This window comes from Oreochromis niloticus, linkage group LG5 (assembly GCF_001858045.2).
Source record: "Oreochromis niloticus isolate F11D_XX linkage group LG5, O_niloticus_UMD_NMBU, whole genome shotgun sequence".
NCBI lineage: Eukaryota > Metazoa > Chordata > Actinopteri > Cichliformes > Cichlidae > Oreochromis > Oreochromis niloticus.
This window is the reverse complement of record NC_031970.2, coordinates 13,338,129-13,844,153: the sequence shown is the minus strand read 5'-3', so window position 1 is coordinate 13,844,153 and position 506,025 is coordinate 13,338,129. Positions and strand designations below refer to the sequence as shown.

Genomic DNA, 506,025 nt, shown 5'->3' with positions numbered 1-506,025 from the left:
GCTTCTGTAAGGCAAGGATGAACAGGATTATCAATCCACAAAATCTGACAGATGAAAGATAAAAAGATCAAACTCAAACTGGCAAGAATTTACAAACCATGAGAGATTGTGGGTCAAAAGTCAATTAATAGAGTTTTATTCACATTCAAGTTCATGTAAGTAAGTAAGTAAGTAAGAAAGACTGACCAGATTTGATGGACTTTTGCCAGCAATGTCTATAGATGCTGTCTCAGAACTTTGGTTTGGTTTTCCTATGGATCACTTACATGTAGGCCTATGTATGAAACTATTTTTAATTACCACTCTAGCAGAAGTAATGTTAAACAAATGTCATATTTCGACCTGTCACTCTTGCTAAACCTTCGTTATCTCTTTCTTCATCTTTTTTCACCTATTCTGACAGCAAGGCTTGCTTTCTTTCAGCAAGGAGAGTTTCCACAGTTTCACAGTCCAGCAGCGTGTAACTCAGACTACACTTGTTACGGCCTGAAAAGGCCACTACTTACTGACTGGGATAAATTGTTGTACAATCAATGTGTCTGAAGAATGAGGTGATTTTTGAGTGCGCCTGAAACACAACGCTCAAAGTGAAAAGGACACTGTGGATTAAGCTGAGGGTTGTTTGGTAGAAGAGTGCGACCTCTTGTGGTTAGTCAGTAGTGATGCAGTGCAATTTGTCTATCTGCAATACTGTGTAATGTAAGTGAAGTCACTGATCCATGTATTACCTGCTACACAAAGTGCTGACTTCATCAAATTAACAGAATGCACATGCGCACTCTCTAAAACAACTTCTCCTTGCCGCAGTGTTGACTCTTAACACATTTCCTATACATTCTCACCTACAGCTCAATCTCTCTCTGTTTCTCTAACTCTTAGATAACAATAGCCCAGCAGAGGATATGCCTTCACTTCCCTAATGACAGACTTTACAGAAAGGGCAGTTTTAAAGTGGGCACCTTTGCTGAGCAGTGCTTAAATGCCAACACACTCCCTGCTTTCACTAACATACATAGATGATGTTATCTATATTTAAAAGGAAAATTGAATAGGTGGGAATGTAAAACCAATAAGAACAGCAATTTGTCTAATAATCCAATGTGTACAAAGAAATAACCTGCTGACATAATATAGAAAATAAGGCATATAACAACAGTGAAGTTGATAATGTGCAGGTCAGCAGAACTTTTGACATTAACACAACTGCAGCAGATATGCGGTGTGGGCAAAATGTACAAAGCAGGATTAGGTTGGTTTGGTTGGTTTGTGCAAATCACAGCTGCCATACTGTGATAAGATGGAACAGTCCCGAAATGAAAACAATAAAAATATTCTTTATTTTGGCAAAGCCTATCTACATGGATTGCAGGTTCTGAAAGTACTTTAAATCAGATTCTCAAACTCTACCTATCATTATGGAAATCTGAAATAAATTGATTTACACATAAGCAGGTTTTCTTTCCAGGGTTTTAATTTGCCTTTGCAAAGGGATCAAACTACAATTTAGAGTGCCGCAGCAGTCTGCGTGGGTTTAGACAAAGAATAATAACATGCACAGAATAATTTATTGACTCAAGTTATCTACCTGGCGTGGTCACAGAGCAGAGTCAGAACATACTGTGCAAACGATAACTTGTACAGTTGAGCATATCTTGTATTAAAAGATTATATGGAGACAAAACATGATATTATGGAAGTTTCTTTTCAGTTAGGTCACCTTGGCACAGAGAAGAGCATAATCTTACCATTTTCCATTACACTCCTCCTTTTTTGATCATTCATTGATCACACAAGTGCATTTACACATATGGCACAAACAACAGACATAAAAATCTAGACAGGTTCATTCTAGTTCATTGCTGTGTGTCATACAGAAAGCATGTTGCTGTTTTTACGTGGAATAGGCACCGTAAGAATGTAACAATGCTTATGAGAAACAAAGTAGAGACAAAACATCAATTAAATAGTATAGGAGTACTCTACTCCTTACTGGATTATAAGTAGGGACCCAGTCAGGAGTAGAGTATAATTCAGGCTATCACTCGGAATCAGGTGTGACTCACTGGAACCAACCGAGCTAAGAGAGAACCATCAATCAAGCTCAGATGAGATCCTCATTCTGCATCTTGTCTTTCATAGTTAGTGGTGTCTGCTTTTTGCCAGACTTAGGTATGCATATATAAGACATATCAAGACATTAATCATTTAGTTCATACATAATGCACACAGGTAAATCAGTCTATCACACCTTGCTGCTCTGTCGCGATAAAGTCGTACCTAAACACAGGTCACTTCTCACACACAACGACCAGATTTTGATACATCAAAAATGTTAAAGTGTGTGTGTGTGTTAGCTGCACATTTATGTTCTCGTTCAAACAAACTTGTTATAGTAAAGCAAAGAGTTTGTAGTACTGTTTCTCAAAGTCCCCATCTTCTCCCATAGAGATATAAGAATAAGGGTACAATTGCTCTCAATGTGTGTGTGTGTGTGTGCATTTTGTAATTAGTTTGTCTAGCTATTTCTCCTTTAACTTTGTTGTTTTCAGTTAGTCTGTAAATGCTTCGTTTTTGCGTTTTTTTTAATGATTATGCTAGGGAGGGCACACACAGGCAAAATTTAAAGAAACTCAGTATAGGTATGTGGCACGGGTGTGGTCTCTGGCCCGCTGCAGAGGAGGGGTGGCACGGTGAGCTCCGGGGCGGTGCGGAGGCGGGGTGACTGATTGTGACTCTTCTTATGTTTCAGTGTTGAGACAGTTGAGGAAGGAGAGCGGAGTGACCACTGAGCGGGAGTGTCTGTGTCCCATGTGTTTAGGCTGAAAGCACAGCTATAATAAAATAAGTGTGTGTCACCATACCCACGGTGTGTGTGTGTGTGCGTGTGTTGGGGTCCGACGTCACAAGGTATTACAATTAAAATACAGAACCTTTGGAAAGCGGCTGTCTCATAGTCTTGTAGACATCCAAACTCTCAGTAAACATGTGCTTCAAACTCTGATCATGTAAGCTGTGACAACAGATTTTTTTTTTTTTTTACCAAACAAACATATATTAAAACTATGAATATATCCTCTTTAAATTATTTAGTTTAGTTCTAGTAAAATCTAACTACCCTAGTGTGTGTGGTAGACCTTTTTTTTGCCTCCAAAATAGGTCACTTATCTTTTCAGCTGTGGGTCTACATTGATAAGGTAATAATAGCTGACTGAGTGAGAGAGAGAGAGAGAGAGAGAGAGAGAGGCTCAGACCCTTCAGGTTTAACTACATTGAGGTCCTCAGGGGTCAAAATAATCTGATACCCCAGCACAATAAATCATAGCTTATTAAAAATGCCTGACAGCAAGTAAAAGGCAAAGTGCATATTTAAATTTAGATTTCCTCTAATTCATTATTACATGCAAGAGATAAAGTAAAATTTTCTCATACCGTGTGTCCTGACGGCCGGACAGAGTGAAAACTGACCTGTGGAGGAGTTAGAGAGACCGAATTTGTCTTTCAGGTATAGGGAATAGCTTATGTTACAGGTGTGAACATAGGCTGTATGCTATCATCTGTGTGTGCTGTGGGTGTGATGCTATCAACTTCTAGAGTCACCTGAGGCAGAGTAGGTTCGCGTTTGTCCTGTGCGTCCCCCCAGCTTTGCCATCCTTGTAATCAGCAGTGTTGTCTGTGTTGGAGCAGTCTTTAGCTCAGCTGTTTGGGTCAAATCTTTCTGTTTTCTAGCCGCCTCTTCCCCAGTCAGGAGCTTGATGCTTGGTTAGGGCTGCCATATGGAGTTCTTTTTTTGTTTTGTTTTCATTTTCATTTTCTCCTTTTCCTTCTGCTAGACTTTGAGGTTAATCTTAACATGAACGACATGATGCCTGACCTCCTCTAGTTGGCCTCTTTCCAAGAAATACAACTAATCTTTGTGGCCATCTCCCCTCAGAGATTATGAAGAACTGTTTCTCACGTGGGTTTCTGAGGTAGTAATCTCATTGCTCAGGTCTACAGGGCGATCAGTCGTAATGTCTGTAGTGAACACTGCACTCAGTTGAGTATAACATTTTTGAAGAGACTCATCATCCATTTTTTTGCATGGAGTCAATTGGAGCCCTCCACTTCAACCATATGAGGGACAGCTGAAAGGTCTCCACATCACTGTTGGGTGTGATGGGCTATGGTACAAAAGGCGAAGGTAGGTCAGGGAGGTTTCTGATAAATCAGCTTGTTGATGTAAAACTCCCTGCGGTGGATTATCAGTCAGTAGAAGAATCTACCAGTGTGGCCCCGTGCTATCTCTGTTGGTAGTGGTGGAGGTCAAGCAGGTGTAGCCACTGGAAGGGTTTGACACACTGAGGCTCTAAGGATAAAAACAAGAATTGTTGTGAGTGGATTTATCTGTTTTATCATTTTCCTTTTATTATTATTATTTATTTTTATTATCATGTTATTATTATTATTATTATTATTTAATTATTTAAAGCGCTATATAAATACAGGCCATTTACCATTTACCATTATTTTTCACCTCGTCAGGCCAGGACGCCGCAGTATATTTAAACCTACAGGCCAGTGGACACTCTTTCAAGGATGAGGATGTACACATTCTGGACAGGAAGGAATGGTGGTTTCGCAGAGTCAAGGAGGCCATTTACGCGAAAAGGGAAAGACTATCTTTGAATCGAGGAGGGGGCCTAAGGGTACATCTTTCGCCATCTTACAATGCTGTGATTGCAGCCATTCCCCAGCTCTCTGTGAATGGTACTCATGGCCATTGATCAGAGGTCTTTGATCAATGAGCTTTGATCAGTGGTTGTTGATCAATGGTCATGCATGATCAAGGAACTGACCTCCCAGCCCATTGTTCCTTCTGTGGGCTGGTTTCAGTCATTATGCAAATGTACTGTTTATAAGATTGGGAAAACCTGCAGTCAGCTGAGACTGAAGAAGTCACTTGGATGAGTGACGAAACGTTTCTCCCACTGAAAACGCTACGTCCAGATTAACAGAATCGAACTTTGGGGATATTCATTTGCTTTTTTTTTTTCTGCAATTGCATTGTGGATTACACTTCCACATGCTTTCGGGTGACTTTGCATTTAATTATACTCATCTCTGTTATTCTGCAATCTATTTGGTCTTAGCTGACTCATGCATGGTCAGCGTTTCTCCTTGTTAAAACCCCCACGCCCAGTATTTAACTGTACCTGTGTAGAGGAGGAGTCTGACGGTGCCGTCTCATCGCGCTATCTCTGTCTTTTTAATGGGAACGCGTCAGAAAGGAGGAGGCTACTCGGGATGACGTTGCTCTTTGCAGGCGAGTGCCACACGTGACTGACTTGATAGTCGGAACACCTCAGAATACAGACCAAGGAAAGTGGGAGGACTGCGAGGACGACCTCCTGGAGCACAGCATCAGCACCCGGAGGAAAGCATCATTTCTGGGATTGCTTCTTTGTAATTTTGCTCATTTTAATGAACGCTTTAGCCTTTTTGTCAGCTGTTTGTTATTTTAACAGGCAAAACAGCAACAAACTTTTGTAATCTTTCATTTCCAGCCTGCAATCCAGCTGAGATCCATTGCCCCCTCCAGCGGTTTTGTGTTAGGAATTGTGCGCGGTGTTTTGAATGCCTCGAACAGCTGCAGCAGTGTTCGCGGTGCTGATCGCCTGCCTCTGGTGCTCACCCGCTCTGTGTGCTGTAGGAAGAACCCGCCAGCAGCTCAATTACCGACCAATTATCGGTAAGATTTGGTCACATGAACGGTAGTATTTAGTATGTACTGATCCCCGTAGAAGTCGGCTATACACGTGGATAGTTGAAGGCTCTTATGTAATTCTCGTCTGGAACGTTCGAGAAAAGGTGTGTTACACGGATTGGGGGGTGAGTGAGGAATGTCTTCCCTGTGGATTGGTTTACGCGCTGTTATATTGAGATATTATTATGTTTTCGATCATAGACTTTTGGTTGTCTTCTCAAGATGTCTGCTTTGTGTTTATTGCCATGGTACAATATTTGGGGAAAAATCAGTGCAAGTCACATTTTCATTATATGTTGTTCATTCTTAAGTTTAATGGTGTTGATGCTATCAATAACCATAAGAAAATTGATTATATTTAACCAATTGCTTTTAACCCCACTTGGGACGTATTTTTGACCTGTCCTTTAATTGAGGCTATGTTTCGGATCAACAAGTTTTAATGTTGCACTTTGCCAGAGAACCTAATTTTGTTGTAATGCACCCAACCTGTTTCATTGCTAAATTCAATTCAACTCAGATTTCAATTTGAGGAAGTAGCTGGTTAGACACAAGATTTTAAGTCTAACAATAACTTCAGCTTTGGCTACATTTGAAAGAATAAAATCATATCACGATTCACAGATAAATTTGAGCGATGTTCAGATAAAGAAGATAAACAACAACTGGCGTTCACAGGGGCATTTGAATATCTGTGCCCTTAGAAACAAAAAGAAATGAATTTGAGGTCTCAATGAACTGTCGACTGCTGCTTCCACTGCTTTCACTTCCACCCCTTAGCTTCTCTCTTTTCTTCTTTTAATTTATAGTTTAATAGTATTGTTGTGCTTACTCATTAGATTATCTCACTTCATTAGTAATTGAAGTGATTGTTTTTGATAAAGGCCTTATTAATCTAATTTTACAATACTCGGTGTGTTCTTTTAAAAAGGATAGCCCAAAATAAAACATCATATTATACAAAATTTGTTACTTTGTTCACTTTCAACTATGTACACAGAAAAGAAATTAGGATAAGTGACTCCTTGGTGGGTTGTATTATTTTAATTTTTTAGGCATTTTTAGTATGACAGTCCTGTCTAAATCCATCCTTTTAGTGAACTTTTTAACTTTAACCATGGTTAAACAACATTTTCACTTTTGTTTCTGCTTAACTGTTTGTGTTCTGCTTCCTCATTATATCTGTTATATCATGTGTCTTATGTTCTTGCTAGGTGTGTTGGCACAGGAAAACCTTCCATGGGACCAGTTTGCTCGTGGATCTTCTTACATAGCTGCCTCCTATGTCAAATACCTAGAGGCTGCTGGGGCCAGGGTTGTACCTATTCGGTAAGAAAGTTAGATGAGTTCAAGGAAATTATCCTTAATAATACTTGTTTGCACCAAGACCAACCTGTGGTCATCAGGTCCCTCCATGACCTCTCTGTGTTTGCTGTGTATTTCTTATATGCATTTACTCTGTCTCTTTCAGCACCCCTTGAAGCACTCTTACAATTCACATATGATTTGCATACAAAACGAAAATTCATTACTTGACCACACAACTTCTTGTTTTACACAGTAGTCATTTAATTGTATATGTTTTCTAATAAGTGCTTTTTTTTTGACTAATTGTCTGTACAAAACAAATGTTTTGGGTATTTAAGAAATTGGCTCTGACTCAATTCATTGCAATAATCTCAGTACTGTTTGAGCCACATGCCACTTAATGCACATTATATGTTTAGTAATTCATCATACTTCTTTTCTTTTTACTGATTTACTGATAATGATATTCCACCTTGTTTGGATTATAACACATCATGAAAGTTCATGATTTAGCTGTTAATCAAAATTTAAATGGTGGTATCTTTGGAATGCAAATGACATTATGCCAAACAACAAGATTCCTTTAAATGGCCTGGTAGAAGTAATACAAAATAGTAATTCTTGTGTCTATGGTATTAAGTGGCACGTGTGCTAGCAAGCAATGCTATATATATATATATATATATATATATATATATATATATATATATATATATATATATATATGTATAATTTTTTTTTTTTTTTAACTAAATATTGGCAGTTAGGCTTTCATTTCTTTCTCTTTGTAGCATTTAAGGTTTTAGGCACATTGTTATAATAAAACAATAGTATCAGTATGCTCCATCCTGACGTCATCTAATTGTAGCTGCTTTCAGTTGTTGCTTGTTTGTGGCTCTCTCTGCCTTGAGTTTGTCTGCAGTAACTTAAAGGTATGCTCTGTTGGGCTGACAGGTGACTGGCCAGGTCAGTGAAGAGTATCCCAGTTTTTTTGCTTCATGATACATCTGGGTTGCTTTCGCAGTATCTTGCATATCTGTTTAAAGAATTGTATTGCAGAACATGGCCAAACTTTTTTAGATGTTTTCTCACCTGGCCTTTTTGTTCTTCAGTATAACCAGTGGTTTGCACCATGTTTTAAACACTCTGTACTTACATTTATGAAAGCATCTCTTGGTTGTAGACTATACACCAATCAGACATAACATTATGACCACTAACATAAGTAAATAACACTGATTATCTCTTCATTATGGCACCTGCTAGGGCAGTGATTCCCGAAGTGGGGGGCGTGGTATGGATTAAAAAAAAAAAAGAAAAAAGAATGCTTGGACCCTGCTAGCGTAATGCACAGGTGAAGCACCGCCAAATATGCTTCCAAACCAACAACAAGCCAAAGACTAGAAAATATGATGAAGCATATCTTGCCTTTGGCTTCACCTGCACAACGGTGGTGCCAAGGTAGGTATCCCCAACAGAATTTGTTTCACGGACAAACAGTATCCCACATTCTTGATTTTTAGTTCACAAACACATCTTATAATGACTAACTACTCCTGAAATATTGGAGATGTTAGCTCTTTATACAGTAAAGTTACAGTGGGATACAAATAATATCAAGCTGATCCTGCAACAAATTGTTCCCCATGTACAAATCACGGACAAACAGTATCCCACAGTTGTTTATGTTTTTAAACCCATTTTGCACAGAGAGGCATGTTGAATATTCTTACACAGTTAAAAAAAACAAAAAACAAATACATGTAAAATAATTACACCATAAAGATGGTTTTGTTTTCTGTTATTTAAGGGTGCGTCCACACGTACATGGGTATTTTTGAAGACAGAGATTTTCCATTTTAGTAAAAAAAAAATAAAAAAATCCCGTCCACACGTGCAGTTTCGAAAAAATATTTCCGTCCACATGTAAACGCAAAAAACGAAGTCAAATGCTGTCAAGAACATGCCAAATCCTAACCATGAAGAAATGTTGGCCAATCGGAAGTCTAGAAGCCTGGGAGAAAAAGCGTAAACAGGGTTTTGTACTTCTGAAAAGTTTTTGTGTTTTTTCTGGAAAGGCAGCTAATTTTGTGTTACTTTTCAAGTGCCTTTATCATTTCAAATGTCAATAACTAAAGACAGTATTTTGGATTTTGTCTCACTGGCTCTCTTGGCCAGAGTTTATTCAATAAAGAAATAAACTGAAAACTTTACATTAGTCTGATTCGTAATCATAACTCTCAGCGCTCTGAGATATGGCTTGTGTAGACTCACAACTTAGGAATAGAAAAAATGCATACATCATACATAAATTTATTTAAAAAAATTTTTATTCAAAACCGACGATGACATCGGGATTTGGGTTGTGAGAGCGTCTGTGTTGAATGTAGAAGCCATGTCCGAAGTTCACTCTGACAGCTCTGTCTTTCTGAATGGAGGGACAGTAACTGCGTGCGTATATGCGAGCATGTAAAAACTACAGATAGTAACAGCAACAGTATTTTTGTCTTTATCTGCCATTGTAGAAATTCATCTCACGTAAACAATAATGTGGCGCGCAGCGTGACATCAAAAAAGGCGCACACCTTTGACGTTGCGTGACTAAATCTCCGTTTTCCTCGTCCACAGATAAATGCAAAAACGGACTTTTTGAAAACTGCACCCTGGCAGGAGTTTTTAAGAATCTCAGTTTTCAGTGATCCAAAATGCCGTTTACGTGTCGATGAAAGGCCCAAAAGCATATAAAACAAGCTGGCAGAGGCAGTGTGATGCTTTGGGGGTGATATCCTTGGGTCCATGTGGATGCTACTTGGGCACATACCAACTACCTAAGCATTGCTAACATTGCATTGTTTAAGTTATTTACTGTACAGCACTTTGGTCCTGTGCTGGGTATTTTAAAGTGCTTTATAAATAAATTTGGATTGTTACAGACCATGTAGACCCTTTGATGGAAACTGTATTCCCTGGTAGCTAGTAACTTTTTCACCAAGATAATGCGCACTGTCACGAAACAAAAATGGTTCAGGAATGGTTTGAGGAGCACAACAATGACTTTGAGATACTGACCAGGTCTTCAAATTCCCCGCATCTAAATTCAATAAAGCAGCTGTGGGACAAACTAGACAAATCCAATCCAGGGAGCCCCAACCTCCAACTTACAGGACTTAACAGGACTTGTTACTAACATCTTGGTGCCAGATATCATAACACACCTTCAGGAGTTGAGTCCATGCTTTGTTGAGTCTAGGCTCTTTTGACAGCAAAAGGGGGGGGGCCTTAACACAATTACACAGGTGGTCTTAACTTTATGCCTGATCAGGATATATAAATATAGCTATAATTCCTAAGCAATTAATGCCTTACTTTTTGTTAACATCTTAAATAAAAGCCAAAAATCTGTGCTGTGTTTTTATCTTGAGTATTTAATTTAATCTATCATCATGGTATGTACAGGCAAAATTCTAGAAAACAAAATATGTAATTCTTCTAATGTTTATGGAGTGAATTGGGATTGGAGATTCTTCTGTAAGGTTTCTTTATTTTTCAGGTTTGCTTTTTATTTGTATTTATTTGTTTTGTTTTTTTTATCTATAATTTTAAACCTGACTAAATGAATTGTCTGATAAGAGTAGTGTTCCTCAAATGTGATTAATAACTAATTTGATTTTCCTTCATAGGCAAGGAGTTTACTTCTTACATTTGCTTGTTTTTTTGTTTTGTTTTTTTTAACAGAATCAATCGCACAGAAGAAGAGTACGCCAAGATATTTAACTCAATAAATGGGTAAGTTGACTGTTGTCTTTCATACTGAATGCATTTTGTTGTAGTTCGAATAAGGTGTTATCGTAGGTCTTAAACAGATATTATCTTTATTTACACTTAATTTGTACTGCAAGCTTTCTTTATGTTATATTGCAGCAACATAGGTTATTGGATTGGCTCATAAGCTTCAGAGGGTGGTCAAGGCTTAGGTTGTAGACTGGTTGATTACCTTGTAACCAAGGTTCTCTGAGTGGAGAGAATATCTTTCTGACTCCAGGCCATTTAGAAAGATATTCCACTCAAGGTTAACCAAAGAAGCTACAGGCACATAGTGCTTTAATAGCTACAGTGTCAATTCATGTTATTAGACCACCACCTGTGCTGTGCCTTAACAAGTAGCCACATCAGCTGCGCTGTGGGGATCATTCCCTTGTTACACACATCATATGTAGGGTGGAGAGTCTAAGCATGATAGAGAACAGGTTGTTGGCAAACCTGACAGTCACTGAACCTCATGTTAGTTTTCATGATAATGACTCATTTCCTATTGGCATGTGATTTGGTGAATGAAAGGTATATTCTAATGAAATAGACAGAAATATGAAGCTTAGCTGTATGTTCAAAAGGCATGATATAACTGCACACAATTTAAGTGTTAAAAAATTTTCCTCACTGCTGCACATCAGTTGCATCCATCCAGTTTTGTTAGAAGTTATTCAGACCTTTGTTCTAGTATCTATGATGTCTGGCTTTAACATTTCTATATGCTCACTGGTATTTGGTTGTAATTTTACACATGAGATATTAAGAGTTACATTTGAAGGCATTGTACTTATTGCTTTTACACAAATTTGAAAAGGTAGTCACAATTCCATTGAAGGACCTCCTAGCTTATTTGTCTAAATTGTGGCTCCTCAGGTTGTTGTTGCCAGGTGGAGATGTAGATCTTCAGACGTCACAGTTCAGTCGAGCTGCCAAGATCTTTTACAACTTGGCTCTGAAGGTATGGGTTTTGATTTGTTTAACTGTTTATCGGGACTGACTACCCTGATATTTTTTTTATATGCCTAAATCTTTAGAGCTATCTAAAGATTTAGGCTTAAAAATAATGGCCATTGCCTTCATTTATTGGTACCTTGTCTTTATTCACACCTTGGTCCTGCAGGCCAATGATGCTGGAGACTACTTTCCTATTTGGGGAACCTGCCAGGGCTTCCAGCAGCTCACTGTCCTGACTGCCAACAAAAACCTCCTCACGCTTACTGATACCAAGGCTGTGGCTCTACCTCTGACACTCACATCAGGTTTTTCTGTTACTTTCTGTTATTCCATTTGGTTGTTTTGTCAGATTAGATACAAGTTGGCTTACATTCTTTCAGAGTCATTCAAATTAGCACATTTTTATATATTTATTCCATGAAAATATACTCCATGTCATTCTCTGTGACACAAATCTGTATCCATCCGCTAGTGGCCCCATCTAGCCGATTATTCCGGAATTTTCCCAAAGATTTGCTGCGGTCTTTGGCTAATGAAAACATCACTGCAAACTTCCACAGTTGGAGTCTCTCCATGCAGGTATTTTCTGCTTCTCTCTTTTTTTTTTTTTTCTTCCCGTCATAGGTGAAGTTTTTTTGTTTTATTGTTTTTTTTTCTGAAACTTTTAAAATGTTTATTATATACTAATCTGTTAATGGAAGTAGAACAGGTTGCAAGGGATCTGTTTTTTTTTTTTTGTTGTTGTTTTTTTTTTTTTTAATACAGTCTCATAAGTACCATCGTACTTAAACCAAGAAACACCTGAAACACCTTTGAAAACTGTTCAAACTGTCCAAAAGCATACCATCTTACATGAATTAACCGGGGAAATTGGATATTACTACAAGTTTCTGGTCAAGTACTTATGGGTGGAAAATAAACATAAGCATAAACTATGTTGAGTTTTCTACTTTAGCATACTAACATGACAGTGCACCTCAGCAACAAAGGAGCTGAAATTTAAGCTTTTTTCCATGAATGTGTGGCGATAAGAAATCATCATCTTCCGCATAGTACATATAATTTATATAAATGGAGACTGAACATGTGCTCTAATTGCTCTTCTTTTGACCAAATAAATTATTGACTTGTATCTCAAATTTTGGTGATGTTAGAAATAAATTGCAAACACGCACATGAAACATCTGCAGAAGGTCCAGAATGAGGCTCCACATTTGTCTTTCAACAAGTCTAAAAGTGGACCGATATTGTTGCTCCCGTCAGCCACCACATGGACAAGTTCTTGTTTACAGATGATTTATTCAGCGTTCAGTGACAGGATCACTCAGCATCGTCATCATCGTGAGAACTAACCAAACAAAAGTGATAGGTTTGTAGCTTGAACCTATTCGCTGGAACGTTGAAGGCAATGTGATTACACAGCAAGCAAGACTCGAGTAGGCAACATTCTTAATGTTTCACGTGCACGGGAGAGAACTGGACAGGCGCCGTTCCTTCGCTTGACCCCAGTTGCTCTCGTCCGCTCCCCCGTAACACTGCTCTTTTATTGTGGTTACATGAATATGCATAGGTTCATTAACATATGACATAGGTATGCATGTGAACAAAGAATACCTTGTGTGTGTGTGTGTGTGTGTGTGTGTGTGTATGTGTGTATCTGTGTGTGGGGGTCAAACTGTGACCCCAGGAAGACTCCCCAGAGCCGTCCATCTAAACAAAAGGCACTTAGCCTAAAACAGATATACGTATGTTTGCTATACCATATATCAGCAAGAGAAGATACGACCTCTCCTAGGAGGTGTGTGATCTATGCCAGAACACTCTGAAGAGGAGTGAACGCACTCCCCTCTTCATGCTACACAGAGTTGTTACAGACCTCCTGGGATGAGACATTCTTTCAATCTACAAATGATTATATACTTCTAAGCATATATGAGTAAATATTTCTAAGCATAAATGACAATCACAATACAAATCTAACATTTCCCCCCTTTTGGCAATTATGCTAGAAAAGTACCCAGTTATGATCACCTCATGTCTGACAGTGTCAATGCAAACATTTTTATACTCAGCATATGTAAACGTATACAGTCTGACAAATATATTAGCAGTTATCCAAGTTCTCATTGATCTCATACAATGGTAAACTGCATCCTACAAGCAAACAAATGAATTGTTAATGGTCATAAGAGAAATTAACATTTTCAAAAACACTCCAGCTTGGTGGTGCTCCTCAGCAAGACATGTAAATCACACGTCTCTCTGCAGAGTGGTTTAAGTTCTGCAGGGCGTCATAAATGTCTCTTCCAGTTGTTTCCATCACTGTTCATAGGACCAGAGTCCAAATGTATGTAGAATAGACATTCAAACATACATTGAGTTTGTTGTTTGTCAACATGGGTCTCAGCTATCGTGAAAGCTGCAGACCTCTTCAGTACTCTAGTTTTATGGCCTCTGCCAACCCCCATCACCTCACTTCAGGCCTCTGTCCTGTGGGGGATATTTATGACTCCTCCATTGTCCATCCTCTGCAGGAAAACCCTCTGTGGAACGGGTACTGGATCCAGTTATCTTACTGCTGTTATGATCCCAGCAGTCTTCAGTGTGCCATCATATGCACAGTATAGTGACACAGCATTAGGTGATGTTCATAGGAAACTGCTATCATCACCACCATAGCTTCTGGTTCCTGTGCTTTTCACAGAATCATGATGCCATCCTTGAACTCCCCCTGCTCTGTCGGTGGAGCTTGGCACGCTCCCCTCATCCTTCAAGTGCCCATCTGTCGTCCACAATCTCCTCTGTTGGCCTCTGGAAAGCCCCCTTGGCACAGCTCTCATTCCAACGCAGCTTCGTGGTCCTTGCTGTGGCTGTGGAATCTGATCTCCCAATGGGCCCCAAACAGCTCGACCTTTGACCTCAACCACTGCCTGGACGCGGTTATGCCTGGAATGGGTTGCTTCTCACTGGGCCTCAGAAGATTTCTCAGGAGATTCCTTTCAGCAATACTCTGACTGCTGCACCTGTATTTCCTTGCTAGGAGGAAAAAACTCCTCCTTGGAATGCATGTCAATCATCATCAAACCACATTCTTTAGTTCAGTGAGCTTCATTTATGGACCATCAAAGCCTCATCTGAACATGGATGCACCACTTTGCATAGGTTTAATACCCGTTGACTAACTGTTAATCACACAAAAATCATAGAAACATTGTTTAGAAAACATAGAAAACATAGTTTCATGTAACTCTGTAATTCTGGACCCCTCCTCTTGACGCATGGACACTCCCATGAGTCAACTCATCAAAACCAGATTCCTGTCTAAAAGAAAAAGGTTAGCTAGATCATGTCCCAGGCAACATCAGGGCATCTCCCCCTCTGGAGCAGCACCACCCCGGACCTATAACCCTGCAATAAAAGATGTTAGTGTGTTTTGCATAATAAGTTTGCTTCACATCTGGCTCCGCCTGGGGCCATCATACACACCATCATGGCCGGGAAAACAAGATCTGGTAGTGAAATCAAACTCCACACCTATAAACAATTGTATCATTAGAGTAATAAAGCACTCAGCATCAGCAGGACAAGTATCATGTGCAGGTTTTCTCAAATCAGTAAACTACAATTATTACCATAATTTGCCTCAGACATGGATCATCCCATGTACTCAGTTAACATTAATGTAATCGGTGACTTCCCTTAAGCAAAGTCACTCCATGTATTTAACACTAGGAGCTCAGTAGTGGCCAGCTAATGAGCCCCATATCAAACTATTCCACAAACACTGCATCTCTTAGTTGCTTTCTCATGTTACTTGTCCGTCTCTGCTGAATCCTCTACATGCACTCTTACGGTGCGCACACACCGAACGCGATAGAGGCGGCCAGAGCGTCAGGTGTACATGTAAAGTCAATGGAAAGAGCGCGATGACACGCGATTGCGCATCCGGCGAACATGCGGAAGCAGATTTGCGTCGCGAAAACGCCAAAACCCGTGAAACGCGCGTCAGTGTACCGCATGGGGCGCGTTTGACTCGCGAAGAAAACCACGCGTGTCAGATTGTGTGTTGCATTTTGTGCACACGCCCGTACCGCGCCAACCGCTGGAGTTGGAAAATATGAATTCCGGCGTCAAATCGCGCCCCGACAACCAATCAGAAGGCCGGTGACGTGGCTGTAACCAGGTCACAGGGGCAGATCAAACCAAAGCCCTTCATTCTTCATTCAGTATGGAGGAAAAACTCATCACTGCCGTGGCTAATCACCCAGAGCTGTATGATGCCAGCTGCTACTTCTACCGAGACAGGAATAAAAAGGACCGAGCTTGGAGGCACAGAAGTGAGGAGATCGGGCAACCTGGTAAGTTCATTCATTCTCCTTTTTAATTTTCAGACTGACCCGATAAAGCCGTGCAAAAGCTAGCAAGCCCGCCTACTGTCCCGCTATTTTCCCACTGATGTACAAATACCTTTCCGCTAACAAGATAATGTGTTTATTCAGAGGACATCTGCAGCACAACACATCTGGCACAACTTCCTCCCACATTTCCGGTCCACGCGCGTGGAAAGATGCAATTTTGAGGCGCGATGGGTTTTTCTTGGACACGCGTTGAGGTGCGAATGTACACACGTCAAATTAGGGGCGTTTAGGGCGTTTTCGCTCGCCTCTATCGCGTTCGGTGTGAACGCAGCCTTAGAAAAACAAACATCAGCAACACACATGGACAATCCTGGTGATCAGGCACAAGTTGACAGGTTCCAGAGGTGCTATAAAAAGACCATAAAGTTAGCCATCCATAGCTGTGGAAAGAAGTGACACTAGTTTCAACACAGGGAATGTTTCACATGTTATTCACATCGTCAAAGTAACCTTCACATTTTCCCAACAACACAGTGTAACAGCATCACCAACTCATAACCTGTAAACACAGTTTTCTTCACACATGAATCCAGAAATCCTGTAGTAGGAAAACATCAACCAGCCATCCTGGTATAAATCACATGATCAAATCACATGAAGAACTGTAATGCTGTAGAAATGTTAGCGCTGCGCAGGTGTATACACACTTTCTCACAGTCACCTCCGTGAGCAACACAAGGTAGTGAATAACACCCCTGATAGATTCACAGACACAGAAAGTGGCATTTAAAAGGTTAAATCATCACGCAACCTCGAATGTTGCTGCCATCTTTCCGCTCCTGTAAAAAGAAACACACATAGATCCATCTGCACCTTTGTCAGGTGGGGGTTAACTTCGCACAGTGATGTCAGTCAGTCTGTCAGCTTCTGTCCGCTTTTACCAGTCAGTCAGTTTTATTTTCTCTCACTCATTCATTCATCCATTCATTCATTCTTTCTTTGCTGACAGTGGAAATTATTGTCGCATTTTCATTTCCACTTCTCAGCAAAATGACGTCATTTCAAAAAGAAAAAGAATTTTTGATCGGATTATCTCGCTTAATCCTTTTTTTGGCAGGGACCTATTTTCTAATTGTCCCAAATAAGTGACTTTCTCCTGAGCCCATTTTAATGTGGAGAAACTCACTTGCAACAATTTTCTCGACGACATGTCGTATAGCGCTTCCGTTCTAATCGTGCAGATCTGCTCAAACAGAGATCATCAAACAAAACTTTCAGTGCACTGTGAAAGTATCAAAATAAAAAGGCCTCGTTAAGTCATGACACATGCTCCTCATCTCAGGAGGGTAAATCATACCATTAGCATGATTTATCATACCATCATACTAATTGGCAGGCTCAACTTCACAACAAAAGAAAAATCATCAGCTAGATTAACTCCAAACCAACCATCAGCCGCACAACACACAACATAACCCTCATGTCTCATTAGCTATGAATTTTAATCCCCAGGACTGTACTTTTTACTCATTTAGGCCACAGATCCATCTTATTCATCTTTTCTCTTTCCCTGTCATCATAAAACATGTGACATGTTGTCATGCATTTCGCAAAAGACGTTTGTTCTCATGTATTCAGAGTTGTGTATCTGGGTGCAGGATTCACTCGCACATCACAGCAGGAAACTCAGTGTTTTAGAGTCTCCATTCCAACACATCCCATTCACTCGTACTAGAATTCAGTCACCTTTCATTAATCTAAGAACCATCAACTAGTTTGCCTATCAGCTATTAACCCACTAAGTTGACAGGACAACAGAAATGCATGTTCAAAATATTATCACAAAAATGGAATTTCCCTCATACAGTAAATTACTTGTGCTGCATCAATCAGGCAGAAAGCATCTCCCAATTTACTATATTAACAACTAAATTTATTGTGTGATCACTGGTTGGTCAAACCAGAATCTTTTCTTTTCCCACAAAAGTTAAACTGTTGTCCTGCAACCTAGAGAGTTAACTGTCAGCATTGGATAAATTCAGCATTTGATAACAAGTGTCTGTTAAATTTACACTATTTTAACACTGATGAGAGATAACAAGCTGATTTTCATTGCATGTGTGTTCATTATTAGGCAGGTTTAATCGATGTCTGTGGAGCTGCATCTCCAGCAGGGCATGTTCTTAAAGCTGCCTTTCCTACACACTTCTCTGCTATTAATTGGTCATCATTTTTTTTCTAACTAATGTGCTATGAGTCCACTGGTCTTTGCATCACTTCTCATCACACTAAGTGACTTGGACAAGATGATAAACAGACTCACATGCTTAAGATGGTGTCTAATCTTCATGAGCTCTCTTGTTTGTGTTAGTAGGGTCAATGCATGTCAGACTCCTTCACAATTTTCCACTTAAGCAGTCAGTTTTCTTTTCCCCAGGTTTGCTAACCCAAATTTTGATTTCCCACATTAAACAACAGCATTCCTCTGTGTCCTTACTTACTCTCACTCTGTTGTCCTCTCCCACTTCAACAGTCCAACAGCCGGCAGTTCTTCTTCAGCTTTGTCCTGTGTTCCACTGTCTCTTCTTGCCATTTTCTCCAAAGGCGGCAAATGTCAAACTCCAACAGTCTCCTCAGTTCTCCTCAAACGTTCTTTTCACAAGCACAGTGAATTTGCAGCTTGCTGGAAACACAGTGTCATTCATCCAATCAGTCAGGATGATGGTTTGCTCTTCTTCTCCACTGCTGTTTGTCCACACTGCTGCTGCTTGCTGGGTCTGTTTGCTCAGGACTTGCTGCTGTCTCTTTATCTGCCATGTTATTGCTCTTGGGGCTGCATTCCTTGTCTTCAGGGAGGAGTGAGAGCTCACTTGTGAGGATGAGGGACACATGGAGCTGTAAATAAATTAGCCAGAAATTGCAGAAATTGGCCTGAATGTTTCCAATGATGTTAAACTATAACTTTCTTCCGACTGCTGCATATGGAAAACTGATCCGGGTCTGCTCTTCACCTGCAAGTGACACACTGAGACATTTTGATCATTCTTATCACTGCTTAAAACAACACACAGAGCTCTCCTTTCTTAAAAGCAGAAAATGAGATTGTAGTTGTTCTTGGCTAATAAACACAAAACCTTTTTCCTATTATTTTCCATCTACAATGTAGATTTTGTCTCTGTTTTACTCGTTTTTTACTCTACACTTTTTTTCCTTTACACTAGCTGGTGACCTGCAGAATCACCGCTCTCACAATTTCTGACAATTACATTTACACAACGCACACACACACTGCGACGTCAGGCACATTCACACTCACTTTTTTTCCATCTGCATAAATAAAACATATGGCTGATGATATGTGCCATGGTGATCCATAAGTATGATCACAAGTTTATTTATTTTTCAACCCAACAAAACAAATAAACAAAAACATGATGCTGATGCTATGAACACTCTACACACATGAATCAAGATCCAGGAAAACTGCTGCGCATCTGAAAGAAGAAGCTGAACTCACAGATACGCTACATACTCGAGTTATCATAGTTCTCTTCCCCTTTCTTTGATGAGTTCTCAGCCAGCTCCTGATCTGATAATGTGTAGCTTGCTCATCAGCTCAGAAGAGACAGCAACGCAACCTCACACAGTGGTTGCGTGCTTTGCCCACAGTGGCAAAGACTTACACTTTCATATCCAACTCAGCTTCTCCATCATGTAGTTTTCAGCTGTTTCACACAGGGTTCAGCATAATAGTTGTTTTCATAGGTGTGCTCTATATCTCAACAATGGCTCATAATAGGATGACAGTTTTCAAACAGGTCAAGTGCCTCTATGCACTTCATTAGTTAAAATATTTGCCTATTTTACTTCATCTCATATGTCATTGTACTGAATTTGAGCAACCTTAAGCTTAATGCAGATTACTGTTAACAACTGGTTAAAGTAATGGTCTGGAGCACAGGCTGTTGTTGATCAGGGCAATCTAAAGAATCATCTAAACATTTTGTGTCAGCACGGGGTGGGGGAAAGCCATTCACCAGAGCATAGCTTAACTGCTGCTGATGTGGGCTGGCCTTCTCCACACGCTCTTCGAGGCTGCCGTTTTCCTGAAAACTTTTAACATTTGAGATTCTCCCGTGACTAGTTTACGCTCATGACAGTTATGAGAATATAAATACCTCGCACTGTTGGGAGTAAATTCTTGCAAAAATGTGTTGTCTCCCTGTGAGGCAGTCTTACTTGCTCGGGAACCCATGATAACAACAACCGTGTCACAGACCATGCCTGCTCCGCAGCATTCACACAACAACAACACAAAATAGGCCTATTGTCCAGCACAGTCTGGACTCCGCGGAACTTCTCAACGCCTCACAAAGTGGCGGAGAACTCAACGCCTCACAAAGTGGCGGAGGACTCACTACAGTACCTCACAAAGTGGTCTGTACCTATCGCTAGCGAACTTCTCAATGCCTCACAAAGTGGCGGAGAACAACACAACCACACGGTTATAGAGTCGGGCTCTTTGAACTTACTCGGCGTTGCTTAGCGTGTAATATCAGCCTCGGATCCCGCCGATCGTCATTCGTCGAGGAGAGAAAACGGACAGCTCATCCACCGGCCCGATGACAAATTCTCACGTCTCGCTGACGTTAGGGTTCTCTCCTCTGTGAATGCCGACTCCAGGGATCCGGCGTCGAAGGACCAATTAATGATAGGTTTGTAGCTTGAACCTATTCGCTGGAACGTTGAAGGCAATGTGATTACACAGCAAGCAAGACTCGAGTAGGCAACATTCTTAATGTTTCACGTGCACGGGAGAGAACTGGACAGGCGCCGTTCCTTCGCTTGACCCCAGTTGCTCTCGTCCGCTCCCCCGTAACACTGCTCTTTTATTGTGGTTACATGAATATGCATAGGTTCATTAACATATAACATAGGTATGCATGTGAACAAAGAATACCTTGTGTGTGTGTGTGTGTGTGTGTGTGTGTATGTGTGTATCTGTGTGTGGGGGTCAAACTGTGACCCCAGGAAGACTCCCCAGAGCCGTCCATCTAAACAAAAGGCACTTAGCCTAAAACAGATATACGTATGTTTGCTATACCATATATCAGCAAGAGAAGATACGACCTCTCCTAGGAGGTGTGTGATCTATGCCAGAACACTCTGAAGAGGAGTGAACGCACTCCCCTCTTCATGCTACACAGAGTTGTTACAGACCTCCTGGGATGAGACATTCTTTCAATCTACAAATGATTATATACTTCTAAGCATATATGAGTAAATATTTCTAAGCATAAATGACAATCACAATACAAATCTAACAAAAAGCAATTACATTCAGCAACATCACCGTTTCTTAAACATAAAAGATAATACTACTTCGATTTTAACACATATTTAGTGCTATTAAATAACTTAACTCTATTATTGTAAACATGTTGCATGATGGTTATCACAGTAAACCCAAACAAAACAAAGGTGTAGAAACAAAAGCCTGTTTATGGCAGTTTCATCGAAACTCAAATTAACAAAGACACCCTGAACACACCTCATTGCCTTCTGTAGCCAAACTTACCTCCTCTCAAAGGTAAGTAAACAAACTGGGTCTAACTTAACCCCATAACTTACATGAGTTCCTTAAACCTTAAGTCCAGCTTGAAGGCAGTACGTGCTACAGCTGCAGAACCTGCTCTTGTGTCACCACAACTCAGTCCATGCTGCGCATTACTTCCGCTACTCTGAATTTCAAAACAAAATCCCACGATTAAAGGAAAATTACAAATATATCTAATAAACACAAGGAAGAACATTAAAATACTTCACTGTCAGTTAAAGATATAAATGTAGACTTTAGTAAGACCACACTGGTGGAAATTCACATGTTACATCAGCACAAGGGTCAGGAAGAAAATTGACTTAGAGATTTATAAGAAAGATAAGTAAGAAAGAAGTGAGCCAATTTAAAATTAAAAAAAAAAAATACTATACAAGAGGAATTTGTACTACGGACAAATGGTTGCTGTATACAGTAAAATACACTAGAAGACAAATCAGTTTTTTTTACATGTTCAAACAGTAGATTGCGAATAATAAAATATAAAAAAAATATTTTATTTTATTATGAAATGCATCTAATTAAATATATAATTGGTGTTTTTGAACCACTTAGGGTGGCTGTACCTCAGGTGGTAGAGCAGGTCACCTACTACTAACCTCCACGTATGCTCCAGTTTGCATGCCAAATATCCTTGGGCAAGATACTAACTCCAAGTTGCTCTCTGATGCATTCACTTAAGTGTGAATGCATGTGAATGTTAGATAGAAAGCACTTGCATAGAAAGAGTATTTTAAAAAAATGCTTGTGTGAATGGGTGAATGAGGCAAGTTGCGTACAGCGCTTTGAGTGCTCAGAGTAGAAAAGCACTATATAAGAACCAGTCCATTTATCATTTACCATTCCATTTACAGAATTACAGTCGAAATGCCAAACTCAGGAGGTTTTACAAGATCCTGTCCACTAACAGTGATGGAAAGAAAGAATTCATCTCTACCATGGAAGGTAACATTTATTAACTACCCTGTAGTTTCCATGCCATGCATTACATAATGGATTCTATTCTGCTGTTTTAAACACACATACACACACAAAAAATTATCTGAGGTCAGCATGAAATTTGGCATAACTATCCACCAGATGGCAGCACCACTGTACAACTAGAAACCTTGGATCAGTCCAACAGGAAAAACTCTGATGACAGTCACTCATATTGTTCTTGTTTTTAATATAATTGATCACTCCATAATTCAGTGGTTTCCAAAGTGGGGGGCGTAGAGCTGCGGGGTGGGGAGGGGTGGGCAAGACATTCTTGTAAAACAAAGGGGGGCCTAGCTAGCAAAAAAAAGTTTGGGAACCACTGCCGTAATTTGTTTTTAGGGAAGCAACATTGGAATTAAATTTGCTGTGACATATTTTTGTATTGATGAACCTATTTTTTAAAAGTTTGTGCTGATGACAATGATTTGAAATAACAATATTAATAATGTCTCTTGTTTTCAGCCAACCATTACCCATTTTATGCTGTGCAATGGCATCCAGAGAAAAGTCCTTTTGAGTGGGTCGATAAGCCAGGAATGGTTCATTCTGTCTCTGCTGTAAGGGCCAGCTTCTACACTGCCAGCTTCTTTGTTTCTGAAGGTAACACAAAGTCTGTCCAACCCAAGTCAAGTCTATAGATATTACGACAATCACGTATTTTGTTTTTAATCATTTGGCCTCTACACATCACTATAGTAGAATTTAAATGAAATAATCAGGATTTGATTCAATTCAATTTTATTTAAAGTATACAGCACAAAATTACAACAAGAGTTTCCTCAAGGAACTTGCTGTAATATTGTAAGGTAAAGACAATAATGGAGAGAAACCCAACAATCAGACAACTCCCCTATGAGCAAGCACTTTGGCAACAGCGGGAAGGAAAAACTCCCCTTTTAGCAGAAAGAAACCACTGGCAGAAATAGGCTCAGTCATCTGCCACAACAATGGGGGTGAGGGGAGGGAGACAAGACAAAAAAACATGCTTTGGAAGAAAGCCAGAGAATAATAATAACTAATAAATAAATGCAGAGTGGTGTATAAACACGTGGTGAATGAAAAGGGGGTGAGAGAAGGAGAAATGCTCAGTGCATCATGGGAAGCCTAGGTCTTATTGCAGCACAACTAAGGGTAGCTTCAGGGTCACCTCATCCAGCGCTAACTATAAGCTTTGTCAAAAAAGAAAGTTTTAACCCTAATCTTAAAAGTAAAAATTCAAGCTGGGAGCTGGTTGAGACAGAAGAGGGGCCTGAAAGCTGAAGGCTGTACCTCCCATTCTGCTTTTAAATATCCTAGGAACCATAAGTAAACCTGCAGACTGAGAGGGACATGCTTTACTGGGGGGATATTGTAGTATAAGGTCTTTACGATAAGAAGGGGCATGATTATACAAGACCTTGTATGTGAGAAGAAGGATTTTAAATGCAATTCTTGGTTTAACAGGGAGCCAGTGAAGAGAAGCCAATATAAGAGAAATATGTTCTCTTTCTAGTCCCTGTCAGTACTCTCGCTGCAGCATTTTGATTAACTGAAGGCTTTTCAGGGAGTTTTCAGGACATCCTGATAATAAAGAATTACAGTAGTATTGCGCAAATGGAAGAAAGCAGTCCTACATATTTTATAATGTTTGCATTGAAGGACGTATCCTGTTTAAAAATGACTCCAAAATTCCTCACAGTGTTACTGGAGGCCAAGGTAATCCCAAGATAACACTGAAGCACAGACATTTGGCTTTAATTTGAGAGCATCCCCAAACATGTTTACGATTTACGGCCACTTTTCTGCACTGCTCAAAAAAATTAAAGAAACTTTGAAAACATGTCAGATCTCAATAGGGGAAAAAAATATGTTTGATATCTATACTGATATGGATTGGGTAGTGTATTAGGAATTAAAGGATCTCACATTGTTTGATGGAAATTAAAATTATCAACTTATAAACTGCTGAATTCAAACACAGAAAATCAAAGTGAAAAATTATGCGGCATGCTAGTCCGAAATTTCATTGCAGCAACTCAAAATGGTAGTCGGTAGTTTGATGCTGATTTTAAAAAGTGTTCCTTTAAAAAAAAATTTTTGAGCAGTATATTTTGTTTTATACCTCTCAAAATTAGAACTTTTAATCATTTGTTTTTCTAGATTCCTTCACTGAAATTGGATTTGATCATATTGTATGTATAAAAATATATTTTTAAGAAAGTACATTCAACAAACACCGTTATTGCCTAGAAACAGAAGTAGTTCTGATGCAGAGCAAAACACTGAAATTTTAAACTCGGTGATTAAATTTGAGGTGTTTGTTGTGGTAAGACATTTTGGAATTGGTGAATTAATGCAGCAAATGGTTAATTTATGTTTAAGTCATTGCTGATGCATAACAGTCATTCAGCACTTTTTTTTTAAAGAGAGTAACTTTGTTGCTGTATTATTAAACTCCTCCACTACTTTGTGTTGTCTTTTCTTTCCTCCTTTTTCTCCTCCAGCTATGAAAAACTACCATCATTACCCCAGTCCTGATGAGGAGGACAAAGCTCTCATTTACAACTTTTCTCCCGTTTACAGAGGCTTTGATGCTGTCTTTGTGCAGAATTATTACTTTGATTGATGACCAGTGCTGAAGATGACCCATACCTGGTCACAGCCTAGTCCAAGTTTGTCAAATCTTGGTTCATTTTCTGGTTTAAACTTGATAGAGTTTCAACGTACAGTGGCCTAAGAAATCAAGTCCCAGATAAAACGCAGATTAAAATGTAGTGATAAATGTTAGCAGAAAATATGTCAGAATGCAAATAAAGTCCCAAATAATTAATTTAATATGGAAAATTGCTAAGAGAAAACAGAAAAACAGAAAAATAAAAAGGAAAGGCTCAATAAGTGTATTTTTTTTTTTCTTCTCCTGCAGTATTTTCAAGACATGTTGTTAGCACTGGTTTTAATCCAAATAAACCTTGCAGTTTTTTGGCGGAGGGATGAGTTACTAGTCGGATCATTTTTACTCCAGAATGTGTTTAAACCACCCATAGGATCCTTAACGTATACCGTTAACCTTTTTTTTTTGTTTGATTTTCATTTATTTACTACTTTTACCTTATTTTTTGACAGCATTGCTTGGGGGTTAGGGTATATTAAAATTACTTCTGCAGTTTAAGAGACCATTTTTGGTATATAGGTAATTGTCTTATCTGAATCATTTGCATAAACCAAGTCTGGGACCATAAATTCCTAACGTCCAATGTATTTTTCTTTCTTTCCAATGTATTTCTTTGAGCTTAAAGCACTTAAAAACGAGTAGATACCTTAACAGAGCAAGTGATGCAAATTTCTTTACTCAAGAGATTTTGGACCAACTTTAAGTATATATTTTATAACCAAAGACTAAAGAGATGAAATGGGCATGATCAATAAACACTGACTCACCAATTTGTCATGTTGATGTTTATTATTAGCACAGTATTATTGACAGTTATGAACAAACTGTTGTTACAATAATACTTTTGAATTTTTTTTTGTAGAAATGAGAACATTTATTACCTGTACTCGCTTATATTTTAGCGGCTTTAATTTACAGCAACCCAATGTGTAGTTCATATTTTTATTCATGTCATCCACCATTAAATATGTCATCAAAATTATATTTTAACTACCATCTCATTTTGAAGTACAGTGGTCCCTCGTTTATCGCGGGAGTTATGTTATAAAAATAACCCGCAATAGGTGAAATCCGCGAAGTAGCTAACTTTATTTTTTACAATTATTATAGATGTTTTAAGGCTGTGAAACCCCTGACTACACACTTTATACACTTTTCTCAGACAGGCATGAACATTTTCACACTTTTCTCAAAGTTCAAACCTTCGTAGAAAAATGAGTCCAGTATTATAGAATGAAACCAAAGGCACCCGCGGTTGACTTTGACGGTACCAAACGTTTCGTCAACAGTGTTGTGTTTGTTGGGGAGAAAACTTACAAACATACTGTACAGCACTTCAGAGTCACACTGCTAGCGATCGAAGATTTGTGTACATTTGACAAGCTGAACGCATTCTGTACTGTACAGGAAACACGGGACCAGATTGATTGACAATGGTCTACAGCCAGGATGCAGTACACAATGTGCTGTAAAAAAAACAAGAAGCATGCACCGCGAAAGGTGAACCACGTTATAGCAAGGGACCACTGTATTCAGTTTTTTTTTAAGAGCATCTTTATTCTTAAAAAAAACAAAAAAACATGGTATCAGTATCTGTTGTAAGTTCACCTCTACTTGGTTGTATTCTTTTGGACACAGGTGTGCATCCAAGTGTTTTATTTTTTACTAAGAAATGGTATATTTTGTAAAACATATTGACTGAGAATGATGCTTCTCTGATTATTTGCAGGTTGTTTTTGTCAGGTTTAATATTTCTATTGACATTAACTGGGGTTAAATTGTGCTAGTAGGAATATACAATCAAAGTATAATCAAACAGATGGTACATTAATTTTGGATTTTAAAATTGATGAACTCTTAAAAGTTATAGTATGATTTCGTAACTTTCCCATCAAATTTCCTAAAACTAGTATATGAAATTAAAAAGGCTCATTCTTGTCCAAATGTTGTTTACTATTTAGCTAGTCATCTCAGTTCCTTTTGATACATGTATTGAATGTATGATTGGCGGAGGTTGCTGTCTTGTTTGTATGTTGTACCATGTGTCAGATGATTAGACAATAAAGGGAGTTAAATAAACTTCAGTCTATCCAAGAGTCATTGTTTCTCACCCCTTTCTTTCATGAGAAAACAATGTTTAAAAACCAGTACTGTAATGTGATTTTTTTTTTTTTTTTTTTTTTTTCCCCAGTGTTAAAAAAACAAATTCTACCACCCATATGCACTCACAGAACACTGTATCAGGTAGGTGGGTCAACAAAGAAGCCTGTCGCTGGAAACCTTCCTCAGAAATTTTGATTCATGTCGAGCAGTTGCTCTAGATTTGTTGTCTGGATATTCATGATGCCAGTCTTCCATCCCACTGTCAGAAAAGGGGTATACCATTGTCATAAAGGGAAGGATGTGGCCAACAACAATGCTCACGTAGGTTGTGACATTTAAACAATTCTCAAATAGTACTAAGGAGCTCAAGTCTTGTAAGAAAATATTCCCCACATTCAGACCACCATAACAGCAAAATGTACACAATACAAGGCAGAATGAATCTATGCTAATATGTTGTGCACACCAAAATTGGACCTTACGTTTCAAATTTCACAGTTCAAACCCAGACTTATTAGACCAGGTAATGATTTCTAATCTTACTCCAGCTTTGGATGAACCAGTTCAAATTGTTTCTGTTCTTTGCTGACAGGAGTGGAACCTGATGTAGTCTGCTGCTCCTGTAGCCCATCCACTTCAATGTACTTTTTCGTGTTTGTGGGGCAGTATTTCCTCACTGGATCAAGATATTTACATTGTGTTGTTGCAGAGAATCCACCTGGCCGCTGTCACACTCAATGAACACATTTCCTAAATATGATGTTTGCTGAAGAGATTATGTCTTTATTTTAATTGAAAACCCTTCATAAATCCTGTTGGCAACAGCCAGTATAAACAAAAATATTAGACATGTTTAAAAAAAAAAGAAAGAAAAAAAGCATAAAACCATGGGCAATCACTTTTTGGCAGACAATCTTTTTTTTGGACTCATAACTGAGCTGTGTAAAGGAATGAGATTTAAAAAGAGGAGGCTACCTTAATACCTTAATAATTTCAATTAAAACACTTTATGTGGTGCTTAATTTAAAGGCAATACAAGGCTGTTCATTCTCAATCTAAAAACAAATTCCTAGCATTTCTGTTTATATAATTCTATTCAGTGTTTTGAATTTGTTGATGGACCATTGCAGTGTTTATGGTGCGTATCTGTCTCTGGTGCATTGCAGACAACATCATTTATTGGATATTGGATGTGTGTATATACCTCTTACTGTAGAAATGAGTAATACATCTTATTGTTTTTATAATGTAATATAACCAAGTAATATAATGTTCAAGAAAAGGTGCAATGGGTTCAAGGTGGGGACAGAATTACATCAGGGATCTGCTCTGATACATTTTTTTTTTCTGTCTTATGTATAGTTGTCTCTTATGTATATTTCCCTCATGTAAAAACCCTTCACAATTTCATTGTTAAAACATTGCACAGTTTTGCACATTATTAATGTTGCCTGATGAAGTCATAGTATTGGTTTGAGGCATACTGCGTTCCTAAATGCATGGCGCAACATAAAATAGCAATCTTGACAGGACAAGATTCAGCTGTACATCTCCACCTAAAGGATAAAGGTCATTCTTTCAGTGATGCCAACCTTCCCATTCTGGACTGAAGAGACTGATCGTTTGAAAAAGGAGTAAACGAGACCATCTATGCCCACTGTGAACAACCAACTTTGAACAGAGGGCATGGCCTACAACAACAACTGTCTGTCACATGCAATGCAGACCCCTTCCCAGCTGCCTCAACCTCCTCTCACATCTTGTATCAGGTGACCTCAATAATTTGTCAATCGCTAGCCAGTGAGCATCCGTGATTCATTCCCCCTTTTGACTCTAATGTTCCTCTTGTCCTCCTGTACCAACCTACTGTTTTCTATCTATTTGTCTTCCTTGGTTTTCTCTCTGGCTGTGTGAGTGGATTAACTATGCTTGCCTGTTTCACATGTGGGTTTGCTGCAGGAGGCCCCGCCCTCCTGACTTACACACTTGGAAGCTGTTAGCAGTTGACTCATCTATGTGCAATTGGCATTTCCTGTCTGTTGTTTAACACTGAAGGAATATCTCATATAATGCCAGACGACTGAACTGTGATAGTGTGGTTAGCCTCTTCTTGCTCTGTGGTTTTGCCTTGTTCTTTGGATCAGTATTAGAACTTGTACCCACCTTTTTCCCCTCTGTGCAGATGCTTCTAGTCTAGTGAAGAAAAATCTCTGGAAAAAAGATCTGTAGATTTCTCATCCTGCCCCTCATTCCCAAACACTCCACACCCGTTTAATCAACATGTTTTCCTTCATTTCCTACAGTAAACCTGTTGAACTTTTAATGTGTGCCCAGCATTTGAGTCCAGCCTTGAGTCTTTGCCTTGGCATAATGGGAAACATAGTTTTAAAAAATTACAGTCATGTTATTTTCAATAAAACTTAAAATTAGTGACAGTAGATTATTGTTTTTTGAAGTACAACTAAGGAGGATTTCAATATATGCAGCAGTGGACTTCAAGAAATCTCTAAGCAAGGGCAAGCCTAAATTAAATATAGATTAAATGTCATTGGTGAATGGTGATTGTCCTAGTGCAAATTTCCTAAGATTGCAGCCAAAAATGCTACTTTAAACTCTGTCATGAAAGAAACAAACAAATAAAATATTGATATAGGTTGTGGATGTGTGCATAAAGTTTAGGTTCTTTAAATACAATATGTTTCTAATTAATTAAAGTTGAATTTTGTTTTCAGATGTACATGCTTTTTTTTTAAATATTTGCCATCTTCATTTATTCTCTGGTGTTATCAGTGTTGTTTCTGTTTGGCATCCTGTGTGACTAAGTCTCCACTAGATGGCATTACAAGACCATTAAATACAGGCTTCTTTTCATGCATGAACAGTGGAGAAGCAACAATCTATGAGTGCAGAGTTGATATTCAGTATGTTGAATATTCTGGTAAAAATTAGACCTACATTAAACTTTAGAATGTTTTAGGACAAGAGTAATACTGAAGGACAGATCAAAAACAACAGGTCACCAAACTTGGGTGAAAGGTTCAGAAAGTGTAAACTGGAATATAATCTAATACACTAGAAAAACAACTAAATAGACATTGTGATACAATTTTTGGCATTTTTGTCCTACAATCTAACAGACAACAAACCAAAAGATGTTTCTATTATTAAATGTAGCTTAACTACATGAACAGATATGAACATGGACACCACATGAAAGACAGGTGTAATAATCTCTATATCATGTCACAAGGTAATGATCATGATCTCCATGACTGCAGAGCAACTCTCTTCTATATTCTGTTGGGTTGCCTGAAATTGTCCTTTGTTAACTGCTGTTTTATATATTATACATACAGTAACCTTGGCCATTGATCCTTTGATACAGTCTGTGCATTTGTGAGTGTCTGCACATCTAGAGATCTGTCTGGGCATAAAAACTGCCTACTGTCTAGGCCAAGTCTATATACTTACATATCTGAATAGTAAGCAATCACTCTCAGAAATATACACACACACGCACACATACACACAGATTGTTTGTTAGATTTTCATGGGATCATTTTCTTTAATCTTATGCACTGAAACTTTCAAGGCCTTCTGAGAAATAAGCAGATATTTTTTTCTAAGATGTCTTGTGCAGAGAGTGGAGTTAGTGGAAAGTAGGATGGATTAGAGAGGCAAGGAAACAAAGAGGAGCAAAATAGAATTCAAAGAGAGGGTTAGCAAGGGGAAGGGAAAAGAGGTGCAGGAAAGGAAAGTTGGAAGAGGTAATAAAAGAAGAATTAGGCACCCAGCTAACTGGTCGATGTCAGATACACATGAGGGGTTTTTTTTTTGGCTGTATTTGTGTATTACTATTGCCTTCAAATGTATACTGTACTCTTGTGTGTTAAATATTTAAATCATTTAAATCATTTTGATGAATATTCCACATTTCTAAACGCACTTAAGGCAAAAGATGGATTGGATCATTTGCACTGAATGTTTCATTCATTATGGTTTTGGACTCAGAAATGATCTTTGAGAATTAATTATTCTGTTAACTAAATAACAAGACATTACATCAGCATAGAGCATAAAACCTAAAGGTTGTCTCACCAAAAGTTTTCTCCTCTGGAAAGTCATGTGCCAGGTTGTGTGCGTAAAGTAAATAATAGCACCCCAGTGGTTCCATATTTCATTTTACTATAATGATTGGGTGGGGCAATCTGAAGGAAAGTTACATGCACCATCACACATACTTTATTATTATTAACATCCAGTGTTGGGTAAGTTGCTTTAAATTTGTAACTTAGTTACATTACTAGTTACTTCTCTAAAAAAGTAACTCAGTTACTTCAAGTTACTCGTTACTTTCAAAGTAACTAGTTACTAGGGAAAGTAACTTTGGTTTTACTCAGAATTCTCTTGTTAATGTGTTGCTTCCGTAACTGGATACCCAGCCAGACTGCCAGTCTTCTAGCTTGCTTACTTGCCACAAGTGCACTGTGCCACCTACCAATAGAAAGGAAAAAATAATGTGCACATTTCCACGAGAGAAATCCCACGCCTGGACCGTCGTTGACCGCCGCCATGATTCTAGCCTGCTTTTTACATCCAACACAAAAACTGCAGTCGTGGTGCTTTTGATTGTACTCAGAACTTGGAAATTCTGCCTTCTGAATAGGAAGATGTAGGTAACACCAGACTGCAGATGAGCTGCATACAGGGCTGGACTGGGACAAAAAAATCGTCCCGGGCATTTTGACTAGAGACCGGCCCACCATTATAGGAAAAATCATAAAGCCTTTGAATGAAAATAAACACTGTTGTGACAGGGATGTACACTGTTCTGATGGTATATATGTATCGATCTATCAATTGTTTGTTGTAAGACTCAGATAATTATTTTTTTAAAAGCGAGACATTTTAAATGAGAATAATAAAGAAAACTATTTCCTTGTCCCCCCCTTTCCCTGTTAATGCCCTACATGGACCCCTGGCAAAAATTTGCTAGATCCGCCCCTGCACAGTTACCAGCTGTCAGCTACGTAGAAAAGGATCCTGGTGTTATTTGTCTCTCAGAAACAGCTCATAACTTCCCTTCAACTCATTCCTGTCACCTAAAAGGTAAACCTGTTTCTACATCACCTGTTCAGCTCTGATGATTCAGTAAGGACATCTCCTGATTTCATCTGCATGTTTCCCTCTCACCAGATAACCAAACCGATATCATGACCAGCAGCTTTACAGCTGTGGCTCCAACAAACATCAGCTGATACTAGAAATTAATATTAAATAAATTCTAACAACAGCTGATCAAGCTTAAACGTGCTGCTGTTGTTTAGCGCGACATCCGCTGGTTTCCTCTTTCTGGCGCAAAGTGGGCGATAAATAAACAAGAGAGAAAAGCCGATCAGCTGATCATTGATCAGTTTCGTGATTGAAGTAGAAACAGGAGAGGAGAGAATGAGAGAAGAAGAGGCAGCTGTGCAGCTTCAGCTTTGTGTCTTTTTCATTGTAGCTGAAGTCCGGGACAAACTGTGTTCCTTTTCACCTCAGTACGAAACGCGTAATATTTTCTCTGAATACAAGACAATTCTGTTTTTTACAGGATGGTTGGCAACTCTAATAATTAACCGTATGAACAAAATAAAGTTCAACATCAGTAACATAGCACCCACCCAGCTGTATAGAAACTCCGTCATGCTAGCTAGCACGCAGTACGAAAATGTCAGCATACCGAAAATAAACTCCACCTAAACTTTTTTATATCTGACTCAGATAGACTGCAGGTCATAACTTCTTACCTGAAGTTCAGTTCACCTGACACACGGACCGGCGGCCGCTTCGGGTCTCTCCTCTTGCCTCCCTTTTCCTTCATCCACCTGCTGGCCTCCACCACTTGCTAATGTTATTGAATCTGTGGAAGCTCCGCGATATCCACCACACGAAGTAACGAGCCTATCTAAATCCCAGTAACGAGTAACGCGTTCCTGGTTTTGGCATAATAACTAGTTACCGTGCTCGTTACCACAATAATAACGTAGTTACTGTAACGCGTTACTTAATAACGCGTTAGTCCCAACACTGGTTGTGACAGGGATGTACACTGTTCTGATGGTATATATGTATCAATCTATCAATTGTTTGTTGTAAGACTCAGATAATTATTTTTTTTAAAGCGAGACATTTTAAATGAGAATAAGAAAGAAAAGTATTTCCTTGTCCCCCCCCTTTCCCTGTTAATGCCCTACATGGACCCCTGGCAACACTTTGCTAGACCCGCCCCTGCACAGTTACCAGCTGTCAGCTACTTAGAAAAGGATCCTGGTGTTATTTGTCTCTCAGAAACAGCTCATAACTTCCCTTCAACTCATCCATGTCACCTAAAAGGTAAACCTGTTTCTCCATCACCTGTTCAGCTCTGATGATTCAGTAAGGACATCTCCTGGTTTCATCTGCATGTTTCCCTCTCACCAGATAACCAAACCGATATCATGACCAGCAGCTTTACAGCTGTGGCTCCAACAAACATCAGCTGATACTAGCAATTAATATTAAATAAATTCTAACAACAGCTGATCAAGCTTAAACGTGCTGCTGTTGTTTAACGCGACATCCGCTGGTTTCCTCTTTCTGGCGCAAAGTGGGCGATAAATAAACAAGAGAGAAAAGCCGATCAGCTGATCATTGATCAGTTTCGTGATTGAAGTAGAAACAGGAGAGGAGAGAATGAGAGTAGAAGAGGCAGCTGTGCAGCTTCAGCTTTGTGTCTTTTTCATTGTAGCTGAAGTCCGGGACAAACTGTGTTCCTTTTCACCTCAGTACGAAACGCGTAATATTTTCTCTGAATACCAGACGATTCTGTTTTTTAGGGGACGGTTGGAAACTCTAATAATTAACCGTATGAACAAAATAAAGTTCAACATCAGTAACATAGCACCCACCCAGCTGTATAGAAACTCCGTCATGCTAGCTAGCACGCAGTACGAAAATGTCAGCATAACGAAAATAAACTCCACCTAAACTTGGTTTATATCTGACCCAGATAGACTGCAGGTCATAACTTCTTACCTGAAGTTCAGTTCACCTGACACGCGGACCGGTGGCCGCTTCGGGTCTCTCCTCTTGCCTCCCTTTTCTTTCATCCACCTGCTGGCCTCCACCACTTGCTAATGTTATTGAATCTGTGGAAGCTCCGCGATATCCACCACACGAAGTAACGAGCCTATCTAAATCCCAGTAACGAGTAACGCGTTCCTGGTTTTGGCATAACAACTAGTTACCGTGCTCGTTACCACAATAATAACGTAGTTACTGTAACGCGTTACTTAATAACGCGTTAGTTCCAACACTGTTAACATCCATCCATCCATTCATTCGTGGAGCCTATCCCAGCTGTCTTAGGGTGAGAGGCAGGGTACATCCATAGACACAGACAGCCAACAGCACTCACATTCACTCCCACATTTACACCTATGGGCAATTTAGAGTTTCCAATTAGGAAACAGTGCTAATCACTGTGCCTCTGTATTAAAAAAAAAATATTATAAATCCAAGTTATCTTTGCTTTTCCTATATATTATGTTCATTTCATCATCACCCAGGAAATGTGATGCTATGAATGTGTGATGTTCAGTGAATGTACCCATATGTAACTTAAGGGTCCCCAGCATTTATATCTAGGATGGAATTTTGTTTGAATCATCACTAAATATCCAATAAAGCATTTGAAAAAGTGCCCCAAGCCTGGGGTGCTAATAATAATACATCCATCTTTTTCTGCTTATCCGGGGCCGGGTCGCAGGGGCAGCAGCCTAAGCAGAGTAGCCCAGACCTCTCTCTCCCTGCCCACCTCCTCCAGCTTGTCTGGGGGAACACCAAGGCGTTCCCAGGCCAGCCAAGAGATATAATCTCTCGGCATGTCCTGGGTATGCCCTGGGGCCTCCTCCTGGTGGGACATGTCCGGAACACCTCGCCCAGGAGGCATCCTTGTCAGATGGCCGAACCACCTCAACTGACTCCTTTCGATGTGGAGGAGCAGCAGCTCTACTCTGAGCCCCTCCCGGATGGCTGAACTTCCCACCCTATCTCTAAGAGAGAGGACATCCACCCTTTTTAGGAAGCTCATTTCTGCCGCTTGTATCCGCGATCTTGTTTTTTCGGTCATTACCCACAGCTCATGACCATTGGTGAGGGTAGGGACGTAGATCGATGGGTAAATTGAGAGCTTGGCCTTTACACTCAGCTCTCTCTTCACCACGACAGAGCGGTACAGCGTCCGTATCACTGCAGCCGCAGCACCAATCCGTCTCTTGATCTCCCTTCTCCCGTCACTTGTGAATAAGACCCCGAGATACTTAAACTCCTCCACTTGGGGCAGGAACTTGTCCCTGACCCTGGGTGGGCACTCCACCCTTAATAATAATTATAATAATTATAATTATAATAGTGAACATAAAGATGCCACTCTTATACTGGTATGTTTTAACTTAGTTCATATGTTGTGTTTCTGTAGCTGCTCACCAGGTAAACTTCTTGCTGCATTTCAGCCACAGTGACGACCAGATTACCTTTGTAATATACCATCTGTGTTCATGCGTTTTCAAGTAGCTCTTAGTGCTTTAACACACAAAGATGGCACTTTTTGTGTCATTTTTACTTTAACATATTTAAAAAACCTGGCTTTGTTTTGGGAGTGAGCACCCTTCTTTGTGCATATGTAAAGACTGAAGCTATGAGAGAAATAGCAAGGCAATAAATGAAAGGATGTACTGGGTAAAAGGTTAGTTGTAACGCATCTTGTGGATGCACAGCAAATGTTGGCAGGCTAAAAATGTGCCCTATACGAGATTTACCAGTTGGATGTGCATCAGCTGAGTCATCATCTCATGCTTCCTAGCATTTAGATCACCTAATCTCTGAGGATTGCGAACTGATCTTGAATTGGCCTGAACTAATGTTTAACTTTGTCTCTGTGCTGAGAAGAAGAAAAAAACAACATATTTTGTGATTGCCTATGAACTTGGGAAATCATTTTCAGTGCTGAATATAAATGAATGCGTAAACAGAAGCTTCTATTTTTTATGCATTGATTTGTTTACACTGGAATATGTGATGTTACTCCTAAAAAGGTTGGGTTCTTATTCTTTTTTCCGGTCATCCACACTCTGACTGATAACAAGCAAAGACAAGTATAATATATACTACTTCCAGATAGGAAAGTTCAAAATGTAAATGCACATAGAATTTTGATTATAATTTAGATGTGTGATCATGATATTTGGATGTCTGGCTTACATTGTATTTGGATCTCAGCTAGGTGAAAGAAACAGACACAAAGAGGAGAGTTTTCACCTTGCATTCACCTTTTCATGAAGAAATTCACTTTACTCACATCCAAACAGATTACATACATACTTAACAATGCAGAAAGTCTATCACTGGCTTATCTGATATTAGCTTGTGTTATCTTATCTTGTTAACCCTTCTGTCATATTTAGTCTTTGCATGTTTTGTCTAAGGTCACTGATCTGTTTGACTTCCAGGAACTGCTATGGAATGTTTAGATTCAGTTTCCTGCATTAGCTCATTCATCCCCAGTGAAATTTCATGATTAAATTTGTATATATAATCACATTGCCTCTAGAGCTTTGTTCATACTCATTTCTCACCAAACCAATCAATGCCTTTTCTTTCCTGTCTGCAGTTGGATGTTATAGAGGTATTTACAAGGTAATAAATATTTAAATGATCTGGGGGAGGGGGGCACATGGCAAAAGAGTTAATCCTCAAAGGCTAATGATGCAAAGTCTAATTTGAGGATGAGTGTTTTCTACCTCCCTTCCTCTGCTATTTCATCAAATACACACGCTTTCCACACAAACGCAATAGTATTGTGTCAGATGAATGATGCTGAGGGCTTTTAATTAAATAGTGGATTGGAGTAAGGACTGCAACCATTTTCACATGTTGTTCAATGGGACTAATTAATTACGCAAATCTTTTCTCTAATCAGTTCCTAAAATTACTGAGTTGCTCTCTGCATTACTATAGAACAAGGGCACACTCAGAGGTTGGGGAGTTTATAAAATGTTTCAGAGAGTGTGTTGTGATGCTACTACTGAAGATAAGCAGGGTAATATTCTTTAGATGTGCTTTATGATTTGCTATGTATCTTCACTTAGCCCCAAACTTAACTCTTAAATCAACAACATAAACAGTGCATACATAAAAAGAGTAATGCCTATCATCATCAATCATGGCAGCATTTCAAGATCAACAACATTCATTCATTTTCAACCTTCATTTAGCAGGAGACAAGAATGTCAGATTTGTCTGAATGCACACAAGCTTGCACACACACACACACACACACACACACACAGATCCTTCACAAAGACACCTGCAGTGAAAAGCTGCAATAGTTTGGATTCCTACCTTGTAATTATCTATGCAACATGTCATCTTTTCAAGTTGGCCTTTATTATACACCCTCCGCATCCCATCAGTTATCTTCGTACATTTATGGAATGCTTACCTTGCACCTTAAAATTATATTAATAGGTATATTAAAAGTATTTCTTTTATTGTTATATGATCTGAATGTACACCATTTAGACATGCCGCACACTAAAATTAATTAGAATATCCATTTAGTGATGTAAAACTATTGTGCTAACTTTTGGGATGGTGCTATAGTTTGTTCTTGCCCTCTTCAGTTAACTCTATATTTCGTAGAGTTTTAGGCAATCTACTTCAGGCAGTGAACTTCCTTACAGACACTTTTGCATTACACATAAATTATATACAAGAGGGTTCCCATAACTAACTAGCAGGAGTGAGACAGATTGAACAACTGCTGTACTTTAAGTCACTTGATGTAGCTCTTATTAAGGTTGCAAAAGACCAATATACATCTTGTGCAAATTCTTGAACCAACCCTTATTTCTTTATTTTTTGGTAGGTAAATGGGAAATTAAATTGTGGTCAGAACGTGACATACACTCATCACGGGCATGAATGTTAAGGTAATTGATGGCTTTTAATTTGAACTCTAAATACATCACTGTGGAATGTACTGGTATCACTGACCAGCCTCACAGCATGATGCTACTACTACCACAATGCTTGACAGTTGGCACAGTGCTCCTAGGTTTGAAAGCCTCACCTTTACTCTTCCAAACATGCCTTTTGTCATTGTGGCTAGTCTCAGTTTGAAGGTGTCAGAAACTTCTGTAGTCCATGGTAATGTGAAACTCCCTTCGCTGTTGACAGTGACACTGGTGTTCCAGCAGTTTCCCTTAGTCTTTGTGGGTCCTGGGTTGTTCCTCAAAATCCTAACCAATTTCCTCTCATGTGAGGGTGAGTTTGGGTCTTCTTCTAGATATTGTAAAAGTTATGATACAGCAAAATAACTTTAAGTTAGAAAGAAATAAGTTTTCTTGTGAGTTCTTTAAGAAGTCTGCAGTAATACTTCTTTAGATGTCTTTAAGATATTCCAAAGTTTTTCTTTAAATGTTGGCTTTTTTTTCCCAAAGTACCTCAATAATGTTAAGGTCTGAGCTCTGGGTAGACCAATCCATGACTGATAGCGTTTCATTGTGTATTTTTCTATCCACATGTGCTTTGATTTTATCGGCAGTGTGTTTGAGATAACTGGCATGGTGAAACATGAATCAATTGCTAATTAGATGCTTTCCAAGCATTAGCCTTTTATTGTGCATCAAAATCTAACTTCACCTTTTAGCATTCGCTATTCCATCAATTTTGTTCCTTAACACCACCTGTTCCCAATGAATTTCAATATCCTTAGGTTTAGGCAATATTGCTCTGTTTCCATTCCTTAAGAATGACTTCTTGACACCCCTCTACACTGAAATCATTTGTCATGATTTTTTGGTGAATGCACTGTTCTGGACGGGCTTGACCTGGGAGATGTGGAACGTGTGCATGGATGCTGGAAGCTTGATTCTGACTGCTGAATGGCTGATGACAGCCTCAACCTTGTAAGGGCAGATGAAATGGGGAGCTAGCTTACAAGAGAGGGCCTTTCAGAGGAATGTCCTTAGCTGCTAGCCATGCATTTTGTCCAGGTTCAAAGTTGGGAGCAGCTGTTCAGAAGGCAATCTGCATAGTGGCGCTGCTAATCAATGGTCCAGAGGAGGATGTTGCGGTTCTCCTCATTCCAGGGTGGCAGATGAACTTGGCGGTGTGAGCCCAGTGAATGACGGCAGAGTGAGCAGAGATAGGAACGTATTTAGTGGGTCGGTATCTGGGTCTGGCACGTTCTATAATTAATTAAGCCTCTTGGTGGTTCTCAGGTAGGTTAAATTTTTGTGATGTGTCCAAATGATAAAAGGATGCTCAGCTCCTTCTAACCAGTGATGCCACTCTTCTAAGGCTAGTTTTACTGCTAATAGTTCTTGATCTCCAATATCATAATTTTGTTCAGCAGGAGTGAGGCAGCAAAAGAAGAAAGCAGTCCTACCAAGTAGAAGAGTTTGGTGACATTGTCGGGGAAAGAGCAAGGTGAGCAACTGAACTCAAGAGACAGAAACATACCAGACACTCACTTGGATCATAACAGTATGTTTGTTGTGTGGTACACTACAAGAAAAAAGTCTGCCTATAAGTCAGTTTAATCTAAAAAAGATGCAGACAGTTGAAGATAAAAGATATCAGCTGGAGAAACCAGAGGCCTTTAGTGAGAGAGGGTTGGGAAAGGTAAGGAAATGAATAGTTCATTTGCAAAAAAATGGAGAAGGTATGGCAGAATTAAAAAATATAAAGTGATATGGATACAGAGAACAAAAGACTTTGAAAGACAAAGGAAAAGAGGAAGGCATGGTGAGAGAAAACAAAAGGACGTTTATTAAATTGGATCGCTACGTGAAAGCACCCAAAGGTTTACTGACCACACAATGTGCTCTTATCCCAGGGCATAGCACAGTGCAGTTTTGTCAGATGCCACCTGTGTCTCCCCATTACAGAAAATGGTGCTTTCACGCATCAGCCATGGCAGCATGGAAATTTTACTCAGCATAAACGCTTCTGAAGGTCTCTAAGGTCTTATTGTATTTTTACCGTCAAGCTGTTTATGGTCTTTACAAATCATTCATCATTAGGGCAAATATCATCAATATTATTGATGATATAAATATATAAATATGATGATATAAATATCATCAATATTATTGATGATATTTTCATCAGTATTTTGTGTCAATATGAAAATACAGAAATATCAGAAATTATACATAACCAAAGACAAAACTCACTTTAAACTTTCCCGCTCACAGAATAATATTAGTCATCTGACAGAGACTTTACTGCTGAAAACAAAAAGGTTAAGCATTTAAAAGTTGTATCAACAGACTTTTACATTTTTAGTCTAATAAATCTTGAAAATTGCTTCACCACTTATAGTAGCACCACATGAATTTGTGGTTTACTTGAGAGAAATAAATAATGAATCTGTCCACTGAATGGAAAACGATGTTCCCCCTGTTTGGCTTTGCTTTGATTGTATGCTTTCAAAGTTTATTTTGTAAAACTGCAGGAATAAACATCCCAATGATTATATTTTTAGAATAACTCTAAGTAATGGTCTAGTGTGGAGTCTGAAGTTATTTTTTAATGGTTGCTTGTCATATTTCCAAAAGCAGTACAAAAAGAGAGAAAAAAAATTCAGGTGCATAATGTTTATGTGGTAGATCATTATCCATTCAATGTAAAACAGATTAACAGCTAAAGTATGAAGTAAGCCATGAGTTATAAAATAGCTTGGTCACGTACAAGTACTTAGTCTTATCAAGTACAAGATCAAAGAACAGTGTGAAACACTGAAGAACTGGATTTGAACAGAGAAATTAACCCCACAAAAAGCAGCTTTAGAGTCACTGAAACACAAGGAGATTGAAACTTTAAAACTGATTGAAAATGAACTAGTAAATGACTCAAAGAGGGGAGAGAAGTTGGTGTTTAAAATTACAAAAGCAAATAAGCAAGAGGTAGAACACTGCAGATTTCTTATGAGGTGTTATTGAGGCGAATCACGTATACACTACACAGACTGGCACGTCCAATCAGTACAACAGGCAATGAATTTGTTTGCAGTATCTTCTTGATTCTTTGGAAAAGTGTCACTTAACTTCTCATATTTCAATACTGACTGGAGAAACCAACAAACAAACAAACAAACAAAAATGGGAAGGGTAAGTGACGAGAGGGATCACTGGTAATTGAAAGATAAAATGTAGTCATGCATAAGGCGAAGAACATAGAAGCTCTCCTTTTTCGTTTAGGTGATCAGCACATGGGAGCAATAGAGATGGTGAAAAAGACTAAGAAAAGAGAGCTTAGTAGAAGAGAGAAATAAAGAAAGAGAATGAAGAGGAAATGGAGAAAAGTGTGAGTGATTTGCTCAAATTCCACTTTTCTACTGCTCATCTTTCTTCATAATAGAACTGTCAAATCAAAGTAGAGCTTAACGACAACCTGCTTCCCTGCCTCTTACTTTTAACTCTTCTTTCTGCTACTCTCACTTCTCTCTCATATTCTGATTCTGCTTTTTCTGTTCTTTTTAAAATCAAAACATTTATTTGTTCAACTAAGTCTCTGAGCACTTTATTTTAAAGAAAATATCGCTAAAAAAATCTCTCTTACACTTCACATTATCTCATCTTGTTGCCTTTTCATCTACAGCTCTTCTTTTTTGCTGAATCCCTACTCTCCTTCTGGCTTCCTGTTTTGCCCTCTGTATATAGTATTATTGAACTCCTTTCTTCCTCCTCTGCTCATTTATTTTTATCTGTTCCACCTCCCCTTACTCTGTAATCCCGCTTAATTTACACCCTCTTTAGTGCATGGAAATTTTTCTTAAAACCTTTGTACTTAAACAGCAGTGGCTGCCTGGACTATGAATATTTGATATAGGCTATATCCTACTTTCATGCTGAAAATGAACTTAAACAGACTTCAACCTGCATATAAAATAAACATTTTAGTAAAGTAATGTTTAGAAAGTAATAACATTACAATAGTCTAGTCAACTGTCATAAACAAGATGTGACAAGTGATAATAATAATAAGTGCACTGCATTAAAACATTGACAGCAGGTGGGATATCCGGTCTTTAAGTGATGACGTATGAATCCTGCTTCCGGGTTAAAACTACTCTGCGTTTATCAAGGCTGTTGTGTTTTTAACATGTTTTAATGCTTTGTATCTTGTTCTATTTAACATGAAGAAGCCCCTAAAAAAGGCAGTGATCACTGTCGGCCTCTTTCGGTTTGTATTACCACTGTTTATTTTAAAGCTCAGTTTTTAAAACCTTACGATGTAACTACAGACCATCCCATGCAGCAGTATATTAATGACTAACCTCATATTGTTCATGGATTATCTCAATAGTTCTCCTGATTGAAGTTTGGTCTGTTTACATCATAGTGAACATGCGATTGCATTTGTCCCTAACCATTGGGAACCCTTGCGTTAACTTTTATTGAGTAGAAAAAAGTTTTTATCGTACAGCTTCACTGTGCTATTGTGTTTATATTATGCTAACCTTAGTTGTGTAGTTAGCTACAGCTAGCCACCACGTAGCACATCATTATATACCAGCTAGCCCAACTAACCCTACAAACGTCACTGTTGTTTAGTTTCCTGTCTGCATTTATATTGGAAGTGATAACAGAGCTGTACGTTTTAATTTTTCAGAAATCCCTCAATCAGAACATGGTACAGTTTATCTTAAAAAAAATTTGGAGACTTCCCGCGTACCACTAGAGGGAGCCCATGTACCGCAGTTTGAGAACCACTGGTCTAGAACACTCTACAGTTTGAAATTAAAGGTCAGTTTGAAGTTTGATTTCAAACTTTTGAGGTCAGCAAAAACTAAATATATATCCTGTACCTAAACCGTGAACAGATCATAGTGCCATGTTTTTCCAAAACTGATTGACAACACACCCAGCACTAACATGTTAGGTGTTCAGTTTTTGTACGCTTGTACACTCTCACACTGGTTGTTCAAAGGATTTAAACTATGACTTGTCAGTTTTTTCTTTTTTAACTGCCCTAATAGTCCTGTCAAGATAATGAGAGTAGGAGGAATTGCATCTTCCTATCAACGTTCCCCGCTCCTGGTTTTCAATTCCTCCCTTTGAGAGTGTATGGATAAAAACATTATGAATAATAGTCTCTCTCTGAATCATTCTTTCTGTTGCTTGCTCTCTCCAATACACTTTGCTGCAGGTTCTTGCAGGGAGAATGATTCGTTTCAGTTTCTTTCTCCATTTGTCTTCACTGTGGGCTGGCAAAAGAAAAATGTTGTAAAGGAATGTTCTCAATTTTTCTCCTCTTGCTGTCTTCCATGCTTGTCCTTTATTTCTTTTTTTCATTCATACATGTCTCGAGGAATCCTTAAGAAGACAAATAGTATTTGTTTGTTTGGTCAAATTTCCATCCTGCACATTTTGTAAGGTCTTTGGTAAAAGTCATTATCATAAAGACTTGAAGATACCACCCATGCATTTTTTGCTGCTTATCCAGGTTTGTGTCATGGTTCTTGAACACTGAAACCGCTTGAAGATGATACACTAAAATCCTAAAAGGCATCCCATAAAATTTCATATCTCAAATGTAATACAATCCACACTATTTTGCCTCATTAGCAAGTAGCCGATATATAATAATTCAGCCCTAAATCAACCTGCCAGAAGTTAGCCTACGTGTTTGGTTCCACTGGTCCTATAACCTTTTAAACTTCTATTTCAGTCCCCTCGTTTGCAGGGCTAGTGACTCACTCGAGTGCTTACTGTCTCAGTTTCTTTCCACAATAATAATGCACAAAAAAAATGAGGAAAAGGAATATTTTTTTCTGCATTCGGGGCACCTCTCTGTGCATGATATTGTGTTGGAACTGCAAAATCAAAAGCTGCGGTGTGCATACTCAGCTGCTGTATTTATGTGTGTGCTCCAGTTTTGACATATAAATACCATCCCAGAGAGTAGCCTGAGGATGAGAACTGAATCCAGGTTACTCATTCATATTGGAGGATTGTGAAATTGTGGGGAAGAAAAAAAAAAAAGAGCAGAGAGAGGAATGTGCTGAAAACAGGAAGAAGGTGAACAGGAGGAAAAGCAGTCAACAAGGTGGTTTAGAGGAAAAGAAGGCCAAGAAGAAAGAAAATTTGATATGGGGATACAGAATGAAAAATCAAAGGGAAGTGGAAAGCTGGAGAGAAATTTTTAGATGCAGAGATGAGGTTATGGAAAATTTTCAAGGAAGGAGCAGGACTAATGTGTGATAATGTGAGGAATCAGTTTTGCATTTATTCACAATGTCTAAAACACTTCCATTATGTTAAGTCTCCCCCCCCCTTGTTATAATTTGAACAGGATTCAGATGCATGATTCATACTTTATATTTGCTGACTGTCGGAGACAGATTGTGTCTTTTCATTAGAATTACATGGTTATGCATAATGGAGAATATGCAAATATCATGATGAAGTAAAAATTGCATTTTAATCTGGACAGGTGTTTGTACTAATGAAGCAGAAAGGGCAAAATAAGCTTTTTTGAAGTGTTTTTTTCACACAAGTGATGCATTCATTACATGTCTTTTATGCAAAACATTAAGAGTTCCTTTCACTGAAACTAAGAGGGCGAGTCCAACTCCTGAAAAACACTCCCTTATGATAATCCCCCCTCCACCAAACTCTGCACTTGTTACAATGTAATCAGACAAGTACCATAGTACCATTCCACTGGCAACTGCCAACCCAAACCCTTGCCCCCAAACCCCCCTAACCCTTCCATCAGATTGCCAGACTGAAAAGCGTGATTCGTCAAGCCAGAGATCACATCTCCACTGCTCCAGTGGCGGCTTGCATCCAACACGTTACATTGCGCTTGGGAAGCAGTCATAGAAATCCATTCCATGACGCTCCCTACACACTGTTCTTGAGCTAATCTGAAGGCCACATGAAGTTTAGAGTTCTTTAGTGATTGACTCTGCATCCGGTGACTCCTCTCTGTGTAGTACCCAATTGCTTCTGCTTTGTTGTAATGCCACTAACAGTTGAATGCTGAATATTTTGCAATGAGAAAATTTCATGACTGAACTTGGTGCACAGGTGGGATCATATCACAGACCATGCTGGACCATACTGAGCATGCTTAGGTGTTGGCATTTATACACCTGTAGCCATGGAAATGACTGGAACACCTGAATTCAATGATTTGTATGGTGAGTGAATACATTTTTTATTTGAAGAGTCTACATGTTGTCTATGGATGGCAAAGTAATCCTATCCACAGTAACTATCTACTTAGACAGCATGTTTAAGTAGATGTTTCTAAGGTGTTTACACACACACACACACACACACACACAGAGAGAGAGAGAGGGAGGGAGAGAGAGAGAGAGAGAGAGAGATAATTAAATATCAGTTGTTATCAAAGTTGCTGTAATGGTAGGTCTGTCTTGTAAATATTTTTCTCACCAGCTAATTACATTAAGCAATGTAATTACTAAATGTAGTTGCATTAGGTAATTACATTAATTAATGTAATGTAATGTTAATAACTAACCTTAATGTACTCAAATTACATTAAGTGATTACTAGTCTCTAATCTAATGGAATGCAGGGGTCAACAGAGCTCTGACTCTTTGTTAGCCTGGCTGCAGTGCATAAAAGAGTGGTTCTTTTTATTTTACCACATCAATAACAAATTGTAAGGTGTGAGATGGCTTTTGAAGGCCTATATTAGGAAAAATACCATTATGTCACCAGTCTCCTAGTTGTAAATTAGCTGCACCAGGGTATCAAACTTCTCTGAAGTTGTCGCTGTCTTTTTCAGAGGAAAGGTATCAAGCATCATACACAGTGAGACTGCAGTACTGTTTATTAGGTAGCTGCTCTGCATTCTCCTGGCACACGGCATTGAAAAAAGTAACACATGAAGAATCCATCCATTTTCTTTTTCTTATTGGAGGGGCTAGAGCCTACACCAGCTATTCCAGGCAGGGCACACTTGAACAGATCACCTGGACAGGTCTTGGAGCACACACAGTCTCTCTGGGGTTGAAGCTGCAGGGAAGGTACAGAGAGACATATAAGAAAAGAAGACTGCAACCCTGCTACATTTAACTTTGGTTGCTGAAGCCTTAATATCACATTTTAATGCAATGCTGGAGTTTTTTCTCCTTTGTAGGTGTGTTGTTGAATGGGGAAGACTGATTTGAAACGTGAACAGGTTGATGGCCTACAAATAGCATCTCTCTGTCCCTGCTTTAATTTCATTAATTTCATTTCATGCAATTTGTGTTTTATTGGGCTTCTGTCTTGTTGTAAGTTTATTTGTCCTGCAGTATTTTCATACTGATTCCTTCTTCTGGCACCTGTGTCTTTTAGCACATTTCCCTGTCTGCGTTTTTCATGTTAACGTGACATCTTGTTTTTGTGGGGTTTCTTTTTTTCATGTTTTATTTTAAGGTTAGTTTCTTTCATCCCCTGTGTTTGTTGTACTTCCTGTCTGCATTCCCCTGATTACCCAATTGTTTTCACCTGTTCTTAATTAATTAAATCCACATTTTGTTCCACACCTACTTGTCTTCTGTAGTCAGTTCCAAAAGCTTTTATAGTCTTGTCTCCCATGTCTCAAGCTATCTGTTGATGTTCCCTGATGTGTGGCCCTGATTTCATTTTGTGTTCTTCTTGTTTGGTTTCTTTGTTTTATTTTGGAACAAATTATCCTTTTGATTTGATTCCACTGTTTCTGCATCATGCATTTAGTCCTCTCAACTCCGTACCAAGTGACAGTAGTTGACTGTACATTTACCTCTGCATGTACCAATTTAACCGCATTGCATAGCAGGTTGATTTTGGTAGCATCTTATCCAACCTTGTTCATTTTCTTTGGAGTGAAAGCTTTAGTGTGGCTAAAAGTGAGCCATAGCATCTATCCCCTCCTCAGCAGGCCATAAGTGCTATAGATTTGGATGTTGCCTGCATGTGCTTCTTCCGAATATAAAGTGCAGCTCCTTAGTAGCAGACAGACAGTTTTTAACAATCGCCCTAGTACAAAGTAAGGGTTAGAGTATAAATCTTCTTATCTGAAAAGTAACTAAATAACATTATCTGTTACAACAACAACAAAAGAAACGGAGTACTCAAATGCATTGATTGGGTTTAATATAAAAACAAACAACAAAAACACACAAACTGTCACAATCAGCAGGGATGACTGTGTGTAGAGTGAAAAGTGGACCCAAATGCAGACGAAACAAAACGTGAAACGTGACTTGAATAACCAAAAACGAGCCGTTTATTGAGGCTGGCAAAATAACTGCAAAAGAAAGGCAAAAGGCAAGACTAACAATAAACTAAACTGGGTGAGCTAAATTAAATAAAAACCTACAACAGAAACATGGACCTGACATGAGAAAACTTGACACAAACTCTTGGCCTGGAAACAAAGCAGACGATCTGACAATGACACACTGAAAACAGTGGACTTAAATTCACAGGAGGTGATTAGGGGAAGTGGGAACACATGGGGGAACAGCTGACTGACATGAGCCTAATGACAGGACAGGGGAAGTGAAACTAAATACAATGAACAAAGAACACACGACTCCTTCAAAATAAAACAGGAAACACTGAAACTAGACATGACAACACAAGCTTAACAGACCTAACACGTGATGAACGATACAAGAACCCAAACACAGAAACAATAAATAATGACTGCCTTTAACCTCAACTAAAAGCTAAATAGGAATGACACATGAACTAATCACAAATCTAAAATGAGACAAATACAAAATGTACTCAGAGCGCTGGGTCAGAGACCCAGCCTGTGACACAAACTGTTAGAAATTTTTTTAGATTAGAATTTTGTAGTCAGTAAGGTTTGATGTCTTCACTATAACTAAATCTGCAACAACAGCAGGACATTAGTAACTGGACAGCATATAGAATAAAGTGTACCATGCACATATGTTAGACAACAAAAAGGAAAGTGGGAAAGAAACCATAAAAATGAAAAAAAAAACATAAATAGTGAGATAGTAACAGACAAGAATACAAAATAATACATTCACTGCACAATCTCAAACACAGCAGGAATCATTTTATCCAGCATTCCTTATTTACCCTGCTGTCTAAACTGATTCCACAGCTCTGTTATTTGTCAACTATTTAACAGTCCTGATACTCAGCATGTGTTTGTGCGAAATAAAGATGGATTGAAATGTAAATTATATCAGTGGCTTATTCAGCCAAACTGTCTGATGACACATGGCTAATGACTTGTAAACTTCTTAGTTTTGATAGCTTAAGAGTATGCATGTGTACTGTGCCGCCATTTTATGCATGCAAGCGTGCGCACACACACACACGCACGTGCGCACGCACACACACACATGCCCAAACATTAAAATTAAGCTTAACGTATCTATGAATCAAATATTTAAATAAATTACATTAATAAAGAAGTTATACAAAGTCATAAAAAGTGGTATCACTGCATACAGCTACAGAGATCAACAGCACACTGTTAATGATGACATTAACCTTGTCACTAAACCTGCCTTTCCATAATGCAGCATTGCTGGTAATGACCTGTTAATTACCCTTTTCTGTGTATGTGTCATAGATCTATCTAGCTCTTTCATCTGTCAGCTTTTTAAGTTTGAGGTACCGCAAGAGAATAATTCCATTGTCGGAAAAGTTGATTCTACTGTATTTTGCCTAAATGTTTTATTTTATAGAGAATTTAGAGACAAACTGAAGACATTATTCTTCACCGCCTACACCAAGCCCATTTACACATTTTACAAGATACAGAGTGATTAAAATTGAGTTTAGTAAAAGCATCAATCCATATAAGAGATTTCTTTTAATACTGAAAGTGGAGTTTGAATTTATTTTTAAATTTTATTATTTATTTATTTTTTTTAAAAAAGGTTATTTTGCGGGACTTTTAAGGAATGAGCCCCTTAATAAGGGTTATCATCTAAATCAACCTTCCTTTTTTTCCCCCTTTCTCTTCCCCTCCTCCTGACAATCCTTGTCTTCACAGATCATTAAAGGAATGGATTAAAGCATGGGCTGTGTCCTGATTCGAGATATTGAGAACCAAACCAAAATACCAGAGGCCCAGAAGGATGCAATCAAACAGATGAGTTTATTGAACACACACGTGGGAAGAAGCACACAGCATCACATCTGCGGGGTTCTTCTCCCAAAATACACAGAGAAAGGTTTTTATAACGTCGGGGTTTGACGCCCCCCTTGCGTTCTATAACATATTTTTGTATTTCTAAGAACATCATTTGCATCTTGTACAGACAATAATCAATTTTTAGAGCTAAAGTCAGACACAGAAGTTCCTCTTTCTAGCATCTTCTTTCCAAATATGGTGGTGATCTCAGACCCTGGAGATCCCCGTAGACTTGTCCTCCTGTTGACCCATCTCCTATCATCTGTTGCTAAGCAAACTCAAATGCAACAGGTTGCACAAGAAGCTGAATACGTTCAGGCCTTCACTCAAGCCTATTTCTAGATTATATGTACTATATGTGTTTTGTAAGCGTGTATGCAGTTTTAACCGTATGCAATGTGTGTATACAATTATTATGGCTGCTCCTGTAATAAAAGGTTAATGTGAGGCCAACAGGTTTTAATGAACATCTTAATGCAGTATCAATGCTGTAGATTATATAACATAGATTGGGCTATGTATTTGACTTTCCAGTAGAATGATAGGTCGATTGACCAAACAATGTAATAATAGTGGAAGACTGGAGTTGGATTTCAAGTCCTAAATTGACTGAAAAAAGTCGCTTTCCAGATGCAGAACTTTCATGTCATCAGATTAATATCTATGTAGATAGTAAATTACAGACGATAAGTTTCAGTAAAAGGACTAGACGTTACAATCCCTGATAATGCATTGCTTTAAATGGAGAAAATCTTGAGGGATGGCTGTTATGAGGAAAGGCAGCCCACAAACTTTACCAGCGGCACGCATCGTTGTGTGCCTCAACTTTCGGTCTTTTACCCAAGCTAATCTGCCATTATTTCTTCCTTGGTTAGGTTTAGGAATTAGAGATCTGATCTCATATTAAAATTTGGGACACATCGTCAGTAGTGGACCTTGGATTCATTGGGTGTTTCGGCCATTATCACTAGACACCCTCATCCAAGGAGGCCCTGCCAGGGTTGATCAGGCCAAGGAGTGTGTCACTGGTTTATGGTAAATTGTTATTTCCCTTCTTTCTTCTGTTTAGTTTTCTACAGTTTATTTTCTTCTATCTATTCACTGCAACTGAGAAATAATATTTAACTCTTTAACATTTATGGAGCCTCACTTCTTCAAAGGGATAGAAAAGGTGATAGAGAGAAGTAAGACAAAAGGGACAAGATAGGAGAGAGCAGAGAGGAGAGCCGGAAGGGGGGCACCCGATCTGGCTTCCTACACCTCCCCACCGGATCGGGCTGTATGCTCTACCTCCCCACTACCTCCCAGAAAAGGGAAGAAGAGCAGAGGGGAGAAGAGCTGAACATTTTTCTTTTCTTTTCTTTCATTCCTCCTTTTGGTTTCACTACCATGAGGTTAACTGCACAGTCCCCAGGAGGCCCTGAGACAGCTGTATCAGTCAACCAGCAAAATTTCTAATGTTATGTTTTACCCTTTTGACGCCCCCTGCTGAGGCAGCCCCACAACGGGTTGATCAATCCTGGGCTTGTGTCTCGCGGTTAGCTGACTGCCTTAGCTGCCCAAGTGATGTCAGCCCTTTTTAGCCATAGCCAGTGACTGGTCCTCTCAGCAGTGTTACCTAATTCTCTTATAGCCTGCCGTTGCGCCCGTCCTCTGATCCCAATCTCTCTAATCAGTTTTGCTGTTGTACTGGCAACAAAGCCCCTGCACCCCACTTCCACCGGGCGCACCTTGATCTTCCAGCCTCTGTCCTCTGCCTCAGCTGCCAAATTGGCATACCGCAGCTTCTTACGCTCAAATGCTTCCTCCATTGCTTCCTCCCATGGTACCGTCAGCTCAATGACGTAGGCAAGTTTTTGGGAGTTAGACCAAAGGACGAGGTCTGGTCGCAGAGTAGTTGTTACGATCTCTGTGGGGAAAATTTGCCCTTGATCCAAGTCCACTTGCATCTGCCAATCCCTGGCAACCTTCAGCGGGCCCAGGTCCTAGGATGAGGGGCTTGTCCTTGGCTTGGGCCCTGAGCTAGAATATAATATTGGGTGTGGCTGGCTAAATTCTAGACTGGGAACTGCTACCGGCTGGAACTGACTGAGTTCCAATCTGGAGACTATGGGAGGATCTGTACAACAATGAACTTCGATCGGGGTGCTGATACCCTGAGGACTGTGGGGATTCTCCTGCCTCTGGGCTTCAATTGACTGATTTGACATACGTCTTAAAAAGTCATTATATAAGACATTATATAAGGAAAATATGATTCTTCAGGCTATGCCAACCTCTTCCACTGCTCCGTGGTCTAGTTCTAACACTCACAGGCCCATTGTTGGTGCTTTTGGTGGTAGATAGGGATCAGCATGGGCACCCTGACGATGACTATGCAGATAATCAGTATTATTTACGTCACCTGGAATTATGCCTGATCAGTACCCCCTCCCTTAAACCTCCCTTAATTCTGTGTCTGCCCCCAATTAGTGCAGTTCCAATTCTTTTTGCAAAGCGAGCTAGGGCATTGGTTTGGCTCAGTGGGATGAGCAGGTGAACATATGCCATATGGCCGGTGTACTGTCTGTCTTTCTCTCTCCCTCCACTTTTCTGTCTCTACACTGTCACTCTTGAAAAAAGGCCCCCCAAAAAGCAAGATATAGTGTCAATACCCCATCTATTTACAACGCACCAACAGACATTTGCCTAACGTGTGTATGCACTGTAGTATAGTACTAACAACGCAGGACACACCCCATCCAGTAGCGCAGTATGAAAGCTTTTGACATGTGGGTTCAAAACATGTTGGCTTCAAGCTGGGCATTTACATGACCTCACATATCCATTGTAACGCACACACATCCACACACACAATAAAAAGTTATTTTCTGTCTGACACAGCATGTTCTATTTACACAGATGCATGTATTCCCACACAGAGCTTTCATATAAAACATAAACACACAATTACTGACAGGCCTCCTGTTGTTGCTTAAATTTGTTATGTTTCCTCTCTGAACTGCAGGTCTAGAATGAACACACAAGCACACAGCAGTAGGGACAGCTTTTCATATTTGTCAGCAGTTAATACTTTGTAATTAGCTCAAGCAAAAACTGAGTTTAATTGTGTTATAATATAATAGAATGATGTTTGTGCTAGGTTTTTCATTTTGGGCATAGAGTGTGATCTCACATAAAACTGAAGCTGATATCAAGTACCCAAACATTATTGAGATATTTTAAAATGAAGTTTTTTAGTATTGTTTACATGGACAGAATCACTGAGTCACAGGTCAAACAATGATAGGTAAAGTTTATTAGGTTTGAAGCTTAATAGTTTTAAACAAGATAAGATGTATATATATCAGGAAGATGGCCACAACCGATCATGTGCTCAGCAAATAGCTCAGGCACCAGAAACCTGAGAAGGAAGAGGAGTAAGGATGGGAACCATCAGAGCCAGGAGCCAAATTCTACTAGTGGCTGAAGCTGGACAAAGCTGGACTGCAAGACAGCACAGAGACACTAATCATGGCAGCACAGGAATAAGCTCGATTGTTACTGTAGACTGCACTGCATAGCAATAAGCTTATGGTCTTTTCCCTAGGAGTAACTACAACTAACAAATAACAGTAAGTACATTTGTAATGTTTTACAACTGTAATTACAATTAAAATCGTAAAATATATTAAAAACATGTTTGTTCTTGCAACATGCCTCAACAGTCACGCTATGGATGAACACCTACCTCAGTTTCTTTGAAACAGCATGTGCTATAAAACTTCAAGGTAAATGACTGACTCAGCCTTGTGACCATGTCTGAAGGGAAATGTGTGTATCTCTATTAGTGTATATGTGTGTACCTTTTTGATGGACCTGAATGTAGTATGGCAGGTGTTCCTGCCAGAGGTGCTGGAAAAGAAGGGCAGATCAGAACAGCTTTCACAGAAACACCCTGAAACCTGCTTGGATATTGCAAGGCTTTGTAAGGTTTCGGGCATTTGTGTGTCTGTTGTGTCATTCATGTCCATTATCTATGCTTAGGTGTGACAAGGACAAATTCTCTTTTTCACATTCTTTCAGAGAATCTTAATTCTATTTAGACAAGAGAATAACAAAAGTTTTTTTTTCTATAAATACAATTTTGCTTCCCATCAGCTTTGTTTTTAAACATATAGTTAATGCAAATAATATTCGTATTTAATTTGTAGGCGTGCATAATATCTACTAAAGATCCAGATTGTTTAAGGTTTTAAAATATTTAAGAAGTTTTAAATATAATTTCCCTTTGTTTTTCAGAAAGTGATTCCATGTGAATCCCACTCTTTTAGTCTGATTGGTTTGCATTTTTTTTTCAGGTAAAGACTGCTGTGTTAGTTCATTTCTAAAGAATTGGAGTACATACACAACACTATTACTGTTCCAATACTATACATTCTACTGTGTATTCACCCACTGATCAAAACACATGCCTGCTGCCACATTATCTTAGTTCCCTTTTCTAATCCTTCAAAACCTTGTCAGTTCTGGGCACTGAACCCAAATGTGATATTGTATGACCCTTTAATAATCTCAAAGTGCGATGTAGGTGTACCAAAAGGAATTATGTTACACCAAATATGAATGAGTAGGAGGTTAATTGTATATATCCTCTTCTGTGTGTCACAGTGTTAGGAATGACAGAGTTAGAGAATGAAACACACAAGGAGGTCCAGATTATGCTGGCTCCTTTAAGAGTGTACTGAAAAGAAAATGCATCTAGCATTAAATATGTAAAGCAAAGGAGCTGAGCTGAAATCTTTCAAGAGCTTTAGGGAGCTTGTAGACAGCCACCTATTTAGATTAGAAGAGGAAATGTACTTAGCACAAAAAAGTAGGAAAGATAAGGAAATTTATGTTTGGTCAATTATCTATTTGTTGTAACGATGCATCTTGGCAATAAATCTTATACTGTGGGAGAGACTGTTTATTTCTTCTTAAGTGGTGCCACATTTGTAATGAAAATGTATTTGTTGGTTGAGTAGCAAAGTTGAGCATGTAGGTTGCACTAATCTTCTCTGCCAAGGCCAAACAGCTTCTGCTGTTGACTCTTATTTTCAGCTTCTGCAGCTGATTACCAGCACCTGCACTGACATGGACAGACAATCTGGAACAGACTGGACACAGCCAATCTCAGTCTCATAGGGCTGAAAGGATGCCCATCATATCTGCCCTTCACTGGCAGGCCCACTTGCACTGGTGTTGGCAACATGTGCACTGGAACTTGAACATGTGGAGGAATGTTATGTGTTATACTTGTGTACTGAAAAGCCATGCGACAGGCAGGATTAGGACCCAGAATTCACGACTTGGGAAGCAAAGCTGACCTTAAAATGAAGCTTTTGTCGCTGGCAACTTACAGGTTAAGGAAAATAAACATTCCATACCTCACCAGCGGGGGTGAGAGGGAGATTTTTTTAGCAAGCTGTATGCCAGGAGTGAGCGAGACATTGACTCACTGATCCACCAGGATCTATATTGAGGACACTGAGACACTGTCATTCGGACTAGATATGTGTGGTCAAATGATGACATTTTGTGTGTAAAAACCTCACAAATAAGATTTAAGCCATCAATACATATGCTCAACCGGCTGAAATAATAAGACGTTTGTTGTAAAACAAAACTTGTTTTTAGTGCTTGTGTAACGTGTGTCTGGTGGAGTGACCACTGGAGATTATAGATGTTAATTAAATAAATAGTCCACTAACACCATTATACCACTGCTCTCTGACAAAAAAGTTAATGCATTAATAATGCATGATGTTCGATAATGTATCGATAAGGCCAAACAGGCTCTTGCAGTTCACACATGTGACTGTGTTTGTTGTGCTGCCCATCTGCTGCTCCATTTGAAATTCTGCTTGTTCTGAACCAAAGTCTTTCCATTGTCATGCAGACTGGTGTCACAATACACAAATGCATTGATTTAGTCCAGGGACACACATGCTACCACATTTGCCATTCATTTTGATACAAATTCACTCACTTTGTCACTATTTTGAACTCATCTCATCTCAGAACACAGAGAGACAGAAGTAAATGTTTTTACAGAACTTACACGACACACACGGTGATTGTGTTCACGAGTATTGTGTTTTATTGACAGTTCTGCATTCAAGAGAAACAGTCCGTTCCAGTCCAGCTCTCTCTCTGCCCGCTCGACTCTGCCTTCACTATATAAAGAAACGGAAAGAGACATCGTCATCAGTCAATCGCAACCACCTGTGGCTCACCTGCCTCCCGGTACCGCCCCATTGAGCTCAGTGCACCACTCCTCCCCTGCAGCTGAGCCAGGGACCACACCTCCACCACATTTACCTTTACATGTGTCCCCAAGTTCAATATAACAACAACAAACACAATGGAAGCCCATTTTACAGAAGCCACTTCTACGATCTAGATATCCCTTAATAATTTCTGTAAGATAATATGTTGCCATTTATGTTTAGTGATATAAATAACCTAAACATTGCTTATTAAGCCAAATTGTTTTGGCATAATAAGCCTCTGTCTTTTCACTTTTAGACAAATGGACTGACCATGAGCTCTTAAATAACATTACAAAATACAGGAAGGACTGAAGTCAGTCAATAAATACAAATTTGGTGAAACTGTGTAAATATATGTCGATTACAACACCTATTTATCAAAAACAAACAGTGCTGTGGTCTGCACAACCAAAAATTTGGTGTTGGGGTTTCTTTTAGCAAAATGGGAAAAGTGAATAACCAGTGCATGATAATTATGTAGTGCTGTTAGGTAGTTAAGTACTACCTAGAATGCTTTTGTTCTCCAGTGACTATATATGGATGTATATGAAAAATTGTATTGGTCGAGTGACTCAGCCATTATAATATACAAACACAGCATTTCTTTAATTTCCTTCTTCTGTCATCATCCACCCATTTTCCAACCCAGTATCACAGCAAAGCATGTATTACACTATTCCACTGTGTGCATTTAAGTTCATTACCAGCAGGGGGAGATAATAATAAAAAAAGCTATAGTCGGCAGTGAATAAAAAATGTATGAAGTATATGCCAGGGTCCTTAATTTTCGGAATCTATTAAACTAGGTGGCTAATATGTATATACATGTAAATGTGTCCATAATGTCTGTTTAAACGCTTTTCTGTGATTATTTTCCTGCTGGCTTAAAATAAAATGTCTCCCTCTCCTTTAACTGCAACTTCTGCATGGTTGGAGCGCCGTGTCCAATACACGCTTTGCTGTGATATCGGGTTGCCTCCTCAGCTACTATAAACTATCTTCAGTTATGTAATCAATCACCCCATTATATATTGTTTATACTACCCTGCTTCCCTTTATTGCACATTGTCTGTTTTGTTTTCTCGGTTTTCCCTTGTTTCCTCATTACATTCCTTCTCTGTGGCTTTTTCCCTTTTTTGAGAGTTTTGCCTCCAGCTTCATTTCATTTCTTTCTTTTTTTCCCCACAAAGACAGACTTCCAGTAAATAACCTCTCATCTTATGCTATAGTTTAGGGATTTGAATTTTTTACTGTCTGTATCCCATGTTCTTCCAGGTAAACCCCTGTACATGTTGGTAGAGATGCTGTTACTTATATCTCTGTAGATTGTAGTAATTGTTTGCCTTTATCCATGCACACACACACACACACACACACACACACACACACACACACATGCACGTAAACTTTCACCAATAACACCTGTTAGAGCAGTTTAAGCTTTCCATCTGTGCCTTTTTCCTTCTTTTCCTCTTGTGCCTGAGTCTTGCAGTGTAGACATCATCCAGGCAGTCTGGAGGCTGCAAAGGTTGGTGCCCACCTGGCTCGGTGCCTTGTGACTATTTAATACATACATTGTCTGACAGAACCTTGGCTGGCAATGTGCATGTGTTTTTATGTCCATGCCAGCCTGAAAGCCTAGGCAGGTTGGAGAAAGACCTCTGACAGTGACTGGACACTTCTCATCAATTTGTACAATACACACACACTCATATGGCCTTGTGGGTTTCATGTTTTTGTTGGAGATTATGTATCTGAATTTCAGGAGCGGGACCACGCCTCCAAACACGCTCCTTCCGGTTGTCATAGGTTCCCCCCAGTTCTGCAAACTGTTCATTCTCATTTACATGCCCCACCCTCCCTGCCTCCTTGTTCTCAGTTCTTTAACTTCTTCACTCCTATTTAGTACATGGGGATCTGCCAGGCCTGGGAGCCGTCACCAGTCCCCTTCGAGGCCTTCCCCAAACCGCAGCTCAATTCATGTCCAAGCATTCACCTTTACCTACTAAAACGCTGTCAAACCTAAAATGAGGACGTGGGCCCAGCTAGTGAATTACTCCTGCAAACACTTGTAAATTGTGCCAAATGCTTATTTTCCCACAAAGTCTAAGCTTATGTGGGTATTTGCGTGGTAGAAAGACAAATTTATGTCTAATATATTTGTGAGGCCTATGACCAGTGTACATGTGTGGTGATGCACATCCATTAACAATGGTGGGTACAGGGCATAAAGCTGTGTTTCTGTTGAGAACTCAGCAAAAATAATTAATTACCATTTAGGGTCTGAGGGCCCAGAAATTTCTAATTAAAAAAACAAACATAGAATAATCACACTTTACAATATCTAGTTTAATGGAAACTGTCATTTTACAAGCCCATTAACAATACAATGAATACCATCTAATTTTCTACTTGAGTCTTTTTTTTAATTTTCCCTTTCCAACTTGCTTTTATCTCTCAGCCCCTTTCAGCCCAAGGCTACAACAGTATGTAAGCAACCCTGATTGAATAACCAAAGGGTGGAAACTTTTACAAAATGCTATTTTTCATGTAAATTTGTTGTGTGTATGGCTGAACATTAATGACCTATATCTGTAGACTCAATATGTTTGTCACTCAAACCCTGTGATTAGTCAAGAAACAAGTAAAAAGAAAAGTTTATAGTTGGTTAATTTCCTTAGAGTCTTGAATATAATAACAAATAGATTCCAGTGACAAACTCTTCTGTTTCATTGTTCAGCAACATGTTTAAATCCTAAAGCAATAATGGACAGTGGTGCTTGTCTGTATATCTGTGTGTTTTAACAGTGGTTGTCGTTATGCTTACCAGCTATAATGTGTATGCTCAGTATCTTATTTTAGCATGTTTAGAGGTACATACTTGCAACTTACTGATATGTTTTCATAAGGACAAAGTGCAGTTTTGGCCTGAAAGTTAGAGTATTTCTAAAGTGACAGTGGATCCTTAGAAGGGCACTGAAGCTCACATATATTCCATCTGATCTAAACTAGAAGCTGATCATCAAGTTCAGCATGACTCATTCTCTTGAGCTCATGACCCAAAATACCTTTGCAATCCCACCTAATATTGAATGTTTAACAAAGCATGGGAGTTCTATTTATGGTTATGATAGTATCACAAAAAATATATGGAGTTTAAACCAGGATCCAACAATAGGTTGTCCCATTCTTCATCCTGGAGTGTGCTTACATGGAAAACAAGAGAGAGACAGAACAGCAAGACAAAGAAAGTAGCTATCAGTGATAACAATTGCAATGTGACACTCATAAGGAACTGGGGTGGGCGTGGATTGCAAAGCAGATTGCAAATGTGGAGCAATTTCAGTCAATCTGAACAAATTAAAGTGCATATCCTATGTTACATTTGCCATATGTTGGCAGTGACACCAGCTCAGGATTTCAGGATTAGAGACTGACGTCAATTTTTGCTCGGAAAACATGGAAATAGGTAAATTCCAAAAATTGGAATTATAATAACCTTGAATATCTGTATTTAGTATGACTGCCTTTATTCTTCAACAGCCTGAACTCTCTTAGGGAAGCTTTCTTCTTTCAATTTATTTAAGTAATCTTTGAGAATAGTTCTTCAAGCTTCTTGAAGAACATTTAAAAGGTCTTCTTTGGACACTGGCTGCTGTTTATTCCATTATCTGTCAAGATAACTATTCAATGATGTTGAGACTATGACTAATAGTGTTCCATTTTATGTTTTTCTATCCAGATATACACTGGAAGTTTGTATAATCTGACTGTACTTTTCTGTTTTCATTAATTAGTTCATCAATTTAGACATGATCCCCAACACTGGTAAAACTAGCCCCCAACCATGACAGAGTCTGCACTGTGTTTTAGAGATGGTACTGATAATGAAAAGATAGAATTTACGGGGAGGTGGAGCTTGATTATGTGCGATAGGACCCGAAAGATGGTGAACCATGCCTGGGCAGGGCGAAGCCAGAGGAAACTCTGGTGGAGGCCCGTAGCGGTCCTGACGTGCAAATCGGTTGTCCGACCTGGGTATAGGGGCGAAAGACCGATTAGTCTTTCGCCCTATACCCTATACCCAGGCGATTGTTGCTCAAGAGTTGGGAGTTCGCCTTGTAATCGGAAGATTGCCGGTTCGAGCCCCAGCTTGGACAGTCTCGGTCGTTGTGTTCTTGGGCAAGACACTTCACCCGTTGCCTACTGGTGGTGGTCAGAGGGCCCGGTGGCGCCAGTGTCCCGCAGCCTCGCCTCTGTCAGTGCGCCCCAGGGTGGCTGTGGCTACAATGTAGCTTGCCATCACCAGTGTGTGAATGTGTGAATGGGTGGATGACTGGTTGTGTAAAGCGCTTTGGGGTCCTTAGGGACTAGTAAAAGCGCTATACAAATACAGGCCAATTACCATTTTACTTTTCTTTTGCTAAATTGCTTTACTCAGATATCCTGCATTTAAAAGTTCTTTGTGGACATTCCCCTTTTAACCCTTTATAAAACCATGTGCATTATTATAAGATCATAGGTTACTCACAGGTTACTCTCAAAAAGTAACAGATCCTTGTAGCCTAGACAGACAGATTCAGACAGGAATACAAACTTAAAACCTAAATTATGCGCATGCTTTGAAATGTTTTCCAGAGAAAACATCATGCAACCTGGGACATTGCCCCTCAAAAGAACATATATAATCAACTTGTCAATATAAACATAAACATACAGAAAATGCAAATATCAACATACTTGAATTTTACAGCAACACACAAACACAGGCACACACATTGTGAGTGGTAGGGTGCCTCATTATTCCTGGTTATTAAAGTGTAAAAGATTTTCATTAGTGCTGACAAGCCAGCTGGCTGAGGACATAGCTGACTGACAAGAGGTCAGACAGGAAGAGGAGAATGGATGATACAGGGAGAAGGGGAGTAGAGGGAGAAGAACAAACACAAAGAGGTACGTTTGTTTATGAAGTACTTATAGAAGAACAAACATAGTATGTAAATCAGGGGACAATGAGTATAAAAGCAAGAAATTAGGAGAAAAAAAACTTGGAAAAAAGTACTATGTTGTTAAGCAGACAAGGTGGAGAGGGGGTGGGGTGGCTGAACTATGAAGACATTTAATTTAAAAAGAGAGAGAATGAGGAGAAAGAGATTGTATTGAAAGGCATGTAATTTTGAAAAGGATGGGGATGCAGAGAAGGATACATCCATAAAAACTCATGAGATAGAGTGAATGATGAAAAGAGAGAGAAAAGGTGATAAAAGTGAGACAGAACAGAAAAAAATTCAAGCTTGCTTAAACTATAATTTACCGAAGAGTCTTTTAAAGTCTTTTAATAAGCCAGACTCCAAAAGTCATCACAAATTGAACACCATAGAAGTCTTGAACCATAATTTTGGCCATGTGCTAAGACCTGAAAGATTCAGTCAAACCACTTTTTGACTTTTTAAAAACCAATCTTTTTTTAAAAAACAAACAAACAATAGGACATTAACAATATGAAATGACCCACTGCACTAAGTGAGAGACAAGGTATAAAACATTACATTAACACACAGAATGAATGAATGGTTGGACTGACTGATGACAGCACAGTATGTGTTTTTAAAACTCATTATTATATTGAGAATGAATAAAAAAAAATTTAAACCTTTTCTGTTATTGTCATTTTTCTCCATTTGTGGTACTTGGATATAGTGTGATGACAGCTCAATACAGACCGTGAGCTGCTCTTCATTTCTTCTTATTTAGTTAAATAATTTAAATAATTTCTATTCCCATTTCTTTTATCTAACAATCATTATCCAAAAAAGTGACATGGCAGTGCCTTATCACATTCTATTCAGTATTTTCAATACTTTCCATGCTGCACCACACAATGAATGTAATGAATTTAATGAGTTTATAAGAAATATATCAGTCCCAAAGTATTCAGAGATTACATTAATTATAATGGATGTAATTTACCTTGCAACAAATAAGTCACGCCTTGTCTAAAATTAATATTGACTCTGAGTTTTTCTTTCTGGTCGTCTAACATTAATGTATTAAGTATAGTACATTTAAAAATGAAATGAACAAAATGCGTCTTTGTTACTGGCATTCAGGGTTGACACTTTTCAGCTTGCCAAGACACACTAAGAGACAGTGTGTGTATACACATGTGTATCATTGGGTATGACAGTATGTCCTTCCAGATCCAGACAGAACAGTCAAACTAAAGTCACCTCCTCATCAGCTTTCAGACAGCCTTGTGCGTGTGTATGTGTGTGTTTGCTTGAACATTTGTAATAGGTTTTGTGTAAGTTTATGTGAGTATGTGTTTCCTGCATCATATACTGAATGACATTATGTGCACTGCAGTGCACAAGCTCACACATCTGAGGTTGCAGTGGGAGTTGCAAAAAGCTGCAATCAATGTTAAAGTGGAAAACATAATCAAGAAAAGGGAAAATTAAAGCAAATATTATAAACCCAGTTTGCAGCTGCTGTGGCATCCACACAAATATTGACTTGCAGAAATCTTTTCTGGGACTTTGAATCCAGGCAGAAGAGGACATACCGTAATGTAAATTTAACCACGCAAGTTCTCAAGGGATTTGTCTCTCTCTCGTCTCCAATACAGTTTTTGGCCTAAGCTTGTTTCTCTGTTTTGATCTGTGGAATTACTTTATCTATATTTAACGGCCAGTGTTTCTCTGCTATGTTCTGGGTGCTCCAGCTTCCTCCTACAGTTCAAAGACATTTAGGTTAGGTTAACTGGTGTGAATATGAGTCTGAATGGTTATGCATGTTAGTTCTGTGAAAGACTGGTGACATATCCAGGGTGTGGGCTGTGTCTTGTCCCATGACAGCTGGGCTCCCACCATGACCATGTGTTATGTCTGATAAATTTTGTTGGTTTTCTGGTTAGTTTGCTTTTCACAGTTTTTATAATGGTCTAGTTTTAATTACTATTGTTAGACTAAGTTTTATTATTGTTTGTTTCTGTGATTATGCTAACATTCCGAGTTCTGTTTTCTGTTGAATTATAATTATGGGTTAGTTTTGGAGTTTGATTAAACCCAACATTGAAAGTCCACAATCCAGTGAGCTCCTTGTAGTGCTCTTAGTGCCAGTTCCAAACCCTGATAAATGGGGAGGGTTGCATCAGGGAGGGCATATTGCATTGAAAATTTTCCTAATCAAACATGCAGATAACCAGTAAGATTTCTCTAATAACTGGGTGAGGGCTCAGGTTAACATCAACATTGTCCAACAGGGTGGTAGTGGAAACTGTGCTACTGTTAGCCAAAGACAAAGGAAGAGAAGAGGGGGAAGTCGTGTTTAGAGACAGAAACAGAGAAGCAAAAGTAGGAGTGTGGAGGTGAGAGTATGGACTTATAGTGTAGGAACTATGACTGGTAAATTAAGAAAGATGACTGAAATGATGGAGAAAAGGAAAGTAGAAGACGAGGTGGAAGAGAAGCAAGTCTGGAGCTGGAAATTGAATGGGGTGATGTTTAATGTTGTCACTGCTTATACACCAGAAGTTGGATGTCAGAAGAGAAAGATGAATTATGGAGTAAGTTGGATGAAGAAGAGAATGGTGGAAGTTACAGAACTTAGAAGGCTAGGGCAGGGAAGGTAGGGAAGTTACTAGATGACTGAGAAAGTACAACTGAAGAAGTGAAGGAAACTATCAAGAAGGTATTTGGTGAATCCTTTGGAAAGAGGATTGAAGGCTAGGTCACTTGGTGGTGGAATGAGCAAGTACAGAAAAGTATTTAAAGGAAGATGGTGACAAAGAAAAATGCAATAGCAAGGGAGATGAAGACAGTAGATAGGACTACTGGAAAGTTAGGAAGGAACAGGAAGGAAGGGAAGTTACAAAGGAAGAGGAAAGAAAAGGGTTATGATGAGTTGTATTTGAGGCACTAAGGACTGACAAAAAGACTTGCTTTAATTGGCTAGACAGAGAGGTCAAGCTTGAAAGGATGTGCAGCAGGTTATGGTGATTGTGGAGAAAGCGAACTATTAATAGAGAAAAATATAAACACAAGTGAAAACAACATGTTGAGAAGGTGGAAGCAGTACTTTGAAGAGCAGGTGAATAACAAAAATATGAGAGATCAGAATCAGAATACTTTATAATACTTTATAATTACACATACTAGAATCCCCCCCCCACACACACACACACACACACACACACACACAGGTCCTTCACTTGTGCTCATCTATTATATAAAACAAATATCTCTCATTGAGCAGTGTAGAGGTATGGGGTAGAGACACTGAGACTGAACACTCTAATTAGCACAGTGAATGGTAAGCTTGTTTTTGGAAGAAGAAGGCAGTGGAACACTGAGAGTTTTGACATATTCAGCTGGGGGACAAAACAAAGACAGAAAAATTACTTGGAAGAAAAAAAAACGCAAGGAGAAACCAAAGTTCAGTTTATAATCTTTGGATGTTTTTCAATAATTGCTTCCAATATATTACAGACATTAGAGCATGGAATAGGCATTGAAGGTACTATGCTGCAGTGGTTTAAATCATATCTATCTACATGACAACAATTTATTCATACTGTGTAAATGTGGAGTATTCCTCATATTCTAATGTTAATTATGGAGTTCCACAGGGTTCTGTACTAGAACTTATTCTGTTTACATTATATTTCCCTTTCCAACCAGACTGGATTCGGGAGATAGACACCCACTCTACTTTTAATATTATACATGGAGCTTCTTCACTCGTCTTTTTTCACTCACTATGTTATCATACACTACTCTGCATTTAGTCATTTGTTATTTTTACTCTCCGGCTCTCTTCCACAGTGTGCTTTTTGTCCTGTCTTCCTCCCTTCTGCTGGAGGTTTCATCCTATTATAATTAAGTTTTTCGTTCCCACTGTCACCAAGTCCTTGCTTATAGGGGCTCGTTTGATTGCCGGGGTTTTCTGTATTATCCTAGGATCTATTTGTTACATATAAATATAAAGAACCTTGAAGTGGCTTTTGTTGTGTTTTGGCACTACATAAATAAACTGTACTAAAATTGAGTTGAATTGAAATCCTGTACTGTCAGATAGAAAAATCAGATATAAGTTGAAACTTGGAAAAAAGTAAATAAACAACGAAAAAAGTGAAAATTCACAAAACTTAGATTTCTGAGGTGGACTGTACAATTTGTGTGAGTACGTGCTTCTCTGTGTGTAATTGTACAGCTTGTGGGAATCACATATAATGAATGGGGTCAGCTGTAAGTGTGTGCATGTTGTTCTCATAGTACGATGGCTGAGAGCTGTTATGATTTACAGAGAGACAGAGAGGTTAGAGGTCACAGTATACTGCTGCTCTGACCCTGAGAAACACTGCCAGCAAGAATTGCTGTTGGCACACACAGACACACAGATGAAGATGTGTGTTGTGTGAGTAACATCTGTAAAAACATGAGTAAAGAAAAACTTCTCCACCAGATTTGTTTCTATAACTCTGGAATTGCATGCCGGGTGGAAAAGATGTTAGGCTTCTGTGCACAAGTGTGTATGAGTATGTGTAACTTTGCTTACTGTGTATTTGTGTTATATGGACATTATTAGCTTAGTAAAAAGGCAGAAGACAGCAGAGGTTATGACCCTCACCTTTACCACTTTCAGCAATATAATTAATTCAGGATGAGAAGAGTTATTCCTATGTTTACTTGTGTTGCTGATGTTGTACGGCCATAATCACATTATGGCAACTTTTTTCCCTTTAAATAAATTTTGTTGTTTAGGGAAGGCATATGAAGCAATTTAATGTTGCATTTTAATTTAAACTAAGGTCATTTGTATTTGCTCTTCATTTTACTCTCTCCAGAAGTATTTGCTAAGATGCTAAGGTAAATTTTCTTTGTCCTCCTGAAGCAACCGCAGAATGTTAAATGGACACCTAAATTTTAGGTGGGATCAACTGTTGTAAACAAAAAAATCTTGCAACTGTTTAAATATTGGTTCGGTAGACAATGTACACAAAATTGTTGTGCTGACACATTTTGATAACTGAGTAATATTTTGTGGAAACATTTGTCAGGTCAAGCTGAGGCAATAAAAAGTCTTTTCAGTTCAATGTCTAACAAAACTGTAAAAAAGAATTGATAGTTGCCTCAGCTGTCTCATTAAAAAGAAACCACTCCACCTGGCAGACACTGACATTCTTGCTAAACAGTACAAAATGAGCAAAAACATTTTACCCCGATTCAAATTCAAAGCGACCCTTTCTTTTGATATTCAACTTAAAAAGAAAATAATTAAGCTGCAATCAGCACATTCTAACAACGAATAAATAGACAGAAGAATATGATCGCATAACCGGTCCCACAGAACAAGTATAAAACTGCACAAGGGTGAGCGTGGCAAAGTGGGGTCTGTGGCTTGGCTGCAGGGGAGGGGTGGTGCAGTGGTTCAGGCAGTTGTGTCAGGGGGTTGGTTAACTCAGCTGGTGCTTGTTGTCTAATCATGCCTCCCCTATTTCAGTAGCACGCTGGGACCTGGAGTGCTATGGAAGCAGAGCGGGTAGATATGATGGACTGAAAGAGTGAATATATGTGTGAACCCCATTGTGAATAAAGGGAATCTCACATTGTCAACAAAAACTTTGTGTGTGGGATATGTTGTGTCAGGTTCCTCGGAACAGTCAGCATGTTACAGTGAGTTAATGTTTTGCAATGACACTTATCGCATTAACCAAATTAATCAAGAAATCACCAGAAAACACTGTCTATGTGTAGCTCAGGAAATTACAAGAAAATCAAAGTATGCTCAGCTTAACCCTCCACAACCTGATTTCATTTTTATAATCTTTTAGGGTATAATCCTTTAGTGTGTGTTTTTTTTAGGGTATCATTAGGGTATATAGCTTTACACACTTCTCATTCTGTTTAATTAACATAAACATAATTAGACATACTATATAGACTGTGTACTTTTATATTTTCTACTTGCCTGAGAATCTTTTTAAGCCTTTTTGGGACTCCATGATTAAGTGTGTGCAGTTGCCTCACCCACCAGTGAAAGCAATGGCTTTCTTTAATATTCCACACTGCAACAGCAGTAGTCTCTCTGCTGTTGTCTCAGTGTTAAAAGATGTAACACGGTTGTATGATGATGTTTTTTATATAACAGTTTAGGGACATAGAATAGTCTCTTGAGGTTAGTAGAGATTAAAACACTGTTCTTTTGTGGGAGGGGGCGGGTTTGCCCTGCTCTGCATGAGATGTTTGCCTGCTGTGTTTTAATTGGCTGTCATTTGTTTTTAACTTATCAAAACAAATAAGCATTATTTTTTATATTCTTTGTATAGTTTCATCACTTGTATGGAAGTGTTTTTCCAATAAAAGTTGTGTTTTGGTGTGTTTTACTCATTTTTGTTGCGATGTTACTAGGGTACACAGAAACATGGCATTACGTTCTCTTTATTAGCTTGCATGGTTGCATGGTTCCTCTTCTACCCCAATTTTTTCTTTTCTACCAATTTTTCATCCTCTTGCCAGGTTTTCAGCATGATTTTATATTGGTTGATTGATTTATCCCAGCTGTCTTATTTTAGCACTGTTGCCGCACAGCAAAAGGTCCTGAGTTCAATTCCACCATCAGGCCGGGGTCTTTCTGTGTGGAGTTTGCATGTTCTCCCCGTGTTTGCGTGGGTTCCCTCTGGGTACTCCGGCTTCCTCCCACTGTCCAAAGACATGCAGTTTGTGGGGATAGGTTAATTGATTAATCCAAATTGCCCATAGGTGTGAATGCAGGAGTGAATGTGAGCACGAGTGGTTGTCTGTCCCTGTGTGTTAGCCCAGTGACAGACTGGTGACCTGTCCAGGGTGCACCCCGCCTCTCGCCCTATGACAGCTGGGATAGGCTCCAGCGCCCCCGCGACCCTGAAAAGGATAAGCGGAAGCGGATGGATGGATGATTGATTTATTGATTCACAGTTTTCACATTCCTTTGATTTACAAAAAAGAAACAAGAAAATAAAATAGTCATCACGCCAGTCCACAAGTCTGCCAGCTGTGTCAGAACCTTTTTTTTCCCTCAGCCGATCACATCACCACCAACTCAGCTTAATGCATAATATTTCTTTGTTGTTGGAATGACCATTTATAGATATTGTTAGCAATCTTAAAACAAGGCTTTTGTTAAAAGAACAATTGCTACAGTGTTCTGTTAATATCATAGAACTGCCTATCTCACATTCTGGAAGACATGTCTATGCAGTTTCATATTTAATAATTTTTGCATCATATTTTATATTGTTATATCACACACGGCTACTCAAATAAGGAAGGCATGATTAGATGATGGAGGTCAGGTGTGTGGGTCAGCCTCACCTAACACCACACCCTGAACCCACTGCTCCCCTGCAGCTGAGCCGCAAATCACACCCCTTGCACCCAAGGAGAGGAAATCAGCCACAACCATCTGCGCATCGGGCCTATGGAACACCTTGACCTTAAAAGGCTGGAGAGTCAGATACCAATGGGTGATCTAGGTGTTGGCATCCTTCATATGTTGGAGTCACTGCAGTGGGGCGTGATCTGAGAGTGAAAGGGTGGCCCTCGAGGTAATGGTTGGCCAGGCACTCCTTTTCCACAATACTTGCACTGCAAGATATTGTCTGAAAACCTGTTACTAGTGTTGATGCAAACCCTACCAGAAAAAGGCTGATGGGTGCTGACCCATCAAAACACCAAGACTTCTCAATAATGGTCCCAGGACTTTAGTGACTTAGCCACTTTTGCCTGTGCTTGTGCACACATGTACACGTGTATCTGTTTTCTTTATAGTTGATGTAGAAATTAGGCATTAGGTCATCTTAAGGATTGTACTCCTCTCTTACTGTTCTCTGTCTGTTGTTGTTGTTGTTGTTGTTGTTGTTGTTGTTTTCTCTCTCTCGCTCTCTTTGCATGCACACATGCATGTGTGTATGTACTGCCACCAGTTAGTTGTTTCTGCACTCTGGGGGATCAGAATGAGACATGGGCATAAGGAGCTAACATTTTCCCACAGGGCTGCTCATGCCAACACTCCTTCATATGTATGAGATTTGCTCTAAGCCAAGTGTGTATTAGTGAGTGTTCATGCATGTGTATATCTGTGTAGAGTATTAACATATTTCCACCTCTAGATTGCACTTTTTTTTAAAGTATGGCTTTATATGTCTCTTGATTAAAAATCTTATGGTAATTTATATGCATACTTACATAGATCTATCTATCTGTCTAGGCTGGTGTTTTCAGTTGCTCTTACTGATTAATCCTCCTTCAAGTTGCAGCTGGGATAGGCTTAATTTGAATCAGCTGACAACAAAAATATAACCAAAAATATAACATCTTGGTAAGTTAGCAGATTACAATTAACCCACTTTACCATGTCATTGTGTTTACAATCTGAATTCCCAAAAGGTAGGTAACCTTACAATAAAATATAGAAAGCATATCAAGTTTTTACCTTAAGGGAGTGTATCATTCATCCGTCAGTACACTCTGGAGAGCTAGCCAGCCTGTTGCAGGGCTGACACAGAGATAAAGAAAATAATTCAGACTCACACTTACGGGCAATTTAGAATCATTAATTAATCCAGTGGTTCCCAAAGTGGGAGGCACAGAGCCATTGCAGGGGGAGTGCTGCATGAATGTAAAAAAAAAAAAAAAAAAGAATGCTTGGACACTGCTAGCATAATGGAGAGGTTTTTTTCATGGGGCTCCCACACAAACGCAAAGCAGAGGTTGAAGCATCGCCAGATATGCTTCCAAGCCAAAGACTAGAACATATGATGACGCATATCTTGCCTTTGTCTTCACCTGCACAACAGCTGTCATACCAATTTTCCATTGTAACCCTCAAACTGAATGGAAATGTAACGACACTCATTTTTCACTTTTTCACAAAACTAAAACATCACTACTTCCACATCTAATTGTCTGTAATGGAGGCGGAGTAAACTGGATCCGAACTCCACCGAATGCTCGCAACGCAGGGGGAACAAATTTTGTTGGGGATACCTATCTTGATAGAACACTGATCCTGCCACAATTTGTTCCCCCGGTTCAAATCACGGACAAACAGTATCCCACAGTTGTTTATGTTTTTAAACCCATTATGCACAGAGAGACATTTTTGAAAAATGTATTGATAGCAGTGTTGAATATTCTTACACAGTAAAAAACAAAAAAACAACCCCCCTCCCAAAAAACCCCCCAACTATAGGTAAAATAATTAAAGATGGTTTGTTTTTCTGTCTTTTTTAAAGAGGTAGTGGTTTATTTAATTGCAACCTGTAATATATTCCAGTTTTATTTGTTTAATTGTTTGCAAAAGGTTTGAGGTGTGGAAAAAACTGCAATGGAGTTTGAAAACAAAATATGGGTGTGTATGGTTGGAGGGTGTGTTTGTGCGGGAGGGGGTACATGATTTTCTTGTAAAACAAAGGGGGGCCTAGCAAAAAAAAGTTTGGAAACCACTGAATTAATCTTACCCCACTAACTGCATCTCTTTGGACTGAAGAAGCCAGAGTTCATGAAGAGAAAATACAGAAAATTATATAGAATTGTATAGATTCAAATCCATTCTTGCCGCTACCTTTTTGCTCTAAGGCAGCAGCACTAACCACCATATCACCGTGTTGGTCTGAATGTATTATTTTAAGAAAAAAAACAGAAAAAAGGTCATTTTGAATTTGATGGCAGCAGAAAAAAGTATCAAATAAAGTTGGGACAAGGCCATGTTTACCATTATGTAGCGTCCCTTTTTAACAACAGTTCAATAAGAAGAGCTCATTAGAAGGAAATGAAGGAGAGTAACATGGGAGAGGTGGAAATGGGGAGGAGGTGGGTTGCACAAAGGTGTCTGCAAGGGAGAATAACAGATGTGCTGTGAGATTTGAAGTGCACAAAGTTGAGGCAGAAAAGCAGGCAGAAAAATGACTGGACTAGACAAGTGATGTCAGCAATGAGCTTGACAGTGTGGGAAAGTGGAAGTACTGTAATGGACTAGATTAGCCACCTGGGAAGAAGGCAAATTTGTGATTACAGATTTTCCTTATTGAACTTACACATAAACTTCATTTTATAAATGTCTGGGGACGATCAGTTGCTGGACTTTTTAGAAGAGAAATATCTTGTTTTTGTTTTATATAGGGTTCTAGCTCCACAACAGTCTTGGTTCTTTGTCATATTTTTAGTTTTATGATATGCCGAGTGTTTTGAATTGGTGAAAGGCTATACCATGGGCAAGCCAGTTCAGCACCCACTTTCATCTACTCTGAAGACATGCTGTTCTAATAGATGCAATATGTAGTTTAGCACTGTCTTGCTGACACGTGTGTATGAATGTTTTTTCCACTTTTTCTTTTCTTTTACAAATTTAAACAACAAGAATATGCAATATATGTAGCTTTCAATTAATAGACTGTTTCACACAAGTGATAGTATTCCTGCTGTCACTGTTGTCTACAGTGAGGATTAAAAATCTGCTGCAGAGAGAGAAAAAAATAGATGTCAGAGATGGGGGACTGATTCCAGCTGTGTAATTACAACAAATGAATTTGTAACATTCATGAGTATCAAGGGAGAGTGTTGCAGCTCAACAAAATCAGCTGAATCAAAAAATAATGTCTGCCAAAGATAAGCTGTCAAACAATAAGACTGAGAAATTTTTTTTAGAGATTTTAGTACCTGTGTACAAGTAGCAAGAGGGATCTGTCTGCATCTTGGAAATGCTGCAACATGGAGGCACTTTATTTTTACATGACATGCACTATCCATAGAGCTACATGTAAAGAGTATGCAGGTTGACCTTAATATAACATTAACACTCTTTGCAGTCCATTGTGAACATTTCTAAAACAATAAATTAAATAAATTTTGTGAATCTTCTGCTGCTTGCATATGTTGTTTTAGGGGGGTCCTTTTATTTATATTTGAATTAGTAAGTGCGAAGCACAACCCATATTGACACAGTAGCCACGCTTATGTGTTGTGCCAGACTGAAATAAACCAAAATTATCCTTAAGCTCATAATAACATTGAATTATAAGCTGAAATATACTCAATGTGTTTGTCTTCTTGGATTTCACAAGCAGTAATGGAAATGAGCTCTGCAAAAATCTGCTTTGCAGCTTTACAACATGAGGCAATTTGGCATTTTGAAATAAGTACCCGCCTGTACAACGTGCAACAGTTCCTGCTCCCAATTTAACTCTTATAATTACATGCCTTTGGAATTTGGATTGCACAGTGGCTGCATGGTGTGTGCTTTTGGAAGCAATATTGGATATGTTGTTGGTTTGGGGGCCAGAAAGAGTGCAGAAAATGTAGGCTGGTTCTGGCTGCGAGTGGAATCCACTGTGGTTTACCTCTATCTCCCCTCATGCAGGGCTCTGTCTTTCTCAGCCTCACTGTGTTTTGTTTTCTTTAGGGGATTTGGAGGTCTCTAACTCTGCCATCCAAATCCATTGTATTTGCCATACACTCTCCTTCAGTCCTCCTGTATCTCCTCTGCTTCTTCTCATGCCTCCCTACTCTTCATTTCTCCTCAGACTTTCTCTATTTCCTTCTTCTTTTCTTCTCCCCAGATCTCATCTCTGCCAATTTTTCTTATCCTTTGTCTATCTTGTTTGTTTTTTTCTCCTACCCAGCATCACTATTCTTAATTTACCTGATCACATCTCCCACATGGTTATTCTTGTCTCATTTTTTTTCCTCTTCTGATTTTCTCACTGTCTGTTTTTCTACTTTTTTTTTCCTCATCATTACCTCTTCTACCTGATCTTAACTTTTATTATCATCTCCTTATTTATTTAATTTTCTTTGTCTTAGCATTTTTTCATCTCAAAACGATCCTCCATAGTCAGTGTTCTACTATTTTTCCATGTCCTCTAAATTATTGTCCAGTCTGCATTCATCATCCTACTAATATTTGCTTAATTTCTTGTTTCCTCTATCTTTTACACCCTCCCAATTTCAGCATTTTCTTGTGCCAGGGAATAAAATGGTGCTGTTCTGTCAGAATAGGGATCGGAACTGATAAGAGTCTAATGATTCAGATTCCATGAGTAGTATCACTTATCAATTCAATTTCTTGTTCATTCTCATTGGGTCCGCTTTGAGAGCCACCGCCATCGCTAAGCAGCATATCAAAGACAACATGCGTTTAAATGAATTTACTCCGCTTTAACACCACTCTGGGTTCTTCGCTAACTTAGTGTTAGCATGTGTCATGGTTAAGTTAGCATGCATCACTATTACACAGATGTTATTTATGTTATCTCAAAAAAAAATTGATAACAATACCCACAAGAATCAAAGCAACACAATTTATAAGCAACACACACCTCATATCACCTGGTTTTGTTCAACAGAGTTAGAAGGTAAAGATTTTGAGGCATATTCACCACAGAGAGGGTGCGACATTTTAGTGAGGGGTGCTTGCCCTTTTCTTACTGCTCAGGGCTCACAAAGCTGTGTCAAGGTATGTTGATCTTCAATGTTTCTGGACATATTTACAATCGTTGTTGAAACTCTCTAGAAAAGTGTGTCTCTCCATGTCAAAGTGTTATTATGACAGTCAGTAGAGGAAGAGAATTCAAACACAAGATACACATAAAAGACCATAATTCAGCCTTTGCTACTAAAAACTGGTGATAGTCATACACAGTGATGATAAACAGTTCCAATGAGAAGCAGGCCAAAGTCAAGGTCCATAAAACACCCCGATGGTCACATACAAAGAAATAAACATGCAAGGGATAAAAACAAGAAAAACATGAGCAAAACAAAGAAGACTAGAAATATAAGAAAGGCCTGGGTGACTTTACTGTCGGAGGAACAGTGCAACATGACAAGTGGAAGTGAACAAGTGGAGTCATTTTCAGTGAGAGTGATGGTTTAAATGGAAACAAGTGACACTAATATTGGTGGAGCAATCATGAAGGAGAGAAAACTAATAAAGAAAAAGAAGTAAAAATGCCAACAGTGTAAACTGACTAAAAAAAATAAAACAGGAAGAAAGATCTTGAATAATCAGGCCCCATCTTATCTTAAAGACCTCACAGTACTATAAGACCCTAATAGAGTACTTCACTCTCAGGCTTCCTTGTGGTTTCTAGGGTAGTTAAAATAGAATGGCCTTAAATAGAAAAGCCTTCAGCTTTCAGGGCCCTCTTCTGTGGAACCAGCTCCCAGTTTGGAGCCATCTCTACTTTTAAAATTGGGCCTAAAACTTTCCTTTTTGACCACCCTTATAGTTAGGACTGGATCAGGTGACCCTGAACCCTCCCTTAGTCACACTGCAATAGGCCTTGGCTGCTGGACGCTTCCCATGAGGACTCCCATGAATGTTTCTTCTGCACTCACCTTTTTTTCCATTCTCTGCACTCTCTCTTTAATCATTAGTTAATATTAATCTCTGACTCTGTGTCTTTTGTTCTGTCTTCTTCCCCTCTCCCCCAACCAGTAGCAGCAGATGGCCACCCCTCCCTGACCCTGGTTCTGCTGGAGCTTTCTTCCTGTTAAAATAGAGTTTTTCCTTCCCACTGTCACCAAGTGCCTGCTCACAGAGGAAGTGTAATTGTTGGGTTTTTCTTTGTACTGTTGTAGAGGCTTTACGTTACAATATAAGGTACTTTCAGTTGATTTTGTGATTTGGTGCTATATATACTGAATTTAATTGAATTAAATTGAATAGACTTACTGGGAGCCCAACATCATGGCAGTCTTGGCTTCTCCATGAAGTAAAATTGTTGCAACCCTTTCTCATAAATGCTAATTCTTTATATTCTATGACAATTTTTCATCAGTCACTTTTGCTGGGCACAAATGTTCTGCTGTGATGCAATGATTAGGTTTAGAAACCAGAAAATTACTTGGTTAGTTTTTGGGTTAATTGTTAAATGGTTAGCCTATGGAAAATATAGCACTTTTGGTTTGAATATGCCGCTTGACAACATTAAATCAGCATGAGGAAAAGTACCCAGCAAATTTCACTGTGATACCAAAGAGTTCTCCACAAGCCATCATACATAATAATTAATCTCGTCTGCCAGCATTTCTCTTTATTTCCATCTCCAGAATCAGAGGCAGGTTTGGTCTCTTTAAATAAACTTTTAATATTTCTTTTTAAGAGTGTTACGTCCCTGAGCCTTGGGAGTGAGAATGCCTTTTTATATTTATGCAAATCCAAGTGTGCTAGGACTTGTGGGTGATTGGTTACTGGGAGACCCATGCCAGCCCTCTTCTATGCAGATTGAAGTGTGCCAGACCACGCAGACGACTGGCTGCCTGGAGATCCCATGACACTCCAAGAGGAAATGACTGGCTGATTGTGTGCACCTGTGGGTATAAAAGGCTGAAGATCCTTCACACTAAGGGGACTGCTGCTCAGAAGTGAACATCCAGTGGCCTCCTCGTCTGCCTCTTTTGAACTTTGTTTGTTAAACCTGGTTTACTCAGTTTTCTCGTGGGGGCTTATGTATGTTACTCCCCTCCTGTCACCTAGCAGAGGGGGTCATAACAAAGAGTATTAATACATGAAATTTAAGATAATCCAAAAATTGGACTTTGCTTTCTTTTGTCTGCTGCTGATAATTTTGTGAAGAAAATGGGCAAATTTGCAACTGGGCTGTTGCAGTTAAAATAGGAAAAGGGATCCTAAGATGATTGAGAAGAATGGGCAGCTAGAATTGGAAAGCATCATCCATTTATTATAAGTGTCCAGTATAGCTCTTGGCTTGAGTTTTCTTCTCCAACCACTCGTTCATATATGCTTGACATCGCGAGGAGTGACTTTATCAAAATCAGTGGTCTACACTAAAACAGCTCTTCAAAAATGTAAAGCATTCAAAGAGTTTGTGTTTTTTCTTTTGTTTTGTTTTTGTTTTTATTTTATTTGTGCATTTAATGAGAAAGAAGTATGTAATCAAACAGTAGTGAAGAAAAAAGAAGAGATGCTGTGAGGTTGGTGGTTGTGTGTCGGTTTTGAGGAGGAGGCCTGCTGCTTCTTTCCTGCAATGCAAAACAGCTTTTTGGGATTAGCTCCTGTGGTCTCCCGTGGCAGAAAATCTGCGGAGGAAAGGGGATGGATTGGGATAAGAAGAAATGAGAGGAAGTATGGGAGGAAAAAAGGAAGCTAGAAAAGAGAACTAAAAATCAGGAAGGAATTTGAAATGGCAGCGTCAGTGGGAGATGATGGGGTTGAGAAGAGAACGGTTTAAAGAAATGGAAGGAAAAGAACTGAAGGGTTGGAGAAGAAACTGAAAGGAAAGGCGATGCAGGAAGGTTGAAGAAACCTCTCCGGACCTCTTTAAAGATGTTAATAAAAACATTACAATGATTGGGGAAATTATTTAAAACCTATACATTAAAAAAATGTTTTACTTTTGTATCGGTTTGTCTTTTGTGCTTTGTATTTAGTTTTACTTTACTTGTCCTGTTTTCTGTGATTAGTTTCAGCTGTGTTCCTCTGGTGTTCTTTTCTGTGCTGTACCATCTGAAGTTGTCCCATCGTGTTCCTATTAAAGTCCCTGTCATATTTTCTGTTTAGATACTCGGACTTTGTGATCTGCTGCTGTTGGGGCAACTGCTGCACCTAAATAAAGTTTAACTTTTTCTACATCAATCCTGTACTCAGAGTCTGTGTTTGAGTATGCATCCACACACATTAAGACAACATTGTTGGATTATTTGTCCACCCTGTTATTCACAAAGTAAATAGCTTTGTGAATGACTATGTTTGTTTATAGACTTCAGCATCTACAGTAGATTATATATCATTAAAATAATTATTGCAAAATCTCTGCAGGGCAGGGACAAGGTTGAAAAATAAGACGAAATGGCCCAAGGATCACATCCATTCAAACTAGGGGTACGCAATAATAACAGACATCTAGTAAAAATCACTGCATGGGCTCAGGGACACTTTTTAACATCTGGAAATATGAGTGAACGCTCGACAACAAGAAATAAAACAACAAAGACTAAAGTCCAGATATTTCATCCATTGAAAAATCCTATACTTTATGAAACAAAAACTACAATAAAGAAGACAACATATTTTTGCACAGCTGAAAATGATCTCAAGTAATGAGTAATCTCAAGTAACTGGAAACTTTTGCTTTCTGAGCTATAGAAGCTGGGATTATCACTTCTAAACACTTATAGAGGGTTGGAAACTGCTATGTTATATCAGTATCTCCTTCATGTAATCATTTTGTTATATTATTCATTTTAAGAATAGTTAGTTAGCAATGCACTCCAAGATTGCAATCCTAGAGTTAGTCTACTAGTTTTCACATCACATCATTCAATGTGCTGTTTCTCACTGCTTTTCTTGTGCGTGGGTACATAATCCAAATTCAAAGTATGTCTGCTACTACATACAGGGACAAATTATTTTTTGCTCAAAGTCCTGCCCATAATTGAATTCTTAGGGATTATAACATAAATCATATTTCACTGCTTAAAAAAGCAACTGCATGTGTGCTAAAGGTTTGGACATTCATAACTGAATCAAAATTAAAACATTTTCTAACTACAGTACGTATTTCACCCCCAAAAAAGTCTCTTCATTATATGCCAGTTTCTCCTTTGTTTTCTGGTGGCAGCAGTCTCAAAATTCTAATCATTTTGGATAGAATGCAGACACGTGGGAAAGGAGGTGTAAGAGCATTTCATTGCAAGGTGTAATTTTTTTTTAATCTCTATTTCACATACCCACCGTCCTTACATGTCCCACTCTATCCAGTTCTGCATGCAGCTCTGCGATATGCTTCTGCCATCAGGTTTCTGATGAGATTAGGCACCGATTTCTAGTGAGGATGGAATCTTTGCAGATGACAAGTCTCCTGAGCAGAGGTACGCTTCACATCCCGAAAGACTGAGTTTGTGCATACACACACCACTGCGATGGCTGGCAGTGACACTGGATCAGATTCCAGCCATGGCATGTCTTAAAGACTCATGTAACTCAATGTTTCATTTAGCATTCCATGTATGTTATGAATGGAGTATAATAATAAACAGATAAAATTTTAAGGTAATAATAATAATAATAATAATAATAATAATAATAATAATAATAATAATAATAATAATAATAATAATAAGAAGGAGAAGGAGAAGGCATGGATACTTTTAAATAAATAGTAACAGTAGCTGGGAAAAAGGTGGCTATATTATTGTAAACTAGGAATAACTTAAAACTGTACAACAGCTGCGACTGATCCAGCCATCTTTAGCCGCATAAACATTGTTAGGTGTAATTTACAGCTGAATCTCGATGATTTCAGCACATCTCTGCTCTGGTTCTAGAATTAGGTCTATAACCTCGAAAATGTGGAACTGAGCATATGCATTAGAAGAAAGTGTATGGGTGCCTGTGTCTGTGAGTGTGTATGAAGCTTTTCTGATTTTCTCCATTAAATATTAAATATCACAGTTAATATTTGATAGTGAGACCTACCTCTGGAGTTTCTGGATGAGTTCACAGTTGAAGTTCCCTTTTTTTTTCCACGTCTGTTCTTGTTTTCTTGTGATTAATACTATTAAAGTATTCTTCTTAATCAGCTTATTACATCTTGCTTTCCCTTTTACCAATATTTTCTCCATATTTTAAAAACTTTGTCGGAGCTATCTCAGTCTAACATTGAAGCATCTCTTCAAAATTCAGATTCAGGTTTGGAATAAAATTTGGTACAGACATCATTGGTTCTTAGACAATAATGACTGATTTAACCTAGCATTCCTACAGGGAATGCTAGGTTAAATCTGGAACTAGTCTCCTGGAGAGGGGCTGGACTCTGTCTCAGTCTGGAGTTGCCCCTGGTGAGAGGCGGCGGGCTGGGGTGGGTATTTTAATATCCCCCGGCTTGCTGCCGGTACGTTGGGGTTTTTCCCGGTGGATGAGAGGGTTTGTTCCCTGCGCCTCAGGGTCGGGGAACGGGTCCTGACTGTCATCTGTGCTTATGCGCCGAGTGGCAGTTCAGAGTACCCAGCCTTCTTAGAGTCCCTGGGGGGGTGCTGGAAGGTGCCCCACCTGGAGACTCTGTTGTCCTACTGGGAGACTTCAATGCTCACGTGGGTAACGACAGCGAGACCTGGAGGGGCGTGATTGGGAGGAGCGGCCTCCCTGATCTGAACCCGAGTGGTGTTTTGTTATTGGACTTCTGTGCAAATCACAGTTTGGCCATAACGAACACCTTGTTCGAACATAAGAGTGTCCATAAGTGCACGTGGCACCAGGATGCTCTAGGCCGCAGGTCGATGATCGATTTTGTAATCGTATCACCAGACCTGCGACCATATGTTCTGGACACTCGGGTAAAGAGAGGGGCTGAGCTGTCAACTGATCACCACCTGGTGGTGAGTTGGATCAGGTGGCGGGGGAGGACGCTGGACAGACCCGGTGCACCTAAACGCGTAGTGAGGGTGTGCTGGGAACGTCTAGCAGAGGCCCCAGTCCGCGAGATCTTCAACGCACACCTCCGGCAGAGCTTCAACAACATTCCGAGGGAGACTGGGGATATTGAGTCCGAATGGACCATGTTCAGCGTCTCCATTGCCGAAGCTGCTGCATTGAGCTGCGGCCGCAAGGTGGTTGGTGCCTGCCGTGGTGGTAATCCCCGAACCAAATGGTGGACACCAGAGGTGAAGGGCTTGGTTAGCCTGTGGGACTCCAGAGGCAGCTGACAGGTATCGACAGGCCAAGCGGAATGCGGCTCGGGCAGTGGCTGAAGCAAAAACTCGGGTGTGGGAGGAGTTCGGAGAGACCATGGAAAAAGACTTTCGGACTGCCTCGAAGAGATTCTGGCAAACCGTCAGGCGTCTCAGGAGGGGAAAGCGGTGCTCTACCTGCACTGTGTATAGTGCTGGCGGTGCGCTGCTGACGTCGACTGAGAAAATTGTCAGACGGTGGAAGGAATACTTCGAGGACCTCCTTAATCCCACTGACACGTCTTCCGAGGAGGAAGCAGAGTCTGGGGATGAGGGGAATGACCCGCCAATTTCTGGGGTCGAGGTCACTGAGGCAGTTAAACAACTCCTCGGTGGCAGAGCCCCTGGTGTTGATGAGGTCCGCCCCGAGTTCCTGAAGGCTCTGGATGTTGTAGGGCTGTCCTGGTTGACACGCCTCTACAATGTTGCGTGGAGATCAGGGGCAGTACCCCTGGACTGGCAGACCGGGGTGGTGGTCCCCATCTTTAAGAAGGGAGACCGGAGGGTGTGTTCCAACTACAGGGGGATCACACTCCTCAGCCTCCCTGGGAAAGTCTATGCCAGGGTGCTGGAAAGGAGAGTTCGTCCGTTAGTCGAACCTCGGATACAGGAGGAACAATGCGGTTTTCGTCCTGGTCGCGGAACACTGGACCAGCTCTTTATCCTCTCGAGGATACTTGAGGGTGCATGGGAGTTTGCCCAACCAGTCTACATGTGTTTTGTGGACTTGGAGAAGGCATTCGACCGTGTCCCTCGGGGTGTCCTGTGGGAGGTGTTGCGGGAGTATGGGGTGTCTGGCCCACTGCTACGGGCCATTCGATCCCTATACAACCGTTGTAAGAGTTTGGTTCGCATTGCCGGCAATAAGTCGGACTCGTTTCCGGTGGGTGATGGGCTCCGCCAGGGCTGCCCTTTATCACCGATTCTGTTCATAATTTTTATGAACAGGATTTCTAGGCGCAGCCAAGTGGCGGAGGGCTTTCACTTCGGTGGCCTCAGAATCTCATCTCTGCTTTTTGCGGATGATGTGGTTCTGATGGCTTCATCGGGTGGGGGCCTCCAGCTCGCACTGGAACGGTTCGCAGCCGAGTGTGAAGCAGCGGGAATGAGGATCAGCACCTCCAAATCTGAGGCCATGGTTCTCAGCCGGAAAAGGGTGGAATGCCCACTCCGGGTCGGGGATGAGTTCCTGCCCCAAGTGGAGGAGTTTAAGTATCTCGGGGTCTTGTTCGCGAGTGATGGGAGAAGGGAGCCGGAGATCGACAGACGGATTGGTGCTGCGGCTGCAGTGATGCGGACGCTGCACCGGTCCGTCGTGGTGAAGAGGGAGCTGAGTGTAAAAGCGAAGCTCTCAATTTACCGGTCGATCTACGTCCCGACCCTCACCTATGGCCACGAGCTGTGGGTAGTGACCGAAAGAACGAGATCGCGGATACAAGCGGCAGAAATGAGCTTCCTCCGAAGGGTGGCTGGCCTCTCCCTTAGAGATAGGGTGAGAAGTTCGGCCATCCGGGAGGGGCTCAGAGTAGAGCCGCTGCTCCTCCACATCGAAAGGAGCCAGTTGAGGTGCTTCGGGCATCTGACAAGGATGCCCCCTGGGCGCCTCCTGGGTGAGGTGTTCCGGGCATGTCCCACCGGGAGGAGGCCCCGGGGCAGACCCAGGACGCGCTGGAGAGATTATATCTCTCGGCTGGCCTGGGAACGCCTTGGTGTTCCCCCGGATGAGCTGGAGGAGGTGGCTGGGGAGAGGGAGGTCTGGGCTTCTCTGCTTAGGCTGCTGCCCCCGCGACCCGACTTCGGATAAAGCGGATGAGGATGGATGGATGGATGGATTCCTACAGGGTTTATCTTTATCTAACTATTTATGTGCTGCCATCCATCCATCAATCCATCCATCTATCCTGCACAGACTGGAAAAGTCAGGGATCAAACCACAAACCTTCCGATTAGTAAATGGCCTGTTCTACCTCCTGAGCTACAGCTACCCCACTGACAAAGCAAAGTATGCCTAGAAAAGGACCCAGGATCCTTTTGCTGTAATGCAGCATTGCTAACCAGTGCAATGCCATACAACCCTGGATGCAATTCCATTAATACAAACATTCATGACTCCGTTAGGAAGATTTAGAACTCTGGTGCTTGTGGCACTGTTAACAGGCCAAAATTTTTTCTTTTTCTCTTACTCGTCCACTTTTGCTATTTTTCTTTTCTTTCTTCTATTCCTTGTTTCAATTATCTGATTTGCTTTTGTTTTTCCCTTCAATATTTAATCTTTATCTCCTCTTTCATCCATTTGTGCCTTTTCCAATTTTCTGCTTTTCTTTCATCATTACGCCAGTTTCCCTTTCTTTTTTGCTCCATTTTTTGCAGGCAATTTCTATTATTCTCTTGCTTCTTTATTACATCCCTTTCATTTGTCAAATGTATTTCCTCTTTATTTTATTCCCTTCTTCTATGTATGTTTGTAATTTAGTCCATCTTCATGAATGTGTGCACTTTTTATTGGCTGTTGGTTTTCAGTGTAACAGTAACAATTTTTCTTATATTTTTTATGTTGCTGTGTATTAGCATTTAGTGATTCTGCTTTTATTTCCAATTATATGGACAACATGTCACTTATCTTCGAATGTGGTATATGTTGTTGTTTGTAAGGAGGTCGAGCTATCTAAGTATGATCTGTGATAAATTAAAATTTAAGGCTTTATATCCACTTCAGGATGCAGAATGGAATAAGAAAATGATCATGAACATGAATAGATGTTCTTGGTTACAACTGCCACTTGCAGTTGATGCTAATATTTCTTTTCTAATCACCTTTGATAACCAGAATGCCAAAACTCCATTGGCATACTCAGAACAATAGCCAAGGCACATTCCAACTTTCTTTCTCTCCTCAACTTGATTCATGAAAATAGATTGCAAACACATGTACAGGGACAGGTACACAGGCAACTGCCTCTTCCCTTTTTACTACTTCTGTTTGTGTTCTGTTTATGAGTGGTAATAAGACGCATCAAGCTTCTGTGTCAGATGAGAGACATGACAGCTGACATGAGCAAGCTGGCATGACACAAAGGCAACAGGAGTTGCAGAAAGAAACATGCTACCTCTCCTCTATACTTCCCGATCCCCTCTCTCATGTGTGACCCAGTTGGAACTGATGTGTAAGGGCTTCACAACAATGAAAACCAAAGAGACAAGAAGAGAAGTAGGTGGAGGAGGTAGGGTTATCAAAGTAGGGAACAGGGGCATGTAGGTGGGGGTCACCAAAGTAATCAAAAGTCTAATCTTGCACTGTCTTGCTCTAGATTTTGATCTTTAATTCAGAGTTTTCTGTTCTTTTCATAACAAAAAACGTACACCTCAGGCTGCTTACTGCCTGCTTTTCCTTCTGTATCCGTATTGTTGTTTGTGCGGTGGTGGTGTTTTTTTGTTTTTTTCTATCAAAGCACACAAAGTGAGAAAGAATTTAAAAAGAAACCCTTGCAGAAGCGGCTTGTAATATTCGCCTCTGCCTCCTGGATTTCTCCTCTCCTCTCTCTGTTGTTTTATTGCAGTTTATTGCTTGTCTAATTTGTCTCCATATTTAGATGAAGTTAAAACATTTCACACAAAAACCTGCGCTGACAACCCATTATAGTAAAGCACCCCACTCCATTTGTAAATGGGTATGAACACCATCATCCAGGCTCAAAATTGTTGGACTGTTGGATTGAAAATATTTCTAATAAGATACCAAAATAGCTAGAATAAATTCCCTGAGGGATGGACTGCAAAGCAAAACTAATGGATTTGGGAGGTATATCTAGGTGAAGGTCAAAGTTTCAGTGTCATAAAGGTACATCTCGTTTAGCAACTTATACAACATAGCAGCTTATGATGAATATACAACCTGGTTTGGACCTGTAGTTTTGGTTCAAAATTAGATGTCCTAATATAGATCATCTGCTGAAGCAATACATTATATTGATCAATACCACCAATTGCTGCTCCATGTAAAGTTACAGCCACACAAATGGTATAAGCCATTGTACAGACAATTTACATTTATACACCTGGTGCAGAATTGTAGAAAATGTTTTAATGCTTTTATTCCTGGTCCTAATCTGATACTAAACTGTGTTCTAAACAGATGTGCTCCTCAGAGAACATTTCAAACTGGACAAGGCTGGCTGACCCATTTCATGCCGAAAAAGAATCAAATGATGTATAAAATTCACCTTTTTAAACAGAAAGCCTTGGTTAACAAAGACATTTCTTAACCACCCATTATCTCTGAATGGGGTTTTAGGTTTTGCAAAACCAGCTGAAGCAAATGTATATTTTAAAAATTGTTTTAAATCATCACACATCACATCAGAGCTACAATTTCTATTAAAAAAGAAAAAAAAATTAACAATGCTACAAACTGCTGAAAATGATGGCTCGTTCACAAAATAGCATCAAAATTTCAGAAACGAATTAATAAACAACAACAAAAAGTTTGCTGCTGGAAAGGCAATACATAAAATAATTAAAACAAAGGAGCAACACGTGTCTCTCCTATAGGGTCTCTCTATTTTTGTAGGGTCTACCTCACAATGTAATGCGCCTTGATGCGACTGTTGCTGTGATTTGGTGCTGTATAAATACAACTGAATTGAATTGAACTGAATGGTACTCAAAGACTGCTGATAAGAGAATTCTATAAAGCCAAAGATGGCGGCTGACCTTCCCTGGCACTCAAACACCTGGCCACATTGTTAGTTACATGTTTTTAGTACTGTTTCAGATCCCCTTTTGCCTTCAGAACTCTCTTAACAGTTTATTGAATAATTAAAACAAAGTTCTCTGGAATTTTGGTCTATATTGACTTGGTAGCATTACACAGTTGCTGTAGATTTGTCAGCTGTACATCCATGACATGAATCTTCATTTCCACCACATACCAAAAGTGCTCAGGTTGGATCGAGTCCTATCGTGAAATCCTTTTCATCCTAAAGAAACAGGTTTGGGATGATTTGAGGTTCATGCCATTTATCCTGCTAGAAGCAGCCATCAAAAGATGAGTGCATTATAGTCATAAAGCGATAGGCATGGACAGTAAAAAGACTTAGGGTGTTGGATTTAAACATTTACTTATGGTAGTAAGATGCATAGTGTGCCAAGAACAATATCTCCCACCAGCAGCATGAAGCACTAACACAAGGCAGGAGGAATCCATGTTTTCATGTTGCTTACGCCAACTTTTGACCCCGAGTGTGACGGCAGAAATTGAGACTCATCCAACTATGCAATGTTTTTTTAATCTTCTGTTGTACTGGTTTCTGCTCTTTATCTCCAGTTTCTTGTTTTTAGCTAACAGGAGTGCTACCTGCTGCTGTAGATCATCTGCTTCAAGGTTCAAGGTTAGTGCGTACAGAGATTGTCAAAGCCAGGAGACTGGTAAGTGGGAGTGGTACCAAGTGCAGACACAACATAGAGCTGCAATAAGATCTCACAAGTTTTTACAGAATAAACAATGGCAAGATATGAATATGTGGTGGGGGAATCTCTGACACGGGACACCGAAAACAGAGGGTGGGTAGAATCTGGTCAGGGAAGTGTAGAGCTGGGCGATAAAACGATAACGATATGTATTGCGAAATAACTTTTTCTCGATAGAAAAATTAAACTATTGCGATAGACCTCATCTCTCTTGTCCTCTTAAAAAAAAAAAAAGAACAGCCAATCCAAATTAAGTAGCGCAGAGCCGAACCAATCACAGCCGCAGCATCACGTCACATGACTTGTTACGTACAGCACAAGCGCCAAGGCGCACATGTGTATTTGTTTTTGCAGCCGGGCCGCCCAGGTAATGAAGGAAATGAGTTTGCCGACTAGAGAAAAATCAACCGAGAGCGTGAGCGAAGGTTACCGAAGAAAAAACAGATGATGGTTCCAATGCTGGAGAGATTGTCAAACGGAAGGGCCACAGAAGTTCCGTAGTGTGAAGGTATTTCGGCTATTTCAAGTCTGACAAAAAACAGTGTAGCGCGCACTGTAAATTGTGCCGAAAGCAAGTCTGGATATACAATAAAGCGGTGCATGCTCAATCTCTGACTGAAAGCGCTAATTCGTCATTCGGCTTTTGTCAGACTAAAGTAACTGTTAAAACTGTTTGAAAAGCTAAGCTATACAACAAGGAGAGATTGATGCTACGTCCACACGTACCCGGGTATTTTTGAAAACGCAGATTTTTCTATGCGTTTGCACCTTTCGTCCACACCTAAACGGCGTTTTCAGTCACTGAAAACGGAAATTTCTAAAAACGCCTGCCAGGGTGGATATTTTCGAAAACTCCGTTTTTGCATTTACGTGTGGACAAGAAAAACGGAGAAAACGCAGCGTCAAAGGTGTGCGCCTTTTTTGACGTCACACTGTGCGCCACATTATTGTTTCGGTGAAATGAATTTCTACAATACTGTTACTGTTAATTGTACTCTCTGCAGTGTTTAAATGCTTACATATACACACATAGCTACTGTCCCTCCACACATACAACTCGGTTCTGTTTCTATGCCCCATCTTTGTTTACTATTTCCTACCGAGGCTTCTAGACTTCTGATTGGCCAACATTTCTACACGGTTAGGAATATATCGCCACCTGTTGCTTTGGCATGTTCCTAGCAGCGTTTTCCTTCATTTCTGCGTTTACGTGTGGACGGGATTATTTTTTAAAAAGAAAACGGAAAATCTCCGTTTTCAAAAATACCCGTGTACGTGTGGACGTAGCCTGAGAATTTCCTTTTAGTTCTCAGTTTATTTGATATTGAAAAAAGTTAGTCAATTTTGTCTGTTCTTCTGTAAAACGACCTAAGATTTATTTTTAGAATTAAAATTTTGTTTCTAAGTGGAATTGACAATTTAGTAGTCTGTTTTGTTTGTTCTATTTTGAAACTTAAACGCTTTAGCGGCTGCCTTTTGTGTAGTTTACAATATTTGCCTTTATCTGAAACTGAAGTCTCATGTTCCTTAAGTACATCTACCCTGTTGACCTTATTATGGGAAATAAATATTTTAATTAAAACAAGCTGCTAATTGTTTCACATTTTACTTGTGAGCAACGGCACATTTAAATCTTACAAATATAGTTATTTGGCTTATATCGTGATATATATCGTTATCGCCTGAAATGAAAAAAACATATCATGATATGAAAAAATCTTATATCGCCCAGCTCTAGGGAAGTGGGAGTGACACTGGTCTAAAGTACCATCCTGGTGATTGCCAGAGATGAAAAACAGGTGGTGAGGTCTAGGTGTGGCACCAGGGCTCTGCCCCAATTGGGCGGATGCGGAGAAGCTGAGCCAGCATAGAAAAACACTGGATCGTCACCCAAATCATGACAGAGATGCTTTTCTGCATACCTTGGTTGTAAAAAGTGTTTTTTTTTAGTTACACTATACTAGCTTTAAGCAGTCTGGCCATTCTCATCTGACCTTTGGCATCATCAAGGTATGTTCATGAGAGAACTGCTGCCCTTTTTTTCCTTTGGTGTGCGAAAATCTCAGTAGATCTTTAGTAGATTCTGGATTATTCAGACCAGTCAGTCCAGCAACCATGACACATTCAAAGTCACTTAAATTACCACAACAAGTATGTCTATTTTCACCCTTGGTTAACTAAAGGGAAATGTGAATTAGCCCTTTTTTTCTTTGTCATTTTTTTCATTTGTTTAATGCTCAGGTGAAATACGCCGAAGGCAATGATTATGTTTGGATTTTGGAATGAACTGTTAATTAGGTAAGTAGAAGTACGTATATCATTCAAGGAAGAAACAGCTTTCTAAACCTTCCTTTTTTCTTTCTTTAGATTTAAATAGGCTTTTACTCTGGAAGCTGAAGCCAATGATTCTAGCAAGAAATGATCATATGAAAGACCAAATCCCAGAAAAGTAAGGTTCAATTAACTTACTTTTATTTTATTTGTTCTTTTATTTTTATGTATAATTATTTTTGATAAAAAGTCAAAACAAGTAGAAATGACTTGACAAGGAGACCAAATTCCTAAAAAATGAAAAGTCATCATTATAGTGCATCAGATTTACAATACTCTTCTTTGACTCAAAACACATCACAGAATTTCTTTCTCAGATTGATTTCCCTTTCACTTTTTTCTGTGTGCATACAGGTTGCTGTGTTTACCATTACCAATAGGGGCCAGCATTGTTACATCAAGCTATAAGTTTTCTCCGCTGGCATCTGCTAAGTGTTGAAAGCCAGCACAGAGCGGCTGGATGGCACACACTCAGCTACAGCTCAGACTGATAAGGGAATACACCAGACTCAGTCCGGTACTTTCTGTTGGAGTACACACAAACTGGTTTTGACTGGAGTGGATGGAGGAGAAGGTTGTGTGAAAGGAGGAAAGAGAGAGGGTTCAGGCATCTAATAGGGAAGAAAACTAGAGATGGGGGAGGAAAAACATCGGGAAGTGATGCTAAAGTGGAAATGATGAGAGGAAAGACATATATACATAGGGTAGGTGAAATTAAGAAATGGGGCAATACAATATAGGATAATGTTGGAGATGTAAGACAAAATAGGGATTCAGAGAAAGAGAAGAACTTAAAAACAGAAACTTTGAGAAATAATGAAGGAAAATTAGAGATCATAAATCTTTAAAGATGATGAGGTTAACCTTTTCTCCTTGTTTCTCTCCTCCCTCCTTTGTTTTCAGCTCCATTTCTTCCCTTGCTTTCTCTTTTCCCACATTCCCTTTATCTCATCCTCTCCTCTTCCCCTTTTCTTCACACGTTTTCATTGACTTTCTTCCTCTTTTTTCGTGCCTTTTCAATCTTCCTCTTTTCGCCTTCCTGCAAACCCACTCTCTCAGTGCGCTGGAGGTAGACAGTAATGAGAGGAGTGACAGATTGCAGCAAGTTATCTGCTTCCTAATGCTACTTACATGGGGACAGCTTGCCATGTTCCCTCGATGAAGAGATGGAAAAATAGGGAGACAGAGAGGAGGGAGAAGGAGAGCTTACCATTCTTCCTCCAACTTCCTTGGATTTCGTTCTTTCTTTTCTGTTTGCATGTCTTTTTCCAAACTTTCTTCCTGGTCATTCTTCTTTTTTGTACCAGGAATTGAGAGATGCATTAAAAGATTGATAGGTATCATTTTGCGGAACCTAGAAAGTATCATACAAGTTGTATAGATTGAATTAATGCTGCTGTTCCATCATTCATCTTACTTAGTGGCACATAGAAATTGGTCAGTTTAAAACTTTGTTTGTTGTATATTTGCTACTATGACAATTCAGTTTCCCTCTGGGATTAATAAAGTTTCTCTGATTCTGATTAAAAGTATTTCTGAACAGCTAACACTGGCACATGACACTGGTGGAAAAGACACAGCTATGGCTGTTTTTTTTCTAAGAATACTGAGAAAAGCTGACATCCCCTACAGGTGCTCCTGAACTATTCCTTCTGTACTAAAGAGAGAGTTTTAATATATTGTATTTATGTTTGGTATTTCAGCTGGACAGTAGCTAATCAGAAAACTCTACAGTGGGTTGTGTCAAGAGCCCAGAAGATCACTAGGTTGCAACTTTGAACCCTACAAGACGTTTATAGCAGTCACTGCCTCAGGAAAGCCTCCAAATGCAAGGACACTACATACCCATGCCACAATCTATTTGAACTTCTGCCATCCAGCAAATTCTACAGAGCTTTTCATGCACTGACTGAATCACTGGCTCAGAGATAGTTTCATCCCAAAACCCATAAACACATTTAATCCGTCCATCAAGCAGAACTTTTCAGACTCACAATTACCTCAAGACAAATTTAAACTACGACTGTAATTGGCTAACTTGAACTATTTGCTCGATGCACATCATGCTTTGTATTTATATTTTCCTTAGTGACTGTAGAATGAATAAGACAGCACAGATGTCTGTATGGGATGTTAGCATAGACCAAGGACTGAGAGTCAGACTTAACTATAGTAACTGGGCAACTCAAAATATGAGTTCAACACTTGAATTAAAGCAAAGAGCAGGCACTTCTGTTGTATTAAAAGGGTTTCATTTCCAATTTGTTGTGAGTTGACGTCAGTCCATTTAATTACGCTTATCCATTTCAGGGTCACAGGGGAGCTGGATCCTGTCCCAGCTATGGCACTGTTTGGACAAGTTGCCAGTCTGTCACACGGCTGACACTGACACAGACAACCATGCTCACATTAACACCTACAGACAATTTAGAATCACCACTTAACCTATGTACCCTGCAGGATCAAGCCAGAGTACCCAGAATGAACCTATGTAGGCATGGGGAGAACATGCAAATTTCTTATAATGACATAATGAGCGAAAACTGGAATAAATGATGCTACCCAAACATTACTGGACTATCTCTATTTAAATATAGAGGAAAGGAAGGAAAATCACAATGATTTATAAAGCAAAATGTACATTAAGGCGTAACCTTTTATGGTGTGGATTTTCTGTAATGTGGAAATAAGAAATGATGACTTAGAGGTGGTGATTTTTCTTTCAAATCCAAAATGAATATATGGAACATTTTAAGTAAATATCTTCTCGGTTCTGTGAAGATCAGCTTATGCCTTCGCAATGCTTAATGTGCTGAATGTGTTATCTTTTAATTCCACAACAGTTCATTCATTTCACATTTGAGAACTTATTTCCACTGCCTGAATCTGCTGCAGATGTAACAGAGTGTGGTGAATGTAGATTTACTCGGCTTACTATAAACATGCACTATATGATAATGCAGGCAGAAACTCCTGGTGGACTTTCTGCATCCCAAGAAGAACATCAGTAGAGAAGAAGGAAATTGTGGCAGTTTTTTTTTTTGTTTGTTTATTTGTTTTTTTATTGTTGAATGGATACGTATATAAAAGTCTTAATCTTTGAATTATATATATATATTATCAACTGATACTCTACCGTTCATCCTGTTCTCAAATCTCATGTGTGCCATGCTATTTAAGGTGCTTCAGCCCTCATACAGTGGCTGCTGCCTTTGCAAGCTGTTTTGCAAACCCACCTCCAACCAAGCTCTTCAATTCCATGCTTTTTCTGACTTACTCAATGCCATGATCATTGTCAGTGGTGCCTACTCTGTTCTGCGAGGAGGTCCTGCTTCTGCACTTAGTGACTTCTGTCTTTCCACATACTGTATGTATATGTCAGCTCATATCACCACACCAAGGATTGTTGGTTACTTAACAATCCTGTAGTGATTTCAAGCAAACTGTTAGCCCATCCACTGGGTGTTTTCCTTTGCTACATGAACACAATACTTCTCGCTTCTTTACTTTTGATTGTTATAATTTATGAATGTCGTGGACGTAAAATCAAGTAGTCAAAAACTCAACGTACATGTAATGTAAAGACCATTCGTTTGAAAAGCAAATAAGATGATATGGACTGAAACATGCTAGATATTAGCTGCTTGTTAGCTCTTGCATCCCATATAAATGAAGTCTTGTGTCTCAGCATGTTATCTTATTACACAAGAATTGGACTGATATAAAAAATAGAAAAGAAAGAAAAGCAGCAAGAGCCATAATTCAAAGTAAAGTTATAGGTTAACTATACTACATGAAATCTTTGATTGACAGATGATTTCTGATAAATATATTGCAATGAAACCAGAGTAAAACAGTAATGAGCACTTAGCAGCACACGTGGAAGCCAGAAAAAAACGCCTGCCCAACCCCCCCAAAGAGAAAGAACGACAGGAATAAAAAGGATCATGAGGATTATCACTTTGAGGTTACCAGTGCAGGATCCAGATTTAGTCTCTCTCTGGAGCCAGGCTCATTAAAACATGCCAGTATTGCTGTCATATGAGAAAATACCTGATATAAAGCTCAGCCTGTGACCCATTTTGTTGTATAGCAGGAATGTACACTAATGGACACAGTGTTTGACATTTTACACGCTGGCAGTTCTGCAATATTTTGTTTTTGCATTAATGCAAACACTGCCACTGGAAAACAACTTAATCTCACATGCTGTTTATAAGCGCAAACACAAAACATGTATTGTCACACAATTATTCTCATGCTCAGCCTTTCAGATGATGCACAGCCTTTCTCAGTCACACACACACACACACACACACACACTCCCACAAACGTCTTACAGTCACCCTGCCTGTTTGGTACGGCACTGCACTGTGGTGGAAGCTGTCACCAACTAGTCTCACTGGACAATTCATTGTCACACAAAAGTGTGACTGGTTGACAGATCGACAGACAGACTTATGAAAAGCCTGCAAGACATGCTGCAAGAAAGAGAAGGAGTGGCAGAGAGAGAGTGAGGCAGAGAGAGGAGTGGGAGAGAGTGGGAGCCAGGGAGAGAAAAAGGAGAGAGACAGAAATGGAGACAGGAATGATTTAAAGTTATTAATAGAGAGGACAAAACAAAGGCAAGTGAAAAAAGTTCAAATGAGCATCGTTTGAGTAAAATTGCGCTATTTCTTCAGAAATACACCTGCTTGTGTTAATTACAGAAGTCATTAAAATCAGCCATTAAAAATACTCATTTTTGAGTGCATTGAAGAAGTAATTACATCAAATGGATGTTGACAACACTGGGACATTCATTAAGGTCTTCAAATGAATGATCCATAAAAATTAAAAATGATACCAGTCACTGTCACTATTAGCTTGACACTCTCTCCTTTCTCTTGTGCTTCAATCTTTTTTTTCCCAGAAAGCTTCTACAGTTATACACGGTGAATTTAAATGCTTTTTTGAATCCATTAGGCAGTGAAAACATACAGGAGGACACGGGGTTATGGACACTTTGATTGCATACTGCTGCGTATATTGATAAAAATATTAATAATTACACAATTTCAAAACGTGTTTAACCATGTGTTAATAACGAAATGCTAATTAGGTATCATGCAGCCAAAATAAGGCACCCCAACTATCCAACAGAGCTCTTTCTGAGTCCAGAAAGTTTATTCTTTGAATGAAAAAATATCTAAATATCTCATTAAAGTTTTGGGGCACATTAAAGTTTTGTAACATATCTAATATAAGTGATTCAATAAAAATAAATGCCATTAAGTAGAAAACATGCCATGCCCCGTTTAGGTCCTGGCTTGGTTCACTCTCCAGAAAAACTTGCAGACAAGATTCAATAACCAACTCCATTTGGTCATATTATTTTAATTTAGTAACTCCACTGCTGAATAAAATGAAAACAAACAAACAGACCAAAAAAACCATCATCAGAAGCATAAGAAGGACAAGTTCATGCTGGCCTCAAAACATTTACACACAAAATGTTATATGGACCTACATCCAAGAGAAAATAAAAGCTAAGGTCTGCACACATAAAAAAAGACCACTGTAACAAGCCTTGCCACAGTGGATGCTGCTGTTAAATCCATTTGTTTGGCAAGAGCACATAACTTGAAAGGTGTTTGAAACTGGTTTTGTTTGGGGTTTTTTTTTTTTAAAAACATATTTTAACAAATATTGTCATGTAAATTTACCAGCAACTGGTTGTGTATCTCTAAGCGTCTGTTATATGTGTTTGGTGGGGTGCAAAAACTATTAATGACACCCATACACACATGTTCCACAGCTTCTCTTTCTCTCTCTCTCTTTTACACACAGACACACACACACACATACACACATAAGATGCACAGCCACAGGGCATGAGTGGGTGTCTGGTTTAAATAAGCTGTCATAAATTTATCTGATTGAGCGACTGCCTGTCATACATGGCTGTGATTAGCTGACAGGTACTAGTTAGATATTCCTTGCTGTCCAGAGGGGGTAGTCCATCCCAGAATCATTACATGAATTCCAATCTGCTCAGCATACTGCTTATGTATGAAAGTTTGTGGATATTCCTTAAATGGAACTGGGGCATTTCACCAGTCACTGGAAACAAGTAATTTATAGCTTACACTGCATGCAGTAATAGCAAATTGACCATCAGTGAGGTATCACAATGTTGACTCATCTATCATTAAGTTCAAATTGATCAGGAGAGACACAATCAATCACTGCCTAATCAGTTTAACTTTTAGTACTGCAACATGACAGGGTCAAATACCACCCCACACGGACGTGTGCACTCATACATACATGCGCTTAGCATAAAAGGGTCATCTGGGCATAGCTGAGTGACACATTACAGCGGAGACCACAGCAGTAGTAATATATTGGATGCCAGTGTCTGTGTGTGTGTGTCTGAATTATGATTAGTTAGTGCATGTGGTGAGAGCAAAATAGAGGTATGTGTGTGTGTTGGTCTGTCTCTGCATATTATAGATTGCTGTAGAGTGCAGGGAACTAAAATGTGCGCGTGTGTGTGTAATTACTAATGTGAATTTCTGACTTATGGTTCTCATGTGTGAGCACGTAATAACTAATGCTTGCAGGCTAGATGGGCGCAGAGCAGAGCAATGATTATGGAGTCATTCCTCAGCTCAAGGTTGGCAGAGTGGACATACACAAACACACATACACCAGAAAGAGATAAATGATTACTCGGCTGTGATTGTCCTGCCACACCCAAAAAATTCTCATCGTTTACTACAACTGAAAAACGTTGCAAATACCTGTTTGTATTCCTGAACTTGAAATGGTTCAAAACAGTTTACTCATTGGTTTTGTTGTTATTTTCATCTAAAAGAAAAACTGCTCCATCTGCACAATAGTGATATCTGTGCTGGATGTTCTTGTCAGTTTCGCGTCGGTATGTGGTTACAGTAAAGCAGGAGCTTCGTTAGCGAACAGAATTTGGGGAATTTCTTGGGTTTTCTGAAAAACAGATTTATCTGTTTTTCATACATTATAGGGCAAATATGTGTAGGCTATGTATATATACTATGTATTGAAAGCTAGGTTGTGATGTGAAGCACGCAGCCTGAAACTAGCTACTAACCTTAGTAGCTAGGTCTTGAAGTCTTTAAAAATGAAAGTTTCTTAGTTTGACCCTTTTGATATAGTGAAATGTATATTTGATAGTCCTATAGGATGTGTCACTGCATGTACACTTATTTAATCATGACCTATATTTCCTGTGTACCTGTAATACACTACTAAGTTCTAAACAATAATAGTTACTACTTTCTTATTTGTTCTTCCTGTTCTTCTTTATTATTTCCTGTATGCTGTTTTGTGACATTTTATGTTTCTCTCACACACACACACACACACACACACACACACACACACACACACACACACACAAACAAACACTCGGCTCTGTAAAGTTAGTAAAGGTCATCAGGATCCTCTGAGGATTGTGGTTAAGTCTGTGTTTATCCTATTTGCACCCAAGCATAGAGGACAGTGGAGAAATAGTTTTTCTTCTAGTTCTCATTACCAAGGGTGTCTGTATGTGTGAGTGTGCATGTGAGTGCGTAATTAAAAATGAATTATAAAAAACAAAATTTGACACTTTAAAAAAAAAATAAATTCTGTACTTTCTTACTGTCAGTGCGCCCCAGGGTGGCTGTGGCTACAATGTAGCTTGCCATCACCAGTGTGTGAATGTGTGTGTGAATGTGTGTGTGAATGGGTGGATGACTGGATATGTAAAGCGCTTTGGGGTCCTTAGGGACTAATAAAGCGCTATATAAATACAGGCCATTTACCATTTTACTTCATAATGAGCCTTTTAAAATCTACTGCATAATCTGAAAAAAGTAATTTTCAATGAAAGTGGTAAATATATTACTCATCCAAAGTTATGTTTGTGATTTACTCCATATTTAAATTTGTGTCAGAAATTGCATCATCTGATTGTCCTGTGTATTTAGTTTCCAGCATAATATCCATTAAATGAACATACGGTGATCCCGGTAAAATGAGTTGGATCATGAAATCTCTTGAACTTTGTTGAATTTCTTGAATGTTTTGTTGAATTCTGCACAATGACTATTTGTGGAATTCTGTGAGTTGTTCTTTTGTCAGCAGTTCATGTTCATCAAATATTAAGTACAACTGTGTGTTTGTATTTTTCCGGTCATCTGATGAAAAGATGACAGTGTAAGGCTTGATTTTGTGTCTGTGTTTGTAGGTGTGTGTGTGTTACGGATATAGGCAGACAATTACTTTTGTCATTTTTCAGACTGCATATATCAAATCGTGTGCAGTGACCTTAGCTGTCACCTGTTCTCACACAGAAACAGACACACACATGCATGAGCACAGACACACATGCATGCATTATAAATTACTCACTATATTCGGGTTCGTGTTAGTGTAGTGACCTAAGTCAGTATCGATGTATCCTATCATTTGTGGGTGTGAGTAAGCAAGCGTAAATTATATTAGATGTTTAAATATTCATTGGTCTTTCCTCAAAGACTCACAGTTGGAACGGAGCTGGTCATCAAACTATAGCACACTGGGTCACACAAATAGTCTATGTGCACTCTAATCCACAAAATAATTTTAAACTATTCATGAAAAAATTCTGTGTGTTCCAGCACATTTTGTTCTATTAACTGTTGTATGTGTGAATGTCGTAACTGCAGCTTATTGGAAGAAGTACTGCACTAGAAATTAACAGGACATATACAGCTGATCATCATGTTGATCACAACAGCTGTTGTGAATAGAAGAGTGGGGGTGGCTGTAGCTCAGGAGGTAGATCTACTAATTGTTTGTGGTTTGATCCCTGGCTGCTCAAGTCTGCATTCCGAAAATCACTGGGCAAAAAACCCAACTCTAAATTGCTCTGTGATGCCTCCAGTCTGACATCACTTATACAAGAAAAGTGTTTGGTGAATGAGGGCTCAGGTTGAGCTGAAAAGTGTTATATAAGAACCAGTCCATTTAGCATTTGCTAAGAGTAGTTTGATGTGCAGCAATTTCAAAAATTTCAAGCTTAATGATTTCCTGTAGCAATTTTTCTTGTCTTCTTTGCAGCAATGTTGCATATTAATGTTTGTTTTTTATGTCTTTTATAGATTTTATGATGATCATCACCTGATAACAATTCTGATGGAGTAGGCTGCACTCATAAGGATTATTTTGTGTGGAAGTAGACTCATCTGATGAAAGACTTTATGAGAGCGTGCACAGAGCCTGAAGTAGAAAGCCCGGCTGAACAGAGAAACTTGCTAACTGCCGTCATGCTTCAGTGATGTTATTTTTTCGGTCACTACCCACAGCTTGTGACCATAGGTGAGGGTAGTAATGTAGATCAACCAGGAAATCGACAGCTATGCTTTCATGCTCAAATCTCTCTTCACCACAGCAGATCAATCAGCGTCTGCATCACTGCCAATGCTGCACCAATAAATCTGTCAATCTCTCACGTCACTGGTGAACAAAACTCCAAGATACTTGAATTCCTCCGCTTGGGGCAGTAACTCTTGCCCAAGCTGAAGTGGGCACTCTACCCCTTTATGGCCACGAAGCACGATTTCAGACTTGGAGATGCTCTAATCCCAGCCTGATATGGTCCCTTCTGTCCTTCAAAGCTGACCATTTTTATCTTTTTGTGCCCTGCTCATCTCTCTTTTTTATTCTTTCTGACTCCCCCTGTGTTTGTAAGTCCTTGGTGGCACACATACAGCCAATTAATTGATTACTCAACAGCTACTATAATATAAAGGGCTTTCGTCTCATTAAAAACCAGATCATCCCATCAATATTCTGGTAAGGTTGCTAGTGATTTTCAGGTATGATATTATGTGTGTTTTTGAAACACAATGTGCCATTTCACACTTGGTTTTAACCTGCCTCTCCAAGCTGTTGGGTTTATCCAACAGAACAGAACTTAACCCAGACCCCACTATCTCTTGGCCTCGGTGCCCACACCTAGAAATTCTGTTCATAACCATATTGATGGGGTAGATTAATTGAGAAAGGGCAACCCTTGTAGATTCTGAATATCTGACCAGGAATTAATTTGACTTAATTTGAACCAAGCTCTCGCTAGAGTTGGACAGCTACTAGAACAAAGCACTATCTCAGGCTCAGAGAAGTGATACTCCATCTACATCTAACCAGTTGACTGCCCCTAGAGCCCATCATGCAGATGGTGCGCTCATAGGAAGATTGACACATGAACTTTTTTTTAGGCTTGGCCCAGTTTTTTAAGACCCTGTCCTGGGCAGATTAACTTGTCCCCGAGTCCCTGAATCTTGTGCTCAAGATTCATCTGAATCATTCTTAGTCTGGAACATTTCCCAGGACCAATTGCCCTTGTGAGACCCTGTCAGGGGGTGAATTGCCCAGTTACATGGGTCACAAAACCCTTTCACCACTTTGAGGTGGTGATCCAAAAAGGGTCTTCATACATGGCACATACATAATGCTAGGATCCCAAGTATTGCCATCAATACTAGTTTTAACACAAACCAAGTTAAACGTAAATATATTATGTAAGTAGGTATATAATGTATTTTTCCCTGAGTGCCCCATATATGAATGTAGTGTCTTTAAAATGAAAACAAGAGATACTTTTAATCCCATTCTTTTTCAAATATGCATGAATAACTTTTCCCTTCAAACCTAATTGATTGCTTGAATCTGCCGAAAGCTTGTTTAAGGTCACATCTGTTTGCATGTTTCAGATGCACCGTTTGTCAAAATAAACCCAACCAAAGAGAAAAACGATAGTTATTAAGAGACAGCTATTATCACATCCAAGGCCCTAGAGAGATGCAACATGCCACTTAAAGGACAAAACAGAATAATTCTCCACAAATTATAGGCTGTAAGGCAGCACAATTACAACGTCTCCTGGAAGAAATGTGGTGCATTTACGTCTAGATAATGTTTGTGAAAGGAGCAGGTTTGGGTTTTTTCCTTAACTCTAGAGAGTATCACATGAGAAAGAAAGGAGACAAGTTTAAACTTATTCAGATTTAAGAGTTAAAACAAAGAGAAGTTGCTTGTCACATAGTGATGTAAAAATAAGATGACAAGAGATGAAGGAGAAACTAGAATGTCAACAGGGGTAATTCTTGTTTCCCTACTTAAGAATTAAGTTAAAACTTTCAGGGAGTTGTGTGAAGAACACTTACCACTGGACGCTAACTTGATAATATGGAGATGTAGAATATTTGTGATTACATTCCCAGCAGGGTACCCACAGTGGGATCTGGCTGTGCTAATCAGCATAAATTTTTAAACAGAGAGCAGGTATACAAGGCAGATGAAAACAGTTTCATGAGTTTAGCTGCATCACTCCATATAGGCATGACTGATCATCTTAACAAGAGGTGAGATGACATAGCCGAAAGTTACAGAATTACACTTCTTTCAAGGCCTTTATAGATCTAAGCATCTCCTTCATGCATGCACTTTTTACTGATTTGGATTTATACATTAAATTATCTAAATCTCCCTGGCATTTATTTGGTTTTAACTACTGTCCACTGAATTGAATAACTGGTACTTTGGGTCTTATATATATATATACATATACATATATATATATATATATATATATATATATATATATATATATATATATATATATATATATATATATATATATATATATGTACAACCCAAATCTAAATCCAAAATATAAGATATAAGATACTGCTGTTTGAATAGACAGCTGACACTGCAACACTTATCCCAAGCTGTTAAAGCCTTTGTCAGTATGTTACATCCTTTGATGGCGCACACTGAGGGGGGTTCGTCAATGCGTTGTGCCACACCCCAGTGGCTTTCTTTAACAAACTTAAGTTTTTATTTTCATTCATTTACTTCAATTTATTTATTTATATTTTAGCAGGGATTTGAGGAATTCTATTAACCTTTTGGAGCTTTGTACTTTCTTAAATGTGTTCTTAGAGCTGTTGACCAAAGTTTTGATAAGCTATTTTCAAGCCTTTTGAGCATTTATCAATATGTCAAGCCATTTTGAAGAATTTGCATGTTGATGAGGTCTTTGTGTTTTGATTTAAAAATCTTTTTTATCTTTGGGCTACAATTTGCATTGGACTTTGCCTTTTCTAAAGAGAACATCTGAAAATGTCACCTTAAATAGACATAAACACGGAGACCAAGATATGTCCTTCAGTGTGCATATTTAACAAATGTAGTACTGCTATCTTGGATTTGAACATATCTCTAGAGTTAGAATGTCCTGCACCCAAGAAAGTCCTGACTTAGATGAGATGCTGAAAAACTAGTTCATGCATTTAAAACTTCTAGACTGACTATTGTAATTAATCATTATCAGGCTGTCCTAAAAAAACTCCCTGAAAAGCCTTTAGTTGATCTAAACTGCCACAGCAAAGGTATTGACAGGGACTAGAAAGAGAGAGTTTTATATTGACTTCTCTTCATTGGTTCCCTGTTAAATCAAGAATTTAATTTAAAATCCTTCTCCTCACATACAAACTCTTGAATAATGAGGACCCATCTTGTCTTAAAGACCTGAAAGTACCATATTACCCCAATGGAGTACTTCACTCTCAGACTGCAGGCTTATTTGTGGTTCCTAGGGTATCTAAAAGTAGAATGGGAGACAAAGTCTTCAGCTTTGAGGCCCCTCTTCAGCTCCCAATTTGGATTCGGGAGACAGACACACTCACTACTTTTAAGATTTGGCTTAAAGCTTCTTTTTTTTTCTTTCTTTTTTTTTTTGATAAAGCATATAGTTAGGGCTGGATCAACCTTCAATCCTGCCTTAGTTACTCTGCAATAGATTTTGACTGCTGGGAGTTTTCTATGAGTATTTCAAGAGTATTTCTTTTTTACTCACCTCCTTTCAATCTCTGTGTGCTTATACACCACTCTGGATTTAATCAGTTATTATTAATCTCTACAGTGTGTCTTTTGTTCTGTCTTCCTCACATATGTACACATATGTACTAAAGTGCTAGTAAGATATTGCAGGGTAATTTGGGATTTATATTGATTTTGACCCTTTTAGTCTTTTTGTTCCTGAAGATTATGTCAGTTTGTGACAAAACGCTTGAGCAAACTCAACTAACCAGTACCACTAACTCACCATGTTATTGTCTACTGTTTTTGTTTGTGCTGGCTTGCATGTTTCAGAAGTAACTGACCTGGTTTACCATAGTAAAAATGTTCACCATAGTCTCATAGCTACCAGTCATCACCGGCACAGCACGAGCTCTTCCTGGTATACTTTGTTTCCTCCAATCCCATTGGAGCATTACAGCTGAATGCCTCCTGCTTTGCCTGTGTGGTTATCAAGCAAAAGCCATATTGACAGGGCAAATATCAAACAATGTGGTTCTCTTGGCCTATTTACTCACTGGCAACAATAGGGGGCTCTTTCAAAACTTTTTATCCTTGTGTCAAGTCCATCTGTCTTCCAAAGCTTATCTGTCAACACAGTGTAAATGTAAGCAACATCTCATCTTTCTTTTACATTTTGGAACGCTTTAAATGTGACTGATATGCTGGTAAGATTGTGATTGATGGCTGACTGGCATACATATGTAATGTAGCAGAGATATAATAATAATACAAATTTGAGCTGTTTAGGAGCACATTTTTATCGTGGCTCAAGAGTTGGCAGTTCGTCTTGTAATCAGAAGGTTGCCGGTTCGAGCCCCAGCTCCGACAGTCTCGGTCGTTGTGTCCTTGGGCAAGACACTTCACCCGTTGCCTACTGGTGGTGGTCAGAGGGCCCAGTGGCGTCAGTGTCCGGCAGCCTCGCCTCTGTCAGTGCGCCCCAGGGTGGCTGTGGCTACAATTTAGCTTGCCATCACCAGTGTGTGAATGTGTGTGTGAACGGGTGGATGACTGAATGTGTAAAGCGCTTTGGGGTCCTTAGGGACTAGTAAAGTGCTATACAAATACAGGCCATTTTCCTGTAATGACTGAAAATTATTTCATGAACAGTACAAACTTTAAATAGTGGAGAGGTCAACCATCAATAGTTGCAGATGTCTGACAACTCTTACTTAACATTTATGGTAAAAAAAGCAAAGTAAATAAATACATTGAATAACATGGATTCTGCAGTACTCGGAAGTACTGTATACACGGAGGTCAAATTTATTGTGGTCACCTTACTTATTTAAATGCATATTTAATTCAAGTAAATGCCAAACCTTGTGGCTTTTGCCTACTTCTCCTTTAATTTAGTAGTGCTATTCTAGCTTCTGATTGGTTAAGTTAATCACATGTCTGATTAAATCCAGGAAATGGTATTGTAGAACTCATGAATATATGAACATCCATGTCTGTTCATGATCATCCTGTTCTTCTCCTTCTTCTTCAGAAAGGCCCAGCAATCTTACACCTTTCTACATAAAGTCTTTCCACCATTAGAGAAGCATCAGAGAGTCACTAAAAGCAACAAAAGAGGTCAGCTCGGTAGCAGGTAGGTCAAAGTAAGAAAATTGTTTGGGGCTTGAAGGTAATACACTAAAGTAGAGTTAGTTTCCGACCTGCAAGCAAGACTTAAATTAACCTCTTGTTTCAAAATGAAATTACTGCTTTCTGGTTTTCAAACTTTATAACTAATGACTGCTCTACGTTTTTGTAGCATATCATGAAATGGCTCAATAGTAAATTTGACCTTCGTTATGTTTTGATAAATTAGTTTTAGGCAAAACAGAATCCAAATGAATTATTTCACTGTTAAGACATGTCATGTTATACACTGGTGAATTTGGATGATTTAGGAAAAGGATTCCAAATGAATCTAACTGGCTAGGACTGAATATTTGTTTATTGGTATCAACTCTGTTTCATATTTAATGATCAATTCAAATGAGTGAGGTGGAGAGGCATGTGTTAATTTCTTTATTCCTCATCCTCTCTTAAATACACTGAGGGCTGTACTGAACAAATGCATATTTCCTACTAGAAAGTTGCTTGTGTCAGATTTTGTTGTTGTTCTCAGTTTCTCAGTACAATTTAAGGGGAAAAAGAAGCCGGTTATATTGCCCATTATTGCTAATTGCAGTAGTATATAAGGTCATTTATTTCAGCTATATTTCAAGTTTAGACATATGTTCTGTGGGGACTAGATTTTAACGTTAACTTGAGGAAAGCTTTAATTGGTCATCTCTTAATACTTGTTTTGATAAAGCTAATAAATAGGCATGTTTTGTTACTTATTTATCCTAGTAAAATAATATTGACCCCCCCAATGTCACTTTTAAATCTTCTGAAGTCCAAGAGCTCCCCCCACCTTCTTTGAAAACTGGTCTTTTTGTTTAGTAGGTTTTCCTCAGTCACTTTTTTCCAGTATGCACCATTTCAGTTACCTCCATTAATTTCCCAGGAGATTTATCACCCAAGTGGCAGACAAAATTGCCCAGTAAACAGTGAGCCATATAGTGGAACAATTTAAACACAATTTTGTGTAATTATATTTTGTCAAGCATAAGTTTAAGTTAATGTTCATTTTGCCAGTTTTACTGCCTTATAATGTTTCAAGTTGACTTAGTAAAGGAGTTGTTCCGGTAATTGTGACTTCTTTTATTCTTCAGGGTTAAATGGTTTGACCCTGGAGCTTATAACTTTGTGCAGTTGCCTAACCTTGTTTAAAAGGAATTCTAACACTAACAGTGATCTCCTGCATTACTATTAGTACATGTATTATTATTCTTATAATTATTATTGTTACATGCAATCAGATCATTTGCATTCTGAAGTGTCAGTAGATGGTTTCTATGTCATATATATAAAGCAAACGTAGATGTTTCACTTCATTTCTTATACTGAAGAGTGCATTTAGCAGTAAATGTACATTTTATTACACTGACATTTTTAAAACTTGTTAAATAATGGCAGGGTCAGGACCACTGCCATATTGCTGATGTGCTTGTGTAGCCTCAGTAGTGCCCTGTAATGAGAGAGCTGGTCTGTTACTGTTGACTGATAGACTGCCAAATAGCATCTGTCTTCTCTATCACTCAATCAGTTACACTCTCTTAAATACGCACATACACACTAGGAAAGATTTAAACATAGACAGAGATATCTGTTGTTGACACAAGCAGAATTAAAGCCTCTGCAGCACTCATCAGCTTTGGAGAATTTGGGCCTGATGCCAGTGTGCCATCCTACCATCACTAGAAAATCAAAGATAAATATTTGATGTCTGAAAGACTTTTGTGTGTGTGTGTGTGTGTGTGTGTGAGTGGGGGTGGGGGTATTTGAGTCTTTTACTGTGTCTTTTTTTCTCTCACTAAAATGCAAAACTTTGTATTGATCCACTCATCATTTTATGCAGCAGTGTGTTACTGTACTGACAGTCTCCAAGGGTATGGCAGTGACAACTTCACAGTGTCACCTTGGTGATGGTTGCTTAATGATGAAGGAGGGTGGTAAGTGGAGTGGACGTGTGATACTGACACAGCAGGGAATAAAGCACAGGATGCCAGTGTCCTGCCAGCTGTTTTCCAACCTTCTAATCCCAGGTGAAAAACTCCTATCGCTTATAATTACATCCTGCAGAAGTCAAGTACAAGTATTTTTGCAGCAGTTAAATTTTATTAGTTTTTGGGGCAAAATGTTAAAAAAAAGATGTTCAAACTAGCTAAAAGTTTTGTGTTCATATGTTTGTTTTGTATAACCGTCCTATAGTTTATGTGATCATTTGTTAAAGTGTTCCCATGGGATGAGCCTAGAGACTTTATTCATGTTAGTATAGTGGACTTAGAGTTATATGAACCTGTAATAACAAATTACAATAGGCAAAGTATAAATAAGACTAAGCTGAATTAAAAAAAAGTAATCACACTAGACTAAACTGTAGTCTATTCTATACTAGCTTTTATGGCCAGAATCAAAGTCATGGCTGCCCATTCATGACAGGTATTTAAAATCTCTGCCAAGACATAAACATATGGATCCAATAATCTGACTTGCATCAACAATTCTAACTAAAAAACCATTTAGTGTCATTTTTTTTTTTTAAAAATACATTTTTTAAACTTAGCCATAAGCCACTGAACTGTTCTTAAATAATTGTTAGTAACCATCTGAGAGTTTCTTTTTTTCTTTTTTATGGGCTTGCTATACCAAATACTACCCATCTTTTTTTTTTCCAATAAAATATGTGTTTTTAAGTGCAATCAGTATTTTAACACATCCTTCAGTCTTCAGTAGTCCTTCAGAAGTTTTTATCAGTCCAGTTGCTTGGATAAGTCCCTCTGTCTGCCTTTCCAACTGTATTTTTCTTTCATCCATCCATCTCCTACCTGCAGTGACTTTTCTGTTGCAGTGCGCCGACTGTGTTGTTGCTAATCACTCTCTTTCAGCTTCGCCTCCAGCAACGATTAATGGGTTTCATTTTCGCTCATTTGGAGCCAACACCTGTGACCAATGAGAGAAAAGCAAGGAGTAATTATACCCATATTTGAAATGAATATGCGTGTTGTGTGTATGTGTACGAGAGGGGGAGAGAAAACACAGCAAAGTCATAATAAATCTAACTTTACTTGATCCCTGTTTGTGTGTGTGTTGTTTGTGTACGACTCCCACCTGAGGTTGAAGTCATTACACTGTTGCAGCAAGTGAGCTTGGTGTGTGTGAAATACAGAGAGATGGCAAGCAAGGGATGTGGGATGAGAGGGGGGGAAAAAAGAATCATGCTCCTGTGCCCGGTGGTACACCTCATCACTCAGATGTATCATATGAGCTCTGCATGTGTGTGTGTAATTACTCTGATACATCACCTGAACTAGATGTGAACTCTGTCAGGAGCTACCTCTCAGCCCCAGCAGAACCTTTATGCTCTGCATGTGTGTGTCTCCATGTGTGCACATGCAAGTTGACTAACTTATGCAGGAGAGATATGCACATGCGTGTGCAAGACTGGGCCTGCACAAAACTATGGAGCATTTTGTGCATTTGTTTAAGCAGTATGCATAAGTCCTCTGATGTAAGCTGTGTATCTTCTTTGTGAAGCGCTTTGTGTCTCTCGTTTGTAAAAACCACTATATAATTACATTTTGGTTGCCTGTTTGTATATTTTTCTGAATTTGTATTAACTTATCCAAAATTCTATTTTGGCATTTTAAAAAAATGCTTTCAGGGTTTACTAAAAGGGTCAATTCTGAAAGATATCTACTAAAAACTAAAAGATATTTACAACGGTTCTGTACTTTTTTTGTTTTATGAGAATTGCTTTCAAAGCTTGAAATGTTGGGAGGAGAGTTTTAAAGTGAATCCTACAAATATCGTGCACTGAAGTTTGCAGCAGACAAATGACTGCAAATTGTGTCAAATTTTAACACTGAAAAAAATATGATAGTTTCTGCTGGGAGCTTTTATTTATGTGGAATGCCAGTAGGAGATGTTATCAGAACTGGTGTGAAACTGGCATAGCTGGATGGCTCAAAGTTGTAAACTTAACACAAATTTCTAATGGCAAGGTCATCACATTTCTGGCTATCAGTAATACTTGTATTTAGATGACTTTCAACTAAGAACATACGAACACATTTTTTATGTATTGATTTAACAGGCATATGGCATTGTCTCAATAAATCTGTCCCATATCTGTCTCTGTAAGTACTCTTTAAACTCCAGCAATTACACTGGATTTACTCTATGTCAGTGGTACATTTGTCTTTAACACTGTATTTGCTCCCACACCTTTAATTTCTTGGTGATGACCCACCATGTTATTTCTCTTTCCCCTTTTCTGTTTTTTTTCTTGCTCCTTGTTGCTCTTTTTTCCTTTCTGGTTTTGGTCCATCTTTTCTGAACTAGTTTCTTTTGTGAAAAATATCTACATTATTAAAAAAATATTTATCTTCTCTTTTTTAACCTTTATCTGCCCTCTTTCCTTCTTGGCCTGTCTTCCTCTATCTCTTTGATCATTTGATTTTCTGGGCTTGGCTCTCAGTTCAGCTTTTTTTTTTTTTTTGTACAACCTTGTAATAAATATTTCATTCATGTTCTTTGATCAGACTGGGTAGAATCTAATTGGCAGGTGGAATTCGGGCATCTTGTACGGAGGCTGTATTTACACTGCTGCTGTTTCCAAACAATTACCTTTAACAGGAACATGCTGATGTAAATGAAGTTCAGTATTTTATAGACCTAGAATCAATTCACTCGCTTTACAGTATCCAATTTAATTTATTCACCTTCATGTCACTGAACCATGTTGTCACATCAGTGATCTTGCTTAGTGTTCAAGGCTACTTTTGATTTATGACTGTATTCTCATGAAGCTTATATAAGTTCAATAAGGAAGATCTATAATCACTCACCTGCCTGCTTTCCTGGGTGTTTAGCTATCTATTTTGTATATCACTACCACCTTCCTCATCTTTACTCTAGCACAATCATCTTCTTGCCCGCCTTCTTTGAGTCAGTCAGCCTCCACCATGATTTGATTTAAATCTCAGTCCTCTGTATCATTCTCCCTTTCAGACTCTCATTCATGCAATGGTATCTTCATTCTTTATGTTTCCCGTGCTAACGCTTACCTGTGTGATCATGTCTGACACTGCATGTGACATGCTCAACGCTGTCCCCGTCCAAGTTCAGCGAGAGTCGTTTGGCTCCTCTCCTGAGTGCCACTTTAAGAGACGGAGATTGCGCATCCCATCCAATCAGATCTCCACTCTGCACCTTTCCTCTGTATCCAACATCAAACCAGCCCTGAGAACAGAGGAATTACAAGAGCTCGAAGCTGCATCAGACATGACTTAGTACAAGAGAGGCAAGAAGAGGCTAGTCTGTCCATCTCCTCGAAACCCCATTCTTGCCATTTCTGCGCATCCCAAAACAAACATTCACAAGAACCAGGAAATCTGCCAACCAGAATTCCTCCCCTTGGAAAAGCGTAAAATCTCCATGGAATCTGGAATCCCAAGCCCATCTACCAGCAACAAAGATGTGAAAGTCTCTTGCCTGCAAGAGCTGGAAAATGCAAAATGCACGCAATTGACTGTTTTAGCCTACGCTCTAAGCTTCTTCAAGCTAAATACATTATTTTTAATTCATTTTCTGCTGCCTTCCCTAAAATGCAACAAGAAGGTCACTGCTAATGCCAGCTTAGCATGTCCTCAAGTACTCCGATCCATGCCTATTCAGAGACCTACCAAATGGTCAATTTCTGGTTGGCTTTGGCATTTTTTTGAGACATCATCTGCTCAGTTTACCCAGAGCAGAGCTAAAAGAGCACTGATATGGAATCTCAATCTCAAATACAGCAAAATTCTGTTTTATCAATATCACAAAGCTATCTCCAATAAATCTGTCCTCTACATTTCTCAGTTCAGCACTTGCATAAATTGGTCTGTTCTATAAAGCTAGAAGCCATTCATTCGGTTAGTAGGCAGACAGGAATTTATCTCTTGTTCCACCTGGAGCACCACTGGGCACCCTGCTTATTTATGCCCCAGACTTTGAATTTCAGGCTCAGTTGAGCCTGGGTGTTCTCCCTCTCTAAATCTGATCAGGCTTATCACCATGGATGGCAGATATTTTTGTTATAACGATAAGCTGATTTGAAATAACTTAAATGAATGAATGCAAAGCTTCCTTCACATATGCAGCACATGCAGAGAGGCACATCCAAAGTCTGTTTGTCCTCAGTTTCGGCCTAGGCCATGTGCACAGGAGTGGAACCAAGCTGGTTCCAAAAACTCTTTCATCCTTCCAACACCACATTGGTAAATCTCAGTGATCTCCATCATTCTCACTTTCAGACCACCACCTTAATTTTCAATTTAGTTCAGTTTTATTTATAGAGTGCCAAATCACAACAGCAGTTGCCTCAAGATGGTTTATATTGTAAAGTAAAAACCCTACAATAATAAAAAGACACTACAATAATCCACCTAATCCAAGTCACTCAGGGCTCTATCCAAGCCTCAATCTTCATTTTTACCACTTTTATCTCCAACCCTAACACCACTAGGATTCTGTTCTGCCATGACAGGTCATCAGAGTCTAATCACCAAATACATTGATTAATATATCGATCAATATATCAATAAATCAATAAATCGTGTTCATTTCTTCCAAATTATATCTCTTTTTTGAAATAAAGTAAGGACAACATGCTCATTCAAAAGTTAGGGGAAAAAAACTTCAATTATATTGTCTTGTTGAGATGTTGTGGCTCACTTTGGAATCAGGTATTAGTTAAGTAAGCAGCAAACCATCAAATATTCTCTGTCCTTACTATCTCAGGAATGATGTGCTAAAGTTTTCCGCAAAGTGAAAATACACCCTTTAGAAAATTTAGGTAAAATGTTATTTTGCAAAGTGTGGCATCTTGGCCTTCATAATAATGATGTAAACAAATGTAACATGGAAATAATGATTATTCCTAGTCATAGTTTTAATAAACTGACATTTACAAAATAAACTGTTCAGATACATAGTATAAAAATTTAAATCAGGGCCAGAGAAGTATAACACAGAAATGGTCATCTTTAAGGTCAAAAATCTGTTAAATCTCTGGTTACCAAAACTTTGAATCCACCCACCCCCCCTCCTGCATATATAATCTAATATATATGCATCCACAGCATACTACATATTGGTTTATTCACTCTAGTTCTTCCACAAGCTCTTTGCAGTGAAGTCTTTGTAGTGAAGACGAAGCCTTTCTGTTTCCAGCAGAGACGCAGGTAAGAATCTCTGAGGATTTAAATAAAGAGGAGTTGAATCAAAATCAGCTGTTGCCTCTGGGTTGTATAGCCGCAGGCTCAGTCCTGGGGGGATTTGGAGTGTGTGTTTCCTTCTGGAACCCGTCATGTTGGATGATTGAACTTGTATATGTGTGCTGTGTTGCTCTCATGAGACTGAATGTGCAAGTGTACAGCTCCACAGGTAAAGGTGTGGATGTTAGTGAGGCTGAGGAAATAACTAGGAAATTTACTTTAAAATAACGGCTGATGTTGTTTTAGCGGGTTTTTTTCAGTGAACCCAGTAAATGATAAACATCCGGTTAACATTTAACAATATTCAAATCACAGATCTTTTTCTTTTTTTTCTTTTTTTTAGCTTTATTAAAGTTTAATAAAGAAAGAAAACCTTAGGGACTTGCTGAGGAAACATAGGAGGAAACATTGGCCTGACTACTTGAACATGCTGGAGTGTAGCCCAGGATTTACATATATAAATATCAGAAAAAATGTGACTTGCTTCATTCCGTGTTGTTAGAAATATTTTTTTTAAATGGGCAAAAACGACACTTTTTAGTACACTGTTTTTGTTGAAGACCATACAGGAGGTCACAGTAGAAGTTACGCCTCTTTTTTTAAAAAAATATATTTTTAACAACAGTAATTATTCCAGAAATTTTGTTGGCAAATATGTATTTGTATCTTTTTTTAAATAATTATTTTAGCATAGTTACCTGTGCTTTTGAAGAGTAAAAACTAAAAGTTCTTTTAAAATTGATGCGTACAGTGAAATTAAGAAATGGCCTGTGTCTTCAGTGTTGTATGTGTCATCTGTGTCATTTTGGGTCTCACAGATTATCACAGGATGAAGTAATGTTGCACTTGAAAAATGCAAAAATAACATTAATTAATTAATTTAAAAACACTATGAAATTCAATACAACTTTCTAATTTAAAAACTTTACCTGGAAAGTTTTAAAGTCCAGTTTCAGTCTGTCAGCATAGACTATGAAAGTTTAAAAGGAGTGCATGTGTTGGTGTGGGGTGGAGTGTGTTTTTTGTGTGTGTAGAGACTCGAAAAGGATTTAAAGATAGATACTGAAGTTATGGATTGTCCCCTGCAGTGCAATATTCTATACCACACACACGCACACACACACACACACACACATTAGGTAGCAGCTATCCCCCACCGAGCTATATCTTCTTCTGTATCTGACATTCTATGGCTGGATGGGCAGAAAGCTACACACCCACCCACACACACACTACACTCACACACAGTTGACTTGGGTCTTTCGCAGTGTCATCATCTTCACTGTGAAAACGTGCAATCCTTCTCTCTCTCTTCTCTGTATCACACATTCGCCCCCAAAGATCAATTTCTGGAAATAAATGGTAAAACTAAATGGAAGGATGGCAATCTGGCAGAGAATCTGGACCAAATGCTGTAGTCAGAGAAAAAAGGTTCCCGGAAACTTTTGAAAACAGCACTTTCCTGCCCCTTTCCTTTGTGAGGAAATAGGTTGACTGCCACCATAGGGCCAATCTAATCCTAAGTGCTCTCTAAAATAGCTTTTTACAGGACCTGCTGTCTTGAATTTCCAAGTAGATGTGGAACAAATCCTCTAGCTTTGCCTGAAGGGCCTTTTCAGGGCTTTCACTGAAGGCAAAGATGACACTTTGTTCATTAAGTTTCACCTCAGCACAATTCGTATGAACTTTGCAGACATGCAGTTGTTGTTGTATTTGTACTATGTCATTGTAAAGTGAGTGATATTTTTGCATAGGTTCTGTTTTGAACTGTCAGTAGGAGTTTAAAGTAGTTTCTTTTGTTATTTGTTTCATAATAAATTAGTTCAAATCTTATACATACCAGATCCCATGCACATAGTTTCTAAAATTACAGAATTTTCTGCTGGGTTTATAACCTTTTTTGTTTGTTCTCCCTCCTTCTTTTTCATCTTGTACCTCTTCTTCTTAGTCTTCCTTGTCTTCTCATTTTATAGAAAGCTTGGTAGCTAGTCTTATGAACTGCCCAATCCTGATGTTTTGATTCCCTAAAACTGCATTTTTCTGAGGCCAGTTAACAAGACCTAACTGGCTGATAACATGACATGACTTTAAAAACTATTTAATACTTTATGCTCACAAAAATGAAGTATTGTCTTGTGAAAATTTCAAGCTATGTGTAAAACTGACGTATATTACCTGGCCCTGCAGTCGGAAAACCAAGTAGTCACATTTCTTTCTAGAGTTCTTTCTATTACAGTTTTAATATACAATGCTGTCCTTGCCCATTAGCTATGATGAATGTCTTGGATTCCTAGTTATGGCAGAGAAAGAGAAGAAACGAGAGCATTCACCTCAAATTACTGTCATCCAGATAAATCGCTTACGGCACGCCAACGAAACTGGCGCAGTGCCCTTTTAACAAGCTTAAATCAATTAAGACAAAATGATCAATTTACCTCAGTAATTAGCCCATGCATTAGTGGTTATTACCAAGAAACACATTTATTCATCAGTTTTTCTGCTCTCCTTCTCAACCTCCATCACTTTCCTTATCAAGACCATACTTGACGCTAAACGGGAAGTGTGCAATCAGCTAAATTGAATTTAATTGATTAAATAATTAGACAGCTTTAAATGAGTCAATTAATGAGTCAATTATAGAAGAACAGGCAGGTGGGGGGGTTGGAGATATCCCATGGGTTTTGGGGGTTTATTAATAATAACTGGGATTTTAACATCTTGGCACCGGGGAAACGTAATCCCTCATTGTCTGTAACCCAGAAAAGCTTCACTCCAAGGAGACTCAGTCACTCAGAAAACTCAAACACACTTCAAAACTTCAAATACAGTAGTACAGTGGAAAAGTATGAATGGCTTTATTTCTGACTTTGCAAACATGCACAGTTTTGTGGAATATTTCTCATATTGACATATTGCCAGCATAAACCTTTATAACCACAGCTCAGGGTTGTCTAATGTTTTTGGTGCCCTTTGGGGAGAGCCCTCAGATGCACGGGTAATTTTGCCATCAGAGATTTTGATCAACTCTAAGGTGAGTTGTAATTGACCTAGTTACAGCAGTTTTAAGAAAATCAAATGTGTTTTTTGTGTCTAGGATGAAGATCTAAACAGAGGAGACTTTTAGTAATATTAGAAGAAAAGAAAAATGTCGTCACCTGTGATGGAGTTCAGGACTCAAACATCAAGTCTTTGTCCAAGAGACGCCATGGTCATTTTCAAGAACTGACATGACCTTTAATGTTAGAAGTCTCTCATCCATCTTCTTGACTGTCTCAAATATTGGCAATATATCTTCTTGCTTTTTTACTCTAACTTTCAACCTAACTTTATAAAAAAAACCAGCCCTTATTTCTTTACTGCAATAGAAAAAGGTTAATAATACACTGACAAGAAATATTTAGGGGTCCTTGAAGCTTTATTTCTGCCTTGGATAGCATGAGCTATGGTATGAATAAAAAGAAAACCACAAGATGTTCATAATATGAATATAGAAATGGTCTTTAATAAGAGCTGTTGGCAGCAAAGCATTTGCTGCTCCATACTTTTAAGTCTTACAAGACTGTAACCATTCAATGGAGCTGGTAACTGCATGCATTAAGTTTAGATTAATTCCAAATCATGTTCCAAAAGAGATGATTTATATATCTACCACTGATTTGACGTGACACAATGTATTCATCCCACTGTGTTATACCTTGATTTGTTCCAAAATTTTATAATTCAGGGCAGTAAAAGGGAACACGGGTAGATAAGAATCTATGCAGCTGTATTTAGCAATGCTGCCTGGACGAAACAGTTCTTTTAAAAACAAAACACACACACAAAAAACATGAACAACATGAAAAATTGGTTTCAAAACTTGTTTCCATCCCATTGATTCTTTGACTCTTTTTCTCAGAAAACTCATACTCTTTCTGCTCTCAGATTGATTACAGTCTCCAGTAATGAGACAGCCGGGTTTAGAGATTTTCTCATCACAAAATGACAAGGTAAAAAATATGAAGGACACCCTCAATCAGTCACTCGTATGGACTGTGTCAGTTTGAATAACTGCTTAGCAATTGGGTAAATATGAGTGCCTGGCTATGGTAATGGTAACTGATTGATATTTGAAGTAGCAATGAAACAGTCCTGGTGCCATGCAAACTAATGTGTACAACTTGAGTCAAGTAAACAAAATAAAAAAATACTTTGTTATACAAAGGGTTTATCAGTGTGAATTACAGTTGGAGAACATAGTGAGTAATACATATGGCTCACATTAAAAGCCATATCAAATCCTAACGTGGCATTCTACTGGGACCCCATTATTTCAGGTACCAAAAACCGCTGCTTGAAAGCATGGCTAAAAATGTTATAGCATGCAAGCAATTCACATTTAGTCTTATTGGTCATATCCTCACAATAGAATAGAGGGAAACCCAACAAATGTTATAAGAAACTTCAGAAACCAGTCGTTTTATCTGCCATCCAGGGATTGTTTTTTCTCTCATTCTTATTAACCTGATCTCTCCTCTCCGATTAATCCCCGGTGCTGATGAATTGTAGAGGCTAACCTGCATGCAAATAAAGCTAGAGAAGGTGGAGTATGGTCCCTCATTCTCAGCGTCAGCATTCTCCCCCATCACCACCTTTTATTGTATCCTATTGTTGCATCAGTGAATGGCTAGATTTCTTATTTCATGTCTATTTGTAATAATTTTGGTGTGGCTGTTTGGAGACCTTATTAAAAACGTTTTTGTTTTAATAAGGTCCCTTTGTTCCTGTTAGGCAATTTTGTCTTCCCACTCTCATTAAGTGATCGTGCATAGGAGATCGTTTGATTGTTGGGGTTTTCTCTTTCTTATTGTACGGTTTTTAACTTACCGTATAAAGTGTCTTGAAGTTCTTATAAATTAAAATAAAAGTGTGGTCAGTATTTTACCACTTTGTGATTATCATAAGGCTACCGTAAAAAAAGTCTCTTAAAAAAAAACATCTTAGGAACAAAGATTAATGGTAATAATTTTACATTAAAATGGTTTACGTGAACTGATCACAGCTAGCTACAGAATGCAAAAAACACAACCATTATGATTTTATGTCCAAAAAATATTTCTAGCATTACATTAAATCGACTTAATGCAAAATAAATTAATGAAATATACAGATACATAAATCCCTAAGTGTGCAGAAGGGAATATGATGCAATATCAATTTGTACTAGAAGACAAAAAAATGTGGTATCTCATCTGCCCTTAGTCCAATAGAAGAAAACGTTTCCCATGTGCTAATATCCAGTGTTATCACGATCAATATAAATTCTGTTTTATATTTTATTGACACAGTTTTAAGGCAAACATATTCACTTAAAAGTAGTTCAGTCCATTTAAAAAACAAACATGACATACTTATTTTCACCCACAAATAGTTTATCTTTTTCAACTAAAACAGCTATTGATGAGCTTGTGCCATTTACATAATGTATTTAAAATGAAATGGAAAGCTTCTGGATCAGCAGTCAGACATCAATCTTAAAGACTGACTTGGGGAATAAATTATCTTTGTAATGCTTTCCCCATTTACAGTCATGTCATGCTTTCTTCTCTAATGGAAAAGTTGAATGGGGAAAATAGCATTGAGAGAGTTAAGTGAGACTTTTTGAAACCTTTTTCTATTATTAATAGAAAAAACATTGGAAATGAATTTATCAAAGGCAATTAGAGTAAAAATGGTATAGAAAAGTTCCATGTTCAGGTATTTTAAAGTTCTGACAAACACAGGAAACAGCTTTGTCAGACAGTAAAGTGCAATTTGGAGTAAAAGTAAGCCTACAACATAAATTACAATGGCTTTTAGGCTGCAAAGATGCAAAAGGAGACACAAATATTAACCCACAGATACAGAGAGAAATTAAAAATCCATGTCATCAAAGAATGTTGACATTTTTTTAGGGTTAATATGTAGAGAATATATCTAAATGAGGAATAAAACAGACATCTTTTGAAGTGTAATCATCAATCTACAAAATGATCTATTCATCATTTCTGACTGTGCAGGGTCTGCTATGCTATCTGATTTTGTTAAGCTTCAGTGTATCAGTCAGTCGGTGTCGAGTTACCTGATTCAGATGAGACAAGGTATACTTTATTTATCCTTTATTTGAGAAATTGATTTGTTATACCAGTTAATATAATTTTTATTAAAAACATTATCAGCATTATTGGTAATAATAATACAAAGAAGAAGATTTTGAAATCAACAAAGCAAGTTTAAAATGACAAAAAATAAGAGATGGCAATCTGCGGTGTTGCTGTTGATGTATTGTAGATAGATATCATATATTATCTATATCTATGATATCTAGATGTCAAAGATTTCCTGTATTTGTCCAAATGACATGTAGTTGAAAAAATCTTTTAAAGAACATTCTGTGGGCCTTCCATGCATTGGTTTTTTTAAGACTTTCTTTTTCCTTCTTAACTATATGATGAAAACAAAAACAAAATTTTAATTAATCTTTAAGTCTTTTTTTACTCTGTAATCCCAAAGTGAACTTTTAGTATTCACTGATTCCAAATTCAGACTTGTGGATAAATATGCAGTGACATTCAAAAACCAGCTTATTTTAAAGCACACTGGTTGAACAGATGTTTGTTATATACTCCTTTGCATTTGGATGTTCTCACTAGGTGGGAATAATACACCACTTCACTGTCCATCTCCTTCTCAAGATACAGACAAATATACCGGACGTCCTCCACCGTGGGATACCCTGTCTTTTTCTCTCCCGTCCCCTCAGCCACTCTCCCTCAAATGAAATTTGCTAGTTTATTTGGTCACAAACCAGAGTATCCTGCATCTCATGCTTAAGGGTGTGTGTGTCTGTGTGTGTATGTATGTGCGTACGCACAATTCTCATAACCTTGAACCTGCCCGTTGCCACAAGCACCTCTTGGGAAGTTCAAATTCTTGGCCCAGTCTAATGCAGACTGTCATTGGCTCAGCCAAGATTGCTGTGCAAATGAACAAACTCTGATTGGTTCACACAGTGTTGAGGGACACTGGAGGTGCCAGAGGAAATAAGAGGACAAGGAGAATGAAGGAGAAATAAAAAAGAAAACATTACAAAAACAGAAGGGGAGATGGAGAGAAAAGGGCATGTGATTTAGAAAGTAATAAGCTCGAAAAAGATTTGAAGAGACAGGGAACTGTAGAAAAGAGGGGAGCCAGAAATGAGAGGGATAAATGTGGACACTTAAAAAGTTGTAAGTTGAAGTATAATCCTTCAATCGAGATTAGAAGCCACCCATAGGAAAGTAGTTGTCCTTTTTTTTTTTTCTTCTTTTTTTGTTTACCAAACAGCAAGGCCATTACACACCACTGGTTTGCTTTACCAAATTTTTCTTTTTCCCCCTGTTTTTTTGTCCTGTCCTGTGTAGCTGTTTTTGCAATCAGAACTATGATCTGAATGGAGTGTTGTGCCAAACACTTTTTGCTTTTCCAAGATCAGCTCTATAAATTCTGTATAGGTTCCACTTGTTCATGTGTTTTATCTGTTTATTTATTCATTTCTATTTGTGTTTTGGTTTTTTTCAGTTACACACTGCAGACATTATATGCAGTATAGTATGACAATGTCTAAGCTGTCAGGCAGGGAAAACGGGGATAGCAGAAAATATAATAAAAGGATAGAGCATAAATAGAAAATGTGCAATGTATCACCAACTGCTGCACCTTTAAGAAAAACCAAACATACAGCACCTGGAACAATCTTGCTGTGGTGTGTGTGTGTGTGTGTGTGTGTGTGTGTGTGTGTGTGTGTGTGTGAGAGAGAGAGGGAGAGAGAGAGAGAGAGAGAGAGAGAGTGAGTATCTGTGTATGTGTCTTTGTCACAACACGTACTTGATGATGGTGGGAAGCGCAATAACACCCCCCGGAGCCAAAGACAGACCCAGATGGCCACCCAGGTGGCCATCTGCAGATACCCAAGAGTACCGAAGACCTAAGGCCACACATCTGAGTGACATCTGTGCATCCATCCCAGGAGGAGAACAAGGAAGGCCTCAGATGGGACACCCAAGGCCACAGGGCAGGATTCCTAGAGAACCAGAGGCAATGGGCAGCCATTCCAACTTCCACATATTTTTCTTTTTTTTGAAAATTTGTCCTCAAAAAAAACATCCTGTGAGGAAAAAATTAAGTTGATGTCAAGCAATGATGAGCTGGTTCTGATGGTTCCAAACAAGAAAAGGAAAAAAACTGAGACTTTAGGTTCATCCAATTCTCAAGAGAAGGCAGCAACAGGGAGAATTTTGTGGCTTGATCCAGAAGTTTTAAGATGTATATCGACATATTTCAGGATTTGAGTGGTATAGTTTGAGCTCTTGTTAGCAGAGTTGGCAGAACATCCGAAGAGGCAGAGAAATCATTTCAGAAAGCTGAATGACCTGGAGGAGTGTCCAGCTATGTGTCCGGGGTAAAATACTATTATTTTACTTTTACCATATCCTTGTATATTCAGTACGGGTGCCTATTTTAAGCTACGAGCACATTTGTTGCCAAATGCAGTACTGTGATTGGTCATATCTGTTTATTTGGATCAGAAAAATCTAACTCGTAAAAATATTTTTAACACAGAAAATATTTGCATGGATTTTACGTGTCTGGTGTGTAAAGGGCTTTACTGTTAACTATCTGAATCAGCTTTATTGACTAAGTATGTGTACAGAAACAAGAAATCAGGCTTCAGCTAAGATCAGATGTATTGTCGGAGGTCCCAAAACATAATTTAACCATATCCACAATGTTTGCCCAACAATAACCAAGACATCCTAATTAATTTTCATTGATATTTGTTAATGACAAAGTGGCAGTTTTGGGAGATAAGAGTTTCTTAGATTATTTTTTTGTTTTCAAGTATAGTGAATCTAGTAATTTTGTGGCTGCCCACAAGATCAAACCTAGAGTTGACTCCTGGAACCCAACATGTGTGGCATAAACACGGATTTATTGGAAGAACGAGATAGTGTTCCATCCAGCTCATTTATTGAAGGCTGCTCACTAGGTGCATATTGGCAAGACAGAAAGATGGCATGGGGAAAAGTGTGGTTTAGGGTAGATGACGAGGACTGAGAAATGAAGTGAAGCACAGGTAAGAAAAGAGTTTTATTAGCCCTTACAATCCAACTCTCTTTCCTGACATTCTCCTCTCTTTCACTTTTAGTTCTTCCCTGTCTTTCAGTTTTGATCTATTCCATTTTCCTCCTTTGTGACTCCTGTTTCGCATTTACCTCATCTTACTATTTTGGTATTTCTCTGTCTCTTCACATCTCTTCCGCTCTATGAAAGTTAGCCTCAATAACAAAAACTGTCAGCAAAGACTTCAACTCTGCAGTGTAACAGGGATGCCCCAAACACCCTCCGCACACACCCCTCGACCTTCACAGACACACATGCACCACATACAGAGAAAAAGCACATTTTTCCCATATTGGCTCCTCTTCATTTGAACCCTGTTAAATCCACAATGAAATCTGAAATCCTTCTCCTCATATACAAGGCCTTGAATAATTTGACATCATAGTATCATATCACCCCAACAGAGCACTTCACTCCCAAGCTGGTGGTCTACTTATAGTTCCTGGGATATTTAAAAGTACAATGGATGGCAGGGCCTTCAGCTTTTAGGCCTAAAAACTTATAGTTAGGGCTGGATTAGGAGACCCTGAATCTTCCCTTAGTTGCGCAGAAAAAGGTCTAGGGTTCTGAGAGCTTCCCATGATGCACTCAGTGACATTTCTTTACACTGACTATGTATGTATTGTCCCGCTCTCTTCCACAGTGTGTATTTGTCCTGTCTACCTCCCTTCACCCCCAGTCTATTGTAGCAGATAGCTGTCCCTCCCTGAGCCTGGTTCTGCTGAAGATTTCTTCTTGTTGTCTACTTCCACTTTTGCCAAGTACTTGCTTATAGAGGGTCGTCTGAATGTTGGGGTTTTCTCTGTTTTATTGTAGGGTGTTTATCTTACAGTAAAAGCGCCATGAGGCATGTGTTCTTGTGTCCTCATGAATTAAACAGAATCTGTGGTCAGTATTTTACCACTTTGTGGTACAGTATAAAATGCCTCGAGCTGACTGTTGTGATATAAATAAAACTGAATTGATTTGAATATTCATTAAAAAAATCACAGAACCCACCACTTTTCAGCTGGCACATACAAAAAATGCTAAAAGTGATAACCTCAGTCAGTCATTTCAAATTCAGCTTTGCGAATGGAGAAAATACAAGGCACAATGAGACTGACAGAAAAAGAAAGCTAGGAGCTGATGGAGAAGAAACTGGAAAGGCAAATGACCACAGCGCCAAGGTAAGCATATGGAGTATGTCCCTGTGATCGTATCCAAACAATGTAAGTCTAATTGCAACAGACAGATATGTTCTTTACTGTTGATCCTATGAGCTCAATTTTTAGGAACAACACTAGCAACTGTAGCATATTTATAGTGTCAAAATAGGTCTCGGATGAGTCAGCTAATGGGGAGCATGAAATGAACAGGAAAAAATGCAATGTTAAAAGTTGAGAAATAAGGGGGGAATAGAGAGAAAGCAGGCTACAGAAAGTAAGAACAGAAAAATGATGGTTGTTGTAAAACATCAAAGGAGCCAAAAGAGAGAAGAATCCAACAAATCCTGAAATGTTTTTAGTCTCCAAAATGCAAAATTATTGAGGAAAAATGGAAAATAGAATAGATCTGATGTCTGCACTAACTTTGTTTTTAATCCCTGATCGATCAATCGATCGATTGATCTATCCATCTCCCTCCATTGTTACCTCTTTCTACTTCTGTCTAATTACAAACAGTCCATTTAGGCCACTGATTGTCCTTTCAGTGCCATGTTCCACCAGATTGTTTCTTACCATTGTTGTGTCCATTATTATCTACCCACAAGGCAACACTCCAGTGTGAGCAAGGGCCACTTAGCACCTTTTAATGCAAAGTGTTTACCAATGTGTAGGAATGAGCCTAGATCGATAGCACATTGCTGTTTCTCTAAACATCTTTTAACACCAGACTCAGTGCGCTGCTTTCAGGCCCATAATTGTTTCTCTCTGTTTTGTAAAAAAAAAAAAAAATCAATCCAGCAATGATTGGATCCCCTTACCCACCTCAACCCAACTCTGTCCTTCCTTGAAGTCCCATTATGCTTTGGCTGATACATATCTTTTCCTTTTAGTTGTCTAGCGTATTTTTTTAAACTCAACTGATTGATTGACAAATTCAGGAACAAGTGAGTTCACCAGTCAAACTATTTTAAATTTCAAATGTATCTGACAATAAATTGCAATAAAAACAAATTTTAGTATGACTTTCTAGTAGGCCATGTTTAGCCTTGTGAAATATTGTCATCCTTTTTTCAGCTCAACAGTCACAGTTTTATGGATATGCCAAAACATACTAGTCCAAATATACAGTAAAACACAGAATTGCTGTAAGAAATATAAATCAATCTAAATTATGTTGAGGGATCTTAGAACAAACCAATTTCAGTTTTTTTCTTAGTAAATCACGACCCTGAAGTGATGAGCACTTATTAAGTAAGGCCATAGTGCTAAACTAATACATCATTAGAAGTCCTCTACTTGGCAAATTGCAAACAAACAAACAAACAAGTAAAACACTTTCAATCACTGATGATTTTTACTGGCTTACTTTTTGTATGTATATGCATTTGACCATATTGGTCAAATGCATATACATCTGGGCATTTCCCTGCACAACCACTGTAAGAGCTTGGTCCACACTGCTGGCAATAAGTCACACTTATTCTTGGTGGGTGTTGGACTCTGCCAGGGCTGCACTTTGTCACAAAGTCTTTCCATAATATTTATAGACAGAATTCCATACTACTTTCACCTACAAGCTTTGGATAGTGACCAAAAGAATGGGATACAAGCAGTGGAAATTAGCTTTCTCTGTAGGGAGGCTGATCTGTCCTTCATATTGAAAGAAGCCATATTTAAAGAAGCCAGTTAGGTGGTTTGACCATCTGACAAGGATGCCTCTTGGGTAAGGTTTTCTGGGCATTTCACACTGGGAAGAGGCTCTAGGGAAGATTCATGACACAATGGAGAGATTCCATCTCACGGCTGGCCTAGGAATACCTTGGTGTTCCCCTGGATAAGCTGGAGGAGGTGGCTGAGGAGAGGGCTGTCTGGGCTCCTCTGTGAGACTACTACTGTTGCAAATCAGATAAGCGGACAAAAATGGATGGTTGGGTGGATTTTCTGAAAAAGGTCTTTGTTTTATATTATTTGCATTGCTCTAATGTTGCAACCTTTCTTGTACTTGTATGCTTAAGTATCTCTAATCGTTTCTCATACCAAGTGAACATGCACACAGCCACACTTCCTGAGTTTCTGTCCTCTGCTTATGCTGCCTCTTCTATAGTCTTCATTTCTCACTTCACACTTCTCAGCATTGTCCTCCAAGACTTCTCTTTGAATTCCTTAGATCAAATAAAGTCTTTGTAACATCTATCTAGCTCTGTATCTGTTTTTTGCTGCCTTCGTTCCAGCATCTAAGTAAGGGTCTTAGGATGTGTAAGGGGGTCATGATTTAGAGGAGTGATGAAAGAATCTGGCACAAATCTAATGAATACAGAAACTGAATGTCTCTTCTCTTGTGATTATTAGGTCATTTTGGGTGTGAGAGGGGGAAGGTATAAAATCTTCAAATAAGTTTTGCTATGACTGAAATATGTATTTACTATCCTGATTCTAAAATGGTTCCCAAGGCAAGAAAAAAATAATAAGTACTACAACACTCTTGAAGCACATTAAGAATAATCCTTCATTATCTCACCAATTTCCTCTGTTCTTGGTTCAAAATTTAAAAATACTTCCTCACAGACTGTTGAATTATAGATACCAATATAATTTAACTGCAACTCCTTCATTTGTCATTTTGCGTGTGTGTGTGTTTTAACTCATTACTTCCTTTCTGAAGACAGAAAAATGATTGACAATATGCTCAGTTTCCTCTCTCAACCCCAACTTCAGATTTCATTCCATGAGTCAGAAAACCAATTATTTATTTCCTCTCTCTAGTGTGGAGAATGTAGAGGATTTTCTGTCTTCCTACCAACATGACCTTCTTTCACTCCACGATTGTCTCTGCAAGCTCTGAACACAGCCATTGTGGGCCTTTCAGGGGAGTTTTAATACAAAGCTCTGGAATAATGCTTGTAAAATAAGTATTTTCTAGGTGTATGAATCATTTCTGAGGATGGAAGACCTAGGAGTGGACCAAGTACTGCAGTGTAATTGAAGGATACCCTTGAGGACTTTTATAAAAAATGAAAACCAAGGCTCCTTTGGCTGGTGGAATTGTGATTTCTCAGGACTTGAAGTATGTCCTTTAAAAAAAGAGCATGTAATTTCTAGTTAATGCCATAAGCCCAGGCCTTACAAGGTGACAGGTCTGAATTTCCATTTTGCATGCTTTAATTTATTCATTAGTGTAAAAAAAAAAGCTTACTCTTACGTACACAAAAAAAGGAAGTTCATGTGTTACGTAAACATGCTGACTTGAAATTTACAACGATTACATGAACTTTGGACTTTGATGCAAAAATTAGTAGGCTTTAAGGTTTCCCCATTATTTCAGTTTGCTGTGGAGCCAAACACTCCAAATTATGCTGGATCTGACCTAATTTATACAAGAATATATTAGATTATATTAAGAAAATATGTATCAATTCTAATATGCTTTTAAGGTTGTTATCTTTCATTTAAAAATGACAGCTATCAAAGCTAAAAGAGAAATAATCTGATTGTTTATTGCTTGCATATGTGAGAATTGTCTAGCCTCTCTTGCGATAACAAGCTTGTGCTACATAATTATGTCTGTGTAAGTTCTCGGTCATCCAGGTTATGGTGGTTTAAGGAGCGTGAAAGGAAAGTGACTGGAGTGACTTTAAGTTTTTTAAAGACGTCTCCCTATGACTGCTATGCTTTTTGGGGGTTTATTTCTTTTGTTTGTTTTTTTTGTTGTTTTTTGTGGGGTGTGACAGAAGTGGTATATCTGGATGTAGGCTAAACAGAATGACTAGTACATAGGTGTGAATTTGGCTGGTCACCGTAAAAGGTGCTCACAATTTTCTCAGCTGTGAAGCTGTAAAGTCCCATTTGAGAACTTTGTGTTTTGCACGTTGTTTCCTTTTTTTTTCACTCGCTCATTAATTTCACTTTCACTTGGTTTTTACCTTTGATTGAAGTTTGTACTTTTGATTGTAGATTGTGTTTTGGATTAAATTATACCCTTTCACAACATTATGACTTTTAAAACTACCAAAAATTTTCTGGGGTCTTTGATGTGAGAAAGATGAAGGCTCATATGCTGATGTGAGTGCAAGTTAACTTTGTTTCCTTTTTCCCCCTCAGATGTAAAAGGCTGATGGGGTATGTCATCACTCCAACAAGCAGATCCAAGTTTATGAATGCAATAGCTTGAAATGAGGCAACGTAGGAGCTTCAAATTGACACCATAGGTGCAGCTACTAAAAATCTTAGAGTTCAAATTTTGGTTTACCTCGACCTGATGGTCAAGGTCAGAGGTCAAGTTTTCTGAATCACTTGTGAATCCGAGAATTTGAGGATGAAGCAACATAGCACTTTTAAAATGATACCATAGGTGCATCTACTACAAATCTCAGATGAGTTCAAATCTCAATGACATTGACCTCAAGGTCAGAGGCCTTTTAAAAAAAACAAAAAAACATTGTGAATTCGATAACTTGAGAACAAGGTGATGTTGGATTTTGAAAGTGATTGCCAGGATTTTTTTCTTCTTGTTGTTGATGTTTTTATTGTTACTAAAAGTATGAGGAAATATGTCTGTGAAGGTTCTCATCATCCAGGTCATCGTAGTTCCAAGCTGCTTAGACTATGAGGAAATAATAGTTTTGTACCATGTATGCAATATAAAAAATTCCTGTAAATAGTCTTATCGCTGATCGGTTTTTTCCCCTATAGAACTCGTGTCTATCCCTTCCTTCCTCGCATTATTTGTTCACCCTCCCACCCTACTCCTCCTCCTGGCTGATTGCTGGGCATTAACAATTTAAATTGTTTGCCTTTTTAGTCACGCCAATTGTAATATTGCTCTCGGAGAGGGAGAGTAGTTAATGAGTTTCTACTTTGGGGTCCTCCCGCTGAGACAACACAGGAATAGATCTTTTCCCTTTTCCCTGTTACTTTCTCTTCTTTCCTCACTTGCTGCATGACAATTGCCCTTTCGTTCTTTTTATGTGCAAAAAAATATCACAATGTCAGTTTTCAGCATGTATGTGTATGCCTTTGTCTGAATTTCATTGTGGATGTTTGCCTTTGAATCCCCCTGTGAGCATGTGTAAAACCATTTTTCCCACTGTGTGCGTGTACGTATGTGTGTGTTTATATGTGTGTGCATCTGTACATGCACGTGTGTGTGTGTAGGTGTGTGCTGTGTGCATGTCCACCCTGAGGACTTTTTGCAAGTGTGGAATGGGTTCTTAATGCTTAATGAGAAAGCAGTGAGGTAGAAAACTACATATGCTTACTAATATCTCTCTTTCTCTCTCTCTCTCTCTCTCTCTCTGTTTCTGTCTCTCAAATTCAAATATAAAGGTGCTCTACTGGCATGATCATTTCTAAAAACAATATTGCCAAAGTAAGATTTAAGAAAATCAGTAAAGTTATTACAATAAATGCACAGAACTTTTTGAAATCAGTTGACTCACAGCCTTATAGAGTATTAATAAATATGTCCATCAAGGATTCATCAGGCAAGTTGTAATAAAGTTTTTACCAAACTGACAAACACTAAAAATAAGAGTACTTCCTCTGTTTTCTAAAATCATTTTAATTAATTTATTTTATTCTTATTTTACTTAACTAAAATATTTTTTTCATATCTAGTTTTAGTTCTAAGTTTAGTTTTAGTTAACCATAATAACCTTGCCTAGGACTCATTTTAATTTTGAGATAATTTTTAGACCAATGAAATTTGGTATTGCAGAACTGAAACTTTCAAAATAAATGCATCTCCATTTCAGCTTCACCTGTCAACACTGATAACATCCCTGGCTCAGCTGCAGTGTGCTCAAGGGGCAGTGCCAGGGAGGTTGGTGGGACAGGTGCACAGAATTAACTAATGAGGTTTCTCCCTTGTACATTGTGAAGTCGGAGCCCAGAGGATGGTGTGTGTGCTGGAGTCCAGCTGAAAAGCTGCGGGACGCACGTGCCTAACCTGAAAGAACAGCAAACAGTTTTCACCAAATAAAAACTGACAAATAAACACAGAACAGTGTGTCGAATCGTCTTCCTTTTCTACAACACCATGGTTTTTATTGCTAGGACCACTATACTTGAAATAGTTGCCATTTCTGTTTTCTGTATGTAAATAAGACAACAATAGTGTTACAAATTATAATGTCGTTTAAAGAAAAAGGATGTGAAATTGACCGAATGGTGGAATGCGAACAAGAGACAAAAGATGAAGAGATATGAGGGTTTAAAAATGGTGAGAAAGTAGCAGGGAGAAAGAAGAGATTAAAAGAGACAGCCAAAAGAACAGCACAGATAATACAGGGAATATATCAGTCATAAAAGAACAGAGAGGATAAAAGACAAGATGAACATGTCTCAGTCGTCTTGTCAGTGATTTGCACTGTCAGTCAAAGTCGACTCAAAACCCAGGCCTTTGAAAACGTTAGAAACAGATCAAGGTTCCTAACTAGCTAACACTCACTGCTTTTTATCCTGGATGTAATAGAATGTCCTTTTCAATTGTGTGTTGTTTTTTTTCCTATTTCTCTGTCAACTATAGTTATAGTTCTATTTAAGGTGACTGTCTGCAGAAAACAGCTTTAAAAAAGGAGGCATCCATATTGCAAACAAGGGCCTCATAAATATTTGGTTATCATTTGTCATAAGAGTTGTGTTTTAACCTTTTTGATTCTAATTTTACATTTCTAATTACAATTCCACTAGCTTTTAACAGTTACAAATGTGCTTTCCTATGTATCATCAAATGATTGTAATTTTAATTAATAAGGGAAATTTTATTTTTATCATATATCCCTCCATCCATTCGCTTCAGGGTGGCGGGGGGTGCTGGAGCCTATCCCAGCTGTCATAGGGCAAGAGGCAGGATACACCCTGGACAGGTCGCCAGTATGTCGCAGGGATAACACATAGAGACACAGACAACCATTCGCTCTCACATTGACACCTATGGGCAATTTGGATTAATCAATTAACCTATCCTTACTAACTGCATGTCTCTGGACTGTGGAAGGAAGCCGGAGTGCCCGGGGAGAACCCACGCAAACACGTGGAGAACATGCAAACTCCACGCAGAAAGACCCCGGCCTGATGGTGGAATTAAACTCAGGACCTTCTTGCTGTGCAGCAACAGTGCTAACCACTGTGCCACAAGATTAATTTTGTGCAATAATAGCCAATTTGTTCAAGATATATGCAGTGCCACAAAAAAAGCATAAGTCCTCTTCCTGATTTCTTAGGGTTTTTTTGTTTTGTTTTGTTTTGTTTTTTACATACAGTATCTGTCATATTCACATGCATCCATGTCATAGACAAAGATAGGGGATGCCATTTTTGGCAAGTAATCATTTAAAAACTACATTTGACATGTTCACAAATTATCTTTATATAATATTAAAATTTGCTGAACATTCTTAAACACTTCTTCTCCTATTGATCTGTCTGAGTTAACTAATAATTACTTCTTCTAAACCATCAACATTTTTTTAGACCTCGTTCCTACAAGACTGCTCAAAGAAGTCCTACCATTAATGAATGATTCATTCTTAAATGTGACTAACCTATCTCCATTAATCGGTTGCGTACCACAGGCCTTCAAGCTGGCAGCACTTAAACTGTTACTTAAATAGCCATTCCTTGACCCAGCTTGTCTTGGCTAATTATAAGCCAATCTCCAACCTTCCTTTTGTCTCAGAAATTTTTGAAAGAGTGGTTGTACACCAGATAACTTCCCATCACAGTACAGAAACAGTTTTAGTAACAGTTATAAATGATTTTCTTATGGCCTCTGACAGTGGACTCATCTCTGTGCTTGTCTTGCTAGACCTAAGTGCAACATGTCATACCGTTGACCACAATATTTTATTACAGGAATTAGAGCATACCATAGGAATTGAAGGCACTTTGCTGCATTGGTTTGAATCATATCTATCTAGCAGAGTATAATTTGTTCATCTAAATGGAGAGTCCTCTTCATACACTAACGTTAATTGTGGAGTTCCACAGGGATCAGTGCTAGGACCAATTCTGTTTACATTAAACATGCTTCCACTAGGCAGTATCATTAGAAGGCATAGCATACATTTTCACACTGCAAATGACACACAGCTTTATCTACCCATGAAGCCAATAACACACACCAATTAGATAAACTGCAGGAATGTCTTAAAGACTAATTTTCGGCGTCTAAATTCAGATAAAACTGAAACTATTTTTTCCAGCCCTAAAAATCTTAGAAATATGGTATCTAACTAGATGCTCCAGTAACACTTTGAGGAAATTTGAAGTCGTTTTTGACTAGGATATGTCCTTCAGTCTCCAAATTAAACAAATATCTAGGACTTCTTTTTTCCATTTGTGCAATATCTCTTAAATTAGAAACATCCTGTCTCAGAGTGATGCTGAAAAACTAGTTCATGCATTTATTACTTCTAGGCTGGACTACTGCAATTCACTATTGTCAGTATGTCCTGAAAAAGTCCCTGAAAAGCCTTCAGTTGAGCCACAATGCTGCAGCAAGAATACGGACAGGGACTAAAAAGAGAAAGCATATTTCTCTTATATTGGCTTCTCTTCATTGGCCTCACTTCCTGCTCAATCTAGAATAAAATTTAAAATCCTTCCCATTACATACAAGATCTTGACTAATCAGGCTCCATCCTATCTTAAAGACCTCATAGTAGCTTATCAGCCCAATAAAGCACTTCATTCTCGGACTGCAGGTTAACTTTTAGTTTCTAGAGTATTTAAAATTAGAAGTAGAGGCAGAGCCTTCAGCTTTCAGGCCCCTCTTCTGTGGAACCAGCTTCCAGTTTGGAAACAGCTTCCCGTATTTCTTCTTCTCTCGCTTTTTTCACTCATTATGTGTTTATACACCTCTCTCCATTTAATCATTTGTTATTTTGAATCTCTGGCTCTCTGCTACAGTGTGCTTTTGTCCTGTCTATCTCCCCTCATCCCCAACTGGTTGCAGCTGATGGTCGCCCTTCCCTGAGCTTGCTTGTGCCAGAGGTTTTTTTCCTGTTAAAAGGGAGGGGTTTTTTCTTCCCATTTTTGCCAAAGCACTGGTTTGAAGGTGTCACGGTGCTGGGGTTTTCTTTGTTTTATTGTATTATTGTAGGGTTACTTTACAATATTAAGCGCTTTTAGGCAACTGTTGTTGTGATTTGGTGCTATATAAATAAATCTATTTTAACCGAAGCATAGTGGCAAGGTGGTTAGTACTGTTGCCGCACAGCAAGAAGGTCCTGAGTTCAATTCCACCATCAGGCCGGGGTCTTTCTATTCGGAGTTTGCACGTTCTCCCCGGGTACTCCGGCTTCCTCCCACCGTCCAAAGACATGCAGTTTGTGAGGATAGGTTAATTGATTAATCCAAATTGCCCATAAGTGTGAATGTGAGCACGAATTGTTGTCTGTCTCTGTGTGTTAGCCCTGCGACAGACTGGTGACCTGTCCAGGGTGTACCCCGCCTCTCACCCTATGACAGCTGGGATAGGCTCCAGCACCCCCCCGCGACCCTGAGAAGGGGATGGATGGATATTTTAATTGAAGTAAACAATTAAAGGTAACAATGAGCAAAAAAAAAAAAAAATCATGAAAGGAGCATTTATTTTCACACCACTATATTTTCAAAGCAGGTTACAAAATTTGAGTTTGGTCACTTTTCTGTAAGAGTCACTAAAGCCATGTTTCTACATCAAAACCTAGTAATTTACATTATGCTTTCCAAATGGACCAAATCTCAACTGTATGTACCCTAATTAACACCAGTAACATCTATGTAATATTTTATTTCACCATTTACACATTTAATTGCGTTACTACTTCCACTTAATAATTCCATCCCAATTACAAGGCATATGTGTGCGAATGGGAAGGGTAATGCTGTAAATGGCATGAGCTCTTTTCGTCTTATTGGAAGTGGAGCACAACTACAAACTTTATTAGGAAGAAGAGGTACATATAGATATGTTTAATTTGCTTTTTCACATGTGTTTTTGGTATATATACCTAGGAACAGATGGGAACAGAGTGGTAAAACCTAGAGTTTATGCTGTTATTGTCTCCAAACCACCTAAATGAAGCAAAACGAAGAGATTCTGTGACTAAGAGAAATCGAGGTAAATATAAAGATAAATGGAGTTTGTGTATGAATTAGATAGTTAGAAAGAGATAAAGTGTGTGTGTGTGTGGGTGTGTGTGTGGTAAGTGAAAGATAGCTCACAGGGCAGATTTTCTGTGATTCGTCTCACTGATTGTTCACATCTGTCTGCATCTAATTGGTGGAACGTACATTTTTATCCTGACAAGAGAAGCTCGCCATTTTCTCTTTTCTTCCCTACATTCTGCATTAGTCACACTATATTGAGTGGTTGTGTTCAACCTGAATGAAGGGGAGGCCTATTGGTAGATATGATCACACCTTCATACATATAAAGACTCTTAGATCACACACGAAAAATTTGAGATGGATATTCAGGTTTCTTCTAATTAATGCATTTCTTGTTTACACTGTATCCGTTTCATACAGATGCATCACAGCACACGTTAGTTTTGTTTTAAGAGGTAACAAAGCAAACAGGATTCTGTGAAATTGTTGTCACTTTATATCTTTGAGATTTCTGTAACAGAAAAAAGGGATTGATTGATTGATCAGCTGTGAAGCCATCTGTTATTTCCTCTTTTCCATAGCTCTGCCAATCCATATTCTTGTCATCTCTCTTTTTAATATTATTTATAATAATTTTAACATTAGTTCTAGTTGGCTAAAGAAACTTAAGTAATACTTTTTGGCAGCTGAGAGATAACATCTCTCCAGTGAGTGCTTGGTCTACCCTGGGTAGGACAGTAGGACAGACCTGGAACACCTTACAGGAGGCACCCAGGAGCCATCGTTGTCAGATCTATGAACCACCTGCCAGTGTGAAGTAACCGCTCTACTCTAAGCCCCTCTTGAATGACTGATCTCCTAACAATACCTCTAAGCCAGGAACCCTTCAAAGACAGCTGTTTTCTTTTGCTTTTATCCACAATCCTATCCTTTTGGTCACTACCTAAAGCTCATGACCATTGATGAGGTAAATTTATACTCCACTCTTTCTTCAGCACATCAGATCGATACAGTCTCCACATCACTGTAGTTGTGGGTCCAATCTGTCTATCTCCCACTTCCCTCTCTCCTCACTTATGAGCAAGACCTCGAGATACTTAAACTCCTCCACTCCAGGTAGCATAGTGGCTCTCTCTGGCTGAGGCCCATGACCTCAAAATTGGAGATGCTAATTCCCACAATGCACCCTCAACAGGCTCAGTGTCCCCAGCCTCTCTGGGAATGCTGTAGACGTTCTGCCAGAAGTGAGAGTCGAAGATCCCACCTACTGGGGCCTCTGCTAGGTATTCCCAGCACAGGCTCACAATATGTTTGGTATTGGTATGTAGGCATGCCAGGCCAGTCCAGCATCTTACCCCACACCACCTGATCCAAGTAACCACCAGGTGGTAATCAGTTGACAGCTCAGCTCCTCTCTTCGGCCCTAATGTCTAAGACAAATGGCCTCAGAATGATGAACTGATCATCGACCTGCGACCTAGAGTGTCCTAGTGCAACATGCACTTATGAACAAACTTATGCTCAAACATGGTGTCCATTATGGACAAACTGTGATTTGCAAAGAAGTCCAATCACTAACATCTCTCAGGTTCAAATCAGACAGGCCATTCCTCCCAATTGCGCCATTACAGATTTCACTGTTATTGATCATGTGAGCACTGAAGCTCCCCGTAGGACAAAGGAGTTGTCCCCCCTCAGCCAGCCACCTCTGACTGAGGGGCAGAGTCCAGCTCCTCTCCAGGACAAAGATATACCATGGAAGGGAGCCAGAGATTAAAAATGTATCATTATTATTATTATTATTGTTATTTATAATAATAATAATAATAATAATAATAATAATTCAATGCGAAGTGGTCTATAAACTCACAGAGAATGGAAAAAAATGAATGAAGAGAGCTTTGAATCAGGTTGAAGTTTCTCTATGCATTAGTTATTAGAAACTTTGCGTTGAATTTAAAAAAAAAAAACATTCTACAGATTGTGACCCCTGGAGTAAAATTATAGATTCGTTGCATTTTTGTGCATCTCTAACACACAGAGATCTTTTATCTGTCCCCTAGCCGTTATTCTGTGATCTTCTCCCATCCATTTTCTTGTCTTCTAATTCTTTTTTCAATTCAACTCCCAAGTTTTTCTTTTCTTTTTTTCTTCCTAAACCGTCTCTAATAGCATGCCCTTCACTGCCTGACCACAATGGTCTCAGCATTTGGATTACTGTAATGGGGGTTCGCCTCACCCTTATATGATCAGCCATCTGGGGCTTTCTGCCTTTTAGCATTGAGTTAGTATCTTCCCAATAGGATTGACTGAGAAAGCTAAGCTGCAAAAGCACTAATCTCCCAGCACTTGCTATTGTTAGTGTCCCCAATGGCATCTGCACTAAAAGGGGGCTAATTGATGTTGCCGCCTGCTTATTGTAGGCCTTGAGAGGAAGTGGGTGATTATTGACCACTCATATGTAGAGGGAAGTGGGGTGAAGTGAAACTGCTCTGAGCTGGAGGTCATTATTTTGGGCCTTCAAATCACTGGCACATGGTAGAAAGTACAGAATTGAGACTGCTTTGATTTAGACATTTGTTTCTGTGTGGTTTTAAAAGATTTACTGCATTATTCACCTGAATTTGTGAAGCCATTTTGGAAGGTCCAAACCATTATTGTACCAGACTTTTCCACCCTTACATTATGCTTCGCTGGAGTGCTGGATACTGCCAATTATGTTAATGATATTGGGATTAGTTGTTGACTTTTTTTTAAATCCCTACCGTGGGTCATTCCTCATAGTGTAAACATTTAAGTTACATGCTTTGGTGTCTGGTTATTAATGTGCAATTATTATAATCCAATTTTAATTTCAGTAATGATTTGTATTTGTAACAATTGTGAAAATTTAATTTGTATTTTATTTATTTAGATTAGACACTCAGAACAGGAGCTTAAACCCAACAGAGCCCTCATCAACCCAGCCCCTCCAACAATAATGTTCAATCTGAGAGAGCCAAGCCTGAAAGAGATAGAGGACGTAATTAAGGCAACACGCTCAACCTCTGCTCTGCTCCGCTGGCACCTCTGGAAAAGATGACAGGGCCAAGGGGGGAAATTGCTGACCAGTGGAGGTGTGATGAGGGAGTGCGGATCCCAAAAGAAGAAAATTCAAAGATCACTTACCAATCAAAGAAAAAAACAAACTGATCATTACCTCATGAAAACAGCTGAAATATGTTTGCCATTTTTATGACATAGTCTGTTGTTATTATGGTTCAACTATTTTTCAAGCAGGTTATCACCTACAAAATCCATTTTCACACCTATACAGGAGTAACAGCAGTGTGGAACAGCGAGTTTAAAAGCAAAGAGAATGAAGGAATGCTTTCTTATCTGTTAGCCTGCAGCACTGCCAGGCCAACTGATAACTCAACATGGACCCGCAAATAAACACATACCCACAGACATTTTTGTACTTACAAACGCACACCCATGACTTAATACCAATTGCAGATCAATGGCTTTCAAACAGGCAATCTGATGGTACAATTATCAAAGAAACAAAATAATTATTTTCACCCTGCATCAGCCAATAATGTGTGTGAATCTTTATTCTGTGTGAGTGTATGCATTAGCCCGAGCCCCATTAACGAGGTTATTATTTTTTATTTTGCAAGGTGACTTTTATGTGGTCATTTTTAAAGCAGTGAAAAACCCAGAACTTAAACCAACAAATATAACAATATATTAACAACAAAAACTAGCTGAATAACAAGGCTTGGACACTGTGTGGTATGAATACCTCTTAAAATATTAATGGGAACTGAAAAAAGAAGTCCTAAAAAATTTGTGAGATCTGCACCTGTTTGTTTGTTTGTAGGGGAGACCGGGGATAGTTGTAACATTTTTGACATTTCTGTCTGTAAATTGGAGCTCTTTTAAGGTAGTGGATTCAAAATTTAATCCAAAGTATTTACATGTCTCTGCTATTAAATAGTGCAGCTATTTTCTCTGCTGCACAGTTACCCATTGTATGGTATGGTCTCAAACACAAAGAGTGAAATGTTACAATTAACCCCATAGTCTGGGTTAGTTGTAACATATCCTGGGGTGAAATGTAACACAATGAAATAAGGGTACTGACAAAACATTAACATGTAATCTTTTTTATTCAACACATGAATGCACTTAGAGCCATTAATGTAGCTTTGTGTGTGTGACAGACTGCAGAAATCTAGCTTTTGAACATATTCCAACCCCCCCAAAAAGACAAATGATGGAATTTTCTGCAACTTAATATTTCATTAATTTTGGTTGGTCTTCCTTGAGTTTGGCCTCATTGGCTCAGTGGGCATTATAACCTACAACTCTTGCACCAACTTTTGAACATAACAATGAAGCTGAAAAAATGTAGTTGTGCACCAGCATCGCAATTCCATTACTTTTTATCATGGCTTACCTTGGTGTGGTTTGCAAAGTGCTTCGGGAAGATGAGGAAATCTGTTTCTTGCACCCATCCTTATTTATTTCCACTACCAATACTTCCTACTGGTCCATCTCTGACACAGTGGTCTGCATAATGTATGTGTGGGAACACAAACAGTGGTTGTGTTGCCAATGGCATTAACCACATATACAAAGGCGACCAGTGAACCTCTCTCTGCTGATATCGTTGCCCCAACTTGTTTAATATAAGTTAAAGTAATAGTGTGGTAAGTTGTAACATCTGCATTATTGTTACAACTAACCCAGACTGTTGCTGTTACAACTGACCCAGACTCCTATAGCCATGAACTAGCTAACATTACAGCCAACGGCTAAAACATTAGCACTAAAGACCTACACAGAATATATCCCCATAGACATACAAATAACATAATTTAAGTTTGATGAGTTTAACTGCAAAGCAGATAATGCTATTAGAAATTGAAATAAAGTAGAAAAACTCACTTTTTGGCATACAAATTACTTTTTTGTGTGTTAAATTGTCTGTGTTTGACAAAATGTGCTGATTTTTCACATGTGATAGCAGAACTGAATTGTGCATGTACAGGATGAGTCACATCATTTGAAACTTAGCCCTGATTGGAGAAATTGGAAATGTTACAACTGGCTCACGTTACAACTATCCCCGGTCTCCCCTACTATTTTTGTTAATTATAAACCAGAGATTCTGACTTTATTACATACTATATATTATACAGAAAGTGAGATCAGAGATCAGAATAACAACTTAGTGTCAATTTCTACTTCATAAACAATATATATATATATATATATATATATAGCAAGTTGTTCCTGTCACATTATAGCATTGTGAAAATACCACTGAGATGATCAGGAGAGGGCAACCAAGAGTCACCTGCGCAATACATTTTGCATATGCATCTCTTGGTAAAAAGCAAAGAGTGTGACTAATGCTTTTGAGTTTGGGATTAACTTTTCCACCCAGAATATCATTCTCTTTAAACCTCCTGACACAATATGCTTTCTAGCACACAAACGCATACTCACATGCATGCAACCAGTATGCAAATAGCTGACTTCTAAAATAGCAAATGTTGACTGAGATGAAAGGTTTGGCTTTTCTCCCTCTAAGAGGATCCAAGCCAAAATGAATAAATGCCAACAATTTCTGTTTGAGTGTGCACGCATGTGTGTGAATGAAAATTGGGCTTCTTTGTACCTTCACTATTCCTTGGCATGTCTTCAAACATTAGTGTGTAATCTAGGTCTATGTCATTGGCATAACAAAGAAAAATGTGCACTGGTAACATGTATTATTCTTTAAATCTGCTTCTTTTTACCTGTTAATGAAGTGCACAGAAAATATACTTTTTACAGGTATTTACCATCAGTTCTTCTCATTTCTGTCTTTTTGCAACCTAAGCCTTAATTTGTTTTCTTGCCTGGTGTTGATTTTTAAGAATTAAGGCTAGATTTTTAAAGGGTTTGGCAAGATTTTGTTCTTTTTTTTCTCTATTAACAACCATTTACTAATTATTCATTTACTAAAATTTCATCTTTCTGGGCATAATCAAACTCATCAGAATTCCCAAGATTAACATTAATATGGTCGGATATGGTCTTTAAAGAAAAAAATCACACTGTGTGAAATCTTAGTCATCAGGTATGGCCGTCAGTCATTAAGGGACGACTTATTACATTCACTTGAGCATTGCACATACATTGCATCATGTCTGATTGAAGCATTAAAATAGAAAGGAAATGCTCAATGGTTTATGCATAGATCCCTCCTCAGTCTGCTCAGCTGGTGAGAAACAAAGTGTGTCTTTGTTGTACGCTTGTGCCTTACTTCCTAAAAGCTAATCCTTTGCGGTTTCTGAGTGACAAGATCACTTTCTTATGTCAGGCCTATAGGTTCTGTATAACACTTATCAGTTCACTTTTCTAACCATATTTAAAGATGTGGATAAACAGTGAGCAGAGTTCCTTGTTTTATGTCACAGCATCAGAAAATCTTGTGATTTCAGTCTGTTTGTGTGTCTTTTTAGAAGCACTGTGCATCTCAACATTTGTTGGCCACTTACGAAACACATCTGTTGCTGTATCCATTTAGTTCCTAAATGTGTCCACTTTATGATAATATCACTTACAGTTAACTGTGGAATATCTACAGTAAAGATTTTTCAAGAACTCACGTGTTGCAGTGGTGGCAATGTGTTAGAGTAGTACACTCGAATTCAGTGATTTCTTTAGAATTACACTTTCCTTCACAAATGTTTGTACAGGCAGACTGCAGGTGGTTGATTTTATATACCTGTGGCCATGGGAATGAAAACACCAAATATTAACAGCTATAGCCCAATGCTTATGTCAATATGATGTAGAAAATGGGGTTCTGGGACCAACAATCACTGGGGAATTGAATAAAAGCTGCATCTTTAACAATGCTTGTTGGACAGGCGAGACCAAAATTTCTAGCCATAATGCACAGAGCCAGAAGTGAAAAACAAATACAAGAAATCTACACAAACAACTCATATCAACTATGAAACATGATAGTGGAGTGTTGATGATTTGGGTTTGATTTGAATAGTCTTCACAGGTTAGGTGACACCATTTTATAACCCTGTGCCCTTAGGTGGTTGCATGTCGGGTTATTAATCCAGCAAAACTTGTGCATTCCGCATATATTTTTATCCATTGCTGAATACAGTAAAATAATTATACTGTTAATGCCATGCTAGTACTGTTGCTTTTCTCCATTAACTTATTGACAACTTCAGTTGCTCCAATACACAAACACTCACTACTGCAAGTCCTCCCTCTCTTTCTGCCAGTCTACTTTATGTCTCTTTATCTTACCCAGCCCCCTCACTTGTTTTTCTTCCCTGATATCCCTCCTGTCTCACAAGAATAAAATGAGTAGAACCGAGGTGAAGAGAAAGAGCAATGGTATAATAAAATCAAAGGACACTCATTACTGAAGGTCTCCTGAAGGGGTGAGATAGGTATGTGTTTTTTCTACAAGCTATCCATTTCACTCAGGGTGTGATGTATTATGCTAAATTACAGCAAACCAGTAGTGTTTGCTAATGTCCCACTTTGCCCAAGAGATTAGGCCTATTTATTTTGGCAGACTTTAAAAGGCAGTTTTGCCCTGTCACTGGTGAACAAATTTGTCACTAAAGAGTAATAATCATTATTGTATATGGAGGACAGTATTTAAATATATAGTTTAATTGAGGGCCATTTGGACTATACAGAATAATTAAGGGCCCTTAATGTCACACAGGTTCATTATAATATCTTTTTATTTATTTCTGTGTATATGCAGCATTGTTGCAGACCCCTCATAACTCTCCTATGTATTGTTTATTCCTCTCCTGTTCAGCACAGCAAGGCACTTTACATTCTTATAATGATGTATGCTATATACATTTTACATTTACATTGGGTTAGTTATCATTCTGTCTACTGTCTGTCAGCTACTGGTACTATTAAAGTATTATTGTACTATTGTTTAAACTATATTGTGTTATGTCTATTGTAAATACAAACACTGAGTCTGTTTTTTTGCACTTTAGACTGTTAATTTTGCACTAAGGGTGTAACACAAAAACACTACGACAACCTGACTGCATGCTGCATCTCTGAATTTTGAATCTTCTGATATATGCAATAATGCTTGTTACGAAACACAAATGAGATGGTTTTAGTACTAAGCTACTCGCACACAAATAAGGGAAATGAGCCACTCTGGATTTAAGAACCAGTATTAGAGTGAGCAAAAAGATTCAGGGTCACACACATAAACAAAGCCACAGTCATAATCACAAATACTCTATTTGAAATATACTTCAATATCAAAGTAACTAAAAAGTTCTAAAAGAAAATTACAACAACTGTGTTTAAAATCATCGGTATTAATGTACATATGCAAATAAACTGATATGATATACTTTTTCTGCTTTTTTTTAAAGTAGAGAAATAAATGAAGCTAAATCTTTCAGAGTAGCTTAAAGACAACCACACAGTCCTGCTCATACACACACACACACACACACACACACAAACCCAACAGTACATAAATAATGATGCTTACTCCCGCCAGCCCCAACAGATGACTTTAAATACAGCTTAACACAAAAGGAATGTTTTTGGGTCAGATGTCCCTTAGAGTGGTGGACGGAGGCTTCAGTGACACAATATCCCTCTAACGACATCACAGAATGGATACTAGAAACACACTTTACAGCTTAGAGCGGCCTTTTTAACTGCTTAGACTAAGCTCCTTTGTGGCATTCCAAAGGAACAGTATGGAGTAAAAAAAGGAGGGGGAGATTACACCATCCTTTTTAGATGATAGCCAGACAATAGCCACACGCTTAAAAGATTAGATGGTCATAAGGTTTTTGACGCACTTTAAACAATGCTACGTGGAGGATTTTCACTTTCTCTATCTCTTTTTGCCCCCTTTCTCTCCTCAGTTTACTCTTTCTTTGTTTGTATATTTATCCACTTTGCAGTTTACTTTGTCTTTCTCTTAATACTCAGTTGATCCCATGCCTGGGTTTTAAAGTGAATTCCAGTGCAATGAGCTCAGCTAAAATTATTCAGGAGGTTGTGGTTGTAAATGTCACTGCATACCCTTATGGGGATTCTGCTGGTGTTTTTTTGTTTTGTTTTGTTTTATTTAGTTTTTTTCAAATGACACACGAGACAATCCCTGCTATTGTTTACCCCACCCCCACCTACTCCCACATGTTGTGCTGAAAAGGCTTGAATACAAACTGTGCATAAGGAGATGAAGGTCAAGACTGAAGTGATGAGTCATCATGTTTTTAAGATACTTATTGTTGTTGACAGAGATGCCTCATGGCTCTTGTTTGTACATCATTTAAATGGAGATCATTGGACAGAATGAATGCAATCCAACTGTTTTTGTATTATTAAATATTAAATATTACATGCACAGTATTTAAACGGCAAGCTAACGGTACTGTGAAATTCAACATACTGGGCTTGATCATATCTGGATTTCTTCACTAGAATGTGATTATGAGTGAAAATGATGATACCTGTATAGTAAATATATGTTATTCACTGAGAGAGAGTAGAATCAAAACAAAATGAATTGCCAACAGAATGCATCAACTTCTTCTAGTTTTCCGACTGGACATACTTTAAGGTTTTATCCATCTCTACTTGTTGTAATGTCTGTGAAGGTTCTCAGTCATCCAGGTCATCGTAGTCTAAGGAGCTTGAAAAGAAAAGCGTCTGGACTTCTTTAAGTTACTTGACGACGTTTCGCCTCTCATCCAAGAAGCTTCTTCAGTTCTAGGGTCAAATGGTGGAGAGTCCCAGATTTCAGCTCTGTGGGAGTGTCCCCCCAAGAGGGACAATGGACCCCCTAGTGAAGGTGTGAAGACGGGTGTAGGTCACAATCAGCCAAGGTTTCGGGTGAGCGCAGACACCAGCTAGGGAGGAAAAGACAAACGCAACAACATTGTCATCTCCTATGTAGCTGGTGTCCTTTCTGTGTCCTTGTTTGGCTTTTTAAAAGTGGTCGTTTGGGAAATGGTGTTTGTTGGTCTCATGTTACCTAGTAAGTAGTGCACTACACTTCAAGTAAAAAATTTTTCACTTAAACTCTGCCTGGCTTTTGGAAAAGAGCCACAAATTGTAATTTTCATTGAAAAGAAGAAAACCAGGCCAGTGCTTTGAAGACAGGCTCCCAGTGGGCCTGTACCCACAAACACTTTGGTTTGCTGCCATGTTTATTTATGGCCATTTGCAAAGAAAATAGAGGGTTTTTTCTCAGATCTTTATTTTTTTTAATCTTTGTAATTCTTTAAAACCTGCAATGTCATGTCCTAAAAATCTACTGTGCCTTTACTCGTGATAGTATAAAGTGACTTTATGTAACACAAAACACTATACACTTTAGATTATTTAAATTCCCCCTAGAACTTAAATCAGATTTAATTTTAGGTTTTGCCATCTTTAAATTTTGTGCTGTCAATAAGCAAGGCTTGCCTTCGTAGGCGCATCTTGGAGTTACAGTTCACATATAGTACATGAAAATGAAGCCCAGCCATTACTACTAGTGCCAGTCCCAAGCCCATAAAAATTGGGAGGGTTGTTTCAGGAAGAGTATCCAGTGTAAAACGGTAAAGTCTTGGTCAAATCAAACATAGGGATCATAAAGAATGGGATTTCCATGTGGGAAGTCAAGTAATAACAACTACCTCCAGTGTTGCTGGCCAACAGGGTGCTAGTAGAAATTGTGCGACTCCTGCAACTTGCTGCCTATAGCATATATATAGATTGCTAGAGATAGAGATAAATCATATTTATCTAGAGATAAAAGTGAAGGTAATAACCAGACCTGGATTAATGGCATGTCAAATGGGCACTTTGAGGGAGCTCGTCTGCCTTTGTTCTAATGGTGTCAATAGAGTAATGAAAGGAAACTAATAATGAGCTTTTTCTTTTAAGATAAACCAGTGTCCCAAAGGATAGCTCCACTGAGGTATTAATATGGCTAGTGACTATAAGTCTTTATGAAACATCTATACATATCCATCATTTAATTTTTCATGAATAGGCAGTGTTGGGAAGGTTACTTTTAAAATGTATTCCACTACAGATTACACAATACATGCCCCAAAATGTATTTTGTAACGTATTCCGTTACGTTACTCAATGAGAGTAACATATTCTGAATACTTTGGATTACTTAATATATTATCATGCTTTTTACAACTACATAAATATTCTATTGCTGTGTGATTTATTACTATTACTGAAGGCGACTCATCACTCGCCTCTGTCAGTGCGCCCCAGGGTGGCTGTGGCTACAATGTAGCTTGCCATCACCAGTGTGTGAACGTGTGGAAGACTGAACGTGTAAAGCTCTTTGGGGTCCTTAGGGACTAAATAAAGCGCTATACAAATACAGGCCATTTACCATTTTACCATTTACCATACAAATACCAAGTAGACTGCCATACCATAACGGGTATGGCAGTCCATTCTTCCTGCAGCATGGACCACACTGCCCATGAGGCTACCTTCTTTAGGGCTATGCCTGTAACACTCTGCCTATTGCCTTCATATTAAATAATTTTTTGAAAAATAATTTTTAAAGATATTTCTTCACGTCATTATGCGGGCCGCAAGTAGAGGTGACATGGGCTGTGAGACTGAGAAACAGGCATTAGAGCCTCTTCATGCATGTTTTGTTTGGGTTGCCACCGGTGTGGAATTACCAAAAATAGAGAGGGGACAGGCTAACATATGAAACAGGAAAATGCTAATGGAATACAGTTACTCATATTTTGTATTTTAAATACGTAATGCCAGTGCATGTTTTCCGTTACTCCCCAACACTGTGAATAGGTTACAGTAAAAAAAATAAATAAATAAATAATTTAATCACCATGAAGAAGAACGTACATTATTAAAAGAAAAGAAAATGCTATGAACATTACTAGGTTCTTGCTTTAAAATACCAAGCAGTGGTATATGCACTCTTTCAGTTAAACAACTGAAAATGTAATGAAATCTTATTTGCTAAAAAGCTAGCAAATGCTTTTATCTAAAGTTGAAGCAATTCAATTCTATCTCAGAAAAATCTGTTAAAAGACCCACCCAGGCTTAAACAGTCTTACAGATTGTCAGTACAGAGTTTGTGACTCAACAGTGACTAAACAAAAACAAAAATTATACAAAAGCATTCTGAAGTAGTGAAAGAAGATTAAACTTCTACTTTTGTTTTCCTTTGTGTGCATTTGTATTTCAGTGCTTTCTCTATTAAAAAAAAAAAAAAAAAAAAAAGGAAATTTCTCATTATGATATTGAATGTGTTTTTAATAAAGCAGACATTATTACAAAAGTTTTCAAAAGGAAAAAAATAATATAAACAAACAGATCATTGGTGTTGCATCTTTAAAAAAAGTAAAAATGAAATCACTGAGCCTCATAAAAGCTCAATGGCATTTTATCCAAACATTCAAATTTCTTTTGACTAATTTGCTGTTTGCCGTAAAACCTCGTTCTTTTCGTAGTTAAACCTCAAACATTTTCTTTCTTATTTATTCTGACAGTCATATACATTTCAAAATTGCTATTTGTTCCACTTAAGTCTTTACTGACTTTGAGGCTGTACATGTATAAACATTTACCTTCTTGTTGTCAGTAGACAAGATGTTGACTGTGATTGGTTCTAAATTCTTCTCTTGTGGCAGGGATTATTGGTTTATTGTAACAGATACATTATAACAATTAACATTCTAACATTTTAACAACTGACAATTAATCTCACTTCTTTATCTGCGAAGTGTAATGTTAACCTCAATTATGTTTACAAACAGGATATTTGCTAATGTTGTCACACATTTGACATACTGGTGAAAATTAGTTCTCTGTATTGCATTAATCAAACAAGATAAGTGGAAACATGGAAATGTAGTTAGGTGGAGCAAGAATTAATGGAATGAAGGAGAGATTAATGGAATACTGTAATTTAAGGGTAAGAAGTGAAACGTAAAATAGTTTGATATAAACCAAAAAAGTAAATGATACATAAGATTGTTGAAATGGAAGGACAAAATGAGGTATGAGGTAATCATTACTGATGTGTAATATAGACACAATAGATGGTAAAAGATTTCATTCATTCATTTCTGAAAATAGCAGTTTTAGAAATAAAATTATGGAATCTAAATACATGCAGATAAAAGTCATTTGCCTTCATGAAAGTCTCGTTTAATACAAACAGCTGTCCAAAATGCCTTTAGCGTCATTAGCGCTAGCGTTCTTTCTCGTCACAGTTACTGTTTTACTTCAAATATCTTCTTATTTCTTAATTTGTTTCTGGGTTTTTTGTGCTTTTATCTACTTTCTCGTGTTTGTCCCAGAATTACTTTTTTCAGTACATTAAATACATATTTTATTCAAAATATTTTTTCAGATTGCTGACAAATAAATTCACTAAAAAACTTTAGTAGAACTTGGACTTGTGGGTGTAGAATGTTTTTTTTTTTTCTTTTTAATTGTTTTTATGTTAAAAACTCACACTAGGACACAAACTTAAAATGATTACATTTGATTATATAGCACATTTGAGGTTTGCCAGGTGGTGCAGCATTTCACAATTCCCTCTGTAAATGCAGCAGGTCTCATTCTGATTTCTCAAGCTCTGATCAATGGCAATATTGCTGACATACTCTGTAAGACAAAGAAACATACTCTGTAAGACAAAGAAATGAAGGATCTGATGATAAATAGGTCCCCAGAAGAAATGTGTTTTAGTAGATGATAAGCCAGGTGGGGATCGCAGAGAATGAATACAATTTAGAGTGAGAAATTAGGGAGGAAAGAGAAGAAAAGAAGCAATAACAAATCGGTAATTTCAAACAGCTGGTGGATGCTTGGTTCAAACACTGGGAACATTCATGTATAAGATGCACTCTGCATTCTCATACATGCACACAAAGAATAAACTGTATACATACTGCATATTGTGTGAATGTGAGCGTGAATGAATAATGTCATTGTAAAGCGCTTTGGGTGCCTTGAAAAGCGCTATATAAATCCAATGCATTATTATTATTATATTGTAAAGAACTCTGTAGAAACAAAAGAATTATTTAAAAGATAAACCAATAATTTAAAGAAAATGGAAACTACAAACATACACACCTGCACAAAACGTGCTGTATGGATACATATACACATTCCTACTAATGCACATACACACTCACTTGCCAGCGCATCCCTGCAGACTTCCTCTTCTCCTCTTCAGTTGAGTTGACAGCCTTTAGATAAATCACTCTTTAGAGCAGCGTGCGAGCGAGTTGGCTGTTCTACCAATTATTTTAATGAGAACATAAGCTCGCCCAATTCATCTGAGCTCTGTTCAAAGTACCCCCCTCAGGGAAGACAAAATCCTGCTGCTTAAAGAGTTTTGTTGGCTCTTTTGTTTTGCCTCCGAAAATCAGTTATGAAACAAAAAACGGTTTTGTTTACATGTCTGATTTACTGGGATGAAATTTGTGGTGTTGCTGCTTAAAGAAAAAGACATTCTGCATACAGGAGCTGCTGCCACGCAGCTTGTTGGGTATATTAAGGAGCTATCATAAAAACTGTTATAGATGTTACGTAAAGATTCATGACTGAAAATTACGGTAGAATTTTAGGAAGCCTGGAATTTAAAAAGAAGACAGCACTGGACCTCATTTACCAACAGTGTGTACAAATGTTTGACACACAAATCAGTGTTTGATTAATATTTTCATACCTGATTTTATTTGTACTACTTTAAAACTGAATCTCAGACTATGAAAATCCAAGCTGAATACTACTACTTATTATTAGGTTAAAGCTAAAGTCTTTAACCCTTTTTATTTAAGCATATTGCTATAGACCTTATCTGAACTGATATTGTCTTGTCTTATTTTTATCATTCATGCTAAAAGGGCCTCCATGCTTGCTGGATTTTGTCACTGCTTTCTTCTCTGTCTTCTTTCACATGAACTTTGATGTCCTAACTTCTCCAGACATTTTTTAAGGGTACCAAAGTAACTGGGAACACAATATTCAGGAAACCAGTAGTTTAGGCTCTAGCATTGCTTTCTCTACTTCACCTTGAGGTAAATGTTTTTCCTTTTTTTAAAGAAATGTGGATACTGCATGCAAATTGCAGGCAGCAAACACAAGCTTGTGTAGTCTGATTCAATAACATGTAAACTGCAGTAAAAACAAAATTGGCTAGTATGCATGTGTCATTAATCTGACTTGTGATTTTATATGCAAACTGTTTTTTGTGCAGGGTAAGAACATTTCTACGGACATGTTAGTGAATGAGGCCCTGTGACTGTCTCTCCTATGAAGATTTTTGGATCAAGATATAATGCGGTTTAAATACTAGATTTCTCAGTTATCTGTCACTAGCTGTGGCTGCACACAATGCTAATGCTCCAATCAAAGCTAGACGGATCATATCTGGTGACACAGCTTAGAAGATGAAAATATGGTTGCATGCATGCTGTATTATATATAAAACAGAGACATCACATTTGGAGCAGTGCTGCCCAGAAATCAATGTAAGAAAACAAAGCTACTTATGCTAGCACTGCTTACATTGCTCTCTTGTGATTCGTTAATAGTATACAAGTACGTAAACATTTATGACTGAAATTTAATTAATAATAAGGGGTAAGGAGCAGATACTGGACGTGTGTTTAAATAAACCTTTTTTTTATTTTTACCTTTTGTAAAATTTTACATTTGTTACTGATGGACAGTGTTAAAAAAGAAATATCTATTTAATTTCAAGGTAACATGGCCCAGTTCTAACACTGACATCTTAATATGAAATAAGCTTTTTATTTTGAGGTTATTAAAAATGAAATATTATATGGTATGCCAAAAACTTGGCACTTTTAAAGGAATACATCAATAAGCAACTTATTACCATTTTATTATTATTATTATTTTTTTACATGTTTCAGCATAATATATTTGAAGTTCTTCCTTTTTAGCCAAAAGATCCTACATAATTGGGTTTTACAAGCATTGACAACCCTAAAAAATCACCCTCACATGGGAATAGAGACAGGCATGTGCACAAAAAAGTCCTGCCTGTCTCCAAGTATCTTGAGGAGAAGCAAAGATCAAACCAAAGCAGAAGCAGAAGGGAGGAAAAGCTTAGTATAAAACAGAGAAATAATGGATTCCTTGAATACCTCCTGCTTTCTGCTCCTCCCAGAAAAGAAATGAATCAATATGAAAAGAGGAAAAACAGAAGGGCCACAAAAGAAAGCATGGAAGCAATGATAGTGATACTCAGAAAAATAATTACAAAGGAACTCATGCAGGAAAGATGAGATATAAAAAAAAAAAAGACAGAAAAGAGCTGCCAAACAAACAAGATGAGAAAATTAAGAATGTTAGAAAGGAAAAGGAGCCTGTCTTGAGAAGAGGCAAAGACAAAGAAAGGGTGGAATAAAGTTTAAAAGATGGAGTTTTCTGTCCTGCTGCTCATGAAGAGAGAATCAAGAACAGGGGAACTAGTATCACATGGTTCATTAAATTCAAGATATTTTAAAGAGTATTAAGTAGTCTTTGACCTTTACAGGAACAGCAACAAAGGGAAGACAGAGAGGACCAAGAGAGCAAATCTCCTAACTCCTCTCATTATCTTTTCTCTGTTTATCTCCTTCCTTATGTCCCTTTTAGCTATCTTTTCTTCTGTTATTTCTCTCCACATCTCCCAACCTGTATAAATGTGTCTCCACCCTTGCCTCATCCTCATCTTCTCCCTAGTTTGTCTTTTTCTATTCTTCCCTTCTATTTTTCTTTGTTCCCTTCTTTCTTCATCGTCACCCTTTTGATCTCTTTTGTTATCCTTTGTTGTCATCCTTTGCCTCCCTCTTCTCTCCTCATTTCCTTTTCACCCTTTTGCTATGACATTAACCTTCTTTATCCTGTTCCCTTTTCATCTGCTTCTTTCCTTCCGCTTTCCCTCACACTCCTCCTCATTTGTCTCCTCTTTTTACTTCAGTCTTTCGAGTCTACCTCTTCTCTATTTATCCCCACCTTGCTTCACATTCTCTTTAGCTTTTATAATCTGGACTCTTACAATGACAGTATGCAGATTCCCAAGGCCTTGCAGGCTTCATGCTGAATTAGCTAGCTAACTACACACAAAGAAGCATGTATAAATTAATGAACACACGGACACGGACACACACACACACACACACACACACACACACACACACTTGTGCACTCAGATGTGATGCCAGCTAACTAGGGAAATGCATCTGCTGCTAACGAGGAGCAAAGCGCTGACAACACCTTGTAGTTTAATGAAGTCTGCTAATCGTAAATGAAGGCTAGAAATACTCATGCGCAGGTTTGGTTTTATTATGAATTCTTTTGATTAGTGATTGTAATTGAAGGGTCATGGTGGGTAACACTCAGTGTGATGGAGTGGGACAGAAAGAGAGGCAGAAGAGAATATATATATATATATATATATATATATCGGTGAACCCGTGCAAATTGTATATAGCCTAGAGAGAACCCAGTGTGGTCTTTTGCATTCAGATGTGCTTTTCTTTATACCTTGGTTGATTTTTTTTAATAACATTTTTTATTACTATCAGTGGCAGTTGTTACATTACATTGCTTTTCAGGAATCTCTGTTTCTATTGAAATTCTATCTGAACATCTGAACATTTTTCTTTGTATACACAGGTGTGTGTGTGTGTGTGTGTGTGTGTGTGTGTGTGTGTGTGTGTGTGTGTGTGTGTCCACATGTTTGAGAAAGAGAGAGATGCTATAGGTGGTTTAAAACCACTATCTCTTTACTGCAGCTGGATAGAACACAGATTGGACCAGACCTATAAATACTCTCTCTGAGACAGGCGTGCACACACACACACCATAAATACACTTTGTCGCTGAGCTTAAGCTCAGTCTGCTCTGCCAAACCTGATTAAACAGGAAATAAATCACAGCACACGCACGCGCGCGCGCGCACACACACACACACACACACACACACACACACACACACACACACACACACACACACACACACACACACTTTATAGTGCATGCATGTAAATATACAGATTTGTGTACCTGAAAGCATACACACAAATAGAAAATGATCACAGGAGCCAGGCCTTTGCCGTGGCTGTTAGATATTTGGTGGAAATAATTTGAACATTGGCAGCTGAACTTGACACATGAACTTATAGATCAAACTTATTTTTAAGTAAATGTCAGTGCTATTTAGAAAGCATGTACATCAATAATTCAGTAACTGAAAATTAACCTAATGATAGTAAATTGATATCAATGTGGCAAAAATGCCGTAATGATAAATGAGTGAGATAACAATGTTTATAGAATTCATTTTCATTTATACCAAAAATTTAACAAACAAGCGTAAAATCCACAGTTTTTTAGGTAAACTAACAGCAGCACTAATTGTTTCCTTACTATTTAATCCTAATGCACAAAAACTGTGTAATAGGGATGCATGCCACCATCAGTTATGCTATAATAGTACTCATTTAATGCAATTTTAATGCAGTAAGAAGGATTTATGAATATCATTGACTAATGCATTGGAAAATATGAGGGGTGTAGAACAGGAGATGAGTGCTAAAAGAATAAGTACTGAAAGGACACTGGAGTTGTATTTTCATTGAGTAAATATGAGATAAAATGAATAGATTCATAAAGACATTGTGAGAGAAAAATGTTCCGTGATATAGTATTGAAAAAGTTTCTCAGTCATAAATGACAATGCATTTAGAGATAATTGTAATCACTTCCAGTTTGTTTCCATGAGTGACCTTTTTAACTTTCCAACTTATGAGAAATAAACAATGGGACTGAACTTAGATGACTCAGTTGTGGTTTGGGGTGTATGTTCTCTTAAATCAACACAATGTTTACTGGTGGGACTGTCTTAACCTCATTAGCCGCTGCCTGGCTGATTAGCATTAGGCTCTAGGGTACAAGGAAACAGCAATTACTGATCATTATCACTATTTATTTAAATAATGAAGCAACAAGGGCTTTGTATTGGCAAACAAAAGGTCAGAAATTAGCAGAGAAGTGGCTGTATGTTTTGCTCTCTTTCTCCTGTGTGAGCACTGTTATATGTTTCCACTGAATCAAGTATTTCATTGGTTAACCTCACAGTAAGAAACTGTTGTTGGAGATGTAATTTAATGGAAAGGCAGAGAGATGGAATATCATTTCAATTTTCAAATCATCAGTTAACTATATTTATTTGTACATGTGTACACATTTTTTCTTTCTGCTCCTGCTATTCCAGCTGGCATGAAAACAGTATAATTTGATATGTTAAATTCAGTTTTATTTATATATTACTAATTCGCAGCAACATTCACCTCACCACTCTCCTCATTAGCAAGAACCTCGGCAGTGATGGAAATGAAGAACTTTCTTTAAATGGCAAGAGACCTCTGACATAATCAGGCTCAAACTACTGTGACCAGTTGGAGAATGAGGAGAAGAGAAGATAAAAACAGCAAACATAGAGAGATGAAGGACAAAATGCAAACTATGCAAGACAGAAAACAAAAATACTGACATATAGCGGTATATGAACAGACAGGGGTAGAAAAGAAGCGCTCAGTGCATCATATGAAGTCCCTCAGCAGTCTGCTTATCTAGCCTGAACTATAAGCTTTATTACAAAAAAGGACAATTTTAGGCCTCATTTTAAAAGAGGGTGTCTGTTTCCTGAACCCACACTGGGAAATGGTTCTACAGGAAAGAAGCCTGATAGCTGAAGGCTATAAGGAGGCTTGCATTCTACACTATAGGAACAACAAGTAAGCCTGGCGACTGAGACTGAAGTGCTCTATTAAGATAATACAGTTAGTTCCACTGACAAATTTGGACAGTTACACCTTTTTTTGTGGTAATTCTGCATCTGTATATCAGTGGTGTATTTGAAATCAAACAAGATGCTATTGAAGTGCTGTTTCAGCTTTAATTTAAGGGGGTTAACAAAAGTACTGCATTGACTGTTTTGGAATTTCAGACATTTTTATAGATGATACCTCATCTGCAGAGACTCAAAAGTAATTGTATAAAGTAACCATTCTAAATATGAGGGCAATTTTTAATACAATGAAAAGGGTTTTAGTGAAAATCATTTGTCTGATGTCTTCATTCTCTTTGGGTTGAGACCAAAAAAAATATAATAAAGAAAATCCTATTTTCTTTTTCTTGAGAAAGTCATGGGTTGCTTCAGCACAATGGGTCATTTTCCCTTAAGGTGTACTGTGAATTACAACAGGTGATATGGTATCTTTTGGATAATCAGCTGTTCCTTTCCTGCTCTATACTTTTCTGTTCTCATCATTCTGATAGAGATTAATCTTAGTTCATATGTCTATTTTTTTTTCTAAAACTGGGAAGACTTCTCACTGCCAAAGTCCATAATCAAGAGACGGCATAGCGGTTATACTTAACAAAAAGAAGGCCAGATTAAACAATTATATATTTATCTCTTTAAGAGTGATTTGAGCAGGTCAGATGTTGTAAAGGTGCTTTTCTTAAAAAGGGAATGAATTCTGTAGTCAACCACCTTGGTGTTGCTGAAGTAACCTATGCATTTATCCTATGTGAGAATGGGACAGATTGTTAACTTCGTGACTCCTAAAGTTCCCATTATTTCTTGCTCTGGTTTTTTGGATCAGATGCAAGGTTTTCAGCTTTCAGACTTAAAGAAAATGTAGAATATTATTACTTCTATAGTTAAATATATCTACTATATTATCAAAATGTATTTGCTATAAGTTGAAAATGACAAGTGGTGGAGGAATTTTTCAAACCATTACTTTAGGAAAAGAAGCAATAAAATACCATGAAAACATCTCACTAGACATAAAGCTGTACAGGAATGATTGTTCTGCAGAAAAAATATTCTCCATTAGTGTCAAACGGATTGTTATTACTGCTGCACATGTTTAAGACTGAGCCCATCTTAAATACTTTATATTCTATTTAATGTCAAGCATCATATTCGATAAACCCTATGTTTGCATTTGCTGAGGACCACATATTTCTTATCTCATGTCCTCTTGTTTCTAATATGAAAGCTAACATTTTAATCTATGTGTATTTTTAGATTTGACAGGGCAAGAACTGCTTGCTTTGCTTGTCCTAATGGAAAGCCACTATTGTATATGCAATCCAGCACTGCAAGGACTGCACAGATCTGTATGTAATGGACAAAAAAGAACAACTTCACTGGTACAAGGTCTTAAGAGAGTCAGCTCCTCAGGTCAAGAATCAACTATACAGCCACATCTAAAGGACAAGACACACTTCTTTGTGTGCATCAATATGATCCGATTTTGGACAGAGATGGCACTATAATGTTAAACAGTGTTGGCCATCTTTAAAACAGGAGAGATGGCCTAATAACGTACCACACGCAAAATTCAGTCTTGGCATTTATCCTGTATTACTACTATTATATGTTAATTCCTTGACAGAATAGGTGCACCAGATGTGTTCTTATGCATATTGGATTATCACAAAACTACTCTAACAAGTAACATTTTACAGTGTTGAAAACGATACTATTGTCACTGTATTATGTATTATTATTATGTATTATCTCTTTATCGGAAAAATATACTCAGACTCCCAGAAAAGGATAATGACTATATATGATATATGTTTTGATAGTAATCACTATAAGAAAACAGTGATTGTAGAATTAATCCTTAGAAAAACAAAGTAAGCTCTAATTGACAAAATAATTGTAAAAAATAAATAAATAAATAAAACAAAATAAATAAACACATAAAACCCACTATTAGGAGCAGTAATTTCCATTAAAAAAATAAAACATACTAACTGTAAATTTGTCAGAATTAGTCCTGTAAACACATTAAACACATGCCAAATCCTCAGCTTAACGCATTTAGAATGGAGACATGTCTCTAATATTTTTCAGAGATGAAGCTTCACTTTTGTTTGCATGTGTCACTGACTGGTGCTTTGGTATACGATTGCTTCTGCTGGTGGTGTTGTGGGGAATCACAGTGTTTCAGTGTGATAAGGGAACAGCAGCAGCTGAATACTGAAAACAGAGTGATTGAAAATGGTGGTAATTACTGTCTTGTCTTTGGCTTGAAAAGATATCTGTTATCTGTCACGCACAATTGTCTTTATGTTATGTGTTAGTGTGAGAGCATCAGTGTAAAGCCACCATGTGTTCATGTAGATGAGTTCATCTGATGAGAATGAGTTTGCATACAGTATATGTGTATTTTTGTTGTGTGTTTAAAGCATATATGTACTGTGCACTCACATGAGATAGAAATTCAATCTTTGACGTGCGGATCTTTCTGTTTCTGTTTCATCTCAGACACAAACACTAATCTCTTTTAAAATTTAGACCAGATCATACACTTAGATATGTCAAGCAACTTGTTGCTATTGTGTACCAGTATTTAAATTAGTCAAGTCAAGTCATCTTTATTTATATAGCACATTTAAAAGACATCAAGTGTCGGCCAAAGTGCTGAACAAAGGGAAATTAAGTTCTGAATTTTGGTCTGTGCAGATATGAACCTAGGTCTGCATTCAAATATTCTGTTCTTGGGAAGCAGAGGACAATATATAGTCCTTACTCAAACTTCGCGCGGTAGCAGTCAGCATTAGTTTTCTTTCATCTTGTGATTTTATTTTTTTATGTTTGAATCATTAATGACTTCAATTCCTGTCCATGGTTTAATGATAAACATACATCAACAAACGAGAGGAGAATTACCTAAAAACAGAACTGTTTGTAGCCATTAGGAAGAGGAACAATACTAAAAAAAAAAAAAAATAGATAAAGAAAACACTTTTTTTAAATTAAAGGAACAATAAACTGATGAGAAATATTTAGAATTCCATTTGATGATGACATTCATTATAAATATTAACAATTTAAGTTAAATATCTGTGTTCATATACAGACACACTAAGGGTTACAGCAAAAATAGTATGGTCAATAGTTAAGCATAGAGTCCTGGAAGCTGACCTGGAAGAGAAGAAGAAAAATATCTGTGACTGAGAAAGCTAAGCATGAAAGATGAAGATGAGCAGAAGAACAGACACACTGGGCAGAGAAACACTGAAAAATGGAATCACGGACAGATTAATATAAACGTAGAATAAATTAAAAAGATGCCAACTGCTTTTAGCATCATGTGGTGATGGTTTACTCCCAAACCATCACTTTGACACCAGGGAATTTCTCAACGTTCTCGCCATGACATTTGAAGACTTTAAAAATGCAACATTTTACAACTTCAACCTAAAGCGCTCTATCTGGGAGATCTGGACAAAAGAGACTTTTGAAAAAGGAATGTTATAGCTCCTTTTGTCAATGGCACCCCAGAGGTACTAAGTCAAGTGTAAGTACCATTAGTGTATTTGTTCCACTGGAACCTGTTTTTGTTCCTATTTGGTTTGTTGTATACATAGAAAGAGTCAGTATTGCCATCCAATATTGTACTGTTCATTTTGTGGAAAAATACAGTTTTTCGTTTCCGTTACAAAAAAGTCTGCTTTTGATACATGTTTAATCTTTCTCATCATATATTAGCATGTTTTTAATTATGGTAGAATCAAATGTAGTGTGTGCTGTATAACTGGTCACCTACTCATAGCCCAAACTTTCCATATCCTGATCTTTGATAGTTATAAAATTGAAATTAAAATCCAAAACCTTTTACTGAAGGTTAAAAAAAATCTGCAAAAGCAAATATTTTAGATAATTAAAGATAGTGCTTTCTGTGACTATTAACATAACTCTGTCAGAAGTTTTTTGTCCACTAATTAGCACGGTATTTTAAATGGTCAATGAAATCCCAATAATTTTCCATTACCTATTGAATTTTAAAACCTCTGACCTCAGCTATTACTGGCCTAACGTGGTTTGCACACAGGTGACATTGTTTAACTAATTACATGTCCCTGAAAACAACTGGCTCAGATGTGCCTTAATTCTACCTTCATTCTTTATAATATCTTTATAAATAAACCTAAAAAAAATATTAACTCATTTCTTTCCATTCTTTGGGGGAAAGAAAAAGGGGAAAAAATCCAATAGATCGGCACTATTTAAACCCATCTAACAAAATACGTTAATTAATAAAATCATTTAGTTACAATTAAGTGGACTTTATTGAATTATGTATGTAATCTAAGTATATATGTCCATTTGTTTCAAAAATATATGTGTGTTTCAAAAATGCAGAAGTTAGCTTGTTTGGGTGCAAGTTCATATTATATCGAGGTTTTACAGTTACTGATTAATTTCTAGAATGTATTTATTTATTTATTGAGGAATGTTGATAAAAACTCCCTCTCTCCAACTATTATAGCTTCTGATAATTATCCATCTGCCAAAGGCCATACCTCATTTTGATCATACAGCTACCGTTTCACTTAATTATTTGTGTATATTGATCACTGCAGTGTTTGGCCTTCCCAACACTGAGTGCCAGGAAAAACCTTACATTGTTTAAGCAATCAAGCAAATTACATGTTGTGTTATTCAAAACAAACAAACAAACTCATTAGAAAATAAAAACATAAGAAGCTTCATCATTAAGTAAGAAGCCTAAAGTGCAATGACAGAGTATTTGGTTTAGTTAAAGAATATCAGATAAGGCCTTTGCGCATACTGAGAGCAAATGTCACATGCTAAGTGTTGTCATGGAAAAATAACAATGCACAGTCTTTATTTTGTGAGATGACAATAACTATATTTAAATGCACAAAATACAGTCCCGATCAAAAGTTGAAGACCACTTGAAAAATGGCAAAAAAATCCCATTTTGCATGGTTGGATCTTACCAAGGTTCCAAGTAGAGCTTTAGCATACAACAAGAAGAAATGGGAGTGAGACAAAAGATTTCTATGAGCATGCAATTTATTGAAAAAGTGCTTACATTGAAACAGGTTGCTTTATAGCTGATCAAAAGTTTAGGACCACACCTCCAAAAAAAAACCGTAAACCCCACCAAAACAGAAATCAAAGTTTCGAACATGAACTCAGTAATGAAAAAGAGTGATGTTATTCTCCTGGAAGAAGTCCCTTGTCCTGTGGGTATTGTCCTGTTGAAAAACCCTGTCTTTACCACACAGACGAGGGCCCTCAGTCATGAGGGATGCACTCTGCAACATCTGGACATAGCCAGCGGGCGTTTGACGGCCCTGCACCTCGTAAAGCTCCATTGTTCCACTGAAGGAAAAAGCACCCCAGACCATTATGGCGCCCTCCACTGTGATGTGTAGAACACATCTCAGGTGGGATCTGCTTGTCATGCCAGTAACGTTGGAAACCATCAGGACCATCAATTTTACATTTTTTCTCAGCAGAGAATAAAACTGAATTCCACCTTTCAGCGTCCCATGTTTGCTGCTCTCTTGCAAAGGCCAAACGGTCAGTTCTGTGGCGTTCAAGGAAACGAGGCCTTTGAAGACGTTTTTTGTTTTTGAAGCCCTTCAGTCTCAGATGCCATCTTATTGTTATGGGGCTGCAGCAGGCACCAGTAAGGGCCTTAATTTGGGTCGGGGATCGTCCAGTGTCTTGGCAGACAGCCAACTGGATCCTCCGGCTCAGTGCTGGTGAAATTTTGGGGGGTCTTCCACTTGACTGTTTTGTTCCATAACCCACAGGATCATTTAAGAAATTCCAAATGACTGTCTTACTGTGTCCCACCTCAGCAGCGATGGTGCGCTGCGAGGCACCCTGCTTATGCAGTTCAGCAACCTGACTATGTTCAAAAAGGGAAAGTTTTTTTGCTTTTGCTATCAGAATGTCATGACTGTGTGACTACCTGATGGAAAATGACAATGAATCCACATTTTTGCACAGATTTGGCCTTCTAAAGCCATGTGATCCTAATCTGTTGATCAGCTGTAAAACAGCTTGTTTCAGTTTAATCGTTGTTTTCAATAAATTGCATGCTCTAAAAAATGTTTTGTCTCATTCCCATTTCTTTTTTTTGCAAGTTGAAGCTCTACTTGGAACCTTGTTAAGATCCAACCATGGGTTATGGTGTTGTTTTTTGGGGTTTTTGCCATTTTTCAAGTGGTCTTAAACTTTTAATCGGGACTGTATATTGTTTCTTATTATAAAAACAACAATTATCCTAACAAGCTTTAAGTTTTATAATATTCCACTTTACATGTAGTTTTTCATCTTCCTGCTTTTGACAAGGTTTGCACTGCTTGTGCCATTTTGTTTCTTTTAATCAAAGATGGGGTATTGTTTTTTTTTGTTTTTTTAGTTTCCACTTGTGGTGGGTGTTTTCTAGACCTGTAAACAATCTGTCCCTTCCATTTCTTCGAGTCCTTTCTTGAAATGTTTGCATTTTGAGATTTACTCATCGTACATGTGTTTTTACTCATAATAATAAAAACAGGTAATTTTTAGGCTTGTTCTCAAGTCCATGAGGCCTTAAACCAAGTTCACAAGTGTTCTGTCAAAGACATTTTGAACGCATTCCACTATGCATTTGAAGTCAGACAGACATGCAGATCATGTACATATTGGGTCCGTCGGTCTATGACCAATTCTGGACATCAATATAATGTCAACATTGTTGTTATCAACATGATACATATCAATGCAGATTATTTAAAAAACTGTTATTATGTGCTTGCCTATTGATATATTGAGTACATGTGGTTTCTTTTTTTAGTTTACATTTTCCAGTTTTTCTCGAACTAGTTTATTTATTTATTTTAATCAACTTATTTGTTTGCAACCAAGGTAAAACTGTCATTTATTAAAATGTGTTGAAATATTAAAGACACTGAAATCAATGTTAAAATGTAAAATAATAATGGTTGAAGTATTTTTAAAAAATGAATTTCTTTTAAAGGTAGTAAAGTTTAAAAAGTAGTAAGTTTAAAAAGCATTTGCATTTTATATGGTTCATTTTTACAAGTATCCTGTTTTACTGTGAAGAGCTTTTTAAGAGGAAGTGAATGTGGTTGTGATCGTTAGCCTTCTGTGAGAGAAGTTTTGGAAGGGCACAGAGATTTGTGAAAGTGTGTATGTATGAAGTGGACTATCTCAGCCAGAGATGCATACAAAAGTGTAAGTAAAGCTACAGAAAAATGATCTATTGGCTTATAGAAAACATGTCCTCCATTCTATGGAAACATGTGACTACAGAGCATATAAAAGCAATTTTACCATATTCTGACAAATCTGTAAGTGTGAATGTAAACCATTCAATGGGAAAACACTGAAACACCCTGGTTAACATGGAGCATTAACACCTAGATAAAATCTCATTGTGGTCTGGGCTGTTTTTCATGGTCTGAACATGGAGTCTTAGTTCTAGTTAAAGGGGAATCTTAAAGTGCAATGGGATACTTTTAATAATCACATGCTTCAAAATTGTGAGGTGGCAGGTCATCACCAGATAAGGGCCTGTTTTTAATGTCATTTTTTGTGTCATTTTTAGTGCTTTAGATACTGAAAGATATTGTTTAATTTAGTCCCTCAACCCATCCTTCATAGCACTCACACAGGAGAGCTGAAGCTATACAGTAGGAGCAAATTAAAAAATATTTTTGAGCCTCAATACAATTGAAATGTGTGCGCAGAAGTGGAGTAGCCCCATATGAGAGTGGCGTTGGTAATGTTTTCTACATTGACTGTAAGTCTCCAGTGAGTGTAGTCTGCCCACATCAGAGCACAGAGTTTGGTTATGTGTTTACTCTGAAAATCTCATCTCCTCTGAATCAATACTCCATTTACCACAAGCTCACACTGTGCTCCTCTGTCCTTTCGCTCTCCCATTTCTCTACATTCCTTCTCACCTGCTTGAAAGTGCTGTTGTTTTTGTGTCTCTTCTTCCTCTTTTGCATCTGTTCACAGTTCTTCTTTTTCCTCTTTTCTTTTACCCCTCTTTTTCTCTTTTGCCTCCTATCTCCCTTTCTATCTATTCTATTTCTTTAAATCGTTAGTCCTTAGTTCCTATTCTACAGTGCTGGGTGATGTTATTTTTGAAAGTAACTTGAACTATTACAGTGATAACTACCATAAAAAGTTACTTGTTAGAGTACTTTTGTGATACCAAAAATTAAAGGTCCTTGCATTTCCTTGTCCAGATGGCATGTGGCCTACTGTAGCATCTCTTGGACTGCATAAGGAGCAACAATATCCATTCATTTTCTTTCACTTATCCCATTCAGGGTCACAGTTGGGCTAGAGCCAATCCCATCTGTCACAGGGCAAGAGGTGCGGTATGCCATGAACAGGCCAGCAATCTATTGCAGGGCTAACGCAGAGAGATAGACAACCATTCAGACTCATAGCAAATTTAGAATCGCTAATAAACTGAAGGTGCCTGTCTTTGGGAGGAAGTCAGAGTACATTGAGAGAACCCACACAGACATGGGGAAAAGATGCAAACTCCAGACAGATTGACCCCCAGCCAGCAGATTTAAGCTAATGACCTTTCTGCTGTGACACAATGGTGCTGACTACGACACCACCATGCTGCCATTAATGACTTTAACGGAACTAAAGGCTAACTGTTGTGCAAAGTCACTTACCTTACCTTGACCAAAATCAGTGTAATAAAATTCATTACAATTCCAAGCAACAGTATCTCAGGGATGTTCATTCCATTGGTAAACACCTTACTGAGATCATAGGGAACTGTTGTATTTCATGTTTTTATTTATTTTAACAGTCCAGAGGGGAAAAAAAACCTCTGTTAACTGTAAAAAAAAAAAAATTCAAAAATAAAAAAAACTTCTACCAGGATTGGGGAGGATGATCAGTCGACAGAACATAACGGGTGAGAGAGAAGAAAAAGTTAATGATATGCATTATTGGCAAAAAAAAAAAAAAAAAAAAAAACGGATTAAGAGTTAAAAGTATCTACTTTACACACCAATTAAATGCTCAAGCCAGAACCTGGTGTCTCAGGCCAGGAGTCTGATAGCTGAAGCCTCTGATTACCATTCTACTTTTGGAAACTCCAGAAACCACAAGTAAGCCAGGAGTCTGAAAGCAAAGTGCTTCTTACATTTCGAGATTACTGCCATTCTACTCCTCAATGGGCTTCATTGTCATTGTTGTGGAGTTGTTCATAGCTCGCAGGTACTTCTTCAAATCTGAAGTAGCTCTCTTTGCAGCTGAAAGACAATGATAATTACTATGATTATGATTATGTTCTTGTCCTTTTCAGCCACAAATTCAACATAATGTGAATACTTGCAGCATGTAAAGGCTGCCCTCTCTCGATTCTCTCTATGTGATCGGTACTTCCTAAAAAGATTATTATTCCTTCCCATTCTGCTTTTCTCTTTTCATTTTTATTGTCTTCTATTGATCTTTTATTTCCTACTTTTTCCTTTTTCTTTTACTTATTATTCAATTTGTTATCAAATCAAATTAAAATATTTTTTATCTTGTTAAATTCAACACCCCTTTTTCATCCCTTTTTCTCTTCATCTTTCATCTGCATTTCTCTACCTCTACTCTACTCTCCTTTCCTCTCCTCTCCTTTCCTCTTCTCTCCTTTCCTCTTCTCTTCTCTCCTCCCCTCTCTAAAACCAATTTCCCAATAGGTCACATGGGGTCTCTTTGTGTGTGTGCATGTGTTTATGCAAGTAAAGCCGCAGCTGTATTAAACACTTAGCCCTTTTCCACTCCTGAGCTGAGACAATTTATCCATCGCTCAGGGCGAGAGGAGTGAAATGGCTAAATCACATTGTGCCATTAATTTAATTAGCTTGTAATTGACATTTTAAATGCTTCACATTTAAATTAGCTGGCCTGGCATCGCATGGAAGTCACAGCAACTGAGGAATTGATTAAATCTCTGCAAAGCAGCGCAGAAGAAAACCCCAGCTCTGGCAGGAAAAGAGATGACATACTATAAGAGAGAATACTGGAGTATGGGCTATAAGTAAGAAAAAAGACATCAAGGGAAAAATACACTTAGAAAATGAGATTATCAGGAATAATGTGCAGAAGAACTGTGACTGTAAGAGATATTGGAAGGTAGGACTAAAAAAGAGAAGTCAGTGTATCAGATGGAGAAAAGCCTTTACCTACCAGAAATGACACCGGCCAAAGGTCTGTCGACAGCTCATTCATCACAGTGACACCTGCCTCTTTTAACTGTTGTTGGTGTGCACACCAGCACATCAAAAACCAACTGGTTCTTAAGAAAGAAATTCACCTAAAAATGAGTCTTAAGTTGTTTCTAAGATGAAACATTGACTGAGAGAGTAATTTCCATCAAGGGTTAAACAATAATATATTGCATCCACTGGGTTAACTGGAATTCTTTAGGTAATAAAAGTCCTCTTTTCTAACAGTAATGATAATGTTGCTGGAAAAGCAATTTATCAAGCTTACAACACATCCAAATACCTATCATCTCGTGTTATTCAGCACATTCAGTACTAGGTGACTGTCTAGATATTTTATCTTGTGCATGGTATGTGTTATGCACATCAAACAGTGAATGTGTTGCTATTCCCAGTAAATATTGTGTCTGAAGCTTTTTGTGTGTGTGCTTGAATTAAAAATGACAAAATGAAATTTATCAATTATGAAAGCGTAGTATTAATTGTTTATTGTCTGTGCACGTGATCAGTCTGCTGCAGCTGATCCCTGTAGATGGTGAATATAGGCATACTTGTATAGCCTGTATAATTGTAAATTGCTGCTGTTGTTACATTTCTTGTCTGAGCTGACTGCCTGGAGTTGCTGATATGACAATATTGGTGATGTAACTCTGTTATTGAATAATATATGGCTTAGCAAGTGCTGTGCAACAAAGCTGAGCTATATTGAACTGTATCCATGACAGCTGCAAGTAATCTGAATAGAACAATTCCACAGTTAAATCACTGTAACCAACACTATTCATTGCATTTTACACATTTACATGTCGTAAACAATGATGCAATTTATTGGCAAGTATAATCTTTTAGTTGGAAGAGTAAAAACAAAGCTTCCTTAGCATGCTAAAATAGTAGGCTAACTTTGAGCTTATTTTTTGATATGTGTTTGCAACATGTTATGACATTCGCTCATGTGCTTTTTTTTAGCATTAGCAGTATTCACATGGTAATTATGTGTAATAGTAAATAATGCACTTTGTGAGAGCTGTTAATTTTTTTCTAATGTTCTAATTCCACCAGGATACATATGAATCAGATCTATTCTATCAAGTCAGCAATTTTATCTGTAAGGCTAATTCATTACCAGCATTTGTTTGCCCTTTGTGTACAAAAACAGGTGTATGTGTTGAAATTATGAAATGTAATGTTCAATAATAGTTAACATTAGTGGCATTAGTACCTTTTTCCAAGTTTAAATGAGTACATTAAATAAATAAATAAATAAATAACTGACACTTGTCTAATGCCCAGTAGTGAATACTGTGACTGAATAAGCTTTGGTGGTATAAGATGATAAGCTCCTCTCTGTCTGTACCTCCTCAGAATATATTCAGTAAACCAGAAAAATGATTAGCACAGCTCTGATCAGATTCTAATCAATGTGTATTTGTGTGTGAGTGAGTGAGAGAAAGAGGAAAATATGCAAAAGTGTTGCATTAACAACATTCTCACCACTGTTTGTAATATTTGTGGGTGAGAACAAAAGTTTATAAAGTATGTGAATGATAGACAGGATTTCAATTAGGACACAGTGAGAGTCATGAACTGATATGACTGGACATCAAGCAACAATAGCTAGAAGATGGAGAGAGCAGTCCATGTGGCTGTGTGTCTGCATTGCATATTTAAGTGTGTGTAGAAGAGTGCAGAAAGCCAGAATGACTGGCAATGTCAGCACTTTTCATCTATTTTTTAAAGGAGCTCTTCACATCCCAGCACACACTCACACATACACATTCACACTTACAGGCAGGTATCTGGCTGGTGCCTGATCTCTCTTCCATGGTCTTTTAATATTCTTTCAGCTGCAGTTTTTCAAAGGGGTCCATCACAAAGACAATCTGTTTGATCTGCACACTGTCATCTGCAGACAGTAGAGGGACAGAGATCTAGACCAATCAGCCACAAGAATAAAACCAACTGCTTTGGTCCTGAGCCATCATGACTTGGTGTTTGGTACAGGCCGTGTTGGCGTCATTACTACAGAAAAGTACTGTATTACACATTACTCATTAATTTTCTTAAAAGTAATGCAAAATGTTGCATTACTTTTTCATAACTCTGCAAAATTACCTGAAACACACTGTCTCATAATGACCAGTTTATATAGACTAATAGGATACAGCTATGCACAACACAAATCTTTATCCTAATTAGGACAGACATAGAATCTTTCTTTTAGTGTTTATGTATGAACACGAACCTAACAGCGAAATGCAAAGACGAAAAGCAGCCCAAAGAGATTTCAAAGCAATCACCACAGTCATTCTGTAGAAACATGAACATGTAGAATTTACCTACAGGTAGATTTGTAAGTTGGTTCAACATTTCGGCTCTTCCTCTTCCTCAAGCTGTTTTTCATATATGTGAAGGTATTTAAAATAATTTCTGAACTACAATAAAACATTACAGAAGAAGATAGGATAATATGTGATGTTATTTCATGTCATTATAAAGTGCAAGAAAGAAAAAGTCTTTTAACCAGTTATGTGACATGTCTTCAACAGTTATATATACACTGGTCATTTTGGTCCACCTTTTGCTCCCAAAACAGCCATGACCCATGAAGGCATGGACTCCTCTAGACCCCTCAAGCTGAGCACCAAGCTGTTACCAACAGATTTTTTAAGTCCTGTAAGCTGTGAGGTGAGGCTTCCATTTTTCTACAACACATTCCACAAATGCTTGATTGGATTGAGCATCGCAAAGAACAACATGCTGAAATCAAAGAGTCAAAATGATTTTTGAACTTTTTAAATCAAACTTATTTATGTTTACATGTGTCGAGTGTGTGTGATTGACAATGTATTGGCTTCTCTTCATTGGCTTCTTATTAAATCCAGAATTGAATTCAAAATCCTGCTCCTCACATACAAGGTCTTAAATAATCAGGCCCCATCTTATCTTAGTGACCTTGTAGTGCCATATCACCCTATTAGAACACTTCGCTCTCGCACTGCAGGCTTACTTGTTGTTCCTAGAGTATTTAAAAGTAGAATGGGAGGGAGAGCCTTCAGTTTTCAGGCAGTTTTCAGGCCCCTCTTCTGTGGAACCAGCTTCCAGTTTGGATTCGGGAGACAGACACTATCTCTACTTTTAAGATTAGGCTTAAAACTTTCCTTTTTGCTAAAGCATATAGTTAGGTCTGGACCAGGTGACCCTGAATCCTCCCTTAGTTATGCTGCAATAGACATAGGCTGCCGGGGAATTCCCATGATGCATTGAGTTTTTCCTTTTCAGTCACCTTTCTCACTCACTATGTGTTAACAGACCTCTCTGCATTAAATCATACTTGTTATTAATCTCTGTCTCTCTTCACAGCATGTCTTTCATCCTGTCTTCTTTCTCTCACCCCAACCAGTCGCAGCAGATGGCCCCGCCCCTTCCTGAGCCTGGTTCTGCCGGAGGTTTCTTCCTGTTAAAAGGGAGTTTTTCCTTTCCACTGTCGCCAAAGTGCTTGCTCATAGGGGGTCATATGATTGTTGGGTTGTTCTCTGTATCTATTATTAAAGGATATGCTGTACAATATGAAGCACCTTGAGGTGACTGCTGTTGTGATTTGGCGCTATATAAATAAAATTGAATTGAATTGAATTGAATTGAGATTTGGGAAGTTTGGAGGTCAAGTTAACACCTCAAATTCATTGTTGTCCTCTTCAAACCATTCCTGAATAAGTTTTGCTTTGTGGCAGGACACATTATCCTGAAGAAAGAGGCCACAGACATCAGAATACAGTTTCCATGAAATTGTGTACATAGTCTGCAACAATGCTAATAACATCCACATGGATGTTACTTTGACAGGACGCAAAGTTTCCCAGCAGAACATTGCCCAAATTATTACACTGCCTATATTGGTGTGGCTTCTTCCTATAGTGCATACTGGTGTCGGTTACCCAGATAACCGACACCTATGTCCCCAGTCATCCATGTAGTGTAAAATAAAATGTGACTCATCAGGCCACAGTACCTCCTTTCACTGCTCCATGGACCATAGCCTCACCTGCGTATGTTGGCGCTTTCGTTTATCGACAGGGGTCAGCATTAGCAGTCTGACTGGTACAGCTGTGCATCCCTATATGCAACAAACTGATGCAATGTGTACTCTGACACCTTTCTATCAAAACCAATATCAACATCTTCGGCAATTTGAGCTATAGGCACCATAGGGCAAGAGCTGGAGTACACCCTGGGCAGGTCACTGGTCTGTCACAGACCTAATGCAACCAGTGACAGATTATTACACACACGCACACACATATATATGTATATGTATATGTATATATACAGGGAGTGCAGAATTATTAGGCAAATGAGTATTTTGTCCACATCATCCTCTTCATGCATGTTGTCTTACTCCAAGCTGTATAGGCTCGAAAGCCCACTACCAATTAAGCATATTAGGTGATGTGCATCTCTGTAATGAGAAGGGGTGTGGTCTAATGACATCAACACCCTATATCAGGTGTGCATAATTATTAGGCAACTTCCTTTCCTTTGGCAAAATGGGTCAAAAGAAGGACTTGACAGGCTCAGAAAAGTCAAAAATAGTGAGATATCTTGCAGAGGGATGCAGCAGTCTTAAAATTGCAAAGCTTCTGAAGCGTGATCATCGAACAATCAAGCGTTTCATTCAAAATAGTCAACAGGGTCGCAAGAAGCGTGTGGAAAAACCAAGGCGCAAAATAACTGCCCATGAACTGAGAAAAGTCAAGCGTGCAGCTGCCAAGATGCCACTTGCCACCAGTTTGGCCATATTTCAGAGCTGCAACATCACTGGAGTGCCCAAAAGCACAAGGTGTGCAATACTCAGAGACATGGCCAAGGTAAGAAAGGCTGAAAGACGACCACCACTGAACAAGACACACAAGCTGAAACGTCAAGACTGGGCCAAGAAATATCTCAAGACTGATTTTTCTAAGGTTTTATGGACTGATGAAATGAGAGTGAGTCTTGATGGGCCAGATGGATGGGCCTGTGGCTGGATTGGTAAAGGGCAGAGAGCTCCAGTCCGACTCAGACGCCAGCAAGGTGGAGGTGGAGTACTGGTTTGGGCTGGTATCATCAAAGATGAGCTTGTGGGCCTTTTCGGGTTGAGGATGGAGTCAAGCTCAACTCCCAGTCCTACTGCCAGTTTCTGGAAGACACCTTCTTCAAGCAGTGGTACAGGAAGAAGTCTGCATCCTTCAAGAAAAACATGATTTTCATGCAGGACAATGCTCCATCACACGCGTCCAAGTACTCCACAGCGTGGCTGGCAAGAAAGGGTATAAAAGAAGAAAAACTAATGACATGGCCTCCTTGTTCACCTGATCTGAACCCCATTGAGAACCTGTGGTCCATCATCAAATGTGAGATTTACAAGGAGGGAAAACAGTACACCTCTCTGAACAGTGTCTGGGAGGCTGTGGTTGCTGCTGCACGCAATGTTGATGGTGAACAGATCAAAACACTGACAGAATCCATGGATGGCAGGCTTTTGAGTGTCCTTGCAAAGAAAGGTGGCTATATTGGTCGCTGATTTGTTTTTGTTTTGTTTTTGAATATCAGAAATGTATATTTGTGAATGTGGAGATGTTATATTGGTTTCACTGGTAAAAATAAATAATTGACATGGGTATATATTTGTTTTTTGTTAAGTTGCCTCATAATTATGCACAGTAATAGTCACCTGCACACACAGATATCCCCCTAAAATAGCTAAAACTAAAAACTACTTCCAAAAACATTCAGCTTTGATATTAATGAGTTTTTTGGGTTCATTGAGAACATGGTTGTTGTTCAATAATAAAATTATTCCTCAAAAATACAACTTGCCTAATAATTCTGCACTCCCTGTATGTGTATGTATATATATATACATACATATGTATATAATGGAGGGAGAGGCAACCTATCTTTTACCTTCTTAAACTTTTGTTTTTACTCTAGAATTCATTTTATTTCTTTTTTCACATTACTCCCTCTTGCTGTATTCATTTCCCCTTTGCCTCAGTGAAGATCTGAAAGGCCACTGACCCTCATCATCAAATGCATTACAATCGCGGACACACGGGTGTGTGTGTGTGTGTGTGTGTGTGTGTGTGTGTATTGCTAACCATGTCTTGCCCCTGAATCCATAGGCATCCATAGGATACTCCCTCCATTCCTGTACACCTGAAGTTATCAAGCTCATCTGTTTGTCATCTGCTGATCAACCCACCACTACTTATGCTGAGAGAGATCCTACAGTCCACCTGAGCACTGAACAAACTGCATTAGTGAAACCAGCCTCATTTTGCAAGTTTGCCTCCGTTTTCCTTGGCAGCTCCTTACCTGTTCTTTCCTCTGTGCAAAAGTCTGAATTTTTTCTGTTGTGAAAGATTCTGTTTTGGACCCTTGAGTGATTGGGGCTTGGATCTCTTGGATTCACTAATGAAATTTCCCAGCCTCAAGATTTTGTAAATAGCTCCTTGTCTTACTTGCACTGTAAATAAACTCACAGAATTTGGTCCTACATTTGAGTCCTGCCTGTACTATTGGTTATGACACTTAGCCTTCAACCCAAAATCTGAAGCATATGCATTTCTTAGTAAAAAACTTGTATATAAGATCAAATAAGATTAATAACAGTAATAATGTGGGGAAAACAGTGGTTAGGATTATCCATGATGGATAACAGTTTTTTTCAGTCATGACCTCTCAATCCCACCTTCAAAATTGTCCAGTTTGCAGCCAATCACAGGGCCTGTCTTCCTGTTCAGTTTATTCATTCTGGTGTCACCAGCTCTGATGCTGTTCCCCCAGTACACCACAGCAAAGTATACTACACTCGCAAAAACAGACTGATAGAAAATCTCCAGCATTTTGTGGCACACATTAAAGGAAACAGAGCCTACTCATCCCCTATATCTAGCCTGTTGTTCGTCCCTTTCAGCCTGTTATCAATCCACCTAAAACATCCTGTCCTAGGATCAATATGGGCACTGACTGTAGGTTGATTAATATTATTGCTATATATGCAGAACCACCTATGACCAGTAAATAAATAGTACATAAATAAAAAGAGCATGATGATCAAAGTTGGCAGAGACTGTTGCCTGTGGAAGTATTCTACAAAACAGGCTGTTTTTGGTGAGGTCTCTCTGTATCTGAGAGACCTCAGTATGTTCTCCTTGTAATGCTCTCTTGCAGATAACATATTTTTCCAGAAACTTACATTGTTATATTATTTGTTACTTTTGCTTAGTTTTTGTGAGCAAGATACCGACTACTCCTACAATACAGCTCAAGAAGTCATCCAACAAAAGGATAAAAAAAGTGTGTAATAATCTTGGTTATAATAACATTTTTAAATTTCCTTTTTAATGGAAAAGACAGATATTCCTGAGTGAAGAATAATCTCACGTCTCTAGTGTCCTTCACTATGTCAGTAAGTATTTAGACTGTATCTGGTTTTAACAGCTAGATTCACCAAATTGCTCGCTCATTTTCATAGTAGTCACACCGTCAAATGCCTGTGGATTACATTTCTGATGTGGCCATTTTTAGCTTTGACAGAAAGAACTAGAGTAAATGTTTTTACACAAAAATATAGGCAATCAGATAATCCATTAGTGCTGGTAAGGTGGCAGCATTTTTAGTCACGGTCACAGTAAATATGGAGTCAATAATCCCCCAACTGTCTCTAGAGACAAGGTTATTAAAGAGGCAACACATATAAACATGCTAAGTTTGCATTGCACACAATCTTCTGGAACTTATACCAAAAAAAGTGTTATTGTTTGGAAAACTGTTGAATGGAAATTTAACTATTAGGATAATTGCTGTTTCAATCACTCTGAAGTTAAAAAAATATATTGTAGGAAGCTAAAACAAATCGGTGTTTATTAGTTTGTATAACTGTACTTCCAAAATTATGCTTTTTTGTTTGGCTCATAAGGATGTGACGCTAAATTTTTTAACAAGTCACAGTTAAATTGAAAGCCTGTACCAATCAATGCGGGAGCAGAAAACGGCTGTTGTTAAAAACTGAAAATATAATCATTTTTATATTAATTTAAACAACAACTGCTGAAATTAAACAAGTTCCTGAGAAAATTAGGGGTTTTTTTGCTACTACTGAGTCAGTTCATTGATCTACAAGTTCTTGCCAGTGCACCAGTATGTGCAAAAGATGTTTATGGGACGATATTTATACCTTACTTTAAAAAAATCATAGTTTGTGATTTTTAAAGTAACAAAGAGTGTTACTTTATAAATAAATATTTTGTCCGTGCAATTTATATCACTATAAGTCAGTTACATAGAGCAAACACTGCATGCTTAAGTTACAATATGAAGATGTCTATATAGACATCGGATGAACTGTGTAAAAAGTCTAGTTCTGTAAAGACAAACTCAGAACAAATAGGTACACATCCTGCATTTTTAATAAGGATATTTTGGTTTGACAGCTTATCAGACTCCAGTAAACCATTAAAAAAAACAACTTTAGAATAATAAAAATGTGGGTTGCATAAAGTGTTCTACTTGATTGTGCTTTTTCAAGAACTTGATTATATGATGATGCTGTGTTGCAAAAAAAAAAAAAAAAAAGATCTTTTGGGTCCAAAAACTTATGGACCTAACTATACATGTTTGTGTATTTGCATTTTACCTTTCCAGCGCATGCAGGCACAGGCTAGTGTACGTGCATCAGGTTTTGTATCTTGTTATATTTGTTGTTTCAGTTAAAACCTGTATCTGTGTGTGTATATGTGAATTTGTGTGGGTGCAAACTTGTCTGAGTGTTGGTTGATTGCAGTCAGATGGAAAAACAACTGGAAAGGCCTCCTTAACAGACTGAGCCATATAATCAGAGGTTACAAAGTGAGCTGTGTTCAGAATATCAATATTTTTTCAACACTGCTCGTTACCATATAGATAAGACCGACACATAATGCCTCCATCACTATATTTTTGTCCAACATTAAAATGCAATCAGCAGCCCACACCCTCTTGACAGAAAGCTCTTCAGCTGAGCAGTTCCAGGTTATTGACTGGAAGCAGCATTTAAGAGGTTAAAAGTGTAATCAAAAGGCGAACAATTCTCGAAATATCACTTACACCAAGCAATACATTTCCTGCATGGGGCAGAGCTTCAACAAAAAGTGTTCCATCTCTGCAAAGCCCAACTTACCAAGCAGTGACAGTTGTAATGGCAGAAAATTGTTAAAATGCATAATTCTTAAGAGATTATCTATATTATTTTACAAAACTGAACAGTACTGAGCTGAGTACTCTGCTATCCTGGTTGTTAGGTTCTCTACAAAAAAGGCTTTCCCACAGGGTTTTTCACTTCGCCAACTCAGGGATCCAATATGCTTCTAGTGAGTCTTTACAGATGCAAATGCAATGGGTTTTTTGCATTTATTAACTTTTTTCTCTGTTTTTCTTATCCTGTGTCAGAATGCATCTTGTGCAAACATAAACTTTAAAAACATGAGACAACTGAGACAAAAACAATCGTGCACTGTCCTACTATCCTATCATTTCTTTCTAATTGGACCTGTATGTTTGAACTTCCCATTTGTTCATCATTATGTAGAAGTCAATTTTCAAAAACTCAAGCTTCCAAAATCCAAATAAAGTGGGCAATCTGGGTGATATCAGAAGTGTGATAAAAAGTCAGCACAATAGTATGCTGCTGCTAATTTTAAACCTTTCACACTTTGGAAATACCTGAGAACTTGCTAATCCTACGGGGTATTCAGCGGTCTATTCAGTGGTCTCATTTTTCTTTCAATGAGAGCTGTATAGACGAACCTCACCAAGGACAGCAGCGGTCTACCATATTGTCATTCCCCAGACATGTGTCTGAGAGTACTCACATCAGTATATGGAGGAACTAATGTGTGTAGTTCCATGCTGCAGGAAGAGAAAGTGTTGCACAAAAGAGCCAAATGTGAGGAAAAGACAATAACACTGCATCTGTGTATGGGCATGTGTGACCTACCACCAAGCAACCGAAGGGTGGCTAGCATCCGAAAATCAGCACAAAGTCAAAAGTAAATTCTGTGTGTGTGTGTAGGTGTGTGTGTGTAGGTGTGTGTGTGAGACAGAGCTCACCATTGTAGAACTGAGTTATCATTGGTGTAGTGACATATGTGCATATGTGCAGGGTTATACATATATTAGCATATTTGTGTACTCCTTGTGTGTTGTGATTCATGCAGTAGGATCAGGGGTCATGTTCCCACCCAGTGTGATGCTGCTGAGGAAATGTGTGTGGGTGTGTGTGCATTAGTATGGGCCACAAAGCACAAGGCAGGGGACCAGAAGGTGATAAGTCAGCCTTATACCTAGAATTATAATGATGCTGCTCTGCTCCAGTTCCCTGCTGGACACCCTCCATCCCTCTACAGCTGCATCTTTACTGTAAAACACAAAACCTTAATACACACACCCATAAAACTATTGTAGTTGGCCCATCCTCTTACTGAAGTTGTAGTTTTTTCTGGACTTCTACTAAATCTTTCATAGGAGGGATTTTATTCGAAAAGTTTTGCCACGTCAGCATTGACCACTTTCAAAAGGTAGTCAGTGCTGACTGACACTGCAATGGTCACTTGGAAAGCCACTCAATAAAAGTGGACAGTGGTATGCCACTCCTGGATTGTAGTATTTGGCCAGCACTTTGTTTGTACAGAGGATCCAAGGTTATGTGTGTATTTGTGTTATTCTGCAAGCCTGCTAATCTAATGGGGGGGTACTGAAAAATCTTCTTTTTAATAAATGTCAGTCATCGCCAGTTAAAGTTAACCTTCTTGTGTTAGCCAAAAAATATATTTAAAGTTATGATTGCAACATTCTATTTTACTGAATGTGAAAAATGTTTTTAAATAACTTTAGTTTTCTTTTTTTAAAGTAAATTTAAATTTTAACAAATTCAGCTAGATTCATTATAAAAGTAGCAGGAAATGATTGTAGTCGAGACACCGGTTTCAATCAGCATCTCTGTATCTTTGTGCACTGGTTGATTGGATCCCCATTAGCCGCTTTCTGAATAGACACTATTCTGAATACATCTCAAATTTTTAATAGTTTCTTTAATGAAATAGATGATTTAGATTAATGGTGTTATTGTCCTGTGCTTATCTATCTAAAGGTTAGCTGACTACTTAGATGGCAATGACAATAAATAAAACGCAAAGGAACTATTTCATAGCTTTTTGAGTCTGTGTATGTTGAAGTAGTTGATGTTACATACAGCAGTTTTCCAGTGTTTTCCACCACCTAAAGTGCTTTACACTCCACTCCACTATACAAACACACATTCCTCACACAGGCCTAATGAAAGTTGCGGTTAAATTAGATCATGAGAGTTATACAATTAGGGCCATCTTTAACACTTGCAGGGCCCTAACTTCAAGGAAGTGCAATAAAGGGAGTCACCTTAGGTGGATTTATACTAAAAAGACTCCAATATTAGAAGGAAATCCCCAACAATTAGACGATCCTCTACAAGCAAGTACTTGGTGACAGTGGTGAGGAAGAACTTTATTTTAACAAAGAGAAGTCTCCAGCTGAACCAGCCTCAGGGAAGAACAGACATCTATCAATCAAGTTGGGGCTGAGGGAAAAGAGGAAAGACTAAAAAAAGGAAAGCGCAGGGAGACAAGTAGTGCAGGAGTATGGATGGGTAGACAGCAGAAGGAATATTGAAGATCAGACTAAAACCTTATTCCTGCAAATTACGCCTGTTTGGTAAAGACTTATTTCTTCTTTCTGCTCCTGAAACCACACCCCATTTCAAGCATCCACCATCTCACTTTTCTCTCTTTCCTTTGTCTTATCTGTGCTTAAGTTTCTACTTCTGACTCTTGTCCTCTCACGCTCACTTGCCTCGTCCACTAAGGTCTACCTGGTTTTGTACCTCATGTTTACTTCAGACTTTTTTTTGCTTTTTTTATCATTTGTTTCTTATCTTCTTTCCACAACACTCCTCTTTTCCTGCTTTTGTCACCTCTTTTCTCTTTTTTTCCCCATACTAACAACTTCTTTTCTACCTCTCCTGGCCGTCTACTTAAAAAAGAGAAATAATCTCCTTGGCATTTTGGTGAACTGATGCTTTCTGATGACCTAGCAGTGGCACCATGTTCCTCCCCAGGCAAAGAGCTAAATTACAGCAACCTTCACATGGAGCAAAGAGCATTGGAGAGAAAATTGTCTCTCTTTGAAAATTGTATCTCTATTTAGTCCTACAATAACACAGCAAGAAAGCCCAAGGGAAGAATCCCTCTATTCCACCTAAACATGGTTTTATAAAAGGGGGTCTTTTTGCGGTCCTATTGTTCCTCCTCGTGTACCTCCTCTACCCTCCTTCTTGAATTCATTTTCCTCTCCTTTGCTCTTGATTTTGTATAACTCTCTCTGCTCATTCTGTGAATATTCCATTTTTTTCTCACCTTGTTCATCACATCTATCATGCTATCTTTGACTGATGATGTCTCATTTGGTTGACTTTTTCTTTCCTCATCTAATCTCTGATGGATTTTTTTTTTTTTTTTTTTTTTTTTACAAACGCTGTCTTGTCCTCCTTTCCTTCTCCTACATTTATGTACCATGAAATGTGTTGCACTTTCTTTTTCTCCCATTTTGACTTTGGCAAACAAAAGTAAACTCCTGTTATTTAATACAGCTATTATAACAGCTATAACAGATCCCACCCATGGCTTCTCAAAAAGAAGCTGTAGGGCATCTGAAAAGATGGGATAATTATTCTGAAGCCAGATTGCTGTAGTCCTGGTATGCTTACACAGAGTACATTTCCTTTATCACTTACATGTAAAATATAATACTTCACAAGTACACAACAAATGAAATTATTATACTGACTAAAAGTTGCATGACTTCAAAAATGAAATGCATCCACATACAAACTAATTTACGAGCATACAAGATACATTGTGGATAATGCGACATAGAGAAAGACAGAATGAGGGCAGGCTGATCTGACTGGAGAGGGAATAATTTCACCATATACTCATCTCAGTCTTCATGATTATGGCCATCGGTAGAAATGGCAAATAATGGCGGCAATGTGCTGTGAAATGAACACCATTATGTGTGCGTATGTGCTTGTGTGAATGTGAGAAAGTGTTAGAGCAGGAGTGAGAGACACAGGGTTGCACTGGTCTGGGCAATAGAGAGTAAGACAGTCCACAGAAGTTAGAGAGAGAGAGAAACAAGAGATAGAAGATGATGAGCCCACTGAGACAGAACAGCATGTGTGAAAGCATTCGCGTTTGTGTGAGGGGGGCACAGAGGGAGAAAGTAAGCAGAGATATGATTGCTGGCAATCAGCCTCAACAATTTGATCAGGTCTTCCAAGTGTCAAGCTAACACATTACAGCCAGGAGACCCACATGTCGATTGATGCACAAACACTCATAGTGTTTTCATCACTTTCAGTGGACATATCCTAACCTTAAACCAGCTCTTGATGATATCATTTAAGGTTTTAAGGGTTTATATCATGGAGACTTAGTTGCTACCACACACACATGCAGATTACACAGTCTACTTTAGTAAATGGACACACAGTACAATTAGAAAACAAAAGGGCTTTTGCGTTTTACAAATTCAGTAGCAGGTTTGGGTACAGGAAGAGTGGTGTTTTTACAATATTACGGGGATACTGAAAAACATTAATTTTCTCTTGGGAATGCAGTTTTTAAATGTGTTTATAAATCACAGACAAAATTAATTGCATTACATGTTGTTTTTCACATTGCTTAGCTTATTTTTACTTTACTGGCTACCTATAAATGACCAAGGATATTCATTAGCTGAAGCTCAGGGTTTATACAGTGCACTTACAATACCAAAAGTCAGCAAGAGTCAAGAGACCCCAAGATACAGTGTGCTGTTCCCAAATTATGGTATGTGCTGAAGATGCAGCGGTTAACCTCTTGGGAAAAGTAGCATCAAGGTGTTGACTTAGTAAAAGTGGTCAGTGCTGATGCTGTAATGGTCAGCCTGTCAGTAAACCAATCCATCGCTGCTCCAGAACTCCAGAGCAGTCTACTATTTTTGTCAGACAGTAACCCTGTGCAGTTTGGGATTGGGCTTCGTTAGATGGTACCTCTCTGTTAAAACTTTGTTTGTACTGACCACATAAGGTTATGTGACTGTTTGTGTCATTTTGAATGCACGCAAGTCTGCAGTAGAAGGCAATAAAAAAATCTTTTTGCACACTGCGTATGAGAAGTTGGGTCAGGAAAAGTTACATTAAGTTAAATAATAATTGTATAGTTGCTTTATTTTGTTTTACTGAATGATTTTCTTGACCAGTTATGACCATCATGACCAGTTAAGTCACATTAAGTTTATTTCTTAAAAACAACAGCGGTTGACCAAAATACTGTATAGCTAACCAAATAACATGAAACATAAGATAAAATGACAGTTTAAGAATGGAAACACACATTGGGAGAACCTGAGTAAAAACAAAACAAACAAGGAGTGCTCTGAACTCATTCTGATTTAAAGGTCATAGAGAAAGAAAATGGGTTTTCAAATGGGTTTTAAAAGTGTCTCTGTTGGGGAGGTCCTGATGTGAAGTGACAGTTTGTTCCACAGTTTCAAAGCAGCAATTGCAAAGGCCCAATCCCCTCTGTGCTTTAATCAGGACTTTGGGACAGCTAGGAGCATTTGCTCAACAGACCTGGGCAATCTATAGGGAACGTTGAAACATAAAAGATCAGAGGTAAGAAGGTCCCAACCCACACAATACCTTAAAAACAAACAACGTTTAAATTTTAAAGTCAATTCAAAAACTGAGTGGCAACCAGTATAGAGATGCTAATATAGGGGATATGTGGTTTTGTTCACATTTGCCAGTGAATAATTATACCTGAGCATATGGACCAGTTGCAGGCTAGGGAATGAACAAGGCGTGATCAAATGAAGGAAGCCAGAGATAAACAAAGCTAGTTTTAATGACAGAATTAAACTGTTAAAGTTTAACTTCTTATGCACTAAAATCTAAAATAATGTATTTATATTAATTCATTAATATATGTTGTTTTAGTCAGTGTTAATAAAGAACGCATTATGTGCTTTATTTTTCTTAACATTAAAAATGCCACAGTGTTCTCATTGTCCTTCAGTAAGCAAGAAAAAAAACCTTAAAATTACCAAATGGGAAAGTCAACATTATTGTTATGCGAGTGTTATGATGTGATTTTGAAGTGTATTTTCTCTTCTCTTTTTTATTCTTCCTCCAAAACTGGTCAGTCGGGGTTCTATTGTAAGGCCACCTTTCTGAAGTTTATATTAGTATCAGTTGCACTTATTTTGGCCTTGATCCCTTATTATGTATAATCTGGATGTTATGTTCACTTAATGAGCCCTATCTGAATTTGTGTTTATCTCAACTGAATGAAGAATTTCTGCTGTCTTGCCCATGTCAGTCTTGAAAATATCATTTTTAGTTGTTTTTAAGCCTACTCTGTTATTGAATCAGTAGCTAATCGCTAAGTTAGCTTTTGCTAACATAGTTAGCCCAAAAGCCTACCAAGCCTGATTGATCAGATACCACAATTCAGAAGTAACACACCATTAGCCACTTTTACCAAGCAGTTTACCAAGTGCCTGACTGTTGCAGCATCTGCACTGACCACTTTTACCAAGTGGCTGACCGATGCAACACTGGCAAATACCACTATTTACAAATGGCTTACCATTGGTCACTTTGACTGAGGGGGTTACCAAGCGGGCCCTGTGACAGACTGGCGACCTGTCCAGGGTGTACCCCGCCTCTTGCCCTATGACAGCTGGGATCGGCTCCAGCGCCCCCCGCGACCCTGAAAAGGATAAGCGGAAGCGAATGGATGGATGGATGGGTTACCAAGCGGTTTCCAGCACTGGCAATAGCAACAATTCTTGGAGCGGTTTATTATTGGCCACTTTTGGATCTTGGCAGTGCTCCAAAAGTATTGAGTCATCTCTCGTGGCTTTACATGTTACTTCCAAGGAGTCTTGTTTTGTAATTTTTTTTAAAGTCGCCTTGAACAGTACTCCTCTAGGCTTCCTGAAGTCTTTCCAAGTTTTATTGGCTGTTGTTTCGTTCATCTTTAGCATTGTATTTGTACCTGAACAGTTTCAAAAGAATTTTTTTAGTTTGTTGGTTTGATAAGCCTCTTAACAATATTCAAATATATTCAAATTCAAACATAAAAAGGCACCTAATTCAAGGGATGAACCAGTGTTGTTTCCACAGACAAGTTAGCAAAGAACCCATTTTAAATTGTATCTTTAAGTGCTTTGTTATTAGCAGCCTGTTGCAAAAACACAAAAGTATTTTTGCACCAAGATGATTCCCAAACAGCTATTAACCAAAAATAGGAATTGCTTCCTTCGCTATTATCTTCTTAATAAATAAACACACAAAACAGTTTAAATAAAACCAAAACACAAAAAAATGAAAACAAAGGGAACAAAAAGGTAGTGACTTATCAAAAAAGTAACACCTTAAACATCCACATATTAAAAATTTAATTGATGCATTCTGGATTAAACTCATCTGAATTTGGAGATAAATATTGCAAAACTTCCTCCAGTCTCACCCATCTCCACTGGGAATTGCAAATTGTGTTTTATTAAACTGGCATATCTCTCAATCAGTTTGTCTATTTACGGTTGTAGACAAAGTTGTTCTGTTCTGACAGTGAGAGACCCTTTTTTCTTTGCCTTTCTGCATTGGTCCAGTCTCTAGTTTATTTTGTAATTGCCTCTCCCTGTCTGTCATTTGAAGAAAGGAGGTTGTTACACTGCAACCACTCAGTGTTTTCTACTTGTTTTCTGTCTTTTTTCATATCTTTGTCCCCAGCTAGCCTTCTGTGAAGGAAACTGTTTTTTGATGTTGTCAAATTGGCATCACTGCTCACACTTTTATCTCTCTCTTTTTGTCTAAAACGTCTTAAGTCCTTACGATTTATTCATATTTTTTGTCCAGAGAAAATTGTTGATTTTGGAAGCAAAATTAGCATCACCTGTTTTGATCAAGAAGGCTTGTTGCAGGCTATCGATACATGTATCTGTGTCTCCTATAAACTACATCAAACAACTAAGTTTGGTATTTGCTTTTTCAATATCCTACAATTCATTAACATGACAACAATGACATTTGTTGCTGATTGTTTTTAATTGGAAACCAAAAGATTATTGACTTAAAAGTCTGCACATCAACTGTTTCTACAGGTGACCTGGAGATTTTATATTTTTTAGAACTGAACAAGAACAACACAGTTCAAAAGTATGCTGGGATGCAGGAAGGTATTCATTAAGGGTGCAGCTTTGATGTAGGCAAAGTAGTTGCAGTTTGTGCTATGTATAGTCAAGAGCCTGAGGCAAAAAACTTCTGTTCAAAACTGTGCATCCAAAAATATCCATACAGATTATTTTTTCTCAAAACTGTATGGATATATGGTCCTATGTTTGAAATCTCAGTTATTTTGAAATCATATGTACATGCATGTGCATTATTTCCCCTCCTAGCTTCAGTGATGAGTAGAGAGATAAGATCAAACTGTATGTAAAATGTTGTTGCATTATTCAACAAGCAATAAAAACAAAGAAAAAAGTTTTAAAAAGCTTAAATCTAAATGCACAGTTAGCTATTGCATATCCAAATTAACTCTTGATGTGTTAATCATGTCAGAATCTACCTCTCTTGCAGCGTGTCATCCTGCCACGTATTCATTATTTTTACACACAGATCTCCATTAAATATGGAGGCACTCAGCCAAAGAAAATAAGCTTCTGCAAATTTCTTTTCTTTATTGTCTGTCTCATTCCCATGCCTCTCTCAAATCCAGCTTCATCAGAAAGAGTTGCTGTCTAGAGTGAAGATTTCAAACAAGTGCAGAGCATTAGATTAGGATTGTCTGATAAAAAATTCTCTCTAAAGTGATAGCAGCGCTGTGCATCTCTTTTCTCTTGCTGCTTTTGAAACAAGTCAGTGTCGTTTTGTCTGGCATTCTTCAAGTCGTTTAAGGAGACAAAATGCTCCGTGGTGCATTAACAGGCCCTCTGATGTTTGGTTCCCTATAAGGCACTCATTGCTCTACACTCAGTATACACTTTCTGCCTTCTTTTCTTTTCTTTTGTGTGTGTGTGTGTTTATATGAGTGAGTGAAGTCATTTTTAATGAATTGCGATAGAACAGTTTATAGTATAGTTCATTTAGCACACAGGCAGAAATAGTCATTTCTGCTTGTGTGCTAAACGACAGTTCAGAGTAGTCAACCTTCTTGGAGGCACGGGGTGGAGTGCTGGAGAGTGCTCCATCTGGGGAGTCCATTAGGGACTTTAATACTCATGTGGGCAATGTCCCTGTAAAATGCGGCGGTTACAACCACGACAGGCACCAACCACCTTGAGCAATGGAGCTGCTGAACATGGTCCATTTGGACTCAATGTCCCCAGTCTCCCTTGGAATGCTGTTGACGCTCTGCCAGAGATGTGTGTTGAAGATCTGGTGGACTGGGGCCTCTGCCCCATTAGGTGCACCAGGTCTGTTCAGCGTCCTCCCCCGCCACCTAAACCAACTCACCACCAGGTGGTGATCAGTTGACAGCTCAGCCCCTCTCTTTACGCTAGTGTCCAGAATTTATGGCTGCAGGTGTGGTGATGTAATTACAAAATTGATCATCGACCTGCGGCCTAGAGCGTCCTGTTGCCATGTGCACTTATGGACACTCTTATGTTCGAACATGGTGTTCGTTATGGCCAGACTGCGGTTTGCACAGAAGCCCAACAACAAAACACCTCTCATGTTCAGATCCAGGAGGCCGTTCCTCCCAGTCACGCCCCTCCAGGTCTCACTGTCGTTGCCCACATGAGCATTGAAGTCTCCCAGTAGGACAACAGTCCCCAGGCGGAGCACCCTCCAGCACCCCACCCAGGGACTCTAAGAAGGCTGGGTACTCTGAACCGCCACTCGGCGCATAAGCGCAGACGACAGTCAGGACCTGTTCCCCAACCCACAGGCGCAGGGAACAAACCCTCTCATCCACTGGGAGAAACCCCAACGTACAGGCAGCAAGCCAAGGGGATACTAGGATCCTAGTATCCTGGTATAATTAAAACCATTGGTCTCCTATATCTCTTAAGTGAATCATAAGTGACTAATGACATGCCCATCACTTCATGCAAACTTCTTTACACTATCAAACTGAAAGCACACTGTATGTCTATTAATGAAGAGTTAGAGAAATAAGAAATGGAAATAAGGAACTGAGCTTTGACATCTTGAAGGACAGTTCTGTTCCCCTGAGCGAACTCCTGACAATAGTGCAGCAAATGAATAATTTGAAAGCTGTACTGTAAAGAAAATCTTTCATATAAGGGAATGATTCTGTTGTCCAGAAATATAGACAATTTTGCTGGTTAAGTCGGCATACTGTAGTGACAAAGAGTTTTGCTGCAAAACCATTTTCAGCCAGGCTGTATTTTACTTATCATATAAATGTTGTTTTAATCTGTCTTGTCTTAATGCAGTTTCTTTCTTTCCAATTGTTCTCTTTCTTTCATAACTTCTACCTACTCACAGACCCGTTCTGATGCTTGAAAACACACACAGATAGACACACATAGTCTTCCTAAGCCAAAATTACCACAGAAAGATTCCTCTATAGGCTAATATGCTCTGTTAAGCTTGGCAAGCCTAAGTAAGCACTCTGAAATTAGTGTTCAAGTCAGTCACACACATATACACCACACAGTGGCTTCACTGTCAGTTCTCTGACACTGAATAACTCTGGCTCTATGTGCTCTGTGATACTGAGCGCCTTAATAGGAGTCAATGAACTCTGCCCAAAGCCCTGTCAGGGAGCTCCATTTTCAGACGTTTTGCCTGAATAATAATCATTATTGCTGTCAGACTCTAACAATGCAGATAACTAGAGACTAGATACAATTTGACTGATTTCAGTGAAAATGATAGCACAACCACTATTCACTACACCCGCAGTTACACTACAACTCAATTAGTGCTAGTATACTTACTATAGTTACTTCCTCAAACTCTGTAAACTCACATAAACTTTGTTTATGTCTCAGTCAGCTTTGCTCGTATTACACATATTAAGGTTTTTTTTCTGAAGCCTGTTAAGTTTAATGTGATTCTTGAGGAGTCAAATAAAAACTACAAATTCAATTTATTAAATTATTAAATTTAATTATTAAACACCATGTTGATATTGTATACCATGATTAAATGGCAAGTTAAAAATAAGAACGAAAAACTCTGTCATTGTATCATTTTTTTTCTTGTTTAAAAGTGCCATAAAAGAGAGATGCTAAAATTTGCAATCAAAATTGAGACAGGGATTCTGTGTGGTCTCCTGAAATGAACTGTGTTTTGCATGGTGAATAACAAAAATTTAGCATGCAGCGCAGTCAGTCTGACGTGTGTTTTCATACTGAATCAAAATCTGCACTGTTTTTTTAATGCAAAACAGGATTAGGAGTTATCTTGCAGCTAAAGTGTGTTTATTTTACCAGGAGAAATATTCTAGATAAAGTATTATCACTAGAGCTACTTTATATGACCAGTTTTGTACATGCACAGCTCTCCTTAGCAGGGTTTCAAGAACTTTTACTGCATTTCAACACTTTCAATAAGAGCTCTAACGTAGACTGAGAGCAGAGTCAGGAAGTCAAAATCTACATAATGTGACTTTCAAAAAAGCAAAAGATCAAATACAAACATTCCTGAAAAAATGGTTGAAATCTGGTAAAAATGCATTTGAGAGCCCCTGTAGTAATAGCAATACCATGTTACTACACTAGTTGATGAATACTACAAATGAGTGAAACCCTGTTGATTAGCCTGTACTAGCCATTGTGCCTTAAGGCAACTATTGCTATGAACTTGCCCTATAGAAATTGAATTTAATGTTTACCCAAACCCAAAACTATAGGCCAATTGTATTTTATTTTCAGGTACTTCTACAATCCCTCTACAAAAATATGTAACCTGTGCAAAATATTGTAGTAGTTCTTTTCTTGTGCAAGGAAATATTTCTGTGGGCCTATAACTTCGGGATAATGCTTAGAGATACAAATAACATAAATAACGTGAAATTGCAGTCCGTTGTAACTACTACTAAGAGTAGCCCCTGCATAGAGCATGCAAGACACAGGACACATGACACCCACTTGCTTGCTGTCCATTTTCTATAAACAGTAATAGGAAATTGGTAGGGTGAAGACTGTCATATCATAATCATGTGAACTTTTGCATTTTGGTAAATGGTAAATGGCCTGTATTTATATAGCGCTTTTATGGTCCCTAAGGACCCCAAAGCGCTTTACATATCCAGTCATTCACCCATTCACACACACATTCATACACTGGTGATGGCAAGCTACGTTGTAGCCACAGCCACCCTGGGGTGCACTGACAGAGGCGAGGCTGCCGGACACTGGCGCCACCGGGCCCTCTGACCACCACCAGTAGGCAACGGGTGAAGTGTCTTGCCCAAGGACACAACGACCGAGACGGTCCGAGCCGGGGCTCGAACCGGTAACCTTCCAATTACAAGGCGAACTCCCAACTCTTGAGCCACGATCGCCCCATTTTCCTATGCAGTTTCCACATGTAATGTGTAAATCAGTTGTGCAGTCAATTTGTGAAAACTGCTTATGTATCCTTTTTCTATAGAAGCAACAATAAAAAAGGACAACTGTATTACCCTGGATACTTGTCTATCCCCCCTCCTTTTGCACTGTCTTTGTTTGTTCATTATAGAAAGTTTTCTTGCTTTTCTCTTATTCTGTTGTTTTAATTGTGCTATATAAAAAAATCACTTTGACCTTGACCTTTAGACTTGTCAACAGATACATTTTTCTATGAATTTACATTACAAAATATATGATCTTTCAACTACTGACCTTTAAACCAATGTGCCATTGGCTTGAATTAGAACTAGGACTGTCCTTGTGTATTTAAGATTAAAGTATGTGAAACTATTAGTTGATGTGTGCATGTGCATTCATCGAACACAATTTTAAAGTGATGCATTCTGACAGATAAGAAAATGAAGAAAGAGTCTTAAGGAAATAATTGCAAAGAGGAGTGATCCTCTGGACCCTCAGTCTCAAAGCAAGGATGGAGGAGGGCAATGAACCATTAGGTTGAGATTAGAAAATGATCACATTTAATTGATTATTTGCAGACTCACCTGCTGGCTCTTATTATATTTATGAAACTAGCTGAGCTGGCTGGCAGCAGTTATCCCCTTCTTTGTAAATGGTACTGGCACCTCATGCCTGATGCTCAAAAACTTGTTCAAGCATTTATTACTTCTAGGTTGAACTACTGTAATTCATTATTATCGGGTTATCCTAAAAACTCTTGGAAAGTTTTCATTTGATCCAGAATGCTGCAGGAAGAATACTAACAGGGACTTGAAAGTCAGACCATATCTCCCCCATATTTGCATCTCCTTATTGGCTCTTGTCCAGATGTCTACAGTAACACTAGACTAATAGATCTTTACGTAAATGTATATACAATTACTAACTGTAAAGTGTTTACTCCACTTTTTGCTATATATTTTGCTATATTTGTTACCAGTGTTGGTCAAGTTACTTGAAAATAGTAATTAGTTACTAATTACTGATTACTTCTCCAAGAAAGTAATCCCGTTACTTTACTGATTACTTATTTTCAAAAGTAATTAGTTGCTTATTACTTAGTTACTTTTTAAAAACATGATACACAACCTGAATACCTAATAAGCAATAGACCTTTCAGCCCATGTCAGAGGGGGGTCCGGGGGTTTCTCTGTGAATTTCACATTCCTGTGGCAGCGTGCCAGGTGCTGGCTAAGATTTGAAATTAAATTTTTCACTGTCAAAAGAAGTTTTCTTCCTACGCAGAGTTAGCGGACACTAATTGTTAGGTCTAATTGTTGAATGTTGCTATTGTGTTTCTTAAATTTGTACAGTCTTAGTTCAAGCAGTATTATCAAAGCCATTCCTTTGATCCTGAACACCTCTAACCACTTTGTGTTGGGGGAGGTTTTATTGTAGATACATTGTATCTGAAAGATCTGTTTCTTGTGTTGTAAGCTTCCTGCTTTTATGACCCTTTTGGTCATCAGGAGGTCACACAAACGCACCCCCAAAACACACACACACACACACACACACACACACACACATTCTTACTTACATACAGAAGTTCACACATATACATACAAAGCCTTGTCTTAGAACCATGTGGGCGTTGCTTTGCTGTGTGAACTGTCTCTCAATAAAAGGCAGCAGGAGGAGGCCATTGTCGGGGTCATTTTCGTGCTGGACACAGACAGGCCTCCCTTGCGCAAGTAATCGATCGATCGCTGACTGTCTTGTTTTCTTTCATGATGAATAAGTCTCTAGAACTTTTGGGAACACCGACCCAACACTAATGTTTTTGTCACTTTTTACGGAATCAAACTCTATGTCAGTACTTCTAAGCTTTAAATGCTGCATGGTCGTACTCTCTCCCACACTCCATAATATCTGTTGTTGATCTACACACATCTGTTGCTGCCACGGATGTCACACGCTCATGAGACACTCTCACAAACAAAATCACAGTTTAGTAACTCAGCAACTACGTGCTTAAGGGAAAGTAACAGTAATCTAATTACTTTTTTGCAAAAGTAATCCCTTATTTTACAGTAACACGTTAATGTTACTGTAATCGGTACATGTAATTGTACATGTAATTGATTTTCATCTTGATTTTGATTGATTGCAAATAACATAGAAATGCAACAGTCCCTTCTCCAGACAGCTGATTCCTTTTTAAAGAATCAAGTGGTGAGGTTTTACACACTGTAAGTCTTAATTACAGCCTGCATAAACATATGTTGTTTTATGGGGGAGAACCTTTTTGCACACATGTGAAGTACTTGAACATATATCATGACGTTGTAAGTGAAAATTCTCTGCAATGCTATTTTTTCAACAGGTTAATCAATGAGAATAATAGCATCTGCTTAAAAAAACCTTGAAGGAACACTTTGTCAATATTATTGACATATTGAGACTACAGCATTTCAGAAATGTGCACGCATACACACACACACACACACACACACACACAAAGCAAACCTGGAGGTCATTTTGAGTTCATTTCTGTTTTAATTAATTGGCATGATGGAGGGTACAAAAAGAGATACCCTTGACCACTATGTCTTTTTGTAAATTTTGTTCTTTTTTCAGTTCCAGTGTCATTAGAGTGTGTAGTCAAAGCATCAGACGCTGGTTTGCTATTTAATTATTGTTATTCCGTTAACAAGCTCATTGTTTTTTCTGGATGGCTAGTGGCAACAAAAAGGCAAAGTGTGTGTGTGTGTGTGTGTGTGTCTGTGTGTCTGTGTGTACATGTTTACACAACTTTGTGTAGAAAATTGGCATGCCACTATACTTGACCAACAGTCACTTAAGCGGCTAGGGGAAAGCATTATGTCACATGAATGTGTGTGTGTGTGTGGGGGGGGGTGCGTGTGTTTAAACATATAATTACTGTTATTTACATATGATCATGATAAACAAAGTATTTTTGCTTTGAAAAAGAAAAGGAATTAAATGACATCAGCATTTATATCATGGTCCCAGTATTTAGAGTTTTATTCTGGACTTGTTTATTTCTTGGAAAGCTATTAGATAATTTAGGTTATAGTTCCCAAAGATGTTATGTTCTAGTGCCTCTGAGTTTCTTATTTATTGGTCTTGATTTCTTGTTTTATTTTAGTTCTTCTTTCGTGTCCAGTGTGTCGTCATCTCATCTCTTTGTTTCTGTCTTCAGTGCCTTTGTGTGTTTATCTTAGTTTCATCTCCGTGTGTCATCCTTTTCTCTTCCTGTCTCCATGTCTGTTGTTCCCCAGTCCCAGTGTCAAGTTCACATGTCTTATTCTGTGTTGCAGTGTGTGTTACTTCCTGCTTTATTTTGTTATGATCAGTTTTGCTTCATCTGTCTTGTTAGTCAGATTTAGTTCACCTGTGTTTTGTACTGTGTTCCATCCCCCTGGTTACCTCATGTGTGTACTTAACCCCTTAGTTTCCTTCTTCCCTTGTTGTGATCTCCCCTCATGTTCTGTCAATGTTAATTTTTAGTCAGTTTGTTCCAGCTCTGCTCTGCCTTATATTTTGTTAAAATCTGCGTTTTGCCAGCCAATAAAACTGTGTTTTGCATTCATGTTTGTCTGTGGAGTCCCACATTGGAACTACTCCCTGCCTGTTACACAACTTTCCCATGACAATTGAAGTAAATGTTAGAAATGTGTTTTTTTTAAATGTGGGGTTTTTTTACTCAAGTTCAGTTGATTTCCTTTCGCAATCAGTGTTATGGTAAACATGACTGAATAGAACTTATCTTAGTGAAGTAGTAATTTCCTGTATAATTTTACTATGTCTCTGTTCAATAATCAAGTACAGTGCTCTACTACTCTACTACATAATCCTCTCTAATCCCCCATTACTCTCTTTTCCATAGCTGCCCTTACCTCCTTTCTTTTTAACTGCCTTTGTAATTTTTAGAGGCTAGTCAGCAGAAACATTGCCTCCACTTCAAATTCATTACATCCAATTATGTGCTGTGTCCTTCATTAAATTTCAGAGGGGAATGGAACTCAACTGCTGTCTTGAGTAGCAAATAATTCTATTTTATTATATTATATTTCATTTTATTTGATCTTCTTCACAGATCATTTTTATTGTCCCTTGTTAATGTTTTGTTTTGGTAAATTTAAGTTTTGTTTGTTTGTTTTTTATTTGTCAAACATTACAAATGCATAAATTCAACCTTTTTATTATTATTATCATTATTATTATTATTATTATTGTTGTTGTTGTTGTTGCTGTTGTTAATGACAGCAGATATAAAATAGACTATTCAGAATGACATCCATCCTCTACTATTTGCTTCTGTCCAAGCAAAACTGACAGCTAAGCAGAGGTGTTCAAATGTCCCTCTTCGCTGAAATATCTTATAGCTCATCTTCCGAGGTCATTCACAAGCCAGATATCACACATGATCTCTGCAATGTGTGCTAAGTCTGATTTAGTTATGCTGTGGGCATAAGTAGCTGGTAATTCCTCGAACACCTCACCTGGTAGGTGACCAGAAGGCATCCCAGATGAATAAAACTTACTCTGTTTTCCTAAAAATCTAAACCTAAAATTTGAAAGTGAGTTCATATATCCGTCAAAGGAAGCTCATGGAATATACCCTAGATCTTATTCTTTTGATCAAAACCCACAGCTCATGACCTGAGGTGACAGTAGAAATACAGGGAGACCAGTAAATTGACAGTTTTGCCTTTAGGCTCAACTCCCTGTTCTTCATAACAGACTGGACTTCGACTATTGCAGATGCAGCCTTGAACTCCATGTCAGTCTACTGCGTCTGCCTCCTCGTAGTCATGACAAGACCCGGAGGCTTTAAGCCCATTTTTGAGGTAAGAACGATAGTAGCAAAGTTTTAGTTGCTAATCACTTCCAATTTGTTCTGGCTTCAAACCATCCCAGTATAAGATGGAAGTTACAAGGTTAAGGCGTTAGGATCATACACAACAGCAAAGACATGATCCTGAACCCACTGACCTAGAAACCCTCATTGTGTTAGTCACCCAAAAGTTCAGTCAAATTACCTGTCCTCATTCACTGTAGCTGTCTTCTATGGTCTTTATGGCCTTTTGACATAACTGAGCTGGCCAGTGCATTCTTTCTTTATAAAGAATCAGATTGTGAATATGGACACTGCTAAAGTTTTTTGCTGTTGCTCTGATAAGGTTATCATTTATTTATTTATTCTTTTTTTTTTTCAGCCTAATAATGGCTTATTTGGGCAGCATATTTAAAATAACAAAGAAAACAAAACACTTTACTTAAGCTTTGGTTATTGTGTATGCTTCATTTGGCATGAAATAACGTGGGTACAGGACTCGCACTGCCATGAAACTGCTTGCCAGTGTATTCTCTGTTTAGTTTTGAGTCTCTGAAAACGGTATTATGTATAAAGATGGCTCTAATTCATAAACACATATTTAACAATTTTTATAAAGACCTTGAATTCAAGATGAAAGTCAACTCATCAATCACATATTGACAGCATTACAATGTTGTAGGTACATAGTAACAATCCATGTGCAATTCAGTCAACAGCCTCGAAAATAAGAGGGTGTCTGTGAGGAGCATAAGATGAGAGGAGCTCAGTTTTAAATTTAAGATTAGGCGGTACGTTATGCTTTAAAATTCCGTAAAAATATTGTTAAATGATGTATGAAAATAACACTCCCTGCAGCAAGCAATGTAGGAGGATACAGCGTGAAGAAAACACATGAAATTTAACCAATAGGTAATACACTAAGTAAACAGCATTACCCCTAAATATTTACCATAGTTTGCATTTGTGTGATGAATATTTAAAAAAATAATCAGTCTATTTGTAAATCTTGGGGCTGCATTAAAAGAAAAGTTACAAGCTATTTTAATATGAAGTGATTGTGCCAGCTGGTAGATAAAAATGATAAAAAATGCCTTCAATCTCAACATGTTTGAGAGTATTTTAAAAGCATGTACTTTTCCTTAAAACATGAGCCTACTTAGTAGATTTGAACAGTTAAATCAGTGTTTCAGCTTAACCTTTTCCCTTCATTTTGTAAGCATACTCTGTCTGCCAAATGTAGTGATCAGCAGCATAATATAAATCTACAAATGAAAACCAGCATTTTAAAGGTTGAACCTTTACAGACGTATTGTGACAGTCTCAGAATTGACCTATTTTGTTTCACAGAAAAAAAAAAGATTTCCCATATGTCTTGATTTTGGGTTAGGTTTCACAGAAATACAGAAATCCAGCAGAAGTGAATGAGAGTGGAGCTGATAGATTGCACCTTAAGTCACGCATGACTTAGCATCTCCTTAGCTTCCCACTAGCAAAGAGAATGGAACAATGGCTGGATTTATACAGAGGAAAAAAATGGTAAATGAGCCAACTGTTTGTGCTGGGATCACAGCTTTTGGGGAAAATGACACTTATACAAAAAGTACTAACACAGTATAGCTACCCCACATTTTCTACAACAGTATGCCATATTGATAAGGTCACATGTTATAGTGGAGAGAAGTATGGTATGTGTGGTGCTGGAGATGTATGAAGACAGTGAGACAGTTGTGAAGTGTGCAGTAGGAGTGACATATGGGTTTACACTGGGGGTTTTATTACATCAGGGATAGGCTCTGAACTACTTCTTCTTTGCAATGGTGATGGACAGATTGACAGATGAGGTCGGACAGGTGTGTCAGTCCACTATCTGCAGACAACATTGTTATGTATAGATGTGGTGGAAGAGGATCTGAAGAGGTGGAGGTATGCACTGGAGACAAGGGGAAACTAAAATAAATGGAATCAAGACAGAATATGTGTCTACAGCTGGAAAGAAGGATAGCAGCAAGATTGAAAGAGAAGGTGGTGGTGAGACGTGCTATGATAGTTTGGAGAAAGAAATTCTAAAAATTAGTATATCAGAGGGACGGCTCAGGTTTTGGAGACACAGTTATAGAAGCAACTGGTATGGACATGTGCAGAGGACAGGTAGTGGCTATATTGTACAAAGGATGTTGAATATGGAGCTACCTGCCAGGAAGAAAAGAGAAAGACCTCAGAGAAGGTTCATGGATGTAATGAAGTAGGGTGTACAGAGGGTTGGTGTGACAGATAAGCATACCAAGGAAAGGCTGAGATGGAGGCAAATGATCTGCTGTGGCGACCCCTATAGAAAGAAACACAAAAAGGAAAAAATTGAGAAGGTCAAATATTTGACTTTACCAAGTTCTTTGACATTTTGAGCAGTCAAGTTATGAGTAAGTAAATTCAGAATTGTCAAAACAAGGATTATTGTAGCTTTTAAATTTTATTTTGGACTGGACTCCACTACACTCTGAAGTTGTGATGTGGTATTTGACACCAAGATACAACAGACATCATATCATGAGGCAACAGATCCTTTAAGTCCTGTAAGTTGAGAGGTGGGGCCTTCACGGATTGGACTTTCATCGCATCTGTGCGATATGTTATGTTCATTCAGCACACCACTGGCTCTGTAGTGGTGGAAAAGTTGGAATGGAAGAAATTAATTCTGTGGACATGTTCAATTCAATACAATTTTATTTTATTTAAACAGCGCCAAATCACAACAACAGTCACCTCAAGGCACTTTATATTGTAAGGTTGACCCTACAATAATACATACAGAGAAAAACCCAACAATCATCTATCCCCCTATGAACATGCACTTTGGCGACAGTGGGAAGGAAAAACTCCCTTTTAACAGGAAGAAACCTCCGGCAGAACCAGGCTCAAACATGTGTGTTTTATACACATGACAAGTTAAAATCAGGAGTATCTAAAACTAACTGATTGTAATCTGTGTGCCACGCAGTCACAATTCTGGCTAAGTTGTAGAAGATCAATACTTATTTCACTCAGTGACATGTAAATCAATTTATAATATTTATGTAATGTGTTTTTCAAGATTTTTGATATGCTGTCTCTCATTAAAATTAACCACAATAAAAAATAGGGGGAAAAGGCATCAGGGCAAACCCAGGAATGACTGGAGAGATTATATTTCTTGGCTGGCTTAGGAAGGTCTCTTTGACCCCCAGGATGAGCTGAAGGAGGTGGCTGGGGTGAGGGAAGTCTGGGCTTCTCTGCTAAAACTGCTGTCCCCGCGACCTGTACCCAGATAAGGATGGATGGATGGATGGATGGATGGATGGATGGATGGATGGATGGATGGAGATGCGAGTGTCAAATTCCCAATTGGCTGTTCAGTCATGTAGTGTCTCTCGTTCACCAGTACACTTACTGGAGTAGAAAGACACATGTTTTGCATTTGTGCTTGAGCATAATGAGAAAAGGGAGGGAGCAGTATGCTACTTTGGAGTTTGTTGAGACATTTTACAAACTTTTTATTGGATGAGCTCCTGCCAGCATAGTTTTTGTGTCACTGCACTGTTTAAAAAAGAACAAAAGTTATGTTCAGAAAAATTGTCAAAGTGCTTGCCATGTGCCAAACAAGTCTAAACCTATCGAGGAAAAAATATTTGCACTGAAATTTGTGTTGGAATGAATAAGACTCTAGCATTCAACACAGAAATAATTTAAGCATGTTAAAAGCCTAAAGGGTATCTTACCACAGCTGTCACTAGTTGTATTACATACACAGAATAAATACAGCAGTGTTGACCATGGTAAACAAAGGGGATACATGCACGCGCACACACACACACACACACACAGAATGGAAGAACAGTATATTACTGTACCAACATACTGTGCCAACAAGACCCCTCCTTCTTCCCCCAGATAATGACATTTCTGTGAGAGCAAATGAAATGGGCCAATTTTCAAACTCATTATGAAGTCTGTTCTGAAAAGGAGTTTAAAAAATATGAATCAGAAGAGAGACTAAGGGTGTAAGGAACATGAGATTAATAACAGACATTAACACTGATTATGTATCGATGTTTGTGTGTTTGTGAGAGACTGCATGTGCATTTTGTGCTTTGCCTCTCCCTTTAGGTGTGCATGTGCTTTGTGTTTGTTTCTCTTCCTGGGTGTGTGTAGATGCATGCAGACTTATGTGTGCGTTATGTATGCTTTGAGCGTACCTTTTTTATGTGTGTGTGTGCATACATCACCTCAGCCCAAAGCCAAGCTGACAGACAGCTTCCCTCTGAGGAGCCCCTTAGTGTTTCTGATTGATCGTCATAATGCCAAGGTACAGGCCCTGTCCTTGGTGCCTATGCTAATCGCAAGCTCATGCATATTTATGAGCTCCTTGGGAATCAACTAGCTAAATAAAGGATGAGGCTGTTGGCTTGGAGCTCCGTTCATCACTGAATCTGATTGATTAGAAAGAGGGGGGAAAAAATCAGCCTGTAAAGACCTGTGGTTTTCCTTTCTTTTCCCTCAGCCTCAGTTCTGAGGTCACAGTGGGAGTTTGTGGCATGTATGAGATGAACAGTGGAGACCTCAAGGTCAGATCTTTTATACATGTTATAGGGTGACTTTTACATTTACTCATATATTTTATTTCTTGTTTTTTGCTCTTTTTTCTGTTTTGTCAATTACTCATAGGCAGGTTTTTGGGGGGTTTTGTCAAAAAAAGATTTAAACACAAATTTCTGCTTTTGACTATACACAAGGTTTTATGCATCCAGTCCCTGTTTGTGGATATTGGCTGTGTTTTATAATTTATTAGAAATAAGCATCACAATATGGACTTTAAAGGGAGCAATTTAAAAATTGGTATGTTTAACATCCCTAATTCTTTTGACAGTTGTGAAACAGCTACTTGCCAAATTGACTGATGACCTAGGAAGAGAGAGAAAATGATCAAGTGAAGTGAAGTCCCTCAGACATTAAGAATGTCTCTGAATGCTTTACCGTAATTATTTTATACATCAAAATTAAAGGCTGTGAAGACAGAGACGACATCACACTCAACATTTTGGTCCCTTTATTTCATGTTAACCACATTTCAAACAACTAAACAACCAATGGTAATGGCATCACCAGATCTAAACAGCACTTTGCTAGACAAATAATCATCAGAATAATAATTATACAAAAGAAATGTACAAATTCAAGACAAAAATAATCTAAAAGAACATTAAAAAAAATATAATACATATGAAGGGCCATGAATCAAGTCAATAAAATAAAGCATCAGTGAACAAAAGGATCAAGATATCCAGCATTCACATTGTCTTCAATACAGCACTCTTACTTTTTTGATAGGTCCATTAACGAGCCTGACTGGACTCCAGCGAAAAACAAGAATAAAAATAAATCAACGCAAGCACAGATTGAATAGTTTGCTACAACATTTAACTACAAGTATGTCAGCTCTTGCCATAAGCACTGAAATGTTTCCTAACAAAAGAAAAGTTCATCAGAAGCTGAACTTTATATGAAATCATTCTAAAATATCGAATGCATCTAAAAATGTTCGTACTTTCTCGCATGGGAAAAAAGTAAATCAGGTAATTGGTGACAATTATTTTATTTTTTTTTATTATTTTTAATGCATTGGGATTTAAGATAATTCACTTCAGTAGTTGATTTTTTGAGTGTTTGAAAATTAAGCCATCAGTCTGGTCCTCTTTATTAGAATGACAGTGTTTTAGAGATAGGTAAAAACAGATCTGAAAATAGTATCACCTTTAGATTCAACAAATGTCAGAGGCTGTCCATATAAATACAGGTTGTGTATCTATAACATGAGATTTTGGTTTAGTCTTTTGGGATAAGGGGAAAATGGGACAGCATAGAAGAGTCTGACCAGATGAGTAGGAGATAATGGGAAGCTGAGGTCAATGCCATGCATAATTCTCATTAATTTCCACACTCCCACACGTTCTTTAAGGTGCAGAGGCATCTAAACTATTAGCCATGTTAACTGCCTTTCAACCTGGGGTCAAACACTAACTGAAATCATTTCCTGTTAGTGATCTTCTCAAATGTATTTTTAATATCTGTATATTTCAGTGGGCTTGACGTAAAGCACTCGTTAATTATAAAAGAAATGTAAATGTGGCCTGTCTCTTTGTTTTGTGATGTTCTTTTTAAATCATAGGTTATGGGGGAAACATGGGCCCAATCCCTTAGCTTGGATATTTATTGTAGATAGAATTATACATAGAATTACTGAACTGTTTAACAGTCTGCTCTAAGTATCAAGGAATCTTAAATCCTTTCTTAATCTCAGCAGGTTTAACTAATTTCTTATCATTTGAATCATTATATTTTAGATCCAAATAGTGGCCCTATATCAATGACTACTCGCAACACTGTAGACCAGGTTAAAATCAAATCATCGACACTAAAGAGGATTAATTCGTCGGTAAGCTACACTCAGTTATTGAACAATTTCACATTAGAGCAAATTGCTATAAAATGACCATATACTGATTTCAGTTAAGAACCGCAGGCTGTTCAGTGTCAGGAATTTCAAGTCTAAATGTTCCAAAATGGACAAACATGCAAAAGTGCAAGTTATAGTTTATGTAGTTTTTAGAGGGGAACATTTTTATTTCTTTTTGGGGAATTTGGGGACTCATTTTCAATAAATTATAGTAGTGCTGTTATCATATTAGAGACAAAGTATTATCTGGTTGTTTCATATTCTGTACCAAAAGTGTCACAATAAATAAATAATAAAAAAAGTGAAATTTTATAAAAGTTATTCTGAATGCGGTGGCATTAGCTAAATGTGCAATATGCGAACAATATGTCGACTTTTTTGACATTTCTGTGGAGACGGTCTGTGGTATGGTAACACAGTGACGTTAACTTAGCTTTTTAGAGTTATAGTGTTTTGAAATCACATTAATTTGTAATGTACCAGTTGCTGATGTTTGCCTGTTTGTTTGTTTGTTTGATTGTGGTTGTCTTATCCTATTTACAGTAAGGGTGGATGCACACTATAAGATTTCAATTTTGTCTTTTTTTTAATTCTCCAAAAGCATTTATGAAACCACCACTGTCCCAATGAAAAAAGCTGGAACAGAGACACGACTTGGCCTTAAAATCTAAGGCATGTTTCTTTTTTTCCTTTTTTCTGCTGTTATTTTTTTTCACAATGTCCCTGACTCCACTTATTGTAGGTTATATATTTTTTTGTTCTTGTGTTTTTCTGACATTTGAACTCGGTGAAAGTAAAACCATAAAAAAAGTTACAACCATGCTAACATATTTTCTTTCCAGGCCAATTACAGAATTACAAGTATAATAAAAATGAACTTTTACTTGGTAAAAGGGAATCAGCATGTATTTTGAAGAAAAAAAAGTTCACTAAGCTAAGTGAGTCATGGTCAAAAAAACGTACATTTCCATTCCCTTTGAGAGTTACCAAAAAAATCTTCCAGTGGGCATCCAGCCTTCAGAGGGAGACAACATTCAAGGCGTAGAATATATCTAAAAAGGAAATACTGTACAATAGTCACATCACAGCCCAGCAGAGAGGACAAAGAAATAGAGGAGGAAAAGTGGTGCGTCTTTTAAACATTTGTTTTTTGTTTTTTTACCATATTTTTTTTTCTTTGTACAAGCATATAAAGTCCCCAGTCTTGCTGAAGCAAACAGACATTAAAATCACCAGTGTGCATGTTTGTTGCCTTTTCCGTCTTCTGTACAGGTTGTTGTGTGTGTTGTTGCAGGCACGCATATAGATAAACACTTCCTCAAATATGCAAGCATGCCCTCTCTTCACACGCAGCCACGTGCATATGCACTCAAATACAAACACACACACATGTGCGCGCACACACCCACACACACAGGCACGCTCAGTCAGTCGGATTCAGGTCAACACAAAGCAGTATTGCCCTCCGTGTTTCCCAGTGTTGCGTTGAGAATGACAGGCATCGACAAATGGCCGATCGGGAATAGAGATGTTTAGCCCACACCCAATCAGAAGGAGTTGAGCGCTTCCAGAGCCACTTCATAGCAGAATTTATACTGTTCCTGTGTAGAAATAAAACAACAAGCAAAGCTAAGTCAGAAAATTCTTGAAATTTCGCTTTGTTTCCCTCAAACTCTCAATATAAATGTATAGCTGCACTCTCAGCTTGGCTTCAAGCATTTAAACTTCAAACATGTATAATAAAACCAAACTCTACGCTCAAAACTATTTACTAAATATTTACTTATTTATTTTAAAAAAAATGTACTGGAGCACTGTAATAAAAAACAAAAAATTATTTTTCTTGACATATAATTCACAACATAATATGCAACCGACGATGACGAGTATAGAACACAGTAACACAATTTCCATATATTTACCAATGAAAATGAGTCATAATTCATGAACTGAGAATCATAACATTATCAGCATAACAGGTAATATTGGCCTCAGCCAGACAGCAAAGGATTGGATTGGCTGGACTGCAGTATGTGGGTGAACTAATCCAATGCCACATCTTTATGAATAATTCTGTCATCATTCTCTAGCTGTGATGACAACTTTCAAATGTGAAGAAAAAAAAAAAAACTGTGTGAAGAAATGGTCCAGATGGTTTCATGCTTTAGGATGTTTGGCAAAGAATTAAGAACAGTGAAACACTTTTAATCTTTGTTTGACAAGAAACAAAGAGTCAAATAAATCTATACTTATTTGAATTCTTTACATTATTTGTTGTTAATTTCACTGAATGGTAAAGCACTTTGTACAAAGCTGTTCTGCTTAGTACCAAGATTAAGTAGCTGTTGATAACAAACTAAAAACATTTGAACATTTTTGGTACTAAATACATAGATGCTATTTTTAAACAGTAATCCAAGGGAATAGATGGGGTAATCGGGCAATAAAAAAACGAAAGAAATCATAAAAACATTGCAAATTTCATAGCTCTAAATAAGACTTCTGTACAACTAAAGAAATGTTTTTTTCTTCCTGCTCAAGTTGTGCGACTGGTTCATTCTCCTCATACATTAGATATGTTTTGGAGGAGCTAGTTCATGTGTGTGCCATAGGCAACTCTCTGACATATCTCTGAATATTATGCTACTCCAGAACACCATGATAATGGTATCACCTCAAAGACATCTCAGTTTTACTTTTTTCTCCTTTAGGAATTTAAAGCCAGTTTTTAAAAAGTTTAGGGTCACCAGCACTTTTTACCCACATCTTTGTTTTATGGTGATGAAAAACACCCAAAAAACATAGCCAATCACAATTAAATCTTCACTTATACCACTAAAGGACTAAAGCTTTGGCAAATACTGAACATTGACTGTTATAATCCATTTACCTTGCATCTGTGAGCAGGTGTGCTTTAGTTCATGGGTGTGAGTAACAAATTGAGAAATTCTTTACAAAGGAGATGAGAAAAGCACTGAAACAGCTGTGACCTGTCTTTATGTGAATACAAATTTTTGGTAGTGTGGGAATACTTGCATGTTTGCTACCACAGAGACAAAAACAGAGTAAAGCTCTAATTCTAAATTAATTTATGTAAATCTGTTAATGCTATTTACTCGTTTCTGCCTTTTAATAACCTGTGTTTTTACCTTAGTTGAATTCTGCTCTAAACTAAAAATTTCAAGAAACTACATTTTGATCCAATATCATAAAAGCAAAACATTTCAGTGGCATCATCGCCCCATAAAATATACAAAAAAATATGTATGTATTGTGATTTCTTACCATAGTCTCCACCATGTTGGTCTTGTTGTTCCTCAGGGTTTTAACAGTGTGGAAAACATCCACAATATTCTGCTGCTGGATCATCTCATTAATGCTGCAGATGGCACAGAAAGTTCCAGAACGTCCACCACCAGTTCTGCAAAGGAGGAGGAACAAAGGAGTAGGACCAGGAAATGAAGAGAGAAAGGGAGACAGAGGCTCTTCAGTATTAAACATCATCACCATTTTGGAAACATAGCTGGAGGTCAAGAAAATCATAGTGAGGTCAAAAAGAAAACAGAGATGAAGGAAAGATACAGGTGTAGAGAGAATATTAGAAAGGCTTTGTGTGGTTTCTAAATCCATCTGTCTATTCTCCTAACTGCTTATCCAACCAAGTTGCAGGACAGTCATTGGATAATGTCCTGAAATTGTATGAGCCCTAAACACTTGTTGGAAATTTAATAAAGCTTATAAAACAGGCTATAAAGGTTAAATTAGTTTGCTTGTTGTGATGCCATTTAAAGTGTGACGTATTTAACGAATGGTTTCTGTTTAGTAAACTGCAACATTTTAAGGGGATATAAGGAAAAATTATTAGGTTTGGTGATATATGGTGTTATATTCCTTCTTGTAGCCTGTATAGATGACAGAATGTGGAAAAAAAAAAAAAAATTACAAAGCTAAACAATATTTTAATTAGCTCTCAGAAAAACAAGTCACTGTAGAGAGCAAATAGGATCCTGAAAGCCAAATTGGAGATATTAGATGTCACTTTTAATGCTAAAGAAACAAGTATGACAATGTGAGTTGAGAAAAAAGGCTTTAAGGGACAGAGAGTGACAGCAATTGACAGAGCGAGAATTCAGTACAAAGAAACCTGCCACTGTATGCAGAAAGACACCTACTAATGGATTTTAGAAATTTGAATAAATGTGTTCAACCTTAAATCAAAACAATAATAAAAGCCTTTATGAACATTTTATACAGATGGCAAAGTGCCATCTGTATAAAGTGATCCAGCAACACAAACATATTTATGTATACTATATATATTGTGTGTTTACTGGCTATATGCCCCAATCAGCAGTCAGTGCTCTGCCAGTGAAAAGTCAGACCACCCACCATGAAAACAGCTCCAGACTTTCCCATCTCACTTGGTTCCAGCTGAATTCCTTCAGTATTGAGACTGAATAAAACATTTAGGTACTGCGAGGTGGAGTGACAGCCATCAGAAAAATCATCCACTGTCTACCTATTCTGCATTAGGAATGCCAAGGCTGCTACAGCTTGCAGTCCACTTGGAATACCTTTGTTAGTGATAGTGACTGAATTTTTTATAGAAAGTCTATAATCTAAGCTTTTTAGAAGCACGTCAGAAGGTTAAAAATAATTATGGAAAGTTTTTGTTGCTCTCTCAGAACCACTTATACAATAATATCAGAGTACAAGCTTGAAATTCTTGCTTTTCATACATACACCCATTGGTTTGAATTTCACTTCTTGATTTCATGTTAGATTATAATTTCAGACGGTTGCTTCAGTGTCAGAAACTAATTTCTAGGGTAATGGTGAAAAAATGAAAGCAAATACATTTTACATTAGTCCTGTCAAATACATCTTAGGGCTAAAATACATGAATATTATGAAGTACTGAACAACAACCAGAAATTAAAACTTTTCAGACTTGTCAGGACTCAAGTAGCAGTAATGGTCAAGGAAAGTGAGTAACCTTTACATCTTGCATAGAAACATACCAGATATGAAAAGTGCTTCATATCCGATGTCAAACAAAATTAAAAATTCAATTTAAAAGCCACTTCAACTGCAGTCACCTTATATTGTGTTAGCTAGATTACAGGAGCCTTGTGTGAATATAGTTGATTTAAAAAGAATATTTGCTGTAATTTGTTTCTAAACCCATGCTGGTGTTCAGATCAGTAAATGAATAAAACACTATTTTGGTTCATCACTCTTGGTGATACTGCACTAAATTTGATATGATAGATGAGAAGGGGGTGTCATAATAATAATAATGATAATAATAACAACAATAATAATAATAATAATGATAATAATAATAGTATTGACTATAACTATGATGGTCCAACTCCCTAAGGTGTTAAGCCATCATCAGTGATGACCCTAACCACAACTCTAGCCCTAGGCAATTAGAAAATTTTACTTTTACTTTAATTAAATTGCCCAGTCTGGCCAATCAGGGGGCAAGGAAAATACTCATTTTGACTAACAAACATCAACAAGCATTACTTTTTCCCATAGATGTCCTAATTTTTCATATTTCCAAACTATAAGGTTAAAATTGTAGCGTCACAACAGGCAAACTATATCTTCATGAGGTTTAAAACAAACTGCCAGGTTGGCCCATCTATGTAAGTAAGTATTAATTGAAGGGATGAAAATATTAGGAAGAAAGTGACCTAGCTGTGCATCCAGTTTCTCTGAAGTGATGGGTTACTATAGTGGGTGGGTTGGCACTTCTTTTAAAGGTATTTAAAAATGGCTGATATTTGCTTGTTCGCCTTTGTGTATGGTATGTGATTTGAGCTTTGAACAAATCATTTTAATATATTGGAGTTCAATTTCAAATTGTTTGGATGCCATCTCCTGTTTATCAGTTAATTTTAGCGTTTACATCATCCACAGTTTCAGGTGAAATATTTAAAGTGGCCAAAACCAAAATCCAAAACATTACAACTAAATCTACTGCGAAAAGGATCCGACAGTCAGTGGTTGGTGGTTAAGTGGTTTGCAGGAGATAAATTCATATGTGATTTAAATGAATTGTGACATACTTGAAACCACATTACTCTAGACATGAACTGCTGCATGCTGAATATTAGTAATTTGTTAGAAAGAGGCACCTTATCTTTATTACTTTGCTTTATCTAAAATATATATCTATATAACTCGAGATAAATACAGCAAACGCAGATTGCTGAATTAAATGTGCTACTCCTCACTACTTTCTAAAAGCTCCTCCCAGTGTGACTTGTTGAAAATAAGACATGTGCTCAGCATTAAAGACGCATCAAATTCCAACTTTCAAGACAAGCGAAGAGCAGAAAAATAATCAATTCACCATCTACTGATGGATCCATCATGTTTCTACTTATCGCTAGTATTACTGAGTCTGTGAAATCAATAGCTGGGGTTGATTAGCCAGTGTAGCTGTCTTCAGCCAGAAGCAGAGACAGCTTACATCTCTGTCACTCACATTTACTGGGTTTGAGCATAACTAAAGAATTTAGCCCCAAAATGGTCTTGCTATCTTAATTTATCTGCTAGTGTTTTAATTTCACAGAAATTAAATGGATTGTAGATTTAAATAGAATGTGTTTTAAAATACCAGTTTGAGCTTTTAGTTTATAGTGATTGACAGAGTTTACTCAAATAAATATCATATCTATATCTATAGGAGACAGGTTTATTTGAAATGAAGGTCAAAGCTTGTTAGGATAATACTAACATATATGACACCAGTTATTAAACTTTTATTCTCCATATAAGGCCTAATAGTTGAATTGCACATTGTTCTGTAGCAGTGTAGACTATTACAAGCTTCAGCCTTAAACCATTTAGGCTTTCAGGCAGAAAAAACATGACATTCATAGCCATGTACTGAGAGCTTTACAAAATATTTGACAGTGACAGATTATTTTACGATGGACATCTCTAAATTTAGTTCAGAACTAGGATATGAATGTTATTCTTTTTTACTTCTGCCTCTTTTTATGTTACATGAAGAAAGAAAAGGCTAATAAGCAAAAAACAGTTAAAAAAAACGAAAGCAAAAAAACCCCAAATCAATACCTCATTGGTCCAATGAGCTGTTACACAGGGAGCTGATTGGATGAGCACCACAGATAGGCAGTGTTGGGAGTGTGTGTACACACGTTACTGTTAGCAGTTCTCTCTTCTATAGATTTTACAGCTTCTGTTTCCTTCCCTCATTATCAGCTTCATTTGCTCTGCTCAAATAGGGGGAATTCGTATCGAGCTGAGCTATGTTTTTATACTTGTATACCAACACACATTCATGTATGTAGTATAATAAACATTGTGTAGTGTTATTTAAAATATATTTGGTAAAAACAGAAGTAGTAGTAGCACCATACCAAACATTAAAGATAATAAACCTGAACATAGCATGCACAAGCAGGCATGTGGGTGATCTATACTGCATCAGCACAGCCACACAACACAATAGAGATGAATGATGACCTCTTTAAAACTTGACACATTCCAGGCTTTTTAAGCCATGAGCCTCATTTATATTTAACGAAAATAATTCATAACAAGTCTCACAGCATTCATGAACTGACATTTCAGACGTTTTGACATCACTAGTGAATATATATGGCTTTCCAGCACAAGATTAATGCTGAGTCTGAGGCATGTGTATATTTGACAGATAAGTGGAACAACATAAAGCATGAAATGGTACTCAACATGTACAAAAACTACAAAAAGTGTGTTTTTGTGTGTGAATATCTGTCTTAAAAGTGTGTATGTGTTCTTTTATAGAAGTGCACAGCTTACTTTATAATCATCTTCCCTCTCTGTCTGTCACAAACACACACTCTAAGGGAAGATTTGTCTTGCCATTTATGTTGATCTGTTATCTCACTGAGCAGTGACTGTTCCAGTCTACTGTTTCATCACGTTTTCTAGTATTTGTGTCTGCATGTGTCTGTGTGACTATACTTACAGGCAGTGTACCACAGTCCTCCCGTCTCCTCCGTCATATTGTTCCTGCCACTTAGCCAATCTCCTGACCAACTGCAGGATGGAGCGCTTGGAGAGAGGTGTGTCCCTGTAGGCTGGCCAGCCAATAAACTGGAAGTGCTGCACCAGGCGGTAACCATCTTGTGGCTAAGAAGAGAAATGTGAAAATTAGGGTTTTGATCACTGCTGACATAGCTGTTATCACAACAATCAACATCATGCTGTAATTCCATGGAGCCATTTCAATTTCATGCACAGCGATATTGCTAAAGCTACCGTTTTTCAGAATTAAGACCAAAATTGAACAATGAAACCCACTGGCTCCCTTTAGAAAATATATCTGCATCTAACAGGTCTGTTTGTGCTTAAATGATATTGGATTGGCTGGGAGTTGGTTTTTCAGTTGTGGTCTCATTTGGTAATATTATCCATCCATCCATTTTCTTAGCCACTTTTTTGGTTACAGACTATGAGGAGGCTAGAGCCTATCCCACTGGGCAAAGGGCAAAAAGCAGCATACCCTGCACAGGTTGCCAGTCATAATACCAATACAGAGAGATGGACACAAAAAGAGTCGTTGGATCCAAACCCAGGACCTTCTTCCAGTGAGACACTGCCATCATCATGCCACCCAAGTAAGTATTTTGCTAAACTGATACATAAAACACATTTTGTATGTAATCAGGCTTTTGTGCTCCAATTAGTTCCTGGTTTTGAACAAATGTCTTTTCAAAAGAAATAGGCTTGGATTCAACAAAGACCTTAGCTTGTTATGTTTAATTCAATTTCATGGCAGACATGGCATATTTTCAGTCGTCTAGCCCAAGGCAAGTGGCATGCACCAAGTAAAATACCAAAACCCACCATCACTGTCAGACTGATTTACTGCTGTTTGTCACAAATGCATATGCACATTGACATTTACACACAAACCAAACAAATTCAGCAGAATCATTTCTTATACCACTTTTCCTTCCTTGTCTTTTCAGTACACCTGCCATGTACTTTCTCCCCTTCCATCTCTCCTTTACTCTACACCCTTACCATCTTTCTCTAAATTACCCAGTCTCTTATACCAATTAACACTAATCTAAAATATTTTCTGTACCCTGCATTTATGTGTCTTCATTCTGTTTTCTGTTCCCCCTATTTCTTTGTATTGTCATGTATTTCTTGCAAACATTTTCCTCCTTCCACTTTTTCACTGTTCTCATTTGATGGCTAAGCGATTGGCGATAGAGACTCGGCTAGGCTGGAGCTGCTTTCGCAGTGTGAGATGTGCTGTTATGGCAATGATATGAGCCATTTCACACTAGACTGCTGATGTGTTTGAGAGAAAGAGAGAGAGAATATAGATAGCAGGGTAGCGGGGAGTTCTCCAAGTGCTATACATAGGAACATGCAGATGATAAGGCACCACTAGAGTTGAGCGGTCATGGATGAGTGAAAAAATGAGATGAAAAGAGGGTAACAAGAAGAGGCAAGAGGATAGGAAGGAAAAGAAAAGGAGAAATAGAAATGAAAGGGAACAGAGATGCATAGAGGTTGGAGAAGACAAGAAAAGGAAGAGGAGGACAAAAAGGTAGAGTTAAAAAAAAACAACTGTCATTGTTGTACCACATTTAACATCACTATCATTTTTTCTATGTAGTCACCAAACCAGGACTCAGGTAGCCTCGCTGCAAAAGAGATGCCATAAATTGGTTTTCTGCATATCCTTTTGCCAACTGCCTACTGCGTAGAAAAGGTCGCATGCAATGAAAAAATGCCTTTCCTGTATTGTTATGGTGTGTTCCACGGTATACTGTTTCACTATCTATTGCTTTTACTTGAACTTTAAACACACTTTGTATTCCTAGTAAGTGTCAGGAAAGTAGTGCTTCATTTGTCAAATAATAGAGTCCCTTGAAATCCACAACACATATTTTATTAAGAAGAGGCTTTAAAACACTAAGGCACTCCATGACTTTGAATTTAGCAATGCATCACAAAATCTAGCCATGAACTCGTAATTTGAAAACTGTCAAGGAGGAGAAGTGAAGACAAAAAAAGAGGGATTATCAAAGTGTGTTCCAGGACACCGACTAAAGACAAACTGAAGATGTTTAGATGTTCTACATGCAAAACATCTAATCTTGCAATTTTTTAAACTTAACTATAAAATAAAAGAAGTACTGTATTAAATATGTAAACGTTTAGTACCCTAGCCATGTTGCAGATCCTGAAGATTCGGTTGATGATATCTTCATCGATGTCTGCGGATATGAACTCCACTTGAATAGGGCCGTAGCAACATGAATTTTTTTCTGGCCAGTACTGCATACATAACTTTAGAAAACAAACACAAAGGTTGGAAGAAAAAGACAAAATGCAGAAGAGTAAGAATGGGTCCACCAGTTAGAACAAGTACATTCAGATGAAATGTCTTTCCAGTAAGTGGGATAGGTTTTATTTCCTGGCCAGATCCATGAGCTAAGAATCCTTGCTGTAGCCCATGTTACAAATCAGTTACAAATGGCAATAAATAGAAATAAATGGGAGAGACAAGTAATAGACTAAATAAAAAGTCAACTCTGATACATTCATCAGGCTTTCTGATAGTACAGTCAGTTTCAGGTCCTGATGTCTAGTCTCTTTTTGTTAGTTAGACAGAAATAAGTACAGAATATGTTTGTAGATTTGTGTGTGTGTACCTGTACCTGTGCTGCATCCATTTCATTGAGCATTACAATGGAGGAGCAGTTGTAGTCAAACACCAACCTCCAGAAGTCACCCATGGTGTTGGGCAAAGGATGCTGAGTAACTATGAAGGCCGCTGGCTGTTTGTGGCTCTAGAAAGGTGAAACGAATAACAATCAAAAAGCACAATACAAACTGTGATAAGCTTACACATACATAATCAGACATTTAAACAAAAACTTACATCCATTAATGCAGCATTAATGTAATTGGAGCTCTCTCCATCCACAGAAATCAGAAAAGGAAGGCATCGGTCTGCTGGTAGAACATCCATACTGCGGTTCTTGTCGTGGTTTCTGGGTAGCAAACCCACACTGCAGTCCTCTGGACGAACTCTAGGGGTCACTATGTTTAGAGTCTGATGGGCAGAAAAGCAATGATTTGAACCTTCAACCTAACTTGAACCCACACATTCACATTATCAGCTAGGGACACAGTGTTGTTCAAATGCACGTGTGGTGAGAATGTGCGTGCTCACCTGGAACTCATCTTTGATCTGGCTGGAATTGGTCTGTGGATCCAACCTGCTGATGTTGTAGTAAATGGCTCTGAACTCACACACTGGTATGGCCGTGTTTCCACACAGACATGCTTCCAAGATGGCATCGTGAACAAACACATACTGCTCCTGCACCACAAGCAAAATGAGTTCTGGAGTCAAAATTTCTTTCACTGAAATACAAAACTCTGGCTTATGCAAGCAAACAGTGCTGAACCTGCCTGTAGCCCTTGGACTGGACCACAGTGCCTCACAGTAGCTATAAGCAATGACACCTCTGGAATAGATGATGCAGTCGGGCAAAGCTGCATTAAGTCTTTTCAATCTGACAACAAACTCAAACATTCCAATGTGAACACAACTCTTGTTTGCTTTGTGTATGAACATTATGTGCTTTTGTGGGAGCCTGAAAGTGATTTAAAAGGGCACAGTGCTTTGCTAGTGGTGCCTCTGTGGTCTGGCTCAAGTATGTTCTTTGTGTTCCAAATCACTAGCTTGCGCTAAATGCATCAGCTACCATGAGCTACAGCAGCCACCGTGCATGCTAATTTACCTCTATCTCTCTTTCTGTCCCCCTATCGTTGCATTTTTATCTGGGGTTGGCTCCGTTTTTATTTCTCTGTTGCTCGTTTCCTCTCACACTTGTGTTTGTCTGCTGCCTCTCGCTTTTTCAATTTGCTTCTCGCTTTATCTCTCGGTCTCTCTCTGTTGAATGTTAATTGTTGCCCTTGGAGCAGAGAAGAGGCTTTAAAAGCATCACTGAAATGACCTCTCCTGGCCATTACCTATGCCAGTGACATGCACAGACACATTTGCGCGCAAAAACACATGTATACACACATGCACGTCATATACTCACTGAAACATTTACGCACACTCTTCTATCCCCTGTGCCTTTTAAAAGATTAATTGCTTTGTGTTGTGTGGAGCAGGATTATAATAGCATCAAGCAGCTTCAACACTGACACAAATTGCTCCCACACATATTCAAAAGACAGGGCAGGATGCATTTAACTTGGTATCAAGAGGCATAAAAACACACGTGAATGTGCACAGACAGACACACATACACAAAACTAGCTTTTATACCACTGCTGTTATTTGAAAACACTCAACGTTATGCCCTAGGTAACTTTTCTGAACCTGGCACTTCTAAAACCCATTCAAAAGTCAATTTCATACTCTGAGCTTGAGCTGTCAGTCTGAAAATTAGGCTGTTTTTCTTTATTCCTGGAAAAGTTGACTTTTTGGATATGCAAGGTTTTCATCAGTAACACAAATGGAATGCAGAGGCGGAACGGATTAGGTCGGCTTAAGGTAGCTTTAGAAAAGAAATGAACGTTGCGGTTTCAAAATGGAATACCCAACATTTGAAAATGCAGACTCTTTAAAACGTTTGATAGTACTAAATTAGAACAAATTACGACACCATGTAAAGGATAGTAACCCAAGTACTCAGCTAGCAAAGACAGAGGCCAGATTTATGCTTGGCCACTTCAAACCTGAACTTGTTGTATAGTTGTGACTACACCAGCACCAGACAATATACCAAATCTCTCCCGTGTCATCTGTTATAGAAATAGTAAATTAAGACAATCCATTTGGCTCTCATATAAATAACATCAAATTTACATGGTAGTACATTTTGCAATAAAAAAGTACACACATGATGGACGTTCGTGTTACATCTCATCTCTGATATTCCTTACCAGCTATTGCATACACATATTGACACAAAACTCTCCTAAAACTGTCTGTGTCTGAATTTGTGTTTGTTTGATCTGAGTTTGGGTGCATACCATATCTCTGTGAGTTTTTGTACAAGTTTTCATCTGATTTTCATGTAATGTTTAATGTTTAATGTTCAATATATAATAGTCTAACTGCCTTAAATCATAGATGACTGCTAGAGTTCCTAGGATGCTCCATACTGTTTTACTTTTTGCAATGCTACATCTCAAACTTACAACTGCAGACAAAAGGACGTATGGTACTGGAAGGGAATAAACCTTAATGTTGTTTTTTTTCTTCAGTGCAATGTATCTAGATGCTTTGTTAATGTAGAAAATGTATCCAGTATGTGCTAATCAAAATTTGATGGAAAGCCTCTGTAGAACTCAAGTCAGTAATAATTACAGTAAGTAGTGGTGATTTATTTTTACATGAACCAAAAATCTCCACATTTATTTGAAAATCTCAAAATTCATATTGTATAATTTTTCCTGATTGTCTAACCCAGCAGCCTGCCGTACCTGAACACCCACTTGTTTTGAACAACTAGACTCAACATCATCGGTGTTTAGTTATTATTTTGCCTATGCCCCAAAAGGTTGATTCTGTTCATCTGGACGTAGCATCTTCAATCTCGTCACTCATCCAAGTGACTTCTTCAGTCTCAGCTGACTGCAGGTTTCCTCAACCTTACAAACTGTACATTTGCACAATAACTGAAACCAGCCCACTGAATGAACAGTGGGCTGTGAGGTCAGTTGCTTGATCATTAATATGCAAATTGTCATGGCCATTGATATTTTGCCTATGATTTATATCTATTCTCCATGATTACACTTACCTCTGTCTGAACCATGTTGACTCGTTGTGACCTTAGTTCTCGGATGCAGTTGAAAATGTCCACCACGCCTTCATTCTCTGCCATGTCTAACATGATGTCCACTGCAATGAAACAGCCTGTTCTCCCTGCACCGGCACTGGAGACAATCATAAACAAACATGATACTCTCAATCTAACAAAATTGCAATAATGAACAACTTATTTTTTTTATTTTTAACCTTTATTTATACAGATAGTCCCACTGAGACCCAATGTCTCATTTACAAGAGAGACCTGTTCATATCCTTCAGTAAGACCAATCACTTTTAAGCCTTCAACACTGGGTAATGCAACTAACATATAGACTAATTTTTAATAATTATTAGTGTTTTTCTTTTTCTTTTCTTTTTTTAAACGATGCAGTCAGATCTCTGGGTAGCCATATTGCATATGTATTTGTAGGAGCTTTCCTTTCACGGCACAAAAATTGGTGTAGGGCTGTTACACACAGATTTATGCAGTGGAAAAGATGAATCCTGCACTCTGTCTGAGCTGTCTGGAGTCATCCAGAGAACGTCTTCCCAGTTTTACTGAGCACCCCCTGAGTGAGGTCAGAATCTGACTGAAGATTTTGCCCTTGTATCAGCGCATTTCATTTTGTCTTCCTGTTTCTCTCCCTGGTCTAAATATCTCTTTTGTTTTGGCAGTGAAATGTATGCTAAAACCTAAAGTTTTCCTATACTGTTAAAGTTATAAAGTGTTTCTGTGCTGTACGTTTGCGTAGTTAGCAGTCTCCCAGGCATCTCATTAGGATTAGTCTTGATAGGTTGCTTTGATCATTTTTTAAAAGAAATGAGTGCATCTGTGTTTATAAATTGCTGCACTGGTATTAATTCACCCGCACAACTTTCCACTCCCGTCAAAGTTTTTTTTTTTTTTTTATTGCAGCATTATGCTGATTTTCTTTTCTCAGTAAATCTGGCCCTAAGAACACTGACAAACTGGGGGGGTGAAAAGTGAAAAAAATCCTTCTGCCTACAAGTATCTTATAGTTTAGTAAATACAACTGTTATCGAGTAAATTATAAAGACAAATGAAAAAGTATGGCATGGTGGATTCATTTCTTTGCTAGATACAGTGATTTCCCCGAGTCTAAGCTAAGCCACACCTGGGGTTTGTTCCAGCAGGTATAACACACTCAGAAACTAACCTTAAATTCTGAGTTCTCTTACCTCAAGATGGAAATTAGCATCAGCCAGGTAAAAAAAGCATATTTACATGTAGTAGTACAGGATGATATTAGTATTAGAAAGATCCATTTTCTTCCACTAATCCAATAGCGGAATAGGCTGGAGCCTATGCCTTTAATAATTGTATATAAGTGCCTATAATTGTAATAAATTGTTGTTTTAAACTCTTTCCAGAAGAAAAGTAAAATAAATAGTAAAATAAATAAAAAATACTCTAAGTTGTTTCCAATGAATGAGTACTCTGGGCTATTGTGTTCTTATCAGATCATTAAATGCTCACTGGCATGGCTGATAAAATTAAAATTAGGTATACTATATCTTATTACTATATTTTAGAAATACACTGTGAAACCTCTGAGTTTTGTAACTCAGAAAAACCTATTAACTTTGCAATCTCAGCAATGTTAATCGAGTTTAGTATGAAGGTAGAGCCTTTCTCTATTGCTCTCTTTCACTTCCTAACTGACAAGCATAAGTATGTGGAGACTTTAGTAGCCCATGTCAGGTGTTGAGGCGACACATTCTGAACAGCAATGCCTGGAGGGAAGATATGGACAGACAAGCAAACCAACAGATGGATGGACTGAAAGAGCGAAGGAAAGAGGGATGGAAAGGAAATGGTTGGAAGAGTTTAGCGACTGGGGGAGATATCAAGGGAGGAAAGGAGGCACGGATGGAGGGATGTAGCGGAAACTGAGAGAATGAGGTGTGGAGGGAGGGGAAAAACCCATCTTTCAATTTACAATTCGGCTGACAGTTTTCAGAGACAGCTAAAAGAGAGAGAGCGAGAGAGCGCGAGAGAAGAAACAGAAAAGAAAGAGAGAGAGAGAGAGATAAGATGTGAGGGACGGAAAGATAGAAAGTTGAAGAGAGAAGAGGAGGGGGCGCCTCGGCAGATTACCTGTCAACCTCTGTGATTAATGTTGAGACCAGAATACTGCTGGGCCTCTATGTGTGTGTGCTTGTGCGTGTTTGAAAGCCTCATGACACAGGCCAATAGCATCAGAGTGCCCCCGGAAATTGGAAGTGACTGCCATAACTTCCTGCCTGTCTGTCCACATACTTTTACTATGGCTGTCTTTTTATGTGTCTGCTCGCCTCATTTGTCCGTCCAGTTTTTTTTCCATTCTCTGTTTGTGTGTCCAATTTTGTTCTTTGAGTGTGTGTATCTTTTGAATTTTCCATTATTAATAATCCCAAGTGGGTTTTTTTTTGTTGTAACACACATCTTTCCCAAACCTTAGACAAGCCGATTTATAGTATTTGCTGAAAAGATGGCATCTTGAGAATATACAGATAAAACAATATTCATGCATCATTTTACTGTCTAATGGCTAATTTGGCAAGGGACTGTCAAGTAACCAGGTTTGCTGTTTGTTAGTGGGAAGCTCCAAAGACTTATCCAAATGGTTAGTTTTAGTTAACTGAACAAAAGCATCTTTCATTCCAGCAAAAAAAATAAAAAAATAAATCTGTATTGTATTCCACATACAATTTCTGGTTAAGTTATACCCATTCATCTCTGAATCACAATGGTGACTGTATGGGTGGCATGGTGGTGCAGTCCCAACCCCAGCTGGGGACTTTCTGTGTAGAGTCTGCATCTTGTGAGTTTCCTCCTGGTACTCCAGCTTCCTCCCACAGTCCAAAGACACGCATGTTTAGGTCAACTGGTCATTCTATGTGTGATAGCTAAAGTGCATAGAAGAAATCACTGTACGGATGCATGATTAAATGTGGCTTGTAGTCTAAAGCACTCTGCGAGGTCTGTGAGATTAGAAAAAGTGCTATATAGTATGATGGTCCTTTGATTCCATTAAGCACTAACCATGGCACAAATTTATTCCCACAAAGTTTTATTCCCTTTGTGGGAATAAAACTCTAAAGCTATGTGTTGTATCAAGGTGGGCCATGAAATGAATAATTAAATTTAAATGCTTGAGACAAGATGAGGAATCTACTCAAAACCTTTTTTTCATAGCTTGTCAGAATGCTGACCTTTTAATGCTCGTGCCAGCTGAGCACCTGGCTCCAGAAGTGAACTGTTACATCCCATAAAGAACAGAACATTGAGGTTAAATATAGTATCACCATGGGGATCCTAATACTATCACTTTTCCCCCCTCCTACTTTCATGGCGGTGTATGGGTGAAAGAAGATAGGAGATGAAATTCTTTTTTAACTTGAAACTTTTTACTTACTTTCTAAAAGTTAGCACTATTGATCTAAGCTATGGAGAAAAAAGGGTGACGTGTTTGAGAGATTACAACAGTAATCATACCTTGTCCAATTCTCTTAATTGACAAGGAAAAGGGGAACCTATGAAAAAGGTGTTTTTTTTTTAAAAAGAGTACTGGAAGATAAGCCAGTGGAAAGAACTGCTTCTTAGATTTAGGTTTAAATAAAGTCTTATATTTTTGGACTTCTAACTATCCAAACTGATTATTTAGTCAGAAGCCTTTTAAAATGACTCATAAGACCACAAAAATAACTCATGGATATTTTCAGATCTGCCAAATCACAATTAGGCCTATGCTGTAAAACAATCCAAGGTTTGTAAAGATGATTTTGTAACAGAAATACCAGTAGTCATTTGATCACTACTGTTTACCCAGAGCCTTTCCCTGTGATAAGCAAGAAATGTGAGCTATGCATCTGAATGGCTGTTTGTTTGTCCTTGTCTTGCCCGTGCAGCCACTGACCAGCAGCGCCAGGGAATTAAGTTTATCTTCAGTACAAAACCTCTGTGTCCTCTATGTAAGTACGCTTACCTGCAGTGTACCACTATGGGTCCGGCATCTGGAGGGTTGAGGAACTTGACCTGTCGTATGAAGCCAAGCAGTCCTGTGGCGTAACACGGAACGCCGTGGTCGGGCCAGCTGGTGAAATGAAACTGACGGAGTTCACGGATCTCATGATGGCCCTTCTGAAAAACATGCACAGAGGGAGATGTTATGCTAAGTAGCATATTTCATAATGGCAGTTTCACGAAAAGAGTCTGTCTCTTCATGAAAAGTGTTGGCCATTTTGCCTCTTGATGATGACAAATGGCTGAATCTTACAAACTGTTTCATTGCTCTTTTGGGGAAGACTGACAAGAAGACATATCATGGTTCAGGACCCTAATTTACAGCAGGGATTTCAGGAATATGGGGGCCTTGATGCCTCTTCAGATGAAAAATAAATCAATCTCATCGTGGATGTCAAGATGGTACTTTGGGCCACTTCGGGGAATGAGAGGCAGGAAGACTTATTGTGGCTCATTTGCCTAATTTACAGGGGAGATTTGAGGAAACTGAAGGCCATCTCGCTCTACAAAAAGATTAATTGATTTCACAAATCTCATGATGGCCCTTTTGGGAAAGACTTGCAGGAAGAAATGCCACGGTTCAGTTCAGCTGCCCAATTTACAAGGAGATTTTCGAATATCTAGCAATTATCCGACTGCTTGTTATTGGATGAAGTGCTCAGAGATAACAGAAAACATTTAAATATGGAATGCATTTTAATTAAACAACATTTGTTTCTGAGAAAAGTTTTGCTGCATGACAGAACAAATAAGTATATGTATACTTATATGTAGCAAATGTATAAACAAGATACTGTTGGTTATAAAAAGGATTAAGATAAAACATAATTTGGAAAATCCACTTCTTATAGATAAAGAGAAACAGTCTGCTATATAAAAGTGTAGATTACAAAATAACGAAGTGACAAAACGTGTGTATGACAGGATCCTGACATTTTCATGATGTGCTTTCCAGAAACACAGAAGCTACAGAATATCTCCTCATCTTACAACTGGAGTATTAGGATGCTAACAATGACATATGATACTTAATAGATAGCAGTGAAGTCTCACATTACATTGCTTCCTTGAAACATGGACATACAGTCTCAGGACTGTGGTGTGCAGTAGGTTCATGCTTATCAGATAAAGAAACAGAATTACTTCAAGTCTGGATCCCCAGACAGGCTGCATTTGAGGGCTGGAAGTCAAAAAAAATCTGTTATGACTCTATATATTGTCTCCAATATTGAGTTACGACAGAAAACTGTATTCTCATTACTCTGTATGAAACTACGTATTAAGCAAAAAGTAAGGCCACATCTACGGAAGCCAATCTTATCCGAACAATTCAGGATAGCATTATACACTGTTTTCTTTTCCGCCCATTTCTTTTGAAATGTTATCATCTGATGACAACTCGAGCAAAGAACACATTGGAATCCTACAGTCAGGGGTTATTGGAAATGAAACCTTTGTGTCATTGTTACAGCGCCAACACAGCGAATCTTTCATCAATATGAATTCAAGTGAAAAGACTTTTTTTTTTTTTTTTTTTAGGAATATGATTCCAGGGAATCACACACCTTATACTAAAGCTTCAGGACTCCCCTGAAGGCATAATGTATTCTGACAGTGTATAACTTTGAAAGTGTGTGCCACCTGCATGAGGCAATCAGAAGGCTAAGAGGGATCTTGCCTCAAGTTTCCTATTTTGAGTTCTGACCTGCATATCCTGGTGGTTCAACTGAATCTCTCCTCACTGGATATAGAAATGTATTTTTTAAATCCTTTCTTCAGCTTCCATCAGTTCATTTTCTTTCTATAATACTGCACTCTTCTGCTCTAATAATTCAAACCGATCGATTCTATTATATTATTCCAAACTAAACGGGGCTCAGTCACGTCCTCCCCAGTTCAGTTACTCTCTAAGAATAGAGTTGAAATGAAACTGCGTCTTCCATTCTGGCTCTGTAATATACAAGGTTGTATTGAATTATTTGTTGTGACAGACTATCTGATAATAACCCGAGAAGCACGGGTAACATAGGAAGTGGGGGTGGTGTTAAGAAACTGAGACTGAGTGGGAAAGAGCAGAGGTTCAGGAAGAGAGTAGGGAGTGGTGGGGTGAGGAAGGAGTGAGGACAAATATGATGAAAAAAGAAGGAAGGAAAAGATCGAGGAGAGAAACATGGACACGCGATGTATGTGACAGAGACGTGAAGTGAAAAAGAAGGAAAAAACTGAAGACCACAAAGCGATTTGATAACTGGACTTTCCATTGATTTGCACTCCTGTGATGTTAAAATTACTTCTCTAAATCAATAGACAACAGTCCAACAGAGCAAGAGACACAGAGATGGGTACAAGAAAAAAAACAAAACAAAAACCCCCCCCAAAAAACCACTGGTATTGAAATGTTGGAAATTGGTGATGAGGAACCCAGAACACTTTAAAAGCTCTCCCTACTCCTCTAACCCTAACTTGCAATAGAAACATAAAAAATAAATGTTATAATGGATTGAAATTATCCCTCATTTTCAAATGCATTTAAATCCAGTCTTCGTTTCACTGGTACTCATGTTACTTGTCTTAGCAGAAGATGTGAAGATGACTCATTTATACTTTGCAAATCCTCTGCTCTGTAAGAAAGACATATATAAATCTATTTATTTGACATCAACAATCATTACATATCTTTTATTGTTAGAATTTGTTTCGGTGTCTGGAACAGCCTGTAATCACCGTATAAGGGGGAGTTGATCCTGACACTGGAATTTGTTGTGCAGAGGAAGGAATCCACAACAATCCCTTATGCTGTCATGTCCTCCTTATAATCACTTAAATATGAGTCCAGCACTTCAAACCCTCCATAGAAAATAAAAAATAGACTGTATGTTTAGCCTCAAAAGTTGAGGTTACATGTCATGGCGACATACCAGCACTGTGGAAATGTCTTGATTCACCCATCATTTCTTTATATTTTGCTAGTATATAAGGAAAAACAGATTTAATAGAATTCTAACAAGTTTGAAAGTCAGTATTCGGTATGTCCACCTTTTTCTGAACTCTCTTAGGCAAGCTTCTAATAATTTCTTGACGTAGTCTTCAGGAATAGTTTTCCAGTCTTCTTAAAGGCCATTCCAAAGCTCTTCTTTGGATGTTGGCTGCCGTTTGTTCCCTTCTCTGTCAAGATGATTCTGCACTGATTCAATAATGTTGAGGTCTGAGAAGGCTAGTCCATGACTGATAATGTTTCATTATCTGTTCTTCTGTCCTGGTAAGCATTGACTACATTCACTGTGTGTTTGGGGTGGTTATCATGCTGAAATATGAAGCTGGTGCCAATCAGATGCTTTCCATATACTCTACTGCATAGAGTGATGGTATTGTATTCTAAATTAAAATCTGATACTTTACCAGATAACTCAGTTTTGATAAAATCTCCAACACAACTGGCTGAAACGCAGTCCCATACCCTGACGGAGCCTCCACTGTGTTTTACAGACGGTCGTAGACATTCACTGCAGTACTTCATCTTCCTTACATACTGATGATGATTTAAAGTAAAACTTTCAACGTTAAATTCATCCCTTCACCACTGATTTTGAGTCCAGTTCTTGTGCAATACCCCTTTCTCCCCATTTCCCTGAATGGCTTTTTTCTCTGGTGAACAGAAAATGAATCTACTAAAAGCTCCTGTATTTTTCCTATTTTCTTGTTTCTTAAGGACATGACTTTCAGATGCTTTTCATCTACTGAAGATTGTTTTTAGGACTTCCTGTTTGTCCTCTGCTTGTATGGGTTCCTCAAATTTTCAGCTAACAGGTCTTTGGAAATCACCTTGTTGGTGCAAAAATACTATTTTTTTGCCTGTCAAGTTGTGTCTTCTTGGAATTTTTCAACTCAAGAAATGCTGTTGTAACAGGCTTGTAGTAAGAAAAATATGTGTAGACACAACACTGGCCTGAGAAAAGTCTTTAAAAATAACAAGGCCTAATTCCCTGAAAGCAAAATTCAAGAAATGAGGAGTGAATTTTGTACAGTACTGTAACAACAAAATATCGGTGAGAAAAAAGTTGGAATTAAATTAATTACAAATACTGTGTTGTTTTTCATGAAAAAAACTTGGAAAGGGATTAATGTTATACAGGATGGCAAATGATCAAAACCTACCATAACTGATAGGGAAGAAATAAGAATGTATTTAATTTAGTTGGCAGATTTGGAGTGCTGATACTAAACTGTTTTTCTCAGCTAAGCTATGCAGAAGCTGGAAAAAAAATTCTGGGCAAAATATTGATTGTCGGGAGCCACTTGAGAAGCATCTTCTCATTCATTTGAGGAAGCGCACTTTGTTGTACTACTCCAACATTTCTGGACTGTGTTTAATCTCGCAGACCAGTACAAGCCCTTACTACTACTAACTGCTGTTTTCACTCTGAATGGCTTCTACACAGATGTCAACTGCCTACAATTCATTACACTGGACTATAGTTCCAGTTGAAAAATGACTCATATGTCCTGTCTGATATGTGCTGGTCCTCAAAGCAATTTTTTGTTAGACTTTAGTCTTGTGTGCACTCGTGAGTCCTGTTGAGTTTGCCCTCTGCTGTGGCCTGCAGTTTACTGCGATCTCCTGACATGAGTGTCATTAATCTTATTTTGGATGTTAGCACATTGGCAAACAAGCCCTTGTTGCCTTGAAAAAATTGATAAAAATAAACAAATAAACAAAATAAAATATCCACTTGTATACATACAATACTATCTGAAGTACTCTTTCATTCCAGCTGCAGCTGTGACTACCTCTGGAAACTTTCTTGCTAACGTCAAGGCTGCACGGTTAAAAACAGAGACAGTGAAACTACTTTACAGTCCGCTTCATTTATAGCGAAATTTTCAACTTCACATAAAACATCAACACTTGAAATGAATGCTGCTTAAGCTGCTGAGAAGAAAGTTTTATACTCACATATGCTACTTCTTTCTTTCACAGCTGCTATCATTCTGACATTCAAAGATCAGCTACCTTTTGTCATCCTGCATCTTTAGCTCTTTTTCTCTCCCACTCACACGCACACATTTTCTTTTAGTCTTACTTAGTCACCCTCTATTCCTCAGTGCTCAGTTAATCTCTTTGGATGTGCCATTAATAAACCTTTTCATTAAGCTCTTATTCTCATTATTCACTGCAACTGAGGCTATTTAGTTGTTACACAGAACCCACATACCCTCTGTCTTGCTTTCTCTTTGTTTTTCACACTCACACACAGTGAAAAAACCCCACTGAATTTTAAAGATGGAGAATTTGAATTAGCAAGTGTCTGATGTGTGTTTGTAAGTATTTATGCATACTGTCAAACGACAGGCGTTTAGAGATCAGCTTTCCTTTGAATTTTAACACGCACGCGCACGCACTCAGAGGTGGTATGGATTAATGGCTTGCTAAATGAGCTGACAGCAAACACTTCAAGACTTGTCTTTATAAGCTGATTTTGCACGACTGAGGGGGGAAGGAAATAGAGGATAGAGGAAAAACGACACTGAGGTATAAAAAGAAGAAAAACGAATGGAAAAAAACACAAGAGTAGTCAGGAACATGTATTATAATTTGTAATAACTGTAGAAGATAGGTGTCTATTCTAAAAAATAAATAGTATTAAAATTGTAATGGAACTAACGATCAACCTCTGCCCCTTGACTCCCAAGTAAAATATTTATATAAGCAAGATTTGAGTGTTGTAAATACTTTCTATACTCAAACAAGCAAAAAGCGGTAGAAAGTAAAATGAAGGAGAAAAGGAAAAACAATGGAACTGGCAAACAGAGACGGAGAATAAAAAAACAAGACTGAAAGTCGCTTGAAAGATAAAGGATTTTGGATCACAGCCTCTGTCTTGTTGTAATGTGCATTTCTGCAGTTTTTGCATTCAGTGTGCAGAGCCCTGGAGAACAACATCACAACAATGAAACTACATTCGTCGATCATCTATTCTCCTCTCAAATCCCTCCTGCCTGATTACAAGTGCCAAGATTATGCTTTCAAGATTCCTCTTAAACAGTGAGAAGTGAACAAGTAACAGAGCTCACTCGCCTTAAATCCCCAATCACATATTGGCTGTAATGGTAATCTAGGTCTGGGCTTTACAAAATATGGAAGCAATACAAGCTACAATGGGGTGTAAATACGCTGCTAGAGAGCATGAGTGGGTTCAAATCCCATCACAGGCCTTGTGGGACAGAGCAAATTGGTGTGACATCATGACTCAATGTTAAAATCCTGGATAAATACTATGACAAAGACATCAACAGCTTCATCCCTTTTTCAGAGCAGGAAAGTTAAATCTTCATATTTCCAATTAAAGCTGCTGGTAGAACTGGTATTTGAAGTCCTGAATGTGGAATAATTCTCACTTTTTTAACAACTATTGTTTTCATTTTCATTACATTCTCAGTGGAATTGACCATGACATATTTGACTCCTGGATTACAGAATAAAGAATTAAAAATATACTCTTGCCATTAAATATAAAGTTTACTTGTTTACCTTTTGAACAGTGAATGTCCGTATGACATATTCCGCCAGTGGTTCAGTCTCTATGAGGGTCACCTTGATGTCTCCGTACACCTCCGTCTCATCAGGCCAGTAACGAACACACTTCACCTGGAAAAGATCGTTTTCATTGTCACTGTGTTTTAAAATATGCTTTACCTGGTGTTCATTATCACCCCGTGAGCATCAAGAGGCAGAGATGATACTGATTAGAAATCACTAGATGGCATCGCAAAGTAATTCAGAAGTGTGACTGGAGAAAACCTAGAGCTCCAGATAAAACAACATCACATATAACTAGATCACACATATATATATATAGACACACACACACACACAGATATACATATACTGTATTTACTTCTAATACACACATTTTTGGAGCTGCTTGGATGATAAACTCACCCTTCCCACTTCCACAAGGTTTGTAACCATGACGATTGAGGCTGAGTTTTCCTGCCACACCATTCTCCAGAAATCCCTCACCGTCTCTTGCATGGGCCCTGACACACACACACACACACACACACACACACACACAAGGTGTAAACATTTTGATACACATAAACAAGCACACAGACATAGGTGTGTAAATAAGCATATGTTCATTCCAATGCCACGTAAAAATGTCAGCACTGGTAGTACAGACCTTCACAAACACACCCATACAGACACACACATGTATTTGAACACCATCAATCCCAGATAGTAGTTTGGGGGTTTGAGGTAATGGGGTCTTAAATTTGTCAGGGGGGTTTTATACGGCAGTTTAGATTTAGGAGGTTGTGGTAATAGCCTTCCAGTCCGAGAGGACGACATTTACCAGGTGGCTCCTACACGCATACACACACACATACACAAATAGGATCACATGCACACATTCATATCTACACAAATGTGGAAGCACGCATTAGTGCTTCTCACACACACTTATCACGTCAGTTTAATTACCTTGTGTGGCGATGTAATGTCTGGGTCTATGGTACCCCTGCGAGACAGAAAAAAGGAAGCAATAAAAAAACATATCTCCACACTTTTGTCATATCCATTTTTCTCCTTATATTCTTTATTTTTCCTATCCAACATCCAAATTTCCTCTATTTTTAGCACATTGTTTTCCAAGAATTCTCATTCCTACTCGCTATTTTTTCCAGGTATAAATCAGTCTTCACTTCTCCCTCTATTTCGGCTGTTTTCCTTTTCACTCCCCCAAAGTTAGATAGTGTTAAATTTTGCATTTTTAAGCAAAATATACTAAAAACTTTCTCCCTTATTCTTTCATTCAGTTTTTCCCAATTGTGTTGCCTTTTCTTCACTTCATTTCTCCTCGTTGTTAGTCATCTTCTCATTCATTCATCATCTCTCTCTCCTTCTTTGTCTTGTCTTCACGTTCAGTTTTTTCCATGTTTTATCCTTCATTGTTTTCCAGCCACTAAATTTTCCCTCTGCTGGATAAAAAGACACCAGTCTCCAACCAGCGATTATTTCTCTCTCTTGTCCCATCACGATTCCCTATAAGATGGATAACCTTGTTGAGATAAAAGCATTTATCACTTTCACTTTGCCATTAGAATCACTTTGTGAGCATGACGTTATCTTCACGGGGGGGATGTGTTTTAATTTTTCAATTCTTTTCTTTTCTTCTTAAGAAAAATTCTAGTCCGCGGAGACTGATTTTGTACCAGATTTATTAAGACTACCATTACAACAGTAAGCTGTGAGCAGGAGATTAAATCAATAACTGAAGCACAATACCTGCAGGGGAGAGACGGAGGGAGTAAAAATGGATGGATGGATAAGGAAAGGTAATAAGAGGGACACACAGTGGGAGGTGATGGAATGACTGATGTAATTAAAGGAGGAAAGGGTAAACAAGGGGGGGGGGGGGGGGGGGTATGTTTTCCCCCTTTTTATTTTTTTATGTGCCCGTTGGCGAAGGAATGGAGTCCAAAGGGGGAAAAGAAACAACACTGATGGTTTTATCTGCTGTGGTAACCTTAACTGAGGACCTGATTCACTGGTACAAATTTCAAGCAATATTGTTTGTGTGCAGATGCAGGTGTCTGCGTCTGGTTTAAAACTAAGAATATGACATCATCCATACTATTGACTGACTGACTGACATCCATACTATTTGATATCCAAGGCATCCACACAGGAAGAGACTATTACAACCTGTGAGCACGCAATGTCAATGAAACTCACATAAAATAACTATTTGTGAGGCAAAGGGGGTGGTTTCCAAGTTAGACGTCTCTCAAGTTTCAACCAAGCGATAGAAGCAGCTACCAACAGGAAAAAATACTACAGCTGGCATATGATGAAGTTGTAAATACATTAGAGGGTTTCCTACACAATCATCACAAGACGTACTCATAAAGACTGTATACGCAGTATGAAGGTGTCACCACAGTGTATTTATGTGTATTTTTTTCTCATCTCTTTTGAAGGGTGAATAATTTATTTCCAAATTTGGTTAAGGACTAGGGAATGAGTCTCAGTGTTTGGATCATCACTACAATGTATGTGTGCATGTGTGTGTGTTTGAGTGTAGTTGTGTAAACACTCACGTCAATATAATTGGCATTGATGTAGTCAGAGTGGGGGTCTCCATCCAGCAACTGCAGTCGGACTCTGGTGTGATCGTCTGTGGGATCAGATAGCACAAAAATACAACAGGCCTAAAGTTACATTTACCCACAGATCGGAACAACTAACTGACTGGAGGGGGAACTAACTAACCAGGCCCAAGGTTATGAGTCCAAACAACAAATGTAAGTGCACTTTTCCTGTTGCTGTTGCCTGTTCTTTGTAATTGTTGATGGATCAAGTTCTGTCTCCTATTAATAGTCAGCGTTGGCTTCTTTTACCTGAGTAGTTAACCTTTAGTTAATCTTGACTAAGCAAGATAGCTAAGTGAAATTGTGTCATCCAGAAACACCAAACATCCTCAGTTCCCTTGGTATAGTTTTATTTAGACACTTCATTTCAAATGGTTTTTTCCCCCACTTTAGTTCATTTGGTCTCAGAGCAGTTCCATTCAGATGATCTGAATGGGTATGACAGAAGCAAACACATAAAAGTATTAAAGTAACATTTTGTGCATAACTCCCCAGTGCAGATTTATGACAAATATCATTTGCATAAGTCAGGATGATGGGACAAATTCTGTTTCCATTACTTGCTGCCTCTGTCAGCAAATGCTGTTGCATTTACTACCAAATGACAAGCAACACAGATTTATTTGTCTCACAGGCCTTTTCGGGTACTATGCAATGATTCCTTTTAGTTGTAAAAGCTGTTGAACAAATTGTTCAAATGAAATGTCTACTGGACCATTTGCAAACAGTGACATGTGATCACCGAATGAGAAAAAAAGATGGCTTTGGACTTCTCTTCTGCTTTGAAATAGTTGCTGGAATAGCAAAATCAACAGAAATTGTGGACATAATCCAGAGCTAATAGTTCAAAGTGCAAGCTGCAACAGTACTTCTTCATAGTAATGTGACCCAGCAGGCACCATTTGTCAATAAAAGCTGCAATCCATCCTCCTTTTCTATAACCGCTTGGATTTTATCCACGATTTGCATGACTGTCTGAAGATCGCTAATGGTAACAGTGGGATGCAGAGTCATTTCTTTGGCAATTTCTCACATGTAATATGTGTAAGATACATCTTAGTTGGTCTCGCTGGGATGAGTCTTCAGTGATGTTTCTGAAGTCATGAGGTGTTTTGGGTTTTTCAACATCAGACGCCCTCGCACAGATCAATTTCCAACTTACATCCCACCCATGGATTAGTCCATGGGTGGCTGCTGATAGGACATTTTTATTTCCAATTCCTTACTATTAGCGTATCTGTTTTTGTGTCCCATGAGACTTATATCTCCTCTTCTCCATCAGTCATGGTTGTTAGAATGGAACTCCTTGTCTATGTTGTTTGTTCTTCCTGCTTCTTCAGCATGTCAGCATCTCCTGTTTTCTGCAGGTAGGTCCATTTTTTTTGACAATGACAGTACGTGTCCAGAGATGGCACCGTTTTAAAAACAGTTAAAAGAAATCCAAGTAGAGAAGTATTCACATATTCAAATAACACAAGCACATATACAAGCACAAGTTGTTACATCTCAAGGAGTTTATGGGTCTGGTGTGTTGAACCTTTACAGTGAAGGTTCAACACACCAGACCCATAAGTCCCAAAAACCTTGATAGTAAATTGATGATCACGAGACTATTTTTACAATGTATAACAATTTTAATATATCTTTTAATCTCAGAAAATATCTGTAATAATCATAACAGCAGAACCTCTCACCTCACTCACTGTTCACCCTCATTATCCAAGTCCATGTCACCATGATGAAATTGGTTTGTTTTTTTTTCTTTTTGAGTGTCAATTATTTTGTTCTTGGCTGATAATAGCTATCTATAGCATTGGGACACATATGAGTGATTAAGTGTAATGGGAGGCATTGATTTTTTCTTTTTAAACTTAGTTGTAACATAGCAACAGCAGGTAATTGCAGATGATGGGGACAAATAAGAATAATTGCACTGCTTCTTGAAAGTTTTTAATTTTTAGAAAAAAAATGGTAAATGTGAGATATTACAAAGAAAACAAGGAGACAAGAGCAGAAGAGAGGTAAAAGTTCTGTCACGTGTAGTTGGCAAGTATAAGATAAAGATAAATAACATGTGGAATGTTGTTACCGTTCAGTTTATGAAATGGCATCTCATTTCTGTCATCCTGGTCATCATCCTAGTCTAATATGACGCACATGTTTGGTTGCTGACCAGCCTAGACTTCGGAACCGTGGCAGCAATACGTGGGATGGAACAATGTAACAACGTAGCAACTGAAACCATGAATTAAACTTCTAGTATTTCTGCAGGATTTATTTTTTACCCATTTTGAATTAAGTTGGTAATTGAAATTGTTAATTGTTAAATTGCTTCAGAAACAGAGCTTTTATGTTAGCAGATCTACTGTGTGGTTGATGACTCATGGCTTCAATGGAAACCATTTTCTCTGTGTTTATAGAGTTGCATGGGAGCAATCATTATGTTAAAAAGGCGTTAACATTTTTTTTGTTTTGATGACTATCTTAGAATTGATGTGTGAATTTTCCATTCATGGCTGGCACAAAATGAGGCCTGCAGCGGAGTAAACATACTCAGAAGTAGGATAAAATTGCAGAGACCGTTGACTTGGGAACATTTTTTAACAAGCAAAATCATTTGGAATATACAACATGTATTTGGATTTTCTGTAATAAGGATGTTGCCAAGCAGCTGAACAATATCCTGGAAAGCATAACAGTGTACTATTTATTTAGATGACATTAAAGCTGATATGATTTTTTTAACTACTTTTTAAATTAAGAAGTGAACAAACGCCATTTGTTGATAAAGATCATAAAATGGGTCCAAATCTTCAGTGAGAGCTAGGACTTGTGGCTAATTTGCCCATTTCTAGTGGTTCTGACAAAAGAAAAAAATAGGAAAATAAAGATCCGTACATTTTTCTTAAATTCCTATTCAATTACAATTCGAATGAGCCAAACCCATCTCTGATTCAGCAAGTGACCAATCTATTGCAGGGCTAACAGAGAGAGATCAGTGTGTCCATGTCCAGCAAGTTTGAGCTTACACCATCAAAGTTTTTAATATTTTATTGTTTCATTAATCATTGCTGTAAAAAATTCTTTACAGTCTCCAAAATGTAAAAATGTGCAGTCTGCATGCTGAATTTTAGAAAAACGTGAATATTTTAGCAACTAAAATGTGTCATAGCTCGCATCTATCACCTAGCACCTTATTCTGAAAATTTGACATCACATGGACAGTCATTTTATATCATTTTTAAATGCAACAAAAACATTCGGTAATTTTAATGGTGATTCAAAGTTCAAGTACCAAAAAAACATCACAAATAGCCCATTGCAGAATGATCACACAGCCTATTAAGTATGTGATTCATACTTAATAGGCTGAGCTAGCTTTATTATAAGGCTCAGATATGCAGATGAGCTATGGTGCTCCAAGCACATTTTTTTTGGTAAAACATTTCTCAAAAATTGTGCTTTTAATAGCCAGACCATGGTGTAGATGTATTTAGCTGAAGTTGTTAGCTCTCAAATGGAATCAGTTGCTGGCCAACCTTTACACCTGTGATTAGCTGTTTATCTATGAGCTTAGTGCAGTCTCAGTAATGTTGAGAAGCTGAAACTTTGGAATTTAAACTTTCATGTAGACTCTCGCAGACATTTGTTTCAGTGCAGACAAGTAAATATGAAAATAAATGTAAATATGAAAGCAAATACATCTTTGATTGTACATGCTTTTGCTGATTTGTTTTTTATTTTGTATTTTTTTTGCAGAAATTAGTGACGATTTAACGAGAAGAATGTGGGCTCGGCATACGTAAACATGCTTTAGACTGAGCCTGTTCATTGATTATATTGTACATTAGACTGTTTTAGATTAGTTTAGATTTATATGTACTATTTAGCCTGCGTGTATAACATGGTGACTGAACAACAGAAACTAAATAAACTAAATAAAGTGACATCTTGTGTAAAGATCTACAAAATGCTGCACTCGGGGTTATCCCGGAATTCTGTTGCATCCCTTGGCCAAACTACAATAACAATAACAATTACAGAACTAAGAGTTTCATGATCACTTAATATGAAAAGACGACCGCGTAGAAAGGTCATGACCGTCAGTAGAGATTACCCCAGGACTGCATTAAAACGGCCACTGCATGTATGACAAGCCTCAACTGCAGACTATTCATCCACACAGTCAGGTAATGTCACTGAGTTAAAGCACAGAATAGGGTACAAATTCTTAGAATAACAATATATAACACCTTGATTATCACTTTTACGATCACCTTGAGGAGAATTATTTGTATGACTGCTATCAGAGTAATTTTGCAGCTCTGGCTGGGCAGCAACAATGATGGCAGCATGACTCCACTCTGCTGGTACAAGATTCTGTCATCAGCTATCAGCGCACTCACACTCACGCTCTCAACTCTCTCACTCTCTCAGTCACTCACTCAAACACACACACACACACACACACGCACACACACAAATACACAGCATGTAAAAACAAACACAACAGGAGGTAGTCTGCCAGCCGTCTGCTCGTTCCCTCTCTGTCTTTTTCTTACTTGTCTTCTCCCTCTTTTACTCCGTTTCTCATCTGCCTCTTCGATTTCTATTCCTCCTTTTCTCTGCTGATCCTGTCCATTTCTGTCTACCACCTCCTCTCCTCACTTCTCCCCCTCCATGGTCTTCTTTCAGCTACCTGTCTCTCCTCCCCCCCTCTCTCTCTCTCTCGTTCCCCATGCCATCTTGCTCCTTCAGACAGCAGTAATTACGCAGGGCTAGTGTCAGAGGCTGTCATAACACAGGAGCCACTGATATGAGGCTGGAGGAAAGAAGGGAGGGGCCCTTCCCACTAGCCTGCACGGGGAGGGGAGCTTCTAATTGGGCTCAAATAGCAGGAGGTACTGGCTTGAAAACACTACAGATGTGGACATGGGGCACGGGCTTGAAAAGGCTGATGGGGTGTGTATCATTGAGTGTATGAGTGAGTGAGTGGGAGAAAGAGAATTGTAGACATCTTTTTGTTAGTATGATGCATACATGCAGGAGCAACTGATTCTGAAAGCAAAAGAAAGTCTTTTGTTAGAACCAAGACAACCTCAAATACACACTTCAATGATTACATTTGCAGTCACAGATTTTACAGATATTTGTAGTTTTTTTCCTTTTCATTCATGTGCATGTAAAAGGTTTGCACAATTATAAAACCCAACAACTAGGCGAAGGAAGTCATTTTTACCCAACAACAACACATTTTATTAGATGAAATGCCCTGTTTGTAATTTAGGCTTCAGTTCTTTACCAAATCTACATTCATTTCTATTACGCGAGCATAATAACCAACTAGTGGCTAATTTGCTATTGTTCTCAAATAAGAATGCCTCTTGCACATGGCTAAACTTCTGTGGGTAAAATCCAGATTTTGTAAGCAATCGACACTTCTAAGGCAGCACTTCTAGCATCAGATCAGACTGTGCTTTTCTGAAGAAGGAGGCAAAAGTTTTTCTGACAGAAGGATGATGGTGTTTATGTACACTACGAGCATGACAAAAGCATTAGATGCGCAAAATAAAATAATGAAATTGTGAAAAATATGTGAACTTTAACTGTAAAACTAAAACCTCATGTTCATGCAACTCAGGCAATAAGAACCTAATACTAAATCCAGTATTATACAAAGTCTTAACTCCAATATAAAAATGTGTAGTTGATCAAGTTTTTCTAACTTACATCTAGATATGGATGGAGACATAAAATATAGAGAAGATATGTGCACTCAGCCTCATGTTGGTGTCTGTAGCACTGGAGTAACAACAAAGTCATCAGACACTGTGGTGTCCAAGGGCAAAGTGTCACGAACCCATTACTCATTAATGAGCTCCACTCTTCTGCTGAGTCGCCCTATCTTCATAACCTTGCAACTCCCCTTTCTACTTTCCTCTCTTCTCATCTCCTCTCTACTCTCTGCTTTTAGTTTGGTTCCATTTTCTGTCTCATTTTTTCTCTTTTATTTTCAAAATCTTGCCATTATTCCAGCAGCCACTGCCAAAGTTTTGTTTGGGAGGGCTTGTTAACTTGTAAGGAAAAGGGTAAACAATATAGACTTCTTGTTTTTTTTATCTCTAGCAAATTTACCAGGGCAGGAGAGAGCTGTAATTTGGAGACATCAGATCAGATTGTATGCACTGAGAGCGTGCACATGGGGGCTGTACACAAATAAAATGAGCAGGAGCCACCAGCCCTAATGACTGCTATTGTACCACAGCAAACACAAGCAGCTGTTTTTTGCTCTCTTCTATAAATCAAAGGTCAAGATACATTTTTTTATTACTTACCACCAAAAGTAAGACCCATGAAATATACTGCAAATATCAGCAGGGGATAATCTATGAAGTCATTATTTTCCAGTTTCATGAATATATTGCCCTTTTATTGCTTTAAAAGGCCAGTGACCACCCTAAATTGTTCAGGCTTGATGAGGCAAAAAAATTATTCAGGTTATATAAGGCCACCCACCACTGAAAACAGTACCTCTGCTGTGCATGGTCTAACCTGAAGCACATTTGGAAACTAGAATAAACACATATCAAGATCACACATCATCGCTTATGAATATATTTAAACTTTCAAAGTTCTTTTGTCTTTTAAAACAGCAGCTCTCACAGACGACCCTGAGAATATTGCATTCTACAAAAGAATGGAACATTTTCTTCTGATATTTGTATCCAGTAAGTGAGTTTTTTTGGTTTCTTTTACCTTCACTAACTCTGAAACAAGTCATCACACATAATTTGATCATGATATAATTTGGTTCAAAATTACAATTTAATTAAATGCCAATCAAAACGCACAATCTTGGACTGAATAGCCATGTGATTAATTTGGGAAAATTAATTCAGTTAAAACAGATGAGACTCTTCTTTCTTGTGGGTTTGTTTTTGTTTTAAAGACAGGAGGACAAAGTAATTACTGAGTTATTCATATTGAACAAAACTTTAAAGATATTACATTACGGTCATTTGAGCATATGAGTTAGTAAAACCCTCTATACTGGCTCTTTAATATTCCAGTGTCTCTCCAGCTGCTTGAAGAGAGCTAAAAAATATAAAAGATCTTGCTCTTTGAGAATAAAGAGCGTTACGCTTCAGTATGCCCATTAGGTTATATTTTTCAATGCTGGAGAGATAAAGTGGCACTATTACAGACGAGAAGCATGATGGGAAACTTCTGCTACATTCCATAAACCCTTTAGAAATAATATCCCCTTTCCCTTTGATTCTTCTACTTCCTGTGATGATGATAGCGGTCAAGGGATCATGAGTATATGGAGCACAATGTAATTGCTTTACCTGTTTGACACTCAAATACTTAAAAGGGAATTAAAGAGAACCCTTAAGGTTATTTAGTGATATTACATTTTCATAAAAAGCAAAAGCAAATCAAACAAATGGTTTAAAACAAAGTCTAACACTTTAACACGACAAGTTACTTGTTAATTACACTGCTGAAAACAGGGAAACCTGTTAGGAATTATGTCCTCTTCAACAGATTGAACTGAGAAAAATACAAACATGCTCACAGTAGCAAGTTGAAACTGCTGAACAAGATGTTTTACTCTTCTATCCTCTCCTTCCTTCCCTTCCCTCTCCTCTCTTCTCTTCCTCCTGCTCTTCTCGCCTCTCTTTTCAGTAGCTACTAAGCAGGGATTGTGTCTGTCACAGATATACTTAATCAGTTAACTCCCTATGGAGCTCAACTCACTCACGGAATACACTCCGCTGTCAGACCGGCTCAAGGCATTAGGGAATTTAATAGCATGTGTGATTGAGTCTAAGTGTGTATATGGGTTAGAGAGAGACTGAGCAGCTTCTAAGTGTGTGAACATCCGTCTTCCCTTTCTTCCTTAAATGTTCTATGTTCTGGTAATTTTTTTGGGATGTATCCTGACAGGTTTGTGTATGAGCTTTTTAAAAGCAAATTTCAATAGGCTTTTTTGTGCTTAAATTATGTATTTGTTCCACTGTCAGCAACTTATGCATGTGTGTACCTCAGCATGGATGGAAGAGTGTGTGAGTGTGTTGGGGGGTATTATAGTGTGTAATAGCCTATTAAGACCAGAGCTCCCTGCAGCTGATGTGTCAAACAACACAGAATGCTGTCGACTTACACAAATACACACAAACACAAGCCTCGAGATGCTGTTTCCAGCTGTTTAAAGGCTGTCAGGTGCAAAAAAGATAGAGGAGAGAAAGATGGAGGAAGGAAAATCAGCTTTAAAGTTGGACATGGTTCAATAAAGAGTGATATAACAGATGATACATCAGATGTGGAAGAAATATATCTTGCAACCATGTTGTCCATGGGAAACATAAAAAGTGCACCAGTCAATAACAGTTTAGCTAGTTCATTAAATAAGCTAGCAAGAAATCAAACATGTATATGTATTTAAATTTAGAGAATTCAGTCTTTGGCAATTTCTTAAGTTCTGCATCTCTGCTATTAAAAATAAATAAATACATTTTAAAATTTAAGAACCATACCTGAAGATTTGATTCTCCAACTTCCCTTCAAGGCTGCTTTAAGATTGGCTGGTATGTTTAAACTGCTCCCCGAGAGTCATGTTTTCTGCAATGCATGCTGGATGTGTATACACACAATCACACACAATCACACACACACTCTTTTGCAAGTCTTCCTTCACTACATGCATGAATCTTCTCTGCAATCGCCCTCTTTTCCTCATGCCTGGCACAGCTCTATGTCCAGTATATTCACTCTCTCTCCTCTGCATATATGCAAACAAGTCTCTCAAACATCATCTTGAAACCACTGAAACTGAATTGTGCCAATGATCCGGTTCATCCTGGTCACTTCCAATGAAAATCTAACTTCTGCAACTTTGCCATCTCAAGCTCACCATCCATCAGGTCTCACTACCATCTTCTAAACCAGGGGTCCCCAATCCCAGTCCACGAGGGTCGGTGTCCCTGCAGGTTTTAGATCTCACCCCGGGTCAACACACCTGAATCACATGATTAGTTCATTACCAGGCCTCTGGAGAACTTCAAGACATGTTGAGAAGGTAATTTATCCATTTAAATCAGCTGTGATGGATCAAGGACACATCTAAAACCTGCAGGGACACCGGCCCTCGTGGACTGGGATTGGGGACCCCTGCTCTAAACTTTCCCTTTTACTCTCATTGCTATCTTTCCATCACAAATCACCCCTGACACTCACTTCCACCCACTCCACCACCCCTGGCTCTTTTCATCACCTCTCTTTGGGTACTGTTCATCCCTTTGGACAATTGACCTAATTTAAACTCACCTTCACTACCTCTGCTCCTTGCATTTCTAACTTTCTCCTTCTCATTCCCACCCATTTATTCTGTGTTGCTTATACTTTCATTCCTCTTCTCTCCAATGCATACCTCCATCTCTTCAGGCTTCCACCTTCTCCTTACTCTCGTTATAGATTACAGTGTCATCTGCGAATATTGTAGTCCACAGAGACTCCAGCCTGACCTCATCTGTCACCTTGTCCATCATCATGGCAAACAATAAGGGGATCTGATCAGAGCTGGTCCCTAATGTAATCCCATTCACACCTTAACCCATCTGTCATTCTGATTGATACCTGTAGTGCTTTCTCACTTTCTCAAGCCGTACTGCTGCTCACTAACTGTCACCTCTACCTACCTACAACTCTTTCCCATAGCTTCATGGTATGGCTAATCAACTACATCCCACTATAGTTACTGCAGCTCTGCACATGAGCCTTGTTCTTGAAAATTGCCACCAGTACACTATTTTTCCATTCCTCAGGCATCCTCTCTTGAGTAAGAGATTGTGTTAGAAAATCTGGTCACAAAGCCAAATGCAGTCCCCCCTAGACATCTCTATACCTCCACAGCAATGTCATCTGGATCAACCACCGTTCCAGTCTTCATTCTTTTCTCAACTGCTCTCACGTTCTCCGTACTAATGCACCGCACTCCCTGAATCACTAACTTTCCTCCTTCTTTCTTCTCTTATTTTCTTCATTCATCAGATGCTCAAAGTACTACATCCATCTTCTCAGCATGCTCTCTTCACTTGTTAGCACATTTCCATTTCTGTCCTTAATCACTCTTATCTAGTGCACATCTCTCTGCCTTGCCAACTTTACAAGTCTGTTTGTCCTTCCTTGATATCTAGCCCTTACAAGACACTCTAAGTCTTTTCCTTTGTGACCTCTCTCTTTGCTGAAAGCCTAGTTTACATTTACTCAGTCTAGTTTTTTAATCTCCCCGACTATCCCACATTTTCTTTTCTAACATGTTCCTTTGAATACTTTCCTATATGGCCTCATTTCAACACCCGGTCTCCTTCTACTCTTCCCTTTGTCCAGGTGATACTCCGAACTTTTACTCAGCAGTACAGCTGTACTTTCCTAGTCATCTGGTAACTAACTCTTCCCTACCACCCAGAGCCTGTCTCAACTCCTCCCTGAAACACCCTTTTTCACCCAGTTCCCTCCTCTTCAAGTACTTGTTCACCACAGCCACTTCCATTATTGGCACAAAGTCTGTCCTTCTGCATTTCTATCTGTAACACCATGTCTACCTATAATATATGTAAAAAATCCCCCAAAATTGTATTTCATAATAAACTCTTGCAAACAAAGGAAAAAAATCCATCTTTTTGAAAACAGTATAGATGTTAATAATTATTGTATGTTTAACAGGGGTTATCCACAGTTTTGTTAAGACTGTCCCACCCATTAAAGAGGACATGGGGTACATCCGGACGGCTGCACATAAGTGGTCCGCAGGTGCGCATTCGCTGTCAAAATAAAAGACACGCACCAGATAAGATCCAAGAATACGTGCTTCTTTTGCAGTGGAGGAACACCAAAGTAATTGCTTACGGAGCTTGCTTCTTCTACATCTTTAAGAGTTCTGAACAAATGTCTGTCCTCCTCCAGAACATCTTATGTACGCAAACGCGTGTTCCAACTTCTTATCTGGTGCGCGTCTTTTATTTTGACAGCGAATGTGTACCTGCAGACCACTTATGTGCAGCCCTGGCTATATACATATATATGCTACAATCATTATAGTAAGATCTGTAAACCCAAAAATTAGCTGGATTTCCCCTTACATGAAATACTGCATAGGTCCAGTGTGACACAGCTGATGTCTTATTGAAGCCCATGTTGCTTTGAGAGTATCCATCAACATTTTTGACTCAGATATTAATGTTATTCTTGTCAATACTCTACAGATTGTCTGTTGGGTTCAGTTTAGGCAAGCTGGCTAGTTAGTCAAGCAGCATGATCAGCAAACAATCTGGTAGTAGCTTTGGCACAACAGCTACATAAAGCTTGACACCATATTGAAACATGCCGCCACCTAGATGGCGCCACTGATTTTGGGCTTAATAAAACCAGGTGGACCAACTCCCACCAACACCAGCACATGACATGGCACCCCAAATCATCACCAAGATTAAAACTGTAACTTCATAGTAGATTTCAAACACCTTTGATTCTGTGGCACCTCACTCATGCTCTAAACTTTAGGACATTGATTCCAAAAGAAAGGCAAAGTTCACCTTAATCTAAAAAGAGGACTTTGGACAGCTGAACATTTAATTATCTTTCTTCTTTCCAGGGAAGACACTTCTGATGTTGTCTCTGGTTCAGGTGTGACTTAATATTAGGAATGCAGACATCCTGAAGACATCAGTGTATCGCAGCTCTTGATGCACTGACACCAGCCTCTGTCCAATCCTTGTTTAATTCTCTCAGGTTCTTTAAAAAACAACTTTTCCTATAATTCTCTCAAGGCAGTGATCATCCCTGATGCTTCTATGGTTTTTCCTGCCACACTTTTCCATTCCAGTTCCAGTTCATTCCAGTTTAATATGCTTTGATACAACACTCATGCCACCCATTTAAACAATGACCCTCTGTGGAGCGTGCCAATGATCACCATCTGAACAGCTGTCAAGTCAGAGTCTTCCCCATGATTATGGTTACGTGTGCTGAAGGAAACCAAGAGATAAATGCTATTTACAATTTTTGCTTAGCAAATTTACTAAAACTTGAAATGAAATATTTGATCAGTTGTGGAACTGTTTTTATGATTTTCTATACACCATAAACAATCAACAATAAAGGTTTGAAATATTTCACTTTACAAGAAATAAATATAGAATATATGAAAGTCTACCAAGTTTAACAATTTTGTGAGATGCACTGGTATGGTTGTCTAGACAGCAGCACATCTCATTAAATCTTATTCATTCATCAACAATCAATTATCACACACTGTCAATGATCACAGCTCATCATTGTTAGCTATCAACGAGTATCAAACTGTCAACCCCCTGACGTTTTGGAATGATGAAATATAATCACTCATAATCCTCCACCTTCTAATTAAAAATACAATCATTGGTGAAACCATTACTTCAGCATCTCTTTCCACTACCTGATGATTTTGGGGGATAAACAGCAATCATTAAAAATCAGCATCAAATTTCTACATGTTTTGTGATTACCATGTCATTGTTACCCCCCACTGCGTCTGAAGAGGAACAATGATTAACAGCAATCACCTTCAACAGTGTCAATAATACTGCCGCTGGCATTAAAAATCAGACTAATTATTAGCGTTATTTGTGCGCATCCCTCCTGGTGGGAGCTGCAAAAGAAACCATTTCATCCTTTGGTAGCTCCGGGAGTCTTCTAGGATAAGCTGAAGCTGGTTTTAAGTAGCACATTAATACCAGTGGTTAACACTGGCTATTGTAAAGAACTTTGTAAAGGACCGCACTTAGTGAATTTATCTAAAGTTGTTAAGGTCTACCATTCTAACATCTGTTTCTAAATATGACTTTTTTTTAAAACATCACAGGTTACTTTTGAAATAAGAATCCGTTTGCAAAATGCTCGTCATGAGAAAAGAAAGAGTTTCTGAAAAACACAAATCAAATTCATCTTACTGTACGTCTGTGGGTGGAATAATACTGCAGCAGTACTGCACTGCTACAAGCAATCAAGCACAAACTAGACTGCTGTGATCTGTACAAACCTGAGTAATATATATGTGTGCGTGCATGCGTGTGCGTGTGTATAGACTGTAGGTGTAGGACTCTCTCTCATTTGTTCAGAGCGTGTGTTTATTTGTATAACTGTGTGTGTGTGTGTGAGTATTTGTGACAGCTTGGAGGATGCTAATATTTGTTGTGGTTCTTTGGTCAAACACTTCAGAGGAGTTGTTGGCGTTCTGAGTTCAGAGCAGCTCAACAGACGTGTTGCGAATCTGAGCCAGAGAGGATAAGAGAGGAAGAGGGGAGACACACTGTGTACAGCTGCAGATAAAACTAACACACAGTCACTCTCTCTCACACACATACACAGCTGTGCTTGTTTTTAAAACCTTCCTTGCCTGTTCACTTTTTTTTCTCCGCGCAGAACCCCGTACACACAATGCCCTTATCTTCTCTTGCATTTATTTTTCCCTTTCATACACACACACACACACACACACACACATTTACGTCACCTCTGCTGTAATGAGAAGCAACATGATGCAGGAGGGGATCCTGATTATGCCAGTGATGCTTGGAGGTGTAAAACCAGGTGAAGGGTGTCTGTGCATAGTAACAGTGTCTTGGAAAAGGCTACCAGCCTGTGTAATGATTCTTATTCACCTTACGGACGATACATTAGTGAACGGAAGGAGTCAGAAAGAGATTCAAAACACAAGAAGAAGAAGTAGTGAGGTTAGGTTAAACGAAACGAAAGAAAATGTGAGAAAGGCTGAGGTAGGATAGAATGACTGATGCAACACGAATAGATTAAGTTTAGACAAGTAGTTAGCGACAGAGGGGTGATTCAGTTACATTTCAGAAGTAAAGAGAAGACAGAAAGAGGAAAAAAAGACCAAAATGTGGGGAAAAAATAGAAAAAGGAATCCCGATAAAGGAAGATAAAAGGAAAAGCAAGAAAAGAAAATGACAGACTATGGAGTGGCACATTCTCACTACGGCAATTTAAAATATTTAAGCATTTTGTCTACACTGAGGAAACAGAGTCACGAAGCTTTTAGATGTAACTTGAGTCAATTTTTGCAGTTAAGGGGCTAAACTGTGCCTTTTTGTCTTTTTCACAATAAACATAAAATGGAGATAATGAGATTCAGGAAAAAAACGTGACTGTAGCTGAGAAGAGAAAGAGCTGGGAAAATAAAGTTTGCTGGTACAAAAAAATGAGAAGGATACAACACAGAAATCTGCTTCCAACAGAACACATATCACTAATGAGTTACATAAAAAAGTAAATGTTTTATTTTCAGCGTTCCTCTTGGGGGAAATGAAGTGCAGAAGGAGCTGAACAAAGAGAGTATAGATGTGTGTGTACATCTATATTTGTATATTACAAACTGTTAGAGAGTTTTTACTCAGTATTACACACTGAACAAACTCTCTATAAAGTTAAATGACTTATTACAGCAACAGTTTTTGTTTTGTTCAATTTCGTTTTTTGCGTTAAAAATAGTTTTCATTTTTGAGGTTTATAATGCAGAATTCCCAGTGATGCAAAAAGCAATATGAAGAAATCAATAAGCAAATCAATGATCATTATGTGTAGGTTAGACAGATGGTTTCTGAAATATATTAAAGAAACACCACGCTGACTTCTGACTTCGTTATTGATTCGATGCAGTTGGTGAGAAAATAAATTTTCTCAGCAGTCAGGTAAAATACTGAGAGGCTATCTTGCAAAATATAAACTGAATCCACAGATACCCGACTCTATATTTCTCTGAGTTTATAGCAATGGTGGCATTTCTAATACTCTAACTCAACTCTTGTGGAAATACCAATACATTTCCCTCCTGGGACTGCCTAACTTAACTAATCTGTTTAATGTACAACACTATTTTTTTTTTAGTCAGGCAGTGAGATTAATTTTACATTATGAAGCAGTGTGAAAACCTAGACAGACCAAGATTTATAAACAGTAACATTTGTAGCAAAATCAATTCATTAAAATGTACTAAAATTACCTTTAAATGTAATCCAGGGAATACACAAGCACAAACTGCCTGGCAAAATGCCATAAAAAGGAGAAATAAACAATCCAAATATGACGCAGGAGTGTGCATGAAGACTAATAATAGCAGTCAAAAGGAAATCTATCATGGCCTTTGCCGTACAACAGACTTGAGAATGCATCACCTCCTGCTTTCCTTTTTTTTTCCTCTTAGAGAACACAAAGACCTCAAAACGAAGGAAGGATGCTCAATGATATTACGCATTCCTTAGACTCTTACCATAAGCTCCACTATCACAGCTAAATGCCTAATCCTATCTGTAAACTAGCCTTAACCCTAAAACCACATTCTGATCATTAAATAGCCTATAAAGGTTTGTCTGTAAGTTAAGGCCATACAAAAAGCTTAGAAAATCTAACTCTTAATTTTAAGGTCTGTTAATGAAGCTGTGCAAGGCTACACAGCATAATGCACAAGTACACACAACTCCTTTTTGCACATATGCATTTTAGTTTAAAGAAATGCCTCTGTTGAATTATGAATGACCATATGGGTAGAACTGAGAGCTAAGAGGGAAAAGAAAGGAAAAAGAAGCAAAGCGGAGGAGAAGGATGCGAAGGAGGGAGGAGGAAATAGAAGCAGACAGATGCCTATAATGAGGAAACACTACTGCGCCTTGCCTCAACCCATAAACTGTCAGTGTTGATCAGAGAGGATGAACAGATGGATAGAATCACGGGAAAAGAGAGGAAGAAAGGAAAGGTGAAAAAAGATGAAATGAGAAAAACATGACTGGATTGAAGAGAGAAGGGAGGGAAAAAGGGAAGTGAATTTAAATTGGAGATAAAAATATGGTTAAAATTTCCAAAAAAGAGAGAAAGGGTGAGGTGAGAGGAGACGACATGTCGAGAAAAGTGCAGTGGGAGGTGATAGACGGAGGGAAAGGAGTAAAGAAAAAGTAAAACGAAGAACAAGGAGGTGAAAAGAGGTTGATTGGTGAGAAAAGGAAAGAAAGGAAAAAATGAGATTGTAGAAGACAGATGAAAAGGGATTGGGAAGAGAGAAAAAGGAATTGCAAAAACCGAGTGGTGAGGAAAGGAAGTTGTGAGTACAAGTGGGGAGAGGAGGGAAAGTGTTGAGTAGATGGGAGGACAGGAGGCTGGTAGATTAACATTTATTTAGTGTGCTGAAGGGATTTCAAACATGGCATCAACCGTTTGTGTTGGCAGATGGCCGGGGGAAGAGTGTGTTAACACTTCAACTCGAATCAGCCCTTTCCAAACTGTTCCAGAGAGAGAACGAGAGAGGAAAAGAGAGGTGGTAAAAGTACGCATTAGTGTGTGTATGTGGAAAGGAGAGAGAGTGCTGCTGAGAAGTCACACATGGGGAAACGTCCTCACAAGGATAGAACAATTATCACAGCTGCCTCAGAAGAGATTTAAAGGGTTAGAACTAGAATGTTGGCTTAAATCTCACAAAGCCAGACCACAAACTTGGTCACAAACAGTGATCTTTGAAGGTTCAATGGGCATTTGTTTGGGTTAGAGATGCTGTCACCGTGCTGACACCGAAACGACCTCTGAGACAATGAGATCAGATGTTAACCGATAAACATAGATGTCACTTGAACTGCTAATTTGGTGAGTCTTAACATAAACCCTTTTCACCTTCCTGCTGCCACTTATAGGGCTTCACTGAAAACTGATTGCTGATTGAGTCTGGAGTGGTGAATGGGATGCAGCGCTGCACAACTCTGCCTACAAGCTGTCTTGTGGTCTCAGCATCATGTGTAAACTATGTTTAGGTTTGATTGAATTTGAGTCCATTCAAAGTCCAACAAGGAGAACTATATGTGTTTATGAGCTTTGTTAAACTTGTGAGCTTCAAAGCAAAATGCAAATAATTGGTTTCAGAAGGCAAGTCAAAGTTTAAAATGACAAAAGTTAAATGACGGAAGAATCTTTTACTCGTTTTTAAAGTTTGACCGTTAGCCAGTTATTCTGTCTCTCAACACATTCCTTGTTCTCATAAAGATACAAAAAAAGTCATTTCCCCTACGGCCTTTTGAAACATTTTCCCAAGAAAATGAGCCTTTGTATAATCACAGAAAGCAAGATGGACAGTTTCCATTACTAGGTCCTTGTAATTAAAGGATTTATACTAATAGCAAATTTATCATAATTCCTGTTGGCTATCAAGTCCTTGACAGGCTATTTCATTTCAGCACAGTGTTTCATTTTAAAGCCTTCAGGTTACAACAGTGTCTTTGCCTTGACATCTAAACCCCTGTAATGAGATATGTACGCGCACACTGATCTGAGTGGCCAACACACACACACACACACACACACACACACACACACACACACACACAATTTAGATTTACAAAAGCAATCTTCTGGATCATACTGGCCATGTGGGTCAGGCAAAGCCACACATGCTAAAACATGTAGATACACACCCATAAGGAGCTCATTAAAACTTTAGCCAAACAATATGCTTCTCTTGTTCAAACCTAATAAAGGCCTGAGGTTGCCATGTACAATTTAACCAGCACGCACACAAATACACCTCTACAGAACATCCAATCAGACAAACATCATTCATGCACACACATTCACATGCTAACTCTAATGACCAAACACAATCACATTTACGTTACATATCATATGGTCCCCACTCTGAATATCATTACAGCGCTCTGTCTACGCTCCAAAATGAATGTTAAGAAAAAAAACCCTTCTCTCTGAATAAAATAGGGGCTGGTGGCTTTGATCATCAAGGATTGAAATAAATCCCTCTGCAAATTCAGAGTTATTTTTTACATGTGTATCAGACTTACCAAAGACGGGGATATGAGTTTTAGTCGACTTTGATATTGTGTTATTAAAAAAGGGGGGGCTGGCGATATGCCAAAAGATGGTTTTCTTTCTGCATAAACTTAAAATCAAAATTCAAAATTATTTTTTTCTTTTAAAGATTATACGCCTTTCCCCAATAATTTAGCATATATGAGCAAGAGCATCCAACAAAAGAAAAGCACCAATAGTGAGTTTATTATCCTTTCGCTTTATTATTGCAATGATAACAAGATAGCAGCACTTGCAATGGTTTCATGTTGTGTTATTTGGAAATTCTGAACAAAACAAAATGACACAAGTAAAATAAGGGACATGCTTACAATATCATATATTTTAAAATGGTGAAAGTGCCAGTGCAACACTGCCTTCTTCCAAGAGATTGATCTTAATAGTGTTAAAAAGGCATAAATGTTGCAAGGCTAGCAAGTGTTTTCATTTATAATCAAGCTATGTTGCATCCACACACTGACAAAGGTGACCAAAAATATAAAAAATAAAAAAGCTATCATAGATGTTGAGTTTAAAAAAGACATGCTAAGAATCCAAGAAGATTATTCTGCCTGACCAGAGAAACTCTAAGTATGTGACTGATAAATCTGATATTGGCTTACACAAAAAAGCTTTTTTTTCCAAGTCTTTTTTTTGGCGAAGCAGATGTTGGAAAAAAAAAAATTTAAGTTGAAGTCCTATATTAACATGCAGTCTTAAGTTTTTTGTTTTTGTCTTTATTCCCCCATTAATTTAAATGGTTCTGCTTTCAGAAATCACTGTTTCAGTATAATTACAGTAGCATATCATAAGTAGCATTTCTTAAAAGTGGTCTGGTCAGTGTGTTGACCCAAGTGGACCCAAGGCCAGTTCAAAACCAAGTCACCAGATAACTCCATCCATTATCACCCATGGGTATGCCATCCATTCCATCGATGACATACCCAAAGTTTGGTGGAGTGAGGAATACTTGTTCATAGGTCTGATTGTCTGATTGTTGAGGTTTCTTTATATTATTGTGGGGTCTTTACTTTACAATATAAAGCTCCGTGAGATGACTGTTGTTGTGATTTGACGCTATGAAAATATAACTGAATTGACTTAAAAAAAGTTAAAGGACACTTTAAGGGCATATGTAGCCCCATAAATATGGACTTGAGTTCTGCGTCTAAAGGAGGCTGTCCTCCTTCATACTGCAGCATATTTTTGTACCAGTTTGTCTTCCTAATAATTTTAAATATGATGAAAACGTGCTATTGATGTTATTCACACGGTTTTGATGATGATGCATTTCAGCTATAAACAGAACCTCACAGCAGCCATAGAGGGAAGAGAATTTTGTGGCAATGCTTTAATACATCAAGCACACTCAATGCCATTAGTTTCACAGAGACAACTATTTGTTCAGATGTTTTGTTTCTATTTTTGTTTAATGCATGCATATGAGCCAATCCAAAAGTGATCACAGGAGACCAGTTCCCAAAGTGGGAACTACAGGGGACCCATAGAAGCCTGGCTCCTCTGCAAGTTACCCCTGAAAATATGACTTATGAAGTTCTGTGAATTATAAATATTAACAATAGTCTCCTTCATCACCATGTATTTATATTTACTTGTATATTATGTATATAGTAAATATAAATATATATATAGTATTGTAAAACTTTCTGTCACAAGTCACTGTGGTGCTGTGTGTACAGCAGTGTGTACTTTTTATCTGATTTCATAGAATTTATAGAATTCATATTATTACTCAGGGCTTAATTTATAAATCAGGTGCTCTTATACCACAGAGAGAGTTCTGGTGGGCTAGGAGAGAGAAAAATTGATGGAATGAAAAACAAACAAAGCAAGACATACGCTGGCTTATTAATCAAATCGAGCCAAAACGCTATCATGCAGAATTTATTATTATTATTATTATTATACACTTACAAGTGCGCAAGTAGCAGAGATCTGCTCTGAAATTCACTGGAGTACACGTCTATGAGTGTGAGCAAGGTGTGTGAGGTGGAGCCGCAAGGTTGAATGTTTGATATTAGTATTTTACCAAATGGTTCATAAATGAAATCCTGTGGTTACAAATGAAACACAGCACACCAAACTAATGTGAAGCTTCAGGCTGGACAGTTAACGGAGAAACGTATTTGTACTGTAGAAAAATCCAACTGAAGAGACGGTTACATATTTAAGCCAATATTCAAACCAAATTAGTCACTCAAAACAAACACCACAGTAAAAATGATTAAAATAAATAAATTAAAATAAGCAGTATCAAATAAAGACTAAAATAAACCACACTAAACCTCATAAGGCGAGATTACAGTTCAAACTTTACTAAATGCGTAACACAGCCACATTCAGCAAAAAGTACTGCAGGAGTATTCATTCCTGTCATTGCAGTACTCACAAGCGATGATGTTGCCATAGCGATTCTTGTTGCGGTTCTCATCCTTCTTGGCTGTTTCCCAGGGTGCTGTCTGTCCCTCTGCCAGGGCCTAAACATACACATGTCCACATGCATGTGCAGACAGATAGACACACACACACACACACACACACACACACACACACACAAATAGTTTCATATTGAAGTATGAACACACAGAAATATGCAAGCACATATGGTCTGATGCCTAGAGCTTGTATACTGACACATGGGCTGGCAGAAGTTGAAACAGTAAAATGAATATGAATATATTTAATATAAAACAATCAACAGTCCGTGGCTTAAACATAACTACACTCTCACAGAAAAAAAAGGATAAAGGCAGTGATTATTATGTGTCAACCTGGATGTACGAAAGTTAGACTTTCCAGTCAGTAAACATACCACAGAACTTCTGGTTAGATATTTTCTAATGGCATAATACCAGATTTATCAGTCCCAACTGGATCACTACTTTGGCCAGGTAACTGTTCTGCCAAATTTCAGCTAAATATGAGATATCTAATCAACAGACCAACAGACAGGGTTGAAAACATAACCTCATTCCAGCTTTATTGGCTGAGGTAATCTGCTTAAATTCCTACACTGAATTAAAAAAAGCAACTACCAGCAAGGTGCAACTTTACAGAAGAGGGATTTTTTTTATTTGTTTTTGGATTTTTTGGGGGTCTTTTTTTAATATTTGAAATCAAAATGCACAGGTAAATAGAATAAAAGCTGAAAAAAAGACAAAAACTTTGAGTTCATTGTTCTGCTGCTTTGGTCTGAAAGACATTATCCTTTCAGCCCTTTGCTGGAGGAGAGAAGACAGATTGTTCTTACTCCCTGCTGTGATGCTGGCCTATGTGACAAACCTTGCAAACATGGCAAGGACAAAATGTGTATGTGTGTGTGGGTGTGCTTGTCATTGCATTCGTGCATTCTCATTACTCATTTGTCTATGCACACTTTTGATGAAATATTTGTATGTGTGAATGTGTACTATGATTTATTGAAAATGTGTGTGTGTCTCTGTGTGCGCGTGCACATGTATAAGATCACTCTCAAGCTTGTGTAAAGCAACCAAACCCCAACTCCCAAAGGCTGCCATATGGACACTGAACTATTTTAGAATAATCCGTACTGGTCATTCATATGGGCACACAAACGCACACAAACACACATTCTCACTACAGGGACAAGAGGACAGTCCTTTTTTAGTCCATTAACAGCTTAAGAACAGACAACAGCATTCACTTTTGAACAGCGTTATGACCTATATACACAGACATGCACACACACACACACACACACTACACAATACAAACACATTGTGACAGAAAGACAAACACCTAAACTTGTTGCTCAGTCAAGCAGAAAATGGATTGTTTCAAGTGGCATATGTGTGTCTGTGCATGTGTGTGAGAATGCGTGTGTGTGTGGACTGTAAGTAGGACTTTCCACTGTTGCATAGTTCATGTTTATTTACCAGAAAGACAGAAAATTGTGTTGTCCTCTAATGTTAGTTAGAAGCTCCATGTGTGATAGCATGAGAAAGCAACAGAGTGAGACTGTGCGTGTGTGCATGTGTAAGAGAGAGAGAACATTTGCATGAGGTGTGGGTTGGCTGTATTTTCTTGACCTGAAAACATAACACAGTTTTAATCAGACTCTTCTTATTTGAATTCTATTGCTGATTGGGATTATTAGTATTTTGTATAAAATCACTGAGTGGGTGGACCACACACACACAGTCTCTGTTGCACTGCTGAGTGGGTGCTTTAGGTTTTTCTGCAGTAAGAGTTCAATTAAATAAAATATTCCATTTACAAGATAATTATGGTGGAATTAATTATTAACACTTTTGATCTGCATCATCCAAAAACTCTCCACCGAACTAGGTGTACTATATATTTTTGGACTACATTACATGAAGGGTAAAGATAAAATGGCTAGTTAACTCGTCCACCCTATGAGGTGTCAAACAATGTGGAATATTACTTTAGAAGTAAAAGGTGTAATCCCAGTGAGGAGCTAAATGTTGACAGTGTGGCTTCTGTTGGTGTTAGTGGGGTTAATGGGTTTCAACAATGGAGGTCACATCTCATGCAGAGACAAGGACAGGAAAGCTCCATATGGGTTGCGGTGACAGATGAAGACACGCGTACACGGACACACACACAAACACACCCAAAATACTATGCATAGACAGCTGGAGAGAAATTGTCTGGGTTTAGTAGCTTCCTCTAGAAAACTCAATTTGCTATAGACTCTATAAGTTGTTGTGACATTTAAATAACAGGAAACACACATTAAAAGGGACATTGTCTTTTAAAACAACCTCAAAAGTAAATCCTACCTCTGATGAAATGACTGAAAAAGTTAGAGGTGGGGCCCTCTATACTGTCTAGTGTCTCAGTTTAATCTCTGAGATTAAATAGATAGAGCTGGTAGCTACCAGCTCTTTTTCTCTCTCCCCCTCTCTCTCTCTGATGCACACACACAGAGGCATACACACATTCAACAATAAATCACATTTGCTCTCCCCTGAAACGTATCAGTGGGTTTAAACCAAAATGACAGGAAGCAAATGAAAATATAACGTACGGTATCACGGAGGGACAATTTTCAACACGCATGCAGAGTCGGTAATAGAAAATATTCATTCTTATGAGAGTGGGAGGTTGAAGGAGATAGAGGAAAAACAGAGTCTCTCTCATGGCTTTTCAAAGATTTATTTCTAGTGACAGAGATGAGGCAAATGACGGGAAAATAAAATAAAGACAGTAAGGAAGAATAGATTGGTAGTGGAATAAATGAATGAAATCTGGGAATCTGGATTTGGGAGTAAAATGAGGGTATGGCAGAGCGCCAGTGACAAAGAATGATTATGAAAATGTCTATGTGTGATAAACTGTGCTCTAAACAAACAGTCGGCAGAGACAGACAGATAATGCACCACTCGTGTATGAAGAGACCGCACAACAGAATGTCATTAAAAGAGAACTGATGGCAAAAAGTGAGGAACAGAAGTGAAAGAAAATGGTAAAAATTAAAGCATGGATGGTATTTCAAAGCAGAGCAATAAAGGAAAGACTGATAGTTTGAGTAAAAGAAAACTAAAGAAAAACTTGCTGAAAATGTAAGACAAAAGATTAGGCATTGGTTTTTCGCTAAGTAAAAAAAAGAAAAAGAAAAAACTCATTAAAAAGAATAGCAGCAGCAAACGCAAAGAAAAAAGTTTACTACAGCGTCTGCTTGTTCAATTTTCAAATATTGATGAGATGAAGAGTTAATAATTGATAGCTTGCCTTTGCATTAAACTAAATTCAATCTCACACTCTCATTCAGGAACAAAAAAAAGACCAACACACAGTTGTTGCACAACTTGGCAGCAACAACAGTAAGAGAACATTTAAGGCTACCTTTGAAAAAGAGGCCACTCATATTCCCAATTTACTGCTAAACTGCTACTGCTAAGCTATAGCTATAGACCTTTGACATTATTACTAATAGAAGCATTACTGTCACTCTCAGTATAAGTTCCTGTGTGTGTGTTCACCTCATATTCCTCCTTAAAACCATAGCCTTGGCCACATTTCATCTGGGTGATGTGTTGGAGGAGGTCTGCTACTCGAATAGCTGGTTGAAACTGGCCTGCCTGGAACTGACCTGCAGGAACAGAAACGTTTTACAGAGAGAGAGAAAAATGAGCGCATAAACACAAAGATGAATAAGTACGTGGGAAGGTGAGTAGGTGGATGAATGGATTAATGCAAGGATCCTGAAACTTGTTCTACCAAATTGCATTTCACTCTTTATGATGTTCATTCATTCTGATTCTGAGAAATTCCGATCCATTCTCTAAATTACCAACCCATGCTCAATGAACAAAAACTTACTCAAAAAAAATTACTCAAAAAAACTAAACGGAACACACAGAACCAGAGCTACTGCTTAACAACTCCTTAACTCCTAGACGACTACATGGCTGTTTTTTCCTCCTTTTTTTGGTCTTTTTGAAATCGGAAATATATAGTATGTTTTACAAATTGTCAAATATGTACATGGCTGTGAAAACGTCTTTTTTTTCGTATTTACCTGATATGTCAAAGTTATACCTCCAAACAAAGAAAGGGACCACCTAACTGAGGGACTATTTAAAACTGTCCACATACCACTCTGGTAGGAGATCTCCACCGACTCGCATCCTCCATAGGGAAAACTCTGCAGGGTCAAAGAAGGCTGGGAAAGGGAAGGCTGGCTACTATCTGTTAGAGAGAGAGAGCCATAGATAGGAGTGAGACGGACAGAGATATTAGCAACATTTACACCAAGCACAGACATTCTGCCCTGTACCATATGTAGACACTTAAAAAACAATCATTCCTCCTTTAAGTGACAAGTTATGAAGTAAAGGTGTTAAGTAACTTATCCTTAATTGGCGAACAGAATGCTAGGACACTTAAATTAAACATCTGTCCTCATTAGGGGTAATGACAGAATTGATTGGATGAATGTGTGGAGTCTAATAGTGAGCACAGGTGGAGGGATAAATGAGAGTTCAGGGGACTGAGCTGTGACTGGAACAAAAAACCCCAAAACAATTTATATTTTCAGGTTGGGCATAATACATTTGCAAGGATGTGGGAACCTAAAACATAGCTGTTGTATTCATTTTTCACTAAAATAAACAACCAGAATGCCCCGGTGTGACTGCTTAATGGAACCTTTATTTGTTTTCAGCAGTTACTTCCTCTTTTTAGAGCTTTACAAGTCACCTTTTGCACCTCAGCCAACCAAGTAAAATGTGATATTTTCTCTAAGGGAAAATTTACAAATAGACAAAACAGAAAGACACCAAAAGAGGGAGCAAAGAGAGAAGAATCTACAAACCCAACTCGGGAAACGTTGGGATAGTTGAATAAAAACAGAACGCAAAGATCAGCAAATTTCATAAATTCACAAAACGTATCAGATGTTTCAACTGTGGCATTTTACTATTTCGTGAAAAGTACTTGCTCATTGTAAATTTGATGGCAACAACATCTCGATTTAGGTTTCCCACTGTCCCGACTCTTTTGGAATTGGGGTTGCATGTATACTGAGTAAAAAGCAACAGTAAGAGGAGTAGAGTACGAAAAAAAGAGAAGAAAGAAACTGAATTTGTTTTAAAGTTGTGTGACGTCTGTGTCAGATTATCCGAGCTGTGAAATATTCTCACCATAGCTTTAATAAATAAACATTTTGTTGAGTGATGGGGTAACATGGCTTATATGCCGATACTTTCAGTCTCAACTATGCTGTCTCACTTTTGTGGGTTGTAATGTGAAACGGCAGGACTCTTCTTTTTCTGGCTGCTCCCTTTAGGGGTCACCACAGCGGCTCATCTTCCTCCATCATCCTATCCCTACCATCCTCTCTGTCACACCAGCCCTCTGCATATCCTCTACAACCAGGAGCCTGCTTTGAGGCCTTGCTCTTCTTGTCCTGCCTGGAAGCTCCATATGCAACATTTTTGTTCAATATATCCACTTTCCCTTCTCTGCACATGTACAACCCATCTCAGTCTGATATACTAATTTCTGAGTTTTCAACTCTTTGTTAGTGCCACTGTCTCTAAACCATAAATGATTACATGTCTCTCTACCATCTTGTAAAACTTCACTTTCACTCTTATCCTTCTGTCACAAATAACCCCCAATAACCTTTCTACCCAATCCATCCTGCCTAGCACCCTTCTTCACCTCTCTTGTGAGTTGCTTCGGACGGCTGACCCCAAGTATTGACACTCATTTGCCTTGACTCTATTCTTTGCATGTACACATTTCCACTCGTCTCTTTCGCATTCACCCACATATATTCTTTCTTGCTTCGACTGACTTTTATTCCTCTTCATCAGTGCATACCTCCACCCCTTTCCACCTGTTCCCTACTCTAATTACAGATCACCATGTCATCTGCAAACATCAAAGTCCATGGAGACTCTTTCCTGACCTCATCTGTCAACTTGTCCATCACCGTAGCAAACAAGAAGGGACTCAGAGCAGAGCCATGTTATCCCACCCCCACCTTACACCTATCTGTTACTCCAACCACACACCTCACCACTGTCTTGCTGTCCTCATCCATGTCCTGCACGACCCTCACATACTTCTCTGCCATTCCTCACTTCTTCACAGTTCCACTCTTGGCACCCTATCATATACTTTCTCTGGATCCTCAAAGACACAGTGCAACTCCATCTGACTTTCTCTGTATTTCTCTATCAACACTATCAAATAAAACACCACATCTCTATTTCAGACAGGCAAAAAAGTCACTTCCTTCTCTCCTAGACATCTCTGTGCCTCCACAGGTATGTCATCTATATCAACTGCCTTTCCCCTCTTCATAGCTGTCTTCACTCCCACCTTTGCACTTAATGATTTGCCGGCTGTGTTCCATTATGTTTTTTATGGCCATGTTTTGAATAAGTTTTCTTGAAATAACTATGTGCATGTTAATGTTTCACTTTAAATTTAATAATAGTTTTAAGGTTTTCCAGAAACTAAATAATGAAGACTGAACCTGCTGGACAGGTCTTTCACAAGGTCGTATTTGGGTATGCGTGCTCAGGACAAAATAAAAGGTGGTGAAACAAGAAGTCAGTCTGCAAAGTGTTTCAAAATAGCTGAGAAATTCTGTTGTTTGAAATAAAAGACCACAAGACACAAGAAGAAGGTGACAAAATGATGGGGAATGAAAGAAGAGCTGTTGACTTGAGAAAAACACAGTGGTGGAGAAAATGGGAAAGGAGGCAGATGAGGGGGAAAGGTGAAAGAAAGACAGGCGTAAGGAGAGGAGGAAACAAGGAGAAAGGTCAGGACAGACAGACTGTCTGTTCGCAGAAACACAACTAGGGTGCACTACGCTTGCCTACTTTACACATTCATGCCAGAAAAGTCCAGTTGAGACTTTAGCACTTAAGTTAAATGTGACTTATACCTCTTTTTATTTTACATATTTAAGAAAAAAGATTAAAGTTACGCTAACTCTGTGGTTGAAATAATTCCCAAAGTTTCATAAGTAGCTCTAAAAAGAAGATTTTTGGTAGTCAGAAGTAAATAATTTCAGTAATCTCTAAATTCAGAGATCATTTCATCAGTTTGACACAATGACTTAACTTCAATATAATTGCATTTGAAAATATGAATAATAGTATTGGTACACTGGATTTTCTCCTGTCATGCGCCCTGGGCATGATGTTCCTCTACATAAGGAGAAATAGCTCATAGAGTATAGTCCATCTTACAGTGCAGCTGAAATGAAACACACAGTTGTTCAAGCTCATACTTTCAAGCACACCATATTTTCAAATACAATCGGTGTCTTCTTAGTTGTTTTTTTTGTAGCCACCATCCTGCTCTCTCATTTGTGTCTCTACAAGACACAAGAATATGTTTGTATGTTTTCTTAGTCTAGTCAGCCTAGTTTATGATAGCCAAACGTAGCAATTTTATCCATCGGGTTGCCTCTTAATCACCACACAAACAGACACACACAGTATGTTGCCAGTGAGTTAGTAAAATGTGTACTCCCGGCCCCCAAAACAATACATGGAACCATACAAAAATACAACCAGCACAGGGGCCACAGACGTGTAAGTATCCACACAGAACACTTTTTTTTTTTTGGCTAAATAACTCCCAAGCATGAAGGTCATACATGTGCTGTTGATGTGTATAATTTGTATGCAAATATTAATGTTTTTATATACTGTAAATGGATGTGTATGTACCTTTCAGTACTTGCTGTTTTGCATATGTGTATGTGTGTGTGCGTCTGTAAGCGCATGCATGTGTGCGTACATGTTAAACTCACCAAGGTCAAATATGCATTAAGCCAGGCATGAAATAGAGTCATAGCAGTAGCTCCACAACACTGACTATGATGAAGACATCTCAATGCTAATGGGGAGATTTATTGACCCCACAGGCACAAGGTTGGATGTGTGTGACAGACAGATATAAGGACGGAGCTGGGTGTGCACAGCTAGTGTGTGTTGACAGTGTGAGAGAGGGGGATTGATTTGAGTAAGGTGTGTGTGAGTGCGTGTGTGTGTGTGTGTGAAGGCCGTTTATGCTGTCGGTGAGTGTGTATGTTAATGCAGTCCTTCATGCTTGGCAGTGTGCTATATAAAGTTCCCTCCTCCCACCCTGTGACTTTATTAAGACTCAGTTATGGATGACTTCGAGTCAAAGTATCACTGTGTTAGCACTTAACTCCATCTTCAAAACTAGTGTGCCCATCTTTCTACCTTTAAATCTATATTGTATACCCTTTTTCAAAGAGAGGCAAAATGTTCCCATTTAGCTCTGTAGTCTTCCAGGATTAAAAGCTTAGCCTTTTTGTTACAGTATATGTAATTAAATATCACAGGCATGACCACCACTATGTTCATCATATACTGCATATTATAAATTTAGATTGCTTTAAATTAAATCTCACAGTCAGTTATGATTTTTTGCATGGCCATGGTTTGGCCTCACAAAATTTACTGACATCCACAATATTTTTTTCCAAGTAATATAAAAGAAGTGGCTTTATTAGCAGCAACCGAATATCTGTATTTACAGAGATATAAAAAATCTAATTCTGCTTTTATTCATTCGGCATGCATCGGCCAACACAGGCACAGTCACTGTAATTAGAGTAGTCAAACTATTATTCAAACGGAAATTGAAATTATGCTAAACAATACACACTATTAAAATATAACCATTATTTTCTACTTGGACATTTGTAGTTGGAAAGAAGTGGCAGACATGCCATTCTTGCTTTATTCTATCCCTATCTTAGTCCACTGTTCCGCATAACAACGTAATAATGCAACTCATTTTACATTCATTAAATACAGCATTTCATTTTAAATATGCCTACCATGATTCAATCGTTTTCTTCTAGCTACACATCCTAGCATGAAGAAACATCTGTTATATCAGGCATGTCTTTGTAAATGCACAGTTTCTTAAAATGCAAATAACACATTCTGCAAACATTACAGCATTAAAGGTCAAGAGCTGGAAACACTCTCGTGCAGCTTGGAGACAGAAATCTTAGCAGCGAGCATTTAAAAAAAGTGAGAAAGCTGTGGCTGGTAAGTTTATCTCTCTAGTTCTCTTCCTCTTTCTGTCTTTCAATGAAGCACAAGGTCAAGTTCAACTCCATTTCACTGCTGCACAGCCTGGCCGGTGAAATTCTCTTCGGTATGGATGAAAAATTGCTCAGATATTTGAAACACATTATAGCCGGTAGAAGAACAGTAAGCCGTTAACATAAAAGATGGAAAATACAAGTACAACTGAGCTGTCAAGGGGAGGAGGGATGAAATGGAAAGCAAAAAAATCATAGAAATGCAGACAGCAATCAGTGGATGAAAGAGTGGAAAATGAAAAGAAATAAAGAGATCCCTTGAGCCCAAATATGTCTGCCAGTCAACAAACGATGTATAGTAAAATTGGCCTTGAAGGGAAGAGGGTACACATATGTTTGCCCAAAGGAGTCAGGTCTTTTACCATTACTTGCTGCTAAATGGCGCTAATATTTTTCAAAAGAACAGAAGACTTAATAGGTCTGGTCTTTGCCTATTAAAAAGCATAAATATAACACATGAGATGATTATAGGCAACTGAACGCATCAATTGTGCTAGACTTTACCCATCTTATGATCTTGTTTACCACCTTAAAAAAAAAACACTTTACAGTATTTTTTTTCTTTTGGTTGACACAATGGCAGAGTGGTTAGCACTGCTGTTGTATAGTTTACATGTGTCCCTGTGCAGGTTTCCTCCTCCCACAGTCAAAAGGACAAGCATGTTAGGGTCAACTGCCAATTCCAAACTGGCTCTTGGTATGCATGCGAGTGTGTGGTTGCCTGCCTCTCTATGTTAGCTCTGTGATGGACTGGCAGTATTTCCATGCCTTTCACCTTATGACATGGCAAGTCTGTGGATGCATACTTTTTTAAAGCCTTAGTGGGTCTGAGTGATGAGCGACAAAGGATAAAAATGACAGGGGAGAAAAAAATTTAATATATTTCTTAGATAAGCATCATGTCATTAATTAAAGTACAGTTCGCTGATTGTGACTACAAAATCAGCTTAGAAGACTTTGAAATCCAGAAGAGAAGAGATGAAAAGAATGACAAAAAAACAAAAACGGAGAAGGAAAGGGAAATAAAGGGCGATAAATGACGGAAGAGAAAGAGCACCAGCAGAATATATATCTACTGAGGGTCACAGAGATCAACTGGTCTAGACAGTATCCCAGCAGTTTACCTCATTTCACCTCCCTTCTCATGACACAAGGCCAGAAATCACTTATTCACAAACTCCTCATAACTGTGTGTGTATGTGCACGAAAGCCTGCCTCTTTAGTCGAACAGAGATAAATGTGTGGGTGGGTGTTTGTTTGTACATGAGTTACTTAAACTGTGATCTGTGAAGTCAGCACACAGAATAGTCGGCTTCATGAGAATTTCTTATTTAACAAAAATTGAGTCTTATCTTATCAAGTTAGCAACTGAGAGAGAAAGAAACAGGTGGCCAGAAAGCTTCTCCTACTTCTCTCTCCAGAAAAAGGAGGATCAACTTCAGATCCTTGTTTGCTACAGTTCGCTGTGTACTGTTATTCAGTTTGTTAGTGTTGATGACTTTTGCCTGATGTATTGAAATAAAAATTAAAGCTAATAATATGTGAGTTATATTAGTTAAATGTCTTCATTTCGAAGCTGTCAAAAATCACTTTTGTCAGTTACTCCTGATATAAGAAACCACTACTAACAATAATATTATTACTAAAAATAATGAGCCAACACATTCTTGAATCCAGCCTACCAATCTGAAAACGCAATATGGCAGCAAAGAGGTTTGTTGGGGTTTTTTGTGATAAAACCAAATACAGATTTAATCTCACTGGGCCCTTTCTATGTGAAGTTTGCATGTTCTCCACATGTTTGCGTGGGTTCTCTCCAGGTACTCCAGTTTCCTCCCACAGTCCAAATACATGCAATTAGTGGGGTTAGGTTAATTGGTGACTATAAATTGCCCATAGCTGTGAATGTGAGTGCGAATGGTTGTCTGTATCTGTGTTAGACGTACCATCATTTTGTGACCTGTCCAGGGTGTACCCCCTGATCCTGATAAGGATAAGGGCTCCAGACACCTCAGCCTAGTTTACATGTCCTTATTTTTATCCGCACCCTTTGATCTTCAGAATGCCAAGAAAAATAAATAAAATAAAATAAATCCTGGAGATATTCCTACTATGCATTTTCCAAAGCTCATTTGCTCATTGCATGTTCATCTGAAACCGTTTTTTTTTTATTTCACATTGGTATTTTTAGTATGTTCCTATACCCTTTCACACTAAGCCTTACTGAATGAAGAAAAAAAACTGAAAAGGATGCAAGTCATTAAAGCAAACTGAGCCAACTAAATGCCAAAAAGGTCTGGTATGCTGGGTTTAGCTGTGGCTCCCCAGTCAAAAGGAAGTATGTCTGAGAGACCAGCAGACTTGAGTATAAGCTGTGTAAGCAGGCAGTCAAGATGTGGCTGAAAAAGAGCACAGAGGTTCAATCTGCCTTAAGAGCATAAGGTTTAGAAAAGCTTTCTCTCAACCCTGCACTCACCTTCAATTACCCAGCAGTGCCACATTATGGCCAAACAAAATGACTACCATTAGCCATAATCACCTTACATGCAGCCTGATGCTATGCTGAACTGGACTGGGAAAATAATTGGCCCTCAGTAATATGGTTGAAAAAAAAAAAAAAAAGAAGAGATATTTCCAATACGAGCAGGGCTGTGGATAGAAAATATGTGCTCTTTGCACAGGTGGTAACTCTGGACGATCATCAACTTTCATTGTGCCAGCAGCACGGTTGCTGTTAAGTGTTTTACTTACTTGCACTGCAAAATATTTTTGGGGGAAATGTCACATCAACAAGGTCTTTGGACTGAATCGGTTATTTCAGTAAAATATGCACTGAAAAAAAATCAAGGATTCTCATCTTTTCATTATGTTAGTTTGCTCAAAATCTTTTCAGCACTTTTCCTGCGTATCATTTTTTTGAACAAAGATGTCCTTCACTTGTATGTATTGGCCCTTTTCAATCACAGCAACTTTTTAAGGGACCTTAAATTGTTCGTTAAAATGGAAGAACCTAGCTCTAAACTTAAACGCCATAAAGTACGGAAGAAAGTAAAAGTCCAGGTGTTAAAAATATGTTAGGTACACACTGTTCTCAACAAAATCTACATTACACATTGTAATGAGCCTTACTATACAGCAAGAGTAGAAAAGGTACTGATAAAAAATACCCCAAAACCTGACATATTTACAGTTGCCTATAGTAATGTGCTACTTCCACCAGGGCCAAAAAGGTGTCCTCCGGTCATCTTTTAACCACTAAGGCTGTGCTGTACCCTGATCATGATTTAGGGGAGCAAATTAATATACTGAACAAATGATCCGTTTTAATGCACTTCTGCCTTCAGTCAAATTCAGTCAAAGCCTTTTGAAGCTGTAGCCTTCTGTTGATTTGAGTTTTCCCAACTTTAAGGTTTTTAAAGGCAAGCAGGAATATGCAAAGGGGAATTTAAATTACAGATTTTTATTGTCTTTTTCTTGAGCTCCTATGCGTCTGTGTTTGTCATAGTATTTGTGCAACTGTGTGTACCTAATTAACCGCAGAAAGCTCCTGATCCATGGAAAAACATGACTTCTGTGTTAACAGCAGCAAAGGATTGTCCTTGGCAGGGTATAAAAGGCTGACACTTCCTTTGTGAACTGACAGAGAACAGTGTTGCGTAACCTCTTAACATACATCAGTGTCTGACAAATTGATTTTTAGACAAAAACGTGTTTGCACATAAAATGCACACTATGCCGCTGTGGCTTTGTACTGATCCACAGGATTTATGTCGCATCAGTGTTAACACTGTGCTGGGTGTATGTGCATATGGATATTTGTGAGTGTGTACTCCGTGTATTTGTAACTTTGTGATGTGTTCTTGAGTCTTGATCCATATATTTGCATTTTTGTCTATATCGTGCAACAAAAACTTAAGGAGAGAAACAGCAAGGTTGTGTGTGCATTTCTATGGAATACCCTTTGCGGAGCCAAAAAAACCACCTGCGTCTAAACACACATGCCCTCCTGCTGCCCCAGAAAGAAACAAAACAAAGCAAAAAAAAGGAAAAGAAAGAAAAAAAAAGCTTTTCTTTGCATAGTGGATTTATTCAAGCTCCTTTTACTTCCCTTTGATCCTTCAATCTCTATGTCTCTTTTACTGTCTTCTTAATAACTTTCCCTCTCTCTCTCTCTCTCTCTCTGCACCTATCTCAGCTCTTCCTGAAAGCTATTGAAAAATGACCCTCACTAGCATCACTGAGGCTCCTGCTACTATTATCCATTTTGAAAAGCCTGAATGGCATTGAAATGTATTTAAATGTAGGAATCTTACTTTTAAAGTAATATGATTTCTATCCATTTATTATAGATTGAAGTTCAGCTGCCTTTAGAAGTCACCTAGAAAAAAAGGAACTATTGGACTCATTAGAAATTAAAGTGTTAAAGTGATAATGTATGACTAGAGGAAAATTATTAAACGGGTATTTTAACATTCAGTCTTGCAGTGATTTATATGTACTATTTGCTGTGTGCTTGGTCAAGTTGGTTCAAGCGTAGCTTTCACATTGTTTTCCTGTTTTGCAACAGAGGCTGTTTTGTTTGTTCTTTAAATTTATGGTCAATAGAAGACATCAAAAGTGTGTGGATTTCTTTAAGTTAAGTTAGGGTATTACAGACTGAAAATAATGAAAACACTGCCATTTCCAATATATTTAAAATCATCTTAGAAAGTTAGTAAAAGAATGGAAGTCTTCTGACCACTATGCTTACAATGTATAAATACATTGAGGTTATTATTGCACTATTTCACAAATGACTTTAGTAAAGTCAGTTGTGTTAACTAATAGATGCATGTCGACATGGATTAAATGGGAAAGAAAACTTATGCTAAAATGGAAGGTACTGATTCATATTGTCTGGTTTATTTCTATTTTTAACGTCTGTATTTCCTATTCCTCTCTCTATCCTCTTTTTTCTCTTCTACACTCTGCCTTGTTACCTTGGTTAATGATGTTGATGATAATAACCTAAACTGTTATGCTTAGCAGGATGTGCAACCAACACCTACACTGCAGCTATATGATGACTATAGATGACATTTATGCAGGAAAAAATAAAACTTTATTAAATCCAGGAAACCTTTTTTTTCATTTCTTAGACCTTAAAAATATGTAAGCTGTGCTATTTATTTTTTCGCTGGATGAAATCTATTTTTTTAATATATATTTTGTGTATTAATTGTAGCGGATTTTTCTTAGAGTAATGATCAAAGTTTCATTTTACATCCCTTGATTTTCAAACTGTAGTAAGAACAGATGGTTCCATAAAACACTAATGTCATACCATGAAGATGTATGACAGTAAATTTGTGCCATTGCACAAATCGCTCAAGCATTTGTTTGCATTCTGCTTCATCATGCCTTGATGTTCATCGGCAAATGGCACAGAAACCTCTGTACCAACTGCATGAATTGCAGAAAAGAAGCTCAAATACATTAAAGTTGGATCACTGCTATAGAATAAAAGTTATATTTTTCTACAACTGTCTACTTTGCTTTGGTGAGGTTTTTTAGGGCAGGAACAGCACCCATTTGCAATCTTCCTAGCAAACTACAAAGAAATGGGGTTGGCTTTTGGACAATACTGCGAAAAATGAAAAATAGAAACAGTGAAAAAGAACGGAGAAACTCCACAATCAAAAGAAAGAGCGGAAAGAGGAAGCAGAACATTTGGAGAAAAACGAGAACACTGGCGAGAGGAGGTGTGGCAAGAAGAGGATGAGCTAGGAGCTGACTGATAACTATAATCACATAAAACAAACTTTCCTGTAAAATCCTTTGCATGTGCAGAATGTGTGAGACTGTGTGAAGTGGTTCACTTATGCAAAGACAAGCTATACACAGACGTCACACTTTGGCAGTGGCTTGAGCCAACCTTCTTGGCAAAGAATGTGTCAATCTGGCCAACAGAAGGGAAGAGAGGGAGGAAATGAAGAGAAAAAAACAGAAAGAAGGTACAGGAAAATGGTTTTGACATTTCATTCTGTCCTTGTGTAAATGATGTGATTGTGTGTGGACACATTTCTCCTAGCGTGTGAGTACAATCCCCAAATAGCTCTCATAGGTGTGATTAGTTTTACGAGTGATTTACAAAAGTTGTGCTGTTTTCTCAACACAAGGGGACTCAAGTTCATTTCAAGATCAAGCACAAAAAATAAGACATGCATTTTTTCTGCTTCATGTATCAGTGCAATTAGCAATAAATTGCATATTGCAAACATTAGTACATCAGATTTATGCCTTGAGAAAGGAAACTCATAGAAATCCAAATTCTTACCTATAGAAGTTGTGGCTGGAACTGGCTCTTTGGACACTGCAAAGATATTCACAGTCATAAATGAAAACGCAAGTGCTCAGTTATGAATAGCATTCACTTCGATGTAAAATTAAAAGACAGACAGACAGATAGTGTGTGAGGATGTGTGTGTACCTGAGTAGTAGGAATTCAGCAGGGATTTGCTCTGCAGCATCTTGCTTCCTTGCACTGAGAAGGAGCAGGGAGAAGGAGAAGCTGGGAAGGAGACAGAAAGGTGAAAAGAAGGTGAAAAAGAGAATTCAAAACAATAAAAAAGGCAGAAGATGAAAAAGGAGGATGCGAGAGAGAAAGGGAAAGAGAGAAGGAGGTTAGGGTGGACAAGGAGAAGTAAATGTAGACAGGAACGATGGGGCAGAATGAAGAGGAATTTATGGTAGGTAAAGGAATAAGAGCAAAAAATATATATAAAATGAAAAGTTGTACAGTGAAGTTTTAGATGAAACAAGCATAAGAGTAAGAAAGTGAAACATGCAACATGAGAAGGAGAAGAGGTACATGAATCAGGAGGTTCAAAAAGAAGAGGGTCAGGTTTGATAAGAAAAAAAAAGCAAAAACATAATATCATACGACATGAAATTTTTCAAAAAAAAAAAATCCACAGAAAGACAGATCAGTATCCTATATTCAGCAGTTCAGGGGGCAACTCAATAAAACTAATGGCACCATTATAGCTAACAATATTGAATTTTGAGGATAACAGGGCTTATATTCCAATAATTGTGCACTAAAGTCTGGTGTAAAAACGAAGCCGAAAAAGACCAATGGATAGGAAGATCACAATTTGTTTTAGAAAACACAATATAAGCATTCTGTAGGATTTATGATTTATTTATATTTATAACCCATACCAATGATAGTAGTTTGGACTAAAACAACATTTTTAAAGAAGTCATTGATAAGAAATTGTAAACACAGTACTTGCATGTGCTAATTTGACCCTTCCTGTCATAGGTGCCACCCTTTTTGTAGAGCTTAAGGCGAGAGAGAAAGGTAAAGTCTAGAGCAGGGGTGGGAAACTCCAGGCCTCAAGGGCCGGAGTCCTGCAGGTTTTAGATATCAACCTGGGTCAACACACCTGAATCAAACGATTAGTTCATTACCAGGTCTCTGAAGAACTTCAACAGATGCTGAGGACATAATTTAGCCATATAAATCAGCTGTGTTGGCTCAAGGACACATATAAAACCTGCGGGACACCGGCCCTTGAGGCCTGGAGTTTCCCCACCCCCGGTCTAGATCCTTGTTGGTTTTACAGATTATTAGCTGTATGTGCGGTGGCTGTGTATTCCTGCTTTGTTGAAAGCAGTGTGTTTCGGTCATTTAGCTTTTTGACTTACTTTTCAGTTTAGTGAACAACTCCTGGGTTTTGTTGTTTTTCTTTTTTTTAAAGGTGATAGCCGCTTCTCCGTCTCTTTTAGTTTAATTAGTAATAGAAATTAATAAAAGCCTTTAATTGAACAATTTTGCCTCCCTGTCTCATTTTTTTCAACCTGGACACGTTTTGTTATTTTCACACATCCCTTGAAAAGTAACAATAGTATTCATGTAATTTGTCACTTATTAGTTGACAATTACATATGTCTCCTAGCAATACACAGAAATATGAACGGTGAACTCTGGACACACAGTTATCACTCCAAATGAGAGTGACAGATCTGTCTCAGAATACCCTTAAATCCAGTGCATAACAGCCCAGTTACAGATGGAACAAAAGCATTACAGTGCACTTTTTAGTTTACTGAGTTTTAGTTTACTAAAATTCTTGTAACATTCTGTCTCATCGAGGTGGTTAGTCAAAATTGCTATTGCCAGTTCAAATTGGCCACCATGGGAATAAGGTCAATGAAGCAAAGCTGAAAGTAGTTTAGCAGATATGTCATTGGTAATAAATGTGACTGACCACTGGGACTTGGTTTATTAAATAGTGACTAAAACCTATAAGTCCTTGCACATACACTATACCTTTCACATATACACAGAGACTTCTAGGGGCCATAAATAAATGATATCTGGGATAGACAGAGGCCCACATATAAACAAATACAATAAGACAAACCCTAAGGGGAGTGCTGGGAGACTGACTGTTACATATTATATGCTAGCTAGCCTGTTCAATAATCCACATTATATAGCATAGCTAACCTACACACATAATATCTCTTAAGACCTTTAAGCATATGGGTGCACATGTTTATGCTCACTCAAAGGTGACTGTTCTTTGTCTGTAGCCACTCGGCTCATTTACATGTTAGCATAGACATCACTTATGAATGTGTTTGTTTTTTATTATCTGTGAAATTTGATGGTCTAAAGTGAAAAGGTTCCTTTTATGTTCACTGAGCAGATCACAAGATAATGTGCATTTATTTTCCATCTTTTCCTCTGTAACTCCTGTTTTTTTCATCTCTACATTGTTGCTGTTTCTCCTATGTCATTTTTCTTTGGTTTCCCAGATACATTCCATTTGTATTGTTTATTTAAGCATATAGTAGTTATATATTATATTTGTAATTAGTGCTAGTGTTAGATTCCATCCATCTTCCAGGGGCTGGAGTGAGTAGAGCGAGAGGCAGGGTGCACCCTGGACAGGTGGCTTGTCTGTCTCTGGGCTCACACAAAGAGACAGACAAACATTCACACTCACATACATACCTAGAGGATATTTAGAATCACCTGAGCCCACTAATGGCATGTCTTTGGATTATGGAAGAAACCTGGAGTAGCAAACCCACAGAAACAGAGAAGAACATGCAAACTCCACAAAGATTTGATACGTTTTTCTTTTTAAACACAACAACAACAACAAAAAACTCTGCTGTCATTTTGCGGTTTCCAATGGGTAAGGTGGTTTCAGGAATCGTCTCTTACTTTAGGAATATTCCTGATAACCAGATTACTATGTAATAATGAAAGTCCTTGTGAAACACCAAGAACAGATTCTATAACCAATGTGTGATATTCTCTCTTCCCAAATAAATAGTGTTTATTTAGAAAAAGTGGCAGTAGACTAATGTCCTAAAAAAAATGGATGGATGATGAATCCCCATTAAGCACACATGCGCACGTGCACACACACACACACACACACACACCCCACTACACATCCATTCACCCGTCCCGCCTAATTGTTATTCAAACTATGATACTCTGTTTGCTGTAATGTTTTTCTGATACAATGGCCCAATTTCTCTACTGCTGATTATTTAAGTTTCGTCTTCTCTCTCCATTGTCCTCTTTCCTCTGCCTATTCTCTAGTCTCTTCCCTATGCTCTCCTCTCCTAATACCCCCAAACAACATATTTTCTCCTCTTCTATGATAAAATCCCTCACGTCTCATGTGTACCGGCACTGTATGCTAATGTGCCGGAGAAAGAAGCTCAACTTTAATACAGTGAGGAGTGTACCTGCATACAAAAAGAAATCTGCTTTGGCAGCAATGTCCTGTGAAGTAAGCTGGTGACTGGGTGAAAACGCAATAACACAAAAAGGTTATTTGCCCTGTGAGGGTCCATTTCCGCAAATATTATTGGGTCCCCTATCTTGTGTCAGCATTTTTCTCTGTCTCATTAAGACTGAGCTTGGATTGGTGACTATGGTGCGTGTGTGTGTGTGTGTGTGTGTGTGTGTACAATTTCTTTATTTCTTTTTCAAATATTCACAAGACACTGTAAGCACAGAACAAAAAAAGAGAATGAGTCATATTGTTATATGTGTAACCTTGACAAAGTTTTGTACCATCTTTCCTAAGCTCACAAGGGGCAAAGTCAAGTCTGTTTTACATATCCAAATCTTCATTTCACATATTCTGAAAAATTTCATAAAGAAATTCAGTTTCAATGCTGAAATTTTGTTTGGCTACAGGGAAGGTCTAGTAAGTTCTCAAGAAGCAGAGGATGTCAAGCTTCTGTCTTATACATTCAAAAACCATAAACATATTTATAGACCTAGGGTAGTTGTTTCTAATTGAATAAAGGGAATTACAGTTTGGTCCATAAGTTTTTGTTTAATAACATATTTCTTTGTATTTATTGCCTCCGTGCAATGACTGCCTGATAGACATCACCAAATACTATTTCTGCCTTTGAGATACTCTGATTGGTCTTTAGTGCATCCACCATCAGCTGCAGCTTTTTTATGGGTCTTTCTGCCTTCAGTTTCCAGCTTCCAGATCAGGTCATTCACTTGGCCATTCAAAAGTATCCCATTTCTCTTCCTTGAGAAAATCTTTGGTTGTATTTGCATTATGGTTTAGGTCATTATCTGTTTACACTGAGGTGCTCTCCGATCAGTTTTTCAGCATTAGGCTGAATCTGAGCAGAGACACGTACGTACACTTTAGAATTCATCATGCTACTTTCATCACCAGTTAGATTATCAATGAATACTAATAACACGGTTCCAGCGACACCCATACATCCCCCAGCATGCCTCCACCCACCAGATAATGTGCTATGCATTGGGTTGGTATGATTCCACTCTGTTATTGGGTTTTTCCCTCTAATGATGGGCTTCTTCATTTGCGTCAGCATCTCTTTGGACATTATACTGAAACAGCTACTAAATGCAAGTTAAAAAGTTGGAATCAACTGTAGAAGTTTTTTTAAAATCTTTTTCTCTTTCTCTTATATATTATATATCTTAACTAAAGTAATGAGGGAACAAGCCTCACCTAGCCATAAAAACATTTAAGTCAGTTGTCAAATTACTTTTGAGCCTTTGAAAAAGTGAGACTGTGTACGAATCGCTGCAATTCTTAAACAATACATCCAAAGCATGTGTTTAATCCCTTGAATTAAAGCTCAAAGTCTGCCCTTCAATGTCATCTGATCAGTTGTTTTAAGGTGTACTGTGTCAGTAAACTGGCAAAATTACAAAAAAAATCATTGTCATTGTCCAAAGACTTGTGGACTTATGGCTGATAAAACATTAAATGTCAAGATGAAGGTTAGCTCCTTTTTCTATATGTTGCAAATGCAAAAACTAATTGCAAGGTCTATTTGAAAGCAAGTAACCTCTCAAAATTAAAACATCACCTGCTAATTTTACAGCATATATAGGTCCTACACTCCAGATAAAAGTGGTCTGCTTTAAGTATTTTCAGTACAAAAACATTATTTTACATCAAAACTGCAGCACAGACAGTTAGAAAAAGAGTGCAGGCAATTACGTCCAGCATTAGCTTGGTACTTAGTCCCTCTTCACCATCCCTGGCTTTCAGTGGTCAAGCACTCCCAAAAGGCCAGCATGACATTTTCAAGTGAAAATGCCCTCCTGAGAGGTCTTGTCTAATTACATCAGAATGACACACAGTTTTATAAAAAGCTGGGACTACTCCCCAACAAATCAAGGCCTGCCAACTCTCACAAGATTGTAGTTGAAATGTGTGGAATATGCTGTGAAAGAGGATATGCACACTTATACTGTAGTGTATAAAGCACCACATAAAGGGAAAAAATAGAGAGCTCAGCTGAAAATTGTTAAAACAGCACTAAGTACGATGGAGGCTAGTGAAGCAGCACAACACACTATGGGTGAAAGACGGCCATATGGAGAGTTTTATTATAAAAATGAAATGTCCACTATTTGAATAAATGAATGTGACAAAATGATTAATGGTACAGAGTCCTAGCATATGCATATTTTAGGGAGTGACAAGGGGAAAAGAAACTTTATAATGTGTAAGTTAACTTACAGAGAAACAGCAAATTATTTTAATCTGTGGGGTTTTTGTTCTTTTTTCTTAACGCTTTGCAGAAAGAATACAATGTCTCGCAGACATGTTGAGTATTGTTAATAATTCTTGGTATACAATTGGATAGCACAATGTAGTATTATATTTTCCTGTAAAACAACATTAGGGTGCCATTTAAAGCTGATATCTTCTGGATGCACGTTAGGGCTAGAACTGTGGAGCATTTTGACTTACTGAACCCATTGAGGTCCTGGTTGGAGGTGGAAAAGGGGTCATCTTTGTGTAAGGTGCTGACTTTAGTGGTGCTCTTATCAGCTGTGGTGACTGGACCCATCTCCCTCTGCTGAGTGGAGCTGCTAGCAGTTTCCTTCTGCTTTTTGGCCAACTTTCTATAAATGTTCAAAAACATAAAAACAAGGATACACAAAGATGAATTATTCACATACAGAAATGCATGCAATTCCTTACATCCACATGCAGTGCGTAAACACAAAGGCACATATGCAAAGAAATATTCTTTACGGAACAACAATACTCTTTGGAAGATGACTTATGGCGAGAACACTAAGAAAAGAGAACATTTTCTTCATTATATGCAGTGACTTGAAACAAAAGAGAATAAATGGTGATATAAGAATGAACAGTGAGTTCTGAGCACTATAGTGTAGGCAGAGATACATTTCACAGCAAATATTATATAAAAGATATATTTTTGAAACTACAGGTCAAAATGACTAGGGATATCATTTTGACATACAACGTAGTTTAAGTTTACACAATAAACAGAGAAATGCTGGCTATTTTTAAAAATTGCACCACATTTAAAATTGGATGTGCTCGCTTAGTTATGACAAACAATGGAATAATGAGTAGTTAAACCCAATCAGCAAGTAAACATGTGCATCTGCATCATCTTTTCAAAAGGTGTGTTCTACCAGTTTACACCAACAATAAAAAAAAAATTTCTCCATATCATCATTCTAAGGGGGTTTTTCCAAAAATTGAAACTGTTTCCTGTTGAAAAATGAGCAAACTGCATAAAAAAGCGTTTTACAAATGGCCTATGTATGTATAGAAAAGCCTTAGAAATTACAGGGTAAGCTGTTATTTTGTCCCCTCTTATATTACTAGAGCAAGGGGAAAAATATAGGTGATCTGATTCAATGTGGAGAGGTTGACATTCAGTACTTCTGGAACATGTGGGGCTTCTAAAGTGACTGTATATAATGGTAAGGGTAGTTATGCAGTGACTGCTGATGAGATGCCCCTTGAGTGTGAATGTATCCTTTGATATTTTTTCTTCCACTTATCTGCCACAACGCCCATCTGTTGGCCATTTTGCATCGACTATTTTGAGTTTTGCCTGAACCTTCAGCTTTAGGTCCACTGAGAGACCAGATGGTAGAAGTGACAGAAAACCATTACAATCTGACATTGTCCAGTAGATTCACCAGAACTAACGGAAATATCAAGATAAAGCGTACTTTTACTATCATATCCTATACAACATGATAATATAGTGGTTAGTACTGTAACCTCAAAGCAAGAAGGTTTCTGGTTTGAACCCAAGCTTGGACCTTGTTGTGTGGAGTTTGCTGTGTGGGTTTCCTCCTGTTATGCCGGCTTACTGCCACAGTCCAAAAACTGCTTAAATTCATAGAATAAAGTACTATATAAAATAAATACAAAATTAAATACAAAATTTTGTTGATGACTTATAAATCTCTGAACGGTCAGGCTCCAGAATATCTGTCTGACTTACTGCAGCTTTATATGCCCCCTAGAGCTCTAAGATCAAGTGATCTTTTGCTCTTGGCCACTTCTAAGTCGAGGCTGGTTCACAGAGGTGACCGGGCATTCGTGGTTGTGGCGCCGAAAATGTGGAATGATTTACCTCTCCAGAAGGCCCCGACCGTCAGTCTTTTCAAATCCCATCCTAAAATATATTTTTACTCATTGGCTTTCAACACCGCATGAGAGTTACCTATTTATCCACTTGGTCATCTTCTAAAAACTGCTCCCAAAAAATGACTGATGAACACAGAAGTGATAATTAACGTGCTACTTTAAATATCAGTGTGACATATTGTTCTCTAGATACAGAACAGTTCGACAGTGTGACTTAAATAAGCTCTGCAGTTTGACTCATTTCTATATGAGGAAACTCTTGGCTTGGACATCACCTTGACTAGACAGCTGTGTCCAAATCCTGACCACTCTCCAGACTTTGTGTGTCATTAGGAGCCCAGAAGGCTTGTCAAATTTTAAAGTGTGAAAAAGGCTAAAAACATGTAGTCTCATTTTCCCTGGATTTAAAAGACTTTAAAAGACTAAAAGAGCTTCACTATCAGAATAATTGGATACCAAAGGCTACAGAACATTAAATTATAAAATCAGAAAATATCTATTTCGCAGTGTATGTTGTATTTTGCAAGCATTTGCCTTTAAGTGCCCATGAACAATCGATTCACATGAAGTAAAACAATAATACCGTGATTTAAAACAAAAGACAAACAAGGGCATTTTGTTGATGTTAAATATGTTTAAATTGTATGAATCATTGTGCATTTCAATTAAATGCACTGTATATTACTGGAAGTAATTATAATTAAAATTGAATAACTAAATGGTACACGGGTCAATCTGTCTGAACTAAGAACAGTCTATTCATGGGAGAGTAGCCAGACCTTCATTACCTGCTTGATTTGGATGCCGATAGGCTCAGCAGAATAGCTGCCCTTTAATGTAGAAGTGTACCTTTTTATATTGTTTTGATATAAAAAATAACCTTGTGGATGCGCTTTAAACCACAATTTAATTGAATTTACTTTGAAATCAAAGGCCCAAGTGATCTACTAAAGGAAACCTGTAAATTGTCTACACTCGCAAAAGAACCATTTAATTTTGCAAAACACTTATAGAGTGTGATATTTATTAAACTACTCACGCCAAATACTTACTGAAGAAGCTGCTACATGAGGTTCTCACCTGCAGTCAGGAGTCATATCCAAGGACACTTTGCCATGAAGAGGGACCAGGGATCATACACCCCACCCTGTAATTACTGGACAACCAAGTCTACCACCTGAGCCACAGACTTACCACATTGTTTGCTTTTAGATCCTAAAAAGGATACTTTTTTTTGGCATATCCTTTTTTCCAATAGTGTCTTAAAAAGACAGCAGAAATGACTCCATGCCATGTCATTGCTTCCACCATGGCTGACAGATGATCTTGTATGCTTCAGATCATGAGGCATTACTTTCCTTCTTCATACATTTCTCCTCATATATTTCTCAGTGTTTTCTAAGTGGTACCTTAGTTTGCGAATGATCAACAAACTCTATCGCTAACATGTATTTCAAAATAGAGTAAATATAAATAAATTTTGCAGATTTGTCCTATAAAATTCCTCATACTTCTTTCTCTGAGTTTTCGAGGAGAAAAACCTCCTTCAGAATCCACCAACACAACTTTCTGCTTACTTTAAGTATCTGAGATCTAGTCACGAATGGTATATAGTGGGCTGTGTACAAGAAATGGTTATAATAGTTGGATGTGTATGTGTGTTGTTGTTTCTATGAGTAAACGCTTGATCTCCTTGATATCTGTGTATGCACTGCAGGTGCTGGACATTCAGTGTTTTTGGCTGTGTCTAAGTGTTACATGTGTCTGTTGTATTGGACTGTTGGTGTACACTGGGCAGTGAGTGGGTGTGTTCCTAAGTGACTTATCACGAATCCGCCTAATACGCCTGCTTACACGTGTCTCTGAAAACCTGCAGTGTCTTGCACAGTCACTCTAAAAGGCAAATATAGAAAACACAATGTCACTCATACCTAGAGTGAATAATCGTGGGTCTTACTTACTTGCTACAGGATTGTTTCACTACTATATGTTGTTAGTGAGACATGAAATTAAAACTATGTACTCCAAAAATATGTCAATAAACATCCAAAGGACAAACTGAATCTGTTTCTTAAGGGCAGCTGGCTAAACAGCATCTATAAAACATGAATTTAAAAAAAATAGCTGTGTGTGTGTGTGTGTGTGTTGCATTTGTTAAGCCCACTAAGGGTCAGGAAGCAATAAGTGTGAGGTCAAAAGCGAAGGCAAGATCCCTTTTCATCCCCATGATTCCATTGGCTAACAGAATAATACTAAAAATAATGTTTGTTTGTGACTGAGAGAGATATGTAGAGATATGAAATTAAAGCAGTAAACACATTATAGTGTGTGTGTGTGTGTGTCTGTGTGTGTGTTTGTTTTTGAGAGCCTGGGATCAGATGATGAGCTATAGTTGCCCTTAAGCACTTAAGCCAGGGAGAGAAAGACAGAGAAGTAAAAATCAAAGACAGATGATAAGCCAGAGACAGAGCAGAGGTGAAAAGTGAACATGAAAAAGGAGGAAGACGAATGAAACAGCTCAACAATAAAGAGGCAATAAATAAAAAACAACAACATAAAAACAAACGAGAGAGTGAGATGAACGATGTTCGAAAGAAAATTTTCAGGAGAACTACAAGAGAAAAGAAGGAATGACCTTACAAAGTTTCTCCCATAATCATTTCCTTCCATCAACCCCAGGTTCAACCTTGCTATGCTCCACACCAATTTATAGGCGACAGAGCCTCAAAACCTCCTGTGTGATTGGAGCTTAGAGTGGCCTATTCCTGACTATCTGACTGCACTTTGACAGAAAAGTGGGCAGAGATGAAGAGGAGGAGGAGGAGGAGGAGAGCAAAGAAAGGAAAGCCAAATAAAAAAAAATGAAGAGAAGGAGAAAAAAATAAGAAACGGGAAGTTGAGGAGAAAAATGAAAGGAAAATAAAACCGGGATAGAGGTGGAAGATGAAGAAAGTGACAGAAGTAGAAACAATGCAGCAAAAGCAGGCATGAAGTGGAAGGAGAAGTAAAAGCAAAAGCCAAAAACCTGTAGTGTGTGAAAGGCTTCCCCACTCTCCTCCCCGCTCTTTCACCAAACCTCGACCTAGCACACATTCATACCAATAATGGACTCATTTAAATGACAAATTCCTTGCATATTCTAAGTGGCACTGAGCACGACATAATCCTTCTTTAATGAATGTCACGGTGGCAGTTCATTAAGTACTAAGGTTACCCTGTCGAGTGCAACCACGGCAAAAATCATGGACTTCTTTGTGGCCACAGCGACATTAATTGTAAGCTGTTTGATAGGTTGATAATGAGAGATGTTTGGCAGAAATGTCTTTTTTTGTGTGTGAGTGGGAGAAAAGATACATTATAATAGAGAGACATGAGATGAGATGAAATGAGGTGAATCAATGCATCAGTAGATATCGTCAGGATAAAGTTTAATTCTTTCTTATTTGATCTATTAACCTGAGCACTTGATGGGTCCTTTTCCAAAATGCTGTATATGTAAAATTCATTACCAAAACTCATTGCTAATTATATAATAAAATACAAAAGTTGCTATCCAGGGAGTTAAAGTTTAGCTGAAGCTCAGGAGGTAAAGCAGGTCATCTACTGATCGGAAGGATTGTGGTTTGATCCCTGGCTCCCCCAGTGTGCATGCCAAATATCCTTGGGCAAGATACTAGCTCCAAGTTGCTCTTCGATGCATCCATCCATCCAGAGTATGAATGCGTGGGAAAGTGCTTGTGTAAATGGGTGAATGTGGCATGTTGTATAAAGCGCTTTGAGTGCTCCAGGACAGTAGAAAAGCTCTGAGATATAAGAATCAGTCCATTTACCAGTATATTGTTTTCAAGATAAGTAAGACCGTTAATTTGAAATCAAAATGGTAATACAGTACAGCGGTTTCCTTCCTTCCTTCACCTTTTAGACATCCATGTCTATATTTCAGTAGCAGAGTTACTGTTTTGACCCCATGGACGAGATCGCTGACACATAGAAAGATAATGGCCAAAAATGTTTAAAAGCACCTTGTACATTCTTATTCAAGTTTTTGTGAAAATGATTCATTCTTCAATTTTCAGAAAGCAAACTCTGAACTGAATTTATTTCATGGCAGCCAGTATGGCTTGTTGATACAAACTCATGCCAAGAGAATTGCATTCATTTTAGTTGAAGCTTGGCAAGTGATCACGGCAACCTCAAGGCGTCCAGTCAAACATGGGAGACGCCATTTGTTTCTTTTGTTGAGTGAGAACTTCTGTATTATGGCTAGAATGGCGTCAGCCATTTGGTTGGCAACTAGATAGCTCAAATATCCTCGAGCCATCCCCAGCCAGTGCTGAAGTCAGACAGGCAGTCAGTCACTTCAGGATGACAGCAGTAGCTCCAGAGGAGGCTGCAGGCGAAGCCCAAACAAACTTTCATCTGCGTATCACAGGATTTAGAGACAGACCCAGCAAGGGAGGGAGAGATTGAGGGATAAAAAGAGAGGTGAAGAGAGAGATAGAGGTTGAAAAGACAGAGAGTGAACCAAAACACACAAACACACACTACAGGATTGCAGGAGTCTTGTGCAAATTTAAATCCCCTTCTCATCTAACAGTAAACCTCCTTGGGCTATAACTGTGCATCTATGTATATATGGGTGAGACTGTCTGTGCATTACAGCCAATTTTTAAAAACAGGAAAAATGTATGTGTATTTTCATCTTCTTAATTATTAATTACCCCTTTACTACATATTTAGTTGTCATATGTTATGTTTATTTGTATGTTTCCATTAGGGCTGGGGGATATGGCCTCAAATTCATATCGCGGTATAATTTGAAGCATGTGCGGTAACGATATATATCGCGTTATATTCTTTTCTTCTGTATACCGTATTTTACGCACTATAAGGCGCATTTAAAATCCTTTAATTTTCTCAAAAATCGACAGTGCGCCTTATAATCCGGTGCGCCTTATGTATGAATTCTGGTTGTGCTTACTGACCTGACCCCGATTTTATGTGGTACACGGCGCTCAAAAATCTGTCAAAAAATGTTTTAGTACAACTTTGGTAAGCTACGAAGCCACACCGATTGTCAGAGCATTACGGCTACCGTAGTCAGGAGCCTCGCGGAGTAATCTAGGTCCAAAACTCTGTCCGCTTCAGTTCCCAAATTCAAACAGACACTGCAGCATCACTGGGAGTTAAAAACTGTCTAACTTCTTTCATCTTTAATAAAATGGTCAGCATTGCTGCTTTACCAGGTGTAACAATTAGGTTTAACATCCAGGCATCCATGAAAACAGAATTTATTAAATCTAACGGAGTTAGAAGTTAGCAGGAAGTTAGCTTGCTAGTTTCCACCTAAACATGAGAGAGATTTCTGAAAAAATTAAAACGTACAGCTCTGCTATCACTTCCAACATAAAGGAAGACAGAAAACTAAACAGCAGTAACTTTTTTAGGGTTGGGCTAGCTGGTATATAATGATGTACTACGTGATGTTAGCATAACATAAACAGTGAAGCTGGAGGATGAATGCTAACTTTTTTCCACTTGATAAAAATTTACGTGAGCGTTCCTGATGGTTAGGGACAAATGCAATCGCATGGCAGGATGCTGTAAACGGACCAAACTTCAGTCAGGAGAACAACTGAGATAATCCATCCACAATATGAATTTAATCATTAAAATACAGCAACAACATGGGAATAGAGCAGCTGCGAGAGAATTCAACATTAATGAATCAAGGTACGGAAATGGATGAAGCGCAGTTTTTGGCTTTCCCCATATTCTTCGTCTCCTTGCTATTACTGTCGTCTGGCATAATTTGCATATGATATTGCTTGCAGTTGCTGCGATGCTTTCGACCAAAACAGGCGCAGCTTGATGACACCATCAACATGCACTATCGCAGTAGAGCGGTATAGTCAAAATCTCTACCGTTGGCCACAATCATATCGTTTCTACCGTATACCGTTTATACCGCCCACCCCTAGTTTCCATCATATCTTTTCTGCTTGTAATTGTATTTAAATTGTGGAATTTTGATCTTTAGAGGTACTGATAGTTATAGTCAAAAGAAAAATGCCAAGAACTATATTAGGTTTGTGTGAGAGAGACTTTTCTCAAATTCAAATATTTCATATAAATCAAGGTCTTCATGCATTTGTGTCTATGTGTATTAATCCAAACTGTCGTCTATGGACAATCCTTGAGTTCCTGGTTACTCTATCAGTCTGTGTGTGAGCTGTACATTTGTCCGAGGCTGTTATTGTGGTTTGTTGGTGTATGATTTTGACTATTGTTACAAGGATTATTCTTAAGATGTCTGCTTGTGTCTCCACTGACATATTTATATGAGATTCAGCATGGCAGGTCATGCTCCTTTTTAATTAAACACTGTCACGAGTGTGCAAAAGCAGAAAAACCACAGTGATGGCTGCTGTCTTTCTAATTGTGCCAGTTTCATACTATAAAAAAGCAATTTCCAGTGGGTCAACAAGCCTCAGGGGGGCTGTTTTAAAAAGAAGTGTTGGCATATGATGACTTTTCTACTCAGTTAGGAGCCTGCTGGAGATCTGGAGGAAATGTTCAGATGCTTTGAAGACAGCTGCAGAAGTGAAGAGTTTTAGAAATTCTCAGCAAGGATTTGTGCAGGAGCTTGGGGCAACAGCGTGCATGTGACTGTGCAGGTATACTGGTGCGTGTGTGTGTGTGTGCCTGTACGTGCTTCTGCGTGTATGAACAGACAGCTATAATAGTGCCTCATTAGAACTGGTTAATAAGGAAATAGCCACTTGGTAGAGAAGATAACAGTGAATTACATTGACCTTTTAGGGTGAAAACACTTTAAGAGACGGGCCGTGCAAACAATGCAGATGAAGTCTGGCTGAAATTTACCCTCACTGCTAAACTCACGCTGTAGTTAGTTCAGCCACCCAAAAATATATACTCAACAATGAGAAGAAGTCTTTTCATAAGGAGTTCATATTTTGTATAGTGTTACTATTACATTAATTACACTATTACATTTGGTTAGTCAGTATAGCAGGTGAATATAACTTGTGAATGTAAAGCAGAATGGTCAGAAGTATTAGACTTCTTACATTCCAAATATTTAATAGCAAAACTATTTGAGCGCAGTTACTATGCAAAATGTACATACACAGTAAACTGAGGTTAAAATGTATATCTCCTTTAAGTGAACTTAATATTGATATTACACACTTTCCCCAATCCTTTTCTAATATATTCACATGCAGTTTATGTCACATGTAGTAAAGATTAAATGAATGAATACATTTTTACCCTAACATTTGTTTTTCCTAGCAGCTAAAGAGGGTCAGTATTTCTAATATGGCAGCGTAACACTGTAAATAATGTTGTATCTCTCCTGTGTTGCTGCAATTTTATTGGCAAGCTACCAAGTGCCTGCTTTTATCTTGCTCTAGACTTATGTTCAAGCCAAATAACATTATTGTGACTGCACGCTGCAGTGTTTGTGTACCAACCATCAAATAAGAATTTGTCTTTGGCAGGTAATAAAGTAGACATTTTATCATGCAGTGCAAATGACAAGCTGGCTCTTAAAAATAAATAAATAAGAAAGATTGATTCTACTATGACCATTTTTCTGAAAGCTGTGATGGCTTAGAGGATTTAAATGTTTTGATAATTAAATACTTTATATGTAAATTTAGATACAGGTTTAACAGTATACATGAAAAAGGACAAAAATGTAACAACTCAAAAGGTAGCGATAAAAAAAAAGAGTAACGGACTGAGAAAGGAATTTTTCTGGTGTGAAATCTCTACTTACAGGTAATAAGAGTAGGAATAAGCATGTCTTCTGAAGCATGGTGAGGTGAGGCCGATGATGACAACAGAGCAAAACCCAGAAGAAGGACAAACACATTGGATTAGTTCATGAGTTAAATGAAAATTTATTTCTGACTTTGTATTTATTTTAAATTGATAAACTACCTGATTTTCTTTCAACTGTTTTCCCCAACCTACCTGTACAGCCTGCCTGTCTGAATCCTAAATTTGCTTTTCTATGTGTCCTCATCTGAAAACATTTGCTGTCATTTAACTTTGTTTTTACAGATGCTGAATGGGTTATTTTTTGTATGTATTAGTACATCTAGTTGCTGACGCATATAATTAATTTTTCTCTACTGCATGTTGGATTAATATATTTTTCCTTCGCAAATTCTCAAGAAAAAAGTTCATGCTGAGGCATAACAGACCATCTAAGGAATATTCTAGAGTCATGTCCAAAGATATATTTGGTAAAAAAAAAAAAAAGCTTCACTGTAAGTCAGCTGTGAACCGGCCAGCAGTCAATCAAATAAATTGGATAAGAAGATCTATGACTTGTGAAATGATTACTTCACTCACCCAAAAAATTATACTTTTTTTCATAAGAGCTTTACCAGGTCATTAACTTTAGGAGATAAAAACACATTAATTAATCCATCATTCAGTCTTGTACCCTGATGTTAAAACTTTAACTTTCACCCACACTATCAAATTATTAACTACATGACTTTTTCATTTTAAATTAGGAAAATTAGATAAAAGAAATAAAACAAAGCAGTTTCAATATACAAATCAATCTATTAATAGGATTTGAAATAGTCGCATTGGACTTGGGACAACTCCAGTTAAGAAACTACTGACCAAGGTGTATGATTTGTGGGCAGTTGAAAGAAGTAGCATGGTACTTCAGAAAAAGGTACATTCATTTTGTGTTTTAGTACACATTCTATAGTAAACAAAAACAAATTTATGTCCAGTACTTAATTAGATATATTTTTTAATATTAAAAAAAAAAATAGTTCATGATCCATTTAGATCTAGTCTTCAACACAGGTCTTACTTTGCTGACAGCATTAATGACCTACAACTTTTATTCAATGTAGCATATGCTAATGTCCTAGCAATGGCCTCTGGTCTCCATTAATTTAACAGGGACTCAGGGGTATTTCATGGTCTATGCTGTCATTGTGTTATATATAACTGAATGGCGTGCCCTGAAATATATTTTTTAACCTGTAGGTTTTTCAATACGGCATGAATACTTAATTTTGATTTACAGGCAAAAAGAACAGTTAATACAAATACACCACTGATGCCTCCATCACCATTTGCCAGGTAAGTAGATGAGATAGATCGAATGAGAAGTGACAAAACAAACCCAAAGGGAGAGGATGGAAGCTGGAAGAGTAACACACAGAAGCAAGGAGGTAAAGGTTGAATGAGTGTGGTTTGTAGCAATAATATCTGTACAAAGCCATAATTTTACTCTGGATTGAGTTTAAAATGGTTAATCACAGAAAACATACTAATTATGTCTGAAATGTAATGAATTGCAAGACTAGTGAAATTAATAATAAAAAACAAATTAATATTAAAAGGACAAACATGTCAAAGCTAAGCCAAGAAAATCTTTAACCTTTTACATTTTTGTCTTCTCCTTTATCCTGTTTTTGATAATAAAGCCACAGGTTTATTCCACTGCACTGTACTTGACTAGTATGACATATCCATACGTGTATCAGTGTGTGTGCGTGTGTGTGTGTGTGTGTGCTCGTTCTGCTACTTCCTCAATGGTTTGTTGGTGACTTTGCCCCCCAGCATACATCCTTCATCTATGAGTGGCCAGAGATTGGGATCTCATAATATGTCTGGACACACAACACACACAAACATACACACTCATACTTCATCAGACTGAGTTGTTATAGCACGGGAAAGTCAAGCACAGTTCAGGAGGATCAATATTTCCATTCCACTTTACAGAGGAGCACACCTTACACAACTACTGCAGACTGCTTCAATCCGTCAATCTATCTGATATGCCATCTTAATTACTTACATAATATGAATTTTCTAAATGATGACAAAATACTTACTACAGCTTTTCATGTGACAGAGAAGTTACTGGCCATTAGTAGTGCTGATATACATGTGGAAAGCGAAATGTTATTAACTGTATTAAGTTTTTACAGGCTTGATGTAATAAATGACTTCTATACTCCTTCACTTTTTCATCCAGCCCCTTTTTTTGTTCTCATTCTGTCCGTTTTATTTTTCTATTCTTCTCCTTCTACTCCTGTTTTTCATCGTCTGATAATAATGTGAATGATAAAATAAAAAAATAAATAAGACAAAAAAAGACTAACAAGAGAAGCATAGAGACTCTACAGTACTTCCTACCCCTCCCCCCCAAAAAACATATTTCTAACACTAATAACACATTTCTAAAATGACATGGTTGGATAAAATGGGTTAGCTAGCCAGATATAATAACAGTTAGCAGCCTGGAGGGGCTACTTTGCTATATTTAAGGGCAGTAAAAAAGTATAGAAGATATAGCAAAGGCAGCAGAGATGGAATGAAAAATCATTTGTAATCAACAGAAGAGTTATTTTTGAGTTCTGGGTGCACACAGCAACACTATTGTAAGGGAACGAGGTGAGGCAAAAATAATGTTTTACTCAATGCTTACACATATTTTTACATGAAGACAGAATAACTTCTGCCACAGCCTTTGAAAGCAAATGTAGTTTGTTTTAAACCAGCGCTTCATAGCTTTGTTGTGGAAACATTAGTGCAACTGAGACAAATGTTGATGAAACTGGTATTACATTAAACCACAAATCAATATCTATATTGATACTATATTGATTGTGTAAATCTATATTGATTGTGTAAATACTTACGCTATTGTGTACTCCACACACATGGAGAGATGCCAAACTGCCTTTCACTGTTCTTGTAACAGTGACAATAAAAAAGCTATTCTATTCTATTCTATTCCTAATTCTAATGTCAATCCCCAAACAAAGAATTGCCCTTAAGCAGAGCTTTGCAAAAATGTGGAAGTCTATGGACTTGCAAAAAGGTCCTCACTTTTCCAAATGTCCTCACTCAAATGGCCATAAACAAATACTGGTCCTCATCAAGATAGCTGAACAAGTGACTATGTGCACATATATACACACAGTCACACCCATAACCCTCTTTAAGAGCTCTGCTGACATTGTCCTTACGATATTAATAAAATGCAGAGCACTGGGAGCCCAGCTGTAAAAGTCACAGTCGTTAAAACTGGTCATAAATATTAATATAGCGTAGAAAAAACACTCAACCAAGTTATTCAGGGTACCGTGTTTGAGACTGATTGAATGGGGGGGAGAGAGAATGAGAACAGACCAGGTTGGATGAGAAATAGGGAAAAAACTGAACTTTTTCTTAACAAGTTACACCTAAGGTCTCCATGTGTAGCAGGAAAAGCATGTTAGTTAAACCTTTTAATACACGACTATGAGAGTAAATTTCGTGTTTGAAGGACAAAGTTAAGGAACACAGGGTATCAATGAAAGTGAAATCTCTTTAGAGTGCTCACCTCTATAGCCAAGTTAATTTGAGGTTTGACAGAACACCACTTACTTGACATGTACAGAAGGAGGACGCTACGATGGAATACGCATATGGACACACAGCAACACTGAGACATAGTGAAAAAAATGACAAGAGAAAAGTACTTACATATGTATGCATAAATGTCAAAGTAAATAAGCTGACAAATGAGAGGTGGAAAAGGAAGCCTTTTAAAGACTGCATCTCCACACTGAAGTTCTGTAGTTTTTATCTATAGATTTGATCATTATGGCTTTGGTTGTATAAAACAGTATGAGACCACACAAACATAAAAATACTGCTAATATCACCCACACTCGAAAACTAAACCGAAATTCTTTCTGTGCAATGCTATGCCAACTGCGATTTGATTATCGAGAAATGCAATTAACTGTTTCATATGGCAGTAGAATACACACACAGTATTTGCATGGCCTATGTTTAACCTCGTCTATTAGATTATGTGTTTTCAGCTTTTAGGCTAGTCGACTACTCTGATTTTTTTTCTCTTATTTAAACAACTAGTAAATTAGCCACCCAGAATATCCGTGGTGATCACACAGTATGAGTTTGTACATTTGTGTGAGTGTGTAAATGGCTTGCCATCACCAATTTTAAATGTGCTGTAAGTGGACCATCAAGCATTTATCTCAGCAAGCTGCAGAGTCCATTATTCAACCATGTGTCACATCTGCAGAATAGGGGTTAAGTCCAGCTCTGTTGTGAGTGCATGTGTGTGTAAGTGTGTCTGTGTTAACACCTCCAATTTATCTACGGATACGTCCAAGTTTAGCATGGAAGAACTCGGTACTTTCAAATTTGTGTGCTTCTTAATGTTTGTCTGCGTGTTTGTGTACATCTTCTAGTTTAGAGACCGAGATTCAGTCCACCAATGCATTGCATGTGTGTACGCACATGCATACATGGGCACAAACACACACACACACACACACACACACACACACACACACACACACACCACTTGGCTTCACAAGAGCCTGCCATTTGCAGTGGATTCAGCCCGAGTCCATTCCCTTGGCTGACACCAGTTTCTAATCGTCTCATTCCTCTTGTTATAGATGAGATCCCCAGGGTGTAGTATACAATCTAGAAAGAAGATGTGTCCTTTTGTTGTCTCAAAGTTGAGAGTCATCATTTATTTTGTGTTTTTTTTTTACCAAAAAACTGTTGATCTTGGCATTCTCACAATTTTCTAAAGGAATTAATACAAAAGCTCTTTTCCTCACACAAATTCATATAGCACTTTATCTATCTCACATCCACACCTAAAGCCAAATCGGACATACCGCTTAACTTAATATGTATGTTTTTGAAACCAGAAAACATGGGGGAAAAAACCTGTACAGATATGCATAAAGGTCAAGCAAACGCCCCAGAAAGGAGATTTCAAATCAAAGAACTCTTTGCTGTAGGTCAACAGTACTAATCACAAGATTAATTAATTTCAGATTTTTTTAAATAAAAAAATGAACTGCTGCTCTTTGCGGCAATGATTACAACTGCTAAATCAGGATTATGATTAATCTAAGAGTTTCAAGAAAATAAACCAACAGTTTTGGCAAAGTTCCTACTTTCTCTGAGCGACTGTGCACCATCCACAAGGACTGTCACAACCTTTAACATCTAGCACTGCATCAATGTCAATAAACTTCCTAAAATTATAAGATTTGGGTCGGCTTTAAATATATGAAGAAGAACTATGTTATAGAATTCCAAGTTCAAGCCGCTGGCAATTTAATCTTTATCTGCTACTACTTGTCTTTGGCCAAAAAATCTTTGGTAAGTAATTTTTGACTCTAAATACTTTACAATCCCCCAGAATACTAAATGAAATATTTAATCTAAGGTAAAAAGAAAAAAAACTGTACTTTATTTATTACAAAGTCATTGTAGCACTGCACTAAATATAACCCAAGTTGTCTCATCAATAGTTTAATTTTATGTTATATGTATATAGGGTTATCCATATATAACCTTAAGATGCAGTAAGGGGATTTATTTGAGAAAAAGATAACTACCATGACAGTAACAGAATGGATTGTCTTTGAGCCCAGAACAGTGTAGGTGGAGATATTTGTGAAGCATCGCATTTCATTCGGCAAGACATACCACAAATCCTAATCACCCACCTATGTTTTTGTTGAAGCCAAAAACATAATTTCTCTCCTAAAGTTTCATTAATTATTTAACTTTTTTAGCTAATTTTAGGGCCGGCTGGCGTGATTCCTGCATAACTGCATTATACCTAGATATAATTAATTACACCAACCTGCTATCAATGTAGAAAGCACCATAATGTGGAACATATATTTCTTTCTCTGTCTGAAATTCTGTTGATGGAAAATTAACTGCAGATATCTTGCAAATAACAAAACAATTAACAATGTTTATCAAAATCAGTTTGTCAAAGCAAATGACTGATAGAGTGTTGGGCAGATAAATCTCACGACAGTGGAAATGATAAGTATACTTTGATGCATTGAACATCCTCAGAAATTATAATAGTTTTAGATGTGCACTTTTGACAGGACAATAAAATACCAAAAAGCACAGATGGTGTGCAACAATGTGTAAATGTGCACATGAAATAAATTAAAGTATTGACAAAGTGACAAAATATTTTAGAAAGTTTTCCAAAAGCATCTTAGATTAACTGAACTTTTCTTCCTAGCTAATAGTAACAGCCAAAGCAGCCATTAAAAAATTCCATTCACACTTCAGTTTGCTACTAAAACTTTGCTAAAACTTATTCCCCAAGTTAGACTTTCAGTCAGCAAGGAAGAGAAATAAGTATACAGACTAATGATACTAATACAGGTAGGGTGTAAGACAACTGCCTAAATGACTTCTAATGTCTAACAATGGAACTTGCAAAGTAACATTAAAATCTAAATTTCATCTGTTTAGTGGCATAAATCAGGCAGTAAAAAGGCAATCGGAGGCGCTTTAAGTCTCAGTGGTAAAACTGCTGAGAGGAAATTGCATACCACAGTGATTAAAATATTAGACATTACATTTTTATTGTCTGAAAGAAAACAAATATGTAACCCCTAAATGCCTTTACATGTTGCTTAGGCCAGAACAGATTTATAAACAAAGGTGATTACACACTGTCTGCACAGTTATTATATTGAAAGCTACACAGCATGTATCCCAAGCTTTTTTGTTTGTTTTGTTTGTTTGTTTGTTTTTCCCCAAAATGTACATCTGATTTCTAGGTTATCCCAATTCAAGGTGAAAGATGGATAACTGGAAAGTCTTTCAAGAAATATATGGAGGAACGTTCAATTATATCATTAATGACAATTTTTTGTAGGTGTTATAGCTAATGAGTTTGTCAAATATGAGAAGAATATTTCTCTGCAATTTAATATTCAATGACAGTGACAAGATGTATTTGGAAACTACTAAATGCTGAGGTGAAAATCACATTGAAGAACAGTGCGGAGTGGATGTGGTCATGTCTAGAAGCAAACATACAATACCCCACGCTCAGAGTTCTCCATGTGTGAATCTCTCTATCGGAGCAAGGGCAAGGCAGGTACAGGACGGGACAGGAAGGGGTGGAGCCAAAGACAGGAAGCAGGAAGATAGAGAGAAACATAAAAGGGCGTGAGACTTAATTCAAAGAGGACGTGTTGAGAAAGACATCTGTTTGTTTGTTTTTTTAAACCAAATGAAACCAAAATTCAGAATTAACATAATAGGGCTGGCGCTCTTTGAAGCACCTTATTTGTGTTGTATATATGGTCAAATAGGAGGCAAATAATGTGAACTGTCTCTAGCTTATATTCCTGTGACTCACCGTATTTTTTTATTAAGTATCTACCAAATATTATTAAATTGTTAATATTGTACATTGCATAGTGACAAGCTAAGTCACATTAACTCTTTCAGAAGATAAATTTTGTGATATTACGAGAAGTGAGAAGTTTATTGAGTATATGACGCATAGTGTATGAATTTTATTTTTGCTAAGATCTAGTTTAACCATTTGCTTTTTGGACCATTTTGGACCGTCATCACCAGTGGTGAAAATCTAAAATTTCAAACTTTACTGAATAGATTTCTATATTCATTTCTTATATCCACCCATGGTAAAAAAAAAAAAAAAATCACTTTTCAAATCAAAGTTGAGGATCAGAGCCCAAATTTCATGATCCTTTTTTTATTAATTCCTCTATGAGAAAGTAAAAAGTTCCAGCCTGCAGATGTGATCTTCAAATGGTTTGGTTGCAATTAATCTTGAGAACTTTTCAAGACCCCTACATTTCGGCAGATAAGTACTGCACTGCTTGCCATTTAGAAAGTTGTGCAGTAAACCCAGACTAGGTTCTTGATCTCTCTCAAGCGTGAGTCACCACAACACTAAGAGTGTGAGCCAATAACTTCATCAAGGCAAATGTGAATAAGGTTGCAGTTGCAATACATTGTTGTTAAGCATAAGGTATGGCTCTGATACAAACCTAGAACAAATAAAAACTTCTGTCTGAAAGCAGTGCAGTTTTCAGTCTACACCATTTAAATTTCAAGGTCGTGTCCCTGTGAACTCTGTACCAATTCTTGTGTACCTGCTACTTTTACACTCCTTAACCTTCTGGGAAGTTCTATCCTTCCCGCTGAAATTATGTGTTTGGTCTTCAAAGACTTGTTTGTCAAATTGACACAGCTTTTATGTTTAAGTGTGTCAGTGGTACCATGAACACTCTCCATGCATTTTTAGCATTCACAGGATTCAACCATCATTGGGCTGTACATTGTGATTTTATTATTGTTTTTACATCTTGAAGTGTACCATTGTGCTAGAACACTAACATCATAACAACTCACGGCATTGCTTCAGCCCTATTAAAGTGGATTCAGATAACCTTGTTTTTTTAAGTACCAAAAAGGTATTAGCCTTTTTTTAAGGGGAAATAAAAAACTCTGTAAGGACACTTCATAGACTTTGTAAAAAGATCTGTATTTAACATAAACTTGATCAAAACAATTGTTTGTAGCTGTTGTTTTGGTGCTTTTTTTGAGCTAACAAAACAAATGATTATCATTATCAACATCATCACAATCACAGGAAAATCGTGCAATACTGGTATTTTGCATTCAGATATATAGAAGCAACAGTATATACAGATATAGGCACAATAAAGGTTTGCAAAAGTTTCCACAATGTACAGACTAATAGAACACTAAACTTAATCACTTATGATTATGTAGAAGTGAGTAGTAAGGTTATTTTGTGTAGATACCCCATCAAACACCTATTGTGTGTCATTCTTTGTAATTTTGCTGTTTGGGTAGTGGGTGTGTAGTCCCCAGCAAATATGAGGATTCTATAAAAACATCTCATCTCTATGATTTCAGATTTTCTTTCTGTGTGATGGATGCATAAACAAAGTTCCAGTGGTAGTTTTTTGACACAAACAGACAGAAACAATTGCATATCTGACTTTAACTTTGAGTTTGTGCACTTCTACATATGTGTATAGTATTTACTTAAAGTTATACACCGTGGTAAAACCATGAAACAGACAAGGCTTAATAACTTCAGTAAATTTGCTTGTTTGTCTGACTAAACTCACTTCTGTGTTCATTTTTTTTAGGTGTTTATATAATTAGTTTTTATTTAGAAAGAGAATTTAATTCACACCTCCTTTTAAAGTTGTTGTGGGCATGAAAGGCGTATGAAAGCTTCAGATAAAATACAATCACAAAAGGCAGTTATTGAGCCAGAATTTGAAATAGCTTGGATAAAAGGAAAAAAGGGGTGAAATAAGTTTAACATATTTTCCATCAATTTGCAGTTCCAAAGATGTCACCTTTTCTCAATTACTTGGTTTAGGTCTGCTTCTCTGGCATTACCAACAGAAATCAGCCGGCGTACAGGGAGCTTCTGGAACATTAATTATTCATCGATTCTCCTCTTAACCTTTTTATGAAAAGTGTGTCTTCTGGTGCTGGTTCTTTGAGCCCTCAGGGCTACCTGGCTGTAGAAACACTGAATCCCCATTAAGCCTTCAGCCTTGTTCAGTGTTATTCACTTTCACATACATTATCAGCAACATGTCCTGGCTTTCTTCAGAAAATAAAGTCCATTTGGAACACATGTAAAAGTGGTCTAAAAGATTAATTGGACAGCTATGCGCGTACTTCCAAACAAAGTTTTGGTGCAGAGTAATTTATGAGGTTTAAAAGGCATGTAAAACACTTTCAGTTTAAAAAAATCTGCCACTGGGACTGGCTGAAGTATGCAGTGTAAAATATAGATGATCCCAGATATATGGTAAAACCGTCACTGTCTGAATCCATTCAGCTGGACTCGTATTATCAATTGTTTTTCGTTCTTGTGTCTCCATGACTCCCCACTATGTCTTGGTACAATTTAATAATTTCCCCTTTTCTCACATTTTTCCTATCTTGATATGTACTCCATGATTTCATTTGACATATATGTGGCCTTTAATTCTGACTGATGGCCTCGGTCAGCTCTGGTTCATGAGAAGCATCCCAACTGCTTCTTCTTTTCTCTATTTTTTTCCTCTAAAGTGTCATTGCTTTTTTTGCCTATATCTAGTGTAGCAATGTTTGCCCTCTAAGTGGCTTTTTATGTATATTATGCCCCCCTAGTCTGGTTAGCATCTGATTAGCATATCCACTTGACCCCAGGGTTAACCAGTGCTGCCTGGTTTTCAATTACCATATTCCTTCCAATCTTATACATTTGTCCCTTCCTTCTGTCCCTCTCATCCTTTCCCACTTTTATTTTGTTTAACTTCTATATTCCCTATTTGTACCTTCTTCTGATTTCTCCACCTTTAGCTTTTTTGTTACATAATGTATTTTCCTCCTTTGGCTCTATTGGACTTTTTATCCTCTTATTTGGTATATTTTCTGTTAGCCTGGGTTAGCCTCTAATTAGCATTTCAAACTGACCCAGTGCCCTGCCTGACTTTATATTTTTGCCTGAGTACTCTTTTGCTTGCTTAAAATGGTTACAATGTTATATTCGACTAGCAATAAGGTATCTGCCAGTTTTCCGTCAGGGCATTTTTATCTGTTCATCAAGCTTTATGTTTTCATTTGTGGTTATGACTAAATCCATGTGGCCACGTGTTTCTAAGAAGAAAAAGGCATTTAATTGCACTTCAATAATGTGGTTTTATACTAAAACATAAGTGCTACATCAAATGCATGCCCTACATGACAGGAAGGAAGCAGGCTTATGGTAAAAATTTATCAAAAAAACAAAACAAGAGGGGAAAAATTCAACAGCTGTTCAACAGTAACAGGTTATGAACAGTTCTTTAATTTAGCAAGTGCAAGTTGAGAACATCCTTGTTGCATTCAGACAATATTTTGTCCTTTTTTCTCTCTCTCTGTGGAACAGTATGATTTTACATGACATTTTGCTTGATTCAGGCTTTGTGCTAACTAATGTTTTTAGTCTAAGGGGCGTAGAAAGAAAGCATCTGGACTTCTTTAAGTTTCGCTGAAGATGCTTCACCTCTCATCCGAGAAGCTTCTTCAGTTCTAAGCACAATTGGTGGAGAGTCCCAGATTTTAAGCCTTATGGGAGTGTCCCCCCAAGAGGGTCATGGACCCCCTATTGATCCTCTACCTAATCACACGAGCCAAAGTGTGAAAACGGGTGTGGGTCACTATGAGCCAAGGTTTCAGGTGAAGTCATTTTGAGACCATGCCCCACCCTATCATGTGACTTACTGAGATCAAATGACCCTAGATGTGAGTGAGCACTGAGGCATCTGGGAAGGGATCTCAAAACTGGATTATAGATGGCAGACAGCTGGTGTTGTAAGACAGCCCCTCTGTTCAAAGATGGTCTTCCACGACCCTCTTAGGAACATTCCCAATAGGGCTTAAAAATCTGGGACTCTCCACCGATTGCTTTTAGAACTGAAGAAGCTAGAGGTTAAACGTCTTCAAGAAAGTCAAAGAAGTCCAGGCCCTTTTAATTCCAAGCTCCTTAGACTACTATGACCTGGATGGCTGAGAAGCTTCACAGACAACAAATGATTTTAGTTTCACACAAGCAAGTAATCTACCTGAGAACCTGACCTTGTTCAGTGCTATGGTATGTCATTTTAGTGGATGTTCGGTCGATATTAAAACACAACTTTTTACTTTAGGAATGGAGACAGTACAGATTTTTAAATCATCAAACAATCTCCAGAAGCTATATATTCCTTCCAAAAACAGTATTAAGTTTTGTAAAAAACAAAAAACAAAAACAAATCTCAGTTTTTAATGTCCAAAACAAAAGGACCAAGTGAACATATTGTCTAAATGTATTTCATCACACTCCCGTGCAGCGTTTAGTTTTGAAGTGTATGCAGTTTATAATAAATACTGATGATTACTTATCTCTTAAAGTACTATAGAGTGGTTACTGGAATGCATTTGCAAGTGTGTCATTATTTTCTCATTTGACTGGTAACAGAAAATAATCTTACACTATTTTGCTTGCTTTCTTGCTTTCTTTTCTTGCTGCCAAGTTAATGTATGTTTTAAACCAAAACCAACTTTTTGGGCAAAAAAAAAAGCTGTGACACAAAAATCACAAATGTAAAAGCAATATGAAGGATATGAAGGTTAGAGAGGAATGGGAGAATTGATGGAACAGTATAGAAAACTAGAGTAATAGAAAGAAAGGCTGGTGATGGTGCAAGCCAGTGTGCACGTAAACAAAGATACAGAAACCTTTTATATCTGCTAAATGGGTTATATAATACAGTTCCTATGAGTTTTAAATATATATATGTCTCTGGGGAATAGTATAATTTTAATTTGTTTGCCTTTAAGGGTTATAGGATTAAATATGTCACCAGGTTTAATACAAAATTTTGACCTTTTATATTGCCAGAAGAAATGAATATAAATCTGTAGCTTTTTGGAATACATTTTTAACCTGAAATGTTTGTTAAAAATTTTAAATCTTAGACTTTTTTTTTTTTGCAAGAAACAAAACCTAAAGAAAAAAACACCCATTGTAAATTCTGATTCAGTTTTATTTCTAAATGTGGTCAAATCTCTTTTACTGAACATTTTCTTGATAGACCATTAGCGTCAAATTAATCTGTCACTCCCTGTACACTTAAACTATCCACCTGCGTATATATGCTAATGAGGAAACTTGAAACTTTAAGAATAAAGCCTATGCATTAACCTCGCTTTCTTTTAGTTTACTAATTTGCATTAAAGGTGCATTATTATAAACATAAAACTGCAGTGCTGCTTACTGGTATGAAACAAACTACACACTGCCTTGTCTAAGGGTTGAGATAATGGCACTGAAGTTACAAAAAATGTGTTAATAATGACTCATTGTGAAAATGCTACATTTAATACCTTTAATTTGCTACTCTGTCCTGTTGGTTAGTTCAATACCTACCTGCGTTTGAAGGTGAGAACAACTCCAAGAAGGATGATGATGAACATAAGAATCCCAGCAATCACGCCAGCCATTTTAACTGTGCTGTCCACCTGTTTCTCTGGCTCCATAGCATCAGAGTCCTGCGTTGATGCACCTAAAAACACACATATGCACACACAAACAAACAGGTATGCAGATAGTCACATTGGTAGGGAACCTCAAACATATTGCTTGGCATATACATTCACACAGAAATGCTAATGCGTGGATGGACATATTCATTTGCATACAGCATTGGAAGTTCAATACGGTGAGCAGGTCTTGCAGGCACACACATTCACTCACACCATTGTGGTCAGAAGTTCACACAAACTCATCATGAGTCGTCAGTGAATCATTTGGGGCTATTATTCTTTGAACTGTTCATTTTTTTAAGGGTGTCATGTTTGTACAGCATACATCTTTAATGTTTTCTTTAAGGTCCCTTGGAGCAATTTCTAAATAACTGCAGATAATAAGTTCACCAGTTTAAGCAACTATATGGAAGAAAAAGTTATTTAGATGTGCCACTACTTTGCTAAGGTGCAGAAAAAGACACAGCTGTCTTGGAAATCAGTTAGGATGTTCAGAAACAACACAGGAACCAAGGTTCAAACCAGCCATGGAAAACTGCTCAAATGTTGCGACCCACAGTGAAGCTAGTCACTGTGTTGGATGCACTGAGAGACTGTTGACTAAGAAAGAAGCCCCTGTTCCAAAATTGAGACATTCAAGCTCAAAGGAAATTTGTAGCCCACACAAACAAGCCAATTGTCTTCTGGAGAAAGGTTTTTTGTCAGATAAGATTGCACTGTTGGCAATAATGAAAGAGGTATTTTTGGAGGCTTTCAAACCTAATAACACTTTACCAGTTGTCATGCAAGGTGGTGGTAGCATTAAGCTCTTGAGTGGTTTTGCTGCTAATGGTACCAGGACATTATACATAGTGGATGGAATTCTGGAGGGGGAGGATTGCAATCCAAATAAAATCAGACTTGTGCACCTAGTTCTTGTTTTTTTAAAGTCATTAAAGATGCATGCTGTGCAATCATTCCACCCTGGAATAAGGAACACTTCAAAGCAATAATTAAAAGCCCCAAATTAACATGACATTTATCCTCATGATGAGTGTATGTAAACTTCTGACCACTACTAGATATATTGAAGCGTAAATATAGATATATCTATATGTATACATAGACATCTTTATTGATGGGCCCATATATGTATATATTAAATGTGTACACAGTCATACATATGCTCAAAGACAAAACATATATATGTTGGCAATGAAGGAATACTGGAAACACTGTATCCCAAGGTGAAGATAAATTCTTAGCACTGCATCCACATAAAAAGAAGCAAGTATAAGCCATAAAATCATGGTAAAAAAAAAAAAAAGAAGCCAAAACGTAATAGGCATTGGATGAAATGTGATCATTTTTGTTCAAAAATGAAAATTTAAAGGAGAAATTTGAAATTTAGCATTATTTGACAATATAAGACAAGAATTTTTAATGACAAGGAACTCAAACTAAAAATGTGTTCATTTTAAGTATGTGATTTTAAAAGCAAATGTGTTCCTTTCACAAATGTGTATATTTCATTTTAGAACAAAATGATTAGACATACTTTGAGACATACACTGTTAAAAGGCTTTGTGTTCTTAAAAATGGAAAATTACAGCTTGTTAAATAAACATAAACAATGGCATACAACGATACACAGTGCAATGAAGATGACAAACACTGAATGAAAAAAGCATTTCATTGGCAAAAAAAGGTAGTGCTTCATTAACTGCTAATAATCAATAACTAATTACTCACAAATTTACTAACCATTTTGAGTGTTTGACACAGTCTCTTTCAAATGTAATGCAGTTTTAAATTTATTGTTTGCCTCTTACAGGTAAATATATAAAGCCAAAAAATAAAGGAAAATATAGATGAAGAATAGTGGAATAACGTTTTAAAGAAAATTGTTTTTCTTAAACCATTACTGACTTCATTTCAAAGAACAAAAACAGCCAAAGGACCAAAATGTGTAAGTCAGTAAAAGACATCCAGGTTCATGATCCAGAAATGCACATAGAAAACACAGTACAGACTGGATTTGCATCACTTTGAGTTACGTAAGGATTAAATAATTTGGCAAACAGGTGAACAAACGGGGAAACTTGGGGAAGGTGGATAAAATTTTGTGTATATTGTCCATTTTACTAAACAAGAAAACATATTCAAATATATAAAGCACTTCTCTCATTGTGTGAAGCCAAATAAAATATATTTTTATAATAAAAGAATGGTATGCATTTTGAATTATAGCTTAACCATAGTTTCCATTAATGATAACACCAGTGAATCTGATCAACACTGATGTCACAGAAGGTCACAGAGAGGCCAATGACTTGTGTTAAAGGCATATAAAGAAAATTTCTTCTGATGTTTCATTCTTATATATAAAATTCATATCTAGAATTTATTTTGTAAAATGTTTTCAAATACCGTTTGTGCTGAACCAGAGAAATATCTAAAAAAAAAAAAAAAACAGCGTAGTGTTTTTGGTCTGTCCTTTAAGACATGACACAAATGCATTGTCATTGTCAGTGTTTTTCACAACTGGTAACTGGTTATAGTCAAAGATAAGTTCCTATGATATTTTGTATAGAAACCAAAAGGTAACTGTCAATAACTTTCAACACATTGAATGTCATAAGCTAAAATTAGACATAAGACAAAGGACTGGTAAAATGTATTACTTAAAAACTGACAGTTCATGAAAAAAATAGACTGGAAAGACAAAGACAAGAATCCCCAAGCTTGTGATCGTGCACATGAATGCCCCTGTCCTCGTGGAGACATATGCCAAACAGATTCTTGTTATAACCTTGATAGACAAAGACAGCCGATTAATAAAGTAATACTGCTGCGTGGGAGTTCAGTTTAATCCCCCGTCTCTCTCATCTTCGCCCCCTCTGCAATAACAACACAAGGTTGGCAGTGGAATACACTGAGCTAACGGCTTAAGCACCTAACCTTGGCACACTCAGTAATAGCTGCTGCAGTCCTCAATTGCTGTGGTGAGGAGATGTTCTTTTAAAAACCCCGAATGCCTTCAATGACAACATATTCTCAGTCTTTATAGCTCAATCATTGACAGTCTACCTGTCGTGAAGCTGTATCATCTTTGAAGAAGAAAAAAAAAAAAGAAGAACGCGTCAGTTATTCTCGGACAATTTAGTGCTAAAAAGATTTCTTTGTGCAAGTTTAATAAGGGAGGTCATTATTATGTTCTACTTTTTGAACACTTTGAGTTTTCAAAACTTGTACCCCACAGTGGCTGATCTTAAGTGTTTTATGAAGAAAAAAAATCAAGGAATTTTGAAGGTCTTATAAATACAACATTTTTAAGACTGAATTGTGTTAGATCCAATGTTAGCATGCTAACCCCTAGTACATCATGTGTAATACCGCCCTCTACTTCAGGATCCAACACTGAGTTACACTACTGACGGGGTGGTTTACGCAACAAGCTAATACTGCTGACATAAACACCAGTTATTTAGAAAATTAAAGCATCTTGGGCAAAGAATAACATGCCTTCTTCCAGAGACAATAGTGCCCCCCTAAAAGAAAGACAATTTTTTTATATGCCTTTCTTTTTCTTTTTGCTTCCTCTTAACATTTTTAATCTTATATACTAGATTTTGACCTTTTTTTTCCTAGAGCAACAGAAAAATCTTGAAGGCACAAAATGCAAAGTGTAAAATATGGCTAGAATAAAAATTTTAAAAGACGTGGACCTGTGGTTATTTTTACACTTGTGCACACCCAAGCAATCATGTAGAGAGGAAAGTGGTTCTGCAAGAAAAGGTGCCTTCATTCAGATATTGGAAAGGTGCTTTTAAGAACTAAGGGACTTTGCAAGGACTTTTTACTTGAAATTGCTTTTAGTAATAATACAATGTAATGACGTTTAAGCTTCTCCAATCTTTTTGAGATTGTTCATTATTTAAGAAGTGTTTGTTATATTCACTATGTTGCATATGGCAATAATAATGAAGACATTAACAACACAATGTTGCAGATTTCAGCACATTCAATGTACTCTTAACGAATGAACTGTGTAATCTTACTTACTACTCTTTTATATCGAATTAACAACATCAGAAAATAGTGTTCATGGTACACTATCGAATAGCTTATAGCCCTGTAAACAGCAAAGGCTTAAGAGTTCAAGGTTCAACTTTTCTGTGTCTGTCAAGCACGTTATAGTTACACGAAAGTCTTGAGCGATCATGCAAGAGACGAGTTCACACATTTCCCTGTAGTCTGTGCCCTGGTAATCACCCCACAGGTGTATTAAACCTCAATTTCCCCCCTGAGTGATCCACAATATGTATCACCTGACACATTTCAGTGTGACCCCATTTGTTCACACTTCACCAGCCCATGTGATGATTGGGTTCAACAGTTCATGATGTAACAGGAGAGGACCCCATCTGGTGATGAGTTCAGCTCCATTTAACATTGTGATTGGCCAGTTTGGGAGCCAATCAGGCACACTTAAACAGAGTTCTGACCAGGGCATAGAAGAAGTGATCTAATGTGACTTTGTCCATTACATGAGGGTAAAAGTTGAGATGAAGCAAATTGGAACAGCAAAATAAGACTAATTTCCAACTGGTGCAAATACAATATGGAGCAGACTATGGTCTCATTTATTTTTGTATTGTCAGTTTAAGGTAACAGGTGGCCTGTAAGTACATAAAATAGATGCATCCATCTTGCTTTCTTGCCACAGGTACTGGCAGGTGGTGTAGGTATTATTTTCTTGGCAGATACAAGGCTGCTAAAAAAGAGAGTTGGAACAGTGGAGAGCTTTGCATCATGTCATAGTGTATGAATGTAACTTTCTATTAATGAGCATCCTAAAATGTGCACTACCTCAAAAAAGAAAAAGAAAGAAAGAAATCCGGAAATTCTCATATATACTTATGTCTACAATCTAAATATTTACAACATTAAATCACTCATCTGTGGTCTCATAGAGAATGAACTGAATTGAGCCTACATGGTAATGGCCACAGTATTTTTTTGTTATTATTATGTAACGTTAACTCAATAGAAAGACAAGGAACATCAGAAAGAAAGATCCAACTGTTCTACCAGTACCTGGATGGCTGTCTCAGTGCCTGAATTCACACCACCTAGTTTTCACAATAATGGGTTGTCAGGACTATACTGTAAGGTTTGGAAAAGGGTTACTGTGGTAACACTAACACAAAGCATAAATACTTTAGATTGTGTATATAGGGTAAATTGATGCAAAAGTGATACATCTTAAAAGCTATTGGAAACAACGAACCTTTTAATTGGAAGAACATTAAATTAGAAAAGAAGAATGAACTGAACATTTTGGTGCACAGTTATCGAAGTACTGGAAAAATATGGTTCAATGTTTTCCTCAACAGAAGCCATGCTAAAATATATAAACGATAGTGTAGAACTAAATATACGCACCTATACTGTCAAATACTGTCACAAATTCCTAAAAATATCTACAGGGTGAGAATTACTTCACAAAAACTCTTAATATAAACTTGAGCGAAAATAAATGGTTGGCTCGGGATAAAATATAAAAAATAAAAGGATGTCATGGAATATTTTAATTTATAAAAGTTGACTTCTGTATTAACGCAGAATGGAGTAAAGACAGAAAACATTAAAGGGGACCGCTTCAATGTTTGCCACTGTAATTGAGACAACACTGGGTTGCTGATGATACTGATTACTTGCAAAAGGCATTAATCCCTTGAATATCTTGTGTTCCTGAATGCACATAGGCTGTGTAAGTGTGCATGCGTGCAACTGGGTATGATGTTTTTTGAGGGTTTCTTCCCCCCCCCCACATTTATACCATTTTTTCCCCCTTTTTTTATTTCCCCTACTTGGAGAACACGATAAAATTATCAGGGAGGAATTACGGGTAAAACCTGAGATATTAAAAACATAATCTCATCCAAATGGAGAGAAGATTGATTCTCCTAGCTTCCAACGCACTCCTGCACCCCTGAATGGCATATTAAATGGTTCTTTTCAGCGTGAATGTGTGTATGTGTGTCAGGTGCAGATCACTGTTTGAAGGTGGGTGTATTTTGTGTGTCTTCACAAATGTACTTTTCTTTCTGTGCTTGAGTGTCATGGATCACTGTGCATGTGCACTGAATTTGACTTACTTGTCCACGTTATAGGATATCGGTTGTCTAACGCATTTAAATGGAAAGTTGAACAGAGTATAATGAGAATTTGCTGCAATATTTTTGTTTGATTAAAAAAAATAAAATAAAAAATTAGGTGATGCAGGGTGTTACAGTATGTAGGCTTTACTGGCGCATGTATACATGCAAAAATATCTTAAATGACCTGAAGGTTTAGTTTTCAGGTACTGTTTTGTCAGCAGCTGCAGGGCTTATCCTCTGTGGATTAGTGTTACCATGGCTGAGTACATTTAACAGGATTACTAATCTGAACTACGCTACCACAGCGCTCCATGTCAGTGTTTGCATGTATACTTTTAAATCTGCCTTTTGCTGCGTTTCTGAACATTTAGGTCCATGTTTGTGTATATGTAACTATATCTACATATGTAACAAGTTACCTCTGCGTGAATGGATGTACCTGCGTTACTTTGGAAATGTGTCTCCGTCCAGTTTTGTGTATGTATGTACTGAATGTATCTGTGTTCCAATGGTACCTCGGTTAAGATAGCTGTCTCTGTGAACATAAATAACAATGGTAGTGATTGGCCGTCAGCTCTGTCTAACAGACACACACACACATATGCCAGTTTCCATTAATGTTAAATAAAGCAGGATACTGTTTACTAAATACTTAAGTCACGTTCTGAGTGATTGTATGCATGTGTGTATTTCTGGACTTATGATTTATGACATCTTTATAAGACAGGTCATGTGCTCTATGTACGATTTATTGTGGTTCGGTTTACACATTCGATTGACAAGTGAAAGGTTGCAAGTTTGATTCCAGCTGTAGACAAGTGTAAAACTGCCAAATCAAACATGTGGTGCTACTTGCTGTGGTGGCCAGCTGAAGTAGCACCACGTTTGATTTGGCAGAACAGAAGATAATACAACTTCTAACAATAGAAGCCATTAGATCTACTACGGGATCTAACATGTATTCCTTTACAAAACCAGTGCTGATAGCTCTATGCCAATTTATAGATCCCTCAGTGTATATTTTTTTGGGATAACAATCCTAAAGTGCAGCTCTTATGATCATCAAATTAGTTTCTGGGATAAACAGAAATGTTTTGCTTGAATAGAACGTGGATTCCCTCTTGAAGAAATTTATGTCTGCCAAGGTAAAGCCTGAAGTGATTTTCATGTCAGATGCAGTTGCTGAAATCTTACAGGTACAAAGACAAAAAAGCCTTTCAAGAAACTGATCCTTTAAGCTTGTTAAAAGAAAACAAATTAAACTAGAATTTTTTTTAAAAAAGTGATAAATCACATAACACTAGCTCATTCTCAGTGACTTGCAAAGCAATAAATCAAGAATCCAGAAAAAAACATATTCGATCATTTTTTTTTTTAATTGATCTACGTGTCACAGAGTGAAATAACTATTTCATCCCCTATGATCCAGTCAGAATTCTGGCTCCAACAGCCTATGTGCCTATGTGTCACACAGATAGCAAATCAGTCAGTCTGCTTACTCCTGATCTCAACTCCTTATGTGTATAAATCACACCAATATCTTCCATTCCAACCTCACCTGACCACCATGGGCAAGAACAAAGACATGTTTAATGACATCAGGGGCAAGATTGTAGACATACACAATTATCAATCCTTTATTTATCCAGGAAAAAGTCTGATTAACAATCTAATTTCCAAAAGAGACCTGGCACAAGGCTAGAATGGCCAACAAGACCATCAGCAAGAAGCTTGGTGAGAAGATTGGTCTTGGTGTAACTGTTCGGAAATGGCAGAACTATAAAATGACCATCAGTTGCCCTTGGTCTAGAGCTCTATGGAAGATCTTGCCTCATGGGGTGAGCACTTTTGCAATTCTCAGCATTGCGTATTTTGTTCTCCCTTCCTTTCCACTCTGTTCCTCTCTCTCCTTTTACTGTCTCCCTCCCCGGATGCTGATGACATCTTCCCGAGGTGCCTTCTAAGATTTATGCAGGGGCGGGTGAAAACTCACTGGAGCAGGTGGAAAATTCAAGCCAGAGATAGAAGGGCGGATTTAACATAAGACAACAATTCACAACAATGTCTTTCTGGTGAAGAGGTAAGCAAGTACGCCTGTCTGAATGCACAATGCTACAGTAAGAAGAGGAAAAAATTCTTCAGAGTCAGTCTCTGACTTTTGTCATGTCTCTTTCTCTGTGTTTCATGTTCCTCCTTGCCTTTTTTTTTCTTGACAAAAAAAAAGTCCACTATCCACCCACCCCATTTTTTGTTTCTGTCAGGTCTAAATGCAGTTGAAGCCTGCATGCTCACTGTGCAGCCTGAAAAGCACTTCATCCATTCCTTATGGTATTGTGCCATAAATGTCACATCATCCCAAGATACTTACCTACAAATGCTCGTCATGAGAGTTTTTTTTAAACATTCTGACTCAATGTGTTGCAAATTCAGACAGAAAACTGACTGACGAAGCTGCAACAAGTAAGCGCTTGGCAATGATGGAAAAACAGCAGCAGTTACAAATAAAAGTATGTTTGTTTGTCTGAGGTAGTTGGGTTCAATGACAAGTATAATTCAGACACGACTCCCTCAAAATGTTACTTTTACAGTGTTCTCATGCACACCCATATCACACAAACACATGCACACACATACTCAGATAGCAAGCCACATGTTGCATCAGTATTGCACAGTGTCTGTGTGAGTTACAACACGACTCTGAACACCACCAATTATAATCGACCTCAGGACTAATGGGAATGGGAATTAAAACTGACATATAATACCAATGTGTGAATGACAAGGGGTGGGTTTGATGCTCCTATGAGCTATGGTAGCTGAGAACATGCTGGGCATTCAAACCCTGCCAGTGTAAAAGTCCCACCTATCAATGTATACCTTCTGGTTTATTTTGCCCCCGGTAAGCAAAAAGGTATGATTTGGAAATTAATTTCTATTTTACAAAAAAAAAGGAAAAAACAAAAACAACAGTGTTTTGGCTAAGGGCTACAAAAGCTTTTTTCAAATTGCAGGCTGTCTTTTAGTTCTGCATTACTAATATGTGACTTGAATGATGCAATCCACAACCATGGCTAAGAGACATGCATGCACAGAGTAGCAATGGTATTTCTCTGCTTCGCGTGGTGGGCTGCATATGAAGTCACTGTCAGTGAATTATTTATTTTATTTATTTAACTGGTTTGTTCTCAGCCATATTACGTTTATCACAGTGGCTTCTTATGTATTTGCCACAGCAACTGAACAAATACAGCTTTGAGTGAGAGTTTATTCGTACACATGAAGAGAGACTGCAGAGTATTCTTTCTGGAAGACGCAAGTAAGTAATTGCAAGTATGTTATATTGTTACTACTTAAAAAAAGGTTTGTGAGTATAAGGATTGTATTAAGTGGACAAATTTAACGTTCCATATAGACTCAGCTTTAGATAAATAAGTTGAGTCGTTTAGCATTTCTCAAGCAGGATAGATTAATAAAGTGTGACTTCTGCCAGCTACGAAGTGGAGTACAAAGAAAGAGAAAAAGCTGCATTTTATGCATCACTTTTTCAATTTAGGATGTCTGGCTAAATGGTCCTCTGAATACGATATTAAATATAATACATGAATTGCTACATTGTGAAAGTAAGTTCAGTTTTAAAACAAAATGGTTTTTAATGTACCCAGAGATCTTCTGCATTCATATAAATATAATCTGTTTTTATTCAATTGAGAATTTTATTTGTTTATAGTTCCAGACTTGTGCATGATATGCATAATTCTTTCTGCGAGAGCTTGCAAACTGAATTTCCCCCAGGACAATAAGTGTTATGGTATTCTTGTGCAATAAACTCATAGTCTTGACAAATAACTGTGACAGCAGTTTATAATAATGCTTTTTGCTGACTGCTTCCCTGTTGTGTCCACATTGTTAAAGTCAACACTTCGACTGTTGTATCACTCAATGACATTCATATTCTACTGTCACGTCTCTGAATTGGAAAAACAAATACTAAGAGGATTAGAATTGCTATGGTTTTGACACAATTTAATAAACAACATTTAGCTGCTGTGTATTTATTATAGATGGATGATTGGATTTCAAAGAACTGTGCTGGTACTATTATTATTATTATTATTATTATTATTATTATGTGTTTGTCATTGAAAGTTTACTTAAATATTCCACAGTAACCAGCTCTGTCGATTTAAGGTTGTTCACTGCACTAAATACACTAATAGCAGTAAACAGCTGACAAAACACATTACCGAAATGTAATTCTTCCACTGTCTAATAATAACTAACTAATATGAGATATCTTCTTTTTCAGGAGTTAATATACAGTAATTGTGTCACATGTTTCAAAGGCTGGATCTCTCACTAAAGAATTATACAAATTTATATGCCTCATTTCTTTCAGCCTTGCTGGCAAAGCTCCAAAGCTTGACATGGTTGACAAATTCAAAAATGAAGCAGTTTTCTTTTCTTTCCAAATACAAGAATACAAATCGTATGAGACATAAATTAACATAATGGTTCTGCTGAAACCACACCATTCTCCGTTTGGTGGCTTTTGCATATTAATTGATGTTTTGACCACTTAGTTGTTGTCATTCAACATTTTTAGTGCTCTGCTAGGTGTTTGAGCATGAAGTACAACTGAATTAAGCATCTTTGCTGGTTTGATATTACGCAACAAATGTCATGGACCTATATATGAAGGCTTTAGAATAAGCAAAGAGGTGAATATTGTGGATGAGAGAACTGTCAAAGATTATCAAATGACAATTGTTACCATCCCTTTTTTCAATCAGATAATCATATTTGCAAAAATGGAAACCATACTTTCAGAATAGTATATGCATTGTTATTAAAGTTGGGGGGACAGGGGGAAAAAAACTTACATGTATTTATTTATAGTCTAGTCAATTTTCTTTTTAATATTAAACTATACTTTACTAAAGAATAAAAGATAAAAAAACAAAGTATAAAATCAGCTTAATGGTGCAACAGCTGCGCTACTGACCATGCACAAAAGCAGCATGGTTTCACTTAAGTGTGTGTGTGAAAAACGTGTGTGTATGTGTGCATGCAAGACAGAGAGGAGGTTCAAGCACAGCCAGCAACGCTTGAAGCAGAGCAGACATGCAAACAAATGTATTAAGATGGTGATGAGAAGGAAAGATAACGCCAAAAAATTAACAAAGGGAAGAAAAAAGGGAGGGTGTAGGGCAGGGGACAACCAAAATGAAACAGTGTTTGCGTCGTGTTTATGGTTGTACTGTGACATAACATTGGGAAGAAAATATTCTGCCTACAAAGCAATAATCACCTTCGCTTGGGATGACTAGAATGTACGGCGTTGTTATTTGTCCCCTACCTATTACCACTAAGGCCAAGGGTCGCACGTCCCCGCCGGAAAGCATGAGAAAGAAAGGGAAGAGAGAAAACAAACAACAACAAAAAAGGAAAAGAAAGAAGAAAAAGTCTAAGAAAAAAAGATGTATAGTTGTCTTTCTTCAATTCATCAAGTTTTAGATCTCCATGGTTTTCAATTGCACAATCTGTCTTAGAGGAGAGAAACTGCAGTGGTGAGAGATAGCACTAGAACCATGAGATCAATACCACTCAGCTGGGATATGACTGGTCTTATTTCTAGGAAATAACCCTCAATGAGCATCTTGACTGGCCCATTACCAGGAAAAGGCCAGAAAGAGGTGATGCTGGTGAGGATGTTTATTACAAAGTAGTTGTCAGTGAATGCAGATATGGTGTTGGCGGTTATCATTGGAGCTTGTTATGTCTGTTAGCCTGGTTTGAAGGGTTAATAAAAACAGGGGAGTAGGAAATGTAAGACGGAAGAAATAAAGTGATGGTTAAAAGAAAATAAATTATGAACTTTGTGGCATGGCAAAGTTGGTGGAGAGACCAATTTTGGCATCTGACTCTAGTTAATACTTTCCTTTATACAGCATTCTAATACAAATACTGTAAAACTACGAAAAGTTTACTGGTAGAATATTTGTTTTAGAAGAGTAAAACTGAGGCAGGTATGTGGCTCTAGTTGTCCCTCCTTTTGTTCTCAAAAGTCACTTGAGCTATTATTGCTTTGTTACCTTTAAATGCTTAATAGCTCACAATGTGGTAGATTAAGGCCTGGCAATTTTATTTTGTGCAGTTCAGAAACAACAGAAAGAAAGCAAGTGATGTCACGTACTTATTGTAAATATGCAATAGTGCATGATAAGTGCACATATATTGGATATTAGGTAACGCAGCAAACATAATCATAATTATTTGCAAAATCAGCCATCTGCATTGCCTCAGAACACCAAATAACATAATATTAATGATAATTCATTTATAAAAATCATTTTTTTGGATTACATATAATTTCACATACTCAAAATAGATTTGTATTATTTTTAAATATATGAAAGACGGCCACAAAGTTAAAAGCATGTCTTTTTCCAAGCACACATACATGCAGACAGACAGAGAGCAGTGTTTAGACACTGTAGACATCCTACCAGAGTACATCTCACTCAAAAAAGAAAAGAAAAAACTGAAAATGGATAAAAAAGAATGGTAAAAAAGATTAGTATGTTGGTAAATGAGCAATAAATGTTTTATGTAGACAAAAAAATAATAAGGGAGTTAGAGATACAGAAACAGACAAAGGAGATGTGGAAAAATCAAATCAATGCTTGATGCAGATGAAAAACTAAAACAGATAAAGGAGACGAGGTGAGAGAAAAAATCAATAGCAAGCTGAAAAGCTTTTAAAGCATATTGCCTGGCACATAAATGGGTGTATTTGCCAGAGATGAGCAGCAAATAAAAATGGGAGACATGGGAAAAGCAAAACAGAAGAAGATGAAATGGGTTCTGGAGCTAACACTTTAGCCTTCATTCACTGGGTTTAATGAAGGTGGTCAATTGGTATTATAATGGCCCCAATGTTCCACTTTATACCCTGATGACCAACATGGATGTGGTGTGAGATGCAAAAAGAACAGCATGATGGAGGAAAGTCACAGAAAAGGTGAGCGTGAAAAGGGCTATAAGGATAGAAGAGATGGAGAGAGAATGCTATGCGACAAAATCATGCAAGGTAACGTGGCTGTGATATAGGTTTGCCTGGGCTGATGGTTGTGAGTTCACCTTTTCCAGAATAGAGTGCAATCTTCTCATCTTGGCTGATACACTTGTAGCACAACACAATTCTAGGGGTTCATGTATTCACACCATTTTTTTCTTTAAAATGAACTACTAACAAATTTAAAATTAAAATTACAAATATCTTATCATAATTAATGTGCATGCTGACTATCAATGGAAGGGTGCTCATACCTTTGTTAGCCAAGCGGACACAGTTGATTTTGGTTTCCTGTGGAGAGAGACAGACAGGTTAACTAATTAACTTGTGGTAAAATATACAGTTAATTTTTCAGATACTAGTGTTTTGAATCATGAGGGTAAGGCTTTGTTGAACACATGGGAACATGGTGCCTGCTTCTGGTCTACTCTGACCCTTTGGAATCTGACTTTTTTCTGAGTATTCTCCAAGGCATAAGTCAAGTTTCCTTTGTTGCAGTATTGAAAAATCATTGGCACTAGCTCTATTCTGTACAGAATGATCAATGGACTGGTTCTTATTTAGCACTTTTATACTATACACCCGAGCACTCAAAGTGCTTTATACAACATTCCTCATTCGCCGATTCTTACAAGCACTTTTTTTCTATGCTTAAGTGTTTTCTATCTAACAAGCACTCCAAATATCTTGGCCAAGGATATTTGGCATGTAGGCAGGAGGAGCCAGGGATCAAACCACCCACCTTCCAATTAGTAGACAACCTACTCTTCCTCCTGAGCTACACCCACCCCAAAAAACAGAGCAGACAACAATGATTGCAGAGACAGAGACATTAAGTCAGACAAAGCTTGAAAAAGAAAAGCTGAGCTATAGTTGGGCTGTAAACTGGCCTCCAGATACACAGCAACTGTGGTCAAGCTAAAACAACATAAATGCCGCATGTATCAGCCATCAGATGACATTGGCAGGCATTGAGATCAGCTGATGTCCAGAGGCTGCAGTATATCTTGAATTGCAAGCTCAGCACCATGTTTTAGAAAACCTTTAGAAAACTTAGAAAGAAATGACAAAGAAAAGTGTTAAATCTGAAACAGGAACCAGAAAATCGATCAGGAATCATGCTTTGGTAATTTGTCCACAACAATTTTAAAAAATGTATTTAAATCGTAGTTAACAGTCTAAAACAAGGTACCCTCTTTAATATATGGGTTGACTGCATACAGTAACCACTTGCCTGACAGTGCATATATATTGTATACCCCACGTAATCATTGGTCTTAATCATCAGTAAGATCACAAAACCATGCCACTGGCTTCTCATTTTGTCCAAACACACACGATTGACACATCAATCATACCAGGATCAATATGCTGTACAATTGTTGGTGTTGATTCAAATGATTTTCCACACATCATATATAAATAAGTGAAAAAAGTACAAAAGTACCTTCATTGTTATTAAACACTAATTTTTCTAAGCATTGTGATTGCCCTAAGCTTTGGCCAGGGCCTAATGTATTTTCCCCTTTGCCCCTCTGTGTTGTCTTCTAGGTTCCTAGTAGGTGGAGTTAATTAGTGTAACTGGGAGCACCTGACTAGTCTTGCTTGAGCATTTAAGAGTTGTCCGTCTCAGGTTTGGCTTTCTTACATCAGTCTGCGGGTTACAGAAGCCTATTGTTGTTGAATATTAAGAACTGGAATAAAGCTGCAGATTAATATTTTGATCTCACAAATGGGTCAACAGACTCACAGAGTCATCAGGGGCAGTCATCATTCCCATAAGATGGGCATAAGTAGAAGAACATCAGTTATTTAAGTCTATATGCAGCAGAACTGTGTGCAGTAGTGCTTGCACTGGAGTGGGCAGAGGGTGTGAGGGACAGTAAGATGCTTATATTCAGTGTTTGATACAGGGACAGCCAGTAAGGACTTGGATATGATCTGTGAAATTCTATCAGTTAATTCATGCTTAAATTAACAGGGCAAAAGTATAACATTGAGTACCAGCACACGCAAGAAATAATAGCAATAAAAACGAAGACAAACAAGATAGGTATTCAAATCAAACCATCCAAGTCAGGGAAAAACAGAGTGGGGAAATAAACTGGCAAAAAAATGGGATGGTGGAAGTAAAGGGAGTCAGTCATACATGATACAAAGAAAGGTAGGATAGATAAGGAGCTAGTGCACTAACAAGAAATGTGTGATTATCAGCAGACTTTGAATTGTACGCAGTAGTTTAAATGGGACACTTTTTATTATGGGGAAGAATCCGACTAACTATAGTAATCTGTGTGAAGAAAGAGAAACAGAACAACATGTCTTGATATTTATTTGTTTGGCTTCGACTTGGTCATTTCGGTTTGTTAGGTTTTACACTACAAAACAACACATACTTGACATTTAGCCACTCATCCAACTGCTTAAACACTGACAGCACAAACTAACCCACCATCTAAAATTAACTGCTTAATTAATTAATTGCCATTGGTAAACAAATGATCTCTCTCCCATTATTTGTCATGGCTCTTGAGCCAGATGACGACAGTATGTACTGAAGGAATACTCTTTATTATATGATTCGCCAATGGGTCTAAAGTGTGACCCCATAAAAAAATACATACATAGTACAATATAAAACTACAATATACATGTCTAGACATTTACAGCAAATAGGGTAGTCTTTTAAACCAGCACTTTTCATTCCTTTGCTGCCCGGGTCTTTTCCTCTTTTCTTTCTTTTATGATGTGCTGTCATCAGTGCGTGCACCTATCTCACCCACTTGTCATAAAGCGATTGGCCTCTTTCATGTATTGGCCCATTTGTCTTCATCAAATACAACGACTACAGCAGCTACCAACACAGAAAGGTGTTACCTCAGCATTAAAATCAGTCCTAATGTACAGGCTTCTGTACACTCATTTTCATTTTAATTGTGCTGTTTTGGGTCTTACTTAGATAACTGTAAACAGTTTTACTGTAGGAAGAAACAAAATAAGCTATTTTAGAAGTGGAGATGCTTTGAAAGGCCTAAAGTTAAGCTAATTTCTGTCCTTAAATACAGAAGTAAAACTCTTCAAGGTTGCTCTTAGCAGTGGAGTTCAAAAGCAAACAAAAAGCTCACTGCACTGAATGTAACAAGTTTTAATTCATAAACAATTAAAAACATAACTAACAAAGTTAAACATAAAAGAACAAATGGTAGCAGCCTGCACCTCTGCTGACCCCTACTCAAAAACATCATTTATATATTCCACTAGATTGTTATTCAGATTTAATCATGTGGCCATGGCCCAAAAGTAAGTCCAGCTCTATTCAAACTACAGTTTGGTATTTGAGGATTTAACACCATTAACTTATATTGTTCATTTTATTGTCATGTTCACAAAGATTTATGAATGGATACATGCAAGCAAATGATAGATCCTATGAGCATCTTTAAACACACCTGCTTCTACTAAATCTCTGTCTGCTTTCCATCTGTCCATCTGTCTGTCTGAATAATGACTCTCTGAATCCCTGGCTGTTCGACTGCTTTATTGTCTTATTTATCCGTTTCCCTCATTTGTCTCTGTGCATAATTTGATTGAAGGAACCTGTAGAAAACTGAGAGTGAATGTATGACAAGAGTCATACACACACACGGCTTTCAACAGCAATTAATGTACTGTTCAGTTAATATGTAAAATAGAGGGCAAGAAAAACTGATTCGTAAGACTCAAAAAGGGATTTTACCAGGCCAATATGTGTGTGCTAATGACAAAAATCATGCCACTTGCTATTTCTAAAACATTGCAAGGACCTTGAATGCTGTATCTACTAGAGACTGAACAAAATCCTCAGTGGGGGAAAAAATGAGACTTGTTTTTGAAGATATTTTGGTTCATGATACGGGACACTAAACTTGTCAAAACATATAATTTCATTTATATAGTCATGTAAAGAATACTGAATTCACAGCTGTGTCGTAGCAACATAAAATATTCACAAAGGTAACATAACTTTGTACTTGTAACACATTAACATGGCTCCTCAAAACATGAGCTCAGTGCTGCTCATTTCTATGGTACTGTCATTACACCACAAAAATATAGTAGTATAGTAGTACTGTTACTGACTACCAAGATTCTAGTATTGTGCGATTGTGCGTTCCCAAGAGTTTGCACCTTGGGTCAGCAGACAAGGGACAGAGAGCAAAGCTCCTGAGTAAAAGCATAAGAGGAAGCATAAGAAATGTAGTAAGAAAACGCTACTACTAAGGCTTCAAAAGTCAATGGGTGACATCCTGGTGGTTTCAAACTAGGGCTGGGCCATATCATACCGTTCACGGTAATACCGGTGTAATTTTGGGTAACAATAGGAAAATGAAATATTGCGATAGAATGTGGGTAAAACGTGCATGCGCAGTGCCTATGTTTACATACGCACATGGTGGCGAAGCAGAATGAGAAGAGCGAAAGTGGATCGTTAAATGAAACGGATGAACCAGAATTGGTTTGTAAAAATGCTGCAACTTCAGTGGTGTGGAACTGATTTAGCTTTCGTCCGTCAGATACACAACAAAGCACTATTTTTGGTAGAGCATGCTAGCGGGCCGTCGTTATTACCGTGCTGTTTGGAAAATACGGCACACTTAAAATCAATCCTTTGATTTTTCTGAAAATCGGCAGTGCCCCTTATAATCCCGTGTGCCTTATGTATGAATTCTGGTTGTGTTTACTGACCTCGAAGCGATTTTATGTCATACACGGCGCTCGAAAATCTGCCAAATGTTTCAGTACGACTTTGCTAAGCTACGAAGCCGCACCGCTTGATGGATTGTCGGAGCATTACGGCTATCGCATGCAGGCGCCTCGCGGAGTGATACATACTGTGCTTCAACATAATATTACCGTATTGTGTGTGTATAACCTCTTTTTAAGTTTTGTGGATATTATACATGGTTATGCTGAGGATATGTCGGCCAATTTCCACTGGAAATGCCTTTTGGTTAAACTGTCAGCAAGGAATTTGCATTTGCATTGTTAATTTTTATATAACTTTAATGCACATAAAAAACAGCTGCTTGTTTAAGTGAAAATACATTGATGGGGTTTTTTGCACTAATGAAGTTGTGGAGTTGTAAAGTATTTTGTCTAGTGTCAATTATATCGTCAGTTATATCGTTATCGCAAATTTTCAAATGTATATCGTGATAAATATTTTTGGTCATATCGCCCTGCTCTATTTCAAACATCTTTTTTTACTGTCTGTTTAAGCCTAAAAAGTAACAAATGTTTCAAATTACTTTCTTTCATATGCCCATTCCTTTAAGAGTGAAATGTATCATATGAATGGGCACAGTTGGAATAAGATCAGTTTCATGAGGACCAATGAATTGTGTTTCTTTATAAACTGACCCTATTGTACCCATTTATGGTCCATTTAGATGTGTGGTTGTTCTGGATTCACAGTCACTGTGAACAGAAACACTGCCTCTACTTGGCTCATGCTAATGGACTAAGCCTCAGGGGGTTATAAGAAGCAAAGTTAATAAATATAAGGATTTATTGCCCTGACTCTATACAGAGCATTTGGAGACCAGAAGGGGGCTGAGGTGTTTACAATGGAGACACAGCATTCATTTCTGTGTGTGTAGTAGTTAACGTTGTAGAGCCTGACAGGAATACTAAAAGTGTAAGAGAGATGCAGCTGCTGTGTGGGTGAGCTCTCTCTCCATCCATCTATCGTTCCATCTTTGCCAGTCTTTTCCTCTCTTTTTTTCCCCCCATTCAATCACAGTTGGTTGGCTCAGTGTTCTAACCAACTGGTAGGATTTTCAATCATGTATGTTTTTTGTGTGACTTCTGGATATTGTGATTAGCAGTTGGAGTTCCCAGGCAACCCCATGTAGCCAGGGTAACAACTTTATTAAAAAAAAAAAAATGTTACCCTGTCTTTGACACTTTGTTTCTTTTTTGTTTTCTTCCTGAAGCTCATTCTTTTACCAAAAACTCTTGATACTCAGACGAGCAGGCAGATACATGGGCATGAACTGCTCATGCACATTATATACTTCCATTGTTTAATTTGAAAAATGGCTGTTTAATGAATAGAATCTTAATAAGTCTATCACAAATGCAAACCTAGACAAATGTACATGCAAAAATTCCTACACACTTGCCCACAAGCCAAACGTACGAAAGTGTGTGAGCCTTAGTCATACACCAGCACACACAGAAAAAATGCATTTAGGGATTTTTGAGTCATCTGAGTGCATCTTGATTGACACTGACTGTCAGTTGGTAAAATCTTTCTCTGTCTCTCTCCTTCACTCTCCAAAAACTGCACTCTGAGGCTTGCTTGGTGCGTGTGTGTGTATGTGTGACGTTGATTGTCAGAGCATCTTGGCCAACCCCTGAGGCTTTTTACTTGTCAAGAAAGGTGTCTGGCTGCATTTCTCACACTGCGGAAGGGCATGTTTTTCCATGTTTGTCACACTTTCCTTTTGTTTTGTGCCATTTCCCACCCTATTTTTCCTTGCATTCTACTTCCTCCTCCTTTACCATTTTCCTCAAATACTTCCTCCAAAATCTCTCCAAAATCCTTCTCCTCCCATGAATTTCTTCCAAATTTCCCATCCTGTATTTTATCCATTTTATCCACAGATCATTTTATGTATGTTGACAAGTAAAACTTGGTTAAACCTTTCTCAGTTGCCCTTCTTTAAACCTATTACTTCAGGTAGCTCTGTGTATATTATCTTTCAGACACATTTGATCTTTTTTCAGACTTTTGTCCTGCTTCTATATTAAAAAATTCACAACACTAGGCGTGATCGTTCAACCTTTCTAAACCTCTCCTTAATCTCTTTAGCTACTTTTCATTTGCAACTAGAAACTTTAATATATTGTTGGCTGGTATTTGCTCAGAGGCACCGTGCGTTTTCAATTAATAAAATACCCCATTTAAGGATTGCATTTGGGTCACAGGGAGGTGATCAAAATGGAAAACCGTGCTCACATTCTCATTTCTGCTCGTGTACATCTTTAAAAAGAAAACTTGGTTAAGTATAGATTGCGGTTTTGGTTAAATGCTAATGAACACACTGGGTCAAAAGTATTTTTTTTGAGTAACCAGACTCATGACCGTTCCGCTCATATCAGTTTTTATCTTTATTGACTTCCATCTTTGCCTCCAGTATTATATCTTGTTTAATGTCTCTTTTACTCTTTTTAGATTGCTATTACCCCTCCCACAATTCTCTCTCATTCCCTACTCCCAAACCACTCTTGCTCTTACTTCTCTTACTTATTGCCCTAGGCATTTATTCTTGTGTGTGTGTGTGTGTGTGTGTGTGTGTGTGTGTATGGGTGGGCGGGCGACGCGTGTGCTTGTGTGGCATCGCACAACATCGAGACGTCGAGATTGCCTAGTAGTTTTAGTGTGCAGAGCTAACTGGCACAATGACAGGAGATGAGAGACTGGCATCAGACTGATGTTACCTCTGGGAGAATCAAGTCCAAAAGAAAGCAAGGAAACAGGTGGTTGCTGAAGAGAAGGAGGAAAAGCAGTGGGGATAAGGGGGTGAGCAACAGATGGAGCGTGAAGGGTTAAATCAGAGAAAACGTTTGTCATAAGCATAGAGGAAGTAAGAGCAGAAACTGACGGATGGAACACAGAAAGATGGAGAGAATTTAGGAAAGGGAGGTAGAAGATTAAAAAAAAAATTTGATTGTTTTTTATTAGATGAAAGAGAAAAAAAACAGCAGTGAGCAATGAAGAGATGAAGAGTGGGTGGATTGAGAGAACAATTTCTTCTAAATGTCCTCAAGAGAGATGACAGAAAAAAAGAAGGAAAACGATTGCGGATAGACATTCTCCTTGATGGACAGGTGGAGCTCAGAGGGGGGAAAAAAAGTAGTAGGATTATCCAAGACAGGCAGAGAATGAGAAACAGACTTTCATCCATGGGATCAAACTACGACAAATGAGCCAAGTCCTCTAAAATGTAAATGAGGAGTTTCTTTCCAATACGAGACATCTACTGCTGCAGAATAAAAGTGACACCTACACTACAGAATGACTGACAGCAAAGAAATTAAACAAATCACAGGACTTTGTGAGGACTACAGATAACTTAAATCCTTGATTGACAAACTATCACTTTCACATATTATTACTAAACGCAACACAGAGACAGAATTTACAGAATACATTATATAAATACTGACTGTCTTCTTTTTGCACCAATGTGGCTCTGGAGTTTTTTCAGAGCGGATGAAAACTGTCCATAGTGAATCTGCTGGCTAGTTTAATCTCTGAGTAGCAAGCATGGCTCCAAAAAAATAACAACTGACTCAAGACCTGGATTTTTGTGTGTGTGTCTGATGTCTGTCTGCACATGTGCCTGTGTGCGTGGGTGTGTGAGAAAGGTGATGTGCCCTTCAAAAAGTCCAGTTGAGTTCAACCTATTTTCATTCACCATGTTCAGGAGTCCTGTGTCCTATATGTAATGAATGTTGTGGAACAATATGATTACTCTTGCCACTTTAGGATTTCACTATTATCCACATTAATAATTATCTTTGGAGGTTTTGACTCCTTGATTTTACTCACCTCAGATCCCTGAAGTATACTGCATGTAACCCTGGTTAGTTAAAAAGAGACTGTTGCACAGCAATGCAGTCACAAAACATCAAAGATTTGTGCCTGAAATTAAAATGTTTTAATTCAATTCAATTTTAATTGTATGATGCCAAATCACAACAAAAGTCGACTCATGTATTATATAGTGTATGTAGTAATGTAGTAATAACGACTGACTTTTCCTTTTGACATGTAACTCAACTGGTTTGATCAGACTGCAGTAAAGTCCTTCATTTTAAATCTTACTTATTAAACATTTATCTGACATTTTTCTGTCTGGGAAAGTAAAATCGACAGACCATTCTGGTTGTTGCAATCACTTGAAATTTAAAAGAGAAGTATAATCAGGTAAAAAAAAATCATGCTTTATGAACACGTCTATTTCTGTGGCTCTTGTGGTCCTCCATATAAGGCGACTACACAGGTGCGCTTGCATTTTTATTTCCGTTTTAACCACTAAGCACCCGCACAATGCCCCAATTCATCATCCAAACAAACCTGAAACTGATTGGATTGACTGAAATCCAATCAAATAAGGAACTCTGATTTGACTGGATTTGGAGTCTGCACGTACAAGTGTGCAAAGCACACACGATACACAAAAGTTGGGAACACAAGCGAGTATTCACACTTTTAAATGAATACTCATCTGCTCACAGTCACACTTGTTCAGTCATGCAAGAATTCCCCCCCTACACACACCCACTTGCACACAGTCTTTCTCCATATGAGTGCATTGTGGGAAATCTGCTTTCTGGAGGAGGATATTACATCACGACAGTCAGCCAGCTCACCCGGCCTCGCTCTCCAAACTGAGTTACCGTGGTTACGGCGTTGGAAAATTAAAATAACCCCCACAGGAGTTCAGAGTATTATGGAAATTCAAAAGCCAAGTTGAAGTTGTGAATGAGTTATGAGAAGGACACGGGTGGCGGGAGGTGGGCGAGGTGTTGTTGTATTTGCAGACAGTATAATTACCAGACAAAAAGGGCAGCAAACAGACATCAACAGCTGAATGCTAGGAGTGGGGATTCCCAGAGGGAGTTGTAATTGTGTTCTTTTATATTAATTATTCTGATAAGCAAACACATGACCTTCAGTATATTAAACTATAGGCTTGAGAAGTCACACAAAATGCCCTTGCACAACTCTGTCTCCAAATGTATTCTAACTTCAATCACTTGCTGTCACATTAATGACTAAGGAACAGAATTGTTGGCATTTTTTTTATAACCTGCTGAGATTGAGTAAAAATATTTTTGTTTTGATTTTTGCTTTTGCTAGCCAAAGAATGGTTTTAAATTTTGTTTTTATTATTTTTTAGGACAAATAAAAATGAGTGAATCCTGGTAAAGCTTCATATCAAATTTGTTACACCATGTGTTGTGTGCCTCAAAAGTCACAATTATTCCCATTATTAATGACATGACGATAAACCCATAATGTAAACTAACTAATTGCTAATTACACTTTAAATTAGATCTAATTTGGCCAAATGGAAAATATGAACATACTACTTCTAGTTACGATGGGTACTTCTGGAGAGTTGAGACTCACCCCATTGGCTCTGCTCATTGCCTGGTAGTAGATGCTGTAGCTCTTGGCAGGTGACAGCGGAGGATTCCAGAAACCACCATAGCTCTTGTTGTCCCCCACAGTGAACGGCTGTACCACCGTCAGGCTGGACGGTGGCAATTCAGCAGCAATGTAATAGGGTGAGTCCAAGATGGAGGCATTGCGGAAGCTCACTGGGACAGAAAAACACTCAGGGGCTTCAGAAGCGGCACGGCGGGTCTTGGACTTGCGCACCTCCTTCACAACGAGCTGGTAGGAGCTGGAAAAATAAATGACGTCTTTAAAAGTAGTGTCTTACGTTGTTTACTCAAACAGGAACAAAACTACTTATCACTACCTAAAGCAATACTTAAGAGGAGATGGTTTACGTGGCAACGATGACAGCCATTTAGAGTTTTTGAAAAGAATAAAAAATAATCACAATAAACTGACAATATTTCAACTGTTAGTCATCCAGTCCAGTTGTACAGTAGAGACAGACTTTGTTGTGAAATAGGGACATAACACATAAAACTGACAACTCTACTTTAACTTTACTATCCCCAGTAGCTCCCATCATTAAAAGCTTTCATTTTCCAGAGTGCTTTAAATTCATTATTACAATAAAAGCATTAGCAGAAGAGGCCCAAGGTCTGCTATGAGGGGGAAAAAAATTCACAAAATCCCAAACTAACCATTAAAAAGGCGTATAATTTGTTATAAGGGTCACTTATTTCTGAATGACAGATATACTTTAGAAGCTAAACTTCAAACAAAGTTCCTGGCAAATCATTTCTTGTGCTGATTCAGCACCCTAGTACAGTTTAAAGGAAGAAAATACATGTGTGTGTGTGTGTGTGTGTGTGTGTGTGTGTGTGTGTGTGTGTGTGTGTTTGAATGGATCTTTTTCAAAGTCCAAAAGTGTGTCCTCTTGCCTTATATTCTTTATGGGACATCAAGTGCACGTGTGTGTGCATCCTCTCTAACAGGTGCGCTTTTACCTGTATGTGCTTTGGCAGGTGTGCTTGTGCTTGTGTGTATTTTAACACATGTGCAGTGGGGTGTTTATATACTTGAATGAACATCTATCTTTGTGCAGTGGAGCTGCTTTCATGTGTATGTGTGTTTCCATTACACTCTGAGAGGCTTCATGAATGGCTGAGGGCTCCTTTAGCGGTCAGGACAAACGCAGCGGCCCTCCGCAATTACCTCCGTCCTCCACGCCAAGAACTCACTTCACAATTATACGCAATTAGGGAAATGTATGTTTCTGTGAAGGGGGCCGCGGCCAATTATCCCCTGTTCCCGTTTGGCAGCTTTCATAAAAGATAATTGCTGATGACCAAAGATGAGTCTCTCTCTCTCTCTGCCTTACTGTCACTCTCTTTGCTGTTTCTGCCTTTCTGGTAAAATATCCATTTCAAACTAATGGCTTTCAGAGGCTGCACAAGGGATGAAGCAGGGGCCTAGCACAAGGAGCGGATAGGGAATTGTGTATGTGTGGGTGTGTGTCGAGCGCTTGGGATGTGTGTGTGTGCTTCTGTTGTAACTATCCATGTCTTTGAGTACATATCCATAAGTGTGTGTATGTGTGTTATTGTACCTTTACGGCTTGAACATTTAGAGTAAGGGGATTTTCTGAGACTGGTGGATGGTTGTGGGATTATTAAGCATAAAGCGAGTGAATTAGAAAAGTGAAGAAAACACTGTATGTGTGTGTGTTGTTTGGGGGGTTTTTTGTTTGTTTTTCCTCAAATAGACAGCTGTTACTGTCACTGTTAAAACTTGGTTTAAACTTGGTTTAAGCTTTAAAGTTGAAGTTTACAGTTAAGGCTTGAAATAAATATATCTCATCAGTACCAGTGAAAAGTTTTTCCAGACCTTCCACTGGCACTGGTACTGTATACTTCTGGAAAGTGTTTTTGCTGAGGTTTGCAGACATTTTTTTTGTCATGCACTCTGATCAATGGAGCATGTATGTATGAATATATTTGCAAGTAAAACTGCAAGATTTTTGAGACTTTTTTTCTTCATGTTCCTGTTTTGGAGCAACTATATTATGTGGATGTCATTTTGTGTCACACTGAAGTAATATTCCTTCCAGCCAAGCCACTCTATCATGGCAACACCACCCACCAATGTCAGTGGTTTTGCACAGCAGGACAATGCACTGTTCACTTTGCAAAATCTCATCAAGACATGTTGAAGAAATATAACAGAATCCATGGTGCTTAGCCAGCCTCCAGACTCAGGATGCCCGAGAACAAGCCAGATCCACAGAAGTCTAAATCTTAACCCACTGGGCTCAAAGAATCTGTTATGTGCCACTGTCATATACCACAGGACAACCTCAGAGATTCCATGACAGGCCCAGCAGCTGTTTTAGCAGCATGAAGGAGACCTACACAATATTAAGCACTGGATTTTAATCAACTGGTGCATATCTGCACTGACAATCACTGTAAACATTTACAGTGGTTTCCGCTTGTGTGCATTTATGTGAAAGTGAACGTGCAGGCACCTGAGCATGCAGCCTGATGTGTGTGTGAGAGTGCATCTCATGAGTGTGTGTCTCAACAGCTGCTTCTCTTTACAGAGCCTTTTTGATAAAAAAAAAAAATCTTATCTAACCTCCTAAATTTCAGATGCTCTGATCTGCAGGATGAATAAGAAAACAATTGCAGCAAAAACATTTGTGTGCACATTAACAAACAGATGCCTTTTTTTTTCCTGCTTCCACACGTACATCTGTTGGCACTTAAAACATGTAATACTTGCACCAAACACACATAATAAGCAAACACATTAATGGGCTTATCTCTAGTTGATAAACACATAAAGATGGTAGCGATGAGGGTGCAGCCTAATTCAACATGAGATATATTTGCCATCTGTGGGTGATTAATGATGAGATATGATAAGGGATTTACAAAAATTAATGCTAAACCACTGACCCACACTCACATTTCACAAATCCATTTCCCAAAGTCTAAATTGAAGTGATATATATTCTCCACACAGCATTGTCGAAGCTGTATTTCCCTAAAGGCGAGCGAGAATAATGTTCTCCCCTGCACCAATTAAATGGATGAGATCACATGTTCAAAGTGAACTTTTAATTAAAAACATGCTGGCTGAAAAAATGAGAAAAGGAAAAGAAATAAATTAGCTGGGTGCCTTCACTCGCTGCTTTTGTTTTGAAGTGAATACAGTGGACTGGTGACTGGGAAAATAAAACCTGTGTGTTCTGTGTGTGTGCCTGATAAAAGCATTCTAAGGGATTTTGCAGAACATGCAAACACAATCTCTTTATTGGAGAAGTCATTTGCAAAGATGGTCTTGCACCACAAACCTTGTGATTTCTCCGGTTGCTAGACAAGCTGCACAATCTGCTGCTGACCATGGCAACCTGCTAGAGACCAAAGCAATCAAAAGATTTTTGATTGGATACCACTTTGCAACCAATGATTAGTGACTCCCAGCAATCTCCAGCAACCACTGCAGCATTCACTTTTCCTTAGTGATCAGCAGGTGCCACTGGCCTGTCTCAATGAGGCTCATATAGTCAATTTCACTGACTGCTGGCAACTTGCAGCCACCAGATTACACACTTTTTCCCTTGTGACTAATGGTTGCCACTGATTGGTCGCAAGGCCTGTTTATCCAGGGCCTTAAGAGACAGGTGGGTGCTGTTTGTCTTGTTTGGCTTTTTGTTGAATGTTGATAAAACTAAGAATTACCATTAATTAAATTTTGTGTTAAAAGTGTCTTTTAGTTAACCAAAACTGGTAGTGGCAGCAAATTACAGACGCACTTTGTGAGCCAAGCTAAAAACCCACTCCAAGTGTTAGTTTATGTTGAGGCTTTTTTCTACTGTTTAGTCCTTGTTTTCGTATGTGTGGCACAAATTAATAACACCATCAATATCTATGTATAAAACTATGAATACGGTGTTTTCTGTACAATGTGCTCAATAAAATCCAAATTTCCATTTCCTTATGTTAAGAATTTGATGGCTTAAACCTTAAATTAAAGCAAAGTTTCAAGTGACCAGCTAAAGTATCAGACACTTGGGCCTGCAATGTCCAGTAGAAGTTGCAATTCCACTAGTGAATAGCCAAAAAGTTAGAAAAAGCAAAATGAGTAATGACAAAATGTTTCACTGACAAATTTAAAAAGAAATCATTCTCTGAATTCTTTTGCATACAAATTAGACTTATATGTGTGAGTAACTGTAATGGCTCTAAAAGGGCCCTGAAGGAAGATCAAAAGAACATGAATGGGAAAAAAGTAAGGGGGTAATGAAAGGGAGGTAGATGGGATGCTGGGAGGAAAAATGTGAGTAGGACAGCAGAGGATAGTAAAAGAAACTCTATGAAAAAGAAACTAAAATTGATAAAGAAACATTAAGAAATTACCTGATAGGTGCTCCGCGCGACTGGGCAGGTTTCAGCAGGATAGTGATGGTTGTCTCGGTCTCATTAAGTGGAGACTCTGACTCATACTCTGGCATCATGGGGGCTGAAAAGGTTTAACAAATTGAAATTTTAAAACAGGTTACCTTACACAGACGATTTTATTGGCCAGCATCATTTAAAAAGCTCTGGGTTCTGGTCAGTCATTTGGTAGAGCACATTTTGAGTCCCTATACCTTTCTTAAAAATACACTGAAATTAAGTTAATCTGTTTGAGCCATGTCATGGTTTTGTTATTCTCAGAAAAACCCCACTGGATCTTAATCTGTCTTTAAATGAAAGACCTTTTTAGTTAGCTGCCTTCCAGGAAGCCTTTAATTAAAATAATTAAGTAACATGATAAGTTAAAAAAAAAAAAGAGTTTTATAAGGTTTAAATAATTTTCTAAAAACATATGGTTGATTTGTCCCTTCATGGTAAAAGTTGTGACCTGAAGCTAATGCAACTCAAAATGTCTCGTTACAAAATAAATGACAACTTTTCTGATCATTGGTGTTTATATAATACATTTATTTATCTATCAGATGAAAATAAGGCTAAACTAATTTCATAAGTGTAAATATAGTAAATGTCTAGAACAAAACATGCAGATTTATTAGCATTGTACATGAATTCTGGTAACTTTAGTATACTATACATTAGTATACTGACATTTTACATGAATTGTAACAGTAGATGGTTTTTCATTTGTTTTTGTTTTGGACTGTAAGACTTTATGTGACAAGGCCAAAGCAATCACGCAATCTGATGCCTGTGGGATCATGCTTCTTTGGACTGTCAAACAGTGGAGCAAAGAGGTCCACACAAAGACACATGTGCTTTGCCCATCACCGATTCATGCCCAGAGCCAGCACATAGCAGGTACTGTTCTTACACATGATGAATAAAATATGAGATCTTTTAAAAACTATAAATATGATAAATGTCAAGAAAAAAGTACAAGCATGTGTTACCATAGGTAATTCTACTATACTGACATATATTTGTATACTGAGATGTTACAAGCATTGTAACAGTGCATCATTTGTCATTTTGGGGTTTTTCTTCCTGCTTAATAAATAATAGATGGAGCATATAACTTTATGGGGCAAGGCCATGCAATCTGATGCCTGTGGGATCATTCCTCTTTCGACTATCGAACAGTGGAACAATGATGCCCACACAAAGATAGATGACCTTTGCCCTTTACTCATTCATTCCTGCAGTGAACATATTGGAGACACTGATCTTTGTAGCATGCTTATACACATGTACAAGACCCTAGCAAAGAAGATATATCCCTGTTTGGATATATCTTTGACCTATGCATCACAGACTGATGGATTGTCTGTAAGAGAGACTGTGCCCTATTGAACAAGAAACCAATATCTCATAAAAGAGTTTGACTGCAATTTGAAACAAATGAACATGCTAGCTGCCCAACCATCATCCTCCTCCTAATGACACATGTTTTAGAAGTAGCAATACATCCCAAAACCAATCCCAAAAGTAACTCTGTACAAAGGGTTTGTAAAGGTATAAAAATCACAGAAATACAATATGTTTCTTGACTTACATGCACACCAGCAGTGCTTTGCAAGACACTACCAGAAAGGCGTTCTAGTGCCTTTGTGGTAGTATACAAATACAAAAAGTTTTTATGGTCTGGCCTTTAAAGGGTTAATGTAACTATTAAATGTAACTTAAATAAAGAAAGAAGTCTAAAAAAAACCCAAAAACATTTGAGGTCTACTTCTTCGTCACTGACAAACACGGACCTGCATATGGCAAAGCCAGCTATATTTCATTCCTGTGACTCAACAACGGAAGGAAAAAAGCACCCTCCCATGTGTATGTCGAATCCCTGAGTTAAAATATGTAAATGCTAGATTGCTATGAAATGTTTTGTTTTTTTAACATTACAGTATATCTCAACAAGAATGACACTATCAGGATGTATAAAGATAAAGAAAAAGTAGACGTATGCTTCACCGCAGAGGGCTTCACAGACATTCTATTACACTCAAATTTTAATTTCACATCTGTCATGCCCTCATACTGGAGGTGCAGCATATAAATGTCTGAGTAGAACATCAACACTTTTTTTCCTGATTGGTATGGCATTCAGGTTATTAACATGAATCCTACCCCCGCCACTCTGTCCATCCATCTCTATGTGTCTGCAGCATTTAATTTAAATCTCTTCATCCTGTAGCTCCTGAACGAGATAATAAAGATTGGTGATGGCGTGACATTTGGAAGAAGACATATCTGTTATGTGTGGAGGCACCACGTTTCCTTTTTGTCCCTCTTGGCAATGTGTTGTTAAGTTTTGAAAGGATGATGGAAGAACGGAGGCTCGGTGGAAAGGTCACACTAAAAATCACTGTAGGTGTTGACAGATAGGACAACACTTAAAACATACTGTTAACACATTACACATTCATCTTCTAGATCAGTCAGGACTTCATCGTGTACAGCAGCACTGTGACAAGTCTGGATTCAGTGGTATATTCACACTTGGCTTTAAGCCACAAACCCACATTTTGGGGTTTTTTTATATTATAGGGAATAGAAGTGACGTGTATACTGTCAACACATGCTAGTGTACATTGTAGTTTACTGTATTATTGTTGGGTTGTATTATTGTAGGGTCTTCTGCTGTTGTGATTTGGCGCTATATCAATAAAACCAAATGGAATTGAACTAAGTTGAATAGTGTCGTTAACAGAAAACAATTTCAGGCCACGTTTTTTATAAACCACACAGCTTTTTTTTAGTAAAAGAGTGGACACTTGTTGTGGCACTTAAGAGACTCCAGGACTGAATACAGATAAGTGAATGAATATGAAGTGGTTTGAATACAGAGCCTCTTTTGGCACATACAGTGAAAGCACAAGATCTGTGCTTCATATCTTGACATGCTAGTCAACTATGTAATGAGACTGACAAATGTGGAAGTGACAAGCGTTCAGTGAAATACAGAGTGGTTTATATTTCTAAATGTTCATATTTTACTCTGCAGCTTTTGTATTCATTCCTAAATTAAAATTATTCTCAGTAATGTGATACTTATTCAGAGTTCCTTCTGTATAAAGTTGACTTGTAACCATAAGAGTTTATCGGTTTAGCACAAACTTACAGGGAGTTTCTCCTCAGAGCTTTCTGTTTTGTTTTTGTTTTTTTTCAAAGGTCACAACTGCCTCAATGAGGTCTAATTAGCTAAACAAACAAACCACAAAGGAGAGACAATCCAGTAAAAGATTTGTAAAGGGCTTACAGGAGAATTGTTGAAAAAAAAGGCAAAATGTGAAATCAGAAAGGCACACAGAGAGATTTAGATAACAAAGAATGAGCTGAAGGGTTTTATTTAGCATCAGTCATTCTGTCATTTAGGCATCACAGCATAGCCTTCTCTAAACAGTTGAAATGATAATGTTCTCCCATTCAAGAATAAAGAGCTGTATTAACATATGAGGGGACTTCACAATTCTTGCCACAAAAGTTGATTGTTTTTCCTTTTTTTGTGCGGCGACTGACATTTTCCATGGACCGAGGCGGGTGACACAAACAAGGGGTTACAAAGCCAGATAAAAAGCCAGATGGGAGAACAACCAAATGGTCATTCAGACAAAGAGAGACACAAATTAAAATGCATATTTATAGTGCAACTGACTGACATGTCAGCACACAGGCTGTCTAATAAACAAGCTTTTACTGTCTGTATGTGGTATTAATGTTTTAAGAAGCAAATAACACCTAACAGTAATGTTTACCTGCAATCTTGGTGGTTATGCGGGTAGTGACAGGCGGACCAAAGCCCTTGTTGGTAGATGCTTTAAGGGTGAAGAAGTAGGTGGTTCCCGGGTACAGCCCAACAAACAGATGGTGGGTCTCATTCCTCAGCTTGAAAACCCGTCCCCGCTGGGTTGTCAGATCAGCACTGGGGTCCAAGGAGCTCAGTGCCTTATAGGTAATCTAGAGGTAGATGGGAAAATTTTACATTTAAATGCACTTACATAATTCAGCTTTATTTATTCATCTGTTTACATTTGTTTCACTCATGCAATTTAAATAAACAAATGATAGCGGATTTAATTTTATCATAACTGAAATATCTTTTATTTATTTATTTTTTTAAAGGAAGGAACAAGCAGGTTTGGTTTAACGTTGCACTTGAGGTTTTAGATATCAATTTGTTTAAACCAATGTTTATAATGCTTGATTTCAATCAATAATAACTGTTTTTGTTTTTTTATCCATAAGGAGTTTGGTTCGGTTGAATAATGCTTCAAAATTAAAAAAGAACACTTTTATGCATTCATCTAATTGTACACGCAGGCATGCAGCAGCATCCTTTGGATTTGCTGATGTACAACTGGTGTACAGTTGGCTGTACAACCAACCAATAAAATGAAAAATGCTATAAATGCTACATGGCCTGAGGGGAATTGCAATCAGTGATCATTCTTTTGTCAACATGAATGTTCAATTTTCCCATTAGACATTTCATTTGAGTGATTTAGTTTCAAAAATGCCAGCTTAAGTACAGTCTTAGAGTGTAAAATATGTTATGGTATAAACAGCAATTTTAACCTGTAAAGTATATCAAAATAGATTGATTTTCTTTCTTCTATTTTTTAATCTTCAAATCACAAAAAAACAAAAAAACAAAACAAAAGAAAGTAAGCTTTAAATCCAGAGTCACCGTCTTCCAAACACCTCCACTGACACATCTAAAAAAATCCAGTAAATCAATCATTAGTTATTAAATTGTCTGCTAAATGCAGTACAAATCAATTTTTGGAGTTCAAGAGATGGTGGCTCTTTACAATAGGTCTGTGTGTCTCTCCATGATCTCCACTTTGAGACTGGAACAAATTGAGCAAATTGACCCGTAACCATTAAACTGGCAGAAACACTAAAATAGTTCTTCTGTTAAAAGAACTGTCAATGTCTGTCGTGGTGTTGCTACTGGCAAGTTTCCACACTGTGAAACCATCAATGACTGCACACATGGCCACACACAAACACGCACGATAAAACACAGGAGGACAGCTGTCATTGTGAATGACAGTCAGTACAAAAGATTATTGAGTGGTGGGAAAAAACACATTAAAAGCAAATCAACTCCAAACACATTTCAGCACTTTGTGGTTGTGTGTAAGTGCTTGTCCGAGTACATATCTGTTTGTCTTTTAGCCACAAAGTGTGAAAAAAAGTACTGGATAAAGTGTGAAGGTGAAAACAAAGAGGCAGGTAGAGCAGGAGACTGAACCAGAGAGACAGAAACAACAAGACGAGTGAGCCATAAGGCACTTGGTGAGGTGGAAACCACAACCAATGCAAAATCTTTTGCCAACTTGCAGAGCTACCTCACCTAGAAAGGCTCATGTTTCCTTTTAGTTGTCTTCTAATTTTTCGATTTCATGACTAAATGCTCTGTAAAGGCAACACGGCCAACCCCAAATTCTCAAAGGAAAACTTTCCCACCACCACTAGTGCATCACAGCATCATACCATCGTAACTATGGCTACAAAAACAGAAAAGATCACATCACTAAATGTCAGACTCACATCAACTGAAAAGTTACCAAATACATTAACTAACAAGGAGAAAGATCCTTAAGAGATGCATAATAAACAGAAATAACTGAGTAAGAATAAAAACACTTTGAGGGAGACAGAGGGAAAAAAACAACAGAACTGTTGTTGAGGAACAGCATGACTATAACCTCTCCAGTTTGCATTCAGGAATAAAGACAATATGTCATATTTCAGAATGAACAGCAAAGAATGACACAAAGAGGTTTAGTGAAAAAGGTGGAAAAGAAAGAAAAAGGTGGTCAAACAAACTGAGTACAGCACAAAGTTTTGGAACACAGAAATGCAATGAATAGATGATAGGCTAATTTAGACACAAACACATTTGCGCAATCAAACAGTGATGGATCATGGATTCCAGGAAGGGTTTTAATTTAATGTATTGATAATCTTTAGCACCATTACTCTCAATTTAAAATGAGAACACTGAATTGATATACACTCAAAGCAGATTAGTGGGGGTGAGTACAAAAGAAGACAACGATGAAAATAATAATGGTGATAAAGAGGAAGATAAAAACAAGACTGAACAAGAATGAATAAGGAAAAGAAAGCAAGGACATGAAAAGAAACAAGTGATGTGGATAGAAGCTAAGGGAAAATGGGTAGCTGAGTGTGCATGGGAGTGTGTTAGAGTGAAATAGCACATTTGTTGGAGGACGAATTCAGGAATTCAAAATCATGGACACTGGGTGGTCCACGTCAGCCCATTAACAGTCAAATGAAAGGCATTGACAGCTGGGTGCATCACTTCAACTAGGCCCCAGGCTGTAGTACTGTGTGAATATGTGGCTTTGGATGGATGTGCCGGAGGAAATACAAATGCAAAGAGCAAGGACAGGACAGAGCAGAAGAAAGGAAAGACGCAAAGTAAGGGAGACCATGTAAATATGTGAGAAAAAAGAAAGGCTGCCGCAGACTTGGACATATGATGATGCAGAAGCTACATTCATGTTATTCATAAGTAGAAAAAAAAGATTCATAGTTAGTTTGAGCTCATTTGTCTGTGGTATTTGATGCATTAGGATTGCCACTGTCCCCTAGTAAAAGCTGTTCCTATGGATAGCAATAGTTAGAAAAGAGATCAGAAGGTCTGACATGAATGAATGTTCCCATTATATTCAGTAGCTCTTTGCTTCTATTGTGAATTTAATGCGAGACTGAAACTCTACCTTGTCTAGATATTTGGAGGCCGCTGCTCTTTTCTGGCTAAAATCGAACTACTTCAAAACCCTCCAAAGTTGAAATAAGGGCCTAAAGCCACAAACAATACTTCTACTAGTCTTCCTTCTTTTTTTGTTTTTTCGTCAGTTTTATTGCCAGTGACCTGAGATGGTAAAATGATAAGAAGTTTTCTCCTCCACTTTCCCGACACATTACTCCCCTGTTACAAACCAGACAGATGACTAAAGTGCCTCTCAGATTGAGGAACCTGGGACAAAACCTTTAGCCAATAGAAGATAACAGTCTAAAACGCAGCAGAAAAACCCTAGACAGAGCAGCAGCTTTGCCTTCAACAACCAGCTGACGTCTCCCAGGCCCGAAAGTTCGCCTGGCTGGCTGAATAAAACATGGTGAATCAATAGCTATTTATACAGGCTGGGACTTGGGGGCTGGAACAATAAAATATCATCTCTTTCATCTACGCTGCAGTTTTGGTTTGCACATCGATGGCTGTTATTTTATAAGTCATGAATGGCTCTCTATATTTTTATAGGCTTTATGCTCTCCCCGTCTCTCTTTTTCTCTCATCTTACCCACTCACATTTCTTTCCATATTGAGCAGTAGACTCTTGCTTTCTCTCCGTCTTCTACCCTTTACAGGGTATTTCCTCTTTCTAGCCACTCTTCTCTTTTTCTCTTCCTCCCTTTTCTTCACAATTTCCTTGTTTTTCCTCACTATTCTTCTTTCTCCCTTTACAGTTGATGTACTTGGAATTGGTAGAGCTATAAAGCTCAGGTTGTTTTATTGGCCAATGAAAAGGCAGGCGCGCAGCGGGGCAGTGCATCTTGGGTAATAGAGTGTGTGTCTTTGAGGGATAACTTACCAGAGGGAAGGCAGACATATGTGTGAGTTAGTGCGTGATTGAATTAGTGGGTAGGAAAGGAGAAAGTGAGAATGGTAAATAGATGATAAAGTAGAAATGGAAGGAAATGATCAAAGGAACAGGAGAAGGGGAAAGTGAAAGGTGAGGAAAATAGAACAGGAACACATAAATAGGGGTGGGTATTACATTGGTATCAGTTCCAGACTGATCAACACAGAAATATTGATAACTATAGTTCTGCTATTGGGATTTCTGAAAGATTTATTCTTTGTGACATAGCTGACCTTTTCAAATTCCTAACTAACCCCAAATACTGATGAAGCTACCACTCTGTGCTATACAGTCAGAGCAGAATGTTCGAAGCTGTGGGCTTACTATGCTACATTTACCAAAACGCGATGCATTGTATGCAAGAGGATTGTGAATTAATCGTAGCACAGCAAGCTCTGGTAAACTTGAATGGCTCCAATGCAAATGGGATTGGCTGGTGATATAACTGCCTCAATTTAGTCAGTTCAAGGCAATGCTTGTTATCATTATTCCACTAAGTCAGATGCTCAGGTTAGACATCCCAATCAAGCTCATTCACTTTATACCCACTCCTTAAAGTTGGTCAGTTTAACTGAGCTGTTTTAGGTTGCTAGCTAATCACTTACATAGCAACAAGTGGCAATTGTTAGCCAAAGTTTGAACTCATTCAGATCTATGTGCTTGTGTTTACAACTTGAAAGAGATTACCACAGCTCTTTACCCAAGCGGCACATTAGCAAATTTCCCTCTGGGTGGTAATAATTTGAGAATAACATTCTAATCTGTAGTCATAAGGAGCAGTATGGCTTTTTATTCATAAATACCCATCTTAACACTCCAAAGTGAGAAACACTCTTTTTAAACTGCTTATTAATTGTAGCTAAAGATTATATGCTTTAAATACTTATTTATGAGTTTTTAACATTTGATATTATGTTTATATGACAAAGTAAAAAGTATTTTTTACAACTTGTCACCAACTTGTCTAAAACCATTTAAAAGAGCATCTTATATTGAAATCACTCCCTGTAATTTTATATCTGTGCAGGCGTTTGTGTGTCTGTGCAATGCATGGTAACATAATACTGCATTTATTTTGTCCAAACAAACACAGAAGACAAATGTTTGTGAATACTAAAAGTCATAACTTCCACTCAGAAGTCAAGCCTACTACAAACACACTGTGGGTGTATGACGCCTCGCTGCAGCTTTTGGAATCATGGCCAAGGCTTATGAAAATAAAGGACGTTTATCGAAGAGCCTTTGTGCAATCTAGAATGCTATTTCTATTGAGTTTTGCCATTTTCCATTCTTGTTCTCTGTGCTCCTGTTTGTTTTATTAGAGAACATGCAGTGTCTTCATTCTTCACCATCTTAGCGCCAGTGTTCTCTGTCCTGTTGAATTAAGAACAGACTATGTGAGGTATTTGCTCTTTCTGCTCTTTAATGGATTTTCACATTGTTTACCTCTCTGCTACAAGCGTTTTGTATAGATAAAAAAAACCTTGTTTAAGGTGTCCTGTAACGTTTTCATTGCTTTTTTTTCCCTTTTTGGTATAGTCATGAACAATTCACTTGAACATTACTGGTTTCTTCTAAAGCCCAGATCTACCTCCCCCCCTCCACTGCTTTGTTAGGACTTATTTATACGGATCCATGGATTGGAGCAGTAAAACTCTGTTTTATCTACACTGCAGCTTTACACATTAACAAACATTTTTATGGCACGCAATGCACCTGTTCTTGCCATTTGCTGATTCTTTTCTGTCGCTCGTAGGAGCTATGACGAAGGCAATAGCTCCATTCATTTGTGTGCTATAAATACTACCTCATGGCCCTAGGAGGTGAAAGGCCACCTCCTGCATCTGTAAACTGACACCTTTTACCAGCTAGACAAAATCACAGCTGGCCATTGTTCCCGGTTTCTTTTCCACTCTCACTTCTGAGGTGAGAAGGCTGCTCTTTACTGCTCTGACTTTACTGGCAGAGGCCTGATCAGACCTCTCCAAGCTCTGCAAATAGACACACCAAAATAAATTCTGATCGCAACAAGGCGACATCCCACAGAAGATCCACCGTTAGCTGGTACCTACCACTAACCAAGTTAAAAGGTTGAAGTTAGTCACAGCAGAGCATGTTAGTGCAGAGTGCTAACTCAGAGAACAAAGGCAAGACAGCTTTCTGTGGGCTTGAAGCTTAAAGGACAATGACTGAAGTGAATCACAACTCTTCCTTGCTTGGACCCAGTCTATGAAGCCCTACTCTGATCAACGACTGAACCATAATTTTGACTTTTAAGATAACATAACACACATTCAACACACTGTTTTCATTCACTTAATTATAATCTGAAACAATAATTTCCAAGATATTGTCTAAAACCTTAGTCAGTGAGCTTTTTATCTAGTTATGTGACTGCATAACAGCTCTTTACTCCTGCAGTTCATGCAGGTCACAAAAAAGCGTATTCAGGTGCCTCATTCCGTTAGCTGATGCTTGAAAGTTAAGTCACAGTGTCTAATGGTTTGCGTGGAAATTCAGTATAATTTTTAAAATCTGTTAAGAATGAATGAAGAAGGGAAAAAATACGTTTTAGTTTAAAAACAAATCTATCGCACACTTGGCGTTTGATCTCTAAAATTCAAAGAGGTTTGCCGAAATAGTAAAGCCTTCACAAACTCTTCCAAGCTATACACCTTTTCAATGTGAAGTTATAACAAGAAAACATTTAATAGATTTTCCTATGGTTGTAATAGATTAATACTTTCTTTACGTCTTCTCCTTAGTGTGTAACCTGACACATCCTGCGTCAGTCTGAGAGTTAGGATGTACCTATTGTTTTAAGATTCAGCATCTCTGCTTTTAGAAGTTTTCATTTGGGACCTTCATCTCCAGCTCATGACTTTATATTGTCAAGACATTCTGGGTCACTACACACACAGAAGCAATACAAATGCTAATACAAAGATAGACACATACACACACACACACACACACACACACACACACACACACACACAAAGATGCACAAATTCAAAGACTTATATAAAGGCGAAAATCCACAAATGAATGCCTGCACACAGAGAGATGAACACATCCTAATATGTATGCATAAATAAAAAACACAAATGGGAATGAGATGTTTGCTGTTTTCCTTGTCCTATTTTTCTATTGTGCCCAAATAGATAAGCTAACTGGAGATAGAAATAGCTACAGACAATAGTCCGATAATATTTCCTAGCTGTGTTATCTCTATTTTTGTCCCTGGCTCTTGATAACACGAGAGAGAGAAAGATAAGCGGAATAGACCAAGCTGAGGGCAAAATATAGCTTGATAAATCATCCATCTAGCAGTTCTTACCGAGAACTATATGAGAGATAAACAGTAGACAAATATTACATTAAATGAACTGAACTGTTAATCACTAAACAGGTCTGGATGGCTTAATCGGGTTGCTCAATCAGTCAAGAGGCAGAAGGCAAGAGTGAAAAGTTCTGGGAGTATATAATTTAACACATGACAGGATACAAGAGCCTTGAAATGTTCTTTTATCCTCTCATTTGTCGACCAAAAGTTCACATGAAAATCAATACTACCAGCTCCACAAAAGTATCAAAGAGCAGAATTCTGTTCACTCTGGAAGAAGCAATCAGAGATGGAGCATTAAAATCAGCCAGTGGTGACAGTTTGACAGGAAACGGCCTGAATCGGCATCCCACTAATGCCTGTTTGACAGCCACACAGCAACTTCCCGCCAGCCGAGATAAGATAAGTGACAGAGCGAGCACTCTCCCTCTAGATGTTAATGTAGACAACAAGCGCTTTTTCTGCTCTCATTCCTACATTAAAAATCATTTGCTGACACGATATTCACCACAGATTGACAGTGATTTATGACTGAAGTGTGAAATGTGTTGTGTGCTGTGCTGTTTTTTTTTTTAAACACCAAGAAGTTATAACTTTGAAAAACAGACTAGTGATAAGCTCATTTTTTTTCTGTTTCGAGTTTGTTTTTTGTTCCTATGGATCGAAGGAGGGCAATTAATTTCCCCAAGGGGTTACATGAGAAACTAAGACTGTGCATAAACTGAACTCAAATCATGTTTTTGACACATTGGATGCATCAATATGAGGATTGTTCCGAGCTGACCTCAAATCTGTTCAGTTTTAATTTGATCTCTTTATAAAATGCTACTCGTAATTATAATTAGGTAATGAAATGTACAATAGACATGATTATCACTGAGAGAGAATCTGTGTCTGGATTTGGCAAATTACATCACTGAGAATGTTTGTTCATATATCAATTTAGATCCAAAGAGAACTAACATATTCAGTGTTGGCATGTCAGTAAAAATGTGACCTCGGATTTGGCTTTAAAGAAACTGCCACTGTCTCATGAATGTTTTCACCAGGCTGTACATTTCGTGTGCAAATAGGCCTTTGACAGTTGCAGTTTTGGATGTGGTTCATTCATTAATGCAGTCACATCAAAAGCAAATGCAAGATCTTCCATCCATTCTGCATCTGAGAGTGTCACAAAAAACGTCTTGCTTTTAGCCCTATACTCAAAGGTGTAAGTCCTTTGCCCACCCGATAGCTGTGTGGTAGCCTATGTCACCATATTCGGTCTACAACAGTACAAACGGTCTGATAAAATTAACAATTTTATTTACATCAACAACATGGCAAATTCTTGTACACTGGCTTACACAACACTGTCTGGTATAATATAATGCAAAAATACCAAGTTTAGTTCTGTATTCATTTATATGTCCCTTTATTTTGCAACTGCTTCTAAAGTCTGGCAATTTTCCCCATCAGATTTCACCATTAGATTCGGACAGCTATTGGTTGTTACACCTCACAGTTCAGGTCCATCCAAATATGACCTTAATTTAAAAATGCAGACTGTCTTTGTTAAAATTATTAAATGTGATCACTGTGAATTTTTAGCAAACACTCCTACAGTAACATTTATAAAACATTACATTTATAGCAAAGGTGTGCACAGCTAAGCTAATATGTGAGAAAAAATAAGTAAAATATTAAAAAGTGAGAATAAAATGTTGATAAGTAAGGGAGCCAAAGCACTTGTAACTGCCACATGAGGAGCTGGTTTGAGTTGACTTGTGGGGTTCTTGAGGAACATGTGATTGGCTAGAGAAATGGGACTGTAGCCCTGATTGGCTGTACATCAGGAAGTTGTAATGCTTGAGAGATTAGAAGGTTGCACCTAATCCTGCGTAGCGATGGGGGATGGATAATCCTCTCTGACTATTACCCCCTTGTGCAAGGCGTGCGTGTGTGTGTTTGTGTGTGTGTGTGTGTGTGTGTGTGTGTGTGTGTGTGTGTGTGTGTGTGTGTGTGTGTGTGTGTGTGCACGCGCGCGCGCGCGTGTGTGTATGAGACAGTGTGTGTGTGTGTGTTTGTGTTACTGCGACTAAATATATAATCCTCTTCTTTTTGACTACAGGGATACAGATTAGAGTGATCTGACTTCACAATTTCAGTCCGTTTTTATAAATCTACATTTACTGATACTCCTTTATTTCACATTTATTTTGTGATGTATTTTCTTTATTGTTTATAATTGTAAGACTGTAGCATCTCATTGTGATAACATGCAAAATACAAACATAGAAAATACAAGATCCCAAAGAACCATTGTTATCAATTCGAAGAACAAAGAGTTTGGCAGCAGATGGTATGGATGCAAATGCCCTGAGGTCAACATTGTGGAGCGAGCCTGACACAAATCATTTGAGACAGCTTAAAAGTGCAGAAAAAGAATTTTGTTGTAGCATGTTCTCTATAACTAACTCATATTTTTTTAAAAAGGTTCAATTATACTTTACGTAATTTACTTTTTTCTACTTTTTAATGAACTTAGTGTGACATAAGTGAATTAATTAATATATATACAGAATTAGATTTGGAATCACACCTATTTCTGTTGTAACACATTTTTTCTGGATCTTTTGTTATATATTTGAAACAATCGAAATGGTTTTTTGCTAATTGAAAATTATCTTTAATAATGCAAAATTATTTTTTAACACAGAACACAGTAGTTTAGTATCACAGGTTTTCATGTTAAATCCTTGGAAAGGAGACAAAAAGGGGAGGAGTGGCAGCAAACAACAGAATACAAAAGAGTAATAAAATGAACAGTCTATAGTGCTTAACTTCATTCGTGTCAGTGACTCTGTCTAACTTGGATGAGCTATTGTGGGACAACAACCCATCCAGCCTGTCCAATCCATCCATCTCCCAGTGTATGACAGAAGTTACAGCAGCAACAGATAATTGATGCCATTTAGGTGGCCATAAAATGTGTTAATAAGCTGAGGCTCAAGTGGAGTTGCTGGAAAAAAGAGAGCCATGATAAACTGTCTGTGCTGTTGGTGGATTGTTCACATTATTTTAACATTGAATGCAATATAAATTTATTGGTTATCATAAGTCCCGGTCTATCATGACCAGTGATGGGAATAACGGCGTTACAAGTAACGGCGTTACTAACGGCGTTACTGTTTTCAGTAACGAGTAATCTAATTACTATTCCTATCGTTACAACGCCGTTACAGTTACTAACAATAAAATGCGGTCCGTTACTATTTTTCAACAAACAGACAGTTGAAGCTGTGTTCAGCTTACCGCATCTTATATCAGTTGCACGGAAGTAGCTGACTACGTAAGTAATCTGGACGCTACAGCTTTAAGCAGCTGCGCGCGCTCCCGTGGACGGTAATCACGATCACTGTCTAGCACCTGGAGCTCAGGGGGGCAAAACAATCGCATGAGTGCTGCTGTTTGACTGAGGAAGAATAAAGTAGTCGTGGTAAGTCAATCACATGACCACTTAAAGACAAAGCAACAAGGAGATATATACCAGTTTATAAATTGTGTCGATAGGCCACGTAAAACCAGAGTCATGATAAACAATATATACGCGGAGTTTTTTCCTCAATAGTTTCGTCACGTTTACTGTCTAAGGACAGCGTTAGCAAGCACTCTCTGCTTATGACCAAAAAAAATAATAATAAAAAACAGGGGAAGTTTTAGGAGTGACGGAGAGCGAGAGAGAGAGCGAGAGAGAGAGAGAGAGAGAGAGAGAGAGAGAAAGACAACAGAAAAAGCAGAAAAAGAGAGAGAGCGAGTTTTGAGATGTGAGTAGGGATCATGACACCCCTAATTATTGTAATTACACGTTATCACGAATACCTGTAGTTGTATTATTTAGGGGCATATACACATGAAAAAAAATTCCCCAAAGTTGAAAATAGCAGACAACATTGCTTTTCCAATAACCTCACTCAAAGCCTAATAGGATTTTTTTTTTATTTTTGGCAGTTGTTTTATCTGAAGTTTTTCTCTACTTCCAACAAAGTTTTCTGTTTTACTTATAATTACTGTGACTTTGGTTTTGGGACATTTACTTTCATTTTTCTTGGAAGTGTGCAAGTATTAAAGGAGTAGCTGTGTAGCAACAAGGCCTGCATGGTACGCTTAGATAGGCTTACTGTGTTGCCTGACGTTAATGTGTTTTTTGCTCAGTTAGTTTTAATGCTAAAGTTTCTTGGTTCATTTTCTACCAGAAATATTGTTTTGACATGATGATAAAATTATTCCACTGGCTTTGGAGCTCAATGACCCCTACATTTTTAATGTAGCACTTTTTCAGAACACTGCAGTTCAAACTGATGCTGACTATCCTGAATAGATATATTCAAATTAAAAAAAAAACTTTTTCTAAAAGTGAAAACCCAAGTCTTTCAATAAACAAAACATGGATTTTTAGTTACTAAAAAAAGAGTTAAACTGGAAAACTCTTCTATACTGCTGTTATGTACAAATTAGTTATCAGTGCAAAAGTTCAAGTTGGATAGTATTGCAATATTTTGCATGGGGATATTGTATTGATACGGGGACATGAAATATCAAGATTTTAATAAAATAATTTGAATGCTTTGAGAATACTATCGATTACAGGGCTCATTTCATGTAACAACATCTTGAGATAACTTGAAATGAGCCAAACAAACACACATTAACACAGTTCAACCGAAAAACAATCCAACATCGAACACACACCTAGTGTACAAATACCCACATGAGTAATAATAGGACAATAACCTTCATGTATCAACCAAAAAATAAATAAATAAAATAAAATCAGTTGCTTTCTGGTGATTGTGGGGATTCTTTTTCATACTCTTGTATCTTGTGGTGACTAAAAGGTTGCCAGAGCCTGAGGGTGTTGCATGCTCACAACCACTTTTGATCACAAAGTAATTGCATAGGTTGCACAACAGAATGCAAACTGATGCAAACAGTCAGAGTCTGATTTGGACAAACTGCAATCACTCTTAGAGAGACTTTGCGAAGGTTTGCAAATAATTGCTATCTAATTTATAAATACAAAGACCTGCCAATATGTTGCCATCAGTCAGAATGAGTCTTAACTCAAGGGCATTCGACTCAAGTGGCTACAAGCTGGCTGTATTCTGGTTATAATCCTATAGTGCAGGAAGGTTGCTGGGCAGAAAAACAATGGTTAAATGTGCATTTCTGTCTATGTAGACAGCACATTTATCTGATAATACAGCAAATTGCTCTATTATCATAAATAGATTACATTTAATTGCAAAGATGACCCCATTCAGTCGCAGACCGATATGTCTGATTCCATCATTGCAACATTTATGGCAGCTTTTAGTGAGATAACTTTATCTTACTGGATAAATCAGATACTGACAAAGTTTAAGTTTGAGGACATGAATTTGCAGTTGAAAAACTGTGACAAATTGGGATATATGTTCTCGTAGCATATTGTAAAATGTTTAAAAAATCATAAAGAAATTCTATTGTTAGTGAAATGTTTTTTAGAATATAGTGTTATGGTGTGAATATCACCATGATAAAGTAAAATCATAAAAATAATAAATCTTTCAAATACACACACATACAAAAGAAAAGAGGCTGCATGCAGTGTAGTGAAGGGCACATAGACTGACAAAGGTGTAAGTGATACTAGGCCATACCCCTACAGGCCAGACAGGCAGTGTGACAGAGTAAATGGGGTCATCAGCTTAAGGACTTGCAAGCTACACTAAATATAGCCCATTATTGACAAAAACAGAAAAACAATACAGAGAAAGAGAGAAAAGAGAAAGGTAAAACACAAGATGGATAGAAGTCAATGGCTTAGATGAGATTGCTTCTTTAGCATTTATATCTTGATTCTGGCTCTGTTTACACTGTGAAAGTGGGGAAAAAAACCTCAAGATCTGCATGCCTGTTCATCTTTATTTCTGTCATCTTTCTTTTTCCCTTCCTTTCCATATTCCTCACCTTCTGAAATACTTTAGATCGTGTGGAAAAAAGAAGGCAGCCCTGGGGCATTTATGTGTGTGAACAGTTTCCCTTAACCTGTCTTTTCATCTCCTATATTAAATGCTCTATGGCATAAGTCATAACTCAAAGTCTAGAATTACTAGGCAACTATGACTTCAATGTATTTTGCTGCAAAATGAACAGACTGTTCCTTTATTGTTCTTGTATTTCTTCTACAAAATCTGTAATTTTGTATTTGATTTTATGTATTTTTTTCACTTATGTCAGAACACTCATATTTTTTCCTTGAATTCACTTATAGGCTGCTTTGAATATTATTAATATTAAGCAGAAATAGTTTTTATCACTCATTAGATACTCCAGGTAGATACCCTCTATGAAGACTTTGGTGGGTCAGTGGGAGGCCACTCTCGCTTCAATAACTGAGGGTGGTGGCTTCAACAATAAGCATGAAAGTTTGCTGAATTAATGACAAACCCCGTATTTAAAGTTCATGGGGTTTGTTGCACTTTTACAGGAGACTTGGGTCTTTGCCATGTGTTTAATTGTTAATTATATTACATCCATTGTTTGTATTACATCCATTTTTTTTAAACTTATCTGAGGAAAAAACACAACACTGACATCATAGGGGAGTGGCAGATCTGTCACATGCTTTGGTGCGATACTTGAGAGGATAACATCAATGGAGAATTTACATGCACTTATTGATATGGCATCAACTGGTCAGTAATCAGTTTATTAATTATCTGAAAGAATCTTTTAGAAGCTAGTTTTCCCAACCTGTAGCATGACTATATGACTAAAGTATTACCTTTCAATTTCAGTCATGGGATAATAACCTTGCTTGCACCATTAGAATTTTGAGGTTATGTAGGTGAGGTAAGCCACTTCTGTTCCTCAGTAAATAGCAGAGAGAACGAATACCAAGATCATGCTATGCAACTGATGTTCTCCTAATGAGAAGGAATCATTTCTTTGTTCAGAAACAGGCAATATGGGGAGAGAATGTTACTGTACTACATGGTCAGCTGTATCTAGAGAAATCCACGGCTTGGAACAGAGTAACTAACTGAATTAAATGCCAGACTGGTTGCCAGTATTTATTTTTGTGATTGATTAAAACCTCTATCCGCAGAGAGTTGGAAGGTAAAGTTATTTGTGCACAGGACCAGACAAGAATAACTACATACCATACTAGTCACCAATTTCTTTGGTGTGTTGGATTAAACAACTCAGAGGTTTGTCAGGAAACACTCATATTCTTACCCCAATCTTGCAGCTGGATTTTGGGAATGTTGGTCAGACCCGAAATGCATCATTGCATGGAGTTGGGCAGTCATGATACATTTATTGTTGCCTTTAAAAGAATGCATAGTGACTGATTTCTGATCTACAGTTTCTGCTGTTAAGGACTAATTAAATTTATAAATTAGTAACTTTTCAATTAATCCTTGATATTAATTTTAAGAAAATGAAATGGAACCATATTAACTTTTATTATCCATATACCTGAAGCATTTTCTAGGAGGCTATAAATCTGAAACACAAACTGTTTCTTCACTACTGATGGAATATATATATATTCCAATGCATATTACACTTAAATATAAAATGCTCTCACTTGCTAGTTGGTCAAACCGTGATTTGCTACTCTGCTTGATTCTAATCAATGTTAGCACCAGCATCTGTTTAACAAGCAGGGGTTCAGAAATAACTCTGCAGAGACCAGCAGGGAGGTGAGGACTAGCAGAGAGGACCAGTGATGCTTGAATGGTCTGATGAGGCAATCAAAGAAGGGATTGACAGGGCCATGATCTGTGTGTGTGCAAGTGTGTTTTTGAGTGCACCTCTGCTCAGTTCAGTAACCATCAATAACTGTGTATTATCTGAGGTCTCACAGAGGCCTGGTAAAGTTGCAGGGAAAATATAGATTCATATAAACCAGTTACAGTGGAAGCCTTCAGTTGTTCACTGGCTTTCTTTTTCAAAGATATTTAAGTTAGCCTTTTTCCCCATCCCCGGCAGAACATTAAAAATAAAAATCCATCAAGAGTTCTCAAATTAACAGTTTTAAGGCCAATATTCACGATTCCAACATTTAACCTAATTGCAGAAAAAATTCTAACTGCCTGACATCTACCGACCAAACTGAGTACCAATTAAAATTTACCATGCAAATTTCAGAATATCAATGTTTAAAAAAAATAAAATAAATATTTCAGCACTGAATTCACTGTAAACTTCCAAGGAGGGGAAGAAAAGACCTTAAATAAATGACTTGCTCAAAAATTGCTTATTGATTTTTTATTTTAGAAAAAAGAAGGTTACATATAAGCAATTAACTGGGTTTTTCTGGTGCTTAGTGCATGGGGATGGTTGGAAAGACTGATGAAAATCTGTACTCTTACTGGGGATAAATATCAGCTAATACAAGCACAATAGTCAGATTAAGAGCCAATTAAATGCACCATACCAATCTAAGAAGATTAGAATAATACCTTGTATTAAGTTAGTCTGATGTTACTATATATTTCAATATCTGCAAAGAGATGTGGATCTCTTAGATGTGGATCTAAGAGTTCATGTCCAAAACTGAGAATTATCAACTTAAAAACTGGATATGACACATTTTAACAAATTAATCATCATTATCAATAATGGTTTTTTTTCCACAGGACTTTTTGTAGTCCTGTGGAAAACTATGTACATCTTTACTGCTTCCATAGGAACTAACAGGATGATTGCAGCCAATTGCTGGTAATCAAATGCATTTGATAAAATGATCACCAACAACAACAACCTTTATTAAAAGGTACCTCACACCAACTACTTCTTAGTTGGTTATTGCTGCTGAAGATGAAGATGGTTCCATAAGCTACTGAAAAAACTTTCTTTTTCACTTGACTGTATGGCATGTTCTCTTTTTTGAGCAATATATATTAATAAATTATATGCTGTTTTATTTTCCTCTTTCCTACCTCACCTGCAACCAAACATTACCCTTCTTTTTGCATCCCTTTTTCTCCAGACGTTATTCTCTCAAATGAATGGAGCACCAGAGGGAGTGGGGGAGGAGTGGGGGATCCCTTTAGATCTTACCCAGATGTGTCCTTTAATCCTGTAATTAGCTGCAATTACGGTAATAGATACAAGAGATGGAGTGATCATATTTGCACACTGATTAATTTCTGTAATCTTGCTGTATGGTAAGAACTATGTCTTCTGGTCAGATTTCTACTTGCTCACTGAATGCTTTATCTCTCTCTCTCTCACTTCTGCCTTCCTTCTTCCCATTCTCCTTATCTCTCTGCACCATTTGCCACCTCCACAAATCTACCCTGAGCCCACCCCCCAGTTTTTCTCCATACTCCTCAATCCCCTCTTTGTCCTAGGTGTAATTCATCTGGTTTCTATCCTGAAAAGGACGCAGAGGGGGAAAAAAGGAACACACAAGAGACAACAGAGCAGAATAGGACACAACAAGAGGCCCTTTAGATGTTGCAGATGATGCCTTTAATCCTGTCAATAGCTGCAATTATAGTAATTATCTCTAATAGCAGCGCATTATGTTGAGGCTCTGATATGTTTAACAGATGATGCTGAGTCGTGCCGCCTCTACCAGGCAGAGAGGGCAGAGAGCTTAGATTGGTGTTGATTTCATTAATATCAAACAAGGTGAAACTGATGATGGTCCCAAGGAGGTTCATAGACTGAGGACATTTTTTTTGTTTTGTTTTTTCAGGCTCTGGGTTGAGGTCTAATGGAAGTGTCAGACATGGTACTAAGGGGTCTTTTAGAGGTGTAGAATGAGAGAAGAGACTGGAGATTGATGGTAGTAAGTATAAGGGGTTTGAGAGAAAATAGGGATAATTATATGTTTGGAAGATGCTCCTAAAATAAGATTTGCCTTCTGTGTTACAAGATGTTTAAATCTGCAAGACAAGTGGAATAATCTACAGCTAAAATATACAATATGTTAGTTACTAATCTAAACTACAGCAACCTAGCTTTATAAATGTAACATCTGTTTAGTGTGTGGTTAATATTTAACTACAGCAAATATTCTACCTTTTTCTGGTGAAAAAAAATTGTAACTCTATCTGTGAAAATGAATTCTGTCAGGTTATAAAGACAAAAGCCAGTGTTGTTGTCTGTGGCAGAACAAACCTCCTGGTTACTAGATTTATGGATGAAATAACTACCTTTTCTGATGAATTTATAGTCTTTATTTATTATAGTTAAGGAGAGAATAAGTCAGGGTATACTTTTCTCAGTTTCTCAGTCAGTATTATCCCACATCTCTTATAAATATTTATTTTTTTAAAAAGACTGATGGTCAGAACACTCTCCTCAGTGTTTAAATGTGGACCTTCACTAATTGGTGGGTTATGTCATAGTCGTTACATCTATCCTTTATTCACAGTTTATGGATTACACACTTTAAAGTCCTCATACACTTAATACACACATTTGGAGACTACTTGGTCTTTTTTAGAGCAACATCTCCTTCCTTGGTAGCTCATTCTCTCTCACTTTCAGGCGTGCACACAATAATGGCCCTTCCAGGTCTTGATGTGAGGTAGCTCCTTGATGCAGTGATATAAGAGGCAGACAGTAGACCAAGAACGGGTCAATAATTCATTAGATAGAGGGCTCAACTGAACTTCAACCCAAATAAACGTCCACACACACACACACACACACACACACACACACATATCTCACTCAATTCCAAACATTGTATAAAAGACTGTCTTTCTCCCACTTTATCTTGCAACTTAGACTTTCTACTTTCCCTTTATGATAATTTACATTAAATCCTGAATTTATGGTCATATATGTCAATTATTCGTGGATAAAAATATATTTTATACTAATATGAACTGTCAGTGGTTAGAGAGAAAAGACTGTTCTTTTATTTCCCTGTTTCACCTAGTTTTAAAATAAGACCATATGAATGAAAAACAAACAAGACCTCTGGCTAAAAAGGTTTTTTTTTTTTAATTATTGCATTTTTTTCTCCTATATGGCACTAGGGAGCAGAAGAATGGACAAGGCACAGGGGTGTGATGGTTAGTACCATTGCCTTGTAGCAATAAAGTCCTGGTTTTGAATCCATTTGCGGAGTTAGAACTTTGCAGGTACACCAGCTTCCTCCCACAGTCTAAAGACATTAATATTAGTTAAACTGGTGATTTGAAATTGGCTACAAAAGTCCAGAAGCCAAAATGTGTGAATGTGGGTTGTGAATGGTTGTTTGTGTTAGCCCTGTCATAAGTAACCTATCTAGGGTATATCCCTTTTCTCGCCCCATCTTAGCTGGTATATACTCCAGCCCAATCCAGCTGTACCGGAAGACAGCGGTTTAATGGATAATATACATTATTACGTACATACGTACATACAGTATACACTGTATGTACGTAGGTCCAAAAGGATAATGACAGCCTCCTTTGGGGCTGCGTTCCTTGGTTTGGGATAGCCCCTTAGTACAAATGAAGAGAATCGTAATGCTACAGAAAACAACATTTTCTAGACTGGTTTCAAGCCCTCGAGTGCCTCAGTTAAACGCCACATTAATCTGAACATCATTTTTTAAAATTATATATTTTATTCTCAGTTCATTGTCTTATTTCATATCGTTAAACATGACTTATCTAATTAGTTTTACAAATTAATGTGTTTTAAAGAGTTCCTCTCTTTCCTTAAACCGCATTCTTTCTCTATCTCGGTTCGAAACAAACAAATCAAATATTGTTTCTGTAGCTGTAGTAAGAGAGAAAGCTGCAAAAAAGGTCAGCCAAGGTGAAATGAGACACAAGATCAGACTCAAACTGGGATCATGCTTGCAACCCTCTGCTTTACAGTAGTCACAACTCAGTGGTTTAATTCCAGAAAGATATCGGTTTAGGGAGTAAAAGCTCTTGAATGTTGTGCCTGTTAGCAACCTTCGATGTGCTACAGGCTGAATTTGGCAAATTTAACAAACATCTTAGAAAGTATAATGAGGATTGATTTTTCTTTATATGTAAATAATGTAGGTATCTTACATTTAAGTCATTTCATTTGTCAGTATCCTGACATTTAAGGCTCCCCCCAGCGTGTTTATAAAACAATAACAGGCACCTCGGCTTTAGATGCTTGATTTTCAAAACTACATAAACTGCTGGGATTACGACAAAGTGGAACCAAATGCCAGGAGAATGGTACTTGTTTGACTGTATTGTGACAAGTATAAAATTTGGTGGAGAGGGGACTGCACAGAGTCCTGACCTCAACCCAACAGAGCAGAGACTGTGAGCCAGGCCATCTTGTCCGACATCAGTGTCTGACCTCACAAATGCACTTCTGGAAGAATGGTCAAAAATTCCCATAAACATACTCCTTAACTTTATGGAAAGCCTCCCCAGAAAAGTTGAAGCTGTTATAGCTGCAAAAGGTGGGCTGATATCACATTAAACCCTATGAATTAAGACTGGGGTGTCACTGAAGTTCATATAAATTTAAAGGCAGATGAACAAATACTTCTCACAAGTTAGCTTGGTGCTTAATGATATAAAACTGACAAGTTTGCCTAATACACAATCGTGCACCCCTCTGTCAATATAATGCAGCAAATCCAAAAACACAACCACAGACTCAGAACTTGTCTGCATGATTTTTGTAAAGATCCGATACTCAAGAAAAAATTGTCATGCATTAAAAAAAAGAATTGCTTTTTTACTAATTGCTGTTTTTCATACGTTTAATCATTAAAGCATCTTGATATAGGAGACAGGGAAAGACATATATTGGTTTTTCAGCAGGACTGCGAACCAGCACTTCTTTTGGGGTACTTTTGAGCAATACCTTGTACTTTAGTATACACTATGCAGAGTGGTTAGAATAATTTGAAACTGTTACATCACTACAAGTTTTTCACCTTTCCATAATTCTGTTACAATATTACTGTGGTGTGCCCAATTACATCTGTATTTGTTATTTTTCATGTTTGATGTTTTTTAAGCAACTGGATGTTTAAATTTCATTTTCCTTCCTCCCTCCCTTGCTTTCGTCCTTCCTTCAATCTATCTACCCGTGCATCTGTTCATTTTTAAAACTCCCATTAATGTTCTTTGAAGTCTTTCACTGACCTCATACAATGTGATGATTCCATTGGTCTCATTGGGAGCTTTCCACTGCATGAAGATCTTTTCTTCATATGGCGTATTCTGCAGAGATTCCATTGGCACTGATCCAGGCACTGGGAAGACACCAAGTACACAAAGTGTACATTACAACACAAATATGTACTCATATTTGAAGAATGTACATAAAATTATATTCAAATAACTGCTTTGCAAACATATGTATGTGGCAAAAGTATTATAAAGTATAAAGTACAGGTATTACAGCAGAGATTCTAAACTATTTTAGGAGCATGAAATGTATTTATAGTAATTATATTACAATAATACAATAAAAATAAAAATGTTCATTATTTTCTGACATTACCATCTAATTGTCAGTCTCACTGAAATGTCTTAGGTTGTAAGGAAAGTCAACTTTCCAGAAAATGAATCCACACCATCATTGAGTCAATTTCTAATAATCCTCAAAAGAGCAGTTAGCACGCAAATACAGAGTACCAGTTCCAAAACACAAATTGAGACAGATATAAGCAAAAAGGCCAATGTGCAATGTAATGACTAAATAGTACATCTCAGGTTCAGAGAATCTAAATATTAAAGGGAGGGAGTAAAAAGAACTATGGAATCAGAATCAGAAGTAAAGAGAGGTATATTAAATTACACTAAAATACAGTTCAGCTTCTCATGATTTAATTAAATTTCTTGAGTCCAAAAGTTTCAAATGTCTCAGAAGGTAGAAATATTCAATTACCTGAAATTTAATTATAGGCTTTTTTCTCCCTTTGAGGCAGTGTGAGAAACACTGTTTGATCTGGAAAACTTGATAAACGGAGGACATTTGCAACTATTAGGTATGATAGGATATTTCACAATATTTCTTATAGTGTGAAAGAATGAAAGATTTTGCTGACATGCAGCAATACCAGTCTGTGTTAAAAGAATTCTTCTTTTAACATACATATAGTCTCGGCCAGCCTATATTGATCAACTGTTTAATCACATGAAAATGAGGACATAACTTCATACATAATGTGATTTCCTGAGAAATGTGCAAGTAAAACAGAGCTTCTGTCTTAATTAGCAGTTCAACATCTACTACACATATTGAAAGTTTAACGACAACCTACGACTTGCCATATTATTGTGCAGCTCAGCTGTAATTTGTAAAATGAAACCAGTGTCATCATAAGATGAATGGGAGACAGACAAGCTGTAATAATGTCATGTAGAGATAAATCTTGAAGCACCCCGTAGTCAGTGAATAATGGAACAACTGCTGAGATTAAAAAAACGACAGCAGCCACTGTGATTTTCTTGGGCTATGGGCAGATTTTCTGACTCACTGCTGGGAACGCTACATCCAAATCAAACTCACTGGAATGAAAAGCCTCAAACATAAAATTTTATTAGCTTACAAAGTCAATTACCAATTCAATGTCAATGGACCAACTGTCTCTAGTAAGGGAGAAACTTTTATCTGTGTTAATGATTTGATTCAAAGTTCAGCAAGACTCGCATTCTGTGTACTTATTATTTAAGGATATTTTACATTAAATTGTCTTCTTCCAGACATTTGGTATCCATCCTGCTCTTTGATTGTAATGAACACATCTTCACTTACAACCCTTAAGTTCAACTAAGATCAGTTGACTGTATTGACACTTGCTCAGAAGATGTGATTTCTTCTGGATTTATTAGTCTCAAGGTGGATTACTTTACTATCTATTAGTCTATTATAAAGCAATGTCCTCAATATTGCTTCAGTTTTTAATTAATCAAAACTGTTTTATGATTGTGTTGTGAATTAAGAAATTCTGCCAATGGAACATTTGAATAACTGATGGAGTAAATCTGATCGCTGGGGAGTAAATATGTTATTATGGACTGCAGTTTTTTTTTGTATATATATGAAAAAAAAACTGTTTACGAACAGCTTGAGTACACTGCATTTCAAATCCACTGAGGTGGAGTGAAGTGAATGGTTATCAGTGTAAAAGGTTGTTAATCAAATTGTAAGCTGTGGGGTCAAAACATACTGAGCAATGAGGATCCTGTCTGTACAGGAAAGCGCAGACAGGATTATTTGTGTACAAAGACAGTTGACTCATTAAAGTCTACCTAGCAACAAGAGTGTGAGTGTATGAGTGGGGTTTTCAGGATGAGGCAGGCTTTCACATGTCTTCATGGAGGTATACAGACAGAGAAGAGGTGTCAGACATCTCATCTGGGAGTGAAGCTGTCAAACAGTCGAACTCACCAATTCACACAATGTGTTACACATAAAAGCAGAAACACGCAGTTACACACAGACACATGCACTAGACCCTTGAACACAATACTTACACACAGTTGCACGTACATACACTGAGGGGTGTGAATTGTTCTAAATGATAAGAAGAAAGAGACAGTGTGCCAGAAGGGACAACCAACTGCAATGTGCAAGAATTCATGTGTGTGCTTCTATGTGTGCATTTGTGTCTGTGTGCATACTTGTTACTCTTGGTTTGGAGACATTAATCTCTTTCTCTAGTCTCATTTTAGGAAGCTAGTTCCCAAAACATAAATCAGTAAGCTTTGCTACCAAGTCCTGCTTTTGTTTAGGGCAGGATAAGGCCTTTAACCTCAGATTTTTCTTTCCAGCTTTCCTTTTTTCTTCATGACTACTTACTATTTACATACATATATGACAAGTAAAGTTTTACAGTTTAGAGTAAAATGTCAATCATATATAATTTTAATATTCTGGATATTGGGCGGCACGGTGGTTAGCACTGTTGCCGCACAGCAAGAAGGTCCTGAGTTCAATTCCACCATCAGGCCGGGGTCTTTCTGTGTGGAGTTTGCATGTTCTCCCCGTGTTTGCGTGGGTTCCCTCCGGGTACTCTGGCTTCCTCCCACCGTCCAAAGACATGCAGTTTGAGGGGATAGGTTAATTGGATAATCCAAATTGTCACTAGGTGTGAATGTGTGAGTGAATATGAGCGTGAATGGTTGTCTGTCCCTGTGTGTTGGCCCTGCGACAGACTGGCGACCTGTCCAGGGTGTACCCCGCCTCTCGCCCTATGACAGCTGGGATAGGCTCCAGCGCCCCCGCGACCCTGGAAAGGATAAGCGGAAGTGAATGGATGGATGGATATTTATAATTGAGCTATTAGTATACATTAAAGCCATTTCTTAAATTTTGTAACTTTGTAATATATTGTATTATTTATTTTAGTTCAGTTTGTTACTGTTCTTATGGTCTTGGAGCAACTGCACACTACAAAGTGTTCTTAGGGATTATTAAAGTACTCTGAATCCGATTCTGATATTTTATTTAATGCTGACCTTAATTCTGATTGTTCTTGGATGAACATAATGTTGGCTTACATTAAAGTTAAGCTTGTGTTGGTGTTGGACTCACTGTAAGTCATTGTGAATGGCGGTGTTGGGTAAATGCCTGTCAGGTAAGGCAGAAATGAGTCTGACAATTGCAGGAAGCTTTTACAGTTGCCTTAGTCTGATGCCCCTCAACTGAAAAAAAAAAGCTTTTTGGAAAAAAAATTCTGCAAAGTTCCACCGTTTACAGCCACAAATTGAATCTAACAAAGATGGATGTGCCACAGCTAGTCCTTTTACACTTGAGAACTGGCCGCCATTATCCATCTCTCTCTATAACATCCAACAGTTTAGGAAAACCCACAGTATGGGAAGTTTCCAACCTTTTCTGCTATTTTTAAAGCCATAAAACTGTGACATGACAAACACAACAAAGACCAGTTCTTCTGAATTGAAAGGGTTATATTTAAAAACTCCACACTTCAATCCACAATTCAGTGCCCAATATTTAAAAATATTAAAGTTATTTTGTTGTTTTGGCCCCCTTTTGCCTGTTATAAGATAAAAAAAAATTTCCTACATTTCCTACAAAACATTTCCTAAAAATATACTTAAAAGAAAGGGTGATGTGAAAAAAAGTAACATTTATTGCAATTCAGCTGCTCACACCTATAGGTTATTAAATACAGATATTTGTGTTATTATTTCTTACATGAGAAAATAACACGTTAGATGATATTGTATCAACAGTATGACCATTTATCAATTACACTAAAAAATTATGGCGTGTGACTCCAAAACTCAGAGTTAATGTTTTGTACCTTAAAACCCCCACAGAGCAGAGCACAACAATGGCACATGGAAAAATAAAGATTATTGGAAACTATTTCTTGACCAAAATTCATTCACAAACTATTCTGACTCACAGCTACTGAGATGCACAACAGAAAGCACACAGACTAGTAAACTATCAGACAAGTCTGACAGGAATATTTTGATTAGTAATTCCGAGGTGTTGATTAAGGGCCCAGTCTGTGGAGCATATCAAATTACCCTAACAAAGAAATGCAATTAAATGCTGCCATTTTTATTCAACACCTTATCACTCACTTCTGTGTCTGTGTGTGTGCACTCTCATCTTTTATGATGCACAGTGTCTACCTGAAAATCGTTGGATGTTTGTGTGGTACTGCTGTGTGTTGTTTCTGCTGTCTGTGTATGTGTGTATACCATGTTTGCATATCTGTGTGGGGACCAAAAGTTGAAAGTTCACTATACTTGTGGGGACCAACAGCCATTATGGAGACAAAATCCCCATCCCCACAAGTTTGAAGGAATTTTTGGAAACTCAAAATGTGGTTTTAGTGTCAAAGTTACAGTCAGGTTTTGGTCAGGGTCAGCCATTCATTTTTGATGGTTTTTGTTAGGGGTAAGCGGCTATGGAAAGCGTTATGTCAATTAGATGTCCCCACAAAGATATGAAAACACAACTGTGTGTGTGTGTGCGCCCAAATGCACGTGAGGAGCCTTCTGTTACTCACAGTGTGTACCATGACATCTGTGTATGCTGCTTTCCAGTGTGTGCATGACTCACATGACAAACCCCCGTATCTGCTGTGGTTTGCGTGTGTTTGTGTGTTCCTCTGTACCTCGGGGGCTTGGACAGAAGAATACAGACTTCATTGAAAAGATAATGGCAGCTGTAACACATTAATCATAACTTGATTAAGTCCCATCATGCTGCAAGATGAATGGCCTGCTTTATTACGCCAGCAGCTCTCTCTTCTGTGTGTGCCCCTGTCTTGCCATCTCTCTCAATCTTTCTTTTGTATTCACATTTTTTTTGTCTCTTAACCCTCTCTTGTTTTCTAAGTTTGGTTCAAATTTATCTTTATTGGCATGAAATAAATCTCTGCATTTTATCCCTGGCTTTCAATTGTCTTGCACCCTTTATTATGCAACAGACCTGATTGTTTATATGAAACTTTTGACTTTTAATCTTTGTTAGTGTTTCAGTTTGTAGCAGCTGTTTGCAAGCAAAAGCACATTTAAAACATCCCTCTAAGTGATTTTGTGATTATCTCACAAAATCACTTTTTGGGGGTATTATTTAGTGTTATGTAGTCTGTTCTATTTTATATAAATAGTCCATGGTAGATAAATATTCTTATCTTCCACATGGTGTTCAAGACAGAGGTTTCGATTCCTGGGGAACAAATAAACTCATCTTGACAAAAAGCATCAAGCAAGATTTACTGGCAGTAGTGCTGGATTCAGTTTTCATTGTGATACAAGGATTTAAGACAGATCCGTATTTGCAGTTATAATTAGAAACCCCTCAGAAAGTACAAGGGCAAGATTTGAATCATTTGAAAAACTTCTTTTTGGCAAACAGACCACAAATAATCCCCTTCATAAAAGCCAATGTTTTATCCATGTGAAAATTCCTATTACGAATGTATAGAGTGGGAAAAATATTTATTTGATTCCCTCCTGAAGTTTTCTCACTTACAAAGAAGTTAATTCTCTATTTAACTCTCTGTTTTTATGGTAATTTCATTTTAATGCAAAGAAGCATTAAAATGCCCCCCCCCAAAAAAAAAATAACAACACATTATATTAAGATTATAAAATAATTTGCATATCAGTGAGTGAAATAAGTGTTTGAGTCTTTACAAATCAGACAGAATTCTGGCTCCTACAATTTTTCTGTGTGCCCATGAGTCTCACAGATTACAATCAATCAGTCAGTAACAGATACTCCTGATCTCAACTTGTTATGTGTATAAAGCACACCTGTCCACAGAATCTATTTTTCTCCATCGCAACATCCCCACAACCATGGGCAACGACATCAGAGACGAGGGTGTAACGGGGAACAGGACCAACAAGTCAGATGTAAGCAAAATCAAACTCCATGTTTAAGCCTTTATCTTAAATAACGCGAAGAAGATAAAAATATGTATGTATCATGAATTATTGATGTGCCATAGATTACTAAATGTAGCAGATACTACATAAGATGAAACTGTGTTTTTTATCCCAAAAGATATTTTTAAAAAAGTTGTTCTTACAAGATGACTGGAGAAATTATAGATGACATTTTTATACAGATTGCATAACAGATATACAGAAAACAGATTCATAATAACAATTTATATAAATATACTATTCATCATTATTTATTAGTAATTCAGTTGTATCCCTTCTTTTACAGTTTGATTCTAAGAACCAAAAAAAAAGTTGCAATAGTTTATATAAGAAAGCACTACCTTGGAGAAATTCAGGCTTGTATACAACTGTTCTCTTCTGTTTTACATACATGTAGTCGACATCATCACAAAATCACTTATAGATACCATTTTTGTTTTTGTTTTTGAATTTGCTCTTACTTCAAAATAGCAGCTACAAGCCCAGACACTAACAATGACTAAAAGTCAAAATTTCCATATAAACAATCAGGTCTTTCATGTAATAAAAAGCCCAAAACAAATGAGAGCCAGGGAAATGCAGAGATTTATTTCATGCATGATAATCTGAACTGAATTAATACATTTCTATTAAGAACAAACTAGCATAAAATTAAAATCAGTTCATTCCTTTGGAGGTAAACAAACTTACAATTTCAGCAGGGAATCAAATCAATATTTCCTCCACTGTATGTATCTAATCTATGGAATATTAAATGTTAAATGATTCCTTTAACATTTAATATACACAGTAGCGTCTCGTTAAACTTTTAACCTGATCTCAAGATGTCAATAATGGTAAATACGATTATGCCAAAATACAATTCTCGTTATATTGTCATGTAAAGATTTTGTCCTGTAGGATTAGAAAATTTGACTTTTACATCAAATAAAAGTATAAGAATGATTAAAAGCACATAAATGTAAATGCACTTCTACAACTTTAAATGTGCTCTGATAAACTGCCTTTCTGAAAAGTGAAGCTCTGAAGAAAACAAACCAAAAACAGAGCTGCGGTCTTTTTTCCTTCTACTCTGATCTTAAACAAAGACCCTGCTGTGATGATAACAGGATTATGTCATCTCAATTGCAGTCATTATAGTCTGTGTGAGGAGATCATCTTTCTCTTTAACAGTGGTTTGGATATTTGTGCACATATAAACAAAGGGATTTAAGGTTAGCATATTTATTACCTGTTTGTCGTGTAGTCATTGGTACAATGCCCGAATAGATGGAACTGTAGTACTATAGAATTAGTACCCATACACTCTTCCTCTGCTTGAGGCTACTGTCCCTTCAGCTCACTCTAAAAACAAGATATTGTTTCTGTCCATCTCTCTTTCATTCAGATCCAGTTCACAGTCCTCAAACTGTAAATGTGGTGGGTGTCAGAGCCTGCCATAATATGATGCCCAAAATGACCTCCTATGACTCCTGTGCATTACTGAGCTGAGGATGAAAATTATGGCAATACTCAAGACAGCCACACACCCAAGAATACACTTACAAACAAAGTCCATAAGAGATACTTAGAGATATTAACAGAGCTCTACTCACAAGCCCTTCTACTAATATAACAGAAATTAATGAGTAATAACTACCACAGTAATCCTAGAAACACCGGGGTATGAAGATCAAGAATGTGTGCAGAAATAGGTCCCCATATAGAAGAAGTCTGGACACTGAAATCAAGGAATCCTGCAAAGACATTAGAACATTAAGAGAGGAGCCAAAGAGCATTATGACAGCATTATGTCACTGGGACCCAAGGGGGACCTATGCAGACTCAGAGATTCAGAAAGTATAATCTCCACTTAACAAGAACAACAAGATTTCCATAAGTGATATAGAGAGTGCCAAACAAAGGCTCACATCTCTGGCCACCAGGCCAAAGAGATATACCAGAAAAGCAAGGGTCAACAGAATAAATGGCTCCAGGTTCTACTCTCAGCTGCAAGGGGATAATAACACAAGGGCAAGCACACCCACAGCTGAAGCTGAAAAAAACTGGGAGACCATCAGAGCGATAGAGGAGTCAGACAACAACAATGTTAAGTGGCTAGTGGACATAAAAGCCAATCACAGAAAAAGAACAAGTCAAACATAACAGTACTTACAAACAAACATCCAACAATATGTGTCAGTCATAAAGAGCTAGACAGCACGAGGATTTGATGTGATCTATGCCTACTCACATGCCTACAGCTAATAACACTCCTTAAACATCAAAAAGCAGCACAGGCAAACACTCTGGCTTGCTAACAGAATGACATTCTGATCATGAAGGATATAATACCTCAGAACTACTGATAAATTACCTCCCTCTTTACAACATGTTTTTTTTTTTTCTCCTGGGCATCACAGTAGCCAGTAGGCAAGCACAGCTAAGAAAGAAACTAGAAACAGCACCAGAGGGTCAAAGCACCAGCTACTAGTTGATACAGCAATATACCTCTCTTAAGACCAGGGAGTCAATCTGAGCACCACCTGAATTGACTACAAGACAAGCTACAACTCAGCCAATTCAGTCCTTCATCTGTAGGTCATTAGGTTTCCAGAGGGCAGGTTGGTGGACATGCAGGACAGTTACAAATACATAAGAAAGTAACGGACATTAAAAAAACACACCAGGAACTAGAAAAAGCAAGCCTGAAAGACAGGACAAAAACTCTGATCATGGAAACACATGAACACTCCCTAAACACCAGACTGATAGAGGCCACCACAGCCAACAGGACCCAGGTTGGATTGGCTTGCAGACAGTCCAGCACATAGTAATGGTATAAAGGACACAAGCTGGGACAGCATACACTGAGAGGCAGAACCAGGTGGCTGAGATAAAGCAGCATTTATGCTGCATATGGATTAGAAGTCCCGATGGGAGGTGGTCAAAAACAACAGGCACTTTAGGAACCAAGCTTGAGGAACACAAACATAGTAGTGATTAAGTTATTGTCCTGGCATGATGTGATGTAGTGGGAACCTGCCTCTGTTTGACAGGGAAAGGCAAGGTCCTAATTTTTGTCTGCTCTAGTGTAGTGTAGCTTTTAATGGTTTTATCTATATAGAGAATTTTAAGAAGGGATTTCCATCTTGTGTATAGTTACTGTAGTTATAGGCGTTATTCTTGTTAATTGAGATGATGGAAAACATTAGTATTACTTCATAACTCTAATCACTGTACAGAACATCTTTCTGCCGATCTTTTTATCAAGGAGCAATGGCTTTGATAAGCAATGCTTATCAAATAGGATATATAATACTGGATCGTAAATCTCTTTGAAAGGTAGCAATGTTTCACAAGTTGCATCAGCAGTCTTGTTGTTGCTTCTTCTGTAATTGTTATTATAATTTGTAGACAACTTTAAGTTAGAAAGGCACATTTTGCAAAGTGCTTATAAATGGTAGTCCAGCCAGTTTATGAGAAAATTAGTATTCAAGCCAAATATAATCAAGCAGAGTAAACATGAAAAACCTTTATCTTCTTAGCAGCATGGCACTATGAAACTGTTTTTCTGTTCTTACACTAATAGATGTGTCAGCCTAATAGTGGTAGTTGCCTCACAGTGAGCTAAAGCTAAAACGTTCATGACTTAATGTGATTTGATAGACTGTGTATGTGCATGTTAATATGCTTTAATCTGAAAGGTAAAACAATTAAAGAGGACATTATTAAAATTGCTCTTATCCTGAGATTACTTTTACAAACTAGGAGAGCATGGTCCTTGTGAGTAAGCGAAAAGTAATTTCATATCTTAATTGCAAATCCCCAAACACAGGCTCAAGTTTATTTCCATTTTATAGTATAAGCACAATAAAAAAAATTGGAAAACCATATATGTTTATGCATGTGCATGTGAGAGAGCAAAAGCTTCACTCACAGGAGCCCCAGCTCTATAAAGCTATTACCATACAAACAGTAATTAGCCTCCATGTGAACAATTGCTGTTCTGTTCCCTAATTACTGAATTACAACCAGGAGATTAACGATGGTTAAATAAAAAACAATTAAGAACAAAACAATTAAGCCTTTTTTTCCCTACCCCCTCAAAGCCATTGGTACTCCCCAGTCATGTTAGTTTTTTTTATTTTAAGGGTTCAGGCAACTTATATTATCTGTGTGCTCGTCTAGCAAAGGTAGGAATTTCAGACTGAGATGTGATGTTCCCCAGAAGCTAAATTCAGAGAATATTAGTTATGAGATCAGGAGAAGAACAGTGAGCCCTGAGGAGGGCGGGAAAGAGATAAGAGATTTGGGATCATTAGAACAATGTTTTTATCCTGCTTATCAGGCACTGCTCTAATGCTATTCCACTTTATCGCAGGCATGTTGTTGAGAGAAATGTGAAGCATCAGTGAATTATTACTAGCTGTGGTGAGGGTATACACTCTGTTCTGAATTAGTAGAACATGGAGCTCTCTAGAAAGAAAAGGAAGGAACAAGTTTAAAATGTGGTTGTTTAGAAATAACCCCTACCGCTGGAGTAGTCGAGGTTTAGGCTATAATAATGCATGCTTTTAGGCTCCATAGTATGTACTGTAAAAACATCCTGTTCAAAAGTCTACTGCTAAGACAACCATGTTTATTGTGTAACTCTGAAAGCAGCAAGGATCAAACCTGTGTGAGTGTATTTCTACTTTATTTGTAATTGTTGTTATGTTCCCTTAATGCAGTCTCATGGATTACTTTACTTTCTGACTTTAGCTGATATAAAAATTCTGTGTGACGATGAGTCCTATTACAAGCAACCACATTAATAATTTTTGTTTGAAACAACTGTTTTATATTTGTTTCCTGGGTTATAAATTGCAAACAATCTGGGATCATGTTTTATTGGTCTTTATGGAATGCACCTGGCCTCTTCCTGTTAATGGGCTGTCCTATTATCTAACTTAAGGTTCAATTTTCCTTCAAATAAAACCATGCTTATTTCTCCCAGGACAAAGCCAGAGGATTTGTCCTGGGAATACCTGACTTCAGGCCTGGACTGGTAATCTAGCACACCGAACATTTTCCCGGCGGGCTAACGCACTTTTGGGCCAATAGGCCAGCTTGAGGGCTGCTGCGTACTGACTGTACAAGAACTGACAGCAGCCCATTTGTTCATTTTCATTACTGACACTGGATTGTCCAATCTCTTAATGTGACAGGCCACTCCCCTACATTTGCTGTGCACTCATGCACCTTGTAGAAAAGATTTTGTGAGGAAGAAGGGGCAAGAAGGTGGAGCTGGAAAGCTGAGAGAAAACAATAAATAGAAACTACAATGAATGCAGCAAAATGTGTCAAATTGCACCATGAACAGTAGTACCAGCAACAACTAGTAAGCAGGCCTCACAGACACAGGAGGCTGCTGCTGCTAGCACCATCTGTGGAGAAGTGAGGAAGAGATGAGGAAGGTGCAATTCATGTGGTAAGAAAATAAATGGAGGAATATAATTAGGAAAGGAGACATTTAAGGATTCAGGTAAAATGAATGGCTATGACCATGAGCCGTTGCTAACTGCTAACTTTTAATTACGTTGCTTTTAATTAAAGTCACATACTGCAGTGCAACTAAGAAATAACCCAACAGCAACTGTACCAACCTGATTAAAACCGGTTTCAATACATAAAATCAAACAGAAACAAATGAAATATATTATATATACATACACATATATATATATATATACACACACATACATATATATATCTACAGGGAGAGAGAATAAGAGCAAACATGGTGGCCCACCTAGACCAAAAATGCCAGGGCCCATTTTTTGTCCCAGTCCAGCCCTGCTGTCTGGTAATATGTTGGATCAATATTACATTATAAAGTATACTAATAAACATGCTTATACATTTTTCCAATCAGGGCTTTCACTCACCATCCTCCTCCGTCTGTTTGACTATCTCTTCACTCTCCTTGCTGCCCTCGGGATTGGCCAGGACAAGCCGCAGCCTAACGGTCACAAATGGCCTCAGTCCCCTCAAAGTGTAATGTGATGACGTTTGGATTAATTCTTCGGCTACAAACTCCTGCTGGTTGAACACGTACTGGTACTGCACCTGGAAAGCACAAGAAGAAACATGGGAGATTTCGCTTTTTGGTAAACAATAACAGTGACAAATCCAGAGCTGCCCTCACGTAATATACTTGGAAAATATTAATAAAATAATAACAATATAATGAAAAAAGTCAGCAGTATGATGTCTGTGAAGGTTCTCAGTCAACCAGGTCATCGTAGTCATTGGCAAATGTTAAGCTCACCCGAAACCTTGGCTGATTGTGACCTACACGCGTTTTCACACCTTGGCTCGTGTGATTAGGTAGAGGATCATTAGGGGGCCCATTGTCCCTCTTGGGGGGATACTGTCAGAGGGCTTAAACCTGGGACTCTCTACCATTTGACCCTAGAACTGAGGAAGCTTCTCAGATGAGAAGTGAAACGTCTTCAAGGTACTTAAAGAAGTCCAGACGTTTTTCTTTCCAGGCTCCCTGATCTTTGTAGCATACAACAAGAGGATCTGGAGACTCACTGTTTGAGTCTACTAGGGGAAGGGTCAATGTAAATCAATGTCAATGTAAATGTTTCAATGGTAAAACATTTATTTCTATGTGGTCTCTATCAGGAGGGCTATCCATAGGGGAAAAGGAGTTACTGAGTGATTCCATGAGTAATGTGTGAACTGCCTCTGGGTTGTCCTGTGTTTGACGCCACTCTCCACCGCAATCATCAAAACATTAGATGAGGTCATATGTCTTGAAAGAATGGTGTTCTATCCAAAGTATGGACAAAAACTGTGACAAGTCCTCAGGTCAGCTTTCGGCCAGTTAGAACATGCATTCCCCTGCTCTCTTTCCCACATTTCCCATCTATCATCAAACTATCATAAATAACAGAAAGATATGAAAAATAATAAAGTTAACTGGCAGTTGATTTTTTTTTCCATAAACTCTGCTCCCAGTCCTTATTGATTCCACATAGTAACCTAATGGTGGAGAATAATTAATGGTTGTGCTTACCGTCAGATTGTAGCTGTGGCAGCGTGTCACAGCGTAGCCAAAAGTCTCCCATTGTACTGTCAGCTGGCGGGCTCTGACATCCACCACATTGACATTTTGAGGACCATGAACTGGATCTGAATGAAACAGAGATGGACAGAAACAATAGCTTGTTCTTAGAGTGAACTGGAGGAACAGCAGCCTCAAGCAAGGGAAGAGTGTATGGGTACTAATTCCATAGTACTACAGTTCCATCTATTTGACTTAAATAAGGGGTAAGCTACACTCCCTGGAACATTTTGTTGGCTTCCAAACTACAATTTGCAGGTCAACTCAATGCTGCTGATTTCAAACAAGTATTTTTTTTTAAATCAAGCTTGCAAGCTCTGGCATTTACCAGATTCAGTTAGTCAATTTATTCACTGACAAGGAAATTATGACAGGCCATAAAAGGCTTTTAAAAGGTTCACGGGTCCCCACCTCTCATCTGTTAAATAACAGACATTCTGCCTCACCACTAGGCAGTGCTACGACATTACAAAGTTCAGATTCAGGGTATAATGACACAAGTCTTAATCTGCAGACATTAGCAGTTGTATTACTTCCTTTGCCATATGTGATGCTCAGTCTCTCGCTCTCTCTCACTCACACACACATCCAGGGTGTCACTATAAAGGGCATTTAATTGATTACTTTTGCATGAATTACTTGTAGACCTTCCATAAGCACAACTTGGCAAACCCGCAAAATGTGAAAGAAATATTCAAACAAACACGTATAAAACCACATGAGCTTACATGAACAACAAGCAACAAGCTCAAATTGGCCCACCTACACCCATGCAGCAAAACAGCTACACACAACAACACATCCCCTCACAGTTTTGTTCTAGCCATATGTTGGGCTCTCATCCCCAGGTTTGTCTTTCACAACTGACTGCACACTAACAAGCTTGTTCAAACCAATCTTTCTTTCTGCCTAATTAGTTTCTATCAGCTAACGATGGCATCCAAAACAGGTCACTGTATAATTAGTGAAGCTATTAAGCATATTTCTCCAATCAAAATGAAAACCATTATTCTAGGTGAAGTTATCTCTAAAAAATACACATATTGGAGAAATAATGAATAATGAAATTGATTATTTCAGATACTTGTCAGAAGAAAGAAACACAGCTAATGAATTTTTGGTATTTGAGAGTATCCTTAACTATTATAACCAAGGAGTCTACCCTCAGACTTTAAAGATGTAAGGTCAAAACATTTTACTTTTTTAAAAATTAGAATGGATACTTAAGTTTAATTGAGTCAGATTTAAAAAAGAAGAAGTAGTAAAAATGTTTTTTTGACTTTTCAGGTTTTTCCACTAAACATCTTATTAAACTTCTGCTTACTTGTTTAATTTAGAAAAGCCTATCAAAGTGAAGGCTAAGGTAATAACCTTTGGTCTGATACCAAAAGACTGCATGAATGCATCTGAGCGCATTAGAAGATTGTTCAAACAAGCTTCTTAGTATAATGGGACAAGATTAGACCACAGCAGCATGGATAAGCCATCTTAGAGGCCATCTTAGACATGAAACATATGTTACAGGACTTCTTGTTGGTGACGTTTTATTACTGTTGTGTTTGTGACTTTGGGTGAGACTTTAGACTCCCTGGGATGCTTTATGGTTTAAAGAGTCTCTGTTTCTACTTAAAAGACCAAAGCCTTTGAAGTAATCTACTATTCCTGGATAAAACTGTGGCACACTGACATTTGGCAGCCAAGAAAGCAGCAGGGGGAAGTAATATAACCAACTTATAGCCCAATCTTCAGGTCAGCACAGCAGGCAATATGCTTTCACACAGCCCACATACTGTCCGCAGAAAATGGGACTTTACTACATCTGACTGAGACTAATGCAGATGGGCTGACGGGCTACTCTTGCTGCATTTTCATTTTATTCAAGAAAAAAAAAATTTGCAGGTCAACATGCAGCATTTGGGATACAAGGGCCGCCCACTTAAAGATAACTTGCTTTTTACCCAACAGGTGATAATCACTCGTCTATTTGTCAGCAGCAGGACATTTGGCAAAATTTCATGTGAATTTTCTTCAAATGTGTTTTGAAACGTAGTGTGATGACAAAGTCAGATCAAAAGTGAACAGTGATGCTCACATTACTTCCCCATTTTACACTGCATTAAATCAATGTTATCTTTATTATGAGGTTGATGATAAGTTGAATCTGCCTCCTCATAGTTTCACATCACAAGCTGTCTGAGAATGATTTTTAAACTAAAGCACAATGACTGTTCACTTAGAAACACAATCCCATCCCAAATCCCATCTCCATCCTTTTTTTCCCCCCAAACTGGGCATTGATCTGCGAAAAACTCTGTATGTATGGAGAGGGCATGGTGGGAAGCAGAATAGACACAGGTGAGCCAGTTTGAACACAGGTAAAAACAGAAGTAGCCAAACTATAGCTCTAAGATAAAAATGTGCAGAGCCGTGTAAATGTAATGACTTAACAGTATTTTAATTGTTCAGCTGATCTGTCCACCTGTGCTGCTCTCTCACCCGCATGCTATTGTGTGCTATATTTGGTTTGGTTTTTTTGCGTTTCGGCCAGACATTGTGCATTATGGAGAGTCAATACCACTACTCAAATGGGTGCATGGTAACGTCCTCTGCCACCCCACCCTAAGGGCTATGCTGTAGGTCATCAGGAATGCCACAGGGGGCCAATATGATCATCAGCTATGGAGTAAATCGCTCAACCCCTGTGGGAAGATTAAAGCTTTTATTATACTGTGTTACAGACATGGACAGCTGGAGGCGTGATGGCCGAGTAGTCATTCCTGTTCTACTTCTTTGAAGTCCATCACCTGGGGTGCGTGCATGGTTTATAATGTAAAGTCTCCACAAACATATTTGCACAGTCACAAAAAAATTGGCAGACACACAAATGTCCACACTGACTGTGATGACGAATTTACATATATTTACTTGGACCTGGCAGACTCGCAGATGCAAAAAGTATAATTAGTCCTTGGGCTTCATCTCCATCATTAGGTGAAGTTTCTCAGTCTATGGTCAAATAAGCCTAAATTTAAAATATAACACATTTAAGTGACAAATATACTAGATAATTAGCTTTTGTTTGCGGACTGGGTTGATTACAATCCTGAATAGTTGGTCATTCAAATAGCCACTCAGGTTGCTGACATCTGCTAGAAGCATACAGGACTGCAAACACACTTTTTCTAAGTGTGCTCCACAGTGCAGTGACCACATCACTGGTCGAATGATCTGACTTTTAAAATGAAGGTATGTTTAATTACCCTGAAATTAAGTTTTGATTGGATTCATGCTTAAGATATTTTTCCAAGAAAGACAATATCACCGTTTCCATGTAGCTAGCCGATATTAGATAATTAACATTTTAATGGGATTGCCCCAAACAAGTAGTTTTTTGTGCCATAGAATAGAATAGCCCTTTATTGTCATTGTAGATGTACAATTAAATTGTAGGTGCTCCACACCAACTGTGTCAGAATAAAATACAAATAGTAGACGGCAGGAATAAACAGGAGAAATATATACAAAAATAAGAGAAAGGCAAACATTATAGAACAGAATAGTTGGAAACTGCTTGGAAGCAGTGCAAAGAAAAGACTTGAGCAGGAAAGATTGAGTGGCCTGAGTGATGGGGGTAACTCAGACAATGGCTCAGATAGGTGGGGTGAGGTGGGCAGGGGTGTGGGGGGATAGTGTTTGTTAACAATGTGAATGCCCCAGGGGAAGAACCTGTTTGTGATCCTGGAGGTGTTGGACCTGATTGACCAGAGGCCCAATCAGAGGGCAGCAGGTCAAACAGGTCATCGGGTGCAACAGGTCACCTATGATGGCCAATGATTTTTTGGGCAATGTTAATTACCCTCTGCGCAGCCTTCCTGTTCTCAATTGTGGCCCTTGCGTACCAAACAACCAGGCAGTAGGAGAGCATGCTCTCCACTGGCTGGTCCAGGATATTCTTCCCCAGGACAGGAAGTACAGCCGCTGTTGGGCCTGCTTTACCAGCGCGTTGGTGTTGTGCATCCAGGTGAGATCAGTGAACCTGAACTTACTGAATTACATGAGTGGTTTCAGATGATGGAAAGAAACAAAGGACTTAATTCTATGACTTGCTGTTTTCGAACAACAGTCTTATGATCCATTCAGACCAAGAATGCTTAAAACCGTCTGTACTTTTCTCCTCTCTTTTTACTTTTCATTCAATATCAAGTAACTACACAATATCAAGCTGGTGCTCTTTTTTTTTTCTTCTCATGTAGTGTCATCTAAATATTCATTTCCATTGTTGAATTGTTCTCTATGCCATATAACCATATACGACTGCAACAATATAAACAGTAACAACAGACAAAATTTCCTCAAAATGATTAGGTAGTAAAATCTTGTCTGAAAAGTACCCTCCAGTCGGAGACAAAACAAAGAAAGATGCTGTTTTAGATTTCTATAGAGAACACATTTGAACTAACCTTCAAATATGCATGCTTAAGCAGATCAAGTAGCGTACCTACAGGAAACGCATACTGTAATTCCTCAATTACAAAGGCATAATCACTCACTCACTCAGAGAGAAATAAGTAATCAGGTTTCCCCAAGAAAAGCAATAGATCAAAGCTTCCCTCACTGCAATGCCTATTGTTTCTAAACAGACTAAGAATACAGCACAGAACGGCTAAAAACAAACCAAAAACAGCTCCACAAATCCCCCCTCACCAACTACCAGCCCTGACCACTTAATCCAGTAGTCTTTCAGTTTGGTATGATCTGAACTAATCTTTCAGATTATCCGTCTCATTCCTAGTTGGACCCGGATAAACAGATTCTTAACTTCTATTTATTAAAGCAGAGAGAATTAGATTGTAATAGCATGCAAACAGAAAAACAGATCAAAGATTCCACCAGTGACCACTTCACTGCTTTATGAAATGTTACATTGTATTATATATTTATTATATTTTTTGTTTTTTTACTGCTGTATACAGTAATTATGTTCAAATTTTAGTTTGGATTATCATCCAGCTCTATTTCTTCTCTTTATAAACCAAAGTAAAGAAGTGTGCTGTGAAGTTGTGGAGAAGGAATGCAGGGAAGACTGGGAGGAAACGAGTAGGAGAGGTTATTTGAATTATTACTTTGTTTACATCGTTAAGTTGATGATGGTGTCTCCCAGGCTGCCCTTGGTCATGACAAATGCCAGATTTGCCACATCATCCATCTGATTTATTCTCTCCTCCTGCCCTCTTCTCCACTCTTTCTTTACAATCACACTACTTCTATATTCTTCTCTTTAACATCAGCTTTGCATCTCTTGTCGATGTTGCTGAAATCACCTCTGTGCCAAAGGATGATAGTGATGCAGGATGAAAAGAGTCACTTAGATAAGTATAGACAAAAAAAGACAAAAAAGGAGATGTGTAGAGTAACCACTGAAAAAGGAAAATAAAGCACAAATTGACATATGGGATAAAAATAGAGGTCAGTTACACGCAAGAAGAACAATTGTATCACTCCACAGGGAGACAAACCCTGTACTGGGCAATGTTTCCACCCTCATTAATCAGGGCTGGTCAAGGGTTGGCATGTTAGCCATCACACACTGTGAAAGGGCATTGTAGATGGCACAGCTGGCACACAATGTGACAAGGCCAAACAGTGGGCCATGTTGCAGCCAGACATGGACCCTCTGTCTCTATGGTGGACCAGAGAAGTAGTTCTTAATATTAAAAGGACTACAGAAGCTACCTTTAGCATTTTTCTTTTAGCTTAGCACTACAAAAAATACATCTACTTTATAAAGAAAATTTGACTCCTATATCATAACACACCTACTATATGACTTGCATAATGAAGAGTTTACATACATTGAATACAAAAACTATCAAAAAGTCCTCTGATGCTGATATTAAGTAAACTGTATTTCAAGGTTTTGACTGTCCCAAAATGAGACAATTCGGCTGTAATTCAGTTTTTTTAGCTGTACTGGAAACTGGATAGTGTGGAAACGTGAAATATGTGAAATGCAAATAGAAGCTTGTCCCTATGACAATTCTAGCGTACAATAATGCCAGAGGTTAAATGCAGGATCACCAAACTCAAGCCGTTTAGCACTTTTACTTTTCTTTGACTTTTCTACAACCCCAGCCTGAACTGTCTGTGATCATCTACACAAGAAGGACTAACAAGCACACAAGCCAATGGATAATGCTAATTCCCAGCTGATTTAACTGGAGGTAGTGATAAAGTTGTTTTGCCTGTCTTTGAAAGTACTTAAGGGCCCATTGGATGTTTTGGCAGGTAGATATCTAGTTCAGGCAAGAGCCTAGTGAGGCATTGTGTTTTGGAGTGCCTTTCTGAATCTGATGAATGAGCAGCAGAAATAGAGCCATTAATCCAAAGACTTTAGGGAGCCGTTCCAGGGAGAAGAGGAGAGAAAAAGAAGAGAAGGAATGGAAATCAATCTTACTGCCCCCCATGCTTCCTGTCCTCCTCTCTTGTTCTCCTTTTCCTTTTGTTTTTGTATCATTCCTTTTCCACCTTTTGAGGATTTTCCTTTAATTAACTGTTTACTCCTCGTTTTACCTCGACCAGTTCTTTTTTCTGCATAGAATTTATAACAATTAAAAAAATTCAATCAATAATTACTTTTTTCATCTTTTCTCCAATATTGTCTTCCATTTGCCACTTCGGCTTTTTGTTCTGTATAATTTTTATAGTCACTTCCCTGTTTGTTCGACCAGTTTTGCACTTGGTTATAAAAATTCTTATTCAGAAATCTGCTGTCTGCAAGGTCCAGGGGAAATAAGCTTAGTGAAAAATGCAAAACTATGCATCACCTATGACAAAGGTTAGGGAAAGATCATGGTGCCAAACAAACTTTAGTCAAGTTATAGGTAGGGTGAGGACTAGGGAAATGCTGAACAGGTATTTCAGCTGATCTTAAACTTAAACTTGGCATACCATTCAGGTATAATCATATGATATGCCTGATTCAAGATAAATAGAGTTCCTTCTATATCTGAAGTTTGTGCACCTCTATTAAATACATTTAGTTAGACACTTACGTTCTTGTCCATGCCAACTTCTATGATTCTAGTAACTTTTATGTGATAAGGTGTAACAATTGTAATTTAACATATCAATATTGGCATTGATAAAACTGGCAAGTATACATTCCTCCAGTACAAAGTCTTTGGATAGTGAGTTGAGGAGGACTGCTTGAAGTTTAGCACAGCTCACTACAAAAAAGTGTATAATTCTGAGCTTCTAAAGGAACATGTTCTTGTTGCAGCTCTATGGTACTTTCTTCTAATCAGTCTTCCTACATTAATTTGTTCCCCAAAGTCAAAAATCAGGCATCAGAAGAAATGAAAATGGGGCAGTGCAGACTAAGAAAACCATACACATCTTTTATTTTCATCACATATGGGATACACACATTTCCTTAAAAGTACAAACGGCCAGTAAACAGGAACTGTGTCATGCTAGATGATACTGTACTGTAGTTGAAACGGGTACTGCAATTAATTTTGTATATTCCATACAGAAAAGCTTTTACTAATTGGCTTTGCTGAAGCGATCTAAAGATTTGTGCTGGTATTTGTATATGTGCTGTTAGAAAGGACCTGTATGCCTATGTCTCTTTCTATGGCCTCTTATGCCTTCGATGTGATTTGAATTTTTACTTCTTTTTGTGTTTTTGATCCTCTTCTATATTCACACCTAAAAGGCAAAAATGACAAATGAGAGTGAAAGAAGAGTCAGTGTGAAAGTAAAATCATAGAGAGCTTCCCACTGAGAGAAGCATGGAAGGGACACTTTTCTGTGCCATGCTTTGCATGCATGTTTTCTATGTGTGCAGTTAAAGTGTGTGTGAAGCAAAATTACATATCATGATAAGCACACTAGCCAAAGGCTAGAAAATCATTTAATACAGCCGATTCTAAACACCTCAAACCACTACAAACTCACAAGTGCATGCACACACATACACACATGCACGCGCACACAGTGGAGCACCCCTGAGGCTCTTATAGCTTCAGCATTATTTGTGACCAGTGATATGTTGCAGAGGCTGCACCTTTAATCTGCATCCTCACACCAAAGAAATAACAACCTAACCTCTACCTAAACACACACACACACACACACACACACACACACACACACACACACACACACACACTGAGAGAGCCAAGCTTTACTATGACCCCTGAAGGCAAACAAGCAAGATCAGAAGAAAACATGGAGGCTTTCACCCTCCTCAAATTTAACATGCGCGTGTGTGTGTGTGTCCGTCTGTTTGTGTGTGTCGGTATGTACTGTGTAATCATGTGTATGAAAATAATGCTGTTTATTATAGTACATATTATAGTATATAGCAAAAGCCCACCAGTTTTTGTGTACATTTGTACAAAGTGTTTACTGAGCTGTGAAAAATGAAGTATTTATTCAGATAAATAGCATATATGCCACTCTTATGGACACACACACACACACACACACACACACACACACAGAAACATCTTTACCCAAGCACTTAAGGACATACTTTGATTCACCTCATTAATAAAAAGCAAAAATGAAGTATGCAATATTTCATCAGTGAAGTACCTCAATAGCACATCATAAAATTATCAACCTCTTAATCATGCCAGCTTTAGGAATGCCATTAAACTGGCTCATTGCCTCAACACACACACACACACACACACACACACACACACACACATTTGTACGGCCATCTTTGTGAGGCCATTTAATCCCACATACCTTTTAACCCTTAAATTTTAAGTTTAACCGTCAAGTCTTAAGCCATAAACTGCTCTTTAACGAGGACCTGCCAAAATTATTGTAATCTGATGATCTTAAACTCAGTCTGGTGCTCAAAAAACATCTGACAGCTGTCACAGTGAACACGGACACATGCACTGTCTTAAGCAGACCCTCTAATCAGTGAAGAAACATCACCACTTACTCTACACAGGTCCAATTAATGTACAATTTCGATGCTGGGAGAAACTCAAACATATATAAAGACAGATCCAACTCAACCCGAGCACACACAATAGCAGCAGCAGACAACATGACACCCTGTAGCTCTTTGTCTTTGATAAATTGGATTAAATTCACTAGTAGCAGATGCCTTTTAGTGGATTTTAATTACGCCTCCCTGCATGAAACCAACTACTGAAATTTAAACCATAACTCATAATATCTGAATTAAACTTGCAGCACAGCGAATTCACAAAGATTTTATTTTTAAAAGATATAAAGAAACTTTTCTTGTCTCAAAAGTCATTTGCAACTATTACAAGTGAAAAATAACTCAGCGCAATTAATTTTAAAGATGGATTCGGGTGCACATTGTTATATAAGAGGTTAAAGTTAAGTTGAAGATAATTTCATTTCAGTTTTATGCTGAGAATCAATAACTGTTTGTGTTCTCATCATTGCTGCCAAGTGCTCTTTTCTGTGCTTCCTACTACTTCTGAAAAATTAGCAGACAATCATAAATGACTGATACAGGATTGTTGCACACTTCTACCAAGGAACCAGTGCAATCCCCCATTTTATCCCATTCTCTGCTGAGCAAAAGAAAGACTTTTTTCAAAGCTTTAAAAAGGTACAACAAATGTGACCTCATCTCCTATCTTAAGTGAAGTAAAATACTGTTCAAAAAGTCTTGAGCCACCACTCATTTCTACACATATTGCTTCTAAGGATCCAGACTTACTGGAGGTCTTGGTGTGATGTGTGTCCTTAAAAAAATCTGAAACAGGACAAGTTGAGGACAAAAGAAGAAGTGTCCCGAGAGTCATTTAATTAGTGGCGCAGAGTCTTATGGAATGAATGAATCCTAATCATGAACACAGAACAGTACCGTCAGATTCTGATTCACCATGCAATAGGATGAAACACAAACACACTGCCTATACAGTAAAAGAACACGCAGAGGAACCCAGTCAGTCATGGATTGGTCTCCCCAGAGTCCAGACCTCAACATTATTCGAGGCAGTGTGGGATCATCTTAAAAGGGAAAGAAACAAAAGGGAGCCAGCATTCAAAGAAGGGTTTTAAGATGCCTGGTGAACTACTCCTGAAAAACTAGTTACAAGAAAGGATGTCTAAGAGAGTTCAGTGTTGAAAAATAAAGGTGCTCATACCAATTATTGACATTTAAAACTGGACAAAGTCTGCTTTTGCCTTATATATTGTATTTCCATTTATGTTTACAGATGTTCCATTAAATCAATCCCATTTTCTTAGCAAAATATAAAGAAATGAGGGCTTGGTTTAAGACTTTTGCACAGTACTGCAAGTGAGAACAAAATGCTCTTGAAGTCAAAAAGCATCACATGATACTGTAGCCGTGGAATGAGCACTACTGCGGCATCTTTCACTGTAAGCGCTGTAATCCTTCAGCGGGACAGATACACGATGAATGTATATTATTATGATATCAAAAGCCACAAGAAGAAGAATGCTCGGAGCCAACACTACGCAGTAATGTAATTCAAAATGGAGCAGAAAGAAAATCTATTTCGAATCCCGCTTTATTAATACCATTGCTGCCTACAGCCAGGAAAGGGACAATTGAGTTGTAGCAATTTGCAGAATGAGGGGGCCAGAGAGCGGAGGGAGAAAGAGAGGAATAAGAAGGAGGGGTGCTGAGACTGAGAAAGAGACCAAAAAAAGAGACTGTGAACAGATGGAAAGAGCAAGAAAAAAAACGGAAAATTTAATAGGAAGACACTAAATAAACAAAATGAAATAAGTCGAGTTAAATGGGAGAAATGCAAAGTCGAAAAATAAAGGGACTGAAAAAGGAAAGACCAAAAACAAAGAAAGTGATACAGAGGAAAAGACAGAATGAGCTAGAGGGGATGAGAAAGAGATTTAAAGCAGCGACATAATGAGCCAGTTGATAGTGAGGCCTGAGGTTAAGCACCTGAAGCCAGCAAGTAATTGGCTGAGAATGACAGAGTGACAAGCAGAGAGATATAGGCTGTGACCTGGAAGGAGAGAGAAAGATGGAAGCAGAGAGATGGGGGTAGCTGTTGAATGTAAGATGAATACGTTCAACAGCTCCTCCCATCATTTTTTTTTCTAATTTGATTTTGGCTGGAAAAAGAGGAGGAAAGGATGGGAAATCCTCGGGGGCCTAGAATAAAAGCATGAATACAGCTACTCGTTACAATAATGTCACTCAGCCAATTATATCAGATTAAATTATAAAAGAAAATGTCTTTTACTTCAACTCCTCAGGAGAGTTTGAGATGCTGTGGTGATACCTCCAGTGGGTCGTGTGTTGTAACTTCCCTTTGAAGATGGATCTTCTTTTTATTATTATTTTAAAAAATTCTTTCCCTTGATCACCAAAGAAAGATCCCCTGCAGGCTTTTAGAGCTGTGTTTTAAAGGAGGACTAGAGAGGTGGGACGTTTGAGTGTAAAATGAGGGAGGGGGGGCATATTATTTAAAAAGTTTATCATGTGCTATTTTACAATGACAAAAATACACACAGCTAATGATAGGAGTATCTGAATGACCTTTCTCAGGAAGCTGTCTGGAGTAAAAGCCAAACCCCTTTCCAAGTTATCCAATATATTGTCAGGACAGCTTGTGACAGCCCTGGAAACCTGTAAGGTGTGTGTGTGTGTGTGTGTGTGTGTGTGTGTGGCTGGGGGCAGAAACCGAGGAAAATATTCAATTACATGTCAGGATATACAGTGAACTACATTACAAACAGTCCCATGCCATGCTAACCACATCTGGCATTGCAGATCTTGATCCCTGATCACCACCTGTATACCTGTATCATATACACTGTGACATCACTCACGTGTTTTGGACTCGGCATTCTGAAGCTTCTGTTTTAGTATTTTGGCCAGTGGATCCAGAAGTGACCGTGATTAGCCCAGGGTGTTAAGATATTTGCTAATTCTCGCATGTGTTCGGTAGCAAGACGCCACAAACGCACATTTACCGCTAACAGACTAATAAAATAACACAATTTCACTCACCGAACTGAAGCAAAATCTGCTGGATGACCTTTGCTACACAACAACGCCATTTGTAATATCATTTCGCTAAAAGTAGTGCTCTAAATTTTAAGCAAAATGGTAGAGAGATCCAATTCAATGACTCAAATTTGCAGAAATGAAGTCTTCAGCAGCCGGTATCAGCACATCTGTCAATCAAGGCAGCCCCTATCCAAACGTTAAAGCTTACAGGTAACAATTCCAAGAAGAATGACAAAAATCCAGTGGCCTGTGGGGAAGTCATTTGCCTTTGAAGGCAGAACAAGTGGTCATTAGAGGAACTGCGTTTACTGGCACTTCATTTTTCAGCCTCCGGGCCTGCCACTGCGATTGAGCTGTAATTTGTTGTCATTATTTCAAACACATTTTAGTCTGACCTGATTTACATTATTGGCAAGTACCAATACAGCGCATGCTATGTGAGAGTTTTGTAGACCATTGCATGCAGTGACCATTTCAGTCCCAAACAAACACTGATGAGTGTACAAAGAAGGTATTACACATAAGGCCAGAGTGAAGTCCTTATTTGCTCAGATCATTGTAGTCTCAGGACTGCACAGACTTGAACTTGAAAGCAAATAGTTAATACACCAAACCATTTAAGTAAGCGCAGTAACAGGCAGGTAGAAAATTTGATATGGGGAATGGTTCAAACCGAGAACTGAAAAGGTGATGAGTTTAAATTGAACCAGTGAGGTCATGTCAAGAAAAAGAGAGGTCACAGGCAAAGATCTGGATGTGAAGTTTTAGATTTTTTCCTTTTTATTAAAGAAAATGAAAAAAAAAAATCTCATATTCTTTTAATAAAAGGTTCAGAGTTGGGAATGGGAAAGGAGGTGAACACTGAAATATTTACTTTACATTAGATTTTATTTAAGACTGTGGTCTTAAATATGTTTTAATACAAGCTCAAAGTCTACCTCACGTGTTAATTAATAACGTCTTGTCACATGACAGGACAGTGTCAGGGAAAGGGCCCCTTGCAGGACTCAAAACACAGCAGAAAAAAATAATAGAACTTATCTGAACTCCTCAGCTGGTCGGTGAAATGAAGGCTGCAAAAGGCTTCTTAAATCGCAACTTCTGATTATTGAAGTAAACTGCAGCAGCAGCTTTTAATAACTACCAAAAAAATGCTAATATGATTGGACTTTCCTTCCTGAAGATGACATTTGATACTTACACACACACCAAAACCCGACAAATTGTTTTGGTGGAGCTGTAATGCGTATCTTTTAATCTCTGACTATAGTTTGGAAGAAAAAAAGACGGAAAAGTATCATCAAAGTTAAAGTTACTGGGTTGTTTTCATCCCTCTTTTAATGAGTTATTCAGTTTTTGCTTTGTCCATCCTCACATTGACGAGACAAGAGGGTGATTTGTTTGGCTATATGCCAAGACGGCCCTTTCTAAATGTCACGACGCTGAAAGCACATTGAGCGAGCATCTCACCATGCACCCACTGTGTTTTTGTGTTAATGACTCTCTTGCAGCAGTGCGGTTGTCAATGTACACCTGTGTATATGTGTGTGTGTAGGTTTTAAAACCAAAGCTACACAAATCATTAAATTCTTTGTCCCTTTCTGGGTGTTTGTCTTTGTTTGCGCATATGAGTGCTAAGTGTCAATGATTTTTGTCTTGTCTGTGAGCTTAATGGGGGGGTATTGACCGGTGTCCCATTAAAATGGAGCCCTCTATTGGGAACGCAGACAGGAGTGTAACATTTATTGAATCCAATTTCTGTTTAAGAAAGACATGGAGAAGTTAAGGGACAGAATGTAACAAATATTATGTTAATACTTTTGGGAGAAATATGTATCTTATCTTCCCAGTAGTATCTGTTCGATCACATTTATTGCTGATGTGTCATGGTATGTACAAGCAGGAGGTAGAAGGTGGTGGAAAATAATGATACATGAAACTTTGCACAAACACATGCTTGTCATTCTGACATGCAGAAAACGTTGGCTTGATGAAGGTTTTCTTGAGATTATATCTCAATCGGAAAGATTGGCAATTTTGAAGGCGGTCTTTGCTAAATGCAAATTTTGAACCCTGTTGTGAGGGCTGATAAATGAATATGGCGTGTTTATATGATTGAACGCCTTCGTGAAGCAGCAGGCCAGCTTTCATAAAGGCTCAACAAAGCTCTCATCAGCATGGCTTTTATCCCAGCCGAAATGTCGGGCCCCCATCCATCGCCATGCCGCAGAAAGAAAAGGACAGACTCAATTTATCATTCACAAATCAGAAATAGGAGCAGAAACACAAGATTGACTTTGGGACAGGCAAAGAACTCTGTGGGCAGATACTACAACACACTGGTTTCTTTCAGTTCATTTGAAAAGGTGCTTTACTGAAGAGGAATAAAGAAGCACTTATAGTCAAAGCAAACACAATATGAGCAGACACAGAGAGCAGCAATAGCAATGAGGCAATAATAATGTCAGTCTTTCCCTGTGTATCCAGCTTTATCCTCATTGTTTCTCTGGCTCTTTCCACCTCAGTCTCTCCTTTTTTCTCGCCCTTCCTCAGTTCCTGTGTCATTTTCTTGCTTTATACCGCAATATTATTATCATGCTTTTGTATCCCACCATCCGCCACTGTTTTCTCGCATCTATTTTTATCTTTTATGTTTTCTTATTATATCAATTTCTACCCGCTCTTCCTCTCTATTCTTTATCTTTGTCTCTAATCATCTTCTTGTTTCTTTTCCCCCCTAATTTGCATGCGCCTCTACTGCCTTCCTCCTTCCCCTCCAGCTCTCATCAGCAGTTAGAAACTGGACAAAGAACAGAGAGGTCAGTGAAGTCTGCTGGGTACTCTTAATGAGCTCAACATATACACCCAAACCTGCAGGCACACAGACAGATAGACATTTGTGGGATGACATACTACACATTTTTACACAACAAGATGTTCACTGGCACGCACACACACATAAACAATCTGTCCTCTATTGGCTCTTGTTATTCGCTCTGGTGAGTGAGCTCCATTCACTTTGACTTGATTGGAGAAAGGAAGAGAGAGCATGTGTGTGTGTGTGTTTGTGTTTAACTACAAGCTCAGAGTAATTAAAAAAGATAGACAGAGGCAGTCAAGCATGAAGTGCATTACCGAAACTGGTCAGTATCACCTAGCCAAGATGCATCTTTGCCTAACTGCCAATATGTTTATGTGTGTCTATGTGTGTCCATTAAAAGCTTGACACAAAAACACTGGCCTGTGCTTGTTTGCAAGCCAGAGGTCAGTGTTCTATGCAGACTGCTCAAGTTCTTCCACACTATCCAGTCTCTCAACCAGGACTCTCAGCACTACTAAGAATACACAAGTAAGTGCTGCAACATTCACTAACTTCTAACCCCCACAAGAACAACAAACTGCCCTCAGTGGCGACTTTATGACTATTATTACTTGTCCTTTTCATGGGAAAAGGAAGCTGAGAATGCAATCAGCATTCTGCCACTGAACGCACCAACTACGTAAGTGCGTATAAATATTATCGTTTTGAGTGTAATTGGAATTTTTGTTGGTTTACAAGCTTCAACGAGAAAGCAAATGCTTGTGTGTCTTCTCTACTGCTGAAAACTGTCATGCAGTAATGACTGCTCTCACAGGGGATCAGACAGCATGAATTCCTGCCTGCCACCTCCACCTTAATGTGGTTGTGGGTGGTGTGTGTGTGCCAGCAAACCCCATGCGAGCACATTTATTAGCCCAGATATTGAAGCAGTGGGCTTTCGAGAAAGGAAGAATGCGCAGCCAAATCATTTTTCTCTATTATTTTGATGTGCTTCTCAGTTTATTGTAATATACTGCAAACCACTTTGGCAATATTGTTAATTTGTTTGACACTGATAGAGATAAATCACACTGTAAAAAAAGTAAACTTGGTGGAGTGAGAGAAAGCGAGAACGAGACAAAGCGAGGGAGAGGCAGAGAGACGAAGGAGGGGTAAGAAAGAGAAAGAAAATATGAAGCAAAAAAGAAGATGTATAAAAATCTGACATCTTAGAGCTTATTATTTCAGACTCAGAGGTTTAGACATCCTAATTCTTTTCATTACAGCAAAATTAATCTTAGAAACACCTGTCAGTATAACAGTTCAATAGCATCACAAACGACGGCCTTGAAAATTACCATAAAGTCATCACCTTGTCTAAACAGCTTCAGAAAACTCCTGTGTGCGCAGAATACTTGAATACATATAAATAATTAATCATAAATGAGTGTATATAAACCTTTATTCAGCTGGGAGTATTGACTCTGCATATTGCTTGAGTTTCTTTCAGCATTTCCAACTGTGGAAAGAAAAAGAGCCCACAGTCTGTTTTTCCTTTTTCTATTATTTTTTTCTCTCTTCTTTGGCTCTGTTCACCGACCTACCTGCACCCCCGCTGGGACTCCCCAGCGTGACCTTGGCCACAGCTGCTGCGATAGATAGAGGTTCAAAGATAGCTGTCTGCATCATGTAGACTGCCTAGCATGTGGGAACCACAAAATTAAAGGAACTTGAAATTTTCCAGTAATACTTTAACCCTTTGCCAGAGCTCATGTACTCTAAATTCCTTTCTTTCCTTTTTCATTAAAGTTGTGGCCCAAGGGAGGACTTATAATGGGAAATGAGAGCGAGCGAGAGAACGAGAGAGAGAGAGAGAGAGACTGATACTGGCACACTACATGTACAAAAGTATTTGGCCACGTCACTTAATATTTTAATTGAGGTGTTTTCAGTCCTATTGCCATATATGTAAAAAACAATAAATAAATAAAACTGGTCATTCTGACCTCCTTCAGAACTCACTGAATTTAAACGTGGTTCTCTGATAGGATACCAAGAAGTCAGTTCATGAAATTTCTCTTCTTCTATTATAGCAAAATGCAAGTGTTTAGGAACCACAGTAACTCAAAGTTACAGAGCGGGTCGCCAAGAACTGATGAGCTTAGAGCATGAACGTCTCCAACACTCTGCTGACTCAATAACTGCAGAGTTCCAAAGTTCCTCATTGGCACAAGAACTGTGTGCTGGGAGCTTCATGGCATGGGTCTCCATGGGCAAGCAGGTCCTGTAAGTGCAATGTGTAGGTGGACGTATACAGTAGTGTTCTTACTAGAGTACGTTGTCCACATAGTATACCTTTGATTGTGAATAGATCAATTGGGGGTTTTTCCTCTTGAGAAGAGAAGAGAAGAGAAGAGAAGAGAAGAGAAGAGAAAATGAACACAAGTAATTTTATCCAGTCCAAACCAATCTTAAAGGGTTTTTAATGGGAAAATGTGGGGAAAGAACTGCTAACATTGAAGTAAGTAGGGAAGTTTCGTCCATATCACTTTTTTTTTTTTTTGCATTTCAACCGCATGAACATCAGCATGTGTTCCCAAACTGTCTCAAAACTCAGAACTGAAGGTCTTGACTGTGGAGAAGAGAAGCCATAAAGGACAACTGTGTGTATGTGAAGTATGGCTCGAAGGCCACATCTATCAACTGCATGATTTAATCCCAACAGCTCCACTGGATGATTTCTGATGTCACACCTCTAATACATCACATCATGTCGCCGGGCGCATCATTTCCCATCACTGATCAGAGGGAATGCCATGCATCAAATCAGGTGAGAGGGAGTGTTTAGAGTAGAAGGTGCAACATGGACATACCAACCTATAGCTGTCAAAGTCAGACAGCAAGGTATGCTATGTTTTTGTAAATACTCAAGTCTTGGCGAGGTAAATGGGTATAAACCTTAAGCATTGTTTAACTGACAAGTTAATGAAACACTGCAAAGTTAATGAGTTGTTGTTTCTTGTTTTAATTTGGCACAACAAACCAAGTGGCCTCTTTCTCCGTCTGTTCCTCCTCTACCCTCATTTGTTCATCTGATCATCTCTTTATTTGCCTCACCTTTCTGTTATCTATCTAAATCGCTCTTGTTTCTTTCTTTTTTTTGTTGCACACTCTTTTTATTGCTCCCCTTCTCTTCGCTCTCTGCACACCCTCCTCAGATTCCTCTCACTCAATGAGATGATCAAGTAGGGCATCATTAAGCACCAATCAACAAGCCGGCAAACTCCCAATCACCATAGCAACTCATTACCACCTTGACCTGCCGCTGCAAGAAACAAATGTTCAAGCCTCTGCCAATCTCATTATTGTTAGCGTCATTGTTTGATTGTATCTTTTCTTCTTTTTTTCGAAACCTCTCCAGCAGTTATTTGTGGTGTAGCGGTGCTAATGAGTGTGATGTGCCGATGTCAAGATGGCTGCAATCAGCTTGTTTTTGATAAAGGTCACGTCTCAGGAACATGGGGGGAGGGTTATGAATGACCAATTCTGCTGCTTTTTGTTCCCATTTCCATTAAATAGGTGTCGGTGTGTGCTCACTTGTCATCTTTGTAGCTGTCGCTACTCTTGAGAACAGAGAGAAAAGACTAAAAATAGTGTTCAGATTTAAGTAAAATAGAAATGTTTGCTGTAAGCTGTTACATTCAGTGTGTCTTTATGCTCGGACATTAAGAAAAATAAACTAATAAGAATAAACAGCAGATGCACATATACACAGACCTTTACCCACTTCCTCTATGGTCATCAGAGTATCAAAGTACAGCCTGGTACAGCTGATCAAAGATGTAAAGGGTCAAAGACAGCACATACTACCCTTTGATCTCCTGGTGAGGCTTCGCCCCTGTCAGAAGATCTTTAAAATCTTCTGAAGTGGACCCTCTTCTCTGTCACAACAGTTCTGCTTCTGTAGTTTGAAAGGAGATTGTTTCTTTCACGTTCAATTCACTCAAACAGCCAAAGAGCCCGTAACCCTGCTTTAAAAACTGCCAAAGATCTTTCACTAAAGAGGCTCCAGTCCATCGGACAGTCTTTGATTCAATTCCCCACGGAGGCCAGGAAATGACTGAAGAAATTATAACAACTGCTGCGGTGCAATAATGAAAAGAAGACTGGGCCGTTGTTGCAATTTGAATATAAAGTTAAATTGCTGAATGCAAGCAAATTTTCTCATTTGACTATAATACAGGAAACTTTTAGGTAAAATAAGCCCATCTCTGAGCTTTATAACAAAGCTGCCCTTAACCAACACCAAACTTGAAAAATTCAACTAATTAGTACTCCAGTGAAGTCTAACACAAATAATCTAGTTGTTTGTCAAACGTTAGCTTGAGTAAATAATAGAAACCAACCAGTGAAAATTAGCAACAGTGAATAAATCACATGGTATTTCAAGAAAGGACTGGTAACATTCAATAATTAGTATTTGTGTTTTTTTTTTTTTATTTAAACTATTTTCTATAGGTTGCTTTTAAACTGAACAAATATGAAGACATATTTTAATTTTAAATATGGTTGCATTAGAAGTCCAAATCTGGACTGTTGCAAATAAATACATAACTAATAAAAATAGCTGATGGCATGAAGATTTTTTCAGCTAATGATCTTGGCTTGCAAAAACTAATTTTCTGAAGTCTCTTTTTGTTTTAAAATCACTGGGCTAGTTTATATCAGCGTCTGAAGAACATCACTGATTGCTTTGTAATGTGTTTTGAGGCAATCTGTCCGAGAAAGTTTTTCAAAGAAATTTGACTTTAGTTACTCGACCACACACAGTCAGTCACACACAAAGAAAATTAAACAGCCTCACTGAGTGAGGTGATGAAAATTGGCCCACTTTTCATCACTTGTCCAATTCAGACTGTGGAGCTGTTGACTTCCTGTGTCAGAAAATGCAGCTTTCAGCTCTAATCCACTCTGTTCACCTCCACTGCTTCTACAAGAAACCATAAAGAGAGCCACAGAAAATCGAAGCTGCTGCCAGCATCCCTGGTCACTAAACGAGTAAAATTGTCCTCAATTTATCTGTCCTTTTATCTGTCCTGCACTATCATGCCTTCTTTGCCCTGTCATCTGTTCCACAGTTGCATGCCTTTCCACTTCTATTCCACTCTTTATGCTCACTCTAGCCTTCCCTTTATCTGCCTTACCCCATTTACTCTTCTGCTGTGGAAAATTACTGTATTGGATGTAATAAATAATGTAATAGTGTGTTAATGCTGTGTATCTTTGAAGGATTGACTGTTTAGTTACAAAGAGAAACACCGAGAAACCAGAAGTTTTTGCACAGGAATCCAGTAGCAGACTTTCTATGTCTATATATCTGTGCTGAATAACATTTTTAACTTGAAGTAAGTACGAAAGAACTGTATCACTATTCTCAACAACAATTGTAAAGGTATGTGCTCAAAAAGTCCTCTCTAGAAAAAAAAGCTACTGCTGCTGTGTCCTTTTAATTCTGTGGAAATTCCTCAGAGAAAAAGCAATTTCCACAAAACTTCTTTCCTCCCTCCTTCTCTCTGACCCCTCTCTCTCTCTCTGCACCACCTCTCGACATCTCTATTCTTCCCTCGCTTTTCCCGACCCTCCTGCTGTGCTTAGATATAGAGAAACAAGCTTGTTGCCCTGGAAACAATGCAAATCAGCCCCAACAGGCCAATTACCAAAGAGCACCAATTAAAGCCAGACCTGTTCCGTTTAATGCATTTTATCTAGGCTGCCCTTTGGATACACCAGGCGCAGACACACACGCACACACACGTATCCACCTCTTCCTCACCAACAAGCAATTGTTAACTTAGTAAAAGTAAGAGTTGCTTTGTGTCATAAATGTATGCAGTGTCCGAGTTCTTTTATTATTTTGCATGAGTTGTGGTTGTGTCTATTATATCATGCTTACAACTAAACCGTCTGAGTTCATCCATCACCCGCTGAATTGTAACACACCAAAATGGTTGGCTATGTCCCCTGCTACCAAAATCTAGTACAATCTGACCCCGTGGAGAAAGAAGGACCAGCAGTAAGTGCTTACAAAAGGAAGGAGTGTGTACCGTTGTGTCCATGTGGTAATTGCTCAGGACAATTAAAGCTACAAATGATGACTCTCTTTCACTCAGCTGAGACCTTGTTATTTCTCTTCCAAGCGAACTAGAGATTTCATTACTGAACTCTCGTTTGTGTGTGTATTTTGCAACCACGTATGTGTTTGTTGTGGCCTTCTCATCTTGTTTCAAAAAAATGATTCTCGCACGAGTGTGTGGTTCTGTTTATGTGTGCCGGCTTTGTTGTTACAAGCCTTTATTGATATTTTTGGTTTGGAGGAAGATAAGGGCATTTATACTCTCTATATGTATGCTGTGTGTATGTGGAGCGAGGAGGCTAGTGTGTGGTAGTGGGGAGAAGGCTAGCTACCTAGTGGCTGTATACTGCCTCCTACCAAGACTTAATGAAGGAGAAATTGGATCCTGATGGCTTCACAACAAAGGACAGCCCTGCGGCATTGTGTGTGTGGGTGTGTGTGTCTCAGTGCGCATCTATGTGTGTGAGCAACTTATTTGCGGGCAAAATGGGAAACATTTTCTTCTAATAAAGAGCCTCTATTTCTTTTGCGCTTGCCTGGCTTCCTCCTCAAACTCTGCTGGACTGGCCTTGTATATTAGTGTGTGTGTATGTGTGTGTCTAAAACTAGTGCTGAAAGCTCGTGTGTGTGCGCACACCCATGTAGAACTGAGTCTATGATTATAAAAAGGTTTTTTTTGTGTTTGTATGTACATCTCAGCCTTGGATGGTTACTTATTACGCAGAAATCATGGTGCTTTGTTATAAGAGATCTTGTAATCATAGAAAAGAGCTGAAACACAGTAAACATGAATGCACGACCCGACTGAAGGACCCAATAGAATTATGGGAAAAGAGACTACCTGCATTATTGTGGGTATTCATAAGTCTGTTTTGTATTTTGTATTTGTAATTTTTCTGTCATTCAAGAAAGTGTTGTGGTAAGTTCTTTGTTCCCCTGCATTCAGCACACATCTCTCTCACTTACAGCTTTCTCTCCAACACACACACACACACACACACACACACACACACACTCTCACCCCTGGTGTTACTCATCCTGCTTGCTTGCAGCTTTCTCAAGTGTTGATTACAATCGCTACACTGCTGTGAGAGCAAAAAAAAGAAAAGAAAAAAAAGTGTTGTACATTAATGTTTGTGTGTCTCGTGCACTGCATCACCTGCAGACCTGTGTGCGAGTGCACGTGCCCACACGTTCACATCATTAGGAGGTATAAATGAAGTTTGCAGGTTTGTTTTTGTGTGTTCATTTGAATGCCACGTGCACGCCTGTATCTTGTACTTAATATAATGACTTTTGCTTCGTGTTCTCACGTCTGACACCGGTTTTTAAGCACTTCTCGCTTCATCTGTCAGACAGACAAACTTCGCACCCCTCTACTCCCTTCTGCTCCACCATGACAAGCATGTAACACACCCTCAGAATAGAGGCCTGTTACTAGGAAGATTTAAAGTGTTGTGAGAGTATCTAGGTAGATTTCTCTGCATTTCTGTTATTTTTGGAACCAATTATGCCACTTAAATCAGTGAATAATGGACCCTTTCACTGTTCCTGATTGAATAATAAAAGGTAGCTGGTGAACCTCATCTGTATGCTTTTTAGTGTTTTTTTATGTGTTTGTTTGTTGTAAATCAGTGTTAGGTGCTCTGTTTTTAAATGTTTTTAAAAGTTGACGTCATAGTTAATCAACTCCAGCTCCAATACGATGAAACCAAATAGTGTCCCTTGTTTCCATCGACTGTTTGTAGAATAATAAACACCCGCTGGGGAAAGTGCAAGAAGAGCAGAAGAGCATTGGCCGTAGTTTGATGATGATTAATAGTCTGTCCCGTGTGCTATTACTCTTACTAATTAGAAGAAGAAATTACTGGGGCACACAAAGAGTCACACAAACTGATACTCTTATATTCCAGTAGGAAGAGTACAATGAACACAACATTAACATTTAAGATATAAAAGACATTTCTCTTTTTAGGATCAGCTTTTTGGGTTTAGATTCATTTCTGATTAATAAGACTTAAAATGAGATATAAAATGTTTTATATCCTGACACGTTTTCACAGCAGCCATATTACCGTGTGATTTTATTCCCTTATCAGCCCGTGTGACTGCAAATAACTACAAGTGAGGAAAGATTGTCTTGGGCACATATGTTTTTAAAACAAATATCAAAACACTGCACAACGTGTCGTTAAAAATGTCGTTGGTATAAAAAGGATGTATATGCCTTACTCAGAGGCATCTCAGTGAGTTGAAAGCAAGTGATCAAGACGTTGAACCTCGATTGCTTCCTCCTAGAATTTTTTAAGGACTCAATTACAACCCCTTCAGAAACCAAGAGAAACAGCAAATTTAAAGGAATTAGGCAACGACTATCTATCTATGTAGTGCATTAACACAGTAAGTGGATAATTTCTGAAATTTCTCAGCCATTATCAAATTAGATGTGGCAGATGAGGCAGATGGAGTAGACTGTCGAGGGACTCTAAACCCAACAATGGAAATCTTTTCTATCTTAAATAGAGAGTCTGGCAAGTTATGAAGATGCAGCTGTGCCTTCATAATGTCCTTATGGGATTATGTTATATGTACCTCAGGACATAATTTGCCTGTGTGAGTGTGTGTATGTGCGCTTAGAACGACACAAAGATATACATGTACATGAACATAAAAAACAAAAATCCTTTTGAAGAATAAAGAAATGCAGTCTATGTACTTGTGGGAAATACAATAGATAGGCATCATCTGCTTGAGCAGCATTAAAACTTAACAAACTATCTTTTCTCAATCCTAACTCTTGGTTCTGAGACACACATGCTAAAAACACACGTGGATACAAAAAAACCAAAATCCAGGGTATAAAACATTGTTAGTTTTCTAAAACGTTTTCAGATTGGATGTAAACTGTGAAGCACTTAAGTAGTACATTTAATATAGCCACTGATTTAAATTTAATATCCGTATGCCTTATTATTTCCTAATTGAAATGTGGGCTAAATGAAAGCCAGCATCCCCGCTCAGGGGACATTCCTGATATGTGCAGCAATTTACCCTGCAGAGTGCACTTGTCAGGTCATTTAACGTCTAATGATTTTTAAGAAAAAATTTAATTTTGATTTTAATTTTGTAGAGTTTTTTTTATGCATCAGTTTAAGCCAGTTACTGTAATATCATTGGGACTGGATTTATTAGAGGTATAATAGATTTTTTAACTTCTCATTTCCGCAAGTGTTCTTCGTGGTATTTTATACTGGAAATTATTTTATGGAAAGTTGGTGTCAAAATCTTCCATTTGTATTTAAGTACTGCTATGAAAGCTAAAGCCAGCATAAGAAACATCCATGTGTTTCAGTGAGAGAGAATGCTACAAAAGTGGTACATGTCATTCTCACTGACGTGGTTAAGTTAGCTTAAAGGAGCACTCAAGGAAGCAGGATTTCAACTTAGTGCATTAAAAAAGTAGCACCAGTGACAAAGAGACTATGCTGAAAGGGTGACAAGACATCAGAGGAAATTCAAAAGAGGAATTCACAAGAAAGTATAAGGCGCTCTGTGGGTGGTTGTCGGCCTCAGCGCATGAATGAGGGAACGTCAGATTGCAGAGAGCCAACGCACATGTATGCTGACCTTAAATGACAGTGAGGGGAGAACTGACAAGGACATGACAGGCATTCAGAGATTAAATAATAAAGAAATAAGCCATTATGGAATCCTAAAGGGCCTGAAAAACACAGCCGAACAGGGAATTTTACATAAATTAGCATGATGAGAAAAGGAAAAACTACAAAGCGAAGAGATCCAGAGAACGAGGCCCTGGTCTGGGTTGGTTAAATGGTTAACTGCTTCCCTGAGGTAACAACATAGTCATGCCTCGAGCGATGACAATATTGACAATCCTCATGAAATATAACAAACAGAAATGTGCTTCCGTGTTCACTTCTATTTTTAATACCCTCATCTTTATATTATATTATGTCTAAAAGTAGCAGGAGGCAAATTATGATTTACTTCCTACTGAGCAAGCACTGTAAGAAAGAACTGGCTCATTTGTACAATACTTAATAAAAAAGGAGGCTTCCATCTGTGCTGCAACACAGGAAACCCTTCATTTGACTACCAGACTGAAGCCACTGCCAGTGGAACAGTCACTTTGTACTACCATGCTTACTATTTCTCATAGCATGGTGGAGACAAGTTCCTTGACATATGAAAGGCTCCTTCATATCAAGTAGCACTGTGATGAAAAAATCATGTTCTGGTTCAAGATTGTCTTGTTTTAGTGTTTTGTCAGAGAGCAGTAACAAGGTCTGGAATAGGCCAAATAAAGACAGAGCAATGAGAATAAAGGCAAGGGGAAAACTGGTTTCATTAAAATGGCAGTTACATTTTTAAAACTTGGAATATATGTCTACTGTCTGCTTTCAAAAGCGCCTGCCATCCACTGTAAATACATTCAACTGCATCAAACTCTAAAATCAACATGTCAGTATTATTGTGATCAGTTTGTATGGCAACAGAGACTTTATAGAGCACTTAAACACACTTTGCATTTTCGTCTTGTTTGCCTTGCAAAACCAGTTGAATAAATGAGTCTTCAATGTGTTATCAGAATAGCACAGACTTCTAAACAGCAAAACTAAATTGTTTCACTGCAGCAGTTTCAGAAATTAAATATTAAAGTTCAAATGTCAGTGTCATACTAATTTTCTACATAAGCACATTTTAAAAATGTCACCTACAAACTCATTTACACTTGGTAATGAGGCACTGTGGCTTACAAAGTGTTAAAGCACACGGGTTTTTTAAAAATAAATTTTTTTAGCAATAAACAATCCTGTATTTATCAATATCATTTTAATGATACAGCTATACACTGACACAGTCCATTTGCTACTTTACACATAGTAATACTTGTAGAACATCTCTTTTACTAAAGATATTATTGCTTATTAAAATACATTTGTGTGATTCCATCATATTAACAACTAAGGGAAATGCTAGAACGTTGAGTGGTTGAGAAATAATAATATTATTATTATAAATCAAGGACTTAGTTAAATTAATTCAAATGGTTAGCTCCATTGCCTCAGAGAAGGAAGGTCCTGGATACGAACCAACCACCACCATCTGACCAGGGCCTTTCTGTGTGGAGTTTGCATGTTCTGCCCGTAGGTGTGAATGTGAATGGTTGTCTCTCTCATTGTGTTAGATGCTGGTTCTCACCATGTAAGTGCTGCAAAAGGCTCCAGCACCCCAAGAACCTCAATTGGCTGGCTAGCTGGCTGGGTGGATGGATGGATGGATGGATGGATGGATGGATGGATACTATACACATTGTTTTTGATGGCTTTAGAAGTAAAATTAAAGGGGAAGCCATGGATAAATTGTCAATAAAAAGGATGTAATTATCTTACTTAGAAGCAAAACAAGTCAGGGATGGCACACAGAACTAAACATTGGAGGTGAGAGTTAACGCTACAGGAAAGCTATAAACCACATCTTTAACATCACTGTGGCTTTTCTGAATAATATTACATTAGAGTATTATCTGTCATTAGAGGAACACTGCTAAAAGTTTAAAATATCAGCTTTTATAGCTGTATTGGGAGGCTGATTTGGCAACATCTGAATGCTCTGGGCAATAAGAGAAGAAAGACTGGGCTCAGCAAATGGAGGTGGAAGCATAAAGTGCTCAATTTGTAGGTGAGAAGAGACTAACTGAAAGTTCCATGCAGATGTCCAGTGATTTGGCAGCCACTAGGAACCTTCTGATGACATCCACTCCTGACTAAGGGCTACAGCTCATCAACCGGTAGCTGAAAAGAGGAGCGTACATTTGTGACATTCCATTTCCTTTTCAGCACAATGTGCTTATTTCACAAAAAATATGGATCCAGGCTTTGATTCAATACCAGTGCACCTGCAAAAATCTGAGCTCTGAACTGTTTCATTCTGGTAATGTTTGATGTAAAACGGATGCACTCTCTTAACTGCATCTATACTGCTTGGCTGGGCAAAATGATAGAGCAGTGGTGTCAGCCAAATCAGTATATACCCAGCAGGTGAATTAAAAATCCATTTTTATGGAGTAACACATTAGCCAACACTCACATTACCATCCTTCACATAAAGATCTACTTTATAAGAATCGGCCAAGAGGGGGAAAGGAAAGAAGATGCTCAGATGCAGTATATAACCTCAGATGAATTGAGTCTTTATAGAGTGCTGCATATTAGCCAACATTCACATTAGCACCTGCCTTCTATAAAGAAGAGACGCGGAAAGGAAATTGTATGGGAGTAAAAGGCAAAGAAAATATACTAAGGGAAGATTTAAAGACCGTAGGTGAATTAAAAGTCCGTCTTTATTGGGTAACAAATTAGCCAACACTTACAATATCGCCGCACATAAAAAATATTAATTTATAAGTAAGGGACTACAGGAGGATACACTTACACTTTGAAGAGGTAATGTTTAAGTTAAAAGCTGATATTTATAGAGACAAGGATCACAGCCAATATCACATTTTATGCTTGGGAACTTTGAATTTCAAGCAAGAGTGGAGGCAAGAAGACAGAGGAACAGGGAAGGATAAAGGAGAGGGAAAAGGACAGAGATACAAAGATGAACGACGGGTAAGGGGAAGACAAAATGTCAGGGGTGTGTTTGTGCGTGTTGACAGGCTTTCTGCAGCTAAGCAGTGTCGCTGACTTAAGTAAGAAAGATCAACAGGGATGAACTGAAATGATAGAGGCTCATTTTGAAATCAGATCAAGAGCACAAAACTATGAAGGTCATAAACACTTATAGAGAGCATTGCAGGAGTGAGGAAACATCTCTTTTTCTGAGTTTGGTTTATTGAAAAAGGTATATATTTATAGGCATAAAACCAAATTATCCAAATGGAAAAAAGTTGAGGAACCATTTGAAAGCCCTGAAATGTATAAAGAATGATGATAAGGAAGATGGGGGAATAGGACCAAGAAAAAAGAGGAAAGAGAGGAGAAGTTGTAGAGGAGAGTGCACAGTGAAATCAATCATGATCAAGGCCATGTCCTCCCTGAACCCAGCCGGTTCTCCTTCCCAGGGTATCAAACGCTGCAGTTTTGTCACAGTCGCTGGCATCTCAGACATATCCACAGTGCTCTTTGCTGTTGGTGCCATGATGCACAAGTTCAAGCAATACCAGTTGGACAAAGGAAATGCTTTTACTGGAAAGAGCCATAAGTGTGCATAAGAAGGAGCTTCGTCTTTGTATTCGGTCTACTTTTTTGTAACTCGCTCATTATTTTTACTTTCGCTTGCTGTTCACTTTTAATTAGTTATGCTTTCACATGCTTTCTGTTCTCATTTTCACTTGCTGCTTTATTGGGTTTAGACCCTGAAACTATGAAGACTGGTGAAATGAAGCTAAAGGGTACCCATCGGGCTAAAATGTGATGCCAGTTGGTCCAAATTATACGTATGTATATATATTTGTGTGTGCGTGTGTGTGTGTGTTTGCCTTGTCATTTTTTTCTGAATTATTTAAGGTTTCTGGTCTGACAGTCTTTTGTTTTCCACTGACATCGCCTATATATGGCTTAACTTAACAGGCATAACCTGTCAGATTGTCAGTTAACAGTGAGTCACTTTACTGAGTCATGTTTGGGTAGTTTTTGCAGGAACTTCGACATAATTTTATGAGTCTATGACAGTTTTTCAAGTTGCCCTCCAGTTTTTTCTCCATTCTGCTCCTATTCCTACTTGCTTATGTGAGAAATATTGGTAGTTAGTATTTTCATTGTTAGCCGTTTTTCTTTATCTGCACTGGTATAACTGTTATGGAATAGTCCATCTGTGTAGCAACATCTGTGCAATAAATAGCTTCACCCTATTTGATTCTAATAATTCCCATCATATTAGTTAGCCATTTGGTATTTTACTGAAAATTGAAACAGAATAACATTATCTACTGCACTTATGGAGTGATCAGTTGCTTCAGGGATCAAATCTCTTTGTTTTTAACTATCCCGGCTTTTAAAGGGGAAGAGACAAGATACACAACAAACAGGTCACCAAGCAATCCCAGGGCTATAATGTTCATAGAATCCCAACATACTCTCCAAACATCCTTAAACAACTCATCTCCTATAGCACCTCTTTTTGTAATCCACATCTACTTCTTAATTAAAAGTTCAACTAAACCCTTTCCTATTGCCCTCTGATTTGCCAGTTAAATACCTGGGTTTTGTGGACCAGAACTGTGTCTCCATTTAGAGATTCAGAGGAAGAGTGAGGGGCAGGCTGCAGGTAGAGAGGTTGCACAAATAATACAAACGTGTAATTACCCATAAGCCATTTGAAACCATGAAGGAAGTATTTTAATGGTGATGGGAAAATCTATCTCTTTAATGAAAAGACATGATTTTGCGGGTGTGTAATAAATGCCAGGAGAATGACTTTAAAGTGATTATTAGGTCTGTTGGTGAAGCCTAATTTGAATGGCTGTAGATGATAACAAGAAGAGAAAGGTGAACACAGGAGGTGTGGCGACAAACACACACACACATTCCAGTAGCCAGCAGGTTCTTGAACATCTGTCCTGCCTGCCTGCTTCAATCCTGTCACGCACAACACACACAAATGAGCACACATGGAGCACCCCATGAATGGTTGTGACAGCTAAACATTGCGCCACTAGCCCAGAAACACATGTTCCTTTCTACTATGCTTTACACACAAACACAAAAAGAGTGACCACCGGCTCTGTTCCATTTCACTTCACGTCACTGGCTTCTCTTTCCCTTACACTGCGTCCTTCTTCTGTCTCTTTCTTCTCCACCACTCCGTTTCATCTGTGCTTTTTATTATCCTTTTTTTCTTGTTTTCTTTCTTCAACTCTTTTCACCCCCTCTTCTCATCCTTTAGCACATTTTCTCTTGTTTCTGTTGTCCCCCCCCCCCCCCCCCCTCGCTTTGTTGATTTCCCACTGTCTCACTGCAGCTATTTTTATTTCACACGCAACATTTTTCCACCTAATCCTATCTCACTGTCTCCAATTCCTCTTGTGCCTCATCTTATTCCTACGTGAGAAATAGTTATCCCTTTTCACCTCGCAGGTGTACACCTGCAGAAAACAAGTGGCTACTTCTAAATGCACTGCAAGTACACACAGACAAACTGTTCTGAGATTTGAGCCTCTGTTCAATCTGAAGTTTTGTCTGAGCAATATAAAAATTTGAAGAGTGTGTATGTGCATGTCTGCGAAAGGGCAGAGAGCTTCAGATGTGCATACCAGGAAGTCTGAGACAGGACAGGTGTGTATGTGTGTGTGTATGTAAACGATAGGTGGGCTGTCTCTTTATGGGCACAAGAATGAACACAGTAGAGACCAGGAAATTAAAATAACCTGTGTGATGATGTACTCCAAGGCAAAGAAAGAATATGGATCTATTAGAGGTGTAGAGCTGGATTTGTAAAGGATGGTAAAAGGGAAAGAGAAGCAAAATAATCATTTTCTACAGTTCTTATTGTCAACAAAAGTCAATAAAACACATACTCACTTCACTTCATGATTATATCCCTCTGTGCCACAGAACTTCATTATTGTCCAAATAGTTACATCCGCAAGCAACTCTTACTGCTGAGTGATATCCTTCATTACAATAAACAGACAGCCCATTATCAAAAATACTCACTGCCTCACAAAATTTGTATTGATCCACAGGAGAAAAAAATAGTAACATGTACTTCTTTTTATGATTAATGTCCCAAAATAACTAGCCTGCCCACTGGGCACTACAATGAAATAAGGAACTATAACATAAACTCATGCATTCATTTTTTTTTTCTTTTCAAAGATATTTTAAAGAGCCAGATAATAGGTGGACTCAGACATTGTAAACATTCACTGCTTTGCCCCCTGGTCCCTCGGGGAGATTTATTTCTCCCATATTTAGAGCAGCTATGTGAACTATTTTTATAGCCATGTGACATAAGAATCTATAAACAGCTAGAAAAAAAAGATATAATACAGGAGAACAAAACAGGGTGTATCAAAAAGAATCATCCGAATTCAAAAGGCTATAGTTTTTTTTTTAAGTAATGGACATAGAAGCTTGTGGTAAATTTTAAAATATCTTCTGAAAATAAAATTTTACACACAAAACTTGTGTCCCCCTCCATACGATAGTCAAATTTTTCCCATACTGTTGAGAGCATGTCTGGAGCCACTGCAGCCATGCTGTTGTTATGCTGCTACTGTCAACCATGTGAAACTCACTTTGAAATTAGATGATTCATTGTGGTAACCCTGTATTTCACTGCAACTTATGCTGTTTCTAATTGTTCTTCCACTAGATGAGTAAATTTCACTCTGGCCGTGTAAAAACATGCATAAAAATTGTCTGTTGTGCATTTTTAACTGGTACAGGTAGGGAATTTTATTTATTACAACATCCAAAAGCAAAAGAAAGAGTTAACATTTTTTACTAATAATTGTGCAAACTGGCATCTGCTGTATATATCAATTTGTAAAAGCACTCTTCAATTTGTAATTTGATATTAGCAAAGTCATCTCACTGCATCATCACTGAGTATTGTAGCACTGAAAAAATCTGGCTGCTACGTTGCATAAGCATTTTCTGTGTAGATGGAAGGATAGAAGGTCTATGCCTCTTTTAAAAACTCGGTTAGGCTCATATTCCACAAGCTAGTAAGCTATTTAGCTAGCAGGTTTGCACAATGAGTTCTTTATGAGAAAACATTTATGCGTGGGGCCCATAAGACCTCAGCGCCTCACCAGCTACTTGTGTTTCAAGATGGGAGACAGAAAGTAAGAGTGAGAGATGGAAAGTGAGAGATAGATAAAGCAAGGAAGCAGGGAGAGAGACCAAAACAGAGACTGTAGTGTTAACACATAATTTTCACCTGCTGATTACCACAGAGTTAAGAAAAAAAAGAAAAAACATGGGGTGGACAGAAGACCACAAATGCACAAACACAAACACATTGTGGTAGACACACAAGCATGTACACAACACAGACACACTCACACACACACAAACACAGAAAGATATGCACACAGTAGAGTTCACACGTTCTCACTCACACATAACACAGCAACCGCAAATACACGAAATTCCCATTCCAATTAAATTTAAGCATCTGCCAAGTTAATGCTCCAAAGTTTTGACAGAACTTGTAGCATAAACAACGAATGCCCCAAGGCACACGCACTAGCTATGTATATTTTCTTAGCGGCAAAACAAAGACAGCATCAAAAAAAAGCAAAAGCATTATTAAAGCATTTTCTCTTTCTCTCTCTCTCCCCTCTTTGAATGCAAGGTTAGATCCAGATCGAACACACTGTCTTTACAGAATAGCACCTTCATCTGTTTGATCTCCTCTCACTCTTCATCATCATTTTGTCTTGGTCTTGTTCTCTCTCATTCTCATAAAATGAAGCCCTTGAGAAAAACAACTGAAAAAGAATGGCAGAAGGAAGAAGGACATGGCAGAGAAGAAAGAGGGAGGCATGAATAAAAGGGGAAAGTGTTAAAAACAAAAGAAGTAAACATTAAAGGACAGAAGGGAAGAAGAGTTCAAAAAACGCCACCATAAAGTAAAACCCAAGTGACAAAAAAAGAGAAAGGGTGAAGAAAACACTAAAATGGGAGAAAGGAAGACAAGGAGGAAATGAAGTCAGGACAAAAGAGTGGAAAAACGTTGCAGAGAAAAGGAAATGAAAAGTGGGAAAATGAAAGAAAGAACGAAAGAGAATGGGAAGCAAGAATAGCGTCAGAAAATCAGAAGACTAAAGTAGTACAGTAAAAGCAAAAAAAGAGGTCAAAAGGCCAAGATAGAACAAAGACATTAGTTGCATGGCAAAATGCAAACACAGAGAAGTCCATAGAGAATGCTGGAATGGAGAATGATGGCTTCCTACTTGTTAAGTAAGAACACACTTAACACATACACACAGACACACACCTACACACACATAAGAGGCCATCAGAGATCTGATGGGCTGTCATTTTATCAAATGAACTGCCACTTATTGCGTCCTTACACCCCCGCTGGGATACTCATTACTGGCCATGATTGCCCCCACCTAACCTCTCCTACCTTCTTCTCTGCAAACCATGCACTCCAACATTTCTTCATCTCCGGGGCTTCTTCTTAACATGTCAATTATCATCAGCTTTGATTTGCGTTCTCTTCCCAAGAAGACGTAAAAGGAAACACTTTTTTTCCTCATTTTTTCCTTCTTTGTTATCTTTCTCATCAGCCTTTTTTACCTCTCTGGCTCCAAGTCATGCTGTCACCATATGCAGACCATAGTAAATCATTCTTATTATATTAGTGCTACCTAAGGATTCTACTTAATGAATGAGATGAGTATATCAGTGGATCAAAGTACAGTTGTCCAACAGAAGTAAGACAAAACAGAATCAAGCAACTGCAAAGAGAGATTTCTAAATGAAATCTAAATTTAAAAAAATATTTGAGAAATAAGTAAAAAGCCAACATAAATGGGAAAATAATTAAACAAATAATTAAAGCAATAACAAAGAAAAAAAACAAGTGTTTACTTACCCGCACATTTGGTCCTGGTTACCAGTGGTGGACCTGGGGGTCCTGTTCCTCCCTCTCCAGGTCTGGAAAGCAGGACCTTGATCTCATATTCTACGTCTGGGTCCAGATGCCACAGTTTATATGTAGGGGAGTCAACCACATGGGTCTCTACCCAGTTCCCTGAAGTGGTCCGGTACTCCACTTCCTTCAGGATTATTGGCCCATCACCAATGATGCTGTTGGCATTGGGTTTGATCCAAAGGTAAGTAGCACCTACAGAAAGGAGCTCAGGAGGTGCAATGGGAGTGGGTGGAGCTGTGAAATAAAGACAAAAATGTTTATTTAAGTGTAAAATTGTTCTCTTTTTTAATCAATAAATATTCTTCTGAATACATCAATAAAATGTTTTGTCCCTGATAAATTACACAATCCCTGATAAGTCACACAGCTAACAGGAAAAAAATACATCACTTTCTTTTCACTGTAACTATATCTGGAGCTGGCCTTATCATTGATAATGCAGCACGAATTACAGGATTTACTGTTGCCAAAAACTGATTGAAAAAAAAAAAAAGAATTCCAGCTGTGTTCCAGTATGTAGTACTCAAAAAGACTGAATGCCTCCAATCTTCTCTTTGGGTTTGAGGTGTAATTTTCAGAAATAACAACCTAAAACTTATCTTTTCATTATATAGGCATGTACTTTTTTCACACTTCTGTAGCAACTACAGACTATTTGGTCCATCCCTCCCTCCATCCATCCATCCATCCATCCATCCATTATCTCAGACTCAAGTTCTCACATCCTTGGACTTTCACAGACACATGTTGTACCTTTAAATGTACAAATCCATCAACTTTTAATGTAATATTCAAGAATTACTCTGCCGCTAACGTGCACTTTACCTTTTGCAGTGAAAATAGATACCATTAAAGCTAAAGGGGACATTTGATGTCAAATTCTTTACCTGTAGCATTAATCCATCACTTTGTTGACACACTGCTGACAGCTACTTGGAAATAATGGCATCTGTCAAGCCTAAAAGCATGAGGTTTTATTACTCTTTCCTTTTTTTTTTTCTTCTTGTCCAAACCAAGTTCACATTTTATAGATAATATCTTTTCAAAATGAAAGTAACCTCTGAAATGACATAGACAAGAAAAGTTCTAACCCATATGAAAAGAAGTGTAACTAAAAGCAGACCATTTGTTATACTTGGAAAATACTATATATAATGGGGAAATTTAAATATTTGACAAAACGACTTTCAGTAAAAGGATATAAAGTGCTAAATTGCTACTAAACACCAATGCCACAAGGGACTTTTCATACTCCCCACTATCACATGTGAATGTGTAATACATGGTGAGTATGAGACCACATAAATGATCTTCTGTTTTCAGGAAGAAGACATTAGGTATATGCAATCTACTGGAAACTTAATTATTTGAGAAAGACAAATACATAGTAATATTAACTTTCAAAACAAAATGTGAAGGCACAGTAGTGTGACTCAACAACAGGCTTAGTTAAAGAGCAACAGGAGCAGATGGAAACAATGGCATGGAAATTAAATGGAGTTATTTTTTACTGGCCATCAGACAGTGCCGGTGAGAATTCTGTTCATCATTATGAACTATGGTAATTAGTATGGGCAGCTCCCACTTCTTGGAAGACCTCTATATCAGCACCTTGAACAGCGGTCATGACCCACTTTTTAACAGAAGGATATGATGTGCCTGAGCTGCACTAGAAACAAGAAAATGCTGTCCAAGTGCGGATTATCTTCTTGTGTCCTTAAAATGTGAGTCATAATCACACTGTAATATTCTTTTAGGTAAAAAAAATAAAAATAAAAATCAGTTTCCTGGAGCTTTGTTGTGATACAGAACCTTTGAGGCATCTACACATGGATCAGCTTGAAAATTGATCAATGATTATTAAGATGGAGGCGATGATGCTCAGAAGCACACACGTGCAAATAGAGGACCAACCAATTAAAGGTCTTTTCAAAATGAAGCTTCCTTACGCTACACAGCGTAAACTGAAAACACTTGCAACTGAAAGAGTCATTTAAAGATTGAAGTTTGTGGTCTCTGAGAATGAATCTCTTTGCCATGACAGGTGCTTTGTCAGTTGACAGCTACGTTATGCTGGGTAAGAATAATGGTCCCTTTACTCCTGCAGTCTAAAAGCAAAAGTCCTGATTTCCCTCTCCAAGTTTTTTACTTTCCTCAAGGCTGCATTAGAATATGTATGGTGGCTGCGGGGCCGATGAATCAACTGTCAGTTACTGCATACTCATCCATCTCAACTATATGGAGGCTAAGTGTGTGTGTCTGAGTCTGTGTGTGTGCATTTGTGAGTGTAGGAGAGAGTGACAGACAATAAGCATCTCTGTGTATGCCTAAGAGAGGTTTGGTGTGCTTTGCATGTATTTGAATGCATGTGTTTCTGTCAAAATATTTCCCTTCTTAGCAAACAGAAACTTTGATTCTTGAGATAAAAAAATAATATTTTCTTTCATAAAATAGTGATACAGTGAAATAAAACCAATCATCACTACTGTATTAATCCCAAAAAACACATCACAGTTTTGTTACAGTCTTTTGTCCAATGAACACAGTTTAAATGTCATTTCCCCCACTCAAAACTGCTCTCAGTATGAAGAGAAAAATGTGCCATTGATGATGTTTCTGCAAACAATAGAGGTCCATTCAAACCATCTTTTGCAAAGTAAGAAATAGTCATCACATTATTGTAATGAAGTAACCAAATGCATGTTTCCTTTTCTCATCCAGTGTCATTTGACTGCCTGAATTTTGGTTACCAAATGGTCTGAAACAGGCAGCCACCCAACATTTTTTCAAGAAAAACACTATCTGTGTCTAAAGCCTGTCTGATCTTTGGATGATCACAACCATTATCTCTCTTCCCCTTTATGTCAACATTATAATATATGGTGCAGTGAAAATTGGTTTCTAGGTTAGTTAGTTCAGTACAATAAGAAATGGGCCCCCGAATGAGAAGTCATCAGTCAGTCAGTTTAAGCTGCCCTTGCTGGCTAGTTAGTTTTATTTGCTCTTGGCTTTCTTACTAATCTATCAGTTCTGTTTTTACGATATTGCCTTTTTATCAACAGATGGGTCATGTAAAACAATGATGTGGACAAGCTTTTTCTAGTTAGAAAATATAGTGAGGAAGTATAGGTAACGTTCAAGGTACTACAGCTGTGTCCAGTTGCAGTAGTCCTACAAAACTGGATGTTACTTTTCCCAGAACATTTTTAAGCGTAACTCACAGTAGGAAAATGGTCTCATCTAATTGAAAGGCTGGACAAATATTGCGAAAATTTTAGTTTTTTTTTTTAGTATTGCACTAAATGAGTCAAACACACCAAATCACTGACAACTACCTCTAAAAGAAGCTTGTCAGCCTTTACTACAAGTGCTTTAACACAGACTTAACTGTTCATTAACATCATTTATATTCAACAACTTCTCCTGATGTTACTCCACTGGAAGAAAGGCAAAATCAATCAATCACTCCCTGCTCCTTCTGTTTTCTCCCACCATCTCTCCATTTCTCCCTCTGCCAGCTCATTTGCAGCAGAGAGTTACAGAGGCCACCCGGTGACATGCAACCTGGTACCCACGATGATATGGCGCGAACACACATTTTCAGAAACACAGACACAGACGTTTGCTGATAAAAAATTGACTCCAGTACCTCTTGTACATATGCATGCAAATACACCCACACAAAATGAAGCATGGGCCTGCATGTGAATACAAACAAATACATGACTGTACTTACACATACCGCAACTGGAACTGAATGATAAACCAGAGATACAAAGACAATAACTTGTAAGAAGCACACACAAGCATTTCAGTACATGTAGACTATGTATTGCAAGCATATGTGGGGATCTCTAATGAATACAAAAAACTACAAACATATTCTGATTGCTAATCAACAGCTTTAGCCTTCAAACTTGACTTCAAACAGTGATGTTAATGAACTGTGATAGGAGGGAGAGTGGAGGGCAGAAGAAAGCAGAAAGAAGGTTTTTTGAGAGTAAGAGAGACAGGGAGCATATAGGTAGAACCGCAAACCACAACTGGTGAGCGATTTTATCATGTATGTAAATGAAAAGTAAAAAAGAGAGAAAGTGAGGAAAGAAACACAATGAACGAATGTTGCCAAAATGGTGAGAGTGAACAATGCTTAAAAAAAGTAGCGGGACAAATGCTGCACCAGCGAGCTGAAAATGACCCTTGTGCAATCAGTACTCTGAAAAAATTTTGATATTGAGTTTTTTTTTTTCTTTTTATGATTGGCAGACAGGCCCTTGTTAAAATTGTGTTACAAGAGACTTCAAATGTAGCTCTTGTTAGTTAAATGACTTCTCTAAACCTGCACAAATTATATTTGCATATCTGCTTTGCTTTTCACATTTTTAGCCTTTTAAAAAACTCCCAAGACATAAAACATTGCATTACAAAGTAAAAAAAATGCAGCAGCCAACAATAATTCTGTCATTCATACGGGAAACAGAACGTGTCCAAGGCACTGTGAATGCCTACAAGACTCAATAATACATAGAGAAACTAACAGCATATGTCACCTCCAAAAACATTATTCTTATAACCAAATGCAGAAAAATCACTGAAACTGATTTGTAAACAAATAATTGTAATAACAGCTTTTCAGGTGCTTTTATGAGTCAGACTCTCTCGTGATGTTTGTGTGTCAGGACACTTCAGGGTGCTACATGTTTCACAAACACCACAAACTGTATGCTGAATGGTTATAAATGCTTTTCATCTACTGAAAGTTAGATATGAATATAAACAAGAGGAGAGAATAGGCTGTTTCCACCGAGCTCTTCCTGCAGAGCTCTGTTATGCCTCTGCAGAAGCCACATACCTATTGTAGTAAAAACAAGCAGAAATTGGGATATAGCGGGCAAACAGCGCCGTAACTCTGGGCCCATAAAGACCACTGTGTAAGTATTTATGTCTATGTTTTTGCAGCAGTCACAGCCCCAAAAGGTTTTATCTTTTGTATTCTGGAGCCTTGTTGTCTGAAGACTCATCGTGCCTCGTGTTACTACACCCTGCGGGAACAAAGTATATGGATCTACTTTTTACTACACTGTATTACAATCCCAGCATGGTGTTTAAAGAAGGCTCATGATGTGTCTGTGTCAAGACAAATAAGCCAAAAACAAAAGAACTTAAGTCCTGTTCTTTGTACAGTGGAAAAAAAAAACGTCCTTGCTTGTGCTAAGTTTGCTTTACTTAATGTATTTTTTTATTAATGTTACTGTGAATTGTGCACACCAAAAGGCATTGGATGTTTCTGAGTGTGTGTTTGCATTGTAGAGATTTTTCTGTCTATAGTACTTTCTCTCCATTATTAAGACCTCAAGGTCACTTAGACTAGACTTTCTCAAAATGTCCAATGGGTATTCAGAAAATCAAAAGCCTACATAGTTTCTATATTCTAATTTTAAGAGAGAGATTAAAAGATTACACATATATATTAGCCCTACTTGTCTTTTAACTAATGGAAATTTAGAAAAATAATCTCAAAATTGAATTTTTCAGTAGATGAATTTTTGACACACCAGCAATAAAAAAAATCATCGTCTTCTGATCGTTACAAACTTTGAGTGAACATTTCATAAGCGGAGAAAACTGTAGACATTTTTTCATGTCCATAGTGGTCTTGCTCCCTTTTAGCTAGGTAGAAAAAAAAAGACACATTAAGTTTCCACTTGTATTTACCACAGTCATGAAACAGCATATGCTCACATCAGCACCTGCATGACAGAAGTGCTCAGTTTCTGCCCTCCCATTTCAACACACACACACACACACACACACACACACACACACATACATATGTATATATCATGAACCTATTTTGCAGCCAAAACGAAGCATATACAATCTTTACCTATAGAGGTTTGATACAACATGTAATTACTACATATATGTTATTTACATAAATATTAACCAGCCTTCTTACTAAACCAAAAAACTGTGACTTCGCACATTTTACAGATTAAGTGGACGTCAGATTGAATGTAATCACAGGTTGTTTAAAGTGTCAGTGGACAAACCAATGTTTTTTAAGTGTAGCACATAAATAAAGATTGAACGAAGAACACAGATTATCTTTTGACTGTTTGCATCGTGTTGTTTTCTTTACTCTTACAGTAAGAATTTTTCACTGACCAATCAATGAAAACTAAGCTATATGTTAATTAGAGTTAAAAATAGATTTGGATTTTTTTAAAATTTACTTTAAGATGGAATAATGATAGCTACAAACACTACTGTTTTTGCAATTCTATTATTTCTGCTACTGTCTAGATACAACATACATATGGGTATTAAATTTTAGTTGTGTATAAAGTTGCTAAAATGCATTTTTATAACGTGGGAGAGACAATCCCTACTTCTATTACTATTAGTTATTCTTTTTAAATCATTTTTGACATGAGTGGTAATAAAATCAGGAACTCTTCATTACTAGTTTAACCAGAGTGCAGCAACAAAGCACCCTCAGCCATCATGAAATTTTGACCTGTCCCGGTTAGAGGTTATAGTTGTGATGCTGTTAATATTAGTTTTTCTGAGTGTGTTCTTTTAGATTTATCGTTTGTGGCAAATCTAAAAGTACTTTTGACTGTAACTCAGCCATGTTCTTGGAAAGTGAAAGATTATAAGATTGCAAACGTGTGTGTGTGTGTGTGTGTGTGTGTGTGTGTGTGTGTGTGTGTGTGTGTGTGTGTGTGTGTGTGCAGTGGGTGAAAGACTGAGTGATATTAGGCTTCAGCCCACCAGAGGAGAGAAAATATATCACCCCAGTGGCGGAAAAGATGGAAAAATCTGTTGCACCAAAAATGACAATCACTCTGCCAAAATCTGTTTTTCTCCCATTTCAACAGTGGAGCAAGAAGGAGTAATGACAGTCAAGATGATAACAGAGCATAACTGAGGGTGAAAGAAGCCATTTAATTTTTCTTTTGTCCATGAAATGCTTCCTCTCCCTCTATCTGGCCCGTTTATATGGGTTTTCTTTCCTTTTAATAATCCACGCAGAATGAAATCCTCAAAAACGAACTTTATCAAGTAGCTATTAAATAAGCTGGAGTCGCATTTTACTTACACAAATCTCAATATGTTGTTAAAGGATTTGTTTTGAACAATGTGAAAGTTTGAAAAGACAATTTTCTTTTCTGTCTTTCCCCATATGAGTTATTTTTTTCTCTTTTTGCTTAATCTCCTTGTAAATTGTTGTCTTATCAGTAATACACTGCAGGTCTATTTCGCAGCTCCTTGAACTTCATCTCAGTTCATCTCACATAGCAAAGATAAGACACACGTACACACTCACATGCGCACAGATTAGCATAATTCAGATATGATAAGATCAACAGAATTCGCCAAGTGTTAATGATAACTGCCACATGGCAGCTTTTTGAGTGGAACAAATTTATATTGGATAGTTCTTTTAGTATTTCAAACTTCTCTATCTCTGCTTTCCAGGTTCATCGTTCAGTGTTTCTAGAACACTGAGCACCAGTCTGTAAAGTGATGTAATTTTGTCAACCAACAGTTTTAGTCATCACTTTTTTTTCTTTGAAACAGCACTGTAATTATGCAAATTGCAGAGATATTTCACAAGAGCTGGTGTCACTTCTAACCTCTAATTTAAGCGAGCTGAAGAACACTGCAAAGACACCAATTCATTTTCCTTATCATTTAAAGATCAACAGGCAGGGGTTTACTGATGACAGTTATCAGACTATGCAGCTGAAATATCAAGGGATTCTGTTTGTTGCTCCTGTCATGTGAACTAAGATATCAGATAATTCATTGTTATAAAAGGCAGCAATCCAAAAAGAAAAAAGTTCATAAGGATGTCATTTTTAAATGGTTTTAAATGGTCTTAAATCTTTGAACAAGCAAGATAAACAAACCTGTTAGACCTAGGCATACTTAAAAGCATCTAATTGATAACGATGATGTTTCCTTTGTGCTTTTGGTCAGTTTTATTGTTTTTGTTCATCATTTAGGTTGGACAACATTTAAGAGACAAAGAATTTATTTTATTGTATTTTTTCAGATTGGGCTTCTAGACATACCTTTTACCCCACATGCCCGTATTCTGACGGCCCAGCCCTGTGTGCTTCAAATTCAATATGGGTATTCACTATTGTGAATGTACTCTACCTGAAGGGAAAATTTCTGACTCACTCATCAACTCGGTGTAAACTCGGTCCACTGACTTGTCCTCCCATTGTCCTCAGTATCTCCTGGTTTTAGCCTTATTTCCACTGCCTGGCACAGCCCCACTCGGCTTCACTTACTTTTGATAAAAGCTGTTTTTCCCCTGCAAATAGCAGCTCCAGTAGCTAAAGTAGTCAGCACTGATTGTCATAGCAGTGCAGTGTAAAACTACTGTGAAATTATAGTAAACATGACTTAGTATTGGCCAAACTTATTTGGAATTATTTCACCAAATACCAAGAAATTACCTGGTACAAATAAGCAAATAAAATCAAATAGAGAAAAGCAATTTTACATCATAACATGCATATCAAATTAAGTTCTAGTCATGTAACGCGCAGCAGGTCCAGGAGGAAAGCTTGGGGGGTTTTCGGGGAACAGAACAGTGTTTCCATCTTTAAGGTAGTTTAATGTTGCCATTACCGATACTATGTAAACATGTTAGATGAGTTGTTTTGAACATTCATTTCAATGTAAAATCCTGCTCTCAGTCTTACAAATGTGTAAAATGTGATGCCCCAAACTGGAGAAGTCCCAGAGAGGGATGAGTCTCTTAGAACGTAAGATGGGGAGGTTAAAAGCTCTATCGTGCAAACAATAAAACATTTATAAACAAATCCAGAAAGGCTGCCAGCCTTTATATGCTCAAGCTCACTTGAGACTGACTGATGCAAAAGTTAGTGTTAGTGCCATGGATGACATACTGGTGATAACCACATTGATGCTGCTGGTATATACGGGTTTAGGAGTGACGCGGTGCCATCCAGAAGTCTATTTCAGCAAGAAAATGCCAAACCCCATTTTGCAGACCTGTATAAAGGTCTGTTTTCACCCACTGCAAACATTTGGAGCATTATGAAACACACAGAGGAACATGCCCCTGTCAAATGTTTTTATGCCTTTTTTAAATTTTAACAAAAGTAATAATTGCTCAGTTTCAACATTTGCATACGCTGTCTTTATGCTGTTGAAACTTTTTGCTCTAAAACTATGGAACTGGAATAAATAAGGATAGATTGTGTTATCAGTACCTCTCAGACCACAGCGGTTGGTCTGACAGACTATGATGGGTCTTCGTGTCGTATGGAGTGTATCTGACAAGGTTTCACATAATGCTGTCATTGGGGAAACAATTCAGTGGTATGTGTTATTTTTTTCATAGTAATTATGACTCTGAGTGCAGACACAGCCTCTGATTTGAATCTTTTTTCACTAGAATTTGTGAGATTGCGCCACATTACAGTCCCGTCAAAGTGTCCATAAAGATGACAGTCAACTTCTACCTGCTTGCTTAACATGAGCTGCTGGAGAGATAAGCTGGTAAAAGGTGAAAGGAACTCAGAAACAGCAATGAGGAGACTGTCTGATCTTCTTAGTTTCACAAAAATATTTTCCAGTGTTTTTTTAATGAAATGTGAATTAATCCAAAATCTGTCAGCTTTGCAAAACAGCAGGATAACTTTAGTGGACATGTTTCTCCACATTAAACTTCACTTCCTTACTCCTCTGGTTGCTTCTCACTTCTGTTTTTTTACTGTTGTTGTTGGTTTTCTGTTATTACTGCAGTGATAAATTAAATCTACTTGCTTTTAATTCGCCCAAACTTTCTTCTTACTTTTTTCCCCATTTCACCTTTTTTTCTGTGGTCCTCTCCCTTCTTCTTTTGAACTCTGCTGTAAACACATTTTTCTTTTACTCCTTCATCTGTGCTGTCCTGTTTCTGATTTCAACTTTTCACCTTTACTGCATCCTCTCCTGCCTGCCTCCCTCACTTCTTGCTGACCCTGTTCTTACTTCCTCTCTCTGTCCAATTCGTTCCTTTTCTCACCCGCGGTCCTTCTCGTCTGTTATTCACCGTACCTGTTCATGCATTACTTATATTTCTCTTCAGAAATTCTGTGTGAAGTGTCCACTCTCTTGTACTAACACACACACACACACAGACACACACACGCACAAGGAGAGAAGGAGATGCACATGAAAGAGAAATGGACATGGAATACCAATTACATGACAAACTGCCCGGTGTACACAACACAACACAACGCATGCACACACACACAGACACACGCACACTTAAAGACACACATACCCTAAGGCAAGCCCTAAGAACCTGGTTAAAGAGGCAGGCGGAGTGTACACTGGCTTAAGCTTCCCTTCTTATTCCATGCACACACACACAGACACCTACACACTCCCCGATGTAGCCAAACAAACAACTTTGCACACTTTTTTTACACTTTCTCTCTCCTCGGGGAGCTCATCTTTATAAAACTTACAAAAGTATGATAAACTAATAAACATTTTATTTATTTGTTATCCATTTTTAATTTTTTTGAGCTGCACTGCACTGCACACAGCTCTTCTGCAATCCAAGTTCTATCAATCTATCAATTTTTATGCCGAAAAAAGATCAAATTACACGAGTAAAAGTTTTTGCAGGTAATGACTTTTAAAAAACAAATTTGGCCACATTACCATGACAGCTGGTGAGATAACTTTTACATTTTGATTTCCCTTTTCCAGAATTACTGGATACACTTCCTCCCATGCTTGCTTAAAGGTAATTTGACTAAATAATAAGCCCTTCATAAATCACGGTGATTGGGTTTTATTTCACTAATTAGTTCTTAATTATTTTATTTATCTGGACAAAAAACTAATTATATCTTGCACTCTCTTGATGTGTTTTAATTCTATGTTTTATCTACATTTAATGCACATTTTCACAAAGTATCAGTGGAAAAACACAGTCATGACATTCGCATTACCTTGTTGTATATTTCACAGAAAAGCTGTTTTGATAAGTATTTACAGCTGGTTGTACTGACACTTGTGTTCTATGTCAAACTTCATGCAGCTCTTAGCGCTCAATTATTCATAGAGATGCCTCCTATGAAAGCCTCCCTAATATCTTGAGGGCATAAACCATCTAAAATGAATGTCAGGTTTGTTTACAGAATGAAGTGTGCCTGTAGATAAGTTAAGGCTTTAAGAAGATGGTATCATTTGTGCAAATATTATTGCAAACAACTGCTTGGAAAACTTGGAAATTGATTTTCGTGTGAATGTTTGACATCGCATTTGTCTGCCTTTTAAATGTTTGACATCTCATTTTGGAATAAAACTCCTCACTTGGAAGTCTAACATAGTTTCCAACAGTTATTTTTATAAATTGAAGGTTGTGTTGTGTTCACACCCAGTGGGAGTTCAGAGCGTCAGTGAGTTTCTAGAGATCTGACACATACAGCTGAGCTGTCCACTCTCCTATTGATTTCCTTATCAGGGAACAGACACACAGAAGATGCTGGGAATGAGCTTTGGGCGACTGAAAGCTCTATGGACAAACACACATATACAGTATGCAGACACACACATACACACTCAGAGACCCTTACACATTGCAGTGGCACTGCTAGGTCTAATTCTTGGACTACAATCAGCTTTATGACCACCGAGGGAGACTTAGAAAAATGCGGCCATATTCCTGGGGAACTCGCACACATAACCAATACGCACACTCTGCATGGTGTCCACGGGGCACTGGCTGTCAGTGGCTCTCCTGGATCTCTGCTACGCCCCACTGAGTCTTATCTATGACAGACAGAACAGGACACACATACACACTGATGCCCATGCCCATGCACAATACACCACATTCACAACTCAAATACAGCCTAAATTCATACTCCCTGAGACATGTCAGCATGTAGGCTTGCTCACTCTTTAACACACACACACACACACACCCAAACACAAGCACAGCCGGGGGTATGGTTGAGACCTTGTTGCCCTGGGGCTTTGACTGCATCTGTTCTACAAGAGCCATACAAATGAGAAACGCACAGGAGCATTGAAAAACATCTGTGTGCGTGTGTGTGTGTGGGTGTAGATGTGTGTATGTGTTTTGCTAAACTTTCTACAGCTGTGAGTGTCTGTTTGGGAAACTTTGTGCCTGGCTTGTGTTGACACGCTCTTTTAACTTCAACTGGATTTTTTCTTAGTGTATTGGAGACAGTACAGTCATTCTACATTTACAGTTTCCAGTTATTCTTGCACTCCCATCTAGTCCCCTTTGTCTTCTCGAGGAGTATATGTTAGTGACTTTATGACCATTTATACTTACATATACTTATTTTTAGCGTTAATATGAGCAAGCACCATTATAACCACATATACATGACACAAAAGAACAACCACACCAGGTTATCTTTAATGCAAAGATGTAATGCTTTTAAAAAGGCGAGGAGGTGGAGGAGGAGGAGGTGCTGTTGACAACTAACGGCTGTCACTGCATGTTTTCCTTGCTGCACATTAACTTCAAGAGAGGTGTGAAGTCAGGCAGAGGCATGAATAAGAAAGAAGTAAGGTGAAACAATAATATGGACAGTGAATGATGGAAAGATGACAGAAGAGGTGTGAAGCTGTGCATTATACTTAAAAAGCCTGACTTCCGTCTGCTTTTGCTCCACGTTCTTCAGATGAATGTTAAAATCTGAAGACCAGTGGGTAAAATGTCTTTCTTTGGCTCTGGCAGTATTATAGAACCCAAATCTTCCCCAGTATTGTCTGATTTTTTTGCAAACAAAACACCGCAAAAAGAGTTACTTGAAAGTTGCTACACATGCCAATTTTTGCTCAGTTCAGTCATTTTATCCTGGAATAGGTTTAGCTGTAATGAGTTTAACTGTACTGAGTAATAAAGAAATTTACCTCCACCAGGCAGTAGTTCGGCTGATTCAGAACATTTCATTTCAGCTGTCTTTTCTAATTTAGTCAACAAGGAAGAAATCATCTGCTCAGCTGGTCAGCATTATTGTGTCACAAAATTAATATGCATGCATGAGCATGTATGGGAGACAGACATACAGTCACACAGGGTGCTGTGATATTAGAAGAGTCTCTCTCTCCAGATTCCTGTCATCACACCTGGCTGAACAACACACTAATTAACCCTGATTTCACTTAGAAAGCCTGGAAGAAGACACAAACACACACATACCCGCACAAATTAATTTGAAAACCCAATAATGGCGATACCTTACATGTGAAAACACAAATGAAAAGGCACGATGATACACACGCCCAGAGAGAAATTAAGCCACACAGGATGATTCTACAGCACATGAATGAATAGATTAGAAAACTCACAAGTACACTAATGTGTGAATCAAGGACAATGCTACATTTACACACATTTAGCAGCACACACTGTGCACACAGGGCTTCGGGGAGGTGTGTTCATGCATGTGCGTGTGTTTAATTTTTCCGTTCTCGCTCGTTCACTGTGTTGGCATGGGCTATTCCCCTGGCACAATGCATGGCTGACAGCACCTGAGCTACAAACACAAGCACATACACACAGGAGAAAGACACAGACACACAGACACATTCAGTAAGGTAAGCAATACACACGCATGCACACGCACACACACACACACACACACACACACACACACATTTGGATGTTCTCAGGAGTACAGTCTGTGCGTTCTGCTAACAGATGGTAATGACAATTTCAGTCCCTGGACTATCATCTAATCAAAACAGCACACTCACACACACACACACAGGCTACACATTCCAGCCTCCCTTCAGATTAAAACATCCTTCACACCAAATAAGGTTAACAGCATAATTCAAACCAAATATGCATTGAGAACATAATTTAGGCTGGAGCGCCTCTGCACTGAAACGGATTTCAGTGATGCAATTCAAATTCCATTAAAAACAAACACAGTTCAATCCCCCTTGCGCCGAATGATTATATATTTAATACATATAAAAATAAAAATATTTCACACTAAACATTTTAGGGCAGAGAGTTGTGTTTGTGGGAAATGCATGCTAGACATCTTTAAACTTCACCGGAAGCACTCTATTCTTAAAAAAACATAAGATATATACTGTTTATATATGATAAATAGTCGAACCCATAGACTGAAGGGTATGTTACAGTATAACTGCAGAAAACCATGCCTTTGTGTTTGGACCCCTTTTCCCTGGTTATAAACTTTGGTCAGGATACAACACAAGATGTTGTCAAAAGGCAGCCCCGGAGAATGTCAAGCGATCAAGCATAAACTCAGCTCTACAGTGACTGAACACACAGGGCTTCAGTGTCTTGGTCAAGGACACTCAAAAAGAGAATAAAAGATTGTGAGCTTGGGGTCTTATACTTTATCTCTTACAGGATAAATGCCAGGAAAAAATACCTGTGACTATTGTTGTGTTCCATGCTGCAAGATAGGTAGCTTAAGAGATCTAAGAGTGCTAATAGGCTAACATATTAGCATACATTGCTTGGTGTTCGCATCTTTTCCTGTGTTGCTTCACATATATTTAAGCATCAGTGCTAAAATACAAGTATTCACTATGTTGAGCAATAACTAACCATATAATAGTAGACCAGCCTGAACTATTTTATAGACTTCATGAGAGACAGAAGGCCCTTTAGCAGGTGCTACGTCGATCCGGTCAACGTTGAGAAAAATGAATGATTATTTCCTATTCAGAACTTCATGAAGTCCACAAGTTGGAGGTGGAGACAAAGATCGTTATAAAAAAGAATTAAAAACACAGTGCAACAGAAGGAGATGGGGAGAGGTAAAAGAATGTAATTATGTCTGACAACAACAGATAGCTGCAATGCTATAATTCTATCAAAGTCCTTACAACAATATTATCCAGCCTACTCAGTACATCAATATCCTTCTCAGCAGGACAGGACCATATTTCCTGTTGTTCACAAGAACCATGGGAAAGGGAATAACTTGCTAAATGGCAGATTTTCCTTCATATTTTTGCCCTGTCATAGAGTTGATAGATTGCATTAGAGTATTTGAATGTCCTCAGTGAGAGGATTTGTCGAACAGCGCAGAACAGTACACTACGGGGGCAGAGGAAACAGGAGGTGAGAAGAGATGAAAGCAAAACACTGAAGAAGAAAAGAAGAAGCAGGCAGGAGACACAGAGAAAAGAATAAATTTTGTAAGCAAATCATTGCTACTTTCTTTAGCATTAGTCAGATTACTGATTACCTTCTATTATTGCTTTACAAACATAGTTTCTGCTTATCTGAGACAATGGATTTTTTATGTTTAGCAGTGATGTATTCTCTGCATGTTCTTGCATTTCTTTAATATTGTTGATAAGCTAGTGTTTAAATTGTCTGTATTTTACATTGCATGTTTAGCTACCCCATTACATCACACTGAAAACTGATTACCTGTGTGCATATCACACATTTCTTATAGGTTTGAAATATTTCGATATCTCTGTTTTGATGCCTGCTTAATCATCCAGGTAAGGAAATCCCCAAAAGTTGATTCTGTTCATCTGGACATAGCGTTTTCAGTGGGAGAAACGTTTTGTCATCAAACAACCTCTGCTGGATGGCACAACACAGAAGAGCTAACTCGTCAGGCCACGGCTCCGCAGTCTATTTACACCTACAGGCCAGTGGACACATCACACAGTGGATGTAAACATCCTCGACAGGGAGGAACGCTGGTTTGACCAGGGAGTCAAGAAGGCAGTTTATGTTTACTGTTCTGTGCATCACTGAATCGAGGAGGGGGCCTAAGAGTACATCTTTCACCATCTTACAATGCTGTGATTGCACCCATTCCCCAACTCTCTGTGAATGGTACTCATGGAGTCGTTGTTGATCAATCGTCATGACAATTTGCATATTAATGATCAAGAAACTGACCTCCCAGCCCATTGTTCATCCAGTGGGCTAGTTTCAGTCATTGTGCAAATGTGCTGTTTAAAAGATTGGGGAAACCTGCAGTCAGCTGAGACTGAAGAAGTCACTTGGATGAATGATGAAATGTTTCTCCCACTGAAAACGCTACGTCCAGATGAACAGAATCAACTTTTTGGGATTTGGATATCTTGAGTAGTTCTGTGAGTTGTATATGATAACAGATGACCCAAAAGGTTTTCTATCCAACTTTTATCTGTAGTCCTGCTGAAGTACTGCTGTACTCTTCCTTTGACCTAATCAAGAAGAAACTATCATAAACTATTACAAAATAATCTTTGAATTAGGTGTCTATGAACATTCAGAGGATAAAAAAATCTTTTTTCATATATAATTAAAATAACTAAACAAAATACCAGTATGAGTTTTGAAGATTGTGGGAAAGGGAGGGAATAAGAATCAACATACTGGGAAGAAAATGAACTAAAAAATGGACAAAGACGGGCAGAAACTGAGTGAATGAGGGCTCATTGTGAGTTCTAGTCACTATTCTCAAGTCTATTCAGTATTCTATCCTCAGCATTCTCACATCCCTAATGAGCAACAGCCAAACGCACATGCAACTAACCACAACCCAGGCTTGTTTCTTACTTTCTAAATGAACTGTCCCACTTTACTGCATCCTTTCTGATCTGATTTGTTGAACAATGCTCTACTTTTATCCATCAAAACTGCTTTCCGATGCTCTGGTTTTAAATGAAAGATAAATCATCTTGTTTCTGTAGTTTAAAGAAGTTAAACAGATGAACGTACCTTTAACAATGAGGTCAGCATAGTTGGACACCCCAGATCCACCGTCTGATCGGATGACACAGCGGTAGCGGCTTGTGCTGCGCTGAGATGTGTCGCCAACGCTAACGGTCGCAGAAAAACGTCTGTGGTTCACCACCCTGGTCACCATCAGGGCTGTGTCCTTACCATTCCATTGCTGCATGGTGGAAAAGACCAGAGAGTTTTCAACAAAAACTCCAAGTGTTTGCTGTCATTTTCTTTGCTTTGCATACGATTGTGGTATGATACTCTCCCATATAGATCCCCTTGGTGAGGAGGGTCATTGCTCTCCTTTGGAGCGTTCTCAGCAGTACATACTCATTTAGTGAAAACATGTAAGCTTGCCAATGCATATGGATGTAAAGCAGAATGAGTACATAGGCATAGCTGCACACAGCATATACACTCAGGCGCGTAAACAAATCACACGTGCAAGGATGGAATCACTGGTGCAAAGCAGAACAAGGAGTTTTAATCAATTCTGAAATAGAGCTGGTAGTACTGGGGATGTTCGCCAAACAATACTATAAAATAAAATTCAGAAAAATATATAAATAATAACTTTATTTCTTATGTTGGCCTTTCAATGGTTTAAATTTGCTTTTAGTTTACTGAAAAGTATATACTCGTTTATCCTATATATCCATTACAATTAAAGTCTAGGAAGAAGTTCCAGGTGTAAACAGCAGTACACACTGTAGGTACTGATGTCTATAAATATGCAGTGTTGTTGACATTAGAAATACTGTTAGTAAACTTTTTTTATATATTGATTTTTGTGTCACCAAGTTGGGTAAATTGGGTAATTATGGTTTGGTTTGTGGTATTCTGTCCTTCCTTTTAACAAGCATATGTGCATATATATCCATTTATGCACAGTTTTACTAACGTGAACATACTCACCTGTAGCCAGAGTTTATCATGCTGAGACCACTTCCCTCCAGCAGTACACTGAAAAGTAGCATTCTGACCCACATTTACCTCCACATTCTGCAGGCGTAGAAAGTGTGGGGCTTTACCTGCAACACAGACAGCAATGTGTTGATGATATAGATGTGTAAAAGTCAGGATAAATATAAATCCATTCTTCTTGGTCTTTTTTTTATACATGTTGAATTAAATTTTGTTGAAGTCATCAAGTCTACAAAAACGAATAAATTATTTAAATGATAAACAATTTCCCAATAACCCAAAATAAACATGCTAATAAAAAATATTTGCATGCTGCTCAAAGTGTTACTGATTTCACACTAGCAACAAGAAACAGCACTTTCAGGGAAACCATGAACGATACTAATTCAGTTCTAGGAGAGCTTAACATTGTCTGGAGTACAGCAGAGAAATTCTGTGGCCATGAGACAGACAGCTAGACACTGGGTGACTTTGGTCTGCCATTGAGACCAGCCTGCGACTGGTTAATTTCATTTTGACTGTCTGCAGACATAGATAAGACTAACAGAGTATGCATCGATCACTCAACAATGATAATTTGTCCCGACATTAATGGTCAGCTTGTTGCAAATGACAAGGGCAAAAACTTAGATTTGCTTTTTTTTTTGAAAATCTTTCACTATTTTTTATAGTCATCTTTTTCCTCAGTCTTTTTAAAATTAAATTGGATTTTAGTTTTTTGAATTTGTAGTATTTATTTTCCTTACACTGTTAATATGTTTGCTCTCTTTTTGAATAATATGATTAGTGGCTTGCAAAGGTGAACTGATTGTTTTGCTTCGGCTGTTCAAAGGAAAGATACAAGGCGGATAGAAAGGAAGGCTGAGGAGAGGTTCAGCAAGAGAACCATGGAGGACAGACTGAACATAGTTAAAATAAAAAGATAATACTGGTGGAGTGATTAAAAAGAAAATACTTTTCATTTTCATTTATAATCCTTTCAAAATGAATGCAATATCATTTATCAATGAATTTAGCTATACTGCTCTAAAATGATGACTAAGTATGTTTTGATTCCTATCTATAAAATAGACATAAAACTGAGTGTAAAAAAGTTGATTCCTAAAACAACATAAACAGTTAATAGGAGCAGAAGGAGAATGTCAGGAGTTGCAGAATACTGAGTAGGCAGGGCGCAGTAAGTCGACCTCAGACTGTGGCAATAAGCAGTCCAGAGTTTTGTGAAGCAAAGTGTTTTTGTCACATTTGAGTGATGAAGACCCTGAGTCTGGACCTTCTTCCTTGCTCTCTACAATCTGTCTGCGACCCTCACAATCTGTCCTTTATGCTGTGTTTGTGTGTGTGTAAGTGTGCGACATCTATAAAACAGATGATGCTCAGCAGGGCTACAGTTGTGCAGGGTCAACCATCACAACACATTCACAATCTCTCCCACTTACGGCATGGGTGAGCCAGAACTCGTATGTCATCAATGGCGACGAAACCTGGGTGGCCTTGGACTGAAACAGCTTCAAATATTACCTTAGACCAGACAGAAGAAAGGAAGAAAGAGAGAAAAAAGAAAGGAAGAAAGAATGAAAGAAATGCAAGCATTATAATGAAATTCAAAAATAAGAACTTTCTTTCACAAACTGGAACATCTTGACATCCCAATGAAGCTCATATGGGAACCCCAGGGGAGTTTTCCACTAAAAGTCAGCAACTATTCCTCTTTTCACTTCATCCCTTCTGTCTCCATCCTTATGCCAACCACATATGCTGCCTCTCCTCTGCCTTCTTCCTCTCTTCTTCATTTAAACCTCCTCTACTTTTCCTCTTGTTTTCTTTCACGCTTTATCCATGTTGTACTTTTCAGACTTTTCCACCATCTCTCCCCATATTTTTCTCTATATTTTCGCATTTTCCTCTATTTTTACTTTCTATTTTTAATTGCTCTTTTGTGTCTTTCTCATTTTACTCTCCCAACAGGACAGTCCCTTATATTTTCCAACAGAGTTTATGCAAACTCTCAGGATGACAACAGGGTGTCAGCAGGGCTGTCAAGGGGCCATGCACTCCTGACCCACACATATATAGACTCATACACACTACGCACACTACACACACACACACCACGGTGCTGTACTTGTCAGGATTCTCAACAGTATCAGCTGCGACTCACTCTGAATACTAAAGACTTCTGGGAAGTCTTTACTCTCCTCTGTTACTTCAAAAATAAATCCCTTTTGGCATACATATCAAGTTTCTAAAAGTCACAGTCACTGCTAAAGCTTTGCTGTATTAGCAACAGTTTGACAATGTTGTTTACAGTGTTGGTAAGTGTTGGTAGTTGAAATTATAAGCATTTACAACATTATTTTGATTTGTGTAATAGCATGTCACTGTGTGAAATTGGGATTTCCATTCCCAACTTGTGATTGCACATATTTGTTTCGCTGTATAAACAAAAGCTGGTGCTGATTTGACCCTGATAAGCATACATGTTGTTCACTATTTACAGTTTTGTGTCTCAAATATTTTTTTTGTGAGATTTGGTCCGAATTGTTTTATTTTTCGATGCATCCCCCCTGGAGAATATCTGAACATTCAAATATCTAGAACTCTATGTTGATATGATATTCCAATAACAAACAAATTATTGATCTAGAACAGTTAAACAATTCAAAAGAGGAACTAAATTGTCTTTAAAATTTGTTTCTGCCCTCAGTGGCCTCCAGTACTCTGTACTGTACTGAGTGCTATTTCCCCCCCAGGTGGTGACTCTTTATTAGGGAAGGAAACATGCACAGAGACACACTGACATTTAATTCACTTTGATTACCATTGTGCCTTGTATCTGTGTGAGACACAGGGGTGCCTGCATTTACTGAGCACAGCTCAGTCATTAGGTACAACAGAGTTGCTTTTGTGGAGCCTCATAAAATAACACAGCAGGGTATGTCTCTGTACCTTAAACCGACCAATACACACACACACACAACAGAGAAAGTCATTAAAGAATGACTGTCAAGAAATGTACCTTTTGTGCTCAAACTACAGTTAGGTCCATGTGTTTTTGGACGATGACATATTTGTTGTTATTTATGTGCATCTAAGCAGTGCAGCACCTAAATAATGTCTGTGAGAGTATGTCCAGAGGACTTGTGTGCATTTGTAGTACCTGATAGGAGTTAGGCCAGAATGTAGAAATGGCCAATTCAGCCTTCACCCAACCTTCAGTGACAGTATCAGAGGCATTCCACACCGGGTTACCCTGAGCACCTCCATTCACCTGCAGGCAGGGAGAGAAAAGAGGCACGCTTTAATTAAAACAGATTTAGTGGATAAAACGAAGAAAAGGGCAACACTAACAAACTGCAGTAAGAAAACTACTAATTCCAACAGTAACATGTTGTTTCCCATTATAACATGACATATTGCATTTTACTGTGAATAGTTTTGCATTTTAAGCCGTGACTGAATCAATTGCACAAAGGTCTGCAGTCAAAGAACTATAGAAGTTATAGAAGTCATAGTATGGAGACATCTGAACATGTAGAGCTGTATAAAGGAAAATATGTAATTTCCAGGATTACTAACTTGATCACCTGTCCTACCTTTATTGACAACGCTGGTTCTATTTTTTTTCTTCACATTTAGACACATTACTCATAAACTCGTTTCACTCATAAACTGTTTTCAAAGCCAAATCCTCAAAATCTTTCTTCTGTATAATAAAGCTGTAGCATTTCAACTTCCTTACTCGTTTCCATACCTTCATCAGTGTCTTCATGCCGTTTCTTTTCTTTGTATGCCTTCCATACAGCTCTATATTTCTCCAGTTTCCCTCTTTACTCTGTCTTTTCATATCTCCATTCACCATCCACAGCTTCTTCTTAATTCTACTCAGGTGCCCATGAGTGCATTCGTACTTTAACATAAAAAATTCATTCTTGCAAGTCCATACCTACCTACTACTGTTCTATCCCACGGCAGCTACTCCTAATATTTACTGTTAGCTTACTTTAATGGTTGGTATTCATAATCAGCTTTTGAGTCCATTAATAGAAGCAAGCCACAAGTAATTCCTTCTTTCTAAAAGTCCACAAACTACATAAAAATCAAGAGCTCTGCTATCTAGCAGAGTATACTACAGCTAACTTGATCCCTGCTAAAAGGGAATAGATGATGGCTTTCTGTTTACCTACCTATCACTTATTCTCTTTCTCCCTCTCTCTCTCTTACTTTCTCTCTCTTCGACAGACACACAGACAGACAGACAGACAGACACACACACAAACACACACATATATATAGATATTTAGTGCCGGAGGGCTAACTTCATCCCTCCTTGACAGAGAACAGAGGTGTGTTTGTTTGTTTACTTGTTCAAGTTTCATCAGACCCTTCATATGTCAATCTACCCCCTCCCCCCCTGTCATTCACACACACACTGAACACACACCTTGACATAGACATTGAGTGTGCCTGGGCTGGCTCCATCCCGGCTGGATAGAGAGTAAAGAAAGTCGATGCAGTGGGTGTCATTCTCCTTCAGGGTGGGCATGTACAAGTGAGCCTTCTGACCTGATGCCCGGCCTGAAGCGTTCACCACCATGAACGAACCTACAGAAACAAAAATACAAAAATGACACTAATGAAATAGCTGTTGTTCCATTATCAATAATGAGTATTTCACTGAACCTAACAAAGTTGGCAATATTGTGTGAAAAACATTTTCTAGGGTATGCAGAATTCAGACTTAATCTGCCATTTTTGATAACTGGTTCTTTTGGTTGCTTTGCTCCATACCATTCAAACAATTTTCAAGGTGTCATTAACATCTTGTTATGTGTACCACTGCATTTAGGCTGCAGCACAAATATACACAAAGTAAACCAGCTCTAACCCTGAGAATTACTTGGTTATTCATTTAGACTTGTTTTGTTTTTGTTTAAGCACATAAAAAAGGTCAACCCAGTTGCCGTACCACTATTACTTTTGCTGCACAAATAAACATCTTCTTGATGGATTTATCCTGTAAATGTAACTATGACAGAAACATGCTGCAACGTGACTTTGTAGCCTAATTATTGTTGAACACACAATTAATTTCTAAATACTAAAATGCTGGAACACAGTTGACTAGCTTTGTGTGACATTCGCCAGATGCTTGATAAAGCAAAAAAAAAAAAAAGACCTCAGGCTCTTTAATTCACCAGAACTGTATATCAATGTCTTAATGTATCCACACCCTGGGGTTCTGAACTAAGACGTAAAACACATTTTCTCTGTCGGCTCGTTGTTTAAATGTGTTTTAGTCAGTGCTTTATGGAGCAGGATGGAGCTTTTATGGGTTGGCCTCCTCCATTTGGCTGACTGCCATCAGGTGGACTGAGAGTTTGAAGTGACTAGGATACTGGCAAGAAAAGGGAAAGAAGAGATACTGAATCAAGCAGATGTGACTCTGCACTTCTAACAGTGTTGCACTTCTAACGTGAGTTATTGCGCATGTATGAAAATGTTCTGAATCAAAGTACAATGAAATATAATGTGCATAGGGGGCAGGAGCTTAAAAATACAGTGAGTCATTTCTTTAGGTTATTTAGTAGAAAAAAACAATATTGTACTCATAAATATGCATTGATTAGTCTTTAATTACGTATTCTAACAAGTTGATGCCTACTCTTCAATGAATTTAAAGTAGTTTGAGGAAATTAATATGTAGCCCCTCCATCTTTAATACAGTGGTCAGCATTGGCGTTGTCGCTTCACCTAAACATTTTTATGTATGCTGCTAAAGACCGGTCACATACGTTCGCATCCCAAATGTGGGGGAAAAGAAAACTCATGCAGACTCAAGATATGAAGATGATATCTATGTTTTATCAAAAAAGGAAGAAAAGAAACAGAAATGTGAAGGAAAGAGGCAAATGTGATGGTGTCTGGACAAAATGAAAGTAAGTACTAGCACAGCAGTGCTTCCCAGATTGAAGAAGCTGCAGAGAAAGAATTATTTTAAAAGTGATGCAGAAGTTGCCCACTTTCTGCCCGATGTGTAATTTGACCTAACGGTCTAAATTGAAAGGCTTTGCTACCTCTTTGCTGACTAAAGCACAGTCACAATGTGAGAGCTAGTTTTAGCAGCCTAACAGAACCATTAGAAAGGTTTGTTTGCTTGATTTCACCTCCTAACATTCCAATTCACAAATATAATTTTCATGAGAGAAATTTATACTTTATAACTCAAATACTTGATTTTAAAGGCAGTGAAATGAAGACAATAGATTGTAATGGCAGGACAAACCCATACACAAAGTGACACATTTATAAGGACACTGACTTTTACTGTCACTGACTTTAATTCCTTGAAGATTACCATAACCTTAATCTTATCTGAATTCTGATCTTGAATAACACAAGTACACATACACGGGTGCCTGAAAACGACTGATGCTTCAAAAAATTTCATCCATTTCAACTCAATGGAACTAATCCACTCCGGCACTGTGGAAGTCTGAGAGTATGATGGTTAATGTGATGGTTTATGTGTGCCTGTGTGTATTGATATTGTTGAAGTTACGGTAATTTGATGTGGGCCTGCCTGACAGCTGAGGAGTGCGTCTCACTGCTGAAGTTAAATGACGGCTTGTGTGTGTACTGCGTGCGTGTAAAATTAATCTAGCCTGGGTTTCTAAACAGGTCTTTCCACAGCGAACTGGCTCTGATTATATTTCTTATTCACACAAACTCACACGCAGACACACTCGGGCATACATGCATGCACCTCTCTCAATACTCCTTGTTTTTGTCCTTTGATGCTCTGTAAAGCTCCTTCCACAGGTACTTTTGTTTATCTGCTTTTTTTGTTGTTTGTTTGTTTTTTAAAGCAGACTTGAGTCAGTCTGACACTCAAACAATACGTGTGATGTCTGTTACCCAGAAACTTCTCACACTATGACAACTCTCTCTGTGAAGGAAGCAGAAGTGTTACAATGTATCCACCAACACAAAAGGCATACGCCGATTTGCCACAGTATTAAAGACCTTCACAGGTTAAATGAATACATTTTGCTGGGAAACCTTGTGTCCTGACTTTCTTGTGGATATTAATTAGAAATGTGACACACCAGTGTGTCCCACAACACTGCAAAAACTGCTTACGAAGCACTAGACGCAAAGCGTTGACCTGGCTTCCAAACACACTTTATCCCAATCTAATTGAGCACCTGAGGAATGAAGTAGAACCCCTGAGGCCCCACTCCAGAGAGTTGGGTCGACATCCACCTATCATTGTATATTCACACATATGGAACAATGTCATCCAAACAAAACACACAAACAAAATGAATGCCCCAGACACCTATAAAAACCTATTTTGATACAATGAAATATCGCTAAGACACCGACAATCATGTTTTCATTCAGTCACAAATGTCATCGCAAACACAGACACACTATGACACACAAAAACAAGTGCACGCAGCCATCATTTCACACATTGTTTCCCAGGTGTGAGGTCAATCTGTTAACGTGACAAAAACTGATGAATCGGTCTACCGTGTCAACACGCGCACACAAACACACTCGCACGCTTACACGTACATCAAAATAACTGGGTCAACTCAGTGCAACAAACGTTCCAGCACATACTGCCGCATGAGACCAGCTGTTTTCACAAATACTGCTGAGAGTTTGAGATTTCACTTTTACTTTTCAAAAGCAGTCTACATCAAAGGGCAGCAGACGCCTCGACTGTGTCTGTCAGCTGCTGAAGTGCCTTTGAGCAAAGTATTTAACCCCTGGTGCTGCTGTGCATCTGCACTGTAATACTGATCTGTTCTACGGTGATCACGTTCAAAATGTTGTAAACAGTGATACTTAACACTAAGAGAAGTATTATATTATTTTAACATAGTGGTAAATTGTTATTTGTACTAAATTACTCTAAAAAATGATATTATTAACTCTGATTGGTTATTTCAAGTCAATGAATTAACTAATTTAATAATAAAAAAAATTATCAAAACACAATTTGTATTTAATGTATGGAAATATCATAGAAGATATTCTGGTTTAACGGGAGCTTAACTTAAGATTTGATTGACTCTAAAAAACTGAATTATATTTAACATATTTAACATCACATTTGTTCAATTATTTATGTTAAGTTTTTGTAGTTCAGCCTGTCATGGCATAAAAATAAAAGATTATGATTTACCTGTGTAGGGAAACGACAGTTCCAACAATGTACAATCAAAAGCTGCCAAAATGTTAAGATTGTGGTGTCTAAAAATTTGGCAGCTCCTATATGGTGATCTATATGTGTATGAGTGTGAGAGAGAAAACCTGGGACACAAGGAGGTTCTTAGATAAATATCAAAGGTGAGTCATACAGCTCAGCAGTAATCAAATCTGGCTAGTTAACATGCAGATTGCTGCACTCTCACAGAGATACACTACAGTGACAAGTGTACAGCAGAAGATTCTTTAATGGTTTTTGTATTTTAGTACTTCTGTATTTTTGTGCATAAAATGGCTACAGTTTTGTAACTGTCAAAGGTTTTATTATAGTTCATGTTTCAGAGAAGTAGAGCACTTTCCTTCGATGATATTATTGGGCAACTCTTATTTAACTGGTTTGTGTAAAAAGAGGACAATGTTTCACTGTTCACCAAACTGCATATGTGTAAAAGAAAAAATTCAAATGTGTGAGAGAATATGCTTTCTGTGTGTCACTGACTTTCCACTGTTTGCAAGGGGTGACAAGGGAGTCACTCCTTTAAAAGAGCATAAAAATGGTTGTGAAGCGTGTAGGCTGCTGGCTAAAAATAAGGAACTATCTCACATGTAGAATGACACATTGCGACCTCTGTTGTCTGTGGGGCCCAAAGGAAAATACTCAGAACACAAGCCTCCCACACTCTTACTTGTTATCATTTACTAGAGACTTGCTAGATGTCATTTCCATATCATTAAAAGCAGCTTTAAACTGAGAGAAACCCTTTATTCATCGCGATCATTGTAGTTTCCTCTTTCTCATTTCAACTATAAGGAGGGAGGTAAAGGAGTAATTTTAATGTGTGAGTTAAGAGTTAAGTAAGACTGCATGGAGAGTGTGAGACACTGGAAAGAAGAAAAGAAATGAGGAAAGAAACAATAAAAAAGCGTAATCTTTGATGCAGACAGGCTTTATAGTGATGACAAAATATGCTACAATATAAAATAGCATAATTTTCATTATTGTTAACTTTATCACTTAAAGAAAACACTATGAACACACGTACAAAGAGGCACACCCATATCTTAAATGTTTCAATGTCCCAATCAGGCCCTGCCATTTGCTCTTGCATCACCATCATCTCCTTTAGGTTAAGTTGCATTTGCCCTCTAAATCCCCCAGTTCTCCATGCGTATTTGCGTCTTAAAAGGCTGATATATATTTAATTATTTTAACAACTTAAAATAGGCATATAAGTTTACATTTCTTGTCAACTGCAAACACAGAATAATAATACTGCATGGAAATAACTGAGTCCAAACTCACTCCCACCTACGCTCGGGTGGAAACCTTGGCATCATATGCACTGGACAGATTTTAGCATTATCTTTCAACATGCCAGGTTAACTTTTTAAATTATTCTAAGCCTAGCCATATTCTGTTCCTAAACCCAGCCAAGTTTTTATGTCCAAACCTAACTAAACAGCAAGTAAAAACAAAAAGAATAAACGAGAGAAACAAAAGTGAGCGCCTCGTGAAAACAAGCCAGACTATGAGCAAAAATAAAGTTTCACAAAGGACATGAATCTTGTCTTCTTCTTGACGGTTTTGTGATTTACTGGTCTTAAAGTTTAAAGTTGTTGCAAATATCTCCTTAAGGCTTTTCTGTGTTTTTGCATTGGTTCAATGCAGGGCTAGTGGACAGTTTTTGCGGACCATTGTCCATATGTTGCGTTATTGTACTGTCACTAGGGGGCAGTGTCACAACAAACTGTCTGTGGGCAGGCTCGTTTGTCCTTCTGCTAGCTATGGAGACGTGTCAACATACAAAGAGCAGAAGTGGCCACTCTCCATACTTTTCATATTGTTTTTGATACTTTAAGCTTTGCTCCTGTTTGCTGATGTTGTCCCTTTCCATGTCCAGCTCACTTTTTAGCATATGCACCATCTGTGCATCTATGGTACACAGATGCAACATCATAAAATAAGCTTTATGCAGACTTCATTGATTTTTCAAACAGGATGACTTTACAGCTATATCCCCTCACCTTTATACAAATCGTCAGTGTATTTTTTTATTCTGTTATTTTCTTATAAAATGATGCCTCTGCTTTCCTCATTTGTTACTGTTGCCTTTTGTCTTTCTAACATTGTTTACTCATATATCCTCATATTTGTCACTGTCTTTATATCTATTGATCTTTCAATCACATGTCTTTAAAAGGCTGCAAGGGGTTGTTCTGTTGTCTGTGTTCATATATATTGATGTGGATATTCACTGCAAATTGAAGCATACTTTAGATTGCATAGTGTAGAGTCTATGCAATTTTTAGAAATCTTTGTGTCCTTGCTGGAGAATGAGCGATGGCTCTGTCCCCACCCTTACATCTCTCCTCACTGTCTCTTAACCTTGCAGTAATCTGGTAAGTGGCAAATCAATAATTGAAGTGCCATTATTGGGGCAATGGGCTAAGCCATAAATGCAAACAACTCATTTATCCATCTAAAAGTGAATATGTGCTCCTCCCATTTTATCCTCTATACCTTTTTCACTCCCTCCTTGTCTGTAACCTTCTTTGAAATCCACTTATAATCCATTCGCCTTTCTTCTAGCTCCCGGCTTCAGTCTTTCTGTCTCTCTCTATCATCAGTGGCTTGTACACACAGACGCCTCACCATTAGAGTGACATTTACTTTCAACACGAGGCCGAAAGAAGCTTTTAAAGCATCAAAATCTAATTCATTTACACCTATTATAGCAAATGGAGCAGGTGGTGTGTCTGAATGTGTGTGTATTTGTGCAATTGTTTGTATGTGCCTAGGGAATTTTGTCACTCTTCACAGACCTCACAAATAGCTTCCATAATGCTTTTACATTGGTTTACATTGTGGCTGGCTAGCTCTCTTCATTTGCACAAAACACAACAGCTCAATGTTGACACCTTACCAATACGTAGAAGCAAAAGGTGCAGGAAAAATCCTGATGACAAAGCAAATGCCGGCAACTTTGTCTCAAAAAGAAAACAAGAGCTTGCTGAGATTGTGTGCCTTTCAAAAACCTGGGAGTGTAACTGTATGATTACCAGGACAGCCAATTCTATCAGTCTTGGTAAAATAGCACAGATAGGATCACGCATGTCCTTTAGATGCAATAACATGTCATTTTCATGTCGTCTACACCTCAACAAGAGGGCAAAAAGTAGTCTCAGTGCCGTGAAGAAAGATAAGAACTTTCAATCTATGTAATCTCCATGACAAACTTTTTTTTCACAAAACAATGGGGTTTTGAGGTTGAGACATAAAAGTCGCAACAAAGCAGAGAGAGGCGCAGACTAAATCGCTTTTTAATAGATCAGTTACATCCCCAGATTTCCTGTTGAAACATGACGTTGATGCAAGATGTTCACAGTACGATGTGCTCAAATGGCTCCCTGGGGTCTCTGCTCAAAGCATGCTGTGTAGCTCTTAAATCTCTCTTTCATTCTTCTTATCGGGTGTTTTGTGTCTGTCATCTTTTGGATTAAGACGAGCTCTGAGCTCTGAGCAAGATATCTCTTGCTGTTCTTTTAATATCTAAGAGTGTGGTATACATTTGTAATTTTGACTGGGTTTTTGAAATCCAGCAATAGAGATTTGATTTGATGGTGTTGTGAGACAGCGTATGTCCACATGTGGCCTCGAAATGTCTGTCAGGAAGCTACTGTGGCTGTTTTTGTACTTTATCTTAACATTCTGCCAACTTTTTTTATACACCTACTGTGCTCTTCTGTATCTTTACAAGACTTGTTATTATATTGTCACTGAATATAGTGATCAGAACTTAAACAATGGAAGTCCATTTTCAGCTGCAGAATTATGTCCTTTCCTTTATGTGTGTTTAAGAAAACACTACAAAACTATAAAATTCAGCATTCTACGGATATATCTGGTATGGTACAATCACAAAAGATGAGAGAACAAAGATACTGGTCTCTAACTTACAACCTCAAGTCCCCCAAAAGTTGGGGCACTGCATAAAATATAAAGAAAAGTCTATATTTTATTCTAAACAGAACATAGAGAACACATCCAAAATGTAAACTTTGTTCAAATGTACCATTTAAACAAAAAAAAAAGTCATGTTGAATTTGATGGCCGCAATACATCTTAGATGAGTTAGGACAGGGCCATATTTACCACAAACATCTGGAAACTGAAGATACCACATGGTGTATTTGTTGTCCCACTCTTGCATGATAAAGGATTGTATGCGCTTAACAGTCTTTGAAATAATGTTCATTTCATGATGTGCCATTGGTGCAGTCTTTGCAAGCAGACCAGTTTAGCACTCGGGCTCTTCTATCACAAAGCCATGCTTTTGTAATAAATGCAGTATTTTAGCATTGTCTTGCTGAAACGTGCAAGGCCTTCCTTAAAAATGACAATATCTGGATGGGAGCATTTATTGCTCTACAACCTTTATATAACTTATAGTAATGGTGATATTTTTCCAGTTGTGCAATATTGCAGTTCCTTAGGCAATTCCCTCCCTTTATAGTCTGACGTCTATGTTTTCCAAAAACAATTTCAACAGTTTTCCATTTTGTCTACGTGCATTTGAAATCACCTTTCAGATAGTGTTCATTTATAGCTTCGTGTGTGCACGATAGAGCTTTAACCTGCATTTGTGAATGAGACAGCGAACTTTGTTCACAGATAATGATTTTTGGAAGTTCCTCCTGAGCCAATTCAGTGATGTCCATGACAGAATCTCACCTGTTTTTACTGCAGTGGCTCCTGAGGGTCTTACGAACACAGACATCCAATACTGATTTTTAGTCCGGTCCTTTGCACACAGAGATTTCTCCAGATTCTCTGAATCTTTTAATGACATTATGTACTGTAGATGTTGAGATATTCACAGTTTTATGTTAAGGAACATTATTCTGAAATTGCTCCACAGTTTGTAGTTTTTTGCAAACTGGTGAACCTCTGTCCATCCATGAGAAACTCTGTACTTCTAAGATGCTCTTTTAATACCTATTTGTGCTACTGATGTTCTGCCAAAACGCTCCAGTTCCAATATATTTCTCCAGCTGTTTCTCTTTTTTTTCAGAATCACTCTCGCAATATCCAGACATATTCTCAGTTCAAATTTAATGTTTCCTATGTTCTATTGTGAATAAAAGATGACTTTATGAGATTCGCAAATACAGCATCCCAACGTTTTTTGGAACTGGGTTTGTACTTGAGTCTTCAAGAGACCTTTTTCCACAATATGTGAATAGCTTGAGGTATACCAGGTTAATGACCTAATTTGATTGGATTGAAATACAGCTTGCTTTCTATATAAGGTGTTGTGTGTAAGTTCCCGTGTTTTACTCTTGTATTACGTAAATTGAAGTTTATTTGTATAGTTCAAACTAGTCTCTTTGTATAATGTTAGCTAAAAGAAATAAATGCAATAAGAAGCAGTCTGTAATGTAAAAATCTCATATGTGAACACTCAACATCAGTCTGCTATAACCACAAACATTAGCAAAACTGAACTTCTTTTCCCTGCATATCTCATTGTTATTTACGCTTGCCAGCTGGATAACAGTGAGGAGGAATGTTGTGGTGTAACTACACAGGTGTATAATGAGATAAAGAAGCATGAAGTGAAACTATCTGGATCACAATGTGTTGTTAGCAGCTGCGTCTCTGAAGCATCTTTGAATTTTTACACAGTCTCACATCAGCATATTCACGTGTTGACATCAATCCATGTCTGTGTGTCAGGTGAGGTGTGTGCATCTACACAGTCCTTTTTTATTGCCTTAATAATCAGGAAGACTTTACTTCTTAATTAAGCACCTGCCAATCATAGAAATAATGATTCAGAAGAAACTGTGCGTTACAAAACATATTTTAGTTAATTAATTTAATTAATACAAAAAGGCTGTCCCTTATAAATTAAAGTTGGAAAAATGTCGAAATATGCATATCCACACATGTATATTCAGAATGTGGAGGCACAGAGTTTTTAGCTATTAAGAAGAAAATTAATAAGGCATCTCATATACATATACATGTGCCTGCAGGCCAATGAGAAGGTGCTTTAATCCTTTCCTGATTAAGTGGTAAAGACAGGAGATTGGCATTATTGATCAGGTCTTTTGGAGCAATCTCTCTATTTAGGTAATCAATGCAGTCTCTCGCTCTCTCTCACACTTGCTCACAAACACACACACACACGCACACACAAAAGTAGCTATGGTAAAACCTTGTGCAAGGATTTAGAGTTGACCCGAGGGAACTCTAAATCCCAAAAGCCCTTGCTGAACAGGTCATGGGAGCGTTGACCTATAGGAGATCGAAAATTGAACATGTGACTACTGACACTAGAGACAATGGATGGGGAAGTTGGCTTATGTGCTTCTGTTTTGCTCTTATCCCATGTATCCATCCATGTGTAGCTGTGTTTGTACATGTGTGTGTGTGAGCTCTCAAGGCAAAGTACAGCAAAAAATCATGTGTGCCACCCTGAGGTGCTTTTACAAATCAAGAAGAAAAGAAAAAAAAGGATGCAATTTATGAAAAATACTGAAAACTGAAGCTTCAGTGAAGGACATAATGGATGAAAATGATAGCTTAAAAAAGGCTGACCAGTTAAAAAAAATGTAGAAAGAAATGAAAACCATCTGTTCCTGTTAAAGTATTTTTCTCAATCACTGAAATTAGACCTGCACTAAATTCTTGTGTACATTTATTCACTTAAGCCTGTCATCTGTTTTAAAACAGCAAAATCCCAATGATACTTTAACACTGTTAACTCACCAAAGGTAGTGCAACTAATGAAGTCCAGTTCTTTTACATGTTTAGACTTTGTATACATTATAGGTTGTCAGCTATCAATTGTATTTATTGGTGTCTTACCTGGGCACACTGTGGTTTGATAGATAAAGGTGCCTGTTTTAGCAATCAGTGGTCCAAAATCCAAATCAAGCAAATCTGAGATCAGTTGTTGAATCCAAATAAATTTCTTTCAAACCTGAATAAGCGACAGATTTATATTCATTCAAGTAATTTCACTCAGCTCCAAGTCAAAACTCAGTCTGGCCTTTTTATTAAAGTTTAATGAAATTATTGAAGTTCAGTGTTATTTTACTGTTAGGGTTAAGATGCGTTTCCCGCTATGTTGTAAGTGATGACGTAGATTTCCTGCTGAAGCATAACTCTTTAAGATGTAATGCATTTAGTGTGTGTGGTATGGTACAATCACAAAAGATGAGAGAACAAAGATACTGGTCTCTAACTTACAACTTCAAATCCCCCAAAATTGTGTGTGTGCTATGTTTCAAAAATACAGCCCTGCACATATGAGTGTGTGATACGTGACTCTCAGACTGTTAAGTGAATGTGAAAAATGATAATAAAGTTTCATATTGTTCCCTGCGATACTGATTTATGACAGTGTAATAAACACCCGCATCACACTGGGACATTGATTTACAAACAAAAATACATGCAATACACACAAGCCCGCACACACATTTATGTTTTGGGGCATGTATACTTAAGTACTGATCAACAAGAAGAAAGAGTGAAACGTAAAGACACATAAAGTGCCTCTGCATATTAGCAGACTTTTATAAAAAGCTTACATGTGCACAAATGAGAACCCTTCAACAAACACACACACAAACACACGTACGCACACACACACACACACACACACACACACACACACACACACACACACAGCTATTTGGTTTCCATATATCACTGGGTTTACGATTGCTCTCTGCTATTCCCCACTTTCCTCTCTGTAGCACTGAACCTGTGGGTAATTGGCTTTTTAATGACCTCTGCATTTCCACACATTTCCCATATTGGTTATTTGCCTTCTCAAGCCTAATCTGAGAAGTCACACAGAGAGGGTGATGGTGTGGGTGGGGTGGGGGCAGGTAAGAGAGTAGACATCACAAGAGAAGAGCAGAAGACAAGGTGGAATTTTCATCCCTTTATTATGATGCATACTGAAAAATTGCAAAGGCAAAAGAACACAAAATTGAAATTTGTCTGAGTAGGAAATTTTTTGAAATGACACAGAGAGTAGCAAAGTAAGTGCATCTAAAAAATAAACAAGGATTTCAGTTCTGGGCAATCATCCTGAAGAATGAGACAATTTCATTGCAAAGCTATTCCAAGAAATGTCTCGATAATTTCTGTCCACCATGACCTTCAGAAATGTCACGACTACTATTTTTATCCCTACAAGACTCCATTACGACAACTACATGGACCATTTATGTCCCTGTTGAATATTTTGTTGTTGGTTTTTTTACTTATGCTTATACAGTGTAAGAAGTGCTTGGTATGTCACATTAATATATTACCATTATTATCTTCATATGGACTTATCTAATCCATATACATTGGACTCTCTATGCAGTATGTGATGTATACATAAGTGATTACATATTTGAATTTATTTAGTGTAAGTCTGTAGATCTGTGTGTGTTTTTCTTTGAGCTGCAGTGCATTTTGATTTATATGTCCGACTGTGAGCAGCATAGCTAAGATGTATGACTGAAAATTCTCTTTCAGAGGGATGAAGGGGGAAGAAACGGGCACCAAAAAAAGAATTGAAAGCGAGAGATTCCCTTCACAGGAAGCAGAAAAGGGCTTTGAAGTAACTTTGCTGCAGGTGTGTCAGCCAGTCAGTAGTCAACAGACAGAAGGGTCAGGCTTTCAAACTAAAAATAAGGTCTATTCAGTCCTGCAAGTTAATTGCAAGTAAGTTCCAATGAAGCACCATTTAAGCACCATTTAATCGTAAGGACCATTTCCAAAATAGAAACGGCTTGTGTTTGCAGTTCAGTGACATAACTTGTTGGTTTGATAGTTTTAGCCAAAGCTATTAACATTGAATGAATAAAACACGTTATAACAGGATCAAGACGGCATTTAATCTGATAAATCTTTAAAATAAACCGCTAAAGTCATATCCAGTGTAAACATTTGATAAACAGTGTTATAAAGGTCACTGATGAAGGAAATCAGTGTTGGTTTTTTCTCATATTTTTAACGAAAAAATGAGCAGTACTGGCCAAAATATGCAAAATCTGGAAAAGGGGTTAGACAAAATGATCACTAAAATGATCAGCCAAGTAGTATTAGTTCTGGCTGTAGTTATTATGGTCAGGTTATTTTCTGTAGGTATTAGTAGGTAGAATTTAAAACACATCATGTCAACAACAAGGTTGTGACAGTATTAATGTCACATGTTTTATTCTTGCCAGGTTTACTGTCATTGCCCCACATATGTCAATAAAAAATAACATTGCATTTGCACGTATATGTGAGATTGTTCCTGCAATTCAATGTGAATAAGTGTCACTTTCACACTTTCCTGCTTAAATGTTTGCTTGTACTCACATATGTGTCCAAATGCACATGAGTCAGTCTGTGTTTGTCACATATGTAGAATTATTTCTGAAGCTTTTAGTGTGCATAAAATTCACAAGAAAACGACCTTAAGAAACGTAAACCGTCTCAAAGTATTTGATTGCAGAGAACACACTTGTACTGTAATTGATGTGGTTACATTTGAATTATTGACAAGAATTTCATGCACCAGTTGTCTCTCATAATCGGTGCATTCTGCAATTCAGCTGTTGACAAGACTTTAAAAAAAAATCTATTGTATGTTTGAAGACCGTGTTATTGAAATGCATCATTAAAGTTCAGAGAATGAACACAGTCTGAAAAATACAGCCCGGAATACCTGAATAAACAGAACTGCATATTTCATTATTGAAATGCAGTGTTACATAGCACAGTGTTGTTTAGGCCAGATCCAATTTCTTTGAAACTGATGAGAAGAAAAATAACCATACTTGTTTATCTACCACAGCAGCTTTTCAAAAACAAATGCATACTTGTAATCAAATAAAAACTCCTGTAATTATTTAGATCTTTTCTACAACCATCACAAATGTGGCTTGATTTCATCTTTGATTTGTTTCTAAGACTTTTACTAAAGCAACTGCACAAATGACACACTGGAAAGATGAGTGAACTGGAGAAGAAGGCAGTGTAGAAAAAACAGTTTTCTGAATGAACAGTAAATTCAGTTCAGTTCAATTTGGTTTTATTTATATCACACCAAATCACAACAGCAGTTGGCTCAAGGTACTTTATAATGTAAGGTAAAGACCCAGTAATAGTACAGATGAAACCCCAACAATCAAACGACCTCCTATGGGCGAGCACTTGGCGACAGTGGGAAGGAAAATCTCTCTACAGGAAGAAACCAAGCTCATAGAGGGGCAGCCCTCTCGCCCCTGCGGGCGGTCTATCCTTTCAAGTTCGGGTCCTCTACCAGAGTCCTGGGAGCTTGAGGGTCCTGCCCAGTATCTTAGCTGTTCCTAGGACTGCGCTCTTCTGGACAGAGATCTCCGATGTTGTTCCTGGGATCTGCTGGAGCCAATCGCCTAGCTTGGGAGTCACCGCACCTAGTGCTCCGATTACACTGGGACCACCGTTACCTTCACCCTCCACATCTTCTCGAGCTCTCCTCTGAGCCCTTGGTATTTCTCAAGTACCAAAGTAACAAATTTGTACTATCATCAATTGCTTCTTTCTACAAAATACAGAGTGCAGGTGGCACAAATTCACTTTGAGCTGAATAACTCTAGAAAACACTTCTGATATGATTTATTAATTATTATGTCAAGAGTCTGTTTTAATTTGTTTTTTAAACAGTAAGCACCTCTGAGGATCTAGGACATGGTAGAAAAAGACCCTATTCTCATAGTAGCAATATCTGGCAAACAGTGACTTTTAAAACAATGACCAGACCATGCAAAGAATTTATTAAAGCAAAGAAAATATATTAGCGAATATAAGCAAAAATGATGGATGGAACAAAAAGTACTTGCATTACAGTGGGCATATTTTACTTTTAACACTTTAGCAGCAAAGCGGTAAATAGTGCCATCTGGCAACTGCTGCTCCAGATGAAGTTGTTGTATCATCAGGAGGTGTATTGGGGTTGCTGCCGTGAAGTTACAGTTGGCTGGAGTTGGTTCAGGTTTTTTTTTCAGACTCCGCGACTACTGAAGATAAAAATGAGGTTCAAAGAGAGATAATAATTTCCTTTCTATGTACACTGCATGGGACATGTACACCTATTTCCCTATAAGAGCTTATTTCCTCTTCATTCGCCTAAAGGAGAAAATCACTCAGCGAATATTATGGATATTTTTATAACCCCACATGAGTGCTGCCTTGTAAAGACACACATGCACACACACACACACACACACACACACACACAGGTAGGCACACGCAAACACACACTATCAGTGTGCTCAAAGGCACATTTGACTCACATGCACAGTAATATAGAGCCCACAGCTGGGTGTAGGGTATATAATTTAACCACTAACTGCAAATGAAGAAACACATCAGGGGCTCAGATTAGATGGAGCTGGCAGAGATGGAAAATGAAACAGAGGCCATCAATGATGTCTTTGTGCTTTGTGTTCGCCCCCTCTCTCTCTCCTTCTGGTTATCACCTTCTTTTCCTTCCTTGTCTGTCATTTTTAGACATTATTGCCTTTCTTTTAGTGTTTGTCCCATTCAGTCTGCCCCAGTCTCTCTCGCTACCCCTTTCACACACAGTCACCCCCACACACTCACATATAAACACAGAGTTATCACTGGCCTACAGGGACTCATTACTTCTGTGATCCAAGGCTTTTATATGGTGGCTTGGTCTTAAAAATGGGCATTTATTGCTCCCCCTGATAAATAGTGCATGTGTGTGTGAGTGTGTTTGTTACTGAATCTGCTGTTTACTCTGTTTCTTTGGAAAAAATATACAGAAAATGCATATTGTGTTGCAGAATGAGTGTGTTTAAGTGTGTATTAAAAAGACAGATAGACAAAGCAAGAAAAATGAAAAACAGCAAAGGTCGCGTGTGACTGTTGAGGCAGTGACTATCAGTTGAACAGATGATGGACAAGGTTTTCTGACACCCCAACATAAATGGACTGCAAACAAAAATTATTATTTCTATCTTCCCAGGCATCTCATTCTAGAACCAAAGAAAGGGCAAACATAATGCTTATAAAGTTTGAATAAAAGAGAAGAAGCCAATTGTGTTTTCTTTCAGGAGGAATAAGGGTGTAAAGAGGTAATCACAAACACTCAAACTTGCCTAAAGAAAAAAGTAAGACAGAGGTTCAGTCACTGTAGGTGAATACACTCTCATCTTATCTGTGTGTGTGTAATATACCAAGGCTACAGAAGAACAGTTGAGGAGTGGACTGAACTCCAGAGGTAGTTTGAGAAGTTTCTTTGGACATCTTGATACTTTCATTTTGCTGTAAGGCTGGGTCACTGTTTACTTGCCCTTTGCTGTAGTGTGATTGCATGAGCACTGACTCTCCATAGTGAAAGGTTAGTGGGAAGTATAAGTTTGGGAAAGGGTCAAAGAAAGAGCCAACAAACCCAACAGTAAACCACTGGAAAGAAAGAGCAGAGAACTATTAGACTTTCTCGACACAAAGTGAAGAGTAATAAAACACAGAATTGGCACGGCACCTGGGGGTCCTGGCCTGGCTTCACCGTCTTTCACATTCTACCTCGTGCCCTCTCTCATGGCTGGCATTCCCTCACCTTGGGGGATTTCCTCAGCTGTGTTGCTACAGCTGGCACGGGCTTGGCAGCGGCACCTCTTTATTCTCACCTCATCATCCAGCCCATAAAACCACCATGTCGGGTTCAAATCTTTGGCTGTCTCGGGTGTGTCATGGATAACTCGTTAGACTTTCTCTTGATTATTTCCGAGTGAACGCCTCTTGTGCTCATCACGTTTTCTTCTCCACTTTCAGATTTCGCACTGTTGGTCATCTTCACGTTCAGCACTTGGGGCTCTAGAGAGCGGTTGACCTCCCTCACCTGCCTGCCCACTTTCCCTCTGTCTTCCATTCAGAGAGATTCATAAATATTATTGCTGGAGACTGCTTCAAAGTTTACTGACAGCCTGAGCAATTGTGGCAACTGTTTCCTGTAAGTCAATCGGTGAACTGCGCTTGTGTTTGAGTTTATTTCAAAGTGCAATTCTCATGAATCATGACATAAATTACATATAAATTTACATAGACAACACTCATTATTATTATTGTTATTATTATTATTATTATTATTATTGGTTCTGTTTTTTGTTATGTATAGGTAATATCAGTTCAGACAGATTTTCATTTAGTACCCTCTGTTGGTCTCCCTATTGCTCACTCATCATCCAATCCTTCTCCTTCCCTTCATCTTATTCTCTTATCTCGTGGTTCGATGTCTGTCACTGACTGCTCTATCTGCTCTGGGTTACAAAGGGATTTTACCAGTCAGATAATCCATCTATCTTCATCTTCCATGCTCTCTGTGAATATACACCGCTGCTTTAATGGCTTTACTCTGAAAGATACCAACAGCTCGAAAAAGCTCTCAGAGCGACATTTCACTGGAAGCCATGATTCCCTTGCTCATTTTAAAGTGAAGGAGACTTTTTTATTTCTCTGTATTTAGCCAGGAAAAAAGCTTGCTGAAGAGCGTAGTTTTATAAAAAGGTGTTCCTTTTAGTTATGTGATCACACTCTACTCACTGGTTATGCTGAAGAACTAAATCTGAAGGTGGAGACCAAATCTTGTGGCAATTGTCTTCCACAGTTTTCATTTTTTAGATGACTTAAGGAATATAATGAGTGCCAGAATCAGATGTAAATAATCACGTTTAATGACAGTCACATTCCTGTTTCTTATCCAAAAATAGGAGAATGCATATATGGTATAAACTCTTTATTAAGTACATTGCTAGTACTCATTTGCACCCCATTTTGCCTTTCTTATTGCTTTTATTCTTTGTGGCAAAGATTTAGCCAGTTTCTAGAAATTTTGTGCCATGTTGACATGAAAGCGTCAAACAGTTGCTGCACATTTGGAAGCTAAACATCCTCGATACAAATCTCCAGTTCCCAAGGTGCTTACTGAATTGAATTCTGGATGTCTTTTGTGTACAGTGAACTCATTGCTTTGGTCAAAACTAAAGATGGTTGTGCATGAAAGTGTTAGTACAGGGGTCGGCAACCCGCGGCTCCGGAGCCGCATGCGGCTCTTTAGTCCTTATTTTGCGGCTCCGGGTGGTTTGGGAAAATACAAGTATTTCGCTGAAGTGCATTTTATTTGTGTTTAGTTCTTTTTTTTTTTTTTAAACTTGTAGTTCTACATTGGAAGATTATTGTGATTTTGAAAATATCACAATTTTGAAAATTTTTGAAAATATAAAAATAAAATTATATCTTATTATTTTTTTCATCGCTCAAAATAAGCGTCACACTCGCGGAAGCTGGTGTACCCGCCGAAACGCCGTGCATTTATCGACACTTTCAACCCCAGATAGGCCAATTATGGATCTTCGGATCCACATTATATCGGCAGCTGTTCTCCACCGTGAACTATGCTAAAAACAAACACCGCTGACGCCTCACAGATGACAGCTTACAGTCCTGCGTAAAGATGAAAGCCCCGATTTGCAGACACTGTGCAGAGGTTCAGGACCAGAAGTCTCATTGTAAACATATCACGGCAGACCCGACAATGTTTGCATGGACACGCTTTTCAGCATCTCTTTATTGACCACTTTTCACACATGGTTGCTGTACGCATACAGCCGGCTGTAGCTTTTCAGCTCACAGCCCGACAACACAACAGCAGAGAGAGCACAGACTTTAAGGCGGCGAGGCGCGATTGCGGGTGCCGCTCAGGTGCGTCCGACTCCCATGCAGCGGCACTGCAGACCACGCCCCGCCACACACATTAACAAGGTAAAGGCAGAATTTTGCAAATATCTTTTCTTTTTTTTTTTTTTTAGCAGCATAGTGCTTTTTTTCCAATTACTTTTTAAAAGCCTTGACCTGAAAAGGGTGGCGGCTCACAACAGTTTTTGTTTGCTACATGGATCATTTTAGTTCAGCTGGGTGTCTTTCCTTTTGTTATATTTCTTTAAGAGTTCAAAATGTGTTAATCTCATAAATAAAATGTAATTTTCTCTGTAGCACTTCATGGATTACATAAGCAATACACCTTAGTTGCTCTGTGGATTCTTTTAAAAAGCAGTTAAAAACTTTTATGTTCAAACAAGCCTTTTGTTGATCTATGTATTTTATATTCTTTACATTCTTTACATTTGATCTTTTACATTGTGTATAATGTCTATTAATTGTATTGTTTATTTTAATATTTGTGTACAGTGCTTTGTGACTGCCTGTCTGTGAAAAGCGCTTAATAAATAAACTTTACTTACTTACTTTAGATGTTTGCACAAAGCACAAAGGTAAAAAACAATATATACAATGTTATCTTCATTTTAGATTTCAAAAAGTATTTGCGACTCCCAGTGTTTTCTTTTGTGTGGAAACCGGATCCAAGTGGCTCTTTGGGTGTTAAAGGTTACAGACCCCTGTGTTAGTAGATTAGCAATTTCAGAACTTCTCAGACCAGTTTGTCTGGCACCAACAACCATGGTACGTTCAAAGTTACTTAAAACACCTTTCATCCCCATTCTCAGGCTCAGTTTGAACTGAGCAGGTCGTCTCGACCATGTCTTCATGACTACATACATTTAGTTGATACCTTGTGACTGGCTAACTAACAGGCAGACGAAAAGGTGTACCTAACAAAGTGACTTGTGAGTGTAAACTTCTGCTACACTCCCCTCTTGTTTTGCTGCTCTTATGTGTTTGAGTGTGTTTCTGATCCGGGAATGTGAATGTATATGTTAGCTGTGCATAACCCATACATCATTACATATAATATTATTTCTAAGGTCAGACTTCATTGCAATCAAATTAACGGTGAATAAAATTCCTTCACATTGACTTGTTTTCTCATCTAATCTATTTTCCACTCACACAAGCAAGTACTGTACGTGGGCAATACTTGCAATATTATTTATTAGATTTGAAGCTTTCTTTGCTTAGGGCAGTTGCTTTTTTAATAAAATATTTTAATTTTTTGTTGGTCACTAATTGGAACATTTGTCATCCAGATTTATTTGTGGACATTTATGTGTGGCCTGCCATGACTGTGTAGTGACCTACTGAATAAAACATTATCTGAATGTAACACACGAGTACTTTTCTGATCTTGTTGTGAGTACAACAATCATGACTGTAAGGGAATTCAGCTGTATAATAACAATAACAATCAATAACACTAGAAAATACTGTAACACAATCACACTACCCACTTTCTGCCATCTGTACTAATTGTATATAATTCCTCACATACAAGGTCTTAAATAATCAGGCCCCATCTTATCTTAATGACCTTGTAGTGCCATATCACCCTATTAGAGCACTTCGCTCTCGCTCTGCAGGCCTACTTGCTGTCCCTAGAGTATTTAAAAGTAGAATGGGAGGGAGAGCCTTCAGTTTTCAGGCCCCTCTTCTGTGGAACCAGCTTCCAGTTTGGATTCAGGAGACAGACACTATCTCTACTTTTAAGATTAGGCTTAAAACTTTCCTTTTTGCTAAAGCATATAGTTAGGGCTGGACCAGGTGACCCTGAATCCTCCCTTAGTTATGCTGCAATAGACGTAGGCTGCCGGGGGATTCCCATGATGCATTGAGTTTTTCCTTTTCAGTCACCTTTCTCACTCACTATGTGTTAATAGACCTCTCTGCATTGAATCGTACCTGCTATTAATCTCTGTCTCTCTTCCACAGCATGTCTTTCATCCTGTCTTCCTTCACTCACCCCAACCGGTCGCAGCAGATGGCCCCGCCCCTCCCTGAGCCTGGTTCTGCCGGAGGTTTCTTCCTGTTAAAAGGGAGTTTTTCCTTCCCACTGTCGCCAAAGTGCTTGCTTATAGGGGGTCATATGATTGTTGGGTTTTCTCTGTATCTATTATTGTAGGATCTACTGTACAATATAAAGCGCATTGAGGCGACTATTGTTGTGATTTGGTGCTATATAAATAAAATTGAATTGAATTGAATTGAATTAATTCTTAAATTAATCCTTTAGCAGCCCTTTTATTTCCACAACAAGAGTCTGTTTGATGTAAAATTCTGTGTAGCAGTTGAAATGACATGGGACAAAGTGGTTCACCTATATAACAACTGTTTAAACCTAACTGTCCCTGTAATTCTAGAGGTGCCAGTTGGGTGTTTGTCTTCTTTATACTAAAGTTCAAAGCAAATGAACAGTGGCAACAGCTTTTTCTCAGGTAACAGAAAAAATTGGGGGCTTTGTGCAGTGTCTGTCAGTTTGCTTGTGTCGCTTTTGCGCCATCTGTCCTTTTCTCAACTCTACTTTGCTTCTTCCTTCCCACCCACAAATCAGAAATGCAATCAAGCTGGCTCCAACAAGGACCCTCGAATCACCACTAGCAGCTAAAAAAGCTCACGGTATATTTAACCTCTGTACCCATCAGCAGCCACTTGAAAAACACTCCCTTGCCTGCCTGTGCACGCACACACACACAGTTTTACTATGCTCTCATTACTATACTCAAGCACACTATACCAAGTGAGTGTCTTTGTTTGTGGACTGTACTTGTTTTAGTTTGTAACTAAATTTGCGTATGTGTGTGTGTTTGTGTCACTACTGAGTGGTGAGGCACTCTCTGATTAGCACCCATTTGTTTTCAGATGCTCGAAGAACAAAATAAGAGGCAGCGCTGACAAGAGGACAGACACGGCAGGATTAAAATACACACGCATGTCAAAATACAGTTTGAGACAGTTCAAACATACTTTTCTGTCAAGCTGTCAAATTACAAAAAAACAAAAACGATTGAGAGAAACCGAGAGGCACATTTAGGACAAAGACGCCTCAGGAGGAATGAATGTGTTGCAGAGAAAGAAGGTCCAGGAATAGAGGAAGAAAAATGAAAGAAGAAAAGAAAGAGCAAAGACAGGCAGAGCTGTAAGGCTTTGTGAAACACGGTTTGGGCCCTGGATTGACAGTCACTGCAAACATCAACACTGCAAATGACAGGGTACACCAGCAAAAAGGCACCCATTCAAACACTCGCACAAACCTCTGGCACTGTTAGCAGAACTCTGGATAGCCTTTGTTAAAATCATCTAAACCCTCAAGAAGGAATAAAAAAAGGCAGCATATTTCATTTGGCTGTCAAACATTTTGGAACCCTGCAAAGCGCCAAAGGATAGAAGGGGTTTGTGCAAAAAAAAAAAAAAGTAGCAGTGTGTAAAACTAAAAACATAAAAGACTTAGTAAAGACCGGGCTATGTGAAAGTCAAACACTTGCATGACCGAAAAATAGAACGGGTAGCTTACGTCAAATGACTACGATCACTTTGCACGCATGTGGATGAAGTTGATTTTTGGCAATTTTGGCAATTTTTGACTCTGTAATATAGTTAGAAAATACAATTTCAATCTTGCAGCTTGCAGTCATTTATAGTCCTCGTGCAACATGGGTTGCCCCACACAGGTGTTTTCACTTGTGCCTGATTAGACCACTTCTCAGGACTGTGGGGGCGTGTATATATTGACTGACATCTCCCTCGAGCTGCAGCTGTCTGGACAACTTACTGTACATCTTTGTTTGCTGCAACTGGTCAGACTATTTTTGGTGATATAATTAACGGGGTAGCTGTGCTTCAACCAGAGCAGAGGTTTAATTAGCTGGAATGACTGACTGCATCTATTTAGCATTCAATTCAATTCAATTCAATTCAATTTTATTTATATAGCGCCAAATCACAACAAAAGTCGCCTCAAGGCGCTTTATATTGTACAGTAGATAGCACAATAATAAATACAGAGAAAAACCCAACAATCATATGACCCCCTATGAGCAAGCACTTTGGCGACAGTGGGAAGGAAAAACTCCCTTTTAACAGGAAGAAACCTCCGGCAGAACCAGGCTCAGGGAGGGGCGGCCATCTGCTGCGACCGGTTGGGGTGAAAGAAGGAAAACAGGATGAAAGACATGCTGTGGAAGAGAGACAGAGATTAATAACAGATATGATTCGATGCAGAGAGGTCTATTAGCACATAGTGAGTGAGAAAGCATATAGTTAGGGCTGGACCAGGTGACCCTGAATCCTCCCTTAGTTATGCTGCAATAGACGTAGGCTGCCGGGGATTCCCATGATGCATTGAGTTTTTCCCTTCCAGTCACCTTTCTCACTCACTATGTGCTAATAGACCTCTCTGCATCGAATCATATCTGTTATTAATCTCTGTCTCTCTTCCACAGCATGTCTTTATCCTGTTTTCCTTTTTTCACCCCAACCGGTCGCAGCAGATGGCCGCCCCTCCCTGAGCCTGGTTCTGCCGGAGGTTTCTTCCTGTTAAAAGGGAGTTTTTCCTTCCCACTGTCGCCAAAGTGCTTGCTCATAGGGGGTCATATGATTGTTGGGTTTTTCTCTGTATTTATTATTGTGCTATCTACTGTACAATATAAAGCGCCTTGAGGCGACTTTTGTTGTGATTTGGCGCTATATAAATAAAATTGAATTGAATTGAATTGAAAGGTGACTGGAAGGGAAAAACTCAATGCATCATGGGAATCCCCGGCAGCCTACGTCTATTGCAGCATAACTAAGGGAGGATTCAGGGTCACCTGGTCCAGCCCTAACTATATGCTTTAGCAAAAAGGAAAGTTTTAAGCCTAATCTTGAAAGTAGAGATAGTGTCTGTCTCCCGAATCCAAACTGGAAGTTGGTTCCACAGAAGAGGGGCCTGAAAACTGAAGGCTCTGCCTCCCATTCTACTTTTAAATACTCTAGGAACAACAAGTAGGCCTGCAGTGCAAGAGCGAAGTGCTCTAATAGGGTGATATGGTACTACAAGGTCATTAAGATAAGATGGGGCCTGATTATTTAAGACCTTGTATGTGAGGAGCAGGATTTTGAAATCAATTCTGGATTTAACAGGAAGCCAATGAAGGGAAGCCAAAACAGGAGAAATATGCTCTCTCTTTCTAGTCCCTGTCAGTACTCTTGCTGCAGCATTTTGGATTAGCTGAAGGCTTCTCAGCGAGTTTTTAGGACTTCCTGATAATAGTGAATTACAGTAGTCCAGCCTGGAAGTAATAAATGCATGAACTAGTTTTTCAGCATCACTCTGAGACAGGATATTTCTAATTTTAGAGATATTGCGCAAATGGAAGAAAGCAGTCTTACATATTTGTTTAATATGTGCATTGAAGGACATGTCCTGGTCAAAAATGACTCCAAGGTTTCTCACAGTGTTACTGGAGGCCAAGGTAATGCCATCCAGAGTAAGAATCTGCTTAGATACCATATTTCTAAGATTTTCAGGGCCGAGTACAATAACCTCAGTTTTATCTGAATTAAGAAGCAGAAAGTTAGCGGCCATCCAGGTCTTTATGTCTTCAAGACATTCCTGCAGTTTAACTAATTGGTGTGTGTTACCTGGCTTCATGGATAGATAGAGCTGCGTGTCATCTGCATAGCAGTGAAAATTTATGCTATGTCTTCTAATGATGTTGCCTAGGGGAAGCATGTATAATGTAAATAGAATTGGTCCTAGCACTGAACCCTGTGGAACACCATAATTGACCTTAGTGTGTGAAGAGGACTCTCCATTTACATGTACAAACTGGAGTCTATTAGATAGATATGATACAAACCACTGCAGTGCAGTACCTGTAATACCTACAGCATGTTCTAATCGCTCTAATAGGATATTATGGTCAACAGTATCGAACGCAGCACTGAGGTCTAGCAGGACAAGCACAGAGATGAGTCCACTGTCAGAGGCCATAAGAAGATCATTTGTAACCTTCACTAAAGCTGTTTCTGTGCTGTGATGAGCTCTGAAACCTGACTGAAACTCTTCAAATAAGCCATTCCTCTGCAGATGGTCTGTTAGCTGTTTGACAACTACTCTTTCAAGGATTTTTGATATGAAAGGAAGGTTGGAGATTGGCCTATAATTAGCTAAGACAGCTGGGTCTAGAGATGGCTTTTTAAGTAAAGGTTTAACTACAGCCAGCTTGAAGGCCTGTGGTACATAGCCGATTATTAGAGATAGGTTGATCATATTTAAGATCGAAGAATTAATTAATGGCAGGACTTCTTTGAGCAGTTTTGTAGGAATGGGGTCTAAAAGACACGTTGATGGTTTGGAGGAATTAATTATTGAAGTTAACTCAGAAAGATCAATTGGAGAAAAAGAGTCTAACTTAACATCGATGGTACTAAGAGTAGCTGTAGATAATATTACATCTGTGGGATGATTATTGGTAATTTTTTCTCTAATGATAAAAATTTTATTTGTGAAGAAGTTCATGAAGTCATTACTAGTTAACGTTAAAGGGATGGTTGGCTCAGTAGAGCTCTGACTTTTTGTCAGCCTGGCTACAGTGCTGAAGAGAAACCTGGGGTTGTTCTTATTTTCTTCAATCAGTGACGAATAGTAAGATGTTCTGGCTTTGCGGAGGGCTTTCTTATAAAGCAGCAAACTATTTCTCCAGGCTAAATGATGATCCTCTAAATTTGTGACACGCCATTTCCTCTCCAGCTTACGAGTTATCTGCTTTAGGCTACGTGTTTGAGAATTATACCACGGAGTCAGGGACTTTGGATTTGAGGCCTTAGTTTTCACAGGAGCTACAGTATCCAGAGTCGTATGTAGTGAGGAGGTAAAATTATTAACAAGATAATCGACCTCTGTTGGAGTAGCGTTCAGATAGCTGCTCTGCTCTATGTTGGTACAGGGCATTGAAGATGATAACAGTGGGTGGATTATATTCTTAAACTTAGTTACAGCACTTTCAGAAAGACATCTACTTTGATAAAGTCTACTCTCCACTGCTGTGTAATCAATTATTGTAAATGTAAATGTTATCAGGAAATGATCAGACAGCAGAGGGTTTTCAGGAAACACTGTTAAATATTCAGTTTCTATGCCATATGTTAAAACAAGATCTAGAGTGTGATTAAAGTGGTGGGTGGGTTCTTTTACATTTTGAGAGAAGCCAATTGAGTCTAGTAACAGATTAAATGCGATGTTGAGGCTGTCATTTTTAGCATCTACATGGATGTTAAAATCACCCACAATAATTATTTTATCTGAGCTGAGCACTAAATCAGATAAAAAGTCTGAGAAATCAGAGAGAAACTCTGTGTAAGGCCCAGGTGGACGATAGATGATAACAAGTAAGACTGGTTTCTGAGTTTTACAGCTGGGGTGGACGAGGCTAAGCATCAGGCTTTCAAATGAATTAAAAGTCTGTCTTGGTCTTTCGTTAATTAATAGGCTGGTGTGAAAAATTGCTGCCACACCGCCCCCTCGGCCTGTGCTTCGGGATTTCTGGTAGTTAGAATGACTCGGGGGTGTTGATTCATTTAAACTAACATACTCATCCTGCTGCAACCAGGTTTCTGTAAGGCAGAGTAAATCGATTTGTTGATCAATTATTAAGTCATGTACTAACAGAGACTTGGAGGAGAGAGACCTAATATTTAATAATCCACATTTCACTGTTTTACTCTTTGGTTCAGATGTGGATACTGTATTGTTCTTTCTTTGTGATTTTTTATGTTTAAGTTGTTTATTGCTGGTTTTTAGTTTGTTTTTTGTCTTTTTGGGAGCTGACACAGTCTCAATGGAGATGGGTTTTTGGGGGGGTAGCAGGAGGAGAGAAGCTGCAGAGAGGCGTGTAAGACTGCAACTCTGCTTCCTGGTCCCAACTCTGGATAGTCATATTTTGGGGGGTTTAATGAATTTGTCCATATTTCTAGAAATGAGAGCTGCTCCATCCAAAGTGGGATGGATGCCGTCTCTCCTAACAAGACCAGGTTTCCTCCAGAAGGTTTGCCAATTATCTATGAAGCCCACATCGTTTCTGGGACACCACTCAGACAGCCAGCAATTTAAGGAGAACATGCGGCTAAACATGTCACTCCTGGTCTGATTGGGGAGGGGACCAGAGAAAACTACAGAGTCCGACATTGTTTTTGCAAAGTTACACACCGATTCAATATTGATTTTAGTGACCTCCGATTGGCGTAACCGGGTGTCATTACTGCCGACGTGAATTATGATCTTACTGTATTTACGTTTACCCTTAGCCAGCAGTTTTAAATTTCCTTCAATGTCGCCTGCTCTGGCCCCTGGAAGACAATTGACTATGGTTGCCGGTGTCTCTAGCTTCACATGTCTGAGAACAGAATCACCAATTACCAGAGTTTGACCCCCGGCGGGTGTGTCGCCGAGTGGGGAAAAACGGTTAGACACATGAACAGGTTGGTGGTGTACCTGGGGCTTCAGTTTAAGACTATGCTTCCTCCTCACCGTCACCCAGCCGCCCTCTTTCCCCAGCTGCTTGGGGTCTGCCGGGGAACAGCTAGCGGGGCCTACGCTATCTTCGGCTGCACCAGCTACAGGGGCCTGGCTAGCTACGGGTGAATGAAGGGTGCGAAGCCGAGTCTCCAATTCAGTAATCCTGGCCTCCAGAGCTGCAAATATGCTACATTTATTACAGGTATCATTACTGCTAAAGGAGGCCGAGGAGTAACTAAACATCTGACACAATGAGCAGGAAAGTGCAGGAGGGACAGGTGAAGTAGCCATGGTGCTAACGAGTCGGCTACGAGCTAAGCTAAGCTAGCGAAACAGTAAAGAGACAGTGAGTGAATACTTTGGCTATAAATTAGGTAGTGAGTACACAGAAAGGGTGATTCAGATGAAGCACGTTAAGATTATACTATGAAAAAGGGATGTATCAAAAGATTTAAATTAAATTGCTAAGCAGAAAAGCTACTCAGAAACACCACTGTGTTTGAGCAGGAACAGGAAGTGATACTATACCACAGAGCGAGCGAACACCAAGTGACAGCGCCACTCTCAGAACTGTGCAACTGTGTCAGTCTGTCCAATACAGGTTTTTCATTTTCTTGGGTGCAGGTACACGTATTGCACTAGAACTGAAAAATTGTGGAGTTATAATATAACAGTAACTTGCAGGAAAATGTAATTAACTACCCATTAGCCAGTGTATTCCAAGTGTTTATGACTGGTTAGTTAGGTGTGCATCATAGGTGGAATAGGTCTTGTAAGACCATGCTAAACAACCATAAACATTGGTAAACCTTGGTTAATTGTACAACAAACATTCCTGTACATGCAACCAGTATTCCACCCCCCTAACTTCCAAATATTTATATGAACATATATGAAACTATAATAGTAACTGTTAGAGTTAACTATCTTGATTTTCACAGGTGACTATCCTGTTTTTTCCATGTAGCAACTTCATTATATTATTATGACATACTATTTTTTTTCCTGTGGACCTCCAGCACTGCGTAGAGTAAGCCCACATACTGTTTCATACTTATTAACTGTACACCTGTCTTGAAGAGATTTTTTATCTTTCTGATAATGCTAATCGTGCTCTGTTCTCTTTTAATCCCTCTGTATTATCTTGCACTTGCTTTAATATTCTTATCTGTATCCTCTGTATTTCAGCTGCAACAACAACCCAATTTCCCTTCAGGGCTCATTAAATCTTCATCTACTTTGTCTCATTCACAGAAAGGCTAGAAAGACATTGTCTGTCAATGCTGAAATCATTAATGAACATGTTTCTGTTGTTATCTGGCTTCAAAAACACAGAGCACACACACACAACAGCAGCCAATCGGGTGCTATTATGAACACTGTCTCTTTCCAGAGTTAAGAAATAAAGGTTTCAGAGACAATATCAGCCATAAACACATGATGCATACCAGATTTAAGACAACTGTAGAAGTGTAACACACACACTGGCTGAGGGTTTCTGTAAGTGCTGAACAGAGACTCAAAGAGGAAACAAGAGCAAAGGATATCTACTCTTCTTTGAATGCTCCTCCTCTGTGACAGAATTAAGTCTCTTTCCATTTCCACCTGAACCGCTCGGCCCCTTAAATCTCTTGTTTCTGTGTGTCTGACAGTAAGAAATATGTCAAGTCTACTTCACACTATTTTACAGCACAGAAAGGTCCAAATTAAAACAATAGGTGGTTTTATGGTAACCTACTGAAAGTTCTCCATGCTCCCCAATTTGCCTTTTTGTGCGGATAAGTCAGTAAGTAAAGTAAGACTCAGTGGCGTAAGAGTCATTAAGGAAGTCTCAAGTCTTTGTGTCATATTTTTTATTTTTTGGTTTCCTTTACTTTCTGTCACTGTCATATATTTTTCTAGATGCCTGTCTGCCCTCATCACTCTCTTTTGTGTGTTTTTGCATCATTATGTGGAGCTTTTTTGAGCCTCCTGCCAATCGTTATCTCACATTCACTCTGTCCTCACTCTCCAAAATCACTCGATTTCCATTTTAGTTTTATTATTTCAGTCATTTTGCCACGTTTAACTTAGTCCTTTTTTCCTTCTATCCTTATGAATGAAATGCTGCCATCTGGATTTATGCAGTTTTGTTTCTTCACTGGCACATACCATAATGCAGGAATAAATTTAAATGTTTTTTTTATTACGTTTGTATATGTCAATAATGAAGGTGGTCATTTTTCTCTGTTTTTATTTATCAATACATTGCTGTCCACCATCTAAATTCTCTCACCTTTTGTTGTATTTTTCTGTCTCCGTATCTTTACTCTTCCACTTCCTTACTTTAACTCCCCCCTTCATGCTCTCCCTCTGATCATTTTTCACATTTCAGATTGTGGCCGTGTTGACGGGTGCTGAAAACATCGACTTGCTTTGATGTTTGATGTTTGCTGCTTGTGTAAGTTTGTCTCGCTCAGCCTAGGGTTTGAAGGTAATAAGAGGTATGAGATATGAGTGTGAGTGGGGAGCAAGGCAGCGGGTACAGAAAAAAAAGCAGAAAAAAAACCCTTTTCCTTCGGGGATTTGCAGGTTTGCAAAACTTGGACAATGAAAAAAATTGATGCAATGGCATTTTTAAAAAATTATTATCCTATATGTATTATTATTATGAAAAATGCTAGCCAGAGCTCAACTAATACTTCCAAAGTGTAGTCTACTGGCCAAAACTGTTATCGGACTAAAACAATAAGTCAAGCAAATAAACATTAAATAGCATAACAGTAAATAAATGAATGAGTTTTATGCTTCTAAAGAGTCATCAAAAATAAAAGGTACAAAGTACAGAAAAAAATCAAAGACTGGAATCTGAGTATGTTTTTGATATTTGTTGGATCTGTTTTGTTTTGTAGTGACATACATAAGCACGTCATATACATTGTACCATTTACTTTATGAGCTCTCAGGATTAGCTCATTGGGTCTTTATATATGTTATCAGGGATGGAAAAACAGTCATGCCATCTAATCTCGTCACATCTCTAAGTTGTCAGAGGTGTGGATTATATCATCACCAAGTCAGTACAGATGATGAAAGAAGACGTTAAAGCGCTGATTCAAATCCAATCGTGCCATACCACGAGATCTATGAGCTGTCAGGGTTATGGACTATATGACAAAGATGTCTAAATGGCGTTGGAGAGAGAGAAATGGAGAGAGCGATGGTGCCAATCCAATCTTGTCATATCTACAAACTGTCAAGTGTGGGTTATGCTCTATGACAACCATATCAGTCACATCAATATTATGGAGGTGAGGCGAGAAAGAGGATTATATGATAACTTTGTTGATAATGGAGGCAAAGAGACAAAAGCAAGGGTCCTGTTTGCTACTGCATTCATGCAGGCTACATGCTGTACCCAAACTGGCAGTCAGTGTTGCCAACTTAGCGACTTTGTCGCTATATTTAGCGAGTTTTCAGACCCCCTAGCGACTTTTTTCCTTAAAAAAGTCGCTAAAAAAAGACGTGAAAGCGCGTATCGCTTTTACTCTCAACAAGCAGCGGGTGCTGTAACACAGTCAGTTCTTCTTTTACTCTTATGCTGTTTTGTGGATCACAAGGTTTAAAACTACTTATAAACACACACACACAAAGTAACTCCACCAGAGTGCCTATTTCGGATCACTTTTGCCAGTCCAAGCCCGGTGAAGGAGCAGGGTTGGAATTGTGACATTAAAAAAAACAATAATTGCTAAAAGAAATTTAATTTGTAGTTCTAAATAAACTCTAAATGCATTTAGGACGTTTTTTACTCACTTTATGTCTCTTCCACGATGTTATTTCTCTCTCCAACAACATAGGTTACAATTATATTAGCATGACCAATTATGCAAATTAGGCGATGACGTCATTTAGCGACTTCTAGCGACTTTTAGGACAACCAATAGCGATTTTCCTTACGGAGGAGTTGGCAACACTGCTGGCAGTAAACATCTAACACATTACACACTCAGCTTTGGGGAAACACAGCTTGATAATCAACAGGGGCTACATAGAAAATGAATGTACAGTAGATACACATTTGTAGGTTTACAATATTTTAAATATTTAAACTTATTTTTGAGGTTTAAATGGTTAAATGAGGTTCGAGGTTAATTCAAATATTCTTAAAAACATTTGATAATTTTAAGAACGTCTTTTCTCATATCTGAGCAAAGTGAAACAACCATTTTTTCAACATTTCAGACTAAATTATTGACACTACTGACTCATTGCTTAGAGACCCGGCACACAGAATGCACTTGCCTTGACACAGCCCTGTAGTTGGTGGAGTTTTCAGCTTTTTTATGGGCTAAATAAAACGCAGTGGTAATATCCTCATGACATTTTTTTCACTTTTATTGTCCATTTTCATTTCATGTTTTTTTCACAGTGAGATCTATTGCCACTGCTCAATGGAGATTACAAAAATACTTCAGAACATCTAAGTGGCTTGCTGTAATAGTTTTATGTTGCATCAGGGCCTGCAACTAGCATCTCAGCTAGCCTGCTTTGATCTAATAACCTACTGATGAAATTCATATGAAGATGTTTTGGTAGCATCTTCTTCACATGCTTTCAGATCTGATATTACTCTTACAGATGTAGTTCAATATGATGTCATGTTTGATGACATTTTTTAGGACAATCCTAAAAAATGATCCAGATATTTCAACATAAAGTAATCGTCCATCCATGTTTAACCACAGGTGTTTAATAAATGTAAAGAAAAAAAAGATCTTCACAGACCTACACTTGAAAAATACTTGGAAACAGTGATATTTTTAAAGTGTCAACATTAATGTGCAAAGGTTTGAGCAACCCCTCATTTTTTTACATTTTGTTTGCATTTTGCTTCCATGGAGTCAGACTTCCTTGTATTTTTTAAATGGGTCTTGAGCAACAGGTCTCCAGACTTCCTGAGGACTTTTTTCTTTGGACATTGACTGCTCGTTCACGTATTTTTAGTTGAGTCATCGTACCTGACCCTTATCAGAGGAATGTTTTGTTGGTAGTTTGTTTGTTAAACCAATTGTTTAAGCACAAAAAAGCACCTAAATCAAGTGATGAGCCAGCATTACGTCTAAAAATAACAAACATCTGAGCACAGATTTTAAATAGTATCTTTAGACACTTTGTTTGTGGCAGCTTGGTGCACAAACACATAATCTGTCCCCATCTCTTTATTTGAATCTATGAAAAATACCAAAGATAACACATTTTCACAGATATAAAATACCCTAAGAGCTATTAGCTAAGAAACTTGTTGTATCGTGGAATGGTTTGAAGTGTGTCCACAGAAAATTTAGGAAACCCAAAAAAAGGACAAAAAATGTAAGGCCTAAAAATCTATCTACAACAGATGAGCAGTAGACGAAAACCATATCTTTAGACCTCACACAGGATGTATTTATACACCTCATCTATTTTATATTTACCCAATGTTTAAGAAGTCCCATTTACCACTAATATAAGTAATTTAACAGGGATAGCTTTGCCATGAAAGAGCAAGATACTGATATTGTATTATAGCCATCTGGGCAGAAGCATTAAAAGACTTAACAAAATGAAAAAAATGAGACAGACAAAGAGCTTGGCAGACAATTTGTTCTTGTCCTGGCTTATCAGATCTGGAGCTATCAGGGCAAAGTGTGCAGCTGATAAGTCTATGATGAGGATGGCTTATAGGCCATGATGGATATCACCAGTGACAACCACCACCCACAAGGATAGATGAGACAGATAACTGACATAAGACATACATACTAAGAGCAAGATGTCTGGCATAGCCTTCATGCCCATTCACTTGTATCAGATCTTCAGTACAAGATCTTACTGTGGTGAGCAGAGGCAGTGGCTGACAGACCTATTATTCCACCAAACTGACATGTCAGAGGCAGAGAATTATTGGAGGGAGAGATGATGATGATATATTGGGGCAATAATTGACATGACTATAAGATAATAAATGATGGTGAGAGAAATAAGAAGGGGTATGTTATATGACTATTGGTTACAATATGATAATTATATAGTAATTAATTAGAGAGGGGAAATGGCAAGGAGCAAAACAGAGAGATGTACTTTCCTGTAATAATATTAATGGCTGTTACAGTAAGTCATTATTTTTTATTGGCTAGCAGGGACACAAAAACATATTCTGCTTTGTCAAACCTGGTTTCCATTATCAAATCCTCACAATCTGACAGCATTATTTCTCCACAGTAATATTAGAATCTACATCAAAGTGACACGGAATAAAGTGAATATAAGTAAAATTCTGTCACTGTTGTATATTTTCTCAATAAAAGACCATGATTTATAAGTTTCCAGCTCTACAACATAGTCACAGAACAGAAAATGTGTTTCGGTCTGTGTTGGATATTAACATATTTAAGATTATGGATTAAGGTTTGAAAGAGAAAAATAATGCCCTTACTGGCTTTTAAAATAATTTGCATAGCTTTGAATTTTAATGCTGCATTGCTAATAGAGTTTTTGATAAACAGTCTTGTCAGTCAAAGAAGTAAATTTGGCAACTAGAAGAAGGTGACTCAAGTTATACGCAGAGAACTGTAAGAGAGAGAAAGTGTGAAAAAGAGCATGTGGGAAAGCAGGCGTGTTAGAAAGTGAGACAGTGGGCGAGATAAAGAGAGCAAAAGGGCAGAACTGTGTGAGAGAACGAGATGGATAGACATGCAGTCTGATTGCCATTTGGCGTTTGACAAGTAGAAAGCGACCCAGCTGAGGTCACGTCACGATATGTCTACTGACTCTGCCAACTCAGAAGGACAGAAGGCGAGATGAAGATATAGAGAAAAAGAAAACATTACCACAAATTCCTATGCAAACGGGAGACTAATAAAGTGTTTATCCTACAACTTTAAAAGTAATGTCTGTACAATTAAACGCTGTAGTTCTTGGTAACCCAAGACCTCCAAATCCCAGTAAAAACAATTACTTGATCAGGTAATAAACCACTACAACATCTACAGAATCCTGGAAGTATCTACCATTGATTTTTTTGTTTGTTTGTTTGTTTTTTACTATATACAACAATTACTTAATGTTAGAGATATGTGAAATTTATTTATTCTTAAAATGAAAAACTGTCCTTTAAAATGACTGATAGTGGGCTCCTTACAAAAAATAAGTATCGCTACATTTGTGTAATTCTGAAACGTCATAGGAACTCTAACTTTTTTTGTTTCTGTACCAAAATAAGACACAAATAAAAGAGAGTCATTTCCTGTTCTAATGAATGCAGAAATATGAAAATAAATTATAATCCAGAATAAGTATATTTTTCTGCTACATACATGATGCTTTCCGTCCTGTTATAAAAATGTAGCAAATGGCAATCATTCCTTATCTATTATAAAATCACGTAATATTAGACATGATTTTTATGTTTGATTTTATCAACCTAATGTTAACTACAACTGACCAAGACTAGAACTGATTTGATTTAATTGAATTTTAATTGGTTGTGATGCAAAAATCAAAACCATAACCACAATAATAATTATAATGGGTCTCATTATAGAGACATCATATAAAAACGTAAGTTTTGTTTTAAATACAATACAGAGAGACATATGTAGAATCTTACCAGTAGGTAGGGCAGGATCCATGGTGGGTTTTTCCCAGGAGTTGACTTGTTCCCAGGTAAAACCATTGGTTCCCAGAGAAACGCTGTATCCACAGCTGCTATATGACTCCTCAAATGTACAGCCACCTAAAAAGAAATAGAAAAAGATCCATGCATTTATAAATGACGTTAATATTGGAATTGGGAAGTTATACTGTATTGTACAGACCAATTCACTGAAGCAGTGGTTGAACCTCAGTCAAAGACGGAAATGTAGTGTGTAAACACAAAACAACCTTAATTGTTATAATTGTTACAGTTTTAGCGTTGAGTTGGTAACAGCTGATAGTTGTAGCAAGTCAATTTGCCCAAAATTAAAGGTCTTTCAACCGTAGAAAGCAGCAAGCCTTAAGCAATTACTGTCAAAATGCAAAAAAGTAAGATCAAGCGCTGCATCCATTTACTAAAAAAGGCATGAGATGAATCATTAATTTGCATTATTTTAACAAAGAAGGCTTTAAAATGAATGCAATTTCAATCCCATATTCTGGGAACTTGTATAGAGATAGTTAAAGAGGGGAAAGAGGTTATAAAACAATCATGTAATAGCTAATGGTGACCATAAACAGAGTTAACAGTAGGGTCTGATCTAATGAAAATCTTAATAATCGAAACTTCTTCCTATTTATATGACGACAAATACGGTCTTTATAAGCTCCCTTGGTACTGTTAACAATATAATACCAATTAAGTTAACAGCATGAATTGAAAGTGCCAGTGCAGACAGACACTGTCACAGTTTATCAGGGAAGTGAAGAGAACAGGGGGAGTGAGAAAGAAAGAAAACAGACTTTATGAGAGAGGATGCAAGAGAGAGTGAGAGAGTGAGTGAGGGGCACATGAAGAGAAAGCTCTGTGTGTCAACATGATTAAGTCACAGTGTCTCATCATTATTTCATGGCCCAGCTAAGACACATTTTCCACTGCATTAGCCTTCTCTTTTAGCCTCAAGCACTGCATACACACACATCTGCAACAGACTCCCTTAATTAGACATATGCTTTGACGCACAGCCGTTTTAATTTGTTTTGAAGTATTTGAAATTGGAGAACGTCATCGCTTTATTCACGAAATCATTTAATGCTTACTTTTTTTGTCTGCCTCTTTGTCCCAGTCATCCACCGAGGAAATAAATGCCAGTTTAAACTTCATCAAACATGTTTTTAGATTCCAACAAGGCCAAATCAAGATGGCTTATGATGCTTTGTAGACTATTGGCAGCATTTAACTGCAAAATCCTTCTGTAGTGTTGTAGCATAGCTGTTGTGATGAGAGCTTAAACTGTACATCACCCACTGGCTTGTGAAGTCTTATCTTGAAGCTCGCTTTGAAGTGAGCATTTTGGTCCAGACATGACAAATAAGGGGACATCTGACTAGGAAACTGCATGTTTATGTTGTAGGTAGACCTGGCCTAAAGCTTGCACTGCTTTGAATAAAAAAAATGACCTTAAACTAGAACATAAACTCATCTGCAGAGTGTTTACTGAGACTACAGTGAGCTAGGCTGTTCTCCTTTAGCTGTCTATGCTTTCTTACCTTTTTATTGTAACCTGATGATTTGCTTACAAATCATCACGAAATTGCCGCGAATCATCACCTGTTATATATTGCAAATAATTCAGGTTTAAGGGGCTTTGCATTGGCTTCATTTTTCAAACCTGGATGCTACATCCATCTTTTATATACAGTCTGTGGGTAATGCTGACGTGTTAAGCAAGTGCCCATTTTCTTAAAAAGACTAAGAAACAATGGCTGAGTCACACCTCATGATGTGGCTCTGCCTTTTCTCATCACTACAGAGTTGGTGTGGAGAATTAAGGCTTGTTACAAGCTATGAGGCAGGTGAGACTTCCACAATCCTACTATTGAGGATATAGGATATAGAGAGCTGGAGCACTGTTTACTCTTAAAACATGCACAGGTTTAAAATACACAGCAGTTTGCATATCCATATATCCATATATTGATATCTTTAATACACACCCTCTGAATAGTGTCTAAAATATATGATATGGTTTTGATTATGCTTCTTCAAGCAAGCCTTACATCAACTGGGAAATGAATTTGAAAAACATGGGAAAGAAATTCATCCATCTGCATTCCGTTTGAAAAAAATAACCTCCAGCAAAGGGTGAAAACTAGGAAAACACTATTTTTCTCACAGATATGAAAATAACTGTTATAAATTAATCAATACAGAGATAATTAGCCTTTATCGCCCCCTCGTTGTTCAGTGATCTCATTAGAAATGAAAAGAAATCAAAGTGAACTCATTAGAACAGAGGGATAAACAGGCAAAGGGGGGCTGTGGGGTATCTATCAATATTCAATATCAGAACTGCATTTTTAAGGACCACAATCAGGGCTCGAGAGAGAGAGAGAGAATTGGCTCACAGCAGTAGCCAGACATTCAGTATGTGTGTGTCAATGCCCCTGATCTAGTTTTGAAATTCAGCACGACTCCTCCCCTCTCTGCACACAAACATAATCACATGTTCTCAGTCATAAAATGCATTTCCATAATGAAAACATAACACTGCTACTCGAGTGTGATCTGAACCATAGGCGTGTGTGTGTTCTTGTGTGAAAGTGGATGCGATGGTGAGAATGTGTTGTGGTGGGATGGTACGTGTATGGGCTCATGTATGTGTCAGTGCTTTTATGCATCAGCCATTATTGTTGGGTCTGTGCATATGGTAACGTGCGAATTAGTGTGACACCAAAACAAGCGTAATCTCTTCATGTCTCAAGTTTAGCATTAATGTATGGGATATATAAGGATATATAATCAATTAATAATACTGCAGCCTGTGCATACATACACAGATAGAGATACACATGCACAGAGAACAATCACCCCATGTGATGCCTGTTATGTTTATTAATCAAAATTCCCTTAAAAATGGGTTTGTGATTCCCTTATTGTTTAAATTTGGCAGCACTGGTTTGCTCTGCTCTTTGCACTCTGTAATTTTCTGTTGTCAGCAAACATGTTTCCCTAAAGCTGTCAGCTTCTATGTCATAGCACAATGCAAAACAACTTAGTTTCAATCATCTCGATTAAATAAACCACTTTTCTGAATTACAATAAAATGCATTTGGCAAACAGGAAAAGCATTCATGTTTCACTTACACTCTCATGAATAGTATAGCCTACACATGAAAGGTGGCTCATGTTGAAAACTGAGCTACTTGTACCCAACAATCTGCAGCTCTGTAAATGTATCTGCAAAAGCACAAGACTCCTCCTGTGGGTTTCCAGTAAACACTGGTGTATTGATGCATGCTGCTTTTAAAAGCGGGCTGATATAAAGTCATTGTTCTATCAAAGAGGTTTTTACAGTATTATAGCGCTATTACAGTATCATTTATTGTACCCAGACTCTACTCAGTATCTTATCTCATGGATTTTTGTTAGTGAGTCATAATAGTTCCCTTTCTCTGTGCTGTGCTGTTTACTTCACTGAGATTTTGTTCCTAGAAATAAAAATTAAAAAATTAAAAAATGCATTTGAAAAAGCAACAACAACATTTCCTTCAGTGAAAAGCTCCAGGATAGAAAAAGGTTTTCCAGGTAGCTAGGGTTGTGCCGATGGATGATGATGTCAGGGACTGACGATAGCCAACTTTTAATGTAATTTCCCCATTGATAGATTAAATTAATGTCATTATTATGAAATGGGCATGCAATGGCTGTGTATGGAGCAGTTACAGTGACCCATCATCATCAAATCAGAGAAAACAGGAGATTGGTCCTAACTGCTGGATGGATGTTTTAAGCTAGAGGATAATGTGACAGTAAATTTGCAGAAAAAGTTCCGCTTTGTGTAAGAGCAGAATGTAAACAGCGAGTGATGTGAAAAATGTTGCACAGATAAAGACAAACAAACTGGACAATAACTAAACAAAGAACCAGCAAACATTACAACTTATAAAAATGTTGTCTACAGTCCCTCAAAGGTGAGCACTGTAAAGTTCATAACTGCAACTTTGCATATCGCTAACTCCTGTGACAGAATCTACTGATGCCAATGACTCTGAAAAAAATATTTTATTGCAAAGTTTTTTGATTTTAAATGCTGATGTGACTGATTGGTCTTTAAGCAGATGGTATTTTGTCTTCAGTGCCAGAGCATCATTTGTCCTTCAGGCTGCTGTGGTTTAACCACAAAGAATGATCTCAGTCTTACTTTAGCCACTTAATTCCTCCCATCTAAGTGTTCTCTCATTTTTGGATGGTGTCACATTTATTTGCATGCTATACCTTGCTGGCAGCCAGTGAAAAATATTTAACCAAGAAAAAAGCAATGAAGATGAACTCCAGCTCCTTGCAATCAAACCTGTGATTTTCTGGCAGCAGAATTTGGAAACTGTTTTGCAAACTTTTTTTTCAGTTGAGTAATTCCAGTTTTGCATTTAACAACTCCAATATCCCAATGAAAGCTTTAATTTTTTTCTATCTTTCTTTTTTTTTTTCTTTTTTTTTACAACTCATCAGTGGCAGTTATTGTCAACAAATTAATAGGCCATGGAGAAATTACAAGGACTTATTGTTGTCACTGCAGTTGAGATGTAATTTGTTTGGCTGTCAACAAAACAGTCTCACCAAAGCTTAATAATCAAAATGATAATTACTTTTACACAGTGCTAAAGGTTTGCACAAATGAGGTTTAAAGAGACAAGTGTGAACACATTTCAAAAGGTAAAAGCAAATAGTGGAAACTCATAAATTTAGAACCTATTGAGAGATAGAACCCAGGTAACCTTTTTTTCTGTTGTGTTAATCAGAACTATAGCATCGCTTCCTCCCCAAAGGTTTCAGTCTATTTCTAATGGGATTGTATTTTTAGGCCACAATTTATCAAAGAGTGAATATGGCCTGATTCATTTAAAATGTATTATCAACACAAGTGCACGATAGCATGTAATTACCCAAATGTAATATGTGCTGTCTAAGTATGCTGTAAAATGATACAATGTCACTTAACTATATTAATGAATATTCATGTTTTATAAGGAAGTAGGTTATTGAGGAAACATGCATGCAGAAGTGATTTCTCTGCTTGAGCTCATTTAGCCTTTTGGTTAGATTACATAGATCAAATCAACTCTATATCAACATAATAGATGCACACACACACACACAGTCATTACGCAAGCACCCTAGCTTTCATCCACAAACGCTCTTAAACATGAGGATATAGCAAAGCAAATCCCCATAAGAGCAGCAAGAATAAGTTGGTGCCCTGAAAATATCCACTTACGCACACATGAACATATCTTCTAATGATAACACTTATTTAGACAGAATTCCCTGTCTTTCTTATGTTGAAATTTTCATTCCCCAGAGGCACCAATAGCAGCCATTAAAGCCTTTCATGTCAGCAAAAGCTAACGCAGTTCGACAGGACCCACGAAGCCACAAACCAAAGGAGGGCACCCAGAGGCGTCAGACTCTAAAGAGTCTGTTTACTGCTCACTTGGATAACATCATCTGATCCTGAGCATCACTGTATGTTCAAGTGTGTGTGCTGGAGCAAACCCAGGTCATGTTACTGTGTGTTCATATGCGAGTGGGTGTGTGCGGAGCAAAACATTTAGTAAACCAAAAGTGGATAGTAATGAACTACTATATGAAGCTGAACTTGATTATTTCCCTTTCTCGGTACTTCTACACCATATCACTGGGAGATGTTGTACGCAAATTAAAATCTCAACAGTAACCTGAGGTGGCTACAGAAACTGAATGTAGTTTTGATCTAACTAAAAACTGTAAATGAATCATAAACATAACCCAGGAACAAGAAATCAAAGGACGTACTGTATAAACTGTATACACATATATTTAATATGGTTTTTATTTTGCCTTTCTAATTCCAGTTTGGTGTACTTTGTGTGTTTAGAGCTCACTTCACGTTTCCAGGCATGCAAGTACGCAACAGGAAAGTCTGGAAAACACAGGTATGTCTTAATATATGAGTGTGTATGCCTGTGCATGTGTAGGCTTTCACTAAATAAAAGTGAGTGTACTTTACTCACGCACGCCCATCTCTTAGTTAGCTTGAATTAAATCCACTGTCAGCTAACATGCCAGGAGCTTTAAATATTCCCATTAAGTCATTTAAAACATATGCTATTATATGCTATTTGCTCCCATGGTCTCCTTTCACACACACACAAAGACACACACACACACCCCAAGGCAAACAAACTCACTGGCTATCTAAATGCCATTACTACAACCTGAATACGCTTGGATAATAAGAGAAAGGAGGCAGAGATTTGTTAGAGTAACACACAACTGGAACAGATGGATATGAAGTCTGTGTGTGTTCCACTTTGTAAGTGTGAGTGTGAGACAAAGTGTTTGGTGGTGGCAGAGGTGAAATAATTCTGTTCATGCAACCAAAACTTGATTTGAAGAAAAAAGCCAAAGTTGCAAAGTGAAACGTTTTGGGATTTTGCCCGAGTCACATCAGTGTTTTTGTCTGGAGACACGAGGGAATGGTAAGAGAAAAAGGATGTTTACTATAAACACGGGTGCTACTTTTACAAGTACTTTATTAAAAAGGGGTCAAGTAATTTAAAACACGGAGGATACTGGTATGTTTATATACAGTACCTCTGTGAATTGAAAAGCTTGGAGTTCCAAAGTCAGCCCAGTGAAAGAAGCAGTGAACCTAGTGAACCTATGCTAAATCCAATTTATTTGTAAAGAAGAAAAAAATTGAAACTTGTACCAAAATACTGGTAGACCAAAGGTCACAAGTTGTAGTTCATTCTGAAAGGTCTTTAGGAGGGATCTCCAATGTCTGTATGAGAGCAGAATGTAAGTGAAGAGGAAACAAGCACAGAGCCCTAAAACAAAAGGAGTGCAGGTGTTAAAGATATCATCTGGTAACACGCAAATGATAACAGGTACTGGTTTATGCAAAGTATTTCATGTAATTTTTTGTATTTTTTTATGTTTTGCATTCTTAAGTTGAGTGAAAGACCAAAAAATGAGTGTGTAAGTACATAAAGGGGTAAACAAATGAGCGAGTGAAATTTTTGTTAGGGTCTGCGTTACGTAGAACTAATGCCAACATAGGGGCTACGGAGATGCGCTTCGGTGCAGTCCTCCAAAAAGTCGACAGCGTGTAGCCTGACGGCGATGTCAGTGTCTGTAGCTACAATACTGACTGGTTGGAAATTGGCTTAAACTGGAAAGAGACAGACAGCTGAGCTAACAACATGAGCACAAGCAGTGCTGTGGTGAATTTTCCACCTTCTGTCTCCTCTGGGGCAGCGGCTAAGCTGAAGGACTGACAACAACAGAAATACAAACAAGCGTAACCCACAGACTGGTTGTTCTACATATTCTTGACACTGGCGCCAGATAATAATAGCATTTAAACATGGATCTGGAAACCTCTGCATAGCACAGATGCAGCACCTTGCCAGGTGCTTAAGCCAATTATTGAATACTCAAACCACTCTGAGGGAGCAGGGGACTCAGTGAATGACAGCAAATGATCGAGATCATGAGCAACGCATAAAAGAGTCAGGAAATGAATGAGGTACTTACAAACAGGCAAGTTAATAATTGAGGGGAAAGTAAATACGTGAATGAGCATGTTAACTGAGTAACTATAAATAATTGAACAAGGGAGTAAACATGTGAGTGTGTGAAGCTGTTTTCACAAATTAATTCTGGACGATAATCAGGCTGAGACGATCAAACATCACACTAAGTACCGCTGACTGTCCAATCAAACTTTTCAGACATTTGTGTTCTCACATGCACATCAGTTGCATAATGGCTGCTGGGCAAGTGAGCCAATGAGCAAGCAGGCAACAGAGTAACTAAGTATCATATTGTGAGTAAAACAATGGTGAATGCTGAAGTGGGCAACGAGGGACAAATGATAAATTTAGTAACTGAGTGAAGTTAACGAGTAGATCACTTAACAAACTAGTGAAAAGCAGATAAGTGAGAGGATTATCAACCGTTGTTGCTTTAAATCATACTTTCTTTCCAGTGTGAATGTGCATGTGTGCGCGTGTGTGTTAAAGTCTTAAAAGGAAGGAAGTGTTTCCTGATGGGCCTATAGTGACTTTAATTATCTGCAACATGAATCAATAAGAGACCTGCCTTATAACCTTTAGTTCTACATGAAAGAACACAGAAAGCAACATCGCCACCATCTGTTTCACTGGCTATCACACACAACCACAGACGCACACTTCAAGCTTTATGGCCATACATGAAAAAAGGCCCTCACATAAAAGCCAGCGTGTACATGTACTGTGTGTTCGTACTGAACTGAATCAAATTCGGCTGGACAGAAGGGAAACTACAAAGTCAAAGTAGAGGCATCAGTGCATATAGAAGATTTTATTTACTACATTTATATACCCACAACCATATCCGCATTATCCACCCATACCCATTATTCCCATTTCATGACAGTTTGAAACAAGCAATCTAAATCAGATAACAAGAAGTTACTAAAATAAGTAGTTATTGGTCTCACACATACACATAAATTGTCTGATTTATGCTCTTTCTGAAGCTGCAGTAATTTTCTTCCATTTCCCAAAACACACTTTAACCTCACCCAAGTCAAGTAAACACAACACACACAGAGACATGTTTACAGCACAAACAAAATGGATATACACACTTGGAAATTGAGTTAACCCTGTCTGGCCCTTGACTGGCAACCAAAGTAGCCAGGTCTGTTCTCAGTTTAACATGGTTTGACCCAACAGATTAACAAGGCCTGTTTATTAGAAAGGAGGCCATCTGAGTCACCCAGGAGCTGAATTCTCTTAATCCCATTTGAGACAGAGCCATGGTGGTTTGTAGAAGCTAGGTAACCTTATTTTGGGATGGAATGAAAACCAAGGTATCTCTGTTTTGGGTTTAAAAATGGTCTAGGCTATTTAAGATCAAGCTAAAATAGGTTTAGTGGAATACTCAAATGTGTGGAATAGGGTATGAAATATGACTATTTTTGTCAAAGCCTCTGCGATTTCACAGACATGCTCAATGGTTCTTTTGATGCACCCGGTTGATGCAATAATCGGTTATGTATTGATACTTTTAAAGGACTCCTAGCCATCAAATTTAAAAGTACTACTGTAAGCATGATTTTTTTTTAATATGCAGGGTTAGTATTATGAAAGAACCTATTTTAACCCCTTTTTCCTAAAGGTAACCAAGTACAGGACACTCACCCCCAGGCTCCCCATCAACACTCACCCAAAGCTCTCTCTGCATCCACTTTCTTACATGAATGTTGTCAGATACAGAGATTCTGGGTAGACTACCAACCACAAGCCTCAACACACCTCTGATATCTGACCAACATTTATTCTGAAGGGAAACGCTGGTTCCCCTTAAAGTTAGAGTATGAAATGTAAATTTCTTTTTAAAAAATGTCAACAATACTTCCATTTTTTTTTATTGACGCTCACTTGTGTACCACAAAATCAGCTTCACAGGAATTGTTTACAGAACAAGCTAATTCATTTGTTAAAAGAAATGTAGTTTTCTGTTTAGTTAGTTGCACATGTCAGACCTTGTTAACCAACAAATATTGACTATTTTAATAAGAAAAAATAATCTTCCGTTTAATAGCTAGTAAAAGATTAAATTATATTTTAATCCTAGAATTTACATATATATGTGTGAATTGCTTTTGTAAAAGGAAGGGACAGGAAGAAACGCTTTTGGTGCATGCCTACAACAAGTTGGATATCTGGTATTAGTCAGGGAGTGACAGGTCTAATGTTGTCTTTAGACTACTGATTTGAAAAGGACTTCAGTGGGACTTTAATGTGTTTGTTGCTGCTAGGAAACAAGATTGTGTGGAATTACATATAGTACTGTGATGCCTACAGTATCTTTAGATCAAAGAAAAGAGGTTAAAAAAAGCAATGTTTATATGTTGCATATAAATGATAAACATATCTGATCTTGACTCATAACCCTCTCAGTAACCTTAGTGTAAAGAGGATCTGACAGTGCCAGGTATTAGCAGCCTTGTGAGTCACAGTCATAAATGTAATGATGAGCTTTCCACCGCTTTCTAATTGGTTGAATCACCATAAACAAAGCATTGCATCATTATTGTTAAACATCCAGTTGGTTTTGTCACAGCAGACATATGTGGGTTACTCAGCCACTTATGTCATGCATGTGACATTGACATAACAGATTGTCAGAAACTTCTAAACTTTTAAAATTGTTAGACGATCTGAGTCACAAAATGAGTTATTTGGAGAAAAGACACACATACAGGAGATAATGGCACCCAGTGATAGTCACACTCACTCTCAGTGGAACCCAAAGCCTCTCAAAACCTCTCTATCCTCTCTCTCTGTCACACACACCTCCACAGGGGTACTGTAGATTTTGTGAAATTCCTGATGTGGTCCTGTTGCTATTAGCATGCTAATCCTGCTCTGGATTACAGTGCTGTCAGAGCGCTGCATTAATAAACCACTTCCACCTCCATCCTGTTCACTCTTAAACTCACTTTCATGGTTGCACAGGCACAAACGCGTATTCCTCTGCTCACAGAGTATGAAAACATACTACATTTTTTGCCATTTTTGACACTCACTGTAAGCAAAAAAGTGCACACATGTGCACGATGTCTTTGTCACAAATATGCACTGGCAGCACAGAGGAGTTTTAATCCTAATACTCTCATTTACACTCTGTCATGTTTTTGGAGAGTTCTGATTCCACAGAGGAATTTAGAGCCACAGAGAGGAAGCGATTCTGAGTCATCACAATAAGCAGCACTTTGACAGGAGATATGAGAGTGCTGTAGGCAGTTTGTGAATACCCTGAAATCCTTATGGGGCATTAGAGTAGTAACTTTCAGATGTTTCTTTTTATTAAATAACAAGGTTTCAGAGTGAGGTTCACAAGTCATTTGACCAAGGGTCAGCGGTCACCCTGCCTGTCATCAGTGCACCTCCATCTGCGATTAGTTGTGTGCCTTCAGTAATGTCAATAGTTCAACAGCGTGGGGGCAAAATCTGTCATGCAGAATGGGTACTAATGCAGTTTTGATCATTTAAAAGTCTGCACTTGCCTTTACCCAAACTTTAAAGTTAACGAGACTGTACGGCTCCAACTGGCCCTTTCAAGGGCACACACAAACACAGGGCCATGAGGATAAGCCCTCATACACACACACTCATCTCTAACACATACAGAGAAAGAAGCAGGCCAACAGAAAGACTGATATCTGTGCACACACAAACACACACTCCTGAATCCAGCTCTGGAGACTCTCTCTCACACGCTCTCTGTGGTGCTCATTAGGAGAGGTAGCAGGTCCAGCCCTCCTCCTGGCAAAACTACAGGGTGGACCAACTCCCTCTCTGTCCTCCTCTCTTCTTCCTCTCCTCTTCTCCTGTCAACTTCAGTGTTCCTCTGCTACTCTTTCACTACTCTGTCACTTTCTTTTTCTCTCTCTGCATGTGTTTTTTTACTCTTCTTTTTACTCTCCTGTCATTTTTTTACTTTTATATTATATTTTGCCCACATTTTCTTTGATTTTTCTTCTTACTACTACACTCGCTTACTGTTTCATCATTCTCGTGGTTTCCCGACTGCCCCACTTACCCCTGTCCTACACCTCTCTTTTTTTAATGCCAACTCACCTCATCCTTTTCTTCCCTCGAGCAAGTTGTTTCTCTTATCTCATATTCATATTATTCTTTTATCCTGGACCTTAGTTTCACTGCCAACATTAGGGCTATCACTAAATCAGCTTTTTTGGCATCTCATAAATATAGTTTAACTGAGAGAATACGTGCCCCAGCAAGATCTACAGAAGCTCATTCATGCTGTATTTCTTGAGTTGACTACTGCAATGCTCTTTTTATTTGCCTCCATAAAAAGATCTTGATGCTGCTAGAATTTTAACAAAATCCAGGAAGACAAAGCCTATCAGCTCCCTGCAGTGGCTTCTAATAAAATACAGGATTCAATTTAAAATATTATTTACTCATTATAATTCGCTAAATGGCTTGTACCCAAAACATATATTGGAGAACTTGATGAATTAAGGCCTGATCGGATCTGAAATCTGATCAGTTAGTACTGTAGTAGAGAAATGTGAATCTAAAAAGTGTAAAAGGCATTTAGCTGCTATGCTGAACATAGTTGGACTAACCGCTGAGGACAGATCGTCTCCAACTTTAGTTTAGCAGTCAATTTCACAGCGGCTCCTGGTCACTTCCCAACCACTTACCAACTGGTTGGGAAATAGACATTCTTCTCCGGCGATCACTAGTTGACAGGTGATTGCCGACTGGTCTCTAGGACTGCATGGCTCAGGCTTCACCTGCATATATGTGCCTGGAAATTTAGATCTCACCAAAGCAATGTCTTACTATGTTCATTCAATATTTATGACACTTCTCAATGTGTTTTGTTACATCTTGATTAATTACTGAACTGTGAGCCTAAGCAGTCAGTAAATATTCATAATTCAGTGGATTTCCTGCTTATATTAGTAAAGCGTTCTTAGGGAGACTTGCCATATTTTGCTATGAACTTTTGTCGATGTTGGACACCAAAGCTATGAATGTGTCAGTTCAAGTAATATTAGCAGACTGAGATTTAGAAATATATGTCTTCCTAAACAGGAAGCAGACATTTTATACCCAACATGAAAGGATTTGACAAACTGTGACACGTCTCTGACACAGTGAAAGACGTGTAAACAAAATAAATATGAAAAAAGCAAAACTTGTATAACTAACTTGCTCTGATCACTCATTTTCAATGCGAATGCAGCCAGTCACACGGCGCTCGTGCTGCCACATATTTGAACTCGTGTTTATGCCGAAGAACGAGTTTAACTGCAAGCATATTCTCATTGAAGTTTGTCAGCTACAATTTTCTTTGGGAAACATGTAACATTTATGAGCCACAATCAAGTCACTCTTTCAGAATATCTAATGTAGAGTCGTCAATACAGAAACAGAAAAATGTCTTGATGACAACTAAATTGTGGGTGCAATTACAGTATTCAGAAACACATTGTAAAGAGCCATAGAGGATGAGTCTGCACCACTTCTTAGCAAATGATTAGAAAATTTTGTTGTTTGTCAAATCAAACAGTAGAAAGGGGAAGTGATGGAGACATTGTTTTTCCAGCTTTTCTTTCTTTTTTGAAATATAGATTGCGACTGTCTGAAAACAAGCTTTGGTTCGATGCTTTAAACTGTAAACAGGACTTTCTTATTGTTGCTGTGTGTTGCGTTTCTGCATTTTTTTTTAAAGCATCTCTTTCTATTTTGAATTCAGTTCAATTCATTTTTTTAAACTGGCACCAATTAACAATAACAATAACCTTAAGGCGCTTCATATTGTAGAGAATCCACAACATCAAAGAGGAAAAACCCAAAACTCAGATGAGCCTCTGTAAGCAAGCACTTTGCGATAGTGGGAAGGAAAAACTGTTGAAATGTTGAAGATACATTGCTTACACAGACTGACTTATTTACCTGTAGAGTGCATACGTATTAGTTCCATGAAAAAGAGACATCCTAAATTTGAAAACGGGCATACCACACACCGGATTTGAGTGTGCTTGTGTGTAGAATCTCAGCACAGATTTTATAACCTTGAGCGTCATGAGCAGCAAAAATGCAGTCGATGCATTCTAGAGTAGCTAATCATTTTGTTTGGCCAAGTAAGTAAGGATTCTTTATGATGGGGGGGGAGTGCCGGATGTATTTATCAATTTAGTGCAGCCAAGGATAAAAATGGACTCGCTCCGTTTTGTGGTAATTATTTATTGAACATATAAGGCAGAAAAGCTGTGACAGAAAGAAAGGTGGAGACGAAAGAGCTGAGCTAATCAGCCAGTTTATCAACATCCCATCCAAGAATTTGAAAATAACGGCAACATTCATATTATCACTGAGACAAGGACATCTGCTCCGTCGTGGTCTGCCTCCAATTTCTTGATGTGTTTACCAAATGATTTCAGTCTTTTTTAGACCCTGCCATTCCTCTCTGGCCCACTACTCACGATGAGCTTGCTTTGTAGCACCTGGCACATAATCCCTCCAACTTCCAGTCGTATAACACTGAGTCAGTCAGATTCATCTTACTGTGTATGACTCTATGTTCAAACTGGAAGTCACTTGTGAATACTGCTAAACTCATTTCAGGGTTTTCAAAGAAAGCACGTGACCCTCAGGTCTTAAGATTCACAATAATTTAAGAACTGCATTTATTATGGAAACATTGCTCATGCATGATTAAAGACATATAGTGTGACTGACCTTGACATTTCAAACTAAAATTAAGTTTGTGATTCATGATCATATCTATTTTTAAGACACTTGTTGTAACTTCTTGCAGACACTGGAGCTCGGCAAAGGATGTCTGATCACCATTAAGATCAGTATACACAAAAGTACATGCTAATTAACACTTTTGTGCTTGACCTTTGTTGCATCACTGACCAGTTGGTGAAATTTAACAGAAGACAGAACACTATGGTACAAATATCCACTGTATTTTAATTGTTATGAGCTTATAATTAAAATTATATAAATGTCAATGCCAACTCAAACGCATCCCTTTGAAAAAGTATTAAAGGTTTCCATTAATGCAACTGCTCTTTACTTATTATTAAAATAACCGCTCTAATGCTTACACAAAGACTTACATAGACACAAAAGATACAATTTTAATGTCTCATGAGTTCGAGGTTTTCACTTCACAGTAACACTCACCACACACACACACACCACATGGCTGGCAAATACAAAGCACATCTACTCCACATAATTTACCCTTGAGCAAAAGCCAGTTTAATCCCTGTAAATATTCATAACAGGAATGTGTAGGTTGAAGTGGCCCTTCACTCACACCTCTGGCGGGCTTAATACTTAATTTAAATTAGCTGGAATGCTGAAAGCTCCTCTTAGCAATGCTTTAGGCCATGAACATCACTGAGCATTTAGTCCACTTCAAATTGTGAAGCTCACATATTGGCAGATAGAGGCTGTGTAGGTCCTCTTTATCTCAGGCAGTAGCTTTTGTCCTGTCTTGGACAAAATCTAGAGTAACTGATGGTAGATTCAGACCAATTTCCACAAGAAAGTTACCTACTGTTCCCAATTTGTTTTCTATTCAATTCTGCATACATTTGTTTTTGGTGCCCACTGACCCCTTCTGATTTCCATAAAGCATGTGCACACATCTGTTTTATGCAAAACAGGACAGTTAAGTTTGAAAAGTGTTGGGAAAAATCAGACACTTTATTTCATATTAGCTTATCTTCAGTGGCTCCCTATTAAATCCAGAATCCATTTTAAAGTTACACTAAGTCATTTTTGAGGGAATTTAACAGAAAAAAGGATAGGATCTTAAACATATATTGATCATGAACATATATTGATTATTGTCTTCTAACAAATTAATGCATTTCAAATTTGCCTTTCAAATTCAGAATGAATCCATTAAAAGAAATTGGAGTGGGCGCCGGTTTGTGAAAGCCATCACACCATCCTGAATACAGTGGCTGAGATTGACAATACCGTTGAACCTAATTGCATTTTATGTATGACTAGAGACCAGCCACATACGTAGTAAGTTACTTTAAGTTACTTTAAATTTAAAGATCATAAATAACTCTTAAAAATGACTTCTGGAGATAAGTCTTATGGTGAGAAGATGAGAACTTTTATATCTTGAGAAAAGTTCTGGTCATGACTGACCATAAAACTTTTCTCCAAAAGACATTCGGCTTATCCATGTGGGCAGCTGCAAATTCCAGTTTAGCCTGAAGGTGTTGATTTTGGAGCAGGAGCTTCTTTCTTGATCAGCATCCTCTCAGGCAATGAGGATGGAAAACTCATTTCATTGTGGACAGTGACACTGGTATTCCAGCAGTTTCCAGTTCACGGCATGCTGGAGCCTTGTTGGTTCTTGTTTTTTTTTTCTGAACATCCTACTCAAATTTATTTTATCTGAGGGTGACAGTTTGGGTCTTCTTTGGTACCCTGGCAAAGTGGGGACACATTTAATAACTTGTACTTAGAGTTGTTTTAACTGATGATCCTGGAATCTGCAGTTGGTTAAAAATGATCTGTTAAACTTTTATAATGGACTGAGTTTATGCCAAGTCTACCAATTCTGCCAAGAAGAGTAATATCCAGCCAGAACTATGCCAGAAGCTTGTTGATGACTACTAAAAGCATCTGGTCGAGGTGAAACTTGCTAAGGGACATTTAACCAAATATTAGTGGGGGTGTATGTACACTTTTGACCCTGTATGTACACTTTTGACCCTGTATGTACACTTTTGACCCTGTATGTACACTTTTGAGTGTATGATGATGTGTCACTACAAATGTATACAATTGTAATAAGTAAGAGAAAAATACAGAATATGCATCTTTGACTACAGGATCTCCACCTATTTTCATCTGTGTCAACCTACAAAACCTTGATCCGTTAATATAGTGATAGCAGTACTGATTGTAGAAATGATAAATACACACACACATATGCACACTTGTCCCATTTTTCATCAGGTAACCTGGGGTATAACCTGTTTAAACTGAGGTCTGTTCTTTCATCAAAAGCAGATTAGCTCCACACACATGCACACACACACAATGACCTGCAAGACTGGTCGTGGTAAAATATTGACACCCACACACACAAACACATACACACACACACATATTGAGTACCTATCTTGCTTACTCAATCTCTCTGCAGACTAACGTAAAACAGTTATATACAAAATGTATTCCTTCTCCTTCCATGACAAAGATTGATTACAATCAGGGGATTTATGGGAAAAATCAGCCAAGCTTGCTCCTCTCAAGTACACAAACACACACTTACACCCATTTTGTTTTACTCATTTTATAGGGACATATATCTGATATCTGTTTACAGACTCACACTGTGGGGAGACCCTGTAATTTGAATAAAATGAAAACTACAATCTGTATTCCAACAAAAAGGGACAAAAAGCTACATTGTGCATGAAAGTACATATAAATACAAATGCCTGTGAGGTCATCATTTGTGGGCATGCACCTGCATAAATCAGTGTTCGTTGTCTGAATGTCACTGTGTGTTTTTGTTTTTGTGTGAGTTTTTACTACCTGGGGTCATGTTTTTTAAACCAGGTCAGCCTTTCACCCCAACAAGAGAGCAAGGACAGGCATACCCATGGGCTCCTGTGTGTTGTTATGTGTGTGCCGTGTGTGTGTGTGTGTGTGTGTGTGTGTGTGTGTGTGTGTGTGTGTGTGTGTGTGTGTATTTATAGCAATGCACAGGTGCACAACTCTCTGACATCTCCCCTCTGCTTTTTCATCATTGTCCTGATTTTATATGTGGATGCATTGCTGTGTCTCTAAAAGTGTGTGCTGTCCTGTGTGTTTATTCTCCCCAGAGCCTGCCATTGGCCTATTTCAGACTGAAATGTTACATAGTGATGTATTTTTACCTCGATCAGGGTCCAGCTAACCTGTAAATGACCTTGGTCCAACAAAACTAGCTGGACCTTCCACTCAAAAACTGTTTTTCATAGCAGGTGCACAAACATTGAACTGATGTGGATGTAGTGGGCCTCTTTTTCTACAAGCATGAAAATGCGTTTCCCTGTCACAGGAAAATTAAGATTCGGATTTTGATATTACATGAGTACAAAATATTAATGTCACATTGCTACAGGTAAATTACAGTCTATCAATGTGATCTTGCATCACACGGATTTAAAAACAAATACCAAAACCTGGGATTGGGAAATGCTTAAAGATGGGTCAGAATGACTACTTTCTTGGTTTTAGGTATAGATTGAAAAATGACCTTGTCTCTCTGAGGGTATTGTAGCTGCTTTTTCTCTGACCCACGCCAATCATTATCCCAAGGGCTTTCTGACTTAAATGTAAACATATGTCAATTGGGATCTGAAGAAAAAACTGATGCATTTCAATAACAGGACTGCCTCAACTGGGATGGTCCTCGCAGGCTTTCTGCTGTGTGGATTTCAGCAGTGGCTGAATACAAAACCAGCATGTCAGACTCCTGCTGCGAAACTCTCATCCCCAGAGTTTTTCAAAGAGCCAATCCCTTCCAACTGGTGTTTTTGCCTTGAGAGTGCTGGTGCTTGAATTTGTCAGAAAAGAAGTTTTGCTCTCTTCCTTCATTCCTTTCATTATGCCCCAGTGTGTAGATATAAAGTTGGGTCTAAGAAATACAAGCCAAGATGGGGCCATAATATTGACAAGCTTGTGTGCGCACCTTTATCTAAAATGCAGGCCAGTGGCCAGAATGAAGACTGTGATTAATGAGTCTCTCCGTCAGAGATGCTAATCACTTGCAGCTACACACTCCAAACAAGACCTGTATGTGACCTGACTTCTTAGTTAAAGCATTCAGAAATGTCTTATCACTTTTCCTCTTTCTAGACATATAGTCACAAAGGCAACTTCTCTATATAGGAAACTAGCTGGTAACAAATGTTGTAAATTATAGGCAAACATTTTAAGAAAACCTAGTGTGTGTATACACCTTCCTATGCGTGGATGATACTGAGATGCAACTAGTTTTAGTTTTGTGGGTTTTTTTCTTCATGTTGGTGCATGTGTGGCAAGGTGGTAGAGGGTTAAGCAGGGGTGGGGGGGCAAGATGATTGGCAGTTGGTCTGGACCAGGGTGGTCGGCTGGAACAGGGCTTCAGCACAGCCCAGTAGACATGGCCTCACACACACACATTCACACACAAAAACACCCACAACAGGCCTAAACACATGAGCATGGAATCACTTTCCCTTCAGTACAAATACACACACACAAACACCACAGGGACCTCTCCTCACCTCAACTTGTCTCCCTTTGACAGCTTTCAACAGTGGTCAACACATTCACACATACACACACATACAGAACACACAAGAACAACACACTGAACTCTTGACAGATACATCCTCCCACTCTCCTCCCTGTCACAGTGCTGGCTGCCTCACTACCTATGCGTGGACACACACATACACACATACTGAAGGACAGCTTGGCTCTTGGTCAGGTCAATGGTTCGTGCACAGAAACACCTCAACTTGTAAAAGCCAGGGGATACTTTCAGTCTCTCTTCACACTCTGTTCATTTGTCTCCTGCTGTAGTATCTCTCTTTTTCTCCTGCTGCTCATTCTACGGCACAAAAACGAGCCTTAACCTCATTTTTCTTTTCAAATATTTGTAAAATTCATTCATCATTATCATTTTTATAGTAACAAAAAAGCTTGAACTTCATAAGACGGCAGATGGAGGATGTGCAATGTGTAACCTATAGAAGCTTTGTCATTTGTCCAAGCTGCATGTGAGCAAAGTTATCTGCTATGTGTAGACACAACCCTGGTCCATCCCTTAGGTTAGGTGCCTGGGGCTTAAATGGCTAATAGGTCAGTGTTAAGTGGCTTAATAAAAAAAATGGTCAAGTACAAGGGTTGGACTGAAAATCAGTACAAAGCTGCCAATGTGCGAAGAAAAACTTTAAAAACAGGAAGTCCTTGGAAGGAAAATATGAAGAATAGAGGACTTCTGTACAGTAGATTAAATATATACACAAAGTAAATATGCAAGTATGGAAGCTTGTTTTTAGCACTGAAAAGAAAGCCATCATTAACTCGAAATTTCCAACTAATACGTTATTTTCTTGAAATTTTGAGTTGGTTCAGCAGTTACATGACCCACCTTTACAGAGCTTCCTGACTGGCAGAACTAACTTGAACTTTCTAGTTAATTTCTCAAAATTTCAGATTATTAACTTGAAATTTTAAAATACCTACTCCAAAATTTCATGTTATTTTCTTGAAATTGTATGTTATAAACTCAAAATTATGAGATACATAACTGAAAATTTCAAGTTATAGATTTCTAAAAAATGCAGTGACAGAAACAAGTTTTCATACAAAAGAAAGTCTTTTTTTCCAGTAAACAACAGGTGAGGTGAAATGAGAACAGGAGAAACTTTTCTGGCCCTTGAATGTTGAATGTGAGAAGGAAAGTTGAAGCTTTAGGCAATCTGATACTGTACAATTATGACAGAATAAGACTCTAACATAGAGTTAAGCATTGAAGTAATATGGTTTGCCTTCCAAGTCTGATTAACCTTCCATGTAGTTCAGAGGTGAAAGTGATTAAAAAGTTCAAGTTCAACTTTTGTGTTTTTACATTTTGCAGCTCCATCTAGGAGCCTATTTTCATTCGTTCTCCTAAAGAATCTGCTTTTCCAGTTCCTCATTGCACCCCACGAACATTTACATCACAGAGCCTAACATGGTCACGGTATATTCAATTCTCTCGCCAGGTTTTGTGAGTTTTGAAAAGAGGCTTTAAATAATCTACACATGACTGATTTAGATGAGGTTATTCTCTTTTTGGAACAAAGAAAAGTGCCACAATTTCCAATCTAGTGGAAGTGCATGAAATAGAAATGAAAAATGAGGCCTTGTGGAAAAAAAAGAAAGAGAGAGCAAACAAAATGACCTTGTGTCAGTCTGTGATTTTTAAAGTTCCAGTTTCTTTATCAAAGAAAACTATGTTTGTCTCTCAAGGGAGGTGCTTGAAATGCATAAATTAAGAATAAATGATCAAAAAGGGGATAAATGGGCAGCTGTAACATGATTGGGCTGCTAATCAAAGCCAGCATTTTCCACTATCCATCAATGAAAGAAAGGCAAGAAAGCCTTGAGAAGCTTTTGCAAAGTAACCATTCCTTTGAGTTTGAAAAGGGGTAGGAGGACAAGAACAGGGCTTTCAACTCACTGAAACCACCCCCACGTGTAAACACAGGCATTACATTTTTTCAAAGCAAGTGTGGGAAAAAGTTGAACCGCAAATACAATTTGAAGATGTAATTACTTCAAGCAAAAAACTAATCAATATGATTTTGATTTATTATGTGAATGCGAGCAATCAACCTTTGACTTCTTTGAAAACAAGATGCAGATTTTAGAAAAACAAAGCCCAAACTCCTTCCACCATGCATCCACAAACAAACAGGCACATACAGATTTCGACTTCCAGTTTTAGAGCCTTACGGTCACTGAGTTGGAATAAGAAAGGGGACGAGTGCATGCATGTGTATTTGTACAGACGTGTGTGTTGATGTGTATGCACGTGTGTGCGTGTGTGCACGTGCTTGACAGCCAATCTTTAGCCCCATTAAACTATCACCTTTCAAGGCTATGGACTAACATGGCCTCCCTCTAGCAGATGTTTTCACAGTCATTAACGTTTTAGCATCCAACCATGCTAACAAGCTAACAAGATGTTCCGAATAGCATTGTGTCTTCCAGTGTTTTTTTCTCATTTAGATTAAATCTTTTTTTTTGTACATAGTATGTTTCTAACTATAAAATGACAAATGACTTTATTATTTCAAAGTTATTACAGTATTGTGTCACTCCAGTGTGTTGAAAAGAGATTTGTGGTTCTCTGTGTATCATTATAACCTCAGAATTTTATCAGCTGTGATTCAGTAGCATCGTTTTTTATTAGCTTAACTATTAACTGTTCTTTCAGTGTTATGCTAGAACTAGTAATTTTATACTACTATTGTACTAGTTAAATCTATGTGCACTCAAAATAAAATGAGGCAAAAATTACTTTTCCTGAACAATCTCGTTAAAGAAAATCATGCAAGAAGAGTAGCCACCTTATCATTACTTTTACTTTCTTTTTCAATTGCTCATTTGTGGTTTGTTTCCCATGTAAAAGTAGATACATTTTCATTGTGTTACTTTATCCAAACACAATGAACAGACTACAAAATGTCTATTTGGCTTTTACTTTATTTATGGATTATTTTTGTGTTTGAAAGTTTCTAATGACATGTAAGGTTAGTGGTATTATAGAATGCAGTACAAAAACTTTAATCTCTGAACCAAGCCTCCAAGGTTTGTTGATTTGTTATCCTTTTAATATTTAAGTTGTTGAATTTATCTTGTTCCTCCATACATCAATTATCTACTCTGTCTGTTCTATTAATTATGCTTCTATAATGCGTGAATAAATCAGAAAGGTATCTCATTTCTTGCCTCCTTATCTTTCTCTATGTCCTTCCCTTTCCCTGTTGTGTCGACAAAAATTCAATAAACCTCTATAATGTATTTGGCAGAAAAGCAAACCGCTCTTATGTTTTTCTATATACTGCACATTTAGGTATTAAAAATTTCACAAAAGCCTTGCTTTGCCCTTCAAGGAGAAAAAAAATCTATGTGGCTTGGAATGAATTATCTACTTACAAACCACAGCTGACTGAATCACTCAACATATTCTGTCTAGAATGCCAAATATTCTCTGTATTTATTATTTTAGCTTTTAGGTCTAGCTTTTGTTTCGGTAAATGTATTGCCAGATCAGGTGCATTGTGACAGAAATAGAGCTTGATTGCATAGTACCACATTACATCAAAGAAGTATCTAAAATTCTATGTCACAAAAAAGTCACATCATAATGCAAATTAATTTAATTTTAATTAAAACACACAATACTATGCATTTATTTAAAGTAAACTAACAAATAGAGGCATTGCTTTGACCACAGGCTTCTTGAAGAAAAACAACCCACAATGTCAAAAAGTCACATTTTACACAGTGTAGAAAAAAATGCAACCATAAATAAATAAGATTAAGCAGCCAAATTGTGATAAGCACTTGTACTAAATAGGTATTTAACAAGAGCAGAAAAGAATTGACCACACACTTTTTATAATTCATTCCATTAACCTTTGCTCATTTGATACAATATGACAAACACACACACAGGCACACACAAACCTAAGAACCCCCTACCAACATAATTGGGCTCAACTATCAGGGCTGTTAAATCTATCATCTGTGAACTGGGCACAGCAGTCATCCATCAACACGCTGCCAGCTGCAAATACTGTAGGCAGTATTACATCTATCTTTCCATCACACAGAGATACACATTAAAGTATCTAAAGGAATGCAATTTCAAGTGCCTGCATGTACAAACAATATTTTTTGCTGAATACATGAAAGCACATGAATGTATCACTATACATTTTTACTAACTATAATCATATTGAATCTATCCATTCATTTTCTTAACTGTTTATCCACCTCAGAGGTTGCCGGTTCCGGGGGGGTGGAGTATGTCCTGGCCAACATAGGGCATAAGACGGAGTAGAACCCAGACAAGTCCATCAGTAAAGTACAAATTAAAAAAAACAAACAAACAACCATTCACACTCACATTTAATTTACAGCCTATGTAACTGAAGGGAGAGCTGTACACAGAAAGGTTCAGCCATCCAGTCAACTTAAAACAATAACCTTCTTACTGGGAGACGACAGTGCAAGCCACAACTACCTATCTCTATCTAAAACCCAGGCCCATATCATCTCTTTCTCCCAGCCCTACTGCCATCACCCTATAGCCTGTTACATCCATGCTATTTCTCTTTAAATTTTTATTGTTCTCAGTTTCCTTTTCTCTTGATAACATCATTTTTTATTTCTTTCCTACAAAGGAAAGATACAAAGGATACAAAGGAGGAGGAGTATTGTGAGGTGTTGAGAGAAACGCAGAACGAGAGAAGCAGAACAGGTAGAAGCCAGAAGCAAAGAGAGAGCGATCAATAAGTCAGGTCTAGTTTATCAGTCTGTATTAATGGGAATTAACCTTTAACCTGCACTCTCAATGACACGCTCGCAAATACAAACGTGCAGCAAATCCTCTAATTGCAAATGTCATGTAGCTGCAAGGTATTATTGACACCACTTTATTATCAACTGTTTGTGGATATATGTGTGTTTCCTAGTGCAATCATTCCAATAGTGAGATTTTGTTGCACTTTTGTTATACCATTTCTTTTTTATTTTTAATGTCCAAGCTGTATGGCATAAGTTGATACAATCTGGTATTATTCACAGAGTATCAAATACTGTTATCCTGACACACTATTAGTGTCTGTACCCAAGTATACTTTAGTGTCTACATCACGAGGCTCCTGAGTTATGGCAATGGTGTGACACTTCTCTCTCTCTCTCTCTCGTAACAATGTCTACATTGTCTAACACTGAGACGCACCAAACCACAATCTTTTTTTTAAACCTAACTAAGTAGTTTTGGCACCTAAACCAAACCAGTGAACAATAACCACAAACAAGTGTGAGAATCTGGTGGCTGAAGGCACTGAAGCCAGAGAATACCAGCCCTCGTTTACGAGTATATGTGTGTGAAAATTGTTTTCCTGTGGAAAAAGAAGCATGTTTGCAAACTTTTCATTGGACTTTCATTTTCATTTGATTAGCAACTTGTTACTATTGCATACATGTACATTACCAAATACAAATGATTCAGGATCAAAAGTATTGTGTAATTTGTCATTTGCATACATCTAAATGCTCCCATTCCTCGATATTACAAAACATTTTTTTTTTTATCTCCAAGTGAATGGTAAAAATGTGGTTCACCAGAATGATAGTCAAAAACCAAAAAGCGACAACTGTAAACAATAACCAGTAATAGTAGTACCAGTAATATTAGGAGTAGTAAAAGTAAGAGTAGTAATTTACATCCCCATCATAACAATTTGTTCGTGCACATGGTGAGAGGTACAAAGTATGAACAAATCCAGTTACAGAAATATTGATAAGTCAAAGATTTCTGCATGAAAAGCTTGTGCATACAATTTACACACTCTGAGTAAATGAAGGCCATTGTATTCACATCTCTGCTACTCCTGTAAATCAAAAAAACTGCTGAATTTCACAGCCTGGAGTGAGAGTGCATATGCTGATGCATACGCTTTTTATAGTTTCCTATGTGGGATAATCACAGTTCAACCACAAAAATTAAAAAAAGTCTGTAATCAGCAATACTTTATTTATAATGGCAGAGTTACTTGATTTTACTAATTAATACAGAGAGAAATGGATGCTCACAAACACACACACACATACACATGTGCACAGGTGAGCAATGTTCCATAGCACATAAAGAAATTACAAACAGGCATGTGCGAAAATTAATTATCATATTTCTGCACATACACACACATACACACTTTCCACCAATCACTTAAATGAACCACGGAGCGAGGTATAATTACTCTCTATCCTTTCCTCCCGCTCTCTTTTTTCAGAGTCTCTCACTCATCTAAATGCTAATGCAGTATCTAACCTTTATGCAGCCTAGCTAAGCTAACAATTGCTTTGGCTGTTGAATGCTCTTTGCCACCAAACTACATTGCAATTAAGAGAGAAAGGGGGCAAGAGAGATGACTGATGACAAGTCTTCAGAAAATACCAGCTTTAACAAACAAGGAAGGAGATAATGTGTGAATGATCTCTGAAATGTTTGATATAATGACTTTGCAGTGATGCAGTGTGCTTTTTTCCCCTTTCAGACAGACTTTTCAGACAGACTAAACATGTGGTCCACATAAAAGTTGTACATGTTCAGTGTGCACAATGCTGAGTTTTTCATTTCAAAGCAATTCCACTACCTGAATTTAGAAATGTAATTCTGTCCCTCCCACAAATTCAATGTAATGTAGCTTTTATTTGTATGTGGATTTTAAATGTTTCTAAATGTTCTGGATGTTGTCTATCCCAAATTTTCCTTGGTGTTTTCTTAGCTCAATGACCGTATCAAGTAGTAAAAATATACTTCTGTAAAATCTACCTTGATATGAAGCGTAAAAAGTAAGAAAGGTAAGCATCTCTAATTTGTATACCCTGTGTGTGTTCCAGTGCTGTTCAGTCTAAACTACAAAGGTATGTTAAACTGTTCTGAAAAGCAGTTCAACTTGGTTTGACTTAAAAATGACCGAAGCGTTACCCTTTCCACCATGTGGAAACAAATTTCCCACGTGTGGGACTAATAAAGGTTATCTTATCTTATCTTATGTCTGGATATCCTGGACAAACCCCCATTTACTTTTGAATCAAAAAAAAAGAAAAAGAAAAAGAAAATAACTTGTTTAGATTACATGTAACACAGAGAGAGGCGCACATAAAACATATATATACATCAATGCTATTGGCTGACTTTTTGGTATAAGGGTTCAGTGTTTATATTTTTGTGAGTGCATTTTGATATTCAGTCCAGAGAGCATCTATCAGTATTCCATGACTGTATGTATTCACTGTTTTCCTCTCCCAACCAGACACCAATTACTGCTGCCAATCACACACACACACACACGGACCTACAGCTTTAAGTAAAAAGCGTGCACAAACACACACACACACACACACTCAATCACTCCCAGTGTGTGAAACTGTGAAGAAAAGCCATTTATCACCCACCACCACCACCCAACCCCCTCTTTACATAAACACAGATGAGCCCTTTTACACAGCCAAAATCTGAGATCAAACCTTATTCATTTTTTTTTTTCATTTTTTTATTCATTAACAACCCAAAATATAACCTTAGCACATGTCAGTAAACAAAATGAAGATCAAAAATGTGTTTTAATAAAAACCATTGGGGTTTCAAAGCAAATTGTTGGACAGGACAAGTACACACCAATTTTTAAAATTTGATTTTGTAGAGGATGTCTAACACACATCCATGACTTCAGGGGGAAATAGTTTTTGAACTTGTGTTCCTACACACTGCCTGGAGGTCATGGAACGAACACACACAGGCAGGCGCTGGTACACCCTCTAGACTTGGTGTCGGCTTTATTCATCACTACACACTCTGATCTTCTTTCTTTTTCCAGAGGGAAAGCACACACACACACACACACACACACACACACACACACATACACATACAGTCACCTGTATGATTTCATATATATAAAAGCACACACTCATATGTGAAAGGCACATTAAAGTAGACACATGAATCTACAAACATACAGCCATCCACACATTCACTGCTGTCCTTGCCTGTAACCTTCCCAAAGACTGCAGTACAGTAGTTTATTTGAGGCCCTGTTGAATTTAATATTGCGAGAAACAAAGAGAGTGGGTTAGTGAGGGAAATTCTTCGAGTTAATTGTTATAAGGTTTAACAAAGATAGAGAAAAGCAAAAAAACAGGAAATTAAAAATCTCTTCACAAATATTCATTGTATGCAGATGTTATCACGGTAACTATTCCTTTGTCACCTCTGTGATTTGCTCTCTTGTGAGCTCTGTCTGTCAGAAGCCACCTGATAATAGTCACAATCAAATCTTCAAAAAAATTCAATTAACTTTAGTCTCCACTTTAGCACATCAGTCTGATTACTCCATTAGCACAAACAATAGTCAAAACATTCAGCCCAGTCTTTCAGTAAGGGTATATCTCATTTGCATGTCATTTTTATTGCATTTGCATTTTTGCATAGCTTAGCTCCATCTGATTAACAACGTTCTGCATTTGTCATTACGTAAGATACTTATTCCGTACTAAAAGGACATCAGGGTCTGCATGTGCACTTCAAAGACATCTGTCTTTGCAAGGTGAAACTACAACTATTAAAGTCTAGTCCAGAGTCCAGAGATTGTATGGAATGAACTTCTCTAAGTAATTCTTTCATCCTTATACTTCTACCACATTTACTGTTTTGAAGAAACAGTGGTGGGTAGCTCATGGGTCAGCATTGTGATTTTGCTGCAAAAAAACTGCATTTTTAAAACCTGTTTGTTGGAAGACGGTGGGATGGATGGATGCACATGCCACACATAATTCAGTTTGTTTCCACTGACTATTTCTTCTGGATGTTACAACAGGAAGGCACACTATCACTGGGACAAATACAACCTGATGAATGTTGGAAAAAATGATCTGTTTCATGGCATTTTGGCTTCAAAACTGTGGATTCTTCAAGTTGAACTACTGAGTTATATCTGGAACAATGGGGAACTTTCTGTTCAGTCTTTAATTAGGTTCTGTTCTGTGTGTGTGTGTGTTTGTGTGCGTGTGCTGTACATGACTGCTGACCTTTAGCTCTGAATCCCAAAGCTGTAGTTCTGTTTCCTGATGATGCCACAGCAACACATACAGTATCATATAGCTGTTATCCTACTGTTGTACATGAAGTACCATTCTGAAATTGATGCCAATGCTCCCTGATTGAGGGAAGCACAACATCACTGTAATTAGCATTGTTGCCTCACTGCAAGAAGGTCCTGGGTTTGAATCTGCTATCTGGCCAGAGCTTTTCTGTGTGGAGCTTGCATCTTCTTTTTGTGGTTTTGTGGGTTCTTTTTAGGTGCTCCCACAGTCCAAAAACTTGCAATTAGTAGGATTGGTTTAATTGCTGATTTTTAATTTGCCGTAGATTTGAACGTGAATAGTTGTGTGTCTCTCTTTGTTAATCCTGTGATCGATGAATGGCTACCTGACTGCCGTTTTCTTTTGTTTCCTCCTTGTGGTGGGACATAAACTCCCTGGTAAAAGTTGAAAAGGGTTGGTAGTCTAAAAATCAAATGAAAATTCTCAACACACTGGACAGGCTTGACCTTAATTACAAGTGGACTGGTTCTTATATAGCAGTTACAGTTGAAAGTAGTGCTAATGGTTCAGTTTTATCTAATTCTGTTTACTGAAAATGTAGATGTTACAGCCTCAACCTTTTGATTGAACTTAGTCTAGCTTTATTTCACTGTTTTTGCATGTAGTGTTCCAATGAGGAGCTCTGAGTGTCCACTCATAGGTCTTCTTGGCTGGATTCATGGGTTTAATAGGTTGGTAGTGGTTGGTTCCTCTGTAACACTGTGCCTTTTAAAATGCCTGGCTTTTCAGTACTCTGGTGACAGAACCAAGACGCTGCTGTCACATTTCTGTCATCTGACAACAGCATCTTGGTTCTCTCATCTGCCTCCAAACCTATTTTTGTACATTGTTCTGCTGTACTGTTGTGTATTTGCCAGTGCCTCGTGGTTTACTGAGAGTGTATGGTTTTTGTTTTTTTTAAAAGATGAATCTATATTTGTATAATATCACCAAAGCCGTTTTCTGACCCAAGTAGAAGTCTTCTTGATATTTTTATGTTATTCTTCTACAACACTAGGAAGGGACATTTCTCTGCTCGCTGTCATTTCATAGGATCATCTCCTTTGTTTGATATTTTTTCTTTATTTGAACAGGTACAGAATGACAGTTGATATAGATGAGTTTGATCCCACCCCTGATACACTGACCTGATCCACAAAAGCATTTTTTTTTGTTTTTCTTTGTTTCCAATATGACAAAAATGTTAAAACACCATGAAAGGAAAGTTCCCCTGAGTGTTTACAAGAGGAAGTGGAATTATAGGAGTCGTCGTCAGTGAACTGGTAAAAGTTGGGGCAGGGGGCCGTGCTGTTACACAATAACTTTTGTACAGGCTGGGGTGGATACGGAGGATTTTAAACTGGCAGTTTTTATGAGAGGGCTGGACCTTGGATAAAAACAGTAGGTTGAGCTTAATGCATTTCCAAATAAAGTCTTTGGCACTAGATCCTTTGCGTCAGACTAATATTACATCCACCCCAGTAAATATACGCCTCCCTACTGCTTCCTCTGAGCAATGTAAGTGGGAACATTACTTTTGTCGAACCACTTAGTGCCACAACAACTTTTTGTTTGGGAACTCGATAGGAGCTGATAAGAGTTTATATGCCAGTTAGCAACCCTTGTGGAGGACACAACTAAAAAAATACAGTCACATAATATACAAGCACAAACACACATACACACAAAGCCAGCCAAGTCGGACTCTCTCCACAGGGAGCCATGCATGACGGTGGCATTAACTTTCAGCAGAAAATTAGCCTCAGCCAACCAATTAACCAGCTCTTAAATCTCCTTAGTAAGGACATGATGCGTGTGTATGTGTGTGAGACAGAGGGAAACAAAAGAGAACATGAGGGTGTGTGTCTGAGTGGGATAGTCAAGAAGAGAGGGTGTGTGTGTGTGTGTGTGTGTGTGTCTGTGTGTGTGTGTGTGTGTCTGTGTCTGTGTGTGTGTGTGTGTGTGTGTGTGTGTGTGTGTGTGTGTGTGTGTGCTTTCGAATGTTGAGTAAAGGTTAATAGGACCTCAAGAGGGATAAGACAAGGGGGTTGTTACTATCCCAGAGCTGTCTCCTCCTCCTACCAATGACACACACACACAAACACACACACACAGGCTCAGTGCCAAGATTGGTGGTCTATTGAGCAACAGGGTAGTTCATTACCATCCATGGCTTACACTTGCACTACTATTTCTTAATACCCAACACTTTCCTCTTATCATACACTCTCTTTATCTCTATCGTTCCCTCCTTCTTTTGCTGCTCTTCTGAGTTTCCTCTTCATTCTTTTTATCTTCTCCCATAGCCTACCCTGCTCTTGCTCTCTTTGCCTCACAGCAGTCAACACTAGACATGAGGAGATCCTCTGAGAAACAAATGGGCATGTGTGCTTGGTATTACAGTTTTGACAGGCGAGCTAAGATCATGCTTTTGGACTGTAGTGAAAGTGAAACAAGTTGAATGAGCAAATAAATAGGAATGCATCGCTGGTACAAGGTAGATTTGGGAAAACTGCATTAATTAATCAAAAACTAGTTATAGCTTCTTTTTTCTTTTTTTTACTAAAAACAAAAACATATCTGTCTGTTGCTCCAAATACTCTCCATCACTCCCCTTCTTTGGCCTCTTACCCTGTCATCTTCATTCATTTAATCCTGTCATCGCTCTCATTTTACATCTTACACTGTCATTTGCTTTTTTTACCTGCCACCCCAACTCAGTGTATCTATAAAGCTCTCTTTTTAATCACCTTCTTTTCTTCTTTCTCTTGTTATCTCTTTCCTCTCTAATCTGTAGAAAGGGAAAAGGTCTGCTCTTATGGCACAGTTAATATCTGCTCTAAAGTACAGACACGGTCGACACAGTTGGCTGCTGCTGCTGCTGGTATTGCATTTCTTTGGGTTTTGTTGCTCCTTTGTGAGTCATGCTATTCTGGGCTACAGACTGACAGCCTGATAGAATAAGACTGTGGTGCTCAGATAGCTACAGCCTCTCCTGCTTTCCAGCAGTGTAACAAAAGTTATGGAAGTCATTTATAATGTTCATACAGTGATGGTTTTATTATTGTACGCAGTAAGTTGACCATTGCGCACAAGTTCACACAAAGTAATGTTTATGAAACAGCAGATTAGGAAATAATTACATGTACATTTGCTATTTGCATGAAAAGAAAATGTTACATGAACATAATTAAAAACGACAAAGTGCTAAAATCACAAGTAATGGGGGCATGACATGTCTCCATCACCTTGGGTTCATCATACCATGCCACTGACTATTACTCTACTGACAAACCACAGGCTGCAAAATGGTCAGCTATGCCATGCTGAGCAATAAAAGTATACATGGTGTTATCCTAGAAAATTACTATTTGAAATATTTTCAAATTTCATACCCAAACTGGCAAGACTGAATTATTCTTGCTTGCATGTTAGTCTCTGATTAGATTTGTTTTTCTTTTTTAACATACAAATCTTTCTCTTATTTTTCTGGAAAATTTGTCATTAACACTTATTTTAACGTCTGCTGTTAAATATACCCGGAGTATTGTGCACAATTAAGGGGATAATTCGAAGTCTGAGGATGACATATTTTACAAATAGGAGTCCTAATCTGTTGATGGAGCTATAGACAGGGACTTGAGTGCGGGCTTTAAAATGATGAGACTGTTTTAAACTACACTTGTGAAGCTGAAATGGGTCATGCACCTGTTTCATGCGGGTCCATGCATGTTAAGAGTGTTTTAATGGGCCATTATCTCATTGCATACAACCATGGAGGACTTAAAGTATATTCATAATTAGTCATGACTCATAACTCAGCAGTAGTCATCAACAAAGTCTCATTCAACATCTGCTCCGCAATTATCCTCAACTAGTAGTAAAACCCGCTGCAGCCTATTCGTGTCTCAAAGTTTGTAGTGGGAGGCAGAAAAAGCAGTTTGTAATACAAACCTCTATTCCTACTTTTCACCACTTCATCACAATTCAAAATTCTGCCATTCATTTAATGGGCTGCACAGTAATGACTGTGATGGTACAAAGTTCCTTTCCAGCTTGTAGTACAACATGAAAAACAGCTGTCATCTCTTTTTCTTGCAATAAACACGTATTGTATTGCTGAAGGTTTTTGTCTTTGTTCAGAATCTACAATAAAAACTACATGTAAGGAAGTAAGAAGTGTGTTCTAGTTTAACACTGAAGAACTAGGGTGTTTATTAAGTCAAGAATCGTTTGTGTTGTTATCTGTTTGTTTCTTTCTCTCAGTCTTTTCTGCATCTATCTATTGGGAAAAACTTTACTGCTTTAATCTAAAAATATGCAAGAAAAGCTCTATGTTCTTTACAGTTAAAATGCCTTTTGCTCTCTAACTGTCCACCAGGCAGAGTAGATGTGAATTTATTTATAGCATGTTTAGTAACAAAGACGTACTTCATGAACTGCCTCACATAGTACAAAGAACAAAGGCACAGATCAAATATAGATCATCACTCCATCTGTGTTGATGTGTCTTCCTATATATCTGCCCCCTTTTTCCTGCTTGTTTTTCTGTGCCACTATAGCTTTTCACAAGCAATCAAATTTTCATCTGTTAGAAAAACAGGTTATTTATGTTTCAAACAGTCTTCTATTTCATAATTGTTCTATAATGGCTCTGTTCATACAAAACATGACCACTGGGATTTGTGGGTGTTCTAGATAACAGAAGAATGGGAAGAACAACATCCTGGAAGAAAATTCTTTCCAGTTCTATTTAAAGATGCACAGATGACCCTATAAAGAACTTACATCTTCCTGAACTGTCTCCTTGGAGTTAAATAAACAACAACATTATGATTGACTGATTAACTTGATATCTTAATTATCAGTGATTTCAAACATTAATGGATGCACCTTGGTATATTTCTATATTACGCTTTCTTTGGGAACACCAGCTTTGTTGTCAGTTACATATCATTAGGCTACTTTTTGAGTAATGACCACAATGCTAGTAATTCAGTGACTTTACAAAAAGCAGAAAACATATGCACTTACATGTGGCAGCGTTCAGCAGTGGCAGCTTAGAGACAGGCTGACATGGTATAAAAATGCACTAAGGTTAGATTTAGACTCTATCCTGATGGAAAAGGTCAGTCTGCAACTTACGCAACAAGCAACAATTCAGTTTCATTCACAGTATATAGTGCCAAATCACAACAGCAGTTGCCTCAAAGTGCTTTATATTGTAAAGCAGATACCCTACAATGATCTTTGAGCAGGCCTTTGGCAACAGTGGGAAGGAAAAGCTCCCTTTTAACAGGAAAGAACCTCTGGCAGAACCAGGCTCAGGGAGGGTCAGCCATCTGCTGTGCTGTGTTGGAGGTGAGGGGAGCGAGAAAGGACAAAAAGCACACTGGAAGAGAGCCAGAGATCAACAACTAATGATTAAATCAGAGTAGTGTGTAAACACATAGTGATAGAAAAAGGTGCTTGAAAAAGAGACATGCATCATGGGAAACTACCTACAGCCCAGGGCTATTGTAGGGTCACCTGATCCAGCCTTAACTACATGCTTTATCAAGAAGGAAAGATTTAAGCCCAATCTTAAAAGTAAAGAGGGTGTCTGTCTCCTGAAACCAAACTGGGAGGTGGTTTCACAGAAGAGGGGCCTGAAAGCTGAAGGCTCTTCCTCCCATTTTACCGCAAGTAAGCCAATCGTCTGAGTGCGAGATGTTCACTTATTCAGCTTATTCAAGCATGGGGGTGGCATGTAAAAACACTGGCACATATATGTATTAAAGTGTTTATCAATGAGGTTTTGTCTCTGGTGTTTTCTCACTGTCCATGTTAAACTTTTTAATCTCTTCCTTTTCCCTCCTCCTGCACCTCCTCCTCAGCAATCTACAATCTTTATTTCCCCTTCTTCTTTTCTCCCACTCATTCTCCCATTTGTCATTTCTGCTTTTTATCCTCCAGAGTCAATGGTTTTCTCTCATCTCCAATCTCTTTCTCTCATAGCTTCCCCACTTCCTCCTCACTGGTTTCACTTTTACCCTCTCTTCCTCTCGATCTCCCCCACTTATGTATTTATCTCTTTCTTTCCATCGCCCCTACTTCTCTAACCTCTGTCTGTGAGTGACAGGTAAAGCAGCGGCTGCCATGCTTCTTGGCTGAGGAAATGGTTTTCTGTCTATCTGTCCATTCACCTGTCTGTCTTCCTGTCTGTGCGTCTGTATCACTTATCCAAGCAGCATTTTCTGTAGCTACCAATGACAGAAGCAATTATCTATTAATCAGCATTTCATGCGAGCGCACACTCACCTTTGGATGCGTACGCTCACACTGAACTCATGAACACTTACACCGCTGTGTTCTGCCTTTCACTTCACGTGCACCTCTTTGGTTTGGTTTGACTGACAGTTAGAGGGATGATTGCCGAAATGATGAAATCATAAGTGGATAGACTGACAGGCAGATGGACTGCCGAATCAGTGGAAGCGAGGCTAAAATGAATGAATGAATGGGAGGATGCTTATATAGAGTGAGAAAAATAAGAAAGAGGCTGAATTGTTAAAAAAAGAAAGAAAGACAAAAAATCACACATCAAGAATGCAGTATGAAGAGAAAGATTAAAAGTAAGTGATAAATAAAGGAGAGCAGATGCTGGATTACAGTTGTGTATACTTGGCAGTATTTTAGTCAAGTGTGTGCATTTGTGTGTACTATACATGTGTATCTGTTTGTGTGAAAGAGTGTGTACTGATGAAAGTCTGTAAACAACTAGAAGATGGTTGGCACCTTCAGACTGTTCAGTCAAAAAAGCAGCCTGTGTGTATATTGGGCAGCCTGTGTATTTCATCCGTGTGTGTGTGTGTGTGTGTGTTTCTGTGTGTGTTTCTGTGTGTAAATAATGAGAGGGGAAATCAAACTGCCAGGCAAATATTATGATGTTTGCTCTTATCTGTCTCTAGCGCTCTCTCCATTCCTCTCTATCCAAACCTTTGTCAATCTTCATTTATTCCTTCTTTGCCAACTTTATATTCCCTTATAATTAGTTTTCTTCTGTCTTTCTACCGTTAGTTCAGTGCAGTTTCTCCCCATGAGAAAGATACTTTTCGACTTTTGAATTGCAGTCTCAGTTTCTTTGCATCTCATGTGCTCTGTTCATTTTTTATCATCTCTGACCACTTCTTCTTAAATATTTCTTTTTATTTCTGCCTTTGTCCCATTTTTTTCACTCAGTCTATGTACATTACAGTTCAGTCCAGTCGCATAACAAAATTTTAAATAATCACAAAAAAGCAGTCTATTTTTCTTGCTTTTTTTTTGAATTTGTGTGTCTGTCATGTCAGAAGCATCTATATTTTCTTGAGAACACAGCGAGATGTTACCATAAGAACCAAGAAAACTAAGCTTTAAAAGCCATAGCAGTATTTTAGCCCATAAAAGGTCTTGTCCTCACCCTGACCCTGTAGTCTTAACCAAATCAATTTTATTGCTTAACCCGAAACAATAAGATGTGAAAATCTTTCATATGTATGAACTTGTAAATGATTTGCTTCACCTCCGACCACTCTCAAAAGTGGAAAACATTCATTTTGTGTACATGGACACAAATCAATACACATGAGAGCGCACTGATAAAGAGTTGTGTTCAGGAACACAAAATAATGTTAGGAATTCATGCTGAGAAACATATAATAATGTAGCATTATTTTCCAGAAATATGTGCCAATTGATTAAGTGACTCTATAACAAGTTGACCAGGTTGGACAATCACATTGTCCTGTTACTAAGCTGTTATTAAAGCACATTAATGTGTTTTCTGAATCTAGTAGTGTCCCCTGTGAGCCTGTGTTTAAGCACAGTGGTCCTTTGAGCACAAGTCTCCACATTAGTCTTATGAAAGAGAGAATATTAGCTGCAATTTTTTAGCAAATGTGTTTTGCCATGCTCACCATTTTAGTTTAGTTGACATGCCATTCACCCCTAAACCAAACACAAAACTGCAGCTAAAACTGATTTGCCAGAGTTCTTTTTGGTCTTCAGTTAAGTATTCAACAACAAGGTTAGAGACTGGTATCATGAAAGCGTGAATAAATAACATGTCAAGGCATGCCATGATTCCACATTGTGAACATTGCTTTAACCTTGACTTCATACCTAATAACTAATAACATTTTTGCATGGCATAAAAAGTGGTAAAAGTGGAATTCAGTTATTTATATGTATTCCTATAAAGACACTGACTCAAGAGCAAAAGTCGAAAGAGTTCCACAGCCTGTCGGAGTCACTGGCTGGGAATCAGTTTATGAAATATGAGTCAAACCATCAATACACTATTCGGGTAATACTTTTATTGAATGCCGTTATCTATTCTTCCTAATATGTTTTTTTCTATTTCTACGGCTTGTGTTTCCTGCCCTGCTTCTTTTTTTGATACAGTTAAGGATGATGACAGAAAAGCTGGCCATAACTACTAATAGAGACCAAGACCCGAGTTGTAATAAACAGGAATTATTCTACAAAGGCTCTTTTATCCTGAACTTTAAAGTTTGATTTGGTTATTTAGATTTTTATACAAAATGTTTTATAGACTAGTTGAGAGTGCCTCTGACTACATCTGTGTATCTATCTTCTGAGTAAAACCTCCCACACAGTCTGACATAAATTAAATTTAGTCACTCTGAGAATACAGTGAGATGCTCAGATGTCATCTAATATCTTTTCTTTCTCTTCTCTCTCCTTCAGCTAAATTGAATAACTGTCTTTATAACTGCTACCCACACTTATTTGACTCATTTCCTCCTTTATTTTCCTTTTGCCATCTACACCCCCAAGCTTGTTGATTCAGCCGACGAAGCAGTCTCTCTCGCCTAACATCTTCTATTAAATATGGATTAATTACTGCAAAACCTTGTTAAGCATCGTTAAGACCTCTTGCATTAATCAGCAGTTATTTTAATTAGAGGGAAGGAAGTTTTTAATGCGCTGCACCGTGTATGCTTTACACCTCCAACATTCTAATCAGCTCAATCATGACTTGATTTGTCTCCAAGTTTGTTTTGCCATTTTAGACATGTGCCCTCATCTTCAGCAGTTACTCCAGTTGGAGTACCATGACAGGAAAGTGGCAGTTAAATGGCCACTCTAGCCTTTTCATAAAAACTTAACTAATCTGGAGGAAACATCACGCCAATTAAGAAAAATTGGTGAGACTGTCGCACAAGCATCAGTTATTTTGGCAAAACCTCAAAAGCAGTGTCCTCACATTGAAGAGACAAAATCCTTGGTTGGTTGTAGTTGAGGAAAACTTTTATCTGTTGGAAGCAAAGAAGGAAGTCGTTCTAGAGCAGGGGTCTCGAACTCCAGTCCTCGAGGGCCGGTTACCTGAAACTTTTCCATTGTCCCCGTTGCAACACACCTGAATAAAATTAATAGGTCATTAGCAAGAGTATAGAACTTGACTGCATGCTGAAGTGGCAATTCAGCCATTTGATTCATGTTAGAGCAGCTCATGAGTGAATAAACATGGTGCAATAAAAGTACTGTTAGAAATACATTTTTCGAAACACTTACATTTACTTACATTTACTTGAGTAGGGTTAGGGGTTGCCACTTCAGCATGCAGCCAAGTTCTATACTCTCGCTGATGACCTACTCGTATTTTTCAGGTGTGTTGCAACAGGGACACATGGAAAAGTTTCAGGGCACCGGCCCTCAAGGACTGGCGTTCGAGACCCCTGTTCCAGAGTTACGAAGTCCTCAGCGACCCAGTTTAATTGAATGCTCAGTATTGCTCTTATTTTAGCTGGGTGGTTGCTTTAAATCAGGCCAAAATTATTCCTTGTGAACAGTTTTGGTTCGTCAGATTAAACCAACCTTAACTCCAAGATTGCAAAATCAGGAAAGAACTTTTATTTTGAAATATTTCACATTCTATACAAGAACTTTTGAAATCTAATGAATATTTAAATACAGATTAATTTGTTATATCTTTGCATACAAAAAGCTTGAAGCTTAATCTATCAATAAAGACAGCAACTATATGAAACTGTTAAAATAGAGATATGTCCATCCAAAGTTTGAATTATCTATTTTATACATAATTTTTCTTGTTTTGTGAGGTATTTCCTGCTCTGGTACAACAGATGATGAAAAAGTATCCTTTTACAGCAATAAACGTGTTATAAAGCGTAATTATTTAAATTACCAGTCAATTAAATCTGACCCATCAAAAAGGTGACAAAACCAAAGGGGTTTTTTTTCATGAAATTTGTGTCACAGTGTCTAAAAGATGCTTAATTATTAAAACTATTTAACATGCCATAAACTGCTTTCACAAATGAACAGTGGGGGCGATTTTGGCAGGGGGCCAGCTTTCTGAAAATTTAAGGAACCACTCATACTCAAAATTTTACTAAGAGTTGCATTTTCCTTTCGCCTAACTCCCGAAAGCTTAAAAGTGGCACAAAGCTATGTTTACTGATGCATTCCCTTCTGAAAGTGAAGTCAAAGTGCAATAAGACATGGAAGATGAACATCTGCACCATCCTGCCCTGAAGCCGAAGTTAACAGCCTCTAAAGGATAAAAACAAAAACATTTTCCAGCTCATTTATGTCTGCTAGCATCCAGCTGCTGAATTCTATCAGGAATGCCATTATGCCCTTCTAAGGTTGAGGTTTCTGAATGCACTGTTGTATCACTTATGACTGCTGTATAATTTATAGGCTGCTATAAACGTAACCTTGTATAATTTATGTAATGCATGAATTAACTGTAATTAATGGTTTAATTTGTTATAATGAAAGTTCAATGTCCACCAGGCATATATTTTATTTAGGCTATTACTGCTTGAAAGACGGCTGTATGGTAAGTGTTAGTGGTTTCTTCTGCTGCTTTGAGGTGACTAATGAACACAGAAATGAATGGTCTTTTCTTCTCTTTTCAAAGCTCATAGTCATGATATTTTCTACTGTACTGAGAAAGAAAATCATTCCAGTGTAACTGGCATGTACCCAAAAAGTAATTATAATTATGTGAGTATCTTTGTGAGATGTCTTAATTATGATTTATAGATTTATATACTTAGTCAACATGACTGCATACCTCAACCTACACTTGTCCCAAACTGATGAAAATGAATGTAAACTTCTTTGTTTCACTGTATCCACATTTGTTTATTGTTTATAATGTGGGGTTTAATATGTTGGCACCATATAAATAAACATACCTGTTTGCTATCCAACTTTTAAGTTCTGGATTTGGGATCTTAACAGCACATTTAAACAGAAATGGTGGGAACACTGGGGCATTTTGGCCTGAAGATCATTTTAGCTTGCTCTGAGCAGCAAACTTTACCAGAACTATTGTAGCAAGTAGTAATGAGCTGACATACTGCAGAAATACCATGTATATGACTCTTTTGCCTAAAAACTGTATACTCTTTCCACATTCTACAGGGTCCGTGGGTGGCACACAAAGATGTACAGCAAGGCAAGCAACCTGAAACTATTTTTCTACAAATAAATGTGGACAAGTTGCCTGGTGAACTGGTCAGTCAGCAAAAGTGTTAAGTTAGAGCTGCAAGAATGCGATCATTACATACGATCATTACATAGCTATAACCTGTTTTACATTTACAAATTACACTGTTGTTCCTTGTTATATTTTTTTTCTATAGATACAACAATAGCATCAATCTGGATTCTTTTGGCTGTGATAAAAGTGTAGCCTGATTTTGCCAAAGGTTTCTTCCTGTTGAAAGGGAGTTTTTCCTTCCCACTGTCACCAAGTACTTGCTCAAAAGGGGTCATTTGATTGTTGGGGTTATCTTGCCAACTGTTGTTGTTGTTGTTGTTCTTGTTGATGTTGTTTTGGCGCTATTTAAAGTGAATTGACTTGAATTGACTTGAATTGACTTGAATTGAATTGAATTGAATTGAATTGAATTGAAAATCTGATATCATGAAAGTTCCAAATGACATATGTTTAAACTAAAGAATTAACAATGCGGTACTTTACAATAACACAATGTCCTGGGATGATATTAACTGTTCAGCTTGTATTGCTATCTCAGTTTTGTACACAAAAACTGCTGCACAAAAATACACTGACATATACACCATATGTTCTTAGTTTAGTTTAATGAGGGAAGGCATTACCTGTTTATGTTTATGCTCAACTATAAAGGGAATTCTTTGTTTTAAAATGTTTATACATGCTTTCTACTTTTCTCTGAGAGTAAGTGAGAGATGTTTCTCCCTCTGAGTCATGCTCTAAATCCTCTGCAGGTGAGAAAAATAATTTTTCTCCGTTTCATGCTCAGCTTGTGCATATTATAAGACATCTTGGTCTCACTACACCAAATATCTTCAGCCCATTTAATAAAGCTATCTGTAGTTCTAATGGAAAAATGGCCGCATCTCTGATGGCTAAATCTGTACATTTGTTACGAATGGGTTTTATGTGCGCTGATGGCTCCGTGGACACACCAAGCAATTCGCCCTCGGGCCCATTAAACACCCATTTTTCTTGTCCTTACATTAGAGTTGCATTTGACAGCTATGTCATCGTTGAGTGCTCATAGTGTCTCATTCAGCTTTGAACTGTCAAATATCCCCATTGCAGATAACTGTCAGCCTGGCTACCATCTTCCACCACAGGGAACTCATGGTTGTTTGCCTCCTACAAGGGAGTAACTTTGTTATTGTTTTCAGGCAATAATTTTGATAATTGGCCATGAGCTTACAGAAAAATTGCATTTCAGTGAAAACATGCAGAGGAAGGGAATATAATTTGCATTTTTGTGACTAGGGGTATAATGGTGCTGAAGATGCTTTGTGATTATTGCCTCAAATGTTTAAAGAGCTTTCAGGCAAATGGTGAACTTGAAAGACATCCTAATAATGAAATTTATTGGAGAATCATAAAAGACAGACCACATCTGTGGTGAAAAAATGACTTTCCCAATATTTTTTTCCCAATCATTCTGTATGTACTCCTCGCTAGACTTTTAAAAATGGAAGATGTACAAGAATTTTACGCGCCGTTAATGAGAACTGTGTAAATGATTTTGTCTTTCCACCTCTGAACTTGTCTGCAACTGAGATTCTAATCAGCTGAAATTTCACAGAATTTATTTGCATTAACCAAAGCATATGTTAGCACTTAGAATAGGTCTTCCAGCTAATTGGGGCCTGGCAATTCAGGCTATTGGCAAGCCAGCATTGGTGGTATGCCATCTAAGGGTGGTGAGTGGTCCCTGCATCAGCAGGCATTCAGCACCAAGGGTATACAAATTAATTTCTGATGTAACTGCGCGCTAATACTGCACCTTATGCACATTTGCATTAACACCTTCTTTTTTCTAAGTGCACATTAGTGGATGGAGAGACTGGCTGCTCTCACTCTTTATACCTTTGGTCTCTTTCAGCTCCACTATGCACTACCATTCATTCAATACCAAACTGTCCGTCTCTTTCTATTTCCGACACACACACACACACACACACACACACATGCACAATGCTCCAGCACTCAACATGCCCTGCTATTAGGCTGTCGGGCCAATAGAATAAGTGCTGCGGATTAGGCAGAGACACACACGCACACAGAGGATGGACAGCATACTAAACAGAGTGGGGCATGAAGTGACAGATATCCTGTCATAAATCTCTGTCTCTCTGTCGTTCTTTAAGACACATACACACACACAGCAAAGGAAACAATTATAGCCACTCAGACAGTCGATAACAGTGAGACATAATCAACTTAGTGCAGTTTTTTTTTTCTTGAAGTCTTGTGATACTTTGTCATTTCCTCCAACCACTCGTCCTTACTCCTTTGCCTCTCTTCATCTCAGCTACACAGCTCCTCTCTTTTTTTGTTCTTGTCTCCTCTTCTGCTCTCACAGTCTCTTCCTTCTCCAGTCCTGTTCTTGGCATCTGCTCTTCTCTCCCCTCTATAACTTCAGTTTCTCTACCTTTTGTTTTACATGTCCAGAATGTTACTCTACTTCTTACCCTTTCTGTCTTTTCTTTCATTTCCACCATTCCTTTCAAAATAGAAGGGGAGATGGAGAAGATTCATAGAGAGCAGCTTGAAGGCAAAGGCAAAAGGATGATATTGCAGGAAGGGATGGTCATATCATCTGCTGCCTCATTCGTCACCCCATCTAGATGAGTACTCTCCTTCTTACTCCTCCTCATCATATTTTCCCTTGCATCTCTCTTTCTCCCCTTTTCTTTTTTCCTCACTCCCACCCCTTCGTTTTGCTCTCTTAACCCTGAGTTTCTCTCTCTTACCCGTCCCCCTCCTAAGTTCACCCCTTCCACTCCACACTTCTCCTCCATTCTCTTCCCAAATTGTGCTTTGACCTTCTCATTTCACCGCACCTTCTCGTGTTCTTTACTCCTAAGTTCATCATTGTTCATTCTGCACATCCTTCCTCTGCTCATGTAAATCTCTTTTTCCCCTCACCTCGGCACATTTTTACTCCACTTCAATTATATGAGAGGTCTCCATGTGTCATTCATTTACAAAACGCACAGAGCAGTCTCTACACTAATCTTACAAATGGCTCTTTAATTGGGGAATTGAGAGATGTTTATTTGATCAGAGCCAAAGACTTCTCTATATCCCTTTATCATGTCAACACAACAGGCAAACAAGTCAAGGAGAAAGAGTAAGTAAGTACACGGTCGCTCCCTTTCTCCTTTCATTCTTTTTTCTCACTTTCCCCCCTTTTGTCCTTGCTGCCAAAGAAATCTAATTAAGTGGAATATAAATTGTAAATTGGTTTCCTTGAAAACACACACACCTCAGTGCCCATCACCTCCAGATTCAACCGGATATTCAACAATTAGTGGGCACTGGAGCTCAAAGACATGTATCAGAAGCACAGCTGCACCCAACACACACACACACACACACACACACACACACACACACACACACACACACCAAATGAAAGGACGGCCTTGAGTAACACATGCCTCTGCTTTCTTGAACATAATGTTGTTGCAAAACACAAGAACAAATGAACTTCTTTTTAAAGGATCAGTTCACCCAAATCACAAAAGCACAGGTAAAGAGAAAGCAGGTAAGTTATTAATGCTTTACCAATAAGTCATACACTGACTTTGCCATTTCATTGGTTTAAGCAAAACGCCAACTAGAACAGCTGAATGTAAAAAAAAAAAAAAAATCAAAGTATGAAATAAATAAACACAGAAAAACTAAGTCCCCAAACAGACAAATACAGATGCAGCTTCCATATGAGGATGGATTAGAGGGTGATTACAACCTCTACAAGATGTCATTAAGAGTGACTGACAGCCGTGGGGTGAAATTGTTTTCTTCATCATTGGATTTCAGTCTATTATCATTATAGCTGAATACGTTTCACATTTTTTGTAAGAGGAATAAAAAGAAAAAACAATCATTTTCAAAAGTCTGGTCCAACGTGTGTGTGTGTGTGTGTGTGTGTGTGTGTGTGTGTGTGTGTGAGAGAGAGAGAGAGAGAGAGAGAGAGAGATAGGGGAATCTGTCGGACAGATAGCAAGGATGTATCAATATCGCCCCCCAACGGCACGTACCAAACAACGAGCAAAAAACTGTCCCTTTGCTCTCTTCTGTTACACATATACGAACACACAGTAATAAAAAAAAATTGCAAAAAAAGTGAAAAAATGTGAGTGAAACAATTCAGAATGATGATGCATTCTTATATTATAAAGACTCCAAATCGTTCTTTAGAAAAAACGAACAAACAAGTAAAAATCTAAAAATATTTTCAGCCTCTGCAACATTTTTTAACCTTTTGTCCATTTATCACAGCCTGATGATCAGATCAGCTGTGTTTCATTAGCTGCTTTAAATCTATATGGAGGATAGGCTGTTTCCTCGGTTTATGTGGCTTTAAAACTGTTTTCTTTTGTTCTCCTCATGTCTGTAGCCTGTCGAAATGAAGACTCACATCTTACAAAGCTTTAAGTTTTTAGTTGAATTCAGACATAAACACACACATTTGACCAGTTTTATACTTCTTCTATCGTAACGCACGAAGTAGAGGTTACCTCCGCTGCACCATTACGCACGGAGAGAGGCTACTCGCGGCTCTGCACCTCTGCAACACAGAAGGCAAGATAAAGCGAGGAAGGACTCAGTGTTTAGAGCCAGTCTTTCCTTCAAAGTAGCCTCTTTTTGCAGTCGTACAAGTCATGAATACCAAGCAGAAGATGCTTGGAGAGAGCCGAACACAGAGTAGACAGGTTGCTGCTGCAGTCTCCTGAAAGATCGCTGACTTTAACGGATTTTTTTTTCATCTCACGTCTACCTTCTGTTTCCTGAGTTTGAGCAGGGGACACAAGCGGACGTTTTTGAAAGTCTCATATTGTATCATGACTGTTAAAAAGTGAGATTCAACGATCAAAGAGCATACAAAACAGGGGATACAGCCCTAGGCAGAGTGATAGTGTCATAAAGTGCTTGCATTATAATTTTAAATATTGACTATATCTTTTTTTTTTGAAGAATCATTAAATGTTTCCATTACTGAATCGCATGTTGATCTGTTCTAAACGGCTTCTTGGTTTTCGTTCGGGATGTGTTTTATCAAGAAATGATATACATCCGATGTTTGGGAGTAATAACGATGCTGTTGTAATTCGACTCTCGTGTCTTTGTATCTAACTGTGGAGCTTCCACTTCTGAAAAAAGATAATCGTAATCACCACTGACTCGATTATATCCCTAAAAACAAAAGGATTCCGAAAACTCTCCATACCTCGCCTGTGCGTAACAAGTGCCAGAGCGATGCTGAGTATGGGCTGCGGAGGGGAGATGTTGCGGACTGCAAGAGGATTCCGTAATCCTCTTGCAGTCCGCAACATCTCCGCAACAAGTCCGAGAGATTAAACTGTGTATCTGCATGTTTACTGTAATATACTGTCAGGTATATTTGCCGTTTGAGAAGCGGAGTATTACTCGGCTATCTGAACTGCTGTTAGAATTAGTCCATTGTCCAAAGATTCAAAAGGAAACTTCAGTTATTCTTCACTTTGTTTCTAAACGAAATTTGCACTTTTTTCAAATGGTACCGCTGTACAGGTGCGTGTTTATATACATGTCAAAATATCTGTAATCATTGGGTTATATAAAGAAGTGTGGGGACGCTGTAAGTTAACTGTTTTGCGCTCAGACCGAGTCAAGAGCGCACTGTTCAGCCCGTTTCTAAAACCAAGTGATTTCAGCAAAGTAGACTATAATCGAACTGAAAATGAGCCACATTTCTAACCGTCAACAACATGTAGCCCACCCTTACAGTAAGCTTCGTAAAGCAAAACCTCCTGAAGCTCCAAAACTTTGTCAAAACCTCCGATGAGCCATGTGAAGCAGAACTGCACATGCTGTGTGCCTACAGAACAGTGGTTTAGGTTCCGCGACTAACGTGCTGAGTTTAAAGTTGCTTTACTATCACATTATCCAGCAGTACCACATATGCATCTGTAATGCCATGGAAATCACAAAGCGCTCAGATGACCCTGCATGTCCTCCGTATGTGAGAAACTTCAGCGCTGTAACATTTATTACTAAATTCAACTCAAACTGAATCAAAGCCGACCAATGCACAAAAAATCCGATAATATTTAAAACACACACACACGAATAAATTGCTTCACTACCTGGAAAGAATTGTCCATCAGTGTGTCCCCAAAGTACAAAGTAGAAGAAAGCTGCCAGCCAAACGCCAGAATTACTCCGTTTATCCATCTCTTCCTTCTTTTTCTTCTTGTTTTGTTCAGCAGAAAGAATTATTTTACATACTCCCGTCTGGTCCTTAAAGTTGTTTCCCTTAGTTCGGGACAGCAGTGGCAGTAATAAGAGTAATAAAATCCTTGCATTGGTGGATAAGAAGAATCAGAAAGACAAGTAGATGCAAAGAGGGAAGTTGGGGGCAAATAGATGGGAGCTCTCCGCTTCCCTTTCCTCTCCTGTCTTCTATGTTCCGACAGAGCGGGCCTACGTGTCTGTGCGCGTCAGTGCGCGCGTGTACCCCAGAGACTGTATGAAGGGCTCTGTGTATGTGTGCGCGCTCAGACGGTCTCTGACAGACTGACTTGGAGTTGGTGAGGAATGGAGAGGAGTGCACACTACACCGGGTGCCAGACACCCGCGTAAAGAGGAGTGGATTAACGCGTGCTGAATGTCCGGTGACACCTTTCAAAATAAAACAGGGTGGCGTTTGAATGGAAACTAAAACAGGACATGGCCATTTACCATCAAGACCGAGTTTTGAAATAAGTAAGAGCTGTAAATGAACCAATAACTGGCCAAACTGGGAAGAACATGAACAAGGGGGGCAGAGTTCACTGAAGGTGCAATAAAACTGTGTTTTTCCTCAGGTGTAATCTTGGGAATCAGCATTGGGGAAATATTTTTTAAAAAGCATTTATGATCATTCTAAACCTAAAGAACCTCTGAAATGGAAACATCTAGTCTACTCTCTCACTGGCAACAAACGTCTCCGTGGTCATTCTATAGAGAACAGTTTGGGACGTTTGTTAATAGATTCTTTTAGTTTGGAAAAATGATTAAATGTGGAGTCCTTAAACGGTAAAATATCCGCGTGGTTAATTTGCTTGTATTTACCTTGGAATAAAATAAACACTAAGCAAAAAAGTTGCAGGCATACACGCACACTACTGCTTATTGTTCTATCGCTGTCATTGAACACATGCTTTTAACTTTAAGGTTTAGATGTCAACGTTCCTTTAATGGCTTCGTTTTATTCCCGCTAGCTTCACTACAATAAAGCAGTTTTAAGTTCCTAGGTTCCCCGTGGGTCCTATCGCCTGCATCCTCCGCAAAGGATAGGATTCGCATTCAGTCTCATTTCTCTCTCCCTCGCATTCTCTTTCTCTGCGTGTCTTTTTCTGTCATGAGATCCCGTTCAGTCCACTCATTCTGCTGTCACAGGATTTCTGTTTCAAGGGCTGTCTGTCTTACCTCTCTGCCCACAAACACTGAAACACAATCTGACTTTAACACGCGAGTGAGTATTTTTAAGAGTATGATTTTTGTTTAAAGGATTTTCAAGGATGCAGTGCCATCAAGGACTTTGGTAGAACCGATAAAGTTCAGATGAGCTGCTATGTGTTTTTGTTAACGGGCGAAACACTGATACCAAGTGTATGTCGAAAATATGAACTTGTACTGTAAAATGTGTGTGATATACTGTATCTAGGTGCTATAATAATGTGGGGTTTTTTGGTATGGTGACCTCATCCTGTCTCTGAGGACCTGTGGCTAATGAGCTTCTCGTTTTTGTTCCACGCTAATAGACATAATATTATATCAAGGTTAATTTCTGTTTTGTTGTAGCCTGCTTGAAGAAACCAGTGTGAGATTATACTTAAATAAATGTGTCAGTTCTCACTTTTGGCTGTGGTTGTTGTCCAAGATACTGACCAAAGCTGGGATGGTGTCATTGATATTAATGCTTATGCTTGTATGACATTATTTTTGCACTTACAGTGTGCGCAGACATGTATCTGTGTCAGAGAGCGAGCGAGAGGGAAACACATGCAGAGAAAATATATGTGACAGCAATCTCCGTGATGTCTTCAAGTGCAACTGCATCTGAATAACCATAGCAGTTCTTTTTTTATTGGTGTAGTCTCTTTAAGGATATCAGGGTGCTTTAAGGCTCTTGTATCTAATTAAACTAAATTTCAAATCAATCATAAGTCAAAAAATCACACAGAAGTTTTGTAGATTTTCTGAGGAAAAAACTGTGAACATTACTGACACCAGGAGTGAAGACTTAGAATGTTTGAAAAGATGTTTTTGATGGTGGTCTGACCACTGAAGCTGTCACCATCAAGCCATTTATAGAATCATGTTTTGATGGCTTTGGCACTTTCCTGGGCTAAGACAGACAGACACCATAAAGAAGATAAGCATTTCTATTTGTGCACAGTCCAGACTATTCTTCTGTTAGCCATCTTTTTGTGTTTGTTTGTTTTTTTTTTTTTAAGAAAAACTGTTCAGGTAGCAGCTCTTTACAATAAAAACACATTTGTGGATGCAGAGACATACAGACAAACACACAATCAATCTGCCCTCATTTCTTGGAGTCTGTATTGTCACTTTGTCCGCTGAGTTTACCCATCCCATGCCTGAATTGGCTGTTTGGTACTAAGCAGGGTTGGACTGGGACAAAAAACATCACCTCTGGCATATATATATATACATATACATATATATACAGATAGATAGATAGATAGATAGATAGATAGATAGATAGATTTTTTTTTTACAAAAAATATAAAAATATATTTTTTTACAATGTTAATTACACCTTCTTGTATCTCTTTAACACTCTGTTGCTGGGACTCCTGTTCCTCCTCTCACTTTTCTTCATGGCTTATGCAAGCAACAGCAGTATCCTGTGACTGCAAGGGCTTTATTTTACTTGTTGCTGGTACTTCTGTTGACTAGTTTCGTTTTTCAGCTCCACCTTTCATCAACCACTTCAACAGTACACTCTGTTCTACAAGGTGCATGAGTACAGAGGAAAGTGTGTGTGTGTGTGTGGGGGGGGGGGGGGGGTATGTTAAGAGATTTGATTGAGCAGTCCAGTCTCAGTAATAAAAATGAACCAATGGGCTGCTATCAGTGCTTGTAGGGTCGGTGCACAGTGACCCTTCAAGCTCACCTGTACCCTGTTTAATTATATTGACGAAGAAAGAATAACATTGACCCATTAGCCCACAAGTGCAAGATTGCCAGTTCACCCCTGGTACTAAGTGACCTTTCAGTAACACTGGATATGCCTTAGAGTGTGTGCCATGTGTTGTGTGCATCTATATGGCCTTGAGCCAGGTGTAGCTTTTAGAGTACCCACAGCACCAATTGGGAAAGCAGTCAGTGCCTGTAGGGAAATAGAAAAATATAAGGATAACTACACTTCCAATAGTGGATTTCTAAGTCATAGTTCTCTCACGTATAGTGGGACATTTTTAAATGGACATTTGTCACAGGGATCAGAGAGTACTTGAGTGGTAAACTGACCTAGTTCTCATGTGGGTTTGAACTAGGGCTCTGCTATCTATCATCTGTGATAATAACAGCATACATTTTTACATGATATAAAAAAGTCATATCATTATATCAGTGATACAGTAACATGCATTTATTTTCCCCAGTGCTCAACAACGTGACAAGCCCAGGCTGAACGCCAGCTTAAAACGATGATTTAGTAAAAAGGGAGCTGCTTTAACAGCCTTCGAGAAAACACACTACAGCATTATTGCAAAATATGCAAAAGAAAAAGAAAAAAGATAACAGTTCCTGTTAAAGATGGAAACAGAAAACTTGTTTCACCACAAAAACATAATGTTGAGAACAACCAATCAGTTTCACGGTGTAACGTTTAACTCATAATTTTAACTTAAATGTTACAAAGTAACTAAGTTTGAGTTTACATTTGTTTTATGCTGTGTCAATACTTTTGAGCTACAATGCAGGTGCTGCTAGCACCGTGTAGCAATAGATTCACACTTTGAATTAGATGTCATCAGTGACAGTAGCTAGTTGGAAAAGAAGGCTGGAAAATGATCTTCATTTTAGTTAAACTGTAAATTAACAATAATATTATTATTATAAAAGTAAGATGGGCAGCATGGTGGTGAGGTGGTTAGCACTGTTGCCTCACACAAGGTGTATACCGCCTTTCACCCTATGATAGCTGGGATAGGCTCCAGCTCCCTCCATGACCCTGATAAGAATAAGCGAAAGAGAATGGATGGGTGGATATTATAGAAGACAGTTTTTGTGGTGAATATGGATGTTTTACTCTTGATTGCATTCTGTCTCTCCCATAAACTTGAGGCAGCATGATATATAAGTTTAATCTACTACTGCACTGTCCATGTCTGTTTCTAAAGATGTTTTATGCATCAGCTTACCAAATTGTCAAAGTCCTCTTCCTAGATATCTATGTAGCAAATTAGTAACTGTGGTATGCTTGTTTATATATCAATGACAATGATCATTTCAGACAACAAAACAAAACATGTATGAAGTAAACCATTAAGCAATGAAAAAGGAAAGGTTTTCTTGTTTTCAGGCAACTTTAAAATGTCTGCACAATATCAAATGGTGCACCCGAACTGCCATTTATAAGACCATGTCAAATCTTTTTCGGCCTACTGCCCTTCAGAGGTCCCCACTGACTGTCTGGTATTTGTTCCCCTCTATTTCCAGGTGAGCGTGACAGGATGCATTAAATTTTGTAAATTCCACACAGTCATTTGGGAAGGTCCAGACACTATTTGCCCTTGCGCGGTTCTCAGGCCAACATATAGGCTACCACAAAACAGCCTGTTGCACTACAGTTTTGGCTTTTTAAAGTGTTGATCAATATTTAAAATATATGATATAATTTGTGATTTGACAAATACATCTTAACTGCAGTTTGAATGCCCTTTACACTCTCTCATTCCAGTTTTTCTTGTCAAGCAAAGAGCAAGTTATAACACTAAAAGCAGCACATCATCTCCACTGTATTCAGTGTGAATTAGGAACTGTTTTTTCTTCTTGAGTCACCTGATGGTTTGCCAGAATTGCCTTGAGGCTGACCAAAAGGCTCCATGGCCTCACCGACCTCCTCTCATACCCAAGTTTTGGTATAGTTACTCCTAAGGCCACATTCCGCCTAGCCTTTTGATATCTCTAAGCTACCTCATGCCAGTCAAGCTTGAAAACTTGAAAGCTTTTTCAGTTTGGTGACTGGAATGGACTGATAGATATCATTCAATGCACTTTATACAACATGCCACATTCATACTCCGATGGATGCATCGAAGAGCAACTTAGGGTTAGTATCTTGCCCAAGGATATTTGAGGGAGAGGGATAGAACCAACCAACCTTTCAATCAGCAGATGACCTGTTCTACCTCCTGAGCTAGAGCCACCCACAGCCATCTCTGGTGCCCACCATTTGGTTTGTTGGTTCTGGCCACAAGAAGCACCAACCTTCATTTTCAACAGACCACTGCTGAGCTGCTGTCCACTTAGACTCAATGTCTTCTGCCTTCCTCAGAATGCTGCCAAAGTTCTGCCAGCGGTAGAAAGTGAGGATCTTATGGGCTGGGGCTTCTGTCAGATGCTCCCAGTGCAGCCTCACTACATGTTTCAGTATGCCACATCTGTCAGGTATGCATTTTCTCTCTCTCTCATTTTAGTCTTAAATTCTCCCTGGCCTTACTAATATATTAACTTTTTAATTTCCTCTTCCATTTTGCATTCGTGTGCTGATAATGACTATAAATAATGAATCATTTCCATTGTTTGGTGAAGTAAAAATCAATGTCTAATTAACAAGTATATTGTGTCTATCCAGGCCATATATTCCTCACCTCAGCATCATCATTTATTTATTAAAAACCAGTTATGCAAAATTAATAGGGTTGCTCATGTCATTTCTATTTTTTAATAACACTAAAATATCATATTTTAAAATTGGAAACTGGACACCCCCCAAAAGGTAACCACACTAGCATTCAACTCATTTTTAGAGAGAAATCTATCATCTGGACACTCATTTTTAACAATGGTTTCTTGTTGTGAAGTAGCATAACATTAACAGTTAAGTATCTATTGAAAAAACATAAAATTAATTAGCTCAGTGAGTATGTACTGACATGCCAGGGGGGGGTGAGCAGTAAAGGATTTGTTTTAGATTTGCAAGTTAAAAAAAAAAAACACCACTGAGATGCACTCAACACATAAGCACAGAAGAACAGCATGCATGCAAATGGATCACCATACACACCCACATACAGCCATCTACATGTATATGAAGCCACATAATACTGAGGTGCAGAGTTCCATTTTGCATTTAGTGAGATATAAATCAGGGCAGCATAGCGGTGGGATGGTTAGCACTGTTGCCTCACAATAAAGTCCCAGGTTCAAATCTACCAGTCTGCATGTTGTCCCCAGTCCTACGTGGTTTTTTTCCAGGTGCTCTGGTTTCCTCCCACAGTCAAAAGGCATGAAGTTAGTGGGGTTAGGTTAACTGGTGTTTCTGAATGGTTGTCTGTTTCTCTGTGTTATCCCTGTGACAGACTGGCAGTCTGTCAAGGGTGTATGTCAGCTGGGATAGGCTCCAGCCCCCCGCAACCCTGCACTGAATAAATGGAAGAAAATGGAAGGATGGAGATAGAAATCAGAGGATGTTAGCCACAGCACGGCATATATAACGGCGTTATTAAGTACGGATGGAAATTGGAATGCATAGTGTGAAGATGGAGTGACTGGGTGTGTAATTGTGTGTATTTGGGAGAGTGTTAATTCCTGCCCACTTACTGAACCAGAATATTGGGTGATTCTGCTTTCTGGATTTAGTTTTTTGTTGTTTTGCTTGAGTTAACTCCAATATTTTTCCTCAGCACAGAGGTTCGAATCCTTAATTTAATCTCTTATCATTGGATAAAACTTTAAATAAATTATAAAGCCATAATGTAAGAATATAAAATTGTAGCTACAAAGTATACACTTTATATAAATAACATAAATCACAATGCACAACAGGAAGCTTCTAATGTTCTATTTAAAAAAAAAAAAAACTCAGCTCTTTACATTGTGTATTTTTCCAAAGGCTTTATTAAGTTTGTGTTTAAATGCCTGTCATAAAATAAACAAGTAGAAATATTTTGTGCTATGGTTCACTTTTGATTGTGCTGACATAGTGCACAATTTCCACTTTTATCAGCACCTGGAAATGTATTCTTGTGAATGCTGAGCACTGAACAGTTCTGTTTATTTTAGACTACTCAGTAAACTGTTTTGGCAGAAAATCCGCAACAGCCAGAACAGTGCTGCTGGAAAATAGTATGTTGAGCTCCTCAGGTGCTTGTTCACAAGATAAAACAAAATCTGTGCAGGGATTGATGTGGTATCAGGAGTGATATACCACTGTACTGGACTTACAAGAAAGCTAAGCCTCAAATTCTCAATTTGTCAATTGACATACATTTCTATCCTTGTCTATGATCACCAGCTTTGGATAAGAGAAGCACAAATATCAAAAGGCATTTCAGTATGGTACTACTTTGACACAAGCCAGCTGATAACAGTCCAAGTATTCTTTATCCTACCAAACATCAGTATTCTTTCTGCTTATTTAAGCTATTCCTGGAATAGTCTCTTACATGATTACCTTTCATTTTTCAATCTTGTCAATGGTTTCTCCATTTGCTAGAATGTAGTGCTCACAATCAGTGCATTTAAAATGAAAACAAAGTTAGGTAAATTGATACCAGATATGTACCAATTATCTTTTCATCATAAACGCCCTCCAACCTTATTAGCTGTCTCTGTAGAATATTTAAGTATAGAGTTCATCATCGGTTCAATGCCTGAATGAACCTCATAGGTTTGAAACATAAATTAATGAAACTCCTCCACAAGTAATTGCTGCTGGATGGTTATTTAGCTGTAAAATGACCCAGGGTCTGGACAACTTTCATTTTATATAGAAAAACAACCAAACTACAGCCAGTTGGCAACAAGCTGACCTATTGTAAATAGAAGACATGTTGCAGAAAAGTTGCTCTCATTGCAAAATAATTCTAATTGATTGCAGTGTGTTGGCAATCTGTCTGCATGTATAAATTAAATAGTGATTGTTTGTAAACCTTGGCCAGTCTGTCTAAGAGTGACTGCAGTCAGTCAGACTGCAGTTATTCCAAGATAGGTTGCCTCCCACCAAGTGACATGTGCAGTTGCCTTGCGTGCTCAATTGCCGTGCAATTGCCATTGGTCACAGCAACTACTTGCACTTAGTCACCAAAAGTGAAAAAATTGAATGCAGATAATGTTGTGACTGAAACAAAAAATGCAAACAAATTAAGGGAAAGATCAAGATTTGGCATAAAATTGGATAAAATATTTGTATATATTTTTACTTTTATATACCAATTAAAACAAAGAAAACAAAAATCACATTATAAATATTGTGCAATGGTCATCTAGTAAAAAAAAAACCCCCAAAGCCCTCCATTAGATTGGCGATTTGTCCACGGTGTACCTCGCGCCTGGCCCTATGATAGCCCCTTCCTCACTGTAAGGGGTCCCCTGCAAAAATATTGAATAGTACATTTTCAAAAATTATAATAATAATAATTGGAAGGATAGATATTTAGAGTAAAAACATAAATGTCATAATGTAATAAATCAAAAATAAGATTTGTGCAAATCTGTGAGCATCCTGAAATTCACTGGTTTCAAAACAAACTAATACAATTCTGATATTTGTTGATCTTTTCTTCTTTTTGTCTGTGGTTAAAAAATTTAATAACAAAGGCCTGCCCTGTTATGCCTGCTCAGCATCCCCATAGCACAAAGATGCAACCTAAACCACAATGAGCTATAGCGGCAGGCAGCAAGCAATACCAAGATTAAATTATTAATAGTGGTTTTTACTGAGCACCAATAGCCTCCCACTAAGGATGGCATAAATCAAACTGACAAAAATGTAAGTGATAGTTATACAGAGAATTGTAAGAAAAGCATAACTGGATTTATGAAGCAAAAAGAATAATAGTGTGTGTGTGTACAGTGTGTGTGTGTGTGTGTGCGCGCGCGTGCGCACTGGGATAATAGCACTCACAATATATACTGGTATGATGTCTGCTAGTTCTAAGTGCAGTAACTGTATCTACTGCTACTTTGATTTTAATTCATAATGTATGAGCTCATTTCATCCATGGGTGTTTGACTAACTAAAGTTCAGATTTTTATACTTAAAAATAGGAAAATATTTGTCTTGGTTCTCTCCAGCCTCATTTTTATATATCATTATGATTTGATTTGATTTGACTGAGATTAAACTAGTCCCTGTAACACTAAGTACAGCTGCACAGGTAGTAAGACAAAAACACTGTAGATGTTAGCGCATGCTGAGCATTTGTGCATATAACTAAATATATACACTCACTATGTACACCTACACGGTACACTAAATATACATGGTATATTTATCTATTATTATTTACACTTGCTTGTGCTGAGCTGGATTCCCAGAATTGCCTTTATTCTTTGTGGCATAGATTCAACATGGTGGTGGAAACCTTCCCCAGAGATGATTTGTCCTTATTGACACAATACCATCTCTTGTTCCACAACATCCCAAAGCTGCTCTATTAATAGTATTGAGATCTGGTGTATGTGGAGAGTATAGTGAACTCACTGTCATGTTGCTGTGTGCAGCCATCAGAAAATGGGTTCCCTATGGACACGAAGGGATGGAGATGGTCAGCAACTATACTTAGGTAAGCTGTGGTGACTAAATGCTCAATCGAGGTTCCAAACAATGCAATGAAGATATCCCCCACATCGTCAACATCCTAAACCACTGATACAAGACAGGATGGGTCTGGATCCATGCTTTCATATTATTTATGTCAAATTTTGACCCTAACACCTGTTGCAATAGAAATCGAGACTCATCAGATTGCACAATGTTTTTCAAACAGTGAACTCACGTGAAATGTGGTTTAGTTTCCTGCTCTTAGCTCACAGAGAGTGGATCCTGGTACAGACTTCTGCACTTGTAGCCCATCTGCTTCAAGGTTCCTCATGTGTGTTCAGAGATGCTCTTCTGCACATCTTGGATATAATGACATAGTGTAGTGGTCATTGGAGTTGCTGTTGCCTTCCTTTGAGCGTGATGCAGTCCGCCCATTCTCCTCTGACCTCTGACATCAACAAGGCATTTACACTCAGAGAACTGTGACTTATGGGATAGTTTCTCTTTTTCAAGTTATTCTCTGTAAACTTCAGAGATTGTTGTGTGGCTAAATCCCACTGAATCAACTGAAATACTCCAACAAACATGTCAGATTAAAGGTCACTTAAATCACCTTTCCTCCCTCTGATGTTTGCTTTTAACTTCAGCAGGTCTTCTTGTTATTTCCTTTCAAATGATGGCCTGGTTATCTGTATTAACAAGCAGTTGAGGAGATGTGTCTGGTGAGTGTATCCAATGTACTCACCAGAAATCAGGTTTCTTGACAATAAATGATTATTTTTTAATTATGCCTGCCTTGGTACCATGAAAAATAAATGCGGATAGAAATAATAAAATAAGTACAGAGGGTAAAAAGAAGATTTTGTACCAAGCCCAGGGAATGCAAAGAAGCCATGGCAGATCTGCAAATTAGTGTGATGGGGAGTTGTTTGCAAGTCTAGAGGTCTTTTGTTTGTGTTCACTTTAGGCTGGTGCTTTCAGGCTGTGCATCACTCTGCCCGCAGCACTTGCTAAACTCTTTTGCTTTTGTTACGTAGCTAGATGTTTACTGTCTGATATGCTCAGCAGCTGTGACACATTTTGTTGCACATAACGGTAGTCTGATTAATAAATGCTAAATGCAGAACAACTGTTTCATGTTGCAATTTGTTTTTAAGGCATTTGTGCGTTTTCCAGACTTTAACACACAAAATTACTTTCCCTAGGTATCCACTAATGTCCAGTCAATTCATTTCCACACTTGTTTCCCATTCAGCCTTACACCATTCATTCTGAAAAATCACACTTTACAAAGAAATGCAAAAACAGTCAGGGGAAACAGATTAACAACAGAAATACCTCTAATTAAAGACATCTAATATGCAATTCACTGTGAGAGTCAGAGCCTGAGGAGATGGTAGGTAATTCAAAATCAAAGCCAGCACTTCAGGTGTGCTTGAAAACACCAGTTCTCCCTGGAGACATGCATGGCATTCTAGTATAATACTTTGTAAATTGCTTTAAAAATCTCATTTGCCATGTCTTTTATTTCAGGTACTACTTGTGGCAGGATTAAATGATAGCTTTTACGTTTCAACAAAGTAATGTTCAGACAATATTCAGTGACGAAACGTGGAAAGAACATTTTATTCTTTGAATCTGTTAAATTCATACACAACAGATGGGAACCTCCAGTACAAACTCAGTGTCCCAATCAAGGGCACTTTAACCACAGCCTATACTGACTGAGGTTTGAGTTCGGGGTTTTAAAAACCTCTGAGATCACCTTGTATACAAAGCAGTATTTCTGACTGAGTTCACTGGCATGGATTTAAAAATCTAAATATTGAAGAAAAATGCTGCTTTTAGAGGTGTACAGAGAAAACTCAAGCTACTTTCTCTGCACCTAAATATATCCAAAATGAGGTTTGTAACTGCTGCTAATCTGAAATATGTTGTCTTTGTTCCTGTTCCATTTATTCCTATCAAAATTGTCTTTCTTGACTACAGGTTGTCGAAGATGTGACAGTAAAGACTGTTTTTAAGAGCTACTACATTCTGATTTATTTTTAACTTAAAAGGGTTTTGAATGAAAAAAAGTGAGAATTCAGGACTATTATGTGTCTGATCAGAAAATGTGGTGCTCTGGCAAGTCTCTTGGAAGCTGTGGGAGTGCCTGGGAATCTGCAGATTTACATTTGGACAGTCTGCCTTTTCCTATATGATAAACAATTTTTGATCATTAATATACATTTTTGACAGTCACAACTAATGAAGTGCCGTCAAATCAGAATGCACCTACTAGAAAATGATAAACAGCAAACAGACGCATGAAGAAGAAAAAAGAGACAAAGATGAAAAGAGAATATAGTGACGTGTGCTAGAGTGAAGTCATTACAGCAGGGAGTCCCATTTTCAGGATATGAAAACTGAGAGTCTCCATTTACCAGTCAGATATTACTTCCACCATCAAAGAAGATAGCCTGAAATTCCTATGCAGGTGGTCTCTGTGTGTGTTTGTGCATGCATGATGTGTGTGTATGTATGAATGGGTTAGAATATGTAGAAATGTAAATTCACTAGTGTTGTTTCACAGAAAACAGAGACAGGATTTTTATGTGATTGACAGTGATTTGCAGCTGTGCTCGCTACAGGAGAGACGGCATCCATCTATACACACAGACTTTCTCTGCAGGAGTGATAGATTGTTATGCTTCTCCATTTGGGAAATCAGAAGAATGGAAGTCACTCGCTTCCTAGCACTCACTCAGTCTTAAGATCTCTCTCTTCGTGCGTCTCTCTGCACAAAGAACCTGATCCATTTGTGTTTCACTTGCTATTTGCATTGAAATCACATCAAGGCAGCATGCAGAGTAATGAACTAGCACAGCCTGAGAGGAAGGTAGGAGGCAAAACAGGCAGATAGAAGACAGACAGGTAGATACATGGGTCGGGTTCTGGCATGAAAAGGAAAAGTGAGAAGATGCTCTGCCAGGTAGAATACGAATAAGCAAAGAAAATAAAGAATAAAAGCTGGAAAGAGACAAAGGAGAAAGAAGACAAGTTAAAAAAGAGACCAAACGAATACAAAGACAGACAATGAAGCAATGAAAAAAGATCAAATTAAAAAGAGACAAAAAGACTAATAGGCAGAGGCAAAGACAGGAAGAAAACTGAAAGTAGTCAACAAGACAAAGAGAGGACAGCGCACAAAAAAAGGAAGTTAAGTAGACTGACATTAAGGAAGGCACAGAAAAAAAGGCAAGGCAGAGGGCAAAAAAGTAAATACAGAGCAGGTCAAACAAGGCAGGAAAAAGAAACTGAAGGAAGATCGTTAATAAATTAACATAGAGAGAAAGAAGAAGTGAACGAAAATAAAGTGGCATCTGAACAAATGTGTTAAGAAGGAAAGAAGCGAGCATAGGAAAAATACAACAAAAGAAAAAAGGAAACGAAAGACATGTAGAAGGAAAAGAGCAAAACTATAGAAAACAAAGACCTTACCACAGTGTGATAGTTGAGCGGTGTGATGAAGAAACAACTAGACTGTATGAGTGGAAGTTTTAAAGAATCAGAGGAAGATGGTGAAACCACCTGTGTAGTATCAGATGAGGGCAAGTGATATAACTGGTAATGTGGGAGGAGGATGTGGAAAGGACATCCTCACAGCACCAGCAGGGCGTTTCAGTGCCTCAGCACTAAATGAAAAGGGATGCAGACTATGACCTCAAGTTGGCTCCCATTGTAATGTAACACTGTAAATGTAAACAAATTCATTTAATTCACTTATTTTTGAAAACAACAATTCACCCGTAACCCTGTATGCATGCAATTATGTACACCCACATTTCTGTAGTTTTATACTTTGTTATAATACTACTTCTTTGCTGCTGGCATAGGCAGGCTGTAGACGTACATATAATGGAAAAAAATGTGTCCCACTCACAAATAGTTAAGGCACCAGTGATTTCATTGGGCCAGGAACTCACATCTCTTTAAAATGCTGTGACAACTTCTGACATTTTCATGTATTCAGGCAGACCCACAAATATAAACTTATCACACTGCTTTTACACTCATGAGAACATATAGGTAGTTCCTGAGGGAGTCTAGTCTTTCTCTTTAGTATCCTAACCATAAAGCACCAACACATGATTTCAGTGTACGTTATCTAAATTGATCATTTGTCAGAAGCAATCCAAGTAAAGATGTGACAGATCACAGTATCAATCAGCCAATCCCTGCACGGTGAATATACACACTCAAACAAGTGCCCTGCTAATTCCCAGACACCCATTCAGTATGCTATAAAGCATGAAGGTCTACATCAGTACTCTGTCTGCAGCTGACTTTGTTATGTCCTGTGTGTGTGTGTGTGTGTGTGTGTGTGACACTGAAGGAGAAGAGAGAAAGAGGCTGAGTGAGGACTCACTTCCCATCTCATATCACATATTTTGCTCTGCATGGTTAACCATTCACATGACAGACTTCCTGTATGTGAAGATGTAATGGTACCACCATTAGATCAGTGTCTTTTGTGATTATGTTAGGGTATATATGATAATATATATTTTAACCGTATGCATTTCAATACAGGATGCATCTGCAACAGTGGGCCTGGTTTTATGCAAAAATTCATGATGACACAAGTGATGAATAAAATTTTAGATTTCACCATCTGATCATGAATCCAGACCAACTTGATCGTCTGTTTTGTTTTTGTTTTTTAACCATTGTTGCATGAGTAAATGGTTGTTCTAAATTTGGCTTTGCTGGTGAGCGTTTAATGTAGAAGCGAGGGTGGAATAAACACCTTTAAAAGGTGCAAAGGAAGGTGAGAAGTAATGGATGGCTTTGAGTTTCAGATGATCAAACAACAGCAGGTGACATTAATGTTATGATCAACATTTATGACATGCTTTGCAGCTTGTATGAGATATTCCTGAATCCAAAGGTAGTGTAGTAACTCTGTGTGAAATATGTGTTTGTTGAATAACCTCTATATTATTATCAGTGCTGTTGGTTCCCACAGTATTTTGTTAATTTGCTGTCTATTCCAGTTAAAACAACTCGTTTGGAAGTAAATGTCACCAGCAAAACATCTTGAAAAGATGCAAGATGCCAGTTTTAGCTATTCCCTCTATTTATTTTAGTATTGATTGACCTAAAGCTTACTTTGCAGTGACCCAACAAGCTGTTGATACAGGTTTGTCACTCCCAGCTTCTCATAAATGAACACTTGTAAAGGAAACCTAAAACCATATTTAAACCCACTGGGTAAGCTTCATGTTTTGGTATGTAGATTTAATATTGTGATTATTATTGTGAAGGGGCATTTCATAAATGATTGCTTAAAAAGCACAATCTATCCCTGAACCTAACCAAGTAAGAAACACATTAAAATAAAGTGCAAAACTAACACACACGTTTTAACACACCAGACGAGTAAAATCAGTGTGAATATATGAATATGAATTTGCAGCACTTATGCTTTCTTGTTTAGAAACTTCACCTTATTATAACTTGATTTTAACTTCATTTTTTTCATAGTGCATTTATTGAGGACACCATTTTTGCAAAAACGCAACATGTCCGATGTGTAAACACGTTCCACGGCAAATTCGGATCTGGAAAATTTTAAATTCTCTTTGCTTTTTCGTATCGCGCTCAGTGTGTAATGGCCTTTGAGCTGCTGCTCCATGTCTAATAATGCCATTGTCAGTGAGTCAAGGGATCTGATCAACAGATCCCTTGACTGCAATTGCCAGCTGGGACTCTTGAGAAGAACGTGGTGTTTTTTGATAAATAGATGCAAGGACTTGATGGGTCACATCATGAGGCAGTCTAAGAACATTAATTCCTACTGTTAGTTTCTATTATGCAGCACAAGTGAGTTTCTTGTCAACATATTTTAAACTACATCACAATGAATATTTGTAAAGTAATTATACAAAGAGTCACATATTAATATATAACATCCCACTGCATGAACTTCTCCCTGATCTACGAGAGCGTCTTTGCAAATACATCATGGTGTGTTTTTTTAAACCCTGAGGATTTTGTACCTGGGTGTTCCAGGTTGTCTGTGCCTATGTGCCTGTGTTTTTGTGTGTCTTCTCCCAAGGGCATTGGTAGGTTGTGCCGCAGACAGAGATATGTGGCTAGAGGTGAACACACCGACATTTCAGCAGGAACAAGCCATTTTCCTAACGCAAAAATCCAGTGTTTGTCTCTGTGATTTATAGCTACCTGACTGTAGCCGCACACCCAGCATTGCTCATGTGGGCCACTAGAATGTTAAAGGACACACACTCACACACACGCACACAAGCACAGGCAGGTACTTGATAAACACATGAGGATTTGAATACATACATGGACAAAGAAATACACAAATGACCCAATCACATTCATGGAGGTGAACACTCAAGACTTCATCTTCATACAACTGTTTAGAAATACACAAAATCCATACACACAGTCACACATACACAGCATTAATGGGGCCATGCAGCACCAAAACATTTTTCTGGGCTGTGTGTGTGTGTGTGTTTTCAAGTGATACTTATCTACACAGTGTTGTCTCTTACATCTGATGTCATGGGAGATACAAGAAAAAAGACATTAACATGAGATATGAGCAAGTTCACAAAGTGTGCGTGTTTGTGTGTGTGTTCAGTGCTGAAGGGCACATCTGAATCCTTCAGACCCTCTTTGATATAGATCTGAAACACTCTAATGTTGGATCATTTTAATTCCCCACTGTGGCACACACACACACACACACACACACACACACACAAATACATACTCAGTCTTACAAAACGTGTACAGTCAGATGTTTGATGCAAATGCGAGAGCACGTAGTTACATGTGCATTTCAAAATGAACAAGCACTCAAACAACATAAAACAAACCTCATTCACACACAGCCACAAAAATCTGCACAGATTCACAAACAAAATGCATCCCCTTGAACTAGAGTTTATGTGCGTGCTTCAAATGAATAGTCAGTAATTATAAAATATCTTTCAGAAGATTGTGTTCATCATTTCTTCCCCTTTTTACACATGCAGCACCAGTCATTTTTGAAGCAGTAATAATACTGAAATATAGAAATCCAATTCTTAACAATTCTTAATATAAAGATGACAAAAATAAATAAGGCCAGTTACATTTTTGCATGTAATTTACAGTCTTTCTGATTTCTGAGTATCTGAGAATCGACAAGCTGGTCTTGTAGAGAACCGGTTCACAGTAGTTACTTAGAATTGATCACCTGCCTACCTATAGACTCTACTTATTGGTTCCACTTCCACCTGCCCCACAATAAGCTGATTTCAACTTGTGTGCAGGAGGAGAAAAATAGCAGTGCAGTCTGCAGCGTGGATATCAACATTACTTTTATTTTTATTGCACAAAAACCACAAGAGCACGATGGCAAAGTGCAAACTGAGTCCAGGACACAAACAGCTGCATTATGCTGCTAACAGACCTTCGTCTCGTTGCAATGCTAGCGCTAAGCTAGCCAAGTACCCAGAGTGCCGACCCCAGCCCAGCTGCCCAACCGTGACTTTCAACAGGTAACTGCAGCTTCCATTTCTACACGTTCATGTTCAAGGGTGCCATAGCAGGGAGAAAAATGATGACAAGTCTGAGAGCAGGGGCCCTACAAAACAGGAGAACAGTCAGTTAGTCTTGTTTTCTTATTTTTAAATTATTAACCTCACACCATAAAATACTGTTTGTTTATAAATGTGTTTGTTTTCTAGCATTAGTTTTGTTTTTGGCTACAAAGAATAAAATCCAGTCAGCCTCTGACCCCATCTCCCCCCACCCTATTTAATCATTTGGTTGGGTCCAGGTGCCAGCCCTAGCTCCTCTGAGTGCAAGAAGAGTAAGGATTACTTAAGGACATCTGGGCTTCAAAAAAGAAAAGAGACATTAAACTCATAGCAAATTCCACATGAAAGAAACTACTTACTTTCCAAGTATTAGTTAGCTTACTTTATTTGTAACAGAAAATAATGCATTTGTGTTATTTTAGCCATGTACATGGTGCAGGCAGACACTTTATACATACTAAATCACTGATCTGACAATCTGGTGCCAGGCAAAACAGATCGAACCTCTGGCTCAGGTGTAGCTGAAGAAGCAGGTGAGTTCTGTTATGTCAAAAAATGTGCCTAATTGCAGGAGGTCCCTTGGTTTTGTTTTGTTTTTTTACTCCACAAAATTAATTTTTTAATAATAAAACACTAGAGTGAAGAGAAGTGTGCATTGCTCTGCATATATTTTGCACACTCGCTATGACTGTTGCAGGTGGTGAGAGCTTTCAGTAAGCAAAATCTATTTGAAACCTATTTGAGTTCCACTAGGCCTCAGGACAGACACATGTTTTAATTGGCTATACTTTGAAAATTTATATCCAAAGGGTTAAATATATAACAATAATATATCCAATATTGAAGTGGTTGAGACGGCGTCCCATATGCTTGGAGACACACCTGTTCATGTATCTACAGGAGAATCACTGTGAGAATCCCTTTGAAGTCTCTTAATGCTGGTTTTCATCTTTGCTTTCTGCTGTGGCCTTTGTGTTCATACCTAAATACTGATTAGGACAGATATTTGTGTAGGTGTGTGGAGGGCTGTAGCCTGAGGTTTGTATTGTTAAATGGTAATTGTGAGACGATACATTTCAGGCTATTTTATGGAGAAATTACCTAAAAGTGACGTAATGAATTGTGTAATGAATTAGAGAATTATTTTTAAGAACAGCAACAGGTAATGCATAACACATTACCTTTTTTGAGCAATAAACCCAACACTAAGATTTGACCACACACTATCCAATTAACTTGAACGAATGTAATGTATTTGATATGCTGCTTAATGATGATGATGAGTCTGAAAGAGGAGCCAGTGAGAATTGATAAGAGAATTCATAAGGAAAGGAATTAATACGTGATATTGATAATGAAACTGGAGTCACTTAATTAATCACTGAATTGCCTTCCGCATTTTGCATTGAACTTTTTATTACTGTGCCCTAAAACAAGCATAATGGGACAACATGGACCAAAGTGATAACCAGCAGAAGAGCAAAATTTTCTCTCCTGCTCCACATGTGGTTAGAAACATTAGATGCCACTGTACAGTAGACATACTGGGACAAGTCCCCCTTTGTGCGTTAATGGTGCATGGCAATAAATCAACAGCACATTAATGCAGATACATTAGTGTGATTGTCATGAACAAATTGGATCGAAGCAGAGAGGACAAATGGCCTCTACAGTGCATTTCACATCAGGTGACTCCTTGAAACATCAGATTATGTTTGCAGCACAGCACAAAGTATGCTTGATGTAGAGATTTATAGTTTCAAAGTTCTTGCCTAGTTTAAACTTCTGGCTAAATGCTAAATGGTCCTCATATAGTTCTTTTCCTCCACTTGAGCACTCAAACATACCTCATTCACCCATTCACATTCATTCATACCAGCACTTTTCTATGTTTAAGTGCTTTCTACGATTCACACTCCAATGGATGCACTGGAGAGCAACTTGGGTTTTAATATCTTGCACAAAAAGATATTGGGGCATGCAAACTGGACCAGTCAGCAAGTTTCTGATTAATAGATGACCTGCTCTGTCTCCTGAGCTGTAGTCACTCCAAGCTTTTACTGGCTGAAACCAGATTTTGTAGATTTTTAAGGTGCAAATAATCAAAATTTCATTCATTAGGTCTTAAATTATTATCCCCTTCTATCTGTGTCATGTGATCCTCTGGAGAAACTATTCATTTCATACCATTCAGCACGCACTGGAACAGTTTGCAGTTCAGTGTGTTCATCTCCCATGTGTTCCCTACTTGGAAACTTGCTGGTCTAAGTGAGCAAGACCTGAGTGTCAGCTACAACATGAGGTCAGCAGTTGGATCAGTGCTGCAGTTTCTTGTATTAGTAAAAAAACAACATTTGCTGAAGTGAAGCTTTCAGTTTAGCAGTATATTTTTGTTAGAACCGGCACTTACAATGAGATTTGTTTTGTTGCCGAACAATCCCGAAACGGGGATCCAGAATTCTTTAGGGGTGTATGTGGATCATATTTATAGAGAAGATAAAGAATCTCTCAGTAGAAGCATTGATGTGTACTGCTGAAAGGATCCAGCTGAGGTGCTTCTGGATTGTTATGATGATATTTTCTGGACTTTGGAGGGCTTTCAGGAATATAGATATGCTGGGGAGATTTCTTATGTCATCTCATATTTCAGGTTAATCTTGTGATTCATAGAAGCTGCTAAAATGTGGCTGAATAGATGTATGTCTGGACTACCTTGTGAAGCCTGCAGCTCATTGCAAGCAGAAGCTGATAAGAAAATGGAAATGGATGTAATAGGTGAAAATATGGAAATAATTGTTTTTTTTTAACCTTTTTTTACTGGTTGGTGTTACCCATAGTTTCTATGATTTTTGCCAGTGGAAAAAACTGCTACATTCAACAGTAACATTTGACAAATGTTAAGCTGCTTTA

General features: G+C 38.1%; 2 protein-coding genes and 2 long non-coding RNA genes across 19 annotated transcripts; 3 read left to right on the top strand and 1 right to left on the bottom strand.

Annotated features, from left to right (window-relative positions):
• Window positions 1–5,287: 5,287 nt before the first annotated feature.
• On the top strand, window positions 5,288–26,193 carry zgc:171566. Of its 3 annotated transcripts, none has more exons than XM_005469715.4 (10): window positions 5,292–5,442; window positions 5,544–5,728; window positions 6,958–7,072; window positions 10,787–10,837; window positions 11,735–11,819; window positions 11,982–12,120; window positions 12,288–12,394; window positions 22,645–22,735; window positions 23,234–23,371; window positions 25,255–26,193. In XM_005469715.4, exons 2-10 carry the CDS (start codon window positions 5,614–5,616, stop codon window positions 25,374–25,376), a joined length of 963 nt encoding a protein of 320 aa, XP_005469772.1. In that variant the 5' UTR covers window positions 5,292–5,442; window positions 5,544–5,613; the 3' UTR covers window positions 25,377–26,193. The 3 variants fall into 3 exon arrangements, with proteins under 3 accessions (XP_025763354.1, XP_005469772.1, XP_025763352.1); XM_025907567.1 differs by having other exon boundaries at window positions 5,308–5,413; XM_025907569.1 differs by lacking the exons at window positions 22,645–22,735; window positions 23,234–23,371; window positions 25,255–26,193 and adding an exon at window positions 14,520–14,965 and having other exon boundaries at window positions 5,288–5,442.
• A 13,275-nt stretch (window positions 26,194–39,468) lies between these two features.
• Window positions 39,469–46,585, top strand: LOC109202145 (uncharacterized). Its single transcript, XR_002062068.2, has 4 exons — window positions 39,469–39,829; window positions 39,964–40,037; window positions 45,650–45,762; window positions 46,512–46,585. It is a non-coding gene; the product is annotated as an uncharacterized LOC109202145 (long non-coding RNA).
• A 40,879-nt stretch (window positions 46,586–87,464) lies between these two features.
• On the top strand, window positions 87,465–89,099 carry LOC102079791 (uncharacterized). Its single transcript, XR_269258.3, has 3 exons — window positions 87,465–87,528; window positions 87,598–87,679; window positions 87,916–89,099. It is a non-coding gene; the product is annotated as an uncharacterized LOC102079791 (long non-coding RNA).
• A 102,383-nt stretch (window positions 89,100–191,482) lies between these two features.
• Window positions 191,483–486,331, bottom strand: ptprt (protein tyrosine phosphatase receptor type T). 14 transcript variants are annotated; one of them, XM_025907164.1, is made up of 37 exons: window positions 485,877–486,331; window positions 440,146–440,271; window positions 405,443–405,603; window positions 404,159–404,269; window positions 402,438–402,519; window positions 400,990–401,105; window positions 400,069–400,243; window positions 383,259–383,552; window positions 349,686–349,801; window positions 348,547–348,727; window positions 336,392–336,501; window positions 315,989–316,190; window positions 312,177–312,279; window positions 307,762–308,038; window positions 297,830–297,866; window positions 295,809–295,865; window positions 284,239–284,374; window positions 271,204–271,233; window positions 261,726–261,880; window positions 255,914–255,994; window positions 255,761–255,796; window positions 244,428–244,520; window positions 243,812–243,921; window positions 240,232–240,319; window positions 219,873–219,958; window positions 218,254–218,290; window positions 217,708–217,805; window positions 217,297–217,413; window positions 210,730–210,884; window positions 206,730–206,865; window positions 204,137–204,286; window positions 203,843–204,016; window positions 203,613–203,750; window positions 203,122–203,247; window positions 200,903–201,066; window positions 196,192–196,327; window positions 191,483–194,507 (listed from the first exon to the last, which is right to left on the bottom strand). In XM_025907164.1, exons 1-37 carry the CDS (start codon window positions 485,962–485,964, stop codon window positions 194,454–194,456), a joined length of 4,536 nt encoding a protein of 1,511 aa, XP_025762949.1. In that variant the 5' UTR covers window positions 485,965–486,331; the 3' UTR covers window positions 191,483–194,453. The 14 variants fall into 14 exon arrangements, with proteins under 14 accessions (XP_025762949.1, XP_025762951.1, XP_025762948.1 ...); XM_025907166.1 differs by having other exon boundaries at window positions 271,204–271,230; XM_025907163.1 differs by lacking the exon at window positions 271,204–271,233 and adding an exon at window positions 278,318–278,350 and having other exon boundaries at window positions 485,877–486,330.
• Window positions 486,332–506,025: the final 19,694 nt, after the last annotated feature.

Bases quoted from the DNA above. Each gene is read 5' to 3' on its own strand.
- zgc:171566 (XM_005469715.4), top strand. From the start codon at position 5,614: ATGCCTCGAACAGCTGCAGCAGTGTTCGCGGTGCTGATCGCCTGCCTC. The intron at 5,729-6,957 runs GTAAGATTTGGT...TGTTCTTGCTAG, and splicing joins CAATTACCGACCAATTATCG to GTGTGTTGGCACAGGAAAAC. The intron at 7,073-10,786 runs GTAAGAAAGTTA...TTTTTTTAACAG, and splicing joins GCCAGGGTTGTACCTATTCG to AATCAATCGCACAGAAGAAG.
- ptprt (XM_025907163.1), bottom strand. From the start codon at position 485,964: ATGGATAAACGGAGTAATTCTGGCGTTTGGCTGGCAGCTTTCTTCTAC. The intron at 284,375-295,808 runs GTGATTATTGCT...GTGTGTTTTTAG, and splicing joins TCTAGTCATCCCAAGCGAAG to GTGCATCAACGCAGGACTCT. The intron at 217,414-217,707 runs GTGAGTTTATCA...GATCTTTTCCAG, and splicing joins ACCTTGTGGAAGTGGGAAGG to GTGAAGTGTGTTCGTTACTG.